At 41.4% G+C, this 500,544-nt stretch overlaps 3 protein-coding genes across 28 annotated transcripts; 1 reads left to right on the top strand and 2 right to left on the bottom strand.

The window, feature by feature from the left end:
* Positions 1-102,999: 102,999 nt before the first annotated feature.
* HMG20A (high mobility group 20A) lies at positions 103,000-163,469 on the bottom strand. The gene is made up of 10 exons (XM_510687.8): positions 163,144-163,469; positions 130,049-130,141; positions 124,150-124,297; positions 121,248-121,460; positions 117,525-117,657; positions 116,759-116,790; positions 110,961-111,036; positions 110,081-110,296; positions 109,270-109,412; positions 103,000-105,630 (listed from the first exon to the last, which is right to left on the bottom strand). Exons 2-9 carry the CDS (start codon positions 130,135-130,137, stop codon positions 109,276-109,278), a joined length of 1,044 nt encoding a protein of 347 aa, XP_510687.2. The 5' UTR covers positions 130,138-130,141; positions 163,144-163,469; the 3' UTR covers positions 103,000-105,630; positions 109,270-109,275.
* Positions 163,386-473,697, top strand: PEAK1 (pseudopodium enriched atypical kinase 1). Of its 26 annotated transcripts, XM_063795307.1 has the most exons (15): positions 164,079-164,142; positions 215,011-215,147; positions 221,695-221,757; positions 227,957-228,073; positions 232,612-232,662; positions 243,154-243,223; positions 302,926-303,007; positions 304,424-304,471; positions 334,268-334,370; positions 334,763-334,818; positions 337,165-337,324; positions 404,471-407,721; positions 427,787-427,980; positions 452,728-453,473; positions 471,160-473,697. In XM_063795307.1, the coding sequence occupies exons 12-15, from the start codon at positions 404,585-404,587 to the stop codon at positions 472,321-472,323; spliced, it is 5,241 nt and encodes a 1,746-aa protein (XP_063651377.1). In that variant the 5' UTR covers positions 164,079-164,142; positions 215,011-215,147; positions 221,695-221,757; positions 227,957-228,073; positions 232,612-232,662; positions 243,154-243,223; positions 302,926-303,007; positions 304,424-304,471; positions 334,268-334,370; positions 334,763-334,818; positions 337,165-337,324; positions 404,471-404,584; the 3' UTR covers positions 472,324-473,697. The 26 variants fall into 26 exon arrangements, with proteins under 26 accessions (XP_063651390.1, XP_063651375.1, XP_054523820.1 ...); XM_063795305.1 differs by lacking the exons at positions 215,011-215,147; positions 334,268-334,370 and having other exon boundaries at positions 164,006-164,142; positions 304,356-304,471; XM_054667845.2 differs by lacking the exons at positions 215,011-215,147; positions 334,268-334,370; positions 334,763-334,818 and adding an exon at positions 248,644-248,788 and having other exon boundaries at positions 164,006-164,142.
* Positions 310,938-313,971, bottom strand: LOC107968388 (non-histone chromosomal protein HMG-17-like). Its single transcript, XM_054667867.2, has one exon. It carries the CDS (start codon positions 311,308-311,310, stop codon positions 311,014-311,016), a length of 297 nt encoding a protein of 98 aa, XP_054523842.1. The 5' UTR covers positions 311,311-313,971; the 3' UTR covers positions 310,938-311,013.
* Positions 473,698-500,544: the final 26,847 nt, after the last annotated feature.

Below are 500,544 nucleotides of genomic sequence, written 5' to 3'. Positions count from 1 at the left end.
GGAAGCCTCACTCTTGTACTCTTCCAATCTGTTCTTGGAATCTTCCACTCCTTAGAATTATCAGCACATCTGGCCAGGCATGGTGGTTCACACCTGTGATCCCAGCATTTTGGGAGGCCGAGGCAGGCGGATCACCTGGGATCAGGAGTTCAAGACCGGCCTGGCCAACATGGTGAATCCCCATCTCTACTAAAAATACAAAAATTAGCTGGGCGTGGTGGTGCATGCCTGTAATCCCAGCTGCTCGGAAGGCTGAGGCAGGAGAATCGCTTGAGCCTGGGAGGCAGAGGTTGCAGTGAGCTGAGATCGCGCCACTGCACTCCATCCAGCCTGGGCGACAAGAGTGAGACTCAGTCTCAAAAAAAACCAAACAAACAGAATTACTGTCATGTCTTAGATCTTTCCAATTTAGGTGTTGCAAAGATGCCTGGAACTAAAGTGTGTAAGTACATCAGTCCCTTAGAAACGTGTCGTTTGAAGAGCTCCCACCTGAGCTGGACTAACGTGCTGCCCTCACCTCCCTCTCCCCTGCTGCCTCTGCAGGGGGCTCAACTATAGCTGAAGTGATCTGCCTGGATCTGGGGCCATCCCAGGACTTCCCATCCAAATGGGCTGTAGTTGGGACCTATTTCCTTTGCACGCCTTTGACATGTGCCTTTGTGAATGTCTGACTTCTCAGCCCTGGGACCTGGGGTGCTGTAGTGAGGACTCCACAGCTGCTCATGCCCCGGCTCCCACGCTCCCTTTGTCCTGGGCTTAGTTTCCTGTCACAACCCCATTGCCCAGCCTCTTGGCCTTGGTGCACCCCCATTCCTTAGAGGAGGGGGGCTCCTGGAAATTCTCCTTGTCATTCCTGATGTCCAGGAAGGGCTGCTCCAAAACACCCTAGAAATGTGACAGATTGTCTCCCAGCTAACCCAGAAGAAGACAGCAAAGGAGCAGTGAGTTCCTTCAGCCAGCGCCCAGAAGAAGCTGGCAGCCAGGCACCCATGCTCCAAGAGTGAAGGGCACATAGCTGGCAGGACAGCCTCCCTGACCAGCCCTGCTCTTTGCCGACATAGCCTCGTAGGTCAAGTTTTGGGGCCAGGAAGGAAGAGTACCCCTCCTTCCCCACGTAGTTTACAAAATCTGCTTAAGACGCATTCCAGGGAGCCATCCAGGACCTCAGTAACCGGCCTGAGCTGGCCCCAGACAAAGACTAGAATTAGGTGGGGGAGGCCAGGCCAGCCATCCTGGGGTTTCTGAGCAGACACATCTGTCCAGCATCCATCCCCACTCCTCCCCGTCCCCAGGTAATGTAGTAAGTGGATGGCAGAGCCAAGGCTAGAAATGGGTCCCAGCTGGAGGGGCAGGCACGGGGGAACTCAGACAGCTGGAGAGGAGTCAACGGGGGTGCCCCTGGGTGGGCAACTGGGTGCCTAAGTGCCAAGTAAGGGCACCTGAGAAGCCACGTGTCCTCTGTCCTCCTGGTCCTTCTGGGACGTGGGCATCCCAGGTGGACTCCATCAGGGGATCCAGGACCAGAACCTACACACCACCCTGGGACTTTGACCCTGAGGGAGGCCAGGGGCTGGGCCCGGGGACATTAGCCCGGAAGCAGGCAGCAGCAGTCTGACCAGGCCACTTCGATCTTCTCTGGCCTGGTCAGATTCCAGTGGAGATGCTGACACAGTCCTGGAGTCTTTTTAAAAGGATGCTATCTGTGGAAGCACCCGGAACCTTGCTTGGAGTATAGGAGCTCAGCTCAGTGCACTCTTCCTGAATCCAGACCTGTAGGCCTTCGGGATCCAGTGCAAGCACCCAGCGGGAGAGTGGCCAGAATGGGACCCCAGTGAGCAAACGGCACAGAACAAATGGGTAGGGCAGTGGGGCCAGAGCTGTGACAATGACCCTGCTCAAAATGACCAGCCCCAGGCTAGGCCGATCTGGCTGGATCATACTTGTACTGAGCAGGGCAAGAGGGCCCCAGCCAGTTCTGAGCTGGGTAGGGGACTGGCCAGATCGATCTTTCTTGATTGGAGCCACCAGAAAACTACCGGGGCCAAAAGAAACCTCTTTCCTGGGGACGTCCCTGCAGGCTGCTCCCCTCCTGGCCTCCCTCCCTCCTAGCTCACGCCAACCTTTAAGGATGATCTATGGGCTGCACGTGGAGAAAGGGCAAGTTGAGACTGAAGAGAGAGCTAAGAAAATGTGACGACAGTTCAGCTCCCAAGGGGCAGGTACGAGCGGGAGGCTGGCTCAGGGGCGTGACAGCCATGGTGATTACAGTCCTCCCCAGCCTCCTCCCCTCCCACCCCCGCCAGGACCCTCCTTTGGAGCAGGTGGCAAAGGCTCTTGGGCCCCTGTTACAAAGGCATAGCCAGGGGATCTAGCCCCTGCTTTTGGAGCCAGCCCTCTCTGGCCTGAAGCCCCATCTCCCAGCTCTTAATTAATCTTTCAGCTGCCTCTGAAATAGCACCTGTAGTTACCAGAGCAGGCAGGATGAGAGGAGGGGTCAATGGAGCAGGGTTGGTGTGTGGAGGTGATTTTCAGATTCAAGGGCCAGTAGGTGCCTGGAGACCCTGGGAAGCACACAGCATCGCTGAGAGCCCCAGGGCCTTAGCACGTCAGCATCTGGGAGGCATGGGTGTCATGCGCAGCTGAAACGAGCCCTCCACTTTAGCCCAGAGATTCCCAAACTGCAGTCATTCAAGGCCCATCTCATGATTTTTGCCAAACCATCACACAATCTATATTATTCTTTTTTTTGGAGACGGTGTCTCGCTCTGTCGCCAGGCTGGAGTGCAGTGGTGCAATCTCAGCTCACAGCATCCTCCACCTCCCGGGTTCAAGTGATTCTTCTGCCTCAGCCTCCTGAGTAGCTGGGACTGCAGGCATATACCACTATGCCTGGCTAATTTTTGTATTTTTAGTAGAGACGGGGTTTCACCATATCGGCCAGGCTAGTCTCGATCTCCTGACCTCGTGATCCGCCCGCCCCGGCCTCCCAAAGTGCTGGGATTACAGGTGTGAGCCACCTTGCCCGGCTGATCTATATTATTCTTTAAATCAACTTATTTATCTAGAAAGTTTATTTTAAAAGGCACTTTTCTCTTAGTACCCAAAACCCGGTCTCAATTTTCACAAATAGAAGGCAATGTAAACCCAAAGACAATAAAAGTAATAGAAACAAAACCACATTTTAAAATATTAACTGGACAGAGAAGCCAGGAGTCTTTGAGTGTCTGGTCATTTTTGGTTAAGGTGAGAAGGTTTGCAGAAGTTGGAGGTGCTGAAGGCCTACCAGCACCAACTAGAGACGTTCTCAATGTTTCCAGAAGGCTTGAAACCAACTGAAAACAGCGTAACGTTCTAACCAGGTGATGCTTTGATGACGTGATGGCGTGTCCACGTGTGACCCAGAATCACCTTGCTACCACCAGTCATCACCTGGTCCTCCACTTTCATTCTTCCCACCTGGACCGCCATCATCTCTCGCCAAGGTTATTATAGCGGCCTCCTCATAGTCTCCCTGCCTCCACTGCTGTCTCTTCCCCACAGTGCAGAGCAATTTGTTAAAACAAATCAGGTTCCATCACTCCTCTCCCCAAAACTGCGAGTGGCTCCCACCTGGCTCAGAAAAAGCCAAAGTCCTCCCATGACCATGAGACCCCATTTCTTCTTCAATGGCTCCTCCTGACACTTCCCAGCTCCCTCCACTCCAGTCCCCAGACTGCTGCCATGAGCCCACCGGGGCCTGGGCACCTGCTATCTCCTTTGCATGGTTGGTTTTCCCCGGGGTCTCTTCCCTCCCCTCCTTCAGGTTTCTGCTCAAACGTCACCTCCTTGGCGCGGCCCTTCCTATCACCCTAAAATGCCACTCCCCCTCCCAGCCACTATGACTGAGAGTCTCCTTCCCGACCTCTTTTTCTCCTTAACATTGATCAACATCTAACAGATCATTGATTTTACTTATTGATCTGATTTATTGACTATTCCCCACTAGCTCACAAACTTCATGAGGGTGGGGATTTATGTCTGTTTTGTACCTAGAAAGTGCTCAGCAAATTTGTGTTGAATGGAAGAGCGAACCGTATGCCCTCATCAGCCATGGGAAGCAGATTTTGCTATTACTGTTCCTATATTGCAGATGAGAAAATTAAGGCCAAGGTCACAAACCAGTAAGTAGCAGAGTGAGGATTTGGAGACAGACTTCAAACCTTGTGCTCTCTCCAAAATGTCACTGAGTTCAGGCCCTTTGTGTTGTAGAGAGAGAGACGGAGACGTCAGGATAGAACAGACTGGGAGGGAGGACTCCTGTCCTTCATTTGAAAGACATTACAAACTCACTGCAAAGCTGCCCCCATAGGTGACAGGCCCAGGGTCTCCTCACTACTCCGCCCTCCTCTGGGGGCACACATACCCCAAGGACCTGGAGTGGAGGAGCCCCTCTCATGCCCTGCCCCTTCCCGCAGCTGCTTTTTTCTCACAGCCCCCACCTCCACCCCACCACCCTGCTCTCTCCCCCAGCCTGCCCCTTCAGTCCTGTACACCCAAAGCCACCTCTAAGGCTCCTGCCACTTGCAGGGGGATGGCCCTGGCAGAGCCCAAGGCCACCTTGCCACAGAACTGGGAGACTCCCTTCTGGCAGAAAGGGCTTTTCGCTGAAATTGCAAAGGAGAGTGGCACCAACGCTCCAATAATCACAGCAAGCGCCAAATTGTTGTTTCCACGATTCACGTCTTTTCCTCTCAGCAGCGCCCTTGGGCTGGTAATGGGAAAGGCATTCCTTCACCCCCAGCCAAGTGACCATGCCCTTGTCCTGGGCTTCCAGAGCATGGCCAGCGCCCTCATTCACTCCAGGAGCCGGTCTTTGTCCCAAGCATCTGCCGGGGGCCACACTGGGGCCGGGTCCCTGTTCTCACCTCCCCGGGGCTCACAGCCTCCTGGGGCCTCGCAGTCTGGTGAGTTCTCAGATGTTGCACGAGGGTCTGGGAGCCAGAGGGGACCCCCCACCCAGGAGTCCAGACTTTGTCCTGAGGGAAATGGGGACCCCTGAGGAAGGCATGAGATCAGAGCCCAGGGTTTGCTTTTGTAAGACTGAAAATGTCCTCTCCCCAAGAGACACAGTCCCAGCAGGCACCTACCACATGCATGACGGTCTTAGGCTGGGTTCCCCAGAAGTAGACCCCAAGTCAAGGGTTAGAGTGCAGGTAATTTATTTGGGAAGTGACCCCAGGAAGCAATGGGAGGGGAGGGGGAAGTGAGACAGAGAAGGGACAGAAGCCAGTACAGGGTGCATTCATGAGAAGGCGACTGCTATGGCCACGGGAGTTTAGTCTCACTGGGGGCCTCAGAGGGGCAGCAAAGAGCACACCTCCGAGCTGCCCTATGCACTGGGAGAGCAGGCTGGAGTATTTGTCCACCACCTCCCTGTGCCTCGGTTGAGGTTGCTTCCTGGAGTGACAGCTCCCGGCATTGCTGGGGCACCCCATCCACGGGCTGAGCTAGCTCCAGGGGTCAGAGGTAGCCCTTCAGCAAGAACTGCAGGTGCTTGCAGGGGGAAGCCGTGGGATGAACAATCATAGGACTAATGAGGGCACCGGCAGGGCCCTCCAGCACCTGCCACACAGAGATTGTCGAAACATCATGTAATCTCTGAGCCTTAATCTCCTCACCTACAAAATAGAGACAATAGCAACTCCCCTAAAGGGTTATTTTGAACTTTAAATGAGATAATAGTAGCACAGTGCACAGCACATAGTGAGAGCTCAATAAAGATTTGCTTCCTTCTTTGGCAAGATTGTTGACTATTCAAGGCTGTTTTGGAGCTTTGGGAAAAGAAAATACACTGGTAGGGTCATTGATGACTGCCTAAGCCACAGTCCACATTAGAGCCCCAGGCCTATAAACAAAGACATCAGTGATTATTCTCCTGTGCTTATTCCAAAGCCACTAAGATGGTTACCTGGTCCTCTTAGGGAGTACAGTTCCTCCTGGGCCTCTCCTTGCACCAGTAGTGCCATTACTCTGGTACCACTGTTCATGCATGGTGTCTTAGCCCATCGGGGCTGCTGTAGCCAAATACCTTAGACTAGGCGACTTACAAACAAGAGACATTTATTGCTCACAGCTCTGGAGGCTGGGAGGTCCGAGATCAAGGTGCTGGCAGATTCAGTGTCTGGTGAGGGCCTGTTCCTCGTAAATAGCCCCTTCTCATGGTGTCCTCACATGGTGGAAGGAGCAAACAAGCTTCCTTGGGCTTTTCTTTAAAGGGCACTAATCTCACTTGTGAGGGCTCTGCCCTCATGATCTAATCACCTTCTAAAGGTCCCACCTCTTAATACTCTTGCACTGGGGATTAAGTCTCAACATATGAGTTTGGGGGAGACAAACATGGGGGAGACCATGGCACATAGGCAGAGAGGCCTGCAAGGTGTTACCCGGGAGCCTGGGGGCCCATAGAGAGCAAGCCCTGTCCCCTCCCCATCCCAAATCCTGATTGTCAGAGAGGCCACAGCACCAAAGCCAGGAAGGCCAGGGAGGAGGAGAGGTAGACTGTGCAGAACATGGAGCAATCCTGGGCCCTGACTGCAGAAGAAACCTCCTGGTGAGAAGCCAAGGAGATCACAGCAGGTCTGCTGAGGGGTCAGTGCCCCCTTACCAGGGAGGCTGGGGAGGAGCCCAGGAGAGACTCCATGGAGTGGAAGCCTCCCCCACAAACCCTCTGGCTCTATTCTACTTCCCCTCCACATCAGCCTGGGGGTCCCCTGAGAGGGAGTCAGGCCAAGCAGCTTCCTGGCCCTGCCCTCAAGACTACGCTGCTGGCCCAGATGGAGGCTCAGATGTCATCTGGAAGGACAGGAGGGAGAGGCTTCTGTAAATATCAGAAGGGTGAGAGCCAGACAGGGGAGTTTATGCAGCTTCCTGCATTCCAGCCAGGAGGAGTGAGGGCCGGGCTGGAGAGTGGGGAGCCAGGCTGGTGGGCGCTTATCTTCTCTGTCCCCACCCTATTCACACCAGAGATGCCAGCCCCCTGCAACTGGCCTAGGATCCCCAGCACAGCCATTGTCACTGCCCCTTTTATGGGCGGAAAATGAATCAGAGCGAGGCTGTCTCCCCTCAATTGCATTCAGGGCTCCCCTTGCAAGAGAGTAATAGTGGCACTAATGGGTTAGTGGATTTGTCTTCCAGGATCTGCAAGACACTAATTGGGGTTCCTAGTAGCCTCAGGCATCCTTGGGGCAGGGCTCCGAGAGCACCCACAGAGCCCCCGGGAGAGTGGCGAGGGGTCCTCCCGCTGCACTGACCTGGTCCTCTCCCCAACATGAGTGCCCCGGCTGGTGTCCCTCTCCACCCGCATCCCCACCCACATCCCTGAAGGAGGAAGCTCACAGCACTGAGCAGGTGCAGAGAAACTTCCTGCCCACTCCGGGGCATGTCTGTGCTCCCGTCACGTCTCCCTGGCACACACCTCTTAAATGCGGCTGCACGCTCGCCACAGAAGAAGACCGTGGAGAGAGGTCCAGGTGAAGAGGGGACTAAAGGCTGGCTGCTGGGTGGGAGGCCCAGGCCTTGACAGGACCCGGGGGTGACCTCTGCTGCTTCTCCTCCACTCACCCCCATGGCGGGGGCGGGGGTGGTCAGCCACCCTCAATCCAGGTGAGACAGGCCCCTGCCTGAGCCCTGCACTTCAGAGGACCCTGGAACTCTGCCAAAACGGGCTTCTTCCCTCGGCCTGCCAATGTGCACACTCAAGTCCTGAGGGGTGTCCTGGGGGTGTGTGCAGCGGGGAGGGAGTGGGCAGAGCTTGGCCTTGTCAGCCGGGGTGTCTGTCCCCACATATGTGAACAAGGTCCTTTTAAGGGTGGCACAGAGCTCAGGGTAGGGTAATAGGGGAGGGGCTGGGCCAGGGCCTGGGGCTGGGGTCTGAGGGTCAGTTCTTCCCGACAATTCCATAGCTGAGCCTGGCCTTCCAGGCTGCTGCTTGGCAAGGGAGGAGCCCAGAACGTGTTTTATTTAACAATTTGTTGGCTTGATTGATAACCTTTAAATATCTAGATACATGATGTGTGGGCCTCCATTGGTACCATTACCCCACACCTCACAAGTGTTAGGTGTGGGCCGGGGCAGGGGCTGGGGCGTTACACAGGAATTCCCTATGCTCTGAGGTAACATCTCTCAGCAGTGGGCGGCAAAGAGTGACTAAGGGCACAGCTGCCAGCAGGCACCAGGCTACGGAGTCTCACCAGCTGGCAGGAGAGACTTGTTCAGCAATCAAGCCTCCATTGTACAGATGACAAAACTAGAACCTAGAGGGAGGCAGGGGCTTGTTCAATGATGTGCAAAACCCCGTGGGCATGCACGAGTGTGTGCAAGTGCAGGGCACCCATGCGCGACAGTGGGGGCAGTGCGTGTGTGGATGCGAGTGCTCACAAGGGCATGGATTGCTGGGTTGGTGGGCTTTTGTTCTTCTCCACATTTGTTCTGCATCAGAGAAGATCCATCATTTCCTTTTCCTCTAATGATGTTGACCTGATTAAAATTTTTATTGGGTTTCACAAAATAATTTCATACACAACGTTCCCTGGGGATCCTGCTGGAGGAGGTAATGGCAGGGGATTGAGTGGCTGGGGGGCTAATAGGAGAAGAGCTAGTGACAAGCAGATTTAGAAAGAGGTTGAGGTGGAAAATAATTCGTGTGCTGCTGAAATGGTCGGTAGGGGACATGCCGGGCAGCAGGGAGGTTAAAAGCCATGCCTTTTAAGTCATACTCTTAGGAAGCTGCAAGTAGAAACATTGACATGGGCCAGCCATGAGAAGATGTCGGATGGCCCTGGCAGAGGGCCTGGCAGAGGACAGAGAACAGTGCGGGTCCACGGCTTTAGGAGCAAAGGGTGGATACTCATATATCTCTCCCAGTCCAAGCCTCTGGTCCATCGCTGACCCATTCCTGGGTCAGGAATGTCAGGGTCTGGGGGTGCACTGGGGTCTCAGGGCCAAAGCCAACAGTCTCCAGATGGCGATAGCTGAGGGCAGGCCTTGGAGGCAGCCCCTTTCTGCTGTTAGCAGCCATGTCGTGGGTACATTCCAGGATGTGTGGTACAACTAGCCTGGCTCAGTCCCCCACTGGCCGGGTGACCTTGGGAAAGTCATTTCACCTCTTGAGCCTGAGCGTTCTCACCATAGGAAGCATGAGAGGATTCAAAGAAATAGTAGACGCAAAGTTCCTGGCACAGGTGGGTGCCCAAACATGACAGCTGCTATTGTTATTATTACTACTGTAATTTAGTCATTCCGTTATTTATTCTATAAGCTCTCATTCATTCTACCTACTATCCTATGCACTGGGGATAGAGCAATGAAAAGTCTCTGACCTCATGGGGCTTACATTCTAGAGGGGAAACAAACACCAAATGAAATAAGTGGCAGGGTCTCACTCTGTTGCCCAGGCTGGAGTGCAGTGGTGCAATCATAGGTCACTGCAGCCTGGACCTCCTGGCCTCAAGAGATCTTCCCACCTCGGCTTCCCAAAGTGCTGGGATTACAGGCATGAGCCATCATCCCCACCCATGAATTGTATTTCAGATGGTGATAGGCACTATGGAAAACAATTAAGCAGGGATTTGGGGGTGCTAGGGAGGAGCTGTAATTTAAAGAAGTGGTCAAGGAAGGCCCCACTGAGAAGATGGTCCTTGAATATGGATGCAAAGAGGGTGAAGCCGTGAGTCCTGGGGGGCCTGAGCTAAGAGGATCTGAGGCCACAGGAACAGCAAGTGCAAAGGCCCTGAGGCGGGCATGTGCCTGGCATGCAGAAGGAGCATGGACGAGGCCAGCATGGGGGAAGCAGTGTGAGCTGGGGGTGGAGGGAGCATGAACCCTGAGGTTAGAGAGGAGAGGGGGCCGAACCAATATGACCATGTAGGCTGCTGTGAGGACTTGCGCTTTTCTCCAAGTGTGACAGAGCCTCGCAGGGTTAGCCTTCTCCCCGCCAGACGCTGGACTGCATGGGGGCTTGTTGTGCCTTTCCCAGCCCCAGTGAGCCTGGTACCTGCTCCCCACCTGAGACAGGATGGACGTGCCAGTTTTTGGCTCTTCTCAGGAAAATCCCCAGAGGCAGCCACAGCCTGATGCAGGGAAGGATTGGGGTGGGGGTGAGGCTGAGCAGGCCCCAGGCCCCAAGACTGCATGGCAGCCCTGCCTCGGCATCTGCCCCTCCCTGTCCCAGGTTCCAGCCACCTCTCCTGGCTCTTGTTTCCAGGCCCTCCCTATCTGGGACACCCCAGCTTGTCAGTTCCAACCGTGGTTTTTTAAATTCAATATAATTTTATTTTTAGAGACCCGGTCTCACTGTGCTGCCCAGGCTGGTCTTGAATGCCTGAGCTCAAGAGATCCTCCCGTCTCGGCCTCCCAAAGTGCTGGGATTACAGGCGTGAGCCACCGTGCCCAGCCTCCCACAGTGGTTTTTGTTTGTACAGTGTCACCAAGAGCAGGAGTGAAATCAGTACACTCCCTGGGGAAATGAGCATGCTCGAGGCCGGACAGAGCGCCAGCTGGACCTAGCCAGGTGCCAGGCTGGAAGCCCCATCCATGTGAGTGCCCTGTTGCCACAGACACAGCTGAAAGCACCCAAGATCAAGAAGAAAACTGAAACCCGCTGTGGGAGCTGTGACCAGCTGGGGCAGAAGGCTCAAGACGAGAGGCCCCTGTGAGGGACAGGGCTCACTCCTCCTTAACTCAGCCCCCTCCCTCGAGTGCCCGCTCTATGCCAGCCAGCCCCAGGGACAGTCAAGATAAGTGCATTCCAGGATCACCGTGCCCAGCCGAGGGGGAAGGGGCTGAAGTCTAGCCCATGCTCCACTTGCCAAGCCTTGCACCACAATGTGAGGCTGTGGCCACCCGGAGAAGGGTGTCTCTAATTCTCACAAAGGCAGTGTGTGGGCTGGCAGCCCTGGTCCCTGCCAGGAGGAGCTCCTTAGTGGTGGTGGATGGACCAGGACTAGGGCTGGGGCCTGGATGGTGAGAGACAGATCAGTGAAGGTAAAATCACTGCTCAGTGTTGGGGGGACTGACGGGCGTCAGGCCAGGAATGCAGGAAGAGCTGGCCCAATCTGAGCATCCCCCAGAAGGTGCTGGGAGTAGCCAGGTTCATGTTGGGAGGTGTGTGGGGAGTGGGGGGTGGTACCAGGAAACAGCCCTGGCAAGGGCCCAGAGGTCTGGGCAGCATGGCTGGATGGGGGTTTTGGAGGGGAGGGGGAGCAGGCACTGGGGAAATGGGCAGGGCACAAGTACCCAGCTGGGGGGCTTGCAGGCGACACAGGAAAGCCTAGAGGATTCTAAACGGGATCTCAGAGGGCAGCAGGTTTGCATTTTAGAGCAGGCTCTGGGTCCAGTGTGCAGGTTGAATTGGAGGAGCCAAGAGGACCACTAAGGCCCCCAGCTGAGAGATGGAGTGCTGGAGTGGGGCAAGAGTTAAGGCGTGCGGCGTGAAGACCACTGGGACACAGATGTTTCCTGAGTGAGGAGGGAGGAGCCAGGTTCTAGCGGGATGGATAAAGTGGGGATGCTGCAGGCCCAGGACTGAGATGTGGGGCAGAGCCCTGGGAGCAGAACAGATCTGAGGGCCAGGGAAACAAGGGTGAGTTGGGGCACACCTGCCTGAGCGGTGTGTGCAGTCTGCCATTCCCACCCGTCAGAGATTTGGGAGCCAGGTCTAAACCTGGGCCTTCTCACCCCTCAGCTCTTGCTTCCTCGTTCCACTGGCCCCTGCAGCCTTCTCGCCCTCCTCCCTCTATCTCTGCCAGTCCCCCACTTACCCATCCAGGTCCTCAGATAGAAAGCCCTGGAGTAAGGGGTCAGTGGAAAGGTTTTTGCTGAGTGGAGTTATTTTTACTAAGTGCCCAGATATTTTCAAAGTAGGCAAAGCTGGCAAGGTTGCATGCTTCTAGGGTCTCACTAAATCGAGGATGGGGGCATGGACCAGCCTGGCTGGCCCAAATATTTGCCGTGTTGCTGGGTAACCACCAGTCGGCCTGCAAGCTGGCATCTGTGGAAACGAGGACTTGGAAGGAAATTCACACAGCCACCAGGGGCCTGGAATCAGTTGGCAAAGCCAGGAAGCACCCCAAATGTCTCCTGAGAGTGGGCAGGCTGATCTTCCGGAAGCTGGCCCCCAGGAGAGAACAGGCATGAGATGGGATTAGCAGCTTCCTACGGACACCCAGTGGCTGCAGGAGCCGGCTTGCACAAATGAGCATCACGTGGCTCCAGCTGCATGGCCTAGAAGGGGAGGCCGGCTCACTGCTCCATGCCCAGGCCCTGGTTTCTCTCTCCCTCTCTTGTTCTGGGCAGCTGCTGTGGTCACCCACAAGGGAGTATTGGCTGTCTCTATGAGGATCTGCCCATCCCATGTCCAGGGAGAACTTGGGGCAGGGAGAGGCACATAGAGGAGGCAGCCCACCACACAGTGAGGTTGGAGGGACTCTGAGAGGATACCTACACACACACCCACGCACCCATTCTGATCAACTGGCCTGCTGGAAATTCCACGATTAGGCATGGAATTCCTTAAGAGTTGGGAAGGACATCGGAGGGGGCCAGGACACCTTACATGCAGGGCAGCGATCCCAACCACACTAGCCCAGGCCGAGACAGCACCAGCCTCTGCGTGCACATCCTGAGAGCTGGGGAGAGCACCACCCTCAGAAGCATTTTGTCATCTTGGAGACAGCAATAACTGCTAGCATGTTTCTGAGCCTGAGCTTGACTCTTCCCCTGTGGGAAGGCAGGGGCTATGGGAACACCAGTCACATATGAGGCTGTGATGACCCAAGTGGGCTTTCCTGCTGCCCTAAGAGCCCACAAAGGAGGGCTCAATGGCCGAGCTCTGGGAGAATAGTGTGACAATGTACAAAAAGTAAGACCTCTACCTGTACTTCTCTAATCACAGAGAGCAGGTGGGCAGGCAGAGAGCAGAACCTGTGAACTCCAGACCAAGCACCCCCAGGCTGGGAGAACCAGTGAGGCTTTGCTTCTCTGAGCCTCTATTTTCTCCTCTGTAAAATGGGTACAACATGAATACTGCAGGGGCCATGGCGAGCAGGCAATGGTTAATGGTCATAGAGCCACCAGCAAGGGCTGTGTGACTGGGAGATGAGGAGGTGTCCCCTTTCCCTCTCTGGGTGGCTCCTGCTCTGACCCAAGCATGCCTTATTTCCTCTGGCATCAGAAAGCCCTCTCCTCACTCTATTCCATCCTCCCTCCTTCCTTTCTCCCCTTCCAGCTGAAATCCTCCACACGTGGTTGCCATGAGCCTGCTCCGTGCAGCCTGGACAGCTGCCTTCCGCTCACCTCCACCAAAGGCCTCCAGCAAAGGTCTCAGTCTCAACCCCTACAGGCCTGTCCTCCCCCTCCTCCCCCTCCTCCTCCTTCTTCTCCCCTTTGTCCCCCCTCTTCCCCCTCCTCCTCCTCCTCCAGCATGAGGCACAGCTGACCATGTTCCTTCACACATTCTGTCTGCCCAAGTCTTTGCGGGCTGTGCGCTCCAGCCTCCCCCTGCTCCTCCCTGGCAGTGAGGACAAGGGCTCTGGCTTAAAGGACCTTTGCTGAAGCCCTGTCTTCTAAAATCTTATTCTGTTCTCCCATACCTCTGGCAGCATGGCACACAGGTGATATTCTGCCCATTGAACAGATGGTGGGACTGAGGCACAGGGAGAGGAGGGGACAGGCTGCAACGTAAAGAACCCAGGGTCTGCAGTCTTAGGTTCACACCCCCCTGCCATTTGCTAGTTGTGCCACCTTAAGCAAGTTGCTCAAGCTCTCTGGGTCTCAGCCTGCTCATTTGTAAAGCAGGGAGGAAGATAATCATATCTTTCTCATCGAGTTGTTAATTAATGAGTGAAAGCACTTAGCCCAGCACCTGCCTTATTGTGAGTGCCTGGTAAGTGTTGGCCCTTCCCTGGGGCAGAATCTCAATGAGGAGGAGTCCAGCTCTGCGGGCCCCACATGAAGCCGGGCAGCACAGGGTGTGGGCAGGGCGGGGAACTCGGGGCCTGAGCTGCAGCCTCAATCCTGGACTGGGCAGCCAGGGACCTGAGTGAGCAGGGAAAGTGCTGAGCTTGTTGGAGGTGGGAGGCAGGTACGCAGACTCAGCAGTTCTGGCCTCCAATAGGATGGGATGGGATGGAGGGCCGGGCAGTTGATGAGGGATTCTGCTAAAGTGGGGTTTCTTGTGTCTGCAATGACTCCCTTCCTCTCAGTCTCCCTGTTTAAAAAAAGGGCCTGGCTCGCTCAGCGTTTGTTGGAAGGAAACTCAGGGTGCCCTGCCTACCTTCCTTCAGAGCTCAACTCCAGCGCCTCCGCTTCCTTATACCAGTGGCCACCGCCCTCCCTTCTGCTCATTGTCTTCATTTTTTAGAGGTGGGTGGCTCGGGGCTCTGCATCACTGGGAGTCGTAGCACTGTGCCCCACCAAGTGCTCAGGAACTGTGGGGCTGGGTTCAAATCCCGCCCAAGCCCTGCCTTTGTTCACAGAAGGAAGAAAGTTCCCATCGCCAGGCACCCACCATGTGGCCCCATCCATAAACTCATCAGTCCTCACAAACCTCTCCCTTCCGAATCTCCAGATCCCCGTGCTTGGAGTTGGTACCCACAGATTCATCTGAGAAAGGCCCTGCATGGCCAGCTGGGGTTGCCAGCTCAGTTCTCCACTTCCTTGTCTTCTGGGAGGAGTCCCTAGTATTCCCCAAGGAACCTCCCCCTTCCCTCAGTCCTTGTAGTGGGGCTGACTCCTCCCATGCCCCTAAGGGTCGGCATGTGATGTGGGGCTTGACCACTGAAAGGGCCACATGCTTCTGATCACAACACTTGGTTCAGCTTTGGGCACACGGCCCAAGCTAAATCAATACCACTAAATTCTGGATTTTAGCTGGAGCTGGTGGGAAGATGTTCTGATTCTCCTGGACTTGGAGCCAGTAGGACATAACACTAGCATTTCCAGGGGCCATGGCAGGGAGGGAGCCAGTTTAAGCCACCACTGAGGAAAGCAGGGTAGAAAAGACAGAGAGAGACAATGTCCTCATGCTAGTGTTTGAGCCTCTAGATCCAGCTGTGCCTGAAGCCCATATACCCCTGGATTTCTCAGTTACATTAGAGAGTAAATCCTCTCTCTTTTTTTCTTTTGCTTAAACCACTTGGAGTTCATGCTACTTGTACCCAAGAAAACCTTAACTAACCTAAGAATAAAAATGTTGAAAGGGCAAGGACAGAGCGCTGTGGCACTGCTATAGGGACATCCACCTGGACTGACAGTAACTGTGAGTTGGCTCCCTTGGGGGCAGCTGCTTGACCAGGCAGTCACAGTCTCTGCTCTGTCCTGCACCTTGATTCTCAGGGCACTATCCCAGCCTCACCAGCATCAAGTGCAAAGCCTCATGGGAGCGCAGACACCTGCCTCCTCATGCCCTGTCAGAAAAGAGGCTTTGGTCACTCCGGCCTCACCTACTCCTGATGAACCACGTAGAGCTTTCTCAGGGTCCTCAAATCTCCTTCATGATGGCCCCTTGGAGGGTTGCATGGAGACCAGTGTCACAGTTCACAGGCAACTCCACTCGGCAGCTGCAGAAGGCTCTCTCTGGGGACCCAAGAAAGTCTGGGAGGCCCATCCACCAGCCCCAGAGAGGTAGGCAGACAACAGGATGACAGGCCAGACTCAGAGCAAAGGAAGGTAGGAGGGGCTGCGGGCAGGAGAAGAAAGGGCCACTTCAAAGCTCATAAAATCACAGCCAGTTGTACTACCCGAGATGAGCACTGGCTGGTTCCTAAATTATGCAGATTTGTGCAAATATTATGCAAATTAGTCATGCAAAGGTGGCAGGGGGCACTTGCTGACAGCCTGGCTCTGCAGCCTTCTCGTCAGTCAGCCTCGCCTTGTTCAGGGAGTGGAGGAGCTGTCACCTGCCAGGCAGCAAGAAGGGAGGGACAGGTTCTGCCCTATCCCAGCCTTCTGCCCACCCTTCCACTCTGGGGGGGCCTCTTCAAAGGCAGGCCCACCCCCCCATCCTCCACTTCTGGCTCCTGCCCTGGACTGCCAGCCCAGGGACAGCCACTCACAGCTGGGCCTTTCTGGTCACCTGGTCCAGCCACACCTTCCCATTGCACAGATGAGGAAAAGAGAGGCCCAAAGCTGGAAAGGACCTGTCCTGCCTCTTGAGGCTCTGTGGACCAACTCAGCCTGGTGCACCCACCCGTCACCTCCTTGAAGAGGTGGTCTTCTGCATGATCACAATAGGCAAACATGCACTTACTTCGTACTCCGCCTTGGGCCCCAGACATCTTTCCCAATCCATTCACCGTACCTAGAACCGACGGCATCAGTCATTAGAGAACTTGGGGCTAAAAGCAGGCAAAGTTTGGTCCCCAGAGTATGGGTGCTGGGGCAGGACCCTAGATAATTCAGCAACTTCAAAGCCTGTGCTTCCCTCCTTGTGCTGGGAGAGGTGGAGGAGATTCCTTCAGCCTTGGTGCTGTTAGTCCCACCTCGGCAGCCACCTGGGCCGCCTGCCCTTCTTTTCTCCACCGTTTCCTATTCATCCCATCCTCTAATCACAGTGATGGAAACAGCAACCCAGTGGCTCATCTTGGTTGAGCAATTGCTTTGCACCAGGCGCCACTATAAACGTTTGGAATCCTCCCAACATCCCTCTGGGTTCGAATCTATTATTACTCCCATTTCATAGACAAGGATACTGTGGAGCAGAGCGGCAAAATCCCTTGTTTATACTTGCACATCCTATGAGTGATGTGGTGGTATGCTTGGCGTCAGGGCACAAGTTTCAGAAACCCGTTCAGTGCAGTCTCCCTCCTCCTTTTCCTCCAGGAAGGCTGTGCTAAAGCCATCTGCCAATGTCAGGCCACATTCACTGACTAATACTCAAGGCTGCTTCTTTATTCTTCTTTCTTGAATTCCTGTAGCCCCAGTGTCCAAATCCTATGGCTTGGCCTGGAATTTATCTACCAGGCCTGGCCAGGGCTCTCTGAGAACAGGACAGAGCTTACCTCCACCGGAATATTTCCCTGTGGTGGGCCAGCACCGAGCGGTTGCCCACTGGGGGCCCAAGCAGATCTGGGGCCTGAGGGAGAGCAGCAGGGGTGTCGGGGGCCCCAAAGCCTGGACAGCTGTTCCAGTGCCAGATCCACAGAGCCCAGTGAGCCACATCTGGATTCTTCCTCCCTGCCAAGTGCCATTGGTGGAAACGAGAGAGAGAGAGAGAGAAACAAGAGACTTAGCCTTGTGCCACCCTCCAACTGCCCTCATACCTCCTGCTCCCCAAAACAGCTTCCAGCTCACCTATTCTTCTGTCCCCCAGAGCCCAGGGACCCTCCAGGAGCCCCGACCTGGGCCTCCAGGGATGCTACCCTGGAGTACAAAGGGAGTCCAGCTGCAGCTTCCAGGAAGGCCCTGAGAGATGTTGGTTTGCAGCCCCTGACGGTACAGCTGTGTGTGCTGAGTCAGGGTAGAGGTGCGGTCTGAACCATCTTCTCCCTGCACCAGAGAATATGCCTTAGTCCACAGAGTTAGAACCTCTTTTATGGTCCCAGATACTTTGGAAAATATGAAGGAAGCCCTAGACCCTCACACGGAGAGTCAAGGAACGGCCTTGACTTTTCACACCCCACCAACAGGGTCTCTGGCCATTCTCCTTGCCCTTTGACCCCAAAGCCAGACTTGGACCTGCTGGCCCAACTCTACCTGGGCCCCACACCACTCCAATGCCAGTCGAGATCCTGGGGGATGCTTCTTGCTATGCCAAGTGACACCACGATGGGAGAAGCCCGGGCAGCCCAAGGGTCCTAGACGGTCCATCACCGCTAACCGCTTCCCCCAACAGCTGCCAGGGTGGCAAGAGGCCTGTGCGGCTCTAAACCTGGCTTCAGTGGGGGGCCAAAGGCCAAAGGGAGGCAGCCAAGGAAGATGGGAAGACTTGGGCTGTGCAGTCAGGCAAAGCAGCTGTGTAGCCTGGGGCAAGTCACCTCACCTCTCTGGGCCGCATTACCAGTGCCAATAAATGGAATCATTGCTACTACCCAGGCTTGAAGTAAAATCATATCCAAATGCCCCAGCACAGTGCCCAACACCAAGCAAGCACTCAGAGAAGGTGAACTGCCTGCTCTTTACCCTGGCTGTGTGACCTTGGAGGGTGCCCATCGTGGACGTCCCAGGCAAGCCCCAAACTCCCCTCAGACCAATGTGGTTTGCAGCCAGTGGTGCCATATCCACCCTCGGATCCTCAAAATTCCTCCTCTGAGGCTGCCCTGGGCAAGAACCGGAGACAGTGGGCAGTTAGAGGCATGGCATGATGTGAGGGGTAACAAGATGAGCCCACCACTGGCATCTCACAGCCCCAAATGCCACCACGCATGCGTCAGCTCTTGGGCTCAGCATTCTGCTCCTCCCCTAGGGCGCGGGGGGCAGGCCTCAGCCCCTTCCTACTCGGGTAGTGTGTGGATCAGACGCTGTCCTTTGTCCAGGTGGGCCCTGTGCACCTGGGGGCTGAGGGAACGTCTGAGCTGGGCCAAGAAGACAGGATCATCAAGGATGTTCCCAGCACCACCGTTTGTCAGAGCAAAAACCAGAAACAACTCAAATGTCCATTAATAGGAAAATTGTTAAAAGAACGAAGGCCCAAAAAAATTTGCACAAAAATACTTTGAAGCGACCGAGCGCGGTGGCTCACACCTGTAATCCCAACACTTTGGGAGGCTGAGGCAGGCGGATCACCTGAGGTCAGGAGTTCGAGACCAGCCTGACCAACATAGAGAAACCCTATCTCTACTAAAAATACAAAATTTGCCGGGTGTGGTGGCGCATGCCTCTAATCCCAGCTACTTAGGAGGCTGAGGCAGGAGGATCGCTTGAACTTGGGAGGCGGATGTTGCCGTGAGCCGAGATCCTGCCATGGCACTCCAGCCTAGGCTCAAAACTTAGTCTCAAAAAAAAAAACAAAAAAACAAAAAAAAAAACCACCTCGAAGCAGTTATAGATCTATATTTAACATAGGACAATTTTCCTAAACATATGGGGAACAAGCAAATTCCAGAGCAAGATATATCAGTAAGACCCTATTTATGTTATTTAAAAAACACCATATCTGTGCACATGTAGGTATTTTGTATGGTTTTGTTTGTTTGTTTGTTTTTGAGACAGTCTTGCTCTGTCACCCAGGCTAGAGTGCAGTGGTGCGATCCTGGCTCCTGGGTTCAAGCGCTCCTCCTCCCTCAGCCTCCTGAGTAGCTTGGGATTACAGGTGGGCGCCACCATGCCTGGCTAATTTTTGTATTTTTAGTAGAGATGGGGTTTCGCCATGTCTCAAACTCCTGACCTCAAGTGATCCGCCCACCTTGGCCTTCCAAAGTGCCGGGATTCCAGACCTGAGCCCCAACACCCGGCCAGTATTCTGTATATTAATATGATATGTGGGGAAAGTCTGCCAGGTGTATGTCAAACTGCTAATGATAGGAAATGGTGGAGGGTGCTCCGCAAGGACAGGGAGCCTCCTGTGTAATGTGCTGGTTGTTTGAGTTTTTGTGGTGAAAATGTATTCGTGGATTACATGAATACATGTGTAAATATTTTTTTTAAGATCCTAAGATCATAAAATTGAATGCACACACACACATTTCAAAAGGCTGCATAGGGGTCTGGAGGCCCCACCACAGCTCCCCTGGTGCCAGGTGGACCCCCTGCCTGGCTGCTCTTGGCTGCCTCCCTCCCCCAGCTCCCCTCCCCGCATCATCACAGCCAAGCTCATTAGTTCTCACTGCTGCCCTTGTTCTGACCTCAGGGTTATGGAAACGTCAGCTCTGTTTTCACAACCTTCCATCAGCCATGCTCTATGGCCATCCCTCTCCCCTGATCAGACTCCAATCCCATCAGCTTTGTAACAGCTGCTCCCTCAGGCTGTAGCAAGAAGCCACGAGCCAGGGACAACCTGGGATGAGGCCTGGGGGTCCTGGCTCTCAGGCCGTGGCCCCCTTAGATCCCACGGAAAAACGGCTGCTTCCCAGAATAACAAAGCCATAAATCTACTGTACTATGAGGAAGAAAAAGCCCAAAGCCAAACTGCCCTATGTGTGGGAGGTTGGGGGTGAGAAAGGAGCAAAAGAAGACCCAGCCCCGCACTTAGGAGGCCCCAGTCTGGGAAGTCCGGGAGACTCCCCTTGCGCAACAAGCGGCAACAGAACTCGGCGATCGGCCAGACCTTTCGTTTTCAGGTGGAGTAACAGAGGCTCAGGGAGGGAAAGGGTTTGTCCAATACCTCCAGTGAGTCTGCACAAAACTTCTGCCTCACCCCAAGCTCCTGCTCCAGCCCTGAGCTTTGGCTTGTCTGAGTCCTTCCCTGCCAGCTCCCAGTAGCAGAAAGGTCGTGATCCATCAGCAGGAAGCTGACCAGGCAGAGCAGCCGGGCCCACGGGGCCGGAGGCAAGATAGAAGTATGTGCATCTCTGCGGTGGCCCAGGGAAAATATTGACTTTCTGGCTAATAAAGCCAAATTCCTTGGAAGCTACAGCTCCGGACTGAGAAAATCCATCAGTGTTTCATAAATATTTGAAAGTGTCCAATGGATACTCACCGTGCGGTGGCTGAAGCCTGGGTTCGAGGGTGAACAGGGACAGAAAGCCCAGCCCTCACACAGCGCGGAAGCTCCAGAGTCACTTGGCCATCCATTCAGAAGCTGCCCGTATTTGTATTTGCTTTTGAAAGCAAAAGGAGCTCTGAAAGGACACACAGGAAACGAAAAGCAGGGTTACAGAGTAGGAAGGCGGAAAGGCTTCTTTCTCTATGCCGTGTTATCTTGTTTGGATTTTGAAACATGTGAATGTAATCCCTTTTCAAAATAATAAAAAAATTTTAAACTGCTTCTGGGGCCACTGTCTCCCTAGTCCTGTCTGGGTGCCAAAGGGAACTGAGGAGGGTATAAAACCAGGCCTGGCCTGGGGGCAACCAGCTGGGGGCAGGGGAGATCCAGTTGTCCATGCCAACTTCCATCACAGCTTTGGCTTGTGATTGTTTGTGTGCCTCTCTCCCTGCAGGCCTGTGAGCTCTGGAAAGCACAGAGCTCAGAGGAGCGCATTGTTGTTAAACAATCCTGAGTGTTTTAGGGAGAGCCTCTCCATACTGCAGATGCCGAGCAATGACAGGGTCGTACAAGTACATTCATAACAGGTAGGGGCCTACGACTGTTTACACCCACTGTGCCCTCAGAATTCCTGCCCATGCCCCCAACCCATGCTGCTGGGTTGGTCTTCATGGCCTAGGGTTGCTTGCCTCAGCCTCGATCATAGTAACAAAGCATTCGAGCCAGACAGGCCCTCGGAAGTCACCCAGTCCCGAGGGAGTTATCTAGCACCAAAGGGTGTGTCAGTGGCAAGGCTGGTCCTGGAACCTAGATCAGTTTATGATGTTTAAACCAAACTTCTTTCTCCAATGCATGGCAAGCCCTCCTGTATCCAGATGTCTTTGGTGATGAGGAGGTTGCTTAGCCAGCAGCCTGTCCTCCCCAGAGCTTCGCCAAGAGACAAGGAGACTAGAGCCAGACTCCGTCCCAGGTCCTCAGGGCCTTGCTAGGTGTTATTAAAGAACACAGCTTCCTCAGCAGCCTCAGGCCAGCATGGGGACTTGTCCCAAAGCATCAGCAGCTTCTCACCAGCAGGTCTGGGGACCCTCGGGCCTCTGCCCCAGCATAACTCAGCTTCCTAATCACTGCTGTGCACAGCAGGCTTCCTAGGGCCTAGCCTGACAAAGACAAGGGAGAACTTCTACCTCTTCCAGAGCAGCTGGTGGTCAGCCTGAGGCCTGCAGAGAGTGCCCGTGGTCAGCCCCAGCACAGTGGTTTCAATTCCAGCTGCAGGAGCATGGGGACAGAGGGGCATGTACTGGGAGTAGATGGGTGGGAGTTCCTTAAGGGAGGGGGCTGAGCTGGGGCTTCGAAGGCTGCTACTCATCACTTCAGCTGCAGATCCAACCCCTTCCCTCATGGTCTCACACCTGTATGTGCACACACATGTGCAAGCCTGAACAAACATGCACAAACACATCGTGGATGTGTGTGTTTCCATATGTGCCCAAGTACACAGGAACATGGAAAGTACATGCATATGAACAAAATGTCCTTCAACGCACACAGGTAGACAAGCAGGGGGTACAGTGGAGCTTGGTGGGCCCTCGAATCCTCAGACAGGGAGGCTGGGATGGGGCAGAGTTGGGGACTCTGGCAAACAAGAGCCTCCTACTTCCCAGCTCCGGGTCCTTCACCTGCCCCCAGGTCTCTCAAGGGGAGAGGAGAATCGGGGAAGGGAGGAAGCCCTGCACCCCGCCTCTAGCACATGCTTGCATGCCCACACTCCCTTACACCACATGGTGTGGGCGTGAGCTAGAGTCAGAGGGCCACATTAGGACATTGTTCTGTGCTAATTAGTTTCTGCAGCCCAGGTCGGCCTGGCAGAGATAGGAGACCCCCTTGTGGCCTGGCCCAACTCCCAGCCTGCCTGCTGTCGTGGCTGTGCCCCCTGTCCAGCCCACGATCTTCTCTCTCTGCCCTCCTCCTGCACCCACCCCCTCAACCCTCAGCTCTCCCGTCTCGGGGGTGAGCTCTGGGGGTCTCCCTGGGGTTCCATCTGCCATGTGGAGCACTCCTTTCTGAAACCTCCCAGGCCACAGACCCTTGGCTTTGAGCAGATCCCGAGGGCACTATCGACACTGGCCAGTGGGGCTGCTCCAGCTCTGCTTCCCTCCAGGGACCAACTGCAGCCCCACTGCATGCGCACCTGGGAGAGTCCAATGGGATGCAACCGGGATGACACCTGACATGGCTCATTTCATCCTCTCAGCAAACTGTGGTTACAACTTTTATTCTTATTTTATTAGTGACAGTGGGGAGGGAGGTGTGGTCACAGAGAGTCTGAGCTAGGTGTCACACATGTCCAAACACCTCTTCTCTCTGTCTTCCCAGGCAGCCTTGTCCATTGTGGGGCCTCAAACACCCTCTCTATGTTCCTCAGACACAGTCCCAAACCTGCCCCTCCTGCACTCTCTCCCATTTCAGGAAATTTTCCTCTATTCACTGGCCCCTCATTGACTCCTTTTTCTTCCTCACCCCGAATTCCAAGTCCTGTCTGCCTTTAGGATCTCTCTCAACCCCTCCTTTTCTCCGTGTCCACATTACCACTATCCTGTCCCAGGCTGCTGTCATCTCTCCCCAGAATGAACGCAACAGCCTCCCCCAGCTACTCACCCGCTCTCACTCCTCTGCAAGTTTCTCTCAGCCAAGCAGCGAGATCTTTCAAAGCTATCAATCAGATCTCATTTCACCACCACCCCTCCCTTAAAACCTTATAATCCTTCCCAGCTCCTAAGGTGGCTGATAGCACCTGTGAGGCTTCTCTGGGCTGGTTCACCACACATCCCCGCAGCTCCCTGCCTGCCAGCCACACTGGCCATGCTGCCTCAAGGCCTTTGAATAGCATGGGCTGTTCCCTCCACCTGAAATATCCCTGCTGTGCCCCCAGCAAGATCCCACTTCAGGCCTCAACCCAGGCCTTTCCTTTCCCCTAAAAGAGCGTTTTCCTGAACCCCCAAAAGCTCCTCCCTTTCTCTTTCTCATTCTACACTCTTCCTTTAGAGCACTTATCCTAACTTATTACATATTTATTCCTTTTTTTTTTGTCTAATATCCATCTCTTTCAACAGATATTAGCCCTGAGAAGAAACCAACGTCTATTTTACCGATCACTAGAGCACTGTCCCTGGCACAAAGTCGTTGCTCAAGAAACACTTGAATGAACGAATGAATGAGTGGATGAATGAATGGTAAGCCTCCTTGGCTAGAAGAGAGTGGAACATGGGCACCCACAGAGGACGGGAGTGGGGACAGGGAGGGCAGCCTGGATCTGCAAAGACAAGGACCCTGGCCTAGCCCAGGACGTGGCTCTGGTTGGAGGGGGCGGACAGTGGAACGAGCCCCCTCGGCTGCTCTGCGGGCAGCGGGGTCAGGGTGCAGAGGGAATGGATGGGAAGGGCTGGGGTGGGCTCATGTGTGGGTGCGTGTGAGCGCGCATGTGTGGAAGGAGTGACGTGCGCGCTGGCTGCTGCGTGGGGAAGGGGGAGCTAGCCTCATTGCTGCAGATTTGTATTCCTGCCGACTTTTATTTCAGGCCTTGTTTATTTCTCCTTAAAACGCGGCTGCTATGCCAAGAGTCGTACCCAAATTAGCTGCGAGTGTGTAATTTTACAGCTATTACCCGGGTGTTTCTGTGACTTGGGTAATAACTAGGGAAATATAAACAAACAACAGCAAAGGCAGTTTAGCAAGGAGGCCTCTGAGTTCGGTGTCTCTGTTTTGAAGTGGAACAAGTCCCATCTCTCCCCTGTCCCCATTCCCACCACCCCTCTCTGAGTCGCATCCGGCCCAGTAACTGGGGATTGGGAGGCCCAAGGGTCCCAGAGCCCCAGCCGTGAAATCCTCCTCTCGTTGCCCCTCCCCCCGGGAAAACAGGCCCATCCCCAGAGGCACAGTCCCACCTACCCACAGCGAAGACCCCCTCATGCTCCTCCTCCACAAAGGCAAACAAAGGCTGGCCTAATTCTGTGATATTTCCCTTCTCTGGTGGCTAATGGCACCAGAGCGTGTGTGACATTTCGCTCTCTCTCCTCTTTTATTCCTGCTTATTATCTGGCTGCTGCCAGAGGCTCTGGGCTGAGGCCGGCACTGGCGCCCACCCCACCCTATCCCTCCTCCTCTTTGCCTCTGTCCCTTTTACTCTCCCTCACAGTACCTTCGTCATCTCCTCCCAAGAGGGACAAAGCTTGTCCCTCATCCTCCAGGCCCCCTCTGAGGGAAATGGGTCCCAGCAGAGGTCTGTGCTGGGAGGGGGTGGTCTTGGGCACCCAAGATGGGGGCAGGTCCTCAGGACCCCGCATCTCACCTTGGCTCCAATGCAGCCTCACAGAAGCCTCCGGTGTACCCCTCCCTCCTCCGTGCCTCAGTTTGCCTCTATCTGTGCCATGAAGAGGTGAGTCTTGATCCTGAAGGCTCTTCCTGCTCTAGTATTGAAAGTGAACCCCTAAAGGCTTGAGGGATGGCAAAGCCATCGAGGGGTTTTATGGGGCTGTGGGGAGTCTAGGCTGTGGGATTTGCAGCAAGAGGGGTGGGCTTGGGCCAGGAGTCGAGGCAGAGCCAGGGAGCCAGGGCAGAGGAGAAAAAGCTGGAGATCCCTGTGTGGGCAGCTGGCCTCCACTTCAACACACACAGTCTTTGAAAATGCTAACTTTGTTTTTCTTCCAAATAATCTTCATTTTAAAAAAATTACAAGAAAGAAAGCAAAAAACGTCAAACTCCCTCTTGTCTCCCCTAGAGGCAACCCCTGTGAATGCTTCACTGTGTATCATTGCCAGCTTTTTCTGAGGTGTCCCTGTTCTATATATTTTTATACACAGACTTTTTTAAAAAAACAAAAATTGGATCATGGCATACATATTGATCAGCCACTTGCTTTTTTCCCTCACCAATATATCATGGACACCTTCCAGGTCAGTACAAAAGGATCAATTTTTAAATGGCCACAGGGTGCTCCATTGTACTGCAGGACCACCAGCCCCACACGGAGGGACATCTGGGCTATCTTCAGTTTGGAGCTGTATCTGTTTTCTGGCAGAATAAATAATGGTTACCTGACAACCCAAAGCTTAGCGTCTTAAAGCAAGCGTTTATTATGTTCGCAAGTCTCCAAGTCAGCTGGGCAGCCGTGGGCTGGGCTGGGCTGGGCTGACTCCCAGATGGGCTCCCTCACAAGTCTGTGGTCAGCAGGAGGATTGACCGGGGCTGCTGGTCTAGGATGGCCTCACCTGGGATGACCCACTTCTTTTCCTCATGTCTCTCATCCTACAGCAGGCCAGCTTGAGCTTGTCCTCATAAATCATGGAGTGGAAATGAGAGTTCAGAAAGAAACCCTCACATGATGGTCAATTGACTTTCAACAAGAGAGCCAAGACCATTCAATGGGAGAAAGAATAGTCTTTTTGACAAATGATGCTGGGACAACTGGATGTTCATATGCAAAAGAATGAAGCTGGATCCCCTTCCTTGTGACATACACAAAAATGATCTCAACATGGGTCAGAGACCTAAATATCAGGGCTGAGGCTAGGGAAGGCCAGGTTGCTGGGGCCAGAGGTGGGAGAGAGTTGGATTAGCCCCTAGTAAGGCCCTCTGGGTCTTCTACAGTGATCGTCATGATTACTTTTTCCTTGGACTTTTGAGGTTGGCAAGTGTCAGTAACAGATCCTGGGGTGAATCAGTTGACACAAGAAGGCTTTGTAAAGATTTTTCATCCCTCTCCCAGTTTATCTGCTTCGGGGTTGGTGGGAGTGAGAATTGGTACAAACTTTGGGGGACAATTTTGCAGTTAATCGCACCATCCCTCAAGAATGCAAGAACCTTAGCACCCCCTCATCTCTCCTTTGCCATCTACAGAAATCCCAGCCTCATGGAATAGAATGGTGTCCCTCACAGAATTGCTTCTAACCGCCTCTTTGTAGATCAATCACAAAAGTGGCCCCACACCTCCCTGTATCTACCCCTTTCCAATGTCACTTTGCAGCTCAGTCCATTAAGAGGTGGAGTCAGTTTCTTCATCCCTTGAATCTGGACTGGCTTTGGCCATTGAATGTGGTGGCAGTGGCTCTGAGCCAGTCCCAAGCATACACCTGAAGAGTTTCTGTATACTGCCACTGGCTCTCTTGGAAGCCTGGTCAGGATCTGCTATGAATACTTGCCAACCTCAAAAGTCAAGGAAAAAATAATCATGACAATCACTGTAGAAGACCCAGGGGGCCTGAATAGGGGCTAACCCAACTCTCTCCTGCCTCTGGCCCCAACAGCCTGGCCTTCCCCAGCCTCAGCCCAGAAATTTAGGGGTCTCTCCCCATGGATATTACAAACAATAGAACAAAGGGGTGTACACCTTTTGCGATATTGAGAGACATGTCATCACCCCCCCCCAAATATTATGAACAATATTACAGGGGGTGTACACCTCCTGAGATATTGGGAGTAATATCATTCTCTCCCACCCTGGATATTATGAACAATATCACCAAGGGTGTACATACAGGGTGTTTATGATATTGAAAGTAATATCATCTACCCCCCTGAATATTATGAAAAAGATCACAGGGGGGTGTACACCCCTTGTGATATTGAGAGTAATATCATCATCTCTCCCCCTGGATATTACGAACAATATAACAGTGGAATGTACACACCCTGTGATATTGGAAGTAATATCATCCTCTCCCCCCACCACGGATATTACAAACAATATCCCAGAAAAGTGTACACCCCCTGAGATATTGGGAGTAATATCGTCGTCTCCCATTCTGGATATTTCGAACAGTATCACGGGGGGGTGTACACCCCCTGCGATATTGGGAGAAGTATCATCCTCTCCCCAGCTAATATTTCGAATAGTATCACGGGGCGGGTGCAACCTCTTCAATATTGGGAGTAGTATCATCCTCTCCACCACTAATATTTAGAACAGTATCACAGGAAGGTGTACACCCCCATTGGGAGTAATATCATCCTGATATTACAAACAATATCACAGAGGAGTATACACCCCCTGTGATATTGAAATTAATATCACCCTCTCCATCCCCTTGATACTGAGAACAATATCACAGGGGGGTGAAAACAACCCACAATATTGGCAGTAATAGCATCCTCTCCCCCCAAGATATTACAAACAATAACACAGAGGTGTGTACACCCCCTGATATACTGAAGGTAATATCATCCTCTGCCCCCCTAGATATTACCAACAATATCACAGGGAGGTGTACACTCCCTGTGATATAGGGAGTAATATCACCCTCTTCCCCCCTTGATATGATGAAGCTCATCACAGAAAAATGTACACCCCCCGCGATATGGGGAGTAATATCACCCTCTCCCCACCCGGATATTACGAACCATATCAGACCCCCCGCGATATGTGGAGTAATATCACCCTCTCCCCCTTTGGATATTACAAACCATATAACATGAATGTACACCCCCCGAGTTATAGGGACAAATATCAGCCTCTCCCCCCGTGGATATTAGAGACCATATCACAGGGGGGTGTACACCCCTCACGATGTGGGGAGTAATATCACCCTATCCCCTTCAGAACATGACAAACCAGATCACGGGGCATGTACATCCCCCACGATATGGAAAGTAATATCACCCTCTCCCCCACTGGATATTACGAACCATATCACAGGGGGTTGTTCAACCCCCACAAATATGAGGAGTAATATCACCCTCTCTCTTCCTTCATATTACGAACCATATCATAGGAGGGTGTACACCCCCTCTGATATTGGGAGTAATATCATCCTCTCCCCCGCTGGATATTAAGAACAATATCACAGGAGGGTGTACACCCCCTTCGATAATGGGAGTAATATCATCTTCTCCCCCCCTGGATATTATGAACAATATTACAGGTGGGTGTACACCCCCTGCGATATTGAAAGTAGTATCAACCTCTCCCCACCGGATATAACGAACAATATCACAGTGGCGTGAACACTGCCTGCGATATTGAGAGTAATATCATCTTATTCCGCCTTGGATATTACAAACTATATCACAGGGGCGTGTACATCCCCTGCGATATTTGGAGTCATATCATCCTCTTTCCTCCTGAATGTTATGAACAATATTACAGGGGGGTGTACACCCACTGAGATATTGGGAGTAATATCATCCTCTCTCCTTCTGGATATTATGAAAAATATTACAGAAGGGTGTACACCCCCTGCAATATTGGGAGTAATATCGTCCTCTCCCCACCTTGATATTATGAAAAATATTAAAAAGTGTGTACACACAGGGTGTTTACGATATTAAGAGTAATATCATCTCACACCCCTGGATATTACAAACAATATCGCTGGGGGTTTGCACCCCCTGCGATATTGGGAGTAATATCATTCTCTCCCCCCTTGGATGTTACCAACAATATCACAGAAAGGTGTACTCCCCCTACAATATGAGTAGTAGTATCATCCTCTCCCTCGCTGAATATTACAAACAATATTACATGGGGGTGTACACCCCCTGCGATATTGGGAGTAATATCATTCTATCCTCCCCTGGATATTATGAAAAATATCACAGGAGGGTGTACACCCCCTGCGATATTGGGTGTAATATCATCTTCTTCCCCCTGGATATTATGAACAATATCACAGAGGGTGTACGCTCAGGGTGTTTACGATATTGGGAGTAATATCATCTGTTCCCCTGGATATTACAAACAACTGCAATACAGGGAGTAATATCATCCTCTCCCTCCCTGGATATTACAAAAAATATCGCAGCAAGGTGTACACCCCCTGCGATATAAGGAGTAACATCATCCTCTCCCCCCCAGATATTACGAACTTGTACTTCCCCTTGTGGTCTATGTGGCCTCTGGTTTTCAGGCCCTTGTTCAGGCTGACCCTCTACAAGGAATGTCCTCCCCACCCAGTCTACTTGGAAACTCCTATGTCTACTTCTGATGCCCAGTCAAGTCTCTCCTGCTCTGCGCCTCCTTCCCTGATGCCCACCTCCCCTCCCCACTCTTGAACTACCATAAACCGCCACTTCATATGCTGACTCTTCCCTGTCTGTTTACATATCTTCCTCCCTCTTGGGTCTGTGAGCACCTTGAGGTCCAGGCTTACAGCAGGCAGCAACGTGTTTGTGGTGTAAATGATTGAGGCAATGACAAGAGGAGGGAGGCAGGTGCAGAGCCCCTGTCTGCTCCCTCTCCATACTTTCTTCTTCCTCTTCTTCTCTCCCACCTGCTTTGCCTTCCTGGCTTGCTCTTGGCCCTCCTTGCAGGGCCTAGTACAGTCCTGGGTCTGGTCCTGCTCAGCTCAGCATATTTGTTTAAATTTATACTCAGGACTAAACATCCAGTCACTCTTTAGCTTGATGTTGCCTGTCCTTCCAGTCATCCCTGTTCCAGTCAGAAGAAGGAACTTACTGTGGGGGGTGGCAGGGGCTGTGCTTAAAGAGTTTGCTTTCCCATGACCAGCAAAGTAGAAGACCTAGGAATTTGGTTCTATTCTCGTTTGCTTCTCTGAGCCTGTCCATGCCCACTGTCTGCCAGTGTCAATCTGGCCCAGCTCTGAGAGTCCAGAGGAACATGTAGGACATGGCAAGTTGACCCTTGCATCTATCAGAGATGGCATTCAATGGGCCTAAGACACAGGGGGCCAGTAATGTGCTGGCCGCACACCTCCTACACAACTCTCATGGGATATGAATGTCAAAAGCCCTCTCTGAGCTGCTTTGGGAACCAATATGGTGAAGTCAGGCCATCTGGCCACTGACCACCCCCTCTATTCCAGCCAGGCCAGGCCCCTCCTTACCCCATCTCCATCCTTCAAGGACCCTTCTGGAGCCTGCCCAGATAAGCTGAGCCTGTGCCATTCACAGCCCCTCTGTCCACCCTGGCCTGCAAGCTCCCAGAAGACAGAGTTTGGCTTTCAGCAGCCTAATCTTGAACCTGACCTCCACACTGGGCAGACTGGAACATTTAGGGGTTCCTGGTGGGATTTGATAGTCCCATCGCTGTACACAGCAAATGACAAGAGACATTGTTTAGTGTGTCAGATAGTAAAGGCTTTACACTGTACTCATCATCTCATTTGACCCCCATTCCCATATGTGGGAATGCTATTATCTCATTTTACAGAAGAAGAGATGGCGGCTCAGCCCTTGGAAGTCATGTGCCTAAAGTCTCACAGCCACAACTCACATGTGGGGTGCCTCCCTTAACCACAGTATCACACTGCCTTTGGGCAGCTGTTTCAAGCCCAGAGTGCAATGGACTAACACTGAACATCGTGAAGGACTGGTCTCAGGAGGTACTCAAGGAAGAGGGCTTAAACAACCAGTTAAGTGGCACAATCTCTCTAAGTTTCCCTGCCCTTGAACCCCTATGATCCTGGCACACAGTAGGTGCTCAGTAAATGTTGACCAGTGAGTGATGGCATGAATGGAACCTGAGGGTCTGAGGCTACACAGTCTGTTGCAAGCCCGGGACAAAGATGTGGCACCGGCAGTGTGGGGAGGGTGGAATGCTGGCCCAGGGCAGCTGTGCCCTTGCTGGCCTTATCAAGAAGGACACTGGGCCCCTGCGCCACCTTCCCAAATCCTGCCTAGAGCCTGCCTCCCGGGGAGTTTGGCAGCCACCAAGGCTGGCCTCACTATCTCTCTGTGCTCCTTGGGAGGGAAGGCTTTATCAGCAAACACTGCATTTGAAAGCCCTAATTGTCAAGCACGGTCCCATCAAAGCAGCCGAAAGCCAGGCCGCCCCCATCCCTCATGGCCCAGCAGGCTCAACTGGTTCCCCACGATGGCTGGCGGGTGTATATTTTAAAATATCTAAATGCAGCTGAAAATAAAAATTATTTACACTCCCCAACCCAACTGGCAGGCCACTTGCAAGTGCACGTTAACTGTGTCTCTCCCTCCCCATCTCTCCCTCGCTGATAAAGGGCCATAAACAAGGCTGACACATTTATAATAACCTTTTTTCTTTCTCTCCTTCCTCCCTCTCCTGGGCTCCCATCTTGGCCTCTCACTCACATGCTATGAGGGATAATTTTTCATTATTCTGCCATTAGCAGAGAATAGAGCGTTTGATGGGGGGGAATAAAACGTCAAATCATTTAGAAAGAGAGGGCGAAAAAACAAGCCAGCAACTTCTATTTTTCCACGTCAGCGGCGGCTGTTGGGATGTCACCAGCACATACAGGGTTTGGAAATGTCTTTTCCAATGTCTCCCCCTCCCCTGCCTCCCTTTTATTTCCTACTTTCTTTCCCAAGTGGTGGGAGCTGAGTCCACGGGATTGAGGGTGGGGGTTGGGGGGCTGGCTGGGTTTTTCTGCCAGGTTGCAGAGGGAACCTGGGCCCAAGTGGAAGGTGGTGAGGAATTCCTCCGGACATGAAGAGGAGCTCTGCTGAGTTTCTGCCCCCCGGGGTCTGGGCATGTCTGGGAGCAGGTGCGGATGCTGCAGTGAGCAAGCCTCTGTTTATATGGGGAGATGCGAGGGCAGCCAGGGGGCTCTGGAACAGCTTGGCATCATGGTACATGGTGGGGGTGCTGTGTGCAGAGCCTGGAGGGGCTGATGGCACACAGGCTGGAGTCCCAGAAGCAGGTGCCAAAGCACAGCAGAATTGGGGTGAGGGGCCTGTCTGTGGATCTCCATAGACCTGCCTGGCAGAACCTTGGTATGGTGGGTAGGATGGGGGGAACTACGAGTAAAAGGGACATGGGATCTGCCTCCCCAGTGGGTGTGGACAGAAGGGTGTGGTGAGGCTCCCCTCTATACAAAAGGGGCCTTTCCAAAGAGCCTGGATTCAGAAGGCCGCAGAGGCCCTGTGGCTTTCAGAGCCTGCTCAGCTGCACCAGGGACCTTTCTAAGGCATTTTCTTCTTGAGCTGGAGCATGAAGCAAGCCCTCTTCTTCCCTAGATGGCTGGCAGGAGCCTGCTCTTCCCACCCTGCCAAAGGGCTAAAATCCATCAGGACCTGCCTGTGACCCGGCTGCTGCCTGCACCCCAGGGCCCCTCAAGCACTGATGGAGACCTGGCTGGGTCTCCCTGAGTGGGCCCTCTCTGGGGTGTGACAGTGGAGGAGAGAATACTGACCTCCCCACTGGTGAAAGTGTCCCCTACTGTGTAACCATGGCTCCTAGATGGGATGCCCAAGCCCAAAACTGCTGTCACCAAGGGTGGGATGCAGGCTTCACATCAGGTGCTGTGCAGGCCCCAGGCTGGAGGTCAAAGGGCTTCGTGGAGAAGTCTGGTAGATTTGGGTTGCTGAGAGAAGGGGCAGGGAGAGGTTCAAGGCCCTCACCTCACTACCGCAGAGTGCGGTGCCCGCACTGTGGTCATCCTAGATGTGTATGTTTAGCATGACATTCTTCAGCAGACTGGCAGAAAAGCGTCTGGAGGAAGGAGTGCCTTTGCTGATTCTTACAAGGGTATCCTGTGGCCTAGCACCAGTGCTGCAGGTGCTCCAGGCAGGGCAGCTAGGTGAGCCCAGAGTAGAGGTAGGACTCAGAGGAGCCCAGAGCCCGAAAGGGCAGAGTGTCTGAGTCCTGCTGGAATGAAGGCCCAGCTGGGGCAGGGGGTGGAGGCACTGCATGCACGTTCTTGAGGCCCATACACGTGTGCACACACACATGGGCTTAGTGAGACACATAATAGCCAAGGTAGCCGCAGGGAGGGGAAGTGATCACTGTTCCTACTCTGCTCTAGCTCCCAACATACAAGGCTCTCCTGTCATTGCAGGACTGGCTGACCCCCATTTAGCCAGCAGGACAGTGGCCCCACTGGACTTCAGCTGCGAGGAAGTAGCCAGTAGGCGACCCCTGATCCCGGGACAGCTGCCATTCCCTTGGCAGTTGGAGCCCCAGTGATGGGTCCGGCTTCACTGTCCATTGGAAGTGGAGGACGTGACATTCATGATGGACTCTCTATTGCCTGGATGGCCACAAAGAGGAGCCTCGGTCTCCCCTGCCCCCTCCCCACCCTTGCTGTACAACATCCTTTCTTCTCACCATCAAAGGGACATCTGTCTCTCTGTGGGAGGGAGACCAGCATCCTGGGAACACTCAGCTTTGATGTCCGGCTCAGCTGACTTGGCCAGGCCAGCAGCAGCCCCTCCTCCCTCCCCACTGCCCCAAGCTGCGGGCCCCTCCCAACATGCTCCCTCACACACTGTCCATCTGGCTCCCTCCTCTGAGCCCCCTCCCGCTCTCATCTCCACATCTGCCCCTCTCTGCTCCCTCTTCAGCCCTAGCCCCCAGGATCAGCCCTGGCCAGGAAGCTCCACCTCCACCAGCCCTTGATCTGGATAGGGGGTTCCAGGGGGGTCTGTCCTTCTGCGCTTGCTCCCCAAGGGCTGGCTCTACCCCAACCCAAGTCCTCTACCAGGCTCATTTCCCCATCATCTCACTGTGCTTTATGCACGTGTGTGTGTATGTGTGTGGGTGGGTGAGTGTGCGCACATGTGTGTTATGTGCTGGCCTCTGACTCCCAGGACAAGGAGACACCCGGAAGTCAGAGCCTGGGTCCCTCTCCCCTGCCCTCAGGCTGGTCCCCACAGTGGAAAGCCTGCTTTGCTTTCTTGCTGTGCCCCAGCAGGGCGGGCCAGGGCTAGGCACCAGTGAATGAATAATGGGGACCTGGGGAAGCAGGTGGAGAAAAGTGGGTGTTATAGCCGAGAGGAACTCCTGGAGGCTGGAGTTGGGACTTTAGGGAGGGAGAAAACCACAAGAGGGCCTCAGCCCAGGGCCCAGGACCCCCCTGAGTGGAGGTGGCTGGCCCATCAGGAGCATGAGATCAAGGCAGCGGGGATAAGAGGAGTGGGTTGACCTGTCTGTCGTTTCTTCGTCATCTCTCCCGTGAGGCAGCAGGAGGCAGCAGGCCTGGAGCAGAGCTAACAGAGAGGCTGGAGGTGCCGGCAGTCACTCGAAGGGCAGTGGGCCCCAGGAGGACAGGCCCAGGCTCCCTGAGATGGGCCTGAAACTAGTTTCACTCTGAGTCAAGGATGGGCAACCTCCCTGGAGACGCTTCTCGGCCGCCAGATGCAGATCATTGCCTGAACCTCTGTCCCCTGCCTCTCTGCTTCTCTTTCTAGGCAATAGGACCCGGCTCCTTCCAGCAAGAGGGTTGGAATGAGAGAGTTGTGCAGGGTCTGGGACGGGGGACAGAGTTCGGAGGAGGAAAGGCCACCCTAATGACCTATGCTCTGGAGACGTCAGGCTTTGTTAAGAGAAGTGGGGCACCAGAGGGAGGGAAGCAATGGGTCCCATGTTCTGGGTTCATCCAGGACAGTCTAGGAGCAGCAGTGGGAGGGGACAGGCTGCCGGCGGGGGGCAGTGGGTGGTCTCTGCACATGTCTAGGGCAATTGTGGGCTGTGAAGGATCACAGGACAGATCCAGGGTCAAGGGTGCTGGGTAAGGAGCCTTGATGATCACGGGAACGAGGACATGTGTCTCTCTCTCTCACACACACACATGCACGCACACAAATACACACACACAAATACACACACATGCACACATACACACACATATGCACACACATGCACACACACAAAAGCAAACACACATGCCCACTCCCTACACACACCCTACACAAAATCACACAACTCACACACACATATTATACATATACACACATCATATGTACATGCAAACTCAGACATGTTACACACACACCATAGACATAGCCATAGACACATATACATGCTCACACAGGCACAGATACACATGGGTACATATGCATGGTCATATTTGCATGCCGTACAATTAACAGCCATACAACACACTATTCATACACACATGTACACACAGACATACCAGATGTACACACAGCCCCTGCCTGCTCCCTAGGCTCTGGCAGCAAAAGCTCTCACCTCCTTGCCTTTGCCTACCAAACCGTCAGCATTCACGGGCCCTAAAGCAGACAGAACCCACTCTTCTCCCCTCTAACCCCTCCAGTTTGCTCACAGACCATCCTGCCTCAGCCAGGTCCCCTCCCCTCCCCTCTGAACTGCATCCTTACACACCAGGCACTGCTTTGCCCCAGGCTACCCCACCCTCCCCTGCTGGCTTCTTTTTTTTTTTAAGCCTGAGGACTACAGTGGACAGGGCAGAGCATGGAGGGCGGCGGAAGCAAGGGGAGGAGCAAGGCTATTCTCTCCATTTTATAGATGAGGCCACCGAGGATCCCACAGGGTAAAATGGGCCTTTTGTCTATACTCATCCCAGACCAGGGTTCTTTGAACTGCAGGGAAAGCCCAGCACCCCACACCCCGCAGTGTGAGGGCCAGATCCTCTCCAGGGAGGAACAGCAGGCTGTAGCCCTGGGCCTTGTGGATGGAGAGGACCAGAAAAGGTGGAGATTGCGGTGGAGGGGTTGGGGGAGGCAGTCCTTCCAGGAGGACATAACAGCTTCAGCCAAGGCTAGGAAGTCGGAAAGTACGAGGTCCAAATGACACCAGCAAGTCCTTGAGCTTGTGCACACTGAGGCACAGAGGGAGAAGGGTATGGAAAGGCTGGCTGGGGCTTGAGCCTGAAGTGACATGGAGCCAGGCTGAGCCCTTGCTCTGGTGACAGGGAGCCCCTCCTGGCCTTCCTGACAGCCTTGACCTCCAGCAGGGAATCTGACTGAGACCTGCAGCCTCCAGACCTCGGAGAGCCAAGACAGGTAAGAGCTGTCCAGAGCAGGGTGTGGCCTGGACAGGTAAGAGCTGTCCAGAGCAGGGTGTGGCACGGTCTTGGGTCACACCTGAGGAGCACAGCCCAGACACTGTCTGGGGCCTAGAGGCTGCCCTGCAGGTGAGGCCCACACAGACAGCCCTCCTGAGATAGGTGGCACTCCCCAGTGCCACCTGTGCTCCTGCTCAAGGACATCTTCAAGCGAATATGACTTAATTATTTGAGTAGTGGTCACTGGCCACCCACAATGCAGTTTTCCCCTGGTTAACGTGACTTCGGAGGGTCCCAGCAATGAGCACCAGGGAAGGGGCAGGTCCTGCTCTCCAGCTTGGGCATAAATCTGTTGAGGGTTCGGGGTGGGAGGTGGAGTGAGGGTGTCACCCTTCTGGACTCATTAGCTGAAATGTCTTGTGGACCTAGGGGGCCAAGTCCACACCATTGCTTGGAACAGACTGGTTCAAGGCTGCTTTGGAGGACTCCAATCCCACATGTTTTATGTTTTGTGTATTGATTCTTTATTGTTATTGTTGATGTTCTGTTTGTTCCAAGTAAATATCTAACAATGTCCAGGTCAGTGAGTTCTACAGATGAAATGCCCCAAGCACAGTGTCTCACCCTAACATGACCTGAGATGCTGGCACATTTAAGTTGCTTCCCAACACACGTGCTTGGACACAGGCATGTGCATATGAGGATGAAGCCAGGCAGGGGCAGCCCCTGCCTCCTGCTCTGTCGCCACTGGCTAGACTCCAGGAGAGAAGGAAGGCCTAAGGGGCCGGGGTCAGAAGGACCCCACCTGTCCCAAGAAGGTTGTGAGAAGGTAAAGGAACCCTACACCTAGAGTTCCTCACTCCGGCCAGGCCAGCCAGGGCCTCAGAGGCCACACGCCTGAGCAACATCCTGAACAGAGCAGTGTGGCTGCATCATTCAGGAATCTAAGACTGAGCCAGGCCCCATGTGATCTCATGCCCTCCCTGGGCCTTGGGATCCTCTTTTGAGGACAAAAGCAGGCAGTGGTGCGGCTTTGGGATGCCAGCACTCAGAGGCCCCCAGTTCCCGTGGCCCAGGCACAGCAGCCCCAGCTGGTTCTCCCACATGGTAGGAGCTCCCGGTGGCTGTGAATGGGCCTCCCTCAGGCAGGCCGCATGGGCAGTCAATGGGGCAGGGAGGCCATAAATCCTGGCTCAGGAAACCTGCCCCGCCTGGCTCCAAGACGGCCACTTAATTTAACCACTGAGGTCACAACAGCTTTGCGGGCCTGCTTGCCTGGGCCTATGGGATTTATGGCCCTGGAAAGACCTTCTCATGCCTCAAGTACTAGTGGAATGGCCAACCCCACCCAGCTCTGGAGAGACGCAGGGTTAGAGCAAGAAGCCCCGCCAGTGAGGGTGCCACAGACAAGAGCAGCCCCTCTGTCCTCTCCCTGGGCAGCCCCAGCATCTCACCCCACTCTGAAACACCTCCCTTCTGCTAACAGGGCAGGACTGAGGACTAAGGCAGGGGTGTGGACAGATGGCTCTGCCAGGTTTCTACCCTGAGATGCACTGGCAAGGAGGGCAGCCTCCCTTGCCTCCTCTGAGGATCCCGAGTGGTCCTGTCCTCCCCCACCCCTCCTGCCTCTCCTCTTTAATAGGGACTTCCTCAGAGGCTGGCAGTGGACCCCAGCTCACCCCAGCTCAGGGGGCTGGGTGTTCATTGACTGTGCTGCCGGCCTCAGCCCCACAGCTGCCTCCTCCAGCATCCAGATGAAGTTCTGCTAGGTCTGGTAATCAGGCTGGATTACCTGGGTAATCCTCCCTGCCCTGAGGCTCCCTGCCCGCTTCTAAATGAGGAATGATGATGTCTCCTGACCTTGGGGGCCACAGTAGAGTGAGCAGGAATACTGATGCCTTGCCCACCCCTCCCCAAAGCCACACAGACTCCGTGCTGGGCTCCGTGCCCCACCCCACCCTCCCAAGTGGAGCCTCAGGAGATTCTACCACCTGTGCTGCTCCTGATGCTGGTTTTGTGTCCCAAAATAATGAGATTCCTTACAACCAGTACCAGCCACGGAGCTGGGCCATCCAGGGTTTCTCCGTGGAACTGGGCAAGCCGGGGTTTAAATTCCAGCTCTGTTCTTCCCTCACTGTGCAACCTTGGGCAAGATGCTCAGCCTCTCTGAGCCTGTTTTCTCATTGTGAAATGGTGACCTATAAGATTGCTGGAAAGATTCTGTGAGGCAAGACTCCTAAAGCCTGCAGCCAGGGACGGGCACATTGCAGATACCCAGTGGACCCCACTCCCTTTCTGAAGTCTGATAGGGTCTAGAAGGCAGCTGTGCCTTGTCCCCACTTCCCTCCACTAGCCAGTCTGGCAGGATGGGCACTGTCACCTGCTCTCCAGGGGCAGCCCTCCTGGCTTGGGTGGTAGAAACTGGGTGGAGCTGGGGCTGCTGCCAAGGTATCCTCTCAGACCCAGCTGCGTGGGCTCAGGGTCTGGAGGCCTCCAGGAAGCCAAGCTCCTCCTGGCCCCTTGCTGTCCACCCTACCCCCAACCCCAGCAGCTGAGCCAGGCCAAGCTGGCCTCAACAACTAGGCTGGTCCAAAAGAGGCCTCCTGACACACCAAGGCCACCCCATCCAGCCTCCTCCAGCCCCAAACCCCACCCCAGCAATCCCAAGAGTACCCAAGATTGAGAATCTGAGTCAGTGTGGCTGCCAGAGACCCAGCCAAGCACCTGTGGTGCCCCTGTGGTGCCCCTGGGGAGGCCAGAACGCAGAGCAACAGCCCCCAGACCTGACCCCATGTGAGCTGGTGATGCTATCTATCCTGCCAGAGGGGGAGCTCCTGGTGTGGGGACCTGGCTGTCTCAGCCAACTTCCCCATCTGTCTCTTGGATCCACGCCCCAAACCTCCACGCTCCCCATGTGCCTAGCCCTGTGCAGGCTGCTGCGGGATACCGTGGAAGGAGTGGGCAGTCCCCGTCCTGTACCCTGGCATGGGGGCGGCCTCCTCATCCCTGGGCAGGTACAGGCCACAGTAGCTGCCGGGCAGCAGCCGGAGTGTGAGCCCCAGAGCCGGCTTCCTGGAGGAGGCAGACGTGCAGGGAGAGAAGCAACGCTCCGAGGTGGAGGGGTGCAGGAGTTCTTCCTGTGGTACCTCCCACCCTTAGGAAGCAGAACCCATTGGCTCCGTTTCACAGATGCCACCACTGAGGCTTGGAGGGGGCAGGTAGCGTAGGGAAGGTCACAGAGCTGGTGAGGGACAGGATCTGGCCATCTGAAGCACAGAGCAACGTCATGGGGCCAGCAGGGTGCAGGCTGAGGAAGGAACAAGGAGACAGCTGTGGGAGGAGCAGAGATGAGGCCTCAAACCCCCCATGGTGGGGAAAGAGTCGGGGGTTGGACTTACCCTTCCCCCACCCTTCACACAGCCGGGACCAGGAAGGCTTGGGGAAGACTGTGGGGTGATAGAAGGGCCCCGCACACGTGGTGATGGCTCCTCAAAGGCCTGGCCTCTGCCTCTACGGCTCTGGGAGGCTGGGAAGGAGAAGCGGCCCCCGCCCCTCTAATAGATTCCTCTTTGATCATGTTTTTGTGACCTTTGTAAAAGGCAATTTAAATTCTGATTGTCCTGTGAGTACCAGAGGAATCAATTAGAGACAAGAGCCCGCTAATTGTGCAGGGGAGGTGAGTGGGGGGCAGGAGGCGCCGGGAGGTACAGGCATCCAGCGTCCCCACCTCCTGCCTGGTAGCTGGCACTCAGCCTCTCCTCTCCCGTCTGAGGGTGGAGGTTGTCAGGGTCCTGGGGCCGCAGTGCTGGGAGGAAGCTCCTGGGGCCAAGCAGAAAGCTGAGCAGGAAGTCCCCAGGCCGCCCGCTCCGCCTCTAGGCCCTCCCATGGCAGCAGCATCTTCCCTCCACCCCTTCTTCTGACCCTGCCCACCCCTCCCACCCTCAGGAAGAAGGTGCCCTCCTTCCTGAGCCCTGCCCCGCCTGGGTCTATGGGTGGAGGGGACTTAAGGGATAAGACCCCTAAGGAGACAAGCCCACCTTGCCCACACTGGCATACCTATCCGTGTACACACCTGGACTCACACTCATCGCAGAGCTCTGGGGTATAGGACGCACTCACGATTAGTCCTGATGTTCAGGGCTAGGCCTGGGGGAATGGTAGTCCCTGCCCTGCTCTTCCACACTGGAGCCCTGCCTGGTTCAAGCGCAAGTGACCAGTAAGCACAGTGCCTCGGCCTGACCTTGAAGACCTCTATCAAGTCTCTCGCCCACACCCACGCCTGGCATAGGCCCCCTCGGCCAGGCAGCCCCCGGGCCCCCAAGCCTCAGTCACACCTCTGCTCACAACATTGCCTGGCACAGAAAAGCTTCAGGCCTCTCCAGTCCCACCCTTTCTGAGCCTCAAAGATATCTATAAGACGAGGATGAAAATTATGATAATGTTATATATTACCCTCTTGTAAGGATTATGTAATATGTGTAAAGTCCCCAGAGCAGGGCCTGGTACGCAGTAGGCACTCAATAAATGTATTTGTTATGAACACCCATCATCCCCCCAACAGAGTCCATCTCACTCACATTCCCCCCAACACAGCACACACAGTGTGTGTTAGGACGATCTCTTCACAGACAGTATACCACCTGAGAGCAGGAATGTGGAGTTTTCTCTCTGTGTCACCAGCGCCCAGCACACAGCAGACAGCAATTAATCGCCCTTGAACTGTACTGGTCTCCCAGAGCCTGAATACTGGCCTCTCTGAGGTGTTGTGATCTTTACAGTGTCAGCCAAGCATGCATCAATAAGCAAAGTTATAGCAATGCCCAACCCTAAGAGAGCACTCACCACATGCCAGGCACTAAGCACTTAATATAAGTGAACTCCCTAAGGGGTAAGTGCTATTATCACCCCCACTTTCAGATGAGGAAACTAAGGCACAGAGAGGTGAAGCAGCTTGCCCATGATCGCACAGCTGGGATGGGCAGAGTCAGGATTTGAATTCCAGGCAGTCTGGAACTCAGAGCTTGGAACTCCTAACCACCACCCTAGAACTCATTAAGGGAACTCTTCTGTCTATGCCCAGTATATCACAGGATGCAGTGATACAGGGACAGCAGTATATCCAGGACAGTAAATAGCTCCATCTAAAGGCAATTGTGTCCTGAGGACCCAGACAGCTCAGTAGTAACTGATGAGCTTTTGCGAGCATGTGAAGCATCTGATGCCACAGTGATGACCACAAGGACGGTGCCGCTGGCTCCTTTAGGGTGGTTTTGAATCTTTTTTTTTTCTTTTCTTTTCTTTTTTTTTTTTAGAGAGAGTCTCACTCTGTTGCCCAGGCTGGAGTTCAGTGGTGCAATCATGGCTCACTGCAACCTCCACCTCCTGGACACGAGCAATCCTCTCACCTCAACCTCCTGAGTAAGTGGGACTAGAGGCGTGCACCACCACGCCTGGCTAATTTTTGTAGAGACAGGGTTTCACCATGTTGCCCAGGCTGGTCTTGAAATCCTGGGCTCAAGTCATCCACCCTCCTTGCCCTCCCAAAGTGCTGGACTTATAGGCGTGAGCCACTGTGCCCAGTGAGTCTTTTCTCAATGGTGCCACTGAAAGTTCCAGTGTTCACATGTATGCCATGAACCCCCAAAAAGCTGAGGATTCCTGGGCATGCACATTGGAAGTGCTTTCTCTATCTTGCCTTCAGTACTCCAGGCTTGCTTCCTTGGCACTACTAAGCTCCCTCTCTTTCATCCTTACCTCAGGGGAGAAAAGGGGGAATGGAAACAGGAAGGTGTTACCTAAGAGCCTCCAGCTGGGTAGTCCTGTTTCCTTGAACTGTGACAAGGATGAGGGCTCAGACTGTGAGCAGGATCAGGGCTCAGTCTATTAGTGAGGTTGGGATTCAGTTAGAGTCTCTGACCCTCAATCTCCACACTTCTTTCCTTGTTTGACAAGGCAGGGCATGTGGTCTGGCTCACAGATTTCACTGGCCAAATTAGGCATGAATCACCAGGGTCGAATGCAGTGCCTTCTGCTCTCCCACATCCTCCTGGCTGTCTTACCTGTAGCAGTGCTTCTGGGCATGCAGTCACCGCCTAGCTCCTTGCATGCTGATGACCTCTACCCTGAGTGGCAGGGCTACAAGCTGGCTGTAGCAATTTGGGGGAGTCACCTACCTTCCTTCTCCTTCTGAATGTCCCTGTAGGCACCTTGAACTCAACCCAACAGCCTGAACACTCCCTGGAAGCCTGCTTCTCCCTGACGTCGCCAGTTTCAGCCAAAGGCACTCAGTGGTCCAACTTGACAATGGGACATTGCCCTGGAACGTGCCCCTAGGAAATCAATCCCCAAAGCCTCCCCATCCAGTGGATCACCCCCTGCTCCCCATTTCTTCAGCCACAGGCCTGAATGTTTTTCCGCTGAGACTTAGAACAGCCACCTCAGGGGTTCCTCTGTCTCCACCATTATCCTCTCCTGCCACACTACAGTAACAGTGGCCTTTCTAAAGTGTAAGTCTAACCATGTCACTCCCTGGCTGGACCTACATGCACTCAAGGGAGAGGGCTGAGCTAAGATAGTAATTTGGGATAGATCACTTTACAACCACGAGAGAGGTGGGCTCACCAGGGGAGGGTGCATCAAGTGAGAAGAAAGAGAAGAGGGCTTAAGCCAAACCCTGAGATTCTTCAGGGATGGGAGGGGAGTACCCAGTCCCAAGAGGGAGCAGGGAGGAGGAAACCCAGGAGCCAGTGCCACTGCAGGAAGGAGAGAAGCTGTCAGGTAGATCCATGCCCAGATCCCCTGAACAGAGCGCTCACTTTGTTCAGCAACTTAGAGGTTGCTGGTGACCTCAGTAAGAATCGTTTTATCTGGGAGACATAAAAAACAGAGGGCAGAGGCGTGGGGAGGAAGTCAGAGAGGGGGGCAGTGAATGTACACAACTCTCAGTAATTGGGACTGGGGCCAAGGTGGGAAGATCACCTGAGGCCAGGAGTTTGTGATCAGCCTGGGCAACACAGCAAGACCCCATCTCTCCAAAAATTTTTAAAAAATAACCGGGCATGGTGGTGCACATCTGTGGTCCTAGCTACTGGGGAGGCTGAGGTGGGAGGATCACTTAAGCCCAGCAGTTCAAGGCTGCAGTGAGCTGTGATCCTGTCACCGTACTCCAGCCTGGGTAACAGAGGGAGACTCTGTCTCTGGAAAAATTAAAAAAAGAAGTGAGACTGGGACAGATCTGGCCATGGCAGAGGAGAGCCAGGGTCAAGGGAAGGTTTTATTTGGAATAAGAAGGAGCAGACCCACTCAGTCCTATATCCTTGGCCCAAGCCTGTCCTGCTCACTCTCACTACCCTACCCTTCTGGCTCTGGCTCCCAGAGATGCTACTTGCTCTTGAAAATTCTGGCTGGGGGAGGTGGGAGGGAGTGATATAGACAGACTGTCAGATTCAGAGTAGGGAGGCCCAGATACAGGGCATGGTCACCTAGATGTCAGCTGCAGATCCAGGGCAGGGGTGCTGGTCTCCTGGGCCCTGCTCCCCCTCTCATTCCCCACCTTCATCGAGCTGGGGCCTTTCTTCATGGAGCTCTAAGAAGGAGAGGAGAGGCAGGAGGGAGCTGGAGGTGGGGTAGAGCACCAGGAGGCTCCGTAGGCATCTGGAGAAGTGAGGAGGGACAGAGAGGAAATATTTACTGAGTCAGGGAGCCGTCAAGGTCCAGAGTTGGGAGTCTGTGATAGTTCAGGTCCTAGGCCTGCCCCCACCTAGTCAAGTGATGCTAGGCTCTGTCCTATCATATCCGAGCCTCCGAGCCCCATCTGTGACCAGACGAGGCTAAACAAGCTGACCCCACTGGCCTTCCTGCCACGTCTTCCCGAGAGGTGAGAAGCAAGGGTCAGTCTGTGCTGCTCTGGATGGGAGTGGAGCTGGGAGCCAGGGCAGGGCAGGGCAGGGGATGACAGGCACCACTGCGCCATGTTCCAGCCCTTCTATCTGTGTGGAGGACACGGCTGTGAAATGTAAGTAAAACCCAAGGCTAATTTCCTCGGTCAGAAGGAGGAGGCACTGCAGCATTTTCAAACCCTAATTAAACCCGCTCGGGCGGTGTAACACCAAAATCAGTTCCAAGATCAATATTGCTATTCATTTAGAAGTGTAACGAGGTTAGAGAGGTGAGCAAAGGAAATAATTAACTCATTTGCAGCCTTTTTAAACAGAAACGGTCGTTTTAATCTCCAGGGTAATTAGCTATGCTCTGTCCATCAATCATGACCTCGGCCATTATTTTAAGTATTTGATTAATCAAGGAGGAAAGGGGTTAAGCCACCCCTCCAAGCCCCCAACATTGGCCCACGTACTGGGGATGACCCCTGGGCAGGCACTAGAAACACTTCTCCGGACGGGGAGCAGTCTAGGCCAGCGTTGAGAGTGGCCAGCAGGGAAGGGCTACAGCACAGAGGGTGTCCCAGGTGAGACACGTGGGCAGGTGGGGAACAGCTCCCTCTCCTGGCTGGTCTCCTGCGAGAGGACAAGCCCTCCCTGGGCATGGAAGTGCTGGGGCCCTGGAGCCCCAGGTCCTGGTCCATGTACCGCGCCTGGCTTGCTGAGTGACCTCAACAAGTCCCTGCTACCATCTCTGTCCGTCCTAGGTGGAGACGGAAGCCCATGGAATTAATCCGGAGCTCACGGGTTCTAAGTGCCCAGGGGCCTCCGGCCACTGGAGGGCAGCAGAGCCCCAGGGACCCCTGAGCCCGTGGGCTGGGCTTGCCAGAAGCGGGCGGCGGCTGCGCGGGAGCTGCTGCCTTGGGAAACCTGGGTTCTGGCGGGTCCGATGGGAAAGTCCGGTCTGGCTGCCATCTCCAAGGCCTCACGGCAGCCGGAGGGGCGGGTAGCCCCGATAAGTGTCCTCATTTGGCAGACGAGAACCAAAGCCTCGGGGAGTGCCAGGACCTCCCCGTGCGGGCCCCCACACCCCAGTTCCTGAGGCTCATTCCTGAAACCTGGAGGGGACGCCCCCGGAGATGAGGAGGGCAGAGCTGCCCGGACTGGCCTCTATCTTGTTCTGACAGCCCGGGCGTGGCCACCCTTCTCAGCCAAAAGAGGATCCTCAAAGACCCCTGGGGGAAGCCAAGGCCCAGACATGGGGCCTCAGATGGGGGAAACTGAGGCCCAGAGAGAGGCAGGGCTGTGCTGATGTTCTCACTAGTATTTGTTAGCAAATGTGGGGCACAGAGTCACTGCCTCAAGGTCCTTATGATGCACTCGGGAAAACCATGTGCAGATGGTGACCAGGCCGTGGGTGAGAGAGCTCTAGGAGGCAAGCCCGGGGTGGGGAGCCCCGCGGGGCAGTGGGCACAGCCCAGGCAGTCCAGGGAAGCCTCCTGAAGGAGGGGGCCTCTGAGCTGACTCAGAATGAAAGGTGGAGAAGTGTATTCCTGACAGGGAGGAACTGGTGCAGGGCACGAAGGAGTGGGAGTCGGTTGAATGAGTCGTGAATTGGGCATGGCTGGCCCACAGGCCCTGCAGGAGAGCAGGAAGGTGACAGAAGCCTAGGATATGGAGGGGGATCCAGGAGTGTGAGCGGAGACTCTGGAAGGGATGCGTGAGGGCGGCTAGGGTGCATGTGGCCTGCCCTGCTGAGCCCATTTCTGTCCACTCTAAACAGCTGTGCTGGGTGTTGGACCTGCCCTATGGTGCTTGATGTCGCTGGACCCGGGACCACCTCTTAGTGCTGTCCTCCTCTCTAGAGCCCAGATGAAAAATGAGGAGTCCTTGGGGGGGAAGGGGTTGGGGAGCAAGTGTTCCTAAAGGTTCTGGGAATTCAGGGGTTGGGGAAAAGGAGACGGCCAGGATAGACATAGGCCGAGCCCACATCGACCTTCCTTCCAAGACAGCCCCTCACTGCCCTGTGCCATGCCAGTGCCAGCACCATCATCACTGGAAAGGCCTCTCCTTGCATGCCTTCGGCTTTGGGGAGCTCACCACCTCAAACAGCTCTAATGGGGAGAAATTTTCTTCAGCTGCTAAGTCTCTTGTCTCTCTACAGTCCCTGGCTCTTCGCCTGGGGTACCCTGAGAGCCCTGCCTCAGAGTCTTCTGGGACATCGCTGGGGTGCCCAAGACTGCAGTAGTCAGTCCCATGGGCAGGCAGGGAGTACTGACTGTCATCATCAGCCAACGAGCAACCAGAAAGGCCAGGGGACTTGGCTGGCTGGCCTAGCTGGCATCGGATTTGGGGAGAGTCTTCCAGCCCCAGGCACTGTCTCGGCAGATTGGGGGAGGGCAGGAAGGATGGGAATATGGAAGCAGAAGAAGGAGGAGGAAAAGAAGGGAAGGAGGAGGAAGGAGGACCAGGATCTGGCCTGGAGCTCGGTTGCCAGGGGCAACAGCATTGCATTCTGAGGAGGAACCAGATGCTGAGGAGGGCGGCAGGAGGGGAGCTGGGGTCCAGGCAGCAGATCCAAGGCTCCTAGGGCTTGGGGGCGGGGGTACCCATTTGGCAAGAACCCCAGGAGTCCCAAGTGTGTGTGGAACCCTGGTGAGAGCTCCTTAGTGGCTATTCTGACCCCAGGGCCCAGAGGCAGGCATGTGGAGTGGGAGGAAGGTGGGGAGGGCTGGGCCAGCCACGTTTGTAAGCTCCCCACAGCCGCTCTCCAGGCTACAATTTGTCTGGGACTCCAGAGCGCAAGCAGTTGTGAGGCTGGGACCGGGGCAGGGCTGGGGAGGAATGCTTAATCCAGCCAGCGCTGGAGGCCACACCCGGGCCTGCTGGGGCACTGGCCTGCCCTCCCCTCCTGCTGCCTCAGTCCAGGGGAGGAACAGGAAAAGTGCACACTGAAGGCTGAGTCCTCTAAGGCCGTGGGCACTCCCAGCCCCTCTCAGCTTCATTTTCTGTGTCTATAAAATGGCGCAAAAAAACCTTGCTCTTGGACACGTTTATCAGCAGTTGTCTACGTGCAATGTTGGGGGCGGGGGGTGCTTGTTAAGACAATAAGAAATAAAGGAGAAAAACGTGATCAAAGGAAGTCACATTCACCTTGCATTTAGCGGGGGATTTGTACCCCTATTTTCCAGGCCAGCAAACCAAGGCTCAGAGAGAGCTGGGTATTGAAAGTGCTGGGAACTAAGCATACCCTGTAAGACTCCAAAGCCCTCCCCACCTCTTGTTGCTCCCACCAGGACCTCCCTGATGTTGCCCTTGGAGTAACCCCCAGGCCAGAACTAGGTGTCATTTTCAAGCCTCCTCCCCAAATGTCCCCGCAACCCCTCCCTGGTTTCCTAGCATCAACCTCCATTCAACCTCCTCAACCTCCTCTGCCCCTAACCTGACAACAGGGGTAAAACTCACCCCTTGCCCAAGCAATTGAGGCTCCATCCCACCAGCCAGTTAGCTCCCTGTCCCTGCCACACAGCCACAGCCTAGCCAGTTCCCTTTCTGCCTGCAACTACCATTGTTGTGCAAGAAACCACCCCAAAATATAGTGGCACAAAACACTGACCATTTTCTTCTGTTCATGGAGTCTGCAGGTCAGGCATCGGACAGGGCACAGAAGAGGCGGTTTGTATCTGTTTTGTGATATCTGGGGCCTCACACAGCAGGCACCAGTGGCTGATGGGGGCTCGATGTCTGGGGTCTGGAACCATTCAGAGGCTTTTCACTCACGCGTGAACACACGGTGGATGCTGACTGTGGGCTGGGAGCTAGGCTGGGGCTGTCCCCCAGAACACCTGCATGGACCCATTCACCAGGCCCCGGCTTCCTCATGGCATAGCAGCCTCTGTCCTAGGAGGACATCTTACCTGGTGGCTCAGGGATCCAAGGGTGAGTGTCTCAGCACGTAAGGTAGAAGCTGTGTTGCATTTTATGACACTCTTGGAAGACCCAGAGTGCCACTTCTGCCATACTCTATTGGTCGAAGCAGTCACAAGCCCGCCCACATGTTTTTGTTTTTTGTTTTTGAGACGGAGTCTCGCTCTGTTGCCCAGGCTGGAGTGCAGTGACTCGATCTTGGCTCACTGCAAGCTCTGCCTCCTGGGTTCACGCCATTCTCCTGCCTCAGCCTCCCGAGTAGCTGGGACTACAGGCGCCCGCCACCACGCCCAGCTAATTTTTCGTATTTTTAGTAGAGACGGGGTTTCACCGTGTGTTAGGCAAGATGGTCTCGATCTCCTGACCTCGTGATCCACCCACCTTGGCCTCCCAAAGTGCTGGGGTTACAGGCGTGAGCCACCGTGCCCGGCCCCGCCCATGTTTTAAGAGGGGGAGCACAGGCCTACATCTTCAGGAGATGAGGGGCCAGAAAGGCCAGAAGACCCTGTCTCTAGTGCCCCCTACAGTCAATTCACCGTAGAAGGGCCTGCGGGATAGGGGAGATTGTTGGAGCCATCTTCAAAGTGCAAGCTGCCCTGTGGCTCCTCACCATGGCTGTGATGAAAGCCGCCCCCATTCCCTTCCTTTCCCAGCCCTGCCCCTCAGTACCAAGACACTGTCCCCTGCAGGAAACTTGCCTGAATTAAAAGCTATAGCTCCCACACCTCAGGGGTCGGAATCACAACCACAGCCATGACGCCTCCAGGGAACAGCTGGCCTTCCTCACTCTTCTCCAGAAATCTGGCCTACCCAGCTCCTTCTGCTCTCTTGGCCACTGACTCACCTGTGCTTCCCAGGGCTCCAGTACTGTCTTACTGAGGACTCTCCTGAGACCTCAGCCCCTTGCAGGACCTGCACCCCTATCTATTCACTGATGATCACCCAGTCAGTGGTTTCAGCCTAAACTTTTCCTAAAGGATCAGGTGCCCTCACCTACCTGCCAGGTGCAGCGGTCTCCCTCCTCCCTTGCACTCAGCACAGCCCGAGCCCAAAGGGCAGCCCCAGCCACCCTGGCACTGAAGCCAGAAGCCCCTCTCTCTAGTGCCCCCTACACAGGCACTTCATCTCCAGGCCCTCCCAGCTAAACTCCCAGGTCAAGTCCCTCCTCTCACCTGGCTCTCACCTGGCTGCTGGCAATTGCCCCGTCCCTGTGGAGTCCCTTCTCCAAGCAAGCTTTTCTAACATGAAACCGGACCTTGACCTTGCCACTCCCAGCTGAAACCCTTCCAAAGGCTCCCCAAACGTTCAGGACAAAATCCCAGCTCCTTGCCAACACAAGCAGAGCCTTTAACTGCCATTTGAATTCTTCCACTCTCTCTAGCTTCGCTTGTCACTGTTTCCCTCCTCCTCACACCTGTGCTCAGGGCTCCAGTCCCCTGGGCATGCTGCCATCCACTTCCAGGCGTTTGCACAAGCTGCTCCCTAGAATTGGAACATCTCTCATGGCCCTCACCTGGAGAGGGTCTGTTCCTCCTCACAGCGCCATCCGGTAGACTTTTCTGGACAATGGAAATGTTCCATTTCTGCACTATTCGACATGCTGTCCACTAGCCAATTGAAATGTGGCCAGTATGACTGAGGAACTGAATTGTTTGTTTTTTATTTAAATGTAAATGGCCACCTGTGGCTAGTGGCTACCATATTGGATAGTATGCAGCTCCAACATAACACCTCTTCCAGGAAGCCTTCCCTGACCTCCCAAGCCTGGGCCAGATGCTCCCATAATGCTCTGTTCTCCAGGTGTTTATTCACCTGTCTCCCCAGCTGGTCTGTGAGTTCTTTTAGAGGTTATCTCTTGATCATCATGGTATCCCCAGCTCCAGGCTCTTATTAGTGACCAGTAGCTGTGCAGAGTCTATGAATTTTCTGAATCCACATCTAGGCACAGACTGGACCTTCCACGAAGACCAAATCCAAAATAACTCTGCTGAGGATCCGAGTAAATGTGTGTGTGTACACACATGTGCAGTGAATTCACGTGTAGTCATGTGTGCACACCCATTTGACCTTGGCAAGACCCGTGCAGGCCCCCACCCGGCTGGGGACAGTGGTCTCACACACAGATGCTGGCGAGCTGGGCTGGACAGGAAGTGAGCCTCTGAATTGGCTTTTGTAAAAATCAAACGCTGTTTTCATTCTTGTTTCTAAGATGCTTCATCTGCATTGCAGATGAATCTTCAGGGAGTTTAAAAAGAAAAGCTTCCAGTTTTCTGTGTGGGACCACCTGCACTCTCAGTTCCACATTCTATAAACAAGCCCTTGCAGGCACAAGGGGAATTTGCCATTTAAATGAGCCTTCACCTCCTAAGTCAAAGGCCCATTTCTTGGTTACGAAGCTCTTGTTAAAGTTTTGATATTGGGTTTTCTTCAGATGGGGCCTCACGCTTCTGTTTCCCCCACTCCTCTCCCCTCCTTTTCTCCTCCTGTCCTGGCTCCTCCCTCCCTCTTAGGACACCACCATACCTCCTGCTCTGTCTGGGATGGGGTCTTCCACCCAACCATGCCAGGGTCTGAGAGAGGAAACAAGCCAGTTTCCTGCCCTCAAGGAGTTCCCACCTTTCTGTTCTGTCCTCAGTTCCCTACGATCTCCTTAAAAAGCAGAACCTTAGAATTATGCACTGGACAAATTCTTAGAGGCCTGATCCAATTTCCCATTGCACAGAGAGAGAGACTGAGGTCTGGGGAATGAACTGGACTTAGCCACACAGAACAGGGGAAAAGAGCCTCAAGCCCTCCATCCTCAGTCTGGGATTCTGGACACCACATCCCCCCACCGCCTACCCCGACTCCCTCTACCCCCATTTCCTCTACCTGGCTGCCACACTGGTGCTCCCTGACTCCCTCCTGGGCACAGACTGGTGACTAACCACCCTCAGCTGTGCCCACGGTCTTCAAGGAGGACTCCTATTTAAGAAGTGAGGGGAGACTTCACCCCTTTGCCAGGCAGTCAACAGTTCCCCCCACAGGGATGTAATAATTACCAAGCCAGGCAGCAGGTGCCTCTATTACTGCTATTGTGTTCTGAGTCTTTTAAAATGGCATTGAAAGGGCATGTCAAGATCTTACAGCCTGCAATGGGACCCCCACAGAGGACTGAAAGGCGGCCACTGCAGCAGAGGCAGAAACTGGGTGTCAGGCATATGACTCAGCCAGAGCCTTCCAGAAAGCTGAGGGCAGGGGGTAGGTTGGGGAAGGGCAGGGAGTATGGGCAGCTGGCTCCAGACCCCATTCTGCCACCCACTCTTTCTGTGGACCTGGCTGGCCTAGCCCCTTTCATTCTCCATGCCTCTATTTCCCTCTTTTATTGAGGGTGGGGAGAGGGGAGGAACAGGGCTGCTAATGCCCTATATATGATGTGAAGGGTGGTCCTCTTCTCCCTGTAGCAGCCCCCACGCCTGTGAGCCAAACCCCAATCCACAAAGGCTCCAGCAGCTACAAGGAGACTCTCTTACCCCAAACAGCTCTCCTAGCTTTGTCCCCAAATTAGCCCTCCCCTGCTTGGCCCTACATCCCTTAGACACTTAGGAACTGAAATCATGAATGCTAGTTGAAGCTTAAGAAAGTCGAAAAAGGAGTCAGTGTCTTCAATTGTTTTAATAATGAGGGCATTGAGCAAAGCACTTTCCAGCCCCCATCAGACATCAGGAGGTGGTCTCCCAGCACTAGACCCCTAGTCTCTCCTGCTCCCTCTCTCTCTACACACACACACACACGCACACACACACACACGCACACACACGCACACACACACACACACAGTGTGCCATGACAAGTGAGCTCTGGAAATATGGTGTAGTACCTCCCCCACTTGGTGATTCCCAAAACTGTTTAGCATTTAAAGGCTTTGGGAAGTCCTGCAAGAAAGATTCTGTTTAACTTGCTATTTCCCAAGCTTATGTGAGCATAATTTTTCTCAGGGTAGCACCTTTGAATCAGAAGTTACCTTTGCCTCCTGGTAACAGAGATCCAGCCATAGTGGCCTAAACAAACTAGTAGTGTCTTTTACTCTCCCCTGTACAGAGGTCAGCAGCCCAGGGTTGGGATGGTGGCTTCACCATGCCTTCAATGTCTGAAATACCTTCTATCTCCAGGCTAATCATCCTCAGCACTGCTGTCTATCTTCAGTGTCACCTCATGGTTCATAGTGGCAGCTGGGCTCCATCCTATCTGTATTCCAGGCAAGAAGAAAGAGGAAAGGGGGAAAACCCATGCTCTCTACCTGTCTCCCTTTTCCAGAACTTTCCCTGGAGCCTCGCCCAACAATTCTCTTGCTCATATCTCATTGGCCACCCCTGGCTGCAAGGGTCTCTGGGAAATGTAGTCTTTTAGGTGGACACCTTGCTCCCCAGAATAGAATAAGGGTTCTGTTACCATAGAAAAATGGGAACATGGCCGGGCGCGGTGGCTCAAGCCTGTAATCCCAGCACTTTGGGAGGCCAAGGCGGACCGATCATGAGGTCAGGAGATGGAGACCATCCTGGCTAACACGGTGAAACCCCATCTCTACTAAAAATACAAAAAATTAGCCAGGCGTGGTGGCAAGTGCCTGTAATCCCAGCTACTCAGGAGGCTGAGGCAGGAGAATAGCTTGAACCTGGGAGATGGAGGTTGCAGTGAACCTAGATCGCGCCACTGCACTCTAGCTTGGGCAACAGGGTGAGACTCTGTCTCAAAAAAAAAAAAAAAAAGAAAGAAAGAAAGACAGGAAAGAAAGAAAGACAGAAAAGAAAGAAAGAAAGGAAGAAAGAAAGAAGGAAGGAAGGAAAGAAAGAAAGAAAGAAAGAAAGAAAGAAAGAAAGAAAGAAAGAAAGAAAGAAAGAAAGAAAAAAAAAGGGGAACATGACTCCTGGGTGGACAAGTGCAGTCTCAGTCACTGCTTCTTTGCGTTGCAGTATTCTAGGAACTGCTTGGAGTCAGGACCAGCTGGGCCCAGCCCCTACTTCCTGCCTGTGTCTACAGGCTGTGCGGCCTTGAATAAGCTTCCTAACCTCTCTGAGCCTGTATTATTGTCTTTAAAATGGTGGTTATCATGAGGACCAAACAAGATAAAGTATGTGCAAGCAATTTATAAAGTGTAAGTTGTTATAGAAAAGAAAGATGCTCTTTTTTTTTTTTTTTTTTGAGTCAAAGAGTCTCACTCTGTCACCCAGGCTGGAGTGCAATGGCGCGATCTCGGCTTACCGCAACCTCCGCCTCCCAGGTTCAAGCGATTCTCCTGCCTCAGCTTCCCTAGTAGCTGGGATTATAGGCGCGTGCCATCACACCTGACTAATGTTTCTATTTTTAGCAGAGACGGGGTTTCACCATGTTGCCCAGGCTGGCGTCGAACTCCTGAGCACAGGCAATCCACCTGCCTCAGCCTCCCAAAGTGCTAGGATTACAGGCATGAGCCACCGTGCCCGGCCCAATACTCTTGTTTTCATTCATTCCTCTAAAAAGCCTTGTGAAGCAAGCAGGGCAATACCTAGTTCCACATTTGAATGGAGAAGAAACCGAGGCTCTGAGATATGAATTGACTTCTATGATGATGAAATCTGAGCCCTGTTTTTGTTAATGGAATGAACCTTGATTCCATCCTGAGCCTGAGCCCTGACCTTGGTTACAGACTGAGCCTTGATCCTGGCCTGAGTTGAAGTTCTGATCTTAGTTTTAGACTGAACCCCAATGCTAGTTACAGACTGAACCCTGCTCCCCACCTGAGCCTAAGCCCTGATCTTGATCTCTGAGTCCTGATAAAGAGGGGCCCTCTCGAACCATCTAGCAGCACCCAAAGGTGTCCACTGGGCTTCAGAGAGGTACAAATGGATGATGCTGATTCCTAGGCCTGGAGGATGGGGCTTCCTCCCATTTTGTGGTTCATCCAAACCTTGCTAAGTAATGGGGAGAGCAGACCAAGTCTGTGGACCCTGGCAGAGACAGCCAAGTAGATGTCCAGAGAAATAGGAGAAGCACATGGCCTGCTTCCCCTAGTAATTTTCCCAGCCCAGACAGCTGTAATGGGGAAGGTATTGAAATTTAAATCAGAGCCCAGCCTAACCTCTCTGCCCGCCTGCCGCCCGCTGCCGCTTCGCCTGTAATCTCAGGCTGGCTATCTCCTCCTTGGGAGAGCGACAAACCGACTCAGGGAAAGTGATAAATTTTCAATTTTATTTTAAAATATACCAGATGTGAGATTTTATTGGAGCCATAAATATGTCAAGAGCAATGTTGGTGTGTGATGGGCGATGCCCCCTCCTTGGGACCGCTCTCCCTGTTTAGAAATTCCATCAGATTCTTAATAAGAGGCTCCAGTTCGACTGCAGCAAAATAGTCTCTATATTAAAGCAATTGAATTTCCATTTGCCAGACATCTTGTGCTTTAAGCTTCCAGGTTCCAGGGGTGTGGGGTTGCTAAGCCGATTCTAAATGAACCTAAACTAATAACTGCACAGCACGCTGGGGGCTTGAAAGAGTGGGAGGGGAAGACTGGGGAAGGGAAGGGGAGGAGGGGAAGGGAAAGGAAAGCAGGGGAGGGAAGGGGAAGGAAGGGACAGGAGAGGAAGAGAGGAGGAGGTGCTGCCAATCACAGACCCCGGGCCGGGGAAGGGAGGGACCTCCCTCACTTTTCCAGCTCCTGCTGCCAGCCTGAGATGAAAATCCTGCAAATGACAGAAGGGCCAGCTCTCTCTGTTCACAAAACGAAAACTGAGGCCAGAAAAAGGGGTGAGGGGTGATGATGTGGCTGGGATTCTGGTCCCTCTTCCCTCCTCATTGCTTTCATTGCTGTCTTCATTGATTTGCTATTTTGCAGGCCTTCTTGGGTAGGGGTCCTTGTTGAGGTTGGGGCTGCTGAGCAAGGCTGGCCCCCTCCGCCAAGACTCTCCCCTGCACCCTTTGGAAGGCTCTGCTCTGCCTTGGGGATTTGCCTCACTCACTTTCCCCCGCAGCCTTTCTCTCCTGCATCAAGTCATTCTTTGCTCCTGCAGAAATGTCAATCTTTCACTCGACCTCAAGCATCTCCTTATCCTAGAGAATGGCTCAGATTATGGCTCAAGGACATCAGAAGTGAGAGGATCGAAAGGCTGGGACACCAAGGCTCAGAGGCGGCAAGGGCACAGGGAATATGATTCTTCTAGAACAGTCCCTGGACTGTGGGTATGAATAGGTGCTGCCTACCCACAACCTCTCCATCCTCCCCGCCTCAGCCAACCTCAGCCAGGTCTAAGTGGCACCTGCCCAGGTTTGACAGACGTGATGCCCAGGTAGTAAGGGACAGAGTCGCAGCCAGAATTCCTCCCTCGTTGAGAGCAAGGCTCCTAATCTCGCTGAGCCTCCATTCTCAAAAATGGATATACACTTCTGAACACCAACAACAAACAAAAATTGTGGGCATACTGTTATTTACACCCCAAAATATTTGAGAGCTTAAATGAGATAATCCATGAAAACTGTGTAGCATAATGCTGGTCCCTAGTAAGCGCTCCAAAATGTTAGCTATTATTATTCCTTTGTTATGATGATAATTATTACTGCCCTGGGTGCTTCCAGTGGGAACTATATCTCCCTGTAGGTCTGTATCTCCCAAGCTGTCTGGCAAGAATTCTGTAGACAGTAGCTGCTCAATATTGAGTTAAACAGTTAAGAATTTTCCATCCATTGGGACAAGACATGGGCTCTGGAGGTAATCAGAGTAGATTCAAATCCTGGTTTTGACTTCTTTGCTCTGTGTGCTCCGTGACCTCTCCAAGCCTCAATTTCTTCATCTGTGAAATGGGTGAATAATCCTTTCCCTGCCTTCTTTCAGGACTGATGCATGAACCAGAGCTGGAGAAAACTTTCTTAAACTACACTCTTTCTTATTCCTCCTGCCTGTCTCATCAAACTGGGTCTTTCTCAGGGACCCTATGTACCTGAGTCCCAGGAGGGTCCTAAGAGAGGCAGGACTGGGGACAGCTCCCACCATCTGCCCCTGACTCCCCCATCTCCAACCCAATCATGAGCTGTGTGCTGCCCTCCAGGGCCCAGCTGCTGAAAGTGGACCCGTGGACAAGATCATGGCAATGGCCATCCTGGTATCACACAGGATGTTGGAGCTAGAGATCTGATAATGTGGTCAGAGAGAATGAACATGTGGAATCAAGCAACAGAGATCAAGGCCAGCCCCAGCCATAGTGACAGCACCACTGGATAATGACTGCCTCATCCACGGGGTTCTGAGCGATGGGGTTTTTGCCTCTGGATGTGGATGTGTGCTTCTCTTTGGGGAGAAGGTCCATAGTTTTCACCATCTTCTTAAAGGACTTCCAGACCCTCAAACTGTTCAGAACCAGGAGCTCAGTTCTCCACCCAGGGTCTGCCTCCCAGCCACACCCACGTCCTTACTGACAGGGAGAAGAGGCAGGCAGAGGGTGCGCACAAACCTGAAAGCTCCACTGTCCGGACCCCGGACGGGCCTCAGACAGGACAGTGAGCTCCCCGGAGACACATAGAGAACCGTGGTGAAACCCTCCAGCACGGTGCCTTCCTCATGCCAGGCATGAGGCGGTTTAAAGTCGAATGTTCAGTAAAGGGCTGACTCTGAATTGTCACACCCTGGGACAAGCTCCCGATTGCCTCCGGGCTCAGCAGCCACCCTGCTGACCTCCAAGGTCCCTGCCCACTCTGCTGTTCTCTGCTCCTTTATTAGGGAGGGCCAAGGACAGTCTGGTGGTTTGAAGCAGAGGAGTGAAAGTCATTCCTTCCCGTTGACCCAGCAACGTCTGGATCAGGTGAACTTTTCCAGAGGGCTCGCCATGTCCCTGGCATAGTGCTGCCTGCCCGTGGGGCTGAACCTGCTTCATCCTCCATTTTAGAGATGGAGAAAGCGAGCCTCAGAGAGGCCAAGTGAGTCCATCAAACATTGAGGTCACATGGCCACTATGTAGGGGCTGGATGGGGCAGAGCGCCGCGAGGCAGTCCTGCAGGGATGCCATCTGCCAAACCCTTTCCTGGAACTCCTCTCTTTTCATTCTGTGGGCCTGCAAGAGAGGCCGGGCAGGGGCGCTGTTAGGAAGCTGAGGCTGCAAGAGTTAGAGTGACCTGCTCAAGGTCACACAGCGAAGATAGGGCAGAGGTGAGGCTCCAACTCAGGTCTTCCAACGCCCCATTCTCTAGTCCCTAAAGAGACAAATGTTACAGATACTTTGCTTTAAGATGTACTGAAACCCATCCACTCATCTGCTCACTCATTCCGCAGGTGTTTCTCAGGGACCTACACTGTGTTTGGGCACTGTGCTAAGTACTGGGGAGGGTTTCAGTGTTATCAAAGCAAACAACAATGCCTGCCCTCCTAGAGTTTATATTCTAATGCAGGAGAAGGAGAAACAACATAAGTAAGTTTATTAAAGTGCCAGAAAGCAATACATCTGTGGAATGCAACAGAGCAGGGTCAGGACACAGGGAGGGCCAGGCAGAGGCGGTTTAAAGTCGAATGTTCAGGGCAGGTCTGGTGAGAAGATGAACATCAGGCTGGGTGCAGCAGCACATACCTGTAATTCCAGCACATTCCACCCTCCTCGCCTTGGGAGGCCGAGGGGGGTGGATCACGCGGTCAGGAGTTTGAGACCAGCCTGTCCAACATGGTGAAACCCCATCTCTACTAAAAATACAAACATTAGCCAGGCGTTGTGGCATGCGCCTGTAATCTCAGCTACTAGGGAGGCTGAGGCAGGAGAATTGCTTGAACCCGGGCGGCAGAGGTTGCAGTGAGCCAAGATCGCACCACTGCACTCCAGCCTGGGCGACAGAGTGAGACTCCATCTCAGAAAAAAAAAAAGAAAAAAAAAAGATGAACATCAAGCAGAGACTTGAAGGAGCTGGGGAAATGAGCCAGCCATGTGGACCGAATGGGAGGAGTCTGTCAGCAGAGGAGCCGCCTGTGCGAAGGGCCTGAGGTAGCAGTGGGCCTGGGGTGCTTGTGGACAGCAGCGAGCCTGGTGTGGCTGGAGCAGAGGAATGGGAGAAGAGTGGGAGGCGATGATGGGGGAAAGGTGGGGAGAGAGGAACAGATCATGCCTTGGCATTAAAATTGCCCATGGGCAGATGGGCCTTCCTGGGCAAATCTGAAGGTCTCACAAATGATGGAGTCACATGGGGCTCATCACAACCAGAAGCAGAGTGGGAGTGGGGGCATCCAGCCCTCTCACCTCCCCTGGGAGGAGTCTTCTTCCTCCACCTCTCCTACCCTCACCCTGTGCCACCCCATGCTGCCCCTACCCCACCTCATGCTTGTGGTGTGTCCCCAGGGAGACTGGGCCAGGCCGGGTGAAGGAGGAAGGTCCATAGCCTTTCCCAGCCTAGGAGTCTGCTGGCTGCTAGTCTGAGTGAGCTTTGAAGCTGCCAGGCCCTGCAGGGGCACTAGAAACCATTAGCAGGCAAACAAAAGGCCTGGGGAGGCCTATGAAGCCACCATGGAAGCCTACAGCTAGGTTTATTTCGAATTGAATAAAGAGCCCTGAAGCCCAGCCATAACCACCCCCTACTCTCCACACCCCTCCCAGACTCCTGACCTGAGGAAAGGCAGGCCCAAGGGCTTGTCCATGGCCACACAGCAACCGAGGCCAAAGCCCCGGTCATCTCCAGAGGGGAGAAGCTTTCTGTGCCCATGAGTGCAGGGCAAGCCACGGCCCAGAGAAGGCCACCACAGGTGAGGCCCAGGCCGGGCACGATGTGCAGAGTGGGTAGGTGGACGCTGAGAACCCTTCGGGTGAGGCCCGAGCCAGTGAGTTCAGGGGCTGAGGGTCTCCTCATCTGTTTACTCGCTGTGTGACCCTAGAGAAGTGTCTTAACCTTCCTGAGCCCAACTGCAACATGGGGTTCCTAATAGCCCTACTTTACAGGGTGGCTGTAAAGATGAAGTGAGCTCACCCATCTAAAAGCACTTAGGCTACTGTGTGGCTCAGGATAAGTGTCATCCTCCCACTGCCGTCCCTCAAGTAAGAATGGAGGGGTGGGCAACTGCCAGGCGGTTCCCAGGCCTGGGTCCCCAGGGCAGACCCTCGCCTCTAGCGGAGCTCATCCCTGAACTGAGGCTGCCTTCCCCACCACCGGCCGCAGAGCCTCAGAGGCAGCCAACCAGACGGGCGCTTTTAACAGCTTTTTAATGTGATGGAGCTCGCTGAGCTTGGAGAGTGGAGGCATGTCAGGGGCTTGCCTGCGGAAGCTTTCAAGGTCAGCCAGCAGCAGCCTGACCTTGAAGCCTGTCCCTTCCCAGGAACAGCCCAGGGGCTGCCGAGACCATTCGCCATCAAGGAGGCCCTCAGGGCCCCAGCTCAGGAAAAGTATTAAAAAAAAAAAAACAGCAATGAAGAGGCGTTAAATGGATTAAAGAGGCAGGTGGCCAGAGAGGATGAGGGGCAAGGCTGTGCCAGGGACAGCAACAGCAGAGACCTCCTCCAAGAGGCTTCAAATCGGCTTCTCCTCCCTCGTCACACGCCAAGCAGTCTCCCAAGTGGAAAGACTGGGAAGATAAGCAACTTCCCCTTCATCTCCTCCTTCTCACAGTCTCCCCAGCAGGACAGCGCTGCTTCCTTCGTCCTGCAGATTCATAAAAATCAGGGTCATCTCCCTGAGAAATGGCTCAATTATCAGCTCCCCTCACAGAGAGCACAGAATAAGATGGGCCTTACAAAGTGGGGCCGCCCATCAGGCCACCCGCACCCCAGCACACTGCCTCGGCGCTCCCCAGAGAAGGCAAGAACTCTGCAGGGAGGGCTTGGCACTGTCACCGCCCTCCTCCCCACCTTCTGGGGGCCTCTGCCACAGCCCCAGTGGTGGCAGGCCTGTCTAGGCAAGATGGGACTTCAGCCCCTTCCTAGCTGTTGCTGTGAGCAGGCCGGTGGCCAATGGCCTCAAGTCTAGTGTGTAGGCTGAGCCCCTCACAGCTCACCTGGCACTTCACTCCCATTATCCTCTGTAAGGCGGGGAGTGGTATACGTCTGTTTTAAAGACTAGGAAATTCAGGTCCCTCAGCCAATAGACAGAGGGACTGGAATTCAATTCCAAGTTCTGGTTCCCAGACCTGGGCACTGCAGAGCCGGCACGGGGAGGAGACTTATAGGCCTCTCAGCAGCGGGTCACATTCTCAGGGACTGGGGGGGGGCTCCCCCAGCAGACAGGCCAAGGAGACTCCAGGGAGAACAAGAGCAGAGGGCAGCCTCTTCCCAGCTCCCCTTCTACCCAGGGCCGGGGTCGTGGCCAGGGCACAGTGGGGAAGGCCAGGCCCCTTCCAGGATACACACCATGCCCCAGCCCAGAGGGAAGTCATGGGAAACTAAGGGCTTCAGGAATCCCGGAGTGTCCACCCTACCCCAGAGAAGCCCAAAGGGATGAGGGGATTTCAAGTTGGGCTGGGAACCAGGTGGCCTCGTTCCAGTCCCAGCTCTGCCATGGATGAGGAGTGGCCTTGGACAAGTTCCTGCCCCTCTCCTCCCTCAGTTTCCCTATTTGTGAAATAGGTGATGATCCTCTCTAAATGGGAAGATCTCTCTGACTCACCCCCAGGAGGATCTGACCACCCTCTCACTCTAAACTGGCCCAGGTAGAGCCAGTAGCTGGAAGAGCCAGAGCTGAGCCCACCGCATGGGAATTCAGGGATGGGGTCTGCTGAATTCCAAACTTTCAGCAGCAGAGCGGCTGCAGGGCCCGAGCTTTCCCACAGATGCAGCTCAGCCCCCAGAGCAGGCCCTGCAGTTCCCACTGCAGCCCTTCCAAGTGGAAACCACAACGCTGTGGAAGCCGGGCAGAAAGTAAACAGAAAGCACGTCCCCAGGACCTCCAGGCCCCGGGCCCCGCCTGGGGCAGCCCTCAGGGAGGCGGCTCCAACCAGAGCAGATTCCTGCCGAGCCTGTCTGGACTAGCCTGGGGCCCCTGAGGGAGGAGGCAGCCACCCCCACCCCCACGCCCCCTGCTCAGATCAGAGAAAATGCTGTCTGCCTCCTGCTCAGAAGCGCCAAGGGGTAGGGGAGAGCAGGCCCGACACCAGGGCACAGGGCCCTGGTCTTAGCGCTGCTACAGACTCCCTAGAGGGGCAAGGCCAACCCTTCCTGTGCCTCACTGTCCCCATCTGAACAACAGACACGGCACATCAGCTGCTTTCTAAGGTCCTTCCCAAGTACCGAGAGTTTGATCTTAGAACGTGGTACGAGGTGGTCCCCTGAAAAGGGGAGACGAATGGGGGCTGTCTCAGGGGCTCGAGCTGGGAAGGCAGGCTGGGTCTATTAGGGGGGACCCACGAGGGCGTCTAGTCCTGGCCTCCCTCTCCCCCTCCACATGCCATTTTACAGCGGAGGAGACAGAGGCCTTTCCCAGGCCAGCCACACAGAAATGGAGCGCAGGGCTCCTTGCTGGCTCTGGGGTCCTGAGCCCAGGCCCTTGAGGAGGCTCACGCAGGCCCTGGCAGGTGCAAGCGAGGATGGGGGGAAGGCAGTGTAGTGTGGGCCAATCTTGCTCCACCCTCTCCTCCCGAACCCCCCAGCTTTTCTCCAGGGCCTGACCAGGCCTCTAGCTTGGACCTGTCTTCGGGCAGGTGAGGGGAAGTGAAGTGCGGGGGACAGGGAGCAGGCAGAGCCGCAGGACTTGTTCCTCTCCATCTCTGGGCCCCTTGTGATGTCCTCTGCCCAAAGGGCCTTGTTTCCCAATCTCCTCCAAAGTTACAAAGTCAGCTCCCTGTCATCCACACAGTGCTGAAGCCATGCTGGGTTCTGAGAAGATGGGGGAAGGCCTCCACTGGGAATGACACCCCACCCAGGACTCAAAGCTCCATTGGCTGGCTCCAACACTCCTGCCCCTTCTGCCTGTGGTCCCTCTCCTCACAGGGCCTGGACACACACGTCCCTGAGACTGGTCAAGGGCCAATCGTACTCCAGAAAGACCCAGACTTACCTTCCCACTTTTACGCCAGATTGTTCTCCTGAGCAGCTGCAAAAAGCCACCTCACTTCTGTAGCAAAAGACCTTCATGCAGATGGTCTTGATGGCCCATGACATACGTCCAGGCCTGTTAGAATCCTGCTTTGGTCTCTAGACCTACCCCACTATGTCCACGTCCACACGGAAAGGCTCTTGGGCTCTCACCCCAGGCTTCCCAGCAGGATCCTCTTCTGGAGTTGGGAGGCAGGAGAAAGAGTCACCGCAGGGAGTAGACAGGACAGGCCCCTGGCACCAGCCACGTGTGGCTGGAACAATCAATGACTGAGCCCTGGACCAGGAGCCTGGGTTCTAGTCTCAGCTCTGCTGGTGACTTGCTGTGTGATGGTTGGCAAGATACACCTTCTTTCTGAGCCTCAGGCGCTGTTTTTGAAGTGGCATTGTTAACTGCTCCTCGTTTGGCTGTAGGATCTCCACCACACATCACTGTCACTCCTACCTGGGCTCAGAGCTTTCCCTGGCATCTTTTCCTGCCCACCTCCCCCGACTCAGCACCCCTTGGAAGTGCTCCTTCTTGGGACCTGAGGAGGGCATAGGTAGCATGGCCCACGTACCCACCTCTCAAGAGAGGCCTCCAGCAATGCCTCCTTTTAGCCACAGGCCCTGGGACCAGTGAGCCAGGGCCTACAGCAGCCCACATGGACACATGGACACATGGAAACGTGGCCACACTGCCACAGAGTCAAGAGCCCTTCTCCCTGCTGAGCAGGCTAATGCCTTAATCCCTTTACACAAAGCCTGCTGATTCTTTCCTCGGGGGGGAAAGTGGTTGGGGCACAAATTGGCTTATTCCACTGATCCAGAGAGAGGCTTCTCCCATGAGGCCAGCAGATCCACCCCTGTGTGTGGCTGTCGCTCAACTCTCTGCAGCACACACACCCCTCATTACCCTCACCCCCGAGCCTCCAGGAATCCTTGTAGATTCAGAGATACGGAGACTCCCCGTGGTCCTCCCTCCCTCCTTCCAGGAGAACTGCTGAGTATTGGAGATAGACAGGCCTGGGCTGCCAAGCTCCTACACTGACTAGATTTGGGGTGTCTGACCCCAGGTACGAACTGTTAGGGAGGACACAGAGAAGGCAAGAGAGGATACGCCACCCAGAAAATAGTAGAATGGGAGAAGTTTCTCTCCATTCCTTTCACTCACTTTCCATAGCCCTATCCAGGGCCCAACCTGGCCAGAAGAAAGATATTTTGTAAGCTTCCTTCTGATAAAATTGCAGACCATCCAGAGTGAGGGTAGCCTCAAAAGAAGGGACAGCCAGTGGTGGAGTTTCAGGCATTCACAGAATAGATCATTTGGGTCAGCAAGCTTTTTTGGTATCCATAAAGCCCATGGCCCTGTGGCACCTGCGTGTGTGCATAGTGAGGTCAAGGGGAAGGTGGCATTTCCGAGGGAGGGAGGCAAGTGGTGCCACGAAAAGCAGTTCACACACAGACTCGTCAGAATACCCACAGCAGGCTGGTTCGTAGTGACCCAGAACTGGAAACAACCCGATGTCCATCAGCAGGTGCCTGGATTCCTGTGGTACATTGGTGCAATGAAATACTACTCAGCCATACAAAGGCATGAACTATTGGTACACGCAACTAACTAGATAAATCTCAAAATCACTATCCTGAGGGAACGGAGCCAGGCACAAAAGAATACATTCTACACAATTCCAACCATGTGAAAATCCAGAACAGGCAGCAGAACAGATCTTGGTGGTAGAGGTCAGATGGGGAGGAAGGAGGGGGTGAGAGGAGGAACACGTGAGAGAACTTTCTGGAATGACATGAAAGAAGTGTTCTGTATCTTGATTTGGATGATAGATACATAGACAATTGTCAAAACCCATTTAACTGTACACTTAAGGTTGCATGTCAATTTTATCTAGTATGTAAATAATAAAAATAAGCATGGAATTTTTTTAGTCAGTTAGTTAAATCTTTATTTTGGAATCATTGCACACAAACAGAAAAGTTGCAAGACCAGCGCAAAGAATTCACATTTACCCTTCACCCAAATCCCCCAACAACTAGCATTTTACCACAATTGGTTTATCATCCTTTCTCTCTGTCTCCCTGTCTCTCTCTTCATGCATATATAATTATACATACATTATGTATATGTCCTACATATCATTGTTTTCTGAGCCTTTCAAAAGTAAGTTACAGATATCATAGCCCTTTTGCTCAAAATAGTTGTGTGTATTTCCTAAGAATAAGGTTATTTTCTTGTCTTTGTTATCAAAATCAGGATATTAACATTAATAATTATATTTTCTGATCTATATGCCTTCTTATTCAAATTTTGCCAATTGTTCAAAGAATATCCTTTATTAATTTTTTTTTTTTGGTCCAGGATTTGATCCAGGATCCCAGGTTGCATTTACTTGTCATGTCTTGTTAGTCATATTTAATTTGGAATTGTTCCTCAGCCTTTCTTTGTCTTTCATGTGCTTGGCGTTTTTGAAGAGTGTGGGCCAGTTAGTTTAATAAATGTTCTTGGCTGGGCATGGTGGCTCATGCCTGTAATCCCAGAACTTTGGGAGGCTGAGGTGGGCAGATCACAAGGTCAGGAGATTAAGACCATCCTGGCTAACACGGTGACACCCCATCTCTACTAAAAAAAAAAAAAAAAATTAGCCGGACGTGGTGGTGAGCGCCTTTAGTCCCAGGTACTCAGGAGGCTGAGGCAGGAGAATGGCCTGAACTTGGGAGGCGGAGCCTGCAGTGAGCCGAGATCGCACCACTGCACTCCAGCCTGGGCCACAGAGCGAGACTGTATCTCAAATAAATGAATAAATACATAAATATTCTTTAGTTTGGGTTTGTCTGAGGTATCCTCATGATTAAGTGCAGGTTATTGATTTTTGCAGGATTATCACAGAAGTGAAGTTGTGTCCTTCTTGGTGGATCATCTCAGGAGGTACATGATGTCTATTTGTCCTATTACTAGTTATACTAATTTGGATCACAGGTTAAGGTGTGGTCTAGCACTATAAAGTTACTATTTTTCCATTTCTATTTAATAAATATTTTGTGGGCAGCCTGGGCAACATAGTGAGACCCAGTCATATATATATATATATATATTTATATATATATATATTTATATATATATATTTATATATATATATTTATATATATATATTTATATATATATATTTATATATATATATTTATATATATATATTTATATATATATATTTATATATATATATTTATATATATATATTTATATATATATATTTATATATATATTTATATATATATCTCATATGTACATATATGATAAATCTCATATATCTATATATATGATATGATAAGTCATATATCTACATATATGATATGATGTATATAACTTACATATGATTATATATATCATATATATGTATATGTATATATTAGCCAGGTATGGTAGCATGCACCTGTAGTCCCAGCTACTCTGGAGGCTGAGGTGGGAGGATCATTTGGGTCCACCAGAAGTTTGAGGCTGTAATGAGCTGTGATTGTGCCACACTGCATGCCAGCCTGGCCAACAGGAGTGAGACCCTGTCTCTCTCTCTCTCAAAAAAAAAAAAAAAAGAAAAAAGTACTTTGTGGGGAGTTACCTTTAGACTATATACATATCCAGTTCTTTGTCAGATTTTTCACCCACTAATTTCAGGATCTATTGATGATTCTTGCCTGAATCAATTATTACTATGATGCTGGTCAAATGTAATTTTCTAACCTCAGAATTTCCTCTTTATTAGTTTGAATTTTACTATACAGAAGAGCTTTTTCTTTTCCTCATGTATTTATTTATACTTATTATGTTATCTCTGTATGGACTCAGAGATTCTTATTTTATTCAGTGGGTTGTAATTCATTCTTATCATTATTCATTTTGGTGCTCAAATTGTTCCAGGTTTGGCCAGTGGGAGCTCCTTCAAGCCGGCCCCTGTGTCTTTTTGACATTTCCCCATCATTCTTTGAGCATTTTCTTACTTTCAGGTTCATCACGTACTTGTCCTGGAAATCAGCTATTTCTCCAACGATCCCTTATTTATTTTAGGAGAGAATGATCTGGGAGGTAGAATATCCATGACCATATCTATATTAACATCTCTATATAAAGCCATGTGCTTGTATGGTTACCTCCAATTTCAATTTAATACCTAAGGGTACATTTTTGTCTTCTCCCTTCCAATACCTGTAACTCACTTCTCCAACAGTGAGAAACTTGGACCCCGTGATTGTCATTATATTTACTCATATGCTGAAGCCTAGAAGTTTCAGAATGGCTAAACCATACCGCTGCAAAAAACAAACCTGCTAACTAGAGTCTGACATTTTTGCAGATCTTTTTTATCTTTTGTCTGGACGTATATAGTAAAATACTGTGTTCAAAATGCCCTTGGGTCAGATTTTCCCCTCCTTTTAGTGTGGTTGTTATTCATTTGAAATGTATTAGGTTTGTTTGTTTCTGATTGTATTACATTTTAGAGACTTCCCCCATCCTTTATTATTGTTGTTGTTTGAACAGGTAAAGCACTGATGTGGTTCTGAAAGCCAACACCATACAAAACATTATACTCAGAAAAAATAGCTCTCTGCTCATATCCCTTCCACCCCATTCCCACCCTACCTCTGTACGTAACTGATCTCATTCGTTTATCCTTCCTGTGTTTCTTTTTGCAAAAATAATCTTCTATAATATAATATATTATAAATATATAATATAAATTTATATATTCCCCCTTCCATAATATATAAAAGGGTAATAATTTCTTATTTCCCTTTCTTTCTTACACACAAAGTAGCATTCTAGAGTTATAGTTTTGCACTTTAATATTTTAAACTTAACAATACATCCTGGATTCACTCTATCTTAGTTAGTAGAGATTGTCCTTAATTTTTGTAAGCTTACATTTTTATTGAAGAATAGCATACATACCGAAACCATAATGTTCAAGTCATAAGCATGTGGCTTGATGATTTTTCACTTCGTGAAAAATGTAACCACCACCACATAACTGTAGCACCCTCATGCAACCAGCACCACCGAAATCCTTTCTTGTCCCTACCCACATTAAGGGACCCCGCTATCCTGACTTGTAACACCATTGATGAATGTCTGGTTTGAAAGCTGTGTAAATGGGTTCATATAATATTTGCTCTTTGGTGTCTGACTCATTTTGCTCAGCATTATGTTTGTGACATTTATCCATGGCTATGTGTAATTATAGCTTGCTCATTCATATTCTATAATTATATGACTATATATATTATTTATTTTTTTATTTTTTTGAGACAGAGTCTCGCTTTGTCCTCCACGCTGGAGGGCAGCGGCATGATCTCGACTCACTGCAACCTCTGTCTTCCAGGTTCAAGTGATTCTCCTGCCTCAGCCTCCCGAGTAGCTGGGACTACAGGTGCACACCACCACGCCCAGTTATTTTGTAATTTTAGTAGAGACGAGGTTTCACCATGTTGGCCAGGATGGTCTCGATCTCTTGACCTCGTGATCCACCCGCCTCGGCCTCCCAAAGTGTTGGGATTACAGGCGTGAGCCACCACTCCCGGCCTTATACCACAATATTTTTATCAACTATGTTTTTCTGGCTGGGCTCAGTGGCTCACTCCTGTAATCCCAGCACTTTGGGAGGCCGAGGCGGGCAGATCACGAGGTCAGTAGATCAAGACCATCCTGGACAACATAGTGAAACCCCGTCTCTACTAAAAATACAAAAATTAGCTGGGCATGGTGGTGCGTGCCTGTAATCCCAGCTACTTGGAAGGCTGAGGCAGGAGAATCACTTGAACCAGGGAGTCGGAGGTTGCAGTGAGCTGAGATCACAGCACTGCACTCCAGCCTGGCGACAGAGTGAGACTCTGTCTCAAAAAAACACAACAAACAAACAAACAAACAAAAACCAAAAAAAAAAAAAAAAACCAAACCAAACCCTATGTTTTTTATGGGTATTTGGGCATTTCCAGCTTTTTGGCTTTATAGTTAGTGCTATGAAAATTCTAGTACCTGGAATGCTTTTGGTACCTAGAAATGTAATTGCTGGGTTATAGGGTCTGCATATGGTTAGCTTTGGTAGGCATCTTTAGACGCTTTTGCAAAGTGTTGATATGCCAGTTTGCATTCTTACCAGCCATATAAAGCACAGTTACCGTTGCTGCACATCCTCACCAACACCAAATTTTTAAAATCTCTCTTACTCATTTTAGCCATCCTGAGGGTATGTGTTGTACTGGGGTTTTATTTATTTATTTTTTATTTCTTTTTACTTTTTTGAGACGGAATCTCGCTCTGTCACCCAGGATGGAGTGCAGTGGCGCGATCTCAGCTCACTGCAACCTCCAACTCCCGGGTTCACGCCATTCTCCTGCCTCAGCCTCCTGAGTAGCTGGGACTACAGGCGCCCACCACCGCACCCGGCTAATTTTTTGTAGTTTTAGTAGAGACGGGGTTTCACCATGTTAGCCAGGATGATCTCAATCTCCTGACCCTGTGATCCACCCGCCTTGGCCTCCCAAAGTGCTGGGATTACAGGCATGAGCCACCGTGCCTGGCCCCATGTACTGGGGTTTTAATCTGTATTTCCTGGATAAGCAAATAGCACTTTTTCCCAGGATCACTAACAAACTAGTCCCCTTGGCTCTGGCCTTGGAATCAGAAGACCTTACCCTGCCCACTCTGATTGGGTGAGTTATGTGACACTGACCTGTCAGTCCTTTCCTGCCATGACAACAAAATACTTTAGATTGGGTAATTTATAAACAACAGAATTTTTTTGCTTGCAGTTCTGAAAGCTGGGAAGTCCAAGATCAAGGCCCCAGCAGATGTGGTGTCTGGTAAGGGTTTGCCTTCTGCTCCATAGATGGCGTCTCGTTGCTGTGTTCTTATGTGGCAGAAGAGGCCAGGGAGCTCACTTGAGCCTCTTTTATAAGGACATAATCCCATTCATAAGGGCAGAGCCTTCAGGACTCTATTACTTCCAAAAGGCCCCACCTCTTAATACTATCACACTGGGGATCAAGTTCTAACATGTGAATATTGGAGGGACACCAGCATTCAGACCATAGCATGATCTATCTAAGTTTTCTCATCTGTAAGTGGGAACAATAACCCTTGGCCTGCGTTTGCAGTAGGCGCACACTGGTGTTGGAGTTGGTGGAGCTCCAGGACTTTCTTCCGGGCTTGTCTCCCTACTTCAAGGGCACAGGTGTTTTTAGAAGACAGGGTTTGTTGCCCACATGCCAGTCGTCTCCCCTACTTCTACCCTGGATCTTTTTCCTCCTTTGACAGCATCTCAGGGCTTCCTCTTCCAGATCACCTTCATCTTTTTTCTATATCACTGAGGCAGGATCTAGGCCAGAAGGGACAATGGATGGACCCAGGAGGTGGCCATTTGCATTTGGCTTGCTCTATTGCTGCATGATCCGGGCTGGTTTCTAAAAGGAAATGGGGTATAGACATTGCCTGCAGCATCCCTGGGGCACTTTAGTGCTCTTGTGTGCTGTGCTGAGGAGGAGGTCATCCAAGCAGGTTAGCAGATGGGAAATAGACAAACCATCTTTGTGTACTTAGGATGCCAGATAGACATGCAAATAGCTGCCACATGCCTGTGTGGCAAAGAAAGTACAGCACCCCCAAAGGGACTCTCAAATCCCTTTGGACAGCCTGTGGGAGGAGTGTGCTCCCAGCTTTCCCTCCTTCAGTGCACCTGGACTGTTCTGAGATGGGAATGACTTGAGTGTAGAGAAGCCCAGTCCCTTATTCACTCCAAGAAGACGCTGAGCCATGGTGTGGTGCAAAGCGAGAGGCAAGGCTCTGCCTGAGTGTCCTCAGGATGGCTCGGTTGTGGACCCTGACTACAGATGCCTAGAGCCCATGGGGAAGCTAAGGCACAAGCATAAACAACTGTGGACCAAGTTCTGGAGGGGCACAGATGGTTTCTAACATGAAGGGCTGGTGAGTAATGTAGGTAAGAGTGAGGGAAGGTGTAGCAGGTCCAGGGACCAGCCTGTGTACAGTTGTGGAGATGGGGACCTGGGGCATGTTCGTGGAGTGAATGAATGAAGGCAGGTGGGCTTGAAAACTTGGCTGAAAGGCTGGGATTTTATCCAGTGCATAATGACCACTGGTGTTTATGAGAGGGGTTGGTGCAGGCATGGTAGAATCACAGCTGATCACAGATGCTCACCTTTAGAAGGTCCCCAGCTCACAGAGCCTCCCCTATCGGCTCCCCCACCGCTTTCCACTATTTGAACTCTCTTCCTTATTGAACCAAAGACTTTTCCTGCTCCAAGAAATCCTCACAAAGTGAAAACTCTGGGTGCCAGCTCCATCCTTGATGGGATCAGCTGCTCAGCCCAAGACCCTTAGGGAGGTTTGTTTCCAGAGGCAGGGGCCAGGCTAGTGTTGATGAGAGTGAACACAGGGATAGGTGGGGAGGGACTTTTTTTAACATCTGCTAATGACAGGCATTATATTAAGTATCCGACATTCAATATTTCATTTACTGTTTGTAGCAACCCTATTAGGAAGGCATTCTCCCCATTTTACAGAAGAAGAAACGGAGGCTTAGGCAGACTAAATTATCCACATAGTAAGTGATTGTGTTTGCAAAACCTGAGCCTTTTCTGCTGCCCCAGGCACAGTGTATGCTAAGTGTCTCCAGGAAGCTGGGTGGGAGGGGAAGGGTCGTCTGAGCCCAGTGCCCGTTTGCCCCCTGACGTGCAGCTCTGAGGCCTGGGCCTCAAATGCCGTCGCCCACAGAGCTGCTCTGGTGATCTCCCCGACTGGATGTTCCTGGCTAAAGGTACAGAATTGCAGTCTTTTCAAAGTACACCAGGAGATGTCAACAGAAAGAGTGAAATTGTGCTCAAATTAGAGACAATTTTCTGGAATCCTCTGTTTTCCTCTCCCTGACAAGCTGAAGCATGGCATCCATTCAGCAGCATTTATGCTTTTAAATAAAATGCTGCCGTAGAATCCCTCGAACTGCCATTTGTGAAGCAATATTCTCATCACTATCTCCAGGTCACAGACACTGGATGCCATGTCATGCAAAGGGTTGACTCGTTCACCATTCATTCAACAAGCATTCAGTAAATACCTGCTATGGGACTTACTCTGTGCTGGGCACTGGGAACACAGATGTGGATGAAACCCATGTAGACCACGAGATCCTCAGTGGCTACAAAGAAAAACAGACATTGTAGAGGATTAAGACCTCTGCAATGTGATAGAGTTGACAGAGGCTTGGGGCAACCCCTGATGGTCTCCGCAGGGGTGGGAGTAGGCTAAGTGATAGGGATGCCCGTGGATCCCCATAGGGATTCAGACAGGCAAGTGGGCCTGGCCAGGGCCTCAAGGAGCCTAGGTCTTCTAGGACCAAGGTGAGCATTGGTGGAGGGGAAGGGAACTCCAGGTGCCAAGAGTGGCTTGAGCAGGGGTCTGGACGAGGGACTGACATGTGCGGGACGGTGAGGCCGCCATGCTGCGGGGACGCAAGGGGGACAAGTTATCAGCCTATCACAGCAGCCTCCACCCTGCTGGTCCTGCAGCAGTGCCCCTGCCTGGCACCTGGCCTTAGTCCCCTTATTTAGTGTCACACACCCTTAGCTCAGCTGCCCGTTGTGTCCCACACAACCAGGCTGTGTCTCACTTCTAGCCTATGCTCTTGCTGCCCCCTTTTCCCGGAATACCCACACCCCACTCCCCTTCTTCCCCTGGGAAGTTCTGTTTAAGGCTCAGCTTAGCCCTCCCCTCTTTGCAAAGCCTCGGGGTGGAGTTCAGTGCCCTCCTCACCACTCAGACATCTCCCCTGGGGACTCTTGAGGGGGATGGTCATGTTGAGCTGGTTGGTTTGTTTGTCTTTTGGGGAGGGTCTGGGTCTTGGAGCCACAAGTGGGACACACATGGAGGGGTGGTACAGTGGAGGATGTGTGACCTCATCGCATCCTAGAGGAGAAAAATATCTGTTTCTTTTTCAAACACAGGGTCTTGCTCTGTTGCCCAAGCTGAAATGCAGCAGCTCGATCATGGCTCATTGCAGCCTTGAACTCCTGGACTCAAGATATCCTCCCACCTCAGTCTCCCGAGTAGCCAGGACTTACAGGTGGGAGTCACTGCACCCGGCTCAAATAACTATCTTAACTGTGAGAAATGGTGAGCTGGCAAAAGTTCACAACCTTGACTATGCATGCCATCGATGCCAGCGATGACTGTGCTGGCCATTCACCATGGCCAGCCGTGTGCTTCTTGTTTTGCCACGGTGTAAAAGTCATACATTTTTCATCAAGAGAGAAAATGAAATCAGAGCACCATCAATTTCTCTAATCCAATTCCTCTCGAGCAGTATTTATACCTTGCCCAGTGTCTAGGGGGTCCTAAGGGAACTTTAGGCTTTCCCCCTCAGTGTGTGAGACCACCTCCTCCTTGATGCCTCCCTGGGTGGCCCAACTCCACATCTGCAACTTGCAGCATCAGCCCACTAGAGACCAAGGGCCCCTGGAGGGTGTCATGGGACCCTTGCAGGCTCCTCTTCTCCCCACACCTTTGAATCGGATCTGGCCTTGCTCACAGATCCACAGCCACTCTTTCCCCCTCACTATCCACTTACTCCTTCTGTCTCACCCACAACCCTGCCCCCAAGGCCAGCCACATTCCTTCTCAAACCTCTGTCTCAGGTTTCCCAAATGGTGGCCCCACGTACATGCAGGTATGTTCTGTTTGGCCTACAATGTTTAGAGTGTTTTGAAAATCAGCATGAGTGAATTCACTTCGTGATCACCCTTCAAGCTGTGTGCTTAACATTTATGTTTTTCTGCATGTATCCTTCCATTTAAAAAATATATTTTTTTAATCAGCAGATTTCAGGCGAGGCATGGTGGCTCATGCCTGTAATCCAAGCACTTTGGGAGGCAGCAGGTAGAAGGATCGCTTGAGCCCAGGACCTCAAGACCAGCCTGTGCGACATGGGGAAACCCTATCTCTACCAAAAATACAAAACTTAGCCAGTCTCACAGCCCAGCCTCAAATAAATAAATAAATAAATATTTAAAAATAGGATAACTTTTTAAAAAAAAACAGCAGATTTCATATCGAAATCCAGACTTCCACCCTCTCTTGAACACTTGGAAGGCCAGTACTGCTGGGCGTTTATCCTAAATCAGCTTTAGCTGGCGGCTGCCTCCTTCACAAAAGACATACACTCCCCCTTTTCCACAGTCTCCACCACTGTCTATTGTACCCACTGGCCACTCCCCTCATTTGTGTACCCGTCTTGCCCCTAGGGCAGGCATTCAAGCCCATTGTCTTTGGGTTCTCCTGATTTATTTCCTACTGCCTCCATGGGGATCTCAAACTCAACCCAACCATGACCAAGCCACATCCTCCTCCACTGTCCCCAAAACCTCCTCCCCTCCAATATTCCCCATCTCAGAAAATGCTTCACAATCTGCCCAGTCACTCAAGGAAAATACCTGGACATTTCTAGGACTCCTTGTATATCCCTTGCCCCACCTACGATTTATCATCAACCTGACAATTCTGCAAAGCTGCCTGCTGCTCTGCATCCCCACAGCACATGCAGAGTCAAGCCACCGCCACCCCGAGCTGGGACCACAGCAGCCTCATGACTGGTCTGCCTGCCCCGACTCGGGCCCCTCTAAGCTGCTGCACCCTCTGCAGCCAGAGAGGCCTTTGTACAATGCAATGTGATTATGTCGCTTCCCTCTTAGACCCCTTCTATAGCTTCCACAGCTTCCCATATTCCCCCAAAATCCAAATTCCACAAAGGTCTAATATCAGGGCCTGCCTCCCTCCCTAGGCTCTTCCCACACCTCGTCCTTCTCCATGGCATACACACTAACCTTATTTCAGTTCACGCTGTTCCCTTCAACACTTCACTCCACACTTCACTTTTTGAAACAGGAGGTGTAACTTTTATAGAGTAAACCATCCACATCTTACATGTACAGCTTGAATGATTTTTATATATGCAAACACGCGTGTAGCCACTATCCATTTCAGTATCCCCGAGATCTTCTTTATGTGCCTTTCTGGCAGTACCCACCAATCATTAAATCTACTTTGGTATAGCTTAGTTTTGCCTGTTCTTGACCTTCATAGAAATGAAATTATATAGTATATGTTCTTTTGTGCCTGGATTATTTTGCTTAAGATTATGTCTGTGAAATTCACCCACACTGTTGCGTGTATTAATAATTAATTCATGCTGTCTGCTGTGGAATCTTCCATTGTATAGATACACCACTGTTTATGCATTCTACTGGTGATGGGCATTTGAGTAGTGTTGTGGACTAAATTGTGTCCACAGATTTTATGGAATAAAGTCCTAACCCCTAATGTGTCTGTATTTGGAGACAGGACCATTAAGGAAGTAATTAAACTTTGCAATTATGTAGACAGTAGGAAAAAAGGCTGAGTGTGGTGGCTCAGGCTTGTAATCCCAGCACCTTGGGAGGCCGAGGTGGGCAGATCACAAGGTCAAGAGATCGAGACCATCCTGACCAATATGGTGAAACCCCATCTCTACTGAAAATACAAAAATTAGCTGGGCATGGTGGCACATGCCTGTAGTCCCAGCTACTTGGGAAACTGAGGCAGGAGAATCGCTTGAACCCGGGAGGTGGAGGTTGCCGTGAGTCAAGATTGCACCACTGCACTCCAGTCTGGCGACAGAGCGAGACTCCATTAAAAAAAAAAAAAAAAAAAAGGAGGTAGTGAAGGTTGAATGAGGTCGTAAGGGTGGGGCCCTGGTCTAATAGAACCGGTGTCCTTATAAGAAGAGAAAGAGACACCAAGCGGGCCATTTGAGGACACAGTGAGAAAGCAGCTATCTGCAAGCCAGAGAGAGAGAGGACTCACCAGAAGCCAACCCGGTCGGCACCTTGATCTTGGACTTCCAGCCGCCGGAACTATGAGAAATAAATGTCTGTTGTTTAGGCCACCCAGCCTGTGGCATTCTGTTAAGGTGGCCCAGGCGGACTGATGCAGGTAGTTTCTAATTGAGGGCTATGACACAGCTGCTATAAATACTCTTCTACATGACTTTTGGCAAACATAAGCACTTCTTTCTATTGGCTCTGTCCCCAGGAGTGGGTCATAGGGTAGAGGCATTGATAGAAGGACAGAGAGAAAGAGAAAGAGACAGGAATTATTTTTTTCTGAACCATTTGAGAAGAAGTTCAAGCAGATACACTCTCCCAAACCTCATTGCAGCCAGTGAAGGTAGGATGCTCTCTTACTCCCGTCTAATCTTTAGACTCCATCCCAATTTCATTATTATCCCAATAATGTCCTTTATATCGAAAGGGTCCTATCCATGATTACATGTTGATTTAATTGTCAAATGTCTTTACTCTCCTTCAGTCCTAGACAGTTCCTTCATCTTTACTTTGATGACCTTGACACCTAGGACAGTTACAGGCTGGTCGTTTTGTAGAATGGCTCACAATTTAAGTTGCTCTGATGTTAACGTGTTTTGGGCAGGAATGTACAAAAGTAATGCTGTGTTCTTTGCATTGCATCCTGTCAGGTTATTCGTGGTCAATTTGCCCCATTACTGGAGATATTAACTTTTAGTCCTTGGCTAAGATGGTATCTACCAGGCTTCACCAGTGTTAAATTAATGAGTATGTTATACTTATTAATTAACTTATAATTAATTAATTAATATTTTATATAGAGTAAGTTTGAAATTAGGTAAATATCCTGTTTCTCATCAAAAATTTACCCAGTAGGTTTAGTATCCATTAATGATTCTTGACTAAATCAAGTATTTCTACAGTGCTTGCAAAATGTGATTTCCTAATTCCATTATCCCTTCTACATTTATTAGTTTGCATTCTACTTTAAGTAAGAGTTTCTCTTCTCCCTATTTTTTATTCATTTACTTACTTGTATTAATATTAACTCACAGATCATTATTTTGATGCTCAAATTGTCCCTGATGTGGCCATTGGGAGCCTCTTCAAGTTGGCTCTTGTGTCCTTTTTTCTTTAATTTTACATTTTTATTTTTTAAATTGTGGTAAAATACACATAAAATGTACCATCTTAACCGCTTTAGTGTACCATTCAATGGCATTAAGGACATTCTCATTGTTGTGCAACCATCACCACCATTCATCTCCAGGGCTCTTCATCTGACAAACTTGAAATTCTGTACCCATTAAACAATGCCTCCTCCCCCCACCCCCTGGCAACCACCATTCTACTTTCTGTGCCCGTGAATTTGACTACTCTATGTACTTCAAATAAGTAGAATCATATAGTATTTGTCCTTTTGTGACTGGCTTATTTCACATAACATAATGTCTTCAAGTTTTATCCAAGCTGTTGCATGTGTCAGAATTTCCTTCCTGTTTAAGACTGAGTAATAGTCCACTGTATGGTTATACCACAGTTTGTTTATCCATTCATCTGTTGATGGGACACTTGGGCTCCACATTTTGGCTCTTGTGAATAATGCTGCTATAAACATGAGTGTACAGATATTTCTTCAAGTCCCTGCTTTCAATGCTTTTGGATGTATACCCAGAAGTGGACTTGCTGGATCATATGGTAATTCTACTTTTAATTTTTTGAGGATCTGCCATACGGTTTTCCACAGCAACTGCACTATTTTATATTCCTACCAACCCAGTGCCCAAGGGTTCCAATTTCTCACATTATCACCCATGCTTATTTTCTTTCTTTGATAGTAGTCATCCTAATGGATGTGAGGCTGCATCTCATTATGGGTTTGTTTTACATTTCTCTAGTGATTAGCGATGGTGATCATTTTTCATGTTCTTATCAGCCATTTGTATATCTTCTTTGGAGAAACGTCTATTGAAGTCCTTTTTAATTGGGTTGTTTCTTCTGTTGTTGGACACAGGAGTTCTTTATATATTCTGGATATTATCTTATGTGCTTTCGACATGTCCCCATCATTCTTTGAGCACTTTCTGTCTGAAACAACAAGATGTTTCAAGTGCTCTATTTCCCCTGCCCCAGCCCTGGAATCAGTCATTTCTCCAAGGAGCCCTGATTCTTTTCAGTGGCGAATGATTTGGGGGCAGATCTGGGCTGTAGATTTGCTCATTTATTTTGGGGGCTTGTTGCTCCCAGAACTTCTCAGTGGCCAGAGCCAAGGAATGTGTGTGTGTATTTGTGTGTGTGTATACACATATATTTATATTTATTTCTAGATCCATAAATTAAAAATCATAAGTTCACATCAATACCTCTATTTCCAGTCCATCCTCATAGGATTCACTCAAACTTCTCCCCTTTCCATATTTTCAACTTCCTTCTCCAACAACAAGAAACCTGGCTCCCACTCTTCGCGCTATATTTATGTATTGCTCAATGCCCTTGCATGTAGCCAGTCTCCTGAATCCACAGGCTACTGCCCTCACTTGGCCACCTCCCTGCTCCCACTAACCCCTTCTGCTGCTTTCACGAAGTGTTGGGGGAAGGGAAGGAGGTCCTACAGAATTTTAAGGGAATTATTCAATTATTCAGGAAGGAAGGAAGCAAGCAAGTACAGGGCTGAATCTTGAAGAAGTTTGCAGATGGCCTCAGCGCATTTCCACCCCATGTAATTGGGCTGAAAGCTCAGGGATGTGCCTTTTAACAGCCCCATCTGCTCCAGTGTTTCTGGGAAGTTCCTGGGCCAGCCCCTGGCTCAGGGATGCCCACCAGACCATAATGAGCCAGTCTGCTCAGCCTCCACACTCCCAAGGACGGACTACTGCCGGAGCTGCTGGCAGCTGCTGGAGGCCACAGTGTTGCCCTGGGTCCACCCAGCACTTGAACCCTGACCAGAACCCTGAACCCAGCATGGTCAGGCAGGAGGCTGGGGCCTTGGGCCTCAGGGGGACCTGGCAAGGCCTACCCCAGGAGGTCAGCCTGGAAACAGGAGGAGACTCATAACTCATGCAGAAGCTCTTAGCTGAGTACAGCTTCCTCTCCCCCAGTGCATTTAAGCTGCGCTTTACAAATACAAATGGCTTAGAGGTTTCCTTTTCATCCTGGCCCCTGGAATATGAAAGGTTTTGCTTGCTACTGTGGCTTCCACCACCACAGGGACACTGGAAGGGGGAGGAGTGTCTCTGTCCTAAAGAAGCCCTGGTTCAGGCCCACTGCCAGGTTTCAGTCATCCATGTGCAGCCAGGTCGCCCCTGTACCCAGCCTACCTCCCGAGGGTTGGGGGTGTGGGCAAGAGAGCTCACTGAGGCATGCCATGTGCAGAGCCTTCCAGTGAGTGTTTGGAAGAATCCACCCTCAGGGAGCTCAAAGCCTATCTAGGGTCACAAGCCCCACCAAGGGCAGGAGCAGCAGCCCCATACACCCGCAGATGCCCCTGTGGGGGGCTAGGAATGACAGAACAGCCACTCTGTGAGTGATGGAAACAGGAAAGATAAGGATGATGGGAAACCCTGGTACAAACCTTCCAGAAAGACAGGCCAGCCTTTCCAACATGATCTTGGATGCATTCAGGTTTTAGGGGCCTGAAACATATATAATTTGGGTAGTTTTTTTTTTTTTTTTTTGAGGCGGAGTCTTGCTCTGTCGCCAGGCTGGAGCGCAGTGGTGCAATCTCTGCTCACTGCAGCCTCTGCCTCCCAGGTTCCAGCAATTCTCCTGACTCAGCCTCCCAGGTAGCTGGGATTACAGGCATGCACCACCATGCCTGGCTAATTTTCTGTATTTTTAGTAGAGACGGGGTTTCTCCATGTTGGCCAGGCTGGTCTCAAACTCCTGACCTCAGGTGATCTGCCCACCTCGGCCTCCCAAAGTGCTAGGATTACAGGCGTCAGCCACTGTGCCCAGCCTGGATAGTTCTTTAAGACACACACACACACACACACACACACACACACACACACACACACAAAAGGCTGGGCACAGAGGCTCATGCCTGTATTCCCAGCACTTTGAGAGGCCGAGGCCAGGCAGATCACCTGAGATCAGGATTTCAAGATCAGCCTGAGCAACATGGTGTAATCCCATCCCTACAAAATATAAAAAAATTAGCTGGGCATGGTGGTATGCACCTATAGTCTTAGCTACTTGAGAAACCGAGATGGGAGGTTGCTTGAGCCCAGAGAGATCGAGGCTGCAGTGAGCCATGACCACTGCCCTCCAGCCTGAGTGACGGAGCGAGACCCTGTCTCAAAAAAGAGAAAGAAAGAAAGATGAAAGAGAAAGGAAGGAAGGAAGGAAGGAAGGAAATGAAGGTGACTGCTCAGCTGGACTGCCATCCCTTGACTCCCAGCTGTCCTGGCAAGGCTTTCAGCTTCATGACAGTAGCATCAAGCAGAAGTTCACCACATTACAGCATTTGACAGTTTATGAAGCATGTCCATAGATGTGGTCATCTCCAAGAGCAGGCAGGGAAGCTGAAACTGCTGTGTCCCTACCTCTTACACAGGTCCTGGCAGATAAAAGGTTCATGATCCATCTTTGCTGAGTTAACAAAGGGGCCAAAGAGGCCACGGGAAGCAGCTCCTCCCTGCAGGGTTGGGCAGGGCCAGATGAAAACCTTTATTTCAGGGCCCTAAGCCTGAAAAAGGATCAAGTATCCCCCACTTACCATGTGCAAATCAAAATAAAGCTAGTCCTAAACCACAGAATAAGAGTCAGGAAGTCTTACAGCATTCTGGGGTTTCCCATTGAGTCTGCAATGATTTTTAAAAATGGATAATTTCTCCAAAACTTCTCATTTGGGGCGTGCCCTGCTTTGCTGGTGCCAAAGCATATACGTGGCCTGCCAAGTGACCCGTCCAGCCCTGGCTTGGTGCCACTACCTCTTAGGGACTTCAGTGTGGATTCCTGGGCACAAGGTCTCAGAGGTGCAGAAAGACCCTCACCCCAGGGGTGGGGTTCAGCAGGCCTGGATTTGAACAGGCCCCCACCACTGACCAGCCGCGTACACTTGGATCAGTCACTTAGTCTTTCCAAGCTTCAGCTTCCTTGTCTGAATGAATGGGCTCACACTCACTATTCATAGAGCTGAGCATGAGGGAAAATGAAATCTGACATGCAAAGGGCCTAGCACGGGATCTGGTGTACAGTGGGTGCTCAGGAAGCAACTATTACCTGCAAGAAGCAACGAAGGGAGTTGGCGGGTCCTTAGCTTTCTGCGCTGACAGCAGAACCCGAGCAGCCATATGAGACAAGTAGGTGCTGAGTAGGCGGGAAGGGGCAGTGGCTGGACCTGGGAGTTGGGGTCTTTCCCACACCTGACTTAGCTGGGCGGTTCAGGCTTAGTTCTCAGCCTAAGATGGGCCCTCCGTCCTAGGACCTCCCCGTCCCTCCTCCCAACCTCACTGAGCAGATTAGTCAGGAAGTGTGCACAATGTGCTCATTGTTATTAGAGGAAAACAAAAATAGCCTTGGCCTGGAGACTGTGTGCATAGAGCTTGGGTGCAGCGGGCTACTTGCTTCTTTAGGGAGGCTTTTTTTCAAGGGAAGCTCAGACTCACAGAGGTGTGCTTGGGGTGGGCCCCCCCAAAGACAAGACCTCCCCAACCTGCCCCTCTCTTGCTCTCCAGACCTACGCTCAGCACCGCCCCCCCACAACATGCTTTCCATCCTCATGTCTCCTCCAACCCCCTATCTTTACCCACCCCTGTGCCTTCACTCCCAACAGCCAGCTGTCTCTGTTGGAGAATGGCCCTGAGCTGCCAGAACCACTCTGCCCGCACCTATGAAGAACAGGAAGTACCTGGACATTTATGTGCTCCATTTGGGGAGGGCAAAGAAGTAAAACTGCCCCTGCCTGCTTGCCCCTGATTGGGGCACCTCTGAAGTGTCCCCACAGCTCCCTGGAGTATGAGACACGCAGCCCTTCGCGTGGCTTGGCTTGATGCCACACCCTGGCTTGGCTTCTTTCTCTTTGCTTGCATCCCACTTCCTTGTCCCTCTACTGTCTTTTCCCACTTAGATTTCTCCCTAAGAAATCATTTTCACATAAATCTAGACTCAGTTTTCCTCAGGGGAACCTCAGCTAAGATATTCTCCAACCTCAGGACCAGGCACAGCGGAGGGAGGCACCTGGAGAGACCTGTCCTTTGACTGCTTCTGGGAGGGGTGTGGGGGGTGTGTGTACATGCACCTGCCTAGACTCTGCCTTTTACAGCGGGGAGCAGGGAGGAGGAAGGAAGAAGCCTGTATTACTCAGAGCCCTCCAGGGAAACAGAACCAACATGATGCACAGAGAGATTTGTTATAAGGAATTGGCTCACAGGATTATGGGGGCTGAGGAGTCCACACCCAGAAAAGCTGATGGTGTGAGTTCCAGTGTGAGTCTGGGAGCAGGAAGAGATTGACATCCCAGCTTGAAGACAGTCAGGCAGAGAGGAAATTCTTTCTTACTCAGGCGTTTATTCTGTTCGAACCTTCAACTGATTGGATGGAGCCCACCCACGTGAAGGAGGGCCCTGTGCTTTACTCAGTCTACGGATTCAAGTGTTAATTTCATCCAGAAACAGGCATGGTGGCCTAGTCAAGTGGACACATAGCATGAACCACACCAGGGCTGCCCAGGCCTTTGCCTCTGCAGTGTGGTGTGGAGGCGCTGGCCGACCTTCCTTCTCTTCATCACATCCCCACTGGCATAAGGGGCACTGAAACGCCTACAAGGGCCATGGCTGGAATGCAAGGACATTTCCTGTTTCCACAGATGGCTCCCTCCAGGGTCTGGGAGCCTCTGCCTTTGGCTGGAACAGGTCACACCCATTCCGCAGGCGTGAAAACCAGAACGTGGGCTGTGCGCAGTTTGGCAGGCAGGAGTCTCAGAGGCGGAGCTCTGTCTTTTGGCGGCCCTGGCTCAAATCCTTGGCTTCCTTCCCAGAACCCCTACTTTGGGAGGAAGAGAAAAATAAATTGTGTTCTAGGTGCTCAGCAACAAAGGCAAAGTGGCTGAGCAGTGGTAATGAATAGCAAGAACAGGGAGTCAAGAGGGCAGGCGCACACTCCAGGTCTGTCTCGGTGCAGAGACAATAAACACAATCGCCCTGCGGGGAGAACGCACTGCCTCCGGAGCAGGCAAGGGGCACCGGCGGCTTCATCGTGAACCAGCAACTGGCGGAGAGGGAGGGGAGTGCACAGGGGAGGACTGCCCATTAAAGACACCCTGATCCTAATGCGAGGCCCCGTGACCTTCTGAAACCTTCTCTAGCTTTTCCCAGAGACGGCTTAGCTGGGATCGGGGTGGGATATGGATGAGATCACTAGATAAAATATAGGATGCCCAGTTAAAGTTGAACTTTTCATGGGACATACTTATATTAAAAAATTATTTGTTGTTTATCTGAAATTCAAATTTAACTGGGTGTCCTGTATTAATTAATTAAAGGGTTTTTTTTTTGTTTTTTTTTTTTTTGCTAACTCTACCAACCCTAGGTGGGGGGTAGAAATCCTACATGGGAAAAGTGGTTGAAGAAACTCAGGTAGTTTATCCCAGCAGCTGGCAGACTCTGGGCACTGGCTCCCAATTCCAGAAGGGCTGTCCTGGGAGAGTTAGACTAGAAGATGGAATGGTTGCATTTTGAAATAGCAGCTACCTGGTCTGTTCAAGAAGAGAGTGGTATGGCAGAAGGAAGACATAGCTCAGGGCTGCAGATCTGGCTCTGCCATCTACTCCCGGGAGCCCCTGAGCTTGCACACCGGTGAATCACAGGTGTTCTCCATGGACATGCCCTCCGGCCCTGCAGCCCTGTAGCCCTGCAGCCCACATCAGCCTGGTTTATATCCTTGCATGCATCACATTTCTCTAGCTGGTGAAATGTGATGGGAGCGGCAGATCAAGGGCTCAGCTGCCTTTCCTCCTTCCTCCAGGCCCCAGGTTGCACTGTATTTCTTGAACATGCGGAGGAGCAGGTGCTGGCTGGTGAGGATGCAGAAGCCAGTGTGTCCTGCTGGTTCTCCTGCATGGGAGGCGTAGGGTGTGGGAGCAGAGAGGGTGAGGCAGAGCCCTATGATCAAGGCCATCGGGCTCAGCATGCTGTCCCTACACGACCTTGCCAGGCTCTTGCTCTGTCCAGCTGGGCATCTGGTGACTGGGCCATCCTGAGGCCCCTGACTGAAGAAGATGTCCCAGGAAAGATGTGTCTGAGCTGCATCAGCTCTGGGAAGCTGCCCAAGCTGAGGCTGAGGCCCTTTACCTCAAACCTGGAAATCTCTGCCTGCTTCAGCCTTGTCGATGAGGCAAAGCCTCAGAGTGGACGTCCCAACTCATGCATTGCTGGCCAGGACGTGCAGCCATCTGGAGCACAGGCCCAGGGCTGGAAGGGCACTTGTGGGCAGTCACTCCACTGCTTCCTCCTATTCACATGGGGGAAACCAAGGCCTCAAGATAGGAAGGTGTTTGATCAAGGCCAGTCCAGGATTCTGTGTCCAAACAGGTGTTCACATCCCCTGTTCAGTGCTCAGGGGTCTGCCACATATGACCCCGAACCTCAGTGAGTCAACTAACATACACTGCCAGGCACCCCCAAGGACGCTAAAATCCCACAATAATACAGCAGACATGTCATGGCCCCTATTGCTTCATTGCCTCATAGACACAGGAGATGATGGAGCCTCAGAGAACTGTAGAAACTTATCTGAAGTTGGTGAGTGGCGGGGCCAGCACTGAAGCCCAGTTTCCCACCTGCAAGCTCACTGCCCTTTACATCCCCCCATTTGTAATGCCCAGTTCTCTGCTGCCAACTTCCCCCAAGGCCTCACAGGCATCTCCAACAGAAGCCCATCTTTCAGCGCTGCCCCTCCAGCGGTCCTCCAGTACTGCCCCTTACTGCAGGCCCTCCTTCCACCCCAGGACTGCTGGTATTTGCATAGCTCTCTATAGTGTACAAAGCTTTCCCCAGTATATTATGTCAGGTTGATTTCCCCAACGGAAACTCCAGCCCCAGCGGGGAGCACCTGCTTCTCTTGGGCAATTACCCTTGAGAGGCCAGAAGGCGCACCCCGCGCAAAGGGTTCCTTACAAAATGTCAGACTGTTCCAAGCAAACAGAAATGGGCCCCGAGCCAGCTCAGCTGTGGCAGGGAGAACTCTGGGAATTAAGGCCTCCAAGACTGCAGCTTGGTACTCTGTCTCCTTACAAGCCTCATCCCACTTCTCAGCACCTGCAAGGAAGAACGCCCTGCTCATTAGCCACCCTGGGAGCGGCAGTCAAAGAGCCCAGCTGCCTTTCCTCCTTCCTCTGGACCCCAGGTTGCCACTAGGCTAGGTGTGGGGTCCCTTGATTTCCTTTTGTTCCCACAGGGCTCCCCACTTATGCAGACATCTGTCTATGCCTGCCCCAGAAGGCCTCGGCTGAGGACTCTTGGTCAGCAAAGGCAGGACTTTGTTTCTCTTTTACTAAAGATATTTTTTCCCTATCAAATCTCCTCCAGATCCCCAGGCACTCATATGCCCAGAGTAGAGGTGCTTTTTGCAAAATTCTGGCTCAGCATAGAGGACACTGGACTTTGAGTCCAAAGACCTAAATTTAAGTCCCGGCTGTGCTGCTTTTGAGCTGTGTGTACAGCTGCCATGTGCAGCTGTACAGGTTGTGCGCTACCTCGCTATTCAAAGTGGGATCCAGAGACCGGGAGCATACATATCACAGGCGAGCTTGTTAGAAATACAGACTCTTGGGCCCTACCCCAGAGTGACTGAATCAAAATCTGTTTTAACGAGATCCTCTGGTGATTTAAAGACCCAAGTTGGAGAATCGCTGGTGTATTACGATCCAAGGGAGCACCACTGACCAGGGTGTGAGCAGCACCCCTAGAATCGTGTGATATGCTCTCCTGCTCGGGCAAATCACTTCTCCTCTTTGGGTCTCATTTTCTGGGTCTGCCAAGTGGGAATATAATGCCTCTCCCCTAGGGTGGCTGCACTGCTTACATAAGGAATAAGCATCAGAGAGCGTCTCCTGAGGAGAGTGCTCAAGTGGGGTCAGCTAGGGTTGACAAGCCTGCCTCTTTCAGGAGGTAAGCTTGGGAATTTTCACCACCCTGAGGGCTTACAGGAAAAACAGGATCCTCAGGTTTTGGAGCTGGAAAGGATTTGAGGGACTCCTTTGATTGAGCAGACATTCAACTTTCAGTCAACAATTTTACAGATGATGAAACTGAGGAAGGACAGGTGAAATAGCAAAACTGATGGTTTTGATACCAGATTTTGCTATCAGTGACTGAGCTGGGACTGGAGTCCAGCCCAGTTCCATCTCACTGCCCCCTCTCCCCATAAGCTCTAGCAGTCGTGTAAAGTTGTTCTTGCAACTTATCTATCTATGCTTTGTCTTCAGCACTTCATGGGGATGAACTGGAGGGAGGCTGGATAGAAGTTGCATCTTCCTTAAAAAAGAATACCTAAGCAAATAAGTAGATGGCTCTTTTTCAGAGTTAAATAGGGGATTGTCAGGAAAGATGAAACCACTCAGAAAGGAGTACATCAACACTGATTTTTTTGTTGTTCGTTTTGCTTTTGTTTTTGCGACAGGGCCTCACTCTGTTGCCTAACCTGGAGTCCAGTGGGATCCTAGCTCACTGCAACCTTGAACTCCTGGGCTCAAATGATCCTCCCACCTCAGCTTCCTGAGTAGCTGGGACTCCAGGGGCATGCCATCACGCCTGGCTAATTTTTTTTTATTTTTTGTAGAGACAGGGTCTCACTATGTTGCCCATGCTGGTCTCAAACTCCTGGCCTCAAGTGATCCTCTTGCCTTGGCCTCTCGAAGTGCTGGGATTACAGGTATAAGCCATTGAACCTAGCCTTTAACACCTACTTTCTAAGCACTTATGATATTGCTAAGCATTGTGCTGGGCCCTGCTATACAAGATGAACAGATACCATCTCTGTCGTCATGTGGCTCCCAATCTGGACAGGACATGTGACATACACCAGAAACTAATAGTCATCTAAGGCCTTGGGTGGTAAGTCCACCAACTTTACGTGTTAGCAGAGGGATTTGGAGAAGGATGAGAAACCACTGAATGGAGGAGACAAGGAAGATTCTAGAAGATGCTGCATTGGCAAGGGGTAAAGAGACGTAAGATTTAGATAGAGAGGAGCAGAGATCAGTGTGTGCCAAACTAGAAGTTTGCAAGGTGTGTTTAGGGAACAGGGGACTGGCTTAGAGCAGGGCTTGGCAAATTTTTTCAGTATAAGGCCAGATAGTAAATATTTTAGGCTTTGTAGGTTATAAGTCTGTTCCAACGACTCAGCTCTGCCTTTGTAGCTAGAAAGCAGAGACAGATAATAAGTAAATAAACCAGCATGGCCGTATTTCATACAACTTTATTTATAGACACTGATATTTGAATTTTATGTAATTTTCATGTGTCACCAAATATTCTTCTTTTGATTTTTTTCAACTACTTAAAAATATAAAAAATTATTCTTTGCTTACAGGCGGTAGAAAAACATGTGGGCCAGATTTGGCTCATGGACCATACTTCACCCATTTCTGATCTAGGGGCGAGATGAAAGCTGGGCCTGGAAAGGGATGCTGGGGCCAGATCATGCCAGGCATTGAATACATGGTTAAGGCATCTGGTGTTTCTCTAAGGTTAAGTCAGAGGTAGGAATGCATGATATTCAGATATCCCCAGATTTGCCCCCTCTTCTAAGGCACCTTCCCTCCTAGAGACTGGCTCCCAACATCCCAAGAAGGGGACCCTTCGTTATGTTGCCTTTTAGTGAACAGAGAAAGACTGAAGGAGGAAGGGTCTGGGGGTACACCTGGGAGTCAATTGTTAGGCTTTCAAGCCCAAAGTACCTAAGGATGATCTAAGTGAGATGTCAAACAGCTGTCACGTATCTGAATCTAGAGCTGAGAGCTGAAGATAGTGGTCCTGCTTTAAATGATGGGAATAGACAAGTCTCTTCAGGAAGGAATGTAGAGGGAAGAGAATGCGACCCAGGTCGGAGCTCTGAGGTTCTCTACTTCCAGGGCTCAGATGGAGTCCCAAGAGAGCCTGAGAGGCAAAAGAAAGCAGGAGACTGTGATGGCAGAAGCCGAGGGAGAGGAGTCACTTAAAAGAAGGGAGGAAATCATGCCCAGTGCTGCTGCAACTTTTGGAGGGTGAGGACAAGAGAGTGTTCTGGTAATGAGGAGATCTCTCAAGAAGTTGCCAGGAGCAACTTCAATGGGGTGGTGGGTGTGGAAATCAGAGAGAGTGGAGGTGATGCAAACAAGTCTTCAGAGACATTCTAACCTTTGCAAGACAGATGAAATGAAGCATTAGTCACAGGGAAGGATGCAGGACTGAACTCAACTCAACAGACTTACTACTGAGTGCTTACTTTGTCCCAGGCACAGTGCCAGGTTTGGAGATACAAAGATGAGAAGAAACAGGACTGAATAGCCACACACCAATATGATCAGTATCAGAATAGGCATACGTAACAAGTGGTGCTGGCAAGAGGGATGCTGGAGCCGCGAATTCTGAGTTTGGGGATCAGGAAAAGCATCACAGAATGGGTGCTATCTGATCTGGGCTTGCAGAGCAGGAAGGACAAGGTAAGAAAAGCCTTGCCAAGCAGTAGGAAAGAGGATTTCAAAAAGAAAGTTTAAAAAAGAACAGAGAGGGCCAGGCGCGGTGGCTCATGCCTGTAATCCCAGCACTTTGGGAGGCCAAGGCAGGTGGATCCCCTGAGGTCAGGAGTTCAAGACCAGCCTGGCCAACATGGTGAAACCCTGTCTCTACTAAAAATATAAAAATTAGCCGGTCATGGTGGTAGGCACCTGTAATCCCAGCTACTTGGGAGGCTGAGGCAGGAGAACCGCTTGAACTCGGGAGGCGGAGGTTGCAGTGAGCCAAGATCGTGTCATTGCACTCCAGCCTGGGAGACAAGAGCACAAGAGCTGGACTTTGTCTCAAAAAAAAAAAAAAAAAAAAAAAAAGAACAGGGAGGGTTTGGGGAACAGTGAGTGGTCTGATGTTGCCTAATGGGTAGTGGTAGTGATGATGATGGGCCACACAGTAACAGGAGATGCATTTGGAGACATACGCCACCCACTATGGGATAGGCCCTTGCACCCTGCTGAAGAGACTGAAGTTTATAGAAAAGGGGGCATATAAAGAATATAACATTGGTCCACCTGCTCTGTGCCAGGTACCTTAAATACTTTCGAACATGGGTTTTGCAGTACAAAGCAGACCTGAGTTCAGATTCTGGTTCTGCAAGGTGTAATAGCTATGTGGCTTTAGGTCCTTTAACCTAGCTAAGTCTTAGTTTCATCTTAGTTTCATGCTAATAATTCTTATCGTATAGAATTTTTGTAAGGCTTAAAAACAAAAGCAACTACCACAACTATGATCTCATTTAAAATAGAGTGATATGGCTGGGCGCAGTGGCTCACCCTTGTAATCCCAGCACTTTGGGAGGCTGAGGCGGGTGGATCATTTGAGGTCAGGAGTTCAAGACCAGCGTGGCCAACATGGTGAAACCCTGTCTCTACTAAAAATACAAAAATTAGCTGGGCATGGTGGTGTGCCCCTGTAGTCCCAGCTATTAGGGAGGGCTGAGGCAGGAGAATCCCTTGAACCTGGGAGGCGGAGGTTGCAGTGAGCCTGGATCGTGCTGCTGCACTCCAGCCTGGGCGACAGACAGAGTGAGACCCTGTCTCAAAAAAAAAAAAGAAAGAAAAGAAAAAGATATTTGCAAGACTAATCTTGCATTTTAGAAAGGTTGCTTTTGTAGTGGTGTGCACGATGAACTGGTGGAGGGGAGTTAAGAGGGGGACAAATGAGACTGGCTATACTAAGGCTAGTTAGAAGGCTATTATAGAACTAGTTAATAGCAAAAAAGAGGAAAAACAAAACAATGGGCTATTAGGAGAGCCCCAGGAGAGCTGAAAGCTGAAGACTCCCACAAAGGCCTGTCCTGGAGGTGTTGAGAAGGGCCAGCTGTTAGGGGGATTCCAGGGCTCTGTGTGTGTGTAGGGGGGGAGCATTCTGTGAATGAGATGTGGAGGGCTGGGAGCAGGGTAAAGAGCTGGGGAGAGGCGTGTAGGATTCCAGGCTCTCCAGCTTCAGAGAGCAGTGGAGTTTTTAACTGAGCTGATAGGTATTGGAGAAAATGTGGGTTTGGGAAGAATACATATTTAATTTTGGACAAATTGAGTTGAGGATTCTGCAGGATGCCAGATGGAGAAGCCCTGAGGGAGCTGGAAAGAGAGATCAGGAACTCCAGCAAGGGCGACTCAGCTCTGAGCTGTTTTATGCAGGAGGGAAGGCCTGGCACTGGAGGAGGAATGCCAAGGTCCAGATGATGTTTGAGCAATAAGGACCCTGGAAGCTCCCTAAGTGTCGGGATTTTAGCTCAGGTGGGAATAACGGAAGGCACAGTTCCCACAGAATGGTAGAATGTATTAGAATAGTATGTGCTTCATTTATTTTCCTGGAGACTCGGAGATTGAGAGCTAGAGGGGGTCATCCAGTCCTATATGAAGTCTTCAGCACCTTCTAGGGCCAGGCCCTGAGAATAAGTAAGTGGGGAGACAAGAAAGTCTTCCCAAGAGTAGAATGCCAGCCAATAAAGGTGGAAGGAATAATGGACTTATAAAAAAATCACAACAGCATGGTGAAGATTCAGACTGATTAGTGGATTTTATAGTCCTATTCAAATCCCCAAGGTTTTAGTGGAGAGATGGAGATCCGAAGGGGTTAAGTGGCTTCCGAGGTGATGCTGAAGTGGCCCAGTTGGGAATAATAGGACGGTGTCTTTGTAGAACCCAGGAAAATGTTTTTCCACTATGAGATTGTTGTATGCCTTTTGAGATACATGGGGCAGATTAAAATCTCCATTTCACAGATGTGAAAAATGTCTCCAGGAGCTGAAGAGACCTGCTTCAGGCTGCACCAGTGCTAACAAGCGGCAGAACTGGATGTGGACCCCAGAGTTCCCATCTCCCATGGCATGCAGAATTTCTTCAGCTACCTGAGCTACAGGAACCCTGGGAAGCAGGGCCAGAGGTGCCTGGGGACTGCAGCCCACTGGGGTGGGCATGGGGAAAGAGGAATATCATTTCTGGTTCAAGTTGCTAGTTTTGCAGAGTGTAAAATTACGGCACAGGTCCCAGAGAATAAACAGAGTTAACACCCCATTAAATACAATGGACTTTCAACGTGAGCTCTAGACGTGCCTAGATTGAAACTAGCTGAGCAGGAGCTGGCCCGTGAGTAAAATGTATCACATGCACTCCCTTAATGCTTCCAAAGAGAAAAATCCAGCGCAGGGAGAAGAAAGTGCCGGCAGCAGCTCTGCAGGCTCAGGGCTGAGGATCCGGTAATGAAGTCTTTCTGGAAGGTAAGAAAGGGCTGTGTGCTGCATGCTATTTTTAAACATGCTGGAGCAGCACATGTATCCCTGGCCCACGCACTTTCTCCAGCAGAGGAGGGGCCTGGGGGATGCAGCCAGGAATTTAGATGCTATTTATTGTATTTCCTTTTATCAGTCAAATGATTTTCCTATTTCCCACCTAGATAAAGATCTTCCACTTACAGCTCCAGCTTGTTGACCTTGTCAGGACTGCTGTGCAGCCTGAAAATTGGTCCCAGAGAGAGAAGGGCATTGTTTTTAGGGGGTTGCTTGGCGGGTTGGGTTTTTCTTCTCCCAGCAGGGAAGAGATTGGTTTACAAAAAAAAAAAAAAAAAAATTAAAAATCTTCCAGAAAACAAAAACTGATTGTTTTGTGCCTTTTTGCAGAACTGAAAGGCTGTCCAAGTATAGTTCACCAGCCATCCCCCTTGCATCCCCCTAATATCTCCACCCTACGTTTCACCAACACACACACACACACACTCTCTCTCTCTCTCTCTCTCTCTCTATTAATATCTCTTTCTTTCTCCTGCAGCAGCAAGCCTGGCCCTGGCCCCAGACCCACTGCTGTGCTGCTGTCTTGGCAGGCAGCAGGGCAGAGGGGGTGGCAGCTCTGTCTAAGCTTGTAAGCTGAGCCAGTCTCTTGGCTGTGCCAGCTCTGAGGCCCCTTAGAGATGCCAGTATGCCTGAGTGGGAGCAGTTGCAGCTTCCACTCGGCTGGAAGCTTTGGAGCCAGCCAGGCCTCCAGAAGCTGCATTCTCAGGCAAGGGTATGGCCCGAGGGCTGCTAATCAGCAGGAGGCCTCCTCTTGGGCAAGCTGCCCTCATTGTCTCGCCTTGCCTAGGCCTGCTGGCCAGGTTCACAGGCCAGAGACAGTGCCACTCTTCCTCACCTTCTCGGGAACGGGACCAGCAGATGCTGTGGGAGGCTGGGGTTTTATTGTAAATCCTCATCATTTCTGGCTCATTTAGAGCCACGAAACACAAAGAGAGCCAGCTAGAAGGAGGGAACCCAGCCCCTTGCAGGTTCATCATTTCAACAGCAAGGAGTTGCAGGCCCCTTCCACACTTGCGAGGGTCGGCTATGGATTGTAACAGAGCTGCCGGCTTTCAGGAACCCCAGGTTCTTTCCCACCATTGCAGTGTTTCCTGGCCGGGACAGCAGAGGGCGCCAGCTCTCCTGCCAGCACTGGGTCCCGGGCCGTCCTCCCGCACATCTGGAAATGGGCTGTATTACTCTCTTGCGAAATAAGGCCAGGGATCTGTCTGTGTCGGATGAATTGGCACCCGAGTGAGCACGCATACACATCAAGAATTCCACTTTCTCATTACTTCTATTTCTCCCTCAAGAGCACTTGTGGAATGTGGGGAATTTGCCTTGCCAAGGCGGCCAACACATCTGAGTCCTGGGCTTGGTCAGGCCTCGGTGGAGCGCTTGGCGGGACCACCTCTGGTCTGAAGACTTTGCCCTTCCCTCCGACATGCAGAGAAGGGGAAAAAGTAAACGGGAGGACAGGACCTCCCAGATCTTTTCCCCTGGGGAAGAAAACTAAAAATGTTTGGTCCTGACCTTCCGGGCCCTCCTGAAGAAAGCAAATGTCCCACATTAACAGGTCCTTGAGAAAGAAGATACAATTCCAAGAAAGCATTTTCTTAAATTACAAGTGATCAGAAATACCAAAGGCATGTGCAAACAATGGAGATGGAAAAGGAGAAACTGGATGGAGGAGGGCAGAGCTGAAGCCAACCCAGGGGCCTGGTTGCTGTTCTGAGGCTGCTTCCTAGACTTCTGAAAGCTGCATGCATTTAAATGTCCACATTTTCTCGCAGAAGCCAGCAATCGGTACTTCCCTTGGCCAAACAACACATCAGTCTAATATGGTGTGGGAGAAATATGTTACATTCTTTTATGAACAGAATGTTAACATCACCTAGAATCAATATTTATATCCAAGAACACAATGAACTGGCTTGTTTTGTGCTGCATGGGTTTAAGACAGGGACATTTGGAAAGAGTAGGGAGGCCGCCCCTCCTCCCACCCAGAAAGGCAGACCCGGGCAAGCAGGCTGAGGCTCCGGCATCTTCCAAAGGGTTTCTGCCTGGGAGACCATGCTCGGCTCCCTTCCTCCCTCACAGTCCTTTGTCTCCTGGGATTGCAAGAGGAAGCCAGAAGCAGCCAGTGGGGCAGGAATTTGTGGCGAGGTTCAGGACGTGAGGCAGCATCCTGTCTGCAGGACAGCCACCTACCATTCGTGAGGGCTGCAGTGGGGGAAGGAGGGTCAGGACATGCATCCCAGCATTTCCTACTGCAGATCAAAGTAGGGGCGGACACAACTTTACACAAGTCCTTGGATGAGGGGCTTCTAGGGGATGAAAAACTAGGAATAAGGGGGGATGACACTTCTCTTTCATGCTGCTATTTTTTGGCCAGGCAATTGTCCTCATTTGAGGCAGCCATTACAACAGAGATAGAAGCTGAGGTCTCCTGGCCTTGGAGTGCTGCATATTCTTCCAGAGGCTTTTGGGACACTCTATCTTAAACTCCTTAGGCTGGTTTCTTCCTTGATGCTGTTTTCCACTTTACTGCCTTTTGTTGTTGTTGTTCTTTATTTTTTTGAGATGGAGTCTTGCTGTGATGCCCAGGCTGGAGTGCAATGGCGCAATCTCAGCTCACTACAACCTCTGCTTTCCGGGTTCAAGCGATTCTCTTGCCTCAGCCTCCCGAGTAGCTGGGACTACAAGGCATGTGCCATCACACCCAGCAAATTTTTGTATTTTTAGTAGAGACAGGGTTTCACTATATTGGCCAGGCTGGTCTTGAACGCCTGACCTCAAGTGATCCACCCGCCTCAGCCTCCCAAAGTGCTGGGATTTCAGGCGTGAGCCACCACGCCTGCCGGCTTTACTGCCTTTGGAAGCTACTGGGCCTGCAGCCTGGAGTCAGCTGCTTGCTCCTTGCATGTACAATCCTTACCTAATTAGAAAAATAAAAACAAACAAAAGCCTTTCCCCCTTTCCCAGAAGATTTAAGGTTTGCCTGCAACAGACCATCTACAAATGTGAGACTTCTCTTCACCTAAGCAGACTGGATTGGGGCCTCATTTTGCAAAGCAAGCAGGCCTACTTCATTTTCAGATTCGATGCTGAAGGTCACCACTTTCATCCGTAGCACTTGTCTCTCATTAAATGTCTGGAGCTCATTATGATATATCTTGCAGAAAAGTCTTTGCTGCTTTAATAGGCATGATCTTTAGAAAAGATCCCTTTGCTTATGTATAAGATTGAGGTATGATTAATCTTGGCCCCATTTAGTTGTGGGTCACCAGTGTTCAGGCTAGAGTGAGACCTCTCTTTGCATGATCACAATTTATAATTTTCCATAATCTATATCTTTTTTTATGTTGTTAGCATGTTTTGTTGCTGTAATTCATTTGGTCTGAACTATTGCTTTCATCTAGTTCTAAGAAACAACCAGTAAATATCCCAATCACATCTGCTATAAAACCAGCCAAGATAAACATATTATTTCATTATAAGCCACTATGTTTAGCATCCTCTTTACGGCTGCAAAGCTCCCCCTGCAGAAATCTCATGTGGCAGACTCATGTAAGTTTAAATATTCTGAACATCTTTACAGGTACTGACTGATTTAAGCCAATGGAAAAGTCTCACTTGGGTCCAGATGTTGTTCTGATGTCAAGGGCAGGATGAAAGAATAGTGAAAGTTAGCAGTAGGGGCCGGGTATGGTGACTCATGCCTGTAATCCCAGCACTTTGGGAAGTTGAGGTAGGTGGATTGCTTGAGCCTAGGAGTTTGAGACCAGACTGGACAACATAGTGAGACCCCCATCTCTATAAAACATGGAAAAATTAGCCAGGCATGGTAGTGCACATCTGTAGTCCTAACTACTTGGGAGACTGAGGTGGGAAGATCCCTTGAGCCCAGGAGTTCAAGGCTCTAGTGAGCTATGATCACACCACTGCATACCAGCCTGGGCAACAAAGAAGACCCTGTCTCAACAACAACAAAAAAAGTTAACATTAGGGCAACGAATAAAACAGTGAAATCTTTAGCCAAGGGTGGCTGCAGTTAGTAGGGTTTGACTATCTGCCTTCAGAGCAGTGCCAGGATCTGGGAGAAAAGTTCTAATAAAAAAAGTCTTCTTGGAAGTCTTTGGTAAAAGTCATTCCAAGTCCAGGCCCGCCTTTTAAGCTCTAGAATTGTCAATATAAATGCTTACTTAACACCTACATCTGCTGACTTAACACTTGCATCTCAAATAAACATTCCCACAAGGCTGTCTGATTTCCAGCCATTCCCCCGCCCCAGTCTGCTCCTCTTCTAGTCGTTGTCTCAGTAACTGGTATCTGGACCATCCGTGTGAAGCACAAGATCACTGTAGGTGCTCTCTCCCTCCTGCCTCCCTCTCATCCGTCACTCATCTTGTTCCTTCCACCACCAAAATGGCTGTATTCCATCCTCTTCCCCACATCATTCTTCACTGCTACACCCTTAGTCCATAATACCACCACCTCTGGAGGGATTATAGCCACAGCCACAATTTACCTCCCTATTTCAATGCTTCATAGAGTAGTCAGAATAATTTTTTAAAACCACAAACTAGATGATGTCACTTCCCTTTCTGAAACCTTCAGTGACTTCCCCCTGCACTGAGGAGACTATCCCAGATCCTTGGGCTGGTGATAAGACCGCACATGGCCTCTCTCCTATCTCTTGCTGTTTTTCCCCTACATTTCCCTGCTCCAGGTCCCTGGTTTTCTTTCAGCTCCTCTAAATCCCCAATGAAAGCTGGTTTTTGTGCTCTTTTCCTGACTCTCCCTAAGTCCTACTGGTTTTTCATTTTAAGTGTCACTTCCTTGAAGGGGCCTTCCTTGACCCCACCATCGAAAAAATAGTTGCCCACTCCCTGCCAATATGCTGACACACGCTACTACTACTCTTTTCCTGCATTTGATACCACATGGCAACATCACATCTACTTAAGTTTGTTTAATCACGTTTCTTCCACTAGATACTAGGCTCCATGAAAGCAAGAATTGTTATCTGTTTTGCTATATTCCTATTGCCTGCTCCAGAGGGTAATGCATATTAGTTGAACCAAGTAATGAAAGTAGACTGCATATGGAGAGCTGCCTAAAGGGTATTTACACTGCCTTCCTGGTGAACCCGCCCCACCAGACCACAGTTACCCAAAATTCCTCCTTGAAGAATTCCTCACTGAGCTTTGGGAGGAACCAAGTCAAACTCCCAAATGTCTCTAATCTCCTCTGCTCCTTTACTCCATCCCCACTGCATGCTCTTCTTCTTCCTCTTCTTTATTTATTTATTTTCCTTTGAGACAGAGTCTTGCTCTGTCACCCAAGCTGGAGTGCAATGGTATGAACATGGCTCACTGCAGCCACGACTTCCCAGGCTCCAGCAATCCTCCCACCTCAGCCCCCCAAGTATCTGGGAGCCCCATCATGCCTGGCTAATTAAAATTTTTTTTTTTATAGAGATGAGATCTCACCATGTTTCCCAGTCTGGTCTTGAACTTGTGAGCTCATGCAATCCTCCTGCCTCAGCCTCCCAAAAGGTGTGAGCCACCATACCCAGCCCCCAACTGCATGCTCTTCTTACCTTCCATCCTGGCTATTTTAACAGTCTCCTAACCAGTCTATCTCCATACTGCCTTGAATTCAAGAGTATTTATGCTAAGGACCACAATAATGGATGGGAGGAAATTACATTTTGATTTTCACAAACCTCTAATTGAAAATTTGCATTTCTTTTGATTATAAACATTGGCAACAAGCCCCAGTAGTATTGGCAGGACCTGTGACTTTGCCACCAACAAGATCACAGATATTTTTATACTATATTATAGCCATTGCAGATGTTGAAATATTATTTATGGTCACTACTACTTTAAAATTATGGTCATTATTAGAGCTAGATCATGTTATTTAATGCTTTATCAAAAAGCACAGGTATTCCTACATAACACATTGTTAATATTTTGTTAGCTATATTTTAATATAGTGGATTTCCTTTGTAATTTTATTTGTATTTTATGCACTTGGAAAACATTCCTAGAAGGGTCCATAGACTTTACCAGATTGCCAAAGCAGCTCGTGGCAGAAAAATGGTTGAGAGGCTGTGGTGTAGTTTTCCTTATGTCACTGCCTTGCAAAAACAGCCTTGAGGCCTTCCCTCTGCCTGCAAAACAAAAGCTAAAACCCTTGGCTTGACATTCAAGGCCCATTTACAATCCATTTTCAGAATACCTCACTATCTTTCTTTTTGGTCAGTGCCCTGGATATAACCTGTGTTCCAGTCACGCTGAATTACTTGAGTACACCAAAAATGTACTTCTATCTCTAGGTCTATTTCTAGCTTATCTTAAGGAACTACTCTTTTTCTAAGGCCCAGCTCAAAATGTTATCCTGGTAAAGCTCTTTTGCCTTCCCCCAAGCAAAACCACTGAATCTTTCCTTTGTGTTTTCCAGAATACTGCGCTCACAGCCATTTGATCATTTATCAGACCCTATTGTAGTTAGCTTTTGTTTCTATTTTTTGTTACATTGTGGGCTTCCAGTGGAGAGGGACTTCCTCAACTTTACACCCAAAACACATAGTGAGTACTTGGAAATGCTTGAAAAAATGAATGTATCTAAAATACTCATTCTTCTGAGGGATGAATAAAATCCATAATTACTATATTAGTTTGTCCTTTAAACCAAGAAATTCTTTTGATAAATATAACATAAGTCTACTTCAAAAATCCACTGGCCCCAAGAAAAATAGGTTGTTGTCTTACATTCCAGTGCCTGGACCCAGCTGCCTTCAGTTGACTTCTATCCTTGAAGATAGCAACAGCACCCCTCACAGGAGCCCATTTGCTGAGTCTTTAAACCTTCTGACTGTATCAGTGATGTCTTCTCACATTACCCTTCTTTGAATGATGCCAAATATATTTTTGACCAGTCTCCTTTAAGCAGACGCTTTCCATTTCTTGCCCCAGGATTTTCTAATGGTCAGGTTATGGCATGATTTTTATATCCTAGAACATTCAGCTGCTTTATGTCAATCTTAAACAAATGCAGATGCAAGTTTTAAAAATTCTTTTCCTAAGAAGCGTCAAGAATTAAAAAGGAGACCATTCCTTAATTTCACAGTTCAATGTACAACGTGAGTAACTGGATCTACATGTGTGCACATGCGCTGAGGATAGAAGGAATGTTAGCAAACACTGACCTGAACTTAGAATCTCAAGGAACCACAGACTTTTAGGAACTGAAAGGAACTTTTTAACTGATAGCAGGGAGATGTGTGTCTTGCCCAGGGGCTCATCTGTTGTTGGGACTTCAAGTTTAGCCAGTCAAAAACAAATCCTTGATTTTTCTTCCGTGATGTTTCATACTTAAGTCTGCAATCTCAGGCCATGGCACCTCTCTCCATTACCCAGTTTTCCAAGCCAAAAAAACTGAGTCATTCTTCTTCTTTTTCTTATAGAGATGGGGTTTCACCACGTTGCCCAGGTTGGTCTTGAACTCCTGGGCTCAAGCAATCTATCCGCCTTGGCCTCCCAAAGTACTGGGATTACACGCGTGAGCCACTGTGCCCAGGAAAAACTGAGTCATTCTTCTTTTTCTTTCATTCTCGACATCCCACTCAGCAATTCCTGTCCATTATACTCCCAAACTATATCCTGAATTAATCTGCCTTTTCCCACCACTCTAGGCTAAGCCACTGTCATTTCTCACTTGGGTTCCTATGCCAGCCTTCTCCTAGTCTCTCTGATTCTTCTCTTGCCTACCCCACAATTCTCTATACAGCAGCCAGAGTGACCCTTTATTTTATTTTACTTTTTTTTTTGAGACAGAGTCTTGCTCTGTTACTCAGGCTGGAGTGCAGTGGCACAATCTTGGCTCACTGCAACCCCCACCTCCTGGGTTCAAGGGATTCTCATGCCTCAGACTCCTGAGTAGCTGGGATTACAGATGTGCGCCACCACGTCCAGCTAATTTTGTTTTGTATTTTTAGTAGAAAAATACAAACATGGTTTCACCATGTTGGCCAGGCTGGTCTCCAACTCCTGGCCTCAAGTGGTCTGCCCACTCCCACCTCTCAAAGTGCTGGGATTACAGGCATCAGCCACCGCGCCCGGCCCAGAGTGACCCTTTAAAAACAGAAATCAGATCTTGTCACTCAGTTGTGTAGAACTCTCTTCACATTACACTTATGACAAACTGCAAACTCTTTACGACACTTCTGAGGATCTACGTGATCTTGCTATTGCCTGCCTTGCAACTTCAAAGCCACTCTGCCTCTCGTTTACTCTGCTCCAGCCTCACCAGCTTTTTCTATGCCTTGAAATTCCAGAGTTCATTCCTGCCTCAGGGTTTCAGCCTTTGTATACCCTCAGCCCTTCACCGGGCTGGCTCCTTCAAATCAATTTTGTCTTTCTTCAGAAGATACTTTTTCAGAAAGGCCTTTCTCTATCCTAGCTTATATCATTTCCTCTTATCTAGGTAATTAGCTGAGATGAGTTTGTTAGGTTACTTGTTTATAGTCTCTTCTTCCCCAGCAAGGGGAAGAGCTCTATGGGGACTAGGACCCAGAACAATTTCTAACGCAAGAAAGATATTCAACAAATATTGTTGAATAGGTCTAATTCCAGTTCTCAGACCCACCATACTATGCTACGGCTTTGAACTCATGCCACTCTCATTAGTTATCTCTAAGACAGTACGGCTATAGTGGAATGTAAAGCCACAGTTATCTTGATATAAACCATTTCTCTACCTGTTCCCTGTTCTGTAACTGCACAAGTCACTTATCAGATCTGTGTCTTAATTTACTTACTGTAAAAATGAGTACAGTAGTCCTACTCTGTAAAGTTGTGGAATTACATAATTTATATAAAAAGCACAGCAGAGTGGCCTATGGTATATGTCTGTTATTTCTCTTTTCCCTTTAGTCTTCCACAAATTATAACAACTTATATTTAAGTGTCTTCTACTCTATGAGAGGCACTATTCTAAGTGTTTTACATGGATTGACTAATCTACATAAAAACTCTACAGGACAGAAATGATAAATATCACTATGTTACAGATGAGAAAACTTAAGTCATACAGTGGTTTATGCAACTTGCCTAAGGTCATATAAGAGGAAAGCAGCAGAATCCAGACTTGAACCCAGCAGTGTTGTCCAATTTCAGAGGTAATAAAACAGTCATTGACTATCTTTATTGTGATCCCATGGTAAGAAACACATTTTACATTAAAAGTGTATGTAGACATATGACTGTAACTGAAGTGTAAGTTTCACAAAATAATACCCTTACTACCTGTAGTGCATTCTGATAGTTTCTCATTTTAATTTTTAAAAATGTTTTTGACCAACTGATTTAATGATCTATGAATGAATCAAAAGTGCACTTTGAAAAACTGCTTGTCTAAATTACAATTAATCCAACTGTTCTGACCTTCCAGCTACCTCAACCTCTACCAGACAAACTCTGATGGCTATCAGTTCAGATTTTCATATTTCATTTACATTCCAGATAAAGCCCTTATTAATTAGTTAAGATACTGATCCCCCACCCTGACTCAGATCTACTCTCTATTGCAAACTCTTTTGCACTTATGGAAAAAATATCTCATCAGGTAAGATTCAAATAACTTTTTCACTCTCTAAAAATTATTTGTCTCTATTAAAACTATTAATACAAGCTGCCCTATGTTAGAAATATTTATGTACAAGTCTGTCCTTCCCACTAGATTATCAGAAACTATGGAGGGCAGAAACCATGTTTTATAAACATCTTTGTATTCCCAAATAAAGGGTGAATTAAAGTGAAATGAAGAGAAGTTGGTATAAAAAACTCTGGCTCTTAAGTGTTGGATGGTGTGTGTGTGAGAGAGAGAGATTCAAATAAGAGAATCTCTTACACTGAATCTTACATATTCCCACATAAACATATAAGACATCCTCCCATTGATCTGGTGTTGCAGGTGGTTTATAAAAATCCTTCTATCTGGAAAATCTGCACTGGCCATGCACTTAATTTCCCAATGCCATTCCTATCTTCTTGTGGCTCCTCCTTTTGCATTTCACTAAGCTAAGAGAATTTACATTTCTACCTCTGGCAAAAGTTTCCCCCTGTAGACACACAGTCCTGTGAAAACTAAACTGAAATGGTTTCTGGATGAGCAGATGTACATTAGCAATTTCACCTAGTCTGACTCTCAATCGTGATTTCTTTAATGGGCTGGCATATAAACTACTGCTTATATCCATATATATTGAAGTATATATTTGAGTGCAGGCTATATATCAAAGGTAAACAAATAAAACAAAGAAAAAACCCCTGACTTGGAACTCTCAGTTGCAAGGCAGGAAATTCTTTCAGAGGGCAGGAAGTAGCTATGAGCTTTTCCGCTAAGCAATACTTCAATTTCCCCACCCTTAGGGAAAGCTTGTCCTGGTGTTGTTTCAATTCAGCAGATGCTGAGCAGTTAGAGAAAGGGAACAAACAACTAGGGGAAGTATTACCACCTGTTTATGTTGATTTTTACTAAACAAGACTGGCCACCAGCTGTTGCAGGGTAGGGGAAGAGCTAGATGGGAACAGGAAATGGCAACTCAGATGGAAGCCAGTTTTTGGCTTTCTGGCTCTCCGGGGGAAAAAAGTATCACGGAAGTACATGGTCATTCTCAAATGGCCAAGAGACAAAGGCAAGATAATGCACTCCATTCACTAGCATGGCGGGGTTGGGCTTAGAGTACATAAATGAAGTCACACATAGTTATGAAATTAACGTTAGTTGCCTACTCTATATTAGTTTTCTCCTTCTTCCTTACTAAAACCTGTATTGTTGGGCACAGTGACGTCCAGGCAAAAATGACATTTCTTGGCCTCCTTTATAGCGAGCTATAGTCACATGATTGAGTTCTGGCCAAATTAAGTGAAAGTGTTGAATACGATTTCCAGGAAGACTCTTTAGAGGGCCCTGACTCAGCTAGGTTTGCTCATTTTGTCCTTGCCCTCTTTTCCTCATGCTGCCAGGAATTTCAAAGTGATGGCTGATGGTCAAGTGGCTATTTTGGACCACGGGGTGACCTTGAGAAAGATCATGTTGTGGTACAGACAGGAGCCTCCATACTAGCCTTTAACTGCCCAACTTTGGCATAGTTTTCTATGAGAAAGACACACTTCTTATTTAAGCTGTTGCTAGTTCTGCTTAATGTAGAGTCAAACTCAGTCCTAACTGAGATACCCTGATAGTTACTGGCAATCATGTAACAGATACTTCCTATCTTCCTGTCCTCCAAGGCAAGGTGGATTCTGTTACCTTACTCTATCCTTCTTACAATAGTACAGGATTGCTGAGGCATGTGTTATGTCAGAAGAGGAAACTGGAGTTGAAACAAATCAAGACTTGCCCAATGCCACACAACTGGCTACTTGGAGAGCAGCAGGCTCTGGAAACCAGGTTGCCTCACCCCTAGGATTTTTAAAAGCATAGTAGAAATAGGTGACAAATTTCCTTTAAAAATATTTTGATTAGTTATTTTCAAAAAGCAAGCATTTGGCTGGGCGTGGTGGCTCATGCCTGTAATCCCAGCACTTTGGGAGGCCGAGGCTGGTGGATCACAAGGTCAGGAGTTCGAGACCAGCCTGGCCAACATGGTGAAACCCTGTCTCTACTAAAAATACAAAAATTAGCTGGGCATGGTGGCGTGCACCTGTAATCCCAGCTACTCGGGAGGCTGAGGCAGGAGAATCGCTTGAAACTGGAAGGCGGAGTTTGCAGTGAGCCGAGATCGTGCCACTGCACTCCAGGCTGGGCAACAAGAGCAAAACTCCGTCTCAAAAAAAAAAAAAAAAAAGCAAGCATTTAAGCACATCTCCTTTCTTCTATCAAATGATCTTCTATCAAGGGGACATCAGAGTCACTGAGTTTAAAAACATCCTTGTAAGTTGTCTCCAGAATACTACTGCTATATTAAAACGAATTAGAATTCACTGTATTGTTACAGCATACATTAAAAGAGCTGACTTCTCAAACCGGTAAAGATACATTTTGAAGTAGCAATTAGTAAAATGAATGTGTTACTGTTTTAAGAGCATAACAGATGTCATGATTAATGTAGAGTTGACAAAGTCTTTAAGAGGAAAAAACAGAAGTAGAACTTTTTTATTTATTTTTTATTTTTTTGAGACAGAGTCTCGCTCTGTTGCCAGGCTGGAGTGCAGTGGCACGATCTCGGCTCACTGCAACCTCCGCCTCCCAAGTTCAAGTGATTCTCCTGCCTAAGCCTCCTGAGTAGCTGGGACTACAGGCATGCACCACCATGCCCGGCTAATTTTTGTATTTTTAGTAGAGACGGGGTTTCACCAGGTTGGCCAGGATGGTCTCATCTCTTGACCTCGTGATCTGCCTGCCTTGGCTTTCCAAAGTGTTGGGATTACAGGCATGAGCCACCGTGCCCGGCCAGAGGTAGGACTTTTTGTTACAAAGCAAGTAAAATTGAAACAGGTGAATTCAACGTAGAAAAGTTTTAATGAGACAAATGTCAAACAAGCACATCAACTTCTTAAAAAACAAAGAAAATCTGAAAGTTTAATTACAAAAACACTTATACAGAAAACTTGGCATTTCAACAGTTCCAAACACATGTACACAAGTTTTTTCTAAAATCAGTCAGAAATAAAATACCTTGTCTCCCTTTCCTCAGCTGCTCCTTGTATTTTAATTAAAAAGAAACAAAGAAATCTGTAACACTGAATAGGCAACAGCTTATTTCTTGAGAACATAAAAGTACAGTAATATCTACAGGTGTACTGGGAAACATGAATTAGGTATTGTGCTAGCCTGTAACTTCATTTACTGCCTCCTCATTGAGCACAGAGGAGAGAGGAGGTGGCACAGACCTGGTCTATAGATACTGACAGTTTTGTGGCATCTGAATCCCAGCCACCAGAGGCAGGTGAGTAGCTACTGGGAAAGACAGCATTTCAGAAGCAAGCTGCTTATTTTGTGAAAATGATTTCATACTGTAGGCTCTCTTGAGATCTCATGTATTCCTGAATATGCAAATGTTTCAAGTCACTGTCAAGTGTCCCATCTAGAGTCAGAAGAATGATGATCCTGGACCATGTTATGGCCTTTTCTGGTCACAAAAGCAGTGCTAGCAATGCTGCACAAAACTGAACACAAATGAGAAACAGAAATATGAGGAGGAAGGAAGACAGGACACAAAGCATCTGGCAGAAGGAAAAAACAAAACTCCAGAATGGGCTCTGGATGTCCTTCTGCCATAGACAGTGAGTTCTGGCTTGGGCTTTGCAGACAAGGAGTCTAAGAGAAGTGGCAGAAATAGCAGATGATGGCAGGGAAATAGGAAACTACAGAAGAGCAAGAGAACTGGCTAGGTTTATAGCAATAGATAATAATGGGGTCTTATTCTAAAAAATTGCCAAGTGATGCTATGTGGGTTTCAGCGCATGGATATTTGATATATGTTCATATAAGACATTTTAAAAACAGATTTTGTTGCTGTTGTTTTCCTTTGGACTAATAAAGAAAACAGGCAAGGAGATGCTGAGAAGACAGGATGGTGTAGCAACATGACAGGTAGTTCCGCCCTATGCCCTGACTTATGGGCATACTACGAGAGGGGCCGCACTTCTATCCACCTGCCTGCAGTGGTGTGGGGCCCAGACAACGGGCTCTGCTTGCTCTGCCTTTGGTTCCAAAGATCTCAGCTGTAACCTTTAGCCTTGTGCTCTGCAGTGTCAAAACAAAAACAAAAACAAAAACAATGAACAACCAAAAAACCCTGAGGTAAGAATCAGAACCTCTCTTTCCTTTTGCTGTTAAAGGAACCAGAAACTGCTAGGCGTGATGCTTGAGCCCAAGAGTTGGAGGCTGTAGTGTGCTATGATAGCATCTGTGAATAGCCACCGCACTCCAGCCTGGGCAACACAGCAAGACCTCATCTGTAAACAAAACAAAACAAAACAAAACAAACAAAAATGAACCAGAAAGTCCTCTTTACTTATGCTGTTAAAGAAAAAATCACTAAGGAGGGGGAAGGAAGGGAAGCCTGTCTTCCTCACATGGATTCAGCAGTTAATGGCTACAGAAGGAAGACAAAGGACATGAGAATTCTTCCTTGCTTTTTTTGTGAGCTCAAGTGACTATTTTGAATGATATTTCCACCTATCTAGATCTATGAATCATTACTCCTAAAGAAGACAGGAATTCCCTCAGTTTTCACTTACAATAAACTTAGGGCTTTGTATTCTTTCCCTTTCTCCTCTGTTTACAAGTGACCTTTTCCTCAGCAAAAATGCTCCACAAGACATTGTCAACAGATGGGAACAGAAGAGCCTTGCTGGGGCTGGGACTCCATGTCTGTGCAGGAGCAATGCTTAGAAAACAGCAGGCAGTACCAGTGAGGAAGGAAAGAGCATTCTCCTTTAGGGCAGTAATCACAAAGCCACACTGAGGGCTGGCACCCACTGAGCACCGTGTGGGGTAGGAAACACAGCCTTGCTCCACAGGGCACTGTCAGCAAGAAGCTCCTTTCTTTGGAGTCACAGCAGGGCAATGATGGGAGAAGATTGGGCCTGTCCAATGCAAGAAACTCTCCTTCAGAACCTTGCTGAGCAACAAAGTCCAGAGGTCAGAAAATGGAGATGTATAAATTGGTGGGGGCCAAGGAAAGCAAAAATAACCCCCAGAGGCATTTAAAAAAGTGACAGCTAGGTAAGAAAACTGGAGCTCCACTGATAAAAGGGTCTAAGCGAAATTACAATGAAAAGTCTTCCTTTCTGCAGCAGCAGATGTCAGCATCAGGGTCACCTAGTAAGCTGAAGATATGCAGATCCACTTTAACAGAAATGGAAATGGTAGGAACCTGAAGACCCGGGAGAGTGGCTGTACACCTTCAAAGCTTCACATAAGGACAATTCCATAGGAAGCTCATATACATGTTGCTGCTCCCTCTTTTGGCTTCCTGGGGTGACGGCCTTTCACTCACTGATAATTCTTTCACAAGCAAAGGGATCTGCACTCTTTCTCTGCCCCCACTCAGTTCAAATTTCCATGGATGGCTTCTCATTCCTCACAAGTAAAAACACTTATGGAACATCTTGGAGTTCTAAGACCTGTAGAATCAGGAAAACAAAACAAAACAAAAACAAACAAGGAAAATAACACCAAGAAAGTAAGTATTGAATGGAAGGGGTTAGCGCTATGGATTTTAAAAATGCTTTGGTTTCATAAGCGTTAAAGTGAGTGCAGGGTGTATGTAAACTGAAGAACTCATAAAGCTGTAAGCAGGCAACCTCATTGAGATGTTTTACATAACATTTCAATGAGAAACATGGCCCTGTTCCAGTTCAGCAACAATGGGAGGTAGGAAAATCATCAGCTAAACACAGAAAAGCAACTATCAGGGACAAACCTGAGGAGGGAAAATGAGTACCCTACTTTAGTCTGAAGAATGTATGGTCAATCAAAACCAATTTTCTTCAAGTGTTAACTAAGGATATCTGCATGTATAGAGATGTATTATGTGCATATAATCAAGAACATTTCTCATATTAATAAAAATACAGTCACATAAGATTTTTTTTCCCTAAACTCAAACAGCCAAATATTATCATTGAAATCAGGCAACATATGCATTTTAGTAGTTTATATAAGGTAGTCACCTTTCAACTTAAAATCACCCCCATGGCTTCCTCCTAGCTCCACTTGTCTCTAGGTACTACTCAGCTACAAGAAAGGTGACAGACAGGTAGGGTAATTCTTCCACTGTATATTTATCAAAATAATTTTAAAATGAGCTAAAATTCTATAACATTATAATTCCTGGATTATAATTTTTTTCTGTTTACTTCCTATGCATCTTAATGCTCTATTTCAGGATTTTTTTAGTGCTTTCCCCTTCCCCCATCCACCTCTTCCTTAGAGCAATGCTTTAGAAACCCAATGAATGAGAGAGTTTAGATATCTGTGGTTCTACTCTTGGATTCTGTACTCATCTACGCAGATATTTTCAAGCAAGATGTTTCTCCTCTCTGGGATTCAGTTTCTTCATATATAAAATGTTATATTTCTAAAGGTCCCTAATATGCTCCTCTGAAACTTGTAGACCATTAGCTTCCCTTCACTCATTGGCTCCTGACAGCGGATGAAAACTTTGCCAAACTCTTGTCAGAGTAATTAATTGCATCATGAGTGCTGGGGACGTCAGCCTCGCTGTCTGTACATATTTGTATAATGAGGCCAAACCAGTATTAATCACAGTCTTTGTAATTGTTTCCTTTGACAGTTTTGGGGGTGTGGGGAACCATCTATTGTTAGTTATGTTTGCATGGCTAGACTGTAAGAATCTGTAGTAATATAATAGTTCACACTTTTAGCTATTTTTTCAGGGGCAAAATATTTGTAGGTTAAAATCAAGGATAATAGTAATATTCTAAGTTTTCAAAGACTCATCAGAAAACAAATAATATAGTTTATACTCTTGAGATGAAAAAAGCTTTAGGAGAGTCTTACTGGCAAAATGCTCAAAATGGAAAACCACTTTTGGGTCAATACTTAATTAGCTGCCCTGTATCTATGTGAAGAGACACGATGTTATCAATTAATGTTTTCTTTCACAATCTTCCACACTGTTTCTCCCAGCTCTCACTTTTCAAGCCTACAAGAGTGCTAATTGAAAACACTGTATGAAAATGGGAAGGATGATGAGCTCCTGAAAATCCCAGGCCTAGATTTACAAGCTGTTCCCTTCATAAGCAGCAGCAGTAATGCCACTTCTTTATTCTGCAGGGAGTCCAGCCATCTCTAAGAAGTACAGTCCATTCCATCTGGCTACTCACTAGAAGGATAGTAATCCTTTCCCCATCAGAGCATGGCTGAGGCTAAAATATAATGCATTGCCTTGTACAGTTACCATCCAAGGGCATCACCAAGAAGTATAAAGACTTCTGCCTTTGTCTTTACTAGGCATTTATCTTTATATGTGTTGCTCTAAGTCCAAACCAAACCAGAATATAAATTATGTATATGAGTGTGCTCATGTACTCACGGGACAAATAAAGATTCAAACCCATGACCATTCTAAGGAACATATCCTGCTGTTGACTCTTATTTTAGTATCCATATATGGCCACATCATTGTAGAGTCTAATCTTAAAATTTCCACACAGTTTATATGTCTGCAGGTATGGAATAACTTAACCAATAGAGCAAAGGGATGCCAGTTTTGTGGGATGGTATAGTAAAGGGGTATCCTATCTCTAGGAATTTGAATGAATAAATACCAATTCCATTTGAGAAATGACCATTAGTACCAAAAAGTGTCATGGGTAGATCTCTTCTGGAAAAAAAAAAAAGAATACATACTACTGCTCATTTGTTGAACATATTTTTTAAAAACTTATTTTCTCTCTCTTTTTTGCTTATTGAGAATTTTATATTTTTATTTTGTTTTTTTTTTTTGAGACAGAATCTTGCTCTGTTACCCTGGCTAGAATACACTAGTGTGACCCTAGCTTACTGAAACCTGAACTCCTGGGATTAAGTGATCCTCCTGCCTCAGCCTCCTGAGTAGCTAGGACTATAGGTGTGCGCCATCATGCTCAGCTAATTTTTTTCATTTTTTTTTAAAGCAGGGGTCTCACTATTTTGCCCAAGCTGGTCTTGAACTCCTGGGCTCAGGCAATACTGCCTCAACCTCCCAAAGTGCTAGGACTACAGGCGTGAGCCACTGTGCCCCACCAAGAGTTTATTTATTTTTTATTTAAAAAAATTTTTGAGACAGTGTCTTGCTCTGTCACCCAGGCTGGCGTGCAGTGGTGTGATAATGGCTCACTGCAGCCTCGCCTTGACCTTCTGAGCCCAAGTGATCCTCCCACTTTAGCCTCCCAAGCAGCTGGGACCACAAGTGCATACCACCATGCCTGGCTAATTTTTTGTATTTTTTGTAGATACGGGGTTTTGTCATGTTGCCCAGACTGGTCTTGAACTCCTGGACTCCAGCGATCTGCCTGCCTTGACCTCCCAAACTGCTAGGCTTACAGGTGTGAGCCATTGCACCTGGCTGAAGAGTTTATTTTTTAATCTATCAAAACCAGGGAGTTACCTGTTTCTATGGCGAGTCCACATCAACATTTAACAGACAACAGTCACTGTGTTATTGAGTGGTGAATATAAAAGCTTCCTACTTATGTAGGCTCACATACATACAATGTCTCACTGACTACTTCTAAATTATCATTAGTATTTTCCAGAGAAAAGGAAGATTAAAAATTAAGTTATATTTATTTTGTTCTGAGTGCTGTTTTGGGGATGATTTCTTCTAAGTTTCCCACTCACTTTTCAAAACCTTTTGGGAAACTAATGCCCAAGAATACAGCTAATAAGTGACAAAGCTAGAAATGAGGTCAAGCCACAAAAACCATGCTTTTCCCGTTAAACCATTCTGAAGCAAGCATGAGAAAAAACTGTCTTGAGTCTGTTTTCTTTTATTTTTAGAGACAGGATCTCTCTGGACTTGAACTGCTGGGCTCAAGCAATCCTCCCACCTCAGCCTCCCAAGTAGCTGGGACTACAGTGATTCTCTTTTCTAATATTATTTACTACATTTAACAACCATGCAACAGGAATCTTAACCAAGTCTCCAACTTGTTCATCCAATGTAATCCCAGGGTTTTAGTAGTATTGATAAAGTCTGATGACATCTTATTTTTGATGATGTGCTGGCATATAAATATTTATCAGTGAGCACTCACCATTCCCTAACGATCGAGTCTGTTCACAACTTCTCGAACTGTAGCTATGAAGTTTTCATTGTCTTGGGGATTAGCTAAAATAATACTGTGCAGTCTGTTCATATATGAGTCAATGGTGTCCACTGTAGGTGTCTCTCCACTTCCTGAAGTGAGATAAGAAGAAAGTAAGAAAATCCTCCCTATTCAGTTTTACCATAAAACACAATTTCAAAGAAACAGTGATTCTAATGTGGTCTGCTCCACAGACATGCTTTTAATTTTAGAGCAGAGACTTTTAGATCTCAAAGAAATGAAATTAGTCCACATACTCTAAATAAACAGATGGGCTATATAATTGCTGTATAGTATATATGAGCAGCTGCATGTAACAGAAGGTTAGACTTGCTCAGCTTTCTGCTATGACTATCCTCAAAATGAAAGAGTATATAAGAAATACCAGTGTTCATTCTCCCTTCCTTCCCGTTAAAACAAAAACAACTAAAAAGCAAACAAACATACATAAGAAGAAGCACTCTCAAGATTTACTACTCAGTTTCCAGTGTTCTGAATAGCAAATTAAGCTTAAAAGAGGGGAAAATAGATATTAAAATATAAATGGACAAAAATTTGAATGACCAGAGAGCCTGAAACATTGGACGATTTTAGCCAATACTGACATTCTATTACATCCAGAGAAGAAAAAATGTAGTTTAATTAATTTTCCTCTGGAGGAGATTTCAATCTCTCCACACCAGTACTAACATAAACAGCACCCCACTCCACACAACACACACACCCCTGTCACTGACAGTTCTCAGGCAGGAGGACTTACCAGGCAAGGGCATGCTGGCAAAGCTGCTGGTCAGCACCTGCCGCAGGGTCTCCAGGTGCTGCTGTAAGACTGTGTTGCGGCTCCGCTCCTGGATCACATCCACCTCCAGCTTCTCCACTGCTGTGCGCATGCTCTCCACGTGCTTTTGCAGGGCTGCATTCCTCTCCTCAAACTCCATGTTGGATTTGCGAAGCTGGCGGAGCTCTGCTTCCCGAGCTGAGGACATACATCCCACAGAACACATGCAGCACTAGAAGGAGTCTCTGAGGAGTCCCAATGACTCTTACAGGGAAGTTCTGCTTAGCTGCCTCTAATTTAGCTACCCCACCTCATCTCCCTATTCTCATTATGGCATTCCAGATAGCAATTTCAGCAACGAAACGCCTGACTCCCCAGAGCTATTTTAATTCTTAAAGCTAGTCACATTCCATACATAAGATTGCAACAAACAGTTTCAATTCTCAGTATTTTTTTGTTTGTTAGTTTTTGCTTTTTAAATTGTACAATCAGAAGCCTGAGGGGTTTTGCAGGGGGATCCTGGGAGACTGGCCAAGCACAGTTGTAGGTACCCATCTTTACCACAATGGGATCAGATTTGCTCTTACTTATTTTATATTTTGGACTCCCATGTAAGTTTTTATTTGTGCAAGGGGTTCCAGGCTAAGAGTTTGAAGACAAGTGAATTTGTGATTTGCATTTATTTCCTTTCATCCAGAGACCAAAGAAGCTTTGACAACAATGCCCTAGCTTTCCTTCACTGGTCTTTGAGTAGTCCTAAGGAGGGATAACACTACCACTGCTTTTGAGCAATGAATTTCTTCTGAGAACTAAGTCCCCTGTCAAAAATCTGAGAAACACAAAAAGAAACTTCAGTAATCACCTTTGCTATGGTTCAAGAATTCCTCTGTAAATATAGGGATGTCAAAAACAGACCGTTCCTTTACCTCTGTTTCTTTCTGTGAATCAAGAGGAACAAAACAGTTAATTCTTAATAGAAGATAAATTAAATAATAGTGCCTGAAGACAATGATCATGTCTTCTTTAAAGAAAGAATAGGGTGAGCAGGAATCAGTCCAGGTGAGTCTGTGAGGGAAATGTATTCATCTTTTCATTGGAATCCAACTTTCACAGAGCTTAAGCAGGTAAAGTATTCACTTCTCTCAGGTATACAACTACTGTGCAATTAGAAACCTTAAAACAAAGTTACGTAAATTTCCCTAATGGAGAATTTGAAGCCATTTCTTAGCCTTGTGTTTTGAATAGTCAACAGTATACAGTTGTGAAAGTGATTGCAGTGGGAATTGAGAAAGAGTGGTTTTTTTCAGTCACTTTTGTTGGTTATGCATGTAAAATGCTCCCTGAGATAAGATTATGCAATATAAATTTGCAGAGTGGACAATAAGAATTTTAAGCAGAAATGTAACTTCTATGAGCAATAATTATGATATTCCATTGGTACTTCTATTTATTTATGAGAGGCAGCCTATCTTTGGGGTCTTTTAGATTTTCTTTAGACACAGGAAAAATAAACAAACAAACACATGAGACCGAGAAATCAGAAATAACCAGGCTCTAAAAATTAGAAAGCAAACGATTATGTGAGATACAAAAGAATAACAAAGCCTAAAATTAATTCACCAATAAGCCATTAAAAATAAAAAAGCCTCACAAGATCATTGCAAAATATATTCCACAATGATCTTTAAGAATAAAGTCAATAACTCAAGATGCTTTGGCTGTCGTTTCTAAAATGAATTTGAAGTTGAAAGCATTGTGAATATTAATTTTAAGTGTCTTGGCATAATGTTCAAAATTTTCCATAACAAAGGTGGTAAAATGGCAGGAAGTGAGAAATGAAGAAACTGCTAGTGAAATCTTAAGATCCCAGGACCTTTATAACATGAAAAACATGCAAACATAATACCTAGATTTCATTCCTATAAACAATTGTTTAAAGCTAGACAGAATGTATCTTTCCTACTCTTGTCACCACTAGCTTTTTTTTTTTTTTGAGACGGAGTCTCTCTCTGTTGCCCAGGGTGGAGTACAGTGGCACGATCTCAGCTCACTGCAACCTCTGTCTCCCAGGTTCAAGCAGTTCTCCTGCCTCAGCCTCCCAAGTCACTGGGATTACAGGTGCCCACCACCATGCCTGGCTAATTTTCTGTATTTTTTTAGTAGAGACGGGGTTTCGCCATGTTGGCCAGGCTGGTCTTGAACTCCTGACCTCAGGTGATCCACCTGCCTTGGCCTCCCAAAGTGCTGGGATTACAGGCTTGAGCCACCGTGCCCAGCCTCCACTAGTTTTTTAAATCTTTGAACACAAAAATGACTTGGTGCCCAGTAGAAAAGCTAAGCAGTTCACAGCTTAAGAGGGAAATCTGACACCCGAGCTCCTGTATTCCTAACGGTGGCCGCCTAGTAAGGGGGCTGGGCTGTGTGAACCACCTGCCAATGGCAGCTGAGCAAGAAAGACACTGAAAAGCTATGTAATTTCAGAGCACTTAATTTCTACTTGTATTTTTCTTCCTAACAAAAGAAAGCAAAGTTTCCCAGAATAATTTGAAAATAAACAACAAAATTATCAATCGAAAGTCCCAAGTTTCAACATGCAAAGCTCTACCTCGAGCCAGTTCCTAGGGGATTTCAATGGAAACTAAGGTATGAACAAGAAAGGCTGGTTCCAGAAGGAATCTTAGCCATATTTCGCAGTGGCTTTCTCTCAAATTTGCTGGCTTCCCATATGCTTTAACTGTTACTGGGCTGCTGCAGGAAAACAAAACTTATGACATACAATCCCAACATGCACAAGGCATAACAGATATAAACATAAGTCCACAGATGACAGCATCAAGACTTAGGACATTATCATCCTATCTTATTCAATCTCCAACTTAACTGCAGTTACATGAGATCAGTTACCTAAGCTATACGTCTCAATATCTGTCAGTTAGATGGGTAAAGTGGAGACGCTTGGCTCCCATTACCATGGTACAAAGATCCCTCTCCTCCAAAGTCTTGACTCTCCTCAGACTGGTAATCTTTTCTCGTCTTTGCCAGAGCAGTCCAAATCAAGCTAATTATGTAAGGGCAGAGGACAGCACCACATAGGTGCATTAACACACTGCCCCTTGGTACAGATTCTCAGAGCACAAAATAAGAAACATTAAAGCAATTAAATGAAACTGTTCAGTCTCTGAAAGGTAACAGAGAAATTCTACTTAATGGAAGAGTGGTAATAAAAACCATCAGCGCTCTTCCATTACTGAGCACATTTCACGGCATGGAGAGGATCCTCCTGGGGGCTTGGGTGTACTTAAGCTGCTCCAAGGATAGCTCAAGGGATTAAAATCATAAGGATCTGATTACCCTTTCACTGAAAGGGTCTAATTTGTTCAAGCTGAGTGTCATTCTGTCATTTCTCATAAATTAAAGAAGAAACAAAATTATTGTTTCTATCTTAGTTTTCACATGAGATATAGACACTTTCTTGAGAGTAATACTCGCTAACTCTTGGGTCTAGTGGGCTGGCTTTCGATTTGAGAGGAGCAAGAATATTCTTCACTTTGGTTTCCATTCTATATATTGAGTGGAGGTTAAGAGAAAAGAGGCCCTTTTGAACTGAACCTATTTTGCTGTGATCTAGGCTCAGGGCCAGAATTTCAAAGAGTGTGATATGTGCTTCTCTCAAGAGCCTTTTACTTTGGGAAATGCTCTTAACATTGTGTACCAGCCTGAAGTGCCCCACTGCTATGCAGAATGGCTTTCAGGTCAGCATTTCTTTAGCTCTAATATGCCCTCTCCAGTACCTGCCTTGGTAACAATGACTTAGGGATCCAAGTTTCATTTAGGAATACAATAGGTTTCTTTACTATACACAAACCAAATAGTTTACTTAACTGGCAACACATTTTGCTGACATCTTGGGCAACGAGGCCCATTTTTACTTTCAACGCTGTAATTTATGCTATGTAGCATGGCACTGTGCTGTCAAGAATGCTAGACTATGACACAGAAGGCCTGGGTTTCTGTCACAATTCTGCCTCTAATTTAATTCAGTAAGTGATTCTGGGTAAATTCTTTCCATTCTATATACTGTCTTAGGCAAGTCACTTTCCTCACTGGCAAAATGAGGTGGTCAGTTGAGAGGATCACTGAGTCTCAGTGTTTTACTCCTCATAGGATAAGTAAAGGTAAATAAGTATGTATTTAGGATCTATGGTCTTTAGACACTGCAAGATATTTGCTCTTTTATTAAAAACTTACTCATACCTCTGCTCGAGCCATTTTACCCACCCTGAGATGCCCACAAAACCTAGGTCATTTTTAAGTCCTGATTCAATTACTCCTTTCCATGGGCTCCTTCTGCGGCTGCTTTTCACCCATAGTACTATTTTTCTGAACTTCTATTATACTAAGAAGTTATATGTAAGAAAATTACTGGGTAACAGTGTTTAAAAACAGTTTTAAAACTTTCAAATCAGTTCTTTTATACTGCAATTGTTCTAAAATTATCTAATTTAGGAAACATATTATTCAGTGAAAAATAAAAATGGATGAAGTAAGGGACATTAATTGGGTCAACATGCTTACTAAAGGAGCTTTATCCTGCTGTGGCCATACCAACACATGGATTTACAGAACCTACTGTATAACCTTTTAAGAAACAACTGCTGGCTCTCCATCTACTCACTCCTTTTTTTTGTTGGGTTTAACACGTGTCTAATCCTGTAACAGGGAAATACAGAGACTCACTTCTTTTTGCAAATCACAGAAATTACAGAAATTCATATCATACTAATGTATCTGAATAAACACCTTCACTTCTCAAATAATCAGCAACAGGTTCTATGATAGAGACTAAATCTACATCTTTTCTGACTGCAACTATCAAGTTTACTGAAGACAAAAATGCTACATATAGTTTGGCCAGCAAAATTCATAGTGATGAAATGAGTCAGATGACTGACACCTATTCAGATGACTGACTAGAAAATCTGAGATCTAATGTTTCAGGTTACTGTCCAAATTCTCTTTGGTAACTGTTAAGGATAGAGAAGCTATAAAATAGAGAAAAAAAGAAGCACAGGAATTTCATGATATTGATAGCTGGGCACACAGGCAAAGAAAGAGAGAAGTAATTATACAAGTGTCTGCTAATATGAAAAGTTTGCAATATTATTATGATTTAAAATACAAAGAATATACACAAAGTTTCTCCAGCAAAACAACATAACATTTCATCCTAATTAGAGCATAGAATGTCATATATAATTACATTTATATAGGATTTATCTGAAGAATAAAATGTAAATATTTACTATGCTTCTCACTTTATAATTCATAGATGGTAATAACGTCTATTTGACCTGAATCTGAATCTTTTCTCTATGTTTTAAGGTAACCAACATTTCCTTGATTTAGTAAAAAACCAAACACATGTAAAAGAGTACATCAGAAAATTCTTTTTGTTCAAATTCTCAGTTATTTCAGGTCAACTTTGAATAGATTCCATAAAATAATCATTTGTGGAATACCTTCTCAAGGCAAAGGTATCATGATAGGTGGTATGGGGTTGGATATAAAGATGGAAACTAGACTGTGTATGTCCACAAAGAGATTACAACCAAAGAGTGTAAGCCCTTGAATTACCTCAAAACCCCTAGGTCAGATCAGCTAAGCACATAACACAAGTATAGAGAGCCATGAGGGTTAAAGGAAGTTAGAGGAAACAAGAAAAGTTTGAAGGAGAAAACAGAATTTGAAACAACACACAGACCTAAATCCCATACGCACACAGAAACACAGGCCTAAATCCTAACAATGGGGCTGAACCAAATGGGAAGAAAGAAGCCAGTACACAAACATGTGCTAGTGAAGTGAGGGAATAGGAAAGGAGGTGTGAGAACTGAGATACTGGGCCGGGCGTGGTGGCTCACGCCTGTAATCCCAGCACTTTGGGAGGCCAAGGCGGGTGGATCATGAGGTCAGGAGATCGAGACCATCGGGCTCATATGATGAAACCCTGTCTCTACTAAAAATACAGAAAATTAGCCGGGTATGATGGCACGAGCCTGTAGTCCCAGCTACTCGGGAGGCTGAGGCAGGAGAATCGCTTGAACCCGGGAGGCAGAGGTTGCAGTGAGCTGAGATTGTGCCACTGCACTCCAGCCTGGGCGACAGAGTGAGACTCTATCTCAAAAAAACAAAAACCAAAACAAAACAAAAAACAAACCTGAGATACTGTCGCTTGTGCTCTATCGACATTGCAGTTGAACAGTTCGTTTTAAGCAAATGCTGGATTCTTTAAATAACAACTTTTCTGAGAGTCAGATTTAAGTATTTGGTGATGATAAACTATGGTCAAGTTATAGCTTTCAGCTAGCCCTCATTTCTATACTTCATTCCAAATTCCAGCCATCTTTGGCATTTAAAGCCAATAAAATTCTTAGATCACAGGAAAGGATTGAGGTTAGGGGCTGTAGTTCAATGACAGACACACAACATAAGTGTCTGCCATATGCTAAGAACCCCCAAGCTAAAGTATCTCATTTAATCTGAATTACGAGATAGGAAATACTTTGCCATTCATTAAAAAAAAAAAAAATCCAATAGCATTTCAAAAAGCAACATTATTATAAATACATATATATGATATGTAGACAGATGGCTAATTACCTCATGATCATGAGTGGCCTGCCGGGCTGCATCTAAAAATATAAAAGAATAAGAGAACATTACATTTAAAAAGAAAGCAATAACAAAACCCAAGTATACGACTGTGCCAAACTATAAAACCTGCTTGTAGATTCTCATAACATATGATATTTTTCCTTAAGGCTTTATTAATCGGTCAGCCAACAAAAGTAAGGGAATCCCATGCCTACGGAATTCATAATTAGGCATAAGAGAAACAGCAGACACAGTTCTTAACTTTAGGGAGAAAAGGGTGGAAGAGTGGACAGAAGACACAAACCAAAGACTACTTATACAACATCTATAATTTTAGCAGGCTAGATGCCCAAGTATAGAGAAGATGCAATGGCTAAGGAAAAATAGGCTAGTTGTGGATGGTGCTTCAAAAATGACACATGAAAGGCTTAGAAGTGTTAAAGGCAAGTTACTGATATAATTTTGTAGATAGGCTTGCTTACAGGTAGAGAAATGCCTAAACTGGGAATCAGGAAAAGAAGGGCAGGCAACTAACAGGGGTCTCGGAGGACAAGTCAAAATCATTGATAATAGACATGGAAACCCAGTTGAAATTTCTAAATGAGAGCAATGTGATTTTAATAAAATTTCAAGATAATGCTTGTAAGTGAATACTGGATAGTGGAGAAAAAACAGAAACACATCTTTTATAGTTACCACTCTTAACAGTTGGCTTTATGACACTCCATTACCCACAACAAACTACAAATACATTTGGTTCTGGTTTTGATACCTTGCCTATGAGATTTGCCTTTCTGACGGTCCTGGGTTTTCCTACTGAAGACCTTGTAGGCCTCTGTTTTCTGATATTGTTCCAGTTCCTTCATGTAACGCTCCTTATCTCTGTCTGCTTCATCAAGGTAGCGCTAGGAAAGAAATACAGAATTATTTTCAAGAAAATGAGATCCTATTTAAATAAAATTAAATTACCTATTTGAAGAAAACAGGACAATTACAACATGGGAAGAAAAGAATATAGGGAATATGCCTTAAAAAAGAATCAGAAAAACAAGAGTTGTATGAATAGAATAAAATATAACCTCTCAATTATAAAAGTAAATAGGTCATTATGAGTTTTTAGAATATTTATTGCCTTTTCTAACCTAATGAAGACAAGTTCTATTGAGATCATTCTTATAAAAAATTCATGAAGATGATTAGAGTTATTCTTCTAACTCTATAGATAGAACTCTATATGGCCACTAGAGTCATCCTCATGAAATGTGCACACCACATAGGCACACTTAGTCTTCCCAGGGGAAGGAACAGAATATTACTTTGTTTTGCTGTCTCCAGCCCATTTTGAGGGGATGATGTCATACATCAATTGGCCCTTTAAGAGCCAGGAGGTTGGAGCAATGAAGCTGGGAGACACAAAGAACATAAAAATAATGACCTCATCCTATGGACCTAAAAATGGACTACTCTGAGAGAACCTATATCTACATGCTTTGATTGCTTTGTGCTATTAATTATTTAAACAAAGTTCATTGATCTACCAGGATTATTTTGTTTAATGCTTTGCCCTTTTCATTCATCAAAATGAAGTATAAGAAAGTATAAAAATACTGCTTCTAAATGAACAGAAAACACACTCAAATTATGTTAAACACCTTGTCCCGCGTAAGAGCCAGATGTAGGGGATACTTAACTGGCCAAATCTGGTACAATTTAAGCACCAAAATAATTAAGTACAGTAATAAATTATAAACTAGTAGAAAAAACTTCATACTATTATTAGTATGATTTATAACAGACACAATACCAATGATTTGTTACCATACAAATACAATAAATGGGGGTAGAGGCTGAGCGTGGTGGCTCACGCATGTAATCCCAACATTTTGGGAGACCGAGGTGGGTGGATCACTTGAGGTCAGGAGTTCAAGACCACACTGATCAACATGCTGAAACCCCATCTCTACTAAAAATACAAAAATTAGCTGGGTGTGATGGTGCACGCCTGTAGTCCCAGCTACTTGGGAAGCTGAGGCTAGAGAATCGCTTGAACCTGGGAGGTGGAGGTTGCAATGAGCCGAGATTGTGCCACTGCACTCCAGTTTGGGCGACAGAGCAAGATTCCATCTCAAAAAATAAACAAACAAACAAACAAATAAATAAATGGGGGTAGGGGGTTGGGCATGGTGGCTCATATCTGTAATCACAGGATGTTGGGAGGCCAAGGCAAGAGGAGGACTGCTTGAGCCCAGATATTTGAGTCCAGCCTAGGCAACAAAGTGAGATCCCATCTCTACAAAACATAAAATAATTAGCCAGTTTTGGTGGTGTGTGCTACTTAGGAGGCTAAGGTGGGAGGGGTGCTTGAGCCCAGGAGGTCAAGGTTGCAGTAAGCCAAGATCTTGCTTAGATTAGAATGCTGAAGGCTACCTGGTAAATGTGAAGGGAGTGCTGGAGTTGGAAAAATCATCATGTTGTAACCATAATGATAAAGATTAAATCAGGCAAAAATAATCAATGGATGCTAAATCTAGGGGAAAATGTTGATGTAAAACAGGCTGTTTGCATGTTCTTAAATCATCTCCCCATAGATTACTTATTAATGACAAAGGAGAATTTAAATAATGTACCAGGTAAGCAAAATTAACATTACTAGTGAGAAACAAAAGGACATTGTGTGCCTGCATATGTGACATATTGAGAGCACACCACCACCTATGCAAGTAATCCCACCAAGAATGCGCAACCTCAATCTAATCACAAGGAAACATCTGAAAAATACACAATGAGCAATGTTCTGTTAAAGGTAAAAGCAGCGGGGGAAGCAGAAGGGAACTGTATTTTTTAAAAAATCAATGTTATAAAAGAAAAAGAAAGATTATGGAAATATCCCAGTTTAAGCTAAAGAAACTTGACTACTAAACACAAAACCTGACCCTAGACTGGAACCTGTTTTGGAAGGGAAAAATGTTATAAAGAAATGACATTCAGTCAACATATGGATGACAGATTAAAGCACTGTTAATGAAAAATTATGAAATTGATGACTACACTATGGTTATATAAGAAAATATTCTTTGACATACACACTGAAATATCCTGGGGGTAAAGGGCTACAATGTATATAATTTATCCTCACATGATTAAAACAAAATTTTGTGTGTGTCTGGGTGTACACATGCAAGTGTGTGTGTGTGTGTGTGTGTGTGACAGAGAGAGAGAGAGAGAGAGAGAGAAAGACTGAGCATGCAAAAGTATAAGAAAGACTGAGCATATAAGTGCATATGCAAATGGAGAAATGGAATAAAATGTGTTAACAATAGGTGAATCTGGGTAAAGAGTGTTGGGATGTTCTTTGTATTATTTTTATGTTTGTAACTTTTTGTGTATTTGAAATTATTTCCAAAAAAGTTAAAAAAAACAAACAAACACAAAACCTTTGTCCTACGTAATAGTGGTTATCCCAAGAAATAAGCACTGTTATTTTTACATTTTTGTTTATACATTTCTGTATTCTCTGAAAAGAGAATAATGAGCACATATTAATTTTAAAATAAAGAAAAATAAAAAAGAATAGCATAGTATGTACAGCCCACTATCCTTTTATACAGTAGCGCCAAAACAATGGATGATATTCACTGCTTTCTACTAGCTTGCTACCACAAACAAAGAGCTTCAAAAGTTGCAACTGAATCTGATCTCTTTGAAAATTTCTGAATTCAATTAATTCCCAGGAGAGTATTTCTCCATTTGGTTTTAGTGTGTCTGGAATCCTTTTTAAAAAGTGTAAGTCATAAAATAGTTTAAGACGTAAAAGAAATACAGATATCTTTCAGATGCTGGGAATGCTGGGAACTTTTAACCCAAAGCAGCTCCCACAACCATGACCACTGCTCAGCTTTAGTGGTACTTCAACCAGCTCATGGCTATCTTGTCCTTAATTCCTTTCAAATCTCTCTAATGAACGGATTCATTTCAGTTTGCCCATCAGGTTAGTTTCTGTCTTAGAGGAGAAAGAATTCAAGTTGTTCTTGCTTTATTTTCAATAGTAGGTTAATTTGCCAGAACTCTAGTTAAAAAAAGTATTAAAGCAGTAACACTTTTTCTTAAAAATCTTATGTGAACTGCAGAATTGTGTCAAGTGACTTTTTCTCATTTAATTCATGACTTTTCATTTAACTCAGTGGAATACATTTTATTGACAGATTTCTTAATACTGAACCACTTAAAACAATCTTATGTGAACTCAGCGTATAAAAAGTGGTGCTGCTTTGGTTGAGGGGAGTCCTAGACTCCTTCCCTGCTCACACCCCTCTAGCAAATAGTTTAAAAATCACTAGGCTAGAGAAAATTGCTATGATGGACCCTGCTATTCTGGTCTCCTAGGCACTGTGACAAAATTGCAGAATCAACTGTCCATCCTCTTTGCTTTTCTTATATAAGTTATTTCTGAGATATAATCAAAACCAAACAAAGAGTCAGGAATAGGAACAATTACCTGTTTTTCCTCAGGAGGCAGTTTACTCCATTCATTGCCTAACATCCTTGTGATTTCTGGAAATGGGACTTCTGGTCTCTTTGCTCGAAGTTGTTCTCGACGCTCATTCATGAACCGAACATATCCTGTAAGGGGGGATTTGGGTGCATTGCTGTCTCGAAGAGGTTTCTTCCTCTTTCTTCCTTTGGACCAACCTCCTCGTTTACTTCGTTGCTACAAAACAAAACAAAATAAAAAACCAAAAACCAAACAACAACCATCTCCCAAAATAACCCAACAACAACAAAAACAAACAACAACAAACAAAACAGGATTAAGAGTTGCAATTTGGCCCTGGATATTCAAAGCTCTCCATATCTGTTGTAGGTAATATACAAATGACAGCAATGCAATTTTCGAGGAACTCCAGATGCTTCACTTGCAACCTCTTTTATGTATCACACTACAACATGTTACACTAAAGGGCTATTTTTGTGCTAATCTCAATGTATGAGAATAAGAGGTGCCATGATCACTCAGCTTTGACCTTCATATGCATATGACTGTCCCACAGACAACTGTCAGGTCCTGATTCCTGACAGGAGAGTATCCAAATGGGAAATACAGCAGCACATGCAGCATTGTGGCAGGGAGGCAGACGTTGTTAGATTAGAGTAAGATGGTGTCACCTGCACCAGGCAAAAGAAGAAACAAGTTGTAGCAGAAATTAAAAATAACTCACAATGGGAGTTGCTCATTGATAACTTTCAAAGACTAGCTTATTTCCCATAGCAGATAGCAGATAGCATAGCATAGCAGATAGATACTAAATTAATATCTAAGTCTCAGAAAAATTTCAGTAAGTATAATATATCTGAAATGAAGACGAGGTCTTTGGCTTGACAATTTGTTCCTTTAGATGTATATTTTATTTTAATTTTTTTTTTGAGGTAGAGTTTTGCTCTTCTTGCCCAGGCTGTAGTGCAATGGCGCTATCTCGGCTCACCGCAACCTCCGCCTCCCAGGTTCAAGTGATTCTCCTGCCTTAGTCTTCCAAGTAGCTGGGATTACAGGCATGTGCCACCACACCCAGCTAATTTTTGTATTTTCAGTAGAGATGGGGTTTTGCCATGTTGATCAGGCTGGTCTCGAACTCCTGACCTCAGGTGATCCACCAGCCTCAGCCTCCCAAAGTGCTGGGATTATAGGCGTGAGCCACTGCACCAGCCTAGATGTACATTTTATAGTCAGAGGTCTTTATATGTTGAGTTACCAGGTAAATCAAAAGATTGAATCACCTCTGAAAAAAACTAAAGAAGTGAAAAGGACTGAGGTACCACTGATGTTTCACCACAGCCTTTTTTCTTGGCCCTTTAAATAAGATGTAAAGTACATAATATTTTTACTTCATAATTTTACAAATACACACAGCCCTATCAGTTAATATTTCATGGATACAAGAATTCTTATTTCAGACAAGAGAAATATAAATAAACAAGGACAAAAATATCTAAATACTAATTGTAGTACTCTACTCCTCCAAATATATATAAAATGGTATAATTCACCACTGGGCAAATTATGTATTTGGTATAGGTTTTTCTTTTTTACAACCTAGTTACATTAAAGCTACTGTGGGCTGGCACGGTGGTTCACACCTGTAATCCCAGCACTTTGGAGGGCCAAGGCAGGCGGATCACTTGAGGTCAGAATTTCGAGACCAGCCTGGTCAACACGGGGAAACTCCATCTCCACTGAAAATACAAAATTGCCCGGGCATGATGGCATGCGCCTGTAATCCCAGATACTTGGGAAGCTGGGGCAGGAGAACAGCTTGAACCTGGGAGGCAGAGGTTGCAGTGAGCTGAAATTGTGCCACTGCACTCCAGCCTGAGCAACAGAATAAGACTCCACCTCAAAAAAAAAAAAAAAAAACAACAAAACAATTTAATTTCAAGGTATTTAAGAAGCTTTAAGCATTCATTATAATCTTTAAAAATGCCAATAGGATAGATAAAAAAATATTAGTTGTTTTCTTCTTTCTTTTTTTTTGAGACGAAGTCTCGCTCTGTAGCCCAGGCTGGAGTTCAGTGGCACTATCTTGGCTCACTGCAACCTCTGCCTCCGGGTTCAAGAGATTCTCCTGCTTCAGCCTCCTGAGCAGCTGGAATTACAGGCACACACCACTGCACCTGGCTAATTTTTTGTATTTTTTAGTAGAGACGGGGTTTCACCATGTTGGCCAGGCTAGTCTTGAACTCCTGACCTCAGGTAATCCGCCTGCCTTGGCATCCCAAAGTGCTAGGATTACAGGCATGAGCTACCATGGCCGGCCAGCTTTTTTAAAATAAGAAAAAAGACAAAAATCAATGGTGGCACTCTTTATTGGCTTAAAAAAAAAAGAGTGCCTTAAAACACTGACAATGTAATCAGTTATTTGTAAGAAACACTGAAAGTCCAACAAGGGCATGACTGCCCAGGCTCATACGCCTTTGTGTGAGTTAAGGAAAGTTACCCCCTATGGGAGGGTGAAAGATTTGGTAAGTAGTATGAATCCTTTGGGCACATAGGGCTCCATGCAGCAGGGCTTGCTGAGCAGAGCCTTGAGCAAGGGCATGTACACTTCTCATTAGTTACTTATTAATGATTAAATCATTCACTCATTCAACAAGTATTTGTTCAACATCTAATATGAGGTAAGTATACATTTCTTAGGGAACAGGGAAAAAAGAGTCTACCTGTCTATGTCATTAAAATTATTAATATGGTTCCGTATAAAACAAGAAATAGAAAACAAAATTTTGCAGGTATCAGCCTAGGAATATAAGAAGGTCATATGAACACCTTGATCAACATACCTTCCTTGTGACTGCTTCTTCAGAAGTTTCAGAGGATAGGAACAGAAGGAGATACTTCAGCTTACCTCATCTTCATGCCTCTGTTCATTGCCTTCTGCTGCATTTGAAGACTCACTCTGAAGCAACTGACCTTGGGAGAGATCCTCCACAAATTCTGGATTGTTGGTGGATGATGTGGCGCTACTACTGTATGGAACCTCTGGGTGATTTAACCTGAATAATAGGCAGAAGTATCAACAACACAAAAACTCCACCTATTTACTAAGGTTCTAGATAAATTTCCCTGCCAGCAAAAGCACATGCCAGTCCTTGAATTAATTCCCCCAATAATCTGTATAAATGTAAACAACGTATTCACAGACGTTACAGGGCGTTTTAAAAAAACTGGTTTCAGTGCTTGATTAAACCAGGTCAGTTCCATGGAGACATCTCCTACCAAAAGCAACTATAATCTTCTTCCAAAAAGATGATCTCCTCTCAACACAGACTTCATGTTTTAGCTCTGAATATGCAGTAGAATCTGACTTTTACAGGCTACCTTTCATGTATCTCCAATGTAAAGGGAAAACACTATTAATGAAAAAAGTGAATAGCAATGGGAGTTGTAGAGGCAGTTTGCCAACTATCACAAAAGAGTTCTTAAAGGGTGTAAGAAAAATCTCTTAACGGTACATTTCATTGGCTATTTCTTCTTGGATTATAGCGTTTAGTGACAATCAGATCATCTAAGAACAATACTATCAAGTTAAGTAAGTTCAGGTATACATGTTAATAAATCAGACAGACGTACTTACTTCCTGCTCCCACTATACTATTCCAGATGAGTTAGCAAACCAGATCTCACCCTTCTGAAGAGTGAACACAAGAAGGTACAGATAATGGTAGGGTCTTAGATGGACTTATCTTATTACATGTGGACAAAGGAATAGAAGGAAAGGTAACACCATGTGCTAGTGAGTATTTTTGTTTTTGTTTTTGATCGAAGGAGGAGTTGGGAAGTCAAGAGCGGTAGAAAGATGGATAATAGAGTAATATTCAGTCATTATTCTGAAAGAATGCACAACCCATAGTGTTATAGGGAATAATTACAATGCAACATAAGTACTAAAATAAAGGCTTGTTAAAAGTACCATAGAGGTATGGTAGAGGGTATGATGAATTTTATATGTATGGAGGGATGTTAAGAAAGAATTTATAGAGGAGGTCCTAAAAGATGAGTATGTATTCATCAAGGTAAACAACACGATTCCAGATAGAAAGAACTTGGTATAAAAGGAGAAAGGGAGATTATCAAGAGGTTACTGTAATAGATTAAGTGAGAGACAAAGGCAGGCAGGATTCTGAGCAGAAGGACAGCTAAGAGATACTTAAGAGGCAGAATGGCTAGGTGTGGTGCCTCACGCCTGTAATCCCAGCACTTTGGGAGGCCAAGGCAGGTGGATCACTTGAGGTCAGGAGTTCAAAGCCAGCCTGGCCAACATGGTGAAACCCCGTCTCTACTAAAAATAAAAAAATTAGCTGGGCATGATGGCAGTGCCTGTAATCCTAGCTACTCAGAAGGCTGAGGCAGGAGAACCGCTTGAACCTGGGAAGGGGAGGTTGCAGTGAACTAAGATCATGCCACTGCACTCCAACCTGGGTGACAGAGTAAGACTCAGTCTCAAAAAAAAAAAAGAAAAAGAAAAAGAAAAAGAAAAAAGAGGTAGAATGGAGAGAATTTAATGACTGATTGACTTTAATAGTGAAAGAAAAGAAGAGTCAAAGATAATTCTGAGGTTTCCAATTGATGATTATGTACTTAATATTAATCAAAGTAAAAACAGGGTGTGTGTGTGTGTGTGTGTGTGTGTGTGTGTGGACAGACACACAAGAAAATGATAAATTTGAAACACCTGTAGCATAATTAAGTAGAAATGTACCACAGACAACTGGAAACATGCCCCAGGAGAACAGAAGTGGAACAAAAGGGCATAAAGATAGACTCGAGAAGCATTAGCCCATGGAAATAATGGGCAGTGCTAGATATTCTCCAGAAAGACAGTGAGAAGAAGGAAAAGTCAGGATAGAACTCAGCTGAAGCAATATCATTGTATGAGCAAGGTAGAAAAACTAGGAAAGGAGACTGAGAAGGGCATTAAGATAACTGGAGAGAAGACGATTGCAGAGGCCAAGGCAGGAAGACTTTTGAGAAGGGTAGTGGCTAATCAAGTAAAAAGTTGCAGATGTTAAATAAGATAGGCCAAAAAGTGTCTGCTAAATTTGAAGACCTGAAGGTCACTGGCAATTTTAGTTAAGTATAGTTTTAGTGGAATTATGAGAATAAATTCCAGATTATAGTGGACCGAGAAATGGATGAAAACAGGAAGCAGACTGTCCTGGGACTGAAAGAAATTAAACTTTTCTGACCCTTTCTAGGAAACATAATAGATGATTTTAGCAGGAGGTTCCTACATTTTTGAGGTCCTTTAAAAAAGAGTAAGTAAAAGAAGCTATGAAATCAATGCCAATCATTTTCTCTGAAAAGAGGTACCATCGAGATCCAGTTTGATCTCTGCAGTGCTGTTTTCCAAATATTTCAATCATTTTAGATGTGTTAGGCAACTTGTTCTTTCACTGTCATTTTCATTTCAACTGTGCCATCAATTTTTAAGTTACTAATTCTTGTAAATTCTTATTTTGGTAAAATATGAGAACTAGGTTTGGGAAAGAGTAGCAATCCTATGAATCCCTGACTTCAGTGGACAGGAATCACTTGGGAATTCACATGGGAATTCACAATCCCATGAATCCCTGACTTAAGTGGACAGGAATGGCCAAAGGCATCACATGCCTTCTTGATGACAAGTTGGATGAAGACTGGAAAAAAGGGGGATCTTTTGTTACCATGAATAAATTATCCATGTTCCTAGCTAAAGCCAACAACCCTTCTATTTGCACCCTTGATTTCACACCCTCTTGCCTACTCAGGGGCAGATTTTCAGCAATTCTGTCCTTTCTGGCAATACCAATTCTTTTCTCTCTACAGGATCAGTCCAATCAGCATATACGTATGATATTAATTCTCTTAACACAAAACAAAATGAAAAGAAAAAAAAACTCCATCCCACTTCCAGTTAAGGTCCCAATTTTTCTCCTTTCCTTTATAGCACAACCCCTGGAAATAACTTGTTTATACTTATTGACTTCTCCTCCCTTAAGTCCACTTCAGAGGAGATATGTGCTTATAACTCTTGTCAAAGCCACCAATGACACCCATGCTAAATCCAGTGTCATTTCTCAGCCCCCATCTTACCTGATGTACCAGAAGCATCTGACACAGTTGATCTTTTCCCTTCCCTTGAAATTCTTTTTTTTTTTTCACTTGGGTTCTAGGACCCTTCACTCTTCTGGCTTTTCTGCGACCTTTCTAGCAACTCACTTTAGACTCTGTTGATTCTTCCTATTCTTTCTGACTTTTTTTTCTTTTTCTTTTTTTGAGATGGAGCTTGCTCTGTCACCCAGGCTGGAGTGCAGTGGCACGATCACAGCTCACTGCAACTTCCGCCACCTGGGTTCAAGCAATTTTCCTGCCTCAACCTCCCGAGTAGTTGAGATTACAGGCACGTGCCACCACACCTGACTGATTTTTGTATTTTTAGTAGAGACAGGGTTTCACCATGTTGGCCAGGCTGGTCTCGAACTCCTGACCTCAAGTGATCCACCCACCTCAGTCTACCAAAGTGCTGGGATTACAGGTTGTGAGCCACTGCACCCGGCCTCTGTCTGACTTTTAAATAATGGAGTATCCCAGAGGTCAGGCTTTAGAGCTCTTCTTTCTTCCATCTACAGAGTGCTCATTTCTTTGGTGATCTCATTCAGTCTCATGGCTTTGAATGTTATATGCTGATAAGTCCCAACTTTCTCTGTCTCGCCTAAACTTCCCCTAATAGCAGAACCTGATATCAAAGTGCCTATTTGACATCTCCACTTAGATATCTAATAAGCATCTTTAATGTAAAATTTCCAAAACTGAGCTCCTACAATTCCCTCCCACACTTGTTCAGTTTTCCCTATCTAAGCTAATGGCAACTCCATCCCTCCAGTTGCTTTGGCCAAAACTTTTGAGTTGCCTTTGACTGCTTTTTTTCTCCCTTCTTACATTGCGCTCATCCTTTCTTTCAGGCAAATTCTGTTTGGTATACCTTCAAAATATATCTAGAATTCTATACTTCTCACTACCCCTCATTCCCATTATCTTTGAAACACACTCCAATGAGGTTTTTACCCCCACTATTCCACCAAAAACACTCTTGTGAAAGTCACCAGATGATGGTTCTTCAGGCTATCATCTGTCTCTCGAATTATTTTAAGAGCCTCCCTAACTGGTCTCCTTGTTCCAGCCCCTGCTCCCTTCACTCTATTCTCAATACAACAGTCAGAGGGATCTTATAAAACCGTAAGTCAGATCATATAATTCTGCGTGAAACCCTCCAATGTTATTCCACTTCAGAGTAAAAGTTAAAGGGTTTATTTTGATCTCTAAATATTTTGATCCCTATGATCTAGTCTCTTCTTACCCAAAGTATGGGCCTCATACCAGCAGAACTGGCATTCTCTGGGAGCTTGTTAGAAATGTAGAATCTCTGGTCCTAAGATTTTCTAAATCAGAATCTGCATTTTCATCAGCTCTCTTGGCAATTCATATGTTTGAAGAGGACTGATGTAGTCCTCTACTGCCTCTCCTGCTGCTATGTGCTGCTCTAGTCACACTGGCCTCCTGGCTATTTCGATAAGATGGAAACTCTCCTGCCTCAGGGCTTTTGCACCTACTGCTCCCTCTGTCTAGGATAATCTTCCCCAGAAAACTGCATGCCAGTTGCCTTATTTCCTTCAGGTCTTTATTCAAGTCACTTTCTCATTAAACACTTTCTGGCCCATCCTGTCTAAAACTGCATCCCCAAGCCCTTCCTATCCCTTTTCTCCACTTTTTTCTTTTTTTAAACTATAATTCTTATCAACATAGTATATGTTTTACTTATTTATCCTGTTTATTGTCTGACTCAACAAGTAGAATTTGAACTTTAAAAGGCCTATGATTTTTATCTATTTTGATCAATGCTTTCTATCTAATGCCTGGAACAATGACACATAGCAGATACTCAGAAAGTTTTTACTGAATAAATATAGCAACTAAGCAGTCTTTAGAAAAGTCTTGGAGAACACTTTCATCTGAGTAGTGAGGTCAAAGGCGGATATCAACGAGGTGAGACATAAATGTGAGGGAAGGAAACAGAATTACAAAGTATAGCCTATTTTTTAAAGAGCTCTAAAGAATATTAAAATAATTCATCTTAGGGATTAGCTAGCACTTCAGTCTATTAGTGAACACACTTTCTCTTTGCCAAATAACTTCTAAACATCTAGAAAAGATAAAAATTCAAGTGGAACAGAGATTTTCAAGGGAAGAGGTGGACTACTGTTATTAACCCTTTTCTATATCTCTTTAAATATTTGTCAAAAGATCCCACAGAAAGGAGAAGGGGGTGGGATGGGGAAAGGAACAGAAGTCAGCTAAATTTACTAAGCATCCTGAATAAAGAACCACATTAAAAAATCTGATCTTTGGGAAAAAACTATTTTAATATCTGTGGTAATTTGAACAGAAAAAATGCATTTGTTTTTTAGAGCTAGCTCTGTGGCAGGTATTTCCTTAATGGTGACTATATAATTTTCTTAACTGGAGTCACCAGTGTTTGCTAGATTCCACATATTGTTGTACCAGTTCACAAAAACCAGAGCACTGCAAAAGATAATTGAATGCAGATTACAAAGTGGTTTATGATGGCTGTCACTCTCTTTGCAAAGTGAAACAAGTGCACCGTCTATTCTTATGATATAAAACTGCCTCTTTAGGACCTCTTACTTTGCTAGAAGTTTTGTTTTGAGGCCTGTGGAGAAGTCCAGTGTCCTAAAGCAGCTGCTTACCCAGTGGTAGCCAGATCATTACTCTCCTTGGAACCATCTTCATCTGCAAAAAGGGGCGGTAGGGTGGAGCTAGTCATCAAGTTTTCCATCTCTCTGAAAGGAAAAGAGAATAAAAAAAAATTAATGGCTTAATTACTTCCATTTCAAGTTCCACTAATTTAAGAGCCAGCCTTCTTGAACTTTATCATATAAGCAACAGAATAAAAACTGACCTAAATATTTATTTTCTTGACTTGGACACATCAATTTAAACTGTATGGTAAATGGGCCTTTTAACCTTGGTCTTATCAACTGACCAGACTGAAAACAAGTTAGGTTTTAACAAATGGGATGTGGTTTGGAAAATTCCTTTTTATTTATCCAGAGTATCTTCAAAAGTATTCATTTCCTGTAGAAATTGTTAAGCAGGGTAACTCAGAAGCACTGCCACTCTGAGCAAGCTATTTAAGCTCTTTGAGCTACAATTTCACCATCTTAGACTAAGACAAAATTGCTGACTTAACCCAAAGGGTTATTGTGAGAGATTAAAATGAAAGTGCTCCATAAACAGAGAAAATCTAAGGTAGTAAGTGCATTGAGTATTATATAAAGAAAGATATTGTTATTACAGCATTACCAGTTCTCAGTCCCAGATGAATCATCTATAGATTAAATGATGGCAAACTGAGCCCTCCAAAAGGAAATAATGCAAAGGAAGTAGAGGATGGAAGGCATGCTGATGTGGCTCTCAGTCAAAGAAACCACACTTCCAGGTCAGAAATATGCTCCACACACCATCATAACCAACAGCAGAAATAGCATGCACCTGGGTACAGGAAACAACTAAGCTTAATTGAAGAAAACAAACAAATCACAAGAACTGAGGTTATCAGACTGAAAGGATAAAAGGACAAAGTGACAAAGAGAATAATTTCATTCGGCATATCACTATGAAAAACGATTTTTGCCTTTCAAGGCTTACCACAAAGGGCATCACCCCATGTAGTTAAAAGCAGCAGTCTTCCCTTCATCATGAAAGGGATATTCAAACAAAACATTCAGCAGTGACCCCAAACATCAGCCACTTACATAGAACTGCAAAGCACTCAAGAAAGAGTGCCTCAATCAACTGGGAGAATTGAGAAGCAAATTATGAGAATTCACTTAGGAGCTTCCTCAGGAGTTATTTCAGGCGCTGCTGCTGCTAAGGAGACCTGGTGAAACAGCAATTAAAAGGAAAGCACAGCAGCAAAGCAGAGCCAGGATCACTCCACTGAGGTGGAAATATGAAGAAAATGCCGATGACACAAGGACCACATTCTCCATGTTCAATGGGGTGATTTATTTCCAAAAGATAACACTGATGTTTTATTCCTTATTCTTACTTATTCTCACTTCTAAGTTTATTATTTAGCAGGCCAAGTTCCATAAACAGCTTGATGGGAAAAATACATCTCTGTACAAATATTACCCATTACAGTAGGTAGAGCATGGAAGGTAGAGAGGAACTTCTCACTCAACCAGCATAAGCACTTTATTCTACTGCAGGAATGCTTGCCACCTCTTTTCAGTTCCTTCAAGATAAGGTGTTTACAAGTGGAATAGCTCTAATAAATACCACAAAATTCCATTCCACATGTTTTACTGAATAACCCTGACTCAAGTGTACTTAAGTTTTAATTCACATTATACAATACAAAGGCCAGATTAAAGCCTGGGCTGCTAACATCACCTCACACCAATGTCAATGTTCATTTTACCAAAAGAAAACTAATATCTGTTAGATACCATACAGACTAACCATAGTGAGCAAACATTCAAATGGCCAGGTATATACCTTAAGGAACTCACTTGACTGGCTTCTTTTTTTTTTTTTTTGACAGTCTCGCTCTGTTGCCCACGCCTCCCAGGTTCAGGTGATTCTTGCGCTTCAGCCTCCCAAGTTGCTGGGATTACAGGTACGTGCCACCACACCAGCTAATTTTTGTATTTTTAGTACAGACGGGGTATCACCATGTTGGCCAGGTTGGTCTTGAACGCCTAGCCTCAAGTGATCCACCCACTTCGGCCTCCCAAAGTGTTAGGATTACAGGTGTGAGCCACTACGCCTGGGATTGACTGGCTTCTTTCTAAAAGTATCCCTAGAAGTCAATGGCCTTTCAAGAACCTTGAGATTCCGCATTTAAAGCTCCTGGCATTGCTCCCATGCCTCAAAAGAAGATATATTATCTGGTGAGGGACAAATGAAGTGTCTTTTCATCCACTATGCCAACATGACCCTGTTAGAGTGTTTTCCAGATATCTTTAGTCATTTCTGAAACGTGGGGAGGCAGCTGGATAACATAACCTTAACAACATATAAACAGATCATATAAACAAAGGAAGTTCAGAGAACACACATTTTTTCCTTTTTTATTTTCCCTCTCTTAAGTTTGTTGTATTCAAACCCATATGGTTTCAGATATATTTTCTCAGTGTTACTGAGTAGTCAGGTCCCTAAGAAATGAGTAATAAAGTGGGTGGAAGGTTAAGGGGCCAAGATCAACAAAAGGAAATGAAGAAAAGTGCAGTGAAACCCAAAGGCCTCTAAACTAGTCCAGTAAGTCGGAAAATACAATGATTCCCAAGAATATGTCTGGGATCCTGGGAGAATGCATTTCATATGGTCCATGAGGGAGTGATTCAAAAGGAATCACGGCTACCAAGCCACTGATTGCCAAAAGCCCTTCACATGTAGCATCTGTGCCTGATGATGTCCCAGTACAGAGGTCACACTGAACTTTGAAATTTTATGCAAAGCACTTAAGAAATGTAATGAATGCTGCTCTAAATGAGGAAAGGAGAAATTTGTTCAAAGGCAAAGCAATATACAAGTTTGGCTCTTCACTGCACTTTATATAAACAGGTCTATCATGCAGATGTTTCCTAGTAGAGGGGACTTATCCAGTGAAGGCTTCTACCAGGAAGCCTCACAAAAATGGTATTACTTTGCCACTTAGAACACTTTGAACCAGGGTCTGGACCTGAGCTTTGGAAATCCCAAAATTCCCTCTAACACTAACCACTCACTGAAAAAAACCTGACATATAAAAGAGTGCCAATTTAAAATATTTTAATGATGATTATAAAGATTGTAATGAGAATTATATTAAGCGTACTAGATATGTAATGACTAGTGAACACATTTTCTCTCTGTAGTCATCTAGTAGGCCAGATCATAATCAGAACATTGCTATGGTCAATATATGGCCAGAACAAAGGAAATTAGGTGGAACTTAAGAAATGTTCCTCAACTAAGATTGCTCTAGTAATCTTTCCCAATAATAGGGATGATCACACCAATGTGACTATGTTATTCCAAATGTGTTGGACAGTGCTGGAAGCATATTTGTACTTCTGGTTTCTGGGGTTGGCTCTTTTCAAGTGCCCTTTTCTTACTTTACACATGCTAACCCCACTTCCCTAAGTCTTTTCATAGAGATGCAGCATATTCTTTCTGCACCACTCCCTCTCCAACCATACACTTCATAATTGAGAGGTGGGATTCTGCCCATCTCAATCTCATTTTCCATACTACAGCCTTTATGCAAAACCCTTGGTTCCTTTAAAACATCAGGTTCCTTGGTTATATCAACCTCATACCCAAAAATCTCTTGCCACCATCTCCTATCATTTCAGCTCTCTTAATTCTCCTATTACAACTCACCTTGAACCATACAAACCTCTATTCATTGGCCCTTGATTTTCCCTTCTCTGTCCTGCTTAGATTCGATGGCTACATTGCAAATGTTCTTTTGCCAACACTCAATTCCCTTGCACTACATCTTTCTATACACTAGAAGTAGATCAACGCTGAGTTTTGGCTCAAGATGGTGGAGGAAAAAAATGACAAAATAAAGAGTATTACTATAAATGTACGGTATCCAATCACAACTGGGCCCTCTATGCTCTTAGTAATCACTTTGTATGCTCTTAGGATATTTCCCAACTGCCATGTTATCTCTGTCAAAGTTTTTCAACCAAACTCACCCAAATCCTCCAACTCAGTCAGCATTATCTTTTCACATTCCTCAACCCCAACTCACGACAAAAAGCATACTAAATTGCTTTTTTTGGAAGATATAATTGATATACCATAAAGTTCACCCCTTTACTACATACAACTCAGTGGTTTTTAATATATTTACAAGGTTGTGCAACCAACACCCTAACCAATTTTAGAACATTTTCATCACCCCAAAAAGAAACACAATATCCTTTAGCAAACAATCCCCATTCAAACAATCCCCATTCTCCCTTCCTGCTAGTCCTCCTAGGCCTGGGCAACCACTAATCTACTTTGTTTTTTTTTTTTTTTAAGAGACAGGGTCCTGCTCCGTCACCCAGGCTGGAGTGCAGTGGCATAATCATAGCTCACTGATGCCTCAAACTGCTTGTCTCAAGTGATCTCTCTGCCTCAGCCTCCTGAGTAGCTAGGACCACGCCTGGCTAATTTTTAATTTTTTTTTTTTTTTTGTAGAGATAGGGTTTCGCTATGTTGCCCAGGCTGTCTTGAATTCCTGGCCTCAAGCAATCCTCCTGCCTCAGCCTCCCGAACTGTTGGGATAATAGGCGTGAGCCATCATGCCTGCCTACTTTCTGTCTTTATAAATGTACCTATTCTGATATTTCATATAAATAGAATCATACAATATGTGGCCTTTTGTGTCTGGCTACTCTCACTTAGCATAAAGTTTTCAAGGTTCACATTGTAGCGTGTATCAGAATTTCATTCTGCTTTATGGCTGAATAATTTAATACTGGATGGCTATTGCACATTTTGTTGATCCACATATCAGTTGATAGACTTGGGTTGTTTCTACTTTTTGGTTATTATGAATGCTGCTGCTTATGAACATTTGTGTATAAATTTTTGTGTGGACATGTTTTCAGTTCTCTTGGGCATATACCTAGGAGTGGAGCTGCTGGAACATCTGGTACCACCATGTTTAATATTTTGAGAAAATCAAACTGTTTTTCAAAGCACCTCTACCATTTTACATTCATACCAGTAATGTATTAGGGTTCCAATTTCTCCATATCCTCAGCACATTTGGTATTGTCTTTTTTATTAGAGCCATCCTAGTAGATGTGAAGTGGTATCTCATTGTGATTTCGGTTCATATTTTCCTAATGAGTAATGATGTTAAGCATTTTTTCTTATGCATATTGTGCATTTGTTTATCTGTTTTGGAGAACTGTCTATTCAAATCCTATTTCAAATTGTGTTTTGTATTATTATTATTATTTTTTTAGATAAGAGTCTCATTCTGTTGTCCATGCTGGAGTGCACTGGTGTGATCTTGGCTCACTGCAACCTCTACCTCCTGGGTTCAAGCGATTCTTGTGCTTCAGCCTCCCAAGTAGTAGCTGGGATTACAGGTATGCACCACCATGCCCAGCTAATTTTTGTATTTTTAGTAGAGACAGGGTTTCGCCATGTTGGCCATGCTGGTCTCAAACTCCTGGCCTCAAGAGATCCACCCACCTCAGTCTCCCAAAGTGTCGAGATTACAGGCGTGAGCCACCACACTCAGCCTCCTTTGCTCATTTTTAAAACTGGGTTAAAACTGTATTGTTATTGCAAAATTGCGAGAGTTCTTTTTATATTGTAGATACTAGACACTTATCAGATATACTATTTTCAAATGTTTTTCTCCCATTCTCTGGGTTGTCTTTTCACTTTGATAGTGGTCTTTGAAATACAAACGTTTTTAACTTTAAAGTACAAATTATCTATTTTTTTTCTTTGGTTGCTCGTGCTTTAGGTGTCATATTTAAGAAACTACCGCCTAATCAAAGTTGTGAAGATTTACCCTTATGTGTTCTTCTAAGAGCTTTATAATTTTAGCTCTTAACATTTATGTCTTTGATTCATTCTGAGAAAATGCACCATATTCTCTGACCTCTACATCTCTGCAACTGCCATTTGTTGTCTTTGGTTGGAATACTTCCTAGTACCCCAGTCTCTCTTGTTTGGCCAATTATACTTTCTTATCCTTCACATCTCATCTCAGATGTGTCTTCTTTCAGCATGTGTTCTTGGATCAATCAAGAATGTATCAGATACCCCTTTTATGTACTACCAGAGCATTCTGTACTAAACACCCATCATAATACTTGACTCATTGTACTACACTTGTCTTTTCTAACCCTTAGTTATATGTTTTGTTAGGTTATAAACAGTGCCTTGTTTACCTTTAAATTTCCCCCAGCCTGGTTTTGAGCATATCATGGGCATTTGTTAAATATGCATTTGATGAGCAAATACAATTATGTATTTCACAGCTTCATGATAATATTGTGGCCAGACTTTGCCTAAAGCCACACCTTACCCCTCAACTGAAGGAGGCTCCTCATTCAATTAGTATTTATTTATTGCTCAAGCAAGGCACTTTTGCAGATTATGTGTCTTTTAAATGGATTAACTCTGAAACTGGGGGACACTCAATATATTCTCTAAATGTTTCCTCAAATATGCATTCTCCTTTATTATTTGTAAGGAGTGAGACTATCTTCAAACAATAGAGTCAGTGTTCATGTCTACTTTAGTGAACATGGCCGATTGATGTATATTCTGTATTGGAATTTTCAACTTTCCATTCACGTTAGATATTCATGTCTAAGTATTGAATCTTTAACATCAATTTTGCTCAGTGAAGCCTTTCATGGCCTCTGTATATAAAATTGCAGACACCCCCTTTCCTTGAACTGTTCCTAACCTCTTTCCCTGCTCTGTTTTTTCTTGGTACTTCAAACTATGTATCTTTTTTCATTTTACTTATTTTATCTTGTTTTTTGTCTGTTCCAGTACACTGCAAGCTCAAAATTTGTAGATGCCCACAACTGGCCCTGCAGAACCCAAGATTACAAAAAGTCGGCCCTGTATCCATAGGTTCTGTGTCTCTCGAATACTGTATTTTCCACCCCAAACTGACTGAATTTGTGGATGCAGAACCCAAGGATACACAGGGCCAACTATAACTGCAAATTAAAACAATAATGATCTACCACTACAAACCTATTAGAATGGCCAAAATCCAAGTAAGACAACTTCTGGACCAGTGCCTGAACTAAGAGTTAAAGTAATCCAATAAAACCTGGAATTATTTCCTTAGTGTAGAGTACTTCCCCAATTTCCTGGGACATGGGTGTACTATGAAACGGTAAAAAGGTGGGTCCATATAAGCTGGGATGGGGAATGCTGGTAAAGCCTTACTCCCTCTAGAAGGCCTGTGATATATGAAAAGGTGTTTTCAGTGACAGTCAATTTTCTATTTGGAGGAAAAAAACAAAAAACAAAACCAAGCTTGTTTTAAGTACACAAAGCACAAAAAGTTAATGTTCTTGTTTGGTAAAGACACATATGTATACTCTTTTTTTTTTTTTTTTTTGAGACGGAGTCTCGCTCCGTCACCCAGGCTGGAGTGCAGTGGCGTGATCTTGGCTCACTGCAAGCTCTGCCTCCAGGGTTCACGCCATTCTCCTGCCTCAGCCTCCTGAGTAGCTGGGACTACAGGTGCCCACCACCATGCCCGGCTAATTTTTTGTGTTTTTAGTAGAGATGGGGTTTCACTGTATTAGCCAGGATGGTCTCGATCTCCTGACCTTGTGATCCACCTGCCTCGGCCTCCCAAAGTGCTGGGATTACAGGCGTGAGCCACCGCACCCGGCCACATATGTATACTTTTTACTCACATCTTGGTGATTCACATGCAGGGTATATCAGAAAAGGGAATTTATGTATTTATCAAGAGGAGACACGAGTTTTTTTTTAAAGCTGAAAAACAATGTTTTTCAGTTTATCATATGTCACTATGTTAGGCATCAAAGATACAGAGGTAAATAAGATTTAAAAAACCCAACAACACTTATTATTTTACAGTTCATAATCTAGTAGGGGACGTGGAAAGAGGGTAATGGCTGATGTGTATAACGGTATTTATTCAAATATACGAGAAAAACAGAGAAAGAAGAATTGAATGGGTTGGGTAACCAGCTAAGGTAATTGTTAATTATCCTAATACATTCACAGATGCACTGGAGAGCTGAAGGAAACAGAAAACACCAGCTGAGAAAACACCTGAGAAGGACCACACAGCTCTGGGTCCTTACACGTTTGAAAATCCAGATTCATACTAAGGTAGGTAGCTCTAAAACAATATAATTCAAGGCTGGAGTCTGCGAAAAGCAACTCAATCAGCATAGACGGTAGTCCCCCCTTATCTGTGGTTCTGCTTTGCCAGTGTGTTAACTCATGGTCAACTGCAGTCCAAAAATATTAAATGGGAAGTTTCAGAAATAATTCATAAGTTTTAAGTTATACACTGTTCTGAGTAGTGTGATGAAATCCCATGCTGTCCTGCTCCATCCCACCCAGGATGTGAATCTTCCCCTTGTCCAGCATATCCATGCTGTATACACTACCTGCCCATCAGTCACTTAGCAGCCTTCTAGGTTATCGGATCGACTGTCGCAGTATCGCAGGGCTGGTGTTATTTTACTTCACAACGGCCCCAAAGCAGAAGAGAAGTGAGGCTGCCAGTTTGGATATGCCAAAGAGAAGCTGTAAAGTGCTTCTTTAAGTGAAAAGGTAAAAGTTCCCGACTTAACAAAAGGAAAAAAAAAAATCACAAATGCTGAGGTTGCTAAGATCTACAGTAAAGATAAATCTGTGAAATTGTGAAGAAGGAGAAATTCATGTGTACCATATGTATAGGATTTGTTACCATCCATGGTATCGGGCATCCTACTGGGGGTCTTGGGATGTACCCCCATGGATAAAGGGGAACTACTGTATGAGAAAGCAGAAGTTACAAAGGTCCCTAGTATCTGAACCCAAACATAAAATTCATAGTTAACAATTCCAGGGAAAGGGTCCTTATTGGTTCAAGGAACACTGCTCCTCTATTTTCTTACATTTTACACAGCTCTTCAGCTCAAACCTGCAGCTGTGAGACAACGCTGAAGAGAGGAGGTAGAAAGAATGTTTCTTCCTTTTACAGGCAATAAATCCTAAATCGTTTACCCTCTCAAAAGCCAATGAAAACTGCAAGTAAAGGATGACATGTTTGAGAAGGAAAATTGAAGAACATTTATAAAAACTATAGTGTAATAAATGGAAACTAATCCCGTCAAAGTGTTTTTCATTTTAATCAACTGACTTACAAATTAAATTTTCTTCCTAGGAAGATTTCCTAAAAGAAAAACAGAGGATGCTCGATAGCAGAGGAATTTCCTCAGCCAAAAGCTGAAGACAGAAAACTTTAGTTACAGGGAGGCGAAGCAGTTAGTGGTCTTTACTACTCTGAACAGTAAGATGAAATTTAGAGTTTTCTTCACAAGATGAATAGGCACAACTGTAACATGCTTTACAGTTTAAACAGAAAGAAATTGAAAAACTCAGAATTATTTTGCTATATTTTGCCTTTGAAACCTAATAACAATGCTCAGGACTTCAGAAAGTTACACATAGCCACAGAATTCAAATTTGACACATTTAAGCTCTACAAGATCAGTTTCCTAGGAACATTTCTCCTTTGATAACCTACTCAACATGATAAAACTTCAACTTCCATACACAGAGCCTCAGTTCTCACCCTACCATAGTAATTCAGAACAAGTGGTTAGATTTAATCTTTTTTGTTTAAAAGCTACTGATTGTTTCTTTTTTTCAAGGTGAAATAACAAAGAAAAAACAAGTTTAAAACTACATTAGCTGTAACTTTCATTATATCACTTCAAGATTCTTGGTGTTTAGAGCACTTACTAAAATCTGACAAAATCTGTATTTTCAGCATTGCCTAGTGCTGTTCAAGGGTTCACTTAGCCCAGGAAGGAAGGACTAAGTCCAGGGAATCAGAATCTACAGAACGATTTGTTTTGTTCTTTCAACATTAAATGCACTCATTTGCCTGTGTTAGCAAGTACTTCTGTCATGAACAGAAGTCTACCACAGTACCAAGTAGAGGCATTATATGAGCATCTGCTTCAATACCCTTATATGTAAAATGGGGCTAAAACTTATTCTATTTACCTCAAAGGGATACCGTGAGGATCAAATATTTCTTTACAAGCTCTGCATACAATAAAAGAATGTGAAAGCTATTTTAAAAATTATATTACAAAGTTATCGATGAAACATTTATGAGAAAGTATATGGATTATAAGTATATTAAAAGAATAGATACAGGTCGGGCATGTTGGCTCACACTTGTAATCCCAACACTTTGGGAGGCTGAGGCAGGTGAATTGCTTGATCTTAGGAATTTGAGACCAGCCGGGGCAACATGGCGAAACCCCATCTCTACCAAAAATACAAAAATTATCTGGGCATGGGGGCACGCGCCTGTGGTCCCAGCTAGTAGGGAGGCTGGGCTGAGGTGGGAAGATTGCTGGAGCCCAGGAAGTTGAGGCTGCAGTGAGCCATTATCGTGCCACTGCACTCCAGCCTAGGTGACACAGTGAGACCCTGTCGTAATAATAATAATAATAATAAATACATAAGAAAAAAGATTGGAAGGAAATACATCAAAATATTCAAAGTATTGGGAAGCAGAGATGGGTGGATCACTTGAGGTCAGGAGTTCAAGACGAGCCTGGCCAACATGGTGAAACCCTGTCTCTACTGAAAATACAAAAATTAGCCAGGCATGGTGGTGGGCGCCTGAAATCCCAGCTACTCTAGAGGCTGAGGCAGGAGAATGGCTTGAACCCAGGAGGTGGATGTTGCAGTGAGCTGAGATCGTGCCACTGCACTCCAGTCTGGGTGACAGAGTGAGACCCTAACAATAATAATACTAATCATCATCATCATCATCATCATCATCATCATCATAAAAAATAGATATATAAGAACAAAGATTGGAAGGAAACACATCAAAATGTTCAAAGTGTTGGGAGGCCGAGGTGGGCAGATCACTTAAAGTCAGGAGTTCAAAACCAGCCTGGACAACATGGTGAAACCCTGTCTCTACTAAAAATACAAAAATTAGCCGGGTATGGTGGCAGGAGCCTATAATCCCAGCTACTCTGGAGGCTGAGGAAGGAGAATCGCTTAAACCTGGGAGGTGGAGGTTGCAGTGATGAGGGATCACACCACTGCACTCCAGCCTGGGTTACAGAGCAAGATTCTGTCTCAAAAAAAAAAAAAAAAAAAAAAAAAAGTTCAAAGTAGTTATGTCAGGGTGGTGAAATTATGAATAATTACTTTCCAATCTTTGTTTTAAACTCAACCTTCAGCAGTATGGTTTTGTTACTTTAAAGAAAGAGGAAAAGTGCCATCAAGGATCACAGATGTTTTAAAATTAAATTTTAATTTCACATGCAATACTTAGTTTCTTTTTTGTAAAAAAAATATGGCTACACGTAGAGCTAAAATTCCCTTTTTGCCAGACTCTCCATACTCCCCTTTCCAGAAAAACACCATTAGAAGGATTTCTAAGTCCAGCCTGAGTGACAGAGCAAGACTCCATCTCACAAACAAACAAACAAAGAGTTTCTAGCTTATTGCTGAAAGATGCCTTAAAGATAGTTGCTAATGATATATTCTTTCTCTCTCTCATCAGAATTAGGACTATAGGGCAGAGAAGAGTAAGCATGTCTAGCAGGGAGAGTAAGGGCACAATTTATAAACCTCATGCTTTATATTAAAAATTCCCTTAAATTCTGCAGTCAGTTTTATAAAGCAGTATTTATTTTAACACAAAAATTAATGTTTTAAATTGCACGAGGCCAGGACAAGGATCATGTAGCCTCAAAACAGTATTTCCCCATGAGTGCAATAACACACAGCACAGATTCAGTTCATTTTCTTGACAGATAACTGACATATTTTGATACTGAGGGGAAAAAAGTGTTGTGACTTCCTTATTGAATATCTCCACTACATAGCAATATATTGAGAAGTTCTAACCCAATTTATGTCCTGTTAACTTTCCAGATAAGTTACATGAAAATACACTGAAATTATCAAACAAGAATACCATTTAATTATGGGAAAACAGACCAGGAAAATGAGCTCAGCATTTCCTTAAGAGGTTTAACTCTGAAAATTACAATATATCTGAGGTTGTTATATGTACATTCTTATGTCACTGGCAGGAAAAGTAACAAGCTTTTGGTAAGTTGTTGTTTTACTTCTTGCCAATATACCTTAAGATAAACCTAAAATGTAATGTGTTTGATTCATCTCTAATTCCACTGGCATCTCTGTGCCTTCAGAAATTGGACTCTAAATTGCCTTACACGAAAAAGAAAAGCTATTGGTACTCTCAAGCTCATCATTACAATATTTTTCCACAGAAGCTTCTCTGGAGGCATTTATTCTTACTAGAAACTCTGTCCAAATATTTAATTTGGCCCTGGGTGTTTAGTAACATTAGAATATTTAAAAGACAAAGTTGATAAATTACAATCAAGATGTAGTAATGTGAGCTATGAGGGAAAAAAAGCTTAACTGTGATTTCTACAACAAATTCACTCAAAATTTGGAGACAAAAAGCATCTCAAATATTTGATAAAGGATGATGTGCAGCATAAACTACAAGGAGACAACCTGAGGCAGTAGGAAGAGCTCTGAATCGAAGTCAGGAAATCTGACTTTGAGTTCAGGATATGCTACCAACTAACTGGTTTCTGGGATCACTAAATGACTCTGGCTCAAGTTTTTTCACCTGTTCATGAAGAACAAAATCAACTTCAAATTTGTTTAGCTGTCAGACTACATAGAATACTGAGAAACAGTATATTTAATTATATGAACTAGAAACACTAACAAACTAGCAGAAAATAGGAATATATTAAAAATTCAATATAAAATCACAACCATAAACATATATGTACACAAACAAACACAGAGTTCTCTAAGCATGGTATGCATTTCTGAATTCTGTTCATATTTATTTGCTATCTGGGAGGGAGTCTCAGTTTATACTGAGGGCTCTGGAGTCAGACTGCCTAGATTCCAATCTCATCTTTTACGTATTAGCTGTGGAACTTGGGCAAGCTAGTCAAAAGCTCCAAACCAAGGTTTTCTTATCCTATAAATGAGAAGAGTAATAGTACATACTATATAGAAGTTATCTCAAGAAGTAATCTGTGTAAATAAAGCAGGTAGTATGGTGTCATCATATAGTAAGAGCCTAATAACAATAATGATAGCAATAATTGCAGCAAGAATTTATTGCTTACTAAGTACCAGGCACTATTTTAAGAGCTATGCGTGTATGATACCACTTAATCCTCACATCTGCCCTATCAAGTAGATATTATCATTAGCTCCTATTTTATAGTGAACAAACTGATCCACAGAGGGATTAAGTAACTTACAAATGTTTACTGTGATAGTCACTATGGCTATTCAAAAATATTTTGATCTCCTTTCAGAAACATAAGAGGAAACTTCCTCACTGCCTCAGAGAAGACACAAGGACCCTGTAACTCATGGGCAATGAAAGTGAGTGACATATGATTCTTCTGGGCAAAAAATATGAGTCTATAAGCAATTTGCCATGTTTCCTTCCCCTGAATACAGTGACTGTGGAAGTATATATTATAATGTAGTTTACATCTGCCTGGTTGTCTAAGTGACCACAAATAGCATAGCCCCATGTTGACCCACTTTGGACAAATAGCATAAGTGAGAAAAGAAAGCCACTGAGATTTTGTGGTTGTTTATTACCACAGCAATATAAATAGCAATAACCTAGCCTATCCTAACTGACACTTTCTCAGTTAATAAATTTCAGATTTAAGTAACATCATTATCTACTTATTTATAGTTAATACCCAAGGTTTCAAAATAAATTATGGGAGAAAACAGTACATTTCTATCCATTTACTTCTTTTTGTGTGTGTAAACCAACAAAAGTTCACTATTATCTAGTTTAATACCACAATTTAAGAATTGCTGGTCTAAATGTCTTCATGATCTTAGGCTAGGCAAAGATTTCTTAAAGAGGACAAAGCACTAACCACATTAGAGAAAAGTGACAAATTGGAGTTCACTATAGTTAAGAATGTCTGTTCATCAGAAGATCATGTTAAAGGAGTAAAAAGGCAAGCCACAGACTGGGAAATTGTATTTGTAATACATATATTCCCTAAAGACTCATATTTAGAATATACAAAGAACTCCTAAATATCACTAAGATTAAAAATAAATGACCCATTTTTTTAAAAAAAGGGGCTAAATACAAAGCAAGCACTTCATAAAGAGACTATCCAAATGATCAATAGCTATAGAAAAAGAGACAGTATTATATACCCACCAGAATGGCTAAAATAAAAAAAAATGACAATACACAGTGATAGCAAGGATGGAGAGGAACTGAAATTCTCTGACGGTGCTACTGGGAATCTAAATGGGGACAATCACTTTGGAAAACTATTTAGCAATACCTGTTAAAATACACCTATCCTATGAATCAGCAACTCCATTCCTAGTAATATATCATAGAGAAATGAGTGTATATAACCAACAGAAGACATGTATGCGAATGTTCATAGCAGCTTTTTAAATAATAGCCTCAAAGTGGAACCAACCCATGTGTCCATCAACAGTAGCATGGATATGTTATGATATAGTCCTACAATGAAATCAGTGGAATACTATACAGATTGAACTACTGCTACATGCAACATGGATGAATTTCATAGATATAATGATGAGCCAAGAAGCCAGACCCACGAGAATAAATATTCTATGAATATATTTATATGAAGCTCAATAACAAGTAAAAGAACCGTATAGTGACAGAAATCAGAATAGTGGTTATCTCTCGTGGGGAGAGAGAAGGTAATGACTGAAGAGCCTCCTAGAGTGACGAAAATATTCACAGGCACATATGTATCTATGTAAAAATTCATTGATTTTTGTACTTTACTGTATGTACCACAGTTTTAAAAAGTAAAAGAAAAAAAAGCAGCATTGGTTAAGATGAGAATTCCAAGATTAGAAGGTCCCACAAAGATCACTGAGTCCAATCATACAACCAAGGCTCAGCCCCCAACCTGAAAGTCTCTCTTGGGAATATCTACTCCCACTTCTCAATAGCTCTGACAATTGTAAAGTTTTTCTTTATAATGAACTCCAAACCTACGGCCGGCTGTGGTGGCTCACGCCTGTAATCCCAGCACTTTGGGAGGCTGAGGCAGGTGGATCACGAGGTAAGGAGATCGAGACCATCCTGGCTAACACGGTGATATCCCGTCTTTACTAAAAAAATACAAAAAAATTAGCCAGGCGTGGTAACAGGCGCCTGCAGTCCCAGCTACTCGGGAGGCTGAGGCAGGAGAATGGTGTGAACCAGGGAGGCGGAGCTTGCAGTGAGCCAAGATCACGCCACTGCACTCCAGCCTGGGTGACAGAGGAGACTCCGTCTCAAAAAAAAAAAAAAGAAACTTGAAAACATTTTCTCTTGAAATGAAATTTATCTGGTTTAAAATTGGTAGTAAACAGGCATTTTTTCATGGATTTTGGGAAATGCTAGTAGCCTGAAAGCTGTTTCAAATTGTTGTGCTTATAATTTTCTACCAAACGTACAATTAAGCATCTTATTATATTAAAACCAGCTTCAAAAACAATAATTAAAAACTACATCTAAGATGGAGAAAGCAAACCCAAGCTATATAAGAAAATGCAGAATATCTTGTAATATCAAATCATAATAGATGTGTATAACCTATAAAACACGTGAATACATTAATATTGTGAAATATGGTCATTTTTTGCTTTATTCTGATTATTCTGATTAAAAGACATGTCATATACTTACTGTGGTTGCATTATGGCATATTTATGTGACTAAGATAGTTAATAATATTTACAAACAATATTGTAAATCTCAGGAGTAACCAAATGCGATTAGACTAACTTTTCTTTGTAGGGCCCTTATATATTTTTTTAAAATTGTAGTTTGGCTGGGTCCAGTCGCTCACACCTGTAATCCCAGCTCTTTGGGAGGCCAAGGTGGGAGGATTGCTTGAGCCCAGGAGTTTGAGACCAGCCTGGGCAACATAGCAAGATCCTGTCTCTAAAAAAAAAAAAAAATTAAAACTAAAAACCTAGTTTGGTGTGGTGGTATGAGCTTGCAGTCCAAGCTACTTGGGAGGCTGAGGCGGGAGGATCACTTTTGCCTAGGAGTTCAAGGCTGCAGTGAGTTATCATGCCACTGCACTCCAGCTTGGGCCACAGAGCCAGATCTTGTCTCAAAAAAACGAACAAAATTGTAGTTCTAGAAAAGAAGACAAAGTTATTTAGTCAAGACTGCTACTGAGAACTCTCTACCTTTACTTTTAAAGAGTTTCAACTTAGGGCTGCGCACGGCGGCTCACACATGTAATCCCAACACTTTGGGAGGCCGAGGCAGGGAGATCATCTGAGGTCAGGAGTTCAAGACCAGCCTGGCCAACATGGTAAAACCCCATCTCTACTAGAAAAATACAAACATTAGTCAAGTGTGGTGGCGCATGCCTGTAATCCCAGCTACTCAGGAGGCTGAGGCAGGAGAATCGCTTGAACCCAGGAGGCAGAGGTTGCTGTGAGCTGAGATCACGCCACCGCACTCCAGCCTGGGCAACAAGAGTGAAACTCCGTCTCAAAAAACAAAAAAAAGTTTCAATCTAAAAAATGTGGGTAGGTGTATTCCTCTGTGGGGGCTTAAATAAAATCTGCACACACTGCCAATTTAGCTTAGCACTGAGAAGACTAATCAGCAAAAACTTCAAAAACATCAAAAACCAGAGGAAACAAGCAACCCCTTCATGCTCTCAGGGCACAGCACACACCTATGAAGTACTTGCCTACCTATAGTTTACCTAGGATGGCATGATCTATTTTCTTATTCATTACATATTTTCAATAATATGTACCAGGTACATGGTTAAGATACCAGCAATACAATGGTGAACAAATTGTCTCTGCCCTCATGAAAAACTACAGTTGGAGGTGAAAGACGTTCAGCAAATATACCAATAAATAAACTCCTAAATTTGTTTAAAATGCTCTGAAGGAAAAGAACAGAAAGCTATAGAATAACAGGGGAGATTTCATTTAGACAGGGGACCTCTTTGAAGAAGGAACACATAACCTGAGAGCTAAATGTTAAGTAGGCACATTGCATACTGAGGAATTAGCTTATTAGGACCCAGAGGTGAGAGAGAACTTGATGCTTTGGAGGAAGTGAAAGGCGGCTTGTGGCTGGAGAAAAATGAGCCAGAGAGGAAAGCAACAAAGACAGGTAGACAGGAACCAAATCCAGAACAAATCTGGGGCCATGTCAGAAATCTGGGTTTTCCCCAAAGTATAAGAGTAAACCTCTGAGGAATTTTAAGGAGAAATTTTAAGGAGGGGCATGATGTGACATTTATGCTCTCTAAAGGTTCATTCTGACTTCTGTGTAAAGAATAGATGTGTAAGAATGGATCTAGAGGCCAGGTGTGGTGGCTCACACCTGAATCCCAGCACTTTGGGAGGCTGAGGCAGGTGGATTACTTGAGATTGGGAGTTTGAGACAAGCCTGGCCAACATGGTGAGACCCAGTCTCTACTAAAAATACAAAAATTAGCTGGGCATGGTGGTGCACACCCATGGCCCCAGCTACTTGGGAGGCTGAGGTAGGAGAATTGCTAGAACCTGGGAGGCAGAGGATGCAATGAGCCGAGAACATGCCACTGCACTCCAGCCTGGGCAACAGAGTGAGACTCTCCATCTTGGGGGAGGAAAAAAAAAAAAAAAGAGAATGGATCTATAAAGATCAGTAGGGAAGTAGTTACTGCAATAGTCCACCAGTCCACCATAGCATGATGGCGGCTTAGAAAAGGATAACAACAGTGGAGATGTAGCAAAGAGAGTGGATCTGAGATATATTTAGGAGGTAGAATCAATAGAATCTTGCAGTGGTCTGGATAGGGGTGTGTGTAAGTGTGTGTGTTGAACGGGTAAGGGGATTAGTAAGAGGTCTCAAGAATGAGCCCAAGATTTTTAACGAAGAAATTAGTAGACTGAGTTGTCATTTATGGAGATAAGGAATACTCGAGATGTAGAAGTAGAAAAAGTATTAAGATTAGACATGTTCATTTTAAGATGCCTTTGAGATAAAATATCAAGTTGTACTCTGTATACAGAACAAAAGTCTGAGATGGAGACAGGAGTTTAGGAGTTTCCAGCAAGTATAGTAGATAGTATTTTAAAGCATGAATGTATGATATAACCTCAGGAGAGATAATAGGTTAAAAGGAGTTAGAATTGTGTTCTGAGGAACTCAACAGTTAGAAGATGAGTAGAGGAGGAATTGCAAAAAGGACATGAACAGAGGTAGGCAGAGAGCCAGGAATGCGTGGTGTCAGACTATCTCAAGAAAAAAAAAAAGATGCACCTACATGTTACTGAGATTAAATGAGAATGTAAAAGATGCCCAAGTTTTTCGACAACATGGAAGTTATTAGTAACCTAGTAGAGCCCTTTTGATGGAATGGTGGGGTAGAAGCATACCACCTACATGGTTTGTGTATAGGGAATGTAGAGAAAAATAATACAGTCCTTCAAGTCATTGAGGGAGTGGAGGGTTTAAGTAAACTTAAAGTACAAAACAAATGGCTGGGTGCAGTGGCTCACACCTGTAATCCTAGCATTTTGGGAGGCCGAGGCAGGCAGATCACTTGAGGTCAGGTGTTTGAGAGCAGCCTGGCCAACATGGTGAAACCCCATCTCTACTTAAAAAAAATACAATAAAAGAATTTAGCCAGGCATGGTGACACGCGTCTGTAGTCCCAGCAACTTGGGAGGTTGAGGCAGAAGAACTGCTTGAGCCCAGTAGGCGGAGGCTGCAGTGAGCCAAGATCGCGCCACAGCACTCCAGCCTGGGTGACAGAGAAGACTGTCTCCAAAATAAATAGACTATAAAAAAAAATTATGCAAATTTTAAGTGTACAGCTTGACAACTTTTCATAGACTGTATCATCTGTAGCCTTATCAGAATAAACAGAATATTACAACAAGCAGAAATCCCCCACCTTATGCCCCTTCCCATTCACTATCCCTGTAAAAGTAATTACTATGACTTCTAAGATTTGTTCTGCTTGTTTCTGAACTTTATTCATATACTATGTAATTATTTGTACTTACATGCACTTATCTGGCTTCTTTTGCTCGATATTATGCTTGGTGATCATCCATGTAGATACAAGAAACATTTGTTTACCCATTCTATTTCGATGGACATTTGGGCTATTAAGAATGATGCTACTATGAACATTCTTGTCCATTTGTGTCTTTTGGTGAACATATAAATTTCTGTTGGGTGTATACCTAGGAACAGCTGGGTCAGAGGGTCAGAGGGTGTATGATCACCTTTGGAATATACGGCCAAATTGTTTTCCAAAATGGCTGTAAAAATATACACACCTACCAGAAACATATGAGTTTCAATGTCTTCACATCATCAATACTTGATATTCTCAATCTTTTTAATTTTAGCCATTTCAGTGGGGATGTAGTGAGAGGCCTCAAGATACTGAGAGGTCCCAAGTATCTCACTGTGGCTTTAATATGCACTTATTTGATGTAAATAAAGTAGCTGGGTGCATATTGGCCTTTGGATAGTTTCTTTTGTGGAGTGCCTATTGAAGTATTTTGTCCTTTTCAAAATTTGATTATTTGTTTTTTCCTATTTATCTGTAAGAGCTCTACAAGTCCCTTGTTGAATACATGTATTACAAATATGTATTCTCACTCTGTGACTAGTGTTTTCACTCTCATAATAATGTCTTTTGAAGATAAGTTTTTAATTTCATAAACTCCAATTTCATGAGTTTATGAAGTTTTAAATTTCATAAACTCCTTCCTTTTCGGATCATTACCTACTCCAAGATCATAAAGGTGTTTTCCAGTTTCTCCCTAAATTTTTCTTTCACATTTAGCTCTATAATCCAACTAGACCTGATTTTTGTGTATGTTGTGAGGTAAGGGGTCAAGATTCATTCCCTGCCCCTTCCACACACAACCAGGCACCATTCAATGAAAAATCCATCCCTCCCCTACTGTGGTGGATGCTACTGTTGTCATAAATTGGTTACACACATATGGGATCGTTTCTGGGCTCTCAATTATGTTCCACAGATCTGTCTATCCTTGCGCCATTACCACATTGTAATTACTGTAGCTTTATAATAAATCCTGTTATCTGATAAAGTCTTACAACTTTGTTCTTCAAGTTTGTCTTGACTACTTAGTCCTTTTCATGTCTATGTGAATTTTAGAATCAACTTGTAAGTCCCTCCTTCCATCATGTACACAAATCACCTGAGATTTTATTAGGATTCCATTTAATCTATAGAGCAATTTGGAGAGAAATGATATCTTTACAATACCAAGTCTTCCAATCTATGACTACCTATTATATCTTGTTTCTATGTTTTATAGTTTTCTGTGTAAAGATCTTACAAGACTTAAATTTGATTTGTTTGATTCTATTGTAAATGGCATTTTAAAAATTTCACTTTCTAACTGTTGGTTGCTCGTATAAGTTTGCTTATTAATTCTAATAGTTTGTCTATAGATTCTTTTAGAGTTCCTATATTCCCAAGTAACACATTTAGGTTCACGAAAGAGATTGCTCTGTAAATATCTTCTCTCAAAATATCGCTGCCAGCTCTTGGCATTAAGGCTTAGATGATCTCATAAAACGACTTGTATTCTATTGAAGAGTTTGAGTAACACTGGGGTTATTTCTTCTTTAAATATTTGTAAGAATTCACCAGTGAAGTCAGGTAGACCTGGTTTTCTTTGAAGAATTTTTTTTTTTTTTTTTAGAGACAGGGTCTCTAACATCCAGGCTGGAGTGCAGTGGCACAATCACAGCCCACTGTAACCTTGAACTCCTAGCCTAAACCGATCCTCCTACCTCCCGAGTAGCTAGGACTATAGGTGCACGCTATCATGCCTAGCTAATTTTTAAAATGTTCTTGTAGAGACAGGGTCTTGAACTCCTGGACTTAAATGATTCTCTAGCCTTGGCCTCCTGAAGTGCTGATGTTACAGGCATGAGCCACCATGCCCAGCCAAAATTTTAAATACTGAATTCAATTTACTTAACAGATAAAAACAGTATTCAGATATTCTATTTCTTCACATGTCAATTTTTTATATGCCAATTTTAATAAAGCATTTAACAATTTGTCCATTTCATCTAAAATTTCAAATCTGTCTATATAAGGTTGTTCATAGTATCTTCCTACCTTTTTGACATCTGTAGAATCTGTAAAGAAATTTTCCCTTTTCATTCCTGATATTGGTAATTTATGCTCTTGGTCTTGTTATTTCCTAATGCCAATTTGTCTTCTTTTTTTTTTTTTTTTTTTTGAGTCGGAGTTTCGCTCTTGTTGCCCAGGTTGGAGTGCAATGGCGCGATCTCGGCTTACTGCAACCTCCGCCTCCAGGGTTCAAGTGATTCTCCTGCCTCAGCCTCCTGAGTAGCTGGGATTACAGGCACCTGCCATTACGCCCAGCTAATTTTTGTATTTTTAATAGAGATGGGCTTTTGCCATGTTGGCCAAGCTGGTCTCAAACTCCTGACCTCAGGTGATCCACCCACCTCGGCCTCCCAAGGTGCTGAGATTACAGGCGTGAGCCACTGCAACTGGCCAACAATTTGTTTTCTATTTCATTGATTTCTATTTTTTATTATTTCCTTTCTTCTACTTACTTTGGGTTTAATTTGCTGTTCTTTTCCTACCTTGATGGGTATTCAGATAACTGATCTTTTACTTTTTTCTATTCTAATATATGCATTTAAGGCTATAAATTTTTCATTGAGTATATCTTTAACTGATTCACACGTATTTTCATAATCATGCTGTTGTAAATGCGTTCTAATTGCCATCGTGATTTCTAGATTGGCAGTTATTTTCTTTAAGGAACTTAAAGGTTGCATTCTCTGAGAATATATCCAAGGGAAATGAAATCACTATGTTGAAAAGATATCTGCACTCTCAGGGTTATTGCCAGATTATTCACAATAGCCAAGATATGGAATCAGCCTCAGTATCCATCAACAGATGAACACAGAAAATGTGGTATATACGCACAATGGAATACTATTCAGCTTTAAAAAAAGGAAGGAAATCCTGTCATTTGCAACAAAATGAATGAGCCTGGAGGGCATTATCTGTTAAGTGAAATTAGCCTGGCACTGACAAATACCATATGATCTCATATGTGGAATCTAGAAAACCTGAACTCATGGAAGTATAGAGTAGAATGGTAGTTACCAGGGGTGGGGTGGGGCTGGGAAGATGTTGGTCAAAGGACACAAAACTTCAGTTTGATAGGAGGAATAAGTTTGAGATATCTATTGTACAACATGTTGACTGTAGTTAATAACAATGTATTATATTCTTGAAAATTGCTAAGAGAGTAGATGCTCAGTGTTTTTACCACATAAATTGTGTGAGGTAATACATATGTTAATTAGCGCAATTTAGCTATTCCACAATGTATACATATTTTAAAACATCATGCTGTACATGATAAATACATATAATTTTTGTCAATTAAAAAAACAAAAAAAACCAGCTGAGCATGGTAGCTCACGCCTGTAATTCTAGCACTTTGGAAGGTCAAGGCGGGCAAATCACCTGAGGTCAGGACTTCGACACCAGCCTGGCCAACATGGTGAAACCTTGTCTCTACTAAAAATACAAAAATTAGCTGGGTGTGGTGGCATGCACCTGTAATCCCAGCTACTTGGAAGGCTGAGGCAGGAGAATCGCTTGAACACAGGAGGCAAAGGTTGCAGTGAGCTGAGATCACGCCACTGCATTCCAGCCTGGGTGACAGAGGGAGACTCCATCTCAAAATAAAATAAAAAATAAATAAACCAAGTAGGTAAAAGCAAAAAAACAAACAAAAAAGTTACATCGTATTGTTTTCTGGCCCCCGTTATTTCTGTTGACAAGTCAGATGTCAGTCTAATTGTTCCTTTGAAGATGATGTGTCTTTTTTCCTCTGGTTACTTTCAATAGTTTTATTTTTACTATGAAGAATGAAAGTGTGGTACTCCTTGTATTTATTCTGCTTGTCGTTTCTTGCACTTTTCAAATCCATGGCTTGATATTTGTCATCGGTTTTAGAAAATTCTCAATCACTGTCTCTTAAAATATTACTGCTTCTAACTTTCTCTTCTCCAGTCATATGTATGTTAGACTTCTTCATCATTTCCTCATGTCTCTGTAACCGTTTCATATTGTTGCTGTAACAAGTTATCCAAAGCTATTGGCTTAAAGCAATACAAATTAACTTTCTTACAGTTCTAGACTCTGCCTAGCAAACACTGTGAGGGGAAAACAAGTTTTAAAAAATAGTTTCTGGGTACTGTCCTTCTCTAGGGATCTTGACCCAAGAACTAGCTACCTGGGGATCTCTAAAATCCAAGTTTTGTCTGCTCCGCCCCATAAAACTAACAGCTTCTCTGCTTTTAGAAGAAACCCTCTGCTAAGTTTCACAGCATCTTGTCATGCTCTAAGAATTAGCAAATTCCTAGGAAAAAAGAGAAGCACGGAACATCAGCCCACTTCTCTGAAGCTCCTTTGGTTCTATGGTTGTGGTTTCTTAAGTCCTGGATGCCTCAGCAGGTCTCTGATGCCTTCACTTTTCTTTTTAATTCTCATCTTTCCTGTTCTTAGCAAAAGCATTAGTCTGCAGCAACCTCATCTCTCAGAGTCATAAGTGGAAACCATAGCTTGGGCTCTGAATAAAAACTCTACTGCTTATTAGTTAAGTGATTCGGCAAGTTATTTAACCTAGAGTATTTAAACATTTGAAGTTTCAATTTTCTTTCATGTAAAATGAACGTTAACACTATCTAATGAGGTTACTGTGAGGATGTGAAGATTAAATGAGACATATTTATAAAATGTCTGATAACAAAAACATTCTTATTGTAGGTTTTCTATGTGCCAAATACTTTATATAGATTTAATAATTTAATGTAGACATAGTTATCCTCCATTTCCTTTTCAAGACCACATATTAGTAAGTGATGAAGCTCAGATTTGATTCTAGAACACCAGTTTTCAATAACTACAAACTGTTGCTTCTATAATGTTGCTTGAATATTGTTCCTGACACCAGTAAGTGGTCAGTAAATGTAAATTATTATTATATAGAAAATATAAATGCTTCAGAAATAGACACCAATCACATTAGTTTTTCTACTTTGTTTTCTTCTGATGTTTCTCTTTTTCATTTTTGCAAAAACATTCTTACAACATCTTTCAATGTATTCTTAAAGACGCTATTGTGAAAAATGAATGTCTTACAGCCCACTGAGTAGATAGGCAATAATTTGCTTAGGCATTATTATACTGTTGAATATTTAGAAGGTTTCAAGTTTTAGACAGTATAGATATCAGTGCTATTAACATTTTGTGCCTTTAACTATTTTTCTTATTTAAAGTATTTTCTCAGAATAAAGTTCTATATGTGGAATTATTGGCTCAAAAGTATGAACATTTTATTATTTGTTGATATAACTGCTACTGTTATTAAGCCAAAAAGTTATGATAATTATGATGCCACCAAGCAACAAACATGAAGGTTTGTATCAAGAGAACAGGAATTAAAGCTATGAAGTATAGGAATGAAGGACATGTGGACGTGGGGGGAAAAAAAAGGAGATATGAATTTTGAGGCTGGAAAAGAAAAAATGGGGTGCTGGAAATCATTTCTTTTGAAGCAGGCAAGCGCTTGTAATCCCAGCTACTTGGGAGGCTGAGGCAGGAGAATTGCATGAGCTCACTAGCGCCACTGCACTCCAGCCTGGGAGACAGAGCAAGACTCCGTCTCAAAAAAACAAAAAAAAAACAAAAAAACCCACCATATTAAATTATTATTATTTTGTTTAGTAGAGATGGGGTCTTGCTATGTTGCCTGTGTTAGTCTCAAACTCCTGGCCTCAAGCAATCCTCCTGTCTCAGCCTCCCAAAGTGTTGAGATTATAGATACAAACCACTGTGCCTGGCCAACATATTATTTAAAAATTATACATATAAATTGCAAAACAACCACACAGATTAAAGGCCTATGTTCTAGAGGCTCCCCCCTCCTTTTTTTTTTTTTTGAGACAGAGTCTTGCTCTGTAGCCCAGGTTGGAGTGCAGTGGCTCGATAACAGCTCACAGCCTTGAACTCCTGGGCTTACGCGATCCTCTGGCCTCAGCCTCCTGAGTAGCTACGACCACATGTGTATATACCACCATGTCTGGCTATTTTTTATTTTTTGTAGAGACAGCATCTCACTATGTTGCCCAAGCCGGTCCCAAACTCCTGAGCTAAGGCGATCCTTCTGCCTTGGCTTCCCAAAGTGTTGGGATTACAGAAGCCACCACACCCAGCCTAGAGTCCACTTATTTGGTGTGTAATCTCGAGCCTTGAATTGCCTTATCTATAAATTGGGATTAAATTTTATAATATCCGACTAAAGCCAGAATTGGAACATCGTATCTCTTGTTTTATATTCCTGATATTAAATTTGTTTTGTGAGCATACCATACTTCAATAAAAATGAAGGAATCTCTCCTTTTTTGCTGATATGCTTTGAATGTCTTACATGCTATGCTTTGAATATCTTATCTTGTGATGAATATCCTGTTAAGAATCTTATGTCAGACTTTAAGTTACTATTTTAAAAGGTTACTTTACTTTGTGGGATTCTCTGAAGGCCAAGCCATTTGCCTGCTCTTTCTACAATCACATAAATCTTACTGGGTATACCCAAAGGCAGTTGCTTTTCTACAGCTGCCTTCCTCCTTCTTTGTTACCATCACAGATTTTGGGGTAGTAGGTACCTGATCATCAGGGAGAACACAGAAGGCCTTGAAAATGTGGGTTTAACTATACCAAGATCTTTCGCTCTGTTTATGTACTATAGCCTCCCCAGTAAAAACAAAACAAAACAACATCTCTGCTAAATGCTTCATTATGAACACAGGTAAGTCAGTGCTTGATTGTCCCAAGTTCCAGTTCAGATTTTCCAATTTCCATTATCTTCCAGTAAATTTTAGTAGTGATACTGAGGGATCATGCAGTATGAGAATAAACACGGGCCTTAGAGGATCTGCATTCAAATCCTGTCTCTACCACTTACTGGTTAAGTGATTTTGGGCAAGTAACCTAATCTTTCTAAATCTTATTTTTCTCATATGGAAAAATGCCAAATTATTAGAATTAAGATAACATGTAGTGCCTAGCACAACACTACATAAATGTTAGTCAAGTGGGAATTGGAATTATGGCTCAGTGTGGTCTGAATCTGAATATTATTCAGAAAATAAGGACAGCAGCACTGAATAAAAGTTTTTTTTGAGCTGAATAAAATTAGAGAATTTTGATTTCTAGGATCCTCAAAAATCCATATCCTTTAAAGAAGTCATATGGGGTAACATGTATAAGGGTCCTGAATTCCTTCATGTTCCAACAGATCCAGGTTCCAAGGTATGGAAACACTTATCAGATTATAAGCAAAGAGAACAATAATTTTATGTGTGTTCAACTAGCCAAATATTTTTGCTGGTAAAATCGTGGTGAAAACAACATCCTTATACATTGCTGTTATCATTAAAAATCAGTACAATCTTTTAGGGAAATGTAGGTATCATATCTAGAACTACCCATGCTTGTAGAACCATTAATCACACTCATAAGATTTTATCTTCAGAAAAAAAGTCAAATAAGGAAAATAGCTATAGTTTTATTTAATAGTGCCTGGCACATAAAAGGCACTCAAATATTTCTTCAAATGAATACCTTTATTTGTACTGACTTCTCCAAATCACTGCCCTTGGTTCCTTCTCATTAAGATTTATCTATTTTTATTATCTGAGGAGAGCTTTAGAATCAAATTCTAACATCTTTGTCTAGTCTCTATTCTCCCATCTTCCCCAGTAACTTTGTTTTGATTGCTACTAGACTCCTTACCTTAGAATACTCCCACTCTTTAAACTCAGCTGACCGTAACACAGAAACCAAAAAGACCATATACCACATCCTTGACCTAATCAAGAAGAAATCTGAAGCTTCCTTCAAGGTCATAAGATGTTTTTCTCCTTTGTTAATACCTCTGTAGTCTAAGTATTTACCAAAATCCCTGCTACATTAAGACAAAAACCCAGAAGCTATCCTCATATCCATCCTCACCTGATCCTTAACATACCTTTAGCCCTGTACCTAGCTGCTTATATTTCTCTCTAGGATCTGAGAAAGAATGATCATTTCCTTGCTTTCACACCTCTTGCTTCTTTCTTCTGGCCCCATTCAAAATTCTCTATTCTTCAAGTCTAAGTATCTCTCTCTTTTAGATATAATTCACATACCATAAAACTGACCCCTTTAGTGTATATTTCAGGATTTTTTTTGTACAGTTGACCCTTGAACAACATCGGTTGAACTGCATGAGTCTACTTATATGCTGATTTTCTTCTGCCTCCACCACTTGAGACAGTAAGACCAACCTTTCCTCTTCCTCCTTCTCAGCCTACTCAATGTGAAGATGACAAGGATGAATACCTTTATGATAATCCACTTCCACTTAACGAATAATAAATAGTAAACATATTTTTTCTTCCTTATCATTTTCTTAGTAACATTTTCTTTCTCTAGCTTACTTTATTGTAAGAATACAGTACATAGTACATGCAACATATAAAACGTGTTAATCAACTATTTATGCTATTGGTAAGGCTTCCAGTCAACAGTAAGCTATTTACGTAGTTAACTTTTTGGGGAGTCAGAAGTTATACATGGATTTTTGACAACACAGGGGTTAGCACCCCTAACCCCCTCATTGTTCAGGTGTCAACTGTATATTAGTATACAAGATATTTTAGTATATAAGGTTATGCAACCACCACCACTACCTAATTCTGGCACATTTTCATCACTTCCAAAGGAAACTCCATACTAGCAGTCACTCCCATTCCCATCCACTAATGTACTTTCTGTCTCTATTAGTTTTGCCTAATCTAGACATCTCAAATAAATGGAATCACACAATATGTTGCCTTTTGTATGTGACTTCTTTCACTTTAATATTTTCAAGTTTTATCCATGTTACAGCAGGTATTGCTACTTTGTTTCTCTTTGTTGCTGAATAATATTCCATTGTATGGCTATATCGCATTTTGTTTAGTCATCCAATAATTAATGGACATTTGAGTTTGCCTTTTACAAATAAGGCTGCTACAAATATTTGTGTGCAAGTTTTTGTGTGAACATGTTTTAAGTTCTCTTGGATATACACCTAGGAGTGGAAATACAAGTTAAGTGTCCAAATATTTGATATAAAAATCTATTTGGTTTCTGAGTTCAGGTAGCAGAGGGTATCTCTCACAATGCAAACAATTCTATACTAAGCTCTCCATGCCATCCCTACTCAAACACCTACCATCTTCAAAGTCTGCAGATATTAGTAACAATTTACTTTTTTCCAATTAAATTGAGGAGCAGAGATCAGTTCTTACAGCTCCAGTTATATAGGAGGTGCTTAATATATGCTTATCTGACACCCTAAGAAGCTCCCAAATGAGAGAATGATGACTTACTATTCACTCTTTCATTTTATAGATATTTGAGTGTCTAATGTATGGTAGCCATTGTGCTGATGCTGGGCATAATTGTGGACAAAAGTTATTGATCAGTTTTGTCATACTCCAAGAGCCAGCTCACGTCCACAAATATTTACTGAATACCTATGATGTGAATGGTCTTGTGCCAGGTATGACAGCACAGAGTGGAATAAGATCTAGTCTGCAGCCTTTTAGGGAAGGCATAAACTCTACCTACAACAACGCAATAAAAACAAACAAGAGGAGCACTGGACAGTAAGTGCTGTAAGAAAGGTATAATGCTCTGGAGAGTTAATGGACAGAACATGTACAGTTTGGGAGAGTGTAGAAGAGGATGGATATCAGAAAATATTTCTTAAATATGGTACTTGAGAAACGACCTCAAAGAAAGTGGCATTTTGATAGATGGGGATTCCTAGGAAAAAAGAGTGTTTCAGGCAGAAAATAGCATGAGCAAAAAAAAAATTAATGCTGGGTGCAGTACAGATTTTTTCCCCCCCAGAGGCGATCCCGTTTGGATGTGTAGATGAATAATGTGAGGTATGATCATAGTGTGAAAGGTCTTCATTTTTGGTTTTCGTATTTAAATAAGTTTAGGAGAATGAGTTGAAAGTCTGCCTGTAACAATTCAAATTACCTTAGTGATTTGTGCCAAGATTAAGATTCTTTTTCTTGAAACTTTTCTATTTTGTATATCTTCTAATCATGGAAATTAGTGATTTCTCCTTCCCACAAGGAAAAAAAATTAAATCTTGACAACTATGTGAGCATGCTGATAGGGGGACAAGGCTGAAGTTCAGTCAGTCTACCACTGCATCCCATACTGTGGGGAAAATGTAAAGCTTAAAACAGACATGTGGGCAAATCACAATAGCCAGAATAGCAGAAGCAAGATTGGGGGTAAGATAATTGCATTAATGAAGCTTCTGGCACCAGGCATTGGACCAGGAGATTTACATACAACATTCTGATTCCACCAAACAACCCCATTTGGATTTAGGAAAACTGAGGCTTAGGGAGGTCAAATAAATTGCTCATGGTTACCAAGCTAGTAAGCTCAGCCAGTAAAATGCAGAGACCAGTGCTGAATTTGGGCCTATCTGATCCCATATTTTCCCCACTGTTCACTCTCATTTGTTTTCACAATACAAAAGAAGCTAGAATGGTAGGAAAATGATACATGTATCAATGAAAGGGACTGCATATTTAACACAGGGGCTTCTATGGTCTGGAGAAAAATTAGGCTGAAACATTCAAATCTGGGTTTAGAATGGCTTAGAGATTAAGACCAGGAGAGATCAAGTTTAGGGCTGCTTCTTTACCCAGTCTGAACAACGATCATAACATAGATCTTATTTAGGAATACCAAGGGAGCAAAATTCTAGTTTTAATTTGTAAATTAGAGAGTAAACTACAGAGAATATGAATATTTGGCTGTATTTACTGTATTCAAAGTCCTGAGAACAGTGACTGGCATATAGTAGACACTCTAAACTTTTGCTTAAATAATGAAAAGTCACGTAAGGGGTATTCTCATTTGAATACCTGTGAAGGCTATGAAATAAAGACAGCGAAGCAGTAAGGTGAAAAACCATTCAGGTTCTTAAGATACTTTCTTTAATCCTCAACCCTACGCCAAAAACAACAACAAAAACAAACCACCACCAAAACGACAAACAAGGAAAGCAACAGTTGCAAAACATTAGCCTGATTTTACAAAGAAAAGTAGATGAAAGAATGAAAAGACACTTCTGTATTATGTATAACATCTCTGTGGATAATCGAATTTCAGTCAGATGGAATCCAGAATTGTGACCTACGGTTTTAATATTTCAAACTGCTGTGAGCAGTGTATCCAATGACTGTCTTTGGAAAAGAAAATGGTTATCTAATCCAAGTATTTGAAAAAAAGATTTGACACTTTCTTTGTTATATATATGGCAAGTAATGGAATGAAATCTCAAATTCATTAACTTGAAGTAACAGTACATGTACAAAAATATTAATTCTTTAAATTTTGATACTGTATTTCTATTCAACATGCAAAGAAAACTGCACAAGGGCATTAAGAAAAAAAAAAAACCTTTGGAGGACAGCAAGCCTCTCTAAAGAAACATTTTTAAAAAGAATAAAAACAGGTTCTATGGACCTTCCCTCTCTATTTTTCACAAGCTTTTCTAATATTTCTTCTTTGATGGAACCAATGAATAACTGCCACTTATCACAAAATATCTTCTTTCAGATAGGTACTTTATATATTGCTTTCTTCTAAACAGATAGTTCTTCAAGCTGCTCAAGTCTTTCAGCTGCAGCAATTTTTCTTATTTCTATTATACTGTATTTCTTCCATGGAGTATCATAAAGACCAATTTAATAAAGACAGTTTCCAAAAGGCAATATTACTCTATCTCAATCAGTATTTTAACATGATATTCTCTATTTTTTTCATTTAGTTCTACAATCTTTCCATACTTCAATAATTCCTAACACTACAGTTTCATTTGTCAGGGTGACCATATTATATTTTCTTCTATATTACATTAATATAGAAGATAGTGAACACTTTTTCTTTAATCAATTAATTCTTACTTCGGGCAGTCTACATGTTCCTAACCTATTAATAACCACAAAGACAATGTTTTGTCTTGCTTTTTCAGTCAACTACTGCAGCAGTTGTGTGGTCTTTCAAAATATAAATCATACTTGATTTTAAGGTCTTAGATTCTTTTTTAAAAGTGACCACAGAAGATTAAAACATGTATTTTTTTTTTACTGTAATATTTGGTTTAAAACATATTTTCTAATGAACTCTAACCCAAACAGCTATTTATTTATTTATCTATTTTTGAGACGGAGTCTCACTGTCGCCCAGGCTGGAGTGCAGTGGAGCGATCTTGGCTCACTGCAACCTCCGCCTCCCGGGTTCAAGCAATTCTCCTGCCTCAGCCTCCTGAGTAGCTGGGACTACAGGCGCACGCCACCACGCCCAGCTAATTTTTGTATTTTTAGTAGAGACGGGGTTTCACCACGCTGGCCAGGCTGGTCTCGAACTTCTGAGCTTGTGATCTGCCCGCCTAGGCCTCCCAAAGTGCTGTGATTACAGGCGTGACCAACCAGCTTTTTAAAAAAACTATTATAGAATTAAAATAATCGCAGAGTCTGAGGCTAGATTAAGTACAATCCCAAAAGAAAAAGTACACAGGCCTTATTACTTCAAAAATTCTTGCAAGACAATACAGTTCTAGGTTCACTGATATATATCCTAAAATTACTAACATTATTCAGATTTCACAGAGTAAGCTTCAAATAGATTGATTCCTTCAATACACAGACACACACCCCTCTAAGTATTGTGTTATCTGACAACAGAAGCCAAGGAATCAAAATTATTGAGTGTTTATTACCGCCTCACATATAGTTTATTAAAAATGAGCTACTGAAAACCAGAAAGTTCTTATTGATCTTTTGTCCTTTGTGAGCCAACTTTTTCCTGTTTAGAATCTGAGCTGAGTCTCATGACCCTTGCTTTATACTTTAAAACCACAAAGAACAGATACCATTTAAAAATCAGTGATGAATTAAATTACAAAGGAGGAAAATGTAATAAAATACAACTTTCACAAATGTTACGTGTAAGCTACACATAAGAATTTTTAAGGCTGAAGAAGCTGTTCTCAGGCACAGGGCAAAACCTGTAGCCCAAAATCAACAGGCCTAATAATTTAAGATGTCAATTTTATCAGTTAAGGTAACATCAAATTTGAGTACTTCAGTGTGATACTTTCATTTTGCTAAGATGAAAATGCCCCAGATTTTATGTAAAATATTCAGTCCCCTAAATAAAAAGTTATCTCCTTAAAAGAGAAGCTAGATTTCCTGTTGCATGTCAAGGCAGAGGGCACCACACTTCACCCAGCCAAGGCTGGACTTGAGAAGGGGTGCAGGTGTTGGCAATTCATCAGTCACACAAGCTATGTCGTCTTGCAGAGGTGCATAGAGATTTTTAACAAGGGCTTTCGAATTCTTTGAAGAAGACAGACAATTTTGCTGGGGAGGAAATGCTCCATCTTCCACGGGGAAACAAACTCATAAATTCTGACTGCAGGTTAGTGTTCAGCACAACTTGGAATAATCTAACTTTTCACATAAAACACAATCCCCAAGCTGCAAGATAATGTCTCCGCGAATGGCACCAAGCACCACCTTTTCAAGCCCTCACCAGCACTGGAAGTGGGTTGGACACCCCCAAACCATCACCACCCCCCCACAGGAAGTGAGGGTGTCCCCCCTCCCCAGGACGGCCTTCCTCCCCTCCCCCAACCGGAAGTTGAGGCGCCCCCATTCAGCCGGCCTCCAACCGAGACAAACCAGTACCACCACCACCAAAAGAGGGGTGATCTTCAAGGGGTGAAGGGCATCTCGACTGGGGCCACCCCCAAGCTCGCCTTGCTTACTGACCTGCTGACGACAGGGGCAGGAAGGGGCCTAGGGCCAAAAGAAAGTCCCTTGCACAGAGGACAATTCCCTCAGCCCCTCTCAATCGCCTTCACTTCACGCACTCGTCGTCTCACAGCTGGACAAAAATTCTTCCGCAGCACTTTATTTTGGTGTCCTTTCCTTTTCTTTACCTAATCTCTTAACCACCTTTCCACAGGTAACTCCTTTTACCGCATACCATTTACAATTGCTCCGGTGAGGAGAAAAATGATATATTTTCCACGGTACCTTCACAAAAATGAAGGGATTATTTTGCCCCAATGCGGCGAAGGACTACGTGGTTACGCAAGGTGAGCCTTATTTTCGTGGAGGTTTCTGGGATATGTAGTTTTTTTTTTTTTATTGCGAAGGCCCGCAGAAAGTAGAAGAACTGAAATTGGTCATGACTACATATTAGCGTCCTCTAAAACATATTCTGTATTCGATGACGGCTGATCTAGCGGGCCCCGACGCCCAAATGGGCCCAGACTCCCCTGGTCTTTTCCTCTGCGGCTTAATCGAACCCAAATTTTCCCTCACGCGGGCCCAAGGTCTCGGCAGCCCCGCCCCTTGTCTTAGCCCCGCCCTCCGCAGCCAATCAGGCGCCCTTTAGGTCTCGTCCTCTGGGGGTTGGAAGGCAGAGAGGAGGGGCCTGGCGGTGACTCCTCCCGCTGGGGCTGAGGGAGACCTGGGAGACGACCGGGGCCCGTGAGCGCGCGCGTGCTCACGGCTCCAGGAGCGCGGCGAGCGGGCGAGGGCGCGCGCGGAGGGGCGGCGCGCGGGGCCGAGAGGAGGCGGGCAGGCTGGTGGGCTGGGCGGGCGGCGAGCGGCCGGGAGCGCGCGGTGGACTCGGCCGCGGCGAGTAGTTAGTTAGTTGTTGTTAGTCAGTGTCAGTTGCTCGGCGGCGGCGGCCGTGGTCACCAGGAAGGGGACGGGACGGACGGTGATGGTGGTCGCCGCGGCGGCGTGTGCGCCCCTCAGGTAACAGCGGCCCGGCTGTCCGCGTCCCCTCGGTTGTCTTCTACTCACGCGCCGGCTGTGGGACCAGGGTTGCCGCGGGTTGAGGGCGCTGACCCGGGGGAATCCGGGCGGGGCGGCGCGGGTTCTGGGTGGCGGCGCGGGTTCTGGGTGGCGCCGCCGCCGAGGCTCTGGCGGCCGGTGCGTCCCGCCCGGCGCGGGCTCTAGCTCCCCGGCCACCCCCGCGCCCCGCCGGTGCCGCGCGCCCACTGCCGCCCCTGCCCCCTCCCTCGGCGGCGGCCCCGGGAGCGCGACGCCCCCCAGAGGAAGGAAAGTTGGGACCTGCCGCGAGGGACGCCCCCGGGCGCGGCTGGGAGGTTGCGGGGGAAAGTGAAGCCTGGAGGAGCTGGACGCGGGGAGGCCGGGGCAGGAAGGGCTTCTCTGGCTCCTGCCGGGTCCACACGGTCAGCCCGCTCCCGCACCCGGGAGCATCGGCGCAGCCTCGCCGGCAGCGTCGGGACGGAGCCGGGTGGCTCCCTGCCTGCTCCCTTCGCGCCGCGGCTGGGGAGCCCGCGAACGTGTGGGCTGGCGGGGTCGTTTGGGGGTTGTGAGTAGTTCTGCTGCTCAGTTTTTTTCTTTTCTGCCCTTTGACTCATCCGTTCTTGCAACTTTTCTTTCCTCCTTCGATGGGGACTTGCCGTCTGAACCGCGTCTGCCCCCTCCCCTCTCGTCGCATGCACTATCCGTCTGGGAGCTTGATTTCGTTTTTTCCTCCTTTGGCTACGTTAAAGATTGCTGAGAGCACCGGGAGAGACCCTCCTCCCCCGCCTGCCTCTGGCCTGTTAAATGTTACTTTTTGCGATTCGTTGTTTTTTAAAGATCCAAGTTCAGGAATTTGAGAGCTGTGGAATGGAGTTATTGGAAGGCTGGCGTTGAGGGGGTAGTGATGAGTTAGAGGAAAACTATGATTTCATCTTTATTGGCCTTGCTATAGAAAACCTAATTCATTTTTTTTCTGCTTCTGTTGAATGTGGTAAGATCATACGTTGAATTAAATACTTAGAGACTTACATAAAAGACTATTTTTAGGTCATTGGATGATGTACGTGAACAGCTTTTCACCTGAATTGGGATTGCCTTGAGGATTCTGTTTTGGGGCCTACTTACTGATTTTTGTTCAGCCACAGCGTCTTTTTTTTTTTCCCCCGATAAATGAAGTGATGTAGTGATGTGTGTAGTCAGAGAACCCATATTGCTGTCTGCAGTGTGGAAGTGAAAAACGTGAATTATCCACCGGGGTAAAACTTTCCATGAGCAATCTTGGATACTCACTTCATGATGGCTTCTCTCGTAATCTCAGAGCATTTCTAGATAGCTCAATTCACTGACGACCCTAATTACTTTCTGACTTGCCTGGGACTTCTCTTTGGTGACTTATTAGTAAACTGTAATGGCAGATATTTGAGGGTTATAGCCTCAGCCCAGAGATGAACAATGGAAGTAGAAGTCATAGCATTGCTAGTGAATTTTGGATATGACCAACTCACAAACTATGTGAAAAAACAAACATCCCCTTTTCATTGCTGTAGGGGGGGAAAGGGAAATATTTTATCATGTCTTTATTTTGGATTCTCTAACATGACTACATTATGTGGGAAAAAATGTCAAATTATTTTCTTTAAGGCTTTTTAATGTGTGTTCCTTCTTTTCCCTCACTACCCCCCCACTCCTGTCCCAACTTAGAGGCTAAAATTTATGTGTGGCTGTGTTCTAGGGTTGGAAGAGAAGTGTTTTGGTGAAAGAAAAAGATAAGATCACTTTGAACTATTATGATACCTCAACTATTCGTTTTATCCAGTTGATAGTACACAGAAACTTTCACAATAATGTTTGTAGCCTATTAACATTCAAAATTCATTTTTAAGAGTCTACCCTGAAGGCCCATGAAGAAATAATGCCACTTCATAACTGTTTGCCGACAATCACATTAAAAAATATGTTCCTGGAATGCATTAAACGTGTACTCATATAAACATTTATCTTTGTACATTTATGGTAATGTAAATATTGAAGTCTGAGAGCTTAAAAACTTTTATTTGCTTATTTGCATACATGTTTTTCAACATCTAGCAGTGCCAACCATATTTGCCAAATAAGCATCAGCTATAAATTCATGCTTTGGCACATTTCATATAATAACTCTTCTAAATTGTTCCGTGGTGAAGCATCATGAGATTAGCATTTGCTTCATGAGAGAGATTTGTTGTTCTTTTTAACTGTACTGATGTGCTGTTTAAGTGGAACAGGTGCTGGGCCCTAGCCATTTGTGTTGATACCTGCCAAATCATACCCTTTTGTTGGATGGGTTGTTTAAGTAATTTAGTAACCAAACTGTGGCCCCTGGCATGCCAAGTGTGAGTACAAGGCTCCATATCAGTGTTGCAAATCCCTGTTTTCAGTGTAAGAGGCAGATGTGTGTGATGAGCGTCATTCTGTCATTTGCTGATCTCTTTACTGTGATTCCTACCTCTTGCCCCTCTCCCCCCCCCGGCCCCGCATCCCCCCACCCCACTCTCCTTCCTAGTCCTTTCATTACTAAAGCTCCTGGTACTTTCTAGGTTCCCTCAAGGCTGGTTTGTTTTCCTTAGTGAAGTAGAAATCCTAGTAACCTTCAGGCCAGGAATAGATAGTTTACATTTGTTTGACAAATGTTTGAGTACCTTTTAAGTGCCAGGCATGGTGGTAGGTAGGACCTGAGTATTATAGAATATGAGATTCCTTTTTGCAAGGAGTTTACAGTTGAGGAGGAGAAGATAGGTGATAACCAATAATTATAGTATGACAGGGGCGTGCACACATTCCTATGGATGGAAGCACAGAGGAGGGGTAGCTGACTCAGACTTGGGGGGATGGGTGGAGGGTGTCTAGAATGCATCTTAGAGTGTTACCTGAGCTAATCTTCAATAATAGGTAAGAGTTAACTAGGTCCAGAAAGAGGGAAAGTACATCTTATACCAGTGCTGTCCTGTAAAATTTAATACAAGCCACAAGTATGTTACATATACAATTTAAAATTTTCTAGTAACCACATTTTAAAAAGTAAAAAGTGAAATTAATTTTAATAATATAAACTCAGTATATCCAAAATATCATTTCAACATGCATTCAGTATAAAAAGTAATATTGAAATATGACATTTCCATTTTCATACTGTCTTCAGAATCTGGTGCATAATTTTCTACTGTTTTCAGAATCTGGTGTGTAATTTACACTTATAGCACATCTCAATTTGGACAACTACATTCACATACTCAATAGCTGCAGGTGAGTGGACAGCAGCAGCACAGCTTTAGAACAGGGGTGGATGAAGTAATAAGCCAAATCAATGATTGTCTTGTGAACCAAGTTAATAACTTTAACTTAATTCCAAAAGTTGCGGGGATTTAGTGGGGAAAAAAAATTATGCTGTGGTAGAATCAGATTTGTATTTTAGACCTGTCATTTTGACAGTGAAGTGAATATTGAATTAGAGAGGGACAAAACTGGAAGCAAGGACCAGTTAGGAAGCTATTCCTGGTGAGAAATGATGAAGAGTGTAGAAGAGGGAGTGGCTCTATGAGAGATTTGGGAAGTATTATTAATGGGACAGGATAAATCTATTTAGATTATAGAATTGAGCAAGATTGAAGATTTTGGATGATTCCTACATTTCTGTTGTGATCCGCTGAGTAGATTGGGCAAGCAGCTGAAGAGAAGCCAACCATCTGTGCCAGACAGACCAAAGATGAAAAAAGGAAATAGAGATTTGTCATGGAAGCTGAGGGAGAATATTATTTCAAGGGCTAGGAGTGGTCAACACTGTATCCTGCCTCCAAAAGGAAAAGTAAGATAAAGACCGAATGAAGTCTCTGAGACTTGGTGATTAGGATGTCTTTTATAACTTCAGCTAGAGCACTTAGCTACATTGTAATGCATGGGGGTGGGTGTTGAAAAGTGAATGACAACTGTAAGTGTAGCTAATTGAGAGGGGTACAATGTTTTCAACAAAGGACTCTGAAGGAGTCTGTAAGCAGGGGGAGATACTTGGGATTTAGAGAATCTTGGACATGCTTAATGTGAGCCTGGAAAGAGCCACTGGAGAGGAGAAACTGAAGAAGAGTATATATGTGTGTGTTTGGTGGGCGTGGGAGACTGGCTGGTGGATGGAGACAAGGATTTGAAGGTAATAAGGAATGGGATCCAGGGCGTAGGCAGAGAAGTTGGTCTTAAGTAGAAGGTAGTCTCACTTTTCCAGTGAGCAGAAAGGAAGGAGATGGATGGCAATGTAAATAAGTTTGTAACTGACAGGGCAGGAAGGAAGAGTTGATGACATGTCTTGTGTAATTTTTGATCATCTGCTAAGAGTGAAGGGAACGTGGTAGAATAGGAGTTTTTAAACAATGTATGTGAGGCCAAGTGCTGTGGCATGTGCCTGTAGTCCCATCTACTCAGTAGGCTGGGGCAGGAGGATCGCTTGAATCCAGAAGTTGAAGGCCAGCCTGGGCAACATAATGAGACCCTATCTCTTAAAAAACACACACACAAACAAAAAAGCCAGGTAAAATTAATCCACCCCTGTGAAAGGAATGGAAAAAAAGATAGTCTGTAGTTTATACATACTGTTTGTAAACGGCTTCCAAGGGAATGGCTAACAGTGGATGGGGTGGAGGTAAGGGAGAGAGAGGTAGACAGACACATGACTAGGAAACTGAAGAAGGATTGTTAGTTACATGACTAGGAAACCGAAGAAGGATTGTTAGTTAGCATTGAGGACCTGTTTATTTCAGATTGTCGACCTCACATTACCAATTTGCGTGGTTGATTTTTCTCCAGCAGTGAGTGATCAGACTATCTGAAGAAACTATTTAATACTCTCAAGAACCTTATGAGTTATGTATTGTTACTGTTACTCTCCTTGTTTGTAAGACGAACAGCTTGGGTTTAAATTCTGCCCAGGCTGTTATCTGCTGCTTTGTAGATATCTGTTTGGTAGAGATGTCTGAAGGACAGTTGGTTGAGGGAATTAATGATATTGAGTATTGTAGCTCTACTGAAGAACTATGGAGTCCTCCTGGATTATGAGCTGGAAGCCTGTAAGGAGGTGATCCAGTTGGGAGAAAATGAGGAGCATGAAATGCTAGAAGTCAGTGTGAAGCTGTAGAGCAAATGAAGAGCAAATAATACTAGCTTCTATTTGTGGAGTACCTCCTATGTGCTAGACAGTTTAATACCTAATTCTGATCCTAACACTAACTCAACAATGTTGTTATTTACCTTATATTATTTCCTTTGTTCTCCTTCAGATGAAGAAACTGAGGATTAGAAAGGTTAAATAACATATTCAGACACACCCTGTCAAGTGATGGAACCAGGATTCAAAGCCCATTCTTTCTTGTCCAAACCATGTTCGTTTCAAGTCAGAGGATAAGATAGAAAATACAGTAATTGGGCCTGGCACAGTGGGTCATACCTGTAATCCCAGCACTTTGGGAGGCCAAGGTGGGTTGAGGTCAGGACATTAAGATCAGCCTGGGCAAAATGGTGAAACCCTGTCTCTTACAAAAAAAAAAAAATACAAAAAATTAGCTAGGCATGGTGGTGCACACCTGTAGTCCCACCTACTCAGGAGGCTGAGGTGGGAGGATCACTTGAGCCTGGGAGGTTCAATCTGCAGTGAACTGTGATTGTGCCACTGCACTCCAGCCTGGGTGACAGAGCAAGACCCTGTCTCAAAAAAAAAAAAAAAAGAAGGAAAGAAGGAAGGAAAGACAGAAGGAAAGGAAGGAAAGAGAAAGAAGGAAGGAAGGAAAGAAAGAAAAGAAGGAAAATGCAGGCTGGGTGTGGTGGCTTATTCCTGTAATCCCAGCACTATGGGAGGCTGAAGTGGGAAGATGGTGTGAGCCCAGGAGTAAGACCAGCCTAGGCAACATAGGGAGGCCTCATCTCTAAAAACTATAATAAATTAGCCGGGTGTGGTGGCATGTGCCTGTGGGCCTAGCTACTTAGGAGGCTGAGGTCAGAGGATCACTTGAGCCTGGATGGTAGAGGCTGTAGTGAGCCATGATTGCACCACTGCACCCCAGTCTGGGCAACAGAGTAAGACCCTGTCTCAAAGAAACAAACAGAAAAACTGCTGCTATATACTCTTCACCTGGGTTCCTCTAATGTTAACATCCTACATAACCATGGTGCATTTATCAAGCTAAGAAATTAGTATTGGTACGATGCTTCAACCAAGCTTCAAACTGCTTTAATATTTTACCAGTTTTTCTAGTATTCTTTTTCCATTCTGTTATCCAAACCTTGATATTGCATTGCTTTAGTTGTCTTCTTTGTCTCTTCCAATGTGTGGCAGTTTCTTGGTCTTTTCTTATCTTTTATAACCTTGACACAAGTATTTTGTAGAATGTTCTTCAGTTTAGGTTTGTCTGTTTTCTCATGATTAGATTGGGGTTATGGATTTTGGGGGAGAGTACCGCAAGGTGAAGTGCCCCTGTTATTTCATACAGGAGGTGCATGATATCAAATAATTTATCACTTGTGATCACTCTGTTACGGTGGTTTCTGCTAGGTTTGTCCACTGTAAAGTTACTATTTTTCCTTTCCCATAGTCCGTGCACTAGAAACAGGTTGCTAAGTTTAGCCCACACTTAAAGGGATGGGAATTAAACTCCACTTCCTGGAGGGAGAAGTATAAAAGAATTTGTGGACATATATTAAAACCACCACAGTAATTGGTAAATATTTTGAGAGAGCTACTTTGAGGCTTTGCCAGTATCCTGTTTCTGCCCACTAATTTTAGCATTCATTAGTGGATCTTGCCTGCAGCAATTATTGCTGTGGCTTCTGAAGGTACTTTTTTAAATTTTCCTCATTCTTTCTACATTTATTAATTAGAATTCTTCTATAAGGAAGGTTTTCCCTTCTATCTAATCATTTATCTCAGTTCAAATTCATAGATATTTATTTTATTCTTAGTGTTAGAATTAAATGCTATCATTATTTTGTTGCTCAAATTATTCCAGTTTTGGGCCTTGGGATCTCTTTTAGGTCTACTTCTGTGTCCTTTTGGCATATTTCTATCCTTTTTTTTTGCGTATGTACATGCACACTTCTTTATTCTCTGACACTACCACATGCTTCAGGTTCATCTTGTTTTTTTTTTCCTACCTCAGCCCTAGAATCAATTATTTCTCTAAGGAACCTTGGTTCCTTTCATTGGAGGATGATATTTTGAAGCCAAGATCTGGAATGCCAAGTGTGCTCATTGCTGTGGAGTATCATTGCTCCTAGACTTTCTCAGTGGAAAGAACTAGGAAATGCATGTATGTATACTAATCCACGTATCCATGTACAATTATGTAAAAATCTGTATTTCTGTATATAAAAATATAAATATACTGATTGTCTGTGACTCTAACTGGATATGTTTTGATACAAATAGATTTACTGATGGATTGGTTGTAGAATGTGAAAAGAAAAGAGTAATGGATCACTCCAAGGTTTTTGACTTGAGCAACTGGAAGGATAGAGTTGTCATTAATAGAAATGAGGAAGACTTGAGGACGGTGCAGAGCAGGTTTTTGGGGAGAGTTTAGGAGTTCTGTTCTAGACTGGTTAAGTTTTTGAGATGTCTAATAGACATGCTAAGTAATAGAGATATTAAGTCAGCAATTGAACATGGGAATCTAGAGTTCAGAGAAGAATGGTCCAGGTTACATTTGGGACTTGTCAGTATAGATTAGATCACCTGAGGAGTGAGGGTAGCTAGAGAAGAGAAGAAATTTAAGGACTGGCCCATGGGGCATTCCAGTCAGAGAGACAAGGAGGAGCAGTTCTACATAATGATAAGGGCTGAGGTGTGGTTATAGGGTGGATTTCATATCATTAATAAACACTTAATACCTATTATTTGCAAGATATCAAGTTGTGTTTGGGGTTAACATCACTCCCTCCATAAATTTATAAGACAAATTACAGACTTAAAAAGAGAATAGCAGTAGAAGGCCACATACCTGATAAAGATATAAAGTACTAGGGGCTGGGTGTGGTGGCTCATGCCTGTAATCTCAGCTCTTTTGGAGGATGAGGCGGGAGGATCACTTGAGGCCAGGAATTTGAGACCAGCCTGGGTAGTGAGACCCACCCCCAACCCCCATCTCTACAAAAAGTAAAAAAGTATTAGCTGGGTGTGCTGGCCCATGCCTGTTTTAGCTACTTAAGTGGCTGAGGCAGGAGGATTACTTGAGTCCAGGAGTTCAAGGCTGCAGTGAGCTATGATCGCACCACTGCTCTCTAGCCTAGGTGACATCGCAAGACTGTATTAAAAAAAAAAAAGGTATGAAGTACTAATGAAGCTTATTAGAGAATGTGGACATAAGAAACTATGAACTCAAATACGTGTCAGCTATATTTAAACACCGATGTAAGCACGTGTCCGTCAAGAAACTTGTCAAGGCTTTATGTACACACTAGTAATTATCAACCAGTAGAAGTTTCTCCATATGTTAACATTAGTTTCGGACGTTGTTTCTGTTCTTACTCCCTTTCCATTATTAGGTCTTGGGTTGTTAATTGTGCCTGTAGTCATTGGCTATCAATTAAGCCACTCAGTGAACTGATGAGGAGTGTTTCTGCTGCCCTCGACTTTTTAATTTTTGGCTCTCTGCTACCTTTTCACAATCAATAGGAGTTAACTTCAGACTGCATACAATCAAATGTTTCCATTTACAAGCAGGGTTGTAAATCAAGCAGGGTTGGCCTTACCATCTTCCGTGAATTTGCCCCACCTTTTTTTTTTTAACTATTTCTTTCACATGTGGTCTTAGACATTCACATTTATCATCTGGTTATTAAAGTCAAACCCAAAATAACAATTTTAGAATTTTAAAAATAATTACAACATGTAGCCTGGCAAAGTTTTAGTAAAACATTTTAATTTCAACCCCTTTGCATTAAAAATAGGTAGGCTTTCATTGCCAGCTGATAAGAGGTGGTAGTATGGCATGAGGCAGGCAAATAGCATCTATCTAGTAATTATTTAAGTGTCAGTCACTCTTTAGGAACTACAAGAAAAATAACAGGTGTATCTACTTTGTAGGATAGGGGGCAGGTAATTGCAGGATTCCATTCTTATTTCTACCTCCGAATAGTTGACAAAGCTATTATCCAGGTTTATGGACCAGTGTGTTGTATTTATTAGTTGTGAGAAATCTGAGCATATTTATATGCTGAGTGGAAAGAGCCAATGCATTGAGTGCAAAGACTGTATCTTATTAGCACAGTTCCTAACAAGTAGTGGATATTCAAATATTTGTTGAATGAAAGATTTCAATAAGGTACTTTACCCTTATAAAATTTAAGACATGAAGATTTATTTAGCTTGTTCAAGAAAGCTGAAGATATTAAAAATTTTCATTGTTTAAGTCAGAGTTAGTGTAAAACAAAATAAATCTGTAAGGTAACATCCTCATTTTAGGCCAAGCCAAACAAATCATACCACTTTGTAAAAACATGATCACGGACAGGTGCGGTGGCTCACACCTGTAATCCCAGCATTTTGGGAGGCCAAGGCAGGCAGATCACCTGAGGTCGAGAGTTCGAGACCAGCCTGACCCACATGGAGAAAGCCCATCTATACTAAAAATACAAAATTAGCTGGGCGTGGTGGCGCATGCCTGTAATCCCGGGAGGCTGAGGTAGGAGAATCACTCGGGAGGCTGAGGAGCTACTCAGGAGGCTGAGGCAGGAGAATAACTTGAACCCGGGAGGCAGAGGTTCCAGTGAGCCGAGATCATGGTGAGCCGAGATCATGCCATTGCACTCCAGCCTGGGCAAAAAGAGCGAAACTCTGTCTAAAAAACACACACACACACACACACACACACACCAAAAAACAAAACAAAACAAAAAAACCACGATTACTGTCTTTCAAGTAGCTCATAACCTGCCCTCCAAGAATAGTCAAGAATTCTAGTTCAGAAGTCACACTGCCTGGATTTGAATTTACCAGCTCAGCCACTTCCTGGCCATATGACTTTATGTTAGTTTCTTAACTGTGCTTCAGTTTCCTCATTTGTAAAATAAGGATAATACTTGTACTTACTTTATGGGGTTGTGAGGTGAAATTAGAATATATGTCATGCATATATACAAGTGTTCAGTTTTTAACTGTTATTCTAAAAATGTTAAGAGGCTAGTATCTTAAGGTTTTTTATTTTCTCAAAATTGCGTATGCTGAGTGTTAAAGGAAAACAAATCCCTCTGTGAACAAGAAAAAACACTGACAGAAAGTGTACCAGTATACTCATAATGATATGTTGAGACAGTGAGTAATGGGTTTTCTGCTTTTTGCCATCTCCATTTTTTCTTTTATTTGTTGAACAGATTTTTATTAAATGCTTAACTATGAGTCAAACACTGGGCTTTCATGAGCATGTTACTTTCTGAGAGTAAGCAACATTGTGGTTAAGAACATGGATTTGGGACCCAGACTGCCTGGAGCTGAATCTCATCTTTACCACTTATTAGCTGTGTGACCTTGGGAAAATCACTTTCTTTCCTGGTGGCTTAGTTTTCTTATCTGTAAAATGGGGGAAGTGATAGCATCAACCTCAGAGGGTTTTTAATGAGCTCATATTTGAAAAGTACTTAAAATAATACCTGAAGCATAGTATCATGTGTGTGCTACATAATATAAAAGATGATAGAAATATTCCATTTAAAAATAAAGATTTTAATTTTCCAGTACATTTATACTTTCACCCACATTGACAGGAGCACTTTCATTGTTTAAAGTTAGGGTCCCCTCTTAATTTTCAAAGTAGATTCAGTTTTGTTATCGCAAGGGAAGATGCCATGGTACCACTCTTAAATATTTTTGTGTTTGTTTGTTTTTGAGATGGGGTCTCACTCCGTTACTTAGGCTGGAGTGCAGTGGCATGATCATGGCTCACTGCAGACTTGACCTCCCAGGCTCAAACGATCCTCCCACCTAAGCCTCCTGAGTAACTGGGACCACAGGGGCATGCCACCACATCCGGCTAATTTTTAAAATTATTTTTTGGAGACAGTTTCCCTGTGTTGCCCAGGATGATCGCAAACTCCTGGGCTCAGGTGATCCTCCCTCCTCAGCCTCCCAAAGTGCTGTGATTGCAGGCATGAGCTATCACATCCTGCTTCAATTCTTAAATATTTTGGAATAATTAGTTGAATATTTCAAATGCTGAAAAACTGCCTTCTTTCTAGGCGTGCTACAATATTTGTAGATTTTATTTGAGTATGAAGTAGTTTTTTAATTGTGGAGGTTTGTGTGAAAGAAGAGTTAAGGCATTGGAGAAACAGTAGAAAATATCTTCCTAATGCCAGTTCTCTACTTCATTTGAAAAACTGTTTCTGCAGCAGTATTCCTAGACTGTTTTTTTTTTTTTAATTTTTATTTCATAGGTTTTCAGGGAACAGGTGGTGGTTGGTTACACAGATAAGTTCTTTAGTGGTGATTTCTGAGATTTTGGTGCACCCATCACCAAGCAGTGTACGCTGTACCCCATGTGTACCGCTCACCCCCCTCCCACCCTTCCCCCCGTGTCCCCAAAGTCCATTTTATCATTCTTATGCCTATGCATCCTCATAGCTTAGCTCCCACTTAGAAGTGAAAACTTGTAAGTTCTCAGGTTTTCCATTCCTGAGTTACTTCACTTAGAATAATGGTCTCCAATTCCATCCAAGTTGCTGCAACTGCCATTATTTTGTTCTTTTTTATGGCTGAGTAGTATTCCAGGGTGTGTGTGTGTGTGTGTGTGTATGTATATATATGTGCATATATGTATATATGTGTATACATGTGTCTATATGTCTATATGTGTATATATGTATATATGTGTGTATATATGTATATGTGTATATATGCATGTGTATATATGTATATATGTGTGTATATATGTGTATATGTGTACATATGTGTGTATGTGTATATATGTGTATATATGTATATATGTGTATATGTGTATATGTGTATATATGTGTGTATATATGTATATATGTGTATATATGTATATATGTGTATATGTGTATATATGTGTGTATATATGTATATGTATGTGTATATATGTGTATATATGTATATATATGTGTATATATATGTGTGTATATATATACATATCATGCTTTATCTACTCGGGCATTTGAGCTGGCTCCATATTTTTTTGCAATTGCGAATTGTACTGCTATAAACATGCCTGTGCAAATGTCTTGTTCATATGATGACTTCTTTTCCTCTGGGTAGATACTCAGGAGTGGGATTTGCTGGGTCAAATGGTAAATCTACTTTTAGTTCTTTAAGGAATCTCCATACTGTTTTCCTTAGTGGTTGTACTAATTTACATTCCCACCAGCAGCGTAAAAAGTGTTCCCTTTCACCACATCCGTGCCAACATCTAATATTTTTTGATTTTTTGATTATGGCCATTCTTGCAGGAGTAAGGTGGTATTGCATTGTGGTTTTGATTTGCATTTCCCTGATTAGTGATGTTGAGCATTTTTTCATATGTTTGTTGGCCATTTGTATATCTTCTTTTGAGAATTGTCTTTTCATGTCCTTAGCCCACTTTTGATGGATTGTTTTTTTTCTTGCTGATTTGTTTGAGTTCCATGTAGATTCTGGATAGTAGTCTTTTGTCGGATGCATAGTTTGTGAAGATTTTCTGCCACTCTGTGGATTGTCTATTTACTCTGCTGGTTATTTCTTTTGCTGTGCAGAAGCTTTTTAGTTTATTTAAGTTCCGCCTATTTATCTTTGTTTTTGTTGCATTTGCTTTTGGGTTCTTGGACATGAAGTCTTTGCCTAAGCCAATATCTAGAAGGGTTTTTCCGATGTTATCTTTTAGAATTTTTATCGTTTCAGGTCCTAGATGTACATCTTTGATTCATCTGGAGTTGATTTTTGTGTAAGGTGAGATGAGGATCCAGTTTCATTCTTCTACATGTGGCTAGCTAATTACCCCGCACCATTTGTTGAATAGGGTATCCTCTTTCCACTTTGTTTTTTGTTTGCTTTGTTGAAGATCAGTTGGCTGTAGTATTTGGCTTTATTTCTTGGTTCTCTGTTCTGTTCAAATTGGTCTATGTGCCTATTTTTACACCAGTACCAGGCTGTTTTGGTGACTGTAGCCTTATAGTATAGTTTGAAGTTGGGTAATGTGACACCTCCAGATTTGTTCTTTTTGCTTAGTCTTGCTTTGGCTATGTGGGCTCTTTTTTGGTTCCATATGAATTTTAGGATCATTTTTTCTATGAAGAATGATGGTGGTATTTTGATGGAAATTGCATTGAATTTGTTGATTGCTTTTGGCACTCTGGTCATTTTCACAATATTTATTCTGCCCATCCACAAGCATGGGATGTGTTTCCATTTGTGTCATCTGTGGTTTCTTTCAGCAGTGTTTTATAGTTTTCCTTGTAGAGGACTTTGACCTCCTTGGTTAGGTGTATTCCTAAGTATTTTATTTTGTTTTTTGCAGCTATTATAAAAGGGGTTGAGTTATTGATTTGATTCTCAGCTTGGCCGCTGTTGGTGTATAGCAGTGCTACTGATTTGTGTACATTGATTTTGTATCCTGAAACATTACTGAATTCATTTATCAGACCTAGGAGCTTTTTGGATGAGTCTTTAGGGTTTTCCAGGTATACGATTATATCATCAGTGAACAGTGAGTTTCACTTCCTCTTTACCAATTTGGATGCCCTTTATTTCTTTCTCTTATCTGGTTGCTCTGGCTAGGCTAGGCTGTTTTTCATTTATTTGCCTTTTGGAATCTGGCTGCATCCATACTGCTAAACCTCAAAACTAAAGACTTCAGGTAAACCGCTGGGTCTTAATTCAGCTATTGTTCCTGAAGTTAAAAGAGCTTGTTCGTTTCCAGATTCAGTGAGGAATTTATTATAATCTAAGAGTGATGAGAAAGACAAAAAACCTGTAAAAATCTATTTTCTTCTATGCAGCATAACAGCAAATTTAAATGGTGTCTTATATACCTCTGCCCATACAAACGCAGCTTGTGAAATATTATCAGTGAATATGTAAATCACACCATAAGCAGCATAGAAATAATTTATAGATACAATGGTTTCTAATTTAGGGAGTTAGACCTCTGAATTCCTTAATTATTGACTTAGATTTTTAGGGAGTTAGACCTCTGAATTCCTTAATTATTGACTTAGATTTTATTCACATATTTTAAAATTAAATATATATAAATAAAATTTGAATCTCATAAATGCAACTTGTAGTTGTCAGTTGTCTAGCAAAAAATCTTGTCCCTAGGAATGGATATGTTTTGTATTCTTTTGTAAAAGGCAGTGGCAGGGCTTTATTAAGATGTGAATGCCGATCTTCTCTTATCTTCTATGGGCCTTCATCGTCTGGATTTTTATGGGCTTGCTGTCTTACTAGGAGACTGACTCCTGCTATATGCAACGATTTCCCTCTAATTTTTTCTGTCCTTTTTGGCTGAAGATCTCAAGTGGAGTTTGATATTACATATTATACTGCACATCTTTTAAAAATTAATAGCTTTTATGATAGGAATATAGTTCATTTTTGTTGTAGAAAAGTTGGAAAATGTAGAATAAGTAAAAAGGAGAAAATCTGTCATGCTACCATCCAGAGATAACTAGTGCTAATAATGTAATGCCCTTCTCCTCAGCCTTTTTGTGTATATATACATCTTAAAATATCTAGTTGACCTCAGCCGGGCGTGGTGGCTCACGCCTGTAATCCCAGCACTTTGGGAGGCTGAGGCGGGCAGATCACGAGGTCAGAAGATCGAGACCATCCTGGCCAACATGATGAAACCCCATCCCTACTAAAATACAAAAACTTAGCCGGGTGTGGTGGCGTGCACCTGTAGTCCCAGCTACCCAGGAGGCTGAGGCAGGGGAATCGCTTGAACCCGGGAGGCGGAGGTTGCAGTGAGCCGAGATTGCACCACTGCACTCCAGCCTGCTGACAGAGCAAGACTCCGTCTCAAAACAAAACAAAACAAAAACTAATTGACCTTATACTACATATAGTAGGGATGTAGTTTGTGTATCAGTTATAATGAATGCAGTAAAGTGGTCACACTGTGAAAGGCATACAGGAGCTGAGACTGATTGAGGAGAGAGCAGATTTATGTTCACTGCAGGAATTGGCATTTTTCTTTTTTTCATATTGCTAAGTTACATTCGATAAGTTGAATACATATTGAAGCAGCAGTACCTTTAATAATCTGATAACCTGCTCTTTTTTTCTGATAATATATCATAGACTATCATTAATAAATCCTACCTCCTACTCCTCCTATGATCATTCTCCGAATATATTAGTAGAGCAGACTCTTTATAGTCTCGAAGAATATGTCTCAAATCTCTTGGGTATATCTTACAGCAGTGCTGTCCAATAGAAATAGTGCAAACCACATATGTAGTTTCAAATTTTCTAGTAGCCACATTTAAAAAAGTACAAAGAAGCAGGTGAAATTAATTTTAATGATATATTTTATTCTATTATAAATTGTATATTGCAACATGCCATCAATGTAATCAATTATTGAGATATTTTACGTTCTGTTTTTTCTGTCTTTCAAATCCAATGTATATTTTCCACTTAAAGCACATTTCACTTCAGACTGGCTGCATTTCAGATGCTTCGTAGCCACAGGTGGCTAGTATTAGCACAATCCTAGAACATGGAATTTCCCCCCAGAAGATGCAATAAAATATCACTTTGCAGGTATTCTGGAGAGGTGTATGAGAAGAAAACAGCAAAGCCAAGTTACACCATGGATCCTGAACACTCACTTTGCTGTCTCACAAGATGTTAAACCTTTGCCTCAATAAAATTAGGTATTTCTATATTTATGGACCTTCGTGTCACACAAGTGTTAAATTTGTAGTTGTCTAAAGGCCTACTGGATATATTATTTGCAGTAACTCTCAGAATGGTCAGTAAAATTGATTCTATATTCTGAAGTTCTGTTTTTAACTACCAGGTACTATGCTCATTACCTGAGTGATAAAATAATCTGTACCAAACCCTTGTGACACGCAGTTTACCCATGCAACAAACTTGTAAATGTATCCCCTGAACCTAAAAGTTGGAAATTAAAAAAAGTCATTCTGTTTCTAAAATGAATTTGTGGCATTGTAATAAATATGTGGCATGGGCATAAAGGTTAGGGATATAATAGAATAGAATTGAATAAGCTTTTTTTTTAAATTGAGTTTGTGGTCATGTGAAAAATATTCCTTAACATTTTACGCTTTATTTTGTTCCTGTAAGATGGAGATAATCCTGCCCTTTTTTCTTAATATGGTTTTGATTGTCAAATGAGATGAATGGAAACTAAAGGGATGTGTTTTATTCATCTTCATGTCCCCAGGACTTAGTATAGGGTATGATATATGAACATCCAATAAATATTAGACTCAGAGGCTGAATATATGTGAAAGAACTTTCTAAATAAATATGCTACCAGTGGAAGCTATTATTACTGTGCTTGATTTGTACTATTTCTTATTTAAGTTCTCTACTGGAATATGAGAACTCTTTAATAATTATTTACCCTTACAATCAATATATAAGATTGCCTATCATCGTTGTATTTTTACTTACCCGTAATATTTTATTCATTATATCTTGGCTGTAAATAAATATATTTCTAAAAATATGTTACTATCTTATTTTAAGACATGTTTAGCACTTAAATGTCTCTGCTTTTCTTCAGAGTAAACAATTTGAAATCTTGTTGTTGGTATTGGGAGATAGACTTGACTGCTTTCACCATACCCAATCAGCAGTTTGAGAGACAAATACAATCTCATTGGAGACCAAGATGATAGAGGCAAAGTAGCAGTATTTTAAATCCTGTAATATGGTTCTAGTAACCAGAAAAGGCTCCAATTTAGAAAGGGTTTCTTATTTCTATAATGATGAGAGAAACTCCATCTTTTTCTTCTGCAATGGGATGCAACATTTCATCATTGCTTAGAGTGGAAGTATAACAAAATCATAATGCAAGAGCAAATAATGTCTACCCAGAACTGCATTTCAAAGTGATCTTCATGAAAACATAAGCTTTTTCTGGCCTCAGCTATGAGTTTCTGCAACTGCCCACTCACTGAGTCATCTGTAGCAATTGAAAGTTTAGATATTTCCCATTCGTTAGGGTATTTTTTTTTTCATACAACGTGGCTTTTATCTATCCTGAATGAAGTAAGCAAGATTCATATAAAATGGCATGTGCAGTATGAAAGTCTGCTTTATTGTTTCCTGGGAATAAATGAAGAACTTTAGAAAGCAGTTGAATATTATCAGAGTACTAGGAACCATTAACTAAACGATACGCTATGGGAGTAGTTGGCACAGTTTTCTGTTTTCATTATATTCCCCCACTTTGTACCTTCATTCACAACTGGAGCATATCTTTCGTTATTTGATGACAGAAAGATAATCAGATTAAACTTGATTTTTTTCTTCTTTTTCTTCACATGATAATTATATACTAATAATTTTAACATGTAATATTTTAAATATTGAGAAAATATGGCACGTTACTAAAAGATATGCAGTGACATTGAAGACCATTTGGCTAACTAAATGGGTGATATGTTGATTGAATGAAATAATTGGTCTCATTTAAAGAGGGGAAGAAGGAGCTTGCCTCTTTTCCCTTGATTTATTCCCTTGATCTCCTTTTCTCCCCGATGTCTAGATATGCATTTTAAAGCAATTCTATTACTGAAAACCCTCTGCTTGTTTCTGTTCCATTCTGAATTTTACTGTTTGTTGTTGTACTTAGGCAGAAGGGAAGAGGATTGAAATCTGGTCCCTTTTTTTTTTTTTTTTTTCCGAGATGGAGTGTCCCTCTTGGCTCACTACAACCTCTGCCTCCCGGGTTGAAACAATTATCCTGTCTCAGCCACCATAGTAGCTGGGATTATAGGTGCGTGCCTCTACGCCCAGTTAATCTTTGTATTTTTAGTAGAGCTGGGGTTTCACCATGTTGGCCAGGTTGGTCTTGAACTCCTTACCTCAGGTGATCTGCCCACCTTGGCCTCCCAAAGTGCTGGGATTACAGGCGTGAGCCACTGTGCCTGGCCCTCCTTTTCTTTAGTCTTGCTACTTCTGTATCTTGCTTCTGCCCATTCTTAGCACAGAAAATATAATAAAGCAAGATGTACCTAATGGCTACTTGTAATCATGTTGTAAATAATTTTTATTGGAACTTTAAAATTCCAATACAGATCAGCAAAAGCTCTCTAAGAAAGTAAAACTGGCACCTTTAATGTATACCAAATTGCATTTCATGCATTTGACATTATGCTCTGGGTTAATTTTGAGTTCTTTCGTGGCAATGTCCATTGAAGTTCTAATGAATAACATTCTGTGGAAAATACAAAGATATGTTCGTAGCTGATTTGGGAATTTAATTGAGCTATGAGCTACAATTTTTGTGTTGAGTTTTTTAAGAAACAAAAGAAATGTGATTTTAGGTGAGTATTGTTCTTCTTATACCCTTAAAAATTGTATTATGACTAGTGCAGATTGACTGTCATGGTGTCTGGTCCTTGGGTATCATTTCTAGGAAAATGTTGAAAGAACAAGAAAAAGTATTCTTAATTAGTGCTAAAATTAAACCACTGCTTAAATTGCCAGCAAATTAGACATCTATCAGGAAAGGAAATAGTATGTACAGCAAAAGCAAGGGAGAAGAAAAGTTGCTCATTTATATGGTGATTATTTTGGAGGTAGTAGTTTGCAGTTTGATGATATTATTGTGAACCATTAATCTGTAAGACACATTTATTATAAATGAGTTACAGGGTATGTGTGAAAGCAGTTTTTATAGTATCCAGCCTACTTCTAGTGGGTAGAATGTGAGTTTTTAAAGTGTAAGAGTTTTTTCTTCTGATGTACCCCTTTTAAAATTTAAGATTTCTAAATTTATGCCATTTATTGTACATATTGGGTTTTGTTGGATCTAAATGTTTTGTCAGTTATTCTGACATAAACAATACACAAGATTGTTATGTAGTGTTTGAAATAGTAAGGACCAAATGCAAAATCTTGATTATTTATCTCATTTTAGAGATTAGAAAAATGTTTTAAATTGAGCAAGTGATAGAAGAATAATATCTCAGAAAAATTCAAACAATATATTGAAAAAGAAGACAAATCTTCCTTCAGTATTTTTCTATTTACCTTCCAGAGGTAATCATTGCAGTCAGCTATGATATCTTTCCAAGCATTGTAGTGTATATATGTAGTTTTATTTTGTGTCTGTATTTTTAATATATTGCATATGTTGTTTTACATTCTACCTCCTATCTCAGTATTAAATATAGATGCTCCTCAACTTATAATGGGATTATGTCCTGATAAATTCATCTCCATGAGTTCAATTGTTTTAATTTTTAGATCCCACAAGTAAGTGAGAGCATGCAAAGTTTTTCCTTCTCTGCTTGGCTTATTTCACATAACATAATGACCTCCATTTCCATCCATGTTGTTGCATATGTCAAGATCTCATTCTTTTTTATGGCTTTATAGTACTCCATTGTGTATATGTACCACATTTTCTTTATCCGTTTCTGTTGATGGACATAGGTTGCTTCCAAATCTTAGCTATTGTGAATAATGCTGTGGTAAACATGGGAGTGGAGATATCTCTTTGATATACTGATTTCCTTTGTTATGGGTATATACCTGAGAGTGGGATTGCTGGATCATATGGTAGCTCTATTTTTGTTTTTTTTGAGGAATGTCCAAAAACTTTCTCCATAGTGATCGTACTAATTAATTTACATTTCCCCAAACAATGTGCATGGGTTCCCTTTTCTCCACATTCTTGCCGGCAGTTATTATTGCCTGTCTTTTGGATAAAAGCCATTTTAACTGGAGTAAGAGGATATCTGATTGATTTTGCATTTCTCTGATGATCAGTGATGTTGAACACCTTTTCATAGATCTATTTGCCATTTGCATGTCTTTTGAGAAATGTCTATAGAGATCTTTTGCCCATTTTAAAATCAGATTATTAGATTTTTTCCTATAGAGTTGTTTGAGCTCCTTCTATATTCTGGTTGTTAATCACTTGTCAAATGGGTAGTTTGCAAATATTTTCTCCCATTCTGTGGGTTATCTCTTCAGTTTATTGATTGTTTTCTTTGCTGTGCAGAAGCTGTTAAACTTGATGTGATCCCATTTGTCCACTTTTGCTTTGGTTGCCTGTGCTTATGGAGTATTATTCGAGAAATGTTTGCCCAGTCCAATGCCCTGGAGAGTTTTCCCAGTGTTTCCTTGTAGTAGTTTTATAGTTTGAGGTCTTAGATTTAAGTCTCTAATTCATTTTGATTTGATTTTTTGTGTATGGTGAGAGATAGGGGTCTAGTTTCATTCTTCTGCCTATGGATAGCCAGTCTCCCCAGCACCATTTACTGAAGAGACTGTCCTAATGTATGTTCTTGGCACCTTTGTTAAAAATGAGTTCACTGTAGATGTATGCATTTGTTTTTGGGTTCTCTATTTTGTTCCACTGGTCTGTGAGTTTATTTTTAATGCTAATACCATGCTGTTTTAGTTACTATAGCATTGTAGTATAATTTGAAGTAAGGTAATGTGATTCCTCCAGTTATGTTCTTTTTTTCTCAGCATAGCTTTGGCTATTTTGGGTCTTTGTGGTTCCATATAAATTTTAGAATTTTTTTTTCTATTTCTCTGAAGAATGTCATTGGTATATTGATAGACATTAAATTGTCTATTGCTTTGGGTAGTATGGACATTTTAACAATATTGATTCTTCCAGTCCATGAAGAATCTATAGATTGCTTTAGGTTGTGTGGACATTTTAACAATATTGATTCTTCCAATCCATGAACATGGTATATCTTCCCATTTTTTAGTGTCTTCTTCCACTTATTTCATCAATGTTTTATAGTTTTCATTGTAAGGATCTTTCACTTCTTTGGTTAAGTTAATTCCTAGGTATTTTATTTATCTGTAGCTATTGTAAATGGGATTGCTTTCTTGACTTTTTTTTCAGATTTTTTGCTGTTGGCATGTAGAAATGCTACTTTTTTTTGTATGTTGGTTTTGTATCCTACAACTTTACTGAATTTATTAGTTATAATAGTTTTTTGGTGGAATCTTTAGGTTTATCCAAATATAAGATCATGTCATCTACAAACAATGATAATTTGACTTCTTTCTTTCCAATTTGGATATTCTTTATTTCTTTCTCTTGTCTGATTGCTCTAGCTAGGACTTCCAGTATTATTTTGAATAACAGTGGTGAAAGTGGGCATCCGTGTGTTCCAGACCTTAGAGGAGAGGTTTTCAGTTGTTCTCCATTCAGTATGATACTAGCTGTGGTTCTGTCATATATGGCTTTTATTGTGTTGAGGTATGTTCCTTCTGTACCTAGTTTTTTGAATGTTTTTTTATCATGAAGGAATGTTGAATTTTAGCAAATGCTTTTTCAGCATCCATTGAAATGATCATATGGTTTTTGTCCTTCATTCTGTTAATATGATGTATCACATTGATTGATTTGCATATGTCAAGCCATCCTTGCATCTTCAGGTTAAATCCCACTTGATCATGATGAATGGTCTTTTTAATGTGTTATTGGATTCAGTTTGCTAGTATTTTGTTGAGAATTTTTGCGTAAATGTTCATCAGAGATGTTGGCCTGTATCTTTTCTTTTTCTTTTTTTTAAATGTGTCTTTGTGTGGTTTTGGTATCAAGGTAATACTGGCCTCATAGAATGAGTTTGGAAGCATTCCTCCTCCTCTATCTTTCAGAATAGTTTGAGTAGCATTCGTGTTAGTTCTTCTTTAAATATTATGTAGAATTCAGCAGTGAAGCTATTGAGTCCTGAGCTTTTCTTTGCTGGATGACTTTTTATTATAGCATTCATCTCATTATTTGTTTTATTTTATTTTATTTATTTTTTTGAGATGGAGTTTAGCTCTTGTTGCCCAGGCTGGAGTGCAGTGGCACGATCTCAGCTCACCGCAACCTCCGCCTCCTAGGTTCAAGCAATTCTCCTGCCTCAGCCTCCCGAGTAGCTGGGATTACAGGCATGTGCCACCATGCCTGGCTAATTTTTTTTTTGTATTTTTAGTAGAGACGGGGTTTCTCCATGTTGGTCAGGCTGGTCTCAAACTCCCGACCTCAGGTGATCCACCCACCTTGGCCTCCCAAGGTGTTGGGATTACAGGCGTGAGCCACTGCACCTGGCCTTGATCTCATTATTTGTTATTGGTCTGTTCAGGTTTTGGGTTTCTTCATGATTCAATCTTTGTAGGTTGTATGTGTGTTGGAATTTGTACTTTCTAGGTTTTCCAATTTATTGACATATGGTTACTCATAGTAGCCTCTAATGATCCTTTGAATTTCTGCAGTATTGGTTTTAATTTCTTCTTTTTCATCTTTTGTTTTATTTATTTGAGTCTTCTTTCTTTTTTTCTTAGTCTCCTAAAGGTTTGTCAATTTTATGTTTTGAAAAAACCAACATTTCATTGATTTTTTTTTGTTTCTATTTTATTTATTTATTCTCTGATCTTTATTATTTCTTCTACTAATTTTGGGTTTGATTTGCTCTTGCTTTTCTAGTTCTTTAAGTTGCATTGTTAGCTTGCTGATTTGAAATTTTTCTGTTGTTTTTATATAGGTGATTATAGCTGTAAATCTTCCTTTTGGTACTGCTTTCACTATATCCTATAGATTTTTGGTGTGTTGTGTTTCTATTATCATTTGTTTCAAGAAGTTTTAAATTTTTTCTTAATTTCCTCATTGACCCACTGGTCATTCAGGAGCATATTGTTTACTTTCTATGTGTTTATATAGTTTACAAAATTCCTCTTGTTATTGATTTCTGGTTTTATCCCATTGTGGTCAGATAAGATACTTGATATAATTTCATTTTTTTTGAATTTTAAAGAATGGTTTTGTGGCCTAACATATGACCTGTCCTTGAGAATGATCCATATGCTGAGGAGAAGAATGTGTATGCAGCAGCCATTGGATAAAATGTTCTGTAAAGATCTATTAGGTCCATTTGTTACAGAAGTGAGATTAAGTTTGATGTTTCTTTTCTGTCTGGATGATCTGTCCAGTGCTGAAAATGGGATGCTGAAGTTTCCAACTATTAGCATCTTGGGATCTAGATCTCTCTTTAACTCTACTTTTCTCTCTCTCTCTTGCTTGCTTGCTCGCTTGCTCTTTAGCTCTAGTATTGCTTTATATATCTGGGTCCTCCAGTGTTGAGTACATATATATTTGCAATTGTTATATCTTCTTGCTGAATTGACCCCTTCATCATTATTTAATCATCTTATTTGTCTGTAGTTTTTGTCTTGAAATCTGTTTTGTCTCAAATAAGTATAGCTACCCCTGCTCTTGTTTGGTTTCCATTGGCATGGAATATCTTTTTCCATTTTTTTATTTTCAGTATATGTGTCTTTAGAGATGAAGTGTGTTTCTTATAGGCAACAGATAGTTGGGACTTTTTTTGTTTGTTTTTTAAAATCTTTTCTGCCACTGTGTGTCTTTTGATAGGAGAGTTTCGTTCATTTACTTTCAATATTATTACTGATAAGTAAGTAACTTACTCCTACCATATTTTTATTTGTTTCCTGGTTGTTTTGTGGTCGTCTCTTCCTTCTTTCCTTACTTTCTGTCTTCCTTTTAGTGAAGGTGATTTTTCTCTGGTGTTATGTTTTAATTACTTGCTTTTAATTTTTTGTGTATTTGTTGTATGTTTTCTAGTTTGAGGCTACTATGAGGCTTGCATATAATATCTATCTAGCTATCTACCTACCTATCTATAGATAGATATTTGATAATGGGTTTTAAATAACCCATTATTTTTAATTGGTGATAACACTGATTGCATAAACAAGCAAAGAAAACAACTAATAAAAACTCTACACTTTATCGTCATCCCACCTGCTTTTTAACTTTCTGTTGTTTCTGTTTATATTTTATTGTACTGTGTTTTTAAAAGTTATAGTTATTATTTTTGATCGGTTTATTTCTTAGTCTTTCTACTCAAGATATGAGTAATTTAAACACCACAATTACAGTGTTGTAATATTATGTGCTTTTCTATATACTATTAGCAGTGAGTTTTGTACCTTTAGATTATTTCTTTTTGCTCATTAAAGTCCTTTTCTTTCAGATTGAAGAACTCCTATTAGCATTTCTCATAGGAGAGGTCTGTTGTTGATAAAATCCCTTTTGTTTGACTTTTGTTTGTCTGGGAAAGCCATTATTTCTCCTTAATGTTTGAAGGATACTTTCACTAGATATATACTCCTCTAGGATAAAGGTTTTTTTTTCCTTAAGCACTTTAAATATGTTGTGCCTCTTGTCCCGTGGCCTGTAAAGTTTCCACTGAAAAGTCTCCCGCCAGTCTTATTGGAGCTACATTGTATGCTATTTGTTTCCTTTCTCTTGCTGCTTTAGGATCCTTTCTTTATCCTTGACCTTTGAAAGTTTGATGATTAAATGTCTTGAGGTAGTCTTACATGGGTTAAATCTTCTTGGTGTTATATAACATTCTCGTACTTGAATATTGATACCTTTCTCTAGGTTTGGGAAGTCTTCTGTTACCCCTTTGAATAAACTTTCTATCCCTGCCTCTCTCTGTCTGCCTCCTCTTTAAGCCCAATAACTCTTGGATTTGGTCTTTTGAGGCTGTTTTCTAGATCTTTTAAGTGTGCCTCATTGTCTTTCATTCTTTTTTTCTTTGCTCTCCCCTGATTGTGTATTTTCAAAGAGCTTGTCTTCAAGCTTACTGACTCTTTCTTCTGTTAAGAAACTCTGATGCATTCTTCAGTATGTCAGTTACATTTTTCAACTTCAGAATTTCTGCATGATTCTTTTAAATTATTTTAGTCTGTTAAATTTATCTGATAGGATTCTGAATTCATCCTCTATTTTATCTTGATTTTTATTGCATTTCCTCAAAAATAGCAATTTTAGTTTGTTTAAATTTTTAACTTAATTTTTATGGGTACATAGGAGTTATATACATTTATGGGGTACAGTAAATGTTTTGATACAGGCATAGAATGAGTAATAGTCACATCATGGAGAATGGGGTATCCATCCCTCAAACATTTATCCTTTGAAACAGCTATTTTGAATTATATGTTTGAAATATCACATTATCTCTGTCTCTCCAGGATTGATTCCTTGTGCCTTATTCAGTTTGTTTTAATTAGGTCATGTTTTCCTGGATGGTCCTGATGCTTCTGGATGTCCGTTGGTGTTTGGTCATTGAAGTGTTAGGTATTTATTGTCATCTTTGCAATCTGGGCTTATTTGTACCCCTTCTTTTTGAGAAGACTTTCTAGGTATTTGAAGGGACTTGGGTGTTGTAATCCAGGTTTTTAGTTACTGCAGCCATGTCTGCATTAGAGGGCACCCTGAGCCCAGTAACACTGGCTTTTGCAGACTCATAGAGGTGCTGCCTTGGTGGTCTTGGATAAGATTCAGAAGAAGTCTCTGGGTTACTAGGCCAAGACTCTTGGTCACTTCCCTTACCTTCTCCCAAACAAATGGAATCTCTTTCTGTGCTGAGCTGCCTGGAAGTGGAGGAGGGGTGACACAAGCACTCCTGTGGCCACCATTACTGGGACTGTGCTGGGTCAGACCTGCGGTCAGCATGGCACCGGCTCTCACTCAAGGCCCATGGTAACCACTGCCTGCCTATTGCCTGTGTTTGCTCAAGATACTAGAACTCTACAATCAGCAGATAGCAAAGCCAGCCAGGTTTGTGTCTTTCCCTTCAGGGTGGCAAGGTCTCCCTAGCCCTGGGTAGGTCCAGAGATGCCATCCAGGAGCCAGGGCCTGGAGTTGGAAACCTTAGGAATCTAGCTGGTGCTCTATTCTAATGCGGCTGAGCTGGCACTCAAGCCACAAGACAAAGTCCTTCCTGCTCTTCCCTTCCCTTTCCACAAGCAGAGAATTCTGTCCCCATGGCCATCATTGTCCCAGGCCCGTGGTGAGTACTGCCTGGCTACTGCTGATGTTCACTCAGGCCCAAGGACCCTTCAGTCAGCTTGTGATGAATGCTTTCAGGCCCAGGACTCTCCCTTCAGAGCAGTGGGCTCCCCTCTGGCCCAGGGCAGATCTGAAAATGCCATCTAAGTGCCAACGCCTGAAATTGGGAACCCTGCAAGATCCCCCTTGGTGCTGTATTCCACTGTGGCTGCACTGGTAAGCTGTAAGACAAAGTCTCCTTTACTCTTCCCTCTCCTTTTCTTAAGCAGAAGGAGTCTCTCCTTGTAGCTACCACAGCTGGGAATGTATGAGGTGTTAGGTCATGCCTGAAGCCAAGTCTCACCCAAGGCCCTTGGCAAGTACTGCCTAGCTAACACTGCTGATTATTCAGGGCCAAGGAGTCCTTTAGTAAGCAGGTGATGCATCCTGCCAGGACTGGGTCCTTCCCTTCAAGGCAGTGGGTTCTCTTCCGGCCCAGAGTGTGTCTAGAAATGTGGTCCAGGAACTGGGGCCTGGAATAGGAGCCTGCTTGGTGGCCTGTCCTACTGTGGCTGAGCTGGTATCCAAGTTGCAAGACAAAGTCCTCTTTACTCTTCCCTTTCTTCTCAAAAGGAGGGAAGGAGCCTCTCCCCAAACTGCAAGCTGCATCGCCTGGGATTGTGGGGGACAGTGTGGGGAGTGGAGTTCAAGCACTGCCTTGGTCGCCCTGGCTCGTGTCTCACTAGGTTGTGTACTCCCCAAAGTCCACTGGCTCCAAACCCAGCACCACACCAGGACTTGCCCGGGAATTGCAGTCCTTGTGGCGTAGATTGCCTTTCAAGTTTATTTAGAACCCCAGAGCACTTTAGCCCATGGTGGCAAGGCTCTCTGGAACTCAGGTTCCAGCTGCTGGGATGGGCAATTCCCCTCTGGCTAGGGCTGCTCTAATTGCTCCCTCTGTGGGCACCAGCTGAGTTCTGCCTGGTCTTGCTTTCCGCTGTGACAGGGCAGCACTGAGGTCCAATGGAAAGTCCCACAAGCGGTGTGCTCTCTTTCCCCCAAGTGCACAGCTTCCCTCTCCATGCCACACAGGATGGGGGAGGGAGGAGGGGATGGTGTCCGCAATTGAACACTTGTCTTTCCTACCCTCTTCAGTGCCTCTTTCAGTGATATGAAGTTAAAAAATCAGATGATTTTTGCTTGTTATGAAGGTGCTCTTTTGTGTGGATAGTTGTTCAATTTGGTGTTCCTGCAGGGAGGACGATTGGTGGATGCGTCTATTTGACCATCTTACTCCGCCGCCGCTTCAACAAGACCTGGATCTTTTTTGATGAATGAGAGCAGTAAAGAAGACCGTCCATGAGGGTAGAAAACCTGCGTTTTCCTATTCAAAGTTAGATCCCCTGTACCTCTCTTTATATCTCATATGGCATAGACATGAAGATGTAGGAATAGATGAATGTATAAATGCCATATGTATGATGCATATTAATCTTTGGGCCATGAGTTGAAAATAACCTGGCAGTTAAGGCTGCGGAGATTGCCTTGAATTGCATTGGTCTTAATACCTCTGTAATTCTGAGCAGTTAAGCTCTTTGATATATTATCAAAATTTGAGTTATTTTGTTCTCTTGCTATATTTTACTTTATTCTATTAGAGGTATTACTCTTTTTTCACACAGATTATCATTATCTAAGTTATGATCTAAGCTACACAGGTAACTTTGGCCACACCATTCAGAGTGAACAACTGTGATGAATATTGTTTAGTGTGTATCCCACCAGGGGTTCTATTATTTCCATATTGAAGATTCTGATTTTTAGTTCAGTTTTGCGAACATTTTCTGCATGCCTTCTTTGTGACAAGCCTGGTGCTAAATGCTGTGGGTGCAAAAATGAATGAACTACAGTCTGGCCTTCCTGTATCTCACTGCCCAGGAAGATAATTTCAATGCTACGTGTCAACTACAATTATAGGGGTATATACAGGACCATAGTTTTGCACTTTGGTGTTAATTTGACCATTCTGATATAGAGATAGTTTATAGGCTAAGAGTTTAAAGTATTTCTAATGGTTCATCATGCTTCACATTCTGGTATTATCACTTTTTAAGAACTTACAGGTGAATAATCGGATATTAGTATGTATGTGATCATCTCTTCTCCCCTGTTTAATTTTTTGGTTAAAGAGAGAACTCTTTAGCTTGTTTGCTATCTTATTTCCTTGTATTAGTTTGCACACTGTTAGTATACAATGTCAAGAGTTGGCAGAATTTAGGATCCTTTGATAGTGATTTCTCTTCCCTTTTTTGGGAAGGGATACTAAAAAACAGTGATTCAGACTTCTGTATCTTTGTGCTTTACACTTTTTCTTTTGGATACTTGCTGGTGGGTACTGTTATCTTAGCCTGAGCCAGAAATAGTGCCATCAAATGATATTGCTTTTCATTTCAAGTTGGCAGCATCTTTAATAGCAGTGCAGTAGTCTGGCCTGGTGTTCTCGAGTTGAAAGGATTCTAGCATTTGTACCATAGAGAGTAAATAGTGCCCCCTTTCCCTGGTATCTCTTTTTTTTTTTTTTTTTGCCATGAGTTAGGTTGGTGCCAGTACCCTTTCCTCTTGTATTTAAATCTAACCTTTATATTTCTGTCCCGCTAGAATATAAACTTTGTGAGCAGGGTTCCTCTTGTTCACAGAGGTATTCTAGCACTTAGAATAGTGTCTGGTATATAGCAGCTTGCAGTAAATACTGTTGAATGAATGGTATGTGAACAGTGCTACCCAGAAGACTGAATGAATCTTTAATGCACAGTTCTTGTTTCAGAGCAAGGAGTTGTATTCCTATTCTTTATGTGAAACTATGTGGATACTGTGTAGCTCAGCAGTAGCACCATGGGTCTGGGCTGCCTCAACCAGTATCATTTGCTGGGGTAACTAAGAAGATTCTTACTGCCCAGCTTACCCAGGAATAAGGAGAGTCATAAATAGAGTCTTCTAAGTCTGTGGGGCTGGGATTCAAGGTCTCTGTGACTTTAAACTAAAATCCTGATGGGGACAGTGCACCCTCACAGTCCTAGGGAGCCCTTTGAACTTATTCTACAGAGGCAAAAGTTCTTCTTTTTGGTTGTGTCATCTTGCAAGGAGTTTCTGGAATTCCCAGGGCGTCTGTCTACTGGATTGTGCCCCAGGAAAAGTTGACAGTTTATTGTCCTGTTTAAGAGCTGGGGATCTGCAGCCAGACCACCTTGTTGAAATCCTGGCACTGTGATTTCCCTTATTTGTGATCTTCAGCAAATTACTTATTTTGTTTCTTAGTTATCTCATCTTTAAAATGAAAATAGTATCTAATTTATAGTCTCATTTGTGGATTAATAGAGGCAAAGGGCTTAGAACATGCCTGGCACATAGTACCAATGTTCAGTAAATATTAACATGTACATATTTGATACAGATAAAATTCATACCTCTTTTACTCATTTTCATTCTAATATGCTTTCCTGAGGAAGATGAGAAGCCACAGAGGTGCAGCTGATGTTCTGGGAATTTTACAGAGGCCTACCTGTGCCCATGGAAGTGTGTTGAGCATATGATAGCACATAACATCAGCTTCTAATGCCGTCACCCATCACCATGTGTCAGGTAGAAAGCAGGTGGAGAACTTTAGCTCTGGAAAGCCCTAATTATCCTCAAAGCAGGCTATGCTCAATTTGACAGTGTCATGATTTTTAATATTTGAAAATTCCAGAATTGCTGCTCTGGATGTAATCCTTTCTTTTTCTTCTTCCTCTTTCCTGCTCTTACTTATACAGTTAGGTGAATATGATGCTCCACTTCCCACACAGATACTCAAATAGCTCTGACTGCTGAAATATTGGTATCTTACTGTCAGCACATAACTTGTTGCTGTGTTATTGACATTTTCACTGTTTTGAAATTTTTACTGTTATCTGGGTTTGAATCCCAGCTCTCCCAAGCTTCAGTTTTCTTTCATTTGTCAAATGGGATAAAAGTATCCACTTCATAGAGTTGTTGTGAGGATTAATGATGAATACAAAACACTTAACATAGTACGTGGCATGTAATATTAGTTGTAAAGTTAATATATCCATTATCATCATTCTGTTTCAAATCAGCAATGAAATACAGACTACACTAATCCCATTTCTGCTTGGAATTGTGAGTCTAAATGCAATGTAGCAGTTCCCTGCTTGAAATATACTGTAAACCTTCCAATTGCAGTCAAGATTTTACTACCTTCTAGGGTATACAGGGATGGTGGAACATAGTAAACCTTGAGATTTGGCTTTCCCGTGTTTGTATTCTAGCCTTTCTACAAAAAGGTAGTAACCCTAGATTTCTATTACATGCACCCCTTGATGCCTCCTCCAATAAAACTGCAGTAATCTAATTTGTACTCTGTCCTTGAATTGAAGACAGAATTAGAAAGTGCATCCAGTACGTTTGGTAGCTAAGTTCTGAAATGGCCTCTAAGATAATTACTTTCATAATAACCTATAAAATTTCATGTATAACCACAAGTTATCATCCTAGCTTTGTTACGTTTCTTTTTCTTTGACTTGCAAAACATCCCTCCATGAGAGATGGTATTATCTCCCATTTACAAATTAGGAAAGCAAGGCTCAGAAAGGTCAAATAATTTGCCTAAGGTTGCACACCTGTCTAGTGACACACAGGGTTGATTCACTCTACAGCTTTTTCCTTTTTTGCTCAGAATTAGAAAGCTGAATCCCAAAATTAGGGTCAAAATTTTTCCTATAAAAACTTGTAAATGATACAACTAAAAAAAGAGAATGGATGCAGTGGCTCATGCCTGTAATCCCAACACTTTGGGAGACCAAGACAGGAGAATCACTTTGAGCCCAGGAGTTCGAGATCAGCCTAGGCAATATAGTGAAACCTTGTGTCTACAAAAAATTTAAAAATTAGCCAAAGTTGGTGCACGTCTGTAGTCCTAGCTGAGGCTGAGGTGGGAGGATCATTTAAGCCCAGGAAGCATAGGTTGCAGTGAGCCAAGATAGCACCATTGCACTCCAGCCTGGGCGACAGAGCAAGACCCTATCTCAAAAAAAAAAAAAAAAAAAAAAGCAAAAGAAGGTAGACAGGCAGAAAGAAGGTATGAAGAAAGTTAAGTTAAATGTAGAACATAAAAGATAGGATGGAAACAAATTTATTCAAGTATCTCTGGTAAACAATTCATATAAGGCCTGTTTGATGGAGTATTTTTTTTTTTTTTTTTTTTGGTAGTGTGAAGTTTTAACTTGGAGACCCAGAATTCATACTTGAAACTGTAGAAGAGAGGATGAAGAGAATATTAGCAGTTGAAAGGAAAATGTAGAAATAGAAACATTATGTATATTTAACAGAAAACAATGATCAACATGAAATGTTGAAGATATATGTTCTAAGTGATAGCTATATGTAGATATGGTTCAGAGAAGGCAAATTGCATGTATTGTTTGATACACGGAGAGAAGATTCAGGTAAGCATTCTGGAGTTAATATTTCCTGAGTTAGTTGCCATAGTATTAAATTATATTTTTCTGTAAATGAGATGCCAGTATGAGTCTTCTTTTATTTGGAGTGTTTAAGCAGGGGAAAAGGAGGCAGACATTGAATAGCAACTGCAGCTATCTGAGGAAGTGTTGTAATACACTAAAAGTTCTGATACAGATTTCATTAGCTGCATGTTAGCATGTCATATCTGTCACTCTGAGGCTTTACCTTTTACCTATGAAGCCCACATTGGTAATTAAACATTTTCACATTTAAACTTCTACAAGAGGCTCAAGTTTTGTACCTTCAGTTTACGCGTGATCCAGTTGCATATACTTTTCAAGTTGTTTTTATTTTTTTGAGACAGAATCTTGCTTTGTTGCCCAGGCTGGAGTGTAGTGATGCTATCATGACTTACTGCAGCTTTTACCTCCTGGGCTCAAGTGATCCTCCTGCCTCAAGCCCCAGAAGTAGCTGGGACCACAGGTGCACACCACCACGCCCAGCTAATTTCAGCTATTTATACTTAGAACATACTAAGTATACCCACTTGCTAACATTCACTTCAACAGGGTAAAACTGGCCCTACCTCCCCTCCTTACCAACCAACTCTCCTCTAACTTCTGGGTTTGTCAAGAAGGCTGCCATCCACATAGTTGGCCAGATACCAAAATGCTGAAGTCACTTTTTATTCATTGAGTGCTTCATCTTTATATCTAACCAAGTCTGGTAGTTCTTCCTTTGGAATATATGGCTTGTTCCTTTCCCATCACTGTCACTATTTTATTTATTTTTAATTTTTAATTTTTTTGCTGTAGAGGGAAAGATAATTATTGCTTGTTTTTTTGGGAATTCTCATAACTTCCTCAAGTAACTTTGTAACACATTTTCCTGGGTAATGCTTTTTCATTTTTGCTTAATTTAGTTATGTAACCTTAGTTTGGCTGCTTAGGTATGTCACTGGAGAGCTACTTCCCTATTGGAGATGTAATTCTCAGTTCTGCTAAGAGAGGATATCGTACACATTAGTTAGGTTTGTCATAAAAGGAGTTGAAAGCATCAGCTGTGAGCAAATCACTTTCCTTATGTGATTGTTTTGAATTTGAACAACAAATCCATCTGTTTTGCCTTAAACAAAAGGTAAGATGTGCATAAAGACAAATATTTGTAACCTAGTATGAGGGAATTCTTACCCTACAAAATTATTTTAGGAGCAGGCTAATTATATTTACACCTAGGCAGTGAACAGCCAGTCTTTGAAGAGAGTAAAGCATCAAATAACTTACCATTTTAAAAGTCTGTTGATGTGTTTGTTTCCAGGAAGAGAGAATTTAATAACTTACTAATTTAAGGGAGCAAGTGTTTTTGTAGAAAAGATTATCAAGATTGTAATCAGGCCTTAATGGGAATTTTCTTGTGAGAGATTCTAGAAGGAGGGAGATAATTTCTGTTGGAGACTTAGTCTATGTTGAGAACACAGAAATAGTTCAGAAGTGTATTAGGAATGTTTACAAACTTATACGTCTGCACTTTATTGAGTTAACAAGTTTACTATGTCTTGTTTAAATAGATTTTTTTTTACTATGGATACACAATAATTGTATTAGAGAAATTCTTTAAAGATCTTTGGTAAGAGGATCCCTCTCCATCTGCTGATTTCCAATATATTTCTGTTGTGTAGTAGCCAGCTATGCATGCCTGTCAATTGAGGTATTAACGAGGCATGAGTTTGCAGTTCAGTAGGAATCTAGACATAGTGGTGTCGTGGGAAGATCTTCTTGCACATGGTCTGATGTGATGGATAACCAACTGTGGGACATGGGGAAAGCAACACTTGTCTCTTGGCTTCATTTCTCACTCTGTAAAATAAGGGAGTTAAATCAAGGTCCTTCTATCTCTGAGTCTCTCATTTTATGATGCCACCAGAATCCCTTCTGAGCTCCTCATGAAGAGGTGTTTGTTCCATAGCCCTTTCTATTTTTTTAATGTAGTCCTTGTTCTGATGGGTATGAACAAAGCCAGCCTAAATGGATTGGGGTTTTGGAAAATTTTTTCCCTCTGATTGTAATTAAGTGACCTAAACAGATACTGAATTTATGACCATAATGTTAATAGCTTTGTGCTACCAACAGCATTTTAACAACAAAGCAGGATTGTTTCCAAACTAGAAATCTATGAAAATTCAAATATTGATGAAGAAGGCTTCACATACTTTGTTGTACATAGAGCCATTCTTAGGAATACTTGGGATGCTCATTCTAATAATAACTTCAGTATAAGAGGTAATTAAGAACAAAGACGTTGGAGACGTACTTCGTGGGTCCACATCTGGTTCTGCAACTTGCTTGTTTTGTGACTTTGGACAAGTTATAATACCTACTAAATAGATTTTCTGAGGAATAAGTGCTGAGGAATATATTCCTGGCCTTTAGTTCTATATATGTTTAGCTGCTGTTATTAATTATTTTTACATTCCAGGAGTCAGTCCCTCCTATAATAGCTCCATTAATCCTCATAGCAGTTCTATGAAAATAGTACCATTTTTATCCTCATGAAGAGACCAAGACTCAGAGAGGCTAAATAATTGGCCCAAGGTCACATATAAAATGGGTGCTAGATTCAAACCAGGTTTATCTGACTCATTCTAAAACTAAGGCTCCTTCCTTCTTCATATATTCTGCCCTAAGCGTGGTCCTTTGGAAATTCTCAATGCTTTTAACTAGTCAGGAGGCAGTTGGTGTTAGAAGACCAAAGGCTCAGGTGGCATCTAAATAAGTGCCTCTCTTAATCACCATGATAAAATGATGTGACTCTTCTTTAGAAATGTGCCTTTCAGACTTCAGGGTTTTCCATGAATTATTTTCATACAGTGTGACTTCCTTTTGTTCATCTTCTCTGCAGATTGAGGCAGCCTTGGCACCCAGTCCCCAGATAGCCTTCCTTATAGTGGTCTCGAAGTATCTGGGCTGGGTTAGAAAAAAGACTCCTTTGCCATATCTATGTCCTTACCTTTACAGAGTGAAAATTGTAATACACAAAATAATTGCAATGAAGTTAACAACCAGAGCATCCCCATAGCTCTCTTTATTCCTCAGATATTTATTTAATATTTAGCTATCTGACATTTTAATCTGAAGTTTAGTCCTTTTATTTTTTGCTGGAAAATTTTAGAATGGCTTTAGAGTGAAACAGCATCATTGAAAATAAAACAATTGTCTTCTATTTGCAAAAGTTTAAAGAACATTTGTTTTAACCACCTCTAACCATTTTTGTTTTGTTTTTTATTTTCACTTGAAAATTCTTTAGCAGAAATAATGACAGACAAATAGGCTTCTGTCATTACTCAACTTCCTTATGATGGTGTTACACTTATTGCTGAGTAATAGTAATTAGCGTGGTTTTGGGTGTAGGCATTTTACATTTTGAATCTGAGAAGATTTTAGGTTCACCCGAGTTGCTGAATCAACTCAGTATTTCAGGAAAGTATCTTATACATGGGTTCCAAGTAGTATAAATATTAAAAAGTTAATTGCATATGCTCTGAGAAATTCTGTAAGCACTCTTTCACCTTTATTTCATAGATGAACAGTGAAGACAGTGGTGAGGGGATTTTATCAAGTTTATTTGTAAAAAGTCCTGGGCTGGCAGACTTTTTCCTTAGAGCCAGATGATCTGTCACACCTACTCAACTGTTGACATACAGCAAAAGCAGCCATAGGCAACTTGTAACCAAATGGGTGTGACTATTAAAATAAAACTTTATTTAGGCAGGCTTAGTTTGAGAATCCTAAATGGATCTGGTGGAGGGCCAAGGGAAGGCAGTTGGCACACATGTTGATGAAAACAGTTGTTTAAACTTCTGGCAAATTTGAATACTAACTTAAAAAGGTGTCAATAAGGTTTATATAAAAATGAAAGCAGTGGTTTGAAATACCACAACAGTAAGGACCACTCTCACAAGGAGTTCTGTTTCCCAAATGGCATAATTTTGCTCTTAATGTATGCTTAATAGAGTAATGCATAATGTATTATTAATTTGGAAACTATTACTTGTCCAGCTACATGTGCAGATTTTCAGTTTTCTTTGTACATTTAAAAATGATAAATGGAAAGTGCAGTACCATTCAGGGGAGGAACTACTCAATACTTAAGTAGTTATTTGCCAAATCACATTTTGGGTTGTTTCTGTTTTTAACTGACATACTGACTGAAGTTTGCCAAAACCTGATTGCATTTGGAAGGAAAATGGCGTTGTTGCTATTTTCTCTGCATGAGATTATCTAAAACAGGTGGCTGGCAGCAGGGAAGGAGTAAAGGTAAAGGACAAAAATATAATAGTTTGTGAGCTTGTTTTTTTTTTTTTTTTTGCACTAAATTTCAGATCTAGCTAGGTTATGTTTTGTTTTACTCTGATCTTCAGAATACCTAATTTATTTTCTACATTCCATACCCTCCCTCAGGTAAATAAGGGAAACCCCACTGTATTACAATTAGTATTGAATTCACTTACATTTTTATTATTGAGGTATAATTGTAAATCATTTTGTTAGAGTTTAATCTTTTGATTCAAGTTGACTGGTGTTTTTATTTGCAATCTATGTTTTACAGTGTTTAATCCTAAGTATGTTTCCGTGAACGGGTAGTTTGATTTTTAGAGCTAGAGAGAGTAACTGAGTTAAAGTGCACCAGGTAGCTTAGAAAACATTTTAAAATAGTGACTTTATAATTGCTACATCTTAGAGCTTAAGAAATAGAAAAGTTTAGATTGACCAAAGTCATTCTAAAAAGCAAAGCAAGACCCACATGAGTATTTTATATTAGATCACATTTCTGTGCTTTTATTAGAACCATTAATTTGGTAGAATTCCTAAATCTAGTAAGTATTATTATAAAAATGATGTTGTATATGGGGGTGATGCCAGTTTGAGGCTATAACTGGGTATAGCCTTGGGTAGTGTTTTTGCTCAAAGCTTTCTTTTTGTTTTTCACACTGATAGCATAAGGATGTCATGCAGTCCCCAATCTGAATCCCTAGTGGGAAGATTTTGAACAGAGTTCTGACAAGTAGGGTTATCACATTTTTATGTATCCATTAACAGTTATCCTACCTAAAAAGATCAAAGGAACGTGGAGTCAGATGTTGCAAGTTTTAACTCTGATGTTTCTTCTCAAGGCAGATTTCCTATTGCAGTGTGGATATTCTTCTCTATTTAAAATAATGGTATAAACTGGCTGGGCATGGTAGCTCATGTCTGTAATCCCAGCACTTTGGGAGGCTGAGAGGTGTGGATCACCTGAGGTCAGGAGTTTGAGACCAGCCTAACCAATATGGTGAAACCCCATCTCTACTAAAAATACAAAAATTAACTGGACGTGGTGGTGGGAGCCTGTAATCCCAGCTACTCGGGAGGCTGAGACAGGAGACTTGCTTGAACCCGGGCAACGGAGGTTGCAGTGAGTTGAGCTCATACCACTTACGCTCCAGCCTGGGCAATAGAGCAAGACTTCGTGTCAAAAAAAAAAAAAGGAGATACAAACTGATTTCATATTTCAACATTTTGATGATTCAGAAGCTGATGTATTAATACATTTTCAAAGTAGATCAATAAACATTTTAAGAAAAGTTATTTTTTCCTTTGTTTTAGTAGTAGTCTGAATATTCATAAAAGTTCATTTTTGGGGTCAGATTGATTCATTGAACCCAGTATGGAAAAACTTCCTTGTGTATTTAATTTCATTTGGATTCCCCTTTAAGAAGCTAATAGCCATATTCCAAATGTGCATAAAACTGTCAAGTTGATAGGAACAATACTGAGGATTCTTAGACAAAATAGAAGGAAAAGAAGAGAAAGAAAAATGACTCTGCTCTAGGAGGAACACAGAACTGGAAACTAATGACCATTTTAGTACCTATAATGTGGCAAGCATTCCCTAGTTTTGGAATTGACAGTACCCTCTAAGAAGTTTGATAGAGGTGTGTATGAAGGAGGGAGCCTAATGCAGATTTGGTGTGGGTTAGGGAGGGGTATATTGAAGGGCCCAAGAGGAAAGATGTCAGGAAATATTTCTAAGAGAAGAACTCGAGCCTCACATAGCCACACAGACAAGGCGAAAGAGTATCAGACAAGGTGAAAGAATGAGCCAAGGTATGGAAGTATTAGACAACATTAAAGACTGGGGATCTATAGACATTCAGTAGAAATGATTGGTGAATGAGGAAATGGAAAGTAGCATGGTGAAGGATGAGATTGGAAAGGACTGTTGGGTGTCAAATATTAGGGGCCTTATGTTACCAGGCTGTCAAGTCAGAACTTTGCCCTGATGGTGGCAGGGAATCCCTGAAGGAAGCTCTTTGATTTGTTAGCTGTTTCTATTAACCACTCTTGCCCCACTAAAGTTAAAGATAGAGATAGATAGAGAGGAGGGAGGGAGGGTATGAGTGAGAGTGAGAGAGAGAGAGAGAGACATGGATGGAGTCTAGCTTGAAACTTCTCTGTGAATTTTAATTTTACAAGGATTTTTGGTTTTTGATATATTGTATCCAAAGGCAGAGAAAATATGAAGGTTATCTTAGAACCCTGACATTAGAATTTTAAAAAGTTAACTCTGGTTTTATTCCAAATTTTGGCAAAGCATCTCATTTCTTTTAGTCCCACTTCCAGTTCAGATACAATTAGGTTCTTAGATTCTTGTTTTTGCCCTATCCCTTTTTATCAAGGTGGCTTTGGGGGATACTATGGTGTGCTTTGGGGTTGGGGTAGAGGTGAAAGTGCCTGGAGAAGGCAAGCAGGCAAGCTAATTGCCATCAAAGCAGCGATAATGGCTAAATGAGTACTTCTGAAATTGCTCCTTCTAGAATATTTTTGGAGAAAATGTTGGGAGAGTAGAGTGTTGTAATTGAAAAGGATGATTTTCTGGTGGTTGAATTTCAGCACTCTGTAACCTGGATGGATAAAAATGACTCTATGCCTTACAAGTGAACCTTTCTGTTTACTCAGTGAATTGAATCTGTAATGGAAAAGATAAAGTTTGTTGGTAATGTCAGATTCAGTTCTTCTTTACTGTTCTTAGAGCCATTGCCTTATTCTTTTAAAGAAAAAAATATTTTTTTTAAGAGAGAGGGTCTCACTATGTTGCCCAAACTGAAGTGCAGTGGCTATTCACAGGCCCCATCATAGTGCGCTACAGCCATTAACTCCTGGCCTCAAGCAGTGCTTTCGCCTCAGTCTCCCACGTAACTTGAACTACAAGTACACATCACTGCATCTGGCCATTGCTGTATTCTTTAAGGATCAATTATGTCATGTTGAGTTGGTTTCCTTGCTTCCATTGTCTCCCAACTGTAGTCCTAGATTAGCTTTTTAGGTTATTAATCTTAAAACATGACTTTTAGCATGTTACTCCATATTTAAAACTCCATAATAGCATTTTGCTGTTTGGGTTCCACAGAGCCTCTGGGATATTCTCTGTGAAGAGGGAGAGCAGTGTTTGGGAAGTGCTGGGGAGCCAAGGCTGACCTAATAAGGCAAATCATATTATTAGCTCATATTGTCTAAATAAAACTTATTTTACCTGGCAGTTATGCTTCACTCTGGAATTACCTGACAAATAAGTCCCTCCTAAAAGATTGTGTATTAAATGTAGATAGTTTTGGGTTGATGAAAGTGACATATACCAGGGTTTCCAGCAACACTTACTCTGCCATTTGGGAGAGAGGGGGATGCTTGTCAAGCAAATAGTTGTTGCATAATAACTGATTTTTGGCCAGTCATGGTGGCTCACTTCTGTAGTCCCTGCAATTTGGGAGGCTGAGGTGGGTGGATCACTTGAGCCCAGGAGTTTGAAACCAGCCTGGGCAACATAGTGAAACCCCATCTCTACACAAAGTACAAAAATTAACCGGGCATAGTGTTGCATGCCTGTGGTCCCAGCTACTTGGGAGGCTGAGGTGGGAGGATCACTTGAGCCTGGGAGGTCGAGGCTGCAGTGAGCTGTGATCGTGCCATTGCATTCTAGGCTGGGTAGCAGAGTAAGAACCTGTGTCAAAAAGTTCAAAAAACTGATTTTCTCATATCTCTTTGACAGTGGACCACGTACATAATAAGCAGAAAGAGGAATAAAAAGGGATCTTGCCTTTAAAGATCAGTTATGTCCAGCCTTCCAAAACTGCACTGATCAGTACCACCAGAGTACTCAGAGAGTTGCTGTTTTTGCTGAAAGGGTGATTCTAATTATCTGGCAGATTTTCAGGTACGCCAATGGCATGACCTAACCATCGGCCTGTATTATTACATAACCAGCCTGTATTATTGATTACCAGGGCAGGTCATGCTATTGACCGATTCTAGCTCCCAGGCCAGTATTGATTTGCTTTTGGTGGAAGAAAAGGAATGAAAATATTCTTGAAAATCAGTATGTCAAAGAATATAACAAAGACCAATGGAGCTAAAAAAACAAGACAAAACAAAGCTGAGTTTATTTATTTGCCAGGTAAGGAAATATAGTAAGGATTTTACATTTGCCAGGTAAAGAAATATAGTAAAGAAATTCACTGAGTAATTGTTGAGGAAGAAAAGTCTGGATTTTAGTACTAGAAAAGAGCAGTGGTTAGGGTAGGTTTCGGGTAGTTATCCAAATTAAGGATTGAAAACCAGCATTTTGGATAGGATGGCATGAATTCATAGATCTGTATATGATTGGTTGAAATAAGTCCCATTCTAGTGAAACAGCATTTAGTCTTGGTATGTTGTAGGCAAGTCCTGCTGTAAACGGAAAAGTTTCCTGTTACAAGAGTTTCTGGCCCCTTTTCTAAAGCTAATTAGATCTCTTATGAAGGTCCTGGACCTAACCAATCCTCTTAAGGGTCCCTATTGGTGTAGTCTATGTTGGATGGGCCCTTGGGTTGGCAGTGAACAGTTCTTACTCTGGATATACACTTCTAGAATATTTGCAGCAAACCCCTGAATCTCTATATATTGGATTTCGGGAACCCTAGCCTAGTATGTCCAGCTAGAAAATGGCTTCCCTCCATGTATACCGTTCTTCCCAGAGGGTATAGAATTGTAAGTATGAGGGTGTTTGATAAGTGTTATTTTTGTTACATTGTATTCAACTTAGGATTTGTATATATTTCTAGATAGTTTCTTTAAAGACTTAAAGTCTCATTTTATTCTTCAATGAGCTCTTCAAAAGTGACTCACATTCTCTTACGACTTTTTAGTTCAATAGAGAATGCTAATTCAGGTTCCTCTTAGAAGGACTGCTAGATAATTTTGCTCCTTGTGGGAAGGTCTTGCTGTGGACATCCCCAGATTTTTGAGTTTCTATTTGAAATATATGGTATTCAACTACTTTTATTTCATTGGAGAAAATGTATAACTTCAGATTTTCAGCACTATTTGTAGGTTGCCTTTTTCTTCTTTCTTGTTACCTAAGTGAACACATTTATTACCAATATAACTTGTAATCCCACTGGAGAGGATTGCAGTGCTTTTAGGCAATCTCATTTCCGCAGATATAGCTCTTTAAAAACAAACCAGTTAAAGACAGTCTCAGCTGAACTACAGTTGTTTCTTGTAGACCAAGGAAATATAGGGGTGGCGAGCAAAATCCTCGGACTTACACAGTCCATCTCAACAAACATGTTTGTGCTTGGCTAAAGACATGCTGATTACTTCTTTTCTATAAATGATATATGAATGAATCCAGCACAATTCTTGGTAGCAGAGATTGAGGGCCTTTTTGTAGTTTGACTCAGATTTCGTCTTCAGGATTATTTAATAACACTTCAAAGGTATTGTGATTTATTTGCTTTCCAGTTGAGTTTTTGACATGTCTATTTTCTGAAGCCAAAGAGAATTGACAATGTGATTTTTAAAAGGATTTATTTCAGCATATAAGTATGCAATGGTATTGACCTTCCAAAAACCACTAAGACATAAAATGTTATAAAGTTTTAGTATATAGTAAAGAATGTGTTAGTATGTCAGCAAAGGGAAATATTTTATTTTCCAATACCTTTAAAATGGAACAAATAACAAACTCTAATTAAATATAATTTGTAATATGTAAATAATACCGTGAAGTAGCAAGATTCCTGGCAGTTAGACTATTGAATTCCGTACTCTGTAAGAAGCACGAATTTTTGAGGATCATTTCATTTAGCTTTTGCTTATGACTTCCACTGTCCATGTATGTCAAAGAGAGGGAGATGATCTTTCAGTAGTTTACTAAAGAAATGAGGTGCTTCGTAAAATTGTCATGTGGTTGGCCGTTTTACAGGTGAAATAAGAATTACAAAATGCTTGCTTGCTTTATTTTTATGGGATATATATATATATAATATTGTTATACAGAGTCAGTGCAGTCCTTAGAAACTTACAGTTTTAGGAAATGTGATAGTCAGGCATAGTTTTCTTTTTAAACTCATGTGTAAAATAATAGCATATTCAAATGATAGGCTAGTCGTTTGGTATGAAGAGGAGAGATCACTCTTGGTCTCAACTTGCCCAGTCTCATAGGCATTGTTGCACTGGAAGAAAATATACCACATGTGGTTTTTACATGTCCAAGCTCAGTAAGTTTTATTAGGTGAAGTAAAGGAGTTGGGCTCTAAGGTGATTTTTGAATCAGCAGGTGATGCAGTAGATGAGATTCAGGAAGTTATTCCAGGCACTAACCAGGTAAGAGTTGTAAATACAGTTATGCATGGAATAACAAAGTTTTGGTCAACGAGGACCACATAAGAGTATAACATTGTTGGCCTGGCATGGTGGCTCATGCCTGTAATCCCAGCGCTTTGGGAGGCCAAAGTGGGCGGATCACCTGAGGTTAAGAGTTTGAGACTAGCCTGGCCAACATGGTAAAACCCCATCTCTACTAAAAATACAAAAATTAGCCAGGTGTGATGGTGCACACCTGTAGTCCCAGCTACTTGGAAGGCTGAGGCAGGAGAATCGCTTGAACCTGGGAGGTGGAGGTTGCAGTGAGCTGGAGGTTGCAGTGAGCTGAGATCGTGCCATTGTACTCCAGCCTGGGCAACAGAGTGAGACTCCATCTCAAAAAAAAAAAAAAAAGAGTATATTTAACATTGTATTTTTCCCATACCTTGTCTATGTTTATCTGTAATTGTGTTTTACTTTATTTTTTGAGACAGAGTCTCACTCTGTTCCCCAGGCTAGAATGCAGTGGCTCAATCACTGCCCACTGCAGACTCCACCTTTCTGGCTTAAGCAATCCTCCCACCTCAGCCTCCTGAGCAGCTGGGACCACAGGCGTGTGCTACCATGCCCAGCTAATTTTTAAAACATTTTTGTAGAGATGGGGTCTCCTTATGTTGCCTAGGTTGGTCTCAAACAGGGCTCAAGTGATCCTCTCACCTTGGTCTCCCAAAGTGTTGGGATTACAGGCATGAGCCACTGCCCCCAGCCCCTTATCTGTGTTTAGATACACCAATACCATTGTTATTGCCTACAGTATTCAATATAGTAACATGCTGTACAGGTTTGTAGTCTAGGAGCCATAGGCTCTATTAAATAGCCTGTGGGTATAGTAGGCTATACTATATAGGTTTGTGTAAATACAGTCTACGATGTTTGCACAATGATCACCTACTGATGAATTTCTCAGAATGTATCCCTGTTGGTAAGAGATGTGTAACTGTAATACAGCTTTTGTTAAAGGCATGATTTCTTTCTTTTTTTTTTTTTTTTTTTTCTTTTTTATTGATCATTCTTGGGTGTTTCTCGCAGAGGGGGATTTGGCAGGGTCACAGGACAATAGTGGAGGGAAGGTCAGCAGATAAACAAGTGAACAAAGTTCTCTGGTTTTCCTAGGCAGAGGGCCCTGCGGCCTTCCGCAGTGTTTGTGTCCCTGGGTACTTGAGATTAAGGAGTGGTGATGACTCTTAACGAACATGCTGCCTTCAAGCATCTGTTTAACAAAGCACATCTTGCACCGCCCTTAATCCATTCAACCCCGAGTGGATACAGCACATGTTTCAGAGAGCACAGGGTTGGGGGTAAGGTCACAGATCAACAGGATCCCAAGGCAGAAGAATTTTTCTTAGTACAGAACAAAATGAAAAGTCTCCCATGTCTACCTCTTTCTACACAGACACAGCAACCATCCGATTTCTCAATCTTTTCCCCACCTTTCCCCCATTTCTATTCCACAAAACCGCCATTGTCTTCATGGCCCGTTCTCAATGAGCTGTTGAGTACACCTCCCAGATGGGGTGGTGGCCGGGCAGAGGAGCTCCTCACTTCCCAGTAGGGGCGGCCGGGCAGAAGCGCCCCTCACCTCCCGGACGGGGCAGCCGGCCGGGCGGGGCGGCTGGCTGGGCGGGGGGCTGACCCCCCACCTCCCTCCTGGACAGGGCGGCTGGCCGGGCAGAGGGGCTCCTCACTTCCCAGTAGGGGCGGCCGGGCAGAGGCGCCCCTCACCTCCCCGACGGGGCGGCTGGCCCGGTGGGGGGCTGACCCCCCCACCTCCCTCCCGGAGGGGGCGGCTGGCCGGGCAGAGGGGCTCCTCACTTCCCGGTAGGGGCGGCCGGGCAGAGGCGCCCCTCACCTCCCGGACAGGGCGGCTGGCCGGGCGGGGGGCTGATCCCCCCACCTCCCTCCCGGACGGGGCGGCTGGCCGGGCGGGGGGCTGACCCCCCCACCTCCCTCCCAGACGGGGCGGCTGGCCGGGCGGGGGGCTGACCCCCCACCTCCCTCCCGGACGGGGTGGCTGGCCGGGCGGGGGGCTGACCCCCCCACCTCCCTCCCGGACGGGGCGGCTGGCCGGGCAGAGGGGCTCCTCACTTCCCAGAAGGGGCGGCCGGGCAGAGGCGCCCCTCACCTCCCGGATGGGGCGGCTGGCCAGGCGGGGGGCTAACCCCCCCACCTCCCTCCCGGACGGGGCGGCTGGCCGGGCCGGGGGCTGACCCCCCCACCTCCCTCCCAGACAGAGCGGCTGGCCGGGCAGAGGGGCTCCTCACTTCCCAGTAGGGGCGGCCGGGCAGAGGCGCCCCCCCCACCTCCTGGACAGGGCGGCTGGCCGGGCAGGGGGCTGATCCCCCCACCTCCCTCCCGGACGGGGCGGCTGGCCAGGCGGGGGGCTGATCCGCCCACCTCCCTCCCGGACGGGGCGGCTGGCCGGGCGGGGGGCTGACCCCCCCACCTCCCTCCCGGATGGGGCGGCTGGCCGGGAGGGGGGCTGACCCCCCCACCTCCCTCCCGGACGGGGCGGCTGGCCGGGCAGAGGGGCTCCTCACTTCCCAGTAGGGGCGGCCGGGCAGAGGCACCCCTCGCCTCCCAGACGGGGTGGCTGGCCAGACGGGGGGCTGACCCCCCCACCTCCCTCCCGGACGAGGCGGCTGGCCGGGCAGAGGGGCTCCTCACTTCCCGGTAGGGGCGGCCGGGCAGAGGTGCCCCTCACCTCCTGGACGGGGCGGCTGGCCGGGCGGGGGGCTGACCCCCCCACCTCCCTCCCAGACGAGGAGGGAGGACGCTCCTCACTTCTCAGACGGGGTGGCTGCCGGGCGGAGGGGCTCCTCACTTCTCAGACGGGGCGGTTGCCAGGCAGAGGGTCTCCTCACTTCTCAGACAGGGCGGCCGGGCAGAGACACTCCTCACATCCTGGACGGGGCGGCAGGGCAGAGGTGCTCCCCACATCTCAGACGATGGGCGGCCGGGCAGAGACGCTCCTCACTTCCCAGATGTGATGGCGGCCGGGAAGAGGCGCTCCTCACTTCCTAGATGGGATGGCGGCCGGGCAGAGACGCTCCTCACTTTCCAGACTGGGCAGCCAGGCAGAGGGGCTCCTCACATCCCAGACGATGGGCAGTCAGGCGGAGACGCTCCTCACTTCCCAGACGGGGTGGCTGCCAGGCAGAGGCTGCAATCTCAGCACTTAGGGAGGCCAAGGCAGGCGGCTGGGAGGTGGTTGTAGCGAGCCGAGATCACGCCACTGCACTCCAGCCTGGGCGCCATTGAGCACTGAGTTAACGAGACTCCGTCTGCAATCCCGGCACCTCGGGAGGCCGAGGCTGGCGGATCACTCGCGGTTAGGAGCTGGAGACCAGCCCAGCCGACACATCGAAACCCCGTCTCCACCAAAAAAATACGAAAACCAGTCAGGCGTGGCGGCGCACGCCTGCAATCGCAGGCACTCGGCAGGCTGAGGCAGGAGAATCGGGCAGGGAGGTTGCAGTGAGCTGAGATGGCAGCAGTACCGTCCAGCTTCGGCTCGGCATCAGAGGGAGACCGTGGAAAGAGGGGAGAGGGGAGAGGGGAGAGGGGAGAGGGGAGAGGGGAGAGGGGAGAGGGGGGAGGGGAGAGGGGAGAGGGGAGAGGGAGCTCTCTAAAGTCAATTTTTAAATCCTCCATGATTTCTTTCAAATAAAAAAGTAGAAAATAGCTTACATAAAAAGGGCTTAAAAAATTCTTTTCAAATGGAACAATCTTTGTGAAGGATGCTTGTGTTTTTAAAATGAGAATTATATTTGCACTATCAAATATCCTTATTGTGTCAGAGTTTCTGTATATCATAAACCACTCTTTAAATTTTTCATTATGATGATTAAATAATAAATAATATTCAATTTAGAAAACCAGAAAAGTGTATCTTTGAAATATGCTGTGGGATGTAGAGGGATTGAAAATGTTTCCAGAAAGAGGCTGTTCAGGGCAAGGAAGGATATTATTTTGGATGTTAGACCTTCTCTTAGGAGAGAGGTGATATTTCCTTAGCCACAATATGAGGAGGAGAGTTCTGCTAGGGTAGGTATATTCTGAAGGACTGTTTTTAGTAAAGAACCTCAAGAGCAAGTACTTCCCGCCCCCCCCGCCCTTAACCAACTTCCTGGGAAATATAGAGCAGGTAGTATTTATGTGAGAAGGAACTTGGAGAAAGATCAACTCTTCCCTTAATTTTCCTTGTTTTCCCCATTTTCACTTTTTAATCTTCATTTAGCCAAGTCATTAACTTGTTTGTTAAATGTTTGTTGTGTGCCTTTGTTAGGTATATGATAATTTTTTTTATTCATGCTCATTTATTCAGAAGAGTTTCAAGTTGCCTGATTTCTTTAAGTGAACTGTACATTTTCTTTTTTGTTATATGTGTTCAAAAAAGTTGGAGAAAGGTTTTTTTAAATAAATTGTGTTAATCAAACTCATTTATTTTTATTATTACATTTATTTATTTATTTATGTATTTTTGAGACGGAGTCTCGCTCTGTCTCCCAGGCTGGAGTGCAGTGGCGCGATCTCGGCTCACTGCAGGCTCCGCCTCCCGGGTTCCCGCCATTCTCCTGCCTCAGCCTCCCGAGTAGCTGGGACTACAGGCGCCCGCCACCGCGTCCGGCTAATTTTTTTTTGGTTTTTTTTAGTAGAGACGGGGTTTCACCGTGTTAGCCAGGATGGTCTCGATCTCCTGACTTCGTGATCCACCCGCCTCGGCCACCCAAAGTGCTGGGATTACAGGCGTGAGCCACCGCGCCTGGCCTGTTATTACATTTATTTTTAACTTATGTCGGTCCTGATTGAATCCTTTTACTTGTGGATCTAAGTGCTTAATTTTTGATCTTTGGATCAAAGTGAGTTTAATGAAAATAGAATTTTGTGATAGCTCTTAAGCTAACTGGCTACATCCTTGATTTCCCAAATCAGGGTCAGAAGTGTAATTACTAAATTATATTGTTTTCCTTAGATATTCAGATAGTCACATTCATTGGAATAGTAGATTGAAGCCTTAACTTCATCCATCTAGTACAGCTTATACACCATGGAACTTCAGTGCTACCTTGGCTTACTTTAACTACATTGAGGCCATCTGGTCAGTTAGTGGGGTGTAGTGGCCAGCACAGAGGCTGTTGGGTAGTCAACTATGAGTTTGAATCTTTGCCACTTACTAGCTGACTGTGGCGAGATTATTTTTAATACCAACTCATCATCAGTAAGGTAGGGATGATAGTATCTGCCAAGTTAGATGCTTGTGAAAATTAACAATTTAGGTAAAGCACCTTGCATTCTGCCTGGGATAGTATATAGGTGTTCAATAAATGATAGATACTGTAACTATTACTTACATTTTCTTTGTATATATTTTCTGCTTAAATTCATGTTAGTGCTAATAACCAAAATAATTTACCTGATTGTTTTAATTTAAGATTAGTGGGACTTTAAAAGCTTTTCTTAAAGTTGAAATACATCATGGTCTTTAATTTTTCTCCTCTTTTCTAAGTTTTTACTTTAATACAAATACCAAAAAATCAGAATGGTTTTTATTAATTTGTCCGTATTAAACACATTATGCTTCCTGTTTGAGATTTTGTCACCTTGTAGAATTTTTCATTAATATGGTATATAGCACAGCAGGGTTTTGTTTTTGTTTTAAATTAAAGATTGATCTTAATGAGATAGTGTTGAAATTAGATAAGCTTCTCTTGCTGCTATTTATCCCTTCCATCTTTATTTTTAACATTTTAATGATATGGCTCTCTGAAACTGCCTACAGCATGAATAAAAGACAATTTTTCTACCAGAAAATTTTAAAGTATTAAAAAGTGATATTTAAAGTATTTACCAGAAAGGAAGGAGCCTAAAAAGATGGTTATATCACCATTTATAAGTTCAAAATTCTTATTATTGAAGCTACATGTTCATCCTTCCTTCAGCTACACACTTGCTCCCCTATGGATGTTTTAAAGACGCTGTCACCACCTTAGCAATATTCTGAGTAACTTGATTTTAGTGTGATACATATTTTATTGATGACTTTCAAAATAATTATACATTATTGAACATTTAATTATTAAATTATAAAGATAAACTCTGATTTTACGTTCTAGGTACATTTCTGTGATTAGAAAATTCTCTGATGGTATTCTGTTTATAATTAATATACCTAGTAAAACTAATTAGAAGTATCTGAAGCCCCTAGCAAAATCTGTAATTAGACATGCCATTTATAATTAGCTGACTCTTCTCATTCTTGCCTTTTCCTCTCCATTTGAATTAATCACTGTGCTCCTCCTTTAGTGATACTTGTGTTCCTATCCAAGACACTGATTAGAGTTTAATGATCACTGTTTGTGGTATGTTATGGAGACTTACTTTATAGAAACTTTGCTTTTAAACTTTATTTAAAAACATTAAAAATACTTGAGTTATATTCTCTATAAAGTATCACATTGAAGATTTTTTTGCACATTATCAACATAAGCATTTATTTTATCAAATGCTGAAGGCAAACACAGAGAATAGACAGACTTGGCCATTTTCTTTTCTAGTACTTTAGTATCTGGATTTTTCTTGACAGTCTGATCACTGATCATTGTCTGCATAGTTTTGACAGCATGCCCATTGACCCTGGGCCATTGATAAACCTGGTATGTCTTCATTTATTATTTTGCCAAAGAATTAGAAGCGTGATAAGCTAGGCAGTGTCCTGTGCTTTGGCTATGAAGAGGCAGGAGTGATATTTAAAGTATTTACCAGTAAGTACAAAATAGGCACCAACCAGTTAAGATGGCTGTAGCACTGGATCACGATCTTGAAGAACCCCTTCATCCTTTATGCTGTGTCAGGCTTTCTTGTTTTACCTGCTGGGTTGTAGTGGTGGTGGGGAGACTGGGCCATCAGTAGGCACCTTAGGACTGGTGGAGTTTGAGGCAGTGACACTTTACCAGACTATGTTATGGAAGTATTTCAGTACTTAAGTATGACCCTTCAGGCTCTGTTGGTGTGTACCAGTTCAATATTAGTTCTGCCAAGAGGTGTTCAGTCATTGCCTGTAGAGAGCTTACTGTTCTCTAACCATAAGAGACAGTTATGATATAGTTTGAGAGGTACTTATGTAAGTATATAAATGTGCATAGGGGAAGATTGCATGCATCTTTTTTGGGAAAACCAGGGAAGACTTCCATAATGAGTAGAAACTTGCCAGACAGGTTTAAGGAGGAGATTCTAAACAAGCAAAGGGGAAAATAACAATTTCAAAGGCATAGGGGCATAAGAGAGCATAGTGGATTCAGAGATCAACAGTTAGGAGCAGGAGAGGATGAAGTTTTTCTCTGACACTTGCTTTTTAAATTGGATAAATACATATTAAGATCACATTTATAGTTTTGAAATTGCTCCATTTTTGATAGATGTATTAGTTCATTCTTGCACTGCTATAAAGAAATACCTGGACTGGGTAATTTATAAAGAAAAGAGGTTTAATTGGTTCATGGTTCCTCGGGTTGTATAGGAAGCTGGCCATCTGCTAGGGTTCTGGTGAGGCTTCAGGAAACTTATAATCATGGCGGAAGGCCAAGGGAAGCAGGCATAAAGAGAGAGAGAGAGAGGAGGAAGGTGCTACACACTTTTAAACAACCAGATCTTGTGAGAACTCTTATCATGAGAACAGTACTAGGGGGATGGTGCTAAACCATTAGAAACTGCCCCCATGATCCAATCACCTCCCACCAGGCCCCACCTCCAACATTGGGGATTACAGTCTGACATGAGATTTGAGCGGGGACACATATCCGAACCATATCAGTTGAGAACTGCTAGCCTGTCTGATACTTAGGTTCTTCAACCATATCTAAACTATTTTAGATACAGGGAAAGGTAGAATAGGAATTTGTTGTAGTTCAGGGCTATACTAAACATTCATAGAGCAAGAGTGTGATTAAACCCTCGCTTCTGATTCATTGAGAGGCTTCTAATGAGCAAACACAGATTCAAACAGATTGAGGATGGTAGTTTTTTTAATGACATAAAACTGCTGCCCATGAGGCTTTTTGGCTGACATCATGAAACTAATTTTGCTTAATGGCTATGGAGGGCTACAAATTCAAATGTGCAGAAAATGCAGTAAATTGCTGGCCTGTCAGATTCTTGTCGCCTGTCATCTTTTATCTGAATGGCAGCTTTTGTATCCAGATTGTCAGGAGCAAGTATGTGGACACCTTTAAGGTTATATTTGTACATGCTTGAATAATTCAATTCAGAGCCTACTAAATATAGCAAATCGACAACAGTGGAGCAATGCATCTTCTTATACTTGTGTAATTAGGGAACACATCTATTGGATATCTCTTCTCGTATCAGAGAACTCTTGAAATAAGTCAGGCTTTCATAGTAGTGTAAGTTCTGCTTTTATTGCCAGAGTTGTTGCCTTATACCTTTGAAATACAGTGAAGTCATGGAGAGCAGAGAAAACATTTTCTCTATGACTGTTCAACTCAATGAGTGATTTTAAAGTACCCATTATGTGCTAGGAATTACGTGAAATACAAAGATGAATAAGTGACTGTTTTCTGTTTTGTTTTTAGTTTTATTTATTTTTTTCGGACAGAGTCTTGCTCTGTCTCCCGGGCTGGAGCGCAGTGGCGCGATCTCAGGTCACTGCAACCTCCACCTCCTTCAAGCAATTCTCCTGTCTCAGCCTCCCGAGTAGCTGCAATTACAGGTGTGTGCCACTGCGCCTGGCTAATTTTTGTATTTTTAGTAGAGACGGCATTTCACCATGTTGACCAGACTGGTCTTGAACTCTGGACCTCGAGTGATCCTCCTGCCTTGGCCTCCCAAAGTGCTAGGATTGCAGGCGTGAGCCACTGCGCCCAGCTTCTGTTAATCAAATTATATGGTTTCCTTCCTCAAGCTGTATTTAGAAAAAAATGTCATGATGGTGGTGGTGGTGGTGGTGGTGGTGGTGGTGGTGGTGGTGGTGGTATGTGTGTAGTGTTACAACAAAGGCTACAATAAATATCTGAGTTACATGTGAATAGATTATTTGCTTCAAAGATGGTTTTGAAATAATTGTTTTAAGTTTTTGGATGGTTTCACTTTTACAACACTTTCAATTAATGTTCCTTATCTTCTCTCTACTTTCTATTATACTGCATAATTAAAGGAAGGAATATTTTCAGTGAAATATATATTATGTTCCAATATCATTAATTCAACAGGTATTTAGGTAGCATCTACTAGGCCCTAGGTTTGGAGTGAACCAGAATGTGAAAGGTTGCTATCCATAGAATAAAATTACTTAGTAAAAAGGTAACCAAAATAATGAAGTTTTTACTTTCAGCCCTTTTGGTTTGATTAATAATATGAAAATAACATAATTCAGCCTTAAAGTCACAGAATTTATATTTGATTTTGTAGATGTGTTGGATTTTTCTTTCTTTCTTTTTTTTTTTTTTTTTTTTTTTGAGACAGAGTCTTGCTCTGTTGCCAGGCTGGAGTGCAGTGGCGCAATCTCAGCTCACTGCAACCTCCGCCTTCTGGGTTCAAGCGATTCTCCTACCTCAGCCTCCTGAGTAGCTGGGACTACAGGCGTGGGCCACCACACCTGATTAATTTTTTGTATTTTAGTAGAGTTGGGATTTCACCATTTTGGCCAGGATGGTCTCGATCTCCTGACCTCATTATCCGCCTGCTTCAGCCTCCCAAAGTGTTGAGATTACAGGCATGAGTCACCGTGCCTGGCTCGATGTGTTGGATTTTTATGTTCACAAAAGTTATCTGAAGACATATGCAGAAATAGACTGTCTCCATTGAATTTTGATTAACTGATTAGCACATTAAATCTGTGGGTTTTGGTAACATTCAAAATTATGGGTAGGCAAGGGACTTTAGAAATTGAGGGCATTCTCTGTGTCATCACTTGGTGAGAGGCAAATCTAGGGAAACAAAAACACGAGAATCACTACTATAAGAAATTATCCCTTTTATACCTTTGCTCATTTCCACTGCCTGGAACGTCCCTTTTTCTTCTCTGCTCTTTCTCATATCTTACTCAAAGACTTTCCCAAGGTGGTACCTAAACATTTTCCCCTGAGGTGACATTTTGCTTCTTGGAATTTTATAACATTTTATTTATTACAACTTTCAAGATTTTTTAAACTTTTTTGTGTGTACCTGAGCTCTGTTTCCTATTGGATTATAAGCTTTCCGAAGGTATCATGGATGTCAAATTGGGCCATGAAGGATGGAAGGAATTTGGATAGGTGGAGAAAGGAAGTCATGTCCATAGGAGAGAAACCACATAGACCAAGGTCCATAGGACAAAACAGATGCTTTTTCAGGAATGCTAGTAGATTAATTTGCTTGGTTTAGAGTATATCTAAGTAGAGTAGAGGGAGATGAAGTGGGGAGATGAAGTGGGGAGAATAGGAAATGATCTTTGATGCTGAATTAGTAAAATATGAAGGTCATCAGCACTTCACTTTTAGTTGATTAGTTGTGTGTAGGAAAGGCTCAGTGGAGAGTTGGAGGAGAGTGTACTTACTCTGTTGTACCTCTTTTTTTAATTCCCAGATTACTTCACTAAAGGAAAAGGGAGCCAGTGTTGTGGTGAGATGTAAAGCACTTTTGACCCAGGATACAGTAGATCCAGAAGATGGAAACCTATGAGCCATAGTCAGCGCCTTTGCAATATCATGGGAAGGAAAGATGGTCTTCATGCCTCCTTCCAGTTCTAATATACTATGATGCCATGGCACAGTTCAAATCTTTGGATCAGAGCCACCACTAAGACCTGTTTCATCCATTTATGAATTATTTAGTTCAGAAGTCAGCAGACCTCTGTAAAGATCCCCTTTAAACTTTTAAACTTTGTGGCAATATACTACCTCTGTTGCATATTCTTGTTTGTTTATGGCCCTTTAAATATGTAAAAACCATTCTTAGCTCATAAATCAGACAAAAACAGGCCCTGGGCTGGATTTGGCTCTTAGGCTATAGTTTGACCACTGATTTAGTTGATTAGGGTACTTGTTCCTGCACATATGGTTTCTAGAATTTAGAAAACCAAGACCAACTTGGTGATGGTGTTTTCCCATCTGTTTGTATTTTCAGTGACGACTCATAGGTTGTATTTTCTAAGGGTCGAGAAGCTAATTAACAAGAACTCTCCATATGCATTCCTGTAGTGTTGGCAATTTTGTGTTTTGGGTTTGTGCTATCTTTCTAAGTGCTATGAAAACTTCCTGGTGTCTGAGTCTATTCATCTTTACTATCTGTACCGTGATTCACATACACATATTTTCTGTGTTGTATCCTAATGTCTGAGACTATTTTACTCATCTTTACTAGCTGTAACCTGATTAGCACACATTATTTTAGTGCTTCTTAATGGTTATCAGTATAAATAGTGCATTTTATTTGTATTTTATTGTAAATTATGAAGTTTTATACTTTTTGAATACAACATGTAAGTGCAAATGTCAAACTTGAGAAGGCAACATATTGTATAGTTATAATTAAACAGTGATTTAATTTCAGTGATCACTGGTTTAAAATCAGTTCTGGATTAGATTCTTCTATATGTGTTCCTTCTCTTTTGCTTCATGTGTATTCCCTATAATGGAGTAGTTATCTCAGATTTTTCTGTCATGAGAAGTTAGTGCATATAGTCCCCTGCATATAGTCATAATCCCTTGTGCCCAGTATCTTGAATTGCTACACTCACTGCTGAACACGAAACAAGTATTTTCTCACTATATTTTTACTTGTTGATTACAATTTGTTAATGATATGTATCCAGTATTTCTATTTGATTAATCAAATACTTCTTGCTCTTTGCTTAATGCTTTGTCTCCATTGTCTTACTTATTGCTTTCTATGTTTCATTTATATTTTTCTACAATTTCTTAGAGTTTTAAACCCTCAAGCAGTTTTTATAGTGGTAAAACTTTTAACTCTTTTTTTTTTTTTTTTTTTTTTTTGAGATGGCATCTTGCTCTGTCGCCCAGGCTGGAGTACAGTGGCGTGATCTCAGCTCACTACAACCTCCTCCTCCTGGGTTCAAGCAATTCCCCCGCCTCAGCCTCCCTAGTAGCTAGGATTACAGGCACCTGCCATCATGCCCTGCTAATTTTTTTTGTATTTTTGTAGAGACGGGGTTTCATAATGTTGGCCAGGCTGGTCTGGAACTCCTGACCTCAGGTGATCCGCCCGCCTTGGCCTCGTAAATTGCTGGAATTACAGGCATGAGCCACCACGCCTGGCCCAAAACTTTTAATTTTTTAAGTAAATAAATGCTCAAAACTCATAACATTTTAAAATGATTAGTTATCAATACAGATTCTTATAAACATTCACACATTATAATACATTCTAAATATATGTTATATATTACATATTAAACACTGTAGGAAATTTAAGCTTATTTTCAGGAAGATTAGGTAAACAGATAATCATGAATCCAAACAGTTTTTATAGTCACAACTTACCTGTCATTTGCCAGCGTAAAGATTATAAACAGATGTGGTTTACAGATGATAGTTGATGCTTCCACATTCACTGGCAATGGTGATCACTTGAAAGGCCCATCTAGCTGAACCTTGGAGAAACATACCCAAGCTTGGAGATATCCCTCTACCACTTAGAATGCTGTTTGTACATGGAGGCATGTAATGAATACTGAATGAATAAATTATTAAAACCTCAAGCTTATTCTAGGCTTAAGCTCTGGTTCTCAATAAAATACCACCAAATAAACATAAAAATACGTACTTACTTAGAGCATTTTGAAAGTACATAACTTAAGGAAAAATGAAAACTACCTATGTAATATTTATGCAAAGCAAAGCACTATTAACATTGTATGTATTTGTAGCCTCTTCTATGCAAATTTATGTATTACACATTTCAAATTACCCAGCAGATGAGCATTTTCCTGTCATTAAGCATTTTTATTTTACTTTTAAAATCCACTTTAGTAAAATTATTTATGTGCAGTACAGTTTGAGGGGTTTTGACTAATGTGTATATCCTGTTGACAACCGCCATAATCAAGATATAGAACATTTTAATCACTCTTAAAAGCTTCTCTTAAGCCCCTTTGCAGTCAGTTCTTTCATACAACCTTTGGTTCCTGCAATAACTTACCTACTTTCTGTCAGTGGAGATTAGTTAGTTTTACCTGTTCTTGAATCGTATACATGAAAAAATTGAGTAGACAGTACAGAGAGTTCCTATGTATGCCCTTTACACAGTTTCTTCTGTTAGTCATTAAGCATCTTTGATAAGCAGTTTTAATGATTGCTTAATATTCTAGCTTATTTAGCAAATCATTTGTACTTTTAGTTTGCTTCTAGCTCTTTTTTGAGATGGAGTCTCGCCCGGTTGCCAGGCTGGAGTACAGTGGCGCGATCTCGGCCCACTGCAATCTCTGCCTCCTGGGTTCAAGCGATTTCCCTGCCTCAGCCTCCTGAGTAGATGGGATTACAGGTGCACACCACCACACCCAGCTAATTTTTTGTATTTTAGTAGAGACGGGGTTTCACCATGTTGGCCAGGATGGTCTCCATCTCCTGACCTCATGATCCACCTGCCTCGGCCTCCCAAAGTGCTGGGATTCCAGAAAGATTTTACCAATTGCTGGGCGTATGGATCATGCCTGTAATCCCAGCACTTTGGGAGGCTGAGGCATGTGGATTGCTTGAGCCCAGTAGTTCAAGACCAGTCTGGGTGGACAACATGGCAAAACCCCATCTCTACAAAAAATACAAAAATTAGCAGGGCTTGGTGGTGGGCACCTGTGTAGTCCCAGCTACTCAGGATGCTGAGGTAGAAGGATCACTCGAGCCTGGGAGGTCTAGGCTGCAGTGAGCTGTGATCACGCCACTGTACTCCAGCCTAGGTGACAGAGTGAGATCCTGTCTCAGAAAAACCCAAAAAACAAAAACAAATTTACCAATTTAAATTCCTATGAACGGTGTACAAAAATGCCTGTTATATTACATTATTATAATATATATTATTATATTACGTTATCACTTGTAGCTGTCAGTATAGCCTAGATTGTGCTGTAGTAACAAACAGTCCTAAAAAATCTCAGTTGCATAATACAACAAAGTTTATTTCTTGCTCATGTTACATGTCTAATACATGTCAGCAGGGTTGTTTTTTTCTCTTCAGAGACATTTAGTGAACTCCATAATGACTGCAGTAGCTGGGAGGTCTGTAAGTTGTGTAGTTGGTCTTAAAGCTTATACTTAGAAATGTGTAACATCACATCTGTGTACATTTCAGTGGCTAAAGCAAGTCATGTTTCTACACCTAAGTTGAAAGAGTGCAGTGAGGTGCAATCTTACCATGAGTCTGGTAAGGAGAAGAACTGGAAGGGTGCCAATGACTATAATCTTATTTTTAAAACAATTATAATTTCATTGATCAAAGATGATATCTCATTTTAATTTTATTTTCTTTGCTAATGTAGAGAACATTTTTTCCATTTTTCATACTTAGTAGACATTGGTTTTATTTAATTTACTTATTTGCTTAGGTTTTATAAACATTTGCTATTGATTTACTTTTACATTTCCAGATTTTTAAATTCTGTATTTTCTATGAGGATGGGCAATCATAACTATAGGGAGTGTAAACTGTAGAAAATATTTTCTTTTGAAGAATTGAGTTGATGAAGGAGATTGATTTTTTCTCCTGTTTATGTAGTACATGTTTTGATATCTTTTTTTTTCTTTTTTTTTTTGAGACGGAGTCTTGCTCTATCGCCCATGCTGCAGTGCAGTGGCATGACCTTGGCTCACTGCAACCTCCGCCTCCCGGGTTCAAGCGTTTCTTCTGCCTCAGCCTCCCGAGTAGGTGGGACTACAGGCACACACCACCATGTCCAGCTAATTTTTTTGTATTTTTAGTAGAGACAGGGTTTCGCCACATTGGCCAGGTTGCTCTCAAACACCTGACCTCAGGTGACCCGTCCACCTCAGCCTCCCAAAGTGCTGGGATTACAGGTGTGAGCCGCCGTGCCCGGCCTGTTTTGATATACTTTTAATTTCAAGAAATACCAACATTAATCAAAGGCAATAGAAAGTCCAGGAGAATTTCTTAATTCTTGACATTCTATAGATATCTAAAGAACAGCTTGGACATAAAAATTTAGGAGGTAAATGATCAAGTTAGGGTTCTATTGAAATAATTAAATTTCCATACTCAGATTCAACCATATTGACCATGTCTTTTTCTGTTTGTTTTTTACAATTCAGGTATCTGCCCAAACTGGAACTTATGCTGTAGACATTTCTTTGTGGTTTATCTAAAAACCAAAGGTGAGATAATTTATTAATTCATTTGCCTTTTAATATATATTTTATAATGAGAAAGAATTGTTTTTGAAAAAAATTAAGGCAATATCAAATATCTTTTCCTCTGAGTGTTTTAATAGGAAACTTATAAAACTACATATAGAGTATGCTTACTTTTAAGCATGTTTATAAGACATTTGAAATAAATGAAACTTGTTCTAGTGATAAAATACTTTTGAGTGAATTTTTTCTTTATCTTTAATACTCAAAGACGAAATTCATACTACTGTTCTCTGATACACTTGAGAATATATTGGCATTATAATCTAATATTTTTGAAGACAAGTCTTCCATTAGTTAAATCATAGATTAAAACAACTGCTAGTTTAATGGGCCGTTATTAAGAGCTTTCTACCACTCTACTCTCTTGGACTTGATGACTTTCTGTAGTTCCCTGTTTGGGAGCCTCTGTAATAAGGATATAGGTTAATAGTTGCCTTCTATAGAAAGCTTCCCTTTTACAGAAAGCTTCTATAGATAGCATTCCACTCTAAAGGTAGGATCATAGCCTTTTCCCGTTTCTTACCTGTCTTGGCTCAAGTCCTCTTCTTGTTAAAATTTTTCCAAATACACCGTTGTTAAGTCTCTCCACCTTGAGTCTGACTGCTCTGTCAGCCATTTTTATCATTGTCAACAGATTTTTTTTTCTTTAAAAAAATGTCAGCCTGTCAGTCTACTACTCTGAGTCCTTCAGTATCTACATTCCTTAAGGATGATTTTACAAACTCATTTACAGAGCAATAGTGGTCTAGATATGATATGAACACTAACATCATGTATTAATATTTTATCTTTACTGAGAAATAATTTCCATACCATAAATTCCACCCATTTAAAGTGTAAAATTCAATAGTTTTATTATATTTACAGAGATGTGCAACCATCACCACAGTCTAATTTTGGAATATTTTCATCACTCATTTTTTTCTTTGAGATGGAGTCTCTTTCGCCCAAGCTGGAGTGCGGTGGCAACATCTTGGTTCACCGCAACCTCTGCCTCCTGAGTTCAAGCAGTTCTCCTACCTCAGCCTCCCCAGTAGCTGGGATTACAGGTGTGTGCCACCATGCCTGGCTAATTTTTGTATTTTTAATAGAGACAGGGTTTCACCATGTTGTCCAGGCTGGTCTTGACTTCCTAACCTCAAGTGATCCTCCCACCTCGGCCTCCCAAAGTGCTGGGATTACAGGTGTGAGCCACCTGCCTGGCCTTTCATCACTCTTAAAAGTACTCATTAGCAGTCTGTACTCATTCCTCCCTCCCCTCAGCTATTAATTTATTTTCTGCCTATTGTGGACATTTTATGTAAATGGAGTTGCACAATATGTTGTCTTCTGTGACTAATTTCTTTCATTTAACATAAAGTTTTTAAGCTTCATCCGTGTTGAAGCATGGATGAACCTTGATTCCTTTTTATGACTGAATAATATTCCATAGTGTCAGGAGCTTAGCTGGGGACACAGAGCTGAGTTACTTTAATCACTTACCGAATTAGGATAAGCAAGAAGTTAAAGCTGAGAAAGTGCAGGCTCCCTCCTGTCAAGTGGATCAACACAGAGGTGGGGATTTTCTCAATGCTGAGGGAGCCTCCAGCAAAAGGTTCCTGCTGTTTTATAGATCTGGGGTGGGTTAGAGGAAAAGGTGCAAAGGCTAGGAGTGGAGGAAGGTACTGAATCAGAGTGGAGGAAAGTGTTTTTAGTGTTGTCCCTCTGTTGAGGAGGCCTCTCCATAGTTGCCTAAGGAAAGGCCTCAGTAAAAGGCCACAGAGACTTCTGAATGAAGGTACCTGGGCTACTAATGTAGATACGGTAAAGAGCATGGCCATTTAGGAATACCTGAGTCTTGACTGCAGCTTGCTTTAGAGATGTCAGTGCACCAGGTATGCACCAAATCTGGTGTGGGGAGGGCATTTTTCTCCTGTGAAGCCTGCCAGGTAAAGACTGTAATTGTTTATGATCAAGCTAAAAAAAGTGGTCTGGCATGGTGGTTCATGCCTATAATCCCAGCACTTTGGGAGGCTGAGGCAGGTGGATCACCTGAGGTCGGGAGTTCGAGACCAGCCCAGCCAACATGGTGAAACCCTGTCTTCACTAAAACTACAAAATTTAGCTGGGTGTGGTGGTGAGCATCTGTAATCCCAGCTACTTGGGAGGCTGAGGCAGGAGAATCGCTTGAACCCAGGAGGCGGAGGTTGCAGTGAGCCAAGATCACACTATTGCACTCCAGCCTGGGTGACAGAGTGAGACTCCGTCTAAAAAAATAAATAAATAAATAAAATAAAAAGTCACACTTGTTTTTCTTTTTTTTCATCCACAATATCTATATGCCATATTTCATTTATCCATTTATCAGTTGTTGGACATTTGGGTTGTTTCCACTTTTTTGGCTATTTTGAAAATTCTGCTGTGAACACTTATTTGTGTATAAGTTTTTGTGTGGACATAGGGTTTCATGTCTCTTGGATATATACCTAACAGTAGAATGGCTAGGTCATTTAATAACTCCGTGTTTAACATTTTGTGGAACTGCCAAACTATTTTCTAAAAAGACGGTACCTTTTTACATTCCTACTAGCAATGAATGAGGGTTTTGATTTCTCCATATCCTTGCCAATACTTAACATTGTCTGGGTTTGTTTTGTTTTGTTTAATATAGCCACTCAGTGGATGTGAAGTGGTATATGGTGGTTTTGATTTGTATTTCCCTAGTGACTTATTATGAACTTTTTTAATATGCTTATTGACCATTCGAACATTTTCTTTTTATTTTTTTTTTAGTTTTTAATTGACAATAATAATTGTACATATTCATAGGTACATAGTGATGTTTTAGTACATATATGTTAGTGATCAGATAGGGTTATTAACATATCCATCATCTCAGACATTTATCATTTCTTTGTGTTGGGAATGTTCAATATCCTCTTCCTAGTTATTTGAAACTACATATTACTGTTAACTTTAGATTTTCTTCCTAGCTATTTGAAACTACATATTACTGTTAACTATAGTCATCTTACTGTGGTATAGAACACTAGAACGTATTCCTCATATCTATTGGTAATTTTTTATTCTTTAACAAATCTCTCCCTGTCCCTCCCTCCCTACTACCAATGAGTGAGAACATGCAGTGTTTATTTAACTTTTTTTTTTTTTTCTTTTTTATTGATCATTCTTGGGTGTTTCTCGCAGAGGGGGATTTGGCAGGGTCACAGGACAATAGTGGAGGGAAGGTCAGCAGATAAACAAGTGAACAAAGTTCTCTGGTTTTCCTAGGCAGAGGACCCTGCGGCCTTCCACAGTGTTTGTGACCCTGGGTACTTGAGATTAGGGAGTGGTGATGACTCTTAACGAACATGCTGCCTTCAAGCATCTTTTTAACAAAGCACATCTTGCACTGCCCTTAATCCATTCAACCCCGAGTGGATACAGCACATGTTTCAGAGAGCACAGGGTTGGGGGTAAGGTCACAGATCAACAGGATCCCAAGGCAGAAGAATTTTTCTTAGTACAGAACAAAATGGAAAGTCTCCCATGTCTACCTCTTTCTACACAGACACGGCAACCATCGGATTTCTCAATCTTTTCCCCACCTTTCCCCCATTTCTATTCCACAAAACCGCCATTGTCTTCATGGCCCGTTCTCAATGAGCTGTTGAGTACACCTCCCAGATGGGGTGGTGGCCGGGCAGAGGAGCTCCTCACTTCCCAGTAGGGGCGGCCGGGCAGAAGCGCCCCTCACCTCCCGGACGGGGCGGCTGGCCGGGCGGGGGGCTGACCCCCCCCACCTCCCTCCCGGACGGGGCGGCTGGCCGGGCGGGGGGCTGACCCCCCACCTCCCTCGTGGACAGGGCGGCTGGCCGGGCAGAGGGGCTCCTCACTTCCCAGTAGGGGCGGCCGGGCAGAGGCGCCCCTCACTTCCCCGACGGGGCGGCTGGCCCAGCGGGGGGCTGACCCCCCCCACCTCCCTCCCGGACGGGGCGGCTGGCCGGGCAGAGGGGCTCCTCACTTCCCGGTAGGGGCGGCCGGGCAGAGGCGCCCCTCACCTCCCGGACAGGGCGGCTGCCTGGGCGGGGGGCTGACCCCCCCACCTCCCTCCCGGACGGGGCGGCTGGCCGGGCGGGGGGCTGACCCCCCCACCTCCCTCCCAGACGGGGCGGCTGGCCGGGCGGGGGGCTGACCCCCCCACCTCCCTCCCAGACGGGGCGGCTGGCCGGGCGGGGGGCTGACCCCCCCACCTCCCTCCCGGACAGAGCGGCTGGCCGGGCAGAGGGGCTCCTCACTTCCCAGTAGGGGCGGCCGGGCAGAGGCGTCCCCCACCTCCTGGACAGGGCGGCTGGCCGGGCGGGGGGCTGATCCCCCCACCTCCCTCCCGGACGGGGCGGCTGGCCAGGTGGGGGGCTGATCCCCCCCACCTCCCTCCCGGACGGGGCGGCTGGCCGGGCGGGGGGCTGACCCCCCCACCTCCCTCCCGGACGGGGCGGCAGGCCGGGCAGAGGGGCTCCTCACTTCCCAGTAGGGGCGGCCGGGCAGAGGCACCCCACGCCTCCCGGATGGGGCGGCTGGCCAGGCGGGGGGCTGACCCCCCCACCTCCCTCCCGGACGAGGCGGCTGGCCGGGCAGAGGGGCTCCTCACTTCCCGGTAGGGGCGGCCGGGCAGAGGCGCCCCTCACCTCCCGGACGGGGCGGCTGGCCGGGCGGGGGGCTGACCCCCCCACCTCCCTCCCGGACGAGGAGGGAGGACGCTCCTCACTTCTCAGACGGGGTGGCTGCCGGGCGGAGGGGCTCCTCACTTCTCAGACGGGGCGGTTGCCAGGCAGAGGGTCTCCTCACTTCTCAGACAGGGCGGCCGGGCAGAGACGCTCCTCACATCCCGGACGGGGCGGCAGGGCAGAGGTGCTCCCCACATCTCAGACGATGGGCGGCCGGGCAGAGACTCTCCTCACTTCCCAGATGTGATGGCGGCCGGGAAGAGGCGCTCCTCACTTCCTAGATGGGATGGCGGCCGGGCAGAGACGCTCCTCACTTTCCAGACTGGGCAGCCAGGCAGAGGGGCTCCTCACATCCCAGACGATGGGCGGTCAGGCGGAGACGCTCCTCACTTCCCAGACGGGGTGGCTGCCAGGCAGAGGCTGCAATCTCGGCACTTAGGGAGGCCAAGGCAGGCGGCTGGGAGGTGGTTGTAGCGAGCCGAGATCACGCCACTGCACTCCAGCCTGGGCGCCATTGAGCACTGAGTTAACGAGACTCCGTCTGCAATCCCGGCACCTCGGGAGGCCGAGGCTGGCGGATCACTCGCGGTTAGGAGCTGGAGACCAGCCCAGCCGACACATCGAAACCCCGTCTCCACCAAAAAAAAACGAAAACCAGTCAGGCGTGGTGGCGCGCGCCTGCAATCGCAGGCACTCGGCAGGCTGAGGCAGGAGAATCGGGCAGGGAGGTTGCAGTGAGCTGAGATGGCAGCAGTACCGTCCAGCTTCGGCTCGGCATCAGAGGGAAACCGTGGAAAGAGGGGAGAAGGGAGAGGGGAGAGGGGAGGGGGGGAGGGGAGAGGGGAGAGGGGAGAGGGGAGAGGGAGCTCTATCTACCACACAGTCTTCTTTATTTAACTTTTTGTTTCTGGCTTATTTTACTTAGCATAACGTCCCAGTCTCATCCATGTTGCTGCAAATGACAGGATTTCTTTTTTTTTTTTTCTTCATGACTAAATAGCATTCTCTGATATATATATATTCCAGATTTTCTTCATCCATTCATCCTTTGTTGGACATCTAGGTTGATTTCATATCTTGGCTATTGTCAGTAGTGCTACAGTAAACACGGAGGTGCAAATGTCTCTTTGATATAATGATAGTCTTGTCTTTGGATAGATTCACTGTAGTGAAATTGCTGGATCATATGATATTCTATTTGTAGTTTTTTGAGGAACCTCCTTGCTGTTCTCCATAGTGGTTGTACTAGTTTACATTACCATCAGCAGTATATAAGAGTTCCTTTTTCTCTGCATTTTCACCAGTATTTGTTATTTTTTGTCTTTTGATAACAGCTGCCATCCTAATTGGGGTGAGATGATACCTCAGTGTGGTTTTTATTTGCATCTCCTTGATTAGCAATGTTGAGCATTTTTTCATTCTTTTTTTGATTGTTTTTGGTTTTTCTGAGACAGGGTCTGGCTCTGTACCTACGCTGGAGTGCAGTGGCATGATTATAGTTCACTGCAGCCTCAAACTCCTGGGCTCAAGCAATCCTCCTGCCTCAGCCTCCTAAGTAGACAGGACTACAGGTATGTACCACGATGGCTAATTTTTTAAAATTTTTTGCGGAGATGGAGTCTAATTATGTTGCCCAGGCTGGTATATGTCTTCTTTTGAAAAATGTTCATTTATATCATTTGCCAATTTTTTTTTTTTTTTTTGAGACGGAGTCTTGCTCTGTTGCCCAGGCTGGAGTGCAGTGGCGCGATCTCGGCTCACTGCAAGCTCTGCCTCCCGGGTTCACGCCATTCTCCTGCCTCAGCCTCCCGAGTAGCTGGGACTACAGGCACCCGCCACGACGTCCGGCTAATTTTTTGTATTTTTATTAGAGACGGGGTTTCACCGTGTTAGCCAGGATGGTCTCGATCTCCTGACCTCGTGATCCACCCGCCTCGGCCTCCCAAAGTGCTGGGATTACAGGCGTGAGCCACCGCGCCCAGCCCATTTGCCAATTTTTAAATCAGATTTTTTTTTTTTTTTTTTGCTTTTGATATGTTTGTCCTTGTATATTCTGGATATTAATCTCCTGTGGGATGAGTAGTTTGCAAATATTTTCTCCCATTCTACAGGCTGTCTTTTCACTCTGTTGATTGTGTCATTGGTTGTACGGAAGTTAATTTGATGTAATCTCGTTTGTTTCTTTTGCTTTAGTTGCCTGCGCTTTTCAGGTCTTATCATAAAATCTTTTCCCAGACCAGTGTCCTGGAGCATTTTCCCCTATGTCTTCTTCTAGTGGTTTTATTGTTTCAGGTCTTTGATCCCTTTGTGAGTTGATTTTTGTATAGGGTGAGAGGTAGGGGCTTTAAAGACATTTTTATTTTCATCCTTTGCCATTTTAAAATTAGGTTATTTGTATATATATGTTTATTTATATTACATATAATATAAATGTATATTTACATTAAATAGAAATACAGTTGTGCCTTGGTATATTCAGGGAATTGGTTTCAGGACCCTTGTGTATACCAAAATTCACACATAGTCAAGTCCTGCATTTGGTCCTACTAACCCACCTATAAAGAAGAGTCAGTCCTCTGTATAGGTGAGTGTCACATCCCATGAATGCTGTCTTTTTTTATCCATGTTTGGTTGAAAAAAATGCATATAAGTGGACCTACACAGTTCAAACCTATGTTGTTCAAGGATCAGCTTATATGTATATATATATTGGCTGGATACAAATCTCTTAAGAGAAATGATTTACAAATATTTTCTCCTATTCTGTGGGTCTTTTCACTTCTTGATATTGTCCTTTGAAGCACAAAAGTGTTTGTTTACTTATTTTTTTTTTGGTTGCTTTTGGTGTTGTATCTAAGAAACCATTGTCTAATTCAAGGTCCTGGGGAATACTCATGTTTTCTTCTAGGAGTTTTATTGTTCCACCTCTTATTTTTATGTCTGTGATGCATTCTCACTTAATTTTTATAAATGGTGTAATGTAGGGGTTCAACTTCATTCATTTGTATGTAGATATCCAGTTGTCTCTGACTATCGGATTATCTTGGCACCCTTAAAGAAAACCAATTGCCTATAAATGTAGGGATTTATTTCTGGACTTTCAATTCTGTTCCATTGATTTGTCTTTCCTTATGTCAGTACCACATTGTCCTGATTGCTGTAGTTTTGTAATAAAGTTTTGAAATTGGGCAGTGTAAGTTCTTCCAACTTTATTCAAGATTGTTTTGGCTCTTCTGGATTGCTTATATTACCATATGAATTTTTGGATTAGCTTGTCAATTTTTACAAAAAATCCAGCTAGATTTTGATTGCGTTGAATCTGAGGCAGGAATCTTTAAATCAGTTTGGGGACTTTACAGTCAGTCATCCAATCTGTAAACACTGGATGTTTTTCCATTTATTCAGGTCTTCTTTAATTTCTTTCAGTGTTTTATAATTTTCAGTGTATGTCTTATAATTCTTTTGTTAAATTTATTCATAAGTACTTTATTTTGTTAATAGTATTCTAAGTGAAATTTTTTTTCTAATTTCATTTTTGGATTATTCATTGCTAGTATATAGAAATATAATTGATTTTTATATCACACAACCTTGCTGAACTTATTTGTTAATTGTAATAGTTGTTTATAGATTACTTAGGGCTTTTTAATATGTAAGATCATGTCATCATGTCATAGTGATAGTTTTACCTCTTTTCTGATCTAGATCCCTTTCATGTCTCTAACTGCTCTGGCTGAAACCGTTTTTTTTTTTTTTTTTTTTTTTTGAGACAAGGTCTTACTCTGTTGCCCAGGCTGGAGTGTAGTGGTGTGAACATGGCTCACTGCAGCCTTGACTTCCTGGGTTCAGGTGATCCTCCTGCCTCTGCCCCTCAAGTAGCTGGGACTACAGGCAGGCGCCACCATACCCAGCTTATTTTTGTATTTTTTTTGAAGAGATGGGGTTTCGCCATGTTGCTCAGGCTGGTCACAAACTCCTGGGCTCAAGTGATCCTCCTGCCTTAGCCTCCCAAAGTGCTGGGATTATACATGTGAGCCACTGTGCTCAGCCCTTGTCTCGTTTCTGATCTTAGGGTGAAAGCATTCAGTCTTTCAGGATCAAGTAAGATGTTAACTATGGGTATTTCATAACTGCCCATTATCAGGTTTAGGAAGTTCTCTTTTAGTCATAGTTTGTTGAATGTTTTTGTCAGAAAGTATATGAGATAACGCTTATTGAGATCTTTCTGTATATGCCAGACCCTATGCTAAGTGGTTTATATTTAGCATTTCATGTAATCTTCACAGTAGTCCTGTGAGGTAAAGACTGTTATTTTATCCTCAGATAGAATAGATACAGCCAGATTGTTTATTTCAAAACTTGTGTGTTCAGTCATTATCCATTAAAATTTCTGTACAAACCATACTGATTTATATGTTACTTTGTACATGCTAGTTTCCTCCTCCTAAAGTGCTCTCTCGCTTCCCCATATATAGTTGATTGCTAAGCTATCACCGCACTTTGTACTTTTTCACTATGTTGTGATTGTTTGTATATGTTTTTCTCATTTTAGAAACTATGCTTCTTGAAGTCAGGGACTTTGTCATTTTCATTTTTAAATCCCCCAATGCTCAGTGGAGAGCCGGGAGAGAGAAATATCACAGAAGCAAAGAGATTAGAGTGTTTCGAAAAGGGTGGCAGTGGTCATTAGTGTCAGATGCTACAGAGAAAGTTCAAATAAAATAAAGTTCACAGCATGACTTTTGGTTTGGTCTTTTAGTGACCTTAGTAAGATTGGTTTTTTGTTTTTAGTAGCAGTGGAGACAGAGGACAGATTCTAGTGTGTTGAGCAGTGAATGGGAGATGAAGAAGAGACTATCAAAGAGTATAGACTACTCTCATGAGAAGTTTAACTGTGAACAGAAGGAATGAGTTTAGGGTGCTAGATAGAGGGGAACATAGGGTACTTTTTAATATAGGAGAGGCTTGAACATGCATATATACAGAGGTAGGGGAAAAAGGAAACAGGTAAGAGCAAAATTGTGGAAGTAGAGAGAGAGAGGAGAATAATAGAACAGGCTCCTTGCAGAAATGGCAGATTGCATGTAGAACACATGATAGAACATAAGATTTGCTGGGAATGGCTTCTTTCTTCTGAGGGAAGGAAGTGCTCATGGATGCAACTAGTGACAAATTTGTGGATGTGAATTAGGAAATTTAGGGAGTTTTCATTTCCTCTGAAGCAGAGGACAAGGTCCTTGGCTTGGCTATGTGGGAAAAGGCGACAGGACTGAGATACGGGATTTGAGGGGAGCGGTAAAGGTTTGGAATAACTACTGTGGGTCATGGAAGAGTTTGCTTACTAGAAATAGAAAAAGTTTTCGAGGGCCTCTGTCTCTTCTTCTCTGTAATTAAAAAAATAGAAAAGCTATGTGGTCAGAAATTTAGATAGTATAAAATGATTCATAGATAGTGCAAATGTACAAAATTAAATCTTTCATCTTAGATCCTCTGTCTCTATTTTCAAAAGAAACTAACATTAGCAGTTTATTTACTTTTAAATTATTTTTGCAAACATACATATGCATCAATATATATGGAGTTTATTTTGATCTGTGAGAATTTACTGTTCTACTTTTTGCTTCTTACTTTTTTTAAGACAGGGTCTTGGCTCATGCCTGTAATTCCAGCACTTTGGGAGGCTGAGGTGGGCAGATCACTTGATGTCAGGCTTTTGAGACCAGCCTTGGCCAACATGGTGAAACCCCATCTCTATTAAAAATACAAAAATTAGCCAGTTGTAATGGCACATGCCTGTAGTCTCAGCTACTTGGGAGGCTGAGGCACGAGAGTCGCTTGCACCCTGGAGGCGGAGGTTGCAGTGAGCCAAGATTGCACCACTGCATTCCAGACTGGGTAACAGAGTAAGACTGTCTCATTTAAAAAAAGAAAACAAAACAAAAACAGTGTCTTACTCTGTCGCTCAGGCTGAAGAGCAATGGCATGATCACAGCTCACTGCAGCTTCCTACTCCTCGTCTCACATGATCCTCCCACTTCACCTCCCAAGTAACTGGGACTACAGGCATGTGCCACCATGCGCTGCTGATGTATGTTTTTTTCTTTTTTAGAGACTGGGTCTTCTTACGTTGTCAAGGCTGATCTTGAACTCCTGGGCTCAGGTAATCCTTCCACCTCAGCCTCCCAAAGTGCTGGGAATATAGGCGTGAGCCACTGGACCTAGCCTACTTTTTGCTTCTTAAACTTACTTCTGTATCTTGGAGATTTTTCTATATATGTAGATCTACTTCATTCGTGTTTATAGCCACAGGATATTTTGTGTGTGGTTATAGTATAATTTATGTAACCAGCATTTAGATGAATTCTATCTTTACTCCTGTAAAAGTCATGTTGAATAGATAAATTCCATCTTTTAAAAATACAAAATCATTATAATGCCTTAATTCTGTGCCTTAATTTTGGATTTCTATATATGCACACCTTGAGCAAACTATAATATGTATAAAAACTGGGTTATTGTTGAAATGTAAAGACAACTTAAATATTTGAAAGTGATCATGCTCAATTTATTCCTGGGATTAAGAATAAGAATCTTATTTTCAGGTGTTTGCAATTTTTAATATTGCTGCAAGAAACATTACTATCTATGACTCTTGTCAATCTCTTATGCGTATGCAAGAGATTCTATTGAGTATACACCTATGAATGTAATTGCTGGGTCATAGTGTAATGAATGTTAAACTTAAAGATATAATACGAAGTGTATTTCCAAAGGGCTTATGCAATTTTTTTCTCCTACCATCGATGTATGAGAAATCCTGTTGTTTTACAGCCTCTCTAATACTTGTTTTTTTTCAGACTTTTAAATTTTGCCAGTTGAATGATCTAAAGTAGTATCTATTGTGATCTTTTAAGAAAAACTTTTAAAAGTTGAGGTATAAATTTCAATTTTATGATAAAATACTCAGCTCTTAAATATATAGTTGAGTGAGACTTGATGAATGCATATACTCATGTAGCTACTCTGCTGTAAAAATTCAAAACATTTTATTACCCCTTAAGTTCCTTCAGACTTCTTCCTTGACATTCTTATCCCTCACCAGAGGGAACAACTGTTCTGAATGTTTATCACTGAGTAATGCACATTTGGGGCCAGGTCGTGTGCACATGGGCGCTGGGATACAAGAGAAGCAAAATAGAACTTTAGTAGTTCTTTTTCTTGTTTGTTATCCCACAGCTTTGCTGGACTGCCTCTTGTCTCAGGCCTAAGCCACCATTCCACACATAGGGGTCCTAGTCAACCCAGGGGTTTTTCTGAGTTCCCTCCATTTTTCCAGGGTTGTAACTTTTCCAGGGCTGATATTCTGGGAGGGGGTCAGCAGTTTTTCTATTATAATTCCGATTCTACAGGAATTGGAATCAAGGTAAACTTTTTCTCAGCTTTCTTAGACCTGATTTACATAATTACAGGCAATTTTAATCTGGACCCCCCAAAATGGATGAGTTCAAGACTCCTTGGTCATGAGTAAGCCTTCTTCCATGCCAGGTCTGTAGCCCTTCATAGAGGGCCGTATAAAGGTATGAGCTGGCTGCAGCAAAGGGTCCTACAGAATCTTGTTGATTTTTCAGTATTGCTTCTCTGAATTTGAACTTGAACTGAACTAGGGATGGCTTTTTGAGTAGGCGGGGCCTACTCAATGTGCAACTCAAATGTGTTGTGACTTGCGCAATTATGAAAGGGTCTCTCTGACTTAAAGTCGCTCCTCTTCTGCTTAGTGTTTACTTTAAATTCTAATCTGAACAGTCATTCTTGCCCAGAATGGCCCATGAATTTTTAAGTCTTTTATTGCATCTTTCATGTAAATTTGTATTTTACTTATAATAAGTATGTATAATAGTATTAAAATGTTTTAAATTACTTATATCAAGGAAACTTGCTGATCCAGGAGATCATATTGTATTTATTCTATTGTTTTGCTTACTGTCTGTCAATCGTATCTCTCCACCTCCTGCAAGAAATCAGTCCACTACACCATGCTACTTTCCGTTATAAATCCCTGTGTTGTACTTATTTTCTTTCTTTCTAGGCAGTGTGCTTCCAGAGAAGAGGCAGGTAGTGTTTCTCATTTATTTTCACTTGCCTGCCAGATTTGCCACAGAGTTAAGTGGTTTTTTTTTTTTTTTGAGATGGAGTCTCGCTCTGTCGCCCAGGCTGGAGTGCAGTGGCGCTATCTTGGCTCACTGCAAGCTCCGCCTCCCGGGTTCATGCCATTCTCCTGCCTCAGCCTCCCGAGTAGCTGGGACTACAGGTGCCCACCACCACACCTGGCTAATTTTTTGTATTTTTAGTAGAGACAGGGTTTCACCGTGTTAGCCAGGATGGCCTTGATCTCCTGACCTCATGATCCTCCACCATCGGCCTCCCAAAGTGCTGGGATTACAGGCATGAACCACCGCGCCTGGCCCTACTAAGTGTTCTAAAACTGTTAAATTAATGGACAAAAATGTACTTAGTATTCATAACGCAGACAACACTTTCTAGGCAGAGAGAAAACTATGTATTCATAACCACCATGAGTATAAGTCCTGTTTTTTGGCATGGTTGGAATAAATGATATGTGGGGACAGTTTGCAGGGAAAGGCCGGATCACAAAGTACCTACCTGTAAGCTGTATCAAAGGGTTTTGATTGGGAGCTCTTGAAGGATTCTCACCAGGAGATTAACATGGCTAATATTTTATTTTAAGAAGATGGTTTCGAGAGTAGTATGAAAGATATTTTGGAATGGAGAGACCACTTAGAAGGCTATATATAGTCCAGATAGGAGATAACTTGAAGAGGGGCAGATGCCAGAAAGCTTTAGCAGGTGGAATTCATAGAAATTGGTGACTAATTAAATATTGGTGTTGGGTGAGGAGAAGGAAGTGTAGAAATCAGAGATGACTCTCAAGTTGGGCAATTTAATGGGTGTGGCACTACTTGTTTCCAGTCATTCCTTTCCAGTGTGTATTCAGGTAGAGAAGGAACTTTTGGAGTGGAAGATAGGATTTTGTAATATTTAGTTTGATGTTTCTCTGAGATAGTTGAGTGGAGATGTACGGATCTGTCTGCTGTTCTTAGAGGGAGGTGGAGGCTTGAAAGGGAGAGAGAGTTTTTGAGGTTAATAGATTTTAGAGAGTGATTGAAGAAGGAATTGCCCGGGATTGAGGACAAAATCCTCAGGGACATTTAGATTTAGTGGACAAGTGCAGAAAAAGGAACTGGGAAGAAGATCATGAAGAAGAAATCAGGAGAGAAATGTAACAAAGGATTTCACAGTAACACCTTTGGCTTTCGTCTCTACCTTGAGATGAGATTTTTCTTTTCTGCATCCTATGTTTGATCTTTGTCCTCAGACCTTTTCTTACTTTGAGCATTCTCTGCTGGGAGACATTGTGGATGAGAAATAGTTTTATTTTTGGACCCAGCAATTGCTGACTTCTTTGTATTTCCCCCAAATTCTGCTGGAAAAGTACTTTCTTCTTTAGGTCATCTCTTTTTTTACCTTATATTATACATATAAAAGAAACCAGTTGACAGTTTGGACATTCTGCTTTGAAATTGCCTTAGGTAGAAGTAGTAGTTCATTACCAACATTTTCTGTTTTTTTACCTTACCGCAGGCAACAGTTTTGCTAAGTTTTCTGCCACTTCATAACAAGGTCTTTCTGAAAACATTTAACTCTCCTTTAATTCCTTTTCAATAGTTTCTACCAGGCTCTTCAAGCCAGGGTCCAGCTTCGGTCCACCACCCAGTCTTGAAACCAGTGTCGCATCTTTTAGGTTTTTGTTATGTCAGCATCCCAGTTTCACATACCAAATTCTGTCTGGCAACGTTGCTGTATAGCAGCCATCCCAAACTTAGTCCCAGAACCTGCATGGCTTTTCTCGACATAACCTTGGAAGTCACTCAGTGTCACTTCTACCACAGTCTGTTGGTAACAAGCAAGTTAAATGCCAGCCTGGATTTAGGGAGTTAACTTTTTCCAAGTGTCTTGTTTAGCATACACGATCGATACTTGGAATGCCTTTGCCACAGAATAGCCGAGGAGTTTCTTTTTCACGGTTATTTGGGGTTGATATTGAAAAGCAGTGCATGTGTTTGCTGCTTCCATGCTTGCAGCTGGATGGAAATTGGCCTCAGAGGGTTCATGGTTTTCTTTGTTATTAGCCAACAGATGCTTGCCAGAGTGTTTTACTCACTGAGTATTTAATGTGAGGGTAATGCATCTCTGTAGCTAATGAGAAGAGCAGTACAATATATTAGCTCATTTGTGTATAGCCAATATGTGCCTTTAGTCCACACATTGATCCTTCACTAAATGTCTTTTTTTTTTTTAACAAAGCTGTTATGAACACCTATTTGGCACATCTATCTTCAAATTGCTTTGACTTTCTGAGAAGTTGATCCTGACTTTTGTATGTCTGTCTTATAGGGAAAATATTTTTTGTCTGTTAAATAATTATTTCAAATCTTCTTGAAACATTAAATTTTTAAAAATTTCAGGTTAATACTCTATATCATAAACAACCTTAGGTTTCTAGGCACAAATATTCAGTTATTCATGAGTATGGTATGAAGTTGCTAATTCTCAATTTGTAGTTTTATATATATTAAAAATATGACATATTTCTAAAGTATATATATTTTAAATTTAAAATGTATGTATTTTTAAATTTTGGCAAAATGGCCAAGCTCTCTCCATAGCCCCCATTTCCTCTCAACAGCTGTCCCTCATCTCCCCTTCAGGCCTAGTGGTGCGTGTATCTGAATGAGGACCTGTCTTGGAAGTGGACACAGGGCCATTTGAGCAGAGTTCTGAGGTTTCAGGTAGATAGAAAGTGATTTCTGGAGATAGATCGAGTAAGGCACTTCGATTTGGCCCTCTGCACTGCTCACTTCCTGGAGGAGAGGTATGGCTAGGAGGACCAAATCCTATTGCCTTGATCTAAGGATAGTAGTGATTTTAATAATTTTTTGAGACAGGGATCTAAGGATAGTAGTGATTTTAATAATTTTTTGAGACAGGGTTTGCTCTGTCACCCAGGCTGGAGGCTGCAGTGCAGTGGTGATCATAATTCACTGCAGGCTAAAGCAATCCTTACACCTCAATCTCCTGAGTAGCTGGAACCACAGGCATGTATCACCATGCCTGGCCAATTTTTAAATTTTTGGAGAGATGGGGTCTCCTTATGTCACCCAGGCTGGTCTTGAACTCCTGGGCTCAAGCTATACTCCCGCCTTGGCCTCCCAAAGTGCTGGTATTATAGGCATGAGCCACCACACCTGGCTGATTTTAATAATCTTATAATAGGTCTACCAGACTTCATTACCTTTAGACTTTATTCTTTCTGGTCTGTCCTTTTCTTGTATGCCCGGAAATAATTGTCTAAAACTCAAACTGTTACCACACCCGTGTTCAAAACTTTTCAGTGCTCCACATTTTCATCAAGATAAAGTCTTAACATGGCCTGTTGGAGAACCTCTGTGCCCTATTCTTGTTAACAGTGGAGGGTGTCCAGGTTCTTGGCACCTTGAACAAAGAATTGGACAAAACGCACAAACAAAGCAAGGAAGGAATGAAGGGATTTATTGAAAATGAACGTACATGCCACAGTGTGGGAGTGGGCCTGAGCATACGGGCTCAAAGGCCCTGTTACGGAGTTTTTCATGAGTTTAAATACCCTTTACTTGGGGTGCGCCCTATGTAAATGAAGAGGATGAAGTAAAGTTACAAAGTCATTTACGGCATATACCCTATGGAGAGGATATTTCCTGTTATAGCTGAAGTGTAAATTGGCTTTATGTTCCCTGCCTCCAGACCATATTTTCCTGCCTCATTCTGATCATACTTACTTTTTCATTCTTACGTATTACCGAGCTCTATTGTCTTTCCAAGCAAGTACTCTTTTCTGCCCTCCCAACTTTGCACAGGCTGTGGGTCTGTCACATCCTCTCTCATGAACAACCTCTAGTATATCTACCAAACAAACTTATACTGACCCTTTAACACTCAGTTAAATATTAGGTAGTCTGACAAGCCTTTTTTCTTCACCTCCCCAGGAAGAATTAAGTCCTTCCCTTTGTGTATTTCCATAGTGGTTTGTATACATGTTGTTATGGCACTTGTCTCATTATGTAATGTTTGCATGTCTGTAAGCAAAGCCTTCTGCCTCTGAAAGCAGGGGCTGATTTGATTCAGCATGGTATTTCTCTAATACCAATAGTGCCTAGTACACAATAGTGCTTAATAGATGTGTATTGAATGAAGAGTGTAATTAATGGAGTGCTTTACATGTGAATTGCTCTAAATAGAGGGCCATGTTTGTAGTAAATGCCTGCGTATCCAAGGTGATTGAGAAATGGAGTGCTCCAGTAATTGATTATGTTTCTTAACAGCCAATTACAAATTATCAATTTTAGATAATTTGAATAAAAAACAAAATAGGTTATACAGAATTGATCTGTCTTTATTAATCCATAAGGTGCTTCAGCATGATCATTCTGATTTCTGTGGCTTGTTTAGAGCTATGGCTGAGGAAGCTGTAGGGAACTGAGCTGTAGGGGGATCTGTAGTGATGCTTTGTCACAAGCTGGGCCTTGTTTTTTTTTTTTTACTTGAATCTCTAACACACATACACTTACTATTTTGCTTATCTAATTATAAATTTAACACTAAGGAGACTCACAATTGTATTATCATGTTTTTTCAAATGTAGCTTAAAAAATTCTTAGAAGACAGACAAGCAACATACCTTAAGGTATATACACTATCTTAATTCAATGGAAAGCTTGCTACATTCAGGCTGTTCCCTATTCAGTGATAGTCCTTGCTGAGCACAAATGAAGTCTTGTGAACTGAGCTAAGTGGTTAATTTGATGCTACTCTCTGGCCATGACTATTTCAAGAGTGCTGGATTCCCACCCAAATTATATATTGATTCTTCTAATTCATATGAAATTAGTGTGAGTGGTTACTGTTAATTTGTGTATTGATTTATTGTTCTTTTGTGTTCTCACCTACCCAACAACAGTGTTGCCAGTTAGTAGTTGCAAAACTCAGAGACTACTTTTGTGCATGCATTTTCACATCTTTCGAAGTGGCTTTGAACAGAGACCTATTTGGGGGTATGCTCTTATTATGTTTGCACAAATGATCTGAAAACTATCATGGTGGCTGAGCCCTGACTTCCTACATTGCTGTTCTATGTCTTCTTCTTAAACCTAGAAATCTTCCTATAATGCTTGATCCTTTTTAAAGGAAGAATTTGGAATATGGAGCAGATGTATATTTTCTTCGTGACACTCAGAAACATGTATTGTAAATGTGTCTGTTTTTTAGATACCATATTGTTCAGTTGGCTCCTCTCCACTTGAATCCTTTTCTTTTAATTAGTTTTCCAGCCTGGCTGTCCCCTCAGCTGCAAAACAATGCAGTATTTGTAACCTAATTATTTGTGAAAGTGAATCATCTCAACTTAAGTCTAAGAACGATTGACCTACTTATAGAAGGGTTAGCTTGAAAATCCTACGTGAAGAAAGGACAATGTAAAGGATTGATTAAGTAATTTTAAAGTACGTGAATATTAGAGTCATTAATGATAGAAACGTGGATTCAGTATCATACTCAAGCATATATTCAGTGACTCCCTAACCCAACTATCTGGTTTAAATAATCTATGAACAAACAGAATAAAAGTAAGTCTTGCTACATTATATTAAGCCAATATCAATTGAGCTTTGGGAAATAGGCCTAAAAATGTGTCTTTGTCAATTTAATTTGCTCCTATTATGAACATTTTTATGTTAAGCTGATTGACTCTCTTAAATACAACATGGAAACATTTATGTCTTTGTAGTGTGACTTTAAAAATTAATTATTGACTGAGGCTGGGCGCGGTGGCTCACGCCTGTAATCCCAACACTTTGGGAGGCCGAGGCGGGCAGATTATGAGGTCAGGAGATTGAGACCATCCTGGGTAACATGGTGAAACCCCGTCTCTACTAAAAATACAGAAAATTAGCCAGGCATGGTGACAGGTGCCTGTAGTCCCAGCTACTCGGGAGGCTGAGGCAGGAGAATGGCGTGAACCCAGGAGGTGGAGGTTGCAGTGAGCCGAGATCACACCACTGCACTCTAGCCTGGGCGACAGAGTGAGACTCCGCCTCAAAAAAAAGAAATATTGACTGAATAAAATTGTGATTGCTTGCTAAGGCATTTTTTTGTATTAGTTAAATTATAAGTAAGAAAGGCTTTAAATCTCGATTTTAAGAGACATAGGCCATACATGGTAAGTCATGCCTATAATCCCAGCACTTTGCGAGGCCAAGGCAAGAGGATTGCTTGGGCCCAGGAGTTCAAGACCAGCCTGAGCAACACAGTTAGACCCCCACTCTACCCCCACCTGCCCGCCCCCTCCCCCACAAAAACAAAAAAGAAAAAAAGATATTCATCATCGGGTTTTAGTCACAGTTCTATAACTAAAGAAGCTGGCTGACTTTGGTGCCTTGGGTTTTCCCATGAGTCAGATTAACTATTTTATCATGGACATCAATTGGATCTTATACATGAAAGTGCTCTATAAAATGTATACCACATTTAGGAATTAAGCAAGATTTTAGCCCTTTTTCTGCCTGCTTTTTCAACTCTGGGCTGGTCACTTAAGCTTGCCAAGCTTTTATTTCTTCATAGGTAAAATAAAGGAGTTTGGCCTGTATATTCAACTTGAGTATTGTTTACATTGTGTTTAGCTTTTACAACCTATTATTTATTATTTTTTCTTTTTAAAAAATCAGCTGTTTTTTAAAGACATTTCCCTTGCTTATAGTATAATTACCAAATAATAAGATGGGATTCCTTTAAATTTAACCTGTTTTATTTAATATTCCTATCAATCTTGTAAGAGTAGGTGGCATGAGACTCATTTTACTGATGAGGAAAATTGAGACTCAGGGATGTTGTACGCTAATTAGTGTGAGAGGTGGTATTCCAGTACAGGTAGGTCTCTGATCCCAGTCTTCTTCTTCTTTTTTTTTTTTTTTAGCATGTGGCTTAAGTGAAGACACATTGCCATATACCTCATGTAGAGCAAGTTTTTGATCTCCATTGTTTTTTCTTTCTTTTTTTCTCCAGATGAATAATGTCTGACCAAAATGTTTTTGTAGAAAAGTGCAAATATTTGATAGCTATGTGCATAGTTTGGGAATTTTAACATTATAGCACTATTACAAAATGTCTTGTTAGCATTATGCAACATATACAGTATGTTTGGGAATCATTCAGTGCTTAAAAATAAAGTTTATCCTTCAATTAAGGTGAGCTACTTTTTTTTTTAGTAGGTATATTTTATTTTTAAATGTAGCATTGTTTAATGTTGTAGATGCTTTTGAACTTAAACACAGTTTTGTGCTTGCTATAGAAGGAAAACGGATGATCTATATACTCACTAAATTTGTTTTCTTTTAAAAAACTCCTAATTTATTTTGTAACCTAGGAAGAGTTTTAAACATGGAAATATTTTCTGTAATTTCTAAAAATTTCTGTTTTAGGAGGGTGTTGTTTTATGTTGTTTTATTTGTTATTTACATTAACATTTTTTTAAAGTCTCTGGGCTATCTCAAATGTGTAGGTCAAACAAGTATTAGAACAAATACATCCAGAAACATTCCTTTGTAATTGGAGTTCATTTATGAGTGCTGTGCTTTAACAGTTCCTATTATAAGCCTCAGATATCACCTTGTCCAGGTGTGCCAGCCCTAGATGTTGATCTTATCTAGAACAATATTGCTTTTGGGGTTCCTGACAGCACTGATTCAGCCAGTACTCTGATGCCGATTCTTTCTGATTCAGAAACCTCTTCCTCTGTGGCATTTCTCAACTCATGCTTATCTTTTTTTTGTTGAAGGTTTCCTGGTGGTCATTACTAGTCCAAAAGTGAATTTCCATGAATAGTTCATGGGTCGTAGTTTTATTTTTATCTTCTCAGCAGATAACTTTGAAATGGCCGTGGCACTTTGAAGAGATCTTATCTTCTGCCGTTGTTAACGTTGTTCACAAAACTCCAGCTACACTGGCCTTCTTTTGTCTTCTATGAATATACCAAGTTTATTCCAACTTGCAAGTCTTCTACTCCTTGTCCCTCTGCAAGGAATGGTCTTTCCTCAGACTGGTGGTTTACTGGATTCTTCTTGTCATTTAAGTCTCAGCTTAAATGTCCCCTCTTCAAAGAGGCTTCCTTGACAACTCACTGTACATTGGTGCTTCTCAACTCACTTTATTACATGGCTGCATTTTGTTTTCCTCTTAGTACCAGATCACTAATTGGTAGCTGTTATTTCTCATTGATCTCCTCTGATGGGGAAAAAGGGACATTGTGTCTAGTTTACTGCTGTATCTCTAGCACCTACAGTAGTGTCTGCCATAATAGGCATTTCAGTAAATATTTACTGAGTGACCAATGAATGAATATTTTTTCTACCAGCTATTCGTACAAATGTCTTTTCATTCTTTTTCATTTTCCTTTTGGTAGTCAGGAAGATACAATTAATGTTTTTGCAATTAATATTTTTGTATTTTTGACATTTTTCTGTTTCTTTGCTGTTTTGTCTCCTAGTTGAATTCTTTTAGAAGAAGGGAAAAACCTCTTGAGATGTGACTGTTTCCATCTATCTTCTGCTTGCCAGGTGGGTGTCTGAGCCTGTACATCCTAGTCATAAAAGCAATTAGCAGGTAGGAAAATTGGCTTCTAACAGCTGCTTCAGTCCTGCTTGAGTTGGCCTCTCCCCCAAGGGACTATCACTGTCATCCTAGCAAAATGAAATTGCCTTCTCATAAACATTTTTCTGTCTGGGATTATAGAACAGGAACAAATTCCAGGTTTACAAAATGAGTTAAAATATGTCAATAGAATAGAACAAAATAATGACCTGCTGCTGCAATTTGAATTCTGAGTCAAGACAGCAACATTTATTTTCAGAAGAGATGACATTGAAACTGTGGCACTCTTAGTTCTATTGAAATGACTTTATTATGCCAAAAGGGTAGATTTAATAATTTATTTATTGGTATTGGTGAGGAAAGTGGCAATTCTATAAAATATAGTTTTGACTCTTGGTTGGAACTTTGGTTTATGGCATAGTCGTTGTGCCTTCAATTAACTCTGTGGAAAGGGACAGGCATTTTTGAATGAATACTACTTGATTTCTTTTCCATTTCATTTCCCCAGGTATTAATTTATTCAGTTGTATTCTTTTTGACCATGATAGACCTTTGCCATTGCTATGTACTATAATTAATATGTATGTGTAGGCTTTAAATGAGTTTGATTTTTTTAAATTACTTATTGATATGTAATTATTTTACATATTTTGGGGATACATGTAATACTTTAATACCTGTATACAATGTGTAATGATCAAATCAGGGTAATTGGGATATCCATCACCTCAAACATTTATCTTTTTGTGTGTGTTGGGAATACAAAAAAAATTATTTTAGCTATTTTGAAATATACAGTAAATTGTTATTAACTCTAAGTTCCCTACTGTGCTATTAATCAATGGGTGTTATATAAACAGTATACCAATTCTGGGTTGTATATTGATGTATGCCGCAGTGTTATCAAATGAAGTGTTGGTTCACCTTGATCCTTTTTGGTAGGTTTTATCTGATGTAATTCCCAGTCTGAGCTAGTTGTGCAATGTTCTCCCTTTAAAAGCCGCCTTCTACTCAATATCTCCTTTTTATCCTTTCGAAACCTCTGGTCTTTCATAAAACTCAAAGAGTTTGTGTCACTAAATTCTGTTTTAAATGTTTTGTTACAAAAATTAAGAGAAACTATGCAAAATGGGGGTATTAGTTTTGTTTTTGAATGAATGAGATATGCCTTACAAAGCTATCCAGTTGAATGAAGGGCAAAAAACACACAATCTATCTCAATAGATGCGGAAAAAACCTTGGACAAGATTTAACACCCTTTCACGATAAAAAACACTCAACAAATTAAGAGTAGAAGAAAACTACCTCAACATAATGTAGGCCATATATGGAAAGCCACAACTAACATCTTAATCAATGGTGGAAAACTGTAAGGTTTTTCTCTAAGATCCAGGGACAAGGCAAGGATGCCTGCTCTCACCACTTATATTCACCATAGTATTGGAAGTCCTAGCCACAACAATTAGAAAAAGAAAAAAAATTTATCAAAACTAGAAAGGAAGAAGTAAAATTATCTCTGTTTGCAGATGACATGATCTTATATGTAGAAAACCCTGATGATTTCATAAAAACATGTTCGAATTAAAACAATTCAGCAAAGTTTCTGGATACAAATCAACACACAAATATCAGTTGTATTTCTAATCATTAACAATGACTAATCCAAAAATGGTTTTGAAATGAAGAAAACAATTCTATCAAAAAGAATAAAACACTTATGAATAAATTAACCAAGGAGGTGGAAGACCTGAACACTGAAAAGTACAAAACATTACTGAAAGAAATTAAGACATAAGTAAATGGAAACAGCCCATGTTCATGGGTTGGAAGACACTGTTGTTAAGATGTCAGTACTACCCAAAGCAATTTATAGATTCAATTAGATCCCTATCAAAATCCCAATGACTTCTTTGTAAAAATAGAAAATGTATCCTAAAATTTGTGTAGAATCTCAAGGAACTGCAAATAGCCAAAACAATCTTGAAAAGAAGAACAGAGTTGGAGGTCTCTCACTTCCTGATTTCAAAACTTACTGCAAAAACTATGGTTATCAAAGTAGTGTGATACTGGCATAAAGACAGATATATAAACCAGTGGAATAAAACAGACAGCTGGCCAGGCGCGGTGGCTCACGCCTGTAATCCCAGCACTTTGGGAGGCCAGGGCAGGTGGATCACGAGATCAGGAGATCGAGACCATCCTTGCTAACATGGTGAAACCCCATCTCTACTAAAAATACAAAAAATTAGCCGGGCGTGGTGGCTGGCGCCTGTAGTCCCAACTACTCAGAAGGCTGAGGCAGGAGAATGGCGTGAACCCGAGAGGCGGAGCTTGCAGTGAGCGGAGATGGCGCCACTGCACTTTAGCCTGGGCGACAGAGTGGAACTCTTATCTCAAAAAAACAAAAAAACGGACAGCCAAGAACTAAATCCTTGATTATATAGTCAAATGATTTTCAACAAGGGTGGCAAGACCATTCAATGAGGAAAGGACAGTCTTTTCAACGAATCGTGCTGGGAAAACTATATTTCCATATGAAAAAAGAATGAAGTTGGAGTCTTACCTTATTCCACATACAGAAAACTAACCCAACATTGATCAAAGACCTAAACATAAAAGCTAAAACTAAAAGTCCTAGGAGAAAATCCTCATGACATTGAATTTGTAGTGATTTCTTAGTTGTAACACCAAATGCACAGGTAACAAAAGAAAAAATAGATAAGGCCAGCGCGATTGCTCACACCTGTAATCCCAGCACTTTGGGAGGCCAAGGCTGGCAGATCAGTTGAGGTCAGGAGATTGTGACTAGCCTGGCCAACATGGTGAAATCCCATCTGTATTAAAAATACAAAAATTAGCCGGGCATGGTGGTGTGTGCCTGTAACCCCAGCTACTTGGGAGGCTGAGGCAGGAGAATCATTGAACCCAGGGGGTGGATGTTGCAGTAAGACAAGATTGTGCCACTCCCCTCCAGCCTAAGCAACGGAGCGAGACTCCGTCTCAAAAAAAAAAAAAGTAAGTTGGACTTTACTAAAATTAAAAACTTTTGTGCATCAAAGGACACTATTAACAGAGTGAAAAGACAATCTATGAAGAATGGGAGAAAATATTTGCAAATCCCATATCTGATAAGGGATTGATATCCAGAATATAAAAAAATTCCTATAACTCACAACTACAAAAAACCAAACAATTCAATTAAAAAATGATCAAAGGCATTTCTCCAAAGATAAATAGTCATGACCACATGAAAAGATGCTCAACATCATTAATCATTAGGGAAATCCAAATCAAAACACAGTGAGATACCACTTTACACCTATTAGGATAGCTGTTATTGAAAAAGGAAAAAGAAAACAAAACAGAAAACAAGTATTGGCAAGGATGTGGATAAATTGGAACCTTTGTGCATTGTTGTTGATGAGAATATAAAATGGTGCAGCTGCTATGGAAAACAGTATGGCATTTTTTCAAAAAGGTAAAAATAGAACTATCATATGATCCAGCAATGCCACTGCTGAGTAAGTTTTCAAAAGCATTGAAAGCAAATTCTCAAAGACATATGTACACACCCATGTTCATAGCAACACTATTTATAATAGCCAAGAGGTGGAAGGTACCCAGATGTCCATCATCAGATGAATGGATAAACAAAATGAGGTATATACATACAGTGGGATATTATTTAGCTTTAGAAAGGAAAGAAATCCTGTTACATGCTACAAAATGGAAGAACTTGAAGACATTATGCTAAGTGAAATAATCCATTCACAAAAAGACATATGCAAGCCAGGTGTGGTGGTTCACTCCTGTAATCCCAGCACTTTGGAAGGCCAAGGCGGGAGGATTGCTTAAGCCCAGGACTTCTAGACTAGTCTGGGCAACATAGTGAGACCCTTTTCCTACAAAAAAATTTTTAAAAATTAGCCAAGCATGATGGCTCCTGCCTGTAGCCCCAACTACTCAGGAGGCTGAGGCAGGAGGATCACTTGAGCCCGGATATTGCAGCTGCAGTGAGCTGTGATCATGTCACTGCATTCCAGCCTAGGTGACAGAGCAAGAACCTGTCTCAAAAAAAAAAGACATGCTGTATGATTCTACTTATATGAGGTATCTGAAGTAGTCAAATTCATAGAAACAGAAAGTAGAATACCAGGGGCTGAAGGGAGAGGGAAGAGGAATTCTTAACGGGTATAAGTTTCAGATTTGCATGATAAAAAAGTTCTGGAGATGTGTTTCACAACAATGTGAATATACTTAACATTACTGAACTGTACACTTAAAGATGGTGAAGATTTTATGTTGTGTGTGTGTTTTTTTTACCATAATGAAAGAAATGAAGCCAGTCATTCAATAACTGTTCATTAAATGGTTGTTTTGTGTTCTGCCTACTGCTGGGCTAAGGAGATATAAAGATTACTAAAAGCCCTTAAGTCCTTTAAATCAATGTAACTTAATGCAGCTGCATTGAGGTGTAATATTATTATTTCTTAAATTTTATTTATTGTAAAAATCTAAAACTGTTCTAAAAAATAAAGTCTTAATTTTTAGATCAGTTTTAGATTTTTACAAACACTTCAGACAGTACAGAGCTCCCCATCCCCATACACAGTTTCCCTTATTAACATCTTGCATTAATATGCTTGTGGTACAATAAATAATTTGTCTTGTCTTTGTCTTAGACTTTTTTACATGGAAATTATAACTCTTGCAATTTCTGAAGTGATAGGTGTATCTTTGTTATGTAAACTTGGTAACTTATGGTGGACCCCTAGATTGCTTCAAGATGGGAGCTGTCACCAGAAAGAACAACCATGTGATTAGAAGGTTGGGACTTTAGGCCAGCCTGACCTGGTGGGAGTAGGAGGGTTTGAGTCCAGTTGTGTGGCTAATGATTTGAACAATCATGCCTATGTAATAACCCCTCAATAAAAACTGTGGACACCAAAGCTCAGTGGAGCTTTTTTTTTTTTTTCTTTTGAGATGCAGTCTTGCTCTCTTACCCAGGCTGGAGTGCAGTGGCACAATCTCAGCTCACTGCAACCTCTGCCTCCTGGGTTCAAGTGATTCTCCTGCCTCAGCCTCCCGAGGAGCTGGGATTACAGTCATGTGCCACTATGCCCAGCTGATTTTTTAATTTTTTGTAGAGACAGGGTTTCACCATGTTGGCCAGGCTGGTCTCAAACTCCTGACCTCAGATGACCCACCCGCCTCCCAAAGTGCTGGGATTACAGGCGTGAGCCACCACACCCAGCCAAGCAGAGCTTTTTGGTTGATGAAGACATTGGTGTACTGGGAGGGTAAGTGCCCTAACTCATGGGGAAAGGGCATAGAAACTCTACACTTCGGACCCTCTAAGACCTTGCCCTATGTGTATTTTTTATAGTAAAGTTATAACTTACTCAAGAGGCTGAGGTGGGAGAATTGTTTGAGCCCAGGAGATCAAGAGTTGCAGTGATCTGTGATTGTGCCACCGCAGTCCAGCCTGGTGACAGAGCAAGACCCTGTATTAAAAAAAAAAAGCTATAATTGTAAGTATAGTACTTTCCTGAGTTGTGTAAATCTTTCTAGCCAATTTCTGAACTTGAGGGAGTCATGGAAACCTCTGAATTTATGGCTGGTTGGTCAGAGTGCAGGTGGTCTGGAGACTCCTGAAGTCCAGCTGGTTTCTAAAGTAAAGAGCAATATTGTTTGGGATCATACCCTTTAACTTGTAGGGTCTACACTAACACTGGATGGTTAGTGCCAGAATTGAATTACAATATACACTGTTACGGTTGAAACAGAATGGTGGTACATTCAATTAATGAACCAACATTGATCCCTTATTTTAAAGTAAAGTCTATAATTTACACTGTGGTTCACTCCTTATATTGTATAGTTTCATGAGTTTTGACAAATTCATAATAGCATCTGTCTGCGATTACAGTGGTAATGGTAGATATTCCATTCAAGCAGAATATTTTCACTGCTGGAAAAGTCATCTGTGCTCCATTCATTCATTCCTCCTTCCTCGCCGCTGAACCCTTGGCAACCACTCATCTTTTCTGTTTTCATAAGTTTGCCATTTTCAGACTGTCATGTAGTTGGAATTATATAGTATGTAGTCTCTTCTTTCACTTATCTGTGTTAGTTCAAGCTTCCTATATGTTCTATGGTTTGATAGTTCATTTATTTTTATTCCTGAATAATATCCCAATGAGTGGACTTAATACACTTTATCCATACCTATTGAAGGACATCTTGTTTGCTTCCAAGTTTTCACAGTTAAGAAATAAAACTTCTATAAACATTTGCATGCAGGTTTTTGTGTGGACGTTGGTTCTCAAATCAGAATGCAATGGCTGGATCATATAGTAAGACTAAGTTCAACTTTGTGAGAAGTTGCCAAACTATCTTCCGAAGTTACTGCATCATTTTGTATTCCCAGCAACACTGAATGAGAGATCCTGTTGCCCCATGTCTTTGCCAGCATTTGGTGTTGTGTTTTGAATTTAGCCATTGTAATAAGTGTATGGTATGGTAGTTCCTTGTTTTAATTTGCAGTTCCCTAATAATATATGATATTGAGCCTCTTAACATATGCTTATTTTTCATATATATATCTTCTTTGACGAGGTGTCTGCTCAGATCACTGGCCCACTTTTTAATCAGATTGTTTTCTTAATGTGGAGTTTGAGTTCTATGTATATTTTAGATAACAACCTGATTTCAGATATGTCTTTTGCAAATATTTTCTCTCAGTATGTGACTTGTCTTTTCATTAACAATGTCTTTTTCAGAGCAGAAGTTTTAATGATGTCCAACTTACCAGTTTGTTTTTCTTGGATAGTGCTTTTGGTGTTGAATCTAAGAAGTCATTGTCAAACCTAAGTCACCTAGGTGTTTTTCTGTGTTACCTTGTAAAATGTTTATAGTTTTATGTTTTATATTTAGGTGTATAATCCATTTTGAGTTAATTATGTATGAATTTAATTTTGCGTGAATTTTGTTTTACATTTTTAAAATTATAAAATATTTAGAACATACAATTAGATATAAACACTAATATAATGACCTGTATCTAAAGTACTTACCAAATGGCTTTATCAAGTCTTGCTTTTAGGGAGGCTAAGGCAGTGGATTGCTTGAGCCCAGGAGCTCTAGACCAGCCTGGGCAACATGATGAAACCCCATATCTACAAAAAAACTAGCTGGGTGTGGTGGCATGTGCTTGTAGTCCCAGCTACCCCACAGGCTGAGATGGTAGGATCACCTGAGCCCAGGAGGTTGAGGCTGCAGTGAGGCATGATTGGAGTACCATACTCAAGCCTGGGCGACATAATGAGACCGTTTCAAAAAAAAAAAAAAGTCTTAACATTTTACCTTATTAATCTACAGATTGTAAAATCAATGCAGTTGAGACCCTCCCTTGTGAATTCCTCCTTATCTCATCCCTCTCCCCTTCTCAGAAATAACCAATTTACAAATTTTAAAATTTCATCTTAACATTACATGTATTTCTGCAACTTGTTTATTTCAAAATTCAGCATTGTTTTTGAGATTTAGACACTTTTTTTTACTGTAAGGAAAAACATTTTAATTTAAAGCAATTTAATGTTAAATAATCAATTTACTATAAGTGTTAATTTTATCATGGTTTCTTACATTAGCTTAGATAGAAATGCATGGTTTTCTGGAATTTACTATGATTTAGTTCTGACCTGAAGGTTAAGTTTTTCAATCCTTTAAAGACATATCTTTAAATTTTATTGTGGGATTCATTTTGTAGAGCCTTACTAAATTGGTTCTAAATAGCTAGATATATATATATATAGATATATATATATATATTTTAAAGATTTTTCATGTGGTGTATGTCTTTTAGAATGTATATACAATTGAGATTAGATTAATATGCTGTTCCATAGCTAGTCTGTTAAGAATACTCAACAGAAGCTATTGTAGAAATACTTAATTTTTACAAAATGTGCTGTTAGTTGGGGAGTGTACCTTTTGTAGATTTCTTTCTGGGGCTTTTTTAAAGTCACAGATTTTCTTTAAGCATCAGTTTCTGAGAGCACAATTTATAGATTTAATCAGATAATCTGTGCAATTCAAGGTGGAGGTAAAGGCATAGCTTCCTCCCTCAGCAAGAGGAAAGTGACTTGATTTTGCTTGGGATGGGATGAGTTGAACCTAATTATTTATGCTGATGAATGCAGCAAGTTTCATCCAGCAAAAGCAGATGTTTGCAGAATCTTCTGTGGCCTAAATTAAATCTGAACCATACAGGATTGCAGTCTTTAGAGAAGGCTACTCCCATTGTCTGCTGTATTAATCGTGCATGCTAATCTGTCACTGCTGATTTGATTATCATTGCTTATTTACCCTTTCATTGGTATACAGTTTGAGTCCAATAGCTAAAAAAGCTCAAATTTTTACTGCTTTACACATTTGAAAAATAATGACCTCTTTTTACCTCAAGATAATTTATTATAGGTTCCAGAAAGTGGTATGATGGTACTTCCAATTCAGATTATTTTTTTCTATCAGCACCCCCAAATTATTGACAGATTCAGCTGTAATTTAATGAGAACAGACTAATATGACAAGGGAATTGATTTTTTTCTTAAGTCCTTGCTCTTCTTAGCTCTATTGCATGAAACGCTAAAGTAGCATTTTCCATTCTGTCTTCCTCAAGGATAAAATGTGTTCCAGATTTTGTCTCCCCAGCTCTTCTTCTAGTGACACTATGTTCATAACTGTGCTATAATAATAAAGGGTTACTGACAAATGACTTTTCCGGGTTAATTTTTTGCATATGCCATGGTTTTAGATTTCATCTCATTCATGGGAATTAATCCATGGTAAAGGTTTTGTAGCATATCTCTGAGGTAAGTGAAAGTTAAAAATTCTGTTGGTATGGAATCTCTGCCAGACTACGTCTTATCTTCTGTTTGGTATTTTGTGTTCAGGATCTTTGTATGTCAGGATGATGAATTCAGATTAATCTCTGGATGATGTTACAGACCTATTAATTTCAGAGAAATCATCAAATTCTTAGTTTGATCATGTGGTTACTTTACATTATTATAATCTTCAATGATTATTTCTTGATTTTTAAAATAAATATTCACTGATGGTTTCTCCTCTCAAATAAATGAAATACCATTCCTGGCACCTTTCAAAATAAACTTCTTGTCTTGGCATACTTAGAACCTTTTTTTTTTCCCTAGTGGAGCTTTCATGTCTGTATTATCTTGTCTTGGCTGAGTTTATTTGGACTTCTTTTACTCCTCTACCTGCTTCTCAAACTTCATGGGCACAGGTAGGATATAATGATGCTTCTTACTGTTGGCATCTTGAGGGCTAGCCCCGCATCTTGATTGGTTACTTTGTTGTCTTTTTTTTCTTTTTCCTATCTTTACTCATTCTGTTTCCTCCATAAACACCTACTATAATCTAGTTAATTTATGTCTTTGGATATTTCTGTATCTTTGGAAAATATTATATAGTGTTTCGTACATATATATATAGGTTATTAATTTTCACAAATGGCCTTGGTCTGTACATCCCATTTTATTCTTTTTTTTTTTCATTTAGCCCTATATTTAAACAATCTATTTTTGTTGCTATATGCAATTCTGGTTCATTACTTCTGACTGCTCTACAGTATTATATCATGTACACACTCTTATCCATGTATACTGTGTATTTGTCTTATTTATACATTTTTCTGATGGCACTTGGGTGTATTCAGCTCCATGTGCCGTTAATAATGTTGCAGTGATAATCTTCATTTTATTTTATAGAGATATATAATCAAGAATGTGATTGATCTGTTGTTGGATGTCCATTATTAAGTTCACTAAGTATTGCCAGATTGCTCTGTAGGATGACTAGATAGTTTTTACTGCTTTGAGCAGTGCATGAGGATTCACAGACTCTATATTTCATGTGGGCAACAAGCAACAAGCAACTGAAGAGCTGCTTTTATAGACATGATTAGCAAACGGCCAAATTATTTATGTGTGAATAATATAAAACCAAAGTAGGTTACCATTAACCCCTCACTCAGAAGGGACTCCTGAGTGGAAAAGTTGCCTTGGTTCCTAGTAAACGTCTCTATAATGAGAGCTTTTTGGTGAGAGAATATGAGGGTGAGCCCTCGTTGCAAGTAACTCTGCCTACCAGCCATGTGGACAGTTTAGTTCTGCAAGATGTAAATGATTAGATTCTTTGTGTCCATTGTGGTTCTTGGAATGCAAACATGAATGAGGCTGATTCTCTGCCCCTGAAGCTCTGTGGTTGTAGAACAAGTAGGTGCAGGTCTTGTGCTCATCTGTCTTTTGGAGAGACCCCTTTGCTTCTTCTCAGAGAAGTTGGCACTCACTGTTTAGTCTTTCATAGCAGTCTTTTAATGGCACTGTTATTCTTGTTATCTTACCTTCAAAAATTAAGACACAGAGATACCTGGGTCTATTAACTCTGACCATTTGGAGTCCTACTAGTCCATCATTATACCTAACCTGGTAAAAGATTTCCCAGAAAGAGATAGGAGTTCTTATTGTGGCATTTGTTTCCTGAAGTGCAATGATTGGGGTGGGAGGGATGGCATGTTGTCAAGTCTCTTTGAATTGGTAAAATGGAGATTGGAAACTATTACCTAGAAGCATGGATTAATTAAAAGTAGTGAGAGGGCTGTGTACAGTGACTCACACCTGTAATCTGAGCACTTTGGGAGGCTGAAGTGGGAGGACTATTTGAGGTCAGTAGTTTGAGACCAGCCTGGGCAACATGGGTCAGCCTGGGCAAGACCCTGTCTTTACAACAGCAGCAAAAAATTAGCTGCATGTGGTAGTGCACGCCTGTAGTCCTAGATACTCAGGAGGCTGTGTCAGGTGGTTCGCTTAAGCCCAGACTTCATGGCTGCAGTGAGCTATGATCATGTCACTGTGATCCAACCTGGGCAACAAGCCAGACCCTATCTCTTGAAAAAAAGTAGTAAGCATCAACGTGATGTATAGTGATAAGAATACAGATAACAGTATTGGGCAAAATAGCAGAAAAAACAGTTTCCTATCTTCACCCATCTAAATTTCCATTAAAAAGACCACTAGATACATAGATGAATGGGAAAAACACTGCATGTGTATTAGAAGCTAGAGCTTAATGCCACTCACGCCAGAAAACCCAGAATAATCTTTGTTAGGCAGCATTGCTTATGGGCCTGGAATGAAAGAAGTAATTGAGGAGGAGCCCCTCAAGGAGAATCTTTCTGAGAGAGGACTCTTAAGTTGGGAGGGACAGTAAACTTAATGCATGTTCCTACAAAGCACAGTGTTTAAATCCCTCTCTTGGCTCTTTGACCAGAAGCATTTGTGAACACTGTTTATAGATCTAGAGTTTGCTTATAGCACCTCCCTAGAAGAAGCCTGTCCACATAGGTGGCCTAGTCACTAAGTTCCCAGCTACCAACCCTCCTGCCTCAAACCCTGTTCAGATTGCTGGATAGCTCAACTAGCAATCTGTTGAGATTTGTGTTCTCAAAAAGGTTTAGTCATTAAACCTGGGGAAGCTGGATATCAGTAATAAAAAGGAAGCAATCTGACAGGATTCTGAAGGCATGAAAATACAGTTGCCAAATTAAAATCTCTGGATGCAGTGAATAGCAAATTAGACACTGCAAAAATAAATCAAAATGACAAAATAAGACAAAAGGAAGACAGGTCAGGAGATAAAATGTATTGTACAGGAGATAAAATGTATTGTACAAACAGCAAGAATTTCAGAAAGAGAGAGATGGAGCACACACATTGTTAAAAAAATAGATGGAAATGATGCTGATCCAAAAGTAATACAAATAAAAATATGAAAATATTTCCTGCTGGACTTTTCGTAATTGGAGGCATTTATGCTAGAGACAATATGAAAGGAACCGAGTTGATGGAGGTATAGAGAACCAACCCATAAATTCTCGCATGAAAGAGCAAACTGCCTGGGTCGTTAGTGGAAGAGATGCTGAATAAATCTGACTAAATCTCCTCTACTTCTCGGAAACAAGGATAAGCAGGTACAAGTAGAAGCCTGGCAAGATGGGAGACCTTCATCTGGAAAATATTTCTTCTTCCTGGAATAATAAAAGGCCTTCCTTCTGGTGTCAGGACCAGAAACACTACATGGTTGGGCAGTCATTTCAAAAGAGAAGACAGCATTACTATTATGCACAAGTGATCGATTATCTACCAGAAAATCTAGGAAAATTACCTGCAAGCCTATTTGAACTAAAATTATGTGGTTAGTTACGTCTAAATGTACTGAAGTCAGTACTTTTTCAATATTCAAGGAATACTTAGTTGGAAACTACAATGGAGAAAAAAAATCTCTTAAGTATTTAGAAACAATAAAACAAGTACAAATTATTTTTTAAAAACCTTACAGGATAACATAAAGAGAGTTGAATAAGTACAGAGATTAAACATGTTTCTAATAAGCAGGACTCAGTCTTATATTAATTCTTCCCAAATCTATGAATTTGATGCAATTCTAATCAAAATCTAATTAACATTTTTGATTCAGAAGTGGGATGAAATAGGGAAATTTAACAAAATTGGTCTGAAATTGTTCTAGAATAAGTTTAAAAGAAACTTTTTGAAGGAGTAGCATTATGAAGTTGGAATTGCACCACCATATATTAGAAGATTTTTATAAATCTGCAATGATTAAAACCATATGATATTGACTAAGAATGGAACAAGGTAGAGTCCTAAAAAATACAGATTAATGTATGATAGTGAAGCCATTTCAATTCATTAGGAGAATGAATTAGTAAACAAAAGTGGTAAGAATATTGACTTAAAATTATCACAAGAATATAAAACTAGAGTTGTACTTCATGCCATGAGCTAAGATTTCAGATGGTTGAAATAATGAAAACATTTTAAAATAGAATAAAAACATAAGGAAATGTGTGTGTGTAAATATATAATCAAGTAGTGGAGAAATTATTTTCTATTTTTAATGTTTAAGAAAATATTTATTCTTAGATAAGCTTATATAGTTGTTAGAGAAAAGAAATATACAAGCAAAAAGAAGAAAAAATACCCAGACTTCTACTCAGTCAGAAACCACAAAACCACCATTGGTTTCTAACTTGATAGCATGTTGGTTGTATATAGAAGTGCTCTTCTAAATGCAAAATTAAACGAAGAATAACACACAAAAAGTGATTGAATCCGGCACAGTGGCTCGTGCCTGTAATCCCAGCACTTTAGGAGGCTGAGAAAGGAGGATGGCTTGAGCCTAGGAGTTCGAGACCAGCCTGAGCAATAAAGTGAGACCTCTTTGCTATAAATAAATAAATAAATAAAGTGATTTAGTTGCACAAAAAATTATGTATCAAATACCATCAACAAAATTGAAAGGCAAATGTCAAATACGAAGGAATATTTATGCCATGTGATAAAAATTTAACACCTTTAATGTATGAAGAGCACTTATAAGTCAATAAGAAATGAATGCCTGAATAGGAAAAGGAGCAGTCATGAATAGGGCAGTTTGTCATGGAAAACAAAATCAACCAATAAATGTGGGAAAACATCATCAATCTCATTAGTAAACAAAGAAATGGATAATAAAACAATAAGATACCATTAAAAAATGAAATGCCTTTTAAAATCTACTGATAAATGTGGGAAAGCATCCTCAACCTCATTAGTAAACAAAGAAATGGAAAATAAAACAATAAGGTACCGTTAAAAAAAAATGAAGTACCTTTTAAAATCTACCAGATTGGTAAAGCTTTTAAAAATGATAATGCCACCATGGGACAGGGTGCTTGGAAACAACCACTGTCCATTAACTAATAAAATTTATATTTTCCTCTAACTTTCCTATTAATTTTTTTTTTTTTTTTTTTTTTGAGACTCAGTCTTGCTCTGTTGCCCAGCCTGGAGTGCAGTGGTGCAATCTCGGCTCACTGCAACCTCCACCTCCCGGGTTCACGCCATTCTTCTGCCTCAGCCTCCCGAGTAGCTGGGACTACAGGCACCCGCCACCACACCTGGCTAATTTTTTTGTATTTTTAGTACAGATGAGGTTTCACCGTGTTAGCCAGGATGATCTCAATCTCCTGACCTCGTGATCCGCCCCTCTCAGCCTCCCAAAGTGCTAGGATTACAGGTGTGAGCCACCGCACCCGGCCAAAAAATGTTTCAACAAACAAAAAATATATGGTGACCAGGTATTCCTGTTTAGTTTCAGGGGGAAAAAAATCAACTTTTTGTGTTTTGTCAAAAAAGGACTCACATATGCATTGTTAGTGAGGAGAAATGTAAGCTTATATTACTAGCTATTCTCTAAAGCAACTTATTTTTTAGTTTATTTTCATATTTTTTTGAGATGGAGTCTTGCTGTGTCACCCAGGCTGGAGTGCAGTGGCGTATTTTTAGTAGAGACAGAGTTTCGCCATGTTGGCCAGGCTGGTTTTGAACTCCTGACCTCAAGTGATCCGCCCGGCTCAGCATCCCAAAGTGCTGGGATTACAGGTGTGAGCCACCTCACCCAGCCTCTAGAGCAGTTTAGAAAATGTATTAAAAGCATTCAGAGTGCTGGGCACAGTGGCTTACGCCTGTAATCCCAGCACTTTGGGAGGCCAAGGCAGGCAGATCACAAGGTCAGGAGTTCAAGACCAGCCTGGCCAATATGGTGAGACCCCGTCTCTACTAAAAATACAAAAATTAGCTGGGCGCAGTGGCACGAGCCTGTAGTCCCACGCTACTCGGGAGGCTGAGGCAGGAGAATTGCTTGGACCCAGGAGGCGGAGGTTGCAGTGAGCTGAGATCGTGCCACTGACTCCAGCCTGGGCGACAGAATGAGACTCCATCTCAAAAAAAATAAGTAAGTAAATAAATAAAAGCATTCATGATCTAAATACTTTTTGATCCAACAATTGTACTTAAAATAATTTATCCTGGAGAAATTATCAGAGCTGTGCAGGAAGACATGTATTTCAAAGATATTCTGTGTATACAAGGATATTTATGATACAGTAAATGTAGAAACAACCTAAATATTTAAAATAGAAAATTGTCCAGGCATGGTGGCTCATGCCTGTAATCCCAGCACTTTGGGAGGCCGAGGCAGGTGGATCACCTGAGGTCAGGAGTTTGAGACCAGCCTGGCCAACATGGCAAAACCCTGTCTGTACTAAAAATACAAAAATTAGCTGGGCGTGGTGGCACATGCCTGTAGTCCCAGCTATTGGGGAGTCCAAGGCACGAGAATCAGTTGCACCCAGGAAGCGGAGGTTGCAGTGAGCCAAGATCATGCCACTACACTTCAGCCTGGGCAGCAGAGCAAGACTTCATCTCAAAATAAATTAATAAGTAAAAATTTTAAACATAATAAAATAGAAAATTGATTCAATCTACTACATAGTATATGTCTATAATGGAATGCTATGCAATAATTAGAAATGCTAATAGTAAATGACAAAAGTTGAGTATAAATTTTAGATATACTTTGATCCTAATTACTCAGCCATTCACTCACAAATACTTAGTACCTACTGTATCCCAGGAATTGTTTTGGAACCAAGAGATAGAGCATTGAGTGAGGAAAAAACAAAACAGGTCATTTCTTTGCCTTCATGGAACTTACATTCTAGTTAGTAGAGAGAGAACAGTGAACAAATAATTTGTCAGTTGGTGATAATTGGAGAAAAATATAACAGAGTAGGGTGATAAGGTGTACCAAGGGAGGGAAAGGGAAAGAGTGCCGTTTTATATACTGTAGGTCAGGGAAGTGTCTGAAAAATATTTGAATAAAGACCTGAAGAAAGTTAGGGAGGAAGAGAGCAATGTTTACATCTGGGGTAAGAGTATTCCTTGTGGAGGGAACTGTGTGTATTCCAGCAAGAGTAAGGAGGTCAGCTTAACCAGCACAGTTAAACCAGGGAGGAGAATGTATGGGAAACAGGGTGAGAGAAGTGGAGGTTAGGGGTGAAAATGGAGGACCTTGTAGGACCTTTGTAAGCACTTTGGACTCACACATTGATGAGATGAGAAGCCATTGTAGGGTTTTGAGCAGAGGGATGAAATATGACTGATATTTTAAAAGATCTTTTTAGTGGTTTGGTGTAGAATAGACTGGAGAGGAGCTGTTATGGAATCATGGAGATAAGAGGTGATTGTAATAACCCTGTCAAGAGATGATGGTAGCTTAGACCAATGATGAGAAGTAGTTTGATTCTGGATTTACAACTCTTGCCCACAAAGCCTTGTTAAAAGAAATAATGAAATACGTACATCAACATGTCAGTAGTTAATCTCTATTTGGTAGTATTGCTAGTGATTTGTGTTTCTTTATACAGACCAATGTTTTTCAAAATTTCTATATTATTACTTTTAAAAGCAGTAAAAAAAACTAAAATGACTTCTACTTTTTTGTATTTTTTTCTTGATTTCAGAGTATTATGTGCATTTAAAATTTTAAGAATTTTTTTTTCTTTTTAATATTAGGCAGTCACTTCTGTCTTGTGATTCAGAGGGTGAATAGGTCCAGCTCTTAAATTAGAACCAAGATATTAGTTAACTGACTAGTGTAATTGATCAAGGAAGGAAATTACACTTTTTCCCCCCACTACAGAGGACTGTATTCAGCATTTTCCCTGTCATTCTTGTTTTCCTCTGTAAACTCTAGAAACCCACTTTCATATATTGATAAATTCAATGCCATAAGGAGCAATTTTTTCTTATGTATTCTGCTGTTCTTACCTCATCACTAATGCAGAATAGCTCAGTGATGAAAAACTGTGCAATATAGTTCAACAGAATGGTCATGTCCAGGTCATCCTTGCTAATGAATGAGAGGTATATCATTGATTTCCTGAAAATCATTTGTATGTATTATTAGAAAATATGATTTTTTTCCTCTGACTTATCTTTCTGATTTGCTTGATTACACCAAATAGTAAGACACTCATAAACCTGCTTACTCTAACTTAGGTGTGAGGTCTAGTGGTCCAGAGCATGCTGGTTGGCAGAGAGGGGATTAAAAGTCAGGGTGGAATTCAGACATGGCTATAGACAATCTGGATTTGATTGCATTCCTAAACAACGAATCAACAAAACAAAACCCTTAATTATCTGGAAGCCTAACTTGAGTGTTCTGTTGGTCAATAATAGTAATCCTTGCTTTCAGTGGTAAGGTTGAATCCTGTAATATTAGTTAGAAAATAGAGATTCTGGCTTTTTACTCTCAGAAGAACCCCTCCAGGTGACATGAAGAGAGGACAAGATAAAATTTTGTTTTGCTCTGCATTTTGATTCTGAATCATGTTTTACAAGTAAATTGCAGATTTGTATTGGGACTTGTTCTATAAACAACAAAATTACTTCATGGCCTGTTGGTTGTATCTTAGCCCATTAATTAAAAATAAATGTGCTTTGTTTCATTTTCATGAAAATAGAGAAAGTATATATCATCTTAGACTGTAGATTCTAAAGAAATGTAATACATGAACTAAATATAAAGCTTTCTATACCTTCTGTATCTTTCTGTGCCTACTAAGCAATTTATGTGGTGGATAAATGTTTTATCATGTTTGACTTGTTTTTCTTTGTTTACCTAATTGGCATGTAGATTTTCAGTTCAGTTTTTTAGTGATCCAGGATGGATGTGTTTGTTGTTGCTTCCTGAATGTTTCAGTGAAAATAATTCCTTTGCTCCAAAAACAACTATGTGGTTTATAATGCTTATGTTTTTTGAATTTTTCCATCACTTTTCTGTGAATTGTGTGTGGCACTGTGGAAAGAAAAGTAGACTTTGCCTTCACACAGACCAGGTTGAATCCCAACATTGTCATGTAATAGCTGCATGAATAGCTGTGAGAGCCTCAGTTTCCTCACCAATCAGACTACATTATGGATTTCTTACAGTGTTCCTCTAGCATTATGCCTAGTATATGGTAGACAGCCAATAAGTATTACTTCTTTCTATTTTCCTTCCTTTATATTTTGTTTGTCTTCTTTATCGAATAGAACCTTTGGTAATTTTATTACAGTTTAAGGTAATTTATATAAAGAGCACTTTTAATGGTGAATGAAAAGAATGTCAGTTACTAAATTTGGTCTGCATGGTGTCAGAGCTTCAGTCGAGGCCTTGCTTTTTTCCATTCTTTCAAAAAATGCTTATTATACAGTTTTGTGGTACATTCAAAATAAGTACTTGTGCCAGAATATCCTGCAAGATCCTTGTGCTAGAAGCTTTGTATACCTTGTCTAATCCTCACAACTATATAAGGTAGATATACTTTCTTTTTTATTGAAGGGGAAATTGAGGATCATATCAGGAAAGCTTTTAAAAATGTTTATGTACTAATGGGCCAGTCAATGGATTAAAATACATGTGGTATACTGTAAAGTGATCTTTTGCCATTGGAGAGTGAAGGTTCCATTATCAGATCAGAGTAGTCTCCATTGGGACTTCAGAGTAATGGTTGTCAAGAAGCTGTGAGGGAGTTGAGCTACTGCTATTATTTGTGATATTGGAGGCATCTTTGAAGTCAGCATGCACTGTTACTGTTTCAGGGTGCTTTGACTAAGGTTTTTTTATTTTTTTTCCTTCTTCTTCCATAATTAATTCTTAAATCTTCAAAATGTGAGTATCTTCCTTAATTTTCATCACTTTATCTTAGGATATTGCAATAACGTTGCATTTTTCCCCCTTATACAGTATTTTTAATGATTCTAATTATATCAAAAGGAAAATCTAGCGTGGGTATGGATTTTTTTTTTTTACATTTGGTTTAGTGTTTTAGTTTTTCAGGGTTCACGTTAAAAAAAAACAACAACAATGATCTATAACTAGTTCTTCTTTTCTGTTAAAAAGGAAGATTAGGTCTTAGTATATTTTATTATTGTTGATATAATGTTCCACTAATGCTTAATATTGATCTTTTGTCATATATATTTATATACATTATAAAAGAGAACTTGTTTCGTAGTTATCTGCTTGTTATTTACATGAAATATGAGTGTTAAAGAAATACAGACAGATGTTTAGAATACATTAGTGCCAAGTGTGAGTTTTTATCTTATTGGCATAGGAGTTTACAATGATTCATTGGGTTGTTTCTTTATTTAACTGGCTGATTCCAGTTTAAACATACCTTTGCCCCAACAATGATTTACTTTATTTAGAACCATAATCTGATGAGTGCAGACACAACCTCAACCTAACATCCAAATATTTGATTTCGTAGTTATTAAAACATTAATATACTAATTACCATCATGTTGACAATCATCTGGGAATACTTTTTAGTATGAAAACTTTGAATATTTTCTTATTTCTAAAATCCAGGTTACTCATTTATGGTCTTTTCAAAGTGTAGTTTGTCCAGTGGTATTATTAGTTACTTTGGAAAGCAGGTAAGTATCAGAAATGTTTGGATTTTCTTTACATATTCTAAAGCCTTGCTTTAAATGATAGTCAAACATCATAGGCTGCTAAGTATTTTTGGATGTGGTTTGTTGTTGAATATGTTTACTTGAGGCAAATAATATTGGGCCCTTTTGGGATTATTTTACCTTGCTAAACTTAATTTCTGAAGATTTTAAATATGGTACATGAGATAGGTTTTCTTCTGTCTGCCTGCCTATAGCATGAGCTCTTTGTCACCAGTATTTTTTCATATATGTATATCCCACATGTCAAGCTGTTTCCTAAATAGAATAGTATCAAGAATATAGACCCTGATTAATTCTGTGTTTGGTGGAAAATGAGAGACAATCAGTTTCAGAAACATGTTAACATCTTAGGGAGTTGTTTTTCCAACATTGCTAGGATATTGGGTCTAAGAGCTAAGAATTATTTTTGTTTCTCTTAGATTACAAGTCAGGCAGTTTCTGTGATGAGAGAAATATTCCTTGTATCCAGAAAATGCTGTCATCAGATGGAAAGTGCAGACTGAAATAAGGAGAGGGAGTCTCAGAAGAGAGCTTTTTAGCTTTGTTAGATTTATGACAGTAGAAAATGTGTATTCTCATTCTTATGAATGTTTTAAAATGATTTTGGCATTTCTGTTTCTTTGGAGGTATTTTATGTCCTTTCTTTTATTTCTCCTAATTTAAAATTTCTGGCTTTACTTACCTATTTGAAAGATTATCAAGACCAAGTATTATGGTTTGTCATCACAAGATAGTAGTTGAAAGTGTTTATTGATGTTTTTGAGCATCTCCTTTATCAAAGTTAATAGACCCTAATGTGAAAGTTCATTATGTCATTCTTTAAAATCCAAAGATGAATCTGTGTGTTGGGGGAAGGGAGTAGCGGGAGGGGGAAGTTAATTGTTCAAGATAGATGGCTAAAATGGCTTAGCAAATGGGGAGACTTAACTGCTTATAGTCTATGGAGATTATTTGAGATCAGATTTCTCTTACAATTTAGAACATTTAGTAAACAAATTCAAACTATATGGTGCTGGATTCTAAATTGTAGAAGTTAGATTAGTCTATGGTTATGTTTTTTTTTTAAATTTGTACTAGTTCTCTGTTATATTTATATGGTCACCTTACATTTGTAGCTATTTTAAAATCTTAATCCATTCTCCAACTTTAACTTTATATAAGGTAACCAAAATTTATTATATTTCAGGATGACCTAAATTCATATCAAAGAATCTTAGTCACTAAGAGGGAGAGGCATAAGGAAGCAGTGGGTATGGCACAGCTGGATTTTCAGATCCCAGTTAGAAAATCATCATTAAATATATCAGCTGAGAAATTTGGTTTGTATATTATTGAGAGAAACTAAATCCAAAGACCTCACAAACACCTTTTTTAAAATCAGTTCCAAAATAGAAAGGTAGCACTTACTCTTGGGAACTTTCATTTGCCAAGAAAATGGAAACTTTACAAGGAGATGAACTGTTTCTGGCTTTTCAGTGGCCCCATCACTGCTAATTTACCCTCTTTATATAAAAGCGCTTGACAGCTGACTTCCACCTATTTGGCATAGTCACACCAAGGAAAAAGTGTTTTATTAATTATTTTATTTATTTATTTATTTATTTATTTATTTATTTATTTATTGAGATGGGATCTTGCTCTGTCACACAGACTGGAGTGCAGTGGCACGATCAAAGCTCACTGTAGCCTACCACTCAGGCTCAAGCTGTCCTCCCACCTCAGCCTTCTGAATAGCTGGGAATACAGGTGTGTGCCACCACACCTGGCTAATTTATTTTTATAGAGACAGGGCTCCCTATGTTGCCCAAGCTGGTCCCAAACTCAGTCTCAGCAATTCTCCCACCTTGGCCTCCCAAATTGTTGAGATTGCAGGCATGAGCCACCACACCCAGCCAAGGGAAGGGTTTTGAGAGAATGTATTCTAGCTGTTTTTTTGTTTTTGTTTCTTTTCCACATTATCTTTATATTTCACTCTACTTGGGACCTAAGAACTGAATTCAATTTGATACATCACTGTTTGCTTCAAATTACTGTATAAACACTAGTGAGACAAATATGTCTAGTTTTTTTTACATGGATTGTGGGTCTGATATTAGAAGTTGTTTGTTATGGTTTGAATCTGTGTCCCCATCCAAATCTCACATTGAATTGTAGTCATCAGTGTTGGATGTGGGGCCTGGTGGGAGGTGATTGGATCATGGGGGCAAATTTCTCATGAATGGTTTAGTACCATCCCCTTGGTACTGTCTTCACAATAGTGAGAGAGTTCTTGCAAGATCTGGTCATTTAAAAGTGTGTGGCACCTCCTATCCGTTCTTGCTCCTGCTTTTGCCATGTGTGATGCCTGCTCCCCCTTTGCCTTCTGCCATGATTGTAAGCTTCCTGAAGCCTTCCTAGAACCAGATGCTGCTGTGCTTCCTGTATAGCCTACAGCACTATAAGCCAAATATACCTCTTTTCTTTATAAATTACCCAGTCTCGGTTATTTCTTTATAGCAAAGTGAGAACAGCCTAATACATTGTTTTTAGCTGGTATAAAAACAGTATTTTATTTTTTCTTTTGGGACAGAGTCTCACTCTGTCGCCCAGTGGTGTGATCTCAGCTCACAGCAGCCTCCGCCTTCTGGATTCAAGTGATTCTCGTGCCTTAGCCTCCTGAGTAGCTGGGCTTACAGGCACCCACCACTATGCCCAGCTAATTTTTTGTATTTTTAGTAGAGATGGGGGTTTCACCATGTGGGCCATGCTGGTCTCGGAACTCCTGGCCTCAAGTGATTTGCCTGCCTCAGCCTCCCAAAGTGCTGGGATTACAGGCGTGAGCCATCACACCCAGCAATGTGGATCAATTTAATAATGCATTCACTCAGCAAACATTTATTGAGCGCATATTCCATAACCAAGTATTAGGAGTACAGAGATAAATAAGACATGTTTCCTGTCCTGAGGATCTCATTGTCTGTCTCTAAAGTCTTAAACTTTGTTAAATAGGGAATCCTTTCCCCATTTCTTGTTTTTGTCAGGTTTATCAAAGATCGGATGGTTGTAGATATGTGGCATTATTTCTGAGGGCTCTGTTCTGTTCCATTGGTCTGTATCTCTGTTTTGGTACCAGTACCATATTGTTTTGGTAACTGTAGCCTTGTAGTATAGTTTGAAGTCAGGTAGCGTGATGCCTCCAGATTTGTTCTTTTGGCTTAGGATTGACTTGGCAATGCAGGCTCTTTTTTGGTTCCATATGAACTTTAAAGTAGTTTTTTCCAATTCTGTGAAGAAAGTCATTGGTAGCTTGATGGGGATGACATTGAATCTATAAACTACCTTGGGCAGTATGGCCATTTTCATGATATTGATTCTTCCTACCCATGAGCATGGAATGTTCTTCCATTTGTTGGTATCCTCTTTTATTTCATTGAGCAGTGGTTTGTAGTTCCCCTTGAAGAGGTCCTTCACATCCCTTGTACGTTGGATTCCTAGGTATTTTATTCTCTTTGAAGCAATTGTGAATGGGAGTTCACTCATGATTTGGCTCTCCGTTTGTCTGTTATTGGTGTATAAGAATGCTGGTGATTTTTGCACATTGATTTTGTATCTTGAGACTTTGCTGAAGTTGCCTATCAGCTTAAGGAGATTTTGGGCTGAGACAATGGGGTTTTCTAGATATACAATCATGTCATCTGCAAACAGGGACAATTTGACTTCCTCTTTTCGTAATTGAATACCCTTTATTTCCTTCTCCTGCCTAATTGCCCTGGCCAGAACTTCCAACACGATGTTGAATAGGAGTGGTGAGAGAGGGCATCCCTGTTTTGTGCCAGTTTTCAAAGGGAATGCTTCCAGTTTTTGCCCATTCAGTATGATATTGGCTGTGGGTTTGTCATAGATAGCTCTTATTATTTTGAGATATGTCCCATCAATACCTAATTTATTGAGAGTTTTTAGCATGAAGATTGTTGAATTTTGTCAAAGGCCTTTTCTGCATCTATTGAGATAATCGTGTGGTTTTTGTCTTTGGTTCTGTTTATATGCTGGATTACGTTTATTGATTTGCATATGTTGAACCAGCCTTGCATCCCAGGGATGAAGCCCTCTTGATCATGGTGGGTGGATAAGCTTTTTGATGTGCTGCTGGATTCGGTTTGCTAGTATTTTATTGAGGATTTTTGCATCGATGTTCATCAGGGATATTGGTCTAAAATTCTTTTTTTGTTGTTGTTGTGTCTCTGCCAGGCTTTGGTATCAGGATGATGCTGGCCTCATAAAATGAGTTAGGGAGGATTCCCTCTTTTTCTATTAATTGGAATAGTTTCAGAAGGAATGGTACCAGCTCCTCCTTGTACCTCTGGTAGAATTTGGCTGTGAATCCATCTGGTCCTGGACTTATTTTGGTTGGTAAGCTATTAATTATTGCCTCAATTTCAGAGCCTGTTATTGGTCTATTCAGAGATTCAACTTCTTCCTGGTTTAGTCTTGGGAGGGTGTATGAGTTGAGGAATTTATCCATTTCTTCTGGATTTTCTAGTTTATTTGCATAGAGGTGTTTATAGTATTCTCTGATGGTAGTTTGTATTTCTGTGGGATCGGTGGTGATAACCCCTTTATCATTTTTTATTGCGCCTATTTGATTCTTCTCTCTTTTCTTCTTTATTAGTCTAGCTAGCGGTCTATCAATTTTGTTGATCCTTTCAAAAAACCAGCTCCTGGATTCATTGATTTTTTGAAGGGTTTTTCGTGTCTCTATTTCCTTCAGTTCTGCTCTGATTTTAGTTATTTCTTGCCTTCTGCTAGCTTTTGAATGTGTTTGCTCTTGCTTCTCTAGTTCGTTTAATTGTGATGTTACAGTGTCAATTTTAGATCTTTCCTGCTTTCTCTTGTGGGCATTAATGCCATAAATTTCCCTCTACACACTGCTTTGAATGTGTCCCAGAGATTCTGGTATGTTGTGTCTTTGTTCTCGTTGGTTTCAAAGAACATCTTTATTTCTGCCTTCATTTTGTTGTGTACCCAGTAGTCATTCAGGAGCAGGTTGTTCCGTTTCCATGTAGTCGAGCGGTTTTGAGTGAGTTTCTTAATCCTGAGTTCTAGTTTGATTGCACTGTGGTGTGAGAGACAGTTTGTTATAATTTCTGTTCTTTTACATTTGCTGAAGAGTACTGGCTAGCCATGTGTAGAAAGCTGAAACTGGATCCCTTCCTTATACCTTATACAAAAGTTAATTCGAGATGGATTAAAGACTTAAATGTTAGACCTGAAACCATAAAAACCCTAGAAGAAAACCTAGGCAATACCATTCAGGACATAGGCATGGGCAAGTACTTCACGTCTAAAACACCAAAAGCAATGGCAACAAAAGCCAAAATTGAAAAATGGGATCTAATTAAACTAAAGAGCTTCTGCACAGCAAAAGAAACTACCATCAGAGTGAACAGGCAACCTACAGAATGGGAGAACATTTTTGCAATCTACTCATCTGACAAAGGGCTAATATCCAGAATCTACAATGAACTTAAACAAATTTACAAGAAAAAAACAAATAACTCCATCAAAAAGTGGGCAAAGGATATGAACAGACACTTTTCAAAAGAAGACATTTAAGCAGCCAAAGGACACATGAAAAAATGCCCATCATCACTGGCCATCAGAGAAATGCAAATCAAAACCACAAGGAGATACCATCTCACACCAGTTAGAATGGCGATCATTAAAAAGTCAGGAAACAACAGGCACTGGAGAGGATGTGGAGAAATAGGAACACTTTTACACTGTTGGTGGGACTGTAAACTAGTTCAACCATTGTGGAAGTCAGTATGGCGATGACTAGAACTAGAAATAGCATTTGACCCAGCCATCCCATTACTGGGTATATACCCAAAGGATTATAAATCATGCTGCCATAAAGACACATGCACACATATGTTTATTGTGGCACTATTCACAATAGCAAAGACTTGGAACCAACCCAAATGTCCAACAATGACAGACTGGATTAAGAAAATGTGGCACATATACACCATGAAGTATTATGCAGCCATAAAAAATGAGGAGTTCATGTCCTTTGTAGGGACATAGATGAAGCTGGAAACCGTCATTCTCAGCGAACTATCGCAAGGACAAAAAACCAAACACCGCATGCTCTCACTCATAGGTGGGAATTGAACAATGAGAACACATGGACACAGGAACGGGGACATCACACACTGGGGCCTGTTGTGCTGTGGGGGGACGGGGGAGGGATAGCATTAGGAGATGTACCTAATGTTAAATGACGAGTTAATGGGTGCAGCACACCAACATGGCACATGTATACATAGGTAACTAACCTGCACGTTGTGCCCATGTACCCTAAAATTTAAAGTATAATTTAAAAAATGCTGGGGGAAAAATAAATAAAGTCTTAAACTTTGGCACAGAGAAATGTGAGGCTCAATTAGCTGCTCTAGATAAAGTCATTTAACTCCCAGATATGAAAAACAATGAACTACCAAGGCAAGGCATAAATTGTTGGTGTGGATATTCTATTTTATTTTGTCTAGAAAACCTTGAAAGTAAGATTCTAGTAAACAGTGGAATTTTTTCTCCTTAGAGAGTTTGGTAGTCATTACTCAATGTTTTAATAAACTTTTCCCCAGGGTCTACTGTTTGTAAGCATCATGATCAGCACTAGGGATATAAAATATATGAGATAGAGTGTTTTATTCTTGAGGAGGTCAGTGGGGGAGACAGCTATATATGCAAATAATTACAGTATGGTGGGGATAGACATTTTATTATTGAATTCTGTACCAAGTGATTTCTGTTGGTAGGAGTGACACTAGGGAGTACAGAGGAACTAAGGAGGTCAGGTAACAGGGACACTGGGCAATAAAGAGAAACTAAGGTCACCAGGCCAAAAATCCTGGATGACTGAAGGAGGCAGCCAGTTCTGCCTAGGAGAATCTTTCAGAAGCTCTTTACTTCTACATCATATATTAGCAATTTCAGTGATGATTACTAAGAGAAAAACAAAAGTAAATTTTAAAGCACAAGAATATCTTTGTTACAAAGAAGGCATTTTGTTATTTATAATAAAATCTCATGTTGGTTCTGCTTTGTAGTTGACCTTTTAACGATATTTTTCATTGGGAGCAGCTTCCCACTTTGCAAATGAAGAAAGTAAACAAAGAAAGAGTAAAAGATCATCCACAGTGATATTGCCAGAAACAGCGATGAATTTGCTCTGCTCTAAATGGGTGCATCTAAAAATTTGGTATTAGAAGGCCTATAACATTAGAACAGATAGCCTTGTGGGGTAGAACTATTTAAGAGGGATTGATGGTGCACAAAATTAGAAAACAGTGGTCTACATTCAATATTTTTATTTTATATATTGGCTAGTTGAAGTGGTTGGTGTTCTTATTCCTTAAAACCTATTAAAAAGTAAAACACTTCAGAGAACCTTTTATCTCAGTGTTCTAGGTCTGTCTATTAGCCAAAGTGCCCTTTTCCATTATCATCACAAGCTACTCCTAGAATCTTCTCTGCATCCAACAGAAATTTCCTGTCTGGCAGTTACAACCAGTTTTTGTTTACTTTCTTTTATTTAATAACTTTAAAAATCAGTGATTAACTCTTTGGTTACTTCAGAGATAATGAGTATAATCAGTATACACTTATTTTTCCTTATATTTGATATTTTCTTCAACAATTTTGCTCCTTTTTAAAGAAAGGTGTTTGTAGATCACTGAAAAGATTTAAAGCCTTGAGTTTATAAGTGGTGCTAGGGCACGCTTTTTTTTTTTTTTTAAACTACATTTGGGGCAAATTATTTCTTACCTTCTGCTTGCCAGAATTTCACCTGTTATAGACCAGAATAATTTCTCCACCTTTTCTGTAAGAATAGTTTAAAAGGTAAGAGCTAGTAGGACATTAGATCAAAGTAGTTACTAAATTTCAAAGTATTATATCATAGTGATTATGAATATTGTTACAGCTGGAGACAGTCTTCTTTGGATCCTATTAGGTTGTCTTCTTGGTTCTAGTGCAAGGTGTGGCAAAGCTTTACTTTTGAATTAGCATTTTATACTTTTGCCATCTTCAGAGAGTTTGTAGAACATTGACCACGTTGTTAGGTGGTTCGTGGTTCAGGAAAGCAAATACTAACTCCGACTGTAGTAGCTACCTGAAGCACCTGTTCAGAATTAGGAGGTTTATAGGGGACATTTGGTAAGGAGGGGTGTCATCTATTAGCATCTGACATGATTGCAAGCTGGGGAGAGAGGGAGTGGGTTTTGTGTTACTTATACCGCATGTTTGCTAAATTCATAAAGGAGAATTAGAATAGGTATTTATTCTAATTAATAAATTATAAATTATATTTTATAAGTTATACATTAATTTATAATTTATGACTTATAAATTATAACTTATAAATTAATGAGTCATTCTTACCATATCCCTCTTCAGAAAATCATTCTCTCTGTTCACATACCTCCAGTGAGAAGCTTACTGCCTGCCTGAGATCCCACTCTGTCGTTGGACAGCTCTGTTAGAAATTCTCCTCTGTGGTATTTTTCTTCCCATACATTTACTACTGTGTGTTTCAAACATTTATGGAACCCTAATATAAGGGGTTTCTGGCAAGGGTTAATTATGAGGTTTTGTGTCATTTATCCTTTTTGCCCATTTGAAAACTTTTAAGTTAAATATTCACAGGAAGTTGCCAATATAATACAGAGATCTCCTGTCTGCTGTTCACCAGTTACCCCCAATCATAACATCTTACAAAACTGTATTATAATAGCAAAACCATAAAATCGACAGTGATATAATCCATAAGCCTTATTCAGATTTCACTAGTTTATATACATTTGTGTGTGTGTGTGTGTGTATGCATGCATGCATGCAATTTTGTTACCTGTGTAGATTTGTCTAACTATCAAAATAGTCAAGATACAAAGCTGTTCCATACCTACAAAGATCTCCCTTATGCTACCCCTTTATAGTTACCCTCAATCTTCCCTCCCCCTGCCAATTCCTGGTCCCTGGCAACCATTAATCTGCTTTCCATTTCTGAAATGTCATCATTTTTAGAATGCTATATAAATGGAATCATACAGTATTTGTATATAGCCTTTGAGATTGGCTTTTTACACCCAACATGATTCCCTTGAGATCTATCCAAATTGTTACGTATATCAATAGTTATGCTGGTTGGTGTTCTTTTTAATAATTACAGATATCTTTCCTTCTAAGACTACAATAAACATTTGCCTAACTATATGAACATTTGAAATACTGTAAAAGTGATTAAACTTGTAGAGCTGTTCAATTTGAATTCAGTCATTTTATAGTACATATATCATCTCAACTTTGATAATTTGTTGCTGAACTGTGAGGGCTAACGAGGAGTGAAAGACTGAGAGTCAGGAGACCCCATTCTTCTGTCTGTTTTTAACCAGCTCTGGGAACACATGCTCATGATTCAACTCATTTGTGCTGCTGCTGATGTGGCCAAGGGTTGTCTCCCTGATAAGGTAATTGTCAGGATGAAATGAGACATAAAAGTCAAAATATAAATTTACCTATAGTATGTCAAACAAAAATAAATGTGCAAGGTACAAATTAAAAGGAAATATACTGAATTATTAACTGATTGTGTCTGGTATAATGAGATTGATAATAACAAGTTGTTTAGTTTTTTTAAAAAGAATTGCCTTTTCTAATTTTTCCATAATGAAGGCATATTTTATCTTTGTTTTTCTGTTCATAAAAATAATGCACACTTAATAAAAATTGAAACATGACAGATATTTACACTAGGAAATAAAAACTTACTGAAATTCCCCACCCAGACTTAACGATTTTGAACTCTTTGTTGTATTTTTTTTCTATGCACATAGTAAGCTTTTGTTATTATTGAAACAGAAAATGAGAATTTGCTGTGCATATTGTTTTGCATCTTATTTATTTATTTATTTGAGACAGAGTCTTGCTCTGTCACCCAGGCTGGAGTGCAGTGGTGCCATCTTGGTTCACTGCAACCTCCACCTCCTGGGTTCAAGCAATTCTCCTGCCTCAGCCTCCTAAGTAGCTGGGACTACAGGCGCACGCCACCACGCCCAGCCAATTTTTGTATTTTTTTTAGTAGAGACAGGGTTTTGCCATGTCGGCCAGGCAGGTCTCAAACTCTCGGCCTCAGGTTTTCTGCCTGCCTCAGCCTCCCAAAGTGCTGGGATTACAGGTGTGAGCCACTGCACCCGGCTGCATCTTACTTTTCACTAAGCTATGTTGAACATTTTTCCATAGGTATACATACAGTTTTAATAGCTATATTGTTACTTCACTGTGTACATGTAGTATTCATTCATTTCGTCAGCTATTATTCATTGAATACTTGCTGTGTTTAAGGCACCATGGTGGGGAAACTACGATGAATAATATATGAAGCTTACATTTTTGTGGGAAGACAGGCATTAATGATGATTAATTTCTCAATTGACCATTTGATTACAAATGTTATAAGCACTAGGAAAGAGCAGTACAGGGAGCTATGTAAGTGCTTATTAGAGAGACTTAACCTGCTTTGGGAACCAGGGAGAATTTTCCAGAGAAAATAACTTTGTGATAAAATCTAAGTATGTTTATGTAAGAATTAGGAAATGGGTGATGAAGGAATAGTACATAGATAAATAGATATATACATATACAGCTGGAAGGCTGTATGTCAAAATGGCAATCATATTTATTTGTGGTGATGGCATTACAGAAGTTTTAAAAGTCTCTATTTTCTAATTTTTCTATGTTGAACATGTATTTATCATTTGACTAAAATAGAAAAACTAAACCTGTTGGGTATGTGAATACACATGCACGTAAAGAAAAACAAAACTGATAAAATATATCTCACAGTGTTAATGCTGTGGTGGCATTACAGTTAGCTATTGAATTTTTAAACAGGCATTTTAAGAGCAGTTTTAGATTTATAGAAAAATTGAGAAGATGGTACAAGAGTTTCCATATGCCCTCCCCCCAATACACACATACCCTATCATATTTATTAACATCTTATGGTGCATTTGTTACAATAAATAAACCAATATTGATATTATTAGCTAAAATTCATAGTTTATTCAGATTTCCTTAGTTTTTACCTGTATCATTTTTGTGTTCCAGGAACCCATCTAGGATACCACACTTACATTTAGTTTTCAGGTCTTCTTCTTCTTCTCTTGGCTGTGATGATTTCTCTGATATTCTTTATTTTTTATGTTCTTGACAATTTAGAGGAGTACTGGTGAGGGATATTGTAGAATGTCCCTCTTTTGTGATTTGTCCAATGTTTTTCTCATGATTAGACTCATGGGTTTTTTTCCTGTACATATATAATATATATAGTTGTTGTTGATTTTTATTTTTTTATTTTTTATTGTATTTTATTTTTTTTACTCATCCGTGTTTCTGTTTATATATGGGATAACAAATTCAGGAACAATGGGAAAGTAATATATAAAACCTTAATAGGAAATACAGTAGAGATTACAAAACACTACCATTTGATTTTTTATGCAAATACTTAAATATTCCAATATTTTTACTCACTTGCTAAATAAAGCACACAACTCGAAATGCTAAGTAATTCTGTTAGTCTGAATCTTTTAAAGAATAAAATGTTGGTGAAAAACCAAAGTTGTTTAGTAAGGTATGTATGACCTTGTTTATTATCTATCGTAGACATCAAGATGATCATAGTTAATACCAATTTAAGCTTTACAGAATACTGTTTTAGGCCCAATATTGATATATTAAATGAAAGTATCAGAGAATCTTGTATTTATGGCATCAGGTTATAAAGATCTATTCAAAACCATTTTTGTCAAAGTTTAAACACTGGAACAAAAGTCAAATTGTTTCTAAATGAGACACAAAATGATTCTTGCTATTAGTACAAATTTTGTCCCATGGGTAATACTGTTGTCTTTTTCTTTTTTAAAAAAATTATTTCAATTTTTATTTTAGATTCAGGGAACACGTGGGCAGGTTTGTTAGCTGGGTATACTGTGTGATGTTGAGGTTTGGGGTACGGATGATGCTGTCACCCAGGTAGTGAGCAGAGTGCCAGTAGGTAGTTTTTCAGCTCTTGCTCCCACTCCACACCCTACCTCCCCAGTGTCTATTATTCCCATGGGTCCTCAGGTATTACTATTTTCAAGTTTTTTTCTTTACATGAAACTACGGAAAGCAAAAGTATGTCATGCTTATACATTACTCTGTACATTTATCATTCTATTAATAAACATCTTAAGTAATTAAGTAGTATATTAAGGCCATCAACCAAGTCATTATCTCCTACCAGAGGACTACTGTTATTCAATCATCTAGAAAATTCATTTTAGGCAGGACGCAGTGGCTCACATGTGTAATCTCAGCACTTTGGGAGGCCGAGGTGGGTGGATCATGAAGTCAGGAGTTCGAGACCATCCTGACCAGCATGGTGAAACCCCCCCTCTACTAAAAATACACAAATTAGCTGGGCGTGGTGGTATGTGCCTGTAATCCCAGCTACTCAGGAGGCTGAGGCAGGAGAATCGCTTGAACCCGGGGAGGCAGAGGTTGCAGTGAGCTGAAATCGCACCATTGCACTCCAGCCTGGGTGACAGAGAGAAACTCTGTCTTAAAAAAAAAGAAAATTCATTTTAATGGGTTATATTACAGGGTTGAGGTCAGCCTACAGACCCAAAATAGGTTAACTGAATTTTTTTTTTTTCGTATCAGGTTTTACTTTTTTCATTGGAACAGGATTTGAGGGTGGGGATACTAAATGTGGCAGGGTTCAACAAATTTACATTTTATCAAAATAAGGTTCTTAAAGAATACAGTGATAGCATATGCTTTAACTCTTATAACACAAACCCTCATATTAATTGATGGTCACAGAAAAATACTGTAATGCTTTAAACAAAAGTTTTAAAATACATCAGTGACACAAGTTTTGAAAGGAAGACCACAGAAATAAAGTACCATTCTCATCACATCATATCAAGGGTATATACTGTCAGCATGACTTATCGCTGTTGATGTTAACCTTGCTCACTGGCTGAGGTAGTGTTTGCCAGGTTTCTCCATTGTAAAGTTATTCTTTTCCCCTCTTTCCATATACTACTCTTTAAAAGGAAGTCTTGGCCGGGCACGGTGGCTCACACCTGTAATCCCAGCACTTTGGGAGGCCAAGGTGGGTGGGTAATCTGAGGTCAGGAGTTCGAGACCAGCCTGACCAACATGGAGAAATCCCATCTCTACTAAAAAAAAAAAAAAAATATATATATATATATATATACACATACACACACACACACACACACACACACACACACACACATACATACATACATTACTGGGCATGGTGGTGCATGCCTGTAATCCCAGCTACTCGGGAGGCTGAGGCAGGAGAATCGCTTGAACCCAGGAGGTGGAGGTTGCGGTGAGCCGAGTTCGCGCCATTGCACTCCAGCCTGGGCAACAAGAGTGAAACTCCATCTCAAAATAAACAAATAAATAAATAAAATAAAAGGAAGTATTTGTGCACAGCCTATGTTAGGTTGCACTTCCTAGAAGAAGTGAATAAACTATTTGATTATTCTGCCTAGGAAATTTGTTTATTCTTCCTCATTTATTTACTTACTCAATTATTTATATTGGTATGAACTTGAAGACTTATTTTATACTTTGGATTTTAATCCAGTATTACTTTATTTTATTGCTCATATTGTTTCAGCTTTAACCATTGGAAGTTCTTTCAGTTGCCTCCTGCACCCCTTTGACATACCCATATCAACAATATTTTGTGTGTGTATTTAAGCATTTAAAAAATTTTCTGACACTACAAAATGCCCCAGGTTTATCTTGTGTATTTCCTGTGATAGCCCTAGAAATAGCAATTTTTGCCAAAGAGCCTTCCTTTTATTAGAGAATAGTGTAAGAAACCAAAATCTAGATATTATTTTGTTTTTGCTTAATATTCTATTCCTACTTCTGGTTTTTCCTTTTATTTTAAAAGGCTTCTGATAAGCCAAATATAAATTCTACCATGTTAAATGTATTTTGGCTCATTGATTATCCATTTCTAACTACCTTGTCCTTCCCTTCCTTCTCCCTTTAGACATCTTTCAGCTAGGGTTGGCCCTGTGACACAGTGCTGGCCAGGGACATGTAAGTACAAGTCCACTGGGGAGAGCTTTCTTTCCATAATCAAAAATCAAAACCTTATGGGAGATATTTTTAGGCCTTCAGCCTTCTTCCTGCCAGGAATATGGAACTGATGCCTGGAGGTTCATCATGAGCATGAAAACAAATTCGAGGGAATGCACAGCAGATGGATAGAAGGACTTTGTTTTGTGATGTCATTGATGACCTGCAGTCAAACCATTCCTGGTCTGCCCAGCCCCAGACTGCTGATTGCCTAAAATAAAATCCTGTGTGTTTAAATTGTTGTTACCTGGTTTTTCTGTGAGTGTAGCCCCACACATAGTCTTAGCCAATTCAGTTATTTATTTGGTTGGCAGAATTGTTATTTGTTTATTTATAAAATACCTGTTGAAGACCTACCATGTGTAAGCCTCCATAAAATGGAGCACAAAGAAACTCTTATCAGTCAGTATTGGCTCCGTACTCTCTGAACCCAGGTTTAATAATGATGTACAGAATAGGATAATTACATGAGTAACTATAATTAAAAATGGAATATAGTAATATGTGTCACTTAGTTGGTCGCAGTTACCTGTCATCTGTTACTGTAATCTATTTTTCTTATTGTATTCTCTGTGTCAGCAAAAAGTTTCACTATTTACCTAGTTTCAGAACAGAAACCCAGGAGTAGTACTAGTCCCTTTATTTTCTCTAACTCCCCACGCCCTGTTTTTCCTACCTTGTAAAAATTTTTTGGTCCGTTTTCTTTATTTCCTTTACTCCTGCACTAATTATGACTGTCATAAATTTCTCTCACATGATTCATACAACTCTTCATACCTAGTATCCCTACTCCCAGTGTTCATCCCTCCCCACACTACTAACTAGGCAGTCTTTCTAAAGGCACTTTAAAATCTTGTTTTTCTCTTCAGTAAAATTGTATATTGGCTCTGCGTAGTCTCTAGTGTAAAGTTCAAATTTTTTCTCTTGTGAAAGCCCTTCAGGATCTGAACCTGCCTGGCTATCCAGCTCCACCTTATGGCACTGTCCTCATTACACAGTGCCCCCCACCAGACGCACGCCTTATCTCATTCCAAACGTTTAACAACTTCTGCCTTTAGTTTTCTTTTTCTTTTTTTTTTTTTGGTGGGGGTTGGGGGGGTTGGAATCTCGCTCTGTTTCCCAGGCTAGAGTGCAGTGGTGCAATCTTGGCTTGCTGCAACCTCCGCTTCTTGGGTTCAAGCAATTCTCCCTGCCTCAGCCTCCTGAGTAGCTAGGATTACAGGCGCCCGCCAGCACGCCTAATTTTTGTATTTTTAGTAGAGACAGGGTTTTGCCATGTTGGCCAGGCTAGACTTGAACTCCTGACCTCAAGTGATCCACCCGCCTCTGCCTCGCAAAGTGTTGGGATTACAGGTGTGAGCCACTGCACCCAGCCTGCCTTTAGTTTTCTATGTCCTCATTTATTTCTGAACATTCCTTCAACCCTGAAATTCTTACTACTCCCAATGCCTTTTAGACCTTAATTAAGACTTAGAGCTGGTCATTCAGAAAACTTCTGAATTCTCAACCTATCCCTGTCAAGAATTCCTGTACCCAGCCTCTGTTATTGCATAATAACTCTGGCAGTTATCATATGGGAGATGCCTCTTGAATTCATCTACTTCCATTTTCATTGCCACCACTTTGTTCTAGGCTACCATCATAATAACCTATTTAAATGGTCTGTCTGCACCTACTTTAATAACTTGTGAAATCTATTCTTTAACCAGTATCCAGTGATTTTTCAAACTACAGATCTGATCATTATGGCCCTGTGTTTAAAAAATGTTCTCTGGTTTCCTAATGATCTTAGGCTGTAAACTAATACCTAAAATGTCCTGCATAGATTTGTTCCTATCTACTTACTTCTCAAGCCTCATTGGGTTTTTGTTTGTTTGTTTAGTTCTTTAAACATACTATGCTCCCTGTCATCTCAGAACCTTTGCATGTGCTATTCCCCTGTCTGAAACATTTATCAGTTAGATTTCATCCTTCAGATCTCAACGCTTCTTTAAGTTATCCCCAAGCCAGGTCTAGGTCAGATTCCTTTGTTGTATGTTTTACTTTCCATATGTCTTTTGCATAAACTTATATAGTGGAGCAAGCTGACAAGCACATAGTTGCATTTAATTTTCAACATTGGTTGTAGCTCCCATCTAAAAGTAGCTTTTCTGCATGTGCCCTTCTAGAAACCTTCACTTGTATGCAACTGGTCATTTCACTCATCTCATTAGACTCCTGTCCTGTTTGGACTTCATGGTGCAAACTACTTAAATGTGGCTCTTGTCAGCACCCTAGGTTCTTTTGCTCAAAACCTTTTTTACAGCCCAAGCCATTTGTTCTCTAATTTTTAGTTGTGGTTTATTTTTTGTGCTTTGATATGAAACCTGCAGAGAAAGCAGTTTACTTTGTTCAGAAAAGTTCTAAGTAATTTAAGTTCTGCTTAAACAGTGCTATGACCAAGCTAGGAACATAAGAGACTTGTAAAAGGAGTGACTCAGGGACCCCAGACTTAAACCTATTAGTTCAAACTTTTGTATGACTTCATGAACTCCTGAAAAACATCCAGATTTGGCCATAAGTTTAAACATATATCACAAAGTCGTAGGCTCAAGCATTCAAAGAGGCTTTAGAGTTACTGAGTTTTAGTCCAGCCACCTCTATTCAATGTCAGTTGGTTTCTGAGTGTTCTCTACCACCCATACATAAGAGATTGTCTTCCTTCCATGTAGTGAGCTGAAACCTGTCTCCTTACAAATTTAGTCCACTAGTTTGGGTTCTTAGCACTGTTTGTGAAATGACAACTCAGGTATGAGAAGACAGCTACCATGTTCTCCCTAAACAGTTTTTCTCCAGGAAGAATAGCCACAGTTCCTCATATGTCATGACTTAAGGTTCTTTTATTGTCCTGTTTGAATATTTAAAGTTTTGATTGTTTGAATGTTTTGGATTACTCACCACTATGTCCTTTTCTATTAGTATAAATAATAAAGGTGATTGTATATAAAACAAGTTAATAGTTTTTTATGGCAAATAAAAAATATGCAATGACAAATTAGTTGTGAGACTGAAATACTACTTGGTGTTTAGCTCACAGATCTAAAAAGCTATTTAGGCTTTTTTGGTGGATTAAATAAAGGGTGGGGACAGAGGATAGTTGAAGGAAACTGGAATAGGTGATTATTTATGTAATGTGTGACCACTTCCTTCACTTTATTACACCATTACATTTGCAGATTACTATCATTTTCAACCTGTGATCAGCTGTTTAATTTTAGAAATGCAATGTATTCAGCATTTTGCAACCACCACATGTAGATTGTTGATTTTCTGGAAGCTGTAAAGGTGTTTTTTTTTTCCCTTGCTGGAAAATGCACATTCTGTCATTAATTATAAAACTTGTGGCAGCCTTATATGTCATTCCTCTGTCTGTGCAGAATACAGATTTACTACTTGCTTCAATTAGGAGAGTCAAAAGCAATGGTGGCCGCCGAACTTTCTATGAACTTCAAAGTCCTAAGCATAATTTGTCAGGGGTTTCTAAGGTTTCTCTTTTTACTTTTCCTTTATCTTACTCTGGGATAAAACCTCCATAAATGAGAAAAGACATATTCATCTTTTGTAATGGCACAAACTTGTTCCTTTCTGATCTTTAGCCACTCAGGTGCTAAAGTATTAATATCAAAGAAAATTATAAAATGACTTTATACTAATTATTTTATATGCAGCAAACATTGGAAAAGGAATATTCTCCTCCTTTTACCTGATGTTTGTGGTTTTACTCATACTCCTGAAATGCAGACATTTCAAATAGAACCTTTCCAAAGTACTGCTTTTTTTGGATTTTTTTGGGCTTTGATTTTGTATTGTATACAGTAACATTTTTCATGATGTCATGTTATTGACCCAGCTTTGAGCAGAAGTTTTAGTATCCACAGCATCTCAATAATTTAGCTTGTTTTTTCTTCTCCCTCATTGTAACATCTGTTGAAAGGTACAGGACCAAGAAAAGTCCTTGTGCAACATTAGCAAGCATTTAATTAAGGGGTAATGCCTGTGGTACCAGAGTATGTGAAGTGAAACAGAGATGCTTAATCAGCCACAAAAGCTATTTACTGCTTCGTAAACCTCGGTGCTCAGTGTCATAAATATTATTACTGTTCTAGGACTTCAGAAAAGTAATGAAATATCAAAACTGATTTTTCTCTACTGTTAAAGTATGGAAAGCTTTCCTCCTAATAGAACTTGTAATGAAGCTGACATTTGGGAGAAGCATACATAACTGAAATTTATTAACTGGAATGAGATCAGAAGGGACTTAAATACAAATGAGGGGTATGTTGAAAGTAAAGCACAGAGGAAAAGGTTTTATCTCTATTAAGCCTGAAGTTACCCTGAGGAATAAGTCACATAATATTGCCATATATATTTCAAACGCCTACATGGGCATGGACTAATAGATGCTTCCTGTCCATTAGCTTAAATCTTTATAGCAACTCTGTAAACTAAGTTGGTTCCAGTTTTACAAATGAAGACATGGAAGGAAGCTCAGAGAGATTAAGTCACATAGATGTGTATGATAATGCCTGTGCTCTTTCTAGTACTTCAAACTGCTTATTAGATGAAAGCTTATATTAAAAAGCCTTTAAAATATTTATTCTGTTGAATATCTGTTAGTATACCTGAAAAGCTCAATTGTGCCGTGTTAATTCTTAAATTTTTAACCTTTTATTTATTCTGTTTTCAACATTTGTTAAGCAGCTAGTATATTCCTAACACTAAGTATTATGAAGCCTGTAACTAAATAAAGGACAAAAGTATCCTCAGAATTTCCATAGTTAAGTCTAAAGGAGGATTTAAACTTGAATTGTTGAAGAGGTCTTATTGATTCCTTCCCACTGAGTCTTCCTCCTCAGAGTTTACCAGGTAAATACCCCAGCCTATATACTCAAAATTTGAGAGCAGGATCAAAGAGAGCAGGGTTCTCTTTTCCAGTACTTGGACTATTTGCCAGATCCTTTCCAAATTGTATCCCTTCTGTTGAGAGGGGGAAGTACATGCAAAAGCTAAAATGCATAATCCAATTTACTCTATATGATCCAGCTTACAAGCACAAATAAGGAAAGAGTTTATAGTCTTGTTGAAATGCCTTGATAGAGAGGAAATTGTATACAGTGGAAAGCTAGAGGAGGTAGTTAGCATAAGACCTCCTGAAGAGGAGTGGTTTTTATAAATAAACTGATTGTTAAGAGAAGGCGAAAGCTGGTTAGTAAGGAAGCTAAGGGAAGGCTTTTGTGATGATTCTAAAATTTTATTAACCCAAATGTTTGTGTCTATCGATTGATTACGCTTCTCTTTCCTTTGTTATCTACGACAGTAGATCTCTGTAGATCTTTTATTCTGGTAATGTTTTCAAAAGGACTCTATGTTCTTTGTGAAAATGTCAGCATTAGAAGTTTAGAAGTTTCAGTTGTTTATGCTTACTTAAGACGGTTTAACCAAACATTGTGTCCAGTCCCCTCATTTTACACATAGAGAAGCTAAGGTCCAAATAAGCTGTGATACACTTAATGTCAGATACAGTAAGCATCAGACCTGGGACTTGGCTTGGCTATTAGTCATGGTTTCTGTCCTGAATCTCTAGTTGAAAAATGCATGAAGGTTATGTATGGTTTAATAATAAAAATAATTTATGTTTCCATTTGCTATTTTTCTTCATTGGCTTTAAGAGAGAAGTGATTGAGGAAATATGAAGTAATAGAAATATTTGACATAGTCTTATGGGCAATAATTTATTTAGGTAAAACATATGGAACCTTTAATTCAGAAGGTTCAGCTTTCTAAAGGGGAGTCACTTAATTTCAAAAGATGTTTATGTACATGTTTATGTTTCTAATGTATAATATAGTGGAAAGACAGCAAATTTAATAAAAAGCCTTATTCTGTGAGCTAATGTTGGCAATAGCACTTGTAAGCTCAGATTTATTCATACATTCTTCCTTTAACTGGCCTTTTAACTGAAGGAAAATTGATGGGAAAAGCATCAAGTTATGGAGAGTTTGGAATTGGGATGCCTTTGGTTGACTGTGATTATCATAATGTATTTCTGCCTTGAAACTGAGCCCTGGATGACAGAGGAAAGCAGCTGAGACATAAGAAAATGCCAAAGACAAAGTAACCTTCAGCCAGTCTATAAAAGGAATGATTAGGCAGTTCAAAACGTAAATGCCAAATTTTATCACATGGCCATTTCCTGGGATTTTAAGTGATTATAACTATTCTTTCTCTGGAACTAGAAATACACTTTAATTCTGATTGGCATAGGAAAGTATCCTGCACCTACTATCAGCCTTTTTCTAGTTGCCTTATCCAGGAAATAGTGTATGCAGGTAAACCAAATAATTTCTGAAAAACAATGCAAGTGTTATAAAAGTGAAAGGACAAAAGTGTTCTCAGAATTTCCATAGTTATGTCCAAAGGAGGGTTTAGAACTTGAATTGTTTAAGAGGTCTTACTGAGTCCTTTAAACTCTTAGTCCTTTAAACTCTTCCTGACTCTTAGTCCTTTAAACTCTTCCTGACTAATTAGTCTTCCTCCATCATCTTTCTTAATATACTTTTAAAAATTCAGGACTGAAAAGAGAAATGACCAAGCAAAAATGCACGTTAACTGCCGTTACAAGGAGAGCAAAACGGGTTGTGCCATATGTACTAATCTTTGCTAGTAAGAATAACCTACAGTGTATATAAAATTTGGGTTTTATATGTCTAAGTACCTTTCATGTTCTGAAATTCTTGCCGTGACCCTAATCTATTATTAAAAGTAATGGCAAAAGCCACAATTGGTTCTGCAGTAACCTAATAGTCAGCCTTACATGTCCGTGGGTTTCATATCTGTGGATTCAACAAACCACAGATTAAAAATATTTGAAAATAAAAAATAGCAACACAATAATAAAAATAACACAAATAAAAATACAGTATCACAACTATTTACATAGCAAGTAATCCAGAGATGATTTAAAGTATACGGGAAGATGTGCACAGGTTATATAAAATACTATGCCATTTTATGTAAGGGACTTGATCATCTGCAGATTTTAGTGTTCACAGGGGTCCTGGAACCAATTCCCCACAGATAATGAGAGATAACTATAGCACAGAGACTGTACTGTTCTCCCCATGTCCTACTCATTCTCTGTTTTATTCCACCCTATCCACCAGTCAGATTAATTTCCAAAAAACTCCATAGTAATTATCTCTTCTTTTGTCCTGGTCAGGAACTTTTAGTGGCTCCTCATTACATATGTAATTCAGTCTGAGCTCTGGTTCTCTAAATACCTTTCCACCTCTCTTTATAGACCTTCGCCTCTGGCCAATTTTGTTCCCTTAATATCCTTTAGCTGCTATGTGGACTTTCAGTTGTTCCATGCCCCTAATAAAATTTTATCAAATGACTTAATTTCTCTGCTCTTTTGTTTCCTTGTTGTTATATGGAGGACAGTGGATTTAATGGCCATTATATTTGTTTAGTGATTTCTAATTTATTCATAATTTTTCCATATATTGTTATATTATCCCTCCATCTCTCCCTCCCACCCTCCCTCCCTCCCTCCTTCCGTCCCTCCCTCCCTTCCTTCCTTCCTTCTTCCCTCCTTCCTTCCTTCCTTTTTTTGAAACAGGGTCTTGCTCTGTTGTCCAGGCTGGAGTGCAGTGGCTCAATCTCAACTCACTATAGCCTCAACCTCCTGGGCTCAAGAGATCCACCTCAGCTTCCCAAGGAGCTGGGACTACAGGCACACACAAAGATGCCTGACTAATTTTGTTTACCTTTTGTAGAGATGAGGTCTCACTCTGTTGCCCAGGCTGTACTTCATCTTTGTGCCCTTTACAGTAATGCATGCAGGAATGATCCACATTGTACAGATAGGAAACCTCAAGTCCAAGTAGGCTAGGTGATTTGTATATGAAAGTTGTTCTAAAACTTTTTAATCCCAGGAAGTACCATTTACAATAGCACTCCCAAAGATGAAATATTTAGGTGTAAATGAAAGAAAATGTATACAGGATCGGCCAGGTGTGGTGGCTTATGCCTGTAATCCCATCACTTTGGGAGGCCGAGGCAGTGGATCACGAGGTCAGGAGATGGAGACCATCCTGGCTAACACAGTGAAACCCCATCTCTACTAAAAATACAAAAAAATTGGCCGGACGTGGTGGCGGGCACCTGTAGTCCCAGCTACTCGGGAGGCTGAGGCAGGAGATGGCATGAACCCAGGAGGCAGAGCTTGCAGTGAGCCGAGATCATGCCACTTTACTCCAGCCTGGGAGACAGAGCGAGACTCCGTCTCAAAAAAAAAAAAAAAAATGTATACAGGAGCTACAGTTAGAAAACTGTAAGGCACTGATAAAAAATATACATACAGATATCTATAGATGGAAAACTACAATGCACTAATCAAACAAGATCTAAAGAAATGGAGAGAGATTCTGTGTTCATGGATTGAAATAATATTGTTGTGATGTCAGTTCTTTCCAATTTGATCTATAGACTTGACACAGTCCCAAATCAAAATCCCAGCAAGCTATTTTGTAGATGTCAACAAACTGATTCTAAAGCTTATAAGGAAAGCCAAATACATAGTATAGTCAATGGAATACTGAAGAAAATTGGCAAAGTTGTAGTACTCACACTACCTGGCTTACTGTAAGGCCACGATAATCAAGATACTATGGTGTTGGTGAAAGAATAGACACATAGATTAATAGAACAGAATGGAGAGTCTAAGATAAATTCACATGAATATAGTCAACTGATTTTTAACAAAAGATGACATTTTCAATAAATGGTGCTGGAACAATTGGATGTCCATATCCAAAACTGAACCTAGACACAGACCTTATAATTTATGCAATAATTAACTCAAAATGGAGCATAGACCTAAATATACAACATAAAACTTATTGAGGAAAACATATATGATACTGGGTTTGGTAAAAGATTTTAAAATACAACATCAGAATGATACATGAAAGAAAAATATTGGTAAGTTGTGACTTAGTTAAAATTTAAAACTTCTGTGAAATACTCTATTAAAAGAATGGAAAGACAAGCTATAAATGGGGAGAAAATATTTGTAAAACACCTATATAACACTTGAATCCAAAATATACAAAGAACTCTTAAGACTCAACAATGAGAAAATAACCCAATTTAAAAATGGGCAGAAGATCTGAAGAGACACCCCATCAAGGAAGATAAGCAGGTGGCAAAATTAGCACTTAAAAAGATGGTCAACATTGTGTGTCATTAGGGAATTGCAAATTAAAACAATAATGTGGTACCACTACTCACCAATTGGCTGAAATTCAAAACAGTGACCAAATTCTGGTGAGGATGTGGAGTAACAGGAGTAACAGGAACTCTCATTCATTGCTGGTGAGAATGTAAAATGTTACAGCCACTTTGGTGGCAGTTTCTTATAAAACTAAACATGATCATAGCATGCAAATCAGCAGTTATGCTCTTAGGTATTTACCCAACTAATTTGAAAACTTCTGTTCACACAAGACCTGTACACAAATGTTTATAGCAGCTTTATTTATAATTACCAAAACTGGAAGCATCCAAGATGTCCTTCAGTAGGTAAATGGATAAACTGTGGTACATTCATATAGCGAAATATTAATCAGTACTAAAAAGAAATGAGCTATGAAATCGTGAAAAGACATGGATGAATCTTAAAAATGCACATTGCCAAGTTAGAGAGATCAGCCTGAAAATGCTCTGTGAGTCCAGTTATATGACATTCTGGTAAAGGCAAAATTAGAGAGTTGGTAAAAAGATCAGTGGTTGCCAGGGACTCGGGAGCAAGGAGTTGATGGGAAGGTTGAATAGGTGAAAAACCAGGACTTTTTTAGGGTGATAAGTATGATACTGTGATGATGAATATGAGATATTAAGCATTTGCCAAAACCCAGAGAATTTTATAGCAGAAAGAGTGGATCTTAATGTGTACAAATTTTTGAAAACTTACTTAGGAGGTCAGAGTTTCCAGGATGGAATGCAAAATGTGGCAAAAGAGTCTAAATGTATTATAAATGTATCCAATAATCTCACTGAAGGGAGTGAAGAAACAAGTTGCTAATCTAAGTAACTTTGGAAATGAGTGGCATCTGTATGACTGTTTAGTCTTACCGTACTTACTTTAAACTAAAGGAACTATGCATAAGCCCTGTACTCTACTGATAAAGTTCTGTCCCATGGGGAACAAGGTATGGATTAATAATGTTGAAATTACCATGCATGTATACTGGAATTGAACAATTAAGAAAATGGGTGGCAGTTGTTAGAAGCCATGTTTTTCACTGTTGTAGTGTTGGTTACAGGTAAGCAATGAGAGGCTAAAATGATCCATGTGGTAATGGATTCATGTTGGAGACATTGATATGAACTCATTTAGCTTAATGTATAGATACACATGGTTGCATATGGAAATGTTTATAGATATATGTATATGCACAGGTTAGTGTACATATTTACAATGTACACTAAGTCAGTGTGTACTAGAAGCAATGAAACTCCAGTAGCAATTATCATACCTAGTCCTCAGATCTTGGGGAGTAGAAGTCAGGGTTATCCAATGTTAGGAATCAGGATTCCTTGGAGAAGTGGCTGATTCTAGCCCTGGGGTAGGAAATATACAAGATGTATGGAGCCTCCGGAGTGACAGAAAATAAGAAAGTACTCAAAAAAACAAAACAAGACACAATGATAGGAGTATGTCAAGGGGACACAGGAGCCAACTGAAAGTTCTTCAATGACCAAAGCTGGAACAGTTTGAGCAACAAAATAAAAGTATTGTTGGATCATAATCCAATGTATAAAGTAAATATCTACGAATCTTTACTGATATAAACAAATGGTTGATGTTGACCTTGGGAGGGAATAGATAAATCTCCCATGCAAAAGAATTCCAAATGATTTACTTAGACATTCCACCCTCAATGGAGTGGGGCAAAATTCTCCACTCCATACATTAGGCTGTTCATAGTGACTTTCCTTCAATGAGTGCAGTACAGAAAGGGTAACATTACAATAGAGAAACCTGATAAATTGTACCTCAAGCCAGATGATCAGGGTCAGCATCAACAGAGATGTCGTGTGTCCTTGATAAGATATGATGAAAATGACACTTTGCCTGTGTGGTTTTTCTCCCCAAAACACATTATCCCAGTCTAATGAGAAATCAAATAAATCACAGTTTTGCAAAACATATGACCAGTAATCCTCAGAACTGTCAAGGTCATAATGATGGGTTGAATGATGATACCCGCTCCCCTAAAAGATTATGTCCACATCCTAACCTCTAGAACTTGTGAATGTGATCTTATTTGTAAAAAGTGCCTCTGCAGATGTCTTTACATTAAGGATTTTGATATGATGATCATCCTGGATTATCTATTGGGCTCTAAATCCAATGAGGGGTGTCCTTATAAGACACAGAAGATAACAGGCAGAGGAGAATGCCATGTGAAGTCAGGCAGAGATTAGAATGATATAGCCACAAGCAAAGGGATCCCTACAGCCACGAGAAGTTAGAAGAGTTAAGGAATGATTCACCCCTAGAGACTTCTAAGAGAGTGCAGCCCTGCTAATTACTTGATTCTTTGATTTCTCGTCTCTAGAACCATATAAAAATAAATAAATTTCTGATCACTTGAGGTCAGCAGTTCAAGACCAGCCTGGACAACATGGCAAAACCCCATCTCTACTAAAAAATACAAAAGTTAGCTGGGCATGGTGGCACATGCCTGTAATCCCAGCTACTCTGGAGGCTGAGACAGGAGAATCACTTGAACCTGGAAGGCGGAGGTTGCAGTGAGCCGAGCTTGCACCACTGCACTCCAGCCTGGGTGACAGAGGGAGACTCCATCTCAAAATAAATAAATAAATAAATAAGTAATTGCTGTTTTTTTAAGCCATCAAATTTATGGTAATTTGTTATAACAGCAACAGGAAACGAATACAGTCATAAAAAACAAGGAAGGTCTAAGAAACTGTCACAACCAAGACTAGCCTAAGGAGAATAAATGTAATGTGATGCCCTAGATAGGACCCTGAAACAGAAAAAGGGCATTAAGGAAAAACTGAAGATACCTGAATAAAATATGGACTTTAGTTAATAATGTATTTATATTGTTTCAGTAATCGTGACAAAGGTATCATACTAATGTAAAATGTTCGTAATTGGAGAAACTGGGTGTAGGATACATGGGAACTCTATGTACTATCTTCACAATTTGTCTATACATCTAAACCTGTTCTAAAATAAAAGTTGTATTTTTAAAAAAAGAAAGAAAAGGAATAGATACCTTTCCTGGGAATAAAATGAAACCAGAATATTCCACCCCTCAAAAGCAAGAGTTTTCTTACTTTGGCAATTATCTGTTGGAGGAAGCCTGCCTACTAACAGTACTCCTCTCTTCCTCAAACATCCTGTAGTCAACCTTGCTGTTCAAGGCAGATGAGACCATTGGGAAAACAGACCTCTTCAGCTACAGCAGAAATCAGTGCAGTTATTCATTCTAAACAAATTAGCCCTTTGGCTTTCGTATTACTGACCTTCCTTCCTGAATAATTCAGTCTAAAAGTTTTAAGACAGGGCCCAGGAAGGTGTAGGTGCTAGGGTTTCTTCGACAATGACTGATTCTAGGGCTGGGACAGGGAAAGCATAAGACAAGATGTGCTGGACACATCTCCCTGTGCCAGAAAGTAAAGTAGAGCTCGAAGAATGAGGGGATTATATCTAAAGGATGCAGAAGCCACCTTGAAGGGGCACTCACTGGCCAATTCTTGAACAGTTTGAGCATCAGACTAAATAGTCATACTATCAAATCATAGCTCTTTGAATAAAATAGGAACTCATGAGACCACAGTGATCTAATAAATTAGTGGGGAGAAGAAAAGGAATAATGGAAAGATCACCATTTGCCAATTATTGTAATCAGTGATCTTTCTAATTCCATGATTCCTAGCTGATAGGATGCAGTGGGGAACACAGTAGCATTTCTGTGACACTTCTTTCAAAAATGCAAACTGAAATCTAATTTTGAAGAAAAGAGAATTCCAAGTTGAGAGACTTTCTACAACATACCCAGTGTGTAACGTTCAAATTTATAAAGATTATGAAAGTCAAGGAAAAACTTTAGAACTATTCCAGATTTAAAGAGACTAGACAAACTTGACGATTAAATACATCTCGTAATACCCTATTGGATGCCTTTGCTACAAAAGACATTAGTGGAATAATTGGTGAAACTTCACAGGCTAGTAATGTATCATTGTTAATTTGTCAATTTTGATGTTCGTATTATGGTTATTTGGGAGAATATTTTTAGAGGAATTATAAACAAGTTATTAGGGATGATGGGACATAATGTCAGCAACTTTCAAATTGGGGAAAAAACCATTCTTGAACTTTTCTGTTTGAAATTATTTTTAAAATTAATTTTTAAAGCTTTCAATAAAAGCCATTGTGAGTTGAGTGGATAAGAGGAGACATTCATTAAGAATACATCTGATCAATGAAATATCTCCAGACCTTGAAGAAAATTAAGATATTAAAGGGAAAGACTGATGATAAAAAATCAATTCTAGAAGAAAGAGATTGTGGAAAGAATTATTGTAAGAATCTTATAAATAACCTTGGAAACTTTATATTGGGTGAGATTTGGTAGTTATTGCTTTTTGTTGGCCTGTTGCATTGCCAAGTGTGGGAGTGAAAGTTTAGCATCCAGCTGGGTCTCACAGGGATTAGAGGGCAGAGGGCCAACTAGCACCACTTTGTACCCACAAGAGGGTATATGGTAGTGCCAGTTGGCCTTCTCCCCACCTAGGCACCTCTGCCTAGGTGCTGCTTGATGGAGTGGAAGTTTAGCTACCGCTAGGCCCTGGTAACGCTAAGGAAACGGAGAGGAGGGACAGTTTTTTGGAGGTGTAGAAGGAGCTTGATTTTGTACATTAACTTAGGAGAACCTGCCAGAGATGAGGAAAAGAAAATTACACAACAGAATTTATAGAATAAATCCAAGTATACTAATTTCCTACCCCTAAACTATGATCCTTGACATCTCAAGGCACGTGGACTCTGTGAATAAAAATTTTTAGAAAGGATAATCTTTAAAGCACCATTTAATTTATAATGTTTCGTCCAGCAATTTGAGGCTAGATAAGAAATGTGGTGAGAGATAGTTGTTGGGTCTCCTCAAAGTTGAAATTAAGGATACCGGCCGGGCGCAGTGGCTCACGCCTGTAATCCCAGCACTTTGGGAGGCAGAGACGGGCAGATCATGAGGTCAGGAGATCGAGACCATCCTGGCTAACACAGTGAAACCCCGTCTCTACTAAAAATACCAAAAATTAGCTGGGCGTGGTGGCGGGCGCCTGTAGTCCCAGCTACTCGGGAGGCTGAGGCAGGAGAATGGCATGAATCCGGGAGGCGGAGCTTGCAGTGAGCCGAGATTGCGCCACTGCACTCCAGCCTGGGCGGCACAGCGAGACTCCCTCTCAAAAAAAAAAAAAAAAAAAAAGAAAAGAAAAGAAATTAAGGATACCAAACAAAAGAAGCTATAGGACTTTTTTTTCATTAATAATAAAGATCAGAGGGCAGATTATTTGCTGTGACTTGACCTAAAATACTGTGACAATCTTTTTTTTTTTTTTTTTTTTTTTTTTTTGAGGCAAAATCTCACTCTGTTGCCAGGCTGAAGTGCAGTGGCGCCATCTCGGCTCACTGCAACCTCTGCCTCCCGGATTCACGCGATTCTCCTGCCTCAGCCTCCTGAGTAGCTAGGATTACAGGTGCGTGCCACCATGCCCAGCTAATTTTTGTATTTTTAGTAGAAATGAGGTTTCACCAGATTTCACATGCTTACAGATTTTAAAGAGTTTTAGAAACATCTTATTGCACTAAGATAAACTGCCCCATGAGAAATATTTTCATCTGCTTGACCAGTACTATTGATGAGGTGATTGAATTCCTCCAAGGAGGACAAGCTGTTATGTCAGCTGAAGTGACATATGCTTTGGGGAAGAGGCAGTCACAGGTGTTAGTAGCATATACTTTGCCAACACAAGTTTATAAGAAGATTCATTTTTTAAATTTTCAGCTTGGAGTGAGTTTGAAATACAAATATTTTACTTCTGTTACTATCAGAGGCAGTGAAAACATTGATTTTAAAGTAGCTGCTATGAAACATATGCTTTTTTCTGTGAATGGCAGTAGTACTTCCTCAGAGCATATATCAAGTCAGCTGCTTCAGGGAGCATTTCACATTCTCTGTGTATCCTGAGACCTAATTTTAGCAAATACAAATCATCTAAACTTGCAAATTCAATTTGATATCCTAACTGGGAATGACAGTGGAGCATAGTCTGAACCTTTCAGATCTGCATATTTTACAGCTGATTATTTCTGATTAAGTCCAATTTTGGTCATTTTAGACTAAACGGGAATTTCGATCTCTGATGTCATAATGTGACAGTGATTGATCTCCTGGGGCATTCTCTAAGCTGTAGTACTTGGTACTTTGGGCCAAAGTTCTGTGTGTGTGCTTGTCCTTCCTTTGTCTCATTCTCTCCCTATATCCCTTTCTTCATTTTTAATATTTTCTTAATTTTTCAGTGTTAAAAGAAAAATATGGGCCTCTTTAAACATGAGACCTCCTAAGAACAATCCTAGATCATAGTTAATAATCTGCCCTAGGATAAACTCGTCCTCTACCATTTTATTTTATTTCAATTTTCAGATTTAGATACCTGCATTTTACTTTTTTTTCAATTTGTCATTTATTTTATTTTATTTATTTATTTTTTGAGACAGAGTCTCGCTCTGTCACCCGGGCTGGAATGCAGTGGCGTGATCTTGGCTCACTTCAACCTCCGCCTCCTGAGTTCAAGCAATTCTCCTGCCTCAGCCTCCCGAGTAGCTGGGATTACAGATGCCTGCCACCACACCTGGCTAATTTTTTATATTTTTAGTAGAGATGGGGGTTTCACCATGTTGGCCAGGCTGGTCTCGAACTCCTCACCTCAAGTGATCTGCCTGCCTTGGCCTCCCAAAGTGCTGGGATTACCGGCGTGAGCCACCTTGCCTGGTCCCATTTATTTATTTTTATTGATACATATTAGATGTACATAATTTCAGGGCATATGTAATAATTCAATATTCATATAATCAAATCTCCTTTACCATTTTAGGTAAGGGTAATTCATGAGCCAAAGAAAATAAGGCATCCTTACCTCTTTATTCCCTAGTGACTCATTTTCACTGTCTAGGTTGCTCTCTTAGTGCCTTTCTTTCCCCTCCTCTTTTTAGTTTTTATTGAAAGAAAATAAGGGGAATATTTTAAACAGCAGTGAATCTTTAAATTAATACACTTCCTTTTCCATCTACAAAGTTAAATATTTGAAATAGCTCTTTATATTAAAATACCACTTACATCTTTTAATTTTAGAAACATCAGCACATTGACGTATCATTTCTTGCTTATTCCAGGTACCCCAAATTTTCTTTGTAGAAGAAATATTCACTGTTGAAGCTTCAGCTGATGAAGCTATATGAGCAGATAAAACAGGAAGAGAAACATTCTTTCTCCCCTCGTTTATAAACAAAAATCTATGTAGTTGAAACTGGGTGGATATAGCTATAAAACATAAGCTCATTCTTACTGTTTGGACATGTTTTACTTCTTGTTGAAATAGATGTTCCGCAACTATAAGATAAGAAGTCTGATCCACTGTTTGGAATTTTTCGGTTGATAGTGCATTATGTAATACTGTGTTGGAATTTACTGGCCTACAGTCTTGAGGTAGTGTTTTGCATTAAGATGAATCAGTTTTCAGTATCAAGTAATTCCATGGTAACCTACATGGAAAAGAGTTTCTGCTTAAATGAATCAGAGTATGATGAGGCTTTATTAATAAGGTTGAGATAGTTGAATATTTGAGAAGTGAGAGTTAATTTAAAAGACTTGAGAAAAGACCATGTTCTTCAAAGCATCCGTAGTCCACAAATCTAGTAAAAGTGAAGATCACTTCTCACTGTAATAGTCTATAAGGATTTTTTTTGTTTTAAAATGTCTTTTTTTCTCTTCCTTAGTATTGGCAACTGTTTTATGTTGTATATACCATGCTTATTTTAATATAACACTCTTATAAATGAAGACCTACACAGCTTAGTAAAAACTCAAGAGAACAGGCCATCATGTTATCATTTATAGAACTAGTTCTGACTACCACTGTGGCCTGTGCATATATACATGAGCCATAAGGTCACCCTGAGTGGTACTTTTTATAAGCTTAGTCAAGGTTATTAAAGCCAAAGGAAAACTAATATTCAATGCTTCTACTGTTTTATTTATTACTCGATTTAATTTAGAAGTACTTTAGGACCTTGACTTACATCAGTGCCATTCATCCATTGGTAGTAAATATTAATTGTTGAATTGAGATTTGATGTCAACTGTTCTGTATTAACCCATTTATTTTATTTTTCATATTCTCCTTTTTAAATTGTATATATCATATCATTGCAATGAGAAACCAGATTTATGTTATAAAGCATTTTTTCCTTAATGAGGTATAAATATCAGTTACAGTTAGTTTAGTTTCCTATAGCAATGAAAGAAAAAAGATCAAGTTCAAAAACTCATCTAACCATACATATTATAATGTCCAACATCTATACTAGGTATTGATAGTGTTTAATTTTTAATTCATATTATTGGTATGCCAGATGCTCTATGCATACTACATAAGACTGCAAATTTCCTTTCAGGACCTGAAAGGGCTGTTGTGTTTATAATGCATGTGTTTATCGCATTTTACACATTTCAATGTGCATTCATATTGTTATATTTCCTTTATTCTCAGAACAACCCTGAGAAATAAATAAGCATTATCTTTTAGGTAAACCAAGGTTCAGGAAGATTGAATGTTTTGCCTAGACAAAAATTCAGACCTCTCGATAACTTGTTAATGTTCTATCTGAATCTTTACAGAGAGCAGTAAAATGGTATATTATTTCATAATCGTAGATGTCAAACTGCTATACAAATCTTTATTTGCATAGTACTTATAATTTTTAAAATACCTTTTATATTATTTAAATAAAATTATAAAAGCAGAGTTCTTCTGTTATATATTTACTGTAGTTTCCTTTATTAGACTCATACATTCAGTAGACACAAAGTACCTGTGTGTTCTAGGTACTGGATTGGTTGCTAAAGCACAAAGCCAGTCTCAGCTTTCAGAGATCAGGCCATCAAGACACTGTTGTCTTATCCAGCAGATATGGACAGTGTGATATAGGCCAAATTTGCTGAGGGCACTGGAAAAATGCTTTTGTTTCTCCTGTTTTGGGGGTAAATGTGTGACTGGCACTGTCCTTTTTCCTGCCATGAATGCAGAGGTAATGCTTATATCTAAAGCAAACAGCTTTGAAGCAACAAATCAACACACTTAGCAAAAAGATAGAAAGAGCCTTGGACTTGATGACCCCTTCAGCCTCTGTACTAATCCTAGACTACCTACCTCTGCACATTTTGTGTGGGGGGAAATAAAATAATGCCCTGTTTTTTAAAGTCATACATAAATCAGAGCTTCAATTAATTGTAGACAAATATTTTCTGTCTCTATATTTTTTACTTCCTTATAATGGAAATTCAGCATACACTAGACTAGAGAATAATATAACAAATCCACATCACCTAGTTATAATAGTAATCAATATTTAGCTAACCATTTACATTCTTGCACTTTCTCTCTTAGTAATTATAACTACGTTTAAGTAATTCTATAATAAAAGTGTGTGAAAATACTGTGGAAGCACATGGAAGACTGACTAACGTGGCCAGCGTTGGAGGGGCTTCAAAGAGGAGGTAGCATTGGCAGAAGCTTTAAGGTCAAGTAGAGAATGGAAAGAGCATTTCTAGTGGGAGGACTAACATGTATAAAGGGTTTTTTAAAGCATGGCATATTCAAAGAGGGGGAAATAGATTACTGTGGCTGGAATATAGTGATTATCAGGTATGAGTGTCAGTATGATTCTAAAAAGATGGCTTGGTGCCAAATCATGAATGGACATATATATCAAAAAATGTGGTGCTTATTACATAGGTACCAGGAAATGAAGAATATGATTAGGTTTGGGTTTTTAAAAGAGAACAGTGGCAGTAACATTTTTGGAGTATGAGATAAAGAGGGAAGGCAGTAAACTGCCAATGGTTCAAGTAATTAGAAAGGCATTTGGTGATAACAGTAGTGGTTTTAGGCAGGGGGAGATAAGTTTAAGAGATAATTCAGGGGAAGAATCAACATGATTTGGTGCCTGGCGAGGATGTGGAGAAGGGAGATAGTCATAGAATGACTTGAATAGATGTGATGATGCCAGGATTAGAGTAATACAGCAGAAGACTGGTTTGGAATAAGGGCATATGATGAGCTTAGTATTTTAAGTTTGAAGTGCTGATAGGTCATTCAGGTAGAGTATTCATTGTGCCAAGTGGAGATATAGAACTGGATCATAAGAGAATCTCACACTAGGGAGTTCTATAACTTGTCTTTCCTGCTAAGTATGTCATATGTCACAAGTTCGTATATATAAGACTATATATATGTAAGCATTCATATACATTCATATACGTACATAAGTTAATCCTTATTATTCACTAACTGCGTATTTCCAAATTGGCCTACTTCCTAAAATTTATCTGTAATCCCTAAATCAGTACTTACGGTGCTTTTGTAATAATTTGCAGGCACACTCAGAGTGGTAAAAAAATTTGAGTCACCTGATGTGCAAATTCTCAGCTGTAGTTGCACAAGGTGATACTCTTGATACTCTGCCTTCTTGTTTCGGTTCTTATACTGTAAACAAACATCCCTTTTGCAGTCTACTTAATGCCACATTTTTCACATTTTCTGTGCTTTTTTTTTTTTTTTGGTAATTTTGCTTTTTTAAGCAAATGGCCCCCAGTGTTGTGCCAAAGTGCTGTGTAATATTCCTAAGTGCAAGAAAGCTGTGATATATCTATGCAAGAAATATGTATGTTAAGTAAGCTTCTCTCAATCATGAGTTATGCTTTCAGCCATGATTTCAGTGTTAATGAGTAAATATATATTAAGTAAGGTGTCTTTAAACAGAAATACAGATAAAACAAGGTTATGTCTTGGCTAGTTGATGAAAATGTTGTGACCAGAGGCTCCTAGAAACCTAACCTTCTTTCCCATTTTCCCTAGAAGCAGTGGTTCAGTGTTCACTAACTCAGTGTTTGTGGCAATTTAATGGACCATAACTACCACAGATAACAAGAATCATTGTGTGTGTGTGCATGTGTAGAAAATCTGCTACTCTTTTACAAATAACCCTTATATTTGTACAGTGTAAGCATTAGTCCTAATTTTACTTGAAATTGTGATCACAAGAAATATATAACTCTTTTTTTTTTTTTTTTTTTTTTTTTTTTTTTTTTTTTGAGACGGAGTCTTGCTCCGTCGCCCAGGCTGAAGTGCAGTGGCACAATCTCGGCTCACTGCAAGCTCCGCCTCCTGGGTTCACGCCATTCTCCTGCCTCAGCCTCCTGAGTAGCGGGGACTACAGGCACCCACCAACATGCCGGGCTAATTTTTTGTATTTTTAGTAGAGATGGGGTTTCACCGTGTTAGCCAGGATGGTCTCGATCTCCTGACCTCGTGGTCCACTTGCCTCGGCCTCCCAAAGTGCTGGGATTACAGGCGTGAGCCACCGCGCCTGGCCATAACTCTCTTTTTTAGTGAAAAATAAATGCATACAAGATGAAAACAGTTTGCTGTTTTAGACCAGATGGATGATTCCATATTCCTTAAGTCAGAAGGTTTTTCATAAAATGGAATATTGAAGGAGTACAGGTGACATTGACAGCATTTAAATGATCCTCTATAGCACGCTTGAGCATAATGTGGTTGTCAGCATCATATTGGTGGGCCGCCAGTTTCTTTTATGGTTGATGTTATTCTCTTTAGCAAGCTTGTAACATTATCAGTCGCTTTTCTCTTAAAGAAATTTATTTTATAATAGTGTTTATGTGTGAGGAGATTTCATAATCGAAGACTAGTGTGTGTGTGCATTCATATCTGTCAATTTGCTTGAATATGACAGCTCAAAAGCATTTTTTAACCTTTCATTCACGAATGTTGGTTCATATCAGTAGGGGTGTTTTAAAATGACAGGTATTATGTGAGAATGAGAATTACCCCTACTTTCTGACATATCAGTGTTATGTTGAAAATTAACATTCAGCTTTGTATCTCATGTTTTACTGTCTGCAAATCTGAAAGCAGGGAATTGGCATTTACAAAGTCAAGGACAAGCCATCATACAACCCCATGCATTGACTGTTACACTTCAAAGTGATTCTGTGCTTGTTAGCATGTATCTGTTTCCTAATCATCTTGTTCCTTGGTATAGAAAATATGCCTTTGTTATTGTCTTATATGGCTATATAGTTAAACGCTTAAAATAAAAATGATACAGACCTACATTTAGAGATTCTTCAGTTTGGGGTGGCTGATTTATTTGTGCTGCTTATGTTTCTGACTTGATCTTCTTCTGACTGATTCTATAGTCTTCTAAGGTATTAGGGTGAATGCTTTCTGTCTTTACTGCAAACAGTAGATTTTATGTCATCAAGAGTAGTTATCCAGCCTGGGTAACAAGTCAGAACCCCATCTCTACAAAAAAAAAATAGAAAAGAATTATTCAGACATGGTAGTGTGCACCCGTAGTCCCAGCTACCAGAGAGGCTGAGGTGGGAGGATTGCTTGAGCCTGGGAGGTGGAGGCTGCAGTGATCCATGATCACGCCACTGCCCTCCCGTCTGCCAGTCTGGGCAACTGAGCAAAAAAAAAAAAAGAAGAAGAAGCTGGGCAAGGTGGCTTATGCCTGTAATCCCAGCACTTTGGGAGGCTGAAGCGGGTGTATCACTTGAGGTCAGGAATTTGAGACCAGCCTGGCCAACATGGTGAAACCCTGTCTCTACTAAAAATATAAAATTAGCCAGGCACAGTGGCTCATGCCTGTAATCCCACACTTTGGGAGGCCAAGACAGGTGGATCACTTGAGGTCAGGAGTTTGAGACCAGCCAACATGATGAAACCCCATCTCTACTAAAAATACAAAAATTAGCCAGGCATGGTGCTGGGCACCTGTAATCCCAGCTACTCTGGAGGTTGAGGTAGGAGAATCGCTTGAACCCGGGAAATGGAGGCTGTAGTGAGCCAAGATTGTGGACTGCGCTTCAGCCTGGGCAACAGAGTGAGACTCTGTCTCAAAACAAAATTAGCTGGGCGTGATGCAAGGCTCCTGTAATCCCAGCTACTCGGGAAGCTGAGGCAGGAGAATCGCTTGAGCCTGGGAGGCAGAGGTTGCAGTGAGCTGAATCATGCCACTGCACTTCAGCTTGGGCAACAGAATGAGACTCCGTCTCAAAAAAAAAAAAGTAATTATAACAGCATCTTTTTCTCCTTATTTTTGGTAGATGACCTTAATATTCACTCTTCACATGGAAATACCTCATAGATTTATTCTTCTGCACTATGACTAGTGTATTATCTTAGGTGTTTTGGTTTCTTTCTTTCTTTTTGAGACAGAGTCTGGCTCTGTCGCCCAGGCTGGAGTGCACGATCTCGGCTCACTGTAACCTTCGCCTCCTGGGTTCAAGCAATTCTCTCTGCCTCAGCCTCCTGAGTAGCTGGGATTACAGGCTTCTGCCACCATGCCCCACTAATTTTTATATTTTTAGTAGAGATGGGATTTCACCATGTTGGCTAGGCTGGACTCGAGCTCCTGACCACAGGTGATCCGCCAGCCTCAGCCTCCCAAAGTGCTGGGATTACAGGCATGAGGCACTGCACCTGGTCGTGTATTTAAGTTTAAGGATTGATGCTTTTTAATTATATTGCATTTAGAAAGCAAAGTGTTTGCAGTTGAAATCATCTGTGAATTTAACATCAAGTATACTATATTTTCACTTTCCCTGCTTATTTGGAGCAACCTAATGTTCTAGTACTGAAGACTGTTTTGTAAGATTAACCAGCCCTTGACCTAATTGAAATAGAGTCTTATGTTACCTTATTCCAATTTCAATAAACTATTATGCAATATAGAGATGTGTTATAATTTGAGAATTTTATGTAAAGTTCTTCAGTAAGTGCTAATTCAGTGGGGATACCTTCTTAAACCTATAAGGATGCAGGGAAGTGACTAAAAGATGAAAATATTTCTCTAATATATCTCTAATGAAAGTACAGGATAGTACCTAAATGTCAACTTTGCCATATGTTTTCAGGAAAAAATATTTGAAGGTCTTTGGTGAATTATTGGTTATAGTATCTAACCCTCTTTATAGGGATAGCTGCATTTGTTAATTTATATTTGCTGTTTACTGTTCCTCCAAACCTTGCAATACATGTCTTCTTAGCCTCCTATGAATGTCTTCATTTCCATCTCTGTTTTACTCATTCAAATACTTTTTTTTTTTTTTTTTTTGAGACGGAGTCTTGCTTTGTGCCCATGCTGGAGTGCAGTGGCACTATCTCGGCTCACTGCAAGCTCCGCCTCCTGGTTTCACGCCATTCTCCTGCCTCAGTCTCCCGAGTAGCTGGGACTACAGGCGCCCGCCACCACACCCGGCTAATTTTTGTCTTTTTAGTAGAGATGAGGTTTCACCATGGTCTTGATCGCCTGACCTCGTGATCCGCCTGCCTCGGCCTCCCAAAGTGCTGGGATTACAGGCATGAGCCACCGCGCCCGGCCTCATTGAAATACTTTTATTTCTTCTCTTCAACAATCTGAACAATTACTCCTTGGATCCACCAGGTTAAGACCTTTTCTCCAAAAAGACTTACTAAAATCCATTTCGTTTCCCTTCTCACTGGTTTTATGTATATAAATTGTATGCTGCTTTGTCATTAGTTTGTGTAGTTTCGTTAATATTCAGTTAAATATCTCCTGAGTGCTTGTTGCAATGATATGTGAGCTTGGTGGTGTAGAGAAGTATCCTGTGGTCAGGGTTTCCAGAGAAAGTGATCTTGTACCTGAATAAGTAAGAATTTCCTATGTGTGGAAGGTAGGTAAAGATATACTGGCAAAGAGAACAGCATGAGAATATATGGGATTGACAAATAGTTCAGTATGTCAGTGGTGCAATAAAGTGGGAGATAGGAAATAAAGTTGAAGAGATAGGTATGAGCCTGGTCATTGAGGACTTTATATGTCATACTTGGACATTTATTCTTTGAATAAAGGACTTTATTCTGTTAGTGCTGGGTTGCTTTGAAGAGTTTGGCATAATGAGGGTTTGATATATGATAGTGCTTGATGTGGCAAAATTTTTATTTTAAACCAATCATGTTGGCAGAAGTATGTAAATAAATTTGAGGTAGGATAAAATTAGAGATGGGGAGATGAGTTAGGTTACTGATTTGGTCATATTGAGAGATAACTTGGATTTAGATACTGTTAATAGGGATGGAATTGAGGAAATAGACTTGGAAAGTGTTTAAAGTAGAAATCAATAAGAATTGAAGATGACTGGTGAAGTGTGAGATGATTGCCCGACTTTTGGCTTGAGAAGTTAAGGGGCTGTTGTTCTGCTGTGACAGGGACTTTAAAAAGGAACAGATTTTAGGAAAAGATGAACAGCTCAGTTTGGGATATATTGAGTTTTTGCCTATAGTACCTTCAGTTAGAAACATCCAACAAACAACTGGATGTAGGAGTCTGAGGCTCAGGTGAAAGGTTAGGATTCAGGGTTTTCATTTGAGTTCCTCCCAGTCCTGGAGGAATACAGAAAATGTGAGTAGAGTGTGAAGTGGGCAAAACACTGAACCCTAGGAGGAAAGGGAAAAAGAGGAACCCAAAAAGGAAACTGGGAAGGAAGAAGTTCTATGTCTTTGCCTAATTACTGTTAAAAGGAGGACAACTTTATCCTTTTTGAATCACAATTTAAGCATTCTTGAATAGTAGGATATTATATAATGTTATGTAGTAGATAATAAACGTTTAAGTTTGCCACTTATTTGGTCAGCTGGAAAACATTTCATTTACTTGGAAATTGCGTTTTTATATTTTATCCATTTTCATTACTTGACAAATATTTTTTAATTCGTATCATTTCATGAGCTGCTATGTACTAGGCACCATGAAGTCTCCTATTCTGGTTTTGTTGTAAGAATTACTCTGACCCGAAGGCACTGATTTACAGTAAATTTTGCATGGTCAGTCTTATGTGGATTAATATGGTAGTTGAACATCCTTCTCTTCCTGAGTACAGTGTGGCCCTTTTAATCTTTTTCATCTCTCTGGGTCACTATTTCTTCATTTTCTTAAGTCTGTTCATTTTTAGAAACTCAAGAACAGAGTCTGCCAACAGGTTTTAGAGATCTACAGGGTACATGACTGGGTTTCATGACTCAACTAAAATTATATGCAAGATATGATGCATATGTACACATTTTTATGAAGATGCAATTTATAGCTTCTTTTGGATTATCAAAGTTTTATATAACTCACCACTCACCTTCCACCCAAAAGGTTAAGAACTGTAGGAACCAGAAGTATTTTTGTGTAATGTATTATAATAAACTACACTGTTTCATGCAACCCCTGAATAGTGAAGTTATCTTTAACAGAGGTACTGCTATTCTTTGAAAGTAATTTTTTGAAGTAAGGAACAAATTTATTTTAATGCACTATAATATATGTTTACTTTTTGGCTACTTAAGCCTATAATGTTTCTGTTGTATTAACCAATTAAAACACCTCTTAGTGATTTTATAGCTTAAAAATAAGTTCATCAAATAGAATAAGTAAGAGTTTGATTCTGCCTTATGGTGAATTAAAGAATGCTTAGTTTTAAAGAGTGATTCAAATGCCCTTTATTAATATATCTTCCCCACTTTGCATCTTCTAATAGGAAAAGAATACTTGAGATCCATTTGTAAGGAAAGAAAAGGAAGCAACAACATAATGCCCAGAGTTGGAGCCAATTAAACCAGGTTTGTACTTTTTCTTTCCATAATGTAACATGTTTATTCTGGTCTTAAATCTCTTTTATTAATCTCCTGTCTTATTTCAGCAAAAATCTAATAATTTTAAACCTTGCCATAGTAGTATGGAGGAGATAAAGGTGAATAAGACATGCCCTTTTCAAACTATTTGCAACTAATGCAAAAGAACAGAAATCATAACAGTCTCTGAGACCACAGTGCAATCAAATTAGAACTCAGGATTAAGAAACTCACTCAAAACCGCATAACCAAATGGAAACTGAACAGCCTGCTCCTGAATGACTACTGGGTAAATAACGAAATGAAGGCAGAAATAAAGATGTTCTTTGAAACCAAATAGTCTTTGAGAACAAAGATACAACATACCAGAATCTCTGGGACACATTTAAAGCAGTGTATAGAGGGAAATTTATAGCACTAGATGCCCACAAGAGAAAGCAGGAAAGATCTAAAATCAACACCCTAACATCGAAATTAAAAGAACTAGAGAAGCAATAACAAACAAATTCAAAAGCTAGCAGAAGACAAGAAATAACTAAGATCAGAGCAGAACTGAAGGAGGCAGAGACACGAAAAACCCTTCAAAAAATCAATGAATGCAGGAGCTGTTTTTTTGAAAAGATCAGCAAAATAGACCGCTAGCCAGACTAATGAAGAAAAGAGAGAAGAATCAAATAGATGCAATAAAAAAAAAATGACATAGGGGATATCAAATGATTAGCAACTTAACTATGAATATGAAAGACAAAATTATAAACAGCTAGATAGCAATCTCATTTTAACATGGAAAGTTTTGTGAGGTTTGATAAATTGCTTGAGGTCAGAAGCTCTTAAAGAGTTAAGTTGGGATTCAGACTCATATCTGTTGACTCCAAACTGTATTTGCCTTCCATTATGTCACAATGTTCCCTATTTTATTTAGGTTTAGTTGTTGTGCAACTGCTGATTATTGAAGTAGAGGGTGGAGGACATATGTATTTCATATAAGGAATTTACTTTCATTTAAGGAATTTATTTCATTTACTTTCTGATGAAGTAAAAAGGGGGAGAGTATTCTCTATTCCTCAAAAGTTTGGAAGATTAGAGATGGGAACTAACGTTTATAAGCACTTACTGTGTGCTAGACACTATTGTAAGGACTTAACGTGAACTAACTTATTTAATTCACGACAGCCAGGTGACATACTAATCTTTAAAACAAAGAAATAAGCAAATTGTCCGAGATCACATAGCTAGTAAGTACCAAAAGCAGATTCAAAACCGTGTATTGGGAAAGGTTAGATAGGGTTTGTAAACCCATGTCTATTGACTTACTTTTTTTTTTTTTTGAGACAAGTCTCACTCTGTCGCCCAGGCTGGAGTGCGGTGGCGTGATCTTGGCTCACTGCAACCTCTGCCTTCCAGGTTCGAGTAATTCTCCTGCCTCAGCCTCCCAAGCAGCTGGGTCTACAGGTGCGTGCCACCACACCTGGCTAATTTGTGTGTGTGTGTGTGTGTGTGTGTGTGTGTGTGTGTGTGTGTGTGTGTTTTAGTAGAGAAGACGGGGTTTCACCGTGTTAGCCAGGATGGTCTTGATCGCCTGACCTTGTAATCCGCCCACCTCGGCCTCCCAAAGTACTGGGATTACAGACTTGAGCCACCACACCCAGCTGACTTAAAATTTAATATTACACAAACCAAACAAATAGCTGGACAATTTAGTCTGAGCTCCTTTTGCTATTAGTGTCATTTGTAAGCATTCTTAATTCAACTATTAGCAGTTAAATCGCCTCACCAAAATAATATTTCCATCTTAACAAGCTTTTCATTGTAACCAGTTTGAAAAAGTAATTTAGGTTACATGATCCTATGGTGAAGAGAGATTTTAAATTCACAGAATAGTGAACAGCAACATATGATAGAAAGGACTTTGAGGTGGGGCTCAGATCTGGGTTCTTTCAATTCCCAGCTTTCCTACTGACTCATGTGCTCTACAAGTATCTTAACCTGTTTTCATACATTTTGTAAGATGAGAAGATTGACTTCATTGTTCCGTAAGTCCCTTACAGTAATACAATTATCCTATCAGTAGATTTTTAAAATGTGCTTCACATGTGAATAGCTTAAGAATTTTTGGTTGCGAGATAAGTCTTTAGAGATCACTTCATTGAATCCTGCCATGTGAAGATGGTGAGACTGAGACCTTCGCATTTGTATGGCACTGTAAACGTTTCAAAGCTCTTTGCTCTTTACATACATTAATCTCATGTGAGCCTCATCACCATACTCTTGTGAGTTAAATATCATTCTCTTCATTGTTTACATGACCAGATTGAATTGGTCATATAGCTGGGCTAGACTAAGTGACTCTGTGACTCTCAACCAAGTTTATCATGTTTTCTGGCTTTAGTGAGACTAATTACATCCTTCAATGAAGTACTATTTTGTGAGAAAGTGAGAATTCAGTGATTTATGAAAAAATCCAAGAAGGAGAAACAAACATTTTCTAATATGAAAGTAGTAATGACTACAGCTATATAAATAACAGTAACAAAGAGGTAAGGAAGTGGCAAGTAATAAGGTCTATGAGTTGATTTAATTTTGGTTTTCATTTATTCCTGGATTAAGAATAAGCATAATTGACTTTTAATATCCTTGTGTTTATCAATCACATACGTTATCCTGACTAATGCAAAGAGAAATCATACTTTATAATAAAGTATTCATAAATTGTAGGTGAGCTAAGGAAAATTTCAGTTAATTTAAAAGGATACTTTGAATAAATAAGCATGGGAAGCTAAGCTCTACGTAAAATTAATTATTTCATTGCCTTTATTGAAGTGGGTTTTCTTTTTTATTTCCACTTTGTAGTTGTAGAGCTACAACTTCTGTGTAACTTTTTAGTATTTTTTTAATTGGAAAGAAAATAATTTTAAAACTAGTATGTGGGTATGAGCAGTTTTTCTTGTACAATTTTTTTTTCTAAATTGTCTTTCCTTTAAAAGAAACTGACTTTCTAGACTACATGGTATGATGGTGCTTTCTCTGCAGATATGAAAATTTGATCATTAATACAGTCTCCAGTTGTTGTTCTATATTAAAAACTGTTTTTTAAGATGATTAACTGCATGTTTTCTGTAGAACTAATAAAAGAAAGGAGGATCTCCCAGATGGTTCTAATCAAATAAGGAAAACAGCAAAGGATGGCGTTGATATACAACAAAATTTGAAAGCAACATTTTGAGATTTGACTTATTTTAGAGAAGAAAAAGGTATTATCTCCTTTCTGAAGTCTGGTTTTCTTAAGAGTCCATTATAAGATTCTCTTGCCTAGCTGCTGATGTTCTTTCCTGATGCCGTGCCCTACAGAGTTCCACCTCTTTTTTTTTTTTTTTTTTTTTTTTTTTTTTGAGACGGAGTCTCGCTCTGTTGCCCAGGCTGGAGTGCAGTGGCGCGATCTCGGCTCACTGCAAGCTCCGCCTCCCGGGTTCATGCCATTCTCCTGCCTCAGCCTCCTGAGTAGCTGGGACTACAGGCGCCAGCCACTACGCCCGGCTAATTTTTTTGTATTTTTAGTAGAGACGGGGTTTCACCGTGTTAGCCAGGATAGTCTCGATCCCGTGACCTCGTGATCCACCCGCCTCGGCCTCCCAAAGTGCTGGGATTACAGGCGTGAGCCACCGCGCCCGGCCCAGAGCTCTACCTCTTATTGCGTACCCATTTTCATGCCATCACAGATCCATGGAATTCAAAATGATATTTGATGCAGACTTGAATAGAGCTAGTTTTTAATTCTCAGCTCTATGTATGACTTCAAAACATATGCAAAGGTTTTTTTTACAGCCACTTTTTAATGGTGCTTTAAAGGAAAAGATGAAGAGGCCCCTTCATAGTAATTAATTTTTTGGTTTTTGTTTTGAGATAACTCAGGAGCTAGTTTCCTGGAAACTTCAAACTCCTAACACAGTTTCATTAAATTATACCTATTATAATATGATTGTGTCTTGCTAACCCAGACTGTAGTCATTTTAAGGACTACTGTTAGTTTCTCATTGGCCCATTGTGATTTAGTGTTCATAAAAAAGTTATGACATTTAACTGAGGGTTTAGAATTTTTCAAGATGACTGGGCTTTTTCCTGTGATTTGTGAGTTTCTCTTGTTTGGCTTTAGGCTTAAAGAATTCCTGATCTAGAGTCAACTGCAAGCAAGCCAGGCTTCCAGGCTGGTGTCCCATTCTTATTAAAACATTCCCTTTGTACACGTGGATGGCCTTGTGATTCAGAAGGCATGGTTTTAATACACAAAGCCTTTTAACTTTTTAAACTATTTCAATAAAGAAATTGCTGAAACAGTAAATTTTTTTAATGAGTCATGTTGACAAATTCGTTAGCATTAAATTAAGTGTTTTTCCTAGCCATTGATTATTTAGTTTTAATGTAGATTTATTTCTATGTAGTCTGCTTTCTGTGCCAGGATATTTTCTAAAAATGAGATAAGTTCTTAGATGTATGGAAATTCAAGGAACTCTTTGATGTCATATTCAGTAAACCTCAGGATGGCAATAAGGGAAATATGGAGCTGTTGATTTGTGTGTATATGTATGTATGTGTATATTTGGGTGTGTGATCTAAACACACAGGAAATAAATTTGATTTATAGCTTCCTTCTTGACCAAGTTATTTTAAAGTTTAACATGGTGATAGAATTATATGGAAATATTGATTGGTTTTTTCTTTTGTAAGTGTATTGCTGCTTAGCAATTAAATGATTAGATGTAGCTCAGGGCTTCGTTTTATTTCTTCATGCTGTATTTGAAAGAATTAAATGGGTTGATTCAGAGTTTTAAAAAATAGAAGTATAGGTAATAAAGGAGAATTACAGAATCTGTTGGCCTGCATTTGTAAGATCAGTCCACTTTGAGTTGCCCAGTTATTTGAATTTATCGGAGAAAAATAGTACCAAGTAAGTATAAATATTCAAGTAGTTATTGAATATTTCATTAGCTTTTGTATGCCACGTTTATTTTTCTTAATTCTCAATGTGAGAAATTTGGATGATTTTCATAAATATTCAAAAATTATTCTCCTGTACAAAATTGAGAGTATTGTTGAAAGAGATAATAATTTGCTCTTGGGTCTTTTTATTTCCTTTATGAAAACCCATCTCCAAAAAAATTTAAATGAAAAGTTGCTAATTGCAATGAGGGTTTTCTATGAAGTTATTAAATTTGATTCTTAAATTGTATGAACTTCCTCAATAGCTTTGCTTATTCTTATATATAAACAGAACATTTTAATATAAGATTTGGTAGTATAATACATTGCTAGTCTGCAGCTCTTCTATAGGAGAAATGAAGATCTTTGCAAAAGATTTGGGGACTCCAGATTTTCTATGTAGGGTTAAAAAATTTTTTTTGATTATATTGAATGAATTCAGTAACAATGGCTTACTTTCTTTTCTCCAGCAATATGAATACCATGTCTTATAAACATTAATAACAATAGGCATCATTTGGCTGGCAGAAATGGCAGTTCACATACTTTTTTACAGCAAATATAGACATGGTCTGATATAATAAAGGAAATAGACTTTTTTTTTGAGATAGGGTCTCGCTCTGTTGCCGAGGCTGGAGTGCAATGGCGAATCTCGGCTCATTCCAGCCTTTGCTTCCTGGGTTCAAGCGATTCTCTGACCTCAGCCTCCTGGGATTACAGGTGAGTAGCTAGGATTACCGGTGGCACCCCACCTGGCTAATTTTTGTATTTTCAGTAGAGATGGGGTTTCACCATGTTGGCCAGGCTGGTCTCGAAACTCCTGACCTCAAGTGATCCACCTGCCTCGGCCTCCCAAAGTGCTGGGATTACAGATGTGAGCCACCATGCCCAGCCAGGAAATAGAAATCTTGTACAGCTCTTATAGTCAGAAGCCTGATTATTCCAAAGATGAGAGTGCTATCTAATAATCATCTAAACAAAGCTACTAAGTAAGGTCAAATGTTTAGAGCTCATAAAAGATCACATAAAACCAATAAGAAGAATATTGCAAGCCAGCCCACACTGTCTGAAGGAAGTTTGTGGAGTCAACTTGAGTACATTAAAATATTTTGTGTTCCTTGTTAATTCTAAAATAATAAAAATTTAACAGAAACATGGAATAGGAATAGGTTTTAGAATAAGAAAAGGCTCAAAAAAAAAAAAAGGAAATCATTTGATTATCCCCTTACATTTTGCAAAGTGAAACTAAGGGTGTGAAGCTACATCCTCAAGTGTTATATAGGTGGTAACAGAACTAAGACTAGAATACACTTTATGTATCTATTAAATAATTGAAGATAGAATTTGAAAAGTTCTGATGGGAAATTATTTTATTTTGTTGTTAATTTTTAGGATTTACATACAGTAACACTGACCTTTTTTTCGAGATGGAGTCTCACTCTGTTGCCCAGGCTGGAGTGCAGTGGCATGATCTCAGCTCACTGCAGCCTCCGCCTCCCGTTTTCAAGCGATTCTTGTACCTCAGCCTCCTAAGTAGCTGGGATTATAGATACCTGCCTCCATGCCCAGCTAATTTTGTGTATTTACTAGAGACTGAGATTTCACCATGTTGGCCAGGCTGGCCTCGAACTCCTGACCTCAAGTGATCCACCCACCTCAGCCTCCCAAAGTGCTAGGATTACAGGCATGAGCCACTATGCCCGGCCCAAAACTGACTTAACATAAGTTCTGTGAGCTTTAACACATGTTCGGATCCATATAACTACCACTACAAACAGGAAACAAACAGTCCCATCACCCTAGAAAACTTCTGGCTTTCCCTTTTTGGTCAAAATCTCTCCCTACATCTAACAATTACTGATCTGTACTTCATCACTATAGTTTTACCTGTTCCAGAATATTGTATAAATGGAATTTTTTTCCTAGCTAAACTGTATCCAGCTTTATTAAAGATACCTTCCATAAATAATCATGGTATTTCAGGCAGGACATGGGCAGAAAATCATTAACAGCATACAACAACTTTCAAACTCCCTTCTTCAATGGACTGCCAAAAATCAGAAAGCCACTATAAACCCAGTGAAGTCTTCATGTGATGCTCTGAACAGGGAAAGTTTAGAGTGAGGGTTGACATTTCACATTTAGAATGTTGTTTAACAACTTTTCACGAGCCGATCCTGACTCAGGAAGTGAAATGAAAATGACAGAATTTATCTGAAGATCCACAATCTGGAAATTGAACCACTGCTCCTTTGAGGGGCTCCATCTCAGTGGTATCACTGGAACATCCAGATTGTCTGACACACTGGTAACCAATTATTGGGGGTCAGATCCCAGCACATGTCTGGGTTAAAGGGAGTTAAGTCTATGCTGAAAGGTGGAAAGGGAGAAAAGAACATAAAAACAAATTTGTTTTTCCATCCCACAGGCTTTTGTGCCAAGGAGGCCCTGTGTATCTAAGTCAGGGAATCCCTCCTCCTGAGATCCAAGAAGTCTCTCAAAACTAGAAGGGAAAGGTATTTTCCCCACATCAGTCCAGCTTTGGAGACATTCTATTAGTGACATATGCCCCTTCCCCCAAAAACAACAGTAAGTGTTCTGTGTGCTAACAGCATAGCTTTGAAACACACACACACACACACACACACACACACACACACACGAGCACCTTGGGAGGCTGAGGCAGCCAGTTCACTTGAGGTCAGTTCAAGACCAGCTTGACCAACATGGTGAAACCCCACCTCTACTAAAAATACAAAAATTAGCCAGTTGTGGTGGCGTGTGTCTGTAATCCCAGCTACTCAGGAGGCTGAGGCTAGAGAATGGCTTGAACCCAGGAGGCGGAGGTTGCAGTGAGCAGAGATGATGCCATTGCACTCCAGCCTGGGCGATAGAGTGAGACTCTGTCTCAAAAAAAAAAAAAACCCCACAAAATTTTGCATTTTTATAAAACTTGATAAAAATAGTATTTCAAACTGTATAGTCACCAGAAGTACACAGTTATCAAAAATGCACGTGCTTCACTTGGCATCTCCAGCACCCTCACCTTTCTGTGCCTGGTCTGTTTTGGCATCTCCATTTTCTGCAGGCTTATTCCCCTCCTTGCCAGTGTCAGCTTTTCCCGTTTCTCCTTTGAGTACCTTCTCTCCATTCTTTGCAGGGACCTTTTTAGGCTTGGTCTCTGGCTTTGGAGGAGCAGGTTTAGTAGACAACCTTGCAGATCTTCTCTGTGGTTTGTCCCTCACTTTGGCTTTATCTCCTTTAGCATCCCCTTCAGCCTTTCTCTTGGGCATGGTGCTGGCGATGTGGTAGGACATAGGTGCGTTATGTGGGCTTTGGTCAGTCTGGGGGTCGTTCTCCCTGCTTCTTCTTCACACTGCTCCTATAAATTGAATTATTATGTACTCTTTTGAATCTAGCTTCTTTCTCTCAGCTTAATTTTTTGAAATTCATATGTTGTGTGTATTAGTAGTTCATTCTTTTAATTGCTGAGTAGTATTCCATTGTATGACTATATCACAATGTACTTAATCACCTGTTCATGAACATTTCGTTTCCAGTGTTTCTTCAAAAGACTTCATTTTTTTAGAGCAATTTTAGGTTCAACATCAAAACTGAGAAAAAGATACAGAGATATCCCACGTACCCTCGTGCCCACGAGCGTATAGCATTCCCTATTATCAACATCCCCACCAGAATGGTAGATTTGCTACAATTGATGAACCTTCATTGAGACATCATAATCACCCCAAGCCCATAGTTTACATTAGGGTTCACTCTTGGTATTGTACATTCTATGGGTTTGGATAAATGCATAATGACAGCTGTCCACCATTCTAGTATCATATAGAGTATTTTCACTGCCCTAAAAATCCTGTGCATTCTGCCTATTCATCCCTTTTCCTTCTCCAGCCCCTGGCAACCCACTGAACCTTTTACTCTCTCCATGGTTTTAACTTTTTCAGAATGTCATATAGTTGGAATCATACACTATGCTGCCTTTTCAGATTGGTTTCTTAATTCCAGTTTTTATCTGTTATGAATAAAGTTGCTATAATTTTTTTCTATTAGACAGAACAAAAATATTTACTTACAGGTATGGTGATCCTATTAGTGAGCTCTTAAATAATTCACAGAATTAATTCACTTTTTAAACTTTTTATTTTGAAATAATTATAAATTCACATGAATTTGAAAACATAGTACAGAGAAGTACCATATTTACTGTACCATTCACCGAGTTTCCCCTATTAGTTCCATCTTATGTAACTATAGAACAATATTAAAACCAGTACATTGACATTGGTGTAAAGCGAGTAGTATATCGTTCTTTGGTATTTTATCACATGTGTAGATTCATGTAACCAACACTGCAACCAAGATACAGAATTCCTTAACCCAATGACATCCCTGTGCTGCCTCTTTATAGTCACACACACACCCACTCCCTTTCACCATCCCTCACCCTTGGTAACCATCTCTATAATTTTGTCATTTTGAGAATGTTATATAAATGGAATCATGTAGTATAAAATCTTTGAGATTGGCTTTTTTTACTCAGCATAATGCCCTTGAGATCCATCTAAGTTGAGATGTCAAGAATCATTCCTGTTTATTGCTGATATAGTTAGTTTTCCATGGTATGGATGTGTCACAGTTTGTTTGTTTTTCTGGCTTTCCTGCAGGTTACTTGAATACCTTTTAGAATTCAGTGTTTTAAAGTATATCTTTTTGTATGGCCTTTTTGTCCTTACTCTAGATACTACATTTTGTATGTAACAAGTCATAGTCGGCTGGACTACAGTGCTACTTGGTGATGCTACATTTTATCACTTCCAGTAAAGTATAGAAACTTTTGCTCCCTTTAGTCCCCCCCATTTAATTATCTTAACATTTTTATATGTTTCTAATATACGTATATGTGTATATTACATGCATGTTTATATATATTTTTATGTGTATTAATGGTTTTATTTTCTTTACATACATTTCGAACCATATCATACAGCATTATAATTTTTGCTTCAACAGTCAAACATAATTTGGAGAACTCAAGTGGAATAGGAATCTGTTGTGTTTATACATATTTTTCCTCCTTCTGTCATCCTTCCTTCCTCATTATCCACGATTCCTGGATTATCCGAGATCTTTTTTCATTTCCTTTCTGTTTAGAGAATTTTCTTTATTCTTTTAGAGCAGATCTGCTAGTGAGAAATTCTCCTTTCTCTATAAATATTTTTATTTTTTCCTTCATTTCTGCAGGATATTTTTGCTGGTTAAAGAACTCATGAGTTAACAAGCCTTTTCTCCTAGCACCTGAAAGATATCCTGCCAGTTCCTTCTGGCTTCCGTGGTTTTTAATGAGAAATTTACTGTCATTAAACTGTTTTTCCCCTCTAGGGAAAATGTTGTTTTTCTGTTGCTGCTTTCAAGATTTTTTCTATGTCTTCAGTTTTCAGAAGTTTGACTTTGATGTGTTTTGGCCTGGATTGATTTGGGGTTTACACTGTTTGGGGTTTACTTGGCTTCTTGAATCTGTAGGTTTATGTCTTTTGAGAACTTTTCAGTTCATATTTTTTCAAATTATTTTTCTGTCCTTTTTCTCCTTTCCTTTTGAGACTCTGATGACATGAATATTCATCTTTTATTATAGTTTCACGAGTCACCAAAGTTCTGTTTGTTTTTTTAGTTTGTTTTCTTCCTATTGTTCAGACTGGCAAATTTCTGTTTTATTTTTAGTACACTGATTCCTTCTTCTGTCACATCCATTCTGCTATTGAACCCATCCACTGACATTGATTTCAGTTATCGTAATTTTGGTTTTGTAATTTAATTATTTACATTCTGTATTTCTTTGCTGAGACTTTCTTTACTCAGGCTTTCTGTTTTTTTCATTTGTTTCCAACGTGTTGGTAATTGCCTGTTGAAGCATTTTAATGGTGGCTGCCTTAAAATCCTTGTGAGATAATTCTTTTTCTTTCTTTAAAAAAATACATTTATTTCTTTTTTCCTTTTTTTAAATTTTTTAATTTTATTTATTTATTTATTTTTTTGAGACAGAGTCTCACTGTGTCGCCCAGGCTGCACTGCAATCTCAGCTGACTGCAACCTCCGTCTCCCGGGTTCAAGCGATTCTCCTGCCTCAGCCTCCTGAGTAGCTGGGATTACAGGCACGCGCCATCACATCCATCTAATTTTTGTATTTTTAGTAGAGATGGGATTTCACCGTGTTAGCCAGGATGGTCTCAATCTCCTGACCTCATGATCCACCCGCCTCGGCCTCCCAAAGTGCTGGGATTATAGGCATGAGCCACCATGCCCAGCCTCATTTGTTTCTTAAAATCTGTGTATAAGTGGACCCACTTGATTTAACCCATGTTGTTTAAGGATTGACTGTACGTTACCAAGATGTACATATTTATTTTATTTTTGGAATTTTGTCTTATTTCAATAGGTTTTGGGAGAACAGGTGGTGTTTGGTTACATGAATAAGTTCTTCAGTAGTGATTTATGAGATTTTGGTGCACCTATCACCCTAGAAGTACACGCTGTACCCAATGTGTAGTCTTTTATCCCTCACCTCCCTCTTATCATTCCTCCAAGTCCTCAAAGTTCGTTGTATCATTCTTATGTCTTTGCATCCTCATAGCTTAACTTCCACTTATGAGTGAGAACATACTATGTTTGGTTTTCCATTCCTGAGTTACTTCACTTGGAATAATGGTCTCCAGTTCCATCTAGGTTGCTGCAAATGCCATTATTTTGTTCCTTTTTATTGCTGAGTAGTATTCCATGGTATATATACGCCACATTTTCTCTATCCACTTATTGATTGATGGATATTTGGGCTGGTTCCATATTTTTGCAATTTTGAATTGTGCTGCTATAAACATGCATGTGCAAGTATCTTTTTTGTATAATGACTTTTTTTTTCCTCTGAATAGATATCCAGGAGTGGGATTGTTGGATCAAATGGTAAATCTGCTTTTAGTTCTTTAAGGAATCTCCATACTGTTTTCCATAGTGGTGTACTAGTTTATATTCCCACCAGCAGTGTAAAAGTGTTCCTTTTTTCATGACATCCACACCAACATCTGTGTTTTTTTATTTTTTGATTATGAGTTTTTTTATTTTTGGTTTTTTAATTTTTGATTATGATTTTATTTTATGGTTATTGTTGCAGGAGTAAGGTAGTATCTCATTGTGGTTTTGATTTGCGTTTCCCTGATCATTAGTGATGTTGAGCACTTTTTCATATGTTTGTTGGCCATTTGTATATCTTCTTTTGAAAATTGTCTATTCATGTCTTTAGCCCACTTGATGGGATTTTTTTTTTTCTTGCTAATTTGGTTCCTTGTAGATTCTGGATATTAGTCCTTTGTCGGATAGATTGCAAAGATTTTCTCCCACTCTGTGGGTTGTCTGGTTTCTCTGCTGATTGTTTCTTTTGCTGTGCAGAAGCTTTTGCGTAAGCCAGTGTCTAGAAGGCTTTTCCCAATGTTATCTTCTAGAATTTTTATGGTTTCATGTCTCAGATGTAAATCTTTGGTCCATTTCAAGTGGATTTTTGTATAAGGTGAGAGATGAGGACCCAGTTTCATTCTTCTACATGTGGCTTGCCAATTATCCCAGCACCATTTGTTGAATAGTTTCCTTTTCCTACTTTATGTTTTTGTTGCTTTGTCAAAGATCAGTTGACTGTAAGTATTTCTCTTTATTTCTGGGTTCTCTATTCTGTTCCATTGGTCTCTCTGCCTGTTTCTATTCCAGTACAATGCTGTTTTGGTGACTATGGCCTTATAGTATCGTTTGAAGTTGGGTAATGTGATGCCTCCAAATTTGTTCTTTTTGCTTAGTCTTGCTTTGGCTACGTGGGCTCTTTTTTGGTTCCATGTGAATTTTAGGATTTTTTTTCTAGTTCTGTGAAGAATGGTGGTGGTATTTTGATGGGAATTGCATTGAATTTGTTGATTGCTTTTGGCAGTATGGTCATTATCACAATATTGATTCTACCCATCCATGAAAATGGGTTGTGTTTCTATTTGTTTTGTCATCTATAATTTCTTTCAGCAGTGTTTTGTAGTTTTCCTTGCAGAGGTCTTTCACTTTCACCTCTTGGTTAAGTATATTCCTAAGTTCTTTGTTTTTGTTTTTGTTTTTGTTTTTAACAGCTGTTATAAAAGGGGTTGAGTTCTTGATTTGATTCTCAGCTTGGTTCTTGTTGATGTGTAGCAGGGCTACTGATTTGTATACATTAATTTTGTATCCTGAAACTTTGCTGAATTCATTTACTAGTTCAGGAGCTTTTTGGATGAGTCTTTAGGGTTTTCTAGGTATATGATTATGTCATCAGCAAACAGTGACAGTTTGACTTCCTCTTTGCCAGTTTGGCTGCCCTTTATTTCTTTCTCTTGTCTAATTTTTCTGGCTAGGACTTCCAGTACTATGTTGAATAGAAGTGGTGAAAGTGGACATCCTTGTCCTGTTCCAGTTTTCAGGGGGAATACTTTCAACTTTTCCCCATTCAGTATAGTGTTAGCTGTGGGCTTGTCATAGATGGCTTTTATTACCTTAAGGTATGTTCCTTCTTTACGAATTTTGCTGAGGGTTTTAATCATACATAAAGGGATGCTGGATTTTGTCAAACGCTTTTTCTGCAATCTATTGAGATGATCATGTGATTTTTGTTTTTAATTCTTTTTCTGTGGTGTATCACATTTATTGACTTGCAGATGTTAAACCATCCCTGCATCCCTGTTATGAAACCCACTTGATCATGGTGGATTATCTTTTTTATCTCTGTTGGATTCGTTTAGCTAGTATTTTGTTAAGGATTTTTGCATCTATGTTCATCAGGGATATTGGTTTGTAGTTTTCTTTTTTTGGTTATGTCCTTTTCCGGTTTTGGTATTAGGGTGATACCGGCTTCATAGAATGATTTCGGGAGGATTCCTTCTTTCTGTATCTTCTGGAGTAGTGTCAATAGGACTGGTAACCAGTTCTTCTTTAAATGTCTGATAGAATTCAGCTGTGAATCCATCTAGTCCTGGACTTTTTTTGTCGGTAACTTTTTAATTACCATTTCATGCTTGTTGCTTGTTATTGGTCTGTTCAGAGTTTCTGTTTCTTCCTGGTTTAATCTATGAGGGTTGTATATTCCCAGGAATTTATCCATCTCCTCTAGTTTTCTAGTTCATGCACATAAAGGTGTTCATAGTAGCCTTGAATGATATTTTGTATTTCTTTGGTATTGGCTGTTATATCTCCCATTTTGTTTCTAATTGAGCTTATTTGGATCTTCTCTCTTCTTTCTTGGTTAATCTCACTAATGGTCTATCAATTTTATTTATCTTTTCAAAGAACCAGCTTTTTGTTGTATTTATCTTTTGTATTTTTTTGTTTGTTTCAATTTCATTTAGTACTGCTCTGATCTTGGTTGCTTGTTTTCTTCTGTTGGGCTTGGGTTTGGTTTGTTCTTCTTTCTCTAGCTCCTTGAGGTGTGACCTTAGATTGTCTGTGCTCTTTCAGACTTATCAATGTAGGCATTTAATGCTATGAATTTCCTGTTAGCACTGCCTTTGCTTATCCCAGAGGTTTTTATAGGTTGTGTCACTATTATCGTTCAGTTCAAATAATCTGTTAATTTCCATCTTGATTTCATTTTTGACTCAGTGATCATTCAGGAACATGTTGTTTAATTTCCATATATTTGCATGGTTTTGAAGGTTCCTTTTGGAGTTGATTTCCTTTTTTTTTATTATTATACTTTAAGTTCTAGGGTACATGTGCACAACGTGCAGGTTTGTTACATATGTATACATGTGCCATGTTGGTGTGCTGCACCCATTAACTCGTCATTTACATCAGGTATGTCTCCTAATGCTATCCCTCCCCGCTCCTCCCACCCCACAACAGGCCCCAGTGTGTGATGTTCTCCTTCCTGTGTCCAAGTGTTCTCACCGTTCAGTTGCCACCTATGAGTGAGAACATGCGGTGTTTGGTTTTTTGTCCTTGTGATAGTTTGCTGAGAATGATGGTTTCCAGCTTCATCCATGTCCCTACAAAGGACATGAACTCATCCTTTTTTATGGCTGCATAGTATTCCATGGTGTATACGTGCCACATTTTCTTAATCCAGTCTATCATTGATGGACATTTGGGTTGGTACCAAGTCTTTGCTATTGTGAATAGTGCCGCAATAAGCATACATATGCATGTGTCTTTATAGCAGCATGATTTATAATCCTTTGGGTATATACCCAGTAATGGGATGGCTGGGTCAAATGGTATTTCTAATTCTAGATCCCTGAGGAATCGCCACACTGACTTCCACAATGGTTGAACTAGTTTACAGTCCCACCAACAGTGTAAAAGTGTTCCTATTTCTCCACATCCTCTCCAGCACCTGTTGTTTCCTGACTTTTTAATGATCGCCATTCTAACTGGTGTGAGATGGTATCTCATTGCGGTTTAGTTTTGTGTTTCTCTGATGGCCAGTGATGATGGGCATTTTTTCATGTGTCTTTTGGCTGCATAAATGTCTTCTTTTGAGAAGTGTCTGTTCATGTCCTTCGCCCACTTTTTGATGGGGTTGTTTGTTTTTTTCTTGTAAATTTGTTTGAGTTCATTGTAGATTCTGGATACAGAATCTTTGTCAGATGAGTAGAATGCAAAAATTTTCTCCCATTCTGTAGGTTGCCTGTTCACTCTGATGGTAGTTTCTTTTGCTGTGCAGAAGCTCTTTAGTTTAATTAGATCCCATTTTTCAATTTTGGCTTTTGTTGCCATTGCTTTTGGTATTTTAGATATGAAGTCCTTGCCCATGCCTACATCCTGCTCAGCGAAATAAAAGAGGACACAAACAAATGGAAGAACATTCCTTGCTTGTGAATAGGAAGAATCAATATTGTGAAAATGGCCATACTGCCCAAGGTAATTTATAGATTCAGTGCCATCCCCATCAAGCTACCAATGACTTTCTTCACAGAATTGGAAAAAACTACTTTAAAGTTCACATGGAACCAAAAAAGAGCCCACATTGCCAAGTCAATCCTAAGCCTATGAGCTTAGCCGTTGAGCAGTGGTTTGTAGTTCTCCTTGAAAAGGTCCTTTACATCCCTTGTAAGTTGGATTCCTAGGTATTTTATTCTCTTTGAAGCAATTGTGAATGGGAGTTCACTCATGATTTGGCTCTCTGTTTGTCTGTTATTGGTGTATAAGAATGCTTGTGATTTTTGCACATTGATTTTGTGTCCTGAGACTTTGCTGAAGTTGCTATCAGCTTAAGGAGATTTTGGGCTGAGACGATGGGGTTTTCTAGATATACAATCATGTCGTCTGCAAACAGGGACAATTTGACTTCCTCTTTTCCTAATTGAATACCCTTTATTTCTTTCTCCTGCCTAATTGCCCTGGCCAGAACTTCCAACACTGTGTTGAATAGGAGTGGTGAGAGAGGGCATCCCTGTCTTGTGCCAGTTTTCAAAGGGAATGCTTCCAGTTTTTGCCCATTCAGTATGATATTGGCTGTGGGTTTGTCATAAATAGCTCTTATTATTTTGAGATATGTCCCATCAATACCTAATTTATTCCAAAATTGACCACATAGTTGGAAGTAAAGCACTCCTCAAAAGAACAGAAATTATAACAAACTGGCTCTCAGACCACAGTGCAATCAAACTAGAACTCAGGATTAAGAAACTCACTCAAAACCGCTCAACTACATGGAAACTGAACAGCCTGCTCCTGAATGACTACTGGGTACATAACAAAATGAAGGCAGAAATAAAGATGTTCTTTGAAACCAGTGAGAACAAAGACACAACATACCAGAATCTCTGGGACACATTTAAAGCAGTGTGTAGATGGAGTTGATTTCCAATTTTATTCCACTGTGGTCTAATAGAGTGCTTTGTATAATATTGATTTTCTTAAATTTGTTGAGAGTTTGTGGCCTGTCATATGGTCTGTCTTGGAGAATGTTCCATGTGTTGAATAGAATGTATATTCTGCAGTTGTTGGGTAGAATGTTATGTAAATGTCTATTAAGCCCATTGTTTCTTTGTTGACTTTTTGTCTTGATTACCTGTCTAGTGCCGTCAGTGAAGTATTGAAGTCCCCCACTATTATTTTGTTGCTGCCTATCTAATTTCTTAGGTCTAGTAGTAATTGTTTTATAAATTGGGAGCTCCAGTGTTAGGTGCATATGTATTTAGGATTGTGATACTTTCTTGTTGTATTAGACCTTTTATCATTATGTAGTATCCCTCTTTGTCGTTTTTAACAGCTGTTGATTTAAAGTTTGTTTTGTCTGATATAAGAATAGCTACTCCTGCTTGCTTCTGGTGCCCATTTGCATGGAGTATCTTTTTCCACCCTGTTACCTTAGCTTTATGTGAGTCCTATGTGTCAGGTGAGTCTCTTGAAGACAGCAGATACTTAGTTACTGAATTCTTATCCATTCTGCCATTCTCTGTCTTTTAAGTGGAGCATTTCGGCCCATTACTTTCAACATTAGTATTGAGATATGAGATACTATTCTATTCATCGTTCTATATATTGCCTGAATACCTTTTTTTTTTCATTGTGTTGTTGTTTTATAGGTCCTGTGAGATTTATGCTTTAAGGATATTCGATTTGGGTGTATTTGGAGGATTTGTTTCAAGATTTAGAGCTCCTTTTAGTGGTGCTCGTAGTGCTGGCTTGGTAGTGGCGAATTCTTTCAGCATTTGTTTGTCTGAAAAATACCATATCTTTTCTTCATTTATGAAGCCTAGTTTTGTTGCATACAAAATTCTTGGCTGATAATTATTTTGTTTAAGGAGGCTAAAGATAGGATTGCAGTCCCTTCTAGCTTGTAGGGTTTCTGCTGCAAAATCTGTGTTAATCTGATAGGTTTTTCTTTATAGGTTACCTGATACTTTTGCCTCACAGCTGTTAAGATTCTTTCCTTCATCTTGACTTTAGATAACCTGATGACTATGTGCCTAGGTGGTGATCTTTTTGCAATGAATTTCCCAGGAGTTCTTTGAGCTTTTTGTATTTGGATGTCTAGATCCCTAGCAAGGCCAAGAAAGTTTTCCTCAATTATTCTCTCAAATATGTTTTCCAAACTTTTAGATTTCTCTTCTTCCCCAGAAACACCAATTATTCTTAAATTTGGTCATTTAACATAATCTCAAACTTCTTGGAAGCTTTGTTCTTTTTTTTTTTTTGAGATGGAGTCTCGCTCTGTCATCCAGACTGAAATGGAGTGGTGTGATCTCAGCTCACTGCATCCTCTGCCTCCCAGGTTCAAGTGATTCTCCTACCTCAGCCTTCTGTGTAGCTGGGATTACAGGCACACACCGCCACACCCAGCTAATTTGTGTATTTTAGGAGAGACGGCGTTTCACCATCTTGGCCAGGCTGGTCTCAAACTCCTGACATCAAGTAATCTGCCCACCTCGGCCTCCCAAAGTGCTGGGCTTATAGGCATGAGCCACTGTGTCTGGCTCGTTCATTTTTTAAAAATTCTTTTTTCTTTGTTGTCTTTATCAGATTGGGTTAATTCCAAAGCCTTGTCTGCAAACTTGATATTCTTTCTTCTACTTGTTCAGTTCTATTTCTGAGACATTCCAGTGCATTTTGCAATTCTCTAAGTATGCCCTTCATTTCCAGAAGTTGTGATTAGTTTTTATTTATGCTATCTATTACACTGGAGATTTTTCCATTCATATCCTGTATCATTTTTTTTTTATTTCTTGGACTTCACCTTTCTCTGATGCCTCCTCTATTGGCTTAATAGTCGACTTTCTGAATTCTTTTTCTGGCAATTCAGAGATTTTTTCCTGGTTCGGATCCATTGCTGGTGAGTTAGTGTGATCTTTTGGGGGTGTTAAAGAACCTTGTTTTGTCTATTATCAGAATTGTTTTTCTGGTTCCTTCTTATTCGGGTAGACTATATCAAAGGGAAGATCTGAGACTCAAAGGCTGCTGTTCAGATTCTTTTGTCCCACGGGTTGCTCCCTTCCTGTGGTGCTCTTCCCTTTCCCATAGAGATGGGAATTTCTGAGAGCCGAACTGCAGTGATTGTTATTTCTGTTCTGGATCTAGCCACCCAGCAGAGCTGTTAGGCTCTGGGCTAGTACAGGGGAGTATCTGCAAAGAGTCTTATGATGTGATCTGTCTTCAGGTCTCTCAGCCATGGATACCAACACCTGCTCTGGTGGAGGTAGCAGGGGCATGAAGTGGATACTATGAGGGTTCCTGGTTGTATTTTTGTTACACAAGCTGGTTTTGTGTTGATTGGCCTTCAGATAGGAGGTGGGGCTTTCAAGAGCATAATAGCTGTGGTAGTATAGGGAGGATGAGGAGAAGGTTGGGACCGTAGACCTCTCAAGAGGCTATATCCTTCGTCTTCAGCTACCAGCAGGACCATCAGATGTGGACAGGGTTAGGTGTGTCTGAGCTCAGACTCTCCTTAGGCAGGGATGTGGCTGCTGTAGGGGATGGGGGTGTGTTTCCCAGGCCAATGCAGTTACGTTCCCAGGAAGATTATGTTCCCAATTATGTTCCCAGGAAGATTATGGCTGCCTCTGCTGCATCACACAGGTTGCCAGGGAAGTGGAGAATGCCGGCAGCCAGAGTCCTCACACAGCTCCCATGCATCCCACAGCCCAAAAGGCTGGTCCCACTCCCACTGTGCCCCCGCCCCCACCCCCACCAACAACACAGAGTTGATTTCCAGGCAACCAGTGAGGAGGGCTGAGAACTTGCCCCAGGCTACAAGCCTCCCCACTGAGAAAACAAGCTGACTCAGTTCCTTGGCTGTCCCACAGAGCCTACAGCAGCAATCCAGCTCCTTCAAAGGGTCTGTGGATTATCTCGGCTTTCCTGGTATGTTCTTGTGGTAGTTGTTGGAGCAGAAGTTCATGATGTGGGTCTCTACATGCTGCTGTAACCATCCAACTGGGAGCTGAAGTTAGTCCTGCCTTCTATCTACCATTTTTCCTCCCTTGTAAAATAATTCTTATGTCTGTTATCTTGGTGTTGGTATCCATTGATTGTCTTTTCTCATACAAGTTATGATTTTTCTGATTCTTGATATGGCAAATGGTTTTCAATCAAAACCTAGACATTTTGGACATTATGTCATGAGATTTTGCATTTCATTTAAGTCTTCTGTTTTGGCAGGTCTCTTTAAATAGTATCCTGGCAGGGGGAAAGGATGTTGCCTCATTACTGTCAGGTAGAGGAGTAAGTTCAGGGTCCTAATCATCCTCCAGTGACACTTGGCAGGAGGCTCCTGTTCTGGGCCGAGTTGGGAGTTTCAGCTTCGTACTAGGCCTCTGATGATACCCACTCTGTGGAGTAAATACCTAGGAGTAAAATTATTTGGTTCTTTGATTAGTTTTTAAATTTTATTGTATTTTATTTTTATTTTTATTTATTATTATACTTTAACTTTTAGGGTACATGTGCACAATGTGCAGGTTAGTTACATATGTATACATGTGACATGCTGGTGCGCTGCACCCACTAACTCGTCATCTAGCGTTAGGTATATCTCCAAATGCTATCCCTCCCCCCTCTCCCCACCCCACAACAGTCCCCAGAGTGTGATGTTCCCCTTCCTGTGTCCATGTGTTCTCATTGTTCAGTTCCCACCTATGAGTGAGAATATGCGGTGTTTGGTTTTTCTTGCGATAGTTTACTGAGAATGATGATTTCCAATTTCCTCCATGTCCCTACAAAGGACATGAACTCCTCATTTTTTATGGCTGCATAGTATTCCATGGTGTATACGTGCCACATTTTCTTAATCCAGTCTATCATTGTTGGACATTTGGGTTGGTTCCAAGTCTTTGCTATTGTGAATAATGCCGCAATAAACATACGTGTGCATGTGTCTTTATAGCAGCATGATTTATAGTCCTTTGGGTATATACCCAGTAATGGGATGGCTGGGTCAAATGGTATTTCTAGTTCTAGAGCCCTGAGGAATCACCACACTGATTTCCACAATGATTGAACTAGTTTACAGTCCCACCAACAGTGTAAAAGTGTTCCTATTTCTCCACATCCTCTCCAGCACCTGTTGTTTCCTGACTTTTTAATGATCGCCATTCTAACTGGTGTGAGATGGTATCTCATTGTGGTTTTGATTTGCATTTCTCTGATGGCCAGTGATGGTGAGCATTTTTTCATGTGTCTTTTGGCTGCATAAATGTCTTCTTTTGAGAAGTGTCTGTTCATGTCCTTCGCCCACTTTTTAATGGGGTTGTTTGTGTTTTTCTTGTAAATTTGTTTGAGTTCACTTTAGATTCTGGATATTAGCCATTTGTCAGATGAGTAGGTTGCGAAAATTTTCTCCCATTGTGTAGGTTGTCTATTCACTTTGATGGTAGTTTCTTTTGCTGTGCAGAAGCTCTTTAGTTTAATTAGATCCCATTTGTCAATTTTGGCTTTCGTTGCCATTGCTTTTGGTGTTATAGACACGAAGTCCTTGCCCATGCCTATGTCCTGAATGGTAATGCCTGGGTTTTCATCTAGGGTTTTTATGGTTTTAGGTCTAACGTTTAAGTCTTTAATCCATCTTGAATTGATTTTTGTATAAGGTGTAAGGAAGGGATCCAGTTTCAGCTTTCTACATATGGCTAGCCAGTTTTCCCAGCACCATTTATTAAATAGGGAATCCTTTCCCCATTGCTTGTTTTTCTCAGGTTTGTCAAAGATCAGGTAGTTGTAGACATGCAGTGTCATTTCTGAGGGCTCTGTTCTGTTCCATTGATCTATATCTCTGTTTTGATACCAGTACCATGCTGTTTTGGTTACTGTAGCCTTGTAGTATAGTTTGAAGTCAGGTAGCGTGATGCCTCCAGATTTGTTCTTTTGGCTTAGGATTGACTTGGCAATGCGGGCTCTTTTTGGTTTCATATGAACTTTAAAGTAGTTTTTTCCAATTCTGTGAAGAAACTCATTGGTAGCTTGATGGGGATGGCATTGAATCTATAAATTACCTTGGGCAGTATGGCCATTTTCATGATATTCATTCTTCCTACCCATGAGCATGGAATGTTCTTCCATTTGTTGGTATCCTCTTTTATTTCATTGAGCAGTGGTTTGTAGTTCTCCTTGAAGAGGTCCTTCACGTCCCTTGTAAATTGGATTTCTAGGTATTTTATTCTCTTTGAAGCAATTGTGAGTGGGAGTTCACTCATGATTTGGCTCTCTGTTTGTCTGTTATTGGTGTATAAGAATGCTTGTGATTTTATACATTGATTTTGTATCCTGAGACTTTGCTGAAGTTGCTTATCAGCTTAAGGAGATTTTGGGCTGAGACAATGGGGTTTTCTAGATATACAATCATGTCATCTGCAAACAGGGACAATTTGACTTCCTCTTTTCCTAATTGAATACCCTTTATTTCCTTCTCCTGCCTAATTGCCCTGGCCAGAACTTCCAACACTATGTTGAATAGGAGTGGTGAGAGAGGGCATCCCTGTCTTGTGCCAGTTTTCAAAGGGAATGCTTCCAGTTTTTGCCCATTCAGTATGATGTTGGCCGTAGGTTTGTCACAGATAGCTCTTATTATTTTGAGATATGTCCCATCAATACCTAATTTATTGAGAGTTTTTAGCATGAAGGGTTGTTGAATTTTGTCAAAGGCCTTTTCTGCATCTATTGAGATAATCATGTGGTTTTTGTCGTTGGTTCTGTTTTTATGCTGGATTATGTTTATTGATTTGCGTATGTTGAACCAGCCTTGCATCCGAGGGTTGAAGCCCACTTGATCATGGTAGATAAGCTTTTGGATGTGCTGCTGGATTCGGTTTGCTAGTATTTTATTGAGGATTTTTGCATCGATGTTCATCAGGGATATTGGTCTAAAATTCTTTTTTTGTTGTTGTGTCTCTGCCAGGCTTTGGTATCAGGATGATGCTGGCCTCATAAAATGAGTTAGGGAGGATTCCCTCTTTTTCTATTGATTGGAATAGTTTCAGAAGGAATGGTACCAGCTCCTCCTTGTACCTCTAGTAGAATTCGGCTGTGAATCCGTCTGGTCCTGGCCTTTTTTTGGTTAGTAAGCTATTAATTATTGCCTCAATTTCAGAGCCTGTTATTGGTCTACTCAGAGATTCAGCTTCTTCCTGGTTTAGTCTTGGGAGGGTGTAGGTGTCGAGGAATTTATCCATTTATTCTAGATTTTCTAGTTTATTTGTGTAGAGGTGTTTATAGTATTCTCTGATGGTAGTTTGTATTTCTGTGGGATCAGTAGTGATATCCCCTTTATCATTTTTTATTGTGTCTATTTGATTCTTCTCTCTTTTCTTCTTTATTAGTCTAGCTAGCGGTCTATCAATTTTGTTGATCCTTTCAAAAAACCAGCTCCTGGATTCATTGATTTTTTGAAGGGTTTTTTATGTCTCTATTTCCTTCAGTTCTGCTCTGATCGTAGTTATTTCTTGCCTTCTACTAGCTTTTGAATGTGTTTCCTCTTGCTTCTCTAGTTCTTTTAATTGTGATGTTAGGGTGTCAATTTTAGATCTTTCTTGGTTTCTCTTGTGGGCATTTAGTGCTCTAAATTTCCCTCTACGCACTGCTTTGAATGTGTCCCAGAGATTCTGGTATGTTGTGTCTTTGTTCTCATTGGTTTCAAAGAACATCTTTATTTCTGCCTTCATTTCATTAAGTACCCAGTAGTCATTCAGTAGCAGGTTGTTCAGTTTCCATGTAGCTGAGCGGTTTTGAGTGAGTTTCTTAATCCTGAGTTCTAGTTTGATGGTACTGTGGCCTGAGAGACAGTTTGTTATAATTTCTGTTCTTTTACATTTGCTGAGGACTGCTTTACTTCCAACTATGTGGTCAATTTTGGAATAGGTGTGGTGTGGTGCTGAAAAAAATGTATATTCTGTTGATTTGGGGTGGAGAGTTCTGTAGATGTCTATTAGGTCTGCTTGGTGCAGAGCTGAGTTCAATTCCTGGGTATCCTTGTTAACTTTCTGTCTCGTTGGTCTGTCTAATGTTGTCTGTGGGGTGTTAAAATGTCCCATTATTATTGTGTGGGAGTCTCTTTGTAGGTCTCTTTGTAGGTCTCTAAGGACTTGCTTTATGAATCTGGGTGCTCCTGTATTGGGTGCATATATATTTAGGATAGTTAGCTCTTCTTGTTCAATTGATCCCTTTACCATTATGTAATGGCCTTCTTTGTCTCTTTTGATCTTTGTTGGTTTAAAGTCTGTTTTATCAGAGACTGGGATTGTAACCCCTGCCTTTTTTTGTTTTCCATTTGCTTAGTAGATCTTCCTCCATCCCTTTATTTTGAGCCTATGTGTGTCTCTGCGTGTGAGATGGGTTTCCTGAATACAGCACACTGATGGGTCTTGACTCTTTATCCAATTTGCCAGTCTGTGTCTTTTAATTGGAGCATTTAGCCCATTTATATTTAAAGTTAATATTGTTATGTGTGAATTTGATCCTGTCATTATGATGTTAGCTGGTTATTTTGCTCGTTAGTTGATGCAGTTTCTTCCTAGCCTCGATGGTCTTTACAGTTTGACATGTTTTTGTAGTGGCTGGAACCGGTTGTTCCTTTCCATGTTTAGTGCTTCCTTCAGGAGCTCTTTTAGGGCAGGCCTGGTAGTGACAAAATCTCTCAGCATTTGCTTGTCTGTAACGTATTTTATTTCTCCTTCACTTATGAAGCCTAGTTTGGCTGGATATGAAATTGTGGGTTGAAAATTCTTTTCTTTAAGAATGTTGAATATTGGCCCCCACTCTCTTCTGGCTTGTAGAGTTTCTCCCAAGAGATCAGCTGTTAGTCTGATGGGCTTCCCTTTGTGGGTAACCCGACCTTTCTCTCTGGCTGCCCTTAACATTTTTTCCTTCATTTCAACTTTGGTGAATCTGACAATTATGTGTCTTGGAGTTGCTCTTCTGGAGGAGTATCTTTATGGCGTTCTCTGTATTTCCCGAATCTGAATGTTGGCCTGCCTTGCTAGATTGGGGAACTTCTCCTGGATAATATCCTGCAGAGTGTTTTCCAACTTGGTTCCATTCTCCCCGTCACTTTCAGGCACACCAATCAGATGTAGATTTGGTCTGTTCACATAGTCCTATATTTGTTGGAGGCTTTGTTCTTTTTTTTTATTCTTTTTTTCTAAACTCGCATTTCATTCATTTGATCTTCCATCACTGATACCCTTTCTTCCAGTTGATCGAATCAGCTACTGAGGCTCGTGGATTCATCACATAGTTCTCGTGCCGTGGTTTTCAGCTCCATCAGCAACTTTAAGGACTTCTCTGCATTGGTTATTCTAGTTAGCCATTCTTGTAATCTTGTTTCAAGGTTTTTAACTTCTTTGCCATGGGTTCGAACTTCCTCCTTTAGCTTGGAGTAGTTTGATCGTCTGAAGCCTTCTTCTCTCAACTCATCAAAGTCATTCTCCATCCGGCTTTGTTCCATTGCTGGTGAGGAGCTGCATTCCTTTGGAGGAGGAGAGGCGCTCTGATTTTTAGAATTTTCAGTGTTTCTGCTCTGTTTTTTCCCCATCTTTGTGGTTTTATCTACCTTTGATCTTTGATGATGGTGACATACAGATGGGGTTTTGGTGTGCATGTCCTTTCTGTTTGTTAGTTTTCCTTCTAACAGTCAGGACCCTCAGCTGCAGGTCTGTTGGAGTTTGCTGGGGGTCCTCTCCAGATGCCGTTTGCCTGGATATCAGCAGCGGAGGCTGCACAACAGCAGATATTGGTGAACAGCAAATGTTGCTGCCTGATCATTCCTGTGGAAGGTTTGTCTCAGAGGAGTACCCGGCCATGTGAGGTGTCAGTCTGCCTCTACTGGGGGGTGCCTCCCAGTTAGGCTACTTGGGCGTCAGGGAGCCACTTGACGAGGCCGTCTGTCCATTCTCAGATCTCAAGCTGCGTGCTGGGAGAACCACTACTCTCTTCAAAGCTCAGTTGGAAATGCAGAAATCATACATCTTCTGCGTCGCTCACGCTGGGAGCTGTAGACTAGAGCTGTTCCTATTCGGCCATCTTGGCTCCACCTCTTTTTCTGCTATGTATGAACTACTGTTTATCTATCTAGTGAAATATTCATTTATCTCTATATATTTTATCTCTAGAAGTTATTTTTTGGTTCTTTTTGAAAATCCTCTATTTCTGTCACCATTATATTGCTTTTTTCATTTATGTCTTTGAATATAGAGCATAGTTATTACAGCCCTTTTAATGTCTTTGCCTGCCATTTCTATCATTTCTATCATTTCTGGGTTTCTTTCTATTGATTGATATTTTTCTGGTTATGGGCCACATTTCCCTGATTCTTACTGTGTCCAGTAATTTTTTTATTAAATGATAAATATTTATGAATTTAAATATTTGAGTCCTTAATCTTGTTTTGTATCTTTAAAGAATGTTGGACTTCTTCCTGAAAAGCATTTTTGTTAAGTACAGATTAGTTTGTTCAGTTCTAGGCTTAAACATTTCTTTCAGGCATATCTAGAGTGGCCTTTATTCTAGGGCCCCTCCCTCAGTGATTTGTCCCTTCTGGGGACCCTGCTGATTGCTTTGTATATTTGGGTTTCTCTCTTCTTGCGGAAGGGAGCTTGTTGAATTCTTGGTCCTATGTCAGCTCTGAGAATCTTTGTATTGCAACTATCTGGTAACATTTTTTCCTTAGTTTCTTTTTCTGGTCTCAAAAAAAATTTTACCCTTCTTAATGTAACGTTTTTATCTAGCTAAATGCTCAGGAGAACCCTTATTCAGATTACTTTAGCTGTCTCCCTCTTCTCTGGAATTCTGCTCCATAAATTCTAGCCTTCTTGGCTTCCTTGCACTTTTTTCTATCTCTCCAAGTAAACAAGATTGCCAGGCTCTGTTTAAGTTCTTCCTCCCTCTACTGAAGTGGTAAATTTCTTTTTGGCTGAGAGCCTGAGTTGCTGGTAGGACTCCCCTTATTTCTGTTTTCTTAGGGATCATAATACTGCATTGCCTGTGTCTGAAAATAGTCCTTTCCAGTATTTTATGCTGTATTCTAATTGTTTATGGTGAGAGGATCATCCTGGAACTGTTTACTCCCTCATGGTCAGAAGCAGAAGTTGAATTATTGTAGAATAGGTTTTAAGGCTAACACCTTTGCAGAATTCAGAAGCTCCCAAGAAATTGTTTCCTAACACTTATCCACTGATGTACTTTTTCTCAGTATTGTTATAAATGAACTGTGTCTGCTATGGGAACTATTATATATTTTTCAAATCAGAGAGCCCATTACAAACTTTAAATCAGAAACTGATCAGAAGAAAAGGATATATCATACTTAATAAATTTTATGAATTAGGAAAATTGATTTCTTGAGAATATAAAAATCGTCTCTATTATGAGATACTAATTTTAAATATAAAATTATTAACATTCATTAGAAATATGAAGGAATGGCATTACCAGAGTGTAAGGACTAAAATAAACCATTTGATCTAGTCATTTAAAATATGAATTCTAAAATTTTAGCAAATAGCCATCTTGAATGTAGTTTGTATTAGAAATTTGGTAAATGTTATCTCTAAAGGGCCAAATAATGTGTATTTTGGGCTTTGTAGGCATTTAGTTCCTGTAACAACTACTTAACTCTACCTTTATGGTAAAAAATCAGCCATAGACTGGTTCAATATACGCAAATCAATAAATGTAATCCAGCATATAAACAGAACCAAAGACAAAAACCACATGATTATCTCAATAGATGCAGAAAAGGCCTTTGACAAAATTCAACAACCCTTCATGCTAAAAACTCTCAATAAATTAGGTATTGATGGGACGTATCTCAAAATAATAAGAGCTATCTGTGACAAACCCACAGCCAATATCATACTGAATGGGCAAAAACTGGAAGCATTCCCTTTGAAAACTGGCACAAGACAGGGATGCCCTCTCTCACCACTCCTATTCAACATAGTGTTGGAAGTTCTGGCCAGGGCAATTAGGCAGGAGAAGGAAATAAAGGGTATTCAATTAGGAAAAGAGGAAGTCAAATTGTCCCTGTTTGCAGATGACATGATTGTATATCTAGAAAACCCCATTGTCTCAGCCCAAAATCTCCTTAAGCTGATAAGCAACTTCAGCAAAGTCTCAGGATACAAAATCAATGTACAAAATCACAAGCATTCTTATACACCAATAACAGACAAACAGAGAGCCAAATCATGAGTGAACTCCCATTCACAATTGCTTCAAAGAGAATAAAATACCTAGGAATCCAATTTACAAGGGACGTGAAGGACCTCTTCAAGGAGAACTACAAACCACTGCTCAATGAAATAAAAGAGGATACCAACAAATGGAAGAACATTCCATGCTCATGGGTAGGAAGAATGAATATCATGAAAATGGCCATACTGCCCAAGGTAATTTATAGATTCAATGCCATCCCCATCAAGCTACCAATGAGTTTCTTCACAGAATTGGAAAAAACTACTTTAAAGTTCATATGAAACCAAAAAGAGCCCACATTGCCAAGTCAATCCTAAGCCAAAAGAACAAATCTGGAGGCATCACGCTACCTGACTTCAAACTATACTACAAGGCTACAGTAACCAAAACAGCATGGTACTGGTACCAAAACAGAGATATAGATCAATGGAACAGAACAGAGCCCTCAGAAATGACACCGCATGTCTACAACTATCTGATCTTTGACAAACCTGAGAAAAACAAGCAATGGGGAAAGGATTCCCTATTTAATAAATGGTGCTGGGAAAACTGGCTAGCCATATGTAGAAAGCTGAAACTGGATCCCTTCCTTACACCTTATACAAAAATCAATTCAAGATGGATTAAAGACTTAAACGTTAGACCTGAAACCATAAAAACCCTAGAAGAAAACCTAGGCCTTACCATTCAGGACATAGGCACAGGCAAGGACTTCATGTCTAAAACACCAAAAGCAATGGCAACAAAAGCCAAAATTGACAAATGGGATCTAATTAAACTAAAGAGCTTCTGCACAGCAAAAGAAAATACCATCAGAGTGAACAGGCAACCTACAAAATGGGAGAAAATTTTCACAACCTACTCATCTGACAAATGGCTAATATCCAGAATCTACAATGAACTCAAACAAATTTACAAGAAAAAAAACAAACAACCCCATCAAAAAGTGGGCGAAGGACATGAACAGACACTTCTCAAAAGAAGACATTTATGCAGCCAAAAGACACATGAAAAAATGCTCACCATCACTGGCCATCAAAGAAATGCAAATCAAAACCACAATGAGATGTCATCTCACACCAGTTAGAATGGCAATCATTAAAAAGTCAGGAAACAACAGGTGCTGGAGAGGATGTGGAGAAATAGGAACACTTTTACACTGTTGGTGGGACTGTAAACTAGTTCAACCATTGTGGAAGTCAGTGTGGCGATTCCTCAGGGCTCTAGAACTAGAAATACCATTTGACCCAGCCATCCCATTACTGGGTATATACCCAAAGGACTATAAATCATGCTGCTATAAAGACACATGCACACGTATGTTTATTGTGGCACTATTCACAATAGTAAAGACTTGGAACCAACCCAAATGTCCATCAATGATAGACTGGATTAAGAAAATGTGGCACGTATACACCATGGAATACTATGCAGCCATAAAAAATGATGAGTTCATGTCCTTTGTAGGGACATGGATGAAATTGGAAGTCATCATTCTCAGTATACTATCGCAAGGACAAAAAACCAAACACCACATGTTCTCACTCATAGGTGGGAATTGAAAGATGAGAACACATGGACACAGGAAGGGGAACATCACACTCTGGGGACTGTTGTGGGGTGGGGGGAGGTGGGAGGGATGGCATTAGGAGATATACCTAATGTTAAATGACGAGTTAATGGGTGCAGCACACCAGCATGGCACATGTATACATATGTAACTAACCTGCACATTGTGCACATGTACCCTAAAAATTAAAGTATAATAATAATAAAATTTAAAAAAAATCAGCCATAGACAATATATAAACAAATGAACTGGCTATGTTCTGATAAAATTTTATTTATGGACCATGACATTTGAATTTCATCTAGTTTTTATGTCTCAAAATATTCTCCTTTTGATTTTTTTCAACTCTTTAAAAATGTAAAAACTATTTTTACCTAGCAAACCATATATAAGCAGGTGGCAGGTTGTATTTGACCTATGGGTAAAGGCTTGACAACCCCTACTTTATGATTAAAAATCTCCTCAGTAAGCTATCAGATTCCTAGTAGACCTTTGTATTTCCATTCTATATGATTTTTTTTTTACCTGAAACGATTCGCTACTATTAAGTTAAATAGCAGAGTAAATACGATCACACCAATTTTAGCCTGTAGGGCTTTGAAAGATTATATAGTGTCAAAGGTTTGAAATCATTTATAGTGTCTGAGTTTCTTCAGCCAATTGGGGAGTTGAGGCTAGTGTCTAATTTATCTTACTATCAAGCCTGCACATTTTATATTTTTCAGTCATGCAAGGCTAATTCCTTCCTCCCTATTTTTGTTTTATTATGCTTATCTTATTAATGTTCCCAAATTAGTACATAGTTCTTTATCCTGAATTTAGTCATTTTTAGATGAAGTTGTCTGGGTACTCATGAACAGAAAGTCCCTTCACCTTATATTTAACTTCATGCTATCCCCACCTACAAGATCTTGAATTTTTTTCCTCTTAGTTCACAATCTTGAGACAATAGCTTCTTTTCTGCATTACCTGTGTGTCTATAATGTCTTTCACATGACCTTATTACCCAGTTAGAACACAAAATACATTTCAAAGCATATTTTCTTTATTCTACCTGATGTGCCTTAGCATACTGGTCAGTCCCCTGTTAGAATGCTCAGAATTTGTTATCTAATATCTATCTGAAGCAGGATTGAAATATATGCCCTACTATTTTGTTTGGTGCTATATCCATAACATTAATTCAGTCCCTAGTTTAGAAGAATTATTATGCATTTCATGGTTTATAACCATAAGTGTATTTTCTTTCCTTCCTCCTTAAGGTGTATAGTTGATGTTGTTCTTTACCAGTAGCCAAAATCCAGTACTATGAATGTTCTGGAAGAAAGGGCTTAGGTTTAATTTAGGTGAGTGCTGCTATTGCATCATAAATGGTTGGTGACATAGTTGCATATGGCCGCATATTTTGGGAATATTTTTCTTGTTTGCATGCCTTCATGATGTTTTCCCAAAACGTTGTAACATTGTCAAGAAATAAAACAGAAAGGTAACTTCTTTCTTTTCTAATGCAGGGAGAGAAGAACTTTTGTTTTCAAATATGAAATAAAAGTAAGGATTGGTACCGGCAGAAGCTTGGAATAAATGGAGAGTCAGAACCCAAACACAATTTCCATTGTTAGTAAAATAAGTTAACAATTTAAAATAATTGTCATTTCATTGTTGTTATTACACAGGAATAAATAATTAGTAGGTTTAAAATCAGGCCAATTTTTAAATTTTGGGCATGGTACTGGTATGATATTCAAGATATCTTCTCACAAATTGTTAATTCGTTGTTTTGATAATTTAGAAACATTTTTTCTAGGAGCATTAGGTACTCCTTCCTATCTTATGACATGTGTGCCCTATATCTGGAAAATTCTACTCCTAAATCTTTACATGTCTGGCTCATTTTATTCAATTTCAACTTGGCATCATCTCCTCAGAGAGTTTTAGTTTATATGCTATCTAAAACAGCATCTTCACCTTCCCATTCTCTTTGTAACACTCAATTTTATTTTTTCCAGAGCATTGAAGATTTCTGAAATCAGTTTATTATTTGTCCATGTTTCTGTACTAGAAGGTAAACGTAAACTCTGTGAGAGCAGAGATCTTGCATTTTTATTGTTTCTCTAGTACTTAGAACACTGCCTTTCACACAGTAGTTCTTAAGTATATAATTCATATGTGGTTGACTAGAAGGATGCATAAATAAAAGTATGTCAGCGGGCATGGTGGCTCATGCCTGTAATTCTAGTACTTTGAAAGGCTGAGGTGGGAAGATAGCTTGAGCCCAGGAGTTCAGGACTAGCCTAGGCAATGTTGTGAGACCCAGTTTTTACAAAAAATGTAAAAATTAGCAGAGCGTGGTGGCATGTGACTGTAGTCTCAGCTACTCAAGAGGCTGAGGCAGGAGGATTGCTTGAGCCTAGGAGGTCAAGGATGCAGTGAGCCATGATCATGCCACTGTACTCCAGCCTGGATGACAGAGTGAGACCCTGCCTTTTAAACAAACAAAAAAAAATAATAAATACTCATTGCTGCTTACTTGGTTAGAAAATAAAAAATAAGAATAAAGAGAAAAAAATTTTAAAAAAGAACATATCCTGAATGACCTGTGAAATAATAAGCAGTCAAACTTATGTATATTGGAATCCCCAAGAGGAAGGGAGAATATGGGACAGAACAATTTTTTTTTAAGAAATAAGTGCTAAAAATTTCCCATATTGGGCAAAAACATAACTCACAGAATGAAGGTCAGTAAACTCCAAGTAGAATAAATGCAAAGAAAATCAAATCTAGACATATAATAGTCGTACTACTAAAGTCCAAAGATAGGCCAGGCGCAGTGGCTCACACCTGTAATTGTAGCACTTTGGGAGGCCAAGGCAGGTGGATCACCTGAGGTCAGGAGTTTGAGACCAGCCTGGCCAACATGGTGAAATGCTGTCTCTACTAAAAATACAAAAATTAGCCAAGTATGGTGGCAGGCACCTGTAATCGCAGCTACTCAGGAGGCTGAGACAGGAGAATCGCTTCAACCCAGAGGGTGGATGTTGCAGTGAGCCAATATCGTGCCACTTGAGCCTGGGCAAAAGAGCAAAACTCCATCTCAAAAAAATAGAAATAAAGTTCAAAGATAAAGAGAAAATCTTCAAAATAGCCAGAAAACAAAAGAAGCATTAAATACAGGATAGCAATAATATTACTGACAGCTGACTTATCAGAAAAATCGAAGACAAAAAATTATGGAATGACATTAGTAAAAAGTTGTAAGGAAGAAGAAAAAACAAAACCTTTACGTCACAATGCAATATCCAATGAAAATATCATTCAAAAATGAAGGTAAAGTAAGACAATTTCACATTTTAAAAATTTAGATATTTATTGTTAATAGACATACAATGTAAGAACTACTAAGAGTTTCTAAGCTGAAAGGCAGTGATATCAGATGGAAACTCAGTTCTACAGGAAGAAATGAATACCACCAAGGTGATAAATACAAATGGCTTTTTGTTTTTCCTCTGTCACTTTCTTTAAAAGAAAGCTGACTTTTTAAAACAAAAGTTGAATGGTATCATTATGAGGTTTTGTAATATATGTAGAGGTATAATATATGATCACACTAGCAAAAGAATATTATAATAAATGGAATTACAGTCATCCTTGATGTGTCCTCAGGAGATTGGCTCCAGGACCACCCCCCCCACACACACACATACCAAAATTCACAGATGCTCAGGTTCTTTATATAAAATGTAGTGTTTGCATATAATCTATATACATCCTCTTGTATATAGTATACAATAACTCAGTTATTTTTCTTGTGTTTGGTGTTACAGTGAAACAAATTAGGGGTTGGGTCAGTTTTGAACATGTATAAAATAGATGCTCAAGAATCAGAAATAGGTAGACATGTATTTAATTTTGGGTGATATTTTTAAAAACGAAATTAAAAATCATACTTGAGCCTAAACTAAAACTGCAAAGTGGCTAGTGAAATATTTACATTTGGAGATACCTGCTTTCAATATTTTAGAGAGGTTATACCGAAGTTGGACATTGTGGCCCTTAGAATCATATTTTTATAAAGTTTGAGTTTAATGACTTGTCATTGAGTTAGTATTCATATACTTCCAGTAGAATAAGTCTCTACAAAAACAATCAAATGAAGACTTAGAAAATCTCAAGTGCATCGGTGCTCTTTCGGTTCTTGTAAGTTTCTGGTTCTTTGGTATGCCATGGGGAGGTCTTGAGTGTGTGAGGTTCTATGCGTGTCTCCACCTAAGTAGAAAAGATATTTCTTAAATGAATTAGATGAATTATAACTGTTGAGTGAGGGTGATATTAGGAATATCTAAGAAAAGATGTCCAATATATTTGAGATTATATTACTCTCCAGTTTTGCTCTATTTTTTTTCTCTTGCAGTAAACATTGCTATCTTCAGAAATTAAGGAATGAGAGGCAAGGAAGAAAGGACATTCATCTTGGAAAGACCCAAAGCACCTTGAAATTTGGAAGGAATGTTTTGCTAGCTGCTAAAACCACCTTTGTCACCAGAATGAATGAAGTGCTTCAGATTTAAACAGTAAGCAGAATTCTCCTAACATGTTACATTTCCACCAAGAATTTTAGATGACTGGAAAGAATTTCTTTTTAAGTTTAAATGTTTAACTTAAATGCCAAACTATAGATAAAGCTGAACATTTTATAACTTATTTAGCATAACCAGGCTTTGGTCCTTAATGTTTGCTCAAAAGAATTTTTTCCCCTAGTTATAAACTTAATTTAGAAATGTAAGATTATTTGAGAAAGAATATGGAAAATACTAGTATATTTATAAGTCCATCTGATGCAGGGCAGGTGAGCCCTAAAGCAGAGCTTAGCCCATGAGGGATCTTGGCTTTGCGAAGGCAAGAATTAAAGGGCAAGCCAGAGGTAGAAGAAAACAGCTTTACTGAACAGGCAGTGTTACAGCTCCAGTGGTATCACAGCTCTTTGACTGCTCCTGCAGAGCAGGGGTACTTTGTAGGGGTACTTTGTAGCTCAGGACAGTTTTGCAGTCATATTTATACCTTCCTTTAACTGCATGCAGATTAAGGGATGATTTATGCAGAAATTTCTAGGGAAAGGGTAGTAATCACTGAGTCATTACCATGGAAAGAGGCGGTAACTTCTGGGTGTTGCCATGGCAACAGTATATTCACATGGCATGATTGAAGGCTGCTGTCCCCCCTGACGTCCCCATTTTAGCTAGTCCTGTATCTGGTCCAGTGTCTGAGCCCCACCTCTGGAGTCAAGTCCCGCCTCCTACCTCACATCCTTCAACAATTATTTTTTCGTTTCATAGAAATAATCAAGCAACATAGGTAGTAGTTCCTATTCAATATGCAAAGGATTTTTTGGTGTTATTTTTTGAACTTTATTTCTTGTTTTATTTTCCTTACTTGACATCTAGTTTCTAGAGATCTTATTTTAATATAATCTTTATTTACTCTTTTGCCTTTCTTTCTTTCTACCTTTTGAAAATCATTTTGAAAGAATTGGGAGTTATAAAATGGACAAGAATACAAAATAGTAAAGGAGAGGGAAATTTTGAAGGATTATAAGATTTTTTCTTCTTGTGAAATTGAAAATACTATTTGATTTCAAGTAGTGTAGAAAGCAATTATATGAAGGCTTAAGATCCTTTATCATTCTTAAATCCTCTTAGTCCTAGACCAGAATTATTTCAATGCATGTTTTGTAAAGATTCAAATATTTCCAATTTTTTACTTGAAATCCTAGTGAACAATTATAACTCTTATTCATTGGATTTCTACTAATTTGATTTTGAGAGATAATCATTTGTTTGCTTGAGTCACTATGTCTTGATAGTGAATGGGTATGATAGACCGAAACTAGTTTCTTGCTTTGAAATGCAGGAGATATGAAAAGTCAATCAAATAGCATCATGTTCTAGTTCGAATAATTCTAAGGAATGCAGAACCTGTTTCATGTTGATAAATATGAGACAGGAGAAATTATATACCAAAGAATGAATGTTCTAATTATTCTTCCCTGTACTAACATTAACCTTGATTAAAAATATCTTGGATGGGGCACGGTGGCCTGTAATCCCAGCACTTTGGGAGGCCAAGGCAGGCGGATCACTTGAGGTCAGGAGTTCAAGACCAGCCTGACCAACATGGTGAAACCCCATCTCTATTAAAAATATAAAAATTAGGCCAGGTGCAGTGGCTTACGCCTGTAATCCCAGCACTTTGGGAGGCTGAGGCAGGCAGATCACAAGGTCAGGAGATCGAGACCATCCTGGCTAACGTGGTGAAACCCTATCTCTGCTAAAAATAAAAAAAATTAGCCTGGTATGGTGGCAGGCACCTGTAGTCCCAGCTACTCAGGAGGCTGAGGCAGGAGAGTGGCGTGAACCCAGAAGGTGGAGCTTACAGTGAGCTGAGATTGCGCCACTGCACTCCAGTCTGGGCAGCAGAGCGAGACTCCGTGTCAAAAAACAAAAAACAAACAAACAAAAAAACACAAAAATTAGCCGGGTGTGGTGGCGCATGCCTGTAATCCCAGCTACTCAGGAGGCTGAGGCAGGAGAATTGCTTGAACCCAGGAAGCAGAGGTTACAGTGAGCCAAGATCATGCCACTGCACTCCAGCCTGGGCGACAGAGCGAGACTCCGTCTCAAAAAAAAAAAAAAAAAAAAAAAAAAAAAATATATATATATATATATATATATATATGTATGTGTATATATCTATATGTCTTAACAGTGATTTCTTTAAAAAAAAATCACTAATTGTGGGTTAAACCTCTACTTGTGGCATTATTGGAGCTTTTTTGTGCCCTTGTCACTGGTAGACATGTGGCCACATTCACCCTTCTAAAATATCCAGTAAATTCTTTCTGGTTCTCAACTATTTTTAAAAAATTTTTTTTGTTGAAGAAAGGAACTTTTAAAACACTGCAGAAATTAAAGTGTTAAGTGTTAACTTATGCAGGTGAGATAATACATAGAAAGTGATCAGATTTCCCTGTCTCTCTGTTATGGATTTAAGTGTACCTATTTAATTATATCTGTTTCAGGGCCAGGCGTAGTGGCACACACCTGTAATCCCAGCTACTCTGGGGCATGTTGAGGCCCAAGAATCTCTTGAACCCAGGAGGTGGAGGTTGTGCCATTGCACTCCAGCCTGGGCGACAGAGTGAGACTCTGTCTCAAAAAAAAAAAAAAAAAAAAAAAAGAAAAGAAAAAAGAGAAAAAAAAATTAAAAACCCCATATGACCCATATAATTACTCAGTGGTTAGATACTGCATTAATTCATAATAAATAATCTCAGCAAACTAGGAATTGAAGGAATTTCCTCAGCCTAGTAGAGGGCAAAGATAACTATCATAGAGCTGATGTAACACTTAATGGTGAAAAAGTGAATGCTTTCTTCCTAAAATTGAGAACAAGACAAGGTAGTCATAGCAAGTTCAGTTAAGCAAAAAAAGAAAAATGAAAGAAATCAAAGGAATGCAGATTGAAGAGGAAGAAGTAAGCTCTCAGTATTTGCAAATGAAATCATTTTCTATGCACAAAATCCCAGAGAATCTACCAAAAAGTGTACTAGAACTAATGATAACTGGTGAATTAGTAAAGTCACAGGATTCACAATAATTATATAAAAATCTATCATATTTCTATACACTATATTTTTTTGAGACGGAGTCTCACACTGTCACCCAGGCTGGAGTTCACTGGCACGATCTCGGCTCACTGCAACCTCTGCCTCCCAAGTTCAAATGATTCTTGAACCTCAGCCTCTTGAGTAGCTAGGATTGCAGGCACCCACCACCATGCTTAGCTAATTTTTTTTATTTTTAGTATAGACAGGCTTCACTATGTTGGCCAGACTGGTCTCGAACTCCTGACCTCGTGATCCGCCCACCTCGGCCTCCCAAAGTGCTGGGATTGCAGGCGTGAGCCACCATGCCTGGTCCTTCTATACACAATTAATAATTGGACATTGAAATTATAAAATTTACAATAGCATTTATAATAGCACCATGAAACACAAATACATAGGTATAAATTTTTTTAAATGTGCAACATCTGTGCTGATAATCTACAAAGCACTCATGAAAATAATCAAAGAAAATCCCAATAAAGAGATATTGTGCTCAACTATTGGAAGAGTCAATATTGGAGTTGTTTTTTAGTTTGTGACAAAGTCTTACTGTGCCACCCGGGCTGGAGGTCCAGACCGCTCACTGTAGCCTCAACCTCCTGGGCTCAAGTGATCCTCCTACCTCAGCCTCCTGAGTAGCTGGGATTACAGGCATGAGCCACCATGCTTAGTCAATATTAAGATGTCAGCTCTCTCAAATTGTTCTATAGATTGAATAAAATCCCTATCAAAAGTCCAGCAGGGGCCAGGCACAGTGGCTCACACCTGTAATCCCAGCACTTTGGGAGGCCGAGGCAGGCGGATCATGAGGTCAAGAAATCAAGACCATTCTGGCCAACATGATGAAACCTTGTGTCTACTAAAAATACAAAAATTAGCTGGGAATGGTGGCACACGCCTGTAGTCCCAGCTACTCGAGAGGCTGAGGCAGGATAATTGCTTGAACCCTGGAGGCGGAGGTTGCAGTGAGCCGAGATCACACCACTGCACTCCAGCCTGGCGACAGAGTGAGACTCTTTCTCAAAAAAAAAAAAAAGTCTAGCAGGTATTTTTTTATAGGAGTCAACAGACTGATTTTAAAATTTTTTTGGAAAGGTAAAGGAACTAGAATGCCAAAAACAATTCTGAGTAGAAACAAAGTGGGAAGACTCACACTACCTGATTCAAGACTTACTAATCAAACTGCAGTACTTGAGCAGTATATTGTCGTTAAAAGGGTAAATAGATCTGTAAAACAGAATAAATAGTCCACAAATACACACACACATATGTTCAATTGATTTTTAACAAAGATGCAGAGGTAATCTATGAAAAAAGATGAGTTTTTTCTTTTTTCTTTTTTTTTTTTGAGACGGAGTCTCACTCGGTTTCCCAGGCCAGGCTGGAGTGCAGTGGTAAAATCTTGGCTCACTGCAGCCTCTGCCTCCTGGGTTCAAGTGATTCTCTTGCCTCAGCCTCCCAAGTAGCTGGGACTACAGGTGTGTGCCACCACACCCAGCTAATTTTTGTATTTTTAGTAGAGACAGGGTTTCATCATGTTGGCCAGGATAGTCTTGAACTCCTGACCTCAGGCGATCCGCCTGCCTTGGCCTCCCAAAGTGCTCGGATTACAGGCACCATGCCTGGCCAAAAAGATTAGTTTTTTCAAGAAATGGTACAAGAAGAGTTAGACATCCTTTTTTTTTTTTCAATTATTTGAGACAGAGTCTTGCTCTGTTGCCTAGGCTAGAGTACAGTGGCATGATCATGGCTCACTGCAACCTTGACTTCTTGGGCTCAGGTGATCCTCCCACCTCAGCCTCCAAAGTAGCTGGGATGGCAGGCATGTGCCACCATGCCCAGGTAATAGGCATCCATTTAAGACCGAAAACAAAAACATACGAAAGATACTTGGCCTATACCTTGATGTAGGCCTTGGAAATAAATGAAAAAGAGTAGATTATTAAGAGATTCACTTTGTAGAAGTAGGGGAAGAAATAAGACTGTGAAGAGAATTGAAACATTGAAGTGGTAAGGGGAATTATTGGAAGACAGTTCAGTGTTTTGACTGAGAGGCATTATGTATTGTAGAAAATGTGTATACATTATGAATAAATATTCTTTTATTCCACTAGCTTATTCAGCACCTTACAATTCACATAACATTTTGTTAGATTGGGAGGGTGTTATAAAGGTCCTTTGAGGCCAAGTATGGTGGCTCACATCTGAGGCTGAGGCAGGTGGATCACTTGAGGTCAGGAGTTTTGAGACCAGCCTGCCCAATGTGGTGAAACCCCATCTCTTCTAAAAATACAAAAATTAGCTGGGCATGGTGGCGCATGCCTATAGTTCCAGCTACTTGGGAGGCTGAGGCATGAGAATTGCTTGAACCCAGGAGGTGGAGGCTGCAGCGAGCCGAGATTGTGCCACTGCAGTCCAGCCTGGGTGACAGAGCAAGAGTCTGTCTCAAAAAAAAAAAAAAGGAAAAAGAAAAAGAAAAGTCCCTTGAGGAAATCATATATAAGTAATAACAAACACTGATAAATGCTATTATAGTTGGACCAGGAGAGCCCAGAGGAGAGGGCAGTAAATACCTATATTCATCCCTATTGGCTTCCCTAGCTAGCCCAATGAGCTCCAAGTGCAGAAGGGAAGTAAAGGCTGGAGTATTCTGAGCACTGAAAAATGTTAATAGATCCACTGTCCCTTTGAGGACTTTGAGAAATTATTGTTAATTTGATAGCTAAACTCCAATATGGGATCTCTTCCATCTGCTGCCACTGAAATCTGTGATAATTACCTCAGTCTCAAATAATAGATAAAGTGAAACAACCTGATGTGGTTTCTTTTTCTCCTCCTTTTGCTGTCATTTGATCTATTTAAAGTGGGCTAGTCTTTCTCTTGCCTGTAGTTGCTAGCCATTCTATACAGTCTCTATCACACAGCAAAGGTATTTTTTTTAAGACTACCAAACTCTGTAGGAATGAAAGATAATTTTTTTCATAAAGGAGTCTTCATCATATTCCACAGATGTGGAAAAGAGAAGTAGGAGTTGAATGTGATCGCTTTTGCCAACCATCTGTAGGTTTCTTTTTCTTTTTTTTTTTTATTTTGAGAGTTTCGCTTCTGTTGCCCAGGCTGGAGCGCAATGGCGCGATCTCAGCTCACCGCAACCTCCGCCTCTCAAGTTCAAGAGATTCTCCTGCCTCAGCCTCCCGAGTAGCAGGGATTACAGACATGTGCCACCACGCCCGGCTAATTTTGTATTTTTAGTAGAGACGAGTTTCTGCATGTTGGTCAGGCTGGTCTAGTACTCCCGACCCCAGGTGATCTGCCCACCTCAGCCTCCCAAAGTGCTGGGATTACAGGCGTAAGCCACCACACCTGGCCCATCTGTGGGTTTCTAATACACATTCTCATCCCTCTTTGAAGGATTATTCATTGCAGCTTGTAGTCACACTTTGCTTAAAGCAAGAACTACTTTTATTTTCCCTCGGCCTTCTATCACATAGCAAGAGCGTTGGTGGAAATTGTTTTTCCATAAAAATAACTGTGCCACCTACTGTTCAAATGCTACTGATTAAGAAAATCATTGATCGATTTTTCCTGGGGAATAAATTAGGCTTTTTCCTGAGAGTGGAAAGAAATAAATAATCGGATGTAAAGAATGAAGATGGCTGTGTTTTATGAGGAAAATGTTTATGCAGTTGCCATGGAAACAACATGTAGGCATTCAAAACAGGAGCTTATGATATCTCTGTATTTGTCAAATATAAATCAGATATGAGTTGCATTCATTCTTGTTCTTGGCTCAAATTTAGTCTGACACATATGGTTATGTAAAATATGCTCCTGCTTTAGTATATTTGCTTAATATTTGCAAGAATCTAGCAATATACTGGCTGCCATGTTTTAAAATCATATACTGGAAGCACAGAAATAAACTAGGGAAAGCATTTCTCAGCAAATAATTCCTAAAAGATAGCAGCACAATCCCATTGTGACTTTCATAATTAACAGGGGTAATTAATTTTTCTTAATTGAAACATATTCACAATGTTGGGCCTAGTTAATTGGTACAGGCTAATTGTGAGTGATGTCAAATGCTGAATATGCATAGTTTGATAGTTTATTCTTATTTAATATATGTGATTTCATTTCATAAGTAGAGTAAGGCACAATAGGCAGTGTTTCTGAATGATTGTTATACTTTCCTGTTGGAAGACATCAGTTGACTTCAATTTCATGTGTTATAAGTGAGGCATGATAGAATTCTAGAGAAAGCATACATGGATTTTGAGGATATGGAGAATTTGACAAAATTTTCCATAGCTTGAACTTTTTTCAGTAACTGATTCCAAGGATAAGACAGAAAATGCAAACCATACCTGCAACTACTGCCTTTTAATGGGCACACAAACTAAAAATAGGAAAATCTAAAAACAATTAGAATAGACCCCTTTCATGGAAAAAAAAGTGATACCCTCTTAACTCTAATACTTTATCCTTTCATGCCACCTTTGTTAGCGATTTCATAGCCCATCAGTTTATCATCCTGTGTATTTTCTCCTGTTACATTTCCTCAAATACATGCACTTTGATCAGATAGCCTAGAGGCTTAATGTCTTACTAAAGCAGTAATTGTTTAAATAGTGCAATAAATGATACAGTAATTTAATAAGACCAAATAGAGATTGGTGGGAAAAGGCTAATTGGAGAAGGCTTTTCAGAGGAGTTAAGTTTTAAGTCAAAATTTAAAAGGTGAAAGACCTTTCTAGAGGGCATTTTAACAACATGTATTATCAAAACTTTAAAAATATATATGTACACACACATGCATAAATATATATGTATTTATGTGCATACTGTTTGATCCAAAAAATGTACTTCTAACAATTTACCTTAAGGAAATAAAGATGTGTGCAAATACTGAATTAGGAGAATATTTACTAAACCCTGTTTACAATAGAGAAATATGGAACATACTGTAAATACTAGAATTCAACATCAAGTACAAAAGAATGGTTAATTAATGTTAGGATAAATCCAGAAATTGAGTGTATAGCTATTTGAAATATTATAGAAAAATATTGATGTGGAAAAATATTTGTTATATATTATTCAGTGAAAAAAAAGCGGGAGTTTGATTGGAATTGTATTAAATCTACAGATTAGTTTGAAGAAAATTGACATCTTTACTATGTTGGGTCTTCCAGTTGATGAACATAGTCTATCTCTCCATTTATTTTGGTCTTTGATTTCTTTTATTAGCATTTTATGGTTCTCAGCATACCCCTCCTATACTTGGCTTTCTTAGATTTATACCCAAGGATTTATTTAAAATTTTTTTTTATTTGGAGCTGATCTGAAAGTTATTTTTTTTAATTTTGGTTTCTATTAGTACATTGCTTGTATATAGAAATACAATTGATTTTTCTATGTTGACCATGTATCCTGCAATCTTAAAATACGTATTAATTCTAAGAAGTTTTTTGTAGATTCCTTGGGATTTTTCACATACATAGTCATGTCATACGCAAATAGGTACAGTTTTATTTTTTCCTTTCCAATATATATGCCTTTTACTTCTTTTTCTTGTCTATTGCACTAAAACTTTCAGGATACGTGGAACAGGAATGATGGTAGTATAGGCATTCTTGTCTTGCACCCTTTTCAGGAGGAAGCAGTCAGTCTCACTATTAAATATGATATTAGCTGTAGTTTTTTTGTAGGTGCCCTTTAATTATGTTGAAGTTCCCTTCTATTTCCAGTTTGCTGAGAGTTTTCATTATGAATAGCTGTTGGATTTTGTCAGATTTTCCATATCAATTGATATGATCATATGGATTTTATTTTTTGAGCTGTTAATATAGTAGTTTACATTTATGGATTTTTAAAAAAATTTTGGACTTTCTGTATATTCCAGGATGAACCGCACTTGGTTGTGATGCATTATGCTTTTTACATACAACAGGAACATTTTGTTGAGATGTTTGTGTTTATGTTTATGAGAGATATTGGTGTATAGTTTTTATTGATTTTTTTAGTACTGTTTTGCCTCTTTTAAATTTTTTTTTCTGCCAAACAAATTATACCAAACATTTTGCCTGATTTTAGCATCATGGTGAAGCAGATCTCATAAAATGAATGGGAAGTATATCTTCCTCTTCTGCAATAGACTGTTCAGAATTGAGATCTTAATTTGCATGTCACTGAAGAATAATGACATTGAATACTCTTCCATGTGCTTATTGGCCACAGAATTTGTTTTTGAGGATTAGTGTCAGACTTACTATGTTAATATATATTGAATTCAGCCAGAGTTGGGCCCTCTTAAGGTTTAGTTTAGGTCTCTAAATGAAGGTGGTGTTGTCAGTTTTACTATGATTACACCCGTAGATTTACTTTTACAATAAAGTTTTTAAAACTGAGGCCATATTGTTTAATGTATATGATCATTAATAATTTATAAACACAAGCTTTTTTTTTTTGAGACAGGGTCTCACTCTATTGCCCAGGCTCACGGCACCCTCAACCTCCAGGGCTCAAGCAGGTCCTCCCACCTCAGCCTCGCAAGTAGCTGAGACTAAAGACACAAGCCACTACACCAGGCTCATTTTTTTTTATTTTTTGTAGAGACGGACTTCCTGTGTTGCCCAGGCTTGTCTTGAACTCCTGGGCTCAAATGATCCTCCCACCTTGGCCTCCCACAGGGCTAGGATTACAGGTGTGAGCCACTACACCCAGCCAAACAAAACATTTGTAAAGAAACGAGAAAATAATTTTTCTCTAATGTTGAAATAGTGAAGTATTATAGTTGTATTTGGAAATGAATTAAAACTTTTATAAGAATTCAATGAATATTACCTATTAAGAAGTTGTTTTGCCAAGTGGCATATGAATGTTTCTGAATGACACAGTTGATAAAGATATGAGCATTTACTTGTCAGCAAATGGGCATCACTGTGTTTTGCTAGTATCTAAGCATTCCTGAAAATGGAGCTGTCTCCAGCTGGTTGTAATTAGGTTTGGATAATTTCCTGCCTGGAAGACACTAAAGTTTCTTTAATTTCTGGGATCCACAGCTTTCTAGTTATTCTTATTTCCTGCAACTTAAAAGTGCTCATCTATTTGTCATAGTATTTTAAAAAATACAAACAGAAACATATAATTAGGTTGCCATTATTATTGACAGATTTTACTCTCTCAAATTTGGAAATGTGGAATTGAGCAGTTGTGTGATTTCCTAGAGAGTGGTCTTTGAAAGATGCATTGAAAAAAGAATGTTAAAAGAGCCCAGGAGGTATGTAATATGTGACAGGAATACTCTGTAAATCCCATAATCTTGCTCAGTTTGTTAATCTGGTAATGATTGTCAGCTCCTGTGACATCTGGAATTAAATTTTAGTCATTGTAAGATTTTGACGTATGAAGGGACATCCTATTTCACTTGATCTTCCTTTATGCCATGTTTTTCATCTACTTACTTATACATAGCATTAGAAGAGCTAACATTTAATAAGCATATGCTGTTTGCCATGCATGATACTAGTCTCTCTTCTTATATTATCTCTAGTCCTCACCACAATTTTGTAAACCCAATTTACAGCTGAAGAAACTAAGGCTCAAAATGTTGTTTTTGCCTAAAGTCATATAATTTAGTAAGTGGTGATTGAACTCAAATTAGTCTGATCCCTAACCTGCAGTTTTTCTGCTACTGTACCAGTGTTTCTTACCCTTGTTCAATTAAAATAGAATTTCTGGGGTTACACTTTGGTATTTGAGTAATGTGCATCTAGAGTTAGAAACTACTGGATAAACACCCCCTTCTTACTATTATGAGATCATATTTTAGTAGAAGGGAATGTATAGTAAAAAAGCACATTTTCCCTTAAAAGTATGTACAATATTGTCCATTTATCTCTGCCAAAACATATCTATTTGAAACTTCAGTACAAGATGGTACATTGAGAACATGCTGCAGCCTCTCCTTGCTACTACACATTCCTAAAAATAATCCTCCTCTCCCTCTCTATAGAATATATAGTACCAATTAAATACAACTGTGATAGGAAACAGCAAAACTTCCAAAAACCATGGAGAGCCCTTGATAAATGGCATTGGAATGCAGATAAGAACTATAATCTAAAATATGTGTAGGACTGGAATACTGCAAAAGGTATGAATGGCTATTTGGGGATTCTTTATGTCTAGCCTCCTGGACAAGGAGACATGTAGAACTACCTCTCCCTACCTTTACAGTTTTTTCTTGGTGTTTGACATGCAAAAACAAGAAATTTGGGTGATTTAAAAGCCAAGGGAGTACTCCCAATGCTGTCAATATCCAGAACAGATAGGAAACCCCTAGAACACTAACTATCCATTTTAACTACCCGGTGGCACATCTTTCTCCCCCGACTCATGCTACTGTAATCACATACAGCCATCACAGACTAATAGGATATCTCTAAAGTCCAAACAAAGATAGGGTCACAACCCAGAATCACAAAATATTTGAAGAAAACTAATATCATGAAGGAGAGTACCAAACTATATAAATGGAAGAACTAATGCCCAAGGGATAAGAGTTAATAAAGAAAGCAAAACAAGAGTTTTAGAATAAATATAATTACTGTCCTCAGAGACATGCAGGATGACACTGCATTCATCAAAAAAGAAAACTTTAGAGCTTTTTGAAGTTAGCAATTCAAAAGAAAGGACAAACAGGAAGAAAAAAAGGCGAGTTGAGAGATACTGAGGATAGACAGAAAGAGTAGCAACCAGCAATAATCCTATAATTACTAATGCTGGATGCAAAAAGATAGTGGGATAGTATATTTTAAAATTCTTTGGGAAAATAATTTTGTACTTAAGAGTTCAATACCTGCCCAAATTATAAAACTGACATTTTTTAGACATGCAGTACTCATGATAAGCATAATTACTAGACGAAAAGAAACAATATTTTCGTTCAAAACCATTAGGGAGAAAGAAAAATGGAACATAGAAAATTCAGTAAAGGCAACATATAGCTGGAAAAGAAAATACAGAAGCTATAAGAAAACATGAGAAATAGAAATACAATGTAGAATGGTTGCATTCACTTATTAAAGGGTAGCCTCTCAAATCGGTTTGAAAAATGTTTGCTGTTTACAAGGAGCACATAAAACATAGACTAGAAGGTTGAGAAAAAGATTAATCAGGCAAATAAAAAGTAGTAGGCATAGCAAGAGAATTCAAAGCAAAAACTCATTCAGTTAAAAGAAATGAAGAGATATTTCATTATCATCTTGCTAAATTGTTTTATAGATATGAATTCACTTAGCAATATAGCTTTGACATAAACAGAAGAAATCTAATAATTTTTTTTAATGTGATAAAAACCAAGATCATAGTGGGAGATTTTAGCACACATCTTTCAGAAGTTGACAGAACAAAGTAGAAAAAAATAAATACATATATTTATGTAACATGAGCAGTTAATGAGCTTAATGTAATTGATATATAGAGATAAACATTCAATATACAAGAAACAGTCACAAAAATTGATCAAATATTAAAACACAAGAAAATGTAAACAAATATTAAAAGAAACAAAATTATAGACGCCATGTTCACAGACCACAGAAGGTAAAACTGGATATTTGAAAAAAAAAAAAAGTTTAAATAGCAGGAATAAAATAAAGTAAAAATGGGAAATAACAAACATTTTAGAAATGTATGATGCCAAGAGCCCTACATATGAAAACCTGTGGGATGGTGTCAAAATTTACTCAGAAGAAATTTACAGTTTTTAATGCATTTCTTAGAATATTAGAGAAATTTAAATTTTTAATCATTTTTATAACTTTTTGTACTTTATCTTGTAGAAATATTTTAGGATTTACAATCTTTTTTAGTGAAACATTTATCCAAAAGTAACTAATATCTTCAGTGTTACTTGTTTCTTCTGTTTAATTCATGTAAAATTAAATCTCCTTATTGTAAAAACTGCATTCATAGTATAAGCCCACTTTAAAAAAAATTATTTTCTAGCCAGGTGCAGCAGCTCACACCTCAGTAATTTATAAAGGAAAGAGATTTAATTGACTCACGGTTCCACATGGCTGGGAAGACCTCAAGAAACTTAACAATTATGGCAGAAGGCGAAGGGGAAGCAAAGCACCTTCTTCACAAGGCAGCAGGAAGGAAAAGTGCCAAGTGAAAGGAGAAGACCCCCTTATAAAACCATCAGATCTCATGAGACCTCACTCACTATCACGAGAACAGCATGGGGGAAACTGCCCCGATGATCCCATCACTTCCCACCAGGCCCCTCCTGTGATACCTGGGGATTATGGGAACTACAGTTGAAGATGAGATTTGGGTGGGGACACAGCCAAACCATATCATTCCATCCCTGGCCCCTCCCAAATTTCATGTCCTCACATTTCAAAAGACAATCTTACCCTTCCAGCAGTCCCCCAGTCTGAACTCATTCCAGCATTAACTCAAAAGCCCGACTCCAAAGTATCATCTGAGACAAGGCAAGTTCCATCCGCCTATGAGCCTGTAAAGTCAAAAACAAGTTAGTTCCTTCCAAGTTACAATGGAGGGAACAGGAATTGGGTAAATACACCCATTCCAAGTGGGAGAAATTGACCAAAACAATGGGACTATAGGCCTCATGCAAGTCTGAATCTATAGGGCAATTATTAAATCTTAAAGTCCCAAAATGATCTCCTTTGATTCCACGTCTCACATTCAGGTCACGCTAATGCAAGAGGTGGGCTCCCATGGCCTTGGGTAGTTCTGCCTCTGCAGCTTTGCAGGGTACAGTCCCCGTCCCAGCTGCTTTCACAGGCTGGCACTGAATGTCTGCAGCTCTTCCAGACGCACAGTGCAAGCTGTCAGTGGATCTACCATTCTGGGGTCTGGAGGATGGTGGCCCTCTTCTCACAGCTCCACTAAGTAGTGCCCAGTGGGGACTCTGTGTGGAGACTCCAACCCCACGTTTCCTTTCCACACTGCCCTAGCAGAGGTTCTTCATGAGGACTCTGCCCCTGCAGCAAACTTCTGCCTGGACATCCGGGTGTTTCTGTACATCCTCTGAAATCTAGGCAGAGGTTCCCAAACCTCATTTCTTGACTTCTGTGCACCCACAGGCTCAACACCATATGGAAGCCACCAAGGCTTGGGGCTTGCACCCTCTGAAGCAATGGCTCAGGCTATACTTTGGCCCTTTTTAGCCATGCTGGAGCTGAAGCAGCTGGGACGCAGGGCACCATGTCTTAACACAGCATAGAGCAGGGGGGACCTTGGGCCCAGCCCACAAAACCATTTTTCCCTCCTAGGCCTCCAGGCCTGTGATGAGAGGGGCTGCCTTGAAGGTCTGACGTGCCCTGGAGACATTTTCCCTATTGTCTTGGTGATTAACATTCAGCTGCCCATTACTTATACTTATGCAAATTTCTGCAGCTGGCTTGAATTTATTCCCAGAAAATGGGTTTGTCTTTCCTATTACATTTCAGGCTGCAAATTTTCCAAACCTTTATGCTCTGCTTCTTCTTGGACAGTTTGCTGCTTAGAAATTTCTTCTGCCAGATACCTTAAATCATCTCTCTAAAGTTCAAAGTTCCACAGATCTCTAGGACAGGCGTAATGCACAAGAGTCACCTTTGCTGCAGTTCCCAAGCCTTATCTCTATCTGAGACCACCTCAGCCTGGACTTAATTGTCCATATCACTATCAGCATTTTGGTCAAAATCATTTAACAAGTCTCTAGGAAGTTCCAAACTTTCCCACATCTTCCTGTCTCCTTCTGAGCCCTCCAAACTGTTCCAACCTCTGCTTGTTACCCAGTTCCAAAGTCACTTCCACATTTTCAGGTATCTTTACAGCAGTCCCCCATGACCTTGGTACCAATTTATTGTATTAGCCAGTTCTCACATTGTTAGAAGGAAATACCTGAGACTGGGTAATATATGAAGGAAAGAGGCTTAATTTACTCACAGTTTTGCATGGCTGGGAAGGCTGCAGGAAACTTAAAATCATGGTGGAAGGTGAAGGGGAAGCAAGGCACCTTCTTCACAAGGTGACAGGAGAGAGGAAGTGCAAGCAAGGGCAACGCCAGATGCTTATAAAACCATCAGATCTCATGAGAACTCAGTCACTATCATGAGAATAGCATGGAGGAAACCGCCCCTTGATCCAGTTCTCAAGGGAGGATTGGATCTCTTGAGGCTAAGAATTCAGGACCAGCCTGGGCAACAGAGCAAGACCCTGTCTCAAAAATATATATATATATTTTTTTCATTAGCTGGACATGGTGGTCCATACCTGTAGTCCTAGCTACTCAGGAGGATGAAGCAGGAGGATCTCTTGAGCCCAGGAATTCAAGTCTGCAGTGAGCTATGATCTTATACAAATTTTTTTATATTAAAAAAAAATTTTTCTGTAATCTCAGTATCTCTCCAATTCTGTGTGTTCATCCATTCATTTCTGTGTATACTTAGAGAGATGTGTGGAATGGTACTCCACTAATATTAACACCTTTTCTTTCTGGGTAATGGGACATTGGTTGATTTATTCCTTTTACTATTTTGTGCTTTTATGTATTTCTTACACTTTTCATGGAAGCATGCTTTATTTTATAAAAATTAAATTATTTGCTTAAATAAGTAAACAATTGTGTTAAAGATTTTTGAAACGAATGACAAAATAATTCAAAGAAAATAAAGGACCAAATTAATAAGGATGAATGCAGAAATCCAACAGCAGTGTTCATTAAAAGATAAATAAAATAGATAAATCTTGGCAAGTCTGAAAAAGAAAGAAAATATATTAATCAATATTGATAATTTAAAAAGGAAGCATAACTAAAACTACAGACATTTGTAAAATTATAAGAACTTTTATGCATAAGTTTTACACTAATAAATGTGAATGCTGTGTGGGCACAGTGGCTCACGCCTGTAATTTCAACACTTTGAGGGGCCTGAGATGGGAGAATCACTCAAGTCTAGGAGTTCAAGACCAGCCAGGGTAAGTTGGCAAGATCCCATCTCTACAAAAAATTTAAAAATTAGCCAGGTACAGTGACACCCACCTGTAGTCATGGCTACTTGGGAGGCTGAGGTGGGAGCATCAGTCGAGCCCAGCAATTTGAAGCAGAAGGGAGCTATGATCATGCCACTGCACTTCAGCCTGGGCAACAAAGTGAGACCCTATGTCTTTCAAAAAAAAGAGAGGTTTAATAAAATAAACATGAATGCTTAGACATAATGGGTAGTTTTCAGAAAAATATGTTTTATTCAAATTGTAATAAGGAATGGTAAAAACTCTGAATTAATAATTATAAGAAGGAACTGTTGTTAAGTGTGATATCCAAGTGGAGATGTCAAGAAGACGGTTATACAAAAAATACTAGAGTTCAAAAGAGAGAAATGGACTGGAAATAAAATTTGGGAGTAATAAGAATATAAATTAGATGATATACACAGGATTGGATAAAATCCCTTAGGGCAAGAGAATGGATAAAGATGGGAAAAGGAAGATAGGGATATTTTTGGTCACTCCAACACTGAGAAATCTAGTACTGAAGAAGCCAATGAAATAGGCTAAGACGGAACTGGACAATGAGTTGGAAAGAAAACCAGAAAAGTGTGGTAACCCAGAAGCTAGAGAAGGAAATATTCCAGGAAGAATGGAGTAATCAACTATATGAAATGATAATAAAAGGTTTGATAAGGTGAGAACAGAGAATTAGCCAGTGGTCTTAGGGGAAATACAGTCTTTGGACACCTTAATTAGCAGAGTTTTGTTGAACTGATGGGAACAAAAACCTGAACTAAGTGGATTGAGGAGAAAATGGAAGGTAGAAAGTGAAGGGCACTCTTTTTAAGTAGTTTTGCTTTCGAAGGTAATGGAGAAATGCAGTGGTACTTAGAGGGAAACCGGAGTACAAGGGAAAGTTATTTTGTTTTTTAAGATGAATGGGATTATGGCACATTCATACACTAGTGGGAATTATCTGGAATGGAGAAACTGATGATGCAAAAGAGAAAAAAGGACCGGGTACGGTGGCTCATGCCAGTAATCCCAGTACTTTGGGAGGCTGAGGCAGGTGGATCACTTGAGGTTAGGAGTCGGAGACCAGCCTGGCCAACAATGTAAAACCCCGTCTGTACTAAAAATACAAAAAATTAGCCGGGTGTGGTGGCAGGTGCCTGTTATCCCAGCTACTCAGGAGGCTGAGGCAGGAGAATCGCTTGAACCCAGGAGTGAGCAGAGATCACACCATTGCACTCCAGCCTGGGTGACAAGAGCAAGAATCATCTAAAAACAAAACAAAGAGAGAGAGAAGAAAGGTATTTCAAGAACATTCCTTGAGAAGTCACAAGTGGATGAGATCCTGGCCACAAGTAGAAAGGTTATCCTTAAAGAAGAACATGAACACTTCTTCCATTGTAAAGGTAGAAAAGGCAGTGTGTGTGAGAGTAGATGCAGTTAGGTTGGTAGAATTTTGGGGAACATGAGATGAAATTCATCTGGTTGGATCTATTTTTCCGCTGAAGTATGAGGCTAAGTAGCAAGTGACCTGGGGAAGGGATGTTAGAGATTTGAGAAGACTAGAAGATTGGTGAAACTCTTATCTCAAAATGGAAAGGTAAATATATAGAAAGAAGTGATTGGATTCTGTATCTGACAGTGTTAAATCCCCATTTGAGATTTGTGATAATAAATTTTAAGTGAGCACAGTTGGCACAGTGTGTGTGTGTGTGTGTGTGTGTGTGTTTCCTGACACTGTTCATCTGCTCAGAAGCAGGCTTAGTGTAAGCTCATGGTTGGGTTGGCATTTTACTAGTAAAGACAGGGAAGGAGAGTCAAGAGAGTGTTTGCAAAATGGAAAACATGATGATTGTTCATGGCATTTAATATGGGTAAAGAGCGAAATGAGAATACTGATTAAAATGATAAGGGCAATGATTTTGTATCTCAGTGAGATCCAAGAATTGTTGGAGTAAGCCTCTACATTTTAAGCAAACATCTCAGGTGAGTGTGATTCCTGTGGGCTGTGGACCACTCTTGAAGAAACCTTCAGAATTGCTTTGGGTCATAATAGTAGTATTAAAGTAATACCTGTGTTTTGTTTTGTTTTGTTTTTCAAATTTCACTGTCTATCTATTTAAACATAGTCGGAAGTACTTTTAAGAAAATGAATTTGTATGAGTGTGTAGGAAGATACTGATTATCAAGACTTCAGAAGTGAATAGACTACTGCTTGGAGGAAATGAGTGTAACAATTATTCTCATATAAATTTAGCTTTTAAAATATATTATTAGATGAACAGCTGTTGCATTCTACCTCCATATGTTACAATTTCATATGCAATTAATTACTCAAATATTTAACCTGTCATTTATTTCTGGAGGTTTGAATCTATATTTATTTTTCAAATTTGAAGTTTTTGACCATATCTGAACAGAAAATTATACTCTAAAACTTTTTTTTACTTACAAGAAAATTCTGATCTTTCAGTTTCATTTGGGCAGTTAACCAAAGGGAAGATGTCATCTTTAATTACCTGAGTTATACCTAATTCTGCAAGTGCAACTTGTTCTCAGTAAAACTTTTGTCTAATTTTAGCTACTTCCCTTTGTTGCAAAGCTATTGCAATTTTCTTATTAAATTCAATTTGCACCTGTCTTGAAAGACTTGATGAAAAGTGGACAGAGTAGGTTAAACCAGTAGAGATTCCTTTTTTATTGAAACCCACTTATATGTAGCATTTATTTCTGAGCTTCACTGAAGAAACATCATGAAATTAGTGGAGCCTATTATACTTTTTTTAACTACTGAATTTATATTGCAAGAAAGGTTAGAATGGTTTCCCCCACATCTATTCTCAATTAACTGTAGCTGTTTTATTATGAATTTGGTGGGGGCCTTTTTTTCAAGTACCTCATATCACTGTTTATTTACTGTGATTATTAGATGCCTTTGGATTATTGTATACATTGTTGATGCTTTTTATGACAGCTTAAATCAGTCATCAAATATTATATATTACACCCAACACTGGGCTGGTCCTATAGAGAATACAAACTAAACACAATAAAGTCTCAGATCTTTTTTTTTCCTTTTAGATGTGTATATTATCCCCTAATTTTTGGTTTTTACTTCTTCATACTAGTACTACATGCTATAAACCAAATTATGCTTCTTACTGGGTTTTTGTGGTTGGTTTGGTTTTTTGTTTTGTTTTGTCTTGTTTGAGACAGGGTCTCACTCTGTCTCCTAGGCTGGAGTGTAGTGGTACAATCATAGTTCACTGTAACCTCAAACTGCTGGACTCAAGTGATCCTCCCGCCACAGTGAGACAGAATCTCATTGTGTTGCCCAGGCTGGTCTCAAACTCCTGGCCTTTAGCAGTCATCCCACCTTGCTTTCCAAATTGGTGGGATTACAGGTATGAGCCACTGTGCCCAGCTCACTTCTTGTTGTTTGATAAATAGATCCCACTCATTGTTTCTGTGTCTCTTCTGTGCTGTTTCTCTTCCACCTTCTTTCCAATTCTGAGTAATCTGTCCTCATTAAGACTCCCCTCAGGCTGGGCACAGTGGCTCATGCCTGTAATCCCAGCACTTTGAGAGGCCGAGGCGGGTGGATCACTTGAGTCAGGAGTTCGAGACCAGCCTGGCCAACATGGTGAAACCCTGTCTCTACTAAAAATACAAAAATTAGCCTGGTATGGTGGTGCGCACCTGTAATCCCAGCTACTTGGGAGGCTGAGGCAGGAGAATCACTTGAACAGCTGTGGTGGAGGTTGCATTGAGCTGAGATCGCACCACTGCACTCCAGCCTGGGCAACAGAGCAAGACTCCGTGTCAAAAAAAAAAAAAGACTTATCTCAAATGCTGTCACTTGCATGATGTCTTTCCAGACACTTCCTTCACCCAATAAGTATTTTATAATAGCATTTATAATGTTTACCCTGTCTTAAATATTGGTATATTTTATATTATTCTCCCCCTCACTTGAAATTATCTCTTTGAGAATGGTGTCTTGTTTTACTAATCTTTGTATATACCATGTCATAGGTGGCACATATTAATCACAAAATAATATTTGTTGAATCAAAGGTTAGAAACAGCTAAAGAAAGGCCAGGCGTCGTGGCTCACACCTGTAATCCCAGCACTTTGGGAGGCCAAGGCCGGCGGATCACCTGAGGTTGAGAGTGTGAGACCAGCCTGACCAACATGGTGAAACCCCGTCTCTACTAAAAATACAAAATTAGCTGGGCATGGTGGTGGACGCCTGTAATCCCAGTTACTCAGGAGGCTGAGGCAGGAGAATAGATTGAATCCGGGAGGGAGAGGTTGCTTTGAGCTGAGATTGTGCCATTGCACTCTGGCCTGGGCAAAAAGAGCGAAACTACATCTCAAAAAAAAAAAAAAAGAAAGAAAGAAAGAAAAGAAAGAAACAGCTAAAGAAGAGGAATGTATGTAACAAAAATGGTCGGGAATCAGATACCTCTGGTCATGAGAGAAGTTATTAATGTTGATTTACTGGAGAGGAGAGGACTTGAGCTGAGCCTCATGCAATGGGGACCCTAAAGTAAAACCCGTAAGAATGATGAGTGCCATGAGAATAATAAATTCTGCTTTAAGATGGCAGTTTTCTGAAATTGGGTAAATAGAGGAAATTTGTTATTTTATTTTTTCCCTGCTTGCCATTTTATGAATGATACAGCCTTTCACACAGTTGAATGTATTGGAAACAAAATCATACCTAGTGCAGAAAATCTTCATTGTGTTCTTAGAGTAAGGATGTCTCTGCAGGTTATTACTAGCCACATTGTGAAAGGTGCTAAACTTCAATGAAGTACTCTGCCTCATGTTTTTTTCAAATGTAGTAGAAAGGCCTTAAGAAAGGTATATCTTATTTGAGGCCCTGGAGATTGTTTTCTTTCCCAGGGACTTGGTACCTGATCTCTGTTGAGTACTCCACAGTCTCTTGGAATGGTTTTCTAGGGGACTGCGTGGTTCAGAATGGGGAAGTAGGTCCTGACTGGCTGCTGGAATGAGAACCTCTGGAGTAGCCTGATAATAAAAGGCCAAACTTTCTAGGGCCAATACATCCTGAGTCATAGAGAAGCCACATAAAGAGTCCCCTATGGCAGAACTAAGTCTTCTAGAGGAGAGTAAAGCTGTTCAGACTGTCAAATGAAGGACCTGAAACCAGGGCTAGCTTATCCCATTAGAACCTAGAGTCCTCAATACTTTTAGGGGCACATGAAAATACTTAATGTCTTTTAAAATTAGAAGGAAAATACCTTTTACTGTTGAACAAAGTATTTTAATATATAACATTAATATATTTGTCTTCATACCAAAGTAGTCATAAAGTATAGTTTTTAATTTTTTTAATGGGGAAAGCACCAAAAAGACAAGTATCAAAAGCCCACAAAAGTCATAATTGGGCCCTGCCTGGGACCTACCCATCCTCTCAGGGTTTGTGCTAGACTGTGAAAGAGCAGCAAGTTCTGGGCAAAGGTGATATTTTAATCCAGTTGTTCTCTCTCTTTACACCTTAATATCTTCATCTGTTTGATGAGGACTGTGGACCAGGCAACATTAAGGGCCCTTGCAGGTCAAACTTTATTAAATGAAGTCCTGCATCAGAAGCTCTGCACAAGTTCCAGGCCAAAGCAAATTATCTAACATGATTTTATTGTCAACTCATATCTTTGATGACCCATAGGGACCCAGAACAGGCCTGCTAGCCACCCTATAATTTTTGTGAGCCCACTCGGAAGTACATGTTCATAAATGTTAGAACATGAGAGTCGTGGTATTATAATGCAACTGGTAAAAGATTAGAAGTAGCTAAATGATGAGTTAATGGGTGCAGCACACCAACATGGCACATGTAAACATATGTAACAAACCTGCACGTTGTGCACATGTACCCTAAAACTTATAGTATAATAATAATAATAAATAAAAAATAGAAATAATAAAAAAAGTAGTAAAATACCTTATATGTTGTAAGTGTCCAACAAATATTTATGAATAGATAAAATATATATGTAGAATATTAGCTTCTTTTCTTTTTTCTTTTTTGAGACAGTGTCTCACTGTATGTCCCAGGCTGGAGCGCAGTGATGTGATCATACCTCACTGCAACCTTGAACCCCTGGGCTCAAGTGATTCTCTTGAGTAGCCTCCCAAGTAGCTGGAACTATAGGTGAGCACCACCATACCAGGCTAATTTTTTTTTTTAGTAGACCTGGAGCGTTGCTGTATTGTCCAGGAAGGTCTTGAACTCCTGGGATCAAGTTGTCCTCTTGCCTTAGCCTCCCATAGTGCTGGGATTACAGGCATGAGCCACTGTGCCCAGCCTCATTTTCTTAAGAGAAAAATATATTTACTAGAAAAATTATTAAATCATAGGACTTTTTTCTTATTTATTCTCTGCAGCAAAACAGCATAAAACATTTTGGAGATGGTTGTATCTAAAGTGTTTAAATCTCATTTCTATAAATTGTAAACTTCTGAAGATTAAGCCCAGAACTCTTCTAAATTGTTGTTTTCTGTATATTTATTTGGTTTTATTCTTCTTGGTCTAATCCTAAGTATGTGCTATATTAATATATTAGAGCAATATTGCTCTTACTTCTACTTTTCCTGTCTGTATGTTGTTCATTTTCATATTATGGGTAGAAAACCATCAGCCCCTGTTTGATCTTCCTACTATAGTCAATGTGCCTCTGTGTTACTTATACTACTCCACCCCCCTTATTTGTTTAGGGATATCATGTGTTAGAAAATGGGATGATTTAATGGATGCCTATAAAATATGTAATAAGAATGGTAAATTTGCTGAAAAACAAGTAATTACAAAATGATAAACTTATTCTAGATTGCCATTTTTGTTTTTCCAGTCTAGTAATAAATACAAGTTCTCTTCCTTTGATATGCATCAGAAGCACCTGAACTGTTTCAGATGTTTGAGCCCCCTCTCAGACCTGCTGGCTTAGGATCTGTGGGAATGCAACTCATGCATCTGTATTTTAATAAAGATTACAGATGATTGTGACAGGCACTAAAGGTTGAGGACAACTGCCATACTGTAAAATAGAATTGTAGACTCTGGAGCTAGATAGATCTAAGTCCAGAGTTCAGACATACCATGATCTAAGTGTATGATCCAGTCCTAGGTCTATGAGCAAATCACGAAATCTCTCTGAACTTCAGTTTCCTTGTCTATAAAATAGGGGTGGTAATACTTTATAAGGAAGTAGAGGGATTAAAGGAAACAGTAGATAAAAAGTGCCTGGCATATGTTAAGTGGTAACTATTGTTATTCTGGTAGCATGACATTATCCTCAGTTTTCATCTTGACTTATGAAGAGTGAGGTGTTTCTCACAGTAGCTCTTTTCTGCATCCAGAAGAATATGCAGAACTTCTCAAGCTATCTTTTCGTGAGACAGATTTATTTTGGGCTTTGAACTTTCCTCCAAGTTTTTATTTGGACTATTCAGAAAATAGTGTCAGAGAAAATACATGGCATCTCGGTTTTCAAATTCCACAACACTCTCTGGAGTGGCTAATTATTTCTGGACCCTGTTACAAAGTTATTCATTGTCTTATATTAAGAACAGATATACTGGTATATCATGAACTTGGGACATAAACTTACTAGTTGCAAAACCATAGAACAATGGATTTTTGTCAGTGAACATATGAATACCTAATTCGTTATCATGGCAACTTCATCTTTGTATGTTTATGTTGTCAGTGTCTGGATTTGTAAATGATAATGTTTCAGATTTTCTTTTCAAACATCTCAGATCAAATATCAAAGACAGGGTTTTTTTTTTTTTCTTGAAATATCTTTAGAATGTTTAACTGATAATGTAATGCAAAAAGCCACAAGAGAAAAGAGAACTATTGTTCTGTTTCCTGGTAATGGTCTTTCCTGTCTGTATTACATTACACACATACATGTGTGTATGTGTGTGTAATATATATATATTATATGTATCCCTTTATTTTCAGTTGCTGTGACTTTGACAGAATTAAAAAGAAAGCATTGATTTTTTTTTCTTGGTTAAGGATCGATTAAATACTTAGAGCGTAATGCTCAGCATAAACATTTCATTTACATGAACTTTGCCTAGCATTTAACAAGACTATGGCTAGCTGCATTCTCTTATGAAATACACATTCACAATATCTTCTCAGTGAAGGGGCCATTTCTTTATGACTGTGTGTTTCGTCATATATTGAAAAACAGTATATTAACTATTTCAAATGTAAACATTACGAGTGTTAGAGATTACATAACTTCATGCTTGGTGTACCCTTTCTACTTCTTTCTAGAATTGTCATATATATATATATATAAATTATACACACACACACACACACACACACACACATCTATAGAAAGTCTTGCTCAGATTTCACCATCGCTTACTTCTGGACCAGAACACCTTATAGGAAAATTTCATGTCACAACTATTTTTAAGCAGAAACTGCAGCAGATGAGGATATAAATAGATGGAAACAGTTTTAACCACCTATATCTTTATCGATCTTTGACTCCAAGCAGTTGCAAGCTTGGCATTATGGTTTATCTGAAAAACTATTCTAGTATAGCACCAGTTAATGAAATAAATTGTCTGCTATATATAGGTTTTGTGTGAACATACAAATGAAATGTACTGTCTCAGAATAATGTGGTTGGGGAAATATCTGGAGACAAATACAATGCAATTGCAACATAACAGTTACACACCAGACTCTTAACAGGAATAATGTAGTGTGATACTTGAAAGCCTAAACTCTGAAATCAGATTGCCTGAGCTGAGATCTCAATTCCTCTAACTATGTAACCCTGGGCAAGTTACTTCAAAGTGCCTCCGTTTTCTTATCTGCAAAATAACCATTGATTTGAAGTGTGGAGGATTTTGAAACCTAAGCTAAGAAATGTGGGTTTGATATGCTGAAAAATAGGGAGCTACTTAAAATTTTTGAACAAGCAAGTCACATGATGAAATTAATTGAGGAACATTGTATTTGTGATTGCATATGGATGGAGTGGGAGGACCTAGAGGCAAAGACATTAGATAGGAGACCACCAGAACAAACTAGACGTGAAAGGTGCAGCTGTGGAAATGGAAAGAGATGGGCAAAACCAAAAATCACCACAGAGAAAAAAAATCATCCAGATTTCATGATAGATTGGATGTATTTTGAAACACCTCTCTCCATACAAATGAAATAATTCAGCAAAATTCTAGAAAATGCTGGTGTAGCAGCTCAGTGGAAATCTCCCGTAAGTGCTGTGAGAAATTATAAATTCTGGGGACTCCAGCTGATACAGTGTGCATTCACTTACAGCTTCCTTTGCTCCTTTGTACACTAGAGCACAACAGGAAATATTGGCTTATCTCTGTAGGAAGTGTCTCTATAGGAGTTGCTTACTGAACTGAATATCTTTGTTTAGAACTAATTGACCTTTCTAAAACAGCATTTTTAAAGAGCTTACTCAAATAAGGCAGACTTTAACCATCTGATAAGTCAGAGACAAATCAGTCCTCTTCTAAGCAAGGTTGACAGTCAGTGCAAGAGAAAAGAAAGCACAGAAAGAAAGGCACCATCAGACAAAAGAACAGTGTATTAGTAAAAACCAGATAATTAAGAAAATTTTATTTAATGTGAACATTGAATTCTATCACAAATCCTTTTCCTGCATTATGATAGTATCTGTGTGAACCAACCTTTTTTCAGCCCTTTTTGTTATGGAACGTTAAGAATGTTAGTTTACAAGGTTATAAAGTAGAAGAGTCTAATTAGAAACCAGAAAATATCTCGGTCTTTTGGTCTGAATTTGTTTTCCTTTGGTTAGATTCTTAAAGTAGAAAAAAAAAAAAACTACTACTTATTTTGTAAACATTTTGAGGATTTTGATTCAGATATTTTAAATTATTATGAGAGATAAAGAATAACCCTGTCCAAAAAAGTATGAAAATGAATAAAATTTGTTTAAAAGAGGATTCTCTTAAAATATAACCAAAGGGACAGATTTTGACAGCAGTCTTCATTGTTGTTCCATATGAGTGTTTTCTAAACCTAACAGATGTAAGCAATAAATAAGTAAAAAAAAAAAAAAAAAAAAAAAATCTCTCAAATGAGGCTATTGGTTTCCTTCAAAATTAACTCATCATCTGGTCAGATATTTCCAGAAATTGTTTTTAACTATCTGGCAGAGCTACTGTTTTCAGTGAAGAGAGGGATCCAACAGTGATTTGATGTTTTAGTTTTATATAACAGGACAGTGGTAGTATCATCAATCACTTAGCAGATTTAATTAAGTATTCTCTCTATGGTCAAATGCATTACCATTCTTCCCACTAGTCTAATAGTTTGAGTATTGGCTTGCTATTTAAGAGAAGTAAGTTATTTTTACAAGACCTTTTGTCTTGACAAAATAATCCATAACTCCTTTCCACTAGCCACAGTATTAGAGACTACTGTCGACACACACACAAATGTGTTTTGTGGGGTAATATCCAGATTGCTTGCTATGATAGTTAAATCATGTGGAAAACCTTGAATTTTGATGAAGACAGCTCTTGCTTACAAATGCATTTTATCCCCACAAAACATATCTTGGCTCTGATTACTCTAAGGTAAAACTCTACTAAACATGTGCTGCTGCTTTGCTTATACTTGGGTGGAAGCTATGAGTGAGTGAGTGAAAGGTGCAAATGAAACTAAGTTCTTACCAGGTAGAACTGAAATAATAGAATACTGACTTCCAAGTTTGCTTCAAAAGCGCTCTTAGCAAGTGAATTCACAATTTACAGTATTAATCAAATGAGGGAAATGCATTAGAATATCTTGTTTCTGGAAGCTTTGTTGGCTATAGGCTAATTTCTAGCTCTTTAGACCAGTTTTGGCCGTCATTTAGTCACTAGTGACTTAATTATAATTAAAATTATTGCTTCTCAAATTTTCATATACATACTAAAGCACGGACTGATTCTAAATCTGGAGTGGGGCCTGAGACACTGCATTTCTAACAAGCTCACAGGTATTACCAATGCTGCTAGTTCGTGGACTGTATTTTGAGTGGCAAAAGTCTAAAGAGTTGTCCTTGTTACCTGTGTCACCTGTCTTCTTACTCTGTTTGACTTTTCGCCTGTAAGATTAAATCTGTTTGCACTTTATTTTGCCATTTTGAACTATTTCATAATGCTATGCTTTCTATGGCAAAGAAAATAACCTCTGGAAGACATGCCCTTTTATTAGTGGGAACTCCATGCTTTCTCTGGAGTTCCGGCAGGCTTTGTCTGGAGTTTGTCCAGAGGGCTATAGTGAAGGGACCCAGAAGAGCCTTTCATTGTTTCTGCTTGCAAGAAAAATCAATCACCAAGACCAGTTGTTTAACAGAGATTTTCCCACTTAACTATCATTATGTGAAAGGAGCGTGGATTCTGCAGTAGAACCTGTGTGACCTTGGTCAAGTTACTTAATTTATTTGACTCTCAATTCCTTAGTCTATAAAATCAAAATAAAATGAAAATTCCTTAGTCTGTAAAATGCATAAGGTCATTGGGATAATTAGTGATTAGCAGTAATATATATGAAACACTTGGATAGTATACTGTCTGCATTATAGTAGGCATTTAATAGTTAATAACAGGCATCCTTGTCACTCAGTGGAATGAAACAAGCATTAAAAACTGTTTAATTTTCTCAGTGTGAGGCATTTCATTTGTAAGGCAGCAAACAAGAAGAGAGAAAGAAGGAGAAACAAATTTTGTGATTTGTTTTCTATGAAAGAAAAAGGTTAAACATATGTTTTCATTTTTTTATGTTTCTACTTCATGTTTTAAAAAATTATTCATTAGATTCCTTTGGAAAACTTGGGTCAAATCATTCTTCTGAATGTCCGTTAGAATTCCTGTGATTCAGAAAAATTTTAGATCCTCAACTTTATTTTGAAAAAGAAAAAAAAGAATTAATTCCATTCCATCCTAACTCACCTGAAGAATTTTTGAGGCCAAGATATGCCCCAGTAGTGACATTCTTACTGTACTCTTTTTCTGAGTATAGTATAGAGGAGAATCATCAGGAACACAGCTGGCACCTTGAGGAGCATGACTTAAAATTGGAGTTGCATGCTAAACCTGGGCAAGCCAACATTTGTTCAGTTAGTAATCTTTTCAGGCAGAGCCTTTGATTCGGCCCAAAATTCCTGCAGATTATCATAGAAGTATTTTTATTTGCAGCCAAAACCCTTCACAAAACTTCTTAGTACATTCTGAAATGCAAGCATATAGGCTATAATGGTTTTTTAAATTCCTTTTTCTCTCTCACATTAACTGGTTTTCTTATAGTGTGCCTAAAATGTTTGCCCAGTTAGGTGCTTCATAAAAGAGATTTTTTCCAACAGCACATGTGTTCCAGGATAACCTATTAGCTATATTATATAAATGGGAACTCTAGTTGATGGGATATTCATCTGTAAGAAAATATTCTCTCAGTACCCCTGGGCTTAGCAATACTATCATTTGTCTCACTTCAAAGCTAATTGAAATCAGCCAGCCTATGTTTCAAAATATCTACACGTATTACCAACCATCTGGCTGCTCACAAATGATGAAGACATTTAATATAAAACCTGGTTAATGCACTACCCTCTCACCTCTAGAGAAGAAATCTTGCCTAGGACATCCATAGTCTTACTTTAGTGTTGGTCTACAACAGGGCAATCATTTAGGTCCCCAAACTCATAATAATTTTATATAATCCCTCCCAAGTGACTGACCACGTGATAGATGTTAGAATGATCTTTGCTGGGCTCATTCACGACTGCAATGACAGAGTGGAAAGTTTATGTATAACCATCAGACCTAGAATATTTAGAGTACATTGCATGTGGGTAAAGGGCATATGCTACAGTTTTTTAGTAACTCGAACTTATTTTTTCTGATTATGAAAACAATAAATATTAAATGAATTCTATCCTCATAGTAGAATACTTGGAAGACATACATTTCCATTCAATATCTTGTTATTTATTAGTCTTTCAATCTTTTTTATTGTTTATATACATTGTTTTTAGCAAAACTAGGATTTTCTGTATTTAGTCTCTAATCTACTTTTTAAACCTAGTAATATTTTATGAACATTTTTCAACTAAGTAATCATCTCCATTTCAATAACTGTATAATATTCTCGCCTATTGCTATACTGTCTATGAGACATATAGATTGTCATTTCCCTGTCATAAAAAACACATAAGAAATATCTGAGGAAACTTATTCGTGCATATAGATTAATCATTGAACATATCATTGCCTTCCTTTAATTTAAATTCCTAGAAATTAATTGCAAGATGAAAAGACATGTGAATTTTTAATGTACTTTGTTTGCTTTTACTTTGTTTCATTTTTTTTTGCCTGGGGATGTTTTGATACATATTGCCTATTTTAAAAGCAGTTTGATAGATGATTAACTGGTTCCTCACGGTTTTTTTTTTTTTTTGAATTTTAGCTTGTATGAATTGTAGTGAGCTATTGTATTGGCAACATTATAATTATTTTTACTAAGGTATCTCAGGTAATTTCTCATATACCTATCAGCTCCAATCATATGTTGATAAAAGGGATGTATTCCGTAGTCAAGTAACATCTAAGTGGTAAGAAGGCAACTTTTAAAAGACATTTAATTTTTTCTGAAATGCCTTGAAGCTTCTGAGTAAAAGTTGCAACTTTTAAGTAAATCAAACCTCAATGCATAGTACATTTTTGTTAATCAACTCTCTAAAACCAAATAATTTTACCAAGACTGCATCATTTTTTACCAAGTTTCTCATGAAGAATTTTAACTGACAGTCTTTTCATTGAGGAGCACACTTTTACTCTTTTATCTACTAGCTAATTATGACCATCTTTTCTTCCTCCCGTCTTGCCCCACTTTGAAAAACAAAGTATCTTTTGCTTTTGTCATACCTAAATTGCTAACATCTGTAAATTCTTTTTGTGGAAGAGGGAGGAAATGTTGATGTCTGCATGCTTCTCAATATGTATTTAAAAATTTGCATATGAGTCAAAATAAAACTAACAACTATTCAACTAAAGTATGGCCTATTAATAAATGAATTTTAGCATATAAAATTACTAGGGTATAAAATTATAGTAGAACCAATGAATTTAGAGTCTCAATTAGTTAAAAAGTGTGTTTTGAAGATAATGAGTACTTTTTAATTGCTACATATAGTTTTCAGTTGAGTTTTGTTCTTTGCAGTAATGGTAGCCAGAAAGTCATTTTTGCTTGTAGTATCTCAATCAAAAGATATTTTATTCTTTTTCCAGTCTTCACAGGCCCGACCCTTTGGTGTATGAGTACTGATGGGACTGCAGTATGGACAACCCCATAATTAGGCTTGCAATTATGGCAGCGTTACACTCTACTAGGAAGTAAATTTGAGATATAAGGTTGATTTTTAATTTAGCACCTATATAGGTATATCCTGACTAAAGAGTACCTGCTATATGGTAACTGATACTAAAGTCCTTATGATCACAGTATGTAATTGTCTGTTGTTTACCAAATTAACTATGCTCATACATATAAAGGGATTATTTTACATTGATTTGCTTGTATAATAGCCCTCACTATTAAATAAACAATGTGTACACTCCCTCCAAATAACTTTAAAAATCTTATCTTTTTGTGATAATTCAGATTATTGAAAAATTTCGGGGTCATCAATCATTGCTGAATCATCTCATTTCCAATCCTTCCTTTCTATTCTTTCTGCCGCTAGCCTAGTTAAAACCTCATTACCTCCCACCTGCACTTCTGGAACTGCCTCTTTATTATTCTCCTACCTCCAGTCATTGTCTGTATTGCAATTCATTATATACAGTATACATATATTAATCTTAATTTAGAATATAGATATGATTATATTATCATTCTGTCTAAAATATATATTTCATTAGCCATACTCTTAGATCTAGCTGGTATTCAACAATTTACATGATTTAATCCTGACTTCAAATTATATTATTGTTCATCTCACTGCATCTCACTGTTCATATGATTTCTTACCTTCATACCTTTCCTTGAGCAGTTTAGTATGTCATTCCTTTCTCCACACCACCCCCACACTCACTTGCAACCAGGAACTAAGTGCAGTCTGTGCAGTGTGAAATGGGTAGCAATGGCCCACACATGGAAAAACATATAGCCTTTCTGGTCTAGTGAATCAGAAAAGAGAAACTGGGAAAAAAAAATAATGCAAAATATACCTGGGTGCAGTGGTGTGTGCCATTAGTCCCAGTTATTCAGTAGGCTGAGGCAGGAGGATCACTTGAGCTTAGAAGTTCAAGGCTTTAGTGCACTATAATTGTGCCTATGAATAACCACTGTATTCCAGCCTAGGATACATAGTAAGACCCCATCTCTTTAAAAAAAAAAAAGAAAAGAGAATTAAAGACCAACGTTCCTCATGAAAATAGAGGCATAATTCCTTAACAAAATGTTAGCTAACTAAATCCAACAATAAATAAAATGAATAATAAAATCATCCCAGGGTTGCAGTGTTAGTTTAACATCTGACAATCTATCAACATAATTCACCATTTTAATAGAATATAGGAGACCAAAAAAAAACATGATTATTTCAATAAATGCGAGAAAACATTTGACAAAGTCAAATGACATCTTGTCATGATAAAATGTTTGTATCAAAGTAATGGGGAAACTTTAATATTATAAAGAAATTTCCTCAACCTGATTGAGGTTATCTACCAAAAAAACCTACAGATAGCATTATATTCATCTTTGATGATGAATAGCTCAGTGCCTTCTATCTAATGTCAGGAACAAGGCAAGGATGTCCACTTTTACCACTTTTATTTAACATTGTTCTAGAAGACTTATCCAGTGCAATAAGGCAAAATATAAAGGCATACAGATTGGAAAGGAAGAATTAAAACTAGCCTTATTTACAGATGACGTGATCATATATGTAGAAAATGCTAAGGAATTTTTTACAAGATACTAAAATAAATTTAGCAAGGTAGCATTATACACAGTCAATAGACAAAAATCACTTCATTTCTATATATTTGCAATACACATTTGGAAAATGAAATTTTAAGAAGCAATTCCATTTACAGTAGCATCAAAAAACAAAGTATTTAGGATAAATTTAACAAAAAATATGAAGAGACTTCCAAAAGTTTGTGGAAATGAAAAAATATATAAACTTTATTTATTAACAAAAGCTCCATCCAGTTCAAAACACTTTTATAAGCAGTGATATCAGCCATTTAGTCTATCCCTAAAGAACCTGGGGTCCTGGGGATTTAACCACATCAATGCGGTATATTTTACATTATTAACTGAATAAAAATGAGTTGCCCAATTTTTTTAAGATTAGGAAACCAAAAGAAGTCGGAAGGAACCAAACCAGAACTATGAGGTAGATGCCTAATGAAAACTGTCAAAACATTGCTCTTGTTTAATGAGAAGAATGAACCAGGAACGTTGCTGTGGTGGAGGACTCTCTGGTGAAGCTTTCCCAAGCATTTTTCTGCTAAAGCTTTGGCTAACTTTCTCAAAACACTCTCATAATAATCAGATATTATCATTCTTTTGCCCTCCAGAAAGTCAACAAGCAAAATGCCTTGAGCATCCCAAAAAACTGTTGTCATGACCTTTGCTGTCTACCAGCCCACTTTTGCTTTGAATGGACCATTTCCACATCTTGGTAGCTATTGCTTCAACTGTACTTTGTGCTCCCCACAACCTGCCCTTTTATTTATTTATTTATTTTTTTGAGACAGAGTCTCTCTTAGTCACCCAGGCTGGAGTACAGTGGCACAGCTCACTGCCACCTCGACATCTCATACTCAAGTGATCCTTCCACCTCAGCCTCCTGAGCAGCTAAGACTGCAGGTGCATGCCACCATGCCCAGCTCTTTTTTTCTTTTTTGTATAGGCAGGGTCTCCCTATGTTGCCCAGGCTGATCTTGAACTCCTAGGATCAAATGATCCGCTTCAGCCTCCCAAGGTGCTGAGATTACAGGTGTGAGCCCCCACACCCTGCCTGTACTTTGTCTTTAAGACCATACTGGTAAAGCCGTGTTTCATCTCCTGTACAATTCTTCGAAGAAACGCTTCAGGATCTCAATCCTACTTGTTTAAAATTTCCATTAAAATCTCTGCTCTTGTCCGCAGCTGATCTAGGAGTAATGGTTTTGGCCCCCGTTGAGTGGCAAGTTTGCTCAACTTTAATTTTTCAGCCAGAATTGTGTAAGCTGAACTAATTAGATGTCTATGGTATTGGCTATTGTTTCTGCTGCTAATCATGAGTCCTTTTCAATTAGGGCAGAACAAGGTTAATTTTTTCCTCACAAATAAGTGTGAATGGACTGCCAGTGCAGGCTTTATCTTCAGCATCGTGTTGTCGCTTCTTAAAAGAAGTTATCCATTTGTAAACTACTGATTTCTTTGGGGCATTGACCCCATAAACTTTCATAAGGCATCAGTTACTTCACCATGCTTCCACCCAAGCTTTACTATAAAGTTGATGTTTGTTCTTGCTTCAATTTTAGCAGAATTAATGTTTCTCTGATAGGGACTCTTTTCAAACTGATGTCTTATTCTTCTTAACACCTTAAACTAGATCCCATTCAGACATGCTATCACAACTTAGTATGAGTTTATTTGGTGCAGAAAAATTTGGAAATCCATGCAGTTTTTCCATAATACACATTTTCCATGAACTTTTCGAAGATCCCTCATATTAAAGACTTACACACTGAAAATACAAAATGTTCCAAAGGGAAATTAAAGAAGACCTAAATAAATGGAGCAGTGTACTGTTTCATTGATCAGAGGACTCAAAAATTGTTAAGATGGCAATCCTCCTCAAATAGACATAAATTTACTGCAGTTTCATTCAGAATTGCAACAGGTATTTTGAAGATATGGACAAGCTGTTTTTAGATTTATATGGGAAGATAGCCTAAAATAGCTAAAACAATTTTGATAAAGTTGGAAGACAAATTACTTGATTTCAAGATTTACTGTAAAGCTGTAGTAATCAAAACAGTCTGGTATTGACAAAAATAAATATAAATATAAAATGTATCTCAAAATCGATCATAAATCTACAGGTAACAATTAAAGCTATTAAACTTGTACATGAAACCATAGGGAAATGTGTTTGTTACACGTGTTAGGCAAAAATTTCTTTAAAAGATCATTGGCTAGGTGCAGGGGCAACATAACGAGACTCCATCTCAAAAAAAGAAAAAGATAATCAAAAGCACAAACTAAAAGAAGTTATCGTTTAAATGTCCAGTGGGCCTTCTATAGCCATGGGTTCTGCATCTGTAGATTCAACCAACCAACCACAGATCGAAAATATTTTTCTGAAAAAGGTTGGTTGTGTCTGTACTGAACATGTACAGACTTTTTATTGTCATTCCCTAAACAGTGCAGTGTAACAATTATTTACATTGTATTAGGTATTATAAGTAATTTAGAGATGATTTAAAGTATACGAGAGTGTGCATAGGTTATATGCAATTACTGTACCATTTCATATAAAGGACTTGAGCATCCTCAGGGGTCCCAGAACCAATCACCCACAGACACTGAGGGATAGCTATACTTTATCAGAATTAGGAACTAGCTTTTCGAAAGACAGTTAAAAAGGCAATCCAGAAACTGGGAGTAAATTTTTGCAAAGCCTATGTGATAAAGATCTTGTATCTAGAATACATGAAGTTTTACAACTCAGTAAGCAAACCCAATTTAAAATGGGCAAATGATTTGAACATGAACTTCACAGTAAATATATGAATGGTCAGTAAGCACATGGGGAGATGCTTAACATCACTTATCTGACAAATGTGAATTTTAGCAAAAGACCAATGATACCAAGTGTTGATGAGGTTATGGAGCAATTGGAACTCTCATATATCGCAAGTAGGAATGCAAAAATGGTACACAGCTTTGAAAAACAATATGGTAATACCATATAAAGTTAAGCCACTCACCATTTGACCTAGCGATTCCATTTTAAGGTTGATATGGTTGGTTCTGTGTCCCCACCCAATTCTCTTGTTGAATTGTAATTCCCAGTGTTAGAGGCCTGGTGGGAGGTGATTGAATCATGAGGCCAGAGGACTCCCCCATTGCCGTTCTCATGATAGAGTTATCATGAGAGATCTGGTTGTTGGAAAGTGTGTGACACCTTCATCTTCACTTCTCTCTCTCCTGCTGGCCATATGAATATGTGCTTTCTTCCCTTTTGCCTTCTGCCACAGTTGTAAGTTTCCTGAGGCCTCCCTAGAAACAGAAACCTGTACAGCCTGCAGAACTATAAGCCAATTAAACCTCTTTTCTTTTCTTTTTTTTTTTTTTTTTTTGGAGACAGAGTCTTGCTCTGTCGCCTAGGCTGGAGTGTAGTGGTGCGATCTTGGCTCACTGCAAGCTCCGCCTCCTGGGTTCACGCCATTCTCCTGCCTCAGCCTCCCGAGTAGCTGGGACTACAGGCGCCCGCCACCATGCCCGGCTAATTTTTTTTTTTTTTTTTTTTTTGTATTTTTAGTAGAGACGAGGTTTCACCGGGTTAGCCAGGATGGTCTCCATCTCCTGACCTCGTGATCTGCCCACCTCAGCCTCCCAAAGTACTGGGATTACAGATGTGAGCCACCGCGCCCAGCCTAAACCTCTTTTCTTTATAAATTACCCAGTCTTGGGTATGTCTTTATAGAGTTATGGGAATGGACTGATACAAAGGTATTTACCCAACTGAAATGAAAACACATGCCCACCCAGGAATGTGTTCATGAATGTTTATAATAATATTATTCATGATAGCTGAAAACTGGTGAAGAATACATTGTGGTGTATCCATTCCATGGAATCATACTAGCCATAAAAAGGAGCGAAATAATGATACACACAAGATTAATGTATCTCAAAAACAACATGGTAAGTGAGGCAAGTCAAACATGACTACTATGTAGTATATAATTCTATTTATATGAAATTCTAGAAAAGGAATAGCAATAGTGACTGACAGCAGATTAAAGTGGTTATTGAGGCCAGGAGTTAGGGAGAAGGGATCAAGTGCAAAGGGACACAAGGACACTTTTTGAGTGAGGGAATTGTTCTGTATCTTCATTGTTATGTTGGTTATACAATTGTATACAAATAACAAAAATTATCAAACTGTACACTTAAAATTGGTGAATTTTATTTTATGTAAATAATGTCTTAATAAACAAGAAGGAAAATAAATAAATCCTGTTCATCATGTAAGCCCAGGTTTGTGCCACCTATTTTTTGTTTTTGTTTTTGTTTTTTTGAGACAGAGTCTCACTCTGTCACCCAGGCTGGAGTGCAGTGATGCGATCTCGGCTCACTGCACCCTCTGCCACCTAGGTTCAAGCGAGTCTCCTGCCTCAGCTGCCCAAGTAGATGGAATTACAGGCAACTGCTACCACACTTGGCTAATTTTTGTAGTTTTAGTAGAGATGGGGTTTCACCATCTTGGCCAGGCTGGTCTTGAACTCCTGTCTTCGTGATCACCCACCTCGGCCTCCTAAAGTGCTGGGATTACAGTCATGAGCCACCGCGTCCGGCTGCCATCTGTTTTCAAAACCTTTATTTTTTCTACTGGAAGCCATGTAGAAATGATCTCTGAACTCCCAGAACTCTTTATCTGTAAATCTTAGGGTCCTAATTATCATTTTCTGTGTTTTGTCATTTTATGTATATATTTCTACTCCCCTACTAGGCTAATTTCTTTGTGTATAGGGACCATTTTTTATTTTACCTTGATTCTCCCAAAGCCTAATTTTTGCATGTCTTTTTCTATTTCCTTTTCTCAAAAGCATTGCATAGAACATTATTCCAGTTAATGAAAGGTTCCAGTTAATTGGATTTCAGTCTTTTCTGACTGCAAACGTACTGCTTTCAGAATACATTCAGCTTAGGGAATTATGATCTTTCAGAATTTTCTTTATTCAAAAGATTTTTTTTCAGATTTCAAGCTTATGTGTTCCTTTAAAAAGATGTTTATTGCTAATAAATGAAAAATTCACTTTTGCTAACACTGAACTTTAGGAGGTATTACATTGATCCTTATATAAGGGACATCAGGTATAAGAATTCAGATATCTCAAGCTGGGATTTTGTAAAAGAGCTAGAAATGCTCTCTGATGAGATGTTTCTCATATCACTCTATAAAAAGCCAGGCTCATAACATTAAATCTGAATTAATTTATGACTTTTTCATAGGACTTTTGAGATAATATTGCCCTGGTTTGTTGTTTATAGATGACCTACATACAAGTATAGAGTTTAGTGAAGGGAGCAGATAAATAAAATGTCCTTTGGCCTATGTTGAATAGGAACAAGCAAACTTTAGAAAGAAAATTGATTGAATAAAACTTTATCAAATTCTGTTATGAGTTTCCGGTATGTCTGTATTTTGTCTTGTTGAGTCCAGAGGAGATCCATGTGCTTTAGATGACACAATTGTATAAATAGCAGAGTTGATATTTATTTTAAAATTTGGGAGACTGACTTACCTTTTTTCCGAAAGTTAGGGCTATTCCACTTCCCCAAGTAAGCAAGGCTAATTTTTTATTTTCTCAAAAGGAGCTTTAAATCCAAATAACTTGAACAAGTAGTTAACTGGACCAACAGTTCTATACCAAATATACCAAAGAGGTCATCGAATCTGAGATATTATGAATTAGGAAAAGTACTAAAAAGAGAACCTTGGCCACTAAAAAACCTGGGCTGAATTCCCAGCTCAGGCACCCTAATGGCTTTAATAGCTTAACCTTGGAGGAAATGTTCACTTTCCCTGAGTCTGTTTCTTCATCTATAAAATGGAAATGAAAAATATTTCTTTATAAGTTTATTTTGAAAATTCAATGATTATATATTTTAGTTTCTAGAACATCTTCATATCCAATAGTTATTAGTTCTTTCCCATACTTGATCATAAAGAAAACATAATGTATGAGTCTTATAAAAGGATAAGATGAGGAACTCAGTAAATAATAATGAATAAATGTTTTATGAAAACACCAGAGAAGGAAACAGTATTTTGCATTTTTAATCATGATAAATTTTGAATATAAATTATGATCAAACATCTTTACAGTCACTTTTTTTTTTTTTTTTTTTTTTTTTTTTTGAGATGGAGTTTCGCTCTTTTCTCCCAGGCTGGAGTGCAGTGGCGTGATCTCGGCTCACTGCAACCTGTGCCTCCTGGGTTCAAGTAATTCTCCTGCCTCAGCCTCCCGAGTAGCTGAGATTACAGGTGCCTGCCACCATGCCTGGCTAATGTTTGTATTTTTAGTAGAGATGGGGTTTCACCACATTGGCCAGCTGGTCTCAAACTCCTGACCTCAGATGATCGACCCACCTCGGCCTCCCAAAGTGCTGGGATTACAGGCGTGAACTGCCGTGCCTGGCCTACAGTCACTTTTATTGAATAATAATTATAGCAGTCATAAGTCATTATTTTATTTTGCTCAGCATTTGTATGCTGAGTAATTTTGCTGTTAATAAATCAACATTATTTAGCCAGAATTGAACTCACCTCCATGGTATCTTAGTGGAGCCGTAGAACCTGTACTACCCAGAATTTCATCCATGTTTAATATTATATGGTACATCAAGCCACAGTATTCCTTTATTTGTGTAAACTTAATAGTTTGCTGAAAGTTCATTTTAAAAATCTATTGTTTTGAAACACCTTATAAGATAAAATAAGCTTACATGCCTTGCGAAGTAATATGCTGTAACACTAGGGAAAGTATACTTCTTGTATATGGGCCAATTTTAAGTACTTTAGGTTTTACAGGGCATAGTCTGTTGCAACTACTCAGTTTGCCTTTGTAGCACAAAAGCAGGTATAGGCAGTATGTGAATGGATGTGTTTGCCTGTTTTAATAAAACTTTCTTTACAAAAAGAGATGGCAGACCAGATTTTACCCATGGGACATAGTTTGCTGATCTCTACTGTAATAAAATAGCACAGATCTAGAAGTAGAAAACCCTGGAGATAATCATTCCTGACATAAACTAGCTGAATATTGCTAAAAAACCAAATCATTAAACTTCCTTGTGAATTTTGTTTTTGTTTTTTGAGACAGAGACTTGCTCTGTCGCCCTGAGCACACAAGGCCAGAATGCATTGGTGCAGCCTCGGTTCACTGCAACCTCCACCTCCCAGGTTCAAGCGATTCTCCTGCCTCAGCCTCCTGAGTAGCTGGGATTACAGGTACCTGTCACCATACCTGGCTGATTTTTGTATTTTTACTAGAGATGGGGTTTCACCATGTTGGCCAGTCTGATCTCAAACTCCTGACCTCAGGTGATCTGCCCACCTCTGCCTCCCAAAGTGTTGGGATTACAGGCGTGAGCCACTGCGCCCAGCCTGAATTTATTTTCTTAATCAATGATTTCTCTTCCTATTCCTTCAGATTCCTATTTAAATTTTATCTTTGGTCATCAAAAGTTTTCTGGTTTAAAAGACACTTTTTCCTGAAGGATATGGAGGTAATCTAAGGACAAAATCAGTGTAGAGTCTTGACTTTTTACTGGAGTTAAAATGGACTTTTTACTGGATTTAAAATGCTGGGTTTCAAATGAATTACGTATATATTGCTTCTTCCTTTTGGGAACTTTGAGATCTAAAAGAACTTCAACTTTATGATCTGCAAGAACAAACTAATGACTTGTCCATCAATATATTACCAATAACTTTAGTGATAGAAGCTTTAATATGCATCTGTGGTATATATGGAAAGTATAAGTTGAATGTAGGTTGTGTAAAAATAATTGCATTATATTGCCTTAGTGTAACATAAGAAGTAAATATAAGGATAGTTACCATTTTTAATCACTTATGCTATAGCACTTAGTTATCCTATTTGATCTCTGTAACAACTGGTAGTTGCTATTGTTAATTCTTATTTGACAGATGAGGAAACTAAAGTTCAAAGACATAAGTAACTGGCCCAGGGATACATAGAAAGGGAAAGTGTCAGAGCTGAGACCAAACTCAGTGTGTTAGTTTCTTATTACTGCTGTAACAAATTGTCATAAACGTAATTGTTTAAAACAATACATTTATTATCTTGGAATTCAGGAGGCCGGAAATCTGAAATAAGTTTCACTGGGCTAGAATCAAGGTTTTGGCAGGGCTGCATTCCTTCAGAAGGCTCTAAGGGAGAATCCATATAAGGTAACAATTTCACAAGTTCTGGGGATTTGGACATCTTTGTGGGGTCATTATTCTGCCTACCACACCCAGTGAAGAAAAAATTTTTAAAATATTCCATTGTATCCTCTCAGCATCTCACAGAAAGGAAGACCAGTTATTATCATCCCATTGTGCAGGTAAAGGATCCTGAGGCAGAAGGAATTTGTGACTTTGCCAGAGTTTTCTAACTAGTTAGCCCAAAGGGATCTTTTAAGTCCAGAAAGCTCTCTGCTGTATCATACTTCCATAACATTTTTATCAGCATTACGCATCTGATGCTAATATAGGTATATTGCTTTCATGTCTCTAGATAATCAAATTTGAATTCAACCCAAATTAGACTTGATTCAGTGCCCTTGCCATCTGTTAGCTTGTTTGATAGTTTCTGGTATAAAAGACATCTTTTCCTGAAGGATAAAGAAATAAGCCCAGGATAAAATGGATGCAGTGTCTTGACTTCATTCGGGTTACTTTGAAAATCTCCGTTTGCTAGTGTTTAGACTCAATAGCTGAAGGTACATATATGGAAATCTTGGACTTTCTATATCCTCTCTTATATGTCACAAACAATTTTTTTCTTTTATATTAAAAAAGAGACATAAAAGGGTTATCTTAGACTAGACTTTTTTAGATCTGGTTTGAATTTTCTTTGTATAGAACTTTTTTCAACACTCATTTCCTGGCTTTCCATTATGCCAGTAAGTAGTTGAATCTATACTGTCAGTTTACTTGCTAGTCTGTAGACAAATCTTCCCTAACTTCCAAAAATAGTTAAGAACAGACTGGAGATAGTCCTTCAAAAATTAGTACAATGGAAAGAAACCCTTTAGATAACATCTATGTTTTATTGCTGCTATACAAAGCAGTAATGGAGGTGGTAAAGACAAATATTATTATTTAATAATTGGTCATGACTTCCTATTTTTCTGAGGCCATTCTTTCAGTTTTTCACCAGTGAGTTAGTTCTCTATAGTTAAGTATTTCTGTCTTACCAAAACCAGGTATTTTCACACATTTCACACATTAGGCTTTAGCTGTTTTATAACCCATCATTTTATATTGTTTTATTCTAAATAGAAGATTGGTTTTTTTGTTTCATTTTCCTAGCTTTTTTACTTTGGCAGAAAGAATGGTGTTTTTTCCCTATACAACATTGCCTAGAATTCATAGTTCTTCTAGTTAATGTAAGCATTGTAATTAAGAAAGTAGAGGAAAAGATGAACATACTATTCGCCCTAAGAGGAAGTTGCTGGCCTCACTGATATAAGTCCTGTGGAAACAATACTGAGAGTGACGGTATCGTTTTCCCAAAGATACTAGTGACTCTAGACAAGGGAGTGGTCAAGTACAGAGAGGAATGGGATGTCCTGAGATCAGAAACTAGAGAAGATATGTGGTTACCAAAGATTATAGAAACAGCATGATTGCATAGCGTTGAGTGGGACTTTGTAATGAGTCAGGCCTGGGTTCAAATCCCAGCATACTACTTAAAAGTGGTATAGCATTGCACAAGGAATTGAATATCTTCAATCTGCCATTTTATTAAAGTGTACTAAAATGATGATAGTTACTGCCCCTCAAGATTATTGTATTGAATTAAAGATGCGTCATACATAGTAGTACCTGAAGCACTGTATATAGTAGCTGTAAAGATAAAAGCAACAGATTTAAGTTGACGGGCAGATGCAAAGCACAGTTTGCTTAATGTTGGATTTTCTCACCTACTCTGTTGAAAGTCTTGGGGAAAAGCCACACTCAGAGCCTTGTCCCTTATTTCAGAGTAGCATGGATCCGTTTTTAGCCCAACCTGTTCCTAGACCTGTATGAGCCTGGAGCTGAGCAGGAGCACTGTGAGAGTCTTGAAAGAAAAATTGGAAGCCTAACTGGAAATGTAAAACATGGTTTTCTTGTTAGAACCCCTTTATCAACCGAAGTCCATAGTTTACATTAGGATTTTCTCTTTTTGTTGTACATTCTATGAGGTTTGACAAATGTATAATGACAACTGTGTAATGTATCCACCATTATAGTATCATATAGAATAGTTTCACTGCCCTAAAATTCCCCTCTGCTCCACCTATTCATTCCTCCGTTCCCCCTTATTCCTGGCAACCACTGATCTTTTTACTATCTCAACATTTGGTTTTGCATTTTCCAGAATGTCATATATTTAGAATCATACAATATCTAGCCTTTTCAGATTGATTGGCCTCTTTCACTTAATAATGTGCATCCAAGGTTCTTCTATGTCTTTGTCTTTTCTTGGCTTGGTAACTCATTTTTGTCATTAGATAGTATTTGTTGTATGGGTATACCACAGTTTGTCCATTCACTTTCCTTACTTCAAGTTTTAGCAATTATGACTAAAACTACTGTAAGCATTTTTCCTTTCATAATTGAGATTTTGTTGGTTGTGTTGAGGACCAGTCCACAGATATCTCAATTTGTACACAATTCTTAACATACATACCAAGAATCTAAAAAGCTTATGTGTTGCAGTTCTTTTTTAAAGTTATTTTGTCTTTTGTTGCCATTGCTTTTGGTGTTTTGGACATGAAGTCCTTGCCCATGCCTATGTCCTGAATGGTAATGCCTAGGTTTTCTTCTAGGGTTTTTATGGTTTTAGGTCTAACGTTTAAATCTTTAATCCATCTTGAATTGATTTTTGTATAAGGTGTAAGGAAGGGATCCAGTTTCAGCTTTCTACATATGGCTAGCCAGTTTTCCCAGCACCATTTATTAAATAGGGAATCCTTTCCCCATTTCTTGTTTTTCTCAGGTTTGTCAAAGATCAGACAGTTGTAGGTAGGCGGCGTTATTTCTGAGGGCTCTGTTCTGTTCCATTGATCTATATCTCTGTTTTGGTACCAGTACCATGCTGTTTTGGTTACTGTAGCCTTGTAGTATAGTTTGAAGTCAGGTAGTGTGATGCGATCTAATTAAACTAAAGAGCTTCTGCACAGCAAAAGAAACTACCATCAGAGTGAACAGGCAACCTACAAAATGGGAGAAAATTTTCGCAACCTACTCATCTGACAAAGGGCTAATATCCAGAATCTACAATGAACTCAAACAAATTTACAAGAAAAAAACAACCCCATCAAAAAGTGGGCGAAGGACATGAACAGACACTTCTCAAAAGAAGACATTTATGCAGCCAAAAAACACATGAAAAATGCTCATCATCACTGGCCATCAGAGAAATGCAAATCAAAACCACTATGAGATACCATCTCACACCAGTTAGAATGGCAATCATTAAAAAGTCAGGAAACAACAGGTGCTGGAGAGGATGTGGAGAAATAGGAACACTTTTACACTGTTGGTGGGACTGTAAACTAGTTCAACCATTGTGGAAGTCAGTGTGGTGATTCCTCAGGGATCTAGAACTAGAAATACCATTTGACCCAGCCATCCCATTACTGGGTATGTACCCAAATGACGATAAATCATGCTGCTATAAAGACACATGCACACGTATGTTTATTGCGGCATTATTCACAATAGCAAAGACTTGGAACCAACCCAAATGTCCAACAATGATAGACTGGATTAAGAAAATGTGGCACATATACATCATGGAATACTATGCAGCCATAAAAAATGATGAGTTCATGTCCTTTGTAGGGACATGGATGAAATTGGAAATCATCATTCTCAGTAAACTATCGCAAGAACAAAAAACCAAACACCGCATATTCTCACTCATAGGTGGGAATTGAACAATGAGATCACATGGACACAGGAAGGGGAATATCACACTCTGGGGACTGTGGTGGGGTGGGGGGAGGGGGGAGGGGATAGCATTGGGAGATATACCTAATGCTAGATGACGAGTTAGTGGGTGCAGCGCACCAGCATGGCACATGTATACATATGTAACTAACCTGCACAATGTGCACATGTACCCTGAAACTTAAAGTATAATAAAAAATAATAAAGTTATTGCAGTGACTTCCCAGCTTAAAATTTGGAGGCAGTCTCCTTACATGGCTATCAAGTACTGGCTATCAAGCATCTTCACATGTTCATAAGCTGTTACATACATCCTACCAATTCACAATTTAATAGCATATACACTACATACTCAAAGTTTTCGTCTTTCACAGCACATTAACAGTTATTAGGGAAACAGGACTGCCACAACCAAAGATGTTACAGAGTGCACACAATTCTGATAAGGAGAGCCATGAGCAAGGAGTATTTTTCTTTAGGAATCAATTCTGCTATAAAACAACATGGGAATAGGAGTAATTTAAAATGTTCAAGAGATTAAATGCAGAACTGTGGCTCCATATTGCCAGTTAGTATGCTTTGTATTATAGGATATAACTATATCCTAAAACTAACCCTTCATCTGTGGAATGTTAAGCTGAAACCCAAGACAGTCAGAGCCTCCCATAACTCAATATCCTACACCATCTTCTGTTGTACCAAAAACTAACTAGCAAATTATTTAACTTTTTTTTTTTAAAAAAGCGTTTGATCTTAAAAAAAAAATGGGATGAGATGGGATTCCATGCTTCTTGAAAATGTGTCTAGAGCTACTAAAAAAACTTGCACTTACAAAATAGTTGATAAAAATATTCCTCTGGATTGTACAAGAAGAGAAATAGTGACCACTGATAAGACATGTTATAAGATATTAATCAGACTTGGCTTCTTTCTCTGGCTTCATCAAAGGCTGGACATGCCTCGTTTTTAGTCTTTCCATTTTCTGCACGTAAATCTTTAGTTTCTTGATTAGCCACTTTGGCCTGTTTTCCCTTTTTTCCCCTTTTCCCTTTTTTTGAACTTTTTTGTCTGAAGATTTGTCCTTTCCTGCTGCCTTTTTTTTTGGACAGAGTCTCACTCTGTTGCCGGGGCTGGAGTGCAGTGGCACAATCTCAGCTTACTGCAACCTCTGCCTCCTGGGTTCAAGCAATTCTCCTGCCTCAGCCTCCTGAGTAGCTGGGATTACAGGTGCTCGCCACTACTCCAAGCTAATTTTTTTGTATTTTTAGAAGAGACGGGGTTTCACCATGTTGCCAGGCTGGTCTTAAACTCCTGACCTTGTGATTCACTTGCCTCGGCCTCCCAAAGTGCTGGGATTGGCTTCCTTTCCACTTTTGCAGGAGCAGATTTAGCTGACCACCAGGCCAATCTCCTTGGGCTCTTCCTTCAGTTGGGCATCTTGGCAGTGGGGAGGGTATGACCTGGTGCCTGCAGGCTGCGGCGCAATGAGAGCCTTTGTGAAGCTGGGCTGCCTGGACACTGCTGCTCCTCTCACCACCCAAGCTGCTCCTATAAACACTTACATGCAGGTTTTGTTTGGACATAAGTTTTCAGCTCTTTTGGGTAAATGCCAAGAAGTATGATTGCTGGATTGTATGGTAAGAGTTATGTTGTTTTTCAAGAAACTGCCATACTGTCTTCCAAAGGGTCTGTACCATTTTGCATTCCCGATAGCAATGGATAAGTTTCTGTTGCTCCATATCCTTGCTGTCATTTGGTTTTGTCACTATTGTAGATTTTATACATTCTAATAGGTGTGTAGTGGTACCTTACTGTTTTAATTTGCAATTCCCTAGTAACGTGATGTGGTGCATCTTTTTATTTGCTGTCTGTATATTGTCTTTATCTGTTTCTTCAGGTCTTTTGCACACTTTTTAAATTGGTTGTTCATTTTCTTATTGTTGAGAATTAAGAGTTATTTTTGTATTTTGAATAACAGTCCCTTTGCAGATACGTGTTGCAAATATTTCGTATCACTATGTGGCTTGTGTTCTCATTTTCTTCACAGTATCTTTTGCAGAGTAGACGTTTTTAATTTTAATGAGGTTCAGCTTACCAGCGCTTTCTGTCAAGGATCATGCCTTTGGTGTCAAATCTAAAAAGTCATCACTAAACTCACCATCATCTATATTTTCTCCTATGTTATCATTTAGGAGTTTTATTGTTTTATGGTTTACATTGAGGCCATTGATTCATTGGGAGTTAATTTCTGTGAAGGATATAGTATCTGTATTGAGATTTTTTTTTTTTTTGGATGTCCAGTTGTTTCAGTACCATTTGTGAAAAAGTCTATGCTTTCTCCCCTGAATTTCCTTTGTCAGATCAATTGACTGTATTTGTATGGATCTGTTTCTGGTCTATCTGTTCTGTTCCATTGATCTATTTGTCTGTTCTTTTGCCAGCATCACTCTGTCTTGATTACTGTAGCTTTATAGTATGTCTTGAAGTTGGGTAATGTCAGTCCTCCAATTTTGCTCTTCATCAAAATTGTGTTTATTCTTTGGGTTGTGCTCTTGATTTTAAAACACAAGAGTAAAACTTCATCATTGTATTCTGCTTTGCCTACCTATTCAAGCAATAATATAAATGATTTTTAAATTTTCACAGCTACTGTTTCCCAGATTTTTATTGTCTCTATGTTTTATTGACTATTGAACAATACCAGTTTGAACGGCGTGGGTCCACTTACATGCAGATGTTTTTCAATAAAAGTTATGCTGTGAGTGCCTGCCTCTCTTACCTCCCCTTCCACCTCCTCTTCTGCCTGTGCCACTCTTCAGACACCAAAACCAACCCCTACTCTTCTTCCTCCTCCTCAGCCTACTCAACATTAAGACAATGAGGATGAAGACCCTTACAATGATCCACTTTCACTTAATGCATAAATACATTTTCTTTTATGTTTTTCTTTTTTTTTTTTTTTTCTGAGACAGGGTCTGGCTCTGTCGCCCAGGCTGGAGTGCAATGGTATGATCATAGCTCACTGCAATCTCTGCCTCTTGGGCTTAAGCCATCCTCCCACCTCAGCCTACCAAGTAGCTGGGACTACAGGTGCGCACCGCCACACCCAGGTAATTTTTGTATTTTTGGTAGAGACAGGGTTTTGCCATGTTGCCTAGGCTGCTCTTGAACTCCTGAGCTCAAGCAGTCTGCCCACCTCGGCCTCCCAAAGATGATTTTCATTTTTTTTTTTTGAGATGGAGTCTCACTCTGTCACCTAGGCTGGAGTGCAGTGGCATGATCTCCGCTCACTGCAAGCTCCGCCTCCGGGTTCACGTCATTCTCCTGCCTCAGCCTCCTGAGTAGCTGGGACTACAGGCACCTACCACCATGCCTAGCTATTTTTTTGTATTTTTTTTAGTAGAGACGGGGTTTCACCGTGTTAACCAGGATGGTCTCGATCTCCTGACCTTGTGATCCGCCCACCTCGGACTCCCAAAGTGCTGGGATTACAGGAGGCGTGAGCCACCGCACCCAGCCCCAAAGATGATTTTCTTAATAACATTTTCCTTTCTCTAGTTTACTTTTTTGTAAAAATACAGTATATAGTACATACAATGTACAAAATATGTGTTAATCAACTGTTTATGTTATGAGTAAGGCTTCTGGTCAGCAGCAGGCTATTAGTAGTTAGGTTCTGTGGTAGTCAAAAGTTATATGCAGATTTTTTATCACATGAGGGGTCGGCACTCCTAACCCATGTTGTTCAAGGATCTGAGAAATAATCTAGTGCTAAATTGCAAGGTACACAATTGAGCAACACCCCACAAATCCAGGCAGAAAATATGATGCTTCTTGAACATAGAGGTTTTAAATAGCTAAATGTGAAACTGCATCCAAAAGACTAAATGTGAAACTGCATCTAAGACTGCACCCAGTCTTAGATTACAGGCAGCTTTAACTAGAAGACTGCTTTAATATTAAAACTTAGCCTGATTTGGAACAATATTGGAGTCTAAAATGAATACCAAGTTTGACAAAAAGCAGATGAATCAGATGCACAAAGGGAGCCAGTGTGATCTAAGTATGACATCTAACACAGTTAGGGTTGGAGATTCTGCTTCTGCTTCTGTCTTTAAGATACAATGCTGAGTTAGTCATTTATGCCCCTAGCTAAGTGACAGGCTGTATTCCAAGGTGCTAGGCATTCCTTGGAATGTGGCCATGAATATATTAACATAAAAACAAACTCTGAATTAGCTTTTCCCATATTATATACCAAAATGATGAAAAAGCAATATTTGGGATATGCTAGAACTTCAAGCAGTATATCTAGCATATCAACACTAGAAAGAGCCTTTGACTAATCAAAGGGAGGCAGAAATGATCATTTTTTTATGAGGTAAATCTTCTTTAATTTCTTGATTAGCCACTTTGGCCTATGATGTTTGGAAATAGGAAAACAGTGGCATTAAGACGCAAAGGCTTGGGCCGGGCGCAGTGGCTCATTCCTGTAATCCCAGTACTTTGGGAGGCTGAGGCGGGAGGATCACGAGGTCAGGAGATCAAGACCATCCTGGCTAACACGTTGAAACCCCATCTCTACTAAAAATACAAAAAAAAATAGCCGGGTGTGGTGGCGGGTGCCTGTAGTCCCAGGTACTCGGGAGGCGGAGGCAGGAGAATGGCATGAACCCGGGAGGTGGAGCTTGCAGTGAGCTGAGATTTCAACACTGCACTCCAGCCTGGGTGACAGAGTTAGACTCCATCTCAAAAAAAAAAAAAAAAAAAGACACAAAGGCTTATCAATTTATACAATAAAACTAAGGGTTGATATATGTCTTAAAGTTGGAAAGACATTGAGTAGTAGAACCCCTTTTTACTAATCTGTTCCCTGAAATCAATAACATTAATCTTGAGTTGCTTGAACTCAACTTGATGCATTTAGTGTATGACATGTAAATCTTAGGAGAAATGCTAAAACATTTGGTAGCATCTACATAGTTGATAAAGAGCTCACATCACAGTATATGAAGAAATTTTTTTAATAATATATTTTACTCCAGAGGTAAGTTATGGTAAAGTATGAGTCTATATGTAGTAACTATCTAAAATTAGTTAGAAGGAAAAATATAGAAAGAAAGAAGAAATTTAACCATTTCCCTACCATGTTGTAAAAGAAGTCAATAGCAGTCTTGAATCGTCCGAATCCTTCTACTGGATTGTCTAACCTCAATCTGTTTTCTGGCACTGCTTCTTCTACATCTTCATCTTCATTGTCTGGCGCTGGTTTGGAAGCAGTCATCTCCATCAAGTCATCTTCCGTAAATTCTTCTGATGTGAGGTATATTAGCTCTTCAGTGTCTCCAAGAGCCATATCTCGACACCTTTTACACACACACACCCTACACTATTTTTGCCATATCCGCAGTCTCTGTCATGATTTCTTCGATTAACTCTGTCATAAATCCCTTGAAGTCATATACAACATGTGGACACAGAGTTTTCCAGAGGAATTTATTGTTTGGGGCTTGATGGCTTTCACAACTTTTTCTGTAACAACAATGTCATCTTCAACAGTTTAATCCTTCCAGGCTTTCATGGTGTTCTCTCTATCAGAGCTCTCTTTCACAATGTTGGCAGTCCTTTCCACATGGAACTTTGTATAAGCCTTAAAGGTCCTATGGCCCCCGATCTAGAGGCTGAATTAGAGACATTGTGTTTGATGGCAAGTAGACCACTTCGATATCTACAGTGTTGAACTCATGGTATTCTGGGTGGCCAGGGACATTGCCTAATACCAAATGAACTTTAAAAGGCAGTCTCTTACTGGCAAAGTACTTTCTGACTTCAGGAACAAAGCATTGATGGAACCAATCTGGAAAAAGGGTTCTCATTCAGACCTTCTTGCTGTATAAACAAGAGTGGCAGCTGGGGCTTATCATTTCTCTTCAAGACTTGGGGATTACTAGCTTTATAGATAGGGATAGTCCCAATCATAAATCTGACCACATTTGTGCAAAACAGTCGAGTTAGCCTATCCCTTCCTGCCTTAAATCCTGGTGCTTACTTCTCTTCCATACAAATAGATGAAATAAATGTCCTTGGTGGCTTTTTCCCCCCCACAAAATAGGGCACTTCATTTGCACTAAAAGCCTGCTCAGGCAGATATCCTTCCTCAATGATTTTCTTAATAGCATCTAGGAATTTATCTGCTGCCTCTTGGTTGGCAGAAGCTGCTTCTCCTGTTATCTTGACATTTTTTAAGCCAAATCTTTTTCTAGAATTATCAAACCATCCTTTGCTGACATTAAATTCTCTAGCTCCTTCACTTTCCCTTTGCTTTAAGTTGTCATATAATGACCTCACTTTTTCTTGAATAATATTACAGTCTCTAAGTATACCTTTCTTATAGCAATCCTGCACCCATACAAATGCTGTTTTCAATATGATACAAAAAGGTATTTCTCAAAAAGTGCAAGATTTTCATGCCTGCTAGCCTTGCTGCATTGATGGCTCATGAACTTCATTTTCTGTTTTTTATACTGGTCCTTAGGCTAGATTCATTTATCTTGCAATGGTGGGCAGTTAAAGCTACAGACCTCAAACTACAGTACATAACAAGCAATTCAGCTTTTTCTTAAAGTGTCATAACTTTTCTCTGCTTCTTGGGAGCACCTCCAGCATCACTGGTGGCATTTCATGTGGGTCCTATGTGTTATTTAAGGTTTACAGCATTGCACTAAAAATAAACATGATATGATAAATACACAAGAACCTCAAGAAATCACTTTTTACTATAATACACAATTTATTGGAGAGATGAACTGTTCATGTGGAGATGATTAGCATCACATGGCCTTTTAAGGAGATAGAATACTTGAGTGTACCTCAGTAGCAACAGAAGGTGGCTACAAAATTATTACAGTAGTATAGTATGTATTATAATATGTGGTTATTCATATACTTATGCAGTTATTTAATACTACATCTTTATATTTGTTTACATTTCTCTCATTTAAGTTTTGATAAATTTTAACTTTTTATAATTTGTATATACTCTATGATAGTAAATGATAAAATATACTATCCATATATTTTATGTATTCATGACATACCTAACTTTTTCATAGTTTTTTTAATATTTCTAGGTTGCATGGTTTGTCTGCGAGTTTTATCAAATTGTCACAAATCACCATAAAATTTTCCAATATATTTATTGAAAAAATCCATATGTAAGTTGAACTGCGCAGTTCAAACCCATGTTGTTCAAGGGTCAACTGTAGTCTGAAAATTGTCGTGGTCTACTTAGATTATTATAAATCATTGCTTTCCTTTCAGTTAGTCAGAGTTCTTAGTTCCCTAACATGGTTTCTTTTAAATGTTTGGGCTAGGAATTACACTTGGTTTTGATGTCTTGTTTTCCTGGGTTTTGTCTTATCTCAGAACACAAGACTCTTATAAAAACCTACTTCTATGCTAGATGCTGTATCAAAATATTATTAAGGTAGAAAAAAGGTAAAGGTAGAACCAAAAATTTAAAAATAACAGAAATCTTTCAAAAATTATTAGACCAAAGTATCAGAAACTTTCAAAAGATTATTTAATCATTGCATAGAAACCTCTTGATGAATATGTTCTTGCTATTTTGGACTTTCAATTATGTCCAAATTAATTAAATTCTGTTTGGATAATATATAAATTTCACCTCTTGTTTTTAGGCAAGATCCCAAGGAAAGTAATAAAATGGCCTTTGTCATGAAGGAGGCTTTTCTGGTAACTACAAATTTTGTTGTTTCTGTCATTGGCTATCCTTCCCTAAGCATTCTTTTGGGTGATATTCTAATTTTAAGCAATATCTATTGCCATGTATCAGAAACAAGCACAAATGTCTCAAAATTCTGTCTTCCAAGCTGTTTTAGTCTGGGTGTGGTGGCTCATGCCTGTAATCCCGGCACTATGGGAGGCCAAGGCAAGTGGATCACTTGAGCCCAGGAGTTGGAGACCAGCCTGGGAAATGTGACAAAACCCTGTATCTTAAAAAAAAAAAAAAAAAAAAAAATTAGCCAGGCATAGTGGCAGACACCTGTAGTCCCAGCTACTCAGGAGGCTGAGGTGAGAGGATCACCTGACCCTGGGGAGGTTGAGGCTGCAGTGAGCCATGATCGCACCATTGCACTCCAGCCTGAGTGACAGAGTGAGACCCTGTCTGTAAATTAGTTAATTAATTAATTAATTAAGCTGTCTTAGAAGGTTAAAGTATATTGTGTTTAATTTTTAAAGTATACCAAAAAATCACATTTTCTATTATAACCTCTCAGTTTCTCTGAAAGTAATCATATTTAGGCTGTTATTCAGTGATGTTTCCTTCCAAGTTGATTATTTTTCCTACCATTTGCTATTATCTGGGGGAAAACACTAACATTTGTTAGTGCTTGCTGTATACCAGTTAACATGCATGTCTCACAACACCCTTTTTTCTCCAAAGCCCATGTTTTATGTATGCCTTGCTGTCTCCCTACCTAATCAGCTGCTCAGTTTTCAGTGCCTTCAACAAATAAGAAACCAGTGTTTCTCAGTAAATTTAGAGAGATTTGGGGAATTTCCTACTATTAGAATACATTTGAAATTATGTTGATCCAAGATAGTATAAAATAGAAGAGTGATGAGTATGAGGAGCTAAGAAAACTAATGACTTCTAAGATTTCTGTCACATTCAAAAAAGAGTACCTAGTAGGATTCCGAGACCTACCAGTAGGTTATTATATACCTTTCTCTCCAATGCTAACAACATTTGAGGAAAATCAGAGCATGGCAACCTGTCATGCAGGATTGCCATTTGCACTATTTTATTCCTTCAGCTAGCAGTGCTCAGGCTTTCACCGGCTGACAGACAAATTGAGGAGGAAGGGAGTTGGATCAAGAGCCTCATTTGATCTGTCCTTCACCCATTGTCCATTTAACAAATGACCTTGATGAGTCTGTAAGATCTTCTCTTTAGTAGAAACACTATAGACCCAATATTTAGCTGGCTCTTGCTTACGAAGGTTAAACAGATTATACAGGGATAGCAAGGCTCACCAGCTGCTTAGCATGAAATATTGAGTATCTGGAGGGAGACACAAGAGTGATGGCATTACTACTGCAAATAATTGCAGAAGACACTTGTGAGTATTGCACAGTAAATCTGCACCTTCCGTGGGCACTCATTTGAGGGGAGGCTTCCTCAGGATGGAGCGTCGGCAACACATGTCTAATAGGTGCATTCATTTTAATATGCTCGTTCATTGAATAGGCCTGATTAATTAGTACATGTCACCATCTGGTACTTAGTGAGACTATTCATTTTTAAAATGTTGAAATTGCAGGGAATGGTGCACACCAATTAAAATCCTTTTAACTGAATTGTTTTGGTATAAAGTATACATGTAGGAGGACTTCATTGGAATTCAGCATGCATCTAAGGTTACACACATCAGCCTGAAGTCAATTAGAACAAAAGAAGTCAAGAGAGGGGAAAATGAAAGAAGAGCTGTCCTTTTTCTGAATGTGTCTGCTCAGATATTATGCTTTCTCTCTGTTTTTCTATTCTTCCTCTCACTTGTCTTGATTGTCCTCCTACCTTTTATTTATTTTGGGTTCATTTCTTTTTCTCTCACCTTCTATTTTTTATCTTTTGTTATTGTTCCCCACTTCCTCATCTCCTCCCCACCTCATCATTTTCCAGTCACTAGTTAAGACAGGAGAGTTGGGTTAATAACTTTAATGATACAGTAAAATTTTAGTTCTCTATGTTCCTTTGAAAGAATGAATTCTAGTTGGCCGAAGTTTCTGGATAACTGTGGGTTTGAGCTCTTTAAGCATTAAAATATTTTTAGTTTGAATAGTCATTTGGTGCTTATGTGACCTAAATTGTTTTTAAAATGCATACTAAGATTTAGGGTGCTTTTTTTCTCTGTCTTTATTTTTATAGTTTTCTATAAAGAGTAATTATTTTATAATTAAATAAACTTATAGTAAATAAAATAAGTTGTTTAAAAATCTTTCCAAAATACATTTCACATTTTAGTTGTTTGCTTCCCTTCTTAAACACAGAACCCCGAACATAATTTACTATTTTCTTGCTATCTTGCTATAATTGGTGTCAACATCAATTACAGTGCTATTCTAAAATATAGTGATGCCCTTAAGGGATATAGGGCTATTTGCCCACATGGAAAAGCTTTTTCAGTTCTTAAGTTTGGTTCTTGTATTTTTCTTTCTCCCCCTTTGCTGTCAGGTAGTCACTTGTCACTTGCCACTTCTGTCTGAATGCTGCTGTCTCCTTCTAAGTTATTTTGGTCTATGAAACCAGATAGCAGAGCATCATTTATTCATCTGTTCAAGAAACATACAGTGCCAAGACTGAATAAGATATATCTTCTGCACTCAAGGAGCTAAGACTAGTGGGGGTCGGGGGGTGGAGTAAGGTATGCAAAAGCCATATGATGGGAATCTGGGGAAGGGAGCAGTTAATTCTAAGAGGAGGATGTGAGACTTCACAGGGGAATTAAAATTTGACTGGAGGATCAAAAGATCTATAGGATTTTGAACAATTGCTATATGAGTGGACATGGAGGAGTAATGGCTGCTTTAAAAATGGTAAGTCAGTAGCAGATCACAAAGAGCATTAAATTTTATTCTAAGGAGTTTAAATGTATTATATATGCAACTGAGAACAATTAATGGCTTTATGAAGAGTTAAAGTAGTTAAGGAGCTGTATTTTAGAGGAACTGGGACACAAAATATACTATCTCAGTATTTCAGACAAAGAGCAATGAAAATCCAGGACTCAAGTTATAGCTAGATGGGTCAAAGGGAGAGGACAGATTAGGAAAGATAAAACCTGACAATTGATTGGATATAGCATGAGAAGGACCAGGAGGAGTCAAAAGTTGACCCAGTCTGAATGTCTGCCCATGTTTTGATACCATTTACTGTTATGGTACCTAGAAAAAGGTTGAGCATACTGTGTTTTGGAGGAAAGATGTAATTAGTTGTGTTTGGAAAGGTCTAGTAGGCAGCCGAAGTCTGGAGCTTCAGACGACAGGAGCAAGAGGTATAATTCTGGAATATAGATTATAAAGTATATGTTATATGGCAAACTCTGGAAAGTTGTTCCACCCTTAAATATTTGGGAATAGACAAGATCACAGAAGAGATGGCTAGAGAGTTAGTTTAGTTTAGTTTAGTTTAGTTTAGTTTAATTAAGATAGAGTCTCACTCTGTCACCCAGGCTGGAGTGCAGTGGTGCAATCTCTGCTCAGTGCAACCTCTGCCTTCCAGGTTCGAGCAATTCTCCCACCTCAGCTTCCCAAGTAGCTGGGATTACAAGCGCGCACCACTATGCACAGCTAATTTTTGTATTTTTAGTAGAGACGGGGTTTCGCCATGTTGGCCAGGCTGGTCTCGAACTCCTGACCTCAAGTGAGCCACCACACCTGGTCGACAGTCTTTTTAAAAGGGTAATTGTGGAAAGGACATTTGGGTACCTTTTTTAAAGGAGCGGTGGACACGTATCTCCACTCAAATTAACATTAGAGTCTCATTTGGTTCATAGTAAAGTGGACAGGGGATATACAAATAAGGCAGCCTGAGAGAGACAGCTATAATTCATTAAATTATAAGTAGAGCATTCACCTTTATTTCTGTACAAACAAGATCAATAAAACTAATTTAAGCTGATCAAATTAAATTTGTGTGTAAAATGAGTCTATAAATGAAACTATAAAAGGTGCTTTCCTACTTTGTCCAGTTTTCAGCTATATCCTGAATAGGTAATCTTGCCAGATAACTATATCCATAGAGAAGAGGTGTTTCTTCTTATATGTGAGAATTATTTTTGTTTCAGGTTATTAAAGATCTCTGACTCCAACTTCATTTGTCTCGTTAAATTTGTTTGAATAATTCAAAATGGTATTTTAACCCAAATTTGCATGTATATAATGTTTTGAATAGATTGTAAATTTGGGGAAAGACTTTAAAGGTACTCTTGTTACCAAACAGCATGTTCATTCTGTGAAATATGTCTGTGTGTCTGTGCGTATACACCTTGATCTGTGTACAGAAAAAAGACACAGAAGAGAGTATAGTCAGATTTGGGGGTTTCTTCATTGCTTTTTGCATATTTTTATTTTCTGATTACTTGTATAATATAAAGAATTTTTTTTTTCATTTAAAAAAAAAGGTAAGGACCGTTCGGCCTAGAGAGTTTGAGTAAGTTGTCTGTTTTTACAAATCTTATTAGCAATGGCCTTGAGTGTTGTTCATTTGTGCCTCTGAGGGTTCTCCTAATTGGTGAGTGGTTACGATAGGAATGGAAATACTCCTAGTGCTCTGGCACCCACAAGGGCCAGGGGCCCAGCACCTCTTCAAGAATGGCTGGCATTCCACCTCTCACTTTCCACTGGGAGGTGTTTGGGCTCACTTTAGTAGTCCAGTGATACAAACTACAGGTAGATATCTCACTGATGAGGAGAATTAAGACCCAGCATATTTTTATTGGGGGATAGTTTAGTTTTTCCTCTGTCAGACTGCGGTCTCCTTATATGTTAATATCCAGTAACTCCCCAGAGTCTGAGCTTCTGCTGTTTTCTTGAGAACAGTCCTGTGGAAACCTATTGTCATGTGCTCATGCACATCTGGAGTTCTCGAATGCCCTGGTCACAGTTCCCATCCTTCATGGTCCATCACTGGCCTCATCACTTCAGTTACTAAACCCAAGTCTCATTTTTCTAACTTTATTCTGTAATAAAATAAAACTAACTAAAGAATTGTCACTTTGCCTTTTTCATTTTCTCTCCCATCCACCTCAGCATCCTGCATCTTCTTTACTGCTCTCACTAAACCACTTGCAGTCAAGGTTTAGAGTCAGGTTTACATAAGTAAATAGTAATTAAAGATCTGGATATTTCTCAATGGGAAGAATTTTAAATCACACACTTTGTTTTAGAATGTGTTTGTTATTTCCATTCGGACATCATCTGTCTCATGATTTTCTACAGTTAAAGTAGTGCAGTTGGTGCTAGCTTGATTGTCCACATTTCAGTGTATCTCTGGGAAACTGATCCTGGGTTTTGATCTATACAGACCGCAGGGTCATCTTTAGTCACTCTTATTATCCCACTGGTTGATAAAAATTATCAATTTAGCCTCTCACATCAGCCCCTGCTTGTTAATTCCCACTGCCACTATATTAGTTTGGGGCCTTCTCTGGACTAGTATTATACTAGTTGAAACAACTACATTACCTTTCACCTTGCCTCCTGTCAATATATTCTTTCCATTTCCACCTGAATTCTTAAAGCACAATAGTATCACATAACCTTATTGCTCAGCAACTCCTTCCTGATAGAATCTGACAGCATCTCTTGAAATTGATGCAAAACACAAGTCCAAGATGGAATGCTAAAGTTTCCTTGCAAGTCACTTGCTCAGAACTTGGAGTATGTTTTCCCTGTAGAAGCAATAAGTCTTAAACAGGTTTACAAGGCAGCTAAAACTTTCAATTAAATCATCCGTGATAACTGAAGTCTAACCTAAGCATAGTTAACAGTGTTCCCATTGAAATAGCTTCCCAAGTGCCCAATTGGTATGTCAAGATGGGGTGTGGATATGTGTGGAGGAGATTAGAGGGATCATACCCCTTCCTGGCCTCCGTTGGATATAGAAATTTAATAAAAGGAGAAAAGAACTAATATTTATTAAGTGCTTACTATGAATCAGCCTTCGAGTTAGGCACTTTATATATTTTATCTTAATTCATTTTCATAAGAGCTTTGTTGACGGTAGTTATTATACTCCTTTAACAGATTCTTAGCAAATTAGTAATGTGAATAAGATCACAAGAGGAATGCTTACCTGACATAAGAGATTATTGTTTTTAAGCACTACTTTTCAAACTTTGGTAATTTATAGACCTCCTTTTAACTGAAAAAAATAACTGTGCTCTGTCAGTGTTGACGTACATTATTATAATTTTACTTAAATACAAAAAACATAAAGTTAGGTATAAATTCTTTATGCTTATAGTTGTCATTTAGCTATAAAACAAATTTGAAAGTTAAGTACAAAAAAACCCTGCAAAACTAATGAAATGCAAATTAACAGCAATTTAATATAATAGATGAAGTTTTGCTGAAACTAAATTGCTGCTTACTGTGTGGGTAAGGAGCTGCCAGCCACCCTAGTTTTCTTTACAGTTTTCATTACCATTGGCTGTCTTCTTATGCCACATTTCTTTCTACGGTATTGAAAATTCAAGATTGGTACAATACACAGTGGTTGCACCATGATGTCATTTTGGTCTTTACTTTTGGTAGAACTGTATCATCTACATATTAAGTGAGCCTTTCTTTTCTCATTATTTCTTACAGTTAAAGTAGTGTGCTTGGTGTCAGCTCATATTAGAAACAGAAAGGTATTTGTAGTCCTGGAAATTATATTGCGTGCTTAGTTAATATGGCCATTGCAATGATCCTGCCTGTGTTTACATTAGTTTATTTTAGATGTAAACTTTACTTTCAGTTTCATATTCAGCTCTTTTGGAGAACTCATAGACTCTTGAAAACACATCCCGGATTCCAGTGTGAGAAGTATTCTTTGACTGCATTTTAAGTTATGTATTTACAACCATTAAGAAAATAATTCCAACTTATTTATTAGAACAGGTCCAAATATCTGCACTAGGAAAGACTAGTTTATTATGGTATTTCCTCAAAAGCAATAAATCTATACTTCTTCAAAGTATTGTGTAATTCAGACTTTCATTAATTTAGAAGTACTTTTTCCCTTTAAAAGTCTAAATTATAAATGTTTTACAGTATGTATTGTTCACTCTTTTCTATAGCTGGGAAAGGTAAAATTTCTTTTAATTGGAAAAATAATGCCTCCTGCCAAACGTAAAGTAACACAAGACAATAAAGCCTCCAAAAATGAGTGAAGAGTGGTAGAAAATGACATTGCTCACTCTGATTATGTGGCTATAAACATTCAAGCAGGATTTTTCTTAGAATCATTAACTATTTTCTTATTTCTCCTTCCTTCCCAATTTCCTTTTTCCCACCTTCTCTTATTTGAATTTTGCTCTGCCCTTGTTTAGTCTCTTTCTTATTCCCTGTCTTCTCACATCTCAATCAGCTGTGACTCCCTAATTTAGCCTGTAGTCCAGCTTTCTTCACTTGGCAGTTGGCTCTGAGGTTGAGGGCAATGGAGAGGAGGAACAGAGCAAGGTGACTGATAGCAACATCTCACCAACTCACTCTCAACCAGCCACTTCAGTGGCCCCTCCAAATCAGAGTTGTTCCTGACTTGGAGAGCTGGATGAAAGATCATGCTTAATTTGCCTCGTAATATTACTTCCTCAACACTCTGAAACACAAAAAACACAACTTTGAGACAGCCTACTAGCTAAGTTTATGCCTGTTTGTTTCCTTCTGGCTTATTCTGCAGTGAGCACCTGGACTGATCATCTTAGAGCTGAGGAGGGGAAGGTGTGGGTGTGCCTATTTCTTACACTTCTTCATTCATGGTGGAATTCCACTATGGTGGACAGTGCTGCTGCTGCTGCTGCTGTGTGGACTGTCTTTCAGACACTGCCATGTTTATGTTTAAAGCAGCCTCCAGATGCCATGAAGCTATACCATTTATGCATGCATACGTGCATGCATGCATTCATCCTGGCTCTGCCATTTACTAGCTGTGTGACCTTGGGCAAGTTTCAGTTTCTTCGTCAGTAAAGTAGGGCAAATAATAGTATGTCTATCATAGAGTTTTGTGAGAATTATGAGGTGTTTGTTTTGTTTTGTTTTTTTGAGATAGAGTCTCGCTCTGTTGCCTAGGCTGGAGTGCAGTGGCGTGATCTCGGCTCACTGCAACCTCCCCCTCCCAGGTTCAAGTGATTCTCCTGCCTCAGCTTTCTGAGTAGCTGGGACTACAGGCGCCCACCACCACGCCTGGCTAATTTTTGTATTTTTAGTATGGACAGAGTTTCACCATGTTGGCCAGCCTGGTCTCAAACTCCTGACCCCAGGTGATCTGCCCGCCTTGGCCTCCCAAAATGTAGTGTTGGGATTACAGGCTTGAGCCACCGCACCTGGCCGAATTACGAGTTTTTATGGGTAAAGGGCCTGGTACTTAGTAGTAAATGCTAACTAGAATTATTCTTGAGTGCAAGCATTTATTTAGTATCCAATGTATTCCAAACAATTCAAGAGATATAGAGAGGAAAAACACTTAGACCTGCCTTCTGGGGACTTACATAATTACAAAACAATGTGGTATAATCGAGTTAGGCAAAACTTCATCACAGAAGTAAAATTTAAACTGCATCTTGAAGGATAAATAGGGTTTCAACAAATGGAACAGCATTAGAGGAAATACATTCCAAGCAGAAGAAAAAGCTCGTGAATAAAATAAAACTATAAAAGACTATGGAGTCTTGGCTGTTATTAGATAATATTTTAACTTCTTCTCTGATGTATACCTTCTTAAATAGGGGTCTAAAGTGGTTTCAGGGAACATTTTGGAACTTCTAATCTTATAACTAGTTATTACCAAGTTTATAATAATTATTATTAGTAGTAGTTAACTGATTCGTCAAAGAGTTTGAATTTAAAAATTAGTTGGAACTGAGCAGTGCTGCTTTGCAGGGGTGCATTTGTTGTTACATGATTCTTATCCTGAGATGACTACCATGTGACAGGAGCAGTGAATTGTTAGAAAAACTGTTGTGGTTAGAACAATTGGAACTGGATGGGCTTCTGGAGATTTCATTAAGTTTCCAAAATTAAGCAGATTTTACTTCGGTTTCTTCTTTAGATAGGAGAACCTCATGTTCTTGTGATAGCAAGGAATGATAATTTTTTTTTTCGGTCAGATCTCAAGAAAGTCCCTTTTACTCATGGAATTTCCATTTGTGTACCAAATTTAAGCTGTGTTTTATCTTCTGCAAAACTTCTTCCTGCAGCTTTGCTTTCACTTCCTCTCCCCACCCTTTTAGTCATATACTGAAGAGTTTGGCAGCTGGTTGAGGTGTCAGGTCAGCATTTTTCACTGTGGAAGAAGGAAAGGTTGGGAACAGTGACGTGGGTATGGTTGTCACATTTTCCTTTCCTTTTTTTAAAGTGACCCACATGTTCTTTAACAAAAGCCTAGTGAGAACCTTGACTTGTAAATTGTCCCCTAGCATCCTGGAGATGGACTAATATGTGGGATGACATATAGGCAATAGATCCTCACTGAGAGTGTCCTTAAAAGCCCACGTACAGCAGTGAGGATTCTTGACTCTGCCTCCATGGCAATGTGACAGATTTTATGGAGAGAGATGGTGGGCTTCGGGAGTCACAGAATTGGAGGAGCTTAGCAGTTCATTCTCCATCCTCCTTTATTATTAACAGATTCTCCTTGGGTGCCTTTAGGAAATGCTGTATATATGGTGTTTAATCTCCCACCTACACACTTTCCTTTTCTTTACTAACGGAAATTGAATCCAGCTTGAGGAGCTCCAGCTCTTTCTGCTGGCCAGTTTATTTCAAGATTGAAATCCATTGTGGATTTGTTTGTTGTTTTTTTGTATTTTTGTGGGGGTTTTTTTGGTATCAAATCTGCCTGAAACTGTTGGACTAGAAGCAAACTAATTATTGTCATTGTATGGCAGTAGAGAGAATAAAAAACAGTAATAGGTTCTTAAAAAGCTGTCATGACTTGAAGTGAAATAGGCCACTCTTGAATAGCTTCATCTATAGCCTGAAGGGCTTTGGTCCTGAAAACTGTCAAATATGAAATAGGATTTTAGATCATGGAATCCTGGCTACCTCCTAGGGGCAGCTTCAGCCATTAAACTCTCCCATAGACTATTTCATCTAGAAGATTTGCTTTGAGATTATAAGGAATGTGGAGGTAAATGAGCTTTTCTTATCAAACATTCCATTTGGGTGCTCTGTATCAGACCTGTTCTGGCAAATAAATAGAAGACACCAGGATAGACTGTTTTATTTCCTTGTGTAAGTGCCTCAGGAGACACATTTCTTATTTCTCAAGCATAACTTTGGAGACTGGAGTTTCCCATTTGGGGAGCGTTGGTGTTGAGCAGGGAAAGCTGCTAGTTATTGATTGCCGTTGAAGTCATTTCACAAAGGCTGTAAAACCCAAGGATTGCTCTTTGGACAGACCTGCATCTGGTACAGATTCCCCCTCTATAAGACTGTTGTAGGTTAAAATAGTTTTGACAGTGTCTTTAAGTGCACCTCTTTGTCTCCAAATATAATTAGTGTTTAAAATGAAGCCCTCGTGGTTAAGGTTTTGTGGCTTAGACAGCAGCTCCATCTGGTGCTTGCTAAAGGTGTTTGCTTGGTTCATGTCTCGGTTTTTTTGTTTGTTTGTTTTTTGTTTTTTATTATTATACTTTAAGTTTTAGGGTACATGTGCACAATGTGCAGGTTTGTTACATATGTATACGTGTCTCGGTTTTAAACCAGATGAATACAGATGGACACAAACTTGTAAACGAATGTCATATGCAACATGGGTTTCTAGTGCACACAACACTGACATAAGCAAATGGTGTTCCTGGTGAGTCTCATTTGGCTATTCTGTTGATAAGTGATAGCTGTTAATCAACTTAGCCATCTTTTGACTGAATTAACTTACTTTTACTCAAAGTGGGGAATTATTTTTACTATTATCTACTAGTCTTTGAAAAAGCAAATATATTGTACTACTTACAAAGAGAAAACTTAATCCCACTCTTATCAGAGTCTGTTTAACTTGGTTAACAAGATATTATGCCAAGATGCCTTATTCTTTTTTGTATTCAGTGCTGCATAGTGCTAAGTACACAGGGAATTTTTTAATTTAAATTCTTGGTGACTGACAGGAACTGCCCCCAAGCTGTTAATAAAAGTTACTTCTGAATAATAAGTTTACATATGGTTTCTATTTTCTTTATGCTTTTCTGAGTTTCCACAGTAAGCATATACAACAAAAGAAAAAAACATCTACCAAAAAAGGTAAAAACAAAACATATTGTAGGTAGTTGTAGCCTTGAGTCCCAGTTCTGGGTCTTTCTTATTTACTGTGTGTCCTTAGGAAAGTCACTTTCTCTTCTAGGCTTCGATTCCTTTGTCCATAAAACACAGTTGAATTAGAAACCTGCACAGTTTTAACATTCTAAGTATTGTGATTCTTTCCTCTTTCCTGTTTTTTCAGCCTCTCACCCTGGCCTGTATCTTTCCCCAATATTACCATTCAACATTATCTAGGTCTTCCCATCTTAAAATAAGGAAATCCTTTCTGGACCCCCATCCTCCTAGCTCCTTCTTGCTTCTCCTTCCTGCCTACTCTTCTCCAAAAGTTATCTACCATTGCTCTATTATCTCACTCTTCAACTCACTGCAGTCTGGTTTCCATCCCCACCACTGAACCAAATAGTTCATGCTAAGGTCACTGATGAGCTCATGTTGCCAAGTCCAATGGGCATGTATGTAAGTCCTCATTTTCCGTTACCTCTCAGCAGCATTTGAAATAGTTATTGTCTTTCTCCTTCATGACATTTCCTCATCTGGCTTCTGTGTCATCACACCTTGGCTGTTAGTTTTCAGTTAGGGGAGAGGAAGTAGCCCCTTCTCCCTGGTTCACCCACCAAGGCCACCTCCTCAGCTCACTATTTTCTTTTCGGCCTAAATATCTCTATACTAGTAATTCCTAAGCAGAGGAGAACCACAGAATTCTCATCCATGTTTCAGACTCCTAAATTCGTATACTGTCTTGTATGCAGGGTGACAAAATATGGACTCATAATCTTCCCTTCAAAAGTTGCACCTCCTCCAATGTTGTCATCTCAGTAAATGGCTCCATAATCATTTGAATACATAAACCTAAAACCTCAATACCTTTTACTCTTCAAAATCCAGTCATTCCTGCATCTTTCTCTGCCTTCCCTGACACCACATCCTAATCCAGATCCTCATCAGATCTTAGTTTGCCTATGTCAGTCTTTTAAGCCTCCTGTCCTGTTCTTCCCGAGTCCATTTTCTACATAGCAGCAGAGCTGTCTTTTTAAAGTCAGGTTTATTGAGGGTAAATTTACATGTAGTAAAATTCACTTTTTTTAAGTGCGTAGTTCTATGAGTTGTTTGTTTGTTTTTCGAGGCAGAGTCTTGGACTGTGGTGCAGTGGCACAATGCAACCTCGGCTCACAGCAACCTCCACCCAGGTTCAAGCAATTCTCATGCCTCAGCCTCCTGAGTAGCTAAGATTACGGGTGTACACCACCATGCCTGGCTAATTTTTGCATTTTTGGTAGAGACAGGATTTCACCATGTTGGCCAGGCTAGTCTCAAACTCCTGGCCTCAAGTGATCCACCCGCCTCAGCCTCCCACAGTGCTGGGATTACAGGCATGAGCCACCGCGCCCAGCCTACCTGCCGGTTCTGTGAGTTTTGACAAATGTATGCAGTTATGTAACCACTGCCACCTAACATTTAGATTGTTTCCAGCTTTTGGCTGTAAACCTTTGTGTATTGGTTTTAGTGTAAACAAAAGTTTTTATTTATCTTGGGTAAATACCTAGGAGTGGGATTGCTGGGCTCCAAGGTAAGTTTATGATTAACTCTATAAGAAACTGCAAAACTGTTTTTCAGAATACCTGAACCATTTACATTCCCACCAGCAATATATGAGTTTCAATTGCTTCACATCCTCGCTAGCATCAATTGTTTTTGTTTTAATTTTATTTTAACCATTCTAATAAATTTGTAGTGGTAGCACATTGTAGTTTTAATTTGCACTTCCATGTGGCTAATTATATTTACAATATTATAAATTTTATTTACTACAATATTATAAATATTGTAAATTATATTTACAATTTTTATATTGTTTAAATGCAATCCATGTAACTTTGGCTGGGCACAGTGTCTCATGCCTGTAATCTCAACATTTTGGGGAGGCCGAGGCAGCTGGGTCCCTTGAGCCCAAGAGTTTGAGACCACTCTGGACAACATGGAGAAACCCCATCTCTATAAAAAAAAATAGAAAAATTAGCCAGGCATAGTGGCATGTGCCCATAGTCCCAGCTACTCCAGAGGCTGAGGTGAGAGGCTTGATTGAGCCAGGGAGGTTGAGGCTGCAGTGAGCTGTGATCATACCACTACACACCAGACTGGGTGACAGAGTGAGATCCTGTCTCAAAAAAAAAGATCAAAAATCATATATATTTGGTTAAGTGTCTGCTCAAATCTTTTACCTGTTTTTTATTGGGTTTTTCTTTTTGTTGAGTTTTGAAAGTTCTTTATATATTCCAGATACAAAGTCCTTTGTCAGATATGAATGTTTCACATAATTTCTCCTACTCTGGGGTTTGTCTTCATTCTCTTGTCATTTTTTTTTTTTGCAAATGTTTTTGATAAAATGCAAAATATATTTAGGTACAATATTTTATAACAGAGGTTTGCTAGTGAGAAGAATGAAATTCCATTTTGGGGAGGATAACATTGTGCTTGATGGGGGTTCAAAGTTAGTACTTCCTCTCATCAAAATTGATTACAAATGTTCATCTATTAATTCATATCTGTAATGAAATTTTATGTATTTCATAATTTTATTTTATAATTTTATGTATTATCTTTGAAAAATGTAATTTCACACAGCTGATAGATGCACCAGTGGAAATCCTGCAATTTGTAGAGTGCCACAAAGCAGTAAAAGTGAAGCATACAGTCTGTGTGTCACACATTTCGTAGCTACTCATCTCTCCATTGTAGCACAGAAGCCACCATAGGCAAATGAGTATGTAAACAAATGAGTGTGACTGGCGTTCCAATGGAGCTTTATTTGTGGGTACTGAATTTAGAATTTCATATAATTTTCACTTGTTGCAGAACATTATTCTCGTTTTGATTTGTTTCCAACCATTTAAAAACATAAAAAGCATCCTTAACCTCGGGATACAAAAACAGGAATAAGCTACATTTGGCCTCTGGGCTATAATTTGCTTACCTTTCCCCCTTCTTCCCCCCTTCATCTATCAGTGTTTTATAGTTTTGCTCATATAGATTCTAGATTTTACACATATTTTGTTGGACTTATATACCTAAGAATTTCATGGGTTTTGGTCAGAGCTGTCTTTTTAAAATGCAAATTGGATTATGTTGTTTCCCCTATTCAAGACCCTTCAGTGGCTTCCCACTGCTCTTAGGATAAACTCTATAATCTTTAAAAGCCTAAAAGGCCTTGCATGATCTGGCCCCTGGTCTCCTTTTCAGCCTTTTTTTTTTTTTTTTTTTTTTTTTGAGACAAGGTCTCACTCTGTCACCCAGGCTGAAGTACTGTGGCACAATCTGCTCACTGCAACCTCCACCTCCCAGGCTCAAACAATCCTCCTGCCTCAGCTTCCTGAGTATCTGGAACTATAGGTGTGTGCTACCACACCCAGCTAATTTTTATATTTTTTTTAGAGATGGGATTTTATCATGTTAGCCAGGCTGGTCTTGAACTCCTGGGCTCAAGGGATCTTCCCACCTTGGCCTGCCTCCTAGCATGCTGGGATTACAGGCATGAGCCACTGCACCCAGCCCCGAAGCTTCATTTTCAATGCATTGAGTTTGAGGAGTCTACGAAATGTCTAAAACGTTCAAGGGTAGGTGGAAGAAGAGGAATCTATAGTGGGCTGGGAAGTGTTAGAGAAATTGGTGGATAACAGAAGGAGTGGTATCAAAGGCATTTCTGGGAGGGAAGGTCACAGAATCATTGCAACAGAGACATCAAGCTGAAGATTATGTATGGATAGATAAGAGTGCATAAAATTATAGTTAAAAAGCTCACTTTCCAAATGCTGATTGGCTAAAGGGAAATTACAAAGTACACAAATTAGTTTAGCTCTCAGTCTTTTAATTTAAGGAAAAATTTTGGAATGGAGTCAGTCTTTTCAAGTCACTAATAATGGTAAGTCTCATAGTGCCTTTTTCATTCAGATTTTTTGTCTTCTTTTCCCCTCCACAGATTGATCATTCTTAGAAGAGCTGCTGTAACACATAGGGGAAGTGAAAACTAACAGATGAAAGTTTTGTCATGCACTGAAAGAAAAGCATTGTCTGTGAAGTTCTATTTTTAAAAATGTCTGCTTGTAACACCTTTACTGAACATGTTTGGAAACCTGGTGAATGCAAGAATTGCTTTAAACCTAAAAGTTTGCACCAGCTTCCCCCAGACCCTGAGAAGGAACCCATCACCCATGGCAATGTGAAAACTAATGCCAATCACAGTAACAACCACCGCATCAGGAACACGGGCAATTTCCGGCCTCCTGTGGCTAAAAAACCCACTATAGCTGTGAAGCCCACTATGATAGTGGCAGATGGGCAAAGTATATGTGGTGAGCTTAGCATCCAAGAACACTGTGAGAACAAACCTGTCATCATAGGATGGAACCGAAACAGAGCTGCCTTGAGTCAGAAACCACTTAACAATAATAATGAAGATGATGAAGGAATTAGCCATGTTCCTAAGCCTTATGGCAATAATGATAGTGCAAAGAAGATGTCAAATAACAATAATGGACTAACTGAAGTGTTAAAGGAGATAGCAGGCTTGGATACTGCCCCTCAGATAAGAGGAAATGAAACAAACTCCAGAGAAACATTCTTGGGAAGAATAAATGATTGCTATAAACGATCATTGGAAAGAAAGCTTCCACCAAGTTGCATGATAGGTGGGATAAAGGAAACTCAGGGCAAGCATGTTATTCTGAGTGGGAGCACAGAAGTGATTAGTAATGAAGGGGGCCGGTTCTGTTACCCAGAGTTTTCCAGTGGCGAGGAGAGTGAAGAGGATGTGCTTTTCAGTAACATGGAGGAGGAGCACGAGAGTTGGGATGAGAGTGATGAAGAGCTGTTGGCCATGGAGATTCGCATGAGAGGGCAACCTCGCTTTGCCAACTTCAGAGCAAACACTTTGTCTCCTGTTCGATTCTTTGTGGACAAAAAATGGAATACCATCCCCCTGCGAAACAAGTCTCTGCAGAGAATCTGTGCTGTGGACTATGATGACAGCTATGATGAAATCCTGAATGGTTATGAGGAAAATTCTGTGGTCTCTTATGGACAAGGAAGCATTCAGAGCATGGTGTCATCTGACTCCACATCACCAGATTCTTCTTTAACAGAAGAATCGCGTTCTGAGACAGCCAGTAGTTTATCCCAGAAGATTTGTAATGGTGGAATATCTCCTGGTAACCCAGGAGATTCTAAGGACATGAAGGAAATTGAGCCCAATTATGAAAGTCCCTCTAGTAATAATCAGGATAAAGATTCATCACAAGCTTCCAAAAGCTCAATAAAAGTTCCAGAGACCCACAAAGCAGTCCTTGCTCTCCGATTAGAAGAGAAAGATGGCAAGATTGCTGTACAAACTGAGAAGGAAGAAAGTAAAGCCTCTACAGATGTTGCTGGGCAAGCAGTAACCATAAACCTTGTCCCCACAGAAGAGCAAGCAAAACCTTACCGAGTTGTGAATCTGGAACAGCCATTGTGCAAGCCATATACTGTTGTGGATGTGTCAGCAGCCATGGCCAGTGAGCACCTCGAGGGCCCTGTTAACAGCCCCAAGACGAAAAGCTCATCCTCTACTCCAAACTCTCCAGTTACATCATCTTCATTGACACCAGGACAAATAAGTGCCCATTTCCAAAAATCCAGTGCAATTCGATACCAAGAAGTATGGACTTCTAGCACCAGTCCACGACAAAAGATACCTAAAGTAGAACTAATTACTAGTGGAACTGGACCAAATGTTCCTCCAAGGAAAAACTGTCACAAATCAGCACCTACATCACCCACAGCTACAAACATTTCCTCCAAAACCATCCCTGTTAAGTCACCTAATTTGTCTGAAATAAAATTTAATAGTTATAACAATGCTGGTATGCCACCTTTTCCAATTATCATTCATGACGAGCCAACTTATGCTCGGAGTTCCAAAAATGCTATCAAAGTTCCCATTGTTATCAATCCGAATGCATATGACAATCTAGCTATCTACAAAAGTTTTCTGGGAACAAGTGGAGAACTCTCAGTGAAGGAAAAAACCACAAGCGTAATAAGCCATACTTATGAAGAAATAGAAACAGAAAGCAAAGTGCCTGATAACACCACTAGCAAAACCACTGACTGTCTTCAAACTAAAGGGTTTTCAAACAGCACAGAGCATAAAAGGGGCTCAGTGGCTCAGAAGGTTCAAGAGTTTAACAACTGTCTCAACAGAGGTCAGTCTTCACCACAGAGAAGCTATAGTTCCAGCCACAGCTCCCCAGCAAAGATCCAGAGAGCCACTCAAGAGCCTGTGGCCAAAATAGAAGGCACTCAGGAGTCTCAGATGGTGGGCAGCAGCAGCACCAGAGAGAAAGCAAGCACAGTGCTTTCTCAGATTGTGGCTTCAATCCAACCCCCACAGTCTCCTCCAGAAACACCTCAATCTGGCCCTAAAGCTTGCAGTGTGGAAGAGCTTTATGCCATTCCTCCAGATGCTGATGTTGCTAAGAGCACACCTAAGAGTACGCCAGTCCGGCCCAAATCTCTCTTTACATCTCAGCCTAGTGGTGAGGCTGAAGCACCTCAGACCACAGACAGTCCTACCACCAAAGTACAGAAAGACCCATCCATAAAGCCAGTCACCCCCTCTCCCTCCAAATTAGTGACTAGCCCCCAAAGTGAGCCACCACCTCCATTTCCCCCGCCACGCTCTACTTCTTCTCCTTACCATGCAGGTAACCTTTTGCAGAGGCATTTCACTAACTGGACCAAGCCAACCAGCCCTACCAGGTCAACAGAAGCTGAATCAGTTTTGCACTCTGAAGGCAGCAGGCGGGCAGCTGATGCAAAACCTAAGCGCTGGATATCATTTAAAAGCTTCTTCCGCCGTCGGAAAACAGATGAGGAGGATGACAAAGAGAAAGAGCGAGAGAAAGGGAAACTGGTGGGCCTGGATGGCACAGTCATTCACATGCTGCCTCCTCCTCCAGTTCAGCGCCATCACTGGTTCACAGAGGCAAAAGGAGAGTCCAGTGAGAAACCAGCCATTGTCTTCATGTACAGGTGCGACCCTGCTCAAGGCCAGCTCAGTGTGGATCAGAGCAAGGCTAGGACAGACCAGGCAGCAGTCATGGAGAAGGGTAGAGCAGAGAATGCATTACTACAGGACTCAGAGAAGAAGAAGAGTCATTCTTCTCCATCACAGATTCCTAAAAAGATTCTCAGGTATGTAAAACAGACTGGCAGAATATGGGAATTTTTTAACACATTTTCAGGTGCTAAGTTTTTTATATCTTTTAAGATTGCATAAGAACCATTTCTGTTTGTAAGTAGCACTCTGTGGCCATCATCTATCTTTATAACTGCATTCCAAGATTAGAATAGTATTAAAGTGATCTTACTGCACTGAACAAGGTTTATAGCCCTGGATCTTTGGCTTAAGTAGCCTACTGCATTCTGGTGAATGCAGAGGAACTTTAGCATAGAAAAGCAAATCCATAACACCTTAATAGCAATAAATAATATGTTGTTTTGGAATGTGATGGTAGTGTGAGGAAGAAACAGGATCAAATGAATAAATGGTGGTACTGTTCTTTCCCTCACTGTAAATGAAATAAAGCTCTTCCAGCAATTCTTTTTGTTTTTTATGAAGGTGTTATCTCTATATGCATTACTTGTTTTAAGGGAATATTTGTTTTTTTATTGCTGTCTCTTTCTGTCCTCCTTCCAAGTGTTGTGGAAAAAAATGGAGGGTGGTAAGCAAGCAATTTATAGTTATTTAGCATGTGGGTGAAATAGGAGAAGTTGAGTATTGAGACTGAGACCCAGTAGTATAATATTCAGATCAGCTAGACAGATTGCATACCCAAATCAGTTCTCTAGGCATTCATTTTCTTGAATACCTTAATAACTATTTATTGATCACCTATTCTGTGCAAGGTATATAATAAATATTTATCTCAAATCCTTATAAATTTGCTATATTCTTCAGATGAGGAAACTGAAAACCCGGGAAGTTAAGAATTGAACAGAGTCACAAAGCTAGTGCTTGTCAGAGCTGGAATTCAAACCTCGATCTCTCATTCTAAAGCATGTATCATCCTTATAATTTTGCATTCTTAAACACAAGATCAATAAAAATTGTTATATTCTCACTTGTAATCATTCACATAAATACATATGTTTAGGAAGCCTAAGTTTTTCTTTCTTATTTATATTGTAAACAAAATGAATTAACTGCCAGTAAAAACAAGGAACTTTTATCCCAAGTTTGTGACTAATAGGATGATTTCCCTATGCTTCCTGTCCTTTTTATTCTTAAAGATATGCCCTGAGTACTCCATTCATCTGATTCTGAGTCCTTCTCCCTCCTTACTTAAAGTAAGAAGTAAAGAAAGAAGGGCCTGCCCTTCTTTCTTACAAACATAGCAAATTCTGATGGTTGGGGCAGATTTACCCGTTTTTCTTTAGAAAAGTATAATAAAAAATGAAGTGAACACTTAATGCTTTTACTTTTCCTAGCAAAATGCTAGGAAGTTTTATACACATTCTTTACTAAAATGAGCTTTTTACATACCTCCAAATTGTGGTCAAAATGCTAACAAGTCTCTGTTTTCCTTAAATCCATGTAGTAACAAAGCAACTAGGATGGTAGTCCTAGAAAGAACAGTCTTGTCATTGGTAGTTGAATGTTATATTCCATGGTAAGGTATTCAATGACAGAATGTACTCCAGTAGTAATAAAATACATGTATTTCAGGGCCGGGTGTGGTGGCTCACACCTGAAATCCCAGCACTTTGGGAGGCCAAGGCAGGCGGATCACCTGAGATCAGGAGTTTGAGACCAGCCTTGCCAACATGGTGAAACCCCATGTCTACTAAAAATACAAAATTAGCTGGGTGTGGTGGCAGGCGCCTGTAATCCTAGCTACTTGGGAGGCTCAGGCAAGAGAATCACTTGAACCAGGAGGTGGAGGTTGCACTGAGCCAAGATCACACCATTGCACTCCAGCCTGGGCAAAAAGAGTGAAACTCCATCTCAAAAAAAAAAAAAAAAAAAAAAACATGTATTTCAGGTGCCTGATTTATTTAGAAAAGAGGCAGCTTAAACAGTAAATGGTTGGAGTTACGTAGGAGGGAATGGTAGACAGTTCTTACATGGTGTCATTCCTGATTAAGTACCACTGTAGTGTATTTATCCACATCTTAGAAGGCATAGTCAAGAAATGTTCGGCTTCTTTCTGAGGAAAGAGACTCTCTCCTTTGGCTGCATGCCACAGTATATAGGCTTGAGGGCAGCCCAGGCCCTGGGCTTGGCAGACCTCTTACTATACAGCTTTTATTTTCACAATTAGGTTATACATAGGCCAGTCAGGTCTTCCAAAATGTATCCGTTTTTTGAAGTTAACATCCATGAATCCAAATAGCACAGTTCATTTGCCCATTGGTTCTTAAATTTAACCATGTTCCAGAATCATCTAGAGAGCTGTTAAGACACAGATTGCTGATCCCCACCCCTGGAGTTTTTTATTCAGTAGGTCTGGGGTGGGTCCTGATAATTTGCACTTCTAATAAGTTCCTGGGTGATACTGATGCTGCTGGTCCTTGGGTCACACTTAGAACTGCTGGTCTCACCACCATTATAAAGATACATGCTATAGTCTGAGTAAAGCAGTGATTGAGATATTAAACTTTTCTTTTTAAAAAAAAAAATGTAAAACTTTGTTAGCATTTTTCTTTTTTTTTTCTTATTATTATTATACTTTAAGTTTTAGGGTACATGTGCACAATGTGCAGGTTAGTTACATATGTATACATGTGCCATGCTGGTGTGCTGCACCCATTAACTTGTCATTTAGCATTAGGTATATCTCCTAATGCTATCCCTCCCCCCTCCCCCCACCCCACAACAGTCCACAGAGTGTGATGTTCCCCTTCCTGTGTCCATGTGTTCTCATTGTTCAATTCCCATCTATGAGTAAGAACATGCAGTGTTTGGTTTTTTGTCCTTGCGATAGTTTACTGAGAATGATGGTTTCCAATTTCATCCATGTCCCTACAAAGGACATGAACTCATCATTTTTTATGGCTGCATAGTATTCCGTGGTGTATATGTGCCACATTTTCTTAATCCAGTCTATTGTTGTTGGACATTGGGGTTGGTTCCAAGTCTTTGCTATTGTGAATAGTGCCGCAATAAACATACGTGTGCATGTGTCTTTATAGCAGCATGATTTATAATCCTTTGGGTATATACCCAGTAATGGGATGGCTGGATCAAATGGTACTTCTAGTTCTAGATGCCTGAGGAATCGCCACACTGACTTCCACAATGGTTGAACTAGTCTACAGTCCCACCAACAGTGTAAAAGTGTTCCTGTTTCTCCACATCCTCTCCAGCACCTGTTGTTTCCTGACTTTTTAATGATCACCATTCTAACTGGTGTGAGATGGTATCTCATTGTGGTTTTGATTTGCATTTCTCTGATGGCCAGTGATGATGAGCATTTTTTCATGTGTCTTTTGGCTGCATAAATGTCTTCTTTTGAGAAGTGTCTGTTCATATCCTTTGCCCACTTTTTGATGGGGTTGTTTGTTTTTTTCTTGTAAATTTGTTTGAGTTCATTGTAGATTCTGGATATTAGCCCTTTGTCAGATGAGTAGGTTGCGAAAATTTTCTCCCATTTTGTAGGTTGTCTATTCACTCTGATGGTAGTTTCTTTTGCTGTGCAGAAGCTCTTTAGTTTAATTAGATCCCATTTGTCAATTTTGTCTTTTGTTGCCATTGCTTTTGGTGTTTTAGACATGAAGTCCTTGCCCATGCCTATGTCCTGAATGGTAATGCCTGGGTTTTCTTCTAGGGTTTTTATGGTTTTAGGTCTAACATGTAAGTCTTTAATCCATCTTGAATTGATTTTTGTATAAGGTGTAAGGAAGGGATCCAGTTTCAGCTTTCTACATATGGCTAGCCAGTTTTCCCAGCACCATTTATTAAATAGGGAATCCTTTCACCATTGCTTGTTTTTCTCAGGTTTGTCAAAGATCAGATAGTTGTAGATATGCGGCGTTATTTCTGAGGGCTCTGTTCTGTTCCATTGATCTATATCTCTGTTTTGGTACCAGTACCATGCTGTTTTGGTTACTGTAGCCTTGTTGTATAGTTTGAAGTCAGGTAGCGTGATGCCTCCAGCTTTGTTCTTTTGGCTTAGGATTGACTTGGCAATGCGGGCTCTTTTTTGGTTCCATATGAACTTAAAGTAGTTTTTTCCAATTCTGTGAAGAAAGTCATTGGTAGCTTGATGGGGATGGCATTGAATCTGTAAATTACCTTGGGAGATATTAAACTTTTCTTTAAGGCACATTGGAGTTTTCACATTTCATAATGTCCCAGACTAAGTAGAAAAAGAGGTATTCAGTAGCTTTTTTTTAACTTTTTGAAAAGTTTAAAACATGAATATGCACATTGAAAAATATATACCATTTGCGTTTTCAATAATTGCCTCATTTACTTGGATACACCATTGGTATTTACTTGAAGCAACTTTGATAAGGAAAACATTACCATCAAATGTCAACATTTGTGTTTCAGGCTTGATGGCAGTGTGATCATTAAATTACCACCCCACGGCTGGGAGCACACTGCTGAAAGAAATGAAAATACAGTTTTTCTATAAATAAATGAATATTTGAAGTCTAAACTGTATATAAGAAATGAAGAATGAAAAACGAAAAAATACTGTACTAAAGGCCAGACCCCAGGCTCTGAAAGATGAGGAACTTTATAGAGCCCTTCATTATGGGATTAGATTGTTACTAAGTTCATTTATTTAACTGTTTAGGAAATATAAATTGAGTATCTTAACTGTGCCATGTATTTGCCATCAGGCCCTGGAACAAATAGGGGGAAACATTATCCTGAAATAACGGACTTGGGTTGAACTTCAACTATGTGTCTGATCCTTCAGTGTACAAGGCTATAAAGATACCTATCACATAGAAGTAATTTGAAAATTTCATTAGAAAACATATAAAAAGCTTATCCCAGGGTCTGGCAGACATTGAGTGCTTAAAAATGTTAGTAGGCCCTCTACCCTCAATGGATAAATGCTAAAACAATGTGTTCAGAGTGATTAATTCAGCTTAATGCAGACTTCTCAGGAATAAAATCCAAAGCAGATCTTTAAAGACAAATAGGATTTTGCCAGCTGGTTGGGAAAGACATTGTAGGCCAAAGGAACAATATATGCAAAGTCACAGAGGTGAGGGTGGTGGCAAACAGAAGCAGGACATGTGGCTAGAAAAGGATAATGAATAATCCAGTGGGTGTAAAACATTCAAACTCAGAAGGAAAGAATAGAACAATGATAACCAGAGGCTTTTGGGTGAGGTGGGGTTGATGGGGAAAGGAGAGGTGTTTGCCAAGGGTACAAAGTTCCAGTTAGACAGGAAGAGTAAGTTTTAAAGATCTATTGTACAGCATGGTGACCATAGTTAATAATGACATAGTACATATTTCAAAATTGCTAAAAAAGTAGATTTTAAATGTTCTCACCACAAAAAAAAGATAAATAGGTAAGGTGATAGATTTGTTAATAACTTTATTTAATCTTCTACAGCATATACATATATCAAAACATCACATTGTACCCCATAAATATATACAATTATTATTTGTTAATTTAAAATTTTTTAAATTAAATTTTAAAAATAGTCCATTGGTTCTTAAAGTATGTTCCATGTAAGGTCAAATAGTGATCATGCCAACATTACTATTTTTATAATACAAAGACACTTGTCTTTTTCATTGTGTTGACAGTTGCATTGTTGGTGCATAAACAATAGTGGTTAAAACTACTTGCATCTTAGCATAAATCAAAGCCATGGCACCATATTGTACTAGGAGAGTTTGTTGTTGTTGTTGTTGTTTTTAAGTGAGTTTCACTTAATGTCCTTGGTGGGCCAGACACAGTGGCTCATGCCTGTAATCCCAGCACTTTGGGAGGCTGAGGCAGGAGGATCACCTGAGCTCAGGAGTTCAAGACCAGTCTAGGTAACATAATGAGACCTTGTCTCTACTAAAAATTTTAAAAATTAGCTGGGCATGGTGATGTGTGCCTGTGATCCCAGGTACTCAGGAGGCTGAGGTGGAAGGATCGTTTGAGCCCAGGAGGTTAAGGCTGCAGTGAACCATAATCACGCCACTGCACTCCAACCTGGGTGACAGGGTGAGACCCTGTAAGAATTCCCTTGGTGATGTAGTAAATTAAATCTCAACCCAGGAGTACCTGTCTTCTTAAAAATTCTGCGTAATTAAATGGGAAGTACACGTAGAATACTTCTGCTGTGTAACAAAGTATGATGGTTTTCTCAAAGAAAAATACTTGTGAAATAGTTTGAGTTGTGAAGCTGAACTAGCCCCCTCTTTCATGAACCACCTTGAAAGAACAACTGACAGACAAACTGTGGTTATTCAAATCTGAGAGTGTTTGGCAGATATTTTCTTAAGAATGAACAAAACAAACCTATTACTTCAAGGAAAACAACTAACTGTATTTGTTGTCAGTGATATAAAATCCAAATTTTCAAGCAGAAATAAGAATTTTTAAAAACTTATATCTGCCACCATGACCTCAACAGCTTCCTAATACTTAAACATTCTTCTGATGAGATTGATGGTTGAATTTGCAAACTTTTAAAAGTATTATATAATGAAATATGTCAACATTTAGAGGATCTGCATTAACTCAGTAAACCAATAATTTCCAAATAACCCAATGCATGATATTATAAAATTATACGTGAGTAAAATCCATTCAAACTGCAAGATAGATCGATGGCTTTGAATGTAACTGAGTACAAAAAGTTTATTGATATGGTTTCAGATTTCACATTGCAACTAACCTTTAAGAAACTACCACTTACCAAATTCTGGTATGGTACCAAAGAATATCTACAGTTATCTAAAAAGCTATTAAAATACTCCTCCTTTTTCCGCTTATGAATCTGGGTGAGACCAGATATTTTTCATATACTTTAATCAAAGCAACATATCACAGCAGATTGAATGCAGAAGCAAATAAGGCAATTCAGTTGTCCTCTATTAAGCCAGATATTAAAAAGATTTGAAAAAAGTATTATTTAGGTACTATTTACTGGGTTTATTTCCTTAATTTTTAAATTTTTATTTAATACTTAAATTATACATAATGCACTTAATTATGGCGTACGTAGTGATGTTGCAATACATATAATGTAAAGTGAGCAGATCAGGGAAATTAGCATATCCATTATCTCAAACATTTATTATTTCTTCACGTTGGCAACATTCAATATCCTCCTTCTAGCTATCTGAAACTATATAATAATGTTACTGTTAACTATAGTCATCCTACAGTGCCATAGAACACTAGAACTTATTTCTCCCATCTAGCTGTAATTTTGTGTCCTTTGACAAATCTCTGCCTATCCTTTTCTTCCCCCATTTTTCCAGCCTGTTGTATTCTCTCTTCTACTTTTTACTCCTGTGAGATCTACTTTATTTTTTAAGCTTCCACATATGAGTGAGAACATGTGGTGTTTAACATTTGTTCCTGGCATTATTTCACCTAGCATAATGTCCTCCAGTTCCATCTATGTTGCCACAAAACAAGTTTTTTTTTTAAAAAATGGATTAATTATTTTCAGATGTTCTCAGTTCCAGTTTCTCATTTAAATGTCAGTTGATATAACCTGTACAAATAGGAGTCCATGTGATTCTCAATTTTTAAGAGTGCAAAGCAATCCTGAGACCAAAAAGTTTGAGAAGTGCTGAGACAGGCTGTAAATGACATGTTGAAATGTTTGGCTTTTATCTTGTAGATTTTGTAGAGGAAACAGTTTTTAAGCAGGAAAGTAGCTGATTTTTTAATAAAATATTTTCTGGCACTAATATTGAAAATAGGTTAGAAGATGGGACACTAGTGGGTCAAATTTTAGTTCAAGAACGTGTACCCAGGCATCATTTCTATGTGGCAAGTTTGGATTCAGAGAAACTAATTTGGTGGTTAACCTGGTCTGTGACCAGTTAGGAATTTCTCAACTATCATTTTTAAAATGGTACCTACCTACCTACCATCTCTGCAACTCTTTGGTGTCCATCACATGGGGGAATAATACTGCACAGTGGGAAGAATGCCGGCACTGTAGTCAAAGATTTGAATTCTGACTTACCCTGAGTAGTTGTAACTTTTGACATAGTATCTCTGAGCTAAAGTTTCCCTACCTATACCATAAGAATAATAATACCTACCTTACGGACATATTTTGAGTACTAAATGTATAATATCTGTAAAACGTCAGCATAATATCTAGCAATAGGAGTTGACCTCATTACAAAACTATGCCTAAGGAACCAGAATTTAATATCATCCTTGCTTAATATCTTGCCCCCTGATATATATTCTGAGAACAGCTGCCTACTCTTTCTTAAATGTAAATCTAGTTATATCCCCACACTCCCCACACTGAAGAAGGCCCTACATATGTGGCATTTGCCTACCTTTTAATCCTAACATTTTGGGCTTAATCTTATCTTCTTATTCATGAACCTGTAGTTATTCTGGCTTCCTTTTCTTCTAAATGCCTTGTTTATAATATTGACTTTGCAATCAGTTCTACTGGATTACCTTTTAATTGGGACTATCTTAAAATTGGTCCTCTCTTTTTTTTTCATTTTATTTTAAACTTTTTATGATTGAAAATTTTAAACATGTACAAAAGTAGATAGACTAGTATAGTAAAACACCGTTTACCACAAAACCACATTTCAACAGTTACCAATTTATAACCAATCTTGTTCTGTCTCTGCCTCTATTCACTTCCCCCCATTATCTTGAAGCAACTTTTTTTTTCCATTATAGTCATATATGAAAAAGGGGTTCTTTAAACCCTAGTAGCTAACCCCTGGCTAAACATCATTGGGTATCAAAAATTTTTAAACTATAAATATTCGGATGACCCTATTATCTTCATCCCTGATCTCTTCCCCCAAGAATCATGTGCAATTTTCCACTTGATATCTCCACTTCAAATGAAACATATCCAAAACAGAACTCTTAATTTTTCCCTACAAATCTGTTCCATCACAACTCTTCCCTTCTTGGTAAATGGCCCTCCATTCATTCAGTTGCTCAAGCCAGAAAATTAGGGGTCATCTTTGATTCTTCTGTTTCCTTCACCCTCAACATCCAAAATGTTGGATGATTCAACCTCCAAAATATATTCCAAATTATCTACTTCTCTCTAACCTCTGCTTCTACTACCTTGGTCCAAACTACCATCATCTCTGACCTGTTTACTAATGTATTTCCTGATTGAGCTCTCTGCCTAATCTCTTGCCCCTGGTAACCTAATCGCTTTAGAACAGCCAAGTACTCTCTTCATTTTACTCCTGCCTTCTGGGTTCAGTTTCCTTCTTCTTGACAAATACCATTTTTAGTGGTTCTTTCAATAAGCCGTGGTGGTAAACACTTGGTTAGTGACTAAAATCATGGTTATCTTAGTGTTATTTAACCAATAACACTTGGTTATTGATTAAAACTATGGCCAATGCGCCGTAGTTACTTGCATGTTAATTTAGTTTTCAGGCATAAATTCTGTGTCCAAATTATGTTCCTCAATGTAAGAATACCTCCCAACACAAATTGCCCAGTTTAGACACTTAGTCTCACTCTTATGTAAATAATTGTTTTCATACTTGGTTGACAAGACCTATTGCCAATCTGTGCTTAAATTTTCAGTTCAACCAGGCCTAGTAGTGTGCATCTGTAGTTCCAGCTACTTGGAGGCCAAGGCAGGAGGATCACTTGAGCCCAGGAGTTCAAGTTCAGCCTGGGCAACATAGCAAGGCCCCCTTCTCACCATCTCTAAAATATGAACTAAAATTTAAAACAGTTTTTTTCTAATGAGAAAAATCTAATGTAGACATTAAGAAAATAAAAGTAACACTCCAGCCAAAGTTAAGGGTATCATTTGCTGCCTGAATGGCCTTTAGCTAACCTTTCTAAATCTACCACCCCTGAATTTCATGCTGCTAATTAGCAAAGACCCCCGGCATGTACATCTGGGATACGATGTAAGTCGTTTCTTTAGGACTTCCAGAATCATCTCAGGAATCCAACTATGTCTAGCACAGCTGAGATTCTGTCCAAACCCCAACTTCTGGTTTGGACAGGCAGACTGAATTTGACATACCTTTCTTTGCACACTTAGGAATGCTATTCATCTGTATCAGCCTTCCTTTACCCTTCCAAGTCCTTTTGGATCTTCTCAAAGACCTTACATAGCTAAACTGTATTCCTCAGTAATCCAGGAGTCAATCCTGAGAGCCCCCTAATCCACTCCAGAGTTCAAGGGTGTAGACCAGGAGTTGGCAAACTATGGCCGATGGGCCAGATCCAACTTGTTACCTGTTTCTGTAAAATAAGTTATACTGGAAAATAGCCACACTCATCTTTTACATGTTGTCTATGGCTGTTTTCAAGCTACAACAGGGTTGAGTAATTGCAGTGGAGACCATACGGCCCACAAAGCCTAAAATACTTACCATGTGGCCTTTTACAGAAGTTCGCTTACCCCTGGTAAGCCATAATATCAGATTTGTCTGTGGTTGTCAGGCATGTTAGTGACATACAGCCATTCCAGCCAAATACTGGAAAGGTTTGGTACTCTCTATAGTAACCAATATAGGCCTATTAATATGTGTGTGTGTGTGTGTGTGTATGTGTGCACACATGCATATGTGCATGTACATATGGTATGGAAAATGAAAATCCCAGCACTTCTTAGACTGGTAAAATGTCATATCCTTCTCTCTGGAAAATTCAGTTAGAAGCTTCAATTGTTTTAATGCTTGCTCCAGTTATATCTTAATTTGCATTACCTCTCCCTTGAGTTCATGTCCTTTGTAGAGACATGGATGAAGCTGGAAACCATCATTCTGAGCAAACTGTCACAAGGACAGAAAACCAAACACCGCATGTTCTCACTCATTAGTGGGAATTGAACAATGAGAACACTTGGAGACAGGGCGGGGAACCTCACACACCGGGGCCTGTCGTGGAGTGGGGGCATGGGGGAGGGATAGCATTAGGAGAAATACCTAATGTAAATGACGAGTTAATTGATGCAGCAAACCGACATGGCACATGTATACATATGTAACAAATCTGCACGTTGTGCATGTGTACCCTAGAACTTAAAGTATAATGAAAAAGAAAAAAATTTTGCATTACCTCTCCTTTTTACTAAGAGAATCCTATCAAAGTTGTCTTTTCATGCTTAGGACGAAACTGGCCCCAAGATCAAACTTCTACTTCTCATAAAGAGAAAATAATTGAAAACAGAAGCTGAAAATAGCTGCTCTCTCTCCTGATCACATGTTATTTTGCTATAAAGAAACTTCTGGACTATCAGCACTTATAAAAATCACATCTACATTTGCTGACACATTTTTCCTAAAGTTAAGATGAGTTCATGAAGTCCTTACTGTTAAATTTTTAAATAATCATGTTTTAGAGAAAACTGATAAATGTCTTACTTTATCGTAATCATGGAATGATACAGTATGGTTATGTTTATATGTACCAGAATGGGGTAGTCTTCAGACAGCTTTGTTTCTTTTCCTTTTGGGAGGTAATATAATCCCAGAGAAGTAAACTGACTAAGAATAAACCTCAGAAGGTTAGGAATGGTTCCAAATTATTACCCCCTCCCTGCTTTTTCATAGTTCATTATGAATTTCTCATCTGTGACTATTCAAATTATTTTATTTGCCCTTTCCTGCTTATATCACTTCTGAAGAAAATATTTCTACTCACTTTTCACACCTTGCTGCTTGTATACTTATTCTTGTGTTCTTTCTGGAGGAGGAAGGCAGTGAAAAATAGTTTCTCAGAATGTGTTCCTGGGACCAACTGCATCACCTGGAGTATATAAATGTAGATTCCTGGGCAATGCCCCAAAGCTATTAAATCAATCCCTAGAGATGGGAGCTGAGAACCTGCAATTTTAACAAGCTCCCCAGGTAATTCTTAGGTACATGAAAGTTTGGTAGCCATTGGCATAATATTTTAGAACGTAGACTTTGAAGTCACCAAGACCTGGGTTTGAATCCTGCTTTTGTCACATTAGTGTCATCTTGGATAAGTTACTTGAGCTCTGCTTACCAGTTTTCTCATCTAGAAACTGAGAAGCAAATAATGTAACTGCTTAAAGGACAAACACTTAGAGTTAAGCTACAGGGTTTGAATCTCAGCTCCACCAGTTACTAGCTGTGTCACCTGAAGCAAGTAACTTAATCTCTCTGGGCTATAATTTCTTCATTTATAAAACACAGAAAATAGCCTGCCTAGTAAGTTGTTGTGAGACTTAAAGGGGGATGGGATTCCCCCCCGGGGCACATTTGACAATGTCTGGAGACTTTTTTGGTTGTCACAACTGGGAGGCAGGGGGTAATTCCAACATCCAGCCTTTAGCAGGTAGAGGCAAGAAGCGCTGTTATAATCCTGCCATGTGGATAGCCCTCCACAACAAAGAATCACCTGGCCCAAAATGTCAATAGCCCCACTTTTGATAAGCATGGCTTAAAACAGGCACATAATAAGCACTATGTAAATTTTGGCCACTATTATTATTTGCTGTTATGGGAATAATAAGCCTTACTCAGTGTTATTGTTTGAAGATATTTAAGCACAGTGCCTAGCATTCGGTAAATGTAGGGATAGTGGTGGTAGTGATTATTATTAGGAAGCCAAATATCTAGAAACACAGTCATTCTATAGCTAGAGCAGCTTCAATTTAAGGAAAATTTTTTTGGAAATGTAAATTATTAACTTTTTTGGTTTGTTTATTTAGGATTTTCAAAAGTAAAATACATCTGTAATCATTAATACCCTACCTTTCAATAATAGCTGTTTTTTTCTTCTAACTAAAAGTAAAAGCAGTTTTATTTCTTCATCTTCACAATCAAGTATTTATTGCTGGGTTTCTGCAGTATGCCAAGCTTGCCTTATCTTAACAGTGTGGTGGAAGGAACATTTACGTTAGAGTTGCATGGTATCTATTCAGATCCCAACTCTACCACCACCTTACTACCCATGTAATTTTAGGCAATTGATTTAACTTCTTTCAATCTCAGTTTCCTCATCTGTAAAATGAGAATTATTGTATCTACCTCCTGAAGAGTTTTCATGAATTAAGTGGAAAAATGCACAGCTTGTGCAGTGCTGAGTAGCTGTGTGTTCTGAGTACCTATAGGTCCCATTCCTGCCCTACATCCATTTCCTCGGTCAGCCTGCAGTGTTTTTGGAGTTAAGTGTATGTAATCATTTCTCAGCATCTCCCTACTCTGACTCAAAGAGCAGAGGGAGATAAGAGGAAAGTGAAAAAAGGTGCACTGACTTGCTTCTCCATTGCTTCTGGGCATTCGGGAAAAAATGTCCGGGGCCCCAGAAAGGCTGTTCCAAGGGTCGGGCGCAATGGCTCGCTCCTGTAATCCAAGTACTTTGGGTGGCTGAGGCAGGCGGATTACCTGAGGTCAGGAGTTCGAGATCAGCCTGGCCAACATGGCGAAACCCCGTCTCTACTAAAAATACAAAATAATTAGCTGGGCATGGTGGCAGGCACCTGTAGTCCCAGCTACTTGGGAGGCTGAGGCAGAATAATCGCTTGAACCCGGGAGGCAGAGGTTGCAGTGAGCTGAGTTCGTGCCACTGCACTCCGGCCTGGGCCACAGAGCGCTGTCTCAAAAAAAAAAAAAGGCCAGGCGTAGTGGCTCACACCTGTAATCCCGACACTTTGGGAGGCCAAGGTAGGTGGATCATCTGAGGTCAGGATATCAAGACCAGCCTGACCAACACAGTGAAACCCCGTCTCTACTAAAAATACAAAAATTAGCCAGGCGTGGTGGGCACCTGTCATCCCAGCTACTCGGGAGACTGAGGTAGGAAAATCTCTTGAACCTGGGAAGCAGAGGTTGCAGTGAGCAGAAATTACGCCATTGCACTCCACCCTGGGCGACAAGAGCGAGACTCCGTCTCAAAAAAAAAAAAAAGAAAGAAAGCCTGTTCAACATCCTTCCTGGGTTAGTCCCCTTGGAGAAGGCTATGGGTGTTTTCTTCTAATACCTTGCCTTTTCAGGAAATGCATATCAGTATCTCATCCCATTCTTTAGAGTGAATCAAGGCCAAAATTATGATGCTAAGGAGCTACTTCTGTTATTGAGAATGTTATTCTTATTGAGAATGGCAACCATATTTTATTGCTGTTTTCCAAAATTAATTGATCTTTTCTGTTAATTTGCACAGATGCCATTCTGACTTTGTATTTCATAGGATTTTAAAACTGTAATTTTTCTTAGTATTGTGAAAGTGACAGTGATTTACAGAGGTCTGTGTTTTTATATGCTTTGTTGTCTTGTAATCTGGTGCCTTAAAGACACTTTTAATTTGCTATTTGAGTCTGTTTTTTTAAAAAAGTGGATCTGTACAATTTCAGAAAATTAGAGTTCATTCAAGACCTTGCACATTGCTGCCAGTCTTCCCCATCTCGAGACCTAGCTACTTCATTCACACCAGTAAGAGCTACCTTTGTTTGACCAGACTATGTTAGAAATATTAGCAGAACTCATCAGATATCAGATAAAGGTTAATCTCAGTTCAGGATAAGAAGTTCAACGTTTTCAGTTAAAGACTACAGAAGGCTTAGCAGAAAATTGGAGACACTAGATAGTGATCAGTAGACACACACTTCTCTATCTGAGAATGTCAATGATTGGAAAGTGTGGCAAAATCAAGTTGATGACCTGGAAACTAAAGATTAAGAAATGTCACATTCGTAGGAGGTCCTAAAGGTAGAGAGACAAAAAGAAATGGGAGTGTTTTGTTTTGTTTTGTTTTTTCTCCCTTTCAGTAGATTACAAAGGTGTGAGATTTGATAACTTTGAACTCTCCTTTTCATGTGTTAATGTAGATCCCACATCTGCAGAGTTGCGTTATCCCCAGCAACCCCAGAAATACGCAGCTCTGGAAACCAGTAACAAAACCATGACGTTTTGTTTCTAATGTGCTTTAGTCTGATTTTTCGGGGTAAAAGGAGGTTTTAAAAGTCACACATTTGCTTATTGGCTGTCATGGGCAACTAGAGACATGTGTACCTGCTGAACAGAGCTAACAAATGGAATTCAGAATAACATTTGCCCCAAGAGGCAGGTAGTCTCTAGAAGTCAGATTTCACTTATTGTCCCATCTGAAGCTGAGTGAAGGTGGTTGAATTTGAAGATAGGATTGAACTGAAATTGTGGAAATACTTGGATATTTAAAGGCCTTTAACCTGTTCTAATGTGGAATTTGATTTGCCTTTTTAAAAAGTACATTCAGACATTTAACAGAATTTTTACAAAAATCTGTCTTGAACGAATATCCCAGAGAAACAAAAAAAGGATTATTTCATTAGATGGTGTAATGATTAATCTCTACCACCTGGGTAAACCAAGTGAGCTTCCCATAGGAGATTGCTTCTGCAGCTTTGAATTATGTATGAATATGGCAGACTGATGAGATATAACCTTCCAAGGGATTTGTTTATATAACAGACAAATCTGTAACAATGTAACTATTTCCTTTGAACACCTTGTATTCATTCTGCATGTTCAGAAAATGATTTGTCTTTGTGGAGATTATGACATGGTTTTTTAAGTATTAGGTCAGACATACCAAATCTCAATTAAAAACTGGTCATTAATGGAAAGTTGGTTGAAGAATTTAAAGTATAGTCACACATATGTTGTCTTCTATGTTGTCTGTCTGTGAAAGCAGAAGGAATGCTGAAGGTTCAGGACAAAAAGTAGGCCAAGTCAGAGTTTGACCCAACCTGAAGATCAAGGACCTAGATATCAACACCATAGTTATTACGGAAGTAGGAGTGTTTCAACATGAATTAAAATAGCAGAAATGTAAAAACCATAACTTCCTCTTAGTGGGCCATTTGTCACTTAACAATTTTGTTTTATAGTAATCAATATCAAATTGTACTTAGGCTGAAAAAAAATTAGATACACTGGTCATTATTTGCCATTTTAAGACATGCTAACATATATAAGAAATTCTCACAGATTTCTTGTAATTTTCATTCTAAATAATTTTTTTACCATCTGTCTCATGGATGAAATGGGGGAAATTTTTATTTTTTCCACTAACTCTTTCTTGATGCCATCAAGTTTGTTCAGAAAATCAAAGCAATAGAGAAACAGTACCCAGGTTCGAATTCCCATTTTATTGTTTTCTCCATCACATTAAACATCTCCTAATGAAATGTTGGTGGTAAAACATTTTGTTAGGAGATAAAGCTGATATTTGTAAAGTATCACTTTAGTATTTGAGTTTTCTGATTTTATGTCCAAATATGGAACAAATCAATGGTAAATCCTTTTTTTTTTTTTTTTTTTTTTTTTGAGATGGAGTCTTTCTCTGTCACCAGGCTGGAGTGTTAGTGGCACAATCTTGGCTCACTGCAACCTCAGCCTCCCAGGTTCAAGCGATTCTTCTGCCTCAGCCTCCCCGATACCTGGGACTACAGGCGCCCGCCACCACGCCCACCTAATTTTTGTATTTTTAGTAGAGACAGGGTTTCACCATGTTAGCCAGGCTGATCTCGAACCCCTGACCTCAGGTGATCCACCTGCATCGGCCTCCCAAAGTGCTGGTATTACAGGCTTGAGCCACCGCACCCAGCCTTAAATTCCCTTACTAAATTAATGTGCCTAATGATAAATTAATCAGAGATTTTCCTTTTTTTCTTTCTTCCTGAATGATTTGTCTGTTTATGTTGTTTATATTTAGTGACTGAATCAACCTTCTCTGATACTTTTCTCAATTTTTTTTATTTTTTAGTCATAGTATGTTGTTATATCTAACCTTGAACTCTGAGAACCTCTCCCTTTTCCCCTGTCTCTCTTTTATCTTTTTTTTTTTTTTTTGAGACAGAGTCTCACTCTGTCACCCAGGCTGGAGTGCAGTGGCGTGATCTCTGCTCACTGCAACCTGTGCCCCCTGAATTCAAGCAATTGTCCTGCCTCAGCCTCCCGAGTAGCTGGGATTATAGGCAACTGCCACCACACCCGGCTAATTTTTGTATTTTTAGTAGAGACGGGGTTTCACCATCTTGGCCAGGCTGGTGTTGAACTCCTGACCTCGTGATCCACTCGGCCTCCCAAAGTGCTGGGATTACAGGCATGAGCCACCGCGCCTGGCCTCTTTTATCATTTTAATCATACAAAGAGCTATTCTTCCTTTAAGCATTAAGACATGACATATCACTGATGCATTTTTAAAATTCTTACTCCTTTTAGAGACTGCTGTCACTGTAAATGCAGATTAAACGTTTTAGCATCCATTTGCAAATCCATGTGATTTTACTTTTATCAACTCTATTTGCGTAGTTCTTTAGAGTTGACAATTACTTTAATTGATGATTTAATATTCCAGTGCACTTATTTAAAATGTGCTCATAAAAACCAATCTTTATCTGGAATATAGGCTGTGCTGCCTTAGTTTGCAAAGGGTTAATAAAACTAGCTTTCACTTTGCTTGGTTCCCCAAAGGTAATTTGGCACATTTCCCAGACCAAACCAGTAAGGTAAGGGTCAAGGTGCAGTGAGTGATATTAAGGAACAGAATCAAGCCTTTTCTCATGGTTTGCCTAACTTGTAGCTCTCCAGAACTCAGTGGAATCTATGGTTTATCTGAGTTTCAGAGCATGATTAACAGACTCGAGAAGGCCCTGTGAAATTTTCCTTTAATGGGGAATTGTGTTAGTGAGCACAGCGGGTGAGTTTTCTAATATTTCTTGCTTTTAAGTATTCATGTTTTATTTTGTGAAGCCCTTCAGAGTACAGAGCTGTGTTATATGTACACATGTGCAGCGGGCCCAGGGAGTTCCTCATAGGTTAATAGCAGCAGCTTTTTCTGTGGTTTTCACTATAACTGAGCTTTGTTGTTAATAGCCCATTGCCTAGGATGAAAACAGGCAAGTGGCTTCTGAACCCTTCACCAACCCTTTTTGACAAATGGGAAGGAACACTTTCTTTTAGTAATAACCAGGAGATGGAGAAAGAAAGAAGGCAGGAGTAAGTCTGAAGAGATTAGGAGCCAAGAAACAGCTATTCAGGAAACCTCTAAAGCTGACTTTAGAGCAAGAAATGTCTGGAGCTTTAACATTTTTTTTTTTCTTTCAAGTGTGGGGGCTGATTTTGTTTTGAGACAGAGTCTCACTCTGTTGCTAGACTGGAGTGCAGTGGCACGATCTCGGCTTACTGCAACCTCTACCTCCCAGGTTCAAGAGATTCTCCTGCCTCAGCCTCCCCAGTAGCTGAAACTACAGGCGTGCACCACCATGCCCAGCTAATTTTTGTGTTTTTAGTAGAGACAGGGCTTCACCATGTTGGCCAGGATGGTCTCCATCTCTTGACCTCATGATCCGCCCGCCCCAGCCTCCCAAAGTGCTGGGATTACAGGTGCGAGCCACTGAACCTGGCCAGGGGGCTGATATTTTTAAGGGACTTTATATTTATTGCTTTGAAACTAGAAACGGTTTCTATTAACTTTTGCCAGAAAACATTTTTCCTTTCTTGAAGCATGTTGATAACTACTCAGTAATATACACTCTTGACACGAAGTGGTGCCTGAGTGTCTTGGAAGTGTCACTTTGTTTTGTCTTCCCTAATGCGTAGAGATAGATCCCCCATGTTACCTTGATTTTATGGTGCTCCATATTATGAGAAACCAGCTTTGTGTGGAGCCCCTCTTTTGGGTTGATGACCGAGGGCAGCCCATCGAGAAGAGGCAGTATGCTTTACTGTGTGAGGCCTCCTTTATATATACTACTCTCTTGACTGCTAGAAAAGTGATTCCTTCCAACCTCACCACTGTCCTCAAGAGCCAGATCCCCTAATGGAACTTCCAGCTCATTGCTTATTCCCAGTATAGAGAGACCTCAGGCTCTGCCAACTTTGAAAGGATATTTTTGAAGTTGTATATCCAGCAGACATCAAGGCTTATTTTTCTGTCCAGGCACATGCATAATTTCCATAATGAAAAATTGATAAGAGGGTACTCCTTTGCCTTTAGATCTACTCCCTTAAATCCACAGGCGATATATGTTCTGATGGCACACGATCAAACAAAGTACCTCTTTAAAGAAACTGGTAAATGTCACCATGACTCACTGCCAATTGAAAATCCACAAATAACCTGTAATCATATATAAGTTTCCTTTCCTTCCTTCTTTCTTTTTTTCATAAAGAAACCAGGAAAAATAGCTAATGAATGTGTGATAATCTAGGAATACTTTTCAGTGGGCCCAGCAAACTTTAAAGATGCATGATTTTGAATTAATTTAATTGACCAGTCCATTGAGATTTTCTAACTAGGCCAGTTTTCTCCACCAGCAACAGAATTGGCACAGTTCAGGCAGATTGGGGAGTGGGGAAGATGGGAAGAAGTAGCTATAAGCATATGAGCAGGCAATGGTAAAACAAGATTGGTCATATACTGGTATGCAGCCAGGAGGATGCTTCAGATTCATTTTAATAAATGAAATTAACTAGACTACGAACTTTCTTTTCCATTTGCCTTCCCTGCTGCATGCAGACAGGCAAAGGTTGATGCTTCTATTCTCTTGGCAACAAGACCTTCCTGGCCTCAGTGTACCTACTAAAACAATGGCTTAACTTCCTTATGCAGATAGTTTACTCTCAACTTTATTCCTGATCCTGATTTAGTACACACTAAAGTGTGTTCTAAATACTATATATAAATTAAAACTATGTAGTAAAGTACTTGATATTTACCATAGTATTAGAATACTATAATTAGTAAGTATAGTAAATACTTTACTAAATACTTGAGTATATTTGTCTTTAGCCAGTTAAACATTCAGCTCCTTCTACCACCAACATCACCACCTCCCACCTAAATAAAATGTTTCACTCTTTGACTGTTATTCTCAAGTTCCCTTGCAGGCTACCATACCTGCTCTATCAAATTGGGTTCTCAATATGTGTGAATCAAGGTAAATAGAAGTATCTGCCTAAATGAAGTACTGCCTTGTGTTCAGACAAGTGTATTGGGGCTTATGACCCATTACTGTGACTATAGGACCAGTTATTTACATTTATGGGAAGTATATGCCTTCCATAAATCTAAATTTTAGTAGAACCTTTCAATACCAGTGTGACAAGTGGTCTGATTTGTTTCAGTCACATGACCCATGAAGTAACAGAGGATTTTTCTCCTCGGGATCCAAGAACTGTTGTTGGGAAGCAAGATGGCAGGGGCTGCACTTCAGTCACAACAGCATTGTCCCTACCTGAACTGGAAAGGGAAGATGGAAAAGAAGACATTTCAGATCCTATGGACCCAAACCCTTGTAGTGCAACATACAGCAACTTAGGTAAGTGCAAATGTCCAATAAGTAGTATTTAAACTTTGCCTTTTTCTGTACTAGCCAAATGTTCTGTTTTCTTGGAGAGATGGTTTTTATTGCTCCATGAAGCAGAAGTTGGACCATTGGAGTTACAAATTTTAAGTTACATCAGAAAAACGTTCTGATGTTTACTAGGCATGTATTAAACACCTGCACCCATGAGCCCTGTGCCAAGTGCTAAGGGTTATTAACACTGCTTTGAGGGACTCACCTGGGGGGAAAGAGGTGAACTTGTTAATTATTTCAGTGTAATATAAATACAGTGATAGAGATATATACATGGTATATTTTTAATATTACACAGAGGAGGGTGTCAAAAGATACCTTTCTGGAGATAATTCCTGAACTGATTTAACTAGCTGACAAAGGGGAGAAAGAACATTCCAATCAGAGACAACAATATGAGCAAAATCATGGAGATGCATGTAGGCACCACAAACATTTAGTGTTGCTGAAATGTGAAGTGGAGAGTTAGCCAGTGTCATGCATTTCAGGCTAAAACCTTAGACTTTTTGCTGTTTATGTTAGTGAGCCATCAAAGGTTTTTAAGCAGAGGAATAACACAATTAGATTTGTTTTTTAAAACATCCATCCTGCAGGCTGCCATGTGTATGTGGATTATTTGGTAGCAGGAAATTTGGTAGTTAGATACTATTGCAGGATCACACAAAGGCATGAGAAAGGGAGGCCTCAACTAAGATAGTGGGAGTGGGGACAGTAGACAGATTTGAGAGATATTTAAGACGAAAAATACACAAGATTGGATAATGTAAAGAATCTATAATGTATCCCAGATTTCTGGCTTGGATCAAGCAGACTCAAAAAAGTAAAGATCCCTGTCATTGGAGGTATATAGGCAGAGGCTGATGGACCATCTCTCAGAGATATTGTGAGGAGGATGCTGCACTGCAAAGAGGGTTGAGCTAAATTACTTCAGAGGTGCCTGCCAATGCAAAGATTCTGCAATTCTCTGATCATCTTCACTCGTCTTCCTTGAATGCTCAGTGACTTCTTACCTGTCTCCCTTGAGTGCCACACACTTTCCTTCCTTCTGAAAAGCAAAGCCTGAGGCAGAATAAGGATTTCTCAGTGCTCTTCTTCCATGAAGTCAGGAGAGAGGTGAGTAGCCTGGACTACTACATGCAGAGCACAAGCAAGATTCATATGAACCACTGACCAATCCTTAGACTGTTTGGAAACCAGTGGCATCTATCATTGAAGTTTTTTTTACCTCATTTCTCATCTCCTTTCTTCTTTGTCCTTTTCCTTTGTCAGGTTATTGTAAGGAAAAATAATTCTAACACTAGCTAGTGTACTTGGAAATAAAGGAGTCCCTAAGAAGGCCAGAAAATTATGGTAACACTGTGGGAGATAATACTTTAATATCTCTTTTTGGGAAACTCAATCATAACAACCCATATGCAGTTGAAAATACATTTCGTAAGAAGAAGACTTCCATTCTAAGTTCCAGAAGCTTTCTGTGATTTGGGAGTAGGGGAAACATACTATAGTTTACCTAAACTACTATCTTGGATACCGTTTTCAAGTTGGAACAGATTTTATCATCAAACAGCTTATTGGACTTTTCCCATTATTTGATATTTTGTGAGGCATATTATAAAATGAAAATGTACTGTTTACTGTATACCCTCAGACAGCATAATATATCAGAAATTATCATATCTTCTAGACATTCTTATTAAACCAAAATTTCTTTCATGATAGCCTCAGTAAAATATTTAATTTTTACTAATTGTACCATATTTGATGGCATCTCTATAAATTTTTATTAGCTGACATTAGTTAAAATTATTTTATTTCGGGAGCCAAGATGGCCGAATAGGAACAGCTCCAGTCTGCAGCTCCCAGCATGAGCAACGCAGAAGACGGGTGATTTCTGCATTTCCATCTGAGGTACCGGGTTCATCTCACTAGGGAGTGCCAGACAGTGGGTGCAGGACAGTGGGTGCGGCGCACCGTGCGCGAGCCGAAGCAGGGCGAGGCACTACCTCACTCGGGAAGTGCAAGGGGTCAGGGAGTTCCCTTTCCTAGTCAAAGAAAGGGGTGACAGACGACACCTGGAAAACCGGGTCACTCCCACCCTAATACTGTGCTTTTCCAACGGGCTTAAAAAATGGCACACCAGGAGATTATATCCCGCACATGGCTCAGAGGGTCCTATGCTCACGGAGTCTCACTGATTGCTAGCACAGCAGTCTGAGATCAAACTGCAAGGCAGCAGTGAGGCTGGGGGAGGGGTGCCTGCCGTTGCCCAGGCTTGATTAGGTAAACAAAGCAGCCCAGAAGCTCGAACTGGGTGGAGCCCACCACAGCTCAAGGAGGCCTGCCTGCCTCTGTAGGCTCCACCTCTGGGGGCAGGGCACAGACAAACAAAAGGACAGCAGTAACCTCTGCAGACTTAAATGTCCCTGTCTGACAGCTTTGAGGAGAGTAGTGGTTCTCCCAGCACGCAGCTGGAGATCTGAGAACGGGCAGACTGCCTCCTCAAATGGGTCCCTGACCCCTGAGCAGCCTAACTGGGAGGCATCCCCCAGTAGGGGCAGACTGACACCTCACACGGCCGGGTACTCCTCTGAGACAAAACTTCCAGAGGAACGATCAGGCAGCAGCATTTGCAGGTCACCAAAATCCACTGTTCTACAGCCACCGCTGTTCTGCAGCCACCGCTGCTGACACCCAGGCAAAAAGGGTCTGGAGTGGACATCTAGCAAACTCCAACAGACCTGCAGCTGAGGGTCCTGTCTGTTAGAAGGAAAACCAACAAACAGAAAGGACATCCACACCAAAACCCATCTATACATCACCATCATCAAAGACCAAAAGTAGATAAAACCACAAAGATGGGGAAAAAACAGAGCAGAAAAACTGGAAACTCTAAAAAGCAGAGCACTCTCCTCCTCCAAAGGAACACAGTGCCTCACCAGCAACAGAACAAAGCTGGATGGAGAATGACTTTGACGAGTTGAGAGAAGAAGGCGTCAGACGATCAAACTACTCTGAGCTACAGGAGGAAATTCTAACCAATGGCAAAGAAATTAGAAACTTTGAAAAAAAATTAGATGAATGGATAACTAGAATAACCAATGCAGAGAAGTCCTTAAAGGAGCTGATGGAGCTGAAAGCTAAGGCTCGAGAACTACGTGAAGAATGCAGACGCCTCAGGAGCCGATGCGATCAACTGGAAGGAAGGGTATCAGTGATGGAAGACGAAATGAATGAAATGAGGCGAGAAGGGAAGTTTAGAGAAAAAAAGAATAAAAAGAAATGAACAAAGCCTCCAAGAAATATGGGACTATGTGAAAAGACCAAATCTACATCTGATTGGTGCACCTGAAAGTGACGGGGAGAATGGAACCAAGCTGGAAAACACTCTGCAGGATATTATCCAGGAGAAGTTCCCCAATCTAGCAAGGCAGGCCAACATTCAGATTCGGGAAATACAGAGAACGCCACAGATACTCCTCGAGAAGAGCAACTCCAAGACACATAATTGTCAGATTCACCAAAGTTGAAATGAAGGAAAAAATGTTAAGGGCAGCCAGAGAGAAAGGTCGGGTTACCCACAAAGGGAAGCCCATCAGACTAACAGCTGATCTCTTGGCAGAAACTCTACAAGCCAGAAGAGAGTGGGGGCCAATATTCAACATTCTTAAAGAAAAGAATTTTCAACCCAGAATTTCATATCCAGGCAAACTAAGCTTCATAAGTGAAGGAGAAATAAAATACTTTACAGACAAGCAAATGCTGAGAGATTTTGTCACCACCAGGCCTGCCCTGAAAGAGCTCCTGAAGGAAGCACTAAACATGGAAAGGAACAACCGGTTCCAGCCACTGCAAAAACATGCCAAAATGTAAAGACCATCAAGGCTAGGAAGAAACTGCATCAACTAACGAGCAAAATAACCAGCTAACATCATAATGACAGGATCAAATTCACACATAACAATATTAACTTTAAATATAAATGGGCTAAATGCTCCAATTAAAAGACACAGACTGGCAAATTGGATAAAGAGTCAAGACCCATCAGTGTGCTGTATTCAGGAAACCCATCTCACACGCAGAGACACACATAGGCTCAAAATAAAGGGATGGAGGAAGATCTACCAAGCAAATGGAAAACAAAAAAAGGCAGGGGTTGCAATCCTAGTCTCTGCTGAAACAGACTTTAAACCAACAAAGATCAAAAGAGACAAAGAAGGCCATTACATAATGGTAAAGGGATCAATTGAACAAGAAGAACTAACTATCCTAAATATATATGCACCCAATACAGGAGCACCCAGATTCATAAAGCAAGTCCTTAGAGACCTACAAAGAGACTTAGACTCCCACACAATAATAATGGGAGACTTTAACACCCCACTGTCAACATTAGACAGATCAACAAGACAGAAAGTTAACAAGGATACCCAGGAATTGAACTCAGCTCTGCACCAAGTGGACCTAATAGACATCTACAGAACTCTGCACCCCAAATCAACAGAATATACATTTTTTTCAGCACCACACCACACCTATTCCAAAACTGACCACATAGTTGGACGTAAAGCACTCCTCAGCAAATGTAAAAGAACAGAAATTATAACAAACTGTCTCTCAGGCCACGGTGCAATCAAACTAGAACTCAGGATTAAGAAACTCACTCAAAACCGCTCAACTACATGGAAACTGAACAACCTGCTCCTGAATGACTACTGGGTACATAATGAAATGAAGGCAGAAATAAAGATGTTCTTTGAAACCAATGAGAACAAAGACACAACATACCAGAATCTCTGGGACACATTCAAAGCAGTGCGTAGAGGGAAATTTATAGCACTAAATGCCCACAAGAGAAGGCAGGAAAGATCTAAAATTGACACCCTAACATCACAATTAAGAGAACTAGAAAAGCAAGAGCAAACACATTCAAAAGCTAGCAGAAGGCAAGAAATAACTAAAATCAGAGCAGAAGTGAAGGAAATAGAGACACAAAAAACCCTTCAAAAAATCAATGAATCCAGGAACTGGTTTTTTGAAAAGATCAACAAAATTGATAGACCGCTAGCAAGACTAATAAAGAAGAAAAGAGAGAAGAGATTCAGAGAGACGCAATAAAAAATGATAAAGGGGATATCACCACCGATCCCACAGAAATGCAAACTACCATCAGAGAATACTACAGACACCTCTACACAAATAAACTGGAAAACCTAGAAGAAATGGATAAATTCCTCGACACATACACCCATCCAAGACTAAACCAGGAAGAAGTTGAATCTCTGAATAGACCAATAACAGGCTCTGAAATGGTGGCAATAATCAATAGCTTACCAACCAAAAAAAGTCCAGGACCAGATGGATTCACAGCCGAATTCTACCAGAGGTACAAGGAGGAACTGGTACCATTCCTTCTGAAACTATTCCAATCAATAGAAAAAGAGGGAATCCTCCCTAACTCAATTTATGAGGCCAGCATCATCCTGATACCAAAGCCTGGCAGAGACACAACCAAAAAAGAGAATTTTAGACCAATATCCTTGATGAACATTGATGCAAAAATCCTCAATAAAATACTGGCAAACCAAATCCAGCAGCACATCAAAAAGCTTATCCACCATGATCAAGTGGGCTTCATCCCTGGGATGCAAGGCTGGTTCAACATTCTCAAATCAATAAATGTAATCCAGCATATAAACAGAACCAAAGACAAAAACCACATGATTATCTCAATAGATACAAAAAAGGCCTTTGACAAAATTCAACAACGCTTCATGCTAAAAACTCTCAATAAATGAGGTATTGATGGGACAAATATCAAAATAATAAGAGCTATCTATGACAGACCCACAGCCAATATCGTAATGAATGAGCAAAAACTGGAAGCATTCCATTTGAAAACTGGCACAAGACAGGGATGCCCTCTCTCGCCACTCCTATTCAACATAGTGTTGGAAGTTCTGGCCAGGGCAATCAGGCAGGAGAAGGAAATAAAGGGTATTCAATTAGGAAAAGAGGAAGTCAAATTGTCCCTGTTTGCAGATGACATGATTGTATATCTAGAAAACCGCATCGTCTCAGCCCAAAATCTCCTTAAGCTGATAAGCAACTTCAGCAAAGTCTCAGGATACAAAATCAATGTACAAAAGTCACAAGCATTCTTATACACCAATAACAGACAAACAGAGAGCCAAATCATGAGTGAACTCCCATTCACAATTGCTTCAAAGAGAATAAAATACCTAGGAATCCAACTTACAAGGGATGTGAAGGACCTCTTCAAGGAGAACTACAAACCACTGCTCAATGAAATGAAAGAGGATACAAACAAATGGAAGAACATTACATGTTCATGGGTGGGAAGAATCAATATCGTGAAAATGGCCATACTGCCCAAGGTAATTTATAGGTTCAATGCCATCCGTATCATGCTACCAATGACTTTCTTCACAGAATTGGAAAAAACTACTTTAAAGTTCATATGAAACCAAAAAAGAGCCCGCATTGCCAAGTCAAAAGCCAAGCCAAAAGAACAGAGGTTTTTGGTTACTACAAGGCTACAGTAACCAAACGGCATGGTACTGGTACCAAAACAGAGATATAGATCAATGGAACAGAACAGAGCCCTCAGAAATAACGCCGCATATCTACAACCATCTGATCTTTGACAAACCTGACAAAAACAAGCAATGGTGAAAGGATTCCCTATTTAATAAATGGTGCTGGGAAAACTGGCTAGCCATATGTAGAAAGCCGAAACTGGATCCCTTCCTTACACCTTATACAAAAATTAATTCAAGATGGATTAAAGACTTACATGTTAGACCTAAAACCATAAAAACCCTAGAAGAAAACCTAGGCAATACCATTCAGGACATAGGCATGGGTAAGGACTTCATGTCTAAAACACCAAAAGCAATGGCAACAAAAGCCAAAATTGACAAATGGGATCTAATTAAACTAAAGAGCTTCTGCACAGCAAAAGAAACTACCATCAGAGTGAACAGGCAACCTACAAAATGGGAGAAAATTTTTGCAATCTATTCGTCTGACAAAGGGCTAATATCCAGAATCTACAATGAACTCAAACAAATTTACAAGAAAAAAAAACACCATCAAAAAGTGGGCAAAGGATATGAACAGACACTTCTCAAAAGAAGACATTTATGCAGCCAAAAGACACATGAAAAAATGCTCATCATCACTGGCCATCAGAGAAATGCAAATCAAAACCACAATGAGATACCATCTCACACCAGTTAGAGTGGTGATCATTAAAAAGTCAGGAAACAACAGGTGCTGGAGAGGATGTGGAGAAACAGGAACACTTTTACACTGTTGGTGGGACTGTAGACTAGTTCAACCATTGTGGAAGTCAGTGTGGCGATTCCTCAGGGCTCTAGAACTAGAAATACCATTTGACCCAGCCATCCCATTACTGGGTATATACCCAAATGACTATAAATCATGCTGCTATAAAGACACATGCACACGTATGTTTATTGCGGCATTATTCACAATAGCAAAGACTTGGAACCAACCCAAATGTCCAACAACGATAGATTGGATTAAGAAAATGTGGCACATATACACCATGGAATACTATGCAGCCATAAGAAATGATGAGTTCATGTCCTTTGTAGGGACATGGATGAAACTGGAAACCATCATTCCCAGCAAACTATCGCAAGGACAAAATACCAAACACCACATGTTCTCACTCATAGGTGGGAATTGGCCAGTGAGAACACATGGACACAGGAAGGGGAACATCACACTCCGGGGAATGTTGTGGGGTGGGGGGAGGGGGGAGGGATAGCATTAGGAGATATACCTAATGTTAAATGACAAGTTAATGGGTGCAGCACACCAACATGGCACATGTATACATATGTAACAAACCTGCACTTTGTGCACATGTACCCTAAAACTTAAAGTGTAATAAAAATAAAATAAATAAATAAATAATTATTTTATTTCATTGTATTCTCAGTTATGAAGACCGGTAGAAAAAAAATAAAGCATTGCCTCTGTGAATATTCTAAGTGCCTAACATATATTAGCTCTTTTAATCCTCACAACCATCCTAAGAGTTATTCTCCCCATTTTTCAGATAAAGAAAGTGAGGCAGAGTGCTTTGCCTAAAGTCACAGAACCAGTAGGAGTTTAACCAGCTGGAATCCAGTCAATCTTAGCCACTAGACTTTAATGTCCTTAATCACTAAATTCTTGTAAAATGCTGAACGGCTCCTACTGTTTTCCTTTTTTTAAAAAAAGAAGTCATGTACTTTCAGACATAAAATTTAAGACTTAAAAAAATCATCATCACTTTGCATTCAAAAACTTAAAATGATTATAGATGCCCTATCAGAAAGATAGCTTTCTCTCTACCTGTTGCCTTCCTTTTAAAAGTATGTGATGCTGCCAGGCACGGTGGCTCACGCCTGTAATCCCAGCACTTTGGGAAGCCAAGGTGGGCAGATCACTTGAGCTCAGGAATTCAAGATTAGCCTAGGCAATATGGCAAAACCCCATCTCTACAAAAAATAACAAAAATTAGCCGAGTGTGGAGGCACGTACCTGTGGTCCCAGCTACTTGGGAGGCTGAGTTAAGATTATCCTTGAGCCCAGGAGGTCAAGGACACAGTGAACTGAGATTGCACCACTGCTTTGCAGCCTGGGTGACAAAGGGAGACACTGTCTTAAAAAAAAAAAAAAGTGATGCCAATAAGATATTGTCCAGTTTTCCTTAAGTGCTCAAGTGTCTCTATACTTGACTCTATAGGGTATAATACATTATGATACAAGGTTGCTTCTTTGGAAAGGTAATAAAGTTGACTCCAATAGTTCTAAGCTAAGGGGGTTTTGTTTTGTTATTTTTCCTAATGAAACAAGTATTTTAGATGGCATTTGGAAATTTGCTTTTTTAATACGTTCAACAAGTCATTTGCATGCAGTTTTAAACTACTCCTTTCAGTAATGTTTTATGATTTAAAGACTTGATAACTTTTAAAAATGGTGTGTTTAAAAACTAAAAGACAGCAAAACCTCCTAACGCAATGGCTTTAGATCCTTTTAAATATTCCAGAACCAGTCCATAAAGACCACTTTCTCTTTTTCCTTTTCTTTGTTTCTTTAATAAGGCAGTGGATGGATTGACAGATGTGGAAGAAACTAAGGGGGAAAAATTCAAGGCTTACCATCGTTTTTACTGTGGAATTTGTTTCTGAAAATTACATTGTGAAGCAGGTTTAGGAAGCAGTGTACTATAGCAGGAAAAAAGATAGATTTGACGGATCCATGGGATTTAGGTTTCTATAACAGCTGTGTCATTGCCCACTTGCATGATTGTGGGCTGGCTATTTAACATCCCTGAGCTTCAATTTCCTCATCCAAAATGAAGGAATAGTGACATCTGCCTTATAGAGCTAGTGGCAGAGAAGTACTTGGTACATAGAAGTCCTTACTAGTTGTGAATTCCTTTATTTCTCCCCAAAAATATACTCTTCTTTTTCCTTTTAAAAAAATACTTTAAATTTTAAATTTTCTTAGAGACAGGGTCTTGCTCTATCACCCATGCTGGAGTGCAGTGGCACTATCATAGCTCACTGCAGCCTCAAACTCCTGGGCTTAAGCAGTCCTCCCTTCCCAGCCTCCCGAGTAGCTGGGTCTACAGGCGTGCACCACATGATCAGCTAATTTTTTAATTTTTTTTTTGTAGAGATAGAGTCTCCCTATGTTGCCCAGGCTGGTCTCAAACTCCTGGCCTCAAGCAGTCCTCCAACCTTGGCCTCCCAAAGCACTGGGATTACAAGGGTGAGCCACCATACCTGGCTTCCTTCTCCTTTAAATATGTTAGATATGGTAGCCAGAAAATGTAAAGTGGAAAGGATTTAAAATGCTTATTAAATGGCTTAAATAAGCAGAACAACAAAATGTAAATCTAAAATATTGTGGGCTTCCTGCACAACTCATGACCAAAGATGTGAAATGAAAAACAGACTACAGGATCCCCAAGGTAGCTAACAGGGAACAGAGGAGAGGTGACAAATAGCGACAGCTGTGCAGATCCAGTTCCTTAAGATCTGCCAATTATAACAAAACAAAGGGACATGGACAATTTGTTGTGTAATTCTCACATTTCTTATATAGTTTTAAAAAACTCCATTTAAAAAAAAAACTCAACTGGAATAGGCCTTGATTACCCTCCTTCAGAATCTCCCGTGAGTCCTCTACCCTCTCAGCCATCTTATTACTTCCACTGTGGTGCAATAGGAGTTGTGATTGAACCATTCCCACAAAGAGCTCCTGATTTATGCAACCCATATATTTTTCTTTTTTACTTTAGGCATCTACCTCCAGGATTAATTCAGATGTCATTCTTCTTGTCCTTAATGTAAATAATGCAAACTTTATTTTGTTCATAACTGAATTAATTATTATTCAATACAGTCACCACTAGGCATATATGGCTTCTTAAATATAAATTTATAAAAATAAAAATTCACTTCCTCAGTCTCACTAACAACATTTCAAATGCCTAGTAGCCGCATGTAGATAGTAGCTACTGCATTAGACAGTGAAGATATAGAACATTTCCATTGTTACACAAAGTTCTATTGAACAGCTCTGCTTTAAAGAATGTGTTATTTGGGGGATTTATATTGTCTTCTATGTTGCACAAAAATCACATTGGTCTTTATGCAACTTGACAACTTAAGAAGGTTGCCCCTCACAGAATGATGATTTTACTCTGGGTGGTGATCATATAAGATCACTTAATGAACTCTGATCTGTGACACCTTAACTGACCCCAAGCTGAATTTTATAGAGTGTCTGTCCCCCAAAATGATTCCCCAAAGAAGTAATAAAATTTGTTTGAATCAGACCTTGAACATTTTCCCTGTGTTTCTGTGTTTATCTCAAAATAGACAGAGATCACTGTTTTTTTAATGTGGCATATATGACTGCTTTATCAGACTGCTAAAATCAGGAGCATGTAATGAGATAGCTCTCCTTCAATCACTTTGTAACCAAGTACTCATATCTTCTACATTCCTTTTTAGAAAGATCTATAATATCTCCCTTTATTCAACCGATTTTTGGCTTGTTCCTCTTTCTGCATCCCAACATCCTAGAGCATTATCTAAAACACACAGTAGGTTCTAAGAATGTGTTTGAGTGAACGAGCTAAAAATGACTTTTGGATTTGACTTTAGAAGATTACCAGATTAGGAAAATCTGGCTCTGCTCAGGAAAGTTCATCTAGGAAAATTTCAAGTCTATGTGCTCCATTAATCAGCTGGCTTTTCTTTTTCTAATATGAGGCTTCGCCCATAGGTTTCCTAATTAAGGAGTTATGTAAACCATGCCTCTGTTTCCTTTCTATAGATCAACACAAGAAACTGTGCACATTTTCTCATTTTACTTACTTTGAGCATCTCCTTTAGGCTTTATCCTTCAAACACTGAAAGAAAACACATAAGTCTTCTGTCTCCAGAACTTCCTTTGGCATTAATATTGATTGTTAGTGTTAAATTTTACGGGGTGGATATACTTAAAAGAATGTCATTACCTTGCTGGCCTTGATGTTGTAATTATAGAATAATGTCATTATAAATGCCAGCTTTTTAAAAAAAATTATTCTGAGGATTACATTACCATTCACTCATTTACTCAACAAATAATTATTGAGCAGACATTATTCCACACACTGCATAGCTAATGATTTGAACCAATGGCTAAAGAATTGCACAGTTTTAGATCATTTAGATGCTTAAAAAATAAAAAACTGAGGTTGAGAGCTTTGAACATTTGTTTGAGCAGTTGTACTTCCTAAAATTGTAATTATTTCTATTTAAAAAGAAATCATACACTCTGTCCCGAAGTTAGCTGCATTCCCATTTAAAAATAGTTTTCCATATACTAGGATTAGTTGAGAGAGTGCAGTATTTAAATTACGTAGATAAATTACCCCCAAATAAATAATCTCTGTTTTTGGAGAGGTTTCCACTAATGAGGACTTACAAAAATTAAGTCAGCCAGCTGCTATACGACTGACATTCTTTAAAATGGTCTCTATATCTGTTTATTTGAGGCTAAACCCAAAGTTTTCTTTGGAAATCAGGTTTGTTTTATTGTTTGGCATGAAGTTGATATCCCCTGTGATTTGCCAGTTGTTGCTTATATTTGACTATGGTAGGCCTCAGCACAGTAATAATGCCTAGGTAGATTAGGCCCCTTCCTCCTAAGCTGCTGATGCCTGCTGGAGGGGGATGATGCACTGAGGGCTAGGTTCAGCCAATGAGAGACCCTATTCATTTGACAAGGCTGTTGCACAGTGATGGTGTGTGGTTTATAAACTCTTCGTATTCCCCACTATGCACTAGTGGAGGTGATGGTCTCTTATTTTGTTCTCCCTTCTCTTTCTCATCTGTATTACTTGTTTTGAGCCCTGGGGAGAAAATTAGGGACGAAGATTGAAATTATAGTTTAAATAGGAAGATAAGTTCTATTTATTTGGGTTTTAATGCTTTTATTCAGCAAACATTTGTTGAACACCAACTATCTCCCTGGTACCAGGCTAAGTGCTGGGAATACTAATGTATTTTTCAAGGACTTCTGATCTTTGGGAGAGATAGACATGGGGCTGGACTCTTAGGACCATGATAGTTGCTGTGATGCAGATATTTAAAGGTTTAATGAAAGCCTTTGCCTGGAGGAGTCTGGAAGAGGGTCACAAAAGGCATATCTTTTACTTGTAGCAAATGGAGAGCCACTGAAGAATTTTGAATAGAGGCACAATCAGGATTTTTTAAAAGATTCTGTGAGCTACCTATGAGATGACAGGAGGCAGAGAGATCAACCAGGAAATCATGCTACTCCTGCACAAGTGGGTCATTGTTAGTGTTCTTTATCCCTAGCACCCTAAGACTGTAATGATTACCTACCAGGTCATAAGCAAACATTTGTTTGCTTTCCAGAACATGATATAGGGCCCGTCAGTCTGAAGACATTTTTTTTTTTTGAGATGGAATCTCACTCTGTAGCCCAAGCTGCAGTGCAGTGGCATGATGGTGGCTCACTGCAACCTCCACTTCCCAGGTTCAAGCGATTCTCATGCCTCAGCCTCCCGAATATCTGGGACTACAGGCACATGCCACCACCCCCAGCTAATTTTTTGTATTTTAGTAGAGATGGGGTTTCACCATGTTGCCCAGGGTGGTCTCGAACTTCTGAGCTCAGGCGATCCACCCACCTCGGCCTCCCGAAGTGCTGGGATTACAGGCATGAGCCACCGCGCCCAGCCTGAAGACATTTTTAAGTGGGGAGAAAGTAAAGAGGTAGATTATGGAAGCTCAGAAAAAGAGAAAAGTAAGTTTTGAGTGTGGTTTAGTCAAACATATTTGTCCAAAAGAATGTTTTTAGCATATAGCAAGGCAAGATTTAGAACACAATCTATTTTTTTCTGTTTAGAACACTGGTATGCCACAAAAATGTAGAGTATGTGATGTTATATTAGGCCTGCTGAAAGCTGAGCTTGGTGTCTGGTCCCAGGGGCTTGACAGGAATGTACAGGATTAAAAGTTTAAAATAAAAACAGCTAAGATACCAAGCTTTTAAAACATTGACCCAAATGATTGGAATTCAGTTAGGAGAACTTGTCTTTCTTGGAGGAAAAAAACTAAAAGCACAAACCAGTTTTAGACTTAGGAGAATGGCTTGACCTACTTGCACGGGCTGTGGAATGTTTGTGGTTTCATTTGGAACGCATAAGTTTCTCATTCTCATGTGGAAATCTCCTTAGCTCCCAGGAGATCGTATCCTGCTATTTGGGAAGAGAAGCCACGTTACTTATCTTTATTTCCTTGCTACCTTGGCTGTCCATTTCCATTTTGAATTGATGACCAACTCTGTTGACTCTGTCTCTCAGTCAGGCAGCCACTTACTGCATACCTGCTGTGCGCCTTACATCACATCAGGTTCTGAGGGGATGTAAAAACACACACTTTATAAAAGGCTAAAAATGCTCTAGTAAAGCAAAAAGTGCTAAGAGAACACAGAGGAAGAAGCTATGGCTTCCAGTTTGAGGTGGAGGAGTAGAGAGTAGGGAAGGCTTCATTTGGTAAGTGCCATTTGAGCTAGGCCAAGGACAGACACCCTTGCTAAGGCAAAAATGTAAAAATAAAAATATGGAACATATTAACAGGAAATGAGTGATTCATAGGAAGGGTTGATGAGAAATAGTGGTAGATAAGACAGAGAACCTTGACCAACTTGCTGAGGAGTTTGAACTTCGTTCTCTAGCTGGCAGAAAGTCACACGATCAGCCGTTCTTCACCTCCTCTGATAAGCATTAAAGAGCTGCTGATGATGATAGACCTTCTCTCCCTTGTCAGTTCTGAGGTTATAAAAGAAAAAAAGGTACTTTTGGAATTCTCCATTTCTCTCATGTCTGTGATTATTTTTGTTTCTTCTAATTTGGAGAAATGGGTAGAACATGGCTGCCCATAAAGCTTCTTATAGGGCCCACACTGGAATAGGTAAGAATAGGTTCATGTTCTAGTTTTCTTATTTATTCCATTCTGCTCTCAGCCCAGATTCTTTGCTTGGTGTTGGGTACACAAATGAGACACAGTCCATTTCCTCAATGAGCAAACCAGTAGGGAATTCAGAACGGAACACAAGTCAAGGGTTGTAAGTGCTTACAGAGAAATATTCACAGGGTCTATCTGAGGGCCCAAGAAAGGTCAATTCTGGGGAGTGGAGTAAGAAATATTCCCTAGAAGCAGAATATTTAAAGATGAGAGGAGTGGGAAACTATTCCTGGAAGAGGATCAGCATGAGCAAAGACAAAAAGCACAAAGGAAGCGTAAAATTGGCCAAGAGTGCTGGAGAAACCGCAAGTAGTTTGGTGGCTCTGACTTAGGATATAAGAGGAAATGCGACGAGAAACAGGTATATCGGGGCCAGATCATGAAAGGCTCACTTTCTTTGCTTGAAGACGATCTTTAGGACAGAATTTTTTAAAGCAGAGAAGTGTCATGAAATGCTTTGGCGTTTGAAAAACATCTCTCTAGTGGTTTGTGTGGTGAGGGAGGTAAAACTGGAGACAGCAATAATAGGAGACTGTCACAGTTGTCAGGCAAGGATGATAGGGCCTCAGCTGGTGCAATTCACTGCTTCTAACCTTCTCTGTGGTGCTTCATCTCTGAAAGGTCTAGGTAAGTAACTGAAAAATTAGGACTTATTACAAAGCATACTTCTGTTGTCTTGTAAATAAACCATGGTCTGACGTCTCACATTAGCCAAGAGAAAATAGGGCTGGGGCAGCTTTGGGAAGGAGACCCCACCATCACAGGAAACATTCAGTAAATGCCAAGCCCCTACATCCTTAGTTAAGGGCACAGAGGAATGAGAAGATAAGACTGGAAACTGAATTGATGGTTGTTTCTAAGAATGGATTGTTGATTTTCTTTATTGAGATATAATTTATATTCCATAAAATTCACCCTACTAAAGTGTGCAATTCAGTTAGTTTTAGTATATTCACAGAATTTTGCAAGCATCACTAATGTCTAATTTCAGAGCATTTTCATCATCCCAAACAGAAACCCATTAGCAGTCACTGTCCCTTCTCCCCTTCCCCCAGCCCCTTACAACAGCTAATCTACTTTCTGTCTCTATGCCTTTATGTATTTCTGGAAATTTCATATAAGTGGAATCATATAATATGTGGTCATTTTTGACTGACTTCTCTCACTTAGCATAATGTTTTCAAGGTTTTTCCATGTTTTAGCATACATACATCAGTACTTCACTCCTCTTATGCCTGAATAATAGTCAATTGTATGGGTGTACCACATTTAATTTATCCATTCATCAGATGATGGACATCTGGTTTGTTTCTTCTTTTTGGCTATTATAAATGCTGCTGCTTATGAACATTTGCATATAAAGTTTTGGTGGACATGTTTTCAGTTGTCTTGGGTATATACCCAGGAGTCGAAATGCTGGGTCAAATAGTAACTGTATGTTTAACTTTTTGAGGAACTACCAAAATATTTTACAAGATGGTGGCACCATTTTAGATTCCTACTAGCAATGTATAAGCATTTGAATTTCTCCACATCCTCACCAACACTTGCCTGTGTGTTTTATTACAGCTAACCTAGTAGATGTGAAATGATGTCTCAGTTTGCATTTACCTCATGAGTGATGATGCCAAACATCTTTCCACACACACTGGCCATTTATATATCTTCTTTGAAGAAATAGCTATGCAAATCTTTTACCCATTTTTACTTGGGTTATTTATCTTTTTCAAAAGAGTTCCTTATATATTCTGAATATAAGTCTCTTATCAGATAGGTAATTTGAACATATTTTCTCCCATTCTGTGAGTTGTCTTTTTTACTTTCTTAAAGATGTCCTTTGAAGCATAAAAGTTTATAATTTTTATTGACTTCCAATCTACTTTTTCTTTTGTTACTTATACTTTAGGTATCATATCTAAGAAACCATTACCTAACCCAAGGTTGCAAAGATTTATTCCTACTTTTTTTCTAAGAGTTTTTAGTTTTAGCTCTTATATTTAAATTTTTCATACATTTTTAGTTAATTTTTGTGTATAGTGTGAGGTAGGGATTCAATATCATTATTTTGCTTGAAACTGTTCTTTCCCTGTTGAATTGTTTTGGCAATCTTGTCAAAAATCAGTTGGCCTTAAAGATAAGTGTTCACTTCTGCGCTCTCAAATATATTTCATTCATCTATATTTCTATTCTTACGCCAGTACCACATACTCTTGATTACTATAATTTTGTAATAAGTTGGAATTGGAAAGTGTAACTTTTCCAACTTTATTCTTTTTAAAGACTTTGACCACTCTAGGTTTCTTCTATTTCCATATGAATTTTAGGATGAGCCTGCCAGTTTCTGCAAGAAGTCTAACTGGAATTTTGATAGGGATTACATTAAATCTGTAGATGAATTTTGGGAATATTTCCCTTTTAACAATATAAAGTCTCTGATCCATGAGCATAAGATATCTTTCCATTTGCTTTTTAGTTTCTTTCAGCGATGTTTTATAGTTTTCAAAGTACAAGTCTTACACTAGTTTTGTTAGGTTTATTTCTGGTTACTTTATCCTTTTTGATGGTGTTGTAAATAGAATTGTCTTCTTAATTTTATTTTGGATCATTCATTTATAATGTTTAGAAATGAATTGGTTTTTGTATGTTGATCTTGTATCCTGTAAACTTGCTGAACTGGTATATTCATTCTAATAGTTTTTTTGTGTGTGGATTCGCTACGCTTCTCAATATACACGATTATATTATCTGTGAATGATGAGATAGTTTTACTTTCCTCTTTACAATCTGGATGTCTTTATCTCTTTTTCTTTCCTAATATCCCTGACTAGAACCTCCTGTACAACGTAGAATAGAAATGGGTGAGGTGCAGTGGCTCACACCTGTAATCCCATCACTTTGGGAGGCCAAGGCAGGCAGGTCACTTGAGCTCAGGAGTTTGAGACCAGCCTGAGCAACATGGCAAAACCCTGTCTCTATGAAAAATAGTAGTCCTGGCTACTTGGGGGACTGAGGTAGAAGGATCACTTGAGCCTGGGAGGTCAAGGCTGCAGTGAGCCGAGATTGTGCCACTGCACTCCAGCCTGGGTGACAAAGCAAGACCCTGTCTGGAAAAAAAAAAGACACAAAGAAAAAGAAAAAAAAAGAAATGGCAAGAACGCAAATCCTTGTCTTGTTCCTGATATTACAGGAGAAATTTCCAGTCTTTTATCATTAAGTATGATGTTAGCTCTTTTACAAAGATGCCCTTTCCTTTATCAGGTTGAGGATGTTCTCTTCTGTTTCTAGTTCATTGAGTGTTATTATTATGGAAAGGTGTTTGGTTTTATCAAATGTTTTTTCTGCATCTATTAAGGTGATTATGTGAGCTTTTTTCCCCCTTTATTCCGTTGGCATGGTATATTACATTGATTGATTTTCAGATGTTAAACCAACCTTGCATTCCTGGAATAAATCCCACCTTGTTGTGGTGTATAATCCTTTTTTATATGTTGCTGGATTCGGTTTGCTAGCATATTGTGTAGATTTTCACATCTGTATTCATAAAAGACATTAGTCTCTAGTTTTCTTTTTATGTCTTTGTCTAGTTTTAGTATTTAGGTAATATTGGCTCCATTGAATTCAAGTTGGGAAGCATTCCTTCCTCCTGTTCTATTTTTTGGAAAAGTTTTCAAAGGATTGGTATTAATACTTCTTTAAACATTTGGTAGAATTCATCAGTGAAGCCATCTGGTCCTGGGTTTTTCTTTGTGGGAATTTTTTAAAATACTAATTCAATTTCTTTCCTTATTATAGATATCTATACAATTTTACTACTTTCTGTCTGTCAGTAGTAAATACTTATTCCTTCATTCAAGAAGTTGTTATTGTTGATTCTATCTAGACCTTGTTCTTGGCACAGAGATTACAGCAGTGAATAAAACAAAAGCTCTGGCCGTCTTGAAGCTTAGCATTCTCATATTTTTTCTCTTCTCTTACTCTCTTGCTCTCTCTCTCCCCCCCCCCAATATATATATATATATATAGACACAATTTATATATATATATTATATGTGTATATATATGTGTGTTGTTGTTTGTTTATATTTAATATTGTTCTATTACTTATAAAAATATTACTACATGACATGGGTGGAGAAAAGAGGTCCTTGAGTTTGCAATATATATTGCTGTAGCTTATATAAATTCTTAGATATTCTTGAAGAAAGTAGTGTGCATGGGAAATGGATATTGTCATGTGCTATATAATGATGTTTTGGTCAACAGTGGACTGCACAAACAACACTGGTCTCATAGGATTATGATGGAGCTGAAAAACTCCCGTTACCTAGTGACATAGCCATTGTGACATCACAGCGCAAGGCATTACTCACGTGTTTGTGGTGATGCTGGTGTAAACAAACCTACTGCACTGCCAGTCATAAAAGTATAGCACATACAGTTATGTATAGTACATAATACTTGGTGATATACTACTGAGTTACTGGTTTATGCATTTTCTGTACTATTACCATAACTTTAAAGTGTACTCCTACTTATTTTTTAAAAAACTGTAAAACAGCCTCAGGCATGTCCTTCAGGAGGTATACCAGAAGAAGGCATTGTTATCTTAGGAGATGACAGCTCCATGTGTGTTACTGCCCCTGAAGACCTGCCACTGGGACAGGATGTGGAGGTGGAAGACCGTGATATTGATATTCTTGACCCTGTGTAGGCCTTTGTCATCATTGTCCCTGTCTTCACATGGTGTTTTTTCTTATAAGGACACCAGTCATACTGGATTAGGGCCCACTCTAATGACCTCATCTTAACTTGATTACATCTACAAAGACTTTATTTCCAAATAAGGTCACATTCACATGTACCAGGGGTTAGGACTAGTAATATGTGTGTTTGTGTCTTCGTTTTTAACAAAAAAGTTTATTAAAAAAAAAGTTTTGTTTAAATAGGGAAAGATTTGTAGCATAAAGACACAAAGAAAAAACAATTTTTTTTTTTTTTTTGAGACAGAGTCTCGCTCTGTCACCCAGGCTGGAGTGCAGTGGTATGATCTCGGCTCACTGCAACCTCCGCCTCCCAGGTTCAAACGATTCTCCTACTTCAGCCTCCTGAGTAGCTGGGACTATAGGCATGCGCCACCATGCCTGGCTAATTTTTGTATTTTTAGTACAGACACAGTTTCCATGTTGGCCAGGCTGGTCTCAAACTCCTGGCCTCAAGTGGTCCACCCACCTTGGCCTTCCAAAGTGCTGGGATTATAGGCATAAGCCACTGTGCCTGGCCCAAAGAAAAAATATTTTGAAATAGTGTACAGTGTATCTTAAGCTAAGTGTTATTATAAAAGTTAAACAAAATTTATAAAGTTAAACAAAATTTAAGTTTATAAAGTTAAAAAGTTAAGTAAGCTAAGGTTAATTTATTATTGGAGAAAAATTTTTAAATAAATTTAGTATAGCCTAAGTATACAGTATATATAAAGTCTACAGGAGTGTATGGTAATAATATGCAAGGCCTTTACATTCACTCACCACTCACTCAGTGACTCACGCAGGGCTACTTCCAGTCCTGCAGGCTCCTTTCATGGTAAGTGCCCTATACAAGCATACCATTTTTTATCTTTTATACTGTATTTTTACTGTACCTTTTCTACATTTAGATACACAAGTAGTGTGTTAGTCCATTTTCACGCTGCTGATAAAGTCATATCCAAGACTGGGCAATTCACAAAAGAAGGAGGTTTATTGGACTTACAGTTCCACATAGCTGAGGAGGCCTCACAATCATGGTGGAAGGCAAGGAGGAGCAAGTCACATCTTATGTGAATGGCAGCAGGCAAAGAGAGAGCTTATGCAGAGGAACTCCTCTTTTTAAAACCATCAGATCTTGTGAGACTTACTCACTATCATGAGAACAGCATGGGGAAGACCTGCCCCCATGATTCAGTTACCTCCCACCAGGTCCCTCCCACAACACGTGGGAATTCAAGATGAAATTTGGGTGGGGACACAGCCAAACCATATCATTCCACCCCTTGCCCCTCCCAGATCTCATGTCCTCACATTTCAAAACCTATCAGGCCTTTCCAACAGTCCCCTAAAGTCTTAACTCATTTCAACATTAACTCAAAAGTCCATAGTCCAAAGTCTCATCCGAGACAAGGCAAGTCCCTTCCACCCATGAGCCTGTAAAATCAAAAGCAAGTTAATTACTTCCTAGATACAATGCAGGTACAGTCATTGGGTAAATACAGCCATTCCAAATGGGAGAAATTGGCCAGAACAAAGGGGCTACAGGCCCCACACAAGTCCGAAATCCAGCGGGGCAGTCAAATCTTAAAGTTCCAAAATTATCTCCCTTGACTCCATGTCTTGCATCCGGGTCATGATGATGCAAGACATGGGTTCCCATGGTCTTGGGCAGCTCCATCCCTGTGGCTTTGCAGGGTATAGCCTCCCTCCCAGCTGCTTTGAGGGGCTGGCATTGAGTGTCTGTGGCTTTTCCACACACATGGTTCAAGCTGTCAGTGGATCTACCATTCTGGGATCTGGAGGACAGTGGCCCTCTTCTCACAGCTCCACTAGGCAGTGCCTCAGTAGGGACTCTGTGTGGGGGCTCCGACCCCACATTTCCCTTTCACACTGCCCTAGCAGAGGTTCTCCATGAGGGCCCGACCCCTGCAGCCAACTTATGCCTCAGCATCCAGGTGTTTTCATACATCCTCTGAAACCTAGGCAGAGGTTCCCAAACCCCAGTTCTTGACCTCTGTGCACTCACAGGCTCAATGCCACATGGAAGCTGCCAAGGCTTGGGGCTTGCACCCTCTGAAGCCACGGCCTGAGCTCTACAAGTGGCCCCTTTCAGCCATGGCTGGAGTGGTTAAGATACAGGGCACCAAGTCCCTAGGCTGCACACAGCAAGGGGACCCTGGGCCTGGCCCACGAAACTACTTTTTTCTCCTAGGCCTTCGGGCCTGTGATGGGAGGGGCTGCCGTGAAGACCGTTGACATGCCCTGGAGAAATATTTCCCATTGTCTTGGGGATTAACCTTCAGCTCCTCGTTACTTATGCAAGTTTCTGCAAATTTCTGCAACTAGCTTGAATTTCTCTTCAGAAAAATGATATTTTATTTTCTATCACATTGACAGGCTGCAAATTTTCTGATTTTTATTTTATTTTTATTTTTATTTATTTATTTTTCTGGAGACGGGGTCTCACTCTGTCACCAATACTGGAGTACAGTAGCATGATCCCGGCTCACTGCAACCTCCACCTCCGAGGTTCAATCGATTCTCCTGGCTCAGCCTCCTGAGTAGCTGGGACTACAGGTGTCTGCTACCACACCTGGCTAATTTTTGTATTTTTAGTAGAGACAGGGTTTCACCATGTTGGCCAGGCTGGTCTCAAACTCCTGACCTCAAGTGATCCACCCACCTCAGCCTCTCAAAGTGCTGGGATTACAGGCATGAGCCACTGCGCCAAACCAAATTTTCTGAACTTTTATGCTCTGCTTCCCTTATAAAACTGAATGCCTTTAACAGCACCTAGGTCACCTCTTGAATGCTTTGCTGCTTAGAAAATTCTTCTGCCAGATACCCTAAGTCTTCTCTCTCAAGTTCAAAGTTCCACAAATCTCTAGGGCAGGGCCAAATTGCTCCAGTCTCTTTGCTAAAACATAACAAGAGTCACCTTTGCTCCAGTTCACAACGAGTTCCTTATCTCCATCTGAGACCACCTCAGCCTGGACCTTATTGTTCATATCACTATCAGCACTTTTGTCAAAGCCATTCAACAAGTCTCTAGGAAGCTGCAAACTTTTCCACATTTCCCTGTCTTCTTCTGAGCCCTCCACACTGTTCTAACCTCTGCCTGCTACCTAGTTCCAAAGTTGCTTCCACATTTTCGGGTATCTTTTCAGCAACACCCCACTCTACTGGTACCAATTTACTGTATTAGTCCATTTTCACACTGCTGATAAAGACATACACGAGACCAGGCAATTTACAAAAGAAAGAGATTTATTGGACTTAACAGTTCCACATGGCTGGGGAGGCCTCACAATCATGGCAGAGAGCAAGGAGGAGCAAGTCACATCGTATGTGGATGGCAGCAGGCAAAGAAAGAGAATGTGTGCAGGGGAACTCCTCTTTTTAAAACCCTCAGATCTCATGAGACTTATTCTCTATCATGAGAACAGTACGGGAAAGACCTGTGCTGACTCAGTTACCTCCCACTGGGTCCCTCCCACAACATGTGGGAATTCAAGATGAGATTTGGGTGGGGACACAGCCAAACCATATCAAGTAGTTAACATTGTGTTATAATTGCCCACAGTATTCAGTACAGTACCATGTTGTACAGGTTTGTAGCCTATAAGCAGTGGGCTATACCATATAGCCTAGGTGTGTAGTAGGCTGTACCATCTAGGTTCATGTAAGTACACTCTATGATTTTTGCATAATGATGAGATTGCCTAACTCTCTCAGAACTTATCCCTGTCATAAGCAACACTTACTATTACAATCCCAGATTATATTGGTGCTTACCGTTGACATGCTGCAAGGACGTGATTTTAACAAAACAAACCACCACCCCTATTCATTGTCATCCTCAGCACCATCCAGCACCTTCTACTCTATATGAACAATAGTAGGAGAATGTATGAGTTTCCTAGGACTGCTGTAAAAAAGTACCACAAATGGGTGGCTTAAAACAACACAAATGTATTCTCTCACAGTTATGGAGGCTAGGAGTCTGAAATCAAGGTGTCAGCAGGGCTGTGTTCCCTCTGAGACAGTGGGTAGATTCCTTTCTTGCCTTTGTCTGGCATCTGGTAGTGGCCATCAATGCTTGGTATTCCTTAGTCTGCACCTGTGTCACTCCAGACTCTGCCTCCAATGTCATGTAGTGTTTTCCCTCTCTGTCCCTGTCTTTACATGGTGTTTTTTCTTCTTATAAGGACATCAGCCGTATTGGATTAGGGCCCATCCTAATGACCTCATCTTAACTATTAAATCTACAAAGACTTCCAACAGGTCACATTCATAGGTACCAGGGGTTAGCACTTCAACATACCTTTTTGGGGGATATAATTCAACCCATAACAGAGCCTTATAACTCTGAGATCTTGAGTAGAGGCCTCATTTTAATAACAGAACTAATTTTTAATAGCCTTTATAGAAGTTTCATGTATATTTTTCTGTCTTTAAAAAATAATGTGTTCTCTCTGTTATACAATAAGCCCTGAAGGTATATTCAAACACACATGTGTTTTATCTTTTTCTAATCATAAATGCTGGAAACTAAGCACAGATGAATGGTTCTCTAACTAGGGCTTATAAAAGATGTTGAAAGATAGTATCTCTCAAATCACAATGTATATGCCCACCAGAATAAAAGAGAATCACGTAAGAGTTTGGGAATTCGTGTTCAGAACAGAAGTTGACTGCTCATATACACTGTTCCCCTTACCACAATCACAGGAATCTTTTACGTAGACCAGTTTAAGCAATGTCAGAATCCATCTCTATAGTAAAATAAATAGCATGGCTTTTGAAATTGTATTCATGTGTTGGAAAATGTTATATGCATGACAAGTGCTATATATGATACAATGTAACTTTGGAATAAAAAGAACAGAATAGTATCTTCTGAGCCCCTGTCTAATGGTCACATTGCTAGTTTCAATTCTGTTTGTAATAACGCTCCCAAGTATTTTCTTTATCCACAATGCTATCATCTCTACTCTGTCACAATCCAAGTATATTCGAGTGTCTGTCATCCCTTAATATTCTGGTGTGGTGAATATATAGCACTCTGAAGGGTGGGACTGGAGAATCTGGTTTCCTTTTTGAAAACAAAACTCATCACCCAAACCAGTGCCCTGTTCCTAGACAAGGCCAAGACATTATGCATATTTGTCGTTCCCACCAAGGCTTGGATACTCCAATGTTTAGGTATTTGTTTTTTGGTTGTTCTCTTTTCCCATTTTGAACTAAAGAGTTGACTTATTCTTGCATTCCCATGGCTACCTCACTCATTTCTGCTCAAGTTTCAGTTATAAAATTAGATTGAAAACTTTACTTACTCTTTTCTTTTTATTGCTTTAAAAACAATACAGGGCAATCTAGAGCAGCCATGATACCTCCCAAGCAGCCACGACAGCCCAAGGGAGCTGTGGACGATGCCATCGCCTTTGGAGGGAAAACAGACCAAGAAGCACCCAATGCTTCCCAACCTACACCACCCCCACTGCCAAAGAAGATGATCATAAGAGCCAATACAGAACCAATCTCCAAGGACCTCCAAAAATCCATGGAAAGTAGTCTTTGTGTCATGGCTAATCCCACCTATGATATCGACCCCAACTGGGATGCCAGCAGTGCTGGTTCTTCCATCAGCTATGAACTCAAAGGACTGGACATTGAATCTTATGACTCCTTGGAAAGGCCTTTGCGCAAGGAGAGACCTGTCCCCTCAGCAGCAAACAGCATTTCCAGCTTAACCACTCTCAGTATTAAGGATAGATTTTCCAACAGCATGGAATCCCTCTCCAGCCGGCGTGGGCCCTCTTGCAGACAGGGCCGAGGCATCCAGAAGCCGCAGAGACAAGCACTTTATCGAGGACTTGAGAATCGGGAGGAAGTAGTGGGTAAAATCCGAAGCCTTCATACAGATGCCTTGAAGAAACTGGCTGTTAAATGTGAAGACCTTTTCATGGCTGGGCAGAAAGACCAGCTCCGTTTTGGAGTGGACAGCTGGTCAGACTTCAGGCTAACCAGTGACAAACCATGTTGTGAGGCAGGTGATGCGGTTTACTATATTGCTTCATATGCAAAAGATCCACTTAATAACTATGCAGTCAAGGTAAGAAAATATTATAAATCTCATGTTAAGTCTTAACCAGTACATTGTTACTGGGATGGATTCATTCTGCTTTTCTCCTTTCTTTCCTTCATTCCTCCATTCAGCAAATTATTGAGCATCTACCTCTTACCAGATACTAGATTAAGCAGGGGGCTTATTTATTATTTAAAGAAAACAGATACGTAACTTAACAGAATTACAACAGTATACTGCATGCAAAGATAGAGGTAAACAAGAATTCTATGGGATCTTGGAGATACCTTAACCCAAACTCTAGAAGTCAAAGAAGTCTTTTTTTTTTTTTTTTTGAGATGGAGTTTCACTCTTGTTGCCCATTGTGGAATGCAATGGTGCAATCTCGGCTCACTGCAACCTCCGCCTCCCAGGTTCAAGCTATTATTGTGCCTCAGCCTCCCGAGTAGCTGGGATTACAGGTACCTGCCACCACGCCCCGCTAATTTTTATATTTTTAGTGGAGATGGGGTTTCACCATGTTGGCCAGGCTGGTCTCAAACTCCTGATCTCAGGTGATCCTCCCGCCTTGGCCTCCCAAAGTGCTGGGATTACAGGTGTGAGCCACCATGCCCAGCCAAAGAAGTCCTTTTAAAGTAGGTAACCTGGCCAGGCGTGGTGGTTCATGGCTATAATCCCAGCACTTTGGGAGCCCAAACCAGGTGGATAGCTTGAGCCCAGGAGTTCGAGACCAGCCTAGGCAACGTGGTGAAACCCTGTCTCTAAAAAAAAAATAGAAAAAATTAGCCAAATGTAGTGGCTCATGCCTGTAGTCCCAGCCACCCAGGAGGCTGAGGTGGGAGGATCACCTGAGCCCAGGAGGTCAGGGCTGAAGTGAGCCATGATCGGGTCACTGCACTCCAGCCTGGGCAACAAAGTGAGACCCTGTCTCAAAAAAAAAGTAGGTAACCCTTGAGCTTTGCTTTTTGCAAGGGCTACCTATAAATATGAGGTCTGTTATGTACCTTTCACTGCATGTTTCTGTCTTTTTTTTAGGCTGGAGTGCAGTGGCATGATCATAGCTCACTGCAGCCTCAGGTGTGTGCCACCACATGACTGATTTTTTTGGTTTTGGTAGAGGTGGTGGTCTCACTATGTTGCTCAGGCTGGTCTCAAACTCCTGGCTTCCAGTGATCCTCCCACCTTGGCCTCCCAAAGTGCTGGGATTATAGGCATGAGCCACCATACCTGGTTTATGTTTCTGACTTTACCCTTTACCAGCTAAGAAATGCTTGTCTACCTCTGCTCTGTAACTCCTTTGCTCCCTAGAGAAACATTTTTATAGAGGAGGATAACTAATGTTTATTGATGTTCCTGGAACTTTATTTTTGTTATGTAATTTAATCTTCACATCAACTTTATGAGATTAAGATCTTTTTCTCCATTTGACATATGAGGAAAATGAAGCTCCAAGAAGTAAGCTGACTTGGCTAGGATCACACAGCTAGCAAGTGGTAGAGCTGAGTTTTTTGTTGTTGTTTTTGTTTTGTTTTGTTTTGAGATGGAGTCTCACTCTGTTGCCAGGCTGGAGTGCAGTGGCGCATCTTGGCTCACAGCAACCTCTGCCTCCCGGGTTCAAGCGATTCTCCTGCCTCAGCCTCCCTTGTAGCTGGGACTATAGGTATGCACCACCATGCCCAGCTAATTTTTGTATTTTTAGTAGACATGGGGTTTCACAGTGTTGGCCAGATGGTCTCAATCTCTTGACCTCGTGATCCGCCCACCTTGGCCTCCCAAAGTGCTGGGATTACAGGCGTGAGCCACCATGCCTGGCCAGAGCTGAGTTTTAATCACAAATATTTCTGACTCCATAGCTGCATTTTGTCCATTGTGCCACTTATCAATTTCTTACATGTAGATTGCTTATTTCAGATAACCCACTTCTTCAAGACAGCTAAACTCTTGACATCAAGAATTCTTACCCAGTTACATTCACTGTAACAGAAAGCCATAGGTTTCATCAATATAATAAATAAAATGTGGACTTTGAAGTCCAAAAGATTTGGGTTCAGATCCTGGTTCTGCCTCTTAGTAGCTTTGTCAATAATGGCACCCATCTTATGGAGCTGTTGTTTGGTTAAAAGAAAACAAAATGTCCCTAATAACTGTTCATTTCATTAACTACCCACTAGCTTCTTCCCTAGGTTACTTTAAGAGAGTAACAATCTTTGAGCCTCAATTTCCTCCTCTTTCAGATGTTTACAGTGAGTGTAGGATCAAGTGAGATAATGCATATGAAAGGTTTTTGAAGAACACAAAGCCCTATATGTAAACTTAAGGTAGTGTCCTCCATTCCCATAGTCCCTTTTTACTGATTCTATTCACTGGTTCAAAACCAATTAACATATCTAAATGACTTTTACATGTTAATTAGGCTTAGAAAGACCAGATGGTATCTTAGCAAATTAATGGATAAGGTAAACGATTGGCCTTACCTGTCTGTCAAGACAGAATGTATGTTTGAAACAGACCTTCAGCTAGCTACCCTCTGCAGTTACAGTATCTACACCAGTTGACTGTCTGATGTCACTGGCAGAGTAACCCTGTGCTCCAGCCCACACTTTTTAAATTAAACTGAGGGATAAACTGTAAGGAGGGGGATCTGGATTCAAGTTAATACATTACTATTGAGTTTAAAAAGGTATTTTGAGATTCTATATAGCACTTAAGAGCTGTTATATAAATTGAGGTTATGGTGCCTTATCTATCTTGGGCCCTTATTGCTGCAAAATCACCAATGCAGGATGAGTACCTGTTTCAGAAAGGGACATTGAACTATCTGTTCTTTCAAAACAATTGAGAAGTAGGACTTGACTAACTTTATGTATTATTGCCGTGGAATCTTGTCTCTTTCCCAAATCAGTGGTCTGGTATTGATTTCTTTGCTTATAATGATGTAAAACCAATCTCCAAAGAACAGATGGCAAGTGGTTATATACTAGGAGTTGTTGGCAGGTTTGGAAAAGGATATTTTACACTAAATGCTAAATATAAATGTCTCTTTTAAGACCCTCTGGTATTTCCAGAAGTGCCCAATTGATTGTACTATTAGGGCTCTGTGAACCCTGTCTTTGCAGAGATAAGCAAAAGACACTAACAGTTGGCCCACACAAACAACTTTTTCTGTTTATCTTCTTAAATTCCCTTCCCATACTAAGGGAATTTATAATAGTCTAAAGGGTGTAACTGTCTCTTAAAGAGACTAAAAGTTCTTTAAAATGTTGCAAACAAAAAGTCAGTGGTAGACTGGGCGTGGTGGCTCACGCCTGTAATCTCAACAGTTTGGGAGGCTGAGGCAGATGGATCACCTGAGATCAGGAGATGGAGACCAGCCTGGCCAACATGGCAAAACCCCGTCTCTGCTAAAAATACAAAAAAAAAAAAAAAAAAAAAATAGCCAGTCATTGTGGCGGGCACCTGTAATCCCAGTTACTCAGGAGGCTGAGGCATGAGAATTGCTTGAACCCAGGAGGCGGAGGTTGCAGTAAGCTGAGGCACTGCACTCCAGCCTGGGCAACAGAGTGGGACAACATCTCAAAAAAAAAAAAAAAAAAATCAGTGGTAGAATTTAGCAACTTGAAAGCCAAAGGATATCACCCCTCCTCCTTAAATACCAAATCCACTGCAGTCATAGAGTACTAACTGTATGTTATTTTAGTTTGCTCAAGTTGCGTAACAACACACCATATTCTATATGACTTAAACAACAGAAATTTATTTTCCCTATTTCTGGAGGCTAAAAAATTCAAGATCATGGTTCCAACTTATTTGCTTTCTGGGTAGGGCTTTCTTCCTGGCTTACAGCCAGCCACCTTCTCTTTGTGTCCTCACATGGCAAGGAGTGAGGGAGAGAGGAAGGAAGAGAGTGCAAGGGAGAGGCTATGCACTGGTATCTCTTATAAGGACACCAGTTCTATTGTATCAGGGCCCTATCCTTATGACCTCATTTAGCCTTAATTACCTCTTTGTAGGTACTGTCTCACATTGGGGGTTAAGGATTCAACATATGAGTTGGTGGTGGGGAACACATAATTTAGCCCATAGCACTCTACCTCTAACCCATCCTGCCTCAGAATATCTGTCCTTATAGCATGCAAAACACATTCCAACAGCTCCAAAAGTCTTATTTATGACAGCATCAACTCTAAAGTCTAAAGTCCAAAGTCTCATCTAAATATCATCTAAATCAGATATGGGTGAGATTCAAGGTATGATTTGTCCTGAGGCTCTCCAGTTGTGAACCTGTGAAACCACAAGTTACATGCTTACAAAATACAACTGTGAACAGGCATAGGATAGACATTCCCATTCCAAGAGAAAGAAATCAGAAGGAAGGAAGGAGTGATAAATCCTGAGCAATTCCAAAACCTGGCAAGTCAAGTTTTATTAAATCTTCGGCCCAAGAATAATCCTCTTTGGTTTGATACTCTCCCCTGCAAGCCCACTGGGGTGGCACCATCACCACCATGGCTGTGCATAGTGGCGCAATACTGAGGCACTGGTCATGGTTATCCTAGCCTACCAGATCTCAAGAGGCAGCTTCACCCTTTGAAACTGAGGATGGAACAGCCTTGCCTACTGGTCCTTTGGTGGGAAAAGCAGCCCTGATGTTTCTATATCACTTTCAGGATCATTCTTCCCTTTCCTTGAAGAACAGTACATGTTTGCAGCCAAATAGCTCTCTGGGCTAGTCCTGTAGAATCCAAGTTCAGTAGCCTTCCTTTATTTTGTCCCACTTTGTCCCTTTTAATTCAAATTGGCAATGTCTTTGCTGGTATAATCCCATTATTATCCCTGACTTGTGCTGAGATGGCTGGTTAAGTCCATAAGTCATATCCATCTTCTCTTTATCAAATAGTTGTTTAGCCACACCCTTGGTATTCTCTTAGAACAAGCTTTCCCTTTTTTTTTTTTTTTTTTGAGATGGAGTCTCACTCTGTCACCCAGGCTGGAGTGCAGTGACACGATCTCGGTTCACTGCAGCCTCCACCTCCCGGGTTCAAGTGATTCTCCTGCCTTAGCCCCCCAAGTAGCTGGTATTACAGGCGTCCATCACCACACCAACTGCTTTTTGTATTTTTAGTAGAGATAGGGTTTCACCATGTTGGCCAGGCTGGTCTTAATCTCCTGACCTCAGATAATCCACCCGCCTCAGCCTCCCAAAGTACTGGGATTACAGGCATGAGCCACCACGCCTGGCTTCACCGTTTTCACAGTATGGATAGACTGCAAATTTTCCAAGTCTTCACGTTCTGGTTTCTTTTTGCTCAACAATTCCTTTTTCAGTTCGTCTCTCTCCTTTCACATTTACTATAAGCAGTCAGGAGGAACCAAGCCACTCCTTCACTTTGCTTAGAAATCTCAATTTCATCTCTTGCAAGTTTTGTCTTCTACAAAACACAGTCCTGCTAAGTTCTTTGCCACTTTATGACAAGGATTCCCTTTCCTCCAGTTTCTAATAATGTTCGTTGTTACTATCAGAAACCTCATCAGAATCGCCCCTAGCATCCATATTTCTAGCAACTGTCTGTTCATGGTTATCTGGGCTTTTCCTCACATGCATCTCAAAACTCTTCTAGCCTCTACCCAATTCCAAAGCTGCTTCTACCTTTTAAAGTATTTTTACAACAGCACACCACTTCTCATTATCAAAATCTCATTCTGCTCAGGCTGCCATAACAAAATACCATAGACTGAAAAGGATAAATTTATTTTCTCACAGTTATGGAGGCTGGAAGACCCAAGATCAAGGTTCTAGCTGATTTGGCTTCTAGTGAGGGCTCTCTTCCTGGCTTACAGATAGCCTCCTTCTCACTGTGCCCTTACATGACAGGGAGAGAGAGAGAGCGCAAGAGAGAACACTAGAAGCATGTGCAAGCACGCCCCAGTGTCTGTTCTTAGAAGGACACTAATCCTGTCACATCATGGCCCCACTCTTATGATCTCTTTTAATTAATTACCTCCTTGTTAGCCCTGTCTCCAAAATGCAGTAACATTGTGGGCTAGGGCTTCAACATATGAAGAGGTTGGGGAGAGAGACAATTCTGTCCATAGCAGGTGTCATGTTTGTCTTTGTTATAAAGTAAGTGGTTTTAACTCAGGACTTTTCCTGGATTTGAAGGTTTTCCTCTTTCATATTTATTCTAATCTTCATTCAACATGATTAGCTTTATTATTTGTATTGGTCTTAAATGAAAAGGCATCACAGCACTGAATAAAGAGCTTTGGAGTCAGCTGACCTGGGTCCAAGTTCTGAAGATATCACTGTGTATTTTTATGCAAGTCATGCGCCTCTCTTGGTTTTCACATCAGTGTATATTAACTGCCCTACTTACCTCAGATGATTGTTATAGTACATGTGTTTATGTAGTGAAACAGTTTTATAAACTGTAAAGTACATATAAAATAATGCATTATTGTTATTAACAATAATGGAAAATTGCTGCTCAACATCTTATAGATCACTCACTATTATTCTTTCTTAACATTAGGCTTTGGCTTGAGCATATTAGATAGGTTCTGCACTTAGGTATTCTTTCTCTTTACTTCAGAGATGTAAACATCTTTGTTTTTCCTTAAAATTATGAGAGAAAGCTACAGACAGCTTCAAGAATTTAAATATTTCCAAAAATTGGAAACAAACTAGGTACCTTACATTAAGGAACCAATATAATAAATTATGGCACATAAGTCCAATGGAATGTTCGTAGCTGCTAAAAGCAGTAATTATGAAGACTATGTAAAATTATGAAAAACATTTTTTAAATGTCACATGAAAGTAGCAGAATACCAATAACATGATCATAACTTTAAGAAAATTGACCTACAAAATGGTAATACTCAAATAATTCCTATGTCAAGGTGGTAACAGTTATTTTGATTAGTTAAAAAATGATGTCCTAATGTCTTTTCAATTAAAAAAACAAGAATCAGATTTTGGATCATTTAACACTAAGCTTATTAAAAACAGGTATCCTTAGTTATTCATCTCTGTAGTCCCATCCTCTAGTACCAATTATAACCAGCACCTGTTTAATGCTACTCGGCTTTTGCACACTCTGGTTCCTCTCTCTGGACTGCTCTTCTCCTGGGAGGCAATATAATACAATAAAGAACTTCTGCATTGTGATCTGCTGTGACCTATTTCAGAATCACCTGAGGGATCCTCATTAAAAATGTCATTTCCTACAGAATCAGAATGGCTGGCAGTAAGGCCTTGGAAACTGCATTTGTAGCAAGTACCCCAAGTGGTGCCTATGTACAAAATGTGAGGACTGTTAACAAAGTGGCTAAGAATTTAGGCTTTTAAGTCAGACAGACCTGGGTTTAAATCTGTGCTTTAGCTACATATTAGCTGTTACCTTTGCCATTACTTGCCTTTTCTATATCCAGTGTCTTTATCTGTAAAATGGAAAAAATACTTCAGGTCTTCTTAAAACCATTGTAAAAAATCACAGAAGTTAATATGTATGTAGTGATATACACACACACACACACACACACACACATACACACACACACACAGTGCTGAGAGCATCATTTGGCACAAAGTTAAGCATTTAGTAAAAGTTGGTTATTCCTTCCTTTTCACATACTTAGAAAGCTCCTATGTATTCTTAAAGAATCCAGCTCTGAATTTTCTTCTTTAATTTTCTGAGCACATGTTGCACACTATACCTACTGGATTTCTTAATCATTGCATTATCATGAGACAGTTGTATAATTAAACAAAAACATGCTTCCTCTCCCCTCTCCCCACTATTATACCTGACCTTTTCCATGGCGGGGACCATGGCTTATTAATTCTTATATCCTTAGCATCTATTATAATATCATGTACATAGCTGGCATTCAATAAATATTTCTTGACCCTTCAAAAAATGTTTACTGTATAAAACATTGTGATATTTGTTGTAGTTTACAGAAATACATATGAATGAAACAAAGGCCTTGCCCTCAAGAAGCTTATATTCCAGTAAGAAAGACAAAGGCATAAATAATAGCTCTTAAAACAGATTATAATGAAAGTTCAGAGTGGTATGCAGAGATGTAAAGATAAATGAAGATTAATGAATGAAATAAGTTATTAACACTTATCTTGGGGCCAATAAGAAAGGGCCTTTTGTATCCACTTTGCTATTCTTTGTGGTAAATGCAGTACATTGAGAGAATAATGGAAAATTAGGCTACGGAGAGATTAGAGAATAAATTTAGAGATTTGAGTGATGAGCTTAAGAGGTTAGACTTTATTTTGTGTTTTGTGGGAAGCCACTAAGTATTTTTAAACAGAAATAACATAAGATTTTGGATGACAACTATGGTAAGAGAGGTCAGAAGGACTGGCAGCAAGGAAGCCAGTCATTATGCTATTGCAGTAGTCCAGGTAAAATGAGACCTGATGTAAGGCAAAGGAAAAGAAGGGGCAGATGGCTAAAGAGCTGAGGAAGGCAGTAGACCATGTCTGGTGAGTATGGGATTAGGGCAGTGATGCTAAAATTTCAAGGTAGAACAACCTCCAAGAGAATGGTGATGCCATTAGTTGAAATATGAATCAGAAAAGCCAGAAAGATGAGATCTCAATGGGTTATGCCCATAGGGCAGCCAAGTTGAAAGAACCCCAGGATCCAGGTAAAAATATGGGTTTGGTACTCAGAAGAGAGCTCAAGCCTAGAAATGTGGTCATAGACTTGATTTAGTTGAAACTGTGGGACTACATGAGATTGTAGTGGAAGAGTCTGCTAAGTGGGAAAAGGCCCACACATCTAAGTGACCCAAAGCAGGAGCAATTGGAAAATCTGTAGCAAAAGGCAGGGCCCTACAGGCCAGAGAGTCCAAGGTTGCAGAGGGCTTGTGCAGAATGAAGACTCAGAAGAAGGCAAGAATTTAATGTCTTGTAAGCCTCAAGAAAATGCAGTGTTGGTAATAATTGGGGTGAATGCCAGACACAGTGAGTTAAAGAGCGAATAGGAAGAGGAAGCTGTGGAGGCAGTGAGCACAGCCTACTTTTTAAATAAATGTTTTGGTGAAAGAAGAGCCAAATTGATTTCCAAACAATATTTAATTTTCAACTCCCATTTTCCATTTCATCCATATCTTCTTTTATCCTCTCTTCCCCATTTGGTGAGCCACCACCCAGATTGCATTATCTGTCTCTGTGGGCTATATATTGGCTGGCCTTCTGCCGTTAACTTAAATATTCCTGCTCGCAAAGTAAAACTTAACATAAACTTAAGCCTGAACTTATCTTCCCTGTTCTCTAAATAAAAATCTACCTTGCTTTTTCCCTTTCAAAGAATCTGGGTAAGCACTGACCAAGTACATAATCCTCATATCCTCATAGTAGACTAAATCCTCATATCTAAATCCATAGTAGACTAATCCCTCATATCCTCATAGTAGACTAAAGCCAATTTTAGAAGGGCCTTCACCATTCTACACAGTGGGAAACTAAGGCCAGAGAGGAACAATCACTTCTGCATGGGGACACCAGCTTCGTGGCAGGCTACCTCCTGACTCCTAGGTAGAACCTCTCCTATTATTTCATGCCTGAAGCAGTAAACTGACCTTGCTGTGTCTCAGTGTTGTTTCTTGATGGAAAAATGACAGCCTTTTGCTTAGAATCAGGATGGACAGTTGGCAAAATTATGGCTTAGTATCACTGAGATATTGTTTTTTCATTGCACTTATGAGATCATTTTATAAAAAGTACTACCATGCGAGACCACAGAGGAAATTTGGATGCAGTTACTTTGAAGAGGATGCTAAAAATTTCACATAAGCAAAAAGTATAAATTTTTTAGTTATTTTCCAACAGTTCCAGAATTGGGATAGTAGGTATCTTTAAAGTAGTCCCAGTCTTTGTCCTCAAGGATAGAGCACACAAAACTCAGTAAAGATGTACACTTCCCTGTTACAAAAGTGGGGCTGCTTCCTTTCTTCCGGCTATGCCAGAATCTTGTTAAAAGCTTGTAATAATGTAGAGGTGAACTGTGGAGACCAACATCTTTTACTGCATTTTTGACTCCAGAGTCTCCGTTTATCTCATTTGGGTGGATGCTGACAAAACAAGATACTAAATGAAAAAGCATTACAGGAACAACTATGATTGGTAGGAATTTACAACTAGTTCAGACTATATATATATACAGGCAATTAATTACTGGCTTAGTGGTGAGGAAAAAAACTAGAGGGGAAACCACTTCCACTTTCATAATTCAAAATAAATATTTTTAACATTGAAACTTTACAGAAAGTGATTGATCAGCAGCCAACTACACATACTCATGGCCATCCTAGTTTGGTGTCCATTTTGTTTCAGGCTCAGTGCATACAGAAGCACCTGAGTCTCAACTGGGAATTGATTTAGAAAGGAGAGGTTTTGGATGTTTGTGTAAACCTGGAATCAAAATGAGTTGTCTGGTGGGAAAAGGGAGCATGGCTTTAATTAATGAGGTGAGAGGATATAGTTGAGAATCACAAGTTGGAATTCAAGTTAATTGAATTCCTAATGTGGGCCCTGAGCTGGTTATTGGACTACTCTGTGCCTCAGTTTCTCTAGTGTGAACATCCTGGGCATCATTCTGTCAGCCTAAATTACTGGCTCAGGAACACAAGTTATTTTCATTGGATACACATGCTGAGTGGGAGAGTGAAAAGCTTTGGTGAGTACAAGTCACAAATAAAATGGTGAAATCTTACACAGTTACCTTCTTGAATTTCTCTTCTAGGATCCAAAATCACTTTCTTGGGCATGTGAACATTTTTGCAGCAGTTCAAGCTGTAAATTATCTGGCCTACCCAACAGTTCTCATAGCAGATTCCTACAACATGGAGTCCTGAGTACTTTGGGCCCACACAGCGTTTTATATATTAAACACTTAATCTATTTTGAATATAGTTGTAACAGCATTGAGTGTGTGTGGGTCTTAGCTCTGTAGCAGCAAGTATAGCAATACTCCTCCTAGGCAGATCAAGGAATTGAGGTCAATCACTGATCAGCCTGTATTCTTAGAGTGGGGTTATACCAAATACTGGATATCAATTTAGAAGTTGCAGGGTTTCATTCTACGCTCAATCCCATTTGAAGTTGTACTTTTGTGTGATATGACAAAATGGCACAGATGGTGTAATGTGTGTGATTGTTAATGTTTCTCATTTTTGTCCCTCCACAATTCATTCCCTATAGCATCCATCTCACTTAAGGTTCACTGAGGCACTATAGAATGCATAGAGTGAGATGGAAATGAGATTCCCTGCTGATAAAGTGGAAGTAGGCTGAAGGCATACTGGGCCCATAATGGAAAAATCAGAGCTAATGTAGAATATTTTTGAAGAATCTTATATTTTGTAATTATTGCTTTCTTTGGGGCAAAGGAGAGAAAATTGAATCGAATGACAGAGAGCCATGTTGTTTTGTATAGTTTTGTGCAGTACAAAATCAGCAAGCCCCCAGGGCAGCCTGGACTCAACAGACAGCCCTCACTGATCAGATTTCACTCATTTGTGTAGTCAGGTCATTCATGAGTGTTTATTATTCAGATTTATCTGCCGTTGCCCCCACCCCATCACCTTGCCAACTTTTATCTGTTTCATAAAAGCTGTTCATATATTCTACCTGTTCCGAGTAAATAAGCCCTATGGCAGCACTGGATCAGATGCTGCCTTTTCTCAGAATCTTTTACAGACATATGGAGCAAGTACTACGTGCCTTGCTCTGTGCTAGGCCCTAAAGATACAAGTATCTGCTTGTAAGATAGACAAAAAAATGTCGGAGGAGGGAGGAAAGGGGACAAGGGTTGAAAAACTGTTGGGTACTGTGTTCAGTACCTGGGTGATGGGATCAGTTGTACCTCAAACCTCAGCATCATGAGATATACCCAGGTAACAAACCTGCACATGTACCCCCTGAATCTAAAATAAAATTGAAAAAAATTATAAAAAACAAAAATTTTTTAAAGATAAAAAATGTGATAACTGCAATAATAGAGATATGTACAAGATATAGAAGTAACACAGAAAGGGGGTTTAGAGTATTTAGCACTTCCTCTCTCTGATAAAAGTAATGCCTGAGAAGGGCTTTAAAAGAAGTAGGAATCCCTCAGGCAGATGAGGGGTGACAAGGAGCCCCAAACTGAGAGAACACCTGGAGGGTAGAGTGGGTGGCCGGCTGCAGATAGCTCAATATAGTAAGAGCAAATGGAACACAGGTGGGAAGTAGGACTGGAAAGGGAGGCAAGGCCAGGACTTTCTCCTATGAGGATAAAGCAGAGCCGCTAGGAAATTTAAATAAGGAGGAAATACCAGCTGTTGTTTTTTAATGGCTCTGTAGCCATGTGGAAGATGTATTTGAGGGGATCACATTAGAGGCAGGCAGACCAGTTGGAAAGCTTTTGTGGTTGTCCAGGCAAGTGATGAAGGTAGCAATAGAGATGGAGAAAAGAGGATAATTTGAAAGTTATTTAGAAGAAAAGTCAATGAGAGTTGATAATTCGCCATAGGGAGTGAAGATGCAGGAGAAATCCAAAGTGAATTTGGTTTCTCATCCAGGTAACAAAGCCATTCATCAAGAGAGGGAGTACTGGGAAAGCAGTGAGTTTGGTGGGACGAAGAGTTCAGGTTTGGTTATGTTGAGTTTAAGTAATCTATGGGTTAGGACATATATGGGAAGAAATCAAGTAGGTCATTGTATAGATGAGCCTAAAGCCCAAAGACAAGGGTGCGTTACAAATGTAGACACGGAAGTCAGTAGTGTATATGACATGGTTGAAGCTATGAGCAAGCTTGCTGAAGAGAGTTTGTCAATGAAAAACTAGGATGGAGAGCAGGCACTCCAAACACCAGCACTTCACAGAACCTTTGGGAAAAAGGGTCAATGAAGAAGAATGGGTAACACCATGCCATTCAACGACAGATTAATTCCATAGTCATATCATCCAGTTTTGCACAGGTCCACCTTTCCCCCTATCCCTCTGACTTAGTTGCCTTAAACAGAGTATCTGTTGTTGAGAGAGCATCAAGAGGTATGTCCTCTCACAGGTCCCAGGCTTTGTGATCATTCTGAAAGGTTCAGTAGTGTTAGACAGCACTATCTTCTCCCCAGCTATTTTTAATGGGACTTTACAGTCAAAGCCCCTGATGGTCTACTTTTTAGAAGTTAGCTGTCTAGGTTGAAGTTACTACAAACATAAATGCTTTTTAATGACAAATTTGCCTCAAAGGTATGCAGGGAAGTTGTCATGAGCAACATGGAAAATGAGCCCCTGAACTGAAATGTATGTTTGGAATTAAACTTTTCAGGTTGTGCATGATGAACCATTTTCAAGCTCTGTTTCCCTGCTAAAATTGTAAATGTTGGGTTCTTTGACCCGAGTCTGAGAAGGTCTCAGGAGAGGGTAATTTGGCTATGATTCTGGAAGACAATATGTTGTTTCCCCTCTACCCCAGTTTTCCAACAGATGATTTATCAGTGGTTAAAGGGTCCCCACCCCCTGTATTTAGGAATCTGGTCAGAATGCTTCAGGATGCTGTGTCTTACAGATGGGAAGTGCTCAGGAGCCATGAGATACTTGTTTGAATGATCAATTGATAATGAATTAATATTTTTCCCTTCTCTGTCCTCACTGATCTTTATTAACCCAGACAAGCACCCAGTTTCCCTTCAAGCCCCTGTTTTTGCAACTGTAGATTATTCATGTTGGTGCATATGTATATACTAGCTGACTGGCTGTCCCTTTTGATGTTCCTCTGACTCCTTTGGAGAATAGCTCAAGCGGGCATTTTCTGTGAGCTGGCAAGTGGGCGAGGGTCACTGTGCCCAGGATGGGCTTCTCTTCCTGTCTGTGCTTTTCACACGAGGAGTTCCCTTGGCATGCATTTGGTATTGCCAGCATCATAGAAGCAAAAACTTATCCAGAAAGAGGCCCTATGGTGTATTTTACAAGAAGATTCAACCTTCAGCAGCCTGGTTTTGTTCTCCTGCTGCACAGTTTATAAGTAAATGACTCCTGGATATTGATATTGCAGCTCCCTCTAGTGTCACTGTGGCTCAGGCTCTCATAGCATTTTTTCTTGCCTTTCAGAAAATATAGACAGCACAGAATCTGCCAAATTCACAGCATTTTAAGTAGATTTCCCCAAACATAGCCAAGGCAAATATGAGGTGATTTTTCCCCTATTAGAAAAGGGAATGTTTAATGAAGATGTGGGACCATTCCAGTTCTAGTTTATTTTTATTCCTATTTTTAAATTTTGGGGGTCCTAGGAGGAGTCCTGAAGTAATCATTTATAGATTAAAGAGTAGCTGGCATGAACAAGTAGAATCTTTCTTGAGATTCCTCCTGCTACTCTTGAGATGCCAGCTACTCTTTATAAAGAAGGAATGTGAATTCTTTTCAAGAAAGATAATGAGAGCCAAGAAGAAGTTACTTTAATCCCTGGTAGAGAAAATACTGGGTAAGGGCAGAAGGAAAAAATTTGACAGGAAGAACCCTATCCATTTGTTCTGAAAAATTGGTTTGTTTTCTGAAATAACTTTTGAACTAGAAATTTGTTATCTGAAGTCAGGTCATTTTGAGTTTTTTTTTTTTAACTAAAGGAGTTATTAATATTTGAAAAATGGCTACAATGTGGTACCTAGAATAATATAATACTCCTACCTAAATTAACATCATTGCAGGCTCCATAATAAAGATTTATGAGATACCCATCAAGCAAAATCCTATTATGGAAATCTCCATTGGTCTGTGTTTGGGTTGTAACTGTTTTCAGGGTTATGAACCAAGTAAAATCACTCTTTTTCCCTCCTCTTTTACACTCTAGTCTTCTCCCTTTTGCCTTTGCTCTTAAAGCTAGAGTGACTCATTATTCTTCAACCTGTCTATGTATTATAAAATGAAGAGATAAGGAAGTGCTGCCCACTCAGGTTAGCTATCTAGGGAGACCATTTTCCTTTAGAGCATCCAAAATCGTGAAACAATTTATCATTTCTTCTTCATAAATCACTTTGATCCTTTATCTCAAGTAGATCTGTGAAGCTAAACATAAATTCTTATTGTAGTATCCACACTCTTGTCTACTCACAAAGCTCTGGAGGACCTCATAAAAATGTTTATGTCTGTGTGAATGTCTAGATATAATTAGAATATCACAATTAAAATACGAGTCACAATTAGAATACCTTCTCTGCTTCTAATATTAAACTACAAGGTCACAATTTTTTTTTCCAGCCTGACTTGACATAGTTAAAAACTAGACTTGGCCAAACAATTCTCTCTCATAGCTTTAGGTTGCCCTGTCTTGGATTCTAACATACTGCTGGTGTTAACTTGTTTGTCAGGGCTGACCCTGGCTTGGAGGTATTGAATGTTAGCAGTTTCTTTTTGTCTGTCCTCTATCAAATTTGTGGTCAGAGAGCCTCACTGCTGTGGCAGGTGGCTGTCGGGACTCAAAATAAAGATCTATTTTTCTGTTTTGCTCATTGTTTCAAAAAATTAGGATTCTCTAAGATTGCATTAGTTTGACATTTGCAAGTTGTTAACTGCTTTAGTCATTATCAGTGTTGCATTTGTACAACTTTGTAGTTTACAGATGTACGCTATATACTTGATCCCAATTAATCCTCACAACTGCCCTGTGAAGTAGATTTCAGTGTTCTTCATATTGTCTCCTTTAATAGGGAGACTGAGACCCAGAGAAATTAGTGAAATGCCCAAGGTTATACAGCTAGTAGCAAAGCTAAATCCCAGGCCTCCCAAGCCCTTGGAGAGTGTCCTTTTTTATAATGTAACAGCTAGAGTTTAACCATCCAATCTGATTCAGCCAAATTTAGTGGTATGAAGAGTTGAGACTCTTGAGCTTTCATTCCAGAAGACAATATAATATTGAGCAAATTTAACTGGCAATGGGGATAATGGTGCCATGTGCTGGATCCAACTCCTATACAACTAAACAATGACTAGTATAGAATTTTTAAATACCTGGTAACACTTAAATGTGAAATATTGCCAACAGTGCAGTTACAAAAATAACAAATGTTATGATTGATGAGCATATAGGATTATATATTATACTGCATGTACTAAGACTTCGAGAGCTTTCCAGAGATAATATTTTCTGAAAGATATATGTTTGAACTTGAACTCAGGCTGGGGATGTCTGTTCAAGACCAGAAGTTTGCTTAAAAAAGAAATACTTAGTATATCCTCAAACTGAATTAAATAGGTAGTAGAAGACTTGAAGGAACTTGTGCTCAGGTATAGATAGATAGATAGATAGATAGAGAGATAGATAGATAGATTGATTTCCATGGCACTGATCACTGATATCAGGCTTCTTTAACTGTAATAAATATGATAAACTAAAGAATAAGAGAAAGAGAGAGAGAGATGCTTTTCTCCGCTGAGACTCCCTTGCCTTTGATCCTTTTTTTTTTTTTTAATCTATTTGAATGGAAATCAGAATGTGCTGCTTCTCAGAACTGGGTCCTATCTGAATCTTCCTAAGAATGTATACATTTTTCTTTTTAAATAAAAATGACTAGAAATTGCTTTTTTAAGTTTTGCTTTTCTGTATTATTGTAATAAACACGCAGTGTAAACACTACAGAGAGTACATGTTCCTGGGAGCCTTTGATATTTGTAACGTGTCAGTGTGCCCCTGCTGAGGAGGGAGAGCAGAGAATGACCCTCAGTTAACAGGGCTGTGGAGCAGACTCCAGACCAGACTATTATGATCCATGAACTAGTATTAGAGACTCAGTCTTCCACGGTCAGCCTCTCTATAGCATGAGAATAACCCATTTGGGGGTGGTTTTACTTACTTTTTGCTTTGATAACCCCTTAAGAGTAGAAATAAAATCGTCACAGTATGTAGAACTCTTGGCTAACTTTTTTTGATCAAAAAATTCTTCCTTGATCCATAACCACTTAGTAAAGTTCTTTATGAAAGGTTTTATTGCCTCAATAGTGGGTATTAAATGAGGCCTGTTAAGAGAAAGCATAAAACTCAGAAAACCACCATTGAAATGTTGGCTTTGTTCTGACTAGGTCAGACCAATGACTCTCTCAACCCTACCAGTGAACCATGAGTGCCAGTGTTGTGACCATCACAATGACATTCATTGAAAAGTTAGGAAAACCCACAGTTTACCTGGCCAATGTTATATCACTCTCCTAAGCTGTGAGATGTTGACACAAAGGGCAATGGGTGATGAAATAAGGTATTTTGGTCTCCATTTTGAGTCCATTGGCCTGCTGTATCATTCTGGGCTACAAACCTCTACAGAAGTAAGTGAAAAATTATTTCATTGTTGTTGTTCTGATGAGGTGCAAGGTTATAGTGGAAAGAGCAGGCTTTGGCATTAAACAAACTTAGGTTTGCACACATAACCCTGGGCTTTTTTTCTTTTTTAAATTCTTAGATCCTCAATCTACTTTGAAAGGTTAATGTGAGGACTAAAAATGGTACACATAAAGTGCTTACCACAGCCTGGCATGTAGACAACCATGAGAAATGGTTACCACCATTATTATTGTCACTTAACATGGGGCAAGCCTTGCTAACAACTTTACTATATGATCGTTTGTCCCTAACCAGTCACCTTCCAGTTAATCTTCCCTGATACATCGTAAACCTGGTTATGAGAGTGTGAGTTTTGAATTGTTTTATTATCTTTCAGATCTGTAAGAGCAAAGCTAAAGAATCTCAGCAGTATTATCACAGCTTGGCTGTCCGGCAGAGTCTGGCTGTCCATTTTAACATTCAGCAGGACTGTGGTCATTTCCTTGCTGAAGTCCCTAACCGTCTGCTTCCCTGGGAGGATCCAGATGACCCTGAAAAGGATGAGGATGACATGGAAGAGACTGAAGAAGACGCCAGAGGAGAAATGGATGGGAAAAACCCAAAGCCCTGTTCTGAAGCAGCATCATCCCAGAAAGAGAATCAGGGAGTCATGAGCAAGAAGCAGAGGAGCCATGTTGTGGTCATCACCAGGGAGGTTCCATGTCTTACTGTGGCTGATTTTGTGCGAGACTCTCTGGCCCAGCATGGGAAAAGCCCTGATTTGTATGAGAGGCAGGTGTGTCTGCTGCTCTTACAGCTATGCTCTGGTCTTGAGCACCTCAAACCCTACCATGTCACTCACTGCGATCTACGCCTAGAGAACCTGCTACTTGTCCACTACCAGCCTGGGGGGACTGCTCAAGGCTTTGGGCCTGCAGAGCCCAGCCCCACCTCATCTTATCCCACTAGGCTTATAGTGAGCAACTTCTCTCAGGCCAAGCAGAAGAGCCATCTGGTGGACCCCGAGATCCTCCGGGACCAGTCTCGCCTTGCCCCAGAGATCATAACAGCTACCCAGTATAAAAAGTGTGACGAGTTCCAGACAGGCATCCTCATCTATGAGATGCTGCACCTACCCAACCCCTTTGATGAGAACCCAGAGCTGAAGGAGAGGGAATACACACGAGCAGACCTGCCTCGCATCCCATTCCGCTCCCCCTACTCCCGGGGTCTGCAGCAGCTGGCCAGCTGCCTCCTGAATCCCAACCCCTCTGAGCGGATCCTCATTTCAGACGCCAAAGGCATCCTCCAGTGTCTGCTCTGGGGCCCCCGCGAAGATCTCTTCCAGACTTTCACCGCCTGCCCTAGCCTAGTACAGAGGAACACCCTGCTCCAAAACTGGCTAGACATCAAGCGAACACTGCTCATGATCAAGTTTGCTGAGAAGTCCCTGGACAGGGAAGGTGGAATCAGCCTTGAGGACTGGCTTTGTGCTCAGTATTTGGCTTTTGCCACTACAGACTCCCTCAGTTGTATTGTGAAAATTCTGCAGCACCGTTAATGTGTACCTGGATGATGCTTTTACTACATCTTCACCTTCTTCATGTCACCCATGCACTTCCCCTCCCTAGTGCTCACTCCAGATTCAAGGAAAGAAGAAAGACAAACCTCTATCCCTGTCCATGAACAAGTGGGTCCATTCAGAAAGGTTATCCACTGCCCCAGATTGAATGAGAAGCTGAGTCTGTCTTAACTTTACAGAAATTCAGCTGCACAAACTTGCGGTTGCCTTCCCTTGAAACACCTTCTATCCTAAGAGTCCCATAAATGCAGGTAAAAATGAAAATCCATATTCTTGAAGGGACAGCTTCTTTGGTATGAACTCAGTGAGCCAGTGAGCTGTGTCCATTTCCTCCATAATTCTGGATATCACCTATCTTTTTAGCACCAAGTATTTATTCTCACTAAGAGTAGACAGACTTAACCAGTCTCTACCATGACCCAGTAGACTCTGACAACAGACTCTTCCTTTAAGGTGTCAACAACTGACTTACTAGGCAGAACTGCCATCCTTAGCATCAGCCCAGTTTTGGTTACCAGGGACTATATCTTTTGTTCCAGGAGAGAGTAGAAAGAAAAGGAGAGATCCCATCCTTGGGTCATAGACCCATTTTCATTGCCATTATCTGTAAGTATGTGCACTGCATGGAGGACAGCCCTAATAGTCTCCCCTCTGCTGCCACTGCCTGATTCTCCACTCTGTCCCCACTTGCCAGTGAAGTTTGGATTTATCAGCCACTTGTGGCCCATTACAGAGCTGACCCAAGGTGGTGTCACCAATGCCTCAGCAGGGTGGAGTGCAGTTCAGAGCTTATAAATAGCTGGCAGGGCATGAGGAGATGATTTTCTTGCATGTGCAATTCTCTAGGGGCCATCAGGAAACAGAGTTTAAAGTACCCTTTGATTACTGTCAGAACTGTCAGCATTTGCAGTTTTCCCCGAGCAGTAATTGGCCAGCTCCCTTCTATCAGTAGCCAGTGTTAACTAGTTTACCAAATGCTGTAAACAATTGCCCTGAATGAAATAGCTGTCAGTGGAGCTCTAAGATCTCCTTTAGAGGGCACAGTGAGGTGGGCTGTTGGGATGGCCGTAGGCAGGGGAGAGGAAGAAGGCCACTGATGAGACTGCTGACCTCCTCAGAATGTTGACCTCTTCTAGAGAGACTGCCTCCCAGTGTTTAAGTGGCTCATTGCTCCTTCTGACTCTCTGTAAAATGGCTCTGGAGGACAGCTCACAGGAATTCTGATTGCTGAGGTGGGTGATTGAGAGCTGTTCACCATGTGTGCAGCCTGTGCTCCCCTTCTATGGATATATGTGCAATTTTTGTATGTATTTTTTTTTAGCTGTATATTATAGTGTTTATATTGCAACTTCACCTGAAGCGAGTCTACAGAAACCTTCCCCCTTCTTCCCTTGGCACATATTTGCGCTAAGAGATGAGCGTTCCTTCCACTGGGGTTGTGTGTGTGTGTGTGTGTGTGTGTGTGTGTATACACATGTTCACCTGTGCTTGTTTTATTCAAAACTGTGAGTATGTGTTTACTTTGACCTTGAAATCCCAAGAGTCACTCGAACAATGTGTGTGTACACTTGTGTGCCCATGTGTGCGTGCACACGCATGCTGGAAGTAGAGGCCAGGCCTCTAGAGAAGCAACCTGTGGCGGGGTTGACAGACATGTTCTCTGTGCCTAGTGAGTGAGTGAGCCCTGAGGCCCCTCATCTACCAGTGCAGAGTTTCCTTAAAGCCAAGACTGACTGTGCAGTATTACTTACATAGCACATTAGTGGCCTTGGAAATTTCTAAACTTTTAACATTTTTAACAGCTTTTCATGTGATTCATGTATATCAAAGAGGATCAGGAAAGGAAAATAATGTATTTTATTGTGCTCTTATTACTTTTTTAAGTGATTGTAATATGTGAGGCTCTATTTGGAGAATGTCCCTTATCCCCTGGCCAGCAATATAGGACTCACAGGAAAGAAGGCTGGTTAGCCCACAAAGAGTCTTGCCTCCTCTAGCCAGAGTGCAGGGCTCTGCTCCTAGGAATGGCCATGGAGTGGGCATGCTGCTGCAGGCCAGCAGTCTGCTCTTGGTGTCCTGTGGCATGGCCGCGCCTTGCCTTGAAGGTTGGTGTTTGGTTCATCTTAGCATAGAACATGTGCACATAACTCCTTGCCTGATTATGCACTGAAGGGCAGCACACAGACCACTGACCATGTCAGCCAGTACATTCCCTTAACCTCCCCCACCTCCCATCTTGCAATGTCTTGCATATTGAGATATACCTTCTCAATGTCATGTTCGTGGTGCCTTGCCCATGTAAATTTGAATGTTGACTATTTAATGAGGTTACATATTTAATGCCGAATGTTTCCTGGTCCCTCTATTTGTTATGTCTCTACTTATCTTTTTTTTTTCTTTCTCTTTTTCTGTTATGATTTGGATCCAGTCTTCACTTTAACTCTATGGTATAATAAGCATGGACACCTCCACTACCATTATCTTAACAGCACTGGTAAACCGAGCACCTCTTCATATCAGATGTTTTTAGTACTGTTTTTATATTCAGATTTGTTAAGGGCAAAAGATGAATGCAAACTAGCCAGAGAAAAGCCTCAGGCTTCCCAGAGACAGGTGGCTAGATTAATTTTTCTCTGGGTGATGGCCAAAGAATGTGAGATAGAGAGGGAAGGGGGTGTTACAGGTTAGAGCAGAATAGAGAAAGAAACTATATTTCTAGGCAAAAAGTACTACATGAGTTGGTCTTCAGAATATTTTTCCAAAAAAAAATGAAATTCAGTCAGTTTAACATTATCACAAATATTTTTCATTTTAATTGTGGTAGGACCTTTGAATTTGTTCATCAACTGGAAAGAAATCCTACCCTCTGTAGACACATACACACACATTTATATATATATATATATATATATATATATATATATATATATATTTATAATGTTTGAATTGTGACTAGTATAGCACTTTACATTTTCTCAAGTAACAGGAAGTTATTGCCTTCAATATTGATTGGAAATTGTTTTCTATTGAAGTCTATACTGTAGAGTTTTCCATTTATATTGAGAGTTTGAACAATTAAGCTCCTATTGGAACTTTTCCTTAAGCCACATGAGCATGAACAATCTCTGTGACACTTGGGTGCTAGAGAAACACAACAGTGGCTAAAGTAGCCAAGAGCAAGACTGAATGTATAGCAGAGTGCCTTGTTAGAGTGGTAACCTAGTCTTGGAAGCAATTCAGTGGATGTTTCATAAAGAGGACTAGAACTTCAAGAAGCCTCCTGTGCTGGCTGAGGTGAGCCCTTTTGGTATATGTACACTACTGGGTTTCCTAGAAGCCAATTCATGAAGAATAACAGCAGGATGAGAAAAAGAGTCACTGTAACCTGTGGAACAACAACGTAAGAATCACCAACCCCTAGGCTGAGCTAGAACTGGAAGCCAGGAATATGGCAATGAGTTTCAAGATTTGCCCTCAGAAGATGAACTGGGTGAGGTATGGGTTGAGGTGAGGGCACAAGCACTCATCCTACCTACCCTGCTGCTGTTGAGGAGCTAGAAGTAAAACATATTGGTTAGGATTTTAACAGTTGGAGTAGCCTCCCATTATCAGATTAAGTGGGGGTCAGTTTTGCTTCCAAACTCAGAATAAGTTTGTAAACATGGGAAAGTCTAAGCCAAGAGATCTAAAGCTCTAGAAATATTAATGACATTTCTGGGAGTAAAACTACTAAAAATTATATCTTAAAAGTTTCTAGTAGTATAAAGTTCCCAGGCCAGGCGCAGTGGCTCACGCCTGTAACCCCAACACTTTAGGAGGGCGAGGTGGGCAGATCACCTGAGGTCAGGAGTTTGAGACCAGCCTGGCCAACATGGTGAAACTCCATCTCTACTAAAAATAACAAAAATTAGCCGGGCATGATGGCAGGCACCTGTAATCTAAGCTACTCGGGAGGCTGAGGCAAGAGAATCGCTTGAACCCAGGAGGCAAAGGTTGCAGTGAGCCAAGATCACGCCATCGCACTCCAGCCTGGGAGATTGAGCAACTTCGTCTCAAAAAAAAGTTTCCAGGAAAGATCTTTGGGTCCTACTAAGTGTCTCAATTTTGAGTTATGAATACTTTGGTTCTGGGAAGTAACCTGACATTTGGTTTTGCTGGAATTAGGGTTTTCGCTAGATTTGACTGCAATTAGGATTTCTTCTAGATTTTACCAGCAGTGATCTGAAAAAGTACAGGCTAGTCACAGAAATAGAGATGGATTTAGGATACTACACTATATTTCAAATGATTCTAGATGTGTAAATATAGTATGAACATTCTTGGAGAGGGGTGAGACAAACTGGACTTGCTGGGCCAACCCTGGCATGTTTTTCATTCTCCTCACTAGTTGATAAGGATTGAAAATTCTGCTCCAGCCTAATGAGTGAACAGGATGGCTGCCCACAAAACCAAGTTATTAGCTTTATGTCATCGAAGCTCATATTCTCAAAGGCCCGAAGTGCTGTGCCGAGACAAATCCAAGTGCTGCTCTTGCTGAAGTGCGCACTGAAGTCCAGCTGTCCGTGCTTACAGCAGTGCCGAAAGTGGGGATTCCATGGACCAAAAACGGTGCCATAAGGGAAGCCAGAAGAGTTGCGGTGCAAGATCCTGGGAGAGATTATACCAAAGAAATCAAGCCTTTTTATCCTGATGCTTCTAAGATGATGAGGGTGAGCTGTGACAGATGCTGTGGGAGGGGAGTTCACATACATTCCATGTCAAGGCATTTAGCTGATAAATCCATCCTCAGAAAAGCACCTTTTTAAAAAGAAGTCCATTTTGTATATTAGAAGATGATGATGATGATGAAGATGAAGAAAGCCCTGGCAGATACAAAGTTCCTCAGTATTTAAGGAGAAGGGTCTCTTCCATGTCCCCTTGACATGACTGTGGCTATTGCCCAAACCTCAGCTTGAGAACATCATATAATACTGAGAGCGGAAGATTTTTTTAAAGAGATATGGTAGTTTAAATAGGTTTGTTTAAAGAACTCTTGGGAAATTTCTTAACAAATTGTAATTGTTTTTATAAACCTTCCTACAGAGTTGTGTACCATTCGTCATCACCATCATTTAATATCTGTAAGTGCCCACAATGTACAAGGTGCTATACAGCCGTTAAACACCCCCTCCCTGCAACTGTTTAAAATTAGAATAGATTTTTGCATCACCCACTGCTAGAAGCTTTCCCCACCTAGGTGGGCTGCAAGGGCCTGCATTCCCAACATCCCATTACATGTTTCCCACTCCAGAAAGTCTCTGGGTTTATTCCAGCTTTTTATCTTAACGTGTCCCATCCACCCCCATGGTTTGGTTTGGTTTTGTTTTGTTTTTTAAATCAAGAAAGTTTCAGGGAATCAAAAGAGGTCGGACATTTTTTAACCTAGCAGAAGTACAGAGTCATATATTTTGCTATGAATATTGTTGTAGTACAGAAAACCCACTTTGCCCGTTAGTGTGTGGATAGTATGTGTGTGTCCACACTCATGATAACTTGAATGTTGAACCAGACATAGGGTTCATTTTTGAAAGGTTAAACCACACTGTTTCAGGAACTTGCTCCAAATACTACTTGGTTATCCCTTCCTTTACCAGTTAGAACTAAAGAGTGTGATGTATGAACGCACTGGGTTGGGATTTTCTGTTGAGGATATGCAGGGCATTTTGGCATGAGGCAAATACAGAAGCAAGATTTCATTCTACTTGGTGATTTGAATCATGACAGTCCTCATTCCAATCTCTCTTTAATTCTCTCTGGCCCTGCCCACACTCTATATTTGAAAATCTTGTTTTTGCTCTTTCCGGAGCTTCACCCCTCTACTTACATATTGTAAAGTTGTATAAATCTATCATTGAAAGGTCCCCTCTGCCAGCAGTGGTGCCACCCTTTGGTTTGCTGTGGTACTTTGCTGTGTACTCCGTGGCATCATGTTACTGTGTAAATAAATTCATTTTAATACACACTAAAAAACAGACAAATGCTTGTCCTTTTGGCGACTCTTCCACACTGACATGCTGGGGAGGGTTTGGTTGCAGACATGGTTATGTCTTGTCCCCCCAGGGTAGGTGCCCTGTCCATAACGCAGGAAATGATGGCTTTCAGCCTGTGTGCCTTCCGCACTCTGGGTCCTCATCCCCTGCTGACATGGATTATATTTCTCTTTATTCCCTGTCTAATCTGAGGAAATCAGGCCCCAAAGAGAAAGCAAAGGCATTCTGCTTTTGCCAGACCTCAGAAGGCTGCAGGTTTGCTGTGTGAGATCGCCCCCTGGTGAGCAGTCACCTGCAGGCTTCCTGGGTTTGTACTGCGTGTTGAGAGGCTTGGTTAGCTGGCTCTGGCTGACCCTCTCCGTGGAAATCAGAGCTATTCAGGTAATACGAGCGGGGGCAGGGCCTGGTACTGCATCATCTGCAAGATTCGCATGCCTTTGACACAGTGATACACAGGGGCCTCACAAAGGCAGACAAGCTAATGTGTGGACACTTCAGCAGCGCAGAGGAGGCCTCCTGGCTTAAGCAGGAAGAGTCAGCAGTGGTAGCAACGACTGCCGCATTATGAGAGGAGAATAGATGAAAAGGCAAACATGTAGATTCTAAATTTAGAGCAGATTTTAGAGCACCAAACCCTTTACAGTGGACACTGTCTCCAACCCAGTGTCTCTGCTCTTCTCCACTAGCAAGCACTCTGGAATTTGCAGATGCTATTTTTAAGGCATACCCCAGAAGAGTGGCTGCCAGACTTGAGGTTTATGTTGCTGAGGAGCAACATAACAGAACCCATGTTGGTGTGGACCCAAAAGCTCTCTGTGTGTTGCCTGGGCCCAGGAGGAAGGGTCAACAGCAAGCCTGACTAGACAATCCCCAGGGACACAGGCCCTGCCTGCTGCAGCTGTGTAGCCTGCTTGCTGGAGAAGAGCCTAGGGAACTTCCCTTCTAGTTGTCAGCACAACACACTGGCTTCTGGGGGAAAGGGAGCAAAGAAAAAAGTAGGCAGTTGGGGTTGGGAGGTCACAGAAACAGAGCATGCCAGGACCGGGCTGCTGTGTGAAGCTCTGCTGGCCTGAGTGGTCACCCTGTGTGCCAGGCCAGGTCTCACTAACGCAGGACTCCATAACAACTGTTTCAGTACTGACTGAGTGATTAAATTAAATATTAAAAGCTGAAGGGGCCAGTGCCCTTATACGAAGGCTGAAATGTAACAAAAGCTCCACTGGGAGTTTTGCCTAGACCTTTCCTGGGCCTTGAAGCATGACAAAATAGCGAAGGAATTCTTAACAGGACCTGTTTAGGATTAAACAAGTTTATCGGGGGTCTGAAGGAACTCCCCATACCTCCATGATTTAGCAGGAGACAAGATTAAGGGTAATCACCCCAGCACTTGGACCCATTTAGATTAAGTAAACTTACTGAGGCTCCAGAGGAAGGTCTTCAAGACTCAGACCTTAGTTATAGATTGAAAGAAGTTGGCCGGATGTGGTGGCTCACACCTGTAATCCCAGCACTTTGGGAGGCCGAGGCGGGCGGATCACGAGGTCAGGAGATCAAGACCATCCTGGCTAACACGGTGAAACCCTGTCTCTACTAAAAACACAAAAAAGTTAGCCGGGCTTGGTGGTGGGCACCCGTAGTCCCAGCTACTCGGGAGGCTGGGGCAGGAGAATGGCGTGAACCCAGGAGGTGGAGTTTGCAGTGAGCCGAGATTGCTCCACTGCACTGCAGCCTGGGTGACAGAACAAGACTCCATCTCAAAATAAATAAATAAATAGTCACTTATGTCTTTAGATGAATGCACACTTACACGTAGACATATAGCTTAGAAGGTATATAAGATGTGGGAAACCGTAATTTTGAGTTGATCTGGCAATAACTTCAAGGCCTTCTCCCTGTAACTGGTTACAGAAATAAAAACTCCCTTCTCTCCCAGTTCATCTGCATCTCGTTACTGGGCCGCAAAAATAAGCAGCCTGACCCCCAGTTTGGTCCAGAAACACCCGGAGCCCTGAAAGGATACAGGCCAGTGGATGGTGGGACCAGTTCAGGATTGCCCAAGCCAGACTCCAGGTGAGGTGGAACAAGGCCAGAAAAAACACTGAGTTTCTATTCTTCAGTGGGATCACTTTGTCCTTTGGTGTAACTGGAGAGCCTGGAGATAAATTATCCTATTCCCCTTCCCCATCACATCACCCAGCGTGGGATTCATTCCTGAGAATTCCATTAGTGGTCCTCAGTGATACCATCCTGTCTGACTCTGGGTTGTCCAGAGGTGATGGGCCACTGACAGTTGGATGGGGCCTTTGGCAGCTCCATGCCTGCAGAGTGTTGTCTTTCAACCTAAGCCACAGAGAATCTTGATTTCTTTCCTGCCCGGAGTGAATTGGTATGGGGAGCTCTCCATTGCCTGGGGTTATAAGTGTGTACCTTCTGCTCCAGGAACTCTTTGCCTCCTCTCCAAGGCCTAGCAAATTATGCTTCCTTTTAAGTGAGTTCGCACTCTCTTCTACAAGGGAAAGAACTTCATTAGTGCCATAGGAGCCAAGAACTGCAGTTGGCAGATCACAAGTTGTTGTTAAGAGCAGCTCAAGGCAATTACAGCTGAAACTTAAAAATTGGATTTCACACTGGGTGGGGGGGTAGGAGGGAATTTGTTGCCAAGATCCAGTTCTCTCAAATTTGCAAACCTCTAAAAGGAAATAGGCTTTTTGGACACAAACTGACTTCCTTGAGACCCCAGATAAACCTCTGTACAGGTATGTGCGCGCACACACACACACACACACACACACACACACACACACACCAACTAATGGCTCCCTTGCCCTCTGGGAGGTGCATGGAAGCAACCAGAAAGCTGAGTGATAATGCTGTGAGGGCTTCTGAGGAATCTGCAATTATAAGGACCAGGGTCCTCTAGAGAAGTAACTCTCATGCAGGAAGAGGGGGTATAGGGACTTGGGTTTTCCCCACCAGGACCACCCAATGCTCACCAGCCCACACTTGAGCTGGAGTCAAAGATAGAGCAAAAAACTCCAAGCCCATGGTTCATCTTTGCCCAGGGTTGGGGGATGGGAGGCAAATTGTGCCTCAGGTAAAGAGAATGTGGAGGGATAAAGTCACCAGGCCCCCCAGGGAGGGGCAAAGTTGAATGCCTTGAAGAGCTGAGATGCTCCTCTTCCAGGGTGAAGGAGTCTGTCTCTAGAAAGCCAGCCCTGGGGGTGCTTTCCCATGAACTAGCTTAACAGCTTAATTTTATCTTCACAATCTGGTGAGGTGGTTTCTAGAATTATCCCCATTTTACCCTTGTGAAAACAAGCCAGAGAGGGTTTGTTTGCCCCAGATCCTTAGTAAGGGAACTACGATTTGTCATCCAGCAACCATACTCCACCTCCCAGCTTCCTGGAGTGAGGGACAGTCCTCCCTCACTCTCTAGCTGTCACCCCAGTATCATCAGTGGCTTCTTGGTGTCCAAAGAAGAAAAATCCAATTGCTGAGTCTGTGTCCTCCACCTCTCATGCTTATTGATGACCAGATGTTGGAGCAGCCCCACTCTCCAGGCTGGCCTGGGAGACATGCATTGAAATTCACTGCGCCCGCATCGTTCCTGTTCTTTTTCTCTCTGTTCTTCAGGGCCCCATTCAGCCAAGAAGCTTTTGGGATGATAGCCATCTGAAATCACCAACTCACTCCCCAGCTTCAGCTCCTGGCCTGGTGTGTGTGTGTGTCTGTGTGTGTGCACCTCCCTTCTCGTGAGCTCCTCCAGGGAGGCCATGGCTTTAGCTGCTCTGCCTGCTGTCCTTGGTGTCTGACTCAACTAACAGGAAGAGAGGAGGAAGAGAACCACCCCTGGCTGCTCCACTGGGCCAGGCCCTGGTCCAGGCTTTCCCACACATTAACCTCATTTGCTCTCCACTACAGCCATTTTACAGATGAGGAAACTCAGAGTGGGTAAGAAACTTGCCTAAAGCTGCATAGCTGGTAAGTGGTAGAGCTGAGATTCAAACCTAGGCTTGAAGCCAGTTCTCCCCACCACCATACGAGTCTTTGTCTATTGGCTTGTTTTTGTGCCAGCGGATAGGCCCAGGCCTATGGGTGTTTGCTCCAATTGTGACAGACTGGGGTAGCCAAGGAGTGCTTCCTGATGTGGGCAGAGAGTGTGAGTGAGAAGAAAGCGCTGGCTAGGCTGAGCAGTCAGATCTGTAGCTTCCCTGTAGGGCCAGCACCTTTCCCTGTCAGACCTTCACTGAACTCCTGTGGGATCGCCAGGCCAACACAAGGCATTAGCACTGGCCGTCTTTGAGACGTTTCCTCTCAAGGCCCCTGAGCAGACTTGCCTGTTTGCTCTCCATCTTCCCGACAGAGGGGCCTCCCAGGACTGCTTCTGGAACCACAAAGGCAACTAAGTGGCCAACAGCTGCCACAGAGCAACTGACAACCTTCTTTTCCTTTTTGTCTTTTTCTTTCTTTTTGGTTAATAATCTGCTTTCCATTCACCTACCCACTCCACTCCCACCCTGTCATGGTAAATCAGGGTTGTAAAGTCCTCAACCCCTAAGAGCTCTATGCTTGAGCAAATATATACAAGACATACGCATATAGCTGTAGGGTTCCACTCTCTTACAAACATTAGATCTTATTGTGTACAATACTCTGCAAATTGCTTTTCTTACTTAACAATATATATCATTGGCCAGGTGTGGTGGCTCACGCATATAATCCCAGCACTTTGGGAGGATCACTTGAGCTCAGAAGTTAGACCAGCCTGGGCAACATGTTGAAACTCCATCTCTACAAAAAAATACAAAAATTAGCCAGGTGTGGTAGCATACACCTGTGGTCCCAGCTATTCAGGAAGCTGAGGAGGGAGGATCACTTGAGCCCAGGAGGTCGAGGCCGCAGTGAGCCGTGAACTGCACTCCAGCCTGGGGAACAAAGTGAGATCCTGTCTCAAAACAAAAACAAAAAAATCATGGACAAAGTATTTCTTAAAAGATAGCTTCTCGCACTAAAAATAATAGCATTACATAACATACATATATACAAATTTTATTATTATTATTTCCACTTCTTCAGGCGTTCAGTCACATAGGGATGACTAAACAACAAAATATGAGAAACTACTGAGAAGTATAAAAGGAGATGCACAGATACAGAGATGAACTATCAGGTTGTCTCAAATTTTAGTGAAATTTGAATTTTAAATCTCAATGGGTTTTTTTTCTGGAGTGAAAAACTTTACAAAATGGTTTTCAGAGTCAGTTGGAGGAACGAATACATGAAAAACCCAGAAATTTTTGAAATTGAAGGCATAATTGAGCATATGAAAAAGCTATGATCAATAAAACAGTGTGATACAGGTACGAGAAAAAACAGATCAATGTAATAGAATAGGTAACCTAAAAATAGTATCAGTATGAAACTAGTATATGTAATATAGGATAAGTAAGACATCACTATATGAGAAGGGAAGGAAGTTTATCCAATGTGCTGGTACAATTGGTTAGCTATTTGGAAAATATTAATCTGCATACTATAAGCTAATACAAATCCAAACAGATCAAACAGAGTTACATGCCACAAAGGAAAGAAAAATCTCAAGAACTAGAAGAATGCCAAGTCAATGCATGTTTTATCTCTTGTTGAGAAAGGACTTTGTAAGCTAAGAGACGGTGGAAGGTGTCTGAAAGGGAAAGATCAATAGGTTTGACTAAAGGTGATAAACCTTTGTCCATGGAAAACAGCAGAAACAAAATTGAAAAGTAAATAACCCAGAAAAAAGATTTCAACACATATAACAGACATAGGATTAAAATTCTGAGTTATAAAGAGCTGATACAAATCATTAGGAACATAAAACACTAATAGATGAGAACAGAGAAGTCACAGAAGAACCCAAATGTTTAAGCTTTCTAGAAACAAGAGAAATAACCTAAGGTGGCATATCTAAAAAAATTTTTAACAGCTTTTTCTGATTGATTATAAAAATAATGCCTGTTTACAGTAGAAAATGTGGAAGGTAAAATTGACCCACTAGGTCACCATCTAGAAATGACCACCATTAACATTTACTGTATATCCTGCAACTGTTGTTTACTCTGCCTTTTTCTTTTTAAATTAAGATCATATTGTTGGCATCTCATTTTCCACCTATCAAATTAACAAAGCTTTTGTTTAAAGCTTATACTCCATGCTGGTGACAGGGTATACAGTTCAGTCAATGTTGGTGCAATTGAATTGGATGGAAAGGGGCTTGATTCATCCTGTCCTGGGGTGTCGGGCAAGGGCTGACCCCAGTAGTCAGCATGGTGGTGGGTAATAGAGATTTCAGATCTCCAAGGTCAAAGTGACAGAGTCACCAGGGAGCTTTTCAAAAGGAAAGACCACCCAAGTCCAGTGATTCCAAGACCCCCTCCTCCCCAGGGTCCTTCAGCTATTCTGAGCTTGTAAGGGGCCTCTCTGCCTGAATCTGGATTTAGCTCCAGGTTCCACCTCTGACAAACTGTGTCCTCAGCCATTCTCTGAGCCTTGGTTTTGATGGGGATTCCTACCTCACAGGGTCATTGTCAGGATGAAAGGACGCAGTCTAGCAAGTGTGTTTAGTCCACTGCCAGGCAATAGTAAGTGCTCAAATATTGTTGATCAAAAAGGCAAACTCTGAGTGGGTATTTACTTTCTGTTTTTATAACCAAGGACTCATCAGGGGATTTTTGCTGAACAAAGATACTGTGAATTCAAATCTCGGCCTCGTAAGAATCAGAAAACTGCTTGCAGCTTTTGAGTGGCAATTTCTCCAGCTTTCCAAATATCTCCTGGCTGAATTTCAGAAAGCCTGGTTAACAGTCGTTTCTCTGAACACCTCCTACCTGCCCATGGTGACATAGCACATCAGAGGCAGAAATGGGTCCATGCCTCTGAATCCAAGCCTGCCTTCCTCCCTACACAACCTGGACCCTTTATTGGGGGAGAGTCAGGCACAGTGGTAAACTGACAAGGGACAGGGCTGCGATGGGAAGTGGGGGGTGAGGATGAAAGCAGCTGTTGAGGGCCCCTCTAGCTCTGGGCTGGTGTGCTTTTTAGAGGGTGTCTGTGTCCCAAAGCACCCCCTCCCTCCCTCAGCAAGGGGCTGGCCCAGGCCCTCACCCTTCCTCGGAGCCTGCTGCCCACATCAGAGCCCTCATTTCAGCTCCCCTCATGACACTGCCTTGCATAATAAATGCTTCAGTTGAATGTACTTTATTTTGGGGAAAGTCATTAAACTCCTTTTGTGGAAACATTTTAATTGAATTAGATTGTTTTCTGATTGTAATAGATGTTAATTAATTGAGTGGGCCGAGTGTCCTTGGATGTAGCTGGCTTCTCTCAGTTTAATTAGGAGGTGAATGTGGACTTATTTCTTTTTGCTATGAGTCTGTGGTTTAAATTTATCTTTTCAGCTAATAAAGTGATCAGGCGAATGCAGGGAGCAGATTATTTCTTATATCTGAAATTTAATAGTCTGCTTCGCTCACAGAGCCAAGTGGCAGCCTCTGCTTGGCATCATTGGGGCGTGACCCAGTTCTCCATCTTGGCTTGATGAAGTTTCTCCATTTCTCTTGGGAAAAGAAAGAAGTTTTAAGTTCTACAAACATGCCTTTATCTCAAGGATACTAGTCACCTTGGGGAGTGATGCTGTTGGTTCCCACAGGTGTGACTGACCTGAGAGGCAGGTGGTCTGCAAGGCAGCCAAACTCCCGAGCTTTTCGTCCATCCCTGGAGCAGGCAGGCAGGACTTGGGTAGGTACTGAAACTCAGAACAGCCAACAGACCCTGGCAGCTTCCTCATTGTAGAGATGTTGCAGCTGCAGCCCAGAGAGGGAAAGGGCATGCCCAAGGCCGCACAGTGTGGCCCTGGGACAGTAACACCTACATCCCCCAGCATCTCTGACTAGTATCAAATTCAGTTTGGGTCAACCAGCACTGACATGAGCCAGACCCTTGGCTATGTGAGAGGGCAGAAGTAGGTCCAAGGTCCTCAAGGAGGTTGCAAAATAGTGACAGCCATGATGTGTAAACTGAAACAACCAGAGGGATCCATACAACATAGAAGACAGTGTGAGGGGCCAGGCATGTTACCTTGACTTGTGGATAGGAAGGGCAGTCTGGGAAGCCTTCTGAGAGGGGATGAGTCTGCACTGGGTTTTGAAGGATGAATAGGAGTTCCCCAGGAGGACAAAGTGTGGAGAACGTTATTCCAGACAGAGGCAACAGTATATGCAAAGCCAAGTTCATTCTGGCACATGCTGGCAAACATGTAAGAGCCACAGGAAGCCCTCAGCAGAGGCAGGACATGCTCAGATTTGCACTGGAGGAACAATGTCTCAGGCTGTAGAAGTGGAGGAGAGACCACAGTGAGAAATGAGGGGTAGAAAGAACCAGGGGAGACAAGCTGGGCGCCCCCAGCCCAGCTCACTGCCATGGAGATGGAAGAGCAGGGGCCGATTCTAGAAATATTTAGGAGGTAGAGTCAACAGTTCGCAGCTTCCCAGAGGGTCAGGCCTCCCAAGGAGGCCCCAAGAGGGAGCAGGTGAGGATAAAAGAAGGGTGATGCCCTCTCAGACAAGTTCTTTGGCAACTAAATGGCTTGTGTTCCCCTGAATGGTGCTGCAAGGTGACAAGACTTGCAGTAGCAGTGACAGCTCACACTGAGCCGCTTCCTTAGGCCAGATACCATTACATGTGATGCGTGATGAACTTTATCTTCAGGACAATCCTGCAAGGGGGCTTCTTTTCCTACTCCATGTCACCAGGGAGGAAATCTGGGCATGGAGATGGACAATGACCCGCCCAAGGTCACCACGCCGAGGAAGTAGAAGCGCGGTCGCTCTCCCAGGCTAGCTAGGGCCTCTCTGATCTACCCCAAATTGATGTGTGCTCCACATTCAAATAGGGCTTGCTTGACTCTTTACCCCAAATTATCCATTGTAACAGGCAACAAGAGTCTAGGTTTTCCTTTGAAAAATCAAAAGGCCTTCCAGCACCAAACATCATTCCCCAGAAGCACGGGGGCCTTGGACCTTGGCAGCTTGTCCCTTTCTCATCCATGCCCAGGGCGCCTGCTCTCCAGTGGGAGGAGGCGAGGAGTCCAGGCTGGGCTGCTTTTTTGCAGACCCCACAGTATAGCAAGAAGGGCCTGGTTCCAACTCACTGCCTCCCTGTGTGATCCTGGGCAAGTCCTTTCCCTCTCCAGGCCTCAGGAACTGACCAGGTCTGCATCACTCCTGCCAGGGCTGCCATGGAGTCTCCGGAAAGCCACATGTGTAGGACTTCGGGCACATGGTAGTTGATGGCTGCTGTGATTAAGGCTGCCTGGGCCTTGCTCCTGGTTCTCTCGAGGACACAGAACACAGAAAAGTGTTTTCACAGGAGCAGCCACTAACCCTAGAAATTGGCTCCCAGGCTCTGCCACCCAAGAATCAAGCTCACTGCTTATAGAGCCTCTTTCTTCAATAGGAACCGTTTCTCTGCAAATCCCTAGTTTGCTAGGAACCCCAGAGGCACATTCTTTCCCGTCCACATGCCCCCACTATCTCTGGCAGGACTATATTCACCCTTCAAGGCCTCAGTCTAGCCCACCTCCTCCCCAACCCCATCAGACTTCTCCCTACCCCCTGCCTTTTGGGTGCTTCCTATGGGTATCTGGCCCCACTCTGCCCTTCTGTGCCACTGGGCACTTTTCTGATGCTGGAGAGCTCCCAGGGCAGGCTTATGCCTCTGACTCGCCCAGAGCCTGCCAGAGCCCTCCCCTGGGTAGCTCCAGCTGAAGACTGTGGATGGCTAGAGAAGGGAAGAAATTCACCCTCCCCACCCCACGTGCGTGTGTGTGCGTGCACACACGCACCCCCCCACCCCCCCACCCCCCCCGACACATATGGTCCCTCTCCCATTTTGTGGCCACAGCTGGCCTTCTCTCTAGCTCTGCCTTGTGTGGCTCTGGGACCTCTGCCCACTCTGCCGTATCCTTCATCAGGCTGTTCCAGATGCTTATCCAGCCCCTGGGACATTCTCACCCCACCCTTCCCACTGGAACATGCCCTGACTTTGGGGCAGGGGCTGGCACTAGGCAAGCTGTCACCACACACCACAGTGGCCCTGTCTCTGGGAAAATAAATGGAACATGGCTTGGGAGCTTGTCATCTACTGGCTCCAGGAGACTCCCACAAAAAAAAAAAACATGGAGGAAGCAAACCGAGATCCTTCTCAAGGAGGCCAGGAAAGTAGGCCCTGAAAAGCAGAATTAAGAAGCTTTTCCCTCTTCTTCCTGCCTGCTAGAGGGCAAAGCAGCAGTGGGGTTAACTGGTTCCCAATTGACAGGTTTCCTGTCACCGTTCCCCCTCCTTCTCCTGCAGGATAAACCAGCTGTTGGGGCCAGATTAATGGCCACAATTAAAAGCAAAATGCCCTTGCTGTGGCCCACTCTCCTCCCACACCTGTGAGCCTGGAGGCTGAGCTCTAAGCCCCAGGAATGGGAGATTTGTAATGAAATCAGACAGGCCTCTTAACCACTGATGGTATCAGGGCCCAGGGGAGATGCAGACTTATTTCCTAATCTCCCGTGGAGCATCTATCAGCCCCACTACACAGCAATGTCATTCCTGCGTGCAGCAAGGACCTTTCATGGGGCAGACTGTCAACCGCCTGCCTGGCTGCCCACCCGCCCCTCCGAAGCTCCCCAAAGCCGCTTCCCCTTTCCTGGACTCAGGCTGCACAGGCATTCACAAATGCTCACACCCCGCACACTCACATCCTCTCATCCATACACAATCATTCTGATTCATTCATAAATTGCCTGCTGTGCCCCAATTGCATTGACAGACAAAAGAGAAAAATAAGAACATCTATTTAGTAGTGTTGGAAAACAGAAAAGGGTATCATTGCTAAAGCAGTCATTTTGAGGGATTCCTAGAAGCAGAGAAGCAGATGAGAACAAGCAAAACGAGAGGCCCATTGATGCTGCACAGCTAGACAAGTTGGGGGGCTGCTTTCCCTACTAGAGCCCAGGGAGCTCCCCAACTCTGGGCAGCAGAGCTTAGCAAAGGGGTTGCAGGAGGCCTCAGGAGCTGTCTCCATCCCGGCCTTTGTCCCAGGCTTTACTGGGTTAGAACTGTGTGCTGAGTCCGCAAGGGGTTTAGGCAGCCTGCGTGGGACAAAGGTATAGGACTCCACAATCCCCATAGAGGGAAAGCAGGAGAGGGTATTGGCCCAGCAGTGGCAGCTTTTACCATAGCCTGCTGCTACTGCTGTCACAGCCTGATCCCTACGAAGACACCCTGAGGTCCCAATAGCAGTGGTGGGTGGAAGGAAGCAGATGGCATGGCCTGGACTCTGCTGAAGCAATGCATGGAGACCTGCCACTCCCCCAACCCACCCCTCAGCCCCAGCCTCAGTGCCAACCACACTCCCTGACACCTCAGACTTGAGGCACAAGGAATCCTAGGGCTCCTGTCCTCACCCCGGCCATTCGCCCCCAGTTCATGCACTTGGAAAACGAACACTTCCTGCCCACACCCCTTCAAGAAGGGTCCAATTACATCAGGAAAACCTGCATGCTGCAGCCCCCTTCTTGACATTCATAATCTGTCTTAGCTTGTTAAGGGCTCTGAGAAGTCTTGCAGCATCTTTTATTGTATAATTTACATTCCATGCAGTTACAGATCTTAAGCATTCAGTAGAATGAATTTTGACGAAAGATTACACCCATATAACCCACACCCACATCAATATGTAGAACATTTCATCACTCCAGAAATTCCCCAGGTCCACCCCACAGGCAACCACATTATGACTTCTATAATGATAGATTCATGTTGCCTGTTCTGAAGCTTCGCAGAAATGGATTCTCACAAAATATGCACCCCTTCCGGTCTGGCTTCTTTCACTCACCATAATATCTGTGCAATGCATCCATGTTGCTATGTGTCAGTAATTCATCACTTTTCATTGTTGAGCATATTTTCTTGTAAGAATATACTTATTGCAATTTGTGTATCTGTTTTCCTGCTGGTAAATATTTAGGTTTTTTTCAGTTTTTACTGTGAGCAAAGCTGCCATGAACACTGTGTGCTAGTCTTGTTGTAAACAGATGTTTCATATTTTTCCTAGGCAGGTGTACCTAGAAATGGAATTTGCAAGTGTGTGCACACTGCCAAACTATTTTCCAAAACAATGGATGGGAGTTACTGTTGCTCCACATCCTCATCATTATTTCATATTGCTTCTTTAGGAACTTTTATAAAAAATTGGTTTAACTTAGCATTTCCCACACTAATTGAGCCATTGAACTTCTAAAATTTTTTATTTAGTATTTCCTTATTTATTTAGAGATGGAGCCTCACTATGTTGCCCAGGCTGGCCTCAAACTCTTGGGCTCATGACACTGTGCCTCCAGAGTTGCTGGGACTACAGGTGCACACCACCACACCCAGCTGTACTTTAATAAAATAAGCCCTTTTAACATATAATGGAACAAGTGTTCTGTAAAATTTATTTTGGAGAATGAAATCTAGATCTTTATTTATAAGTAGGAGAAACAAAAACATTAGCTATAACAATAAATCACCAGATCAATGAGAAGGAGAGGCTCAAAAGAGAGGGCAAGGCTGAAAAAGCTGAAGAAATGGCCTCCCATGAAAAGGAATGAGTACAATCAATCAGACTAACTGTGAGGTTCAAGAGGATGTCGCATAGATAAAACTAGATGGAGCAGGCTGCAATGAAAGAGAAAGAGAATTTGGAAATGACCAACATGGCTGCCAAAATGAAAAACTTGAGAATTAATGAACTACACAATAAGCTCTGCCCCAAACTAGTGATACTTGCGGTTAAAGACAGTGGAGTAAAGGCGTCTCCACCCTTTTCTTCTCTCTGAAACCAAGTAAAACCTTAAGAAGAATGAGAAATAGGAGAGAAATGCTCTTTTGCACAAAACTTGGACACTCATAACACCAAAACATAATGTATGAATACTATAACAATTGGTTACTATCCTGGTCTCTCCAGATAGTATAGTATCTGGAGAGGATTCTGAGAGACCATATACCCCTAGAGACCAGGAAGGATAAAACCGAAGACCCCTCTGTTGGAACAGCAAAGGTCAGAGTGTTTGGATGGGCTTCTGAACTTTCCTGAATGCTGCTTGGCCGTGTGGCATGGCTGTGGAGGGAGCGCTGAATACGGGAAGGCAGAAGTTGCCATCCTTGCAGGAAGCTGGATGACCATCTGGTGGGTGACTGGCAGCCCTGCCACTGCTGGTCTTGCTGGCTAAAGAGAAACAAAGGCCGAACCACCACACACAAACCTGGGACACTGTGGGGGCTTGACCGTGGGTTCTCTGCTAGTCTGGGGTGAAGTCACACCCTGGGGAAATTGTGGATTAGAAAGTATATTAGTTCCTATGACTGCTGAAACAAATTACCACAAACACCAGTGATATATTCTCTCACAGTTCTAGAGAGCAGAAGTCCCAAATCTGTGTTACTGGGTCAAAATCAAGGTGTTGGCAGTGGGGCGCCCTCTAGAGGCTTAGGAGAGAATCGGTTCCTTCCCTCTTGCAGTTTCCGGGGGCTGCCAGCACTCCTTAGCCTGTGTCCGCACCACTCCAATCTCTGCCTCAGTGGTCATATTGCCCTCCTCTCTCCTGTGTGTATGTCAGATCTGCTCCTGCCTCTTTCTCATTAAAACACTCATGATTGCATTTAGGGCTCAGCCAGATAATCCAGAATAATTTCTCCATCTCAAGATCCTTAATTTAACCACATATGCAAAAATCTTTGCCATTTAAGGTAACATTCACAGCTTCCAGGGATTAGGGCTTGATATCTTTGGGGCCATTATTCAGTCTACCACAGAAACTATCACAAGACAAAGCTCAAATGTAAGCTGCACGCTAGCTCAACTCACTGCTTTGGTCTCTGGCTCCTCCTCCATACAATCTTTCATTTTCTTTTCTTTTTTTTTTTTTTTTTTTTTTTTTGAGGTGGAGCCTCACTCTGTGCCCCAGGCTGGAGTGCAGTGGCACAATCTTGGCTTACCGCAGTCTCCACCTCCAGAGTTCAAGAAATTCTTTTGCCTCAGCCTCCCAAGTAGCTGGGATTACAGGCACACGTGCCCAGCTAATTTTTGTGTTTTTGGTAGAGATGGGGTTTCCCCATGTTGGCCATGCTGGTCTCAAACTCTTGGGCTCCAGTGATCCTCCCACCTCGGCCTCCCAAAGTGCTGGGATTATAGGTGTGAGCCATCACACCTCGCCCTCCATACAATCTTCCTATAGAAAACTAGTCCATTGGGAGGCCGAGGCGGGCGGATCACGAGGTCAGGAGATCGAGACCATCCTGGCTAACACGGTGAAACCCCGTCTCTACTAAAAATACAAAAAATTAGCCGGGCGTGGTAGCGGGCGCCTGTAGTCCCAGCTACTCGGTAGGCTGAGGCAGGAGAATGGCGTGAACCCGGGAGGCGGAGCTTGCAGTGAGCCGAGATCGCGCCACTGCACTCCAGCCTGGGCGACAGAGCCAGACTCCGTCTCAAAAAAAAAAAAAAAAGAAAACTAGTCCAAAAAGACTAGAAAAAGCCAGTCAAAAATGAATGATAACAATGTATAAAATGGCAGGAAGGTCAAACATGTCCTTGTTGCAGGATAGCTGTGACTTAGCTAAGTACCTCTATTTAATGAGAAAGATCCTAATACTGGGCAGACACCCACATATTCTTGTACGCACTCATACAAAGACTCACACAACTCCAGCTACACACCAGTTATAAAATACTCACTCAAAACAACAAGAGTCACATGGAAGGCCTGGCTAAGCTATCTCAGGCAAATGCTGACATAAAGAAAGCAAGATAGGATATGTTTATATCAGACAAAGTAGAATTCAAGGCAAGATGCATTAAACAAGATAAAGAACTTTTTTTTTTTTCAAATAAAAGTACAGTGTGCCAAGAAGATGTGAAATGAAGAGGTCTTTTACCCAGCAATCGTCTCAGTGGGAGGATTTATCATAACTTTCTCAGACTCAAATTGAGTAGAGAAAAGAGAAGGTTTGAATATCAAATTAAATAAGCTTTGTGTGTACTCTCAAAACAGACTACCTGTTTTCTTTTCAAATTCTCATGGAACAATGACAAAAACTGACCACATACCAGTCCACAAAAAACTCAGTAACTAAAAAGTAGAAATCATATGAACCACATTTCCTGATCACAATGTAATCCATCTAGAAATTAACAACAAACAGATAATACCTTCACCCCAGGTCTAACCACTTATAAATTTTCAAACATTTCTCCACAGCTCAAGTTAAATTAAAAGATAAAAATTGAGGCCAGGCATGGTGGCTCACACTTGTAATCCCAGCACTTCAGGAGTCCAAGGCTGGAGGATCACTTGAGGCTAGGAGTTTGAGACCAGCCTGGGCAACATGGTGACGCCCCATTTCTAAAAAAAAAAAAAAAAAAAAAAAAAAAATCACAAATTGTCGGAAATTATTATTAACAATGAGAATATCATTGTTAGTAACTGAAATATTAAAACCTAGATATAATAAGACTAGAGATTTTCTCAGAGCAGTGGTCATAGTCTTAAACTCTTATGTGTAAAGTCAATAACTCATTCATTCCACAAATATTTTCTGAGTGCCTATTATAGGCCAGCACTGCTCTAGGTGCTGGGGATTGAACAGAAAGAGAGATTCTTTTTGTAGAGCTTACATTCAAATTGATAAGGGTAAGAATTTGGGGGCGGGGGAGGGTGGAATGCCCTGAACATTCAATTCAAGAAGCTGGAAAGGTACAATAAAATACTCTCAGAAAAGCAAAGGAAATTACAAAAGAAAATATATAAATTAGGCCTGGCGCGGTGGCTCATGCCTGTAATCCCAGCACTTTGGGAGGCTGAGGCAGGTGGATCACGAGATCAGGAGTTCAAGACCAGCCTGGCCAAGATGGTGAAACCCCATCTCTACTAAAAATACAAAAATTAGCTGGGCGTGGCGGCGTGCACCTGTAGTCCCAGCTACTTGGGAGGCTGAGACAAGAGAATTGCTTGAACCCGGGAAGTGGAGGTTGCAGTGAGCCCAGATCGCGCCACTGCACTCCAGCCTGGGTGACAGAGCGAGAATCTGTCTCAAAACAAAACAAAACAAAAAACGAAAATATATAAATTAATGATTTAGAAAAATAAAGTAGAACTGATAAAATTAAGCTTTGATTAGACTCTATTGCATCTAAGAAAAAAGAGAAAACACAAATATTTATCATTAGTAAAGGCAAGAGGGATTACACAACTGCAAATACAGAGGCAATTGTATAGATTATAAGCAAATAATATGTGTAACATGATGCTAAAATTTGAAAACTTAGATAAAGCAGATATTATGGATAAAAATGGATATATTTCTAGAAATATGTAAATTACCAAATAGGCTCAATAAGAGATAAAAAGCCTGAGTGGTGGAAGGGTGTGGTGTCTCACTCCTGTAATCTCAACACTTTGGGAGGCCAAGATGGGTGGATGACCTGAGGTCAGGAGTTCGCAACCAGCCTGGCCAACATGATGAAACCCCGTCTCTACTAAAAATACAAAAATTAGCCGGATGTGATGGTGTGCTCCTGTAATCCCAGCTACTTGAAAGGCTGAGGCAGGAGAATTACTTGAACACGGGAGGCAGACATTGCAGTGAACCTAGACTGCGCCACTGCACTCCAGCCTGGGCGACAGAGCAAGACTCCGTCTCAAAAAACAACAACAATAACAACAACAAAACCTGAGTGGCCCTGTTACTAGAGAAGAAATTGAGAAGATCGTTCAGGGTCTACCAACCAAAACACATAAACACCTAAATGACTGAAGGCAAAATCTGACAAACTTTCAACACACTGATAATCTTATTAAACTATATAGAACATAAAGATGGAAATACACTCTTTTGCAAGTCTGCATACCAAAATCTGATACACAAAACACACAAAGGAATTACAGTTCCAAGCAGGAAGGCTGGAGCGCACACTGCCGTTGTTGCAGCTGGAAGCGCCAAGCGGTGTTCACTTGGACACATGGGTGGCCTGTCACCCAAACACAGCTGTGGGGATAATTCACCTCCTGTGGTCCTGTCCTCCTGTCACTCAAACTATGCTCCACATCTATGGCTTCAGGGGTGTTCCTTGTGGCCAGTTGACAGAGGAAGATAATAATTGAGTGGAGTTTACCCCAACTGGTTCAGTAAAAGTGCACAGCTGCAGTGTTACTCTCCCACTCAGGAGTGGCCCCAAAAGACAGTGTGGAGAACAAATCCTCTCAGGAGTGGAATTTAGAGCGTTACATCTTGAACACTTTCCCCAAAGGCCAGATGGCCTGAGATATAGATCTACACTGGCTCATGGGCAGTAGGTCATGGTTTTGCTGGACAAACAAGGACTCCAGAACAAGATGCGAGATTGGAGACAGGGTGGTTTGGGGAAGAGAATGTGCATGGATCGCTCAGAACTGACCCAGAGGCAATGAGTATTTGTGTGCCATGTGGATTCTCTCCAAAATGTCCTCACTGTGGAGCAAGTCCTCAATAATCAGGTGGACAAGAAGACCCACCCAGTGGATGAGTAAATGTCTATAAGTCTCTTTCCTCAGTCACCCTTGTACCCACTCAGGAATAAAGTAGTTTTGGATGCAGCAGCCACCTATCCAAGTGAGGACCTAATGGCCTCTCCAAAGGTGAAGCAGCCACTGGCACCGATGAGGGTCTAACTTTCAGCAGCAGTAGAAACCAGTTCTGCAAATCTGATATTATACCACAGTGAGGAGGACCAGTTAGCTACTTGATGGAAAGTTAGTTTTACTGGGGCTCCTTCCATCGTGGAGGGGCAGGAACTTGACGTCACTGGAATAACTACTTATATTGGAGTTGAATATGCATCCTGTCTTTACTGTGTTTCCATCAACACCACCATCAGTGGCCTGAATAATGTCCTCCACTCCATCATAGCAACCCATACAACACTGTTTCTGCCCAAGGATCAGGTGTACAGTCAAAGAAATGGAGCAGTGGGTTGATAGTCATGGGATTCACTGGTCTTTTCATACATGTAGGAGCAGCTGGCCCTATAGAAGAGTAGAATGGGCTGTTAAAGGATCAGTCCCGGCCAGGTGCGGTGGCTCACACCTGTAATGATAACACTTTGGGAGGCCGAGGTGGGCAGATTGCCTGAGCTCAGGAGTTTGAGACCAATCTGGGCAACATGGCGAAACCCCGTCTCTACTAAAAATACAAACAATTAGCCAGGCACGGTGGTGTATGCCTGTACACCCAGCCACCCGGGAGGCTGAGGCAGGAGAATCACTTGAACCCAGCAGGCAGAGGTTGCAGTGAGCTGAGATCGCACCACTGCACTCCAGCCTGGGCGACGGAGCGAGACTCTGTCTCAAAAAAAAAAAAAAAAAATAAGGATCAGTCCCAGCACCCTGGTAGACAACATTTTGTGAATTTGGGACACTGTCCACCAGCGTTTGGTATGTGAGCACAACCAGCAACCAATTTATACTGATCACAGCAATCTTGGCACCAAAGCATGGATGTGGGAATGGTGCCCTTTTCAATAAATGCGCTTCTTGTTCCCACAGCTCTGCGCTTGTTGGTTTACAGGTTTTGATATCCAAAGGAGTAAAGCTTCAATGTGAGTAAAACACAATGGCTGCCTATACAGGAAGTTAATGCTGACAGCCCACCACTACGGGCTCTCCATGGTACTGGACAAACAGGCCCAAAGAGAGGTCAAGGCTTTGGCTTCAATGACTGATTTAGACCCGTGCTGCCCAATACTGTGGCCACTAGCCACACGTGGCTATTATATTTAAATTAGCTTGAATTAAACAAAATTAGAAGTTCAGTTCCTTAGACACACTAGACACCTTTCAAGTGATCTGTATCCGCATGTGGCTCCTGGCTACCATATTAGCCAGAGCAGCTATGGAACATTTCCATCCCTGCAGAAAGTTCTATTGGACAGCATTGATTTAGACTATCAAAGGTAATGGGGAGGTCACTGCGATGGGGGCATGAAGAAGTGAGGTTGACCTCCAGGATCCCTCTGTCCTGTCTGCTCATCCTCCTACAATGCTCATCCTCATACAGTGGTCAACATGGAAGAAGGTACAACAAACCTATTTAGGCAAGGGCACCAGGGCTTAGCCCCCTCGGGAATAATGGTCTAGGTCACCCTACCAGTAAAGAATGCCTGCCACCCGAGGTGTGGGTGGAGGACAAAGGAAACATGGAATAAATGAGGAGGGAGGTCACACATCCTAACCACAACCATACAGAGCCTGTATGTTCTTCCTTGCTGTGCCATGGGTATATTTATATATTTTAATAAATGTATGTTGTCTTTCGCTTTAATCCACTATTGTATACATTGTTTGAAGAATATTGAGACAGGAGTGGGACAGAATTAGAGAAGGAATGGATCTCACCCAGAAATACTGGACTTGGAGTTGTACAGAATAACCATTATTAGGCTGTTCTTGCACTGCTACAAAGAAATACCTGAGAGTGGGAAATTTATAAAGAAAAGAGGTTTAATTGGCTCGTGGTTCTGCAAGCTGTACAAGAAGCATAACACTGACGTCTGCTTCTGGGGAGGCCTCAGGGAGCTTTTGCTCATGGTGGAAGCAAAGGGGGAGCAAGCATCTCACATGTCAAGAACCAACAACCAGATCTCCCGAGAACTCACTGTCTCGAGGACAGCACCAAGCCATGGGGGATCTGCCCCCTGATCCAAACACCTCCCACCAGGCCCCACCTCCAGCACTGGGAATTACATTCGACATGAGATTTGGAGGGAACATGCAATGCAAGCTATATCAGTAACTGAGAAAAGAAGTGAAGATATTTTCAGATGTTAGGCTGCACCTTCTGAGGGAGGAGTGCTAAGTCACAGAAAGAAGGCAGAACTGTAATAAAACCTTGGTTATTTTGCCTGCCCAGAGTTTGATTCTCCCAGTAGCCTTCCCATGTTAGTTTAAGTAGAGTTGATTTCTGCTGTTTGTGAACCAAACCTCTGACTGATCCAGAAGTCTAAATGTTGGTAAAGAATAGACCACATGGCTATTTGCAGATAACATGTTTGTCTTCCCAATCAACAGGAAAAAAAAAAAAATAGAAATCATTAAGGAATTTACTGTGGTGCAAAAAGTAATAATAAATGTTGGAGGTGATGGATATGCTAACTACCCTGATTTGGTCATCACACAATGTGTGCGTGTATGGAAACATCACACTGTACCCCACAAATATGTACAATTACTATGTGTCAATGTTTTTAAAAGTCAAGAATTTACTGTGGTGGCCAGATACAAGATTGCTTTCTTGTTTATCAGATTTATTCTGAAAGAAAATCTAATTTTTAAAACCTATTTTGGGCCAGGCACGGTAGCTCACACCTGTAATCCCAGCACTTTGGGAGGCTGAGGCGGGTGGATCACCTGAGGTCAGGAGTTTGAGACCAGCCTGGCCAACATGAAGAAACCCTATCTCTACTAAAAATACAAAAATTAGCCAGGCATGGTGGCATGCGCCTGTAATCCCAGCTACTCAAAAGGCTGAGGCAGGAGAATCGCTGGAACTCGGGAGGCAGAGGTTGCAGTGAGCTGAGATCACACCATTGCACTCCAGCCTAGGCAACAAGAGCAAAACTGTGTCTCAAAAAAACAAAACAAAAAAAACACAAAAAAACCTATTTTCAATGTAAAATAAAACCAGACCCAGAAGGGCCTTAAATGCCCAACTGTTTTGTCTTGGAGGAGCTGAGCAGCCAGAGAAGGTGTGAGAGCAGCGAGGCCAGTGTTAGGAAGCCTGTTTGCAGAAGTGTGTGGGAGGGCGGAACCTCCCAAGGCCAGGCTCATTCCTCCGGGGAGGTGCCTGCTGCTGTCCCCTGTGCAGGGCCTGGGGCTGGGCATGGCTCAGATCCATGGCAGTGCCAGCTGCAGTGCACTCTGGTGAGAGATGGGGGTGTCTCACCCACTGGAGCCAAAGGAGAGAGCAGGAGGGCCTGGGGTATTGGAAGGGTCTCTTGTGGAGTGTGAATCACTGCAGCCCCTCAGGCCACAGCAGATGCAAGTTTTGTGGTCCCTAACTTTGTACAATTTGGAGGCCTTCCTTAAGGAAAATAATAAAAATCATAAAGACAAAATTAACAGCTGGGCACGGTGGCTCAAACGCCTCTAATCCCAGCACTTTGGGAGGTCGAGGCAGGTGGATCACCTGAGGCCAGGAGTTTGAGACCAACCTGGTCAACATGGTGAAACTCTGTCTCTACTAAAAATACAAAAATTAGCTGGGCGTGGTGGTGCATGCCTGTAATCCCAGCTACTTGGGAGCCTGAGGCACAAGAATCGCGCTTGAACCCTGGGAGACCGAGGTTGCAGTGAGCTGAGATCACATCACTGCACTCCAGCCTGGGCGACAGAGTGAGATCCTGTCTAAAAAAATAAAAAAAATTAAAAAAGACACTATTAGGTACAGACATGAATAGTTACTTGAAATGAGAAAATAAAACAACCTACAAATCAGAAAAGTTGACACTACAAATATTATAAAATCCCCCCAATAGCAGTATACTTTTTATTCAGTGCTTAATAAACATTTATAATATCTTTTTTCCCTTCATTTTTGCTACATATCTTTTGGCTGCTTTTTCATATGACAGTACTTTCGTGCTGCCATTTTCTATTAAGAGAATGGAAAGATAATTCACTGCTTGCCGTGGTATGGTTGACTAATTTGTTATTTTATTAGTGATAGTTTACAAAAATCTATTTTGGCTTCATGACTTACTGGTAAAGTCGTGTACATTTTTAGGATTGTTGTCAAGTTGAGGGAAACCTTTATCAAATTTCTTTTATAAATGAGCTGTAAGATTTCAGGGTTTTCAAGTTTTCTTGTGTTGAGGACCAATCTTAAATACTCTGAATTGATGGTGCTCGTTAAGGAGAGCAATTCAGATGCATTCTTAAATTGCTACTACATTGCTTTGAGCTACATAATTGTGTAATAAAATTACTCTTATGTCACATACACTGTACTTATTGATGAGCACATGTAGGAGTTTTGTCGCAGGAACACTTGTTTCTTCAGGCTGTCTT

This window comes from Pan troglodytes, chromosome 16 (assembly GCF_028858775.2).
Source record: "Pan troglodytes isolate AG18354 chromosome 16, NHGRI_mPanTro3-v2.0_pri, whole genome shotgun sequence".
NCBI lineage: Eukaryota > Metazoa > Chordata > Mammalia > Primates > Hominidae > Pan > Pan troglodytes.
Note: the sequence above shows the minus strand (reverse complement) of the source record. Positions and strands in the feature narration are given on the sequence as shown.

Bases quoted from the DNA above. Each gene is read 5' to 3' on its own strand.
- HMG20A (XM_510687.8), bottom strand. From the start codon at position 130,137: ATGGAAAACTTGATGACTAGCTCCACCCTACCGCCCCTTTTTGCAGAT. The intron at 116,791-117,524 runs GTATCAAAACCA...TTATATTTTTAG, and splicing joins AGGCAAATCTCATAGGCAAG to ATGCAGCCCGGCAGGCCACT. The intron at 111,037-116,758 runs GTAATTAGCCAT...CTTGATTCACAG, and splicing joins AGGCCACTCATGATCATGAG to AAAGAAACAGAGGTAAAGGA.
- LOC107968388 (XM_054667867.2), bottom strand. From the start codon at position 311,310: ATGTCCTACCACATCGCCAGCACCATGCCCAAGAGAAAGGCTGAAGGG.
- PEAK1 (XM_063795320.1), top strand. From the start codon at position 404,585: ATGTCTGCTTGTAACACCTTTACTGAACATGTTTGGAAACCTGGTGAA. The intron at 407,722-427,786 runs GTATGTAAAACA...GATTTGTTTCAG, and splicing joins ATTCCTAAAAAGATTCTCAG to TCACATGACCCATGAAGTAA. The intron at 453,474-471,159 runs GTAAGAAAATAT...ATTATCTTTCAG, and splicing joins TTAATAACTATGCAGTCAAG to ATCTGTAAGAGCAAAGCTAA.